Consider the following 422,572-nt stretch of genomic DNA (forward strand, 5'->3'; position numbering starts at 1 on the left):
AACTTTTGAGAGAGGAAATTAAAGAGCTCGGAGTGGGAGAGAGCACCTAACCTAGAATTGCCCAAAGTTGGGCGATTCTAGGTTAGGTGCTCTCTGGCAGGGTATGTCAGAGTGGATATATGTGCACACACCACCCTTGGGTCGAAAGGAGTTAAATAGTGATTAGTTTGGATGGTGCCGGGGGGGGGGGGGGTGAAATTTGAGTTTCTAAAGAGTAGGTGGGATTTGGTTGTCTGTAGATAGTGAACGCTATTAAGGTTGGAGTTGAGACCATGGATGTTGGCGTAGTGGATATGCAAGGGTCTGTGGGCATGGCTTTGACCACAAGGGTCTTGCACGTTCCCTATGCAGTGCCTGCATACTGGTCTCCTTGGTGGCTGCTAGTGGTGTCACTTGGTTTTTGCACTAGTTTGATTTGTTTGTAGTCTATGGTCCAGCTGTTGTCACCATTTTAGCATTTTTCTTCTAGCTGTCTTCAGAGTTGGCATCTTTGTTCGAAGATTAAGTCAGGTCGAGCACGTACACGCGATTTGGGGCAACTGTCCTTTCGCTTGCTATTTATCGCCGCATCACATATCCCTTTCACGGGACATGGAAAGTTCGTTCCATCCTTTCTTTTGTTTATGGGACCGAAGCAATGACATTTGATGATATTCCTGGGATCGAAGTTGCATTCACTTGCTAGTTTGCTAACTTCTTCTTTTAAAGATTTACCATTTTCCTCAGGATAGTTCACAATAACGGTGTCGAGTCTCCTGTTTTCAGCTTCGAGCGACGCGTGTACAGTTCATGCGATTAAATTACGGAGTTCGTTAGCGGGTACAGATGCTTACGATCGGCCGCTGGTCATCGAGTATCTCGAGCTTTGTTTCCAACTTTCAGATGAGAAAGTATCGATCGTGTTATTGAGGTGTTGTTCGAGATTTTCAACTCGTTTGCCTAGGTTCAGCAGCTGTTTAACAGAAGGAAGGCACATCAAACAGAAAAAAGGCTGGTTCAGTTCGATGATAAAAAGCATGAGCGTCGATTCATCTATTTTCGTGCAGGAAGTATGTAGCCAGTTGCAACAGAAATCGTACGATATACCTTTTTTCTTTTCTGTAACTTCGGTTTCGTAACTCGGCTATCAGCTGTGCTACACCGACGAGACTAGAAGTAATCTTTCGTTGTTTGCCGCCATCTTTACTTCGCATGGTAGGCATATCGAGCCCTTTCACGTGGCCGTTTTTTTTTATTGAAAAAGAACTGATATGAGCAGAGAGATGCTCTGGGCATCTCTCTGCTCATATCAGTTCAGATCTCATCTTCTCTCTGCTCAGCCTGCCTGGGAAAGTGTATGCTAGGTGCTTTGAAAGACAGTGCAGGAGCATAGTTGAGTCAAAGGTCCAGGAAGAACAATGTGGCTTTCGTCCTGGTAGAAACACAACTGACCAAATCTTCACTTCAAGGCAAGTCTTTGAGAAATCTTGGGAATATGCCAAAAATGTCTACACATTTTGTGGACTTGGAGAAGTCATATGACCGGGTTCCTCGGGATAAGCTTTGGCAAGTAGTACAGGAGTATGGAGTGGATGGCCAACTATTAGCTGCCATCTGTATGAATGCCCAGAGTTTTGTGTCAGGGTAAACAGCACAAAGTCTGAACTTTCACAGTCTCCGTTGGCCTCTGCCAAGGGTGTGTTCTGTCACTCGTCCTTTTCATAATATTTATGGACTGGATTGATAGGCACAGCTAGGCAGTGAGTGTGTCAGAATTGGAAGATGTAGCATTGGATGTCTGCTTTTTGCAGATGCCCTAGTTCTGCTTAGCTCTTCCACAGATGACCTCCAGCAGACCCTGGATAGGTTTGTAGCTGTTTGTGCAGACGCCGGAATGAAGATCAGTGTGGCCAAAACTGAAATATTTGTGGTCTCAAGACAACCATCGCAGTGCACTCTACATGTAAGTGGAGTCCCAATGAGGCAGATGAGGAAGTTTAAATACCTTGGGTCCATATTCATGAATGATGGAAAATGGGACATAGAGCTAGATACTTGAATTGGCTTAGCAAGCTCAATATTGCGGGAGCTTGGCCGTTCGGTAGTATTGAAGCAGGAGTTAAGCCAGAAGGCAAAGCTGGCTGTCTTCAATACAGTCTATGTCCCCATCCTCACCTATGGTCATGAGAGTTGGGTAATGACCAAAAGACTGCGGACACAAATCCAAGCGGCTGAAATGAGGTTCCTTCGAGGGGATGACAAGACTCGACAGTCAGAAGCTCTGCAATTCGGGAAACCCTCAATACTCAACCGCTGCTTCTCCGTGTTGAGAGATCACAGTTACATTGGCATGGGCACCTGGTCAGAATGCCACCAGTGAGGCTCCTCAGCAGGCCCTCTTTGCCAAGCCAGAGGGTGGGAGGCCACGTGGAAGGCCAAGGACTCGCTGGATAGATTATATCCAAAACCTTGGGTGGACACATTTGGGAATCCCACCAGAACACCTGAGCTTGGTGGCAAAGGATCATGACCATTGGAAGTTCCTCTTGCAGCTGTTGCCCCCACAGCCCACTTAGGAAAGGTGGACCTTGAAGATGTATGTATGAAGGACTATGGGTAGTTACGAGTTGTGTCGAAGTAGCTGGCTCCCATATAGGGCTTTTGATTGATTCATTATTATATTTTGTTTACGGAAAGTTACAGCACATAAGCAGATATTACATATACAAGAATACCATTAAGGGATCCTAATATATGAGCAAATTATTTTTTGTTTACAGAAAGCCTATATGCACACAAACACCATAACTCAGCTACAATAGTATGGTATTCTTAATTAGCAAAGCTATTTTTCCTCAATGATATAGCACTGGATATTACTCAATTATCTACTTTTCTGAAATGTTTTTAGCTAAGACATGTCTCATGGGGAGTGGTGTTTTATGAAGACTGGATGCCTATTTTGACACAGAATACTGTTAATAATTATTCCAAGAAACATATATATCATCACGAAAGTCAAGCCGTACTTTGGAGGTAATTTTTTCACACAGGATAAGATAGAAGAAATTATAATACTAAATCAGTTTTATACTAACCTGAAAGACTATTTTTAGATCTACAAGCAACAATTACTTTCTCCTAACAAGCATGACTATATCATTCACTTACCTCAAACATGAAAATTAATTGACTACTTGCAGCTCAAGTTCTCAATAGTTTTCAGTGTATCCATCATTGTTGTATCTCATGTTTCTGGCAAGTGCTTTTGTGCTACAAGGATTTGAATCCAACAAAATATTAGCAAGCAATAAATTCATAGCTTGGTATGTGCTAAATACCACTAAAAGAATAGCATGAATCTTAGTCCTCAAAGAGGAGCTTTTCATTCATCATTCACTTTTTTCAAATTTTTTGCTCTTTGTCAGTGACATGCTGAAGGTTGCCAAATGATCACTGTCACAGCAAAGTATAGTTACTGATGACAAAATGTGCTGCATTCTTAATAGGATGTTTTTTTACTGTAATAAATAAGGGTAAATATATTTCATTTGAGGTCCTGCAATCTTCTGTGAATATATCCAATATTTAAACACAAAAGCAAAAAGTAAAATAAATGATATTGGAGGCTGCAGTAAAAGTGCAGCCTCCAAAGAATATTACAACACAGTAAAAATCATAGTATAATTTCTTTAACTTTATGCTTTTGTGTTTACACACTGGATATATTCACAGAAGATTGAATCTCTCCAAGGTTTGTCTTTACAACCAAAATGACACCAGGAGTGCCTAAACTTCCAAAAATTAGAGTTATGGGTTGTGCACTATATGGCTAACTGGTTAATTACTTACCCAAACTATTTCTTGAAAGTAACAATTTAAAAAGTTACACTATTTCTGGAACCAAATTATCAACAGGCTGAAACAAGTTTTCATATCCCAAACAGATTTGTTCTGTTTGGGATATGAAACTTGACTGCTGTTATCATAACATCCATGTTTTTAAAACTTTTACTGTTTTTTTTCTCCTAAATATGGTGGTGAACAGAGGTTCAAATGCTTGGAAATGACATGCATCTTACAGACATAGCAAAAATTCGTACCTCTTTGAAACTGGCATTACTGTTGTCTGTGCTGTTTCATTTGCACTTTTATACAGTCAACAGTCATTGTAGCAAACATCGTTATGAGCTCATGCAGACAATCTTTCACTAAAACTCTTGTCCCTGTGAGTTTGCTATGGCAAAATTTGATTGTATCTGCTGTTTAAGAGAGCATGGTGTATGGGCCCTATATATATATATATATATATATATATATATTTAACTTCAAACGTATGTAAGCGCATCAGGACTGATCCTTTTCACATAAATAAAAAATATAAAGATTTTTAGCCTAAAGTTAACTGATATTTCATTCTTCACTGATTCTAATAATCTGTACAAGCAGAAGAAAATTATGGCAATGACTAATTACACACACAAATTATGTATTTTATTGATGGTTTTTTTTTTCAAAAAAAAAAAAAATTAAACCACAAATTCTGAAATTATAACTTGTGTACAAATTCAATCAATAAAATTAAATGAGAAATTAATATTTCTTCAGCAAGTTCTATTAAACTGAATTGTAATGAACAGATAAACTCTAGAATGTTTACATAACTGCAGAGATTTACCAGTAAATCTTGATTTAAAGATCAGATCTAGTTTCAGGATTTCAACCATAAGCAAAGAAAACATATAACAATGAGATAGATATCAGAAAGAATTAAGCAGTCAGTTATACTAGGTGTTGCTTGTTAACAATCTGGCTACTAATATAATATCAAATTTCTAAACTGAATAGGAAAGGATAATAAAAACCACTAAAATGTGTAACTTTGCTTCAGAGATAAACAATGGTAAACTGCATAATCAAAAACAAGTATATACATAACTAGGATTTATACAGCTTAATATTCTGGTAACTGTAGCCATTCTGAGGTTCACATGTCATAACCAAATAGGTAAACAAAGATGGATTCAAAAGCTGTGTGTGCTTGTATCAAACTGCTTCCAGTGCTTTTTTTCTGACATTAACTGTACTCTTCTGATTAGTATAATTTTTTTTTAAGTGGGTTGGATAATCATTTATCTATATTTGTGATACATGTGCTACTGAAGCTCATACTACAGTAATCAAAACACCAAGCTAGATAATTTTTTTTTTTCTCCCCACAAACATGTATCATTGAGCATTAAAGATGGATGATGAATATACTTATGCTGAGTTTTTTCCTTCTTTTAAATTGATTTAGCTAGCTTTGCACACAGAGTTATTCAAGTATACAGTTGTGGCAGTATTTTGCGTAGTTTTTGATAAATAGATATATAATAAAGCTTCACACCAAAGATCAAAAGGGCTTGCTAATCTATTTGTATGTCTCTGTTAACATACTTGACAAAACATTATTCACTGATATTGTTTTATTAAAAATTTAGAATAGTTTTTAGTTAATCTAAAATAATTACCAAAAAAGGGGGAGAAGTATGTACCCACAGTACCAAATTCATAAATTGTCAAAAACAGCAATTTTTAATATTAGTAAAAGCAAATACATTTATTAACTGAATAGCTCATAAGACAAAGTAATTTTACATACATTATGCAGTAACAAGTTCATTGTGGTTGAAAATGTTAATGTGATAGCACAACCCCATTACTCAGGGGAAAGTCATGACATGCAGCAGGTTTTTCCATATACAGAATATCTAATGTGATGGCTGATAATAAGCAGTGTTGTTAGAGAATATACAGCAGCAGCCATAACATGATTGTCATGCGCCAAGGAATATTGCAAGCAAATCACAACTTGTCTGGCTCTGTACAAATTTACAAACTTAGCATTCTTTTCATACCTTCCCATGGAAACAGACATGTTACTCAATCTTGCAAATTTTACAAATATTAGATTGATAAAAATACTGCCGGTGTCATCAGATGTCGATGATAAACATTTGTGTGTGTGTGGGGGGGGGGGGAACTGTTTTTCGTGGTGGTAAATCAGGTGGGTGTAAGCTTCTCTATGCCTAATGTTCATTCATAGCTAGCATAGTGAAAATAAGAATCTGTAATAAACAGATGCTCTGACCATGACAGGCTTGACTTCAAAGTAGCAAGCAATACTATCATAACCCTGAAAAATCTATATTAAGTTTAATTAATGAATTTTCATATTTTAACATACATTAACTTAGCTTTTAATTGGATATGTTTTCAAATACCCTAACTTCTCTCCCCTCTTAATTTTTTTTTCACCTTCATATTCTTATCACATATTTGCATAATTTCCAATTTTTACTGTAAAGAGAGAGAAGAGGTAGACAGAAAAATTCCAAGGTTTCAGATGTGGAAACTTTGTACTACACATATACTAGCAATAATCTGGAATGCAAAACCACCAGACATTTCAAACTGAAGGTTACTTTACAGAAAGATGTTATTGATCATACGAACCTCTCCCACAGATACACATTTCTTTCACCAATCAATATGGTCCCTTATAAAAGCATATCACTGGCAGCATTCTAATGCTTAAGAGAATACAACCCAATTCAGTGTTGTTAAGTAGATATGACTATTTTTAACTATCAAATGTCAGGCCTCTATAAAAATTCCTACTTATACATGAATAGACACACTTTTCATTTTGATAAATACACTTTCATAGTGTTGAAAACATTAAGTGTACATTTGCTTTATATATTTATGTTAACAACCCACATGAAAAATATTTTTTGAAGCATGTGTTGCAGAAAATTGTTATATACTCTAATGAGAAGTAGTTTCATTTCAGACCTTCTATGCAGGTCTGAAATGAACTATAAGAACTTATGACAATATGACATTCAAAATGTCACATTTATACAGCATTAGCAGACTTACAGATTATTATTTTGAAATAGCAGTGCAAAAACCATACACATTTTATTCTATACTACATTCAAGCCAAGTGCACTAACCACAGCTTTGCTGTAACTCATTTCCCCAAAATTGTACAGAAAATTACAATGTCTTAACATTTATAACAACATAGAAACCACAATAAATGGATTGATACTAACTATACAGATAACCTAATTTGCCACAGAATATAAATCTTGACTGTACACAACTGTACTTCTAAGCTAAGCCAAACTCTGTTTAGTTTGGGCACATTTATGTTTTGATTTATGGTCCATCTATTTCTTTAATTGAATCACAGTTTCTTGTTGCTGTATTACTCAACAGTAAAGGAGTATAGTACTGCTGTTTCAAAACTTTATAATTTGTAGGAACAACTTTAAGTTTGTTAAAGACTATCTTCCATTACTCAATAGATTTTACACAAGAAACTGGATGATTTCATGTCTATATTGAATAAAATCTAAATAGTCAGCCCTGCTTAATGAAGCAGTTATATGCTTGAAAAGCAGTTTGGCAAAATTTCATTGAATCAGCCTCCTTTGCCTATTCTTCCACTGCAAAATTAATAAAAGACACGTTCCCATGTACAAAATTTTCATCCACAGGATTTAATAAAATAGAAATATATTTCTAGTTCAAAACAAATGTTTAGATACATATTATTCAGAGCAGTAGAACAGCCAATGAGGAAACCACATGCTCAATAATAATGGAATACATTGTTGCTACGTGCTACCAAAACAGTAAATGGACAAAAAAATAAATAAAAAGATTGTTAACATCAAAATTTAGTAACCTGCAGATTGTAAATTTTAAAAAAATGAAAGGAAGAAATATTTGTTCTACAAGACAGCATGAAGGAAGAGACAAAGAAAACTTTATGCTGAATTTTTAAACAAAACTGTGAGCACATGAGTTTTAATAGATTATGTAAAGAATAGATTCACGGATGCCAATTCTGATGGAAGTTACTCTCTTTGAAAGTAACAATGAAATTATTCGAAGAAAACAGAAACTGCATATTTTGAGAATATATGTGAGGGATGAATCATTAATCAAGTTTAATGTTCTTGTGTAGTCTTCTAGTCTACTGAGTCATGTTTTTTTTAGACTTAAGGATGCCACCTAGTTATGAAAGCAGTGTTCTCTGATGGGGCGATTAATGATTTATATATAGTGTTTAAAGCAATTTCGAACTGGGGTTCTGCAAGGGATTGTGAGTAAAAATAAATAAATATAAACAAACATGAAGATATAATTTTTATGCAGGAGGTTCCCTGAGATCCAAAAATTATTTCAAGGGTTCTTCCAGGGTAAATGGATCGAAAAGGCTGCTTTAGAGGTAAATAACAACCTGGAGAAGAATATAAAAACCTAGTTTTTATTTTTAGGTTGAGTGATGTTCATGAGAAGAAAAACTAAAGGCTTAGAAGAGACTTTTTTTAAACAAGATTTTCAGATCTCCATTATCAGGCTATTTTTATTTCATCAAGATCGGCAGTTATGTTTACAGAAGTAGATATTCATGCACATTTGTTTATGTTAGTTTTGTCAAATAAGATGCATAGTATATTGTTATGCAAAACAATTAGATTTGCTGCTGTCAGCCAAAGATCATTGATATGCAAATGGAGGACTGTTTAGATTATGCCATAGCATTTAAGTCCACAAAGCAAAGACTATAAATTGTATTATGCAGAGTGTATGTTTCCTACTTTTTTAATACAGTGAACTTTTAGAAATAAAGCATCAAATTGTTTTTAGAGTTAAATTGGATGCTAATTTCAATAAAGCTGCTAGGATAGACTAATGAAAACATTTATCAAGACTTATCAACAGATCAAATTAGTGTACATTTTATATTTAAATTTTATTATCAAAAAGTGGTTTTTACCTTTGACATTAACAAGCTTGTTTAAACATGTCTAGAAGTTAGTGATGTTCCCCTGCAGCATTCATTTTTCATCATTAAGTTCCTGTTAAATATCCCTCAAGAGGTGTACAGGATATCAGGGTAGTACAACATGACTAAGTTGACATATTATTAACCTCCTGTTGACATGTTTATTTCAAATTACTCTATTATTGATAGATCTTATATTTTGGTCTTAAAAGGCACTTCAAACTATTTCAATCTACCTAGGTCTTTGGTTTCCTCTGTTTTTTTTTCCAAAAATGGCAAGCTCTTTTCTAAAATATATTCATTTTTAATATGATTTAGCCATTGATAGCATCTTGTTCACACTCATAATTTTTCATAACTTTCATATCTGTTGCCTCTAATCTTGAATCAACTGCTAAATTTCTAATCAAGCTTGCAGATTAAAATTGGTCTGGACACTGTATTGTACAGCTTGAGTCCATAATTTATTCACCTGACTCACTGCAATACCAGCTTTGCATATTCTATTGTCTATTTCAATCTTTAGTTTGCTGTCTTCACTAAAAACTGTGTCTAAGCTGAAATTTATATTTGTACTATAGGTTCTCCATTTTAGATGCAGCTGATATATTCTGTCTGTTTTTCATCACTTTTTATTGCCTGATTTTCATGCAGAATTTGTTACAGCAGTTATTTCATTTAGTTAAGAAATCCTAAGTAATTTTTTGTCTGGTATTCATTTCCTACTCTGTTTAGATCTTAAACAAGGACCAACTTTTCCTTTATGTCAGGTGTCTTCTCTAACAACTTCAACAAATCCTCCACAATTAGTGGAGGATTAATCCCTCGATGTTACCATGTATATCAAAATAGCGTTAATCAAATCTAATAATCAATGGTAAAAATTACAATTCATCCATGATCGATTACTATATTAATAATTCGTTTTATATGATACTCTTTTAGGAAAGATAAAAAATGAATGCAAAGTAAATGTTTAATAAATATTTGTACCTACATTATTTACTGCAATTTTTTTTATCAAAAGAAGTTATCAAGAGTCATTTGAACAGTTTTAGTTTTTTTCTTATCAGCATAAATTCTATGATAACAAGTCAACATGACTCTCCAGACTTCGCAAACAAGCAATAAAACATAAATAAAAAAACACTGCAAATATAATACATGATGGTACAAATTAAGTGGATATTGAATCCAACATTATTTCATAGCTGAATATATAGACACTAAAAGTTTTGGCAGATGCAAGCATAAGCAATCTTATGGGCAACTCGTAGTAAAGGTGGAGTAAGCTCCAGATCAATTTCCTTAGTATTTTCCATAATGTAAAGCACATCTCCTAGAGGACATGTATGATAAATAAGCCTTTGGCTCTCTATTTCAGTTACAATCTAGAAATTATTGAACAAAGAATAAAAAAAAAAAAAAAACTAAACCATGCTATACTGACATTGGAGGTCGCAGTATCTTTCAGATACAATTTACTGTCAAATATCACAAACCTTTACATAACGTGTTAAACCAAACTGACAGCAAAAAACAGTGCGGAATATCACTTGTAACATATGAACGCACTGCTACTCATGATCTCCAAGTTGTACACTGAATTGTGTAAGAATATTTATACTAAACATTTTGCATGCATCTGTCAGATCAGCTGCAAGCGCAGGGTTAAAGGCACGTTAATCAAAACTCTTGCCGCAATTAATTTTGCTGCATTAATCAAATCCCGCATTAAGCAAGGGATACCTGTACAGCCTTCTATGGAACCATAAGCACAAATAACTATTGTTGTCCAATTCTCTCCAGTTTGATGGCTGGCTACTTCTACTTGAATTGCCCACCATTCAAGATTATCTACATGTTTATGAATACTATAACTATCTTGTAGTTATAGGGCTTTTTTTTTTTTTTTTCAATAATACCAATTGTGCTAAGGTGATACTTTTCTAATTCTTCTACCAGTTCCACTTCTTATGCTGATGGTGCCTATCTTGAATGCTGCTAATAACTGAAAATTCCCACACTTCTTTCTTGGTAGATCCCTTTGTAGGTCCTGGGCACCAATAAATATCATTGCTTAATTTGCCATTTTAATGTTTTCTGTAGTGGGGGGGGGGGGGGGGGGGAACAAAGCCCCACTTCCTAGTCAGTGCTCAAATTTAGCCCATGCTTACTGGCAAATTTTGCAAATACTTGATTAGTGTTAAAAAAAAAAATATTTATGCAACATCATTAAGCATGAACCGAATAACAGTGCATCTGTTATTCAGTTCATGCATAGACAACAACAATGCACGTTGCTGTGTTGCCTCCTTGTATCCCAGTGATAAACCCATGTGACATTTTACAAAAATGGATATCTGAAAGAGGGAATTGACCCACAAAGATGAAAGTGCAGCAAAAAATTAAAAGTGATAATGCTGGAAGTGATTAGAGAATTTGAAAATGATGACAGCAAAGCACATATATATATATAAATTCAGCACACAGACAACAAAGCTGTCAAATATTTAATGTTCACGAGACAGGTCTTTTTTGGAAGGCAACTCCATTTAGAACTTATGCAACAAAAGAGGTAGGATTGCAAAGTTGCTATAAAGGAATCAAAGATAGATTACCTCTTATTATAAAACAACACAGGAATGGCTTTAAACTAAAACCTATGCTTATCTATTGGTCTGAGAATTCCAGGGCATTAAAAAATTGTAATAAAGCATGAGTCTTCGACTCCATGAGGTCTTGGGGTAATAATAATAATAATAATTTGGTGTGCAAATAAAAGGTCATGGGTTACAACAACATTATTTCAAGACTGGTTTCAGTTGTATTTTTGTCCAGCAGTAGAGAAATACCATATTTAAAATAATTCAACTTTTAAAGCACTACTATTGTTAGATAATACCCCAAGCCACCCTTGGGGACTTGAATGAAAATATGAAAATTTGCTTTTTATCACCAAATGCAACTTAATCAATCCAACCAGTGTACCAAGGAGTTATTTCAACTTTTAAAGCTTATTATCTTAGACTTTCAGAAAGGCTATCTTTGCTACAACTGGAGATTAAAGAAGTGCATTCTAATAACAATTAATATTAAAATCCCTCTTTTGTACTTCTTAATCTTTTTAATATGGATAAGTGGTTAAAAATGGGATGTTTGAATGCACAACAGAAAATAGTGAAGGAAATGAAAATGACTGTAGTAATAACTGTCAGAAAGAACACGATGCATCAGGATCAGATATTTCTAATAAAATTAAACTATTATAATGCAAATGTTAAAAAACAAATTCCTTTTATAATTATTCTCGTATGAATAAAATATAACTTTATTATATTTTGCCTCTCAGGCAAAGGCAGTTTGCCTGAGAGGGCGTACACCAGAGTTACTAAAATTTTAAAAGGAGTATATGTATGCTGAAAGTTTTGAGAATACAGAGAAAAACGAACAAAATCAAAGGTGATACTTTTTCATGACAAATAAAGTGATATATAAAAGTAACTAAACAAAAGTCATGGAAAGACAATGAAAAATATTCTGGGGACTGTTGGAAAACTTAGAAATGGAGGAAAGAGTGCTGCAGAAGGAACCAAGGATGATAAAGGTATACTAGATGTACAGTAATTACGTTGAAAGATTACTAAATGAAACAAAAAATGACAGAACCGTGGTGAAAGATTGTCAAGAAGAATGTAATCAAGAGTATACATATATATACTTGAGGTAGAAAAAGTCAACAAAAACCTGAAATGTGGAAAGAAAGCAGGAGTAGATGATACTTAACCAGAAATATCAAATATGAAATATGAAACTTTATAAAATTTTACAGTATTTTTTAAATTTATATTTTATTTATAAAGTTTTATTGCAAAATTCAGAAAGCCCTGCCAGAGGGTGAAATTCTGGATGATTGGAGTAATTACAAGAATTTCCCTACTGTATATTCCATGTAAGATTTATGAAGCATACTTGAAAAATTGTGACAGGAAAGCTTGGTGAAGAAAAGGCAGGATTCATGACAAATAAAGGTGGTCAGGATCAGATTTTCAATTTTAGACAGTTGAAAAATCATGATTTTAACAAAGATCTGTATTTGAATTTTGTAAATCTGGAAAAGGCATATGATAAGGTACCAAGATAAAACCTGTTCTAAACACTATAATTATATGGTGTAAATATGCATTATATCAAACAATACAGTTTATACATTTCATGACGTACATTTCAGTTGTACGTCAGCAGTAAGAACTGACTGTTTATTGTGAAATCAGGTGTGAGCTAAGAGTACACATCATCATGAAGGAAAGTGGCATTAGACCTTATATCAAAACTGGAGATATTCAACTCAGCTCTTTACTTTATGCAGATAGTGCTGTACTCTTAAAAAAATCTACTAGAAATCTGCAATAAAGAGACAAAGACTGAAAAGATCAACTACATCCCAAATATGGAACCTATTCAGGATGATATTTCAGGCACAATTTTTGAAGAAAGAAAATTAAATATAGAAATTGACAGCAAAATTAGCAAAGCTAATATAGTAGGAAGTCAACTGAATAAATTTATATGGGATAAGAGAAAGAGAGAAATCAATCAAAACACTAAGCTATCTGTTTGCAAGAATCCTGAACAAATTATAACTTATGGATTGAAGAACTTGGTTAGAAATAAAACACTTGATCAAAGGAAAAGGCAGGAATGGAAACCACAGATAGTGAGAAAAATTAGAATGAACAGATGCTACTGCAATCAATGGCAGAACCATCCTTTCCTTCATGGTTACACAGTGATCAGCATTCATTCTTAAAAATTATGGAAACAACCTGTGTTATAATAAAACTTCAGTTTAATAATATAAACCAAAATAATCACTCGACATTTCGACCTTCACATTACGGTCATCATCTGAAGTATACACATACATATACAAACTAATAAACAAAAAGCTACATTGTAATCTACATGGTATGCTAAAGTTACATGAATTTAGTCAATCATTAAAACTGACTTCTGGTGAGAAAAAAAAAAAAATCTTACATCACCTTTTATTATCTGTTTACAAATCATTAAGAGATATATTAAGCTAGACAGCAAATGTTCTCACATAGGAAGTACACATATGTATAAATTAGAACAAAACAGCATGGATGGTGGCAATACAAGCTGAAATAATTGCTTACAGTCCTAAAGTAAGTGTTTGCTGAAAAACTTGAACTCATGTGGGCTGAATGTATGCCATCCAAATTCTTGGGATTTTTATGCCACCATTATTAAGATTAGGATGGCTCATCAACATTTCATAGGCTTTTTTAAATTTGCATTTATACCAGGTTTTTGTATGATGTAAAGAACAGGTACTTTTCCAATCAATTTAGTATAGGGTGTTAAGAGTGTGATCCGAGAGGCCTGTTTCACCAAAATTGTTACATTTAATGTGTCGTCTGTGTTCTTTTTTATGGATAGGAATTGTACATCCAGTTTCACCAATACAAGGTAGGTTACAGGTGCAATGGATATGGTATACTCCTTGGGCCAGATGATCTTTACAGGAGTTGAATATGTTTTTTTTTTTAATTTTATAGGTGGTTTAAAAGTAGCATTACGATTATAATGGTGTAGAATTCTATTTATTTTATCTAATAACCCTTTAATGTATGGGATAAACTAGATTGAGATGATAAACTATAAGGATTCCAGATACTGAATTTTAATAAAATCCACCCAAAAATAACTTTCAGATGGATGAACAAAATAAATCTAACAGGTCCTTAGACATCTTGCAAAAGGCACCTAATTCTTTATTTAAACAAAACTGTTGTCTAAAAAGAGGAGAGCGAAACACTGTTCAGCATGTTAAAAAAACACATTAGTATTGGTTGAAATTAGACAGACAATATGCTGAAGCCAGAATATTATATTTGTAATAACAGAGTTTTTTTTCTCCTGGAAACTCGGGTTTTTCATCCCGCATACAGGCAAATCGGCCCTTCAGAACACACACAATTTACAGACATAGAATACCAGTTGTGGTGGAGGTGGGTGGTAGACGGCGTTGATTCATAGTAGAGATTCGGTGTAGTTGTTGAGACAGTTGTAGGTGTCCTCCCGCGATGAGCCTTCGGACTCCTTGGAGGTGTCAGGAATAATAATAATAATTGTGTGTGTATTATATAGCCAGATTACAGTAAGAAAGACCAAAGTTCCTAAGAGGAAAAACTCTGCCACCTCTGTATGGAACTGGTTATCGTACCTTCAACTGAAATGCCTGTGTAAGGTTCCTTATATTAGTTCTAAACATGACTGAAATCTAGGTCTTTTCAACAAAACAACTGAAAAGTACAATACTCTCCTGACATATCCAAAAATGGCTATTCAAACAGAACTTCTGTTTAAAAAAATAAATAAATAAATAAAATAAAATAATATAACAAACTCAAGTAACTATACAAGCTTGCCCAGAGCAAGCTTTTATAGCCATCCATGCTTTACACTGGATCTAACCCATTGCCTTTGCAGTAAAACAAGCTGAGACTTATCAAATGTGCTACTGAGGCAGGCTAGTCTTTGGAAGCAGAAAGTAAAATGATCCTTATGTACTGTAGCAGTGGCACTGAGGTGTTTTAAATGCACTTTGTTCACTTCACCTCTTGAACCACTGAAGAACAGAAAGGCAGTCGCAAATCTGATTCGGCACTGAGTATTTCTATTTCTACGTGAGGAAAGCACTTTCATATATATGCACTCTTGCAAATGGGAAATATTGCAATTGCTTATTTCCATATTATGTGTATTCATTTTTTACACTATGCCAAAAATTAATAACTGAATGGTTTTTAAAATCAGTTTCCGACATCTTTATTCTATGAAATAAGATAAAGAAATTTATTGTGTACCCCAGAAGTTTATGAACCTCATTTTGAGCACTGTTATAAAATAATCACATATGCTATTAATCTTCACTAATCATTTTTTGTTCGCTGTTTGTGGTGAATACTTAATAGAATGATTATCACTACTGCATGATAGAATTATATATTATTTTTCTTGTGACGAAACAAGGAAACAATTTGCATGTCATGAATTTTATATATATAAGGTATGACAAGTAGGATATTACTACTCTAATCTAGTTAATACTCTTTGAATTGTAAATTAAAATTCTTCTATATTGCTAATGAAATATTTAGGAAAGGTAACAATCCATAATATGAAACACTGTATATCACACATTTCCAAAAAATCTGAAATAAGCACTTTCACTTGGATTTTTTTTTAAATATCAAAACTGATATGCTTCTGAAATATGCTGCATAATTTGCAACAGTAGTTTCTGATGACTCATATGTAATAAACCTTACTGCCAAGCCTACAGATTGAATAACTCAGCCACGATTCACTCATCTGCACATGTCTATTTATCTATCATTCACTATGTACTTTGCATATATGCAGAACAAATGTGGGAAATGAGTTTTTACAAATTTATGATTAAATACTGCCTTTGGTTTATCAACTAATATACATTTTTATTACTTAACCTTATTACTGATCTTTAACTGGTAACATCTTTTGTTTGACAGTTGGTGCTGTCATATAAGAGGTGGCTCAGTCCTTGTTAACAGATGGCTATAACTTAATTGGTGCTTGTTTCACCATACCTATGGACATTAGTGCTTGCTATCCTTCCTTGCTGGAAGGATTCCTATTATTAATTGATTAGTTTTATGAACTGTTCTAAGGATAATTACTTTTGTGTTTGATGTTTCTTTATTGCCTATAACAGGCTAACTGTATTAGAAACAGCCTTGATATTTTAATCATATGTGTGCCTCTGCACAGGTGTTAGTTTTGTTTGAATATGCTTTTAATGAATATCCTGTATGTTGTAATTTTGGAATCCAACCCCCACCCCCCAACTAGTTTTTTAAATTTCTTGTTTCTGGTATTGTAACCCCCCCCCCCCCCTCCAAAAAAAAAAGACATCACATAGCTGATTTGATCACCCCTTACATTTCTTTTTAAAACTCCTAGTTATATTACTCCATTTATATTCTCCTCCTCTGGGTCTCTTTTCTAACATTTTTGCTCTACCTGTTTTTTTGAATATTTTGTGTACAATTCTGTTTAAAGGAACATACATCTTGGATTAGCTCTGCTTACATATTCCTGAATATTAATTATAGCAAATTCTTTTAATATCATTTTTTCACTGTTGTATCTAATATTCCTCAGAACTCTAATTAAAGCCTCAAATCGATACAGTAAAAATGCCCTGAAAATTCTTAAATATTCGAGGTTTGCACTTGGTTGATTTTTCACATACTATATATAAATCAATTCAATTAGCTCCCTGCCATATCAGCCTTACTTATTCTTATAATCCATTTCCATGTCTAATTTTTGATATTCACTACAGATTGTGTCTGTATGGTAAAGATGTAATAATACTCTAGGTTCTCAACTGAGAATGCAGTTGTTTTCTATTGCCTATCCTATTTTCATAGTTTTAGTTGTTTTACTGCTGATATTCATACTAAATTGTCACAGGAATTATTTGATTATCCTCAATTCACTTGGTATTTTGAAGAGTTGCAGCAGCTTTATTTAAGAGGATATCATCATCTGTGAAGAGTTAAGTACTGAATGTAGTCCACATAGATTAAAAATAATAGTGATGCTAGATTCATATTATCATAAATGATGAAGATTAAGCTGCATAGAAGGATTAAAGCATGATCAGAGCCAAAAGAAAGTCTAGTGCTATTGTATGTGCAGATTTGCGATAAGTTTCTTTGAAATATAGTTTTTTTTCCCCTCCAAGACTTATTTCTATACTGGGAGTGAGCGTACATACAGCTCTCTCTCTCTCTCTCTCTGTGTGTTTAAAGTACCTTATATGATAATGACTAAGGTGATAACTTTGATTTCATCAATGAATACAGAATGGTATTAATAATATAAATAAAAAACTCATTAGATATATGAATCTCATAGCTTAAGTTAGTAACTCTGATGCCCTTTTTGAAAGACCTGTGTCTGAGTCACATTTAGCACAGAAAGAAATGTCTATATGGACTTTTCAAATAAAGGCGAGTTACCCAGTCTCATACAGAAGTGACAGGGTTTTTCATTCTGCTAAATCACTAAGAACATGCACAAATGGCAAAGCAAACTAACAGATAGGATTAAATGCCCATCATAGCATTAATTCCTATAAGACTAAAGTTGCATAGTTGTGACGGCATTCACAGCCTAACACATTAACAACAAAGATGAAGAGGCATAATACACATAACACAAGTATTATATATATATATAAAACAGAGGTTTAAGAAAGAGCGTTAAAGCAACCTTGGTTGCCCAAGTCGAGAGCATTTTGGCATTTTCCAAAGAGTTCCTGGTTCAATCCCACTACATGCATAGATGTTTATGCAAGTATCAAATAGTATATGATTTTGTTGCCCGGTATGAAGCTGCTGCTTTGCTTATTGGAGGCCTAAAGTGGCTTGAGAAAAAAAAAGAAAGAAAAAGTTCTCTCTCTAGAACATGGTTTCCAGATAAGGTTACATTCATGCAGCCTTTAGCTCACCCATGGTACTAACTATTAAAGCTGTGTGCAAATATTTATTCATGTTAATTTATTCACAAAAAAAAATCAAAATAATACAATCTTAAAATTATCATTGCCTTTAACTGTAATAAATGTTAATAAAAATTATTATATAGTATATAATTGTTCAAATAACAGCTTAATAATGTGACAGCTACAACTGGATTTGAGTAGTATGGTATAATGACGAGGGTGGTCTGAAAAGTTCTCAGCCTTGCCCATAGATGGCAACACCAGCAGCAAGATTTTTTTCCCCTAAGTTGGTACATCTGTCATAAGCATCCATGTGAAATTGCAAATCATTCTATCAAGTAGTTTATTTTATGCAGCTGTCTGAAGCAAAAGTGTTGTCTGTATCCCTTGAAATGGATAAAATTGAGTATCCTGCAGTTAAAAATTCTTCGTAAAAGAAGGTTTAATGGCAAAAAAAATTCATTCAAAGTTCATAAAAGTTTATGGACACTCTTCTCCTTTGTTTTTGATAATTAAGAAATGGGCTACCGAGTTTAAATGTAGCCTTGAAGATGATCCATGTGAAGGACGTCCAAACACCACGAGAAATCATTAATTGAGTGCATGATATGGTATTGGATGACCGGCGAGGTAAAAGTGTGTGAAATTGCTGAGACTATAGGCATTTCAAAAGAACATGTACGATATATTTTGCATGAAGAATTGTAAATGAAAAATCTTTGCGCAAGATGGGTGCTGCTCTTGCTTACAGCAGATAAAAAAAAAACACACTCACATGAAAATCTCTGAACAGTGCTTGGAGTGTTTTAACAAGAATAAAACTGATTTTGTGCGTCGATTTATTACTACGGATGAGACTTGGGTTCACTATTATACACCAGAATCCAAACAGCAGTCAAAATGGTGGACAGAATCCGGTTGTTCAGTGCCAAAGAAGACAAAATTCCATCAGCAAGAAAGGTCGTGGCATTGGTGTTTTGGGATGCTAAAGGTATTTTGTTTATTAATTATCTTGAAAAGGGTAAAACAATAACCGGGGAATATTATTCTGATCTTTTAACCAGACTAGACGAAAAAATTCGTGAGAAAAGATCCGATTTGCAGAAGAAAAAAAATCATCTTTCACACCGAAAGATGAAAAATCATCTTATGTGACTATTACCTGAAGGCTATTGGTGGCTCCTGTTGTTCCTTGCTTCTGGTTGGTTCTCATCATCACTGGCTTGTGGTCGATTGTTTTCATTCACTGCAAAGAAATTCAAATATGTCCGTTGGTTTTCCGAATATTGTCGATCTTTTAGTCTAAGAAATTTGGATATGAGATTTTCTTTCTTTCTTTGAAGCATATGGTTAGCCGAGTTGTTCGTAATCCTCTCGAGGATGACCCAAATATCTGCATTCAAGTAACTTGAAAGTTCAGATTTTAAATTTTGTACCTAGTTTTGAGCAAAAGCCACTTTTTTTTGAGTAGCCTGGATCTGTGCTCAGAGTAATGTTTTCGCTACCTGGGTCCCATGGCTGCCAGACATTAGAAACTTTCCTCAGCCAACTAAACAAACACCACAAATGCATACAGTTCACAATTGAGATTGAAAAGCACAACACACTTTCATTTCTAGATACACATATCACACGTCTTCCTTCTGGCAGTCTTTCCTTCACTGTTTACCAGAAACTGACACATACTGGCCAATATATACACAAACTCCTACCACCACCCAACACAAAAACTAGGTGTCATTACTACTCTAAAAACAGGGCTTTGAAGATTTGCTCCAATGAACAAGCACTTAAAGATGAATTTCAAGTTATCAGCAATACTTTTCTAGAAAAATGGTTACAGCCAAAATACTATCAATAAAATTCTCTACAAGACCTCAATTAAAAACAAACATGATAAACTAGATAACAATAAAACTGTAACCATTCCATACATTAAAGGGACATCAGATAAAATAAACAGAATACTACAAAAATACAACCTTAAAGCCACCTTTAAACCTCCTGCAAAATTAAAGAGCTTACTCGAGTCATCAAAAGATCCACTCCCTCTGCTGGCCCACCCTGGAGTATACCGTATTTATTGCACCTGTAATCTACCCTATATAGGGGAAACAGGACGCACAATTCCTATCAGACAAAAATAACATAAACGACACATTAAATATAATAACTATAGTCAAGCTGGCCTTTCTGATCATGTCCTGAACACTTTAGATAAAATTGACTGGAAAAGCAGCTGTTGTTTACATCACACCAAAACATATAAACGTAAATTTAAGGAAGCCTGTGAGATTCTTATCAACCATCCTAATCTTAACAATAATGATGGTCTAAAAATCCCAAGAATATGGAAGGCACATATTCTACCCACTTAACCTTTCTCCCTAAGAGTTAACTCTAAATAGGACCATGGGTAATCTGAAATCTAATATAACAATTGCCATGTTAAATTAGGACATTATTGTTACTGTAATAAAACTCTCTATATAAAAGAATGTTTCTCTGATGTTATCTTAAAAATAGAATATAGCTTTGATGTAGTTTTTTGTTAATTAATTTTATTTTTATTTTATTTTCTCTAGAGGTCATGCCAGTAGAATAACAGTTGATCAAATTATTGCCTCTTTAGCATACTATGAAATGTAATTCAGCTTGTCTTTGTATATGTGTATACTCCAGATGATGACCTTAATATGAAGGTCGAAACATCTGGAAAATAAAATAGTCATTTATAACACGGTTGTAGAGTACATAATTTGTCTAAAATGAATGCTGATCGCCGTGTAACACTAAAGGAAAGGATGATGTACTTCATATCACACAACAGTGCTTTTATAGTGAGGTCATGAAAACAATGTGGCATTTGTCCTCCTCCTGTCTAGAATGTAAGGAACCTTTATAAGAACTTTTCATTAAGATGAATCAGCTGGACTCATATGTTTATCCTTCAAACTCATTTAAAAATTAAAGAGCAGGGAGAAACTGCACATACATTGTAATGCAGATGATTATAATCATCTGCATTCAGCATGCTGTCTGGATATCGCTTTGTTATACATATAGCACATGAGACTGAAAGCAGCAATAATAGATTTGCTTACATACTGTTTTAATGCAATACTGCTGTTCAACTGAGTCTCTTACTCATTTCCAAAGTAAAAATTATTGTATCAAAGAAGGTTAATACTTTTGAATGATAGTTTTTTGCTCCCAAGATTTCTTCACACATTTTCATTAGCTGATAACATAGCTTATGGGTTGATTCTGGGTGTGTAGTCTTTTATCAACGTCCTGAACTGATAGTCCACTTGATATACATATATATATCATGAAAAAGCACCTCTTTCAAAGTTCGTAAGGTCTTCATGTCTTTTATAGCAGTAGTACAGGCCACATATAATGAGTGGGATATACATGCCAGTATGTTCAGGAGAGGTCCCAATACTTATTTCAATACTCTGTGTATATGTGCACACATGCATGATTGCAAAACCTTTTCCTACTTTGGAAATTTATTAAGGTTGTTGAGAACACTGGATGGTAGATGACTTCATCATCCATGCACCAATATGAATCAGAGAATATTAGCTGTTAAGTTTTTATGGCAAGTGCTAACTTATATGCATATTACATAACACAAATGTTGACTAGTTGAGAAATCAAACTGCAAGAGCTTTCTTAATCTTGGAAACCTTTATAGTTTTCTGTAAAATCTACACACCGCTTTGGCTTTTATGTAAAGTAACTTTCTAATCCCCGAGATGAATTTGGCAACTTTTATAGTTTTTCTGCAAATCTACACCACATTAACTGTTTGTAGCGCAGTTCTTTATTCCTGTTAATTGATGTACTGAACATGTTGTATGCTCTACCTTATAATGTTTTAATAAAGCCTATTTAATTTAATGTTTATTATTCTGGTTATTTATATGTACCAATTATGAAGTTCTGATAACATCTAATATCTGTAATTAATTGTTTTTAGTCTCTTTTTTGTACAAATTTTGCAAATACTCCTGATAATATAAGTCTGACAACTTATAGGGTTATATTTGATTAGTTTTATTAAATCTTAAACATAAGGTCTCAATACTGGAAAGTGTCTACATAACTAATGCCTGCCATGAATTTAAATTACCAACACTACTGGTTTAAATGAAAATTTGTCACTTTCTAATTCATAATTTATCAATGAAATAATGCTAAATCTGGAATGAAAATATAAAAAGGATTTTGTTTGATATTTTGAAGTTTAAAATACTACATGTAAAAATGCTAACAATTGTCTATCTACCATAACATGAAATTCTCTGGTTGAAGTGCTGGGAAGGTGGGGCTATCTTCAGAATTTTGATTTCTTTTCATACCTATTCCAGAGGACTAGTGTGGTAGGATATCTTCTCGTTCTGGAAATTATGGTATTGTTATCATATAATTTTATTTATCATTCTACAAGCAAACTTTGGCTTCAACAGCTGAGGTAGAGGATTCAATCAATTCAATTTATTGTTGAGAAAACTAGATGGTAGATGACTGCATCACCCAGTGTAGCCTTACTATAACTTTGCTTAACCAGGATTCTTAAATAGCACAAAATGTTTGGTCTTTGGGACAGGTTCAGTATCTAATTCTTGGCCTACCCACAGTATAATACACTATGGGTTTTCAACCTGTCCCAGTTGGGAATTTGACAAATGAAACATGCTATTACCTAAATATCAATCATAGTTCTGTCATAGGGGATGTTAATCTATTACCATAACATTGTATAATATAGTATGCATTCACTTAATGTAATACCATTTCCTATGATTTTTCTTTTGCATGCATTAAAATAAAATCATAGTGAAATCTACTTCGCTGAATTTCTTGGCATAGGAATTATTTTATTTATTTATTTTTATATTGTAGCTGAAATGAGTATAACAATTTCATTCTTATGCCACCTATCAGCAACAAGATGTACATGGAAATAAAGCAATTAACCTGTAGGATATCACACCTTATATAAAATAAATATTAAAAAGAACTCAACATTTTTTTCATGCTCACCAAATTTGAGCCACTTTTTATTTATATATTAGTTAGATATTGTTTTCTAGTTCTGATTAGTCAGATAGAAAGAACAAATCCTCAGTTTTTCATCTAGCCTCATATGATATAACATATATTGTGCAGCAGTATTATCAAAAGAAAAAAAAAAAAAGGTAAAATAAAATTCTATGGTCACATGTTGCACATAACACTCCCAGTTCATAGGCTGTACTAGCAGAGTAAAAGAGACATGTATGAAATTTCTATAAAAGTGGTTGAGCTAAGGAAATAAATATTTGTTAGTGAAAAGAAACTTCTGAAGGTGGTTTGCAGATATGAAGAGATATAGCTATGTCATCAGAAATGATTTGTGAGAAAATAATAAAAACATTTTATGGTCACATGTTTTAACATGACAAACTGAAGTAAAGAGAATGCATTCAGAGCACTTGCACATCTTTTCTCAATGCTCTGAATGCATTCAGAGCATTGAGAAAAGATGTGCAAGTTTTGTGAATTTCAGACCACTGGAAATGTTTTTATCCTTAAAAGCAAGCTTTGGTGATTCAACTTAATTTGAGGAAATGGAACTACTTACCTAGTTATGTCTTCACAAGAAAGGAAAAGTGATGCTTATCAATCTGTTTCAAACAAAAACAAAACCTAAAATGTTTATGAATTTGAATACAAAACTTTGCATTACTGAATAATGCTGAAAAAGGTGAATGTGTGGGTGGTATTACACACTGATTTAATATGTCATGGTCAACTGTGAAGGACATTATTGTTTCTTGCACACCAACAGAAACAACAAAGTGAGTAGAAAAGTTCCCTGATTTTGATTTTTGTCCTTCAAATATAAGTGGAGCAACTTACATAAACAACGAAGTAATCATCCAATAAAACTGGCTTTTTCTTATAGGGAACACTCATCTATCTCACAGAAAAACTTTTTTTTTTCATTTAAATTTTTTAGTATAATTTTTGTTTTTTAAATTAAAATGTAATGGATGCTGTAGTTCTGTATAAAATTTTTGGTATTGAGACTACATGTTTTTAGAATATACCAAGTTTAATAGAATAATATAATGCTGCAAGTTTTGTAAGTCATAGAATTTACATTGCAAGGGATACTAACAGAAGTTATATCAAAAAAAAAAAAAAACCATATATGATTAATTACATATAGCAGATGTTGTCAGAACTTCACAATTGGTACATACAAACAAGTAACCAGAATAAAAAATGTTAAATTAATTACTTTATATGCTAGTTATTCTGTAACATAGTTGTGTTGTATCCTAAGTCCATGGTAGTTAGATTTTTAATGAAAGCAGACCAAACAGGGTGTAGGATTAAGCCTTCATTTCTATTTCTGTTACGTTGTGTGAGAATCTGCAGCATTTTAGAGGCTTCCTTGAGGTTTTTTGTGAAATAATTATGATATGATCAATATGTGCATTAGTTGTATGGGATGCTAAACCTGATTTATTTTATCTTTTTTCAATGTCTTTTACATGTTCAGATGTGACCTTCCTGCCTGGCCTACATAGCAACTGTCACAAGGCTAATGAATCTCATAAACTCCTGGTTTTTTCATGGGATGATATGGAGGGTTTTGATGGGTGTAAAAACCTGGAGATTTTATAAAATAACAAGAAAGCCACTTTGATCATGGAACAACATTGCAACTTTGTAATATTCTTGATGTAAGGTAGTGTGATTGCATTCTTAAAATCTTGTTCCAATGCATATATAGTAATTAATTTAATGTTTTTTTATTCTGGTTACTTGTTTGTATGTACCAATTCTGAAGTTATGATAACACATCCTATGTGTAAAAAATTGTTTCTAGTCTTTTGGTAGTACCCTGATGATGTAAGTCCAATGACTTGCAAAGCTTGTAGGCTTATATTGTCTATTTTATTAAATTCGTTATGTCTAAAAACATGTGGTCTTAATATTGAAAATTTTCTACAAAACTGCTAAACCACAGAAAATTACATACTCATCAAGTAATAGACATTATTTCATTTGAGCAAGTTTTCACACACACACAAAAACACATTTTACATTTAATTATTTTGTTACATTTTCAAGTTAAAGTGTAATTATTTACAGTTATATTTATTTCCCATCCCATCTTCTCTTTTATGTTAGGCCTGTTATAGCTAAGTCACTTTCCTATCTGCATTATCCACAAATTGTGTTCTGCTGGTCCATTTGCCTATTTTGCAGGATGGAAAGCCATGCAGTATCTATATGATACCTCACATTCAGCTGAATGCTCTGATAAATGCCACATCCCGGACAGGATTCAAACTCAGGTCTTTCCAAATGAAGAGCATAATTGATACTAAATGAGCTATGGTGACTCCTTTGTGTTTATTTTAATATACATATTTTCTTGAAAAAGGAAAGGTCATGGAAGCATGTTTTACATATTCTTTATTAGAACAACATCTGTATACTGTATCTTTATAATAGCAATATAAAACAACATTCAGATAACTTTATAGGGGGAACTGATTATGAAATTCACTTACCACTTTTTTTTTTTTTTTTTTTTGATTCCATTTAATCACAGTATGCAGACAACCATTGTACTATTATTAGCATATCATGATGCACATTAGCTTTATCTCCTATCAGAAAGATAAATGTGTATTTTTAGTAGGCCTCTATTAAACTGACATTTTTAGTATAATGCTTTCCAAATAATTTCAGAACCTACATGTAGTATGTGCTTAGTGGCAGGATGAATGAAAACTGAAAATCTATTCTGAAATAAATTAAAATAGAAAAATTCACAGAAAAATGAATGAAGGAATTATTCACTGTTAACACAATACTCTTTGCAAGGAAGGGTCAAATGAGAATGAGTCATCCTCTATATTTTGAAGTGAAACAGTTCACAGTCCTTGGCAGTACCATAACTAGGCAGGTGCAATGGGTGCACAGGCACAGGACCCAGGACAAAGGGGACCTGAAATGGAGTATCAAAAAAAAAAAAATCAGTATTATATTTTCATTTTCAAATTTTGCTGCCAGTGGGGGCCTATTCTGTAACATTTTTGGTTAAATTTAAAAATTATCTATTTCTATCATTTTTTTTTTTTTAAACACACACAAAAAAAAAAGGGGGGGGGGTAAAAATAAAATCTTGCACAGGGTCCATGAAAAGCTAGTTATGGCACTGATATGGGTATGTTAGGAGATAGAAGCAGCAGAAATAAGAAGCCAGGTCTCCTGACAGTGATGTTATTCCACAACAACTTGTACCAATATGTTAGGAGATAGAAGCAGCAGAAATAAGAAGCCAGGTCTCCTGACAGTGATGTTATTCCACAACAACTTGTACCAATATACAATAGGCATAACGTTTCAACAACTTGTGAATTTGGCTGGAAGGTTCTGAAGTACCCTTCTTATTGTCTGATTTTTTACTTTATGAATTTCATGTATTGAAGTACATGAATAGTCAATGTTTTTAATCAGATGAAATGCAGGAGGTGGAAATACTAAGTCAGCTGCTGAAATATTTCTAAGCATGTCTACAAGGACATTACTTCTAAATACAGGTAATGGTTCTTCCCCAGATAATTTCTGCAGTTCATTTTCATTTGAATTTTCCATATATAAGGCTTTCAAAAACAACAGTAGTTAAACAGCAGCACTCACCTAGTCATTGGTATGTTCAATACTTCCAATACCAGTGCGATTCATGATTTTAATTGTTTTATATGTATACTAAATATAACATTTATTTTATATATGTATATTTATATACAATATTTATAACACTTCAGTAATATTACTTATGTACTAATAGATGCTAGAAGAAAACTATACTATTTTATGGAGCATCTTGTGAGCAATAATGCAGTAGAATGCATCTGTTATCTTTGTTATTTTAAGTATTACTTTATTATTATCTAAATACAAAAAATATTTCTTAATGTTTTTTTAAAATAAATGTATGGGCATATTACTGTGATATGAAGAAAACAATCTTTTGTATAATTAGTTATATGTATTTATATATATATAATATATATTGTGAGCATCTATATTTATTATATTAATACCTATGTGAAAAACTGCTTCACTGTATTTCATTTTCTTACATATAAAATACACTAAGTTATTAGTGCATTTTATGTTACAATTCAATAATAAAAATTTCATTACTTATTTTATCTGGCAAGCACACTGTATATATATATATATATATCTTCTTCTTCTTCCAGGCTTATAGGCCAAGTGTCTGTTCTGGATCAATTCCATCTTTTTAAGGGTCTTCCTCTGCATCAAGTACCTTTTGGGTGATAATTTAGAATTTGTTTAGGTATTCTGCTTCTATTCATTCTCAGTATGTGTTTTTTGCATTTTTCTCTATAGTAAATAACTGTTTCATTTAGGGAGTTTGTGATTCCAAGTTTATTTATAACTTATTAGAAAGAAAAATATTTATTTAATTCCAAGTTTTGTACAATGGATAAAAAAGAAGGTATTAATGGAAGAAAGATTTCTTAATTAATAACCATTATATATGGGATGAACATAACCAAGATGGTGAATATAGGATTGAGATGTTAGATACATAGCTCACTGTTATAATGTGTTGAGCAACTTTCCTCATTGTTTATTCATTAATATGCAGGTTTTGGATATATGCTGACTAAAGGTGATAAGCTTATTTAATATGAGATTTTGGTTTTTATCAGCATTGGATTTGATATTGTATCATTTCAAGAACCTTTTTAAATCTGTTAAACCTGTAGTTGTTGAATTCAACATCTAACAGTTATTAATTTAGACTCACTCTCTCTGTTAATAGTTTTTTTTTTTTTTTTTCCTTCTTCAATTCAAGGATTAGACATTTGCCAGTTCCAGCTTCAATGGTCTTCCTCTCTCTCTCTCTCTCTCTCTCTCTATCTTTCCCTTTGGTCTATATCTATCCACCTCTTTTGGCAGCAATATCTTTCCATTCTAAATAGATGTTCTTTCCATTTCTCTCTATATTCCTATATTCCTCGATCTTTTCATTTACATTGTAAATATCTAATTCTTTTCTGATGTCTTTATTTCTTATATGGTCTAATTTTGTTCATCCTTTAATTGCTCTTACAAATCTCATCTCTGCAGCTTGTATTTTACTTTCATCTTTCTTTTTAATGGTCAAATTTTTTGAACCATATAGTAGAGTGAGAGTGGCCATTACGTTATAAAATTTTAGTTGAGTTTCTTGTCTTGTTTTTTTTTTATTCTGTATCCTTTTAATTGTTCCACGATTTTATGAAATTTCTTTATTTTTTCATCTATATCTTCATCTTTTAGATATGTTATTATGCAGGATAAATAATTAAACTCTGTCATCTGCTTTATTTTATTTCCTGTAACTATTTTTGATCTAACATGATCTCGACCTTTAAATGGCACAACTTTTGTTTTTTATTATTATTATTATTACGTGATACCTCCAGGGAGTCCAAGGACTCATTGTGGAGGGCAGCTACTCTATAACTCTGTCTCCACCCCTTTCCACCAACTGCAACTACACCAATGCCATCTACTGCCCACTACTACCCACTACTAACAATAAAACAAATTAACCAATGGATAATTTGTTTTATTGTTGTTTTCCATATTTTAATAATCTGATCTATATATATATATTGAATAGAGTTGGAGATAAGCTACATCCCTGTCTGATACCCTGATTTATTTCAATCTCTTCTGTCAATTGATTACCTAACTGTAACTCTATTTTTGTATCTTTATATAAACTTTGTATAATTTATATAAGGATATCCATTACATTTGTACCAAATGTAATGGATATCCTTGTTTTTTTCATTATATTCCATGGCTTTTCTCTATCAAAAGCTTTCTTGTAATGTATAAATGCCATATGAGTCTCTAAATTCAATTCTCATTTTTTTTCCAATAATTTGTTTTAACCCAAATATTGTCTATACATGATCTTCCATGTCTGAAACCATATGTTCTTCTGAGATAGATTGTTTGCAATATTTTATTATATTTTATTCAGGATTTTACTTTAAATTTTGTAATCTGTATTTAACAAACTTATTCCTCTGTAATTTCCACAATCATCTCTGTCTCCTTTCTTAAATATAGATATAACCTTAGCTTATAACCAATCTGATGAAACTTTACATTTCCTCCAACAGTTATTTATTAAGTTTAAGAATCTGTGATATAAATATTCTCCACCATATTTCCAAAGGTCTGTATTTATGCCATCTAATCCAGTTGATTTTCTATTTTTTGATACCTTTATTGCTTCTTTTAGTTCTTCCAATTTTATTGGTTCTATATATCAATACTGATTTCTTCATTATTATTTTCTGCTATTAAATTTGGGTCATACCGAAAATTCTTATAATGTTCTATTCATTGTTTCTCTTGTATTATATCAATTTGTGCTTCATTGTTTAATTTCCTTAATATTTTGTGGGCTATATCTTGTCTTGCATGTATGTCTTCTTTTTTATTAATACATCTCTGGACTGTCTTCATTAGCTTTCTGTTCTATGGTTTTAGGTATATTTCTTTTGTTTTTGTATGTTTCTTCTGTTGCCTTTGTATGTTTTTGAAGAAGTGATTTGCATGCCATTTGTTTTTCTTTTATGGCATTTTCTATATCTGTGTTCCAGATTTTTAATATTTTTCTTTTTAATATTTTATTTTTCTTTCCAAGTACTTCAAAAGTTGCTTTATGGATAATCTTTATTAAAGTTTTCCATTCTTCTTCTATATCTTCACCAATTTGGACTTCTTTTAGGTAATCTGTTAATTGTGATTGGTATAGCATTTTTCTTGTAATAGATATACTTTGTATACTTGTTCTCTTTCTTGTTTTTTCTTATTTACTTCCTTTCTCCATTTTGCTAGTATTTCTATTTTAGAGACTGCTAAATAATATTTGAAAAATTTCACTCCTCTGTAAACATGTTAATCTCTCACTCATGGAGCTAGTTTCTGATTAGTAATGATATAATCAATTATAGATCTTGTTCCTGTGCCATTCCAAGTGTATTTATTTATATTTTTTTGAAAAAAGTATTGGTTATTTTAAAATTATTGTACAGAAGTACAGAAGTCTAATAGTTCTTGACTATTGTTATTCATGTAGAGTTCTCCATATTTTCTTAAGACATTTGGGATTGGATTATTTCCAGCATTAAAATGTGCTATTAATATATAGTCATTTTTATTATATTTATTAGTTCCTCTAAAACTGTTTAGAATTCTCATTCCTACCTTCTTCAGGGCATATACTCCTATTATATTTAAGTAGCTTCTATTTGTTTTTAATTTAATTGTTATAATTTGATCATTTACAAAACTGTACTTTCGTATTCTGTTTTTCCATTTATTGTTGATTAAAATGGCCACACACTAGAAGCTCTGATATGTTGGTCCATTCCATACTATATAGCATAGTAGAACCAACTATATCTCCTATTTCCTTTAATTTCTCTTTTGTTTATGTTATCATGGCTATATTAATGTTTTTAGTTGTTTTACTATTTCTAATTCCTTTGTTGTCATGCTCTGTACATTCCATGTAGCTACTTTTAAAATGCCTGGGATTCTTAATCGTTTACCTTTATTCTTTCTTGGTCCTTTTCCAGTTCAAGCATCTGCATTATAGAAATTTTTTTACTCGGTAAGCTAACAAGTCATACACAAAACCCCCAACATGGAGGACCAGGGTATATATCTCTCTCTCTCGTAGTCTGGCCCCTACTTCTTGACCTGTCCAGCTAGGGAGGTCCTATCAGTAGCTTAGCCACTGCTGGTGAAGCTCTTAGATCACTTGTGTGTGCAAGCCTTCTTATCACGTCAAGGTGGAGATATCATTAAGGAGATTTTTTTTTTTAATCTGAAAATGTACATCAAAAGACGTAAAAAACCTGTAATTAGATAAATATACTTTTTTCTAATAAGTTGCAAGTGGTGCTCACCAGACAAGTGTGGATATTTCAAACCATGGAAACCTCAACTCAAAAAATTTCATTAGTTATGTGTAGATGATTATAGGTGGTGGTGATGATGGTCAAGAAAACAACACAAATAATAGGTAACCTAAACATCATGATTAAAAAAAAAAAAAAAAAACAGTTAAATGAGTAGATGATTAATTTTTACATGCTTATTACTTTGTTTCAAAATACTGGTAAGTATTAAATATTTTAATTTCATGATAATTTTCATACAAGATATCCTTGAATTGTAACTATTTATATAGTTTTTTTTTACAAAATTTCACAGCAAAAATATATAAATTCATATTGATCTTAGTTTTAAAATATCACATGGACGACTGATACAAAATAGCATTCTCACATACTCTGCAATACCTTTCTCTTATAACAAGATTCAACCACAGGATATAGATGATTGCTTCAAGAGTACTTATTAACAGTTCTGAGTTAAAATGTAACAATTAAATCTTAGTGAAAAATGTGCTAAATTATAAAATTAAGTTATCAGTAAAACACAAGAATGTTTTGAGCCTAAATCAAATGTAATTCATGTACAACAGTTACAGTTAATGAAGTAAATCTTATAAATAAATAAAAAAATTAATTAAATGGGTTAATAAGTATTAATCCTAATCTCTTTAATTTAAAAAAAAAAAGGAGAGGACAGAGGTTAATATTCATTAGAAGTGAAAAAAAAAAAAGTACAGTAGGATGCATAACAAGCAATTTCCTAATATCCAACTAACTGTTCTGATGTTGGTGACTATTTAATGTTCTGGCTATTATCCAAATATCAAACTCAACCTAATCCCATCCTAACATCTGATCATCCTAATCTCCCATGTTATTTAATTATTTGATAACTGAACCTATTTAGAATCGGGGACTCCAGAGATCATGAATCTCGCTGTAGTTCCTAATGTTTCTGCCTTTATGTACATTACACTGGCTTTATTAATGTTAAAGATAACTCTGGTAGTAAGAATACATTGTACAATGTTATCCACTCTCAGTAAATAATTTGTAGAGACCAAAGAAATAGTTTGGTATAGTGGAAGGTTTGGCTATAGTGAATTTCCTTTAGAAAAGTATACTCTGAAGTTTTGGCTAGGAATTTTCAATAGTTTGCTATAGTGAAAGTTAACTCTAATATATAACATTCTCTTATAAACTGTTAAAACACTGCTATATACTTTGTAGTTCTTTTAAAAAATGGAAATTTGTAGTCAATTAGCTATATATGAGAAACCTTAAGCTTACATTTACAGAAACTTTCTAATCTAGAATGGTAGAAAGTAAGATTAAACTGAGCAAATAAAATTAATACATGAGGATATATATAATATCCATCAAAATGATTATACAGATGCTATTTATAACATGGCACGGCTGTTTTGTATGATCATGCACAAAAGATCAGAATATGCTACATCAGAATCATTTCGTGTATCTACAAATGCAGAAGATACTGTGGTAACTTATACTGGATATTTGAAATGTAAACATCCTTCAGCATTAAATTAACATTTGTTATTAATTTTTCTGATATGTAATACTAAATATAGCTACAAATGTTATGAGTTGTGAACGGTAGTAGCAAAATATTTGTCTCACTCTATTTAACATAATAACATTATCCAGCTGAACAAGGCACCTTTAGATATTTACTATGAATAACATTTCCCATAGTAAAACTTTTGTTATTGAGACTTGCCATCTCAATGCTCTATATTATGACTTCTTACTGACTGATTGCTACATCATTCTTTTTCTTTCCCCAGCATCTTATGAAGAAGGTGTAAATTTTCACTAGCACTTTTCATATTTGGTTTCAGATCCAGAGCTTTCAGATATGCTTCTTTTGCCTCGTCATACTTTCGCCATCTATGATAAAGAACACCTGTCGAAAAACCAATAAAATATCTAAAATTATTTTAATGATTAATTAAAAATGAAACATTTTCTCAGATCAGTGATAAGGGATTTGTTATAAACTAATGTTAAAATTGTCTTCAAATGTGCATATGTATGTTTGGAGGAGGATGGTAGGGAGAAGAATTCTGAAATAGATTTTTTATTAGTTCATAATTTTCAATTTCCACTAATCTCATTAGTATACTACAATATGTTCTACAAGTTTTTATGCATGTGTAATTGGAATCAGTAACCGTCCAAGTATAAAAGTTTCTGAAATTTAAAATATGGAGAAACAATAATTCATTATTATTTTTCTATTTGTGCATCACGTGAATGGTTATATCATAAACCTATGGTCTATTAGTATATGGATGGCTCAGAGTTTACCCAGTAAGTAGATCGAAAATCTCATGCCAAGTGATGAAATTCATCTATCACCTAAAGATATTCACAAACAGCCATGCCCACAGTCTGTTAGTTGGAGAAGAGATATGCTATTGGCGTGACCAACGAGACCATCTTTAATTATTTAAGAATTACAAACAAAGTTTGAATAATAATAAAAAAAATCAGAAGGTGGTATCAAAAGTAAATGAAAAAAAAAAGTAATTAAAAAAGAAAAGAAACAAAAAATAGACTTCTTAGGCATTCAAAGTTAGGATTTAATATTATAATTCAGAAAACAAAATGAGAGAAAAATAATTATGCTATATCTGCAGAATTCTGTACTGCAGGAATGAGTTTAAATCATGTAAACTGCATGGTTTAAAGTACTATATCATTTCTGAACCATGTACAGTATTTAATTTCATGCAGAATCAACTTTAATTGAAAAAACATTTCCTTATTTCCTGTTGTGAAACAGTTTGCTGCAAGCAAAGAACATTATGTATCTAACTCATCAGAAGTTGGCATCAGTGAACTTGCACATGTAGATGAAATGGCTCATCACTATGATAACAAACTAGCCCATAACTGTTTATACACTGTGTTGATATTTTATAATGGGAAAATTCTATAAGAAAAAATAATCGGATCCAACATAATTTCTGAGAACTTTAAAAATTGACACAATTGAATTATTTGTGAAAATAATTGTCAGAATAAGGGCACATTTTTTTCTCCACTACTGAAAGATATAGAATACAAATCCCCACCACCCATTCTCATAACCCAAATTTTCTTTTTTAGTCATGCTTTAAGGTATGATCAGAACAGTGATAACTGTTGTGTGCATAAGATAAAAGCATACATTTTCTGTTTCATATATAAGAATATAAATAACTACATAAATAAATAAAAGAAATTTGACATTCTTAAAAGAAAGAATTTTGAACACGTGTAACTTTTCAACTTAAACAAAGCATGTTTTTTTCCACTGAGTGCAAGGATCATTATATGTATATACAAGAATATGAATTCTTTATAAATGATCAATTAACATATATTACAGTGCTAAGAACTAAATTAAGTCAGATGCAGATTTTGTAAATAAGTATTTTTTTTTAATAGTATAACTGGTGAATAACTGAAAAGACAGGAATTCAAAAGCAACTGATTATAGTTGTAATAGCACTATCAATCAGTTTCAGTTATTTAAATTCGATGATGTTAACTGATGGTATTTCATTTGTAACAGTGAATAAGTTAATGGAATTACCATTATGAAAGGCCATTATCTGGAAACAACAGGAAGCAGCTCTGTTCACTCCATCACAACCTTCTTTGTGAACTTATGTTGATATTTTTGGTATTTGGAAGCATGCAAATCAAAGCCTACAACCATTTCTTTGAAAAATTAACTTCATTTATTCTAAGAATGAATTACATTTGTGGCATTTTCTTTTCTTTGAGCAGCTAATGTGCAACTAGTTTTCTAAATACCACTGTTTATCATACACCCATATTCTCAGAATTCTGTATACATTAATATACATCTTCAGTATATCGTCCTTTCCAAAAGCAGAGCATAATTAAGACCCTATTAGATAGAGCTCACATCTGTTGTGGATGCTTGTTTTTATGATAAAAACACCAAATTCTTAAATGGTATCAATACTAAAGAGATCCAAAATATGACTGACTGCTTCATATAAACTTCAACTTATTTCAAAGTATTAACCATCCCTGTTTGCTATGTGAATATATTCTCTTCATATTTTAGAATGCCTTCAAAAACATCAGCAGAATTCTTAAGAAATTCTGAACTAACTGCACTGTTCAAATAAATCCAACAGTTACCTCTGTCCTTCAAAGACAAATATGCTCCATTATCTCTACCTGATCTTACTGAAGTATGCTTTAAGTGGTAGTTGTGGCATACATGTAGACTATAAGAAAACGTAGACATAATAAAGTTCATTACTAATATAAATAACCAAATACTTTATTAACCAATTTATAGATCATCAGTGTAACTGCCAATTCAAAAAAGGCAGAATAACAACAACAATGAATTATATATGGAAGAAATGAGTCAGGTGCTAGAGTGGTCACATTACAGTATTCATCATATTTCTTGGTTTAAAAAAAATCCTGTCTCCTTAAGCCAACAGATATCATGGTCAGTTACGACATTCAGTCCTTATTCATTAAGGTTCAATTTCTGAAACTCTTCAGTTGTCATTTGCTATAAGCCTTCCCCATCTGTTATACTTTAATTGTTCATTTTCATCACACATTTAGGCTACTTTAGTAATAAAAATAAAATTTAGAAACAGATGAGGTGGATGCTATGGACCCCTCCCCCCGAAGCAGATATCTGAAATATCTCAGTTGTAGCCTTCTTTCTGCAATATGATGTTTTTTCTATATAGCTACATCCTAAAGCTGATTTTCCTTCATTGCTAACCAAGAGCAGCATCCTACACCATTGAATTATGTGCACTATGGAAAAGGATGGAAAATTAGCTTTGCTAGACATCCAACTCTCCCACTCTTCATCGAGTGTGCTGATAACTTCAACATATGTATTTGTATGTATGTGTGTGTGTAATTGTATATATTGGATATTTTCACTAGCCAATAAATACATAACATGACTTGGAACATCATCCTTGTCAGAAAACTAGAAAAATTAAAATGCTTTTCAATAGAGCATATCATCTCTACCAACCCCTTTCATTTTAAACTAAAACTGAATGCAATCTGAGGAATCATGTAACAGAAGAGCTTCAAGCCAAAGAAGAAGCACATAACAGAGACTTATTAGCCTATTTCTAAGAAACTAACCCCTGTACATAGGGCTCCTGTAAAAGTAAACTGAAGTACTATTTTCTTTCTTATCAATAAACTCTCCTCCATATTACCTTCACAGATTCAAGTTGTAAAAGAGTGGTGAAGCACTCTCTACAACTTGAATCTTAAAGCCTGCATTACCATAAATTTGGGACTAATAAGGATTTAAATTGTTTTGTAGGTAGTTTTCGGTATTGAGACCACATATTAATATAATTAATATAATAAGAGTTTACTGAAAATAAACAAGTAAAAAACCCAATAAGTTTTGTTTGTTGTAAGACTTACATCATTGGGGTAATGGTATATAAAAGTTAAACACAACAAAAGGTTATCGACAATTACACATATTAGATGTTTTTTATAACTTCACAACTGTCAAATAATTGAGAAACCAGAATACAATTGATATATTCATTACTATATGTGTGTTGGAACATTGCTAGTTGTTGCCATGTTCTCTGGCTCACGTGTGCTATATCTGAGGGCCAAGGCAGTTAATTTTTGATGAAGGCAGACCACACTTGATGTAAAATCAGGCCTTGATTTTTATTGCACTGTGTAGGGATCTATAGCATTTGTGCAGCTTCTTTAAATTTCCCCGTGAAACAGTTGTTATCAATATATGACATGTTTGTCTGTTGCCAGAGTACTTGATGACCAGTTGTGGATGTGTGGAATGCTAAGCCTAATTTGTGCTCCTTTCTTTTTTTCCGTGTCATTTACATGCTCAGACATGCGGATCTCTCCCGACCTTCCTTCCCGTCTGGCCTACATAACAAATGCCACACAAGCAATGAATCTCATAGATACCTGCTTTTTTTTATGTGGTGATGTGGTGGTTTTAGTGGATGTAAGAATCTTGATATTATTTGTAAAGCTAGAAAAGTCACTTTTATGTTGTACTTGCAGAGCAATATAGCCAATTTGTCTGTGACATTTTTGATGTACGGCAGCGTGACCTGCATTCTTGAAATCTTGTTTAAGTAAAGGAGTTGCAGGAGCTGTATTAAGAATTTTTTTTTGAAAAGGATTCAAATTTATAAAAATTTTGATCAAGTCTTATCCTTATTAATCCCCTTTTTTTTTTTTTTTTTTTTTTTTACATGTATTGATTTCATATCTACTGTATACTGAACACTCAAGCATGTGGCTCATTTCTTCGTTTATATAACCCATTGTCAGTTAAACTAAAGATGATCTGTAAGTTTCAGATTGAAACATATGGTTATTTAAATTATCAATAAACTTTTTAGTGTCTACGTGTTCATATAGTCTATATCTATACCAGAAACCTACTTAAAACTAACTCAATCAGTTCATTCCCTCTTATCTATACATACAGAACCGATGTACTACTGGTTTACCAACTTCTCACATGTGAACTCATTCTCCAGAGAATGTCTTTTCAAAGATTACCAAACATAGCACTGAACAGAATCATGGGAGAAGACTATCAAGAAGGAAAAAGAGAATAATTTGGCTAGTCTCCGAAGGAAAGGTCACAATTATCAAGCTTCAGAGAAATGACAGAAATGGCCAAAGATATAGCCAAATGGAAAGGATTTGTTTACAGGGGACTCAACCCATTATCTGACAGATGAAAAAAAAAAAAGAAGCATAATGATTGTGCTTTTTTTTTTCCCCATTAGATATACTTTACATTTACTCTGTGTGTGTGTGTGAGAGAGAGAGAGAGAGAGCCTCTTTTCTAAATATATGGTATGTCATTCTATGAGTGCATTATCTTCTCTTTCTGTTCTGGGGTAAATGCAGATAATGTGCTGCAGATTCAGCAGAAATGTGCTAGCTAAAATCAGTACAGGATTATCTGATTTTTCTGATTACCCAATATTTTATATAAACAATTCTCTCCAAAGTTCAAAAAATCGTTTCTGCAAAACTGTGATTTTTTCCAATTTTTTGGGGGAATTGGAGTTCAAAGACAAGTAAAACCAATTATCAGGAATGAGGAATGTCAGCTATAAGGATACAACATATTAGAAAATACAATCTAATATGAAAACTGGTGGATAGGAAGAAAAAAAAAAAAAAGAGGTGATACATTGGGATAACTCAGGAGTTAAGAAATATTTACCAGATCGGCACTGGGGGAGAACATTTAAAAAAGGGAATAACAAGGAAGAATGGACAAGTGGCCATCTCTGAACATGGCAGAAGGGAATAAATAGTTGTTTTGGCAGTGAGAGTAGTGTGCATAAAAAGCATTACCTCAGATAGCTATAGAAGTGCATACACTGAACATCATTGATATGACTGGCTGTGGAACATGAGTGTCATGCCTTCATGGATGCTGCAATAATAATTATTATAATAAGTCACGTATTGCTAAACGGGAGCATCACCATCAGATTTTACATGTACCATGGATAATTTGCAACTAAATGAAATATGTGCATGTGCGTGCGTACACACACACACACACATGCACAGCTATTATTTATCCTCAAATAATTGACATTACTGATCAAAAACAGGTGAGATTTCACTAAATAATAAGTATAGGATGTAATATTTGGACAATCATGATAAAAGGAAGGAGTAGCAATAGCATTCAATATCAAACAAAGATAAACTTCTTGAGTGAAAAGCAGTTTCAAGTAGAGTTATATGGCAAACTTCAAAATGGGGAAATAGACAATGAATTTAGCTTATAATCCTACAGAAAATTCTCCTAAAAAATGAAGTGGAGGAATATTGTAACTGTTAATATTTGGTCCCTTTACACTAATTCTTGTAGTAAGGCTTATAACTGGTACTCATACATACTTATAACTCATACATAACTGGTAATTAACTTAAGGAATTTACAACGCATAAAACGGATATTAATTAAAAGAAACTTTAAACTTTCCTTAAGTTAATTACCAGTTATCCCTTTACACTAAGTATGAGAGATTTTCTTTTGGATTTATTAGTAGACCATAGTTCTTTATAAATATACACAATCATCGACAAGTTTCACCAGCTTAAGTCTGTCTGGCTTCTTCAGGACAAGAAATGGGTACACTAACGTTAAATGCTAAAAAAAGAATGAAGTAACAACAGTTAAATTAAAATTGAAATGATGAGTAACATCAAGAGCATGGAACGTGGAGTCTCAGTCATTGTTTGTTGATCGCGTTTTATAGTTTTTCGCAAAGCTGAGTTCTGCTAAACATAGTGAATTTATTAAGCTTTTCCAAATGTATTTTAGTATCATGCCTTGATTTCTGTTGAGATTGTCTCCTGTCCGGAGTACCACTGCAGCTTCTTTAAAGTTTCTACATCTGAAATCTTCTTCAATGTATGGAACGGAGCTTTTGTCCCAATTGATGAAGTGGTTTGAAATCGAGAAATGATGGGCTAATCCTGAGGTATCTGTTCTGTTGTTGTTGACATCCCCTATATGTTCTTTTTTTTTGGATTTCTAGGCTTCATGATGTTTGGCCTATATAATTCAGTCCACAGGAACATGGGATGTTATATACACCTGCATACTTGTAGAAGGCAATACTGTCCTTAAGAGATCTTAACATGGGTCGTGTAGTTTGAATAGGTTTGAAGGCAACCCTGATGTTGAAAGACCTCACGATTTTTGCTATTTTTGTTGAAACTGAGGATTTTGTTGATACCTTATGAAATTGACATAAGATATGACAATGGACGATGTATACTGCGTGCCTGGAGGTTGTGGCTGTGGGTTGTTTCTATTGAGAATCTTTTGGATTATATTTTTTGGGTAACCATTTCTGACTATAGTTTGAGATATGAGTGAGAGTTCATCAAGCAGATCTTTTTCTTCTGTGATGATATTTGTTGCTCTATTTTTAAGCATATGTATAATGCTAAGTTTTTGTGCATGATGGTGAGTAGATTTAAAGTGAAGATAATGTCTAGTGTCTGTAGGTTTGCAGTAGATTGCGAGCTTGATTTGTCCATTCTCTTGTTTTTTTTTATTAGTGTGTCCAGAAAAGATAACTGATTGTTATTTTCCAACTCTAACATGAACTTGATTTTTTGGTGGAAAGAATTTATTTTTTGAAGGCACTCATGTAAGGCAAACGCGATCAACAAACAATGACTAAGACTATATGCTCCAGATGTTACATGTCATTTCAATTTTAATTTAACTGTTGTTACTTCATTCTTTTTTTAGCATTTAACGTTAGTGTACCCATTTCTTGTCCTGAAGAAGCCAGACAGACTTAAGCTGTGAAACTTAAGTCTGTCGGCGATTATATATATTAATAAATCCAAAAGAAAATTTCTCATACTTAGTGGAGGAATATTTTCGAGTCATCCGAGTATGCAGCTGACATAAAGAAAATGGAAAAAGTGACCCTTGTTGGAGATATAAACAGCAGAGTATGAAATGAATCCTGCCAAGCATACAGAAACATTTTGGGAAAATTTGGAGAAAAGGACAAGGATAATAATAATAATAATGATAAGTATTGGCTGGATTTCTGCTCAGATAACAGACTAGTCATTACTAACACCATGTTCCAACATAAAGATGTGAACAAGTTTACATGAAGGGAAGATACAAGAAATAAGAAAAGTCTTGTTGACTAGTAATACTGATACTGAACCAGTATCATTCTTGATACTGGTTCAGGATATAAGAGTGTACAGATACTGGTTCAGGATATAAGAGTGTACAGAGAATTTGAATCTGAAAGTGATCATCACTTAGTTTTAAGTAATATAAAAATGAATATCACATAGACAGTATGTAAGAAAGTTTTAAGAAGAATTAAAGTTGAGCAGTTTTCACAGGAAAACTGTAGACTCAACTATCCAAACATTACTAAAGAGAAAAAATGAAACAATTTGAAATCAAGGTACAAACCTTAGCATCTCAGTGGAAAACTGAAAAAACATTGAATGATTCTACTGGGAAGGCATGAGGTGAAATTGTCAGCAAGGATAGAAAAATAAGAACACCATGGTGGAAACAAGAAGATAAAGAAGCAGTCTTCTGGAAAAGATGAAAGCACACTGAAAGCTCTTAGCAAACAAGTCAGCAGATGCCCTAAAAGAATAAGAGAAAAATGTAAGAAAACTAAGCTATGTGTAAATGTAGGTAAGCAAATGTCATGAGAAGACTTTGGTAAGAACATAATAAATAAATATCAGGAAGGTGACAAATGTCTGGAAGCTACTGAAAAAGCTTAGAAATGGAAGAAAGAGTACTATAAAAATAATCAAATATAATAAAGGTCACATGAAAGCTGAAGATAAGAATATCCTAGGTGTCTGGAGTAATTACTTTGAAAGACTGTTAAACAAAACAAGCAGTAACAGAACAGCATTAGAAAATTTTCTAGAGGTATGCAAATATGGAAAGGCAGTTGGAGTGGTTGCTCATAGTTGAGCAGAAATGCTCAAATATGGAGGTAATGAAAGTTTTGCAGTGGATACACTGAATACTTCAGAGGGTCTGGTCAGAAGGTCAAATTCTAGATGATTGGAGTAGATCTCTTATAGTTTCCATCTATAAAAAAGGAAATAAAGATGAATGTGAGAATTACATTGGAAATTTCTCTACTAAGTGTTGCAGGAAAGATTTATGCAAGCATACCTGAAAAGAGGTTGAGAAAAATTGTAGAAGATGAACTTGAAGAACAAGCAGGGTTAAAATGAATTCCGCTAAGAAGGGGGGGGGGTAAAGGTTAGATTTTTTTCTCATAAGGTGGTGCATTGGATGTTGTGAGTGCAAGCAGTGTGAATGAATTCAAGAAAAAGTATGATAGCTGGTGCATGTAGTATGTGGCCTCCCTCAATGAGTCCCTGACTCCCTGGAAGTCTCTTTTAATAATAGTAATGATAACAAGGATCTATATTCAGGTTTTGCAGATCTGAAGAGCGTTAAAGAATCAGCTGACATGATGAACATCCTCTAGAACAGTGGTTCCCAACTTTTTGTTGCTCCATGCACCCCTTTTGCCATATGCCCGAATATACCCCCTCCAAGATTGCGATTTGGCTGTGAAGGTCACGTGTGCGCACAACATTTATGTTGAATATATTTTGGTTCATAACAAATGTTTGTTGATCTCTTTAAAGATGGTGAATATTTGTGTAGTTCTTGAATGTAAAAATCATACCATTAAAAAATCTAAAAACTCTAAAAATCATATTCAGTTTTTCTCAGATAAATAATATGAATTTAAATAAAATTTATATGTTACAACTTAAATTTATTTTTACAGATTTCCTTTCAAGAGTCCTAATATCTTACATTTAGGGATTAAAGCTATAGTTAATTTTTTCTAATGACTTTAGTAACTATGGCCATTAATTTAAAAAACTTAAATAATGATAAACTATTAAGAAAACTTTTTTATTTGTAAAGCATACAGTATTTAAAATTCATGCCTAACACATAATCCTGGAATGTATATACGAGTATCTGTAACATGAATGAGATAAAGCATACTTTAATAAGAGATTCTACTGAAAGACAATGACAACTGCCACTATATTAGTAATGAGTGGAACTTGTTAGAATGGGATATAGTCACCCGCAAGGATGGCAACTCTTCCATGGGCAGGTCTATCCCCTATCCAGTCTTTATGAATGATAAAGACTGGATAGGGGATAGTCTATCATACCAAATAAGTCTCCTGCAAGCAACAGCATTGGCTTGTTTATTATACACACGTATCCGCAAGAATATAGTAATTTTATTATTGCAAATATTTCAACCAGAAACTAACTGATCATCATCAGTGCATCAGCATAATCACAAGGTGAAGCTACAACGAGAATGTTAATTTATTTACAGAGCTGAGCCATGTGCTGGATGCCACCTAGTAGCTAGTTGAATAAAATAAGATACCAATTAAGGCCCAAATTGTATTTGCAATTTTTGTTTTCATAAAATTACTATATTCTTGTGAATATGTGTGTATAATAAATATTGTTATAACATGAAGTTCCATGAAAAATTCACTGGCTTATGTGTCTGTAAGGGGACCATCAAACTTTTGTCAAAATCCATTGTAAGAAAGTATTGATTATTAATGTTTTGTGGATCCATACTCTTTCTGGTACTGCAGTTTTTTTTTTTTTTTTGAGGAATTATGGATGACCAGCATCCACCTCTTTCTCCTCAGAAAAAATACCAAATGTCATCAAACCAAACATACAGAAGTATCCATTTTATCTACAAATGGGTTCTGGGCATTTCTTTGTATTTATCAAGCATTCATTCCATTATTTATTTATTTATTTATTTTTTTTTTTTTTATGCACTCAAATGAGAAGCAGATTTCAGGGATGTAACTGGGAGAAGGTGAAACATTCATGTTAATGTCTCCCCAGACATTCTTTTTCTTCACCTTCTCAATGTAGTTTTCTAATATATGTTGTTGTGGTATACTTGTCCTTTGTCTCCTGATATGGAATGTTCTGCTCTACTTGATCTTTGAAATATTTCTTTCTTACCCTTCCAATCTTTAGATGCTCAAGTATGCTGAATTTTGTTTTATGCTCACTGCTGAGCACAGATGGTATGGCTGTGACAGTCTTAGAATGACCATATCTCCGGCACTTCAGAGATATGGTCATTCTAAGGTCATATAGTCATAAAGACTGGCGATGAAATGGCCTGCTTTTAATGTTTGAAGTTTTGGGAGAAATTCTGTCAGGAATATCGAGAAAGTCCCACTCTGATATTACTGCTCTGGATAAATCCAGAGATTTTCTGGAGGAAGGAGCTACTACAATTAGTTTTCTCCAACTGTTGTTGTTGTATGAAGGATCTGCTTTGAGTGCAAGTTGCTTTGACTAAGGAATGTAAGCTCTTTTGTCAAATCTCCTGAACAGTTTTTTTTTTGACTGATCTTGAGAATCTTCCTAGTCCTTTTCATTCCTTTTCGATAAAGAAAAGAGTGACATTTTCCCAATAGGATGTTTGCCTGTGAAATATATATTAATTATTATTAAGAATTAACAAAAATTATTAACAGGTGTTCAGATGTTTTCTACTTTTTTTTTGGTTTCTAAACTTGGTTGAGTTTTTTGAGGACCATCAGTATACTTGAAGATGAAAAACTGATACTCAAAAATGAGATGAGAGTTCAGTGTCAGAGTATACCTCACCAAAGGACCACACATAGATGCTCGTTATCTGGCAGGCAATGACTGTACTCAGAAGTGGGATGCTAGAGCTACTGCAAACATTTAACTGCTACCATAGCAAGCCTTTGACCATTCACCAGAACATGGGAAAGTTGACTTACTACAACAAAAGTCCCATTGTTCCCAGCAAGTACACTAACTAGCCAAGTGATCCGAGCTGGAGACAGGTCCACCTGTCTTGCTGAAGAAGTACACACACCCAACCAAGATACCACTTTAAGGATATCCATAAATTGCACAAGTGCTTAAGGGTCAAAGCTATATAACTGAGAGGAGACCCCCACATAGCCTTCAAAGGAATGCAGAGAACCGACCAGGGCTTCTGACCTAATGTCCAATCCAATGTACAATTTGGGATTTAGCCGACCAAATTATATTCTTATTGGCTTAAACCAAAATATAAAATGATGGTACAACATGACAGAATTTCATGCCGGCTGGGGCGTCGCCCAATTAAACAAGGCGCCCGTAGTTTTCGCCAGGAAACCAGCACAAACAGCAAAAAGTCAGCTACTGGAACAAATCCTAAAACTTGCCCCAACTCAACATCACCAGAATTCAAGATCGGTACTATCCACATAAGAAGCCTGAATGGCAAAGAAATGGAGCTAGCTGAGGAATTGGATAAGTACTAGATTGACGTAATAGGGGTGACTGAAACAAAAAAAGACAAAAACTGGTGAGATCTTTCTGAGCAATAAATACAAAATGTTATATTCAGGCAATGATAATCAAGGAAAAGAAGGAGTAGCCATAATATTCAACACTAAATAAAAGGCTAATCTTCTTGAATGATAGGCAATCTCAAGTAGAGTGATGTGGGCAAATATGAGAATGAGGAACTGGACAATGAGACTTATTTGTGCTTATGGTCCCACAAAAGGTTCTACTAAGGTAGAAATGGAGGAATTTTTTGATGAAAATCAAAATTTTTTGAGAGAAGAGGCAAGGAATTTGAAAAGTCTCATTGATTATGTTATTGTTGATAGCGATGTTTTCCCACTGGTGCAGGATGCCAGAGTGTACAGAGGATTTGAAATTGGAAGTGATCACCATTTAGTCTTGAGCAGGATAAAACTAAATTTCATGTTGAAAAAGAAGAACATATAGGAAAGTTTTAAAGCAAATAAAAGTTGAGCAGCTCTCAGATGTGAACTGTAGATAAAATACTCATGACATCTTCCTTTCCCTCTTTTACCTTGCAGTGTCGAGGGTTTATTAATCATTGGACCTCAAACCGTTCATAGGATAAGGTGTTCAAGTTTGCCTGTTTTGCGGGATGAAAAACCCAAGATAAACTGGGGGAAAAACCCTACTGTCCATGCCCAAGACCGGCTAACTTGGCTATGGCTGAGGAAGATCCTTCAGCATCTCACGTCACCAAGGGGAATCAAACCTGGGAAACTCCTTCCCCAGGCATATGGCTGCAAAGCGCACAGCCACTAGGCTAACCGTGCAGACTCAATTAAAATACACAAATATTATTCAGGAAAAAATGAAAGAGTTTGAAAACAGGAACCAAACCATGGAGATTCGGTGGCAAGTCCTGAAGAAAACACTGACTGATTCAGCCAGAGAGGCATGTGGTGAGGTTGTCTGCAAGGTTGGAAAAATCAGAACTACATGGTGGACACAATAAGTTAAAGAGGCAGTGAAGGAAAAGAAGAAAGCATATCAAAAATTCCTGGCAAATAAGTCAGCTTGTGTTGTTAGAGAATACAGAGACACATGTAAGAAAGCTAAACACTGTGTAAAACTGGTTAAATAAAAGTCACGGGAGGACTTTGACAAGAACATAGAAATAAATATCAAGAAGGTGGCAAGATATTTTCTAGGTTGTTGAAGCTCAGAAATGGAGGAAAAAGTGCTGTAAAAGGAATTAGAGATGATAAAGGTGACATGAAAACAGGAGAAAAAGATATCCTTAAAGTATGGAGTAATTACTTCAAAAATTTCTAAATGAAACAAGCAGTGATGACAGCACAGTGGTAAAAAATAGTGACCAGGCAGGCAGTCAGGAATACATATCCATACTTGAAGTAGAAAAACCATCAAAGCCTGAAATGTGGAAAGGCACAAGGAATAGATGATATTCGTCCAGAAATGCTCAAGTATGGAGGTATAAAAGTCTTACAGTGGCTGCACTGACTGCATAGTTCAGAAGGCCTGGACACAGGGATGAATTCCAGATGATTGGAGTAGAGCTCTCATAGTACCCATATATATAGAAAGGGAAATAAAACTGAATGTGAGAATTACAGAGGCATTTCATTACTGAGTGTTCCTGGTAAGATATATGCAAGTATGCTTGAGAAACGGTTGAGAAGGATTGTGGAAGAGGAGCTAGGTGAAGAACAAGCTGGATTCAGGCAAAACAGAGGCTGTCAGGATCAGATTTTCACTTTACGACAGATAGCTGAGAAATCATGGAATATAACAAAGATCTGTATTTAAGTTTTGTAAATCTGGAAGAGGCATATGATAAGGTGCCAAGAGAGAAGCTATTCAAAATGCTACAGTTGTATGGTGTCAGTGGGGAATTACATCAAGCAATACTTAGTCTCTATTTGAGTTGTAAGTCAGCAGTTAGAATTGAAGAAAGTACAGGATGATGGTTTAATGTTAAATCTGGTGTGAGACAAGGATGTACATTATCCCCTCTGTTATTCATTATCTATATGGATCTCAATATGAAGGAAAGTGGTATTAAACCTGATATCAAAATTGTAGGTGTTAATCTCAGCTCTTTGCTTTATGCAGATGATGTTATACTTCTAAATAAATCCGGTACAAGTCTTCAAGATTCTTGACTAAATTGAATAACTGTTGTAATAGATATGGTATGAAGGTCAGCATTAAAAAGACAAAGACAATGGAAATAGGCAGAAACATTGAAAATATCAATTGCATTGTGAATGGAAAACTTATAGAACAAGTAAAACATTTCAGCTACTTAGGCACGATTTTTAGTGAAGATGGTAAATTAAATATGGAAATAGACAACAGAATCAACAAAGCTGGTGTGGTAGGAAGTCAACTGAATAAATTTATATGGAATAAGAGAGAAATTAGTCAAAACACTAAATTATCTGTATACAAGACAGTGTTCAAATCAATTTTAACTTATGGATCTGAGAGCTGGGTTAGAAGTAAAACACTTGACCAAAGACTAGAGACTGCAGATATGAGAGTCCTGAGAAAGATTAGGGGGTATGAACAGATGGCATCAATGGCAATATCATATTAAAAACAAGGATATTAGGAAAGAACTTGATATTGTCAACATCCAGGAATGCATTAGCAGAGCTAATCTCAGGTGGTATCTCACTTAAGCAGAATGGGAGAGGAAAGATCAGCAAAACAAGTGTTCTCTGCCAGGTTGACAAGAAAAAGTCCCAGAGGAAGACCAAGATATAGGTGGATTGACACAGTAAAAAGTGCCTTAGAAGACAGAAATATAAGACCTAACAATATTGGAGTCTTGACATGAAACAGACTGATATGGAGGAAAATTGTAGATAAGAAGTTAGTAATGATGTAAATTTTTCATGTAGTACTATCATATTCTATACACCCCTTGAAGGGTATATATCAGGAATTTGTTGATGGTGATAAATTGCACAATGACAAACATGGTGGTAGGGTATTTTGGACTCCATAAGTGGTGGTCTGGAAAATAGGAGAATGAAAAAGACTCAGGAGAAGAATACAAGAAGGAACAGAAATAGTGGAAGAATAAAAAGGCCAGTACCATCATTGAGAGGTAATTAATTTACAGAATTAACAACGCATATAAAGTATATTAATTAAAGATAACTTTAATGAATCACTTCTATATTTCGGCAATGTCACATTGCCATCTTCAGGAACATAAAGATATGGTATGTGCACTAAGGAACTAACAAAGCAAATGAGCAAGAAAGTAAGAAACTAATTTTGTTCCTAAAGTCCTAATGGTGCCCTCTTGCGGGCTAATTTGGTAGTCTTGGCAGTTGGGCTGAAGTTCTCATAATGAAAGTCTCCCAAATTTGGGGCAGTTTCATGCACCCAAATTTGTTGAGGTTAGGAACGTTTTTTAGAGCTGCTGAAGATTCTTTGAATAATCTTTCGTATTTAAACTTGCTGCGATGGATTATTTTTGTTTTCTTCCAACGAAATTTCACCAGTACAGCCGCTCTGGGCTTGCAGACCATGCCTTAGATACCCACCATAAAATTCGTTGGAAGAAAACAAAAATAATCCATCGCAGCAAGTTTAAATACGAAAGATTATTCAAAGAATCAGCAGCTCTAAAAAACGTTCCTAACCTCAACAAATTTGGGTGCATGAAACTGCCCCAAATTTGGGAGACTTTCATTATGAGAACTTCAGCCCAACTGCAAAGACTACCAAATTAGCCCGCAAGAGGGCACCATTAGGACTTTAGGAACAAAATTTACTTTCTTCCTCATTTGCTTTGTTAGTTCCTTAGTGCACATACCATATCTTTATGTTCCTGAAGATGGCAATGTGACATTGCCGAAATATAGAAGTGATTCATTAAAGTTATCTTTAATTAATATACTTTATATGCGTTGTTAATTCCGTAAATTAATTACCAGTTATGTCTAACCAACGTATAAGTCTTACTACTAGAATCATCATTGAGAGGTTCCCCTCCACCACAAACTTGGTTAGGCTTGTTGAAAGAATATGGGAAGAAAGAAACAGAAATACTGGAAGAATGAAAAAACCAGTACAGCCACTGAAAGGTCCCCTCCACTACAAACAGGTTAGTTGGTGGGTTGGATGGTTTAAGGTTTACCATAAGAACAGGGAAGGTCATACTGCACTAAACCATTTACAGCAGTACACAAGATATCAATAAATAGTAATAAAGAGATTAATTAGTAAATAACATTATAAAAAAAAAAAAATTTAAAAACTTATTAACTAAAATTAATCAAAATAGTGTTTACATATAAATATAATTTATAAATAGACGTGTATAAAAAGTTAAAAACTTCATGCAGTTTGTTCAAGTCTGATAAGACCTGCCTAAGTATACAGGGTGTCCCATAATTCTTAGTGCAGTTTTGATCTTTAACTGCTTCAAAAATATCACATTTACAGAGTTGCAATAAATATCATTTGAAAGTATTACTATTAGAATTTTTGATGCATGAATATTATTTCATCACATTTTTCTTATTTTTTTGATTGGTGTGATTGAAGATGGCAAATGTGAAGTCAACTGTATCCTGTGGCTTGCTGAACTTGTTTGTAACAGCAGTAAGAAGAAAATTCTCTGCCCATTATAACAAGGTACCTCCCCACAGAAATTTAATTAATAACTGGATGAAAAAATTCAAAGAAACTGGATCAATTCATGACAAACCCAGATCAGGGAGGTGTTCATCAAAGGAAGCGAATTTGGTCAAAATTGATAGGGCATTTGATATGAGTCCCAAGAAATCAGTGCAACGTGCTGCTGCTGAGTTAAATGTACCAAAATCCACAGTGCACAGAATTCTAACCAGACAACTCCATAAACATGCTCACAAAATTAAGACTGTTCAAATGCTACAAGAAGAGTAAAATCATGCCAGGTTGGATTTCTGTCAACTGATGAAGACACAAATGGAAAATGATACAGATGTTATTCACATGTTGACTTTTTCAGATGATGCAACATTCCACATAAGTGGGAAAATTAACCATCATAATTGCCACATTTAGGGTGCAAAGAAGCCTCAGGAAACAACAAAGAGACTCGCAAAAAGTTAATGTATGGTGAGCGGTTAGGAGGTGTTGCAATATCGGGTCATTCTTTTTCAATGAGCCCACTGTCGGTGTGAAGGGACACAGTCAACTGGGTGACGGACAACTGGGCAACGGAATAAAAGATGAAATATGCAATTCTATTCTGTTGATCTATTACCAGGTAAAAATGAGTCAGAAGTACGGTATAAACAAAAAAATTGAAAAATCTTGCTCATAATTTTTATTTCTGAGCTTCACTGCGTAAAGCGTCTTGTTTGGCAATTTATCATTTGGGCGTTTTGTGTGCGGTTATTTAGTTGTATGCATTCGCAAGATATTTTGACTTCAATTAAACAGTAAGACTAGTTAAAATATCTTGCGAATGCGTATTAAACTAAATAACCGCACACAAAATGCCCAAAAGATAAATTGCCAAACAAAAAAATTGAAAAATCTTGCTTATAATTAAGTTTATTTTTATTGTGTAGAATTACGAATCGTATTGAAGTTATATTGAAATTTCCCATAGAATTACGGTATAAACATAAAATTTGAAAAATCTCACTTATAATTAAGTTTATTTTTATTGTCTGAAGAAGTATTTCTGAGCTTCACTGCGTAAGGTGGCTTGTTTGGCAATTTATCATTTGGGAATTTTGTGTGCATTCGCAAGATATTTTGACTTCTATTAAACAGTAAGACTAGTTGTTTGTTTGTTTATTACATCGTTTCCGATATTTGTGTCAACGTTACAGTTATCACGTGCAAAGAACAAGTTTCAGTAAATAAAAGGTATGTATTCAAAATTTATAATCTTAATCGTATACTAAATTGTATACATGGCATCTAAATTAATTTAAATAAATTTCAAACTCTTGATTATCTCTGAAATGAAACAAATTGCTAAGTACAATTATATAGAAGTATAGAAATATTTCACTATTGATATAATTAAGAATTTTTTCAGTACTATTTTTCAAATAGTACTGAAAAAATTCTTAATTATATCAATAGTGTAAACTTTTTTTAAATTTTATTTTTATATTTATATTTCTTGTTTTTATTCTTCAGAAATGGATAATTCAAGAATATTAAGTCAAAGAGACAAGGAAAAATATGCTTGGAATGGGTATCTTAATGTTGTTAAAGACAAGATTGATAAGAAAGGTTCAATTCAATTTTGGGGATGTGAAAATAAAAACAAAGGATGCAAAGGTAAAATCTGGACAAGTGTCAGTGATGGATCACTAATTTCTGAAAAACAGGAACACACATGTAGCAGTTCTGGAAATGCGGCCAGAGTAACAACGCAAGAAGTTAGTACAACAGCCAAAAAAATTAGCGGATACGACAATGAGCAACCCATCACAAATCAGAACTCTAGTTAAACAACCCATCACAAAAGCAGAACTCAACTTCTGGGAATGCTTCCAAATCATAGCAGTCTGTGCAGAAATATTCAAAGAAGAAGATTAAAAAATTTAAAAGCCCCAATTAATCCTGATTCTAGGGAAACAATAATTATTCCTGAAGAATACTTAAATTATGAATTCAGTCCATCACAATTTGAACGTTTTTTATTGGCTGATTCTGGATCAGAACAGGCCGACCCCATGAGAATATTAATTTTTGGCCGTGAAAGCCATGCAGTGTGGAGCCAAAGCATGAATGAATTATTTATGGATGGCACATTTTTACTTTCTCCCCCTCTTTTTGCTCAAATTTTTGTTATTTTGGCTAGAAAGGATGGAGGTCATGTTTTCCCTGTTTTATATATTGTTTATTACCTAATAAGACTCTTAAAACATACACAAAATTATTTTATATGATACACGAAATGTGGCCATTACTAGATCCCAAAAATATAAATGTTGATTTTGAAATTGCCTTTCATCAAGCGTTACGTATAGTATTTACACAAGCTAACATAAATTATTGCTTTTTTCATCTCATACAAAATCGTAAGCATTTAGTTTCATGCAGTCTTTTAACCAGATATAATTCTGATGCGCAATTCACTTTAAATTCAAAAATGATCACTTCGCTTGCTTTCGTTCCAGAACAAGATATTATTTATGCTATTTCCGAACTCGAGAATCATTTATCAATGAATTTGCACCAAGTTAAGAATGGTTTACGAACACATACATAGGTCGTCTAAGGAATAACAGAACCAGGGCTCCACCGATTTTTTCCTCAAAAGTTTGGTCTGTGTACCAAAGAACAATAAATGGAAGCGATAGAACAAATAATTTTGCAGAAGCCTGTCATCGAAAACTGCAATTGAGCTTTGGCAGCAGCGCAAGTCATCCAAATTTATGGATTTTTATAAATGGGCTACAAAAAATTCAAAAAACATATGATGTTGATTATGAAAGAGCAGTAGCAGGTTTTCAACATGAGCACAAACGTAGATGTTATGATGAAGCTGACCAAAGAATTTTGAAAAAAGTTATTAATTACGGTAGGGAAAATATAATAGAATATTTATGTGGTATTGCATATAACTATATTATGAATTAGTAAATTCAAAAAAATTGTCTTGAATTTCATATACTTTTTTTGTTTTATTGTATATATGTAACATTTGTAAATATGTTTGTTAATTACAAAATAATATTAATAAATGAATTAAAACAAAACTATATTTTTTCTTTATTTTAATACTGTGCATTATACCTTTTCATTTTAAAATAATTTTCGGACCACTCTTTTTAACCATCTCTTTCTTAAACAATCCTACAAATTTTGATGTATGATATAAACGAAAATATATAATATAAATATTTATTAACTAGCTGACTCATTTTTTGTATGGGAAATTTCAATACAACTTCTATACAATTCATAATTCTACACAATAAAAATAAACTTAATTATAAGTGAGATTTTTCAAATTTTATGTTTATATACCTTTCTTTTAACTCATTTCTCAAAAAAATATTATTTAAATTTACCTGGTAATAGATCAACAGACTCCAACCTCTGTCACACAGGCATTTAATAACCATTGCTTGCATCTTCTATAAATATTTTTATGGCAAATGTTCATCAGAACTACCTCAGTAATTCCCCCTCCCTCTCTCTCTCTCTACCAAATCCACTAAAATGCAAGCAGCCAAAACCCCATCATAGTTCAACTCCATAATTATAGAACCAGTTTCTTTTCCTCTCTTTCATTCCTGCTGCTGCTGTAATGTGGAACATCCTTTTTAAGCACAACATACATTAGCGAATTTGTCATGTAGATTTTAATTGTCTGTCGCCCAATTGGCCATCGCCCAGTTGACCGTTTTCCATCGCCGTCGCCCAGTTGTCGTGTACCCGGTGTGAATCTTATTTAGCAATGCTTCTAAATTTTTTTATTCCCAAATTAAAGAGATTAAATCTTATGAATACAACCATTTACAAACAGGATAGGGCACCCTGTCACTATGCGACACAGGTATGAAAGTTTCTGGATGAATGACACTTTCGCAGACAGGTGGATTAGTAGAGGAGGTACTCTTGCGTGACCAACTCAGTCACCTGAACCTGACTCTGTTAGACTTTTTCTTATGGGATCACATCAAAACAGTTGTATATGCTTCAAAACCTGCTTCTTGCAATGACCTGAAGATTAAAATTACAAACGCAATCAATCTAGCCACTGCTCAGCAACTACTAAACATTTTCCGGAACTTCGAAAATCACCTAGTTACATGCATCACAAAAGATGGCCGTCATTTTGAGCACTAATAAGACAAATCATTGTAGATAAAACTTAATTACATACTCTTTAAGCTATTATATACTATAAATCTGTAACTTTTATAATGTTGGACTTAGTGCAGTTTTAAACTTTAATAAGAATTATGGGATAAACTTTAATATGAAATCTGGCCCACCACATACCCTGTATGTGGGTGGGCCAGATTAGCAAAAATTTCAATCCTTTCTCATGTGAACAAGACAAATGGGGAGATGTATGTTGGGTAGGTCATCTGTCCCCAGTAAATAAGAATGTGTAAGATGACTGAGACCTATGCAGAGCCTAGCAAGAACAACTTCCTCTCTTCTGTTTCTATGTTGACTATGCTGCCAATGCTTAATTTCGGGCTTAATCTCACGATAACTGTCACTGAATAGTTAGCTTTGATTTTATAAACTGTCTCTGGTCTGTATACAGGACTGACAAACAGTAAGTGGAAAAAGCATGAGCTGATCTAACAGCTGCATCTACAGATTCACATCCCTTAATTCCAATGTGACTGGCAATCCAACACTGCAGAATATCAAAATTAAAAGTTTTCATTTTGCTCAAAAGTTGTAGACCTTCACAAAGCACTGGATGTGGATTGTGCAAAGAAGAGGAGATGGCCTGTAAAGAACTCAATGAATTCTGTATAAATAGTAGATTTTTGATAGACGTTTTCTTTTATGTGCACAAGCCGAATAGCATGCAACTCTGTAGTATAATTACTGCAATCATGTAGGATCTGTCTGGATAAACTAAGGTCAGGGAACACAGCAACACAACCAATATAGGGCTCAGATCTTGAACTGCTAGCATAGATGAGTAAGAATTCAGAGTGGGCTGCTCTGTGCATATTAAACAATTGCAGGTAGACAGATGATGAAGTATAAGACTTCCTTGGTGGCCATAGTGAGAGGTTGCAGGATGAAATGCAAACCCACATTGGAGGAATGATGTAATGTTGTCAACATTCATGCCGATAGCACTTCAAATATATCAAATGCATACCAAAGGGACATGGTAGCCTGGCATGCATATTCTTGAGCTTCCTAATATAAAAATCCATGTAGGATGTTCTGCAATTAACTGTATTTAAGAGCAGTTAAGAGACAACTGTTTCCATCAAAGTGAAAGAGCAGGTTTGACAATCACTTTGAACAGGTGATATGCAAAAAATACCAGCACCCTGATGATGGATAGTGCTCGCTCTTTGCAGAACTGTAAACTTGAGACTCACAATCAAGCTTTGATCGAACAAGTGCATGATGATACAAGTGAAGAAAGGAAAATCAATCTACACCCCTTTCTGTAGAGGACAGAGTGAGAGGGATATTCAATGATCACTTGAACTTTTCGATAAGTTGGAGAATGTGGGTAAGGAATGTAAGCTTTCTGTCAAAAATGAGTTCTAAGAACTTGGCTTCTGTTGCTACTAGAATAATAGTTTGTTCCATCCTTAACTCTGGGTCTAAGTGAAAAATGTATTTTCAGTAGAAGTGTGCACAAAAACTTTTTTCTGCTAAAAACTTGAATCCATTGCTAAGAGCCCAAGAAGAGATAAAATCAACGAATTGTTGAAGTTGCTTTTCAGTAACCCTCATATTACAAGAATGACAATAAATTATGCAGCCCATCAACATATACAGTATAGCATTGCCTATGGTGGGAGGAAATTGTTCAGTGAGCTCACTTTGACAGCAAAGAGAGTTATGCTTAAGATAGAGCCTTGGCAAACACTCTGTCAAGGCTCTATCTAGCATTTTTGACAAAATATTAAGATTAAAGTGCTTTCCACTCAGAAGATTCTGTTAGAGTGAGAGAGAGAGAGAGAGTTTTTGATAAAAGCCAGATCTTCAGGCTATCTCATAAGGTTTTTCCATGTCAAAGAATACTGAAACCAGATGTTCTCAGATTTGAGGAATGCATTTTTAAGTTGAACAAAGTCTAAAAAAGTTGCACTGTGTGTTGGAGAGAAGTTTTAAAGCAAATTTTAAAAAAACCTAGAACAGAAATAGCCTCAGTACTGAACAAGATGTGAATAATTTCTTCAGCGGTTTCAGCGAATGAGAATATGAGTAAAGAAACAAGCATGCCCATCACATTAATTGACAAAAATAACAGTGCCACAGTACTCAAGGATTGTTTTGTGTGGCTGTCTTCAAAGAAAGCATAAGGAGTTTGTGAGGTTAGTGTTATTTGTAAAGGAGTTCATGGACTGAAAAAATCTAGTTAGGATTATCTTGGAAGACAGATACATAAGAGATGATCAAAATGGAGCCATAACAATAACAAATATGGGAAGGAAAAAAAAGTTGTGAAGGAATAGTGAAATATTGTGTTGAACTACCATATTATTATACATGCCATCAGGAAATGATTACAATAACAAACGACATAACAGTGATAGAAATATATATATACATACATACATACATACATACATGAGGAAGTATGTAATATTTATATGTATCCTTACCTAAATTTGTGTAGTAAGTAGGATTACCAGGGTTCAGATTAATAGCAATAAGAAAATGCTTTTCAGATTCTTGATATTTTCCCATTTTGCCAAGCGTATTAGCTAAATTGAAATGGAGAGATGCTTCATTTGGTAGAATATGAAGTGCTTCATTAGCAATGCTGGCAGCTTTAATTAAGTCACCTATTAAAATATAAAATTTAAAAAAAATTAGGCTTAATGAGTTAATTTGTTCCTAGCACATGCCTAAACTGCTTGCTGCTTAAATGCACTGAAAATGTATCTAAAGCAGGAATTTATTTCCCATAGATGTAATGTTTAAAAAAAAAAAAAAAAAAGGGGAAACAGTTTATGCTTAAACAATGATTTATTTATCCAAAGAAATGAAAACTTTTTTTCCGAAAAGTTCCCCCAAGTATGAAAGCACATCCTTTAAAGTCAAGCAAATTATAAGTTGTTTGCTTCTGAGACAATCTCTTTTTTTCATAAATTTCACAATTATATGCATAAACATTTTTTAAATCTGCAGCAACTTTTTTAGTGCCCTCAAAATTTGAATCTTATGACTCAAATATCTCAGTAAATCACTTACTTTTTCTGTGTTGGAATGCTTTGTCAAGTCCCTTGAGAGTGAAGAAGAAGAAATGAATACGAGTTTCAGCTTTTAAATCTTCTTCTTTAGCTTCTTCACATTTTGTAATTTTTGTCTTTATTTCTGAGCTCTCTACTGTGTACTTGAAGCAGATCAGTGATATTAGGTTATAGAAACCTCAAACTGTAATTTGTTAACAGTACAAATGACTGCTTTTGTTTTATTTTGTATGATCTCTGCTGGTTCTTGAAATCTTTCAGAATTATCAATAAACTGAGCACAGTGGTTACTGTACTTTACGGCTACATGACTGGTTCGAAGTGCTGTGTGTGCATATAAATGTTTAGCATCTATTTATTGCAATTAATATTTATATTTTCGATTTTGTTGATAATTCTGAAAGATTTCAGAATTATCAACAGAACTGCATGGGCAGATAAGCTTTTTTTTTCTTTTAAATGCCCAAACATAACAGTGCTTCATGGTATAAACAACAACAGAGGAAATAAATAATTAATTTATTAAACTTATAAATATTTCACTGGCTTTCCCACTAGCATTGTCACAGTAGAAATTATAAATGTGGTAAACACCCAGCACTTAAGATAGTTTGTTTGAAAGTTTTTTCACTTGGTTATATTACAAATTTTTATATATAAACATATATAAATTTTTAATTTTAATTTTAAATTAAAATTAAAAATCCCCCCCCCCCAAACAAATTTTATTTGCTTATACTTGGATAAAGAATTAAACCAAGAATATAATTTCTTGGCATCTTTAATTTATAATATAACCAAATGAAAAAACTTTTAAACATCTTTCTCTAAACCATAATGTACGATGTCTTCCCATGGGAAGACATAGCATATATTATACATGTATGTGTATTATGCATTATGGGATACTAAGAATTAATGTGAAGTCACTGGCCCCTCTATAGAAAAGAAGCCCAATCATGATGTTACTTCACGAGCAAATTTTTATTTGCTTACACTTGGATAAAGGATTAAACCAAGAATATAATTTCTTGGCATCTTTAATTTATACTTAAGATAGTTCTAGAAACATTTAAAATTTTAAATGAAACAGAACTAATATCCTAAAAAAGTGCCCTCAAGGGAGTGGATAAAAATTAAGTTATTATACAATGAAATCTATGGAGAATTCATGACTAAACAAACACACATAATAACCACAGTAATAAGTTTTAATATGTAAATATTTCATCCTAAGTATCTTAGGACATCTTCAATACAGTTAATTCAAACAATGCTAGGAATAGCATACAGTTAGAGCGCATGATTACAATGGAATCCCAATATGTGCAGTAGCGTGTTATAGAATTAAATTAAAATATAACTGAAAAAAAAAGAATTACATTAAAATAAGATAAAATATATAAAGAAATTATTTAACACAATTTTGTATGACAATTTCCCATACTTTAGGAATAGCAAGAATGTCATTACGGTTTAGATTTGGTCTGAGAAGTGGGGCTTGAGCACTTTCTTTATATAAACGTTCATGTTTATATAAAGATCTATGTAAAAGTTTGGTCTTTTCCCAATGGATCCTACGGTTTGGGTTTTCAACGGCGTGTTGAGCGAGGCCAGATTTCTGCGGTTTGAGAATACGGATATGGTCTTGATGTTCCGATATACATTTCTGAACAGATCTACCTGTCTGTCCATAGCAAGACAATTTACAGGAGCATGGAGCCTCGTACATGCGGTGTTGGATTCTGAATATATAGAGATTGGAGTAATTATTATTTACTTCAGAATCCAACATGATCTTCCATCACATAGGCTAGACTTGTAAATATTATTTAATGTAAATCACTTGTTTATAATTGATATTCATATAACTACCTTTAATTTTATCTAATATTTAATTAATTAATCAAAGATATATGTATTAATAATGAAAAGACTGTATTAAATATTATTAAGCCATTTTATTTATTACTATATTAATATTATAAAAACTTGTATTTGATAATTTAACTGCGCATTAATTGAAATGTAAACATTCTCTATTTATTCCTATTTGTAGAAGTTTAACGTTATGCAATAGCTCAATTTTATTATGTTTTGTTTTGTTGTCATGGAGACGTATGCAAGTGAGTGAGCGCGAGTTTGGAACAGTGCATGAGGAGAGTGTTGAAAGCTTACTGAAAAGAGTTTTAGTTAAAGAGATCACGAGAACAATTTAGGCGGGAAGAACGGATATATAAGCGAGGAACGCTGAAAATATTAAGAGAAGGTAAAAGAGAATGTGAGAGAGAAGGAGATAGATAGGAAACATAGAGAGAGAATTGGCACGCAGTTGGAATTGGAGTATTCAGCATTCGGGAAATCAGAGTGCGATATTAGAGAGTTGGCAAGTCACTCAAGCAGCTAATTTAAGTCTACTAGTCGAGAAGCAGTTAGCTAATAAGTTGTAGAATAACAATAATAGCTACGGAAAACAGCTGAGAATCCTAATATAATAAAATAATATAATAATCCTAATAAAAAATAGAATCCTAAAATAAGCTCTATGTTTGCCTGAATTTAGTTTACAACCAATTCACTTGATTCACTTATTTTATCTTTAAATTCCTTTTACTATTACAAATTTTAATACTTAATATTACAATTGACCTGCTGTGGGACCTGTTCATGAAAGTTTGCCAACAGGAAAATATACCTGAGGAATGGAGGGAGAGTACTCTTGTTCCCATCTACAAGGGTAAAGGGGATGCACAATACTGTAAAAATTACAGAGTAATAAAGTTGATGTCCCACACAATGAAGATCCTAGAAAGGGTTCTTGATGGTAGATTGAGGGAGGAGGTGGAGATTGCAAAGGAACAATTTGGCTTCATGCCTGGTAGATCAACAACAGATGCTATCTTTGGGTTACGACAGATGATGGAAAAATATCGAGAGAAACAAAGGGAGCTACATCTGGTATTTATTGATCTGGAGAAAGCATACGATAGAGTGCCAAGGCAAGAAGTCTGGAGGTGTCTGAGGGAGAAAAAGGTGCCGGAGAAATATGTCAGGTTGGTGCAGGAAATGTACAGAAATGTGAAGACAAGTGTTCAGACCTGTTTGGGACAGACAGAAAGTTTTCAAGTAACAGTTGGCTTGCATCAAGGGTCAGCATTAAGTCCGTTTCTGTTTAATATTGTGATGGAGGTGGTAACAGAGGAGGTGAGAGAAGATGCACCTTGGACAATGTTGTATGCAGATGACATCTTGCTGTGTGTAGATTCAAGAGAAGAAGCGGAAACTAAACTGGAAAGATGGAGAAAAGTACTGGAAGAGAGAGGTATGAGACTGTGCAAAAGTAAGACAGAGTATATGTGTTTCACAGTGGGCGGCGGACAGGAGACAGACCTGGAGCTGGAAGGAAATGTCATCAGGAAGGTGAGAGACTTTAGATACTTAGGTTCGACAGTGGAAGAAGATGGAGAAGGTGAGAAGGAAGTGGGATGCAGGATACAAGCAGGTTGGAGGAACTGGAGGGAGATGGCTGGAGTGTTATGTGATAAGAGGGTGCCGATCAATCTGAAAGGCAAAATTTATAGGACAGTAGTGAGGCCAGCTATGACATATGCTATAGAAACTGTGGCCCTGAGGAAAAATAACATTAGCAGGATGGAAGTAGCAGAGATGAGAATGCTTAGGTGGATGTGCGGTGTGACCAGAAAGGATCATCTGAGAAATGACTATGTCAGGGGAACAGTGAAAGTTACGAACTTAGGAGCGAAAATACAGGAGGCAAGGTTGAGATGGTTTGGTCATGTGATGAGGAGGGAGGACAAATATGTGGGAAGAAGGGTCATGCAGATGGATGTGCAAGGAAGGCGGAAGCGTGGGCGGCCAAAGAAGAGATGGAGGGAGCTGGTAGAAGAGGACTTGAAGATGAAGAACTTGGATGTGGTGACAGCCCAAGACAGGAAGGTGTGGAGGAGACTCATAACAAACAGTGACCCCACTTAAGTGGGAGAAGCTGCAGAAGAAGAAGAAGAAGAAGAAGATTACAATTTTTTTTTTTTTTGAATTCAAATCCTGTCGACTGCTGTGCCATTTTGTTGGATCTTACTTCTTCTCAATCTATACTTTGGATCCGACATGATTACTATTACGATGTTCTTAACTAATTGATCAGTTGTAAGTTGATTGCTAATTCAAATATAAAGAAAATTTATATTTAAAGACTGCGCCACTTTATATCTGAATTAGTTCAAGAATTGTAGGTAAACCAACTCTCAACTACCCTTCCTTTATATGTTGTTATTATATATACTGGCTGAGTATATTTAACTTACTTAATTTACCCACTTTAGTTTGAATATTTTATGAATGGTGCAGTAAAAGAGATTCAGGCAAAATACAACCTTGATTAACAAAAACAAACATTTAATTTTAGAATCACAAATTTTACACTTAAGTTCAAATCAGTAATTAAGATATCACAAATATTTTAGCTTCTCTGATAAGTTCAATCATACAGAGTCACACAAAGGTAAATCTGTTATCTCTATAATACAGTCTTCTCACAATTCCTTAAGTTCCAAAATACAATAAAAATTGCAGTAACACCTCTTCACAAACAAACATCTTTAATTTTACACTTCAGCTAATTCTCGCAATAGTTACTGTTAGTATAGGGAAATTCTAGGATGAAACTCACACACTTCTCTGTATAGGAATATTAATCGTTGGAATAATCTTACCGATAGTCTTCTTTCTTCATCAACTTACACACAAACAGTTTTTATAACCGTAAACGTTTTAAACAGTATACAGCACTCATTAAAATAAATCTTCTAAGCAATAACTGAATTAATCATCAGTCACGATACACATAACACAAACGTTCTTGCATGAAGTACTACTGATCACTCATGAATTAAGGCAATACACAATAATTCCTTATCTTGAGGTTTTATATGCACAGTTGTTCATTCCTCTTGCATTCAAATAATTCTTTAGGCACTATAATTCTAAACACAGCTAATGGTAACTTCAACTTTACAGCCTCTACTATTCTATAGTAACTTCGTGCTTTGCTTCAAGGTTCTGTATGTCCTTGAAAGGTCGGCGCTGAAATTAATTCTGAACTCAAGTATCGCTAGTTTATTTAATAGTCTCTCAGCTGTTTTCCATAGCTATAATTGTTACTCTAAAACTTATTAGCTAACTGCTTCTCGACTCTCTAATATCGCACTCTGATTCCCCGAATGCTGAATACTCCGATTCCAACTGAGTGCCAATTCTCTCTCTCTATGTTTGAAGAAAAACCAACTCTCAACTACCTTTCCTTTATATGTTGTTATTATATATACTGGCCGAGTATATTTAACTTGCTTAATTCACCCGCTTTGGTTTGAATATTTTATGAATGGTGCAGTAAAAGAGATTCAGGCAAAATACAACCTTGATCAGAAATGAACGTTTAATTTTAGAATGACAAATTTTACACTTAAGTTCAAATCAGTAATTAAGATATCACAAACATTTTAGCTTCTCTGATAAGTTCAATCATACAGACTCAGACAAAGGTAAATCTGTTATCTCTATAATACAGTCTTCTCACAGTTCCTTAATTTCCAAAATACAATAAAAATTGCAGTAACACCTCTTCACAAACAAACATCTTTAATTTTATGCTTCAACTAATTCTCTGCAATAGTTACTGTTAGTATAGGGAAATTCTAGGATGAAACTCACACACTTCTCTGTATAGGAATATTAATGGTTGGAATAACCTTACCGATAATCTTCTTTCTTCATCAACTTACACACAAACACTTTTTATAACTGTAAACATTTTAAACAGTATACAGCACTCATTACAATAAATCTTCTAAGCAATAACTGAATTAATCATCAGTCAAAATACACATAAACAAACGTTCTTGCATGAAGTACTACTGATCACTCATGAATTAAGGTAACACAATAATTCCTTATCTCGAGGTTTTATATGTACAGTTGTTCATTCCTCCGGCATTCAAATAATTCTTTAGGCACTATAATTCTAAACACAGCTAATGGTAAACTTCAACTTTACAACCTCTACTATTCTCTAGTAACTTCGTGCTTTGCTTCAAGGTTCCGTTTGTCCTTGAAAGGTCGGCACTGAAATTAAATCTCAACTCAAGTATCACTAGTCTATTTAATAGTCTCTCAGCTGTTTTCTGTAGCTATAATTGTTATTCTACAACTTATTAGCTAACTGCTTCTCGACTAGTAGACTTAAATTAGCTGCTTGAGTGACTTGTCGACTCTCTAATATCGCACTCTGATTTCCCGAATGCTGAATACTCCGATTCCAACCGCGTGCCAATTCACTCTCTATGTTTCCTATCTATCTCCTTCTCTCTCACATTCTCTTTTACCTTCTCTTAATATTTTCAGCATTCCTCGCTTATATATCCGTTCTTCCCGCCTAAATTGTTCTCGTGATCTCTTTAACTAAAACTCTTTTCAATAAGCTTTCAACACTCTCCTCACGCACTGTTCCAAACTCGCGCTCACTCACTTGCATACGTCTCCATGACAACAAAACAAAACATAATAAAATTGAGCTATTGCATAACGTTAAACTTCTACAAACAGGAACAAAATAATAATATTTACATTTCAATTAATACGCAGTTAAAATGCTGAATACAAATTCTCATATTAATATAGCAAAAAATAAAATAAACTTAATATTTTAATACAGAGTTTTATTACTATTAATACACATATCCTTGATTAAATAATTAAATATCAAATAAAGTTAAAGGTAGTTATATGAATATTAAATTATAAACAAGTGATTTACATTAATTATTAATTACAAGCCTAGCCTTTGTGATGGAAGAACATGTTGGATTCTGAAGCAAATAATAATTACTTAAATCTCTATATATTCAGAATCCAACAAAATTACTATATTAATATTATAAAAACTTGTATTTGATAATTTAACTGCGCATTAACTGCGCGTTATGCAATAGCACAATTTTATTATGTTTTGTTTTGTTGTCATGGAGACGTATGCAAGTGAGTGAGTGCGAGTTTGGAACAGTGCGTGAGGAGAGTGTTGAAAGCTTACTGAAAAGAGTTTTAGTTAAAGAGATCACGAGAACAATTTAGATGGGAAGAACGGATATTTAAGCGAGGAACGCTGAAAATATTAAGAGAAGGTAAAAGATAAGGTGAGAGAGAAGGAGATAGATAGGAAACAGAGAGAGAGAGAGAGAATTGGCACTTGGTTTTGAATTGGAGTATTCAGCATTTGGGGAATCAGAGTGCGATATTAGAGAGTCGGCAAGTCACTCAAGCAGCTAATTTAAGTCTACTAGTCGAGAAGCAGTTAGCTAATAAGCTGTAGAATAACAATTATAGCTACGGAAAACAGCTGAGAGACTATTAAATAGACTAGCGATACTTGAGTGCAGATTTAATTTCAGCACCGACCTTTCAAGGACATATGGATCCTTGAAGCAAAGCACGAAGTTACTAGAGAATAGTAGAGGCTGTAAAGTTGAAGTTACCGTTAGCTGTGTTTAGAATTATAGTGCCTAAAGAATTATTTGAATGCAGGAGGAATGAACAACTGTGCATATAAAACCTCAAGATAAGGAATTATTGTGTATTGCCTTAATTCATGAGTGATCAGTAGTACTTCATGCACAAACATTTGTTTATGTGTATCGTGACTGATGATTAATTCAGTTATTGCTTAGAAGATTTATTTTAATGAGTGCTGTATACTGTTTAAAATGCTTACGGTTATAAAAAGTGTTTGTGTGTAAGTTGATGAAGAAAGAAGATTATCGGTAAGATTATTCCAACCATTAATATTCCTATACAGAGAAGTGTGTGAGTTTCATCCTAGAATTTCCCTATACTAACAGTAACTATTGCAGAGAATTAGCTGAAGCATAAAATTAAAGATGTTTGTTTGTGAAGAGGTATTACTGCAATTTTTATTGTATTTTGGAACTTAAGGAACTGTGAGAAGACTGTATTATAGAGATAACAGATTTACCTTTGCTGAGTCCGTATGATTGAACTTATCAGAGAAGCTAAAATGTTTGTGATATCTTAATTACTGATTTGAACTTAAGTGTAAAATTTGTGATTCTAAAATTAAATGTTTGTTTTTGGTTAATCAAGGTTGTATTTTGCCTGAATCTCTTTTACTGCACCATTCTTAAAATATTCGAACTAAAGCGGGTAAATTAAGTAAGTTAAATATACTCGGCCAGTATATATAATAACAACGTATAAAGGAAGGGTAGTTGAGAGTTGGTTTACCATCAATTCTTGAACTAATTCAGATATAAAGTGGCACAGTCTTTAAATATAAATTTTCTTTATATTTGAATTAGAAATCAACTTACAACTTATCAATTACTTAAGAACATCGTAATAGTAATCATGTCGGATCCAAAGTATAGAATGAGAAGAAGTAGGATCCAACACCAGGTAGCATCAGGGGTGAGAGTTTGTCTTTAGGAGAAGGTAACAAGTTATAGATCTGGTTGACGGGTTTGTAGGTAGTAGTAAGTTTGTATTTCTTCAATAAAACAATAAGAAATTGTTTATTGTTTTATTGAAGAAACAATAAAAAAACTCAGGACATACCATGCTAGACCTCCTAGAATATACGGCTTACCTAAGTTTCATAAGAATAACATTCCACTCAGACCCGTCATGGATTCTATTAGCAGCCCGACATTTTATGTGTTGGGCCCATAAACAGGAGGTTGGTTGGTCAACTTATAGTACATTAGTACTATGTATGGGTAGTGGGTTGGGAAAGGAGGAATTTGTTTACATTTGATTTGAATGACTTTAAATTATATTCCTTGGGAAACACAGCAGGTGAGAGGCTGTTCCATAGTGCAGCAGTTGCAGGGATGAAGGAAGAGGAAAAGAAATTTGTTCTGTTTATTTCTTGGTGTACTGTGAAGGGCTGTTGTGCAGCAGCTGCACGTATTCCAATGAGTTTAGTACTGAGTGGAGAAATTATTGATGTTATTTCAGATGAGCATTTCTCCCGTGGAAATATTTGTAGAATATACATACTGCAGAGACCATACGCCTGTGTGAAAGTGGGGGGGGAGTTGCTAAGGAATGGATCGTTGATGAGTCTAATTGCTCTCCTCTGTATTGAGTCGAGCATTTTGAGAGAGCTTTTGGGTGCCCAACCCCATATGTGGGAGCAGTATTCAATAGTTGGGGGATTTGTGACTTGTATAATGTTAATAGCTGTTCGGGGGTGAAGTAACGTCTTGCGCGAAAGAGAAATTCTAGTTTTTTTGAGGCTGAGGATGCAATGTTTGAGATATGTTTGTACCAGGAGAGGTTTGATGGGAAGGTGATTCCAAGGAGCAAGATCTCAAACTGTCTGGAAATTTGGGCACCATCAAAAAGGATACTGGAAAAAAATGGTTCTTTTTTATGAGAAATAGTACAGAACTGGATTTTATTGGCGTTGAAATTTATGAGGTTATCAGAACTCCATTATAGGATGGCTTCCATTATAGGAGTTGAGGGTGGTGGTGGTTGATGTTCTGTAGGTTGAGGTGAGTTGTGTGTAGGGTAAGGCTTATCAAATGCAAGTGAGGAGTGTAGTGTGCTGTCATCTGCAAACCTGTGTATTGGGTTGGAGATCAATTGCAGTAGGTCATTGATATATAGCAGGAAGAGGGTTGGTGAGAGGACAGAACCTTGTGGGATCCCAGCATGAATTAGGTGGTGAGAGGATAGGGAGCCGTCCACCATCACACAGGGTGCGTCCAGACAGAAAACTGGCAATCCACCTACAGAAATCCTGGGTCAGGCCGAATGATGGTAGTTTGCCTAGTAGGCCTTTGTGCCAGACCCAGTCGAAGGATTTGGAGATATCCACTGCAACCACTTGAGATTTGCCAAACCTCTCCATTGAATTTGTCCAGAGATGTGTGATATATGTGAGTAGATCTCCTGTTGATCAGCAGTGGTTGAATCCATACTGGCAGTCATTTATTTGGTGAGTGTCTTCAAGATAGTGAAGGAGCTGGGAATTGATGGTTTTTTCCATTACGTTTGACAGGACTGAGGTAAGCGAGATAGGGTGGTAATTGGATGGCAGTGACTTGTCACTCTTCTTGGGAATGGGCTGAATATAGGCCAATTTCCAGTTTGTGGGATAGATTCCAGTGGAGTAGGAGAGTATATATAGGTGACACAGGATAGGGGTCAGTTCTGGAGCACAAACTTTCAGAACAATTGGGAGAATGCCATCAGGACCAGGAGACTTTTTTGTGTCTAATTTGGACAGGGATGGCTATAGGTTCTTTCATTCCTCCACCCCTAGTAAATTTCCACATGAAATTTCTAGAAAATCAAGCACTCAACACAGCTATATATATATATATATATATATTTTTTTTTTTATTAAACTCCTTATTTATATCATAATGTGGTCTCAATACCGAAAGCTTCCCATAGAAACTTACGTTTTCATTGAGATTAATGTTACTAATTTTGATATTAGCCCAATCTTTAAAGGTACCTGTGGCATAACTATAAACAACAAATTACACGATAATCACAGTAACTAATTTTAATGAAAGTACAGATATTTTGTACCAAAGAGAACAGTACGTCATCAGCATGTGTAGAAACAAGCAAATGAAAGAATAGGAATACAAGATGCATAAAACAATAGGTTTACCAATTAAAAATAGTTATCGCAAACTATAAATGAATATTAACAAATAATATTAAAATTATTTTTGATGTTTACATAAAATGAGAATCTCCCAAAACTTTTGGCAGAGAGAGGCAATCATTCTGATTCAGGTTAGGCCAATATAAAAGGGCTTCACAACTTCTTCAACAATGGAGTGTACTGCTTCTATGGAGAAGACAAGCTTTATCCTACTGGATAATGTGTTTAGTATCAGTACTTGCTGTGTCAGACTAGACTTTTGAGGTTTCATGTATTCAATGTAATACCGATGTTCACTAATTTTTTTTTTTTACACAGGACCACTTGTCTGACCAAAGTATGTCAAATTACATTCACAAGGAACTTATATCTTTAGCTGGTAAACCAGCTAAAGATATAGGTGATAGTTCGTTTTTTTTTTAAGAGGTAACAGATGAAGAATCCCATGTTCCCATGTTCACTAGATTTAGAGAGACTATTCAGTCACCTGGAGCTCACATATGCCTTTTAGAGGATATCTCCACTCATCAAGAAATTAGTTATAACCCTACAAAAACATAGATTAAACAATTAAGTTCCATTCAAAATAAGCTCCATTTTGCAAGCACTCCTCATTTATATGATCTCCCAAATATTCCATAAAGAAAGTTGTCCAGTAAGACCCATTGTGAATTGTCACAATTCCGAGGCAATGCAATGGGTTGCCCTCTGTCTCCACTTTTAGCAAACTGTCATTCAAACGATTCATCCACAACCTTCTATTTGGTTTCATTAGGTTGATGATGTTTTTGCTGTTTGGTCTCATTCTGAAAATAAACTTACTACTTTCCTACATCAGTAGCCTTCACCCACACATTCAATTCACCATGGAAAAAGAAAATGCTGATAGTTTATCATTCTTGGACATCCTTCTTACTCGCACAGCCTCTGTTAATTTGTTAACCAGTGTTTATTAAAAACCTACCTTTACTGGTAGATACATTCATCAAAAGTCTGCTCGTCACACCGCTCAAAAAATTGGTGTTATCAAGTCTTTAATTAATAAAGCATATAATATGTGTTCCTCTCCCTCAAGCTAACAACAAAAACTTCTCACTAACAAAACTTTAATGGAATTAAATAGTTACAACCTCATAATATCTAGCAGATAATTGACTTCTATGTTCCAACACATAAGGATTCTTCAACAGACTGCAGGGTTCATATCCCTTATATTTCTGGTATCTCTAAACCTATTTATAGAATTTTGAAGAAGTATCACCTTATTCCCAAATATTTTCTATGAACAAAATTTCTCATTTGTCACCATCTACAAAAGACAAGCTGTCACTTTCATCTTTAGCTGGTGGTTACCACATTCCTTGTGAATGAATTTGACATACTGTGGGAAAAAAAAAAAGAATTAGTGAAGATTAATATTACATTGAACATGTGAAACCTCAAAAGTCTGGTCTGGCACAGCATAGTATTGACACTAGACACATTATCTGGTGGGATGAAGCTCGTCTTCTCTATAGAAGCAGTTTTAAAAATGAATGCATTTTCAAAAAAAGTTGTTAAGCCCTTTTACATTGGCCTAACCTGAATCAATTGTCTCTCTGCCAAAAGTCTGGGAGATTCTCATTTTATGTAAACATCAAAAATAGTTTTAATATTATTTATTAATTTCTAGCTCATGGCAACCATTTTTAATTGGTAAACTGATTGTTTCTATTAACTGATGACGATGTACTGTTATTTTCAGTATGAAATATCTGCACTTTCATTAAAGTTGATTACTGTAGTTATCGTGTGATTTTTAGTTTGATATCAAGTGTAATACCACTTTCCTTCATAATAAGATCCACACAGATAATGAATAACAGGGGAGATAATGTATTCCTACATTATGAAAAATTATGGATACAACTACCGGCCTACAAACACCGGTCAACATATACATACTAACTCATATCACCACCCTTTGCAGAAACTTGGAGTCATCAACACACTCAAAAACAGAGCTATAACAATTTACTCTAATGAACAAGCTCTTAAACAAGAATTAAAAATTATTAGCAATACATTTATAAATAACGGATATAGCAAAAATACTATTAATAAAATTCTTCATAAAACTTCATCAAAAAGTAATATAGATTACAGTAAAACCATTACACTCCCATACATTAAAGGGTTATCACAAAAAATCAATAGAATCCTACATCATTATAATCTTAATGCCACTTTTAAACCACCTTTAAAATTAAAAAACATATTCAACACCTCTAAGAATCCCCCCCCCCCCATTGGCACACCCTGGAGTTTATTGCATCTATTGCACCTGTAACTTTCCTTATATTGGGGAAACTGGACGCACAATCCCTATCCGTAAAAAAGAACACAAACGACACATTAAATATAATCATTTTGGTGAAGCAGGCCTCTCAGATCATGCTCTTAACACACCCTACATCGAATTGATTGGAAAAGTACTTGTTCTTTGCATCATATAAAAACTTGTTATGAACACAGGCAACATCGACTGGTGTTACTGGAAATTGGTATGACACTACCTATAGCAAGATCCTTTCCACGACCGCGTTGGAATTTTAAAAAAACAAATTGGAGAAATTTTGCGAGTGAATTGGATAAATGTGTTCGGTGGATACCTGCTAGAGTTGCAGAGTACAAGAGATTTGTAGGAGCAATCATATCAACTGCGAAAAAATATATCCCTAGAGGTTACAGAAAAGATTATGTCCCCGGATGGAATGAAGAGAGTGAACATGTACAGAGAGTTCCTGAAAAGTGAAGATCCTGAAATAGCAGATGAATTACTACATAGCCTGAACTCATCTCGAAAATCAAAATGAATTGATATGGTTGAAAACCTTGACTTCAAACGATCTAGTAGAAAAGCTTGGAATCTTCTCCAACAACTATCCACAACTAATCTACCTAAAAGAAAAAGCACAATCATCTCCCCTGAGAAAATAGCTAATCAAATTGTTAATATATCAAGGGCACCTAGGGACCGTGAACATACCAATAAAGTTAAGAAAGAACTTAGTGCCCCTGCAAAAAATAATGCCCCTGCTTTCTCACGATATGCCTCAATCTTCACTATAGATGAAGTAAAAGCCATCATAAAAGATATCAAAGCAGGCAAGGCCCCAGGCTTCGACGGTGTCCATCCTGAATTTCCGATTAATAGCAGGCCAAATACTATAAAATGGCTCTGTGAATTATTTTCTGATATATTATTGACTGGCCGACTACCTAGCCAGTTTAAGAAGTCAAAAATAGTTTTTATTCTTAAACCTGGAAAACCACCCCAAGAGGCAAAAAGTTACAGACCTATTGTTTTATTGAGTTGCACCTATAAAATATTAGAGGCCTTCTGTACAACAGATTGTCCATACCAATTATGCAGCATGTCCCGATTGAGCAAGCTGGTTTTAGAGAAAAACGGGGTTGCTGTGATCAAGTGCTCGCTTTAACATCATACATAGAAGCTGGATTTTAGAAGCAAGAAAAAACATCAGCTGTCTTCTTGGACCTAACAGCAGCCTATGATACAGTATGGCATGAAGGTCTTATATACAAATTTCTTAACATTGTCCCATGTAAACGGACTGCACACTTAATTTCCTCCATGCTCACTGAACATTTCTTTCAAGTTATATTAGGAAATAAAATGTCCCGACAACGAAAACTTAATAATGGTCTTCAACAAGGGTCAGTATTGGCACCCTTACTTTCTTTATAACCTATACATATATGACTTGCCTGCTACCATCTCACGCAAGTTCTGTTATGCTGATGACACTGTAATTGCCATTCGACACAAAAACATGAGTCAGGCTGAAGACATACAAAAGATCTGAAAACTATAGGTGAATATTATAAAAAATGGAGGCTCCAGCTCAATCCAGACAAAACAGAAGTATCAAGCTTTCACCTTAATAATCACATGGCAGATGTCACTTTACATATCTTCTTTGAAGGATGTTTACTACGACACAATAAGTTTCCAAAGTACTTGGGCATTACCCTGGACCGCCGCACGCTCTCTTACAAGCAACACCTAACAAATGTTTCTGCTAAGTTAAGAATCCGTAACAACATAATACAACAACTAATAGGCATGACATGAGGAGCAACAGCCGATAATCTGCAGATTACTGCTCTTGGTCTAGTTTTCTCTGTTGCCGAATATTGCTCACCAGTGTGGCTAAATAGCACACATCTTAAACTTGTTGATAGCCAACTAAATAATACAATGAGACTGATTTCTGGCACAATTAAATCAATGCCCACACACTGGCTTCCAGCTCTTAGTAACATTGTTCCACCAAATCTGCGCAGGACTAAGGCTCTCTTATAGGAGTATAAGAAAATCTTGGAGAACACAGCCCTACTAATACATTTAAATCTCCCAGACTTAAATGTACGACGATTGAGATCAAGACATCCACCACTACAATTAGCCCAACTACTACTACATTTTAACTTTGACTTGAAGCAAAAGTGGCAAGAACAGTGGGGAAGCCATACAGATGACATCACAAAATTTTCTCTCAATGAATTACAAGAAAGCTTTGATGCCTTGCTCACACCTCCCACGAAAATCCTGGACTCAGCTTAATACAATACGAACTGGTCATGGTGTATGTGCGGACATGCTTTTTAAATGGGGTAAACGACCATCCCTGCATTGTGATTGTGGAGCTCAGAGACAAACTGTGAACCATATTGTGACTCAGTGTTATCTCAGAGCATATTCAGGAGACAAATTGGACTTTTTAAGTGCTACACCCGAAGCTATGAACTATCTGACCAATATGGATGTAACCTTTTAATTTTATTGGTTTTTAAAATGACTTTTGACTTTTAATTTTATATGTTATTAAAGTGACAGTATATTGTACTGCATGTTATGATATTCATGCCACACGAATAAATAAAATTGTTATGATCGGAAATTTAAAGAACCATCCTAATATTAATAATAATGGGGCTTAAAAATCCGAAGAATTTGGATGGCACACATTCAGCCCACTTAGTTTCCAGAAAACCCTGACTTTAGGACTCTAAGCAATTTTTCATTTTTTATTGGCCACTATTCGTACCAGTTGCAATTTATATGTATACTTATATAAGTAATTTTATTTTCTGTTTATTTATTTATCTATTATTTTATGCATGAACATGTTACTCTCCAGCTTAATTAACTTTGTAACCTAATAGATAATAATAATAATAACAGTACTCTAGCTTTGATGTAGTGAGGGTTTTTTTTTAACACCAGATGTCAGGTAAATAGTTTTAACGGTTGATCAGTAACTTTAGCATGCCATGTAGATTGTAGTGCAGCTTGTTTCTTTGTATATATATATGTATACTCCGAAAGATGACCTTAATGTGAAGGTCTAAATGTCGAGTGCATATATTTTGGCTTATATTAAACTAAAGTTTTATTCTAACATGGTAGTTGTATCCATAATTTTTCGTAATGTATTCTGATCACTGTGCAAGCATGAAAGAAAGGATAATGTATTTCCTTGTCACACACCTGATTTAACATCAAATCATGTTCCTGAACTTACTTCAATTCTAACTGTTGACTTACAGCTCAAATGGAAACTATATATTGCTTGATATAATGTCCCATTTACACCACATATGTGTAGCATTTTGAAGTGCTTACCTATTAGTACCTTGTCATATTCTCTTTCTAGATCTATGTAACTAAATACAGATCCATGTTATATTCCCAAAATTTCTCAACTATTTGTCTTAAAGTGAAAATCTGATCCTGACAACTTCAGCTTGGCCTAAACCCAGCTTGTTCTTCTCCTCCACAATTTTTCTTGGCTGTTTATAAAAGTACGGAGGTATAAAAGTTATAAAAGTGTTTATAACTTTTATACCTCCATACTTGAGCATTTCTGGTGTCGAATATCATCTACTCCGGCTGCCTTTCCACATTTCATGTTTTTGATTACTTCTTTTTTTACTTTAAGTATGGATATGTATTCCTGACTACATTCCTGTTGAGTGCTTTCCACCACTGTGCTGACACATTGCTCGATATAATGTCCCATTTACACCACATGTGTAGCATTTTGAAGTGCTTACCTATTAGTACCTTGTCATATTCCCTTTCTAGATCTATGTAACTAAATACAGATCCATGTTATATTCCCAAAATTTCTCAACTATTCGTCTTAAAGTGAAAATCTGATCCTGACAACCTCAGCTTGGCCTAAACCCAGCTTGTTCTTCTCTTCCACAATTTTTCTTGGCTGTTTATAAAAGTATGGAGGTATAAAAGTTATAAAAGTGTTTATAACTTTTATACCTCCATACTTGAGCATTTCTGGTGTCGAATATCATCTACTCCAGCTGCCTTTCCACATTTCATGTTTTTGATTACTTCTTTTTTTACTTTAAGTATGGATATGTATTCCTGACTACATTCCTGTTGAGTGCTTTTCACCACTGTGCTGACACTGGTTGTTTCATTTAGCAATCATTCAAAGTAGTTACTCCAGACATCTAGAATATCTTTATCTTCAGTTTTCACATCACCTTTATCATTACTGATTCCCTTTGTGGTGCTCTTTCCTCAATTTCTAAGCTTTTTCAATACCTCTAGAATATTTTGCCACCTTCCAGATATTTATTTTCTATGTTCTTACCAGTCTTTCCATGACTTTTGCTTAGCTGGTTTTACACAGTGCTTCAATTTTTTACATTTTTCTCTGTATTCTCAGGCACACGCTGACTCACTTACCAGGAACTTTTGATATGCTTTCTTTTTTTTTCCTGGAATGTCTCTTCAACTTCTTGAGTTGACTTCTGATTTTTCTATCCTTTGCAGGCAACCACACCAAATGCCTGTCTAACTCAATCAGTGTTTAGCTTTCTTACATTTGTCTCTGTATTCTCTAAGAGCACAAGCTGACTTATTTGCCAGGAACTTCTGATATGCTTTCTTCTTTTCCTTGACTGCCTCCTTAACTTACTGAGGCTACCATAGAGTTCTGAAAAACACTCTCATTGAAAGACACTATTATAAATAATGCATTATTATTAAACATTACTTAACCAAAAGTGGTAACTTACCAGTGTTATCAAACATAATAATCATGTTATTCCAGGCCACTAAATGAGTTGGTTGCAAAGATGTGGCATTCCTCCAAAACCGATATGCATCATTATATCTCTTCTGTTCCAGGTACTGTAATTGATTTTTTATTATAATACACATATAAATAATATGATTGTATTATTTATGATTTATTATTAACATTCCTCTAATATATTTTATCATTCACTACATCATTTACTATTTTCCAAAATTCTGTCAAGCTGAGTTATAACAGAAATATACCAGACAATCATTAGACCTATTGTTTTTTATGGAGCAGAAACCCAGAGCATAACACACCAAGATGCAAAAGCTTTACAGATCTTTAAAAACAAAATCTCCAAAAAGCCTATGGATCTGTAAGAGATAACACAACAGGTGAATGGAAAAGAAGAAATGAAAAAGGAACATTATAAATCTCTTGTTTAGCCATTCTTTTCATTTAGAAAGAATGGCTAAACAAGCATTCAAAATGAAGCTTCATGGAAAGAAAACTAGAGGAAGACTGTGGCAGCACTGGGAGAATAACACTAAAGAAGATTTAGCTGATATGGGAATCCCAAACTAGACTGAAAAGAGCTCAAGACAGAAAGGAATGGAAGATGTTGGTACATGCAGTAAAGAACCTTAGAGGTTCAGCAAGCCAGGGAAAATATTATCACATTTGTTTCTGATCTTCACAATTGTAGAAATTTCTTTCCGAAGTAGATCAGAGGAAGAACAGATGAGCTCTGGAAAGGAGCATTTAATAATGCCATATTATCTGTTCATCTGATCTTCAGAAAGAAATTTCTACAATTAAAGGAACTGCCATTCTCGATGGTTATTACAACTCCAAAACAGTAGAGAAGATTATCAACCATTTTCTCCATCTTCTATTAGAAGAAAAGACTTGCACAGAATTGCCATCCCGTACATTAAAGGCATTTCAGAACATAATTCTCGCACCTTAAAGAAGTTTAATATTTCCACAACTGTCAAGCCTATCTCTCTCAAGCACTACTCATCTTTGCTTTCCTAATTACACGACTCTTTTTGCCTCAGAGATAGGGTTTGTGAACATGTTCACTCCAGTATACCCATGCCAAAGAATATCCAACCAGTAATCTCCCAATTTTGACCTTCTTTAAAATTACTCTATGCCATTCTGTCAAATACATCTGCTGTCTCTAGCACCCCCCCCAATGCTAACCACCATTCCAAACTTTTTTTATTCCCTTTCTTTAAATGCCGATTTTCTTCAATCCAACTTTTCTAACAGTGAAGTCATCTTCCTCAGTGACTTCAATGTTCACAACCACCAGCTGATTCTCCTCTTCCAGCTGCACAAATCAAGTAAGTAGACAGGCTGAGACATTTGCAATCACCATCGATCTTACCCAAATTGCGTAACTCCCTGCTCTTGTGTATACAGTCAAGAGAGTAGATCTCAGTAAGACTTGGAAGATTCAATTGGATAAAAAAAGTTCTTGATGAAGAGAGGGAGATTTCCTCCGACAGTAAAGTTGTGTACGTCTTTCAATATTCCAAATCTCCAAGCACTGTCATATGCTTTTTCCATATCAAAGCAAATTGTTGTGTTTTAGGAAGGCATTTCTAATGGATGCTTTTACCCAGACTAGATGATAAGATGTTACATGACATTTACAGAAGCCAGATTGTGTTCTGGAAGAAAAGGTTGTTTCTCACTAGAAGCCATAAGATGAGAGTTAACCATTTTTTCCAGAATCTTCCAGAGCCAACTGGTCAGAGCAATTGGGCAATAGTTTTTTGGGGGAATTTTGGATTTCTACCCAGCTTAAGAAAGGCAATAATAGTCATTTGCCAGGTATATGGAAACCTGTTCTCACAGAAAATTTTGTTGAAAAGGTGCAGCAGTTGATCCATGGCTGATGGCAACACATGCTTAATCATTTCATAATGGATGTTATCTGACCCAACAGTAGTTGGACAACTCTTAAGCAGAGCATCATTCATTTCTTCTTTCACAAAGCCTATTGTATTCTTCAGTACTGCTCGAAGAAATTAGAATTTTTTTTGTTTATATGCTTTGGATTTTTGGGAAAGGAACTTGGTAGTGGTGGAGGGGGGGGGGGGCTCTGTCGATGTTTTAGTAAACATTTCCCAAAGAGTATCAGCAATTATTGCTAGGTCGGCAACTGTACATCCATTATGTTCAAGGATGGAGAGCTGGTGGGTGGTGTATCTACTTTTCATTTCCTGGATTTTGTAGACTCCTTTACTTTTGGTTGATCCTGTTATGGAAGATGTATATTGGATCCAGGAGGAAGCACGACACATCCATTGAATGGATGTGTCTTGCTTCACCACATTTGAAAGTAATGAGGTTTGTTTTTTGCAGATATCTGCAGAAGATGTTCCAGGCATTGTTCTGAGCTTCCTTGGCATTCCACCACAGTTTAGAGAAAAGTGGAAATCGACTAGATGTTTTAGGAATTGCGATAGTGCAACTTGTGTAATACATTCTGCCATATGATTCACTGAATTACTAATATGAGATGATCTGACTGTTGCAGAATGAAATTCTGCTAAAGCAGAGAAGGTGGACCAGACAATATTCTCAATTTTCCATTGTGATATCCGTGATGTAGTACATGGTTGTCCATGCAGAAAAGTGGATATCATGCGAAAGTGATCACTCCCAAATAAGTTCCCATCAGTTTCCCACTTAAAGGAAAAGGGAGGGTGAATCAACAGTTAAGTTGATGGGAGTGAATGTTAAGTTAGGCATGTGTGTTAAGGCTTAAGTGCTGGGAGGACATGGTGTTAGAGGTTTAATGGAATATTGCCAGCACTCCCTTGTCAGATGTCATCTCCTTCCAGGAGGTTGACTACCACGAGCTTCCACCATGTATAGTTTTGTGCTTCTCTTTTGCATTCCTCATAGGACAAAAAGGTCCAGTCCTTAATATTTCCCATCCAATCTGTTCTTTGTCTTCCTCTTCTTCTTTTTCCTTGTATCATTCCTTCTAGAACTGTTTTTTGTAGGGATTCATGCCTTAGTATGTGACCAAGGTAGGTGGTTTTCAATAGATTCCTATCTTCTCCAATCATCTCTAATATTTCTAAATTAGTTTTTTTTGGCAGTCAATGGGACACTAAGTATTCTTCTCGGGATCCACATCACAAAGGCTTTTAGTTTATTTTCACAATATTTTGATATTGTCCAGGTTTCTGCTCCATATAGCAGTGTTGACCATACGTAGCATTTGAACAGCCTAATTCTTGTTTTTGTGTGAATTTTCCTTGGGACCAGGATGTTTTTCATGCTAATGAAGGTTGATCTAGCAATTTCTATTCTAATTAATATTTCCTTATCACACTTTCCATTTTCTGTAATTAGTTGACCCAAATACAGGTAACCCTTGTACAACGCGGTTTCGATATAACGCTGTCTACAATTTGTAGTAACCCTTGTTCGATGCAGTTTCGATATAACACGGTCTACAAATTAGTAACCTTTATCTTTTCATATATTTTTCAATGCATGACTTAAAAATCAAATTTTATCTTCGTAAAATTTGCACCTGCCCATATCGCACAGCAGTTATAAGTAGCAAATTTATATTAGGGAAAATGCCTTTTAGCACGCATGTTCATCAATTGTTTGCAATATAAAGTGTTTATTGTTGAAAATTGTCTTTGTTTCTGCCAGGAAAGTGCATTAAAAATCATAAGTGTGTTAATCTCAAGCTGAGCACTTTATTTTCTGGTGTGTTACATACGATATGTAATGCTTTTTTTATGTAAAAAATTTATTTTTATATTAATGGCCACTTAGAAAGCTTTTGTGATATAGTTGAAAATGAAATTAGTGAATTAATTGATGGGAAATAGATTTAAATGAGGAGGAACTGGTACAATTAATAGATGACGTCGAACCAATTGGCAGGGAAGGTTCTTCTGAAGATTCTGATTGTGATGAATCCGTTAAGAATTCAGTTTAAAGAAATTAGCAGAAGGAATTGGACTTGGCAAGAAAGTTATTTTATGGATAATGATCTCTCAATGGAGTGCTCTGGAAAATTTACGAAATATTGGATATTTGTTTAGCTCCATATTATGAACTTAAAAAAAAAAAAACTGCAGCATAGTGGAAAGCAAGGTCTTATTACTGACTTCTTGATAACTAAACTAGTTGAAGTATGCAATGATGCATATATTACTCATTGCACATAATGCATAAATGTTTTGTCTAAAACATTTATGCATTACTCGTATGTGCAATGAGGTTTTCGTACAATTTGTAATTTTTATAAGTTTATACTATGCATTTGTTTCATAGTTTATATGTTTTCTTACCTGAATTAAATAAAAATATTTTTTGTTGATTATATCACTGTTGTTTATATAATTAAAAAAAATAAAAAACAATTTTAGAACAAACCCTACTTTAGCTATGTGATCCGAGTCTCGCATAACGTGATTTATATAATGCGGCATTTCTATGGAACCTAACGTCCACGTTATACGTGGGTTACCTGTATACATAACTCTCTACTTGATCTAAAGTATTTCCTCTGATCTTAATATTTATATCGGGTATTTTCCCTTTTTCTCTACCAGCATGTTTTTGGTTTTTTGAAGACGAAATTAAGTCCATATTTTTCACTTAGCTTCAGCGTCTCTTCCAGTAGGTTTTGAAGATCTTTTTTATTTTCAGCTAGCAGTACTGTAAAAACTTGATGTAGCTTAAAAATTATCAAAGCGCTTTACATTAATTTTTACATAGGTCAAGTCCCATGAGAATGTTGTAAAAATAACCTTGTTTGTCTCTGTATATTTTGTATTAGATGTTTTTGTAAATAGCCCTTTAGAAATTAATAGTATATACTCCTTTAATAAGAATATTTCAGAGTGTTAAAAAACAAGGCAATGTTTTGCCACAAGAACTTTATGTAATAGCTCTACATGGCAGCATAAGAAAGGTTGTTTATGAAATTTTTGTGTGTATGTGAAAGGCTTACAAGCTCTGCACGTAAACACCTCCAAAGTCAGTCAGAAAGGTTCAAACAACTTTCCGATGGCCGGCAACTTACAATCAAAAGAAAGCAGGACGAACTTAAGATGAAAGAATCATGCCAAATTCTTCGGGTGTTACAAACTTTGTGCGAGGTCTCAGAAAAGGATAATAAAAAGGGACAGAGCCAAGCATAGAGAACTTCCCGGATCCAGAAGTCGCAAGAGCCAAGTTCCAGTCGCCACCAGAATGCTTCCAGTCGTCCAGGCATTTCAGCCAGAGGAGAAAAGCCAATGTAAATTACTGAAGCAGAGAGTTGGTGGCAGTTTCCGTTTTTGGAAGAGCTTCCAGTCGCCGAGAAGAGATAGGGATCCCATTTGGGAGTCAAAAGAGACAGTTGGCAGCAATTACAGTTTCTTAGAGGCAGGAGTTCAAGCTATTGGAGATGGCAGAAAAAAGAGCCAGTCGTCCAGGCATTTTCGACGAGCCAAATCAGAGGAGAAAAGGCGATGTAAATTACCCGAAGCAGCTTCACTTGGAAGATTTTCTTTTTCGCCGTGGGAGAACAACCTTTTGCCGGTCGTAGTTCACAGCCCACTATTTTCCTGTTGAGATATATTACTGAAGACAGACATTCCTGAGGAAGCTCAAGATCCGAGAATGAAAGAAATGCCATAAGACTGTAGTGAAAGACTTTTGACTGAATGTGCAATGCAGAGTCTTTTGTAAGTTAAAACCTTTTGTATATTCCATCTCATAGTAGGTTGTAGATGGACTTTTAAGAGATGTTAAAAGATTGTTCAATAATAGTAAGAATTGCCATTAAGAGAATCGATTGGCATACTGGAAGTTGATATAAAATTTGTAAAGCTAACTTAACAAAGAGTTAGCTAACCTCTTTACAAGTAAACTAGAAGTTCAATAAGTTGAATTTGTAAGTGGAGAGTAAATAAGATTGTGAGTTAAAGAAGTTAATTAGTATTAAAATAAATCGTACTTGTGAGCGGGAAACTAAGTGATATAGCCGAAGCATAAAGTTAAGTAAAAGAATAGACCACGACTGTTTGTGTAAAGTTTTATTGAAGGAATTTGTGTTAGAGAGAGAAATCTTCCAGCTGTATTATTGAGTTTTATGCTAATTAAATGATATTAGTGGTGCAGTCTATATTAAATAAATTTTCTAGTATCTCAAGCATAAGACTCGTAGTGCAAAGGGTAGATAAACATAGTACGTAATAATATAAGCAAGAAAGAATCAGAGAGAAAAAACGCATTAGAGTAAATCTATAAAGAATTCGCTAATAAGAATAATAATATATAAGGTATAGAGAAAAAAATAAAGACACTTAAAATAAAAATAAATTAATAATTAGTATAAAGATAAAAAGATATTACTAATATAGGCAGAGTAAGAAAGGAAAATATATAGAAAAAACGTGTAGAATAGTAAAGATAATAAAATAACGCATTAAAGACAGCAGCAAAATATTAGAGTACTGTATCATCTGCATATCTTAAGTTCTTTATATTCCTGCTTTCTATGCTGACTCCTTTAAATTCTTCTAATTGCTGGAAGATATTTTCAGTACAGACATTAAATAATATAGGAGAAAGAACACAGCCTTGTCTGACACCCTTCTTTACAGGGAATTCCTCCGAGATTTCTCCTTATATTTTTATTGAGGCAGTTTGCTCCCAACATACATTTATCAGTAATCTGGTATCTTTACCATCTACTCCTAAATTTCTGATGCATTTGATTAGTTGTTCATGTTGTATATTGTCAAAGGCTTTTGTGTAGCCAATAAAACATAAGTAGACTTCTTTCTGTTTCTCCAGATATCTTTCTATAATAGTTCTAATGTTGAAGAGTCCTCTAGTTCCTTTATTTTCCTTGAAACCAGATTGTGTTTCATTAATTTCCATTTTGTGTTTATGTTTATTTCTTTCTAGGATTATATATAACATAACTTTTGCTATCTGACTGATTGTTCTCTACTCTTCAACATTTCATTGTCTTTGATTTTTTAGGTATTGGTAGGAACGTTGAGTGCTTAAAGTCTTTTGGTAGGTGTCCAGTTTCGTATATTTTGTTACATATGTCAGTCAGTGATCTTATAGCCTTATCATCTAAAGCTATTAGATATTCTGCCATAATTCCATCAATTCCTGGTTTCAGTTTCCTAATGGCATTTGTTACTTCCCAGGTAAGAATAGCGGGCCCTTCTAAATCTTCTTGCATTGGCTTATCTATTCTATCATGATTGTAGAGTTCCTTTGAATACTCTACTCATCTATCTCTTATTTTGTCTTTCTCCATTAGGATGTTTTCACCGGTATCTTCAATGCAATGAGAGCCTACCCTTTTGCAAGATTTGTTAGTTAACTCCCTAACTTTTTCATTAAGTTCTCTGGTTTTGTGCTTTTTGTCCAGAAGTTCAATTTCCTTGCATTTGTTGTTGAGTCACAGTTCTTTTGCAATATCCTACATTCTTTCCTGATCTCCTTGTTTAAGTTCTTGTATTCAGGATAAATTTTGTGTTTCTTTCTTTCCTCTATCATTTTCAGTATCTTGTCATTCATCCAGGGTTTACTAATTTTCTTCTAAAATTTGGGAATTGTTTGTTTTACTACCTTTTTTATGCCCTCTTTAAATTTCTGCCATCTATTCTCAATCTTATCTTTAGGGTAAGGATACTTGGTGGGATCAGGAACATTAACAGCAGTGGATTGTGCCAGTTCCTTTAAAAATTTATCTTGTATCTTGATTTTTTAAGGGAGCCAAGATTGATCATATTTTTCCATGCTTAGAGGTTTCATTGTTTTCTTTAATTTTATTGCTGCTTTAATGACCACAGGGTTGTGGTCTGATCCAATATCAGCCCCTGGGTATGTTTTGGCTTGTAAGATGTTATTCCGGAATCTTTTTTTTAATCATTATATAGTCAATCTGGTTCCTACAGCTGTCTCCAGGACTTTTCCATGTGTAAAGTCTTCTAGGAAGGTGGCCAACTAAAGTATTTGCTATTACCAGATTGTTTTCTTCACAGAACTGTATTAATCTTTCTCCTCTTGGATTTCTATGTCCCAGGCCTTGGTTTCCCATGCAGGAAGAGATCTTTTCTGAGCCTACTTTGGCATTTAGATCTCCCATAACAATAGTTATGTCATCTGATTTAGCGTTGTTTAATGCATTTTGAATGTCTTCATAGAAACATTCTATATCTTCATCTGGGTAATCAGAAGAAGGTGCATATATTTGGACAATAAAAATATTAAAATATTAAAATTGACAGCACTAGGAAAGGATTAAAAACTAATTTTAATGCTTCCAATATTTTGTCTCCAGTCACTGAGACAAGTGTTATTTGTACTCCCTGCAGATGTCTCAGTGACTGAGATGAAATACTGAAAGCATTAAAATTAGTTTTTAATCCTTTCTTAGCACTGTCAGTACTCCATTAGCATCATTAAATCTCCATCATGATTAAGTTAGGCACACTGAAGAAGGTGTTGCATCCTGTGTTTAAAAGGAAGGAATTATTGCTGTTGAGCATGTGCTCAACAATTCTTCTTCTGATGTTTATTTGGGTGATACCCCATAGAGTGGTGTGTCTATTTAAATGCTCCATCAGAAGTAAGGGGGGGGGGTTACTGCACTACTACATCATCAAGGTCATCTTGTGAGTTATCCACAGCAGAAGGAAGGTTAGGGTTCTGACTGAGCATCAGACAGCAACTGCTTCTACACCAATATTAAGTGGGACTTGAAGGAATTGGGTATAGTTGCTTACAATGATGGTGACTCCCACTGTCCTTACAAATTATTACATTTCATAATGCTGGATCATCGTTTGGCTTCAAGTATGTTTTTTGCAGGCAGAAGCATATTGGTTCATAATCCTGCCAGAGAACCTTGATGTTATCGATGCTTTAATAGAGTCCATGGCAATTCCATTGTACAAATGTTTTCATTATTTCTTTTTGATGGTATCCCACTCTTCGTATGTTTGGCAGTTTTTGTTCAATAATCTTGAATTTTTATTTATTTATTTATTTATTTATTTTAAATTGTGGATGGCCAGTGTCCATTTTTTCTTATTTATCAGGATAAATAAGAAAAAGGACATTAACAAATTGGACTCTCTCTAGGGTACTATAGGTTCGTTGTTATGGTGTATCTGCAGATGAAAGATTTATATTGGATCCATGGTTCCTTCTGGTTGTTACTAGATACATAAATTGTTTTATGTTCTTCTGGAGGGGAGGAGGGTGATATATTAAAGGGTCTGGAGGCATGTCTTTAATCCTCTGTGAAGTATATTCCATTATTGTTTTTAATTAGTGGATTATCAATGCAATGGGACCATTTTTTGGCATGTCCTCTGGAGTGAGTCCATGTTGAATTTTTTCTTTTATGCACTCTAATGAGATAGCAAGCAAATCATTCCTTTTAGAGATAGACTTGCGAGAAGGCAGGATTGACATATATCACTACTGGCACTTTCTTTACATTTACCTTCTCAGCATAAGGTTTACTACTGGATGTTGCAACTTTTGTGGTATACTGTCTCATCACCTCCTGGTATGGGATACACTGCTCATTTAGATCTCCCTCCTTCTCTCTCTCTCTCTGAAGAACTGAAGGTGTAGTTGTTTGGGAATACTTTGTGATGACAAACATGGCAGCAAGGTTAGCTCCTAATGGTCTGGAAGATAGGCTGGTAAAAAAAGACTAAGAAGAAGTAAAGCAAAGAATACAGGAAGAAAAGCATACCAGAATAAAAACAAAAAAGGGCCAGTAATATCAGTGGGAGGTCTCCTCCAACTACAACCAGTTGCCTCAGATAGAGGGGCTTTCTGACAGGACACTCACTTTTAGTAATGGTGAATAGCTCCTTATCTTCTTAACTCTTCTTATCTCCTTAACTATGCTGGGGACCTAAAAAAGCCCCTGTTCTCTTTGTTACTCTCTACCTTCTATATATATATATATATATATATATATATATATATATATATATAAATCTTACTTTATTTCCCACAAAAGAAACCCTTTTCTTCCAGTTTATCTTTCTTCTTCACCCATAGTCTATGTAAACTATTGGGCACTATAAAGGTGACAGTCCTCCAGGTGTTTCTATTTTGGGATCTCCTTAAGATGGAGAATGAAGAATTAGTCCATATTCTAATGTTTTCTATCCAGGTGATTCTAGATTGCTCCTAGTAATTTTTACCAGAAGTCAAGGTCTAGTGCGATTTGAGGTCAACTATCTGATCTAGCCACCGGAGCTGTTTCCGACGTATTTTAGTGATGATTTTTTTTGTGTTCTAGCAATGAAACAGATCTTCCTTCTCTAACCTCTTCATTTGTTACATGTGTGTAGCATATGGTATCTTTCAAAAGTTTTCTGTAGCATTTCATCTAAAAGGCCAATACTTTTCTTATCTTCCTTTAGCAATGTCAAACTCTCACATCCATATAATAAGACAGAGTTAACAAGGGTGTCGATGAGAGTCTTGTAGCTAACAGTATTTTATTGTCCTTCCAAAGTAACTGTAACCTCTGAAGGGCAATAGTTGCTTTAGTAATGCCTGTTTTAATCATATTTAGTTCAGCCATATCTGTGTTGTGTGCTTTCCAAGTATGAAAATCTTTCTACGTCTTAAATTTTTCATCATTAACAAAAATTTTCATAGGCTTATTACCTGAAACCGTTTTTAATTTGTGAACGCTAATCATCTTTAATCCATAATCACTAAGTGCCTTAGAAACTCTGTCTATTAATTTTTTTTTGTAACTGATGTTCATTCTCTGCTATTAGGTCAATGTCATAGGCGAATCTGAAATTTTTGATTTTTTTTGCCACCAACTGTAATTCCAAATTAAAGACGTTAAGAAATTATATTCTTTTCATCCTTTATTCGAGTGTAAGCAAACAAAGTTTGCACATGAAATAACTTGTATGCAGAGGCTAATGACTTGGCATCAATTGCCTTAGTATCCCCATAATGCAATGTGCATATTCTTTCAGACATGTATAATGCTATACATTATAGGAAAGGGCCACTATCCAGACTGGTTTTGACCTTTATTGAGGTCTTGTTGAATTTTGGGATGCATGTCTGTAAGGGATACTAAGGCAAGTGATGTGAAGTCATTAGCCTCTATATGCAAGTTGCCCAGTCATGAAGTTACTACATGAGCAAACTTTGTTTCCTTACACTTGAATAAAGGATAAAATCAAGAATATAATTTCTTGGCATCATTAATTTATAATATAACCAAGTGGAAAAACTTTCAATAATTGGAATTCCAATACCACTGTTTTCCAAGGCCAAGTCTATTATATATTCCAAATACAGGTTAAAAAGCATCAGTAAAAGTATGCAGCCTTGACACACACCTCTTTCTATTTGAAAGGCTTGCTATAATTACCACTGATTTTTATTAACATTTCTGAGGAATGGTAAAGAGTTTTAATTATGCACACTATTTGATTATCTATTTCATACTGGTTCAATATTCTCCACAATGCCTCATGCCATACTGAATTAAAGGCTTTCTATATATTTCTAAAATTGTGACACAGTATTTTATAATGTTCAATATATTTTTCTCCAATGAAATGTATTGTAAATAAGTGATCTATTGTAGTCTTGTTTTTTATGGAATCCTGCTTGGTTCTTTGAAAGTATACCTTCTATTTTCCTCTCAATCCTAGAGGGTAAGAATTTTAGGAAAATTTTGGTTGGATGACTAATTAGACTGACGGTTCTTTAATTGCTACATTTTGTACTATTCCCTTTTTTTAGGAATAGGAATCAGAACAAAAGTGTACAAATATTTAGGCCATGGTTCATTGTTCCACACATCTTGACAAATTTCGAGTAGGGCATCTGTGATAGGCTCTCCCACTGCTTTCAGTAGTTCTGATGTTATTCCATCTATTCCTGTGATTTCCCCCCTCTTCAAAGAATTAACTGCTGCTTCTACTTCTCATAAAATAGGAAAGTCTCCTTCATCCATTTGTATTATGTCTTCAAGGTTTTGATTATTAAGGCTACTGTCTTCCGAGGAAAGGTTGGCTGAGTAATCATGCCAATGCTGCAAGATTTCATCCTTTCCAATCAAAAGCTACCATTTTCATCCTCAACTGACCAATCAAAATTAGTGAAGGGTTTTGTTAATCTACTTATCACCTTGAAAGCACTTCTAGGGTTGCTTCTTTGCAGTTCTTCTTCAATCTTTTCATATTCATTCAAAATCCAATTCGTTTTAGCTATTTTAATTTTATTTCACATGAATACAATATAGCAAATTTTCCTATATTCCTAAGGTATAGAAGCACTGGTTATTCCTGCGATTAAATATTAAAACTTAAATGATATATATTCAGCCATATATAAAAAAAGTTGTAATATGAAAGATGTTTTTAGACACCTTGGCGAAGATATTCACATCCTTGATTTGTTAATTTAAAAAAAATTTGGGACATAATTTAAATGTTGGTAGATATAAACCAAACTCTCAAAAGGATAATAAACTACAAGAGGAATCAAACTCACAAGAATAATAATTTACAAGAGAAATTTAAAAGTAGATTAAAAAACATGGATTTTTTTTTTACCAGAAGGGAATCAAATAAAGATAAAAATATAAGGAAAGTTTAAAAATAAGCAAAGAAACAGTGGAATATATACTGTGTGACATAATGGACAAAAAAAAAATTATAAAAATTATGGTGTATGGGCTGTTTCGAGTGGGAGTCGTCTTCAGAGGAGTGAGGGAAAATAATGAAAGGTAAAGTTTGTGCTGAGTTAACATGTACGGTTGTATGGAATTTTTTTAGCAGTTGCTCATTAGCAGAAATCTCAGATTTAATTGAATACAGAGGAGCTTCCAATTCTCTGAGACTATGTAGGGGTGATGGATGTTTATGGAATTGCTGTCACATCTTATAGCTATGGTTTCTGAAATTCTTAACATGGTAGATTTTTTCAATCTGGGGAATGTGGCTCTGTTCGAATGCATGGATTGCAATTTCAGTTTTACTGGTATTTGATTTTTTATTATTTTAGTTTTTGCTCTTCTTACTGCTTAGATATTCAGGAATGGATACATTACAGTTGTGAAAATGTTACTGCATCCACAACCACAGCAATCTGATCGTCGAGCTGAGCAAGTGACTTTGCACTTGTGTTGACAAGGAAATTTGTATACCACATTGTGGTATTCCAATATTTGTCTGTATGAGTGAAATTTGGTGGGTTTTAAAAGAGTAGCTAGTTTGTGATTGGTAGTGAAAACTAATTTATAGTGTGTGTGTGCTTAAAAATATATTTCAACACTTTATAAGTATTTTAGATATATGGTACTTTTATTATTTTATGCATTGGAAATTTTTCTTAGGTTATAGGAATGGTTAATCGATTTTTGACTGTTTGGTTTGTTAATTTATTAATAATTATCCTATGCAATTAATTTTATTAATTGCATAGGATAATTTTGGTGTTTGAAAATGTATGTTGATTTTTTTTTATTACTGATTTTTTAATGGAGTATGGATGATATGAGATAAAGTGTAGATAGTTCCCAACATGTGTGGGTTTATGGAATGTCTTTGTAGCTATATAGTCATTGGATCTAATTAACATTTCTTATTATTTTGTTTTATAATTAGAAGAAACACACGTATAAACCACAGTGAAAATTATTTAATTGTAAATATTTCATCCTAAGTATCTTAGGACATCATCAGTACAGTATTTAAACAAAAATTAGGAATAACATACAGTTAGCACATGATTACAATAGAATCTCATGAAAACGTGCATAACGTGCTAAAGTAGTACAAAAAAAAAAAAAAAAAAAAAAAAAAAAAAAAAAAAAAAAAACACGTTAATTATTTTAACACAGTTTTGTATGATAATTTCCCATACTTTAGGAATAGTAAGAATGTCGTTGCGGTTTAGGTTTGGTCTGTGTAGTAGGGCTTCAGAACTTTCTTTGTATAAACGTTCATGTTTAAATAAAGATCTATGTAAAAGTTTAGCCTTTTCCCAATGGATCCTATGGTTTGGATTTTCAATTCCGTGTTGAGAGAGGCCAGATTTTTGCGGTTTAAAAAGACGAATGTGGTCTTGATGTTCCGAGATGCATTTCTGAACAGACCTACCTGTCTGTCCAAAGTAAAATAATTTGCATGAGCATGGAATCTCATAAACACCAGGTAACATCAAAGGTGAGAATTTGTCCTTAGGAGAAGGTAATAAGTTGTAAATTTGGTTGATAGGTTTGTAAGTAGTGGCAAAATTGTATTTCTTCATAATTTTAGAAAGACGTTCTGAGATGCCTTTAACGTAAGGTATGGGAATCCTATGCACTTCTTCCTGTCTGGTTTGATGTATGCAGAAGTGCCTGATGATTTTTTGAATTGTTTTGGGATTATATCCATTTAGGATGGCTGTATTTTTGATAACTTCTAATTCCTGGTTTAAAAATTCTTCAGAGGAGCAGAATTTGTGTGCTCTGGAAACTAGTGATTTAATAATGCCAGATTTCTGAGATGGATGATGAGCAGAAGAATTGTGAATGTAGCGACCTGAGAATGTAGGCTTGCGAAAGACGGAAGTGGCGATGGAACAGTCTTCTTTTCTTTTGATGTGTAAATCCAAAAAAGAGATACCCTGTGGAGATTCTTTTTCTAACGTAAAGTTGATGCGATGATGAAGAAGGTTAATTTTATCTAGAAACAGTTGTAATTCAGGTTCGGGATGATTCCATACTGCAAATACGTCATCGACATATCTTAGCCAAATTTTTGGTTTGGGTTCAAAAGTGAATATTTTTTCCTCAAGGTGTTCTAGAAACAAATTTGCTAGGTTTGGTGATAAAGGAGATCCCATTGCTGTTCCTTCCTCTTGCTTGTAAATTTGACCTTTCCAGGTGAAGTAACCTGATGCAATAACAAACTTGAACAATTCAACTATATCAGACGGAAATTTTTGAGTTAGTAATTCTATTGTTTCTTTATGGGGAATGTTAGTGATGAGGGAGACAATGTCGAAGCTGATTAACAAGTCAGTTTTTGATAGTTGAATGTCTTTAATTTTTGTGTGAAACTCAGTAGAATTCTTGATTGCAGAGACTGAGTGGCCTATGTGAGGGCGGAGAAGGTTAGATAAGAATCTTGATAACTTGTACGTTGGACAGCCGATACAGTCTACGACAGGTCTAAGTGGAACATTACTTTTGTGTAGCTTAGGTAAGCCAAAAATTCTAGGAGGTCTTGCATGGTATGTCTTAAGTTTTTTGATTGTTTCTTCATCTAAGGAGGAAGTTTCATTAAGTAGCTTATTTAATTTTATGAGTTGACGATTCGTAGGATCAAAATCCAATTTGGAGTAAGTATTACGATCTCGAAGAAGTAAATTAATTTTTCGGTCATATGAATTGGTATCAAGAACCACAGTGATATTTCCTTTATCAGCTCTAGTAATGATTAAATTTTTGTTACGTTTTAAGGAAATAATAGCTTTCATTTCTGACGGTGGGATATTTAATTCTGAAGGTTTGGCATTGTAGATCACTTTAGCTACTTCGAAATGAAGTTTGTTGGCTTCAATGCTGGAGAGATGCTTGATGTTTCTTTCTATATTATGTATAAAGTCTAAATATAGGAAACACTTTGGTGAAATCGCAAATCTTAAACCGCAGAAATCTGGCCTCTCTCAACACGGAATTGAAAATCCAAACCATAGGATCCATTGGGAAAAGGCTAAACTTTTACATAGATCTTTATTTAAACATGAACGTTTATACAAATAAAGTTCTGAAGCCCTACTACACAGACCAAACCTAAACCGCAACGACATTCTTACTATTCCTAAAGTATGGGAAATTATCATACAAAACTGTGTTAAATAATTAACGTGTTTTTTTTTTTTTTTTGTACTACTTTAGCACGTTATGCATGTTTTCATGAGATTCTATTGTAATCATGCGCCCTAACTGTATGTTATTCCTAATTTTTGTTTAAATACTGTACTGATGATGTCCTAAGATACTTAGGATGAAATATTTACAATTAAATAATTTTCACTGTGGTTTATACGTGTGTTTCTTCTAATTATGAACGCACCACAGGTTTCGTTATTTAAAAAAATATTATTTTGTTTAGTTCTTTATATTTTTCCTTGCTGTTATTATCCTTGTTTATAATGGATTTTAAGATTCTCCTTTGATCACATAGTTGTAAAATGTCTGCTGTGATCCAGGATTTGATGATCCTGTTAGATTTTCCTCTTATGGTGTCAGTGGCTTCTAAAATTGATTTCAAAAATAGTTTGCATTCATTTTCAATACTTCTGAATTCTTCGAGGAAGATATTCAAGGAATTAGTAATGGGGGATTTATACTGTTCTCTAATATGAGGTGATTCCAACTTCTCAACATCTTTTTCTTTGTTTTTGGTTATGTTTTATTTGTTTTAATTTTAGATTCAAGGTAGCAATGACCATGTTGAGGTCACTGGCAATATCAGCTCCTGGGAAAGATCTAGTCTTAGGAAGGTTAACTGATGCCTTATGTGGTGTCCGAACAATTTCCATTAGGTGAAGTCCATGTCCACTTTCTTGATGGTTTATGAGGATATAAAGTATTAGTAATTGCTAATTATTTTGAACAGCAAAATCAATAAGTTTGTATCCTCTGCCATGGTCTTATCATTGAGAATACCTAAATCTCTATTCCAGATGAGATTTGCCATCCTGGAATAACTACTCTAACCTTAAATCTGTCTCTCTCTCTCTCTCTTTCTTTGATTGCCTACTCTGCATCCAAAAAAAACTGATTTTCTCTTTAGCTTAAGGCATTTTTAACTCCAAACAGTTCCTAACCTTATATCACAAATCCATGCTAAATATTACTCATATCTAGGATGGTAGTACCTCAAGATCTCTCTAACAATAGTGAATTCTATATTTATAGAGGAAAGGGCAGTTAGATTTATTAATGACCCCTTGTGCACTAATACACTCACTCACTTTTACACAGGCAGGCTTTCGGTTTCCACTGCTTACATTTTCTATAAATACATTTATGGCTATTGTTCATGAGAAATGACATCAGTAATCCCCCATGCTCTGTCATTTCTCATGACAGAGTTGAACCTCTCTCAAGGGTTTAACTCCAAACCTAGAAACAAGTTTGTTCTCCTCCTCTTCGTTCATCTGATGGCGAATGGATTCAAGTGTATGTATGTGTGCATGATGGGTGATTTGGGTCTCCTGCGATGAGTCTCCAGACTCCATGGAGATGCCGTAAAATAATAATAATATCTCTTCCACTGGGGTGTGAAGCAGTCCCCCACCATGTGTGTGTAGTCCAATAAATACAATTTAACCTCTTCAAATTCAAATGTGAACAAGTTCTTTCTTGTCCATTAACTAGAGGTTGACCAACTTCTCATGGATAGGTTCTCCATAAAAATGCATATATAAGTTCATGAAAATGCAAAAGTTTAAAAAGTTTCTGGTTTAGCTATAAACAAACAAACAAACAAACAAAAAGCAACTGATAAATTTTCGCCACTATTTTTTCAACAGTCACCAAACAATAAAAGTAATGGGCATCCCTTCTGGGATAAAATGACCTTCCCTGTATGGAAAACTACTAGTGGTAGTAGTAGTAGTATAAAGGAAAAAAACACACAGTATTTCCCCTTTATGGGGAAAAGATGCATACAGTAATCACTACTACTGTAGCATCAATAATAACTAATAATAATATCTAATAAACTGGGTGCTCAAGAGCATAACTTATTGTTTCACCGTGTTTTATTTTATGGACTGCTGAACTCTTACATGATATCAAATTTCACTGAATGATCAAGTGATTCAAGAAAAAAATGGTTAAATGGCTAAATTCTTTGAGCCTTCTGCTATTAGTATCTCTTTTCCTGGTGAAGAACAATATTATTCCTGGAGAATATCACAAGGATTTATCCTGCTTTTGTATGTTTTCATGAAGACCATAAATAAAAGATTACAACATAAAAGCTTTTGAAGATTGATTTTTCAGAAATACATCTGGGGGAATTTATCATCATCATCATCAAATTCCTGCCCTATACCCTCAAGGGGTGTACAGGATATGATAGTACTACATGAAAAATTTACATCATTACTAACTTCCTATCTACAATTTTCCTCCAAATCAGTCTGTTACTTGTCAAGACTCCAACATTACCAGATCTTATATTTCTATCATCTAAGGCACTTTGTACTGTATCAATCCACCTATATCTTGGTCTTCCTCTGGATCATTTTCCTACCAACTTGGCAGAGAACACTTGTTTTGCTAATCTTTCCTCGCCCATTCTGTTTAAGTGACCATACCACCTAAAGTGATAAGATCCTAAACAGATAGACCAATTACATAAAATAGAAAAAGCATCATAATTTAGCAGTTCTGAATCCACAATAAAGCTTTAGGTTTAAGATAAAAATAAAAAAGTCTACATAACTACCAGGATTAGAACACACACACACACACACACACACACACACACACACACACACACACACACACGCTAATAACATGGTTAATGCTCCAGGATGGTCCATTTCCATTTGTGGAGCATCTGTTTACATCAGATTTTCTGATGTAAACTGACTATAAATTTTCATATTCAAAAAATATAGATTTTCAGATGTAAACAAAAAACTGAAAATCAGATTTTCAGTTTTCTGTTCTGACCTGGTTAAGTGAAGATTATAAACATCTTGGAAAGTCAAACCTTTAGTTCTGGCAGCTAGATCAGGGAAAGTGACATGCAAGTTAGAGGTGGGTTTTTGCCATTATAGTTTTCAGACTGATGTGCTATCAAAGGTTTCATGCAACATTTGCACAACAGTTCTCTATGTAGATTGTTTAGATTACAGTCTATGAGTAGCTGGAAGGGATTCATATTTTCAAATCACTGTTCTCAATAATTTGACTCCATAGGATGTCTAAAGCCATTTTCCTGGAAAATGGAGAAACGTTGGAAGGTTGGTATAAATCTTATTGTTCCAAAGATAAATCTCTTGGCTTGCTTGAAATGGATATCAATCAGTGAGGTGTGAGTGCTGTTAAGCAAGACTGGGGATCAGAATACTGATGTGTGATACATTAATGCCAAAGCTGTTGTTCATAATGTACTGCCATTCCCCATGAAGAACCTGCCAGTTTCTGAAAGATGTTATTGTGCATTTTTAATTTGCCAGCAATCTTTCTCAAGTGATTTTTGTATTGTATTTTACCAAGTTATTGTATTGTATTGTCCATGCAATTTCTAAAGTGGACTTTAGGAATGTAAATTGATTGCTTGTTATTTAAATGAAAACAGTGACTTCAGTTTTCTGCAGATTGGGTTGAGTGCTACTGTTTAAAGAAGTAGTTAAGTGTTGATAAGTCCTATGTTAGTGTTATCGGCAACTTGAAAGGAAGTGCTCTGAGTTGCAATCATGTCATCTGCATATATAAATTAATGTGAAACAGGTAGCAATGTCACAGGAGTAGAGTGAAAAGCAATGGAGTTAGGGCAGATCCTTGTGGAAAGCGATTCCTTAACTTATAAAATTTGAAGTCATTAGAATAAAACAATATATGTGAAAGCATATTATTTACAAGATTAGCAATCTTGAGAGAGGAATGACCACCAGAAATTTCAAGATTAGATCGTCTACCAACAAAAAGCATATAAACTTCAGCAAAACAATATATTAGCAAGCAAAGAAGTAAGAGTTAAAGTATTCATATACATAAACAGTTTAGACCAGTGGTTCTCAACCCTATGCCCACAGTTGCAAATGTGCCCACGGAGCTAATTTTGCGCCATGGGTGCACCCACTGTCAATTATTAAATAAGGAAAAAATAAAATTAAAACTGGAAAATATAAGTCTTTCCCCCATAGTAATAATATTTAGTGAAATCATAACAAATTTTAACATTTATGTTATATTATGAACATTTTCTAATTCCTCTGTTCTTTGAGTATGAGTGTTACCAGTGCCAATTTTTGTGCATATATGTTATGTATTTAGTCTACTGGCAACCGTGTGCTTGATGGATGTGTCACAACTTCACTGGTGTTGTCGACACACTTTTACCATACATTGTTTTCTTGTGATGAAAGTTATATTTGGTCTTTTTTTAAGATTAACACATACTATTTGGATTACAAGACTACATCTTTTAATATATATATATATATATATATATATACAAAAACGTCTACTAATTTCGCTAGCTGTAACTGACTAGCATTGTCAAGATGAGCAAAAAATAACAACAAAGGAATGCAGTAATGGTTAACAACAGTTAGACAAAATTGGAAGGCTCGTGTGACATGATACGTGTGAAGAGTCAGTCATTGTTACAAAGTTGTGTTACATAATTTTTGGCGTAATGTAGCTCCGCTAAACTTAATGAGTTAATCAGATTTTTCCACATATCCTTTAATATAACCCCTTGGTTACGATTAAGGTTACATCCTGTTCGTAGGACTACTGCAACTTCTTTAAAAGTTCGACAGCTGTAATCCTCTTCTATATATGGCATGGAGCTGTTATCCCAATCTATTGCATGGTTTGAAGTGGAGAAATGATGTGCCAAACCTGAGGTGTCTGTTCTGTAGCGATTGACATCTTCTACATCTTCCTTCTTTCTAATTTCTAGGCTTCTCGAAGTTTGGCCTATGTAGGATAGTCCACATGCATGGGATGCTAAAAACACCTGCATATTTGAAGAAAGCAACGTTGTTTTTAGGGGATCGTAAAAACTGTCTAGTGGTACTCGTCGATTTAAAAACAACTCTGGTGTTATAAGGCTTCAGAATTCTAGCTATTTTTGTGGAGACTGAGCCAACATAGGGTAAGACGATGGATGAAACGTACTGAGTTGCTATACGTTGTTGTTGGAGGTTGTTACTGTAGAGAATTTTACTGATTATGTTTTGAGGATAACCATTCTGTGATAGAGATTTAGATATAAGGGAAAGTTCTGTATGTACGTCTTCTTCTTCTGTGACTATATTTCGGGCTCTGTTTCTTAGCATATGTATAATGCTGCATTTCTGCGTATGGTAATGATTAGAAGAATAATGGAGATACTGTCCAGTATCTGTGGGTTTTCTATACATAGTAAGTTTAATATGTTCATTCTCTTTTCTTTTAACTAGTACAGCTAGTACTTCAACTGGTACGTTAGTAAACAAACCGGTAACATCAAGACTTGCCAAAATGTCTGTGTTGGATAAATTGACATTTTTAAGTTTCTCAACAAAGTGTTAAGAATTTTTTATATAAGAATCCGATTTTCTGATTTCTTCTTTTAATAGGCTTGCGAGATGTTCGGCTAGTAGATATGTTGGGGAGAATCTGCTATCTACAATCGGGCGGAGTGGAACTTCATCTTTGTGTACTTTGGGTGCACCGTAAAGGCAAGGTGTTCAAGGATGTAAAGATTTTAGTTTTCCTTTTAATTCCTGAGGCCATCCGTCCATATTGCGAATCAGAAGATTGGTTTCGTTGTGGTTTTTCATAGTTGGATCCTTATCTAAAATTTTATATGTGGACTCATCAGATAGTAAAGTATTTATCTTCTTAACATAATCTTTGGTGTTCATAATAACTGTGGAGTTCCCTTTGTCTGCTTTAGTTACTATTATGTCCTTGTTTGTTTTTAAGTTCCAAATTGCTTCCTATCTGAGGAAGTGGTATTGCGTTTCGGTGGTTTAGCTGTAGAGAGGATGATAGTACTTTGGAATCTAATTTCACTAGCTATTGTCTCTGGGAGAGGTTAAAGACTTTTCTCAATATTACAAATGAAGTCCATTTTTGGGATGTGGTTAGGAGCAATGGAAAAGTTAAAAATTAGAATTGGAAAACAATCGTCAACTACCCTTTTTAGATGTACTAGTGAAAAGAAAAGAGAATGAACATATCAAACTTACGATATATAGAAAACCCACAGATACTGGACAGTATCTCAATTATTCTTCTAATCATCACCATACACAGAAATGCAACATTATACATATGCTAAGAAACAGAGCCCAAAATATAGTCACAGAAGAAGACGTACATACAGAACTTTCCTTTATATCTAAATCTCTATCACAGAATGGTTATCCTCAAAACATAATCAATAAAATTCTCTCCAGTAAGTTGTTCTCTCCATCAACAACATATAGCAACTCAGTACGTTTCATCCATTGTCTTACCCTATGTTGGCTCAGTCTCCACAAAAATAGCTAGAATTATGAAGCCTTCATAATTTTAGTCGGTTTAAAAACATCAGAGTTGTTTTTAAACCGACGAGTACCACTAGACAGCCTTTACGATCCCCTAAAGACAACGTAGCTTTCCTCAAATATGCAGGTGTTTATAGCATACCATGCATGTGTGGACTATCCTACATAGGCCAAACTTTGAGAAGCCTAGAAATTAGAAAGAAGGAACGTGTAGGAGATGTCAAACACAACAGAACAGACACCTCAGGTTTGGCACATCATTTCTCAACTTCAAACTACGCAATAGATTGGGATAACAGCTCCATGCCATATACAGAAGAGGATTACAGTTGTCGAACTTTTAAAGAAGCTGCAGTAGTCCTACGAACAGGATGTAACCTTAATCGTACCCAAGGGATTATTCTAAAGGATATGTGGAAAAATCTGATTAACTCATTAAGTTTAGCGGAGCTACATTATGCCAAAAATTATGTAATGTGACTTTGTAACAATAACTGACTCTTCACGCTTCATGTGTATCATGTCACTCGAGCCTTCCAATTTTGTCTAACTGTTGTTAACCGTTACTGCATTCCTTTGTTGTTCTTTTTTTTTTGATTTACTAGTAGTTTTTTACCTTCTCGTCTTGACAAAGCTAGTCAGTTACAGCTAGCAAAACTAGTAGATGTTTTTGTATATATGTGTATTAAAACCTATGGTCTTGTAATCCAAATAGTATGTGTTAATTGTTTTCTTGTATTTAAAAATTTTGTTCCAAAATGAGTAATCCAAATAAAAATCAACATTATAAATTCAACAACGATTGGGAAGTAGACTATTGTTTTATCCAGAGTAAAGAGAAATGTTTTGCTTATTGTGATAGTTTAATTTAGTTGTATAATAAATGTTATATGTGTATTTATCCTACTTTCACAGTTAATTAATTTGTTAGTTGTTATCATATGATATAATAAGTATAAATTTCCATAGAAAAAATATCGGTGTCTGCCACTCTCTTCCCAATCTCGAATGCACCTGCAACCACAACCAGGTTGAGAACCCCCTGGTTTAGACTATATTACAAATTGATGGTTAATGTCTGCAACAAGATATCCTCTCCCATCTGATTATGAGGAATTAAATCTCTGAACTATTCATTTTTCAAAACAAAATGACAGTTTGTTTGTTTTAAAAAAGGATGTCTCTTACCAAATTTCCCAAATTATAGTAACAATCTGGATAACGTCTTCGATACTGAAGAGCCTTTAAGTAACTTTTTTCTGCTTCTTCTAGCTTAGATAAACTAGACTGCACTATTCCAAGATTCATCCATGCTGCAGCAAAGTCAGGCCTAATAAAACCAACAGATAACATCGGAAAACAATACACAAGAGAATAAATAATTTGCATTTCCCATATTGTAGATACAGACTGTCTACTTCTTCAATGCTAACAATCAAATTTTATATACAATTGACTCTCACTCACTATAGCAAACTCATAGGGATTACAGGAATAGTTTGTTATAGTGAATTTCCTTTATTAAAGAAATGTGCTTATGGGACATTAGTCAAGGCTTTACATTAGTTTGATAGCATAGCAATTATAATATAAAACATGTAGATCGTGCTGCTAAAGAATGAGTGAGTTTCTTGTAATATTGTTTGCTATGAAGAGAGTCAGTTATGTTTAGATACTGGAAAGCAAATATATCTATCGTCTTCATCTAAACACATTCAATAAATAATGAATTTAAATAGAATAAACAGTAGAATTTTTATGGTACATAATTATCAATACCAAAATAATATTTATGAAATCTTTCTTTATGATGAAAATACTGCAGTGATGATACAATGTTGAAGTTGCAAGTTCATATATATCCATAGCATTCTCTGTAGTAGCAATTTAAAAAAATGATATATTGTTAGTTTTTCTATTAGTAAACGAACACATGAGCTATATACTATTTTATATTTATAACTTATTGTATGATATAGGAATGGAGGAAAGAGTGCTGTAAAAGCAGTTAGAGATGATAAAGGTGACATGAAAACGGAAGAAAAGGATATCCTTGAAGTATGGAGTAATTACTTTGAAAAACTGCTAAATGAAAGAAGCAGTGATGCCAGCACAGTGGTAAAAAACACTGAACAGATATGCAGTCAGGAATACATATCCATACTTGAAGTAGAAAAAGTCATCAAAGGCTTAAAATGTGGAAAGGAAGCAGGAGTGGATGATATTTGACCAGAAATGCTGAAGTATGGTGGTATAAAAGTCTTACAGTGGCTGCACTGCATAGTTCAGAAAGCCTGGACAGAGGGACGAATTCCCGATGATTGGAGTAGAGCTCTCATAGTACCCATATATAAAAAGGGAAATAAAACTGAATGTGAGAATTACAGAGGTATTTCCCTACTAAGTGTTCCTGGCAAGATCTATGCAAGTATACTTGAGAAACAATTGAGATGAATTGTGGAAGAAAAGCCTGGTGAAGAACAAGCTGGATTCAGGCCAAATAGAGGCTGTCAGGTTCAGATCTTCACTTTACGACAAATAGTCGAGAAAGCATGGGAATATAACAAAGATCTGTATTTAAGTTTTGTCGATTTGGAAAAGGCATATGACAAGGTGCCAAGAGAGAAGCTATTCAGTACGCTAAAGTTATATGGTGTCAATGGGGCATTATATCAAGCAATACTTAGTCTTTATTTGAGTTGTAAGTCAGCAGTTAGAATTGAAGGAAGTACAGGAAGATGGTTTAATGTTAAATCTGGTGTGAGACAAGGATGTACGTTATCCCCTCTGTTATTCATTATCTATATGGATCACATTATGAAGGAAAGTGGTATTAAACATGATATCAAAATTGGATGTTAATGTCAGCTCTTTGCTTTATGCGGATGATGTTATACTTCTAAATAAATCCGCTACAAGTCTGCAAGATTCTCTGACTAAATTGAATAACTGTTGTAATAGATATGGTATGAAGGTCAGCAATAAAAAGACAAAGACAATGAAAATAGGCAGAATCACTGAAAATGGAGAAACATTTCAGCTACTTAGGCACGATTTTTAGTGAAGCTAGTGAGTTTGTGACTTCATGGAGGTCAGGAAGATAATAATAATAGATACAGAATATGTCATGCAATGAACTTTTGTACTCGTAGCATGTTTAGGCACATATAAACAACAGACACTGTAATATATCAGAAGTCAGGCCTGTCTGCAGACATTAACATATTCACAAAAGTCAAAATCTGTAATACACCAAAGTAAAAGATGCAAATGATTACTGTCATCTGTTGGTTAAATTGTCTACAGTCCACATATACAGTTGGTGTAACATTTTGGGGATTTTTTTTTTTTTTTTTTTTTTTTTTTTTTAAAGTCTACATGGAATATTATAATGATAGCAGATCAACAGGGGCATGCCTGGGTGGTAATCCAAAAAAGACAGCCTGGAAATTTTGCTACAAGATAATTAAGATGATTCCAGCAAATAAAATAAGCATGTAATTATAGGGTGAGCATGAAAATTTTTAACTATCTTAAGCTTTCTAGAGACAATTACATAACAAAGCAGGTGATATTTGGGTTAGTAATAGTCTCACAATGACATTCTTTTAAAAACCAAATTCTTCTTCTTCTGCAGCTTCTTCCACTTAAGTGGGGTCACTGCTGATGATGAGTCTCCTCCACATCCTCCTGTCTTGGGCTGTCACTACATCCAAGTTCTTCATCCTCAAGTCCTCTTCTACCAGCTCCCTCCATCTCTTCTTTGGTCGCCCACACTTCCTCCTTCCTTGCACATCCATCTGCATGACCCTTCTTTCCACACATATTCGTCCTCCCTCCTCATCATCACATGACCAAACTATCTCAACCTTGCCTCCTGTATCTTCGCTCCTAAGTTCGTAACTTTCACTGTTCCCCTCACATAGTCATTTCTCAGACGATCCTGTCTGGTCACACCGCACATCCACCTAAGCATTCTCATCTCTGTTACTTCCATCCTGCTGATGTTATTTTCCTCAGGGCCACAGTTTCTATAGCATACGTCATAGCTGGCCTCACTACTGTCCTATAGATTTTGCCTTTCAGATTGATCGGCACCCTCTTATCGCATAACACTCCAGCCATCTCCCTCCAGTTCCTCCAACCCACTTCCTTTTCAGCTCCTCCATCTTCTTCCACTGTTGAACCTAAGTATCTAAAGTCCCTCACCTTCCTGATGACATTTCCTTCCAGCTCCAGATCTGTCTCCTGGCCGCTGCTCACTGTGCAACACATATACTCTGTCTTACTTCTGCTCAGTCTCATACTTCTCTCTTCCGTTACTTTTCTCCATCTTTCCAGTTTAGTTCCCACTTCTTCTCTTGAATCTGCACACAGCAAGATGTCATCTGCATACAACATTATCCAAGGCACATCTTCTCTCACCTCCTCCATCACAATGTTAAATAGAAACGGACTTAATGCAAGCCAACTGTTACTTGAAAACTTTCTGTCTGTCCCAGACAGGTCCGAACACATGTCTTCACATTTCTGTACATCTCCCGCACCAACCTGACATATTTCTCCGGAACCTTCTTCTCCCTCAGACACCTCCAAACTTCTTGCCTTGGCACTCTATTGTATGCTTTCTCCAGATCAATAAATGCCCGATGTAGTTCCGGTTGTTTCTCTCGAAACTTTTCCATCATCTGCCGTAACCCAAAGATAGCATCTGTTGTTGATCTACAAGGCATGAAGCCGAATTGTTCCTTTGCAATCTCCACCTCCTTCCTTAATCTTTCATCAAGAACCCTTTCTAGGATTGCATTGTGTGGACATCAACTTTATTCCTCCGTAATTTTTACAGTCTTGTGCATCCCCTTTACCCTTGTAGATAGGGACAAGAGTATTCTCCCTCCATTCCTCGGGTATATTTTCCTGTTGGCAAACTTTCACGAACAGGTCCCACAGCAGGTCAATTCCCTCTTCCCCCAGTGCCTTCCATGCCTCCACTGGAATCCTGTCGGGGCCCACCGATTTTCCATTCCCCATCCTTTTCATGGCCTCCGTCACTTCCACTCTTCTAATGTTCTGCACCATCCCCCTCAGAAAGCTGCCCATCTTCTCTGTGAGTCCTTGCATTTTCCTCATTCAAAAGTCCCTCAAAGTATATTCTCCATCTGTTTCTTATGTCCACATCCCTCCATAATACTCTTCCTTCAGTGTCTTTGATCTACCTCACATGAAAGATGTCCTTTGCTGCTTTATTTCTACATTTCGCTAGTTGGTAAATTTTACAGATCTTGATATGCCATGGCCTTCCCCTGTGCCACAACTCTCTTGGCTTCTTGCTTTCTCTCTCTGTATACTCTCTGTCCTCTTCCACTCTTGACTCATCCCACTTCTGCTTTGCCTTCCTCTTAGCTGTCACTGCCACTTGTACATTATTATTCCACCACCAACCCTCCTTCTGCTCTCTAATCTTTCCAGATGCCTCACCAAGCACCTCGATTGCACAGTTCAGGATTACTTTTGAATTATGTTTTCACCAATCTTGTACACTTTCCAGTCCATCCGAAATCCTCTCTAACACCCTCTCCCTAAAACGATTCCTCACACTCTCTTCTTTTAAGCGAAAACACTTAATTGTCTTCATCCCATGGCTTCCAGAGGTTCTTATCTTCGATCTTATTTTAAAGTCTGCACACAGTAGTCGGTGTTGCTGTGCCACTTGATCTATTAGAATTACTTTACAATTTGCCACAACCTTAATATGTTTTCTTCTAGTCGAAATGTAGTCAATTTGTGAACTGTTGTTACCACTCCTAAATGTTATCAAATGTTCTTCCCTCTTGTAGAAAAACGAGTTCACAATTGCCAGATCAAACGCTACTGCAAAGTCCACAACCCTCTCTCCTTCCTGGTTCATCATTCCCACTCCATGACCACCATGCACCCTTTCATAGTCTCTATTCTGTCTCCCTATGTGTCCGTTCAAGTCTCCTCCAACAATCACCATCTCATTTTCTTCCAGTTCCCTCATTTCTTCATCTAACATGTTCCAGAACTCATCTTTCTCCTCTGCTGTACAGCCAACTTGTGGGGCATATACACATAATACAACCACCCGCACTTCTCCAAGACCCAATTTCATTTGCATGATCCTGTCGTTCCTTCTTCCTACACCATTTCTTCACTCGTTATTCGCTCCAGAGTAGAACAATTTATATCCATCTCCCAGTTCCTTTGCCTTTCCCCCCTTCCACCTCGTCTCCTGCACACACAAAATGTCCAACTTCCTCACCTCTATTTATATTCGCCACCTCTATTTATATTTGGGTTAGTAATAGTCTCACGTTAACAATCTTTTAAAAAACAAATTCAGTATCATAAACTATTGTGGCCAAAATGATTTTATTATAGCGAGGTTCAACTGCATAACTCTGGACTGTGAAAGTAAGATAATGTGGCTCTGAAAAATTGACCACATATAATATGGTCAGTTGCACATCTCCCACCTTAGTGATTATAAATCATTTAGGTGGGAGATGGATTTCATTGCTCAGTGTGATACCCACTTATTGGAGGCCAGAAGTGACTTGAAAAAGTTCCATGTTTGGCATTTAGAGCAGGGACCTGGTAAAAAATAAAAGGAAAAATACAAATATATACATGTGGGTGGTCTGAAAAGTTCTCGCCCTCAACCATAAATGGCAACACAATCGGCAAGATTTTTTTTTCTAAGTTGGTACATCTATCAGAAGCATCGATGTGAAATTGCAAGTCATTTTATTAAGTAGTTTTTTTAATATACAGCTGTCTTAAGCCAAGTATTGTCTGTATCCCTTGAAATGCATAAAACTGGAGTATCGTGCAGTTATAAAATTCTTTGTAAAAGAAGGTTTAACACCAAAAAGAAATTCATTCGAAGTCCATAATAGTTTATGGGCACTCTTCTCCTTCATTTTTGACAATTAAGAAATGGGCTACCGAGTTTAAATGCAACCGTATCAGCCTTGAAGATGATTCATGTGAAGAACATCCAATATGGTATTGGATGACCAGTGAGTCAAAGTGGGTGGAATTGCTGAGACTATAGGCATTTATAAAGAACATGTAGGATACATTTTACATGAAGAATTGCAAATGAAAAAGCTTTGCGCAAGATGGGTGCCATGCAGATCAAAAACGCACTCACATGAAAATATTTGAACAGTACTTGGAGTGTTTTAACAAGAATAAAACTGATTTTATGCATTGATTTATTACTATGGATGAGACTTGGACTCACCAGTACACACCAGAATCCAAACAGCAGTCAAAACAGTGGACAGAAGCCAGTTGTTCAGCGTCAAAGCAGACAAGGTCATGGCATCGGTGTTTTGGGATGCTGCATTTTGTTTATTAATTATCTTGAAAAGGGTAAAACAACCAGGGAATATTATTCAAATCTTTTAACCAGACTAGACCAAAAAATTTGTGAGAAAAGACCCAGTTTGTAGAAGAAAAAAAATCATCTTTCATCAGGACAATGCACCTGCCCACAGAGGTGTTTTGGCAATGGGAAAATTAAGGGATCTACACTATGAATTGTTGGAACATCCACCCTATTCTCATTCCATCTGACTTCTATCTCTTCCCATAAATAAAAATCTTCTTCACTGGTCAGTGTTTTTCTTCGCATCAAGAGGTGATTGCAGCTGTAGAGGGGTATTTTGCAGATCTTACAGAGAACCACTACAGGGACAGGATAATGGTGGTGGAGCATCGCTGGAATAAATGTATTAGTCTTAAGGGAGATTATGTTGAAAGATAAAAAGAATTTTGAAATTATAAATTCGTTTTTTCATTGTTAGGTCGAGAACTTTTCAGACCACCCATATATATATATATATATATAAAATCAATAAAAATAACCAAAAAATAAAAATAAAATAAAAAATAATCCTTAGCCCACCCATGGTACGAATATATTATAGATTTAAAAATAAACCTTTTGTGGTTTTTTTTTTTTTTTTTTTGAACATTGTGAAGCCTTGGAATACCATATGACAAATTGATAATATTAGTAGGGATGAGGACAATGTATAGTAGACTAGAATAGTGGCTTTCATAAGAATGGATAACTGATAGATAGCAATTAGTCTTTCATGCAAAAGACTACTTGCAATGCGGAAGGATTAAAAGGCTTGTTTCATGCTTTATTGGCACAAGGATGGCAAAGGTCATACTGCACCAAACCAAAGGTTACAGAGTTATGCAAGGGAATAATAAGTAGTAATAAAGAGATAAATTAGTAAATAACATGTTATGTACCAGATGATTATAAAATAACATCAAATGTTCAGAGTCCTTTAGCGAGTAATGTATTAGAAGAAACACACCAATATTCGGTAGACGTACACAGTGGAACATGGGGGATTCGATTTAACGAAAAAAAAAATAGTATCAAAAGTTGGCAACAGGGGAAAGTTGGGCGATGCCAAATTAATTTTAGTAGGTGTGACTAATGAATGACTAAATGGCAAATGAGAGACAGCACACATCAATATCATGCCGTTTATTGTTAATTACAAATGAGTTCAATACGACCACCATTCTGATGTTACAGGAACTGCATACGGTGCATGACATTTTCCACAGTGGCTCGCAACATATCGGAATTGATTTGTCTCATGTGTAACGTTATTCGATCTTTCAAACTTGGAATATCGGGTACATGTCCTTGATGCCCAATGCTTTTAAGAAATCCCCACAGCCAAAAGTCACAAGGATTGAGATCAGGCGATCTTGGTGGCCATGGCATGGGAAATGCATGACTAATGATTCTTCTGTCAGAGAAATGTTGTCGCAAAACATGATGTACCTGAAGTCCAATGTGGGGTAGTGCACCATCCTGCATGAAGATGGTCGAATCAAGACATCCTCTTTGCCGCAGTTGTGGAACCACAAAGTTCTGTAGCATATTGGCATACCTGTTAGCATTGACAGAACAGGTCACTGGTCCATTTTGGCAATTTTCCTCGTAAAAGTATGGACCGATGATAAAAGATACCGTAAATCCGCACCACACTGTAACTTTGGGTGAGTGGATAGGCATCTGCAGACAAACGTGCAGATTAGTTGCAGCCCAAATGCGACAGTTGCGTGTGTTAATATCGCCGTTCAAATAAAAGTGCACTTCATCATTCCATAAAATCTGCCACGGCCATGCATCATCCACTTCCATGTGCGCTAAGAATCTCAAAGATAAGTCGATTCATGTGGTCACATCACCGGGGCGCAATTCTTGAACATGACTGATTTTATAGGGGTAAAACTTCAACGTCTGATGTAGGATTTTCCACACTGTTGTGTATGCGATATCCGTTTGCCGGGATATTGATCATGCACTGCTAGTACCCTGCACATTCGTCATCTCCTGTTCCGCAATAGCAATTGCAACTTTTTCAACTTGTTGGTGATTGATTGGCTTGCACCCCCTGCCTACCTGCACTGCTAGAGTTCCAGTAGTTTCAAATTGCCGAATCAGTTTTCGTAAGTTTGATATGCTAATCGGTCCTTTTCTTAAATTTTTCATACGCCGAAAATCACGAAGACAAGCACTGGCATTATTGTTCCACTGATAATAGAGTTTGACTAACAAAGCACGCTCGTAAGGTAAGCGGCATTGAAAAGCAGTTCATCTACGAATGATAAGAAATCTCACAGGCTTTCCTTTTATTGTATGATCGCTTACAAGAAACGCGATAATGCAAATTAATGCATTTTACTCGGCAAACAGCTCCAAAATTTCCCCCGTTTGTGACTTTTGGTACTATTTTTTTTTTGTTAAATCGAATCCCCATCGAATTCACTGTGTACGTCTACCGAATATTGGTGTGTTTCGTCCAATACATTACTCGCTAGAGGGCTCTGAACACTTGACGTTATTTTATAATCACCTGGTACATTAAGCAAGTTTTAGAAAAATAAACTTAAACAATGAGGTATCTACAGATAAATAGAATTTATAATCAAATGTGTCTGTATAAAAACATTAAAAACTTCATGCAATTTATCTGAGTCTGGCCTAAGTGTATATGGCCCAGCTTCATTCCTTTCTCCAGTGAAGTGCTGGTACTCCACTAGAACATGGCAAATAGTGTCTTGCATTGTTCACACATAGGTGGGTCCCTCACTCCTCAATAAATAAGAATGAACTAAATGACTATGACTTATGCAGAAACAAGCAAGAACAACTTCTGTTTCTATGGCGGCAAGACTGCAATCTAAATTTCAGACTTAATTTTATGCAATTTATTTGTCAGTGCTTCCTGCTATGATGACTGCATTAGGTAATTAGCTCTAAACTTATAAAGTTTCTGTAGTCTGTATAGGGGATTGACATTGAATACACGGAGCATATCTAGCAGCTGCAGTCTCATTACCCTTGATTCCAATGTAGTTCGAATTAAAAGGAAGGAGGTGACAAGTAGGGTGCCACAGGGTTCTGTACTGAGACTGCTGTTATGTAACATATATTTGTTATTGGGTGAATAGTCTCCATGTGAGACTATTTGCCCAATCTATATTATAAATCACATGGAGAAAAGACACAAGAAATAAGAAAAGTTTACTGATGATTTTATTGTTGATCTAATATAATGACAGGATGATTCATGAGAGATGAATATGAAAGAGATTTGAAACCAGAAGTGATTGCCATTTGGTTTTGAACAGGATACAAAAATGAAATTAAGCACCTCTCACAGGTGAATTATACACTCAAATATACAAATATTATTCAAGTAAAAATGAAAGAATGTGATAGCAAGAACCAAACTGTGGAGAATAATAGCAACACTGAAGACAACAATCATTCTTGGCTCAGCCAGGGATGCATATAGTTTTGCAAAGACAGAAAAATCTAGACATCATGGTGGATTTAAGAAGTTAAATGAAGCAGTCCTGGAAAAGAATAAACTATACTAAAATTGAGTAGGAAGTAAGTCAGCAGATAACCCGAGAGAATAAAAAAAAAAACATAAGAAAGACTTGGTAAGATCACTATCAGGAGAGTAGCAGAATGTTCTAGAGGCACAAATTGAGTACCATAAAAGGCACGATAATGTAGCTAAGATAATTCACTGGCATTTATGTAAAAAGTACAGGTTTAAAGTATCTAAAGACTATTGGAAGGCATAAAGTTGACTAAAAAGTGACTGAGAATGAAGTCCAGACTGACAAACGCTTGGAATGTAATACACCCAATATAAAAGTGGCTGAAAAAGTGAAAAGAAGGGTGTTCACTTTATTGAAATATCAGTACCAGGAGATACCGAATTGACGAAAAAGAAACTGAAAAAATTACAAAATATCGTGAGTTGAAAGTCGAAGTTGAACAAGTTTGGCAGACAGGTGCAATCCCCAAAACACTGAAAAAACATTTAGAAGCATTCAAGTTAAATGGATTAAATACTGAGCAGTTGCAAAAGGCCACTTTGTTTGGCATAGCATTCATATTCAGAAGGCATTTCCATTTCCACAAATCATAGGCCCTTGGGTAGGACTAAAATCATTGGAATATAACCAGCCTTTTACTTAAGGCTGAGGAAGCAAATGAAGCTTGGATGAATATTATATATATATGTTTGTTGCCTAATATATGAAATAATAGGCAACATGCTATTTGAACAAAGTCCTCAATATTTTATGGTTCAGAAATATAGTTTTGTTTTTAACATTATACAGTACAGGTAGTTCCTGCCTTTATCAATTAACTGGTTCCTGGTGGCAGTTTGTAAATCGGTAATTCGTAAAGCAGAGGTTATTTGCCTTAGAAATAATGCTATAAGTAAGAGTACACTTGTAAGAAGGAACTTAAAATATAAAATGAACATTAAATGATAAGAAAATACTTTACTAACCAAAGATTTACATATTTAAAAAATAACATAAGAAAAATTTTAAATCAAAAAAGATTCTTTGAAAAAAAAAATTAGCTCATTTCTATATCACCAGGTGAATCGGAAGCTGTTGAGGTAGTAGGAGATATATTAGGAAGCTTCAGTGCATCTTTTTTTTTTTTCAAAGAAGGCCTAAAGTGTCATCTGCTTCATTGACTTTTGCTTCTTTTTGTTTAAAATAGCTTGATAGCAAGCAGAAGCATTATTCATTTTGCAGGAAATTTTACTAAATCATCCAAAGTCTGAATACTGTGATTCAAAGATTGCTTCAGCTTTTTCAAGAAGTTTAAATGATTCTTCTAGGCCTTTTAAAGTGAAAAACAGCATTGGAGCTTCATATTCATTATCTTCTTTGTCATTTCTTTCTTGTTCCTCTAATTCATGGAGATCACTGGGTGAGATCGAAGCAGCTCATTAACATCACCTTCTGAAACTTCTATTTGCAACTTGATAGCCATAACTAAGATCGCTTGTGTTTCAGAATTCGCAATCTTTGTTGGGTCTTCAAAGCCTTCGAAATCATCATTAAACTGAGGACACAGCTTATGCCATACTCCTTTCATAGCGTTTTCAGAAACTTTATGCCAGGCACCCTGCGTTACCTGAATTGCATCTAAAATGTTGAACTCTTCCAAAACCTTAACAAGCAGAGACAAACAAGTTATTGTTCTTCTGTATTGAGCCTTGATAAGACCCCATCTAGACTACTGTGCCCAGATATGGGCGCCAGGGTTTCTTCTTGATAGAGAGGAGGTGGAGAGCATCCAGAGAAGATTGACCAAGATGATAGCAGGTCTGTGGAATGAACCTTATAAGAACAGGCTGAAGATTTGTGGGTTGTAAAAATTGGTTGATAGGCAGAAAAGGGGTGATATGATTGAGACATTCAAATTACTGAAGGGTTTCTATAAGATTAATCCAGAAGATATTTTTGAGAATAGGACTGGTGGTGGGAGGACTAGGGGCCATACATGGAAGCTGGGCAAGAATGTGGTTAGCAGGGGTGTTAGAGCTAGGTTTTTTACTTGGAGAGTGGTGAATGAGTGGAATAAGCTGCCAGAGTCCGTTGTGGGTGCTATGACCGTGAATGAATTCAAGGAAGGTATGATAGATACTGTGTGAATGTCGAATAGTTGTTCTTGACATGATGTTAGGGCCTCCATCGATAAGTCTGTCGACTCCTTGGAGTTGCCCGAAATAATAATAATAATCTTCATCTTTTTGAAAATCAGGTGACCAGATCTGTGCACAGTAATCCATGTGTGGCCCGATCAAAGCCTTATACAAAGAAACGATAACATCCTTACTTCTACAAGTCAGTGCCCTCTACATCATTCCATTATCCGCTGTGTTTTCCTCACAATTTTAGTAACATGTCCCCAAAATTTTAGGTCCTTGTCTACAACACTCCCATATCTCTCATCTCCTCTACCACCTCCAAGATATTTCTACCAATTGTGTACACTACATCCCATCTCTGCTTCCCAAATTTCAAACCTTACACTTTGAAACATTGAATTGGCATCACCACTCATTTACCCTTTCAGAGGAAAGTCCTCTTGCAAAGCTACAGCATCCACTCTACTCCTGATAGTTCTCCTGAACTTTGCATCATCTGCAAACAACTGCACATGACCATTCAGACCTCTCCAAATATCATTTACATACAAATTATACAAATTAAACAGGAATGGACCCAAAACAGGCCCTTGGGGTACACCACTAGTAACTTTCCTCTTCAGTGATATCGCTTCTCCATAGACAACTCCCTGATGCCTATCAGACAGCCAATTTCCAATCCAGCAAACTAATCTACTGTTCGCCCCATCTGTTCCCATTTAATTACCAGCTTGTAATGTGGCAATTTATCAAATGCCTTTGCAAAATCTAAATATACCACTGTATATGCAACACCCTTATCCAACACATTTGTCACTTTATTATAAAAAGTAAGTAGATTGCTAAAGCATGATCTTCCTTTAGTAAATCCATGCTGGCTGCCAAAGAGCATTTTCTGTTGTCAACCCAATTCTGAATCTTAGTCCTCACTAACTTCCCTAATACCTTAACCACAACTCCAGACACACAAACTGGTCTATAATTCAAAGCCTTACTCTCCCTTATGAATTGGAACAATTTTGCCCTCTTTCCACTCTTTTGGAACTCGACTCAGTGAGAGACTCATGTTGAAAAGATATGCAAAAGCTGTTGTTAATTCTCTGACACATTCCCTCAAAACACATGGTGCAATAGCATCAAGTCCCACAGCCTTATTTACATAAAGTATATTCAATTTTTCATATATCTCCTGTTCACTTACTAACAGTTCCTCCTCCTCCTCCTTCTTTCCCACTGCTTTCAAGTTCTGCATGATGCCACATTTACAAGAATGAAATTTCTTTATAAATTTCTCATTAAATACTCCAACTATATCCTCCGCAGTAGTTATCATTCCTCCGTTTTCACTAATCAATCCCATCCTACCACAATCATTCTTTCTTCTACTGGCCACATATCGAAAAAACTCCTTAGGATTTTTTTTGGCCACTTTAGCTAACTGCTGCTCATACCGCACTTTTGCTACCCTTATCAAGCGAGTCACCTTCCTCACCTGCTCTTTGTACTTCTCATGCAACTGGTTGTTATAACTATTCATCTTGTGTTTCTTCCATAATACCTTCTTCTTCCAGATTGCATACCTTATCTCTTTATTCATCTATTTCACACCTGCTCTGAACCAAATAGTTCTTGAGTAGGGCCCAAGGAGCATTGATATCCTTTCCATCCAGTTCATTTTTCCAATTTATTATTGCAAGCTGTTTCCTGAGCTTTTCATAATTATCAGTCTTATAATTCCACATATATATCCACACATAATTCCCTTTCTAACAGATCTCCTCGAATGACTGGTCACCTGCAAGTGATCACCTTGTGGTAACTCTCACCAATTGGTGGAAGATCTGACACCTTATTTATAACATCATCATCTGATGAGATGGTCAAATCCAATACTCTTGATCTTCGTGTACCCTCCATTATGTACTGCCTAAAGTAAAGGTCTTTAAAAAACCTCTACAAACACTTCTGCCTAAGGTCTTTCAAAAACTCCAAAAATTAATTTTCTTTACCTCCAGATACAGTCTCTTGACTCCAAGAGACTGCATCTTCCAAAATCAGTAAAGAAATAATAATTAAAATTAAACTTGAAAGGGGATTAAATTGCTTAAGTGAATGTTAATTCACTTAAACATTTATCATCTTCTAAAATTAATCTGGTATAGATGCTTGGATACATTATCACTTTTGTTGATATTTATTGGAAAAAAAAAACAGATGTCTAAAGCTAATAACTAACTAAATTTAGTTAGATAATTAGATTACTAAGCCAATATTTCACCTTATCACAAAGGCATCTTCATGAGCACAAAGAGATATACTGAGCATGTGCATGCATGCTCACCACTACGAAGGCAAACACAGACTGACTCGAAATAGTAAGTTCCTATAGTCCTAAATGCGGATCTTCTATTGGTACAGTAATGGACACTTGCTGCAGGTCTAAAAACAATGGTCACCCATATTTTTGGCAATGTGATGCAGCTGAATATCTTTAAGGACTGTCACTCTGGAATAACCTGTAGTGTAGATGAAGCACATATTTTTATGTTGTTCTTCTAAATGGATATTGGCAGTTCTTCCTGTTCTCTCCACCCATCTGCCCAACCCCCCCCCCCCCTCCAAATCCAGAACACAAAAAATCCATTACCACCTCCCACACATCGCATATATGCTTAAAAAGTATAACATAGAGACCTCCTTTAGGCCTTACCAAAATTTAGTTACCTGTTTCTGCTCACCCAAAGATCCGCATAAATACTTCAGACAAACAGATAAAACGTGAATTTTTAGCAATTTTTCACACTCTTTTTTTTTTTTTTTTTTTCAGAATAATATTCCTGTTTCTGCTGGTGACTGACCAGAGTAGAAGTGTTCATTAGAAACCATGGCATTCTAAGATATACATTCAGCAGGATCTATTTAAATAACCACATAAATCATAATGGCAACAGAATAAAGCAACTTCAGTATAAATTGCAAAATGGTTGCAACATGTATCTTCCCCAAAAGTGCTGTTACCGCCAAAGCACAATTTATTTTGAAATGTAATTGTTATTACAATTATTAGCAAACATTACTTGTATAATTAACAGCAAATCATATAAAATTTTGAAGATTTTTTTTGGTTTGCTTGCTTGTATGGAGACAAAAATATTTGAACTAGTTATTTTCAGAAGTGTAGAAGTGCACAAACATATGGCAAAACATTCATAACAAAAGGTACATTATTCAAGAATACAACTAATTTACCTAATTCTAATGGCATTAAGGAGCAACTGTTCTGCTTCTTCTAGCTGACCCTGATCCTTTAGAATATTTGCTAGGTTGTTCATAGCTTGGTCGTAATATGAATTGAGTCTAAAAGAAGTATATTGTATAGATAATTTTATTTATTTTCAATTCAAGATAACACTGTCAACTATGTCATCAAATTTGTTAATTTTAAAGAGTATGTTAATTTATCATCAGTAAAAATGTAAGAAACTGTAGTTAATAGAATGCCAAATAATTCTAACCACTTTCTCAACTTCTTACTCTATCCCCAATGGATAATACTTCAAAGTTATTCCTTCATGAATATTCAATTTAAACACTTCCATAATAATGGTTATATTTAAATTTTGCTTGTAAGAATATCAAATAACAATTAAGATATTTTTTTTTTTACTCAAAAGATAATTATTATCCCTCTGTAAAGAAAGAGTAATCAGTTTAATTCAATTCACCATGCTGTACTCAATGTGACATCTCATCATTTAGCATATAATCATTTTTATACTTTTCGTAATTTTGTATTTCTGTTAAAAAACATTTAATTTTCTTGACCAAAAAGCTCTGGAAAGACTTTTAATGGGATTATATTGATCAAGTGCATATAATAAACAACTAAGTTATACCAACTAGTTTCACCAACTAAGGCTGTTGGCATCTTCAGGGTACATAACTGATGTAAGGCACTAAAAAGTAAAAAACTGTTACAAACTATAATCAACCGATTCCAATTATATTAAATAAAGAACAGAGTGTGTACAATACATTCATAGAGCGTGGATGATATCACTTGTTGTTATTTAGGAATGTTCTATAGTTGGCACTATAATTCAGTTCTGGCGAGTTGAAGGATCTGATAAGGATCTAATCTTTCCCATGATCTGGAAGATCACGGGAAAGATTAGTCCTTGGTTCCTGTTAAGGTTTTGTATACAGCGGGCAACTGTTGTGGCCTCCTTAAAAATTCGGGAGCGGAAGTCCTCCTCCATGTAAGGAATTGTGCTTCTATCCCACTCTATTGGAATCGGTTGATTATAGTTTTTAACAGTTTTTTACTTTTTAGTGCCTTACATCAGTAATGTACCCTGAAGATGCCAACAGCCTTAGTTGGTGAAACTAGTTGGTATAACTTAGTTGTTTATTATATGCACTTGATCAATATAATCCCATTAAAAGTCTTTCCAGAGCTTTTTGGTCAAGAAAATTAAACGTTTTTTTAACATGAATAGAATCCATGGGGAAACCAAAAGAAAGGTACGCCGTTTTGAATTCCTTAAATGTAAAAAAGCCAAACTATTAAATCACCTCACTTTTTTGAAAAGATGTAGAGACAACAAGATTATTCCAAAGTTTCTATTTTTAAAAGAACAATTCCATTCAAGACGAGCGAAACATATTTATTTTAAAACATCTTTGGGCACTTCTACGTGAACGGATACAGCATAACAGATTTCTTTTAAGCCAAATAGATTTAGCCTGTTATCAGATTTATGACGATATTTCTAGTACTTTAGATCAAGATATATGGTCGAAATTTGGACAGAATGGTCACTACTAGCTATGATAAAGCCTTTACAACAAGCAAACGAAACCAAATAAAAAAATTTAACGATCTTTATACAAAACGTTTTAAGTCAAAACCTTCTCTACCAGACAGCAAAGTTATTTTTAATTTATCGGATCAAGTATTAACAAAACCAGAGATCAATATACTTAAAATATACTTTACAACAAGCAAACGAAACCAAATAAAAAAATTTAACGATCTTTATACAAAACGTTTTAAGTCAAAACCTTCTCTACCAGACAGTAAAGTTATTTTTAATTTATCGGATCAAGTATTAACAAAACCAGAGATCAATATACTTAAAAAAGGGTTCAATTTTGTGATAACACCTCATAATGTCCCTAAAGTGGATATCATTTATAATATAGAAAAGGCAGTCTCGTCGTTACCGGAACCCATAGCTAATGATATTAGATTAAAAAGTAATATCATCCTCTCATCTTCCAGAACTCCTAACAAAAACATCACTACTCTGGAAAAAAGAACATTGCATAGTTTGAAGATAAAGAAAGACATTATCATATTGAAAGCATTGAAGGCAGATAAGGGAAATTCAACAGTGATTTTAAACACCAGTGATTACGAAGATAAGATTAACAGTTTATTGTCGGATACATCAACCTACTGTGTCCTAGTCACAGACCCAACACTAAAGAACCACAATGATACCAAGATTTAATACGTCACATGGTGAACTGGTCTATAGACTTAAAATGAAGATTGAAATCCATGCATCCACTAACACCAAGACTGTACAGTGCTCCTAAGGTACACAAAAATGGAATACCACTAGGCCCGATTGTGGATGGAATCAATTCGTCAACTTATCTGTTATCTAAACACCTGGCAGGCATCCTCAAACCACACATTCATAATTCGGATACTTATATACGAAATTCGCAACATTTCGTTGAGAAACTGAACAACATCTCTATCTCCAATACGGATTTACTCGCCAGCCTGGATGTTATATCAACTCTCTACACCACACAATCAAATTCACTCTAGAACTTGAAAAAGATAACCAATTATCATTTCTGGACACTTTAATTAAGAAGCTTCCAAATGGTGGTATCAACCTCTCAGTTTACCGCAAACCTACCAATACAGGACGTTATTTACATTTCACTTCCTGCCACCACATTTCTCAGAAACTTAGTATTGTACACATGTTGAAGAACCGTGCCTCTCTCCTTACAACAGATCAATAAGACCTCCAGGAAGAACTATCCCTGATATCCACCTACCTTACCATGAATGGATTTCCTCGAAGACTCGTCCACAAGATACTTTTCTCTGAACTTCGACAAAGACAACAAGATGATGTACGTTATATTTCTACCATCGTCATTCCATACTTAGGGACAGTTTCCAATAAGATTGCTAGACTCCTTAGACCACATAAAATAAGAGCGGCCTTTAAACCCACAGAAACGATTATACAATTCTTAAGATCTCCAAAAGATAGCCATCCTTTCTCCAAATATGCTGGAGTTTATAACACACCCTGCTCGTGCGGCTTGAATTACATCGGCCAAACTTCAAGGAGCCTTGAAATTAGGCAAAAAGAACACATAAGTGACGTCAATAATAACAGAGAAGAAAAATCGGGGTTAGCTTTTCATTTCTCAAGAACGAACCATACCATAGAGTGGGATAGAAGCACAATTCCTTACATGGAGGAGGACTTCCGCTACCGAATTTTTAAAGAGGCCACAACAGTTGTCCGCTGTATACAAAACCTTAACAGGAACCAAGGACTATTCTTGCCCGTGATCTGAAAGACCCTTATCAGATCCTTTAACTCGCCAGAACTGAATTATAGTGCCAATTATAGAACATTCCTAAATAACAACAAGTGATATCATCCACGCTCTATGAATGTATTGTACGCGCGCTGTTCTTTAATATAAATGGAATCGGTTGATTACAGTTTGTAACAGTTTTTTACTTTTTAGTGCCTTACATCAGTTATGTACCCTGAAGATGCCTTAGTTGGTGAAACTAGTTGGTATAACTTAGTTGTTTATTATATGCACTTGATCAATATAATCCTATTAAAATTCTTTCCATTTTGTATTTCTTTTTCTGCAATTAAAACAAGAAACGTTTTTTATATCATCTCTTTTTCTTCCTCCTATCTTTCTGTTTTCAGTTATATGATGCAGGAACTATAACTCATTTAGCAAAGTAATGGGTTCCAGAAATTTGGGTCATTATAAGAAACTTTATTATCTGAGGCAGATAATGCCACAGCAGGAATATTGACATGTTCCTATACTTAAAAATTTGAAATAAGAACATTTTAATTAGTCATTATTAGCACAACCAGATCAACTACTTTTAAAATACTTATGAACTAGTGGCTTCTTCAGGGTTTATTTTAATGGAAGAAATGAGGAAAGTAGTTAATGTTAAAACATAAATATTCTGTACTTTCAAATTATTGCAAGTACAGAAGTCTAATAGTTCTTGACCATTGTTATTCATGTAAATTTCTCCATATTTTCCTAAGACGTTTGGGATTGGATTATTTCCAAGTCTAGCATTAAGATCTCCTGCTATTAATATATATAGTCATTTTTATTACATTTATTTAAAACTACATTTATTTGTAGTTCCTCATAAAATTGTTCGGAATCCTCTTTCCTACCTTCTTCAGGGGCACATACTCCTATGATATTTAAGTAGCTTTTATTTATTTTTAATTTAACTGCTATAATTCGATCATTTATGAAATTGTACTTTTATATTCTATTTTTCCATTTATTATCGATTAAAATGGTCACACCAGTAGAAGCTCTGATATGTTTGCTCACTCCACTATACAGCATAATAAAACCATCTATATCTTTAATTTCCCTTTAATTCCCTTTTTGTTTGCGTTATCACAGCTATATTAATATTTTGAGTTTTTAGTTGTTTTACCAATTCTAATTCCCTTGTTGTTATGCTTCGTACACTCCATGTGGCTACTCTTAAAATGTCCAGGATTCCTAATCATTTACCTTTGTTCTTTCTTGGTTGTTTAGGTCAGATGAATTTTCCAGTTCCAGCGACTGAGTTATAGAAATTTTTTACTCAGTTAGGTAACCAGCCTTATGCAAAAAGTAGAGGCCAGACAGGGTATCTCCCTTAGTCTGGCCTCTACCTCTTCACCTGTCCAGCTAGGAAGGTCGTACCAGTAGCTTAGCTACCATTGGCATAGCTCTTGAGGTTATCAGTGTGTGCACGCCTCCTTACTGTGTCAAGGTGGAGATACCATTAAAGATGTTTTTCTTGCAATCACCAAAACCCAGTATTTGGTTGAGGTATAAACATGACACATTCATAATGTGAAAGTATGACTCTTTTGCCTTGCATCAGTTCCTTCATTCTCTATAATTTGTTCCAATCTAACATGAATTTCACCTAGGAGTTGGAGAAAGAAGGTGAACATTCCTTACTGGATGTTCTAATCACAAAGAATCCAGATAATGGTATTTCTTTAGAAATTTTCCATTTACCCATATTGGATGATATCTTTATGCTTTGTCCTTTGCTATCCTTCCCAAAAACTAGGCAAAATCAAAACCCTCAAGAACCAGACCAATCTTCATTCTAAATAATGAAGACAAATTTAAGGAAGTCAAATTCTTCTCCATATTTTTGTACTTAATGGATACTCTAAAAACATATTCAAAAATATATTATTGGATAATCATCTCCATCAAAATCAGAATATCCAGTACACAGATTTGAGCTCCATCCCATATACTAGTTAATCTGTCCATTAAGATTGCTACTCTTCTTAAGTACCATAACATTCAGGTGACTTTCAAGCCAATCCAAATTATTTGTAGCTTCCCCAGATAGCTGAAGGGCAGTGTTTCCTTCTACAAAATCCAGGAGTTCATGTGGTCTGGTTTACATTGGTCACACAAACTGAAGTTTTGAACTGAGAGAAAAAAAAAGGGGGAAAAAAACATGCTGATGATGGTGATGCAAACCATAAAAGAGAAGAAAAATCTGACTTAACTGACTAAATTTCAACTACTAATCAAACAGCTGAATGGGAGGGATAAAGTGTTCATGCCATATGTAGAAAACTTTGGTTTCTGATCTAATTACATAGTCTATGGCAGTTTATCACTCACGTTGCACCCTCAACAGAACCCAAAGTTTAATGCTAAATGATGTCTAGAAATAGCTACTCAGATCTCTTTGTGCATCAGAATTTAACTTCCCAAATGAGACTCTCACTGACTACAGTGAAATCTCATTTCGGTTGGATTATTTCTCTTCTAATGATTTATTTATGTTTTAACATTATCTGCTTTCTTCATTTCTTCCATAAAAAAAGTCCTGAATTTATAACTTTTACAAAACTAGTCAATTTTATTTTTCTGTTTTAGTGTGTACAAATAATGATTAAAATTCCATATTACTTATATGGTGTTTCATTCAATAAAAACATCAATTTATTAGAGGTGCATATTGTTCAAAATAACACTATTTATAATGAAAATTACTTATTTTATAAAAGAAAACTTTACATATGTCAAGTAAAACAGTGAACTCAAAATCTATTTATGAAAAATAACAATGAACAAAACTCATGCTCATGATAGTTTTTCAAAAATAAATTTGAGGTCACCTGTCTTGCTTTTTTTTTATAATTACATAGCATCTTGCTACAACAATAATTGTTTTTTTATGGTTACTGAGAGATAAGTATAAATTATTCATCTGTATAAGTTACATGTATACAGATGAATAATGTATAGTTATCTCTCAGTAGATAAGTATACATTATTCATCTGTATACAATATCTCAGTAGATACAAGTAAAAAATTATTTAATACAGTTGGAAATTAAAAAAATAAACAACAATGAAGGTATATGAAGAATGGAATCTATCCTTATGTTCAGTCACAAGACAGCTAGGTAGAATATTTGTAGTTAATCTACTTAATTAAATAATTTTTTAAATGGATCAATGTGTAACTTATACAGAATAAAGTATTAAAATATATGGCTTCACTATGCAGCCTCATTCAGCCTCATTGAAGCCAGATCCGGCTGGTAAGGTAAGATTTCAAAATTGTGGATGAAGATCACCTTTAAAATGCCTGATACTATCCAGATTGCCTGTTTCTTTAAAATAATCAGGAATAAAAAGAACACCTCTACAGATTAAGAGTTTCATAATCTGTTTCATGACACATGTTTGACAGTAATGTTTTACTACATGATTAAAATAGGTTATAACATGGCAAAAGTAAATTTACCTTAATGTGTGAATGTAGTGCCATTATTGATCAGTAATGGCTAGATGGTATAACAATAATATCATTACAATAAGTCATGAAACTTTTCATTTATACACTGTGTATATATACAGATATTCATTTGCTTTGCATTAATTGTAGAATTTATTTTTCGTGGCCCTATAAGGTGTTCTTCTTATTAGCATGAAAGCATTAGAAATGGAATCTTCAAATTATTTTTGCACCTTTGTTGCAAGTTTTTTCACTTGGTTATAATATAAATTAAAGATGCCAAGAAATTATATTCTTGGTTTCATCCTTTATTGAAGTAAGCAAACAAAGTTTGGTGAAGTAATTTCACGACTGGGCTACTTGTACATACAAGCTAATGACTTCACATCAATTGCCTTAGTATTCCATAATGTAATGCACATATTATGTACAATGTGCATATGTACAATGCTATGCACTACAGAAGGGCTGCTATCCTGACTGTTTTCGACCTTTATTGAGGTTTCATCAGTGGGAGTCAGACCCAGAAGTGATATCAAGGTTGAAGTAATGCAGAAGTCATATTTTCATATACAAGTAGTCAAAAGGTGACACAATTTATTACTAAAATACTCTGGATTAGAGATAGATGTTGAAAGTTTTTTTCACTTGGTTATAATATAAATTAAAGATGTCAAGAAATTATGTTTATGGTTTCATCATTTATCCAAGTGCATCTTTACATCTTGGCATCTTTAATTTATAGTATAACCATAGTGAAAAAACTCTAATCCAGAGTATTTTAATAATAAGGTGTGACACCTTTTAACTACTTGTATATGGAAATATGACTTCTGCATTACTTCAACCTTGGTATCACTTCTGGGTATGACTCCCACTGATGAAATCTCAATGAAGATCAAAACCAGTCTAGGTAGTGGCCCTTCCCATAATGCACAGCATTATACATGTCTGCAAGGGTATGTGCATTGCATTATTGGATACTAAGGCAATCAATACAAAGTCATTAGCTTCTATATACAATTAGCCCAGTCATGATGCTACTTATTATTATTATTATTATGTAACACCTCCAGGGAGTCCAAAGACTCATCGAGGGAGGGCATCTGCTCTACAAGTTCCATCTCCACCAACCGCAGACTACCATCCCTAGTATTTTCACAGACAATTACAAACATCCATGCCCACAGTGGGATTCGAACCCGTGGCCTTTTGGCTGGAGAGTGGATAAGCTAACCACTCGGCCCACCATGGGCAAAGTTTGTTTGTTTGCTTTTGGATACTAAGGCAATTGATATGAAGTCATTAAAATCTATATACATGTAGCCTAGTTGTGAAGTAATAAATAAATCAAATAAGTAAAAAATACACCAAATTAAAATTGTACAAATGTATGCCCCAACTTCAAGACAACTCTGATAAAGTCAAAGAATTTTATACCAAACTAGAAGAAAATTTAAATTATATGAATTATATAATTATATGAATTTTATATAATTATCATGACAACTTAAATGCAAAAATAGGTGAAGGTAAGCAGCATGCTTTTGATGCATGACAATATTATTCTACACACTGCACACTCCACTCGTAAGTGGTTGTGCTGTAATCATTGGGAAAACTCTGCCACATAGCCTTTACAGTCCATAGTTAGTGCCATTAGAATTCCATTTGATTGGCTCCCTCAGGAAACACCTTTTGGGAAGGCATTTCACTATGGATAAGAATGTTCATTAGTATATGCGATGTTGTTACTGGGTGTGGGCACAGACTTTTTCGGTATTGGTATTGATAAACTGATCTATTGTTGGGACAAGTGCATTAATAAATTTGGAGACTCTGTGAAGAAGTAGTGCATGTTCACTTATTTCTTGGTGTATAATTTCAACTTCCTATTATTAAACATTCTTGAGAAAAAAAATGTGTAACCTTACTTTACGGAAACCCCTCATATCAAAGACTACAAAATGAACAAGTTCAGATATAATATAAAGTCCTCATTCTACCTTGAGATTTTGTGAGTTTTTATAATTCTAATTTTTTGAGGTGGATAGTGTGCAGACTGCTGCTGTATGTAGCAACCAGTGAAGGTAAGTTTGTGGTAGACAGAGGTAATTAGTTCACTACAAGGAGAACAGCAGTGCTTCAAAGCTACCTTCAATGATCACCACATCCAGCAACTACATGCACACCATCCCTTCCTAAAAAAATTGGAATTATAAACCTTACTCCATCGGACACATATCATGTTATTATTATTATGGCATAAGCATCTCCATGGAGTCCTAACAATCATCGTAGGAGACCAAAAAAGATATCCACACAATACCTATCATACCTCTCCTTGAAACCACTAACAAACAAAACACTCAAAACTGACTCAGGCAATACATTCCATTCATTCACCACTCTCCAAGCAAAAAATCTAGTCCTTATGACGTTGCTAACCACATTCTTATCAAACTTCCAGGGATGACCTCTTGTTCTGCCTCCCTCTCTAGCCAAGTGTTGCAACATTTCCCCTGTTATCCATTATCCTATAAAAAGCCTTTAAGTAGCTTAAATGTTTCTATCATATCCCCCCCCTCCCATTTTTTGCCTATCAATCAACTTGTGCAATCCACAAACCCTCAATCTATCCTCATAGGGAGCACTTCATGACTACTCACCATCTTGGTCACTCGCCTCTGGTTCCTCTTCACCACTTCCTTATCCTCAAGAAATCCAGATGAACAGCCCTGAGCACAGCAATCCAGATGTGGTCATATTAAGGCTTTATAAAGAGGAATGATAACTCCCTAATCTATGCTTGTTAGTGTATTCTTCAATAACCAAGTAATCCTGTGAGCTACCTGGCTACTTTGGCAATATGCCCTCTAAACTTCAGCTCTTTATCTACTACTACCACCCCCAAATCCCTGGCTTCATAAATTTCCCAGAGTACAGTTCCCTCAATGTGATAAACAGCTTGTAATCTTTATATTCCAAAATGCATACTTTTACACTTTTCCATATTAAATGGAATCCATTATGTTTTGCCCATACGACCAGCCTATTTAAAGAACCCTGCAAGCTCTCAATATTACCTCGATTAACTATTATCCTGCCCAACTTTGAATAATCACCAAACAACTGAATAGCTCCCTTCGAATTATTTCCTATATCATTTATGTCCAAATGTTGGACATAAATGATATATTAAACAACAACAGTCCAAGCACAGAACCCTGATGTACACACCACTAGTCACCTGCCTTCTGCTCCTCCATATATATTTTGGTATTTGTCCATCACCCACCCTTTCATCTATATCACCAGATTCATGTCCATCCCCATCTATTGCAGTTTGTATAACAGAGTTCCATGTGGTAATCTATCAAATACCTCTGCAAAATCCAGCAGTATCATTGTGTAGCCATTCCCTTTATCCAATTCAGTTGTCACTCTGTTATAAAAAGTTAGTACATTACAAAGGATGACCAACTGTTCACAAAACCATGCTGCCCCTCAGAGTACTTTATCATATTCTTAACCACCCAATCCTGAATTCTCTTTTTGAGCAACTTTTCCACTACTTGGTCAAAAAGAGAAATCAGGATTACTATCATCTGTATGAGATTAGTGTGCACTACTCTTGAGATATAATTGGTCTATAATTTGCTACCACAGACTTAGATCCTCCTTTATGCAAGAATTATTTTGCCCTCCTTCTACTCTCTTGGGATTTTGCCAAAGCAAACAAATTAAACAGTCTAGTCAAAGGGATCACCAGTACCCACTGCACATTCTTGTAAAATGCATGCCAATATTCCTTCCAATCCCACAACTGTATTTGCATTCAGATTCTGCAATATACAAAGTACCTCTAATTCTTCAACCTCTGTTCTTGCATCAGTCCCTGTCACAATAATATCTTCACTTGGATGATATATTCTTGCAAAATGACCACTCAATAGCTCATAATTTCACTTGTCTCCATTACCTCTTTACCATCTATGCTCATTAAAATTATCATTCCATAGTCATTGTTCCTCCTACTTGCCACTACCAAAAACTCTTTAGGATTTTCTTTTGTCTGTCTGGCTAATTTCTTTTCATAATCTGATTTTACCTTCCTTGTCTGATCCTTGCACTGTTAATAGCTCTCTGAGTTCATATGCTCTAACCCACAAAATCTCAAGCTGGAAATGTTTAACATGCAACACATTATCATCCTAATTTGAAGCTTACTTCAAATAATATTGAACTGGTGCAAAGAGTTCTAATTCCATATATTTCAGGTATCTCCAAACTGATTTCAAGAATTCTCAAGAAACACAACTTCATGCCTACATTCTTTCAGATTAACAAGCTCTCCTCATGACCACTTTCCTCCAAAGATAAATTATCACCACTCCTATTTCTGACAAACTAGCTGTTCTGTATAGAAGAGATTACAAGAACACCAATCTATCTTATATTGTGGTATATAAGAAATCTTATGATAAGAAGTCTGAGAAATCTGTTCTAGCACAATATGCAAATGACACCAACCACAGAATCTTATGGTCTAAAATGCACTTACTCTACCAGTACAGCTTCAAATTTGAACATTATTCAAGAATGCTAAAGCCATTCTGCATCATCCTAATTTGAATCAGACCGACTGCCTATCCTTGATAAGAATCTGGGAAACTCTCATTCTTATCAGACATCAATCCCCCCCCCACCCCATAGTACATTTAAGACCATGGGTGGGCAAAGGATTATTTTTCTATTTTTTATCAATTTTATATATTTTTTGGTATTTTTAATTTATTTTTTTACCTAGACTGGAAACCCTGCTCTAGAGACCAAACATGGAACTTTTTCAAGCCACTTCCAGGCCTACATTAAGCAGGGTGGTTGTTTCCCCACTGCACAATGCAATTCATCTCCCACCTAAAGACAATCACACACACACATCCATACCAATGGTAGGATCTGAACCTACAGCCTGATGGTTGGAGAGTGGGTAGGCTAACCATTCAGCCAACCAGGCCGGCAATCACATAGCTCGTTCTTTTTTTAAAATAATCTACCATTAATGCTCTACCTTGCTCTACATATTCTACACATTAGCCTGCCTACCAATGAGGTTAACTAGTTGATTTGGATTTACAGCTGAAGCAACTCAAGCTAGGAGGCCAGTGTATTATGTCCATCAATTGCATGTATTCTGATGGCCAGTTTGCTTGTTGTAGGATGAAAAACCTGAGTTTATGGTAAGGAAAAAACCCTGCCACAGCAGATAATGTTATCTTCTGGTTGAAATATTTAGCAAATAAAAGTTTTTACTTTTAATTGTATTTCTTTCATTTCCAATTGTGCTTACATGTAGACAGTTATCATCATTATGGCACAAATATTTCTTAAGCAATTTTTTTTTTATTCACACATTAAAGGAATACACAGGTAAATTTTTTTTTTTAGACTGTGTGTGTGTTCATGCACTTATGTGTGGCATTTGTAATAAATACAGCTTATTTTAATGAGTATTCTTTCACAAAAAGTTTTAAACTGCATTCAGTAGCTGATCTTTTAAATATTAATTCTGGAATCCCAACTTAATGTTTAAGGAGTGGGGTAATACTGCTTCTGGAAAATATAAAAACAGAATAATTCAATTCTAAATAAGAATAGCTTTAAAGCATACACAATTCAATATACATTATACTATAAATTAAAGGTACCAAGAAATTATATACTTGGTTTAATCCTTTATCCAAGTGTAAGCAAACAAAGTTTGCACTTGAAGTATTTTCAGGACTGGGGCAACTCGGATATAGAAGCTAATGACTTCGCATTACTTGCCTTAGTATCCCATAATGCAAAGAACATATCCATATGGACATGCATAATGCTGTGTATTATGGGAAAGGTCACTACCCAGACTGGTTTCGACCTTTATTGAAGTCTCATCAGGTTCTGGGTCTGGCTCACACTGATGAAACCCCAATAAAGGTTGAAACCCTTCTGGGTAGTGGCTCTTTCCTTAATGCATAGCATTATACATGTCTGCAAGAAGATGTGTTTTGCATTGTGGGAGATACTAAGGCAAGTGATGAGAACTTTTACCATGAATTGCCCCAATACTTCACTAATTTCAGCATACTCCACATTCTGGTAGCCAGAGCATCAGGAGTTTTAAACTTGTGAGGTGTAACCCTAAGCACTGTAACCATGCAATGCAATCTATCTTGGCTATCTTGAGAAGAATGTCTTCAGCTTTTCTCTTAAGCTGATGGTTGTTTTAGGCCCATTTAAATTGAGTTGGTTTTTGTAACTAGTAGTTAATTTTATTGGTTTATCTTGATTTCTTGATAATCAATCTCTTAATTTCATCCCAACTCTGCCATTTTCCCTTCATACTCTCACAGATAGGCTCTGATGGAGTGTGTCCATTCCAGATTTCTCTTTCTCATTAAATCATCTTTGTGACTTCATAAAGAAAATATGAGATGGGAGATCTTCTTCATCTTCTTCCTTTCCAGGCTTATAGGCCAAGTGGCCTGTTCCGGACTCAATTCCATCTTTTTAAGGGTCTTCCTCTGCATCGAGTACCTTTTGGGTGGTAGTTTAGAATTTGTTTAGGTATGGGAGGTAAAAACACAAATTCTGAAATGCTGAAGTCTGTGAATATCATGAATGAAAAAAAAATATATATAGCTGTTAGTCTCTAGTATAGTTAGTAACACAGGTAGGCTAAGAGTAATCTTAGCCCAGTAAGATTAATCTTAGTAATCTTAGTCCAGTAAGCTTACTCTAAGATTTCTGACCAAACTTGGAACTTTCCAAACCACCTTCAGGGTTCCAATAGACAAGGTGGTAGTCTCACACTGGGTAATGAAATAAATCAACTGCATAAAAACATTCAAAAAATATCCATTATTACCACAAGATTTGAATTCACAGTCTATTCTTTAGGTAGCAGATACGTTAGCCACTTGACTGATCAGGTGGAAAGCTGAAAGTAATTTTTTAAAATACAAGGGTAGTCTGAAGAGTTCTTGGCCTCAACCACAGATGGCAACACAATTAGCAAGATTTTTTTTTTCTAAGTTGGTACATCTGTCATAAGTATCCACATGAAATTGCAAGTCATTCTATCAAGTAGTTTGTTTTATACAGCTGTCTGTATCTCTTGAAATGGATAAAATTGAGTATTGTGCAGTTATAAAATTCTTTGTAAAAGAAGGTTTAACACCAAAAGAAATTCATTCAAAGTTCATAAAAGTTTACGGGCACTCTTCTCTCTTTTCGACAATTAAGAAATGGGTTGTCGAGTTTAAACGTAGCCTTACCAGCCTTGAAGTTAATCCATATGAAGAACATCCAAAAGTGTAACAACACCAGAAATCATTGATCAAGTGCACAATATGGTATTGGATGACTGGTGAGTAAGTGCGTGAAATTGCTGAGACCATAGGTATTTCAAAAGAACGTGTAGGATATAATTTGCATGAAGAATTGCAAATGAAAAATCTTTGTGCAAGATGGATGCCACGCTTGCTCACAGCAGATCAAAAACACACGCGCATGAAAATCTCTGAACTGTGCTTGGAACATTTTAACAAGAACAAAACTGATTTTGTGCGTAGATTTATTACTATGGATGAGACTTGGATCCACTGTTACATATCAGAATCCAAACAGCAGTCAAAACAGTGGACAGAAACTCAGTAAAGGTGGTATAGGTTCTTTCGTATACATCTCCTTGCAGACATATGCTTTGCATTATGGGAGATACTAAGGCAAGTGATGAGAACTTATACCACCTTTACCAAGAGTAGCCCCAGTCCTGAAAATACTTCAGCTGCAAACTTTGTTTGCTTACACGTAGATAAAGTATTAAACCAAATATATAATTGGTAGCATAGCCAAGTGAAAAAACTTGGCTATGCTACCAATACTATCAAACTTATCTCTACTCCAGAGAATTTTAATAATAAGGTGTGACACCTTTTGGCAACTAGTGTGAATATGACTTCTCCATTACTTCCACTTTAGTATCACCACCTGTAGGTCTGGCTCCCACTGATGAGACCTCAATAAAGATCGAAACCAGTCTGGGTAGTGGCCCTTCCCTTAATGCATAGCATTATACATGTCTGCAAGGAGATGTGCTTTGCATTATGGGAGATACTAAGGCAAGTGATAAGAACTTATACCACCTTTACCACAAGTTTCCCCAGTCCTGAAAATACTTTGCCGCCAACTTTGTTTGCTTACACGTGGATAAATTATTAAACCAAATATACAGGGTGGTTCAAAATTCCACGTACAAACTTTGAGGGGTGATAGAGAACATCAAAATCAACCACATTCACATAGGAAAGCATGACCATAAACGGCACCAGAAAGTGATAGGTGGCGCTGTTCGCCAGTGCTCCAAGTGAGCAATTGGGGCTTCCTCATTCAAGCTTTCGACGTTGTATGAAGAACATGCGTCCATTTTACGAACACTGATATGGCAGACATGCACTTCATTTACGGGTTCACTGATGGTAACGGATGAGCTGCTGTACAAATGTATTGCGAAAGGTAACCAAACAGACGTGTACCACATCACCAAATGTTTGCGCATTTGAATCAGAATTTGTGTGACTATGGATGATTCAGGGATCGCAAGCATGATAGTGGGCGGCCACGATCGACATGAAATCCCGCCATGGAAGAGGAGGTGTTGCATGCGATGGACAATAATCCAGAGACAAGCACACGTGCCATTGCCTCTGCTATAGGAGTATCTTGATCCAGTGTATTGCGCATTTTGCACTCTGAGTCCTTACATCCATTTCATCTGCAATGGGTCCAGTTACTGATGGCCAAAGATTATCCTTGACGTGTGGAATTTGCACAGTGGTTTCCGCAGAAAAGTGCCATAGACCCAGATTTTCCAACTTGTGTTTGTTCACAGATGAAGCTTCATTTACCTGCGAAGGGGGTCTTCAATCACCACAATGCTTGAGAACCCACACGCTGCACAACAACACTTTGCCATTAATGTATGGGCAGGTATCGTCACTGACTGTTTAGTCGGCCCATACCTGTTACCACCCAGACTGGACTCCCAGAAGTATCGGACTTTTCTGGAAGAAGTTCTGCCAGATTTACTGAAAAATGTTTCAATGACTGTGCGTCGGCAGATGTGGTTCCAACACAACAGGGCTCCAGCCCATTTTGGCATTTCTGTGTGTCAGTATTTGGATAGGTCCTCTGAGGCTCGATGGATTGGGAGTGGTGGACCCATCACATGCCCCCCCCCCCCCATGCTCACCTGATTTATCAAGCATTGATTTGTTTCTGTGGGGGGGGGGGACCCTTAAAGCCATGGTGTATGAAATGCCTGTTGCCTCTGACAAGGACCTCATGGCAAGAATTGCCATCGGCGCTGCTAATATCAGGGAAACTCCAGGTATTTTCGAAAATGTACAGCAATGAACGCATCACCGGTGTCAGGCATGCATCACTGGTAATGGTCGTAACTTTGACCACCTGATGTGAAACCATATTATGTATCCAACTACTATTGAACTGTTCAGTTACCTCTAATAAAGCTTTTTACACTACTTACTGCCTTGTGTTATTTCTGTATCTTTGTGTCCCTGTTAGTACCTTCTGGTGGCATTTCCAGTCATGCTTTCCTATGTGAATATGGTTGATTTTGATGTTCTCTGCCTCCCCTCAAAGTTTGTACGTAGAATTTTGAACCACCCTATAAAATTGGTAGCATAGCCAAGTGAAAAAACTTAAATGAAAATCATAATACTAACTTTACTTACTGAAAACCTGAAGCAGATAAAAATGTTTTTCTGACTCCAGAGCAAAGACCAAGTTTACTTTTTTCCTTATTTCTTCCAGCACAATGCGAATGCTGTTTTAGGAATTTTTTTGAATATCATGGAGAAGCTTGACATTTCTTCTTGTCTAAGATGCAATAAACTGTTATTCTGCAGATCAGACAATAGAAAACATATGTACCAAGAATGCAAAGATAATAGTTTAAGCACATTCTTTCTCTTGCTTAACAATGTCTGCTATCCATACACACTCATGATCTGTCTTCATTCTCTCTCAATCTACATTACATTATTCTCATATCATCTTTGTAACTTCTTCATATGCCCTTTTCACAGCTTCTTTATCCAATCTAAATGCAGGAGACCAAATCTGCTAGTAGCCGAGGTGCATGTCAAGACCTTGTAAAGAGGCAAAATTAATTTGTCTAACATCACAATTATCCTCTGAGTTGCATTTGCAATTTTTTCAGTGCAACCTTTGAACTTCAAATTCCTATTCTCCATAACTCCAAGATTACTAGTCTCATCAGTTTCTTATAGATATCTCATTACAATGAGCATAATTTTACATTACTAACATTGAAATAACAGCCATTATCACTTGCCTACAGTTCCAGCCTATTTCATCATTCTCTAAGTGTTGGATATCAGCCCAGCCTATCTTTGTATTATCAGCAAACAATTGAATATCTCCTATCAGCTCCTACCCAATATCATTAATGTATAAAGTGTGCTAGAGAATTGCGTGGTAGTGCCAGATAGGTGTGAGAGCGTCACTGAAAGTGTAAATGAAGGTAGAAACACAGAAAGAATGGATGATTTGATCGATAATGAAAATGGTGAGATAAATGCGAGTAGCGAAATTGCCCGTTTGAATGGTGCGATACAAGAGCTAAAAGACAACTGGAGCGTATGGAAAAATGTCAAAAGGTGGCTTGGTGTCGCACTGATTAGATCGTCGGCTTGTCGAGAGCTCCTGAAAAGATTAGTAGTATTTTGTGTTAACATTAGATATTTTACTAGAATTTTAAGTAGTATTGTTTGCTTTTTGTTTCTTGGTGTGTCTGTGCAATTTTTGCATGTTTTCTGTTATTTTAATTATTATTTTTAAGAAAAGATAGCATACACATGGCACCGATAAAGAAAAAAATGGCGGCCAGGTCGCCATGTTTGTTTAAGAGTTTTGATGTAAACGAATTTATGCAATGTGCTGTCTGTGAGAAGTATGCCTTGCGAAGAGCAGTGGGAGTCTGGTTAGAAAGTGATAGTGGAGTTAATATGTGTAGAAAGTGTAAAGAGAATGAGGACTTCAAGCGTGTTTCATGTGTCGAGAGTGATATCGTTAACGATAGTCAGAATGTAGAAAATGGCGGTGTGCTAGAGAATTGGTGGTAGTGCCAGATAGGTGTGAGAGCGTCGCTGAAAGTGTAAATGAAGGTAGAAACACAAAAAGAATGGATGATTTGATCGATAATGAAAATGGTGAGATAAATGCAAGTAGCGAAATTGCCCGTTTGAATGGTGCGACACACAGAGCTAAAAGACAACTGGAGCGTATGGAAAAATGTGTGTTGAACGTACTGACAAATAACCGGCAGAAGTCTGTGACTGCAAATAATAGAATGTTCGTAAACGTCAATAAAATGAAGGAGCAAGTGCTGTATGGAGATTCGCTATTAAGAGGCGTAATAATTGAGAGTTTAACGAAGTCGTACCAGCCGGGTGCGAACATAAAGGACGTCAGCGAATCTATTCGACTGCAAAAACAGAGGGTGAAAGAGATGATAATCGTGGCAGGAACGAATGATTTGAAAGAGGACAAAATGGAAATGATAGAGGATGTGAGGGAGTTGTTTGAGGTAGCAAAAGAGAAGAGTGAGAGAGTTAGGATGGTGAGTATCTTACCGCGGTATGACAGTGAAGTGTTTAGAAGGAGGGCCATAATTGCCAACGACTTTATGCGTGGGTTATGCATGGAGAGTGGTGTGGAATTTGTGGATGTGTGGAATGAGTTCGATGGGCGAAAGGACTTATATAAGGTGGATGGGTTACATTTGAATGGAGTTGGTGTACGGAGACTTGAAAGAGTGTTGATGAATGATGTGGATGTACAGACTCAGGGAAACTAGATTCATTAAGAGGGGGGGAGTAGATATGCAGACTTTAAGGGGGGGCAGCTAAGTGTATGAATGAGTATATTATGCCCGAGCGAGTACGACGGACAACAAATCAGAATGGGATAGTTAGTATAAGGCATCAAAGTAGGGATGGGACAAATGGGCTTCTGCGATTCATGTACACTAATGCCAGGAGTATTAGGAACAAGAAGGAAGAGTTTTTGGCCATGGTTGGCACTTCCAGGCCACAGGTTGTCGGTATTAGTGAAACATGGCTGACAGAAGATGATAAAGCTGGGATTGGATGCGACGGGTATAGCGTGTTCAGGAGTGACAGGATGAATAAAAAGGGGGGAGGAGTGTTATTGATGATAGCTGATAAGCTTCAGCCAAGGAGTATAGAAGTTGAACTGCAGGATGGGGAAAAAAGCACATTTGAGGCTGTTTGGTGTGAGATAGAATCTAGCAGAACAAAATATACAATTGGGTGCTGCTATAGACCAGGTGATGGAGTGGATGGTGGAGATAGTATGCATAAGCAAATAGAAGAAATGAGTGGAAGGAGGGTAATTATGGGTGATTTCAATTATGGTAACATTGACTGGAAAGAGGAGAGGGCATATGGGAGGAAGGAATTGGATTTTATGCGGTTATTAAGGGACAACTATCTACAGCAACATGTATTGGAAAATACCAGGGGGCAGAGAGTGCTGGACCTAGTAATTGCAACTGAAAATGTGGCTGTAACGAACATGACCATGTTGCCACCAATTGGTGAGAGTGACCATAAGGTCATGACTTGGGAGGTGACTAAAGGAGTCGAATTTACAATTAAGACAGGGTACATGTGGAATTACCGGGCTGGTAAGTATGACAAGCTTAGGTGTGTGCTTGGCTCAATGCCATGGCATGTAAAACTGCAAGGGCTGGATGTTGATAGCGCATGGGAGGTGGTTAAGAACTGTTTGCAGGAGGCAATGGTTGACTGTATACCAAGAGTCCGAATAATAAATCAAGTAGGGGTTAAATGGATGAATAACACTATTAAGCTTGAGCTGCAAAAAAAGAAACAATTGTGAAGGGAATTTAAGGAGAAGGTTGACCATCAGGCACAGGAACAGTATAAAGCTCAGGCCAGGATGGTAACAAGGGTGGTAAGAAAAGCAAAAGCAGATTACGAAAGGAAATTGGCCACGCAGGCTAAAGAGAATCCCAAACAGATTTTTCAATATGTTGCAAGTAAAAGGAAAAATGCTCATGGTAGAATGATCTTAAAAAATGCTGAGGGTAGGGAGGTAACCGAATCAGTCGATATTGTGGAATTACTGAGCGAGCACTTTGCAAGAGTATATCATCCAGGTGGTGACTTTGCAGGAATGGAAGAACTAACAGCTTATACTGGAATTGTGATGAATGAAGTAGAGGTAAATAGTCTATTACAGAACCTCAATGTCAATACATCTGTGGGATTGGATGGTATACCAGCTCGTGTCGTACGTGACGCGGCCAAAGAATTGTCAGTGCCCTTGACCATTTTGTTTAATTTGAGCCTCAGGACTAGGTCAGTCCCAAGGGGGTGGAAAGAGGGGAAAATAGTTCCACTGCACAAAGGTGGTTCCAAGGCTGCTGTTGAAAATTACCGGCCAATCAGCATAACAGGAATCATTATCAAGGTCTTAGAGAAAATAGTCAAGAGGAAAATACAAGACTGGATAGAAGAAAATGGGATACTGTATCGGGGACAGCATGGTTTTGTGAAGGATAGGTCATGCCTCAGTAACTTGCTCACATATTATAACACAGTGACGGCTGAACTCGATAAGGGTAATGGGTTTACAGTGATTCTACTGGACCTTGCTAAGGCCTTTGACAGGATACCACATGGAATTCTAATCAGTAAATTGCAGCATATGGGAATGGACATAGGGTTGGTGAGATGGATAGGAGGGTGGTTGATGGAGAGATATCAGAGAGTGGTTTACTGAGGAGTAGAGTCCACAAGACGGCCTGTGACTAGTGGTGTGCCAGAAGGATCTGTTCTTGGACCACTGCTGTTTAATTTGTCCATAAATGATATAGGAAAGGATCTGAGAGGAACAGTTCATTTGTTTGCGGATGATGCGAAGTTGGGTAGGGCAATAGTGAATGCAGATGACGTCAAAATTTTGCAGGATGATTTGGATAGATTGGAGGTCTGGGCTAAGGAGAATGGATGTCAATTTAACGTGGCAAAATGTAAGGTTATGTATTTTGGGGTGAAAAGATTGGCGGCAGTTTACTGCATTGGTGGAACCGTGCTCCAGGAAATTGATGAGGCACGAGATTTAGGAGTATTGGTGGATAAGGAATTGAAATTTAGGGGACACATTGCAAAAGTGGCCAAATCAGCTCATCAAATCACTTAGTTGCTAAAGAATACGTTGACAAGCAGGTTATTGTTCCTCTGTATCGAGCCTTGATTAGACCCCATCTCGACTACTGTGCTCAGATTTGGTCACCTAGGTTTCTTCTTGATGGGGAGGAGGTGGAGAGGATCCAGAGGCGAGTGACCAAGATGATAGCAGGTCTGTGGAATGAACCGTATGAGAACAGGTTGAGGATTTGTGGGTTGCAAAAATTGGTTGATAGGCGGAGGAGGGGAGATATGATTGAGACATTCAAATTACTGAAGGGTTTCTATAAAATTAATTCAGAAGATATTTTTGAGAACAGGGCTGGTTGTGGGAGGACTAGGGGACATCCATGGAAACTGTGCAAAAGTGTGGTTAGTAAAGGTGTTAGAGCTGGGTTCTTTACTTTTAGAGTAGTGAATGAGTGGAATGTGCTCCCTGAGTCTGTGGTGGATGCTGTGACAGTGAATGAGTTTAAGGCGAGGTATGATAGATACTGTATGAATGTTGAATAGTTGTGATGAATATGATTTGGGGCCTCCCTCGATGAGTCTAATGACTCCCTGGAGTTGCCCGTAATAATAGTAATAATAATAATAGTAATAAATGCACAATTAAGGACTGATCCCTGGGGTCAACTACTGGTAACCATAAATCTTGCAGTTCACACCCAACATATACTACTTTTTAATACCTATCTATCAACTATTCACTTTCCAAGGCAATAGATTATATTCCAATCTCATATTCTCCAGTTTATGCAACAGCCTTCTGTGTAGTATTCTATCAAATGCCTTAGCAAAGTTCAACAGTAGCATAATATAACCAATCCATTTATCCAATTTAGCTATAATATTATTCTAAAATAGGAGCAAACTGCTGAAATATGACCATCCTTTGGTAGATCGATGCTGTTGCTTGCAAAATATAGATTGGCTGTAAACTCATTTCTGTATATGAGTTCTTACTAATTTCTCTAAAATCTTTACCACCACTACTTACTTCTCCAGAGATGCCAAGAGATCGGTAATTGGCACATCATTTTTGCACCACCCTTATACAATGGAATTATTATACATTCTTTCCATTCCTATGGTAACTTTCTTGATACCTGAACATTCCTTTAGCATACATGCTGGTATTCCATCTACACCCATTGCTGAATTCTTATACAGGTTACACAACAGATCTCAAACCTAATTCTCATGTACCACTAGCTCTTTGTCAGATGTAGTGGTAGCACTGTACACCATGTTACATATACCCAGTTGATAGATCTTAGCGAAGTGAGCACACATTTGAATAATCTCATCAGCTTCTAACAAGTGTATCATCTGCATTCAGTAAAGTTATTCTTCTACATTCATTCTTTCTTTCACTTGTAGTATAACACTAAAATTCTTTCAAACTGCCTTTAGCCTGCATAGTCAATTTCTTTTAGTACTCTTATTTAGCTTTCAGGCCAATACTCTTAAATTTTCTGGCTTGCTTGCTCCTCTTATTCTCACAATACTACTTCCACATCGTCTTATTCTTATGGATCGCTGGTTTAATAAGGTTGCTCATCCATTTCACTCCCATCATATTTGTTCTTCGAACTCTAGGGACACATTCTGATATTGCCTCATTTAAGCATCTTTTAAAGTTTCCCATACAATACTGATATCGTTCTCTTTCAGTAACTGATATCGCAAGACCAAAGATAGCATTTTCCATAATTTCCAGCTTTGTAATTTAGCATGTAACTTGTCCCTAACTGGAATATCCATATAGTTTGCTACTTTCTCAATCAGTATGGCACGATCGCTGTCACTGCCTGGTGACAAAACAGTCACATTCTTAAGTGAGACCCCCTTCTAAAGCTATGATCAAATCTAACATTTTTTGATCTCAAGTTTCCCTTTCACATGTGGCTTGAGAAAGTTGTATTGCAACAGTGCAACAAATTCTCCTGAAGCTGTTGCGATACAACGTTTGACTGGAGAGTTCTCCAGCCAAAAGGCTGTGGGTTTGACTGTGAAAATATTAGTGGTTTACTGTAGATGTAGAGTAGGTACCCTCCTTCGATGAGGCTTTGGACTCCCTGGACGTGTCACATAATAATAATAATAATGATTAAACGGTGCTTATCGAAGTAATTTGGCAATGCATTTCATCATATCCAGAAAATGAACCATCAGGTCTGTAACAACATCCAATCATATATTTCATCCTGTTAGCCTCCCCACATGATAGCTTCATACTCACTGCTATTTGGGACATTATTGCTTTCATGTGTTTCTGCTGTAACTGGCCTCTAATCATAAGACATCATTAGTAATATGCTCCCCCTCCCCTCCCTGATCTATTCTGTCCTTCCTAAAAATACTATACCATTTACACTTGATCCCAGTTACATCTAATAGCTTGGTTCCATTAATGCCAACCATCTTCAACCAGAATGTGTTCACTAAAGCAACAAACTGAACCTTTCTGTTTCTAATGCTCCTGTGATTTGTGAATTGATATAACATTTTTCTTATGGTACATCTACAGTCTGCTTGGCCAAGTTGGGCAACTTTCTCTTTTCTCTCCCCCAGATGCACTCACAAAGTCCAAACACAAAGCATTAATTTCTTTCGCTTTGCCAGATACTTAACCATACTCAGTCACACTCATATCAAGTTTGCATATCATAACTGAACTTACACCACATTCTCATCATTCCATTATGTAGTTTTCCTGACTCTCTGTATTAGGTGTCATACCAATAAGTAATTTATTATTATTATTATATTATTAATACTGACTGAAGTATCTACGACAAACGAAGAGGCAACCATCTACCAAATGCCACACTTCCAACAACACAAACACTGCAGACAAATTAAACGAGGAGGTGGTATAATAATATTTACCAAACATAAACAAGAAGTAACAGAAATAAACTATAAACTAGACTAGAATATGCAGAAAACATATGCATCGAAATTAAAAACATCAAACAAGAAAACTCCTTGATATTAAACACAATATACAGACCACCCAACTTAAGCACCACAAATTTTCTAGATGAACTAAACAGATGGCTCTCAGCCACGAAAGAAGGTGCCTCAGAATACTTGATAAAAATAGGAGACACGAATATAAACATTTGGAACATATATAACAACACAGAACAATACCTAGATCTCTTGTCAGCATATAACATAACCCCATCCATACAGTCGTATACACGAAAAGAGATAGTCAGAAATACAACCTCATCCTGTATTGACCATATAAATATGCGGGCCCCTCTAAACAGTCACACAGCAGCCGTCATAACATGCAAACTGGCAGACCATTATTTCACAGCATTACAGTTACACACCGAACCAGAACCCATAAAACTCACTGAGACTACAAAACAGTATTATAGCATTCTAAACGAAACAATAGTAAATGACGAAATCAGAAAAACAGACTGGATGCGGACAGCATCTTTAGACTCTGCTGAAGCTGTATATACTAATCTTAAACTTGCATTTAATAAAATATATAACAAAGCATTAACAAAAATAAAAATACGCTCCCAAACAAAACAGAATCCATGGATAACAGACAACATATTAACAGACATACAGAGAAAAGATGCCCTATGGAAACAACTTAAGAAGTCGCCAAACAATATCGCTTTACAAGCTGAATACAAAAGAAAACAGAATCTCCTAGCAACACAGATTAGAATGGCAAAAAGAAACCACTACAGCAACAAATTAACAACAGCTCAGAACGACATAAAGGAAACCTGGCACCTGATTAATGAAATCCTGGACAATATACACAGAACCACTGCCTCAGAAACAATAAAACACACAACTTTGCTTGCAACCCCAAATCCCTCAAACAGTTTACAAACAACTTTAATCAGCAATTCGTGAACTCTGTCCAAAAACTACAAGAAACAACCTTTCCTCACAAACAAACATTCTCCACTAGTTCCACGAGCAACCCAATCGATGTGGTTCCCCACAGTAACAAAAGAAGAACTATCACTGGCAATTCAACAAATTAACTCTAACAAAGGACCGGGAATAGATGGAATCAGACCAAAAGACATCAAGAAACACTCAACCAACCTATGTCCAGTTATACAAAAACTGTTAAATAAAATCTTTGAAATGGGACACATACCTGAAACACTAAAGACTGCATTAATCACGCCCATACACAAATATGGAAAAAGAAACATTATAAGTAATTACAGACCCATCGCCACGTCTGTAATCAACCAAATCATGGAGTGCATCATGCATTGGATACTCTCCACATACGTTGAAAATTTTCAAATCATACCCAAAACACAATATGGCTTTCAAAAAAATAAAGGAACAGCTAATAAATGCTGCATTGGATAAAAACAGAATAACATTAGTCGTATTCATTGACCTAACAAAAGCATTTGACACACTAACACACAAAACCTTGTTAACGAAACTAACACATATCGGAATAGGAGGTCGTCTACTCCAGTGGTTTAAAGCATACATGAAAAACAGGAAGCACATCACACATATAGGATGAGCATACAGCAAAGAGGGACAGGTAACCTGCAGAGTACCGCAAGGAGCTGTCCTATCTCCCATTCTATTTAACATATATATACACACACACGACATAAGCCATCTTCTTCCCTTAAAAAGTAAAATCTTCCAGTGCACAGATGACATGGCTATAGTATCCATTCACAACAACGCAAATATCGCTTACACAAATATGCAATATCAAATCACTAATTGGTTAACTGAAAACAGCATATATATAAATCCTGGGAAAACAAAGCTAATGATATTCAAAAATCCTCTCCAAACCCTGCCCATAGAAACTAAATATCTCACTATCCAACATTCACCCTCCTATACACAAAGCGCTGAACCTAAAACCACAACCATCACACAGGTGAAAACAACACAGTATCTCAGACTTCACTTCGATGCTGATCAAAGTGAAGTCTCAGACTTCACTTTGATCAGCACCAAGCTTACACACCAAGCTTAGGATAATAGCAAGCAAACTATACTGATTAAAAGACACTGCCCCGACACACATAAAAATACTAATCTATAAAGCATTATGTGATAACATTTTAAGATATGCAATCACATCATATTCTGCACAGACTACAGACTTAAGAAGTTACAATGGTTGCAAGATAAAATGGTAAAACTGATATTCTGAGAACAACCCACAGTTATGCAAGCAGCACAGACAGAACACAAAATATTTAACATGAAACACTTAGGCTACTACACAGTCATGTTAAAACATTACTACAGCCCAACCTATAGAGTAATCAGAACAACATATCAGATAACAAGACCACAGTCAACAAACGACATAACATATAAATACAACAATCACTACAGCAGAGCCACCCAAAACTTCTACGTACCTGACATGATAAGCAAACTGCCGTTCAATGACAGAAACCATGGGACATACAGAGATCTGAAACAGGCACTATATAAATATTATAGCGAGAATGAAAATAAGAGCAATTCCTGTTTCTCTCTCCCTCAAACACACACACACACACACACACACACACACACACACACACACACAAAAACCTATGAAAAATCCCTCTCAAAAATCACCACTATAAGGACACAAACAAACACACCATGTCCAAATTCAACCCTACTTGCAAAAAAAAAAAAAAAAAAAGTTAAACTGTGAAATAGCAGTTGAAGCCTTCCAAGCATGCACCAACAAACAGTAAAACTAACACCTGGCTTGAGACCAGTATAGAAACATAACCACGAAACCACTGGAATCTATTATCTTACTCAGATAAGCTCTGCAAAGCTTCGAGGAAGAAATCAGAAATGTCTCCCAAATTATTATTATTATATTAGTTATTCATATGCAATGACAATCAAGGAAAAGAAGGAGTAGCCATAGTATTCAACACAAAATATGAGGCTAATCTTCTTGAATGGCAGTCAGTCTCAAGTAGAGTAATGTGGGCAAATATAAGAATGGGGAACTGGTCCATGAGACTTATTTGTGCCTGTAGTCCCACAGAAGGTTCTACTAAGGTAGTAGCAGAGGAATTTTTTGAGGCTTTAGAAAAAGCAACTGACACAATGAAAAAAGAAAAGTTGGTCCTTGTTGGGATCTAAACAGCAGAATAGGAAATGATTGTCAGACATACAAAAATATTTTGGGAAAATTTGGAGAAAAGAGCAAAGCTAATAATAATGGCAAATATCTGTTGGATTTATGCTCAGGACATGGACTGGTTATTACTAACACCATGTTCCAACATAAAAATGTGCACAAATTCACATGGAGAGAAGAGGCAAGGAATAGGAAAAGTCTCATCAACTATGTTATTGTTGATAGTGATGTTTTCTCCCTGGTGCAGGACACCAGAGTGTACAGAGGATTTGAAATTGGAAGTGATCACTATTTAGTCTTGAGCAGGATAAAATTGAATTTCATATTGAAAAGAAAGTTTTAAACCGAATAAAAGTTGAGCAGCTCTCAGATGTGAGCTGTAGACTAAAATACACAAAGATTATTGAAGAAAAAATGAAAGAGTTTGAGAACAGGAACCAAACCTTGGAGATTCAGTGGCAAGCCTTGAAGAAAACCCTGATTGATTCAGCTAGAGAGGCATGTGGTGAAGTTGTCTGCAAGGATAGAAAAATTAGAACTACATGGTGGACACAATAAGTTAAAGAGGCAGTGAAGGAAAAGAAGAAAGCATATCAAAAATTCCTGGCAAATAAGTCAGCTTGTGCTCTTAGAGAATACAGAGACAAATGCAAGAATGCTAAACAGTGTGTAAAACTAGCTAAACAAAAGTCATGGGAAGACTTTGGCAAGAATATAGAAAATAAATATCAAGAAGGTGGCAAAATATTCTGGAGGTTGTTGAACAAGCTTAGGAATGGAGGAAAGGGTGCTATAAAAGAAGTTGGAGATGATAAAGGTTACATGAAAATGGGAGAAAAAGATATCCTTGAAGTATGGAGTAATTACTTTGAAAAACTGATAAATGAAACAAGCAGTGATGACAGCACAGTGGTAAAAAACACTGACCAGGCATGCAGTCAGGAATACATATAAATACTTGAAGTAGAAAAAGCCATCAAAGGCTTGAAATGTGGAAAGGCATTATTATTCATCCTTTCTGTCCAGGCTTTCTGAACTATGCAGTGCAGCCACTGTAAGACTTTTATACCACCATACTTCAGCATTTCTGGTCGAATATCATCTATCTACTCCTGCTGCCTTTCCACATTTGAAGCCTTTGATGGCTTTTTCTACTTCAAGTATCTATATGTATTCCTGACTGCATGCCTGGTCAGTGTTTTTTACCACTGTGCTGTCATCACTGCTTGTTTCATTTAGCAGTTTTTCAAAGTAATTACTGCTAAATATATTATAAAAACTATAAATTATAAATAATAAATTAAAATTAAAATTAAATTAAAATACTAAAAATTATAAAAACTGCTAAATGAAACAAGCAGTGATGACAGCACACTGGTAAAAAACACTGACCAGGCATGCAGTCAGGAATACATATAAATACTTGAAGTAGAAAAAGCCATCAAAGGATTGAAATGTGGAAAGGCAGCAGGAGTAGATGATATTCGACCAGAAATGCTGAAGTATGGTGGTATAAAAGTCTTACAGTGGCTGCACTGCATAGTTCAGAAAGCCTGGACAGAAAGGACGAATTCCCGATGATTGAAGTAGAGCTCTGATAGTACCCATATATAAAAAGGGAAATAAAACTGGATGTGAGAATTACAGAGGTATTTCACTACTGAGTGTTCCTGGTAATATATATATATGCAAGGATACTTGAGAAACGGTTGAGAAGGATTGTGGAAGAGAAGCTTGGTGAAGAACAAGCTGGATTCAAGCCAAATAGAGGCTGTCAGGATCAGATTTTCACTTTATGACAGAGAGTTGAGATATCATGGGAATATAACAAAGTTCTGTATTTAAGTTTTGTAGATCTGGAAAAGGCATATGACAAGGTTGCAAGAGAGAAGCTATTCAATACGCTACAGTTATATGGTGTCAATGGGGCATTATATCAAACAATACTTGGTCTTTATTTGAGTTGTAAGTCAGCAGTTAGATTTGAAGGAAGTACAGGAAGATGGTTTAATGTTAAATCTGGTGCGAGACAAGGATGTACATCATCTCCTCTGTTATTCATTATCTATATAGATCACATTATGAGGGAAAGTGGTATTAAGCATGATATCAAAATTGGAGATGTTAATGTCAGCTCTTTGCTTTATGCGGATGATGTTATACTTCTAAATAAATCCGCTACAAGTCTGTAAGATTCTCTGACTAAATTGAATAACTGTTGTAATAGATATGGTATGAAGGTCAGCAATAAAAAGACAAAGACAATGAAAATAGGCAGAATCATTGAAAATGTCAACTGTGTTGTGGATGGAGAACCTGTGGAACAAGTAAAACATTTCAGCTACTTAGGCACGATTTTTAGTGAAGATGGTAAATTAAATATAGAAATAGACAACAGAATCAGCAAAGCTGGTATGGTGGGAAGTCAACTGAATAAATTGCGATGGAATAAGAGAGAAATTAGTCAGAACACTAAATTAGCTGTATACAAGACAGTGTTCAAACCAGTTTTAACTTATGGATCTGAGAGGTGGGTCAGAAGTAAAACACTTGACCAAAGAGTAGAGAGCGCAGATATGAGAGTCCTGAGAAAGATTAGGGGCACGAAGAGATGACATCAATGGCAATATCATATTAAAAACAAGGATACTAGGAAAGAAATTGATTGTCAGCATCCAGGAATGCGTTAGCAGAGCTAATCTCAGGTGGTATGGTCACTTAAATAGAATGAGCGAAGAAAGATTAGCAAAACAAGTGTTCTCGGTTAGGTTGGCAGCAAAACGACCCAGAGGAAGACCAAGATATAGGTGGATTGATACAGTACAAAGTGCCTTAGATGATAGAAATATAAGATCTGATAATGTTGGAGTCTTGACAAGTAACAGACTGATTTGGAGGAAAATTGTAGATATGAAGTTAGTAATGATGTAATTTTTTTTCATATAGTACTATCATATCCTGTACACCCCTTTAGGGTATATGGCAGGAATTTGATAATGATGATGATGATAGTTATTCACTATATTAAAAAAAAAAAGAAAATCCTGTATAACCATCACTGTTAATATTAGAACATGTGTTGTAAATGCATAATACACAGGCAAAGAGTGTTATTAAAATTATTAACTGAAATCCAATGTAGAAACATTTTGTAAAATTATACTCAATATAACTATTGTATACATATGTGTAAATATTTTAGCAATGAATAAAAACATTAATTTAAAAAAAAAGAAGAAAAAAAAAAGAAAGATAAAAATAAATTATACAGGAAAAAAAGAAAAGAAAGATAAAAAAAAACCTGTTGTAAATAGGTAATCTTATGTTGTAAATATGTAATCACAATATTAATCATAATTTTAATTAAAAATAAGGATTGAATTTTTTAAAAGAAAAATATGTAATCAAGTATGTATCATACGTAATCAAATGCATGTATCATATGTAAACAAATGTATGTAATGTTGTATAATATGTAATCAGATGTATGTAATGTATGTATCATATGTAATAAAAAAAAAATTTTTTATGACACAACATTTTATTACATTTTTTTATTACTCCTCTCCAGGGAGTCAGAGACTCATCGAGGGAGGCCACATACTACACACACACACACACACCAGCTATCATACTTATTCTTGAATTCATTCACACTGCTTGCACGCACAACATCCAATGGCAATCCATTCCAATCACGCACCACCGTCTGAAAAAAAAATCTAGCACTCACACCCTTCATTCTCAGCTTTCAAGGATGCCCTTACTTCCTTTCCCCACCTGCCATAAATTGAAAAATTCCATCAATTGAAATCCTGTATAACCCTTTGAGAAGTTTGTAAGTCTCAATCATATCACCCCCCTTTCTCTGTAGACTGCAGACACTAGCAAACTCACATTCTCAATCTGTCTTCATTATCAGTATTCCACAATCCTGATATCATTTTCAACACTCTCCTTTGTACTCTCTCCGACATATCAGAATCACAACGGAAACCAGAAGACCAGACCTGCACACAATAGTCCAAGTGAGGTCTTATCAAGGCCTTGTAAAGAGGCAAAATAACATCTTTACATGTGAACATTCGTTTCAGCATTGCAATTATCTTTTGAGTTGTATTTGCAATCTTTGCCACATGGCTCCTAAACTTCAACTTCCTATCTATTAACACTCCAAGATCCCTAGCCTCATCAGCTTCTTCTAGCATAATCCCACCAATATAATATCACATTGGATATTTAATCATGATGAAATGAATGACTTTACACTTACTGACATTGAACTGACACCCATTTTCCCATGCCAACAATTCCGGCCTATTCACATCATTCTGCAAAGACTGCATATCAGCAGCATTCCTGATTACCCTACCTATCTTTGCATCATCAGCAAATAATTGTATGTCACTTGTCAAATCCTTCCCAATATCATTAATGTACAGATTGAATAACAGTGGACCAAGCACTGATCCTTGTTATTCAATCCTTGCAGTACACCACTTGTTACCTTAAACCTTGCAGATTCAGATCCCCTGTATACCACTTTTTGATATCTGTCAGTCAGCCATCCTCTCATCCATGCTAATATTGTATAACTCAAACCCATTTTCTCCAATTTATGCAGCAGGCTACCATGCTGTATTCTGTCAAAAGCCTTTGCAAAATCCAAAAGTATAATGGTGTACCATTCCCCATGTCTAGTTCAATGGTAACATTGTTATAGAATATGAGCGAGTTGCTAAAACATGACCTTCCCTTAGTAAACCCATGTTGTTCATTGCAAAGTATTCACTGTCAACCCATTTCTGAATGTGGGACCTAACCGATTTTTCCCAAATCTTCACCACCACTTCTGAGATATTAATTGGTCGATAGTTAGATACGTCGGTCTTTGCACTGCCCTTGTGCAATGGAATTACCATACATTCCTTCCATTCCTGCAGAATCTTCCCTGTTCTGAGACTCATATTAACCACCCAACCGGCCAAAATGTATATATACGTCCAGGTTACCATAGATGCGAAGTGCATATTAAAATTGCAATACCATTGATATTACATTGAAATATATGATGGATACAAAGTATAGAGGAGTAATGTATTTTATCCATTATAGAGGAGTGATGGAATATCAGCACGTGTGCTAAAAGAGTGTTCAGCTGAACACTCTTTTAGCACACGTGCTGATATTCCATCAGTCCCTATTGATGAATTCTTATTCAGTTGGTGCAACAGCTCTAATACCTCGGTCTCACACACCTGCATTTCTTCATCTGGTGAAGAGGTAACAGTGAGCTAAATGTTGCGTTCACCGGGTTGATAGCTTTTAACGAAATGGGCACTCATTAACTGAACAACCTCTTCTGTATCTGTAACCCTCTGTAACAACATTTTTTTACTTGCAGCACATCAATAGAATTCTTGTGGGTTGTCTTTAGCATGCAGAGCCAGTTTCTTTTCATAATCAGACTTTGCTTTCCATACAACAGTTGCGACTATTCTAGTCTGCTGCTTATAACGTTCGTAACAGACGTCATCCTTATGCATACAGTATTCCTTCCACATCATCCTTTTCTTACGAATTTCTTGTTTAATGAGATTACACATCCATTCAACTCCTACTCTATTTATTCTACGATCTCTCAGAACACATTCTGATATCGCATCATTTAAGTATTGTTTAAATGCTTCCTATGCACTGTCGATATTCTTTCCAATTTTTCCAGACTTCTGATGCTAAATCTATTCAAGTGCAGACCGTCCCTGAGATTTAAAATTGTTGGTTTAGCCCTGAGACTATAATTATAAAATGGGCATTAGACATTCAACATTAAATCAGAAACAAGATACATTCTGAATATATCATACCTAGGAATTATACTTGAAGTGTCAAAACAATCCTCAGTATACTGCTAGTACCTTCACAAAACATTTCTGTATGTATAATAATGCTGATGCTTAATTTAACTGAGACAATATGTAAATAAGATAAAATATTCTAAGAACTTAAGAGGGATTATGGGAGATACTAAGACAAGGAGTGATGAGAGCTTGGTCCACCTTTACTACGAGTTGCCTCAGTACTGAAGATATTTCAGGTGCCAACTTTGTTTGCTCACACTTGTATAAAGGATTAAACTAAATTTATTATAGTCTAACCAAGTGGAAAATAAACTTCCAACATTTTAAAATGTTAGATATGAATTTAAGAACACCACCATAAACTGTAAAAGACTAATAATATAAGATGTACATCAGATGCTGAATCATGATTCTGAAGACAATGCCATAGTGAAATGGCTGACACTCCATTATTCTAAGTATCACCCATCTTGATTTATTCATCATTGCATTGTGTTTTTATTTTATTTCTCCACATATCTTAATCTTTAACTCTTACATTTTTAGTCATTTACAGTTTATCATGTTCTTAACCACTTTTCCTCCAAATACATCACCAGTGTGTGAGCTATAAGCAGGTCTGACAACTGGAATTTCTGTGCCATTTCCATGGTCTGATTAACTTCTGCTGTTCTCATCTCAGCAACTGCTCAGATTTAATATGAGAAATTATTCTCATTGGGATGAGTGCCTTTATTTCCCATTACAGTCAAAACCCTCAACTCTTATCTAAACCATGGCTTTCCAACTAATGTGCCAAATCAGTCTAAGCCAAAAATTCAGCATAACACCTAAGACTCAACTTTAGAAAGTAAACTCAAGTCAAAAATCTACAGCCTCTCACTATAGCCCATAACAAATACAAAGAATAAAAAAATTCTAAAGCAGACTTTATAAGGGTCAAATGCACTAGACTTGCCCCCTGATTAAATGGCAGTTGAGCCTTCTGGTGCCTGTCCAAAATTGTGGGATGCAACCTCAGCTTTTCCATGTTTCCACTTCTCTCACATCATAATGGTACAATGGTAGCATCTCCTAAAATATGGTAGACCATTTGGTATCAGTCTTTCCCCCCCCCCCAACTCTTGTAAATTTAGATGATCAAGGCAAATCTCCACTATTCCACAAACTATCTACAGTATGTTTCTTGTGATCTTTTGCCAGGATCAGAAAAATACTCAACAGCCTTGATACTAACATGTCTCTTTGCTATGATGGTATCCCTCAAGGTGTATTAAAAGCTTGTGCTACAGAACTAACATCTAGAACCTATAAAACAGCTTGGAAGCAGGCTTTTATCTAGTCCATACTCCAACGGTAGGATGACCATACATCTCAGTTTGGCTGGGGATTGTCCCAATTTTTGCCTATTATCCTAGATCCCCTCTGGTTCAGCATCTGTTCCTGGATTTTTATATTTTAATTCCATCTTCTTTTCTTGGCAGAACATAACTAATACTTCTTTTTTAAGACAGCATACAGAGTGTTCACTAGTAAAATGAAACACAGACTCAGACATGACCTGCTAGGGGCAGTTAACTCCTTTAGGTAAGGGTGGTGGAAGAAGTATTCAACGCTGCCCTGCTGGCAACTTGGTAGCCCAGCTAGTTACTATCTCTTACAAGTGCTTTGTGTTGCAACCTGTGAGATACATGAGGCTGCCAACTGGTGGCATCAGTGGAAAACACTGGAAACAATGTTTGGATGTATGAGAAATAAGTGTAGGCAATAGAGATTGAACAGTCTTACTGCAGAGAGTATACAGAGTAGTCCAAACAAATTTGTGATTCTGTCATGTAAATCTAAATGTGTTTATTTATTTATTTTATTGTTTGGTAACATGTTTTGTTTTGTTTTTTTTTTTTGCAATAAATCCTTTGAAAGTAATGAACTCCAAAAATTGAAAGTGCACGTTTAATGAAAAATTAATAAAATCAAGAAAGTTGATGATGAACTTGCACAAATTGCTTGTTGACATTTACTAACCATCATGGGTGCTGTAGTGATATCACTGACCATATGAAAACCAGAAGACACAAATCTGCTGAAGAAGCATCATCATCATCTACTTCAAAACCTAGTAATTTTAAGAAATTGTGCCCGAAAATTATGATTTAGCATGTGCAACTGCAGAAGGAGCATTTATGTATCATTCTAAGAAGCATGACTTTTCATTTAGATCAAATGTCTGTTCTAAATCAATACACATTTCAATTTCAAGTTTTCTTGTGAATGTACGAAAAGTTAAGTGATAGCTGTTAATGTGTTGGCACCATTAGCAGAACTTTGCAAACAATTAAATGATGTGAGATTAATATCTATGTCATCAAATGCTTACTACAAAAAATCAGTTGGACTAATTCCAATAATGGTTCAATTTTTTCACCTAATTCATGGGATCAAACAGCCAACTGCTTCACCACTTGGAGTCTCACCATATACTTAATGTTCACCAATGTGGATTCTGCCATTCTCCCTTCAAAGCAGATTTCCTAGCTAACCTTACTCACCTTTGGACATAAGCTATGGCAAAAGTTGTGAGTAGATTGTAAGCTTCCTCTGCAATCAATTACTGTAGGTGATGGTGGATGGTTTCCTCCATTCTTCTTCTTCCTTCACAAAACCTTGTAATGTTCAAGTGATTCATTCAAGATACTCTATAACCAATGTCTTAAACATCAATCTACTTATCATCCTCAAGTGGGGGTGATGATAAATTAATGAGTTTTAATACCACCAAAATGCAATCCTGTCTCAATTCCAATATTCTGCTCACCAATCTGGATCAGTTTTCCTCTTGAAGGTAGCCTTTCATATCTAGTCTAACCTGCTTCCAAAAATCTTGGTATTCTTTTCTCATTCTAAACTATACTTGCTCTTCTGATCAATTCTTGATGCTTTATATATATATCTCAAATCCACCTAAAACCTCCTTCAGAATGTTTGATTGTATTCAGAAATGAGATATTCACTTAAAATATTGCATTCACTCTAAGCTGTGCTTGTGTGTAGCCACACAGTAACTGAAATGCTTGCTCCTGCACACAATGAACTGATACCACACAGACTTGCCTCTTCCCCCCCCCCCCCTCACCAGATGAAGCTGTGTAGAGCATTGTATGTGATAGGGGATTTTTTTTTATTCATCGCTTTAAACAAAAGTCAGAATTCATACTGATGGAGCATTTTAATGTGATACACACAGAGTGCAATGTTTTTGTTTAAGAAACACGAATAGAGTAAGTTTGACTGTCGAGTGACAATGTGAAAATAAGTATGTGAGCACTTTACGTGTAGCACATTCATCAGGTCATGTAAAAAGTTTTCATGTAGAGCTGTAGCACATCCACACAGCTGGAAAAAAAAAATTCCAGAAAACATTCATCTCATCTTTCACTAATTCCTAAGTCACTTTCCCATATGCTCTATTGCTTTCCATGGATACTGTTCCACTGAACTGGCCACTACCATTCCTCCAATCATGTATGAACACAAGCAACTGCTGGTCAACATACATTATACAATTCAGTTGTAAACTTATCACACCAACCTCTCATCCTCCTCCTCCATTCTGTATACCTTGATTCTATGGAACAGTTTTCTCCATACTGTCTTCCCAAGGTATTATAATCCTAATTCTTCAATAAATAACTGCTTGCCCTCATGTGGCACTGTGATATCTTAGACCTTCTTCTTCTTCAAGTGTCATCCCCTAGAAGGAAGTTGGCAAACATGTCACGGAACTTTTTTCTTTCTTTTGCTGCTCTAGAACATTTATGGCAATTCAAGCCAGTCCAGGGTATTTTCAACATTCTTCTGATGGTCCCCATTTCGAAAGCTTCTAATTTTTTCTCTGCTTCTTTATTTAGAGTCCAAGTTTCACTGTTGTAGAGAAGGCTTGACCAGATATAGCATTTTATTAATATTTTTCTTGTGCCCATATTAATGTCTCTGGATGTTAGAACAGTTTTCATATCAATGAAGGCTTTTCTTGCTATCTCTATTCTTCTTTTTATTTCTTTAAGGGAATTTCCTCTGTCTGTAAACATTTGTCCCAAATATACAAAAGACTGAACCTGTTCAATTTTCTTTTTGTTAACAGTTATGTTTAGTTTTTTATTTATTGGTTCTTTTGATATAATCATGCACTTTGTTTTCTTTAGGTAGACCCTTAAGACCTCTCAAATATGGGACAGATATAAAAAAATAAAAAAAGTCATGGGACAAAACAAACAAAACAAAAGTCATGGGAAAACTTTGATAAAAATATAGAAAATAAATATCAGGAAGGTGGTAATATGTTTTGAAGGCTATTGAAAAAGCTCAGAAATGGACAAAAGAGTACTGTAAAAGGAGTTAAAGATGATAAAGATAACATGAAAGCTGAAGTTAATGATATCCTAGATTGGAGTGTAATTACTTTCAAAGACTGTTAAACAAAACAAGCAGTGACAGAACCATACTAAAAATTTTCAGGAGGAATGCAAAGAGATGTATACATATCAATACTTGAGGTAGAAAAAGACATCAAAAACTTTAAAAGTTGAAAGGCAGCTGGAATAGATAACTGACCAGAAATGCTTGAGTAAGGAGGTATGAAAGTTTACAGTAGCTACAGTGCATAATTCAGAGGGCCTGATCAGAAGGTCAAATTCCAGATGTTTGCAGTAGAGCTCTCATAGTTCCCATCTATGAAAAAGGGAATAAAGTTGAATTTGAGAATTACATTGGAAATTTCTCTATTAAGTGTTCCAGGTTAGAAGGTTAGCAATAAAAAGACAAAGACAATGAAAATAGGCAGAATCGTTGAAAATGTTAACTGCGTTTTAAACGGAGAACCTGTGGAACAAGTAAAACATTTCAGCTACTTGGGCACGATTTTTAGTGAAGATGGTAAATTAAAGATGGAAATAGACAACAGAATTAACATAGCTGGTATGGTAGGAAATCAACTGAATAAATTCATATGGAATAAGAGAGAAATTAGTCGGAACATAAATGAGCTTTATATATATATATATATATATATATATATATATATATATATACACACACACACAAGACAGTGTTCAAACCAGTTTTAACTTATGGATCTGAGAGCTGGGTCAGAAGTAAAACACTTGACCAAAGACTAGGGACCGTAGATATGAGTCCTGAGAAAGATTAGAGGTGTGAACAGATGGCATCAATGGCAATATCATATTAAAAACAAAGGATATTAGGAAAGAACTTGACATTGTCAGCATCCAGGAATGTGTTAGCAGAGCTAATCTCAGGTGGTATGGTCACTTAAACAGAATGGGCGAGGAAAGATTAGCAAAACAAGTGTTCTCTGCCAAGTTGGCAAGAAAACGACCCAGAGGAAGACCAAGATATAGGTGGATTGATACTGTACAAAGTGACTTAGACAATAGAAATACAAGATCTGATAATGTTGGAGTCTTGACAAGTAACAGACTGATTTGAAGGAAAATTGTAGATAGGAAGTTAGTAATGATGTAAATTTTTCATGTAGTACTATCATATCCTGTACACCCCTTGAGGGTTCATAGCAGGAATTTGATGATGATGATGAGTGTTCCAGGTAAGATCTATGCAAGCAAACCCGAAAAGAAGTTGAGAAAGATGATGGAAGAGAAACTTGGAAACAGATTTTCACTTTACAACAAATAGTTGAGAAATCATGGAATATGACAAAGATTTGTACTTTAGTTTTGTAGATCTGGAAAAGGCATATGACAAGGTGCCCTGGGAAAAGCTTTTCAAAACAGTACAATTATATAGGGTAAATGGAACAATATACAGAGCAATAGTCTATAGTTACGTTGTCAGTCAGCAGTTAGAATTGCAGGAAATACAAGATGATTTCATATAAAATCACGGGGTAAGACAAGGATGCACATTATCTCAACTTTTGTTCATCATCTATATGATTCACATTACGAAAGAAAGTGGCATTGGGCCTGAATTTGAATTGGACATGCCAAACTTAGTTTTTTACTTTAAGAAGATGATATTGTACTCCTAATCATATCTAGTGCAGGTCTCCAGAATTCTCTAACTAAATTAAATAACAGCTGTAACAAATTTGACAAGAAAATCAGCAATGTACCAAAACTATAAAAATGGGCAGGAACATAAAAACCAGCTAGCTGAATGGAGATCCTATAGAACCAGGAAAATATTTTAGCTATTTAGGCACAGTATTTAGTGAGATGGCAGGTTAAATAGAAACAGACTACACAAAGCTGATATGGTAGGTGGCCAGCTGAATAAACTTATATAGAATAAGAGATAAATTAGCCAAAACACCAAAATAGCAGAATATGAGACAATGTTAAAACCAGTATAAAGTTGTGGATCTGAGAGTTGGGTTAGAGACAAAACACTTGAACAAAGACTAGAGACCACAGGTATGAGGGTTCTGATAATAATTATGAAAGTAAACAGATGACATCGAGGGCAGAATCGTATTAAAAATGAAGATATTAGAAAGGAACATGACATTGATAGCATTCGAGAATGTGTCAGCAGTGCTAATCTAAGGTGGTATGGCCACTTAAATAGAATGAGGTGAGGAAAGGTTAGCAAAATGGTGTTTGATGGCATGATGGCAGGAAAGAGACTCAGAGGAAGACTAAAGTCTTGGTGGATTGATTCAGGCAGAAGTGCCTTAGAAGCATGAAATGTTAGATATGACAATATTAGAGTGCTCATTGAAATTTTCTTTGGAAGTTAATAATAACATAAACTTAATCATAGAGTGCTCTCATAGTAACCTGAACATGATGATTAAAAAAAAAAAACATTTATATATACATATATATATATATAGTTGAAGGGAAGTGTGCAGGCTTACCTGCTACATTTATTTTTCTTGGCCTTAAGAAAAAGGCATTACAATATGCTCAAGCGAAAACTTGCTGGGTTATGCCAAATTATAAAACTTTTCTCACTTGTTTACAAAATAAATCGTACTAGACAAGAAATTATATTCTTGTTACGAAAGCACAAGCAAACACAGTTTGCATTGTATTTTCACAACTAGGCTAGTTGTATATGGAGGCAGATGGCATCTCATCAAATGACCCTAGTATATAGAGTATTTCAGTAATATGGTTATATTACTACTTGCATATTTCCTGTTCTGCCACTTGCATAAATATAAAATATTTTCACATTTTACAACTAGCATTAATCCAGAGTATTTCAATAAGATTAAACCCTATACAGACACCTATTCTGTGATTTGAAAATGGAAATTATGACACATTCATTGGTTAAGTCGCATCACACCTTTATTCAACTTCCAGGGATGACTCCCTTGTTCTGATCCCTCTGGCCAAGTGCTGAAACATTTCCCCAGCATCTACCCTATAAAATCCTTTAAGCAACTTAAATGTTTCATTTCCCTGCCTTTTTTTCTCCTATCAACCAACTTCTGCAATCTACGCACCCTCAATCTATCCTCATAGGACATATTGAGGGTACCTTCAATAGCCAAGAAACCTTATGGGCTACCTTAGTAATATGTCCTCTAAACTTTAACTCTCTGTCTACCATGACACCTAAATCTCTAGCTTCATCTATTTCATGGAGTACAGTGCCATAATGTGATACACGACTTGTAATCTATTTTTTCCCAAAATGCATATCTTTACATTTATCCACATTAAACTGGCACCTATTATCTTTGCCCACACTGACAGCCTATTTAAATCATCTGGCAAGATTTCTATATCGCCTTGATAAACCATTACACTACCTAATTTCACATCATCAGCAAACAACTATATATTTCCTTTCAGGTTATTTCCTGTATCATTTATGTACAAATTAAACAGCAATGGTCCCAGATTAAACCTTGCGGCACACCACTAGTCACCTGTTTTTGCCTCGATTCTGTCCCTCCATATACCACTTTTTGATATCTGTCCAGCAGCCATCCTCTTATCCACTTAACCAATGTCATGTCCATCCCCATTTGGTCTAATTTGCAGAACAGTGTTCCATGTGGTAATCTGTCAATGCTTTTGCAAAATCCAGCAAAATCATCGTGTAGCCATTTCCTTTATCCAACTCAGCTGTTACGCTATTATAAAAAGTAAATAACTAAGGCATGACTGATCCTTCACAAAGCAATGTCGATCCCCCTGCAATATCATATTTTTATCTACCCATTCTTGAATTCTCTTTTTTACCAATTTTTCTAGTACTTATCCCACGATGCCTGAGATACTAATTAGTCTATAATTTGCTACTGTAGTCTCAGAACTTCCCTTATGAAAAGAAATGCTTTTGCTCACTTTCCACACCCTTGGAACTCTACCAGAGCTGAGACTTAAAATAAGAACTCTTTGGGATTTCCTTTGGCCTGCTCGGCTATTTCTCATAACCTGATTTTGTCTTCCTTGCCATAGTTGTTGGTCACCTTTCTCTTTTCATACCCTCAAAAGCATTTTCTTCTTCTGCAGCTCGTGCTTAATGATGTTATTCATCCATCTAACTCCTCCCTGATTAACCTTTCTTACCTTAGGTATATAATTTAATTGTGCTTCCTCTAGAATATATCCCATGCACTAATAACATCCTTACCCTGCAGGGTTTTATGTCATGGCGCAGATTTAAGCTTCTACCTATGCTTGTCATAATCATCTGTCATATAGTTCCACAAATACCCCTTCTTGACAGAATATTCCTCAAGTTTTACAATCTCCCAAGTCAAGACTGCATGGTCACTTTAACCAATCGGAAGTAATGTGGTCATCTTGGTTATGGATAGCTCTTCTGATTCTACGACCAGGCCTAATATTCTCCCATTTCTAGTCCCCCTCCATAACATGCTGCCTTAAGTAATTATCTCTTAGTAGATGTATAAATTTTATTTCCTTCCTGTCATGGATCTTTCTTCCTTCCAGTCTATATCTCCATAGTGAAGTTCCCCATAATAATCACTCAACCTATGCTCATTGTGGTAATTTGGCGACGCACGTCTTCCAGATCTTGGAACTCCCTGGCCTATAGTAACAGCCAACTGTATATACTGTTTTACTGGCCTTCATCTCACACTAGATTTTTCAAATGAACAGCCCCTGTCCCCCTTCCCCCCCTCTTCTGCCTGTCTCCTATCCTTTTTGGCTGCAATTCATCTGCTATCATCAGCAGTACTTTCGCCCACCCTTCCTGTCTTCTATAATTTCCCTGAAAATGCTAAACCCTCCAAATACAGTCCCTGTAACTACATCATCTGCTGTTAGCCAAGTCTCACTAATGCCTATAATGTTTGGCAAGGTTGCACTAATCAATGCCACAAACTCCTCCCTCTCATTTCTGATACTTCTGGCTTAGTATATAGAAACTACAGCATCTCTTTAGCCCCTGCCCCCACCTTCACTTCCTGAATTGACTACCCTAGATTCCACACTTCGCCATTCTCACACTCATTCACCTCACAGGTGCCTTCACACAAACTCACTTGCTTCCACCCTAATTACTTAAGTTTTCCTGAATTTGCATTTCAGCATGCTTGCTGAACAAAGCTCTCTCGAGACACCTAATACCAAATCCAATTAGATACAGTCATCAGCACAGTACAAATCCTTCTTTCTGTCAAACACAGACCACAGATTAACAAATCCTACATCGTTCCTTCTGCACAATCTATATATATAGACTCCTTGGCTACCAACACCCTCCTCCGTCATAGAATACTTCTCTCCTCTCAAATCATTTGTACCAACCAAGACAATAATTTCCTTTGACTTACCATTTTGCATCCAGATGGCATGGCTAATATTGTGTATTTTTGTACCTGGTAATGAGGATTTTTTTCACACTGTCATTAAGTACTCCCCTAATCATTGAGTCTCCATACATAATTTCCTCCTTAACTCATTTTTTCTTGTTTGTTTGCTCACTCTTTATTATTCCTTCAGGCCACTTAATTCTTTTTATTTTCAGCCCTGCTAATCTCTTGCTGTTTCTGCAATTTTTCAATATATATAATAGATGAGTAATCATGAAGATCCTTCACACACACACACACACGAAATACACTTACTCATGTTTGAATAATAATAAAGATTAAAACCAGACTTGTTTTAACTTTTATTAATATTAATAATGCACAACAATTACACATCTGAAAGGAAGTACACTGCACATTAGTAATCATGAAGATCCTTAAACACACAAAATGTGCTTACTCATGCTTGGATAAAGGGTTCAAATGAAAATGTAATTTCTTGTTCAGTATATAGTTTACTTTCTAACCAAATGAAATAAAAAATTTTTACAAGTGTTAACATTGAATACTATATGAAAAATTCATTATGCACCTAATTTTGATATCCAAGTAAAATAGCAAAGTTATTTTGGTAATGGAGCTGCCATGCTATCATAACTAGGCTAAAGAGATCTTAATTAAATAAGATTTATAAATCTCAAATAAAATTCATGTTCGAATTTCTACAAGTATTTCTAATCTAAAGTATTTTAACAGTATTGTTATATAAATATATAATCACATAATTATGATAAGAATCTCTATTTAAACATTATTGATCTCAAGAAAGCATATGTTGAGGTGCCAAGAAAATCTTTCAAGCAATATCTATAGTGTAAACAAAACCTCATACAGAGAGCAAAATGAGAAGATGATTTGTGTTAATCAGGTATAATTGCAGCCAAAAAGTCTGCACAGTTAGCCTAGTGGCTTTGCAATTCGTAATCATGTAACTGGGGAAGGAGTGTCCCAGGTTTGATTCCCGTAGAAGACATGAGGAATTTGAGGATCTTCCTCAGCCATAGCCAAGTTAGCAGGTCTTGGAAGCGGGCAGTAGGGTTTTTTCCACCAGTTTATCTGGCGTTTTTCATCTCGCAAGCAGGCAAACCGGCCCTGCGAACATACGCTGCTACAGTCAAAAATATATCCCCCCCCAGTGGCAGGCTAGGCGACAGGTCAGTTGGGAGTGGCACTAAAAAGAAGTCGCATCTAAGTAACACGCAGACCCTGAATAGGAAGCAGGAATAACACGTAGTAAAAGAAGAAAGTGAAAGAAGAATGCAAGGTTGTATAATGTCTTTACAATCACTTATAATCTATATAGACCACGTTATTCAGAGAACAGTATTAAACCTGATATTCCTATTAGGAGGAATTATGCCCAGCTCTTTATTTTCTTCAGATAATAGCATCCTTTTAAATAAATATGTTACAAACAACCAAGCCATCAGGACTCTAAAGACATAAGGTAGAGAGCCAGTTAAATAAATTTATATATTTTGAATATGAAAGAAATTAGCCAAAACACAACCAACAGTATATGAGATAGTTTAAACCGATTTTAACTTATGGATTAAAGGGTGAGTTAGAAATAAAACAGTTAACTGACGTTCACAGGAAAAATCAGGAGAGTGAACAAATGGCATCAATGGCAAATCATACTGAAAAAGATTTATTTTCTAATATATCTTAATATTCAAGAATGTGTAAGGAAAGCCTTAATATAGAATAGCATGACATTTGTACTAGTTTTATTAAGATAGTTAAATCTTTACATTTATTGTCTATTATCATAAAATATTCTTTTTCTTAACACTCACAATAATAAAACTATTCTAAATAAAACAATTAACCCTATAAATTATCTATTACCATTCTTTCTTTTAAGGTAGGGTTTCCATAATGTTTTACTAAAATCTGGGACATTCTGAAATTTTTACTTAAAAAACCCCGGGACATTTTGTAAAAAAATGGGACATGCTAAAAATTAAGAAAACCAAAAATAAAACTATTATATATGTTGCACTTTAAATTAAATACTACTATAAATATACATTAACATTAAATCCACCTTGAAAAAGGATTATTAATCACAAACATATTTAATTAGAAAAATATTCATCAGATTTATAGACCTGTTCAAGAATTTTTTTTTTTCTTTTGATATATGATCATAGAACTCAGCACAAGAGAAATTCTTAAAATATGTCTTTACAATGATTAAAGCTTTTACTGTCTCAATTTTAAGTCTGTTTTTTTCATCTGTCCAGAGCGCATTTATTAATGAAAAAACACGTTCAACAGCTGCATTAGTTCCTGGCAGTGCTAAACAAAAACTAACTAGGCATTTAATGCTCCCAGAATTTATACCCTGCTTTGTAAAATGAGCAAACATTTCACACCATTTATCATTGACACTTTGATCCTTCTGTTCACTCCACACTTCAAATTTGCTTTCACAATATTTTTTCACACATACAATGTGTGAAAAAATATTGTGAAAGCAAATTTGAAGTGTGGAGTATGTGTGAAAAAATATTGCTTTCACAATATTTTTTCACACATACAAACTCATCAAATAAGTCCTTTTCATTCACAGTAAAGCTTGGTGACACTGTCTGCATGAATATGTAGCTTTCTTGTATCTTCTTCCAAGTCACAGGATCCTTTTCCTTCAAATTAATCTAATCCATAGACTGAAGAGGTGTGAGAAATTGTGTACACCACTCCTGAATATATTTAATGCAGGTGTAGTAGAAATCTACTGCATAGCTTTCAAACTTTTCAACTGGTATGTGTCCTTTTTCTAATTCTTGCAACTGTTTTCTCACAGTAGTTGTAAGAAACTTTTCTGCTTTCCTACAATTTAACCTTTCCATCAGTTTGTTTGTTTCATCCTTCACTTCAATTACTGTTATATCTTGCTTTTCAATACATTTAATGGTATCATAAAAGGTTTTTAACTGGCTGGCAAGGAAATGCAGGAGTGTAATTGAAAGTGGATTTTCAAAGAAATTTTCAAAACTGATAGGACATTTGTCAATAGAAAGAAAATATGACTTCAATGAAGGGAACATGTCAATTACCCTCTGGATTGCAGGCAAAAGAGAGTGCCATCTTGTCGTGCTGCTACCCAAAACAGTTTTATACTCTGTGTTTGTGAATTCACAAAATGATTCAAGTTTCTCAACTCGTACACAATATATGTGGAAATGTTGGTAAATCTTGTTAATTATTAACTGAAGATCGATAGGTAAGCAATCTGAAGCAGTCTGCACAGAATTATGTATCACATGTGCAGGGTGACCAATTCCAATTAAATTGTTCACAGTGTTTTCTTGCATTTTGAAGTACAAATTATTCTTTCCCTTTCTCTTCTTTACACTAAAGTTTGTATTTGTATTCTCTGCTAATATAACAATAGCCTTTGTAAGTAGAGGTTTCTGTGGTTTAGAAATTCACATGGTATATTCCAGTAATTGGACCACATTTTTTTAATAAGCTATATAAAACACAACGAATTAAAAAAAGACACGACAAGTTTCGTAAGTCATTTGACTTACATCTTCAGGGATAAAAGGTAACTTAAAGTTTAAAACACAAAGAAAAGAGAAATTATTAGTAATAGTTCATGCTATACAGTTGTAGCTGTCTGACTATTCATAAAATTAAAAATCAGAATGCAGATTCAAAGCAGTGCTGAATTTAAACAACGCTGGATGATGCCACATTCTGTTGTTCACGTTCATAATGTCCGAGGTCTGACTGAGGTAAATTTTTTTATTAAAGCTGATCAAACTTGGTGGGGAATTAATCCTTGATTTTTATTGCATTGTGTTGGTATTTTAAGCATGTTTGCAGCTTCTTTAAATTTCCTTATGTAACAGTTTTTTTCTATGTACAACATGTTTGTTTTCTGCCATAGTACATTGCGGCCAGTGGAAGTGGTATGGAAAGCTAGACCTGATTTGTGTTCTCTTCTGCTTTGCACATCCTTTTGGTGTTCGTTCATGCGAATTTCCCCAGATCTTCCTGTCTGTCCTACATAGCAGATGCTGCAAGAACAATAAATTTTGTAAACACTTGGTTTTTTTAAGGGATGATGAGGAGGAGGTTTCGGGGGATGTAGAAATCGCGAAATTTTTTCCAGCAGCAGAAAGGCTACTTTGATGTCATATTTATTAAGTAATTTAGCCATCTTGTCTGTAACATTTTTGATATATGGAAGCGTGATAGCGTTTTTGAAATCTTGTTTCTGAGAGATGCTTGTAGGAGGTGTGTGGAGGATTTTTTTGATAGTCTTGGTTTCATAACCATTCTTTTGAAAGATCTGTGTTAGATATTCTAATTCTTCATTTCTCTGTTTTTCTGTGCTGGAAATGTTGTACGCTCTGTCCCTTAGGGTTTTTATTAGACCTATTTTTTGTGAAGGGTGGTGGTGTGAGGCCGCATTAAGAAATCTTCCTGTGTTGGTGGGTTTTTGATATATTGAGAAAAAAAGTTCATCATCCTTTTCATTGACTTCTAATAGAATGTCTAGAAAAGGCAGTTTCCTAAGTTCTTCTTGTTCTAAAGTAAATTTTATATTATTATGCAAATTGTTTAGGTAATCTTTGAAAGCAATGAGTTCATCTGTTGTTCCTGGCCATACGATGAATATATCGTCTACATAGCGTAGCCATATTTTTGGTTTTTTATGATAATTGTTTAAAGCATTATTTTCAAAGTTTTCCATAAATAGGTTAGCTAAAGCCGGAGAGAGGGAAGAGCCCATAGCCAATCCTTCTTTTTGTTCCCAAAATTTGTCTTGATACATGAAAAAAGTATTATTTATACAATGTTCATAAAGATCTACGATGTCTGAAGGAAAAAGGTCTTCTAGGAAATTCACAGTTTCGTTTCTTGGAACATTTGTAAATCGGCTGATAACATCCAAACTTGCTAAGATGTCTGAAGGTCCAATATAAATATCTTTTACTTTTTCAATAAAATGTGTACTGTTCTTGATGAAAGAAGATTTTTTTTTCCTGTATGAGGTAAAATCATGCTGGTGAGATGTTTTGCTAAATTAGAGGTCAGAGAGTCTCTACCATCTACTATTGGTCTTAAGGGAATACCTATCTTATGAATTTTTGGAACACCATAAATTCTTGGAACTAATGGGTGTTTTGAATGTAGAGTTCTTTTGAGTTCTTCAGTCTAATTTGGTATCTTTTTGATTAGATCATTAGTTTTATTGTGAGCATGCCAAGTGGGATCTCTGTCTAAAGGTTTATAGGTTATTAGAATCTTCAAGAAGAGTTTTCATTTTATTATTATAATCTTCAGAGTTCAAAACTACTGTTGCATTCCCTTTATCTGCTTTGTTTATAACGATATTTTTGTCTGATTTTAATTCTTTGAGGGAAGTGTATTCCATGCAAGGAAGATTCCTTTGAGGTAATTTATTTGCAATAGTAATGCTGTGGTTTGTATGCAGATGAGATCTAATGTATTATCAGGTAAATTTCTTATTCCTTTTTCTATATGAGCCATTATGTCAATTTTGGGGATGAAACATGGCTTTAAAGGCAAAGTTAAAACCTTTTAGGAGTAGATCATTTTCCTCTCTTGATAGGACTCTTGAAGAAAGGTTGATAACTACTTTGGCATAATCTAGGTGTTTTCTTTGTTTTTGTTTTTCGTGAAGAAGTAAGTTGAATTTTCTGATTAAAGTATGCTTCTTCTGATCAGAGATTGCCGTAGCCTTGTTATATGTGATGATGTCAATATTGTTTTCTTCTCTTTCCACATCTCTTCCGTAGGTTGGACAGAAGAGATGTGGCTAACTCACTATCTAAAGAAAATGTATCCCGGCTTATTTGTGCTAATTCAGATCTAGTGGCTGCAATCCTTTCTCTCAGAATAGCTAGTTCCATTCTTTGGTAAATTCTGTTGGCTTTATTTGTATGGAATGCATGCTTGATTTGGATGAACTTAGGAACGATTTCATTTATCTCTGCATCGGATTAAGAAATTCGCATGAACAAACACCAAAAGGATGTGCAAAACAGAAGAGAACACAAATCAGGTCTAGCTTTCCATACCACTTCCACCGGCCACAATGTACTCTGGCAGAAAAGAAACATGTCGTACATAGAAAAAAACTGTTACATAAGGAAATTTAAAGAAGCTGCAAACATGCTTAAAATACCAACACAATGCAATAAAAATCAAGGATTAATTCTCCACCAAGTTGGTCAGCTTTAATAAAATAGACCTCAGTCAGACTTCGGACATTATGAACGTGAACAACAGAATGTGGCATCATCCAACATTGTTTAAATTCAGCACTGCTTTGAATCTGCATTCTGATTTTTAATTTTATGAATAGTCAGACGGCTACAACTGTATAGAATGAACTATTACTAATAATTTCTCTTTTCTTCGTGTTTTAAACTTTAAGTTACCTTTTACCCCTGAAGATGAAAGTCAAACGACTTACGAAACTTGTCAGGTCGTTTTTTAATTTATTGTGTTTTATATAGCTTATTAAAAAATGTGGTCCAATTACCGGAATATATCATGATAACAATAACCTTTTTCAGGAGATCTAACTTCTGTAACACTTCCAACACATAAGAACAGTATAGTAACGAGGATAAGAAGCGCCTGTGGCAAGTGTCCAACTTGCATCCCCCCCCCAACCCAAAAATGACAAAAAGTTTGAAAAATTTAAATGTAACAAGTTAAATTTTACTAAATGCAAAATGTTAAATACCTACTATTAACCCAATCAAAATGAGTTGCGGTGTGTTGCAGAATTTGTGTGTCTAAAGCAGTGTATTGCCGAAATTTAAAAATACAATATTAAATAGTGGACTTTAATATCTATTTATTTATTTTTATTTTTTACGTTTCATGCCCCAAACCTAGTTGCGCCTGTTGTGGGTGCCTCTTTCGCCACACCCTCGTTATGCCACTGCATAAGAAAATAAAAGTTCTAAAGTTTCACCACCTAAATTAACGAACTCCAACACATTTACCTTCACACCTTTTTCTGGATGATAGTATCTAATGACCAGAGGCACTAATTTCATGTCAAAGTGGTATGATGAATTGATTAGTACTGATATAAAATGAACTCCTTTTAGCTCTTCCTCAATCTGCTTTGTCGCTAATGCGCAATAACAATGGTTATTATTGCCTTGCACTTTATTTGCGAACACCTGATTTTATCGTTGAAAAATTTTTTTCACGATGGTTGTTGTGCAGTCCATCCATGGAGTTAAAGATGTGGATATGCACCGCTGTGTGATAAGCAAGGTTGCTTCCTGCGAGGGGCGAATGCTGGTCTTGAGAATCACGCTTGCTCTTGTTATCATTCAGGAAGTGAGAGGTGTGATTGAAGTCTGATTAGCGGAATAATGAATTACTGACTTTAAAACTATATATTTAGAAATTTATGTACATTTAATCATACAAATACAACATTTATTTTACATATGATATTCTACCTTTTTCAATTTAGCTACTTGAATACAAATTCTACCCTACGGTTCTTCTTTATGAACTGGTCAATAACATCGTCATAAAAAGTTGGTTGTAACTTAATTTTCCCAAGCAACATGCACACTTGTAAAGGCTAGCTGAAGTTCACTAGCTAGAGCTACTTTGACTGTGTATGGCCTGTGTTTAAGCAACAGAGTGAGACGATGTGAAATGGCTAGGTGCGTGCATGAAATTGCAGTGCTGCTGCGAGGACCTGGAAGCTCCCAAACCAAGGTAGCTTTGACTAGACAAGCAAGCATCAGCCTTCAATACACAACGCAAAGCTCAATTATTAGCATGCAAGCTTAAGACATCTTCTGTCTACAAAATAAAAGCCTAAATGGAATGCTTATAAATGCATGCATTTATTAACAAAGAAGTAATATTAAATATTACTTCTTTCTCAATTAATGAGTTTGCACAGCAAGCAAGCATAATTTGCCAGTGATAACTCTTTTTCCCTTTCACTCTTGGGTTTCACAATTTAAAAATTACTTATAACTGCAGTTGGAAGTCTTACTTCCAACAACAGCTTTATGTTTTTTCGTTTTCACGTGGTTGACTACATCTGACCGGCCACCATGCGAAATGCAAAATTTATAGTTGCATAAAGTACATTCTACATTTTCATCTACATCTTTAATGAAAGGAAATTCTCTTCTAATATTATCATTAATATTGCACTTACGTTTCGGCATTATAGGGGTAGAAAACGATAAAAATCATAACACGCAAAGTATTGATCAAGTAAGATACTGTTATAACAGAAGCATGGAAAAAAAGAACATCGCCATTAGTTACTATTAGTTAGTTATATTATTTATAATACTAATGATTATTATTATAAATAAATAAATAAAATTTATTATTATCAACATTGTAATAAAAATTGGTACTAAAAACGAGTAATATCCACTTATCCATTTTATCCTGAAGGATACTTAAAAAAGCAGGAATTTTGGAATTAACTCAGGACATTTTTATAAAAAACGGGACTGTCCCGGGAAAAATGGGAAGAATGGGAACCCTATTTTAAGGTTACATGATGGTCAGCATTCATAATGAAGAATTTATGGAGACACAACACACGCGTTAGAATAATTACTATATTTAACATTAAGAAAGTAACAATCAACGTTTCACTTCTGTATTGAGGTCATCATCAGGAGAAAAAAAAAATATATATATATATATGTGTGTGTGTGTGTGCCAAGAAACTAGCAGCCACACTAAAGGAGTTGGTAGGTGATTTCCCCCTCCTACATAAGAAATACATAACACTTCACAAACAAAATTAGAAACATCACACTCAACGATGAAGATTTATTAGTCAGCTTTGACATAACTGCCTTTTTGACTAATGTACCAATCAGTGATACTATTCTTCTCTTACAGAACATATTTTCACCCGATATCATGACCCTCTTTGCCCATATATACTCCACTCCGGGTATTTCATGTTGCAAAATAATTTTTACCTACAAAAAGAAGGTATGACCATGGGCTCACCCCCCCCCCCCCCCATAGCTAACTTTCACACGGGAGACTTAGGGCAATGAGCTCTAGATTTGGCCAGCCTAAAGGAGTTGTCATTCTCCCTCCTACATAAGAAATACACAACACTTCATAAACAAAATTAGAAACATCACACTCAACAATGAAGATTTATTACTCATTAAAGCCTGGCTCAGATATGTTGATATTTTTGCTATTTGGCCCCAGAGCCACGAAACATTAAATACATTTCTAAGCCACCTGAACAAACAACACAAATGCATCCACAATTTACCATCGAATTCGAAAACAACAACTCTCTTCCTTTTCTAGACACACTCGTCACAAGTCTTCCCTCAAGCTGCCTCTCCTTCACAGACTACTGCAAACCAACACACACTGGCCAATACATACATCAAAATTCATACCACCATCCAACACAAAAACTAGGAGTCATCGGCACCCTCAAACACAGAACCCTAACAATTTGCTCCGATGATCAAGCTCTGAACCAAGAATTTGAAATTATTAACCAAGCATTTGTAAAAAATGGCTACAATAAAAAAAAAAACAGTTCACAAGATCCTCCATAAAAATGCCATTAAAAGCAAAAAATATTACAAAATTGCCATAGTAATACATTACATTAAGGGCATTTTGGAAAAAAATAGATAGAACACTGCTTAAATACAACATTAAGACAACCTTCAAACCCCAAGCAAAATTAAGAAATTTACTTAGTTCCTCCAAAGATCCTCTTCCCTACCTTGCCCACCCAGGTTTTAAAAAATTCAATGTTCCTGTAACCTATCTTACATAACAGAAATAGGATGCACCATCCCAATCAGAAAAGCTGAACACAAATGCCACATTAAATACCTCCAAAATGGTAAAACAGACCTATCAGACTACATGCTCTAAACATGCCACAGAATTGACTGGAAAGACATTAAGTCCCACTGCACCAAAACCTGGTTTGAAAGAAAATTCAAAGAATAAATTTAGTTTAATCCATTACCCAAGAGTGAGCAAACAAAGTTTGCACCAAAATATCATCAAGACTAAGGTAAGGTAGTACAACACCAGGCAACTCGAAGCAAAGGTGGATCAAGCTCTCAACTCCTTGTCTCAGTATCTCCCATAATGCACAGCACATCTCCTTGCGGACATGTATACTGCTATGCGTTAAGAGAAGGGCCACTAACCATACCGGTTTCGACCTTTATTGAGGTCTCGTCAGTGGAGGCCAGGCCCAGAGTGGAGATACTAAGGTAGAAGCAATAGGAGAGGTCATCCTTACCTATAGGAGTTTGCCAAAAGGTGTGCCAACTTATTATTAAGTTGCTCTGGATTTAGAGAAAGATGTTTGAAAGTTTATTTTTCACTTGGTTAGGCTATAATAAATTTAGTCTAATCCTTTATCCAAGTGTGAGCAAACAAAGTTTGCGCCTGAAAATATCTTCAGGACTGAGGTAATGTAGTACAACACCAGGCAACTCGCAGCAAAGATGAATCAAGCTCTCATGGGTAGTGGCCCTTCTCTTAATGCATAGCAGTATACATGTCTGCAAGGAGATGTGCTGTGCATTATGGGAGATACTGAGATAAGGAGTTGAGAGCTTGATCCACCTTTGCTGCGAGTTGCCCGGTGTTGTACTACCTTACCTCAGTCCTGCAAATATTTTCAGGTGCAAACTTTGTTTGCTCGCACTTGGATAAAGGATTAAAGTAAATTTATTATAGCCTAACCAAATGAAAAATAAACTTTCAAAATTCAAAGAAGTTTGTGAAATGCTGAAACATCATCCAAATCTGAACAAAAATTATGGATTAATTATTCCAAGAATGTGGAGGACCCATCTTCAACCCATATAGCAACTAGAACAACTCCAAACAGAATAAAATCTCAGTATGAGAGGACGTTAGAAATTGTTTAATGTGGTTCCATTTTTTTTTCCACCAGAGGTCAGGCTAGGGTAAATGATTAATAAACATTTAGATTCATCATACTCAATACAGAGGTCGAAAAATCAATCGTTACTTTCTTAATGTTAAGTAAAGTAATTATTCTAACGCGTGTTGTGTCTCCATAAATTCTTCACTATAAATGGTATCTATTACCATTATATATATATATATATATAGAAGGATTCTTTTTTTATTTAAGGGAAATTACATCCCATATCATTTCTTAGCCGAATAAGAAACTCAAAGAGTTTCATGCCGAATATAGTAGAAACAATATAAAGTTCGGCGATTCCAAGTGTAAGCAAATACCTGGATACTGCAGCAACTGACCCTTAAGGTAGTGCAAGCTGAGGCAACTCATGTCAAAGGTGGAGCAAGCTCCGATCACTATTCTTGATATTTACCCATAATGTGAACTTAGCTCCTCCAGACCGGTTTCAACCTTTATTGAGGTCTCATCAGTGAGTAGGTAGACCTATTTAATATCAAGTTTGTAGCGAACAGAACTTACAACTCTTCTATGAGTATTGCCGAGAGGTGTCCTAATAAATTATTAGATATATGAAGAGCCAAAGGCTTCAATTCGGCGACATATGACTTGTTTAAGTTAAGGGATATTACATCCCATATCATTTCTTAGCCGAATAAGAAACTCAAAGAGTTTCATGCCGAATATAGTAGAAACTATATAAAGTTCGGCGATTCCAAGCATAAGCAAATACCTGGATACTGCAGCAACTGACCCTTAAGGTAGTGCAAGCTGAGGCAACTCATGTCAAAGGTGGAGCAAGTTCCAATCACTATTCTTGATATTTACCCATAATGTGAACTTAGCTCCTATATTAAATAGGTCTACCTACTCACTGATGAGACCTCAATAAAGGTTGAAACCGATCTGGGTAGTGACCTTCTCTCATAATGTAGAACAGTAATACAGCTCCTAGGAGCTAAGTTCACATTATGGGTAAATATCAAGAATAGTGATCGGAGCTTGCTCCACCTTTGACATGAGTTGCCTCAGCTTGCACTACCTTAAGGGTCAGTTGCTACAGTATCCAGGTATTTGCTTACGCTTGGAATCGCCGAACTTTATATAGTTTCTACTATATTCGGCATAAAACTCTTTGAGTTTCTTATTCGGCTAAGAAATGATATGGGATGTAATATCCCTTAACTTAAACAAGTCATATGTCGCTGAATTGAAGCCTTTGGCTCTTCATATATCTAATAATTCTTTTTTTATATTACTAAGTTAAACTATTTGCTTTCAAAGCAAATCTTAAAGATTAAGTCATTTCAACTCTGTCAAATATGCCATCCAAAATTCTCCATTGAACTTAAAAATCTACTTTATTAGGAAGATAAAACCTTTTTCTAAATTTAGAACAAAATAGTTACTTGTGATGATTATTTTTTATCAATAAATATATGTTGACTTCTGAGAAGCCATTAATATGGCTTATTAGGGAGAGCTTTAAGAATTATCCAGACTCCCCAACTGAAGATGACCAAATTTATATCATCATCAAGGATGCATACACATTCATAATAATTTCCTTCATAGTTATACTAATCATGATTGAAGGATTTAGAAACTGAATGGTCCCACTAACATTAAGAGCATCTAATATATAGCATTTTCATGAAGCAACCAACCTAAAATTTTGATTATTTCTTCCCTCAATTACCCTCATTCTCATATCTGCCATAGTGAAAACTGAGCTCAGATAAGAAATGCAAGCTTATCCAAATAAGGATTTGAAGCAAAGAGGTGTGAAAAGATCCAGAAAAAGACTGAATTAGGAATGCATCACAAATCAGTCTTCATCTGGAAAAGATACATCCCAGAGGAAATGTAGGACATGATCAAATCAGGAGATTTGATAAATAATAGACCACTTTGGAAAAAGGTGGGAACTACTCATGAAATAGTGTAGTATCATAATATCTGATACATCTCTTCATTGTATAGACTAGAAAATGACTAGTTTATCAGTTAATAAAACATTATTTTGGTGCATCATTTATTAACAATAAAAATAATATATATGTTGCTTCCACCAGTATGCTGCAAATAGAACCTATTACTGTCAAGGAAACATAACATTACAGCTTAATGAATTGAGAAACTTTGGCTTTATTCTTTATTACGCAGAAGTCTAGAATGATATAAACAATTTAGCAGTATGCCAGTATTCAAAATCATTTCAACACAGATTCTTTAAATTTTCTTTCAAATTTTTTGCATGACCCGCTGGTTATGATAATTATATTCTGTTACAAATCATTATAATATATAAGAAGAATCCTTTATATGCTTTCTTTGTCCTACTGATTGTAATATGTAAGATGTCATTAAAAAAAAAAACACCATGTTGGGTGTTTTTTTTAGCACACATACAGTAGTGCTAAAATTTCACAGTGGAATTTACATTCTCAATAAAGAACTAACTTCCAGGCTGCCTGACTGAGCTGACAGGGTATCTGCTCTGCATTCAACAAACTGTGGGTTCCAATCCCATTGTGTGCATAGATCAGGGGGTGTCAAACTGGCGGCCCCTACGCCTCAAGGAAAGATTTTAAAAAAAGGATGGTTGTTTTTTATAATAAAACAGAAATACTGTATTTAATCAAATACAGGGTGTTCGGGATAAATTTGACATATTTATAATTAATTATATTTTTCCGTAAGTTACATGTATTAACACACACTTCTCTTCATTTAAAAGTTTGGACCCTTCTTCATTCATATACAAGATATCAGAAAGGATGGATAGCTGGAACCCACCTGAATCATGGAAGAGAATAACTTGTATCATGATGATTCGTGCCCGCCATCAAAATAAGGATATTACGACTGCTGCCCAATGCTCCCTGAATACAATAAAAACAATCAGGCATGAACTAGAGACTCGCAATGGTGACTACGAGGATGTAGCAAGAAGAAAGATCCCTAGCAGACGATCTGATTGCGTTCGTACAGCAGAATTCCTCGCAAATCTGCAGGAACAGGTGTTGAAGAACCCTGGCATTGGAATTCGGGCTTTGTTCGTGGAGTTGCTAACTGTAGTCAAGCCCTGGATAACAAGGGTAGCCAATGGTAGGCCGTATGTATGGCAGCAGGATTCGGCCCCTTGCCACACCTCTGGGAAAAGTCAAAAATGGTTGTCTGAAAATTTCTACGACTTCACCAGTCCAAATGTTTGGCCTCCAAACTCCCCAGACCTTAACCCCATGGATTATTTTGTATGGGGCGCAGTTGAAAAAGACACCAATCGCACTTCCAGTAATACAAAAGCCCAGTTAATGGATAAAATTAAAACAGTTTTTGCGGCCCTTCCCAGGGAGACTGTAGCATCAGCTTGTTCGAGGTTCCGAAGCAGAATTGAAGCTGTGATCGATGCTAATGGTGATTATTTTGAGTAAATCTTGTTGATAGTATTGTAATTAACTCTGCCTGTAATGTTCTTTTGTCAATTCATTAAATTTAATAGATACAAAGAAGATTTTATTTTTCCTTACGAAACTGTCAAATTTATCCCGAACACCCTGTATAACTCGCCCTCACATATGACTCACACCCCTGTACCCTGATTTTACTTTATGAAAAAAGAAATTAAAAAGTTTTGCATGTACTGTACATCACACACGAAAATAAAGTTTAACCGCTTTCACTTCGGGATGATAACTTGCTCTCCGCGGTAATAAACAACACCTTTCCCCAACTGCCATTATACTGCAAGAAAAACGAGTAGTTTTATTGTACCACCGAATAAAGTACAGAGACATTTGCTGTCTATGTAATATATTTTATTACTAAATAAGGAATTGACAATGTACATAAGAATATAAATTAAATTACACTTTAATAAATATTTCCGATATTTCGCCAACGTCACGTTGCCATCTTCAAAAGGAACTTACAAAAAAAGGCACGTGCACGTAGGCACTCTGATACACTCCTCTCCTTCTTAACACACTTAAAGAACCAACACTCCAGAATCAAGTTCACCCTGGAAAAAGAGGAAAACAACAGCCTCCCTTTTCTAGACACACAAGTCACTCACCAGCCTGATGGAACCTTGGTTTTTTCAGTTTATAGAAAACCCACCCATACAAGCAGGTACATTCACCAACAATCCCCCCCCCCCCTCACAACAATATAGTCATTAAGACACTACACAACAGGGCTAAACTTATCTGTTCAAATGACAATGCCCTAACCACAGAACTAAACCATATTCTCAACACTTTCTTAGCCAATGGCTACCCCCCCCCCCAAAAAAAATCCAAAAATATTGAAACCAACAAACCACAACCCCCCCCCCCCCTTCACAAGGATTACTCTAAATCCATCATCATTCCCTACATCTGAGGCACCTCAGAAAAAATTACCAAAATCTTAAAAAAGCATGACCTGACTTTGTTACAGACCATACAGAAAATTGGCATCCCTTATCCACTCCACTAAAGACCAACCACTTCTAGACCTACCTATTGTATACCAGGTCCTTTAGAGCTGTAAACTGTCTTACTTTGGCCAAACAGGCAGGACAACGAATATCAGAATATTGGAACACAAGGGCTATATCCGGTTTCACAAGTACAGCCACCCTGGTCTTGCAGACCATGCTCTGGATACACACCACAGAATACGGTGGAAGAAAGCTACAGTAATACACCGTAGCAAGTTCAAATTCGAAAGACTATTCATGGAATCAGCCTCAGTCCTAAGAAACTCTCCAAACTTCAACAAATTTGGTTGCATGAGACTGCCCCAAATTTGGGAGGCTTACATCAGCAGACCTTCAGCCCAACGGCCAAGAACACCTACATAGCCTGCAAGGGGACACCATCAGGACTTTTAGGAGAACAATAGCTTCATCACTTCATTCTCAGTTACTGTGTTGTAGTGCCTATGTGCACGTGCCTTTTTTGTATTTTTTTTTTTTACACGTTGGTTATCTTGTCATAAAGTTCTAAAAAGGTTTTTTTTTACTTTTAGAGGAGATCAAATTGTACCTAGAAATGAAAAATCATGATGTTGCATTTCTTAATGATCAGACATGGATACAAGATCTAGCATTCTTAGTTGATATTACAGGACATTTGTATGATTTAAATGTCAAACTTCAGGGGAAAGATCAGATAATAACACACATGTATGAGGCACTGGCAAGTTTTAGATGTAAGTTAGTTTTGTTTCAAAATCATTTAAAAGAGAATATTCTAAATTACTTTTCTATGTGTGAATAGTTAAACAATAAGAATCAAAGTTTTATCTTTTCTCAATATTGTCCCAAACTAGAAAAGATAAAAGAAGAATTTGATAGGCAATTTAAAGATTTTAATGAGCAAGAAGTTTTTTCACTTTTTACAGATCCTTTTTCCTTTAATTTCGAAAAAGCTCCTATTTGTATTCAAATGGAACTTATTGATTTCCAAAATGATTCCATTCTAAAAGCAAAATACCAAGAAGTTGGTGTACCAAAAATATTTGGAAATAAAAAAGTTTGCAGCAAATATTCTATGTTATTTTGGAAGCACACCTATTTATGTGAACAATTATTCTCATGTATGAAAGGTAACAAAACAGCCCACAGATCAAGATTAACCGACGTCAACCTTTCTGCCATAATGAAGGTCGTATGCTCACAATCTTTGAGTCCAAATTTTGGCAGGCTGGTTAATAATAAATGTTGTCAAGTTTCAGGAAAAAAATAAAATACTGAAATTAAATTACTATAATTATATTAGGCAAGTATATATATATATATATATATATATATATATTTGAAAAATAGATTTAATGACTTAAACCGAGATAACTTATAAAGTTTAATGAGAATGTTTTTTTTTTAATCTCAGTTTAAGTCATTAAATCTATTTTTCAAAAATGTATCACAACAACCGAGTAGAAGTCTATGATTACACACACACACATACACACACACACACACACACACACACACACACACACATATATATATATATATATATATTAACCCAAAAATATTATTTTTTGCCAAAATATTTTCAGTAACATTTAAAAAATTCCCCAAAATATAGACTCCCTCCTCCCCCCAAAAAATATAGAAGTATTTTATTTCAACACAAACACAAACACAAAAAAATTTCAAATTGACAGGAGGCTCTGTAAATTTTTGTGATGGTTATTAATGAGAGTTTATACTTTTTCAGAATGTATAAATATACAAATATTTGATTTATTCAAATAAAATTTAATTTCGGTTTAATTTGGATTAAAAGCTATCTACTGTAAATATTAATATAATAAAAATATTCTTTATATTATTTTTTTTTTGAGTTGTCATAATCATTATACTATTATTTTGTCTTGTAATGACTTAGAATAAATAGAATTTTTGTTATTAATTTTCCAATTTATTTATACTCATTTTTTCACTTCCCTTCGATTCTAATTAGTGCAGGTTTTTTTAGTCGGAAAATTTTTTGCGGCCCACTTCAGATACACTTTTATAGCAAATGGCCTGCGGTCCAATTGAGTTTGAGAGTTTGACAGATGAATTGCAGTACCTGGTTAGATCACCTAACTGCTTATTGGGGACTTAAAGTGGCTTTCATGTTTGTTGTTCTCTAGAACAGGGTTTCTAAATTATTTAGTCCTCAGCCCAAAAATAGTACTAATAATAAGTACTATATGTTTACAACCTTATGTGGGGAGAATTCACATGAACTAATAATAAAACGCCAATAATTATCTACTTATCTATGAGGCAGGATTGAAAAGGTCTGATAAACACCTAGAACAAAAATGATATTAAAGAAACTGATATAACCACAAGAAAGGACATATCTTAAAACACTTTAACCCCTATGTTTCATCAAATTGTAATAATTTGTTCTTCTTCTTTTAGGTTATATATGAAGACTTGTCAGAGGATTTGAAGGAATTCAAAGACACAAAGGTACAGGCCATCATCAAGTTTTTCATGCTGCAAGAAAAGTGCACAACTGAGATTCATTCAATCACCAAACTTTGTATGAGACTTTAGGGGGACTATGCCCCAGCATATCGAACAGTTGCCAGATGGGAGGTCAAGTTTAAAACTTGGCATCCTGAGACAATAGATACCCCCAAGACAGGAAGACTTTCCACAGCGATAACACCTGAAAACATCAATGCAGTGCATGCCATGATCCTTGATGATAGATGAATACCAACCAAAAACACTGCAAAGATTCTGAGGATATCCAGGGAATGAGTTGGAGTCATTATCCACCAACATCTGGACATGCAAAAAATCTCAGTAAAGTGGGTCCCCAAATGTTTGAATGCTGACCAAAAGAGAGAATATGTGCTGTCATCTCAAGGGATTTTGGATCATTTTGAGAAATCAGGTGCAAATGTTTTGGCTCATATTGTGACTATTGATGAAACATGGCTTCTTAACTATGACCCAGAGACCAAACAACACTTTTTCTGGCTGTGGAGACACAAAGGTTCTCCACAGCCAAAAAAGTTTCGAACCCAAAAGTCAGCAGGGAATGTTCTTGCCATTGTCTTTTGGGATATGGATGGTATAATCCTTACCAAGTACCTCAAAAAAAGGTGAAACTGTTACAGCAACAGATCACTCAACAGCTCTGAAGGAACTGAAGGAAAAACTCCACAGGAAACTGAAGCAGAGATATGTTGCTTTTGCAGGACAATGCACCCGTTCACATTGCTCATGAATCGCAACAGACAATTCACCAGACCTGGCCCCCATCTGACTACTTCCTACTCCCAAATTTAAAGAAACATATTTGAAAGGAACAAAATTTACCACAGATGATGAAGTCATATTTGAAACTGAGGAGTGGTTTGTGCAACAAGAGAAAGACTCTTTTCTCAGAAGATTGCAAATAATGCAGCTTCATTGTAACAAGTGTATAACAAAGCGTGTGTGTGTGTGTGGGGGGGGGGGGGTTATGTAGAGTAATGTGTAAGTTACATAGTTCTATCTCAACTCCTTCATGGTAATTATCACAACTTTTCAGCATGCCCTCGTATTCCAAATAGCCAATGGCCTGCTTTCTCATTTTTTGTGATTTTTCTCAAAATCACTTCGATGTTTTAATAATCTTCATGGAACAATTAAATTGATATCTATTAAGGTAACTTTCACTGACTTTGAATTTGGAATTTCTCATGCTAGTGACACTAAACCATTGAACAACTTCCTGCTTCATGAACTAAACATAATATTATGTAATGAAAATGTCTACAGTAATAGCTTATTGATCATTCCAAAACAACAATATTTTCAAATTCATAAAATGTTATTTTTCTATGTTTTTTCTGTCTGTTTGTGAGAAAACTATTGTTGTACATCATGATTTTTGTATTATATAAGTGTGCTCAGTGTTTTGAGCTAAAGATAACCAGCTGACATTAAGGATTATGTTAAAAAATGTTACACACTTGGGGGGGGGGTATGAAATGTAACACAATATCATATAAAAATGAGGATCTTAGGAAAGAACTTGACATTGTTAGCATCCAGGAATGTGTTAGCAGAGCTTATCTTAGGTGGTATGATCACTTAAACAGAATGGTAGAAAGATTAGCAAAACAAGTGTTTTCTGCCAGGTTGGCAGGAAAAAGAACTAGAGGAAGACCAAGATATAGGTGGATTGATATGGTAAAAAATGCCTTAGAAGACAAAAATATAAGATCTGATAATAGTGAAGTCTTGACATGTAAGAGATTGATTTTGGAGGAAAATTGAAATTGGAAGTTAGTAATAATGTAAATTTTTCATGTAGTACTGTCATATCCTGTACCCCCCCCCTTTTGAGGTGCATGTCAGGAATTTGATGATGATGAAACACGTGAATATAAAGAGAATATAGATATATTAACTTTAATAATTATAATTCACCAAATGAGATTAGGTATAGAGTGTGTGCATGTGTGTTGTATCATGGTATAACATGAAAGAGGAAGAGATAATCTGGTGTTCTGTGGTGGGAAGATCCAAAAGTTTTTAAAAATAATGCTTTTTTTTAAGAATGACTCCTAATTAATTTTAATATATCATAATTTAATAATTAATAATAAACTAGTTTATTAGTTATGAGTTAATAAACTAATGTGTATGAATTATTTCACTTAGTGCACAAACACATTTAGTGAAAATCTTGATTTCTGCTGATGGAGGAAGATGTTCTTCAGAGATTTAATAAAAAACTGTCTCTCAGTCTCATCTAACTTAAAATCCATTATGCTATAGGATTGAGTATAGGATGAAAATAATATTATACATAAGTACTTACAGAGGGTCATGGCCTCATCAAGAGATGACTCTTTGCAGGTCATAAAATGACTACATATTTAAAACCTCTTTCACAGACTGCTTATTCTATTCATTTACCATGTACTGATGAGAACCTTGACCTCCCATGCTTCTTGACCACACTCTTACTTAGCTTCCATGGATGACTCAAGTGTTTTCCTCCTATTGGAATGAGCCACTGAAATTTTTTCATTACCGGAATAAATATGATTAACAACTTAACAATGCTATATATATATATAAAAAAAAACACATACCAACCTAATTGATTCTCTATATTCTTGAATGGCCATGATTATATTTCCTTTATCTGCTGCATTTTTAGCAATGTTGTAATGAACCTAGAAACAAATCAACCTGGATTATAGAATACAAAAAGACGAAAGAAACAATGAAATGAAGATCTGCAAATAAGAAAAATAAGTATACATAATATTCCTATTAGTACAAAAGCCTCATGCTGAAATAAAGAAAACATATTCTATTTCTTAATATAGTAGAAGAAAAATACTGACATTGTTGAGAAATGTTTAAATATAAGCTTTAAAATACAAAAGGAAATGGTAAAATGGTAAAAAAAAATATTTACACAGAAATTCATTAATTATAATGCTAAGCCCATGTTTCTTAAAACCAGAGAAGTTTTGAAACAAAAGATTTCAGAGTTAATATTTTTCTGCATATATATATATATATATATATATATACAGGGTGTCCCAAAATTCACGCAAGATTTAAATTTAGCGCCATTTGTGCGGTAAAGTGTTGCCCACGAGAAAAAAAAGACAGCGTGACAGCTGACAGTTCAGGGTTATTAAAAATGGAGTGCTACACGAAAGAACAACGCATTTTCATTGTTGAGCAATATTTTAAAAATAATGAAGGTTTGGCAGCTACAGTTCGCAATTTTCGTACAAAATATGGTTGGCATAGTGATTTAACTTCATCAACTGTGAAAAGATTAATTAAAAAATTCAAGGAAACTGGATCAATTAGTGATCTTATACACTCTGGCCGTCCTTCAACAAGTCGTTCAACAGAAAACATCGAAGCAGTTCGTGAGAGTGTTGCTGAGAGTCCAGGAACATCAATTCGGCACCGTGGTCTTGAATTAGGCATTTCGAGAAGCTCTCTACAGCGTATTCTCACGAAAGATTTGCATCTTTATGCTTACAAAGTTCAACTGACTCAAGAACTGAAGCCTACTGACCCCCCACAGCAAAGAGAGTTCATTGAATGGATTATGGAACAACAACAAGTGGATGCTTATTTTTCAAACAAAATCATCTTCAGCGATGAGGCTCATTTTCGTCTTGATGGCTTCGTTAATCGACAAAATTGTCGCATTTGGGGTTCAGAAAATCCACGAGTGATTGTTGAGAAACAAATGCATCCACAACGTGTCACTGTTTGGTGCGGATTTTGGGCTGGAGACATCATCGGTCCATTCTTCTTCGAAAATGTGGCTGGTAAGGCAATAACAGTTAATGGTGCTCGCTATCACGACATGATAATCCAGTTTTTTGTGCCTAAATTGCAAGATATAGATGTGGACGACATGTGGTTTCAACAAGATGGTGCCACATGCCATACAGCCCAAGAAACAATTCAATTACTGCATGAGTCATTTCTTGGTCATGTAATTTCCCATTTTGGTGATCAGAATTGGCCGCCTGGATCATGTGACTTAACGCCGTTGGACTTTTTTCCTTTGGGGTTTTTTGAAGTCTAAGGTTTATGCCAACAAGCACACGACCATCCACGCCTTGAAGGAGGAAATTGAGCACTGTATCAACGAAATTCAGCCACATTTATGCAAAACGGTCATGGAAAATTTCGACAAAAAAGTGCGTATGTGCCAGCAAAGCAATGGAGGCCATTTACCCGATATGCTATTCCATGCATAACCCTATAGTATACTTTATGAATCAATAAGAAATTACAATTTTTAATTAAAAACCTGTATTTTCTATCAAAATTACTTCTTGGTGAATTTTGGGACACCCTGTATATATATATATAAACTGGTAAGTGGGTGTGGGGAGGGATATTTTAGTACTTTTGCATTTTTTTTTTTTATTATTATTTATAAAATAAAATAAAAAAATTGTCAATGATGATGATGATGTGAATGCAGTTTTAGTAAATATCATTAACAAAATAATACACATTTGTTAAAGATGGCAATCAAGTTGATACTGTTACATGTCAGTTAAGCATCTCTGACAATTCCTGACTAGTTTTAAATCAGATTCTACTTTCAGGAACCTGATTTAATTTTTTTTTTCTGAGAAAATCTTTAAATCTTAATTTAATTTTGCTTTTCTAACTTCTTACTGTGACTCTGTGATGGGCTTTTGCTACCTTCATGTGAATCATTTTTTCTTTAATTGTAACAGTCTATTTAGATCTCTAAGCAATTAATGACTTATTCCCCCCCCCCACATCCTACAAACATATCTTGGAAGTTTTTGTATTTTTTATATTTAGTTCACTTCTTTGTATTTACCTCTTTAGAATGATTTATATGCAGGCAATTTAACCATAAAGGATGGAATTTAATTCTTTCCAAAGGGCATTACTAAATTACTCATCTCATCTCTCATCTTCCCTTTCCCCTCTTTTACCTTGTGGTGTCGAGGGTTTATTAATCATCGAACTTCAAACCGTTCACAGGATAAGGTGGTCAGCCCTATGACCCTCTAAATTACACTAAGTGTAATTAAAATAAAATATGTATTATTGTTACTCCCCACAAAAATCCTTATATATCTAATATATATAATATATGATATATGTAAATATTAATATTCAGATTAATATTCTATCCATTCATCTTGTGGCAGCTCATCTCATTGGGAAATACAAATACTCTCCAATTCTTATACAGAATAATTCTAAATACTAGTAATTTTAAATATTTGCAATGTCAATAATCCAAACCTTGTTGATGTTCAATAATTGTGATGCCAGGTCTATTATGTCTCAAAAGACAAAATTCCGTTTGTATTCTAAAGTCCCAGAGAATATCTGCTGTTTCATTTTTCCAATACTGCCGCTAACTAACAACTAAACTTGGCAACCCATACACCTTCAACATATTTTCATGGGGAGCATTCCACAGACTTCTCACCAGCTTAGTTATATTATGTGGCCAAACGTGTCTGTACAGCATCTATTTGTATTTCCCGTCGCTACAGTGCTGCTGTCAATACAAGGTCAGGCCTCTTTTTGTTGCTATTACAGCCATTACTCTTCAAGATAGGCTCTACTAAGTTCTGGTAAACTGCTGTTGGAATTTCGTTTCCATTCCTCTGTAGAATCACAAACAGCTGATGAGTGTAAGCTGGGTGAGTAGGTCTGGCAAGCAACCTTTGCTCCATCTCATCACAAAAGATGTTCAATGGGGTTCAGAGCTTTGGGCTGGCCAGTTTAGGTCTTCTACCTTCATGTCTTCAAAACATGGAGCTAGGACTTTTGCTTTGTGAGCAGGTGCATAATTGTGCTGATGCAGGAAAGGGCCTATTCTAAACTGTTGCCACAGTGTAGGAAGAACAGAATTATCCAAAATGTTACAGTAGGCATCAGTGTGTTTCAAGATCTGGACACAGAAACCAATGGGCCCAGTCTAAACTAGGTAAAACAGCCCCAACTATTATGCTATCGCCTCCAAATTTCACAGTCAATGCAAGACATTCCTGTAAGTATTATTCACCAGGCATCTGCCAGGTCCAGACATGTCCATTGGATTGCCAGATCATGTACTGTGATTCATCGTTCACAGGACCCTCATCTACTGACCCATAATTCAATGATGATGTTGTTGTTTGCGCCATTCCAGATGATGCCGGGCATTGGCAGATATAATCAAGGGCTTGTGAGCCACGGCACAACCATGATACCCAAGGGCAAGCACCTCCCAGTGAATAGTTCTGTCACTGGTATCCATTTCCAAGCTCAAGAGGAAGTCATTTGCAATGGTTGCTAAGGCTGACTGACGATTTATCGTGACGACACACTCAAGAGTTTGCTAGCCTTAATTTGTCAGTTTCTTGGACTTACCAGTTCAGGTGGTGGGAGCATCACAACTGAACTTGTGAGCACTGATTATCATACCATGTTTGAATGGACTCAACTCATTTTGTACACTCATTTTGATGGAAAAGAACATCTACACTGTTAATGCCCATGTGGCTATGCTTATATAACATTACAGACAGATATCAATGTCATATGGGTGAGGTAACATACAGCTATGGGAGTGTCTAGACACTTTTACAACACAGTGTATCTCTAAATCCTCTTCATCACCTCGTGATCACCAAGATACCCATTGACTAAATCCATACATAATAATCAAGATGCAGATAAATCATATCCTTAGAAAAAGGGATAATAATCTCCTTAACTTTACTTGTATGTTTTTCATCATACAAAACTTATTGTTCACCCACAATGCAATTGTTTAAAATCATCCTGCAGAATAATTACATCGCCTTTATCAACTATTACCTTCCCAGTTTTGCATCATCAGCAAACAACTGTATATCTCCCCTTTAATTTTTCCCTATATCATTAACATGCAAATTAAAGAGTAGTGGCCCTAGTGCAGAACCCTGAGGTATTCCACTAGTCACCCTCATTCTCCACTCCACCATATAATGCTTTCTGGTGTCTGTCTGTCAGCCATCCTCTATCCATGCTACCAGCATGGATTTATGTCCAATCTCATTTGCTCCAACTTATGTAATATTCCACTTGATAAATTACATGATTGTTGAAAAACACAAGCTGGAATAGCTAAGTTATTGTTCTCCCCTCTATAAGACTTTAATAAGGCTACATATAGACTACTGTTCTCAGTGGTCACCTGGATTCTGTAGGATGAAGAAGCAGAAGGTGGATTCAGAGGTGAGTGACAAAGACTGGGGCAGGTCTATGGATGCTTCCTATGAGAACAGATTGAAGGTCTGTGGGCTTCCTAAACGAGCTGATAGATGAAAAGAGGAGACGGGATAGAACCATATAAGTTATTAAAGGGTTTTTTTTAGGATTGATACTGAAAACGTTTTTTCTGAAGAGTTGCCCATGGAAAATGTATAAGCGTGTGACTAGTTAGGACTAGGTTTCATGCTTGGAAGGTGGTGAAAGGGTGGATTAAGTTGTGCGGTCATATATGCTTCATCAGTAAGAGTTTAAAGGAGAAGTATGATAGGTATTAAATGAATAATGGTCTCCTGCAATGAGTCTTTAACTCATTGGAGATGCTCATATAATAATAATAATAAAATCTTAAGATGGATGAAGAACAGAAGAAGCAGCAACAGAAATGATGAACCACAGGTTTATTTATTCATTTATTTTTTACATAAACGTAGATGGAAACTTGTTGCTGAGGATACTGTGGGCAGAGTATTATATTAATAAAGGGGCATTGCTGCAAATGACCAATGAAACAAGAAATCTAATAGTAATGATGGAGAGACAGTTGAAATTTAAAGATCATAATGTTAAGGTGCTTAAGTTAACTGCAAATAACAGCAATGTTGAAGAAAACACCCGCTAGTAGGGATAGGGAAGTTATCCTTCACATTGGATAACTTGATAGTTAATCTATCAAAGTTAACACTGGTCAACACAAAGTCTATCGTTCCACTCCTTAAAATTATTCACAATCTGCATGTTCACCACCCTCCTTTCAGGCAATGCATTCCATGCAAAAAACTTATTTCTAACCCTTTTACTCACCACTTTCATTTGCAATTTCCGGGGATGTTCCCTTGTCACTGCTCCTTCCCTCATTCTACTATATGAAAAATCTCCTCAGCTTCAGCAGCTTAAATGTCTCAATCATATCCCTCCCTTTGCCTTCTATCCAAACTTTGCAGTCTGCATGCCCTCAGTCTACCCTCATAATCAGCATTATACAGTCCTGATATCAATTTTTCTTATTTATCTCTGATTCTTCTCCAAGGTTACTTCATCCCCTTCAAATCCCAGTGACCAGATCTGAGCACAGAAATCTAGATGTGGTCTGGTCAAAGCTTTATACAATGGTGTGTGTGTGTGTGTGTGTGTGTGTGTGTGTGTTAAGGTTTAAGTGCTTGGAAAAACTCATGATAAAAGTTTAAATGAAAACAGCACTAGAAAATGATTAAAAATAGTAGATAATACTTCCAATATTTCATCTCAGTTAAGAGATACTGTCAGGGAGTACAAATTAAGATGTAACACACACAAAGGCAGCACTAAACTAACTGAAACACGTGAAAAAAAAAAAAAAAAAAAAGACTAGTGTCCTAACTAGGTAGGGTGCTTTCTATGAACACCTGTCGGCAGCCTAGGGTGTAAACTGGGTTTTCATATTTCTGGAAGTTTTATGCAACCTATCTAAATTAAACTGATTTTTAAGAGCAGCAGCAGATTCTAAAAACAGTCTTTCTTTTCTAAATTTACTGTGATTGACCATAATGGTCTTTTTCCAATTGATTCTGTGAGCTGTATTCAGAGCATGGTCTGCAAGGACAGATTGACCAAAGTCATGACTGTAGATGTATTTAAGTTCTTCCATTTGGATGGTAGCTGATCTCCTGTCTGTTGATAGTAGGCCAACTTGCAGAAACAAGGGACTCTATATACACCTGCAACTGAGAGGAGAGCAGAGAAGGATAGCTAATTTTAAGTGGGACTTGAAAGTGGTGCAAACATTGTATTTCTTTATGATTCTGGATGTTTTTTCTGATGTGTCTCTATTTACTAGCCATTTGAAGCCCTTCTTTAATTAATCCTGCAGTGAGTGGAATCTCTTCATCATCACTTTTTCAACGAGATTCTCAAGGACAGCTTCTATTATCTGGTCATTACTAATAGCCTTGTCAATCATCAATTCTTCAATGAAAAATCATCAAATCCTTCTCTGCCAACTGCATGTGCTAATCTGATGATTTTGGTGATGCATTTAAAGTTATGGTTTCAATTCTGAAAATGCCAACTTAGCAAGTTTGATGCAATCCAAAATAGAAAATTTCTTCCACAGATCAATAACTGTAAGTAAATTATCCTTATCTAATTTATTCAAAATGTATTGGAATGTTTTTCTTATGTAACAAGTTTTGAAGGTAGCGATCACACCCTGGTCTAGCGGCTGTATTAAGCATGTTGTATTAAGTGGCAGAAAACAAAATTCCACATTCGGGTGTTCTAAAACAGGATGGCCAGGAGCATTGTCTATAATCAATAAAAACTTCAAGTCCAGGTTTTTTCCATCAAATAGCATTTAACTTCCGGAACAAAACAATAATGGAACCATTCGTTAAAAATTTCTTTCATAACCCAACCTTTTTTGTTTGCCTTCCAGTGCACTGGTAACATGTTAAAACCCACACCTTTCATTGCCTGTGGTTTTAGGGATCAATTAATGAGTAATGGTTTTAATATACAATCTCCTGAAGCATTGTAGCAAAATAATAGTCACACGATCCTTAGCTGCTTTAAAGCCACCAACAGGTTTTTGTGATTTTGCTATATAAGTTCTACTTGGCATTTTTTTCCAAAAAAGGTTGGTCTCATCTACATTCCAAACTTGATCAGGAGTGTAGCTATCATTTTCACCAATTTTAGACAGTTTTGAAAGAAATTCCCTAGCTGCTGGCTCATTTGCAGATGTGGATTCTCCTTTTATTTTTACATTATGAAGCGCATATCTTTTGAGAAATTTTGTAAGCCAACCTGTGCTTACAGAAAAATTACAATTGTTGTTTGATGTTGTTGGCTCCTTTTCCTGAATCTGTTTGTAAAACTGTAATGCTTTCTCTTTGATGACATTTCCGTCTAAAGGTATTCTTTTTTGTGAGCAATCTTCTATCAACATCACTAGGGCCTTTTCCACCTTCACTTTTATAATGTCTCTCATATACAATGACGACTTGGCACCTAATTTTATTCCATAAAGAACAGATTTTTAATGGCCCTCTTCATTTTTCTTAATCGTTCTCATGGTAGCTTAGTCCAAAATACGGACTGAACGAAGGTTCAACAGCCTTAGGGATGTTGAATCTTCTCCAGCTGCTAAACAATCTACAATTTGGATCTTAATTTCTAAAGAAATAGTTTTTCTTTTCTTCTTCTGTCTAACTGAATTATCTGAAAATAATCAATAATTAATTTTACTAATTTGATATTATGTGTACAAAACTTCAAAATTTAATATATACCTCTATAACTCTATTGCACAAACAAAACTTTCATGGGCAAAACACAAGATGTGTAAACGTTTCGAATTGTAAACAAGAAATGATTGTTTAGCAAACAGCTTAACTCCTTCCAAGCAACTTTATATAGGTGGGCCTCCCGTAACTGACCAACTTAATTTTGAGGAATCAGCATAGCACTCTTCCAGGAACCAACAGCAAGTGAATATAATGGATCATCTGTCAGTTTAACTTCAGGGAATTGTAATTACAAAAATTGATTTTTATGTTGTCACCACAATTGTCTATATTCTGTAGCTTAGAGTAATCCCTGATATTTAAAACATCGAGGGGGGGGGGTTTCCCCCAAAATTCAAGTTTAAGTACATATGTACCATTCTAGAAAATGATAATTATAATGGAAATACCCTTTTTAACAGAACTGATTTCAAACAGAAATTTAAAAAATAAGCGACATTTGAACCGTGTTATTTTGAAATCATGTAAAAAAAGCCGTGCAAAAAAGAATTAGTACACACACACACACATCTGCAACTGACAGGGAAGGGGAGCTTGTTTTTGGTGGAGCAGATAAGGGTAACTAATTTTAAGTGGGGCTTGAAAGTGGTGCAAAGATTGTATTTCTTGAAGATTCTGGATATTTTTATGGCCTCCTGATATATATATATATAAAAAAAAAAAAAAAAAAAAAAAAAAAAAAAAAAAAAATCTCTCAGTTCCCATTCCCCGAGATATATACAGCTTGCCTAAGATTCATACACCCAAAAAACATATTTAAAAAATTATTTTCTTTTAAAAATATTATGTACTATATAATTGATGGTTTCTGCACTTATCAAAGTATATATGAATGCCCAGTGATACTTCAATTTTATGATTATATCATCCTACGTTATCTACAAAAACAAGAGCAACCACAAAAAAATAATAATAATCAGTAGCTATCACTACAAACCAACTCCAAAAATATCAAAGTAGCACTGCATATGGTATTATTATGAACCGCAGTAACTAATATTTTCTACAATTACAGATTTTTTTAACATTTAATAAATGTTATTATGAGAAAAGGAAATTGTGAACTCTATGGAAAGAAACATTTCACATGAGTACTAGTTATCAATTAATTCACTAATGTGATGATTTTATATACTACTGGTGAATGTAAATGATAAATTTGTGGTGGAATTTAAATTCTTCTACAATTTCTTCTACTGAAAATACAAATCAATGTTTAAATAACATGTATTGATTTCTTTTACCAAAGAAAATTCAAAATCCTGAATATCAAATTTTACATATATTTCTATATCAAGTAAAGTTACTGGAATATCAACATGCTTTAAAATGCAAATTTTTCATAAAGCCTCCTAATTTCTTTTCCCAGGCAATTTCAAAAAAAAAATATTAAAGATTAAAAAGACTATCATTTTGAACAGCTTTTCTCAACACCTTTTCCAAATCTACAAAACTTAATTAATATTGATCCTGTTATATTCTCTTGATTTTTCAACTACATTTCTTGTAAAGTGAAAATTGATCCAGGCGATATCTATCTGGCCTGAAAATCCTTGAGTATCCTTCCATAAATCATATCTGAAGCACTCAGGAGGTAAAAAATAAAAAATATTCTTAGCCCACCAATAATACAAACAAACTATAAGTTTACAGAAACCTATCATTGATGAGAGAAGCATAAAAAAAACATCCTCACATTCAGTTTTATTTCTCCCTTTTTTAAAGATATGAACTATGAGAGCTCTACTCTGATCAGCTGTAATTTATATGCAGTGTAGCTAGCCAGTGTAAAACTATTACACTATCTCCCTATATGAGCATTTCTGGTCAAATATCATCTATCTACTCCAGATGCCTTTTCAAAATATTCAAAAGGAATGCAATCAGGAGTATATATATATATATATCATACTTCTAATGACTTTTTTTAACTGAAGTAGGATATGTCCTCTTGACCATATTCCTCTAAAATATTTTCTAACAGTACTGTTACCACTTATCCTGTTTAATAATCTTTCAAAGCAATTATTCCAGAGATTCAAAATATCTTTATCTTGTTTTTCTATCACTTTATCATCGCTAATTTTTTTATAGTATTATTTCTTCCATTTTTAAGTCTTTTCAATAGTCAACAGTATAGTTTGCAACCTTCGTGAGATTTTTCTATATTCTTATCAAAATGATCCCACACCTTGTTAAGCTACTTTTCTACCAGCTTAGCTTTCTTAAACAGAAGAAACTCTGTATTCTCTCAGAGTGCCAGATAATTTTTTGCTAAGAACTTTTGATATCTAATCTTTGTGTGTGTGTGTGTGTGTGTGTGTGTGTCTATATATATATATATATATATATATATATATATATATATATATATATATATATATATATATCTACTTACTTAATCCAGACACTACATCTTCTTTATAAATACAATTATTTTTAAATCATATGCTGCAATCTATACTGTTGTGTTTCCCAGGTGATTCAGTGTAGCATACCTGTGCCAGATTCTAAATGGCAGCCACTGCTGGTAGGCAATCACATTCAGTTACTTTTGCAAGCTTACTCTTTTGTTCTTTTATATAAGACACATAGTATAATATTTTACAAAATTTAGCCATTAAATTAATTTCATTCCCACTGTGGTTATGCATGGTTCACTCCATTTTTTCATACTTCATTTTTGCTTTCTTAAATATATGACCAAATGAGCAATTATTAAAATATAATTAATAATGACTAATTTATATTAATAAAGATTAAAAAAATAATAATAAAGATTAATATAATTATCTGTTGGATTTCTGCTCAGGACATGGACTGGTTATTACTAACACCATGTTCCAACATAAAAATGTGCTCAAATTCACATGGAGAGAAGAGGCAAGGAATAAGAAAAATTCTCATTGACTATGTTATTGTTGATAGTGATGTTTTCTCCCTGGTGCAGGACACCACAGTGTACAGAGGATTTGAAATTGGAAGTGATCACTATTTAGTCTTGAGCAGGATAAAATTGAATTTCATATTGAAAAGAATAACATGTAAGAAAGTTTTAAAGCGAATAAAAGTTGAGCAGCTCTCAGATGTGAACTGTAGACTAACATACACTAAGATTATTAAAAAAAAATGAAAGAGTTTGAGAACAGGAACCAAACCTTGGAGATTCAGTAGCAAGTCTTGAAGAAAACCTGATTGATTTAGCTAGAGAGGCATGTGGTGAAGTTATCTGCAAGGATAGAAAATTAGAACTCCATGGTGGACACAGGAAGTTAGAGAGGCAGTGAAGGAAAAGAGGAAAGCATATCAAAAGTTCCTGGCAAATAAGTCAGCTTGCACTCTTAGAGAATACAGAGACAAATGTAAGAAAGCTAAACACTGTGTAAAACTAGATAAACAAAAGTCATGGGAGGACTTTGGCACGAACGTAGAAAATAAATATCAAGAAGATGGCAAAATATTCTGGAGGTTGTTGAAGAAGCTTAGGAATGGAGGAAAGAGTGCTGTAAAAGGAGTTAGAGATGATAAAGGTGACATGAAAACAGGAGAAAAAGATATCCTTGAAGTATGGAGTAATTACTTTGAAAAACTGCTAAATGAAACAAGCAGTGATGACAGCACAGTGATAAAAAACACTGACCAGGCATGCAGTCAGGAATACATATCCATACTTGAAGTAGAAAAAGCCATCAAAGGCTTGAAATGTGGAAAGGCAGCAGGAGTAGATGATATTCGACCAGAAATGCTGAAGTATGGTGGTATAAAAGTCTTACAGTGGCTGCACTGCATAGTTCAGAAAGCCTGGACTGAAGGACAAATTCCTGATGATTGGAGTAGAGCTATCATAGTACCCATATATAAAAAGGGAAATAAAACTGAATGTGAGAATTACAGAGGTATTTCCCTACTCAGTGTTCCTGGCAAGATCTATGCAAGTATACTTGAGAAACGGTTGAGAAGAATTGTGGAAGAAAAGCTTGGTGAAGAACAAGCTGGATTCAGGCCAAATAGAGGCTGTCAGGATCAGATCTTCACTTTATGACAAATAGTGGAGAAATCATGTGAATATAACAAAGATCTGTATTTAATTATAATTAAAAGAAACACACGTATTAACCACAGTATAAACTTTCTTTGTAGAAACGTTCATGTTTATATAAAGATCGATGTAAAAGTTTTCCCAATGGATCCTATGGTTTGGATTTTCAATTCCGTGTTGAGAGAGGCCAGATTTTTGCGGTTTAAAAAGATGAATGTAGTCTTGATGTTCCAAGATGCATTTCTGAACAGACCTACCTGTTTTAATTGCAGTTTTCCTAGTAAGTTTGTCTTCTACACTGTCATTTCCCCGTGAAGGAATAAAACTTTTTTAAATAACAAAACCTCTGGTGCGATCATAATTAAAAGAAACACATGTATTAACCACAATGAAAATTATTTAATTGTAAATATTTCATCCTAAGTATCTTAGGACATCATCATTACAGTAGTTTAAAACAATAATAGGAATAACATACAGTTAGGGCGCATGATTACAATAGAATCTCATTAAACGTGCATGTATAACGTGTTACAAAAAAAATATAATAATAATAATAATAATTATTATTTAACACAATTTTGAATTACAATTTCCCATACTTTAGGAATAATATGGGAAATTGTAGATTTACTTACTAGGAAAACTGCAATTAAAACAGGGTAAGCTACGAGCTAGAATCTCTTTTTTTAAAAAAAGTGCAGACGCGATAATCTTATTCCAACCTTTGCAAAACTGAAGGAAACCATCAAATCTCCCATGAAATCTATCAAAAATCAAGTCATTCTTTACTACTAAATCAGTTACGAGTTTCTAAGCATGAATTAGCAACAAACAATTTAAATATAACAGAACTAGAAACAGACTTGTGAAATACGTTAAATCAAGAATTGCTACAATTAATTATAACTGTCTCAAAGAATTCAGGAAAAAAAAGCTTTTGATAAAAGCAATAGTGCTCTACATAGTAAATACCTTAATCTATTAAATCGATCAAAAAAGATCACCGGAAAAATGGGTAGTCAATTTATCTAACCGTCCACTAACAAAAGATGAATTAAATGTTCTAGCAAGAGGCCATAAATTTGCGATTTCACCAAAATGTTTCCCATATTTAGACTTCATACATAATATAGAAAGAAACATCAACCATCTCCCCAGTATTGAAGCCAACAGACTTCGATTTGAAGTAGCTAAAGTGATCTACAATGCCAAACCTTCAGAATTAAATATCCCACCATCAGTATTGAAAGCTATTATTTCCTTAAAATGTAATAAAAACAATCATTACCAGAACTGATAAAGGAAATACTACTGTAGTTCTTGATACAAACTCATATGACCGAAAAATGAATTTACTTCTTCGAGATCGTAATACTTACTCCAAACTGGATTACGATCCTACAAAATGTCAACTCAGAAAATTAAATAAGCTACTTAATGAAACTTCTCCTTAGATGAAGAAACAATCAAAAAACTTAAGACATACTATGCAAGACCTCCTAGAATTTATGGCTTACCTAAGCCACACAAAACCAATGTTCCACTTAGACCCGTCGTAGACTGTATCAGCATTCCAACTTACAAGTTATCAAGATTCTTATCTAACCTTCTCCACCCTCACATAGGCCACTCAGTCTCTTCAATCAAAAATTCTACTGAGTTTCACACAAAAATTAAATACATTCAACTATCAAAAACTGACTTGTTAATCAGCTTCGACATTGTCTCCCTCTTCACAAACATTCCCCATAAAGAAACAATAGAAATACTAACTCAAAAATTTCCGTCTGATATAGTTGAATTATTCAAGTTTGTTATTGCATCAGGTTACTTCACCTGGAAAGGTCAAACTTACAAGCAAGAAGAAGGAACAGCAATGGGATTTCCTTTATCACCAAACCTAGCAAACTTGTTTCTAGAACACCATGAAGAAAAAATATTCACTTTTGAACCCAAACCAAAAATTTGGTTAAGATATGTCGACAACATATTTGCAGCCTGGGATCATCCCAAACATGAATTACAATTGTTTCTAGATAAAATTAACCTTCTTCATCATCGTATCAACTTTACGTTAGAAAAAGAATCTCCACAGGGTATCTCCTTTTTGGATTTACACATCCAAAGAAAAGAAGACAGTTCCATCGCCATGTCTGTCTTTCGCAAGCCAACATTCTCAGGTCGCTACATTCACAATTCTTCCACTCATCATCCATCTCAGAAATCTGGCATTATTAAATCACTAGTTTCCAGAGCACACAAATTCTGCTCCTCTGAAGAATTTTTAAACCAGTAATTAGAAGTTATCAAAAATACAGCCATCCTAAATGGATATAATCCCAAAACAATTCAAATAATCATCAGTCACTTCTCCACACATCAAACCAGACAGGAAGAAGTCCATAGGATTCCCAAACTTTACGACAAAGGCATCTCCGAACGTCTTTCTAAAATTATGAAGAAATACAATTTTGCCACTACTTACAAACCTATCAACCAACTTTACAACTTGTTACCTTCTCCTAAGGACAAAACTCTCACCTTTGATGTTGTCTATCATTTATGAAATTCCATGCTCATGCAAATTGTCTTACTTTGGACAGACAGGTAGGTCTGTTCAGAAATGCATCTCGGAACATCAAGACCACATTTGTCTTTTTAAACCGCAAAAATCTGGCCTCTCTCAACACGGAATTGAAAATCCAAACATAGAATCCATTGGGAAAAGTCTAAACTTTTACATAGATCTTTATATAAACATGAACGTTTATACAAAGAAAGTTCTGAAGCCCTACTACACGGAACAAACTTTAACTGCAACGACGTTCTTACTATTCCTAAAGTAAGAACTAAAAAATTTAAAATTCCTAAAGGTCTGTTCAGAAATGCATCTCGGAACATCAAGACCACATTTGTCTTTTTAAACCGCAAAAATCTGGCCTCTCTCAACACGGAATTGAAAATCCAAACATAGGATCCATTGGGAAAAGTCTAAACTTTTACATAGATCTTTATATAAACATGAACGTTTATACAAAGAAAGTTCTGAAGCCCTACTACACGGAACAAACTTTAACTGCAACGACGTTCTTACTATTCCTAAAGTATGGGAAATTGTCATACAAAATTGTGTTAAATAATTTTTTTTTTTTTTTTTTTGTAATACGTTATGCATGTTTAATGAGATTCTATTGTAATCATGTGCCCTAACTGTATGTTATTCCTATTATTGTTTTAAACTATTGTACTGATGATGTCCTAAGATACTTAGGATGAAATATTTACAATTAAATAATTTTAACTGTGGTTAATACGTGTGTTTCTTTTAATTACGATCACACCACAGGTTTCGTTATTTAAAAAAAAAAAATCTGTATTTAAGTTTTGTCGATTTGGAAAAGGCATATGACAAGGTGCCAAGAGAGAAGCTATTCAATATGCTACTGTTATATGGTGTCAATGGGGCATTATATCAAGCAATACTTAGTCTTTATTTGAGTTGTAAGTCAGCAGTTAGAACTGAAGGAAGTACAGGAAGATGGTTTAATGTTAAATCTGGTGCCAGACAAGGATGTACATTATCCTCTCTGTTATTCATTATCTATATGGATCACATTATGAAGGAAAGTGGTATTAAACATGATATCAAAATTGGAGATCTTAATGTCAGCTCTTTGCTTTATGCGGACGATTATACTTGTAAATAAATCCGCTATTAGTCTGCAAGATTCACTGACTAAATTGAATAACTGTTGTAATAGATATGGTATGAAGGTCAGCAATAACAGGACAAAGACAATGAAAATAGGTAGAATCGTTGAAAATATCAACTGTGGAACAAGAAAATATCAACAATTTACCTGTGAAACAAGTAAAACATTTCAGCTACTTAGGCATGATTTTTAGTGAAGATGGTAAATTAAATATGAAAATAGACAACAGAATCAACAAAGCTGATATGGTAGGAAGTCAATTGAATAAATTCAGATGGAATAAGAGAGAAATTAGTCGGAACACTAAATTAGCTGTATACAAGACAGTGTTCAAACCAGTTTTAACTTATGGATCTGAGAGCTGGGTCAGAAGTAAAACACTTGACCAAAGACTAGAGACCACAGATATGAGAGTCCTGAGAAAGATTAGAGGTGTGAACAGATGGCATCAATGGCAATATTATATGAAAAACGAGGATATTAGGAAAGAACTTGATATTGTCAGCATCCAGGAATGCGTTAGCAGAGTTAATCTCAGGTCACTTAAACAGAATGGGGTAGGAAAGATTAGCAACAAGTGTTCTCTGCCAGTTTGGCAGGAAAATGACCCAGAGGAAGACCAAGAAATAGGTGGATTGATATGGTACAAAGTGCCTTTGACGATAGAAATGTAAGATCTGATAATGTGGATTCTCTTAACAAGTAACAGACTGATTTGGAGGAAAATTGTAGATAGGAAGTTAGTAATGATGTAAATTTTTCATGTAGTACTATCATATCCTGTACACCCCTTGAGGGATGGCAGGAATTTGATGATGATGATGATGAATTAATAATGAACTAATTGCATTCCTCCCCTCCTTAATTTTCCTGTTACAACAATACAGTGTTTTATTTTAAAAAGATATTTTCTTAATATGATTTGACAATGCTGAAATATTTCAACATATTTTTTTCAGTTATATAATAAAGAAAAGAAAAAACAAATTATATACTGACTACATTTACCTACCTTAGCATTAAGAGGACATACTTTCAGTCCTGAAGTAAATAACATTTCTTCATTTCTCCACTCAGTACTTCTCTAAAATACAGAAATTATATTGCTATGTCAAGGCAAGAAATGAAAACAATTTCCAACTTATTACAACTGACTGCAATGAGCAAAAATCATATACAATCGTTATGAAATTTAAAGTAAGAAGTATTTCTTTGAACTCATTTTGGAGTTTAATGAATGATTACATAGTACTGAGGAATAAATATGAATACCAGATAAATAGTACAATATTAGCATGTACGAAGGAAATATTTAAAAAAAAAAAGGTTGAGCACTAGGGATAATAAAAAATTTATAAACATTGAAATATTTGTTCTCAAGATTTCAAAACTTGTGATACACAGAAACTAAAATAAAAGAACTTCTACGAAAGCTTTAGATTTCTATGGCCATAAAGATGTTCTTCAAAATTGTGGTATGACACAACATGAATCTATATTAAAAAAAATAATAACAACAAAATAAAATAAAATAAAATAAAAATCCTTTAAATAAGCATATAGTAGCATTACTAGTTTTGTTTGCTGACAGATACACTTCATCAGGAGCATGCATCTAAGAGTGAACAACTAGAGATGTATAAAATACCACGGTAAGCAATAAAAAGAGAATACATGGATGAAAATTGTTGTTGTTATTATTATTAACAGAGACCTCCAGGGAGTCAGAGACTCATCAAGGGGAGGCCACATACTACATGCCTGTTCTTGAATTCATTCACACTGCTAGCACACACAACATCCAATGGCAATCCATTCTAATCATGCACCACTCTATGAGAAAAAATTTAGATCTCATCCCCTTCTTGGCTTCAAGGATGCCCTCTTGTCCTTTCTCCACCTTAAATAAAATGAAAAATGATAATATGTTATTTTCGACCACTGAATATTATACAAGGAAAGATATAAAAGTGGGTTATTAATTGGTCAGAGATATAGCCTACTAGTTTTGCCGACTTGACTGTTGGCTTCGTCTGGGCACACAAAAAGCAACAAAACAACTTAAAACAGAACAGAAACAAGCTAAAATATCAGGTTAAAACATAACCTGAATCTGGAAAACACTCATAAGATCACTCAACGCATTGGAGTTCAACTTTGCAGCCAATTAAAAAATGCACCTGTATAACAATGACTGCTAACATACACAGTCCATGTGTTTGATGTAATGTTTCATTTGAATTTTGATAATATTTAGCATTCGGTTATGTTTTAACCTGATACTTTAGCTTGTTTCTGTTCTGTTTTAAGCTGTTTTGTTGCTTTTTGTGTGTCCAGACAAAGCCAACAGTCAAGTCGACGAAACTAGTAGGCTATATCTCTGTACAAATCTTCGACCAATTAATAACCCAGTTTTATATGTTTCCTTGTATAAAATGAAAAATTTATTGTACAACACAATCATATCACCCCCCTCTATAAATTAAAGATGCCAAGAAATTATATTCTTGGTTTAACGCTTTATCCAAGTGTAAGCAAACAAAGTTTGCATCTGAAGTCATTAGCCTCTATATATGAGTTGCCCAGTCCTGAAAATACTTCACGTGAAAACTTTGTTTGCTTATGCTTGGATAAAGGATTAAACCAAGAATATAATTTCTTGGCATCTTTAATTTATAATTTAAGTCTCAGTACTGGGTAGGTTCCAATGGAGTGGAAAGAGGACAAAATAGGCCCAGTGCACAAAGCAGGCTACAAGACAGAAGTAGCATATTATAGGCCAATCAGCATCTCAGGAGTTGTGGTTAAGGTGGTGGAGAAAAAAATGGTGAAAGGTAGAATTCAGGATGGGGGAGGGGGGTTAGGAATAAGACACTCTATAAGGGACAATGTGGTTTTGTGAAGGGTAGGTTTTGCTTCAGTAATTTGCTCAGTGATGTTGCTAGACTTTGCAAAGGCATTTGACAAGATTCCACATAGAATTCTACTGCCTAAATTAATGCAAATGGGGATGGATATGAATCTGGTGATTTGAATTAGAAGGTGGCTCTTGGACAGATATCAAAGAGTGGTTTATGGAGGAGGTGAATCCAGGAGAAGGCAAAGTGACCAGTGGTGTACCACAGGACTTGGTACTCACTAATCTGTTGTTTAATTTGTATATCAAAAATATAGGAAATGAGAAACGATTTTATTATTATTATGAGACACCTCCAGGGAGTCCAAAGACTCATCGAGGGAGGGCACCTGCTCTACAGCTCTCTCTCTCCACCAACTACAACTAACCACAACTACAATGCCATCTACCATCCACCGCCACTAGTATCTCCACAGACAATCACAAACATCCATGCCCATGGTGGGATTCAAACGCAGCCTTTTGGCTGAACAGTGGATACAATAACCACTTAGCCAACCAGGCCGGAAAAACCTTGCATTGGCTGGGAATCAAACAGGCGCCTGCGTAGCAGGAGAACATTCTACCACTGAACCACCGATGCTTGATGATTTGACAGGAAATATTCAGTTGTTTGCTGATGATGCTAAACTTGGATGAATAAAGGTATGGGCAAGGTAAATGAATGCCAGTGTAATGTGGCAAAATGTAAAGTGATGTACTTAAGAAGTCACAAGCTGTGCACTATATTGATGGAAGTGAACTGCAAGAAACTGATGAGGCCAGGGACTCGGGGAAGGTGTGATTGTGGACAGAGAGTTGAAGTTTAGAGGGCATGTTGCAAATGTAACCAAAAACAGCACATCAGATTAAGTGGCTGTTGAAGAACACACTGACAAGCAGGGATAGAGAGGTTATTGTTCACCTATATAAGGCAACATCTGGACTACCGCACACATATCCAGATTCCATGGGAATGAAGAAGTGTTGGAGAGGATTCAGCGGCGACTGAAGAAGATTTTGGAAGGTCTATAGAATGCTCCTTACGAGAACAGATTGATGGCCAGTGGACTTCAGGCAAAGATTTATTTATTTATTAGTATGGAGTTTCCTCCCTTTTTCTCCCCGTCCCTATTGGGGCGAGTTGAGCCCCCTCATGGGGGGGTTAAGTATTTATGGCTGTAGATCCGTGTGTGTTCACGGGTCCGGTTTGCCTGCTTGTGGGAAGAAAAACGCCAGATAAACTGGCAGAAAAAACCCTACTGCCTGCGCCCGACTAACTTGGCTATGGCTGAGGAAGATCCTCAAATTCCTCACGTCTTTGACGGGAATCGAACCTGGGACACTCCTTCTCCAGTTATATAGTTGCGAAGCACACAGCTACTAGGCTAACAGTGCGGACCAGGAAAAAATGAGGAGATGTGATAGAAGCACATGTTATTAAAGGTTTTATAGGACTGACGCTGAAGATTTTTTTCAATAAATGGCAGGAAGGGAGAAAACAAGGAGTCATGAATGGAAGTGGTGTAAGACTACGGTTAGAATTAGATTTTTTACTTGGAGGGTGGTGAATAGGTAGAATGGGTTCCCATTGTAACTGCTTCATCAGTGAATGATTTTAAGAAGTATGATAGGTATGGTGTAAATAATGGCTGGTGTGTGTGAATAATGAATCTCCTGCAATGATTTTTCTGACTCTATGGAGATACCTGTATAATAATGTTTCTTTTTCTACTGATTGTCTTCCTTGCAGCCAATCTCTGCCCTCTATTTTATGGCATTACAACTGTGCCAAATGGAATAACTCTCAGGTTTTCTACCTCTTTTCCATGGTGTGATTACCATTTCCACTTTCCTGATATAAGTATATCTGCTCCAATAAAATAACTGAACTTATTCTTGTTGGAATGAGTACATTTATTCTCCACTCCACTCAAAACCCTTGCTCCTTATTCAAGCCCTGATTTTCCAACCAATGTGCCAAAAGCAATCAAGGACAAAAATTCAGGATGAATCCAATGACTCGAGTCAAAAATTCAGCATGCATCCAATGACTCAAATCAAAAACTCTAGTTTCATCCTTTGCCATTAGAGACCATAACTCCAAAAAAAATTCAACAAATCCAAAACACACTTTGTATGGACCAAATGTACAAAGCTTGCCTCCTGCTCAAATAGCATCAATTCCCAATTTGATATCTGTCCACATTGTTCTATTTGATGCTTTTTGCCATTCAAGAAGATTATCCTCACATTTAGTGTTGAATACTATAGCAACTCCTTCTTTCCATAATCATTGTGAGAAAAGATCTCACCTGTTTTTATCTTCTTTGTTTTGGTGACACTTATGTCAATCTAGTACTTTTCCAATTCTTCTGCTACTTCCATTTCTTTTCCATTTATACTTCTTATATTGATGATGCTAATCGTGACCTTTCCTGACTGAGTTTCGATTTGTTCTAGTGGCCGACTTTGTTGCTGTTCACCCTGGTTCCCTGAAAAAAACAATGGGACCTTGTTTAACCAGGCAATGTCCCAGCCACAATGAAATTCTATAGTGTTGTCCCATCTTGTTATTTTGGTTTAAGCCAATAAGAATACAATTTTTCAGATAATTCCAAATTACCAGCTCATTTTCATTCATTCATTCAGTATCCAAGTAGATACTTGGATACTGAATGAATGAATTTGCCATACTGAAATTGCCATGTGGGTGCACCACAAGATTAAGATTGGACATTAGCTCATAAGCCCTAGTCAGTTCTCCCATATTCCTTAAAAGTCTACATGGAGGTCACCTCCCAGTATCCAGCTTAATCACCCTAATTTTTTTCTAATTTTGTCTTTAAAATATATCCAAATTTTTAGTAGAAATGCTATATAAATTTCATTAAATTCCATCCAGTCAAAGAAGAATTCAGCATCATCATTTTGCAAATGAAGCCAATCAATTATTGCAATGAAAGGATGTAACCAACCACTCCTGAATGCAAGACTAAAAATCACTATAATGTCTGTATATGATCATACATAAATCACATGACATTAGCAAGCTCTTGTAATTGTTTACATGTAACCAGAAAATGTTCAGAGTTGAATTTTCAATTTTCAACAATGTATGATAGTTCTGACATTTTCAGAACTATCATACATTGTGTCATATTTACAGAATTTAAGCAGCTCTAATAAATAGTCATATATTTTTAAAAATCTAATGAGTATGTCAAAAGTCACAGAGCAATTTATGAAACACCGACCAATTTTTGGATTCTGCATGATTTTTCTTATGTGTACATGCATATACAGCTTTCATTGCCATGGCAAAAGTATCTTTAAAATATTGTAGCCTTTTCATTTTTGCCTAATTTTGCAATTAGAAATAGTGCAACTGAACGTGAAAAACAAAGAAAAAAAAAACAGAAATGACAAAAATGTGAATAGAGATCCTAAATATCCCTCAGAGGAACAAATCCTTTGTACTCTGTTATTAAGGATTTTATGATGCAGTATCTTTGAGATAGGGGAGGTGCTGATGCATTTTGAATACAGGTCACAATGACCTTCAGGTCAAGGTAAAGGTCATCCTGTAAATTGACCTCTGCAAGATGCTATATTCAAAATATATCAGCACATCACCCATCTCAGAAATATGGCATCATAAAATCTTTAGTAACCAGAGAACACAAAATTTGTCCCTCTGAGGAACTGCTCAAACAGGAATTAGAAACTCATAGTGTCGTTTTATATTGTATTCTTTTGATACTGACACTGACTCACAACAAATTTTTTTGTTGTGAGTCAGTGGTCCACTTTTCATTAAAAACTCGACAAGAATCACTTGATTTACGCTCTTTGCTTGTAGACGCCATAGTGATGGAAGGTGAACTCAAAAAATGATCCAAAATGGCTGTGTAACGGTTATTATCCATTGAATATTATTATTATTATTATCTGAGACCTCCAGGGAGTCAAGGACTCATCAAGGGAGGCTGTAAATTACCCAACCCAGCTATCACAACGACCCTTGAATTCATTCACTCTAGATGCACTCACTACCTATAAGGGCAAATTATGCCACTCACTCACTCACTGCTCTATGGGGAAAAAAAACCTAGCTCTTATCCCTTTCTTGACTGCAAATAAATTTAACTTCCATGGATTCTCCCATGTTCTCTCTACGCCTTCCATATAATGAAAAATTTCATCATTTGAAATGCCATAACACCCATTCAAAATTTTATAGACCTCTATCATATCACCTCATTTCTCCTGTTAACCAGAGTCTGCAATCCACATATTCACAATCTGTCCTCATAATCTAAATCCAATAATCCAGATATAATCTTTGTAACTCTTCTTTGCACCCTTTCCACAGCTTCTTTATCCCCTTGGTACCTGGGAGACCAAATCTGTGCACAGTAATCCAAGTGTAGTCTTATCAAAGTCTTATAAAGAGGCAAAATTACTTCCTTATCCTTACATGTCATGGTTCGCTTCAACATAGCAATTATCCTCTGAGTTGTATTTGTAACTTTTGCTATGTGACCTTTGAACTTTAAATTCTTATCCACCAATACACCAAGATCCCTTGCCTCTTCAGTTTCTTGTAGCATAAACCCCGCTAATACAATATGCCGCTGGAACTCTAATCACGCAAAAGTGCATAACTTTACACTTACTAACATTAAACTGACAGCCATTTTCGTTTGCCCAGATTTCCAATCTATTCAAATCATTTTGTAATTGCTGAATATCAGTAGCATCCCTGATTGCCCTGCCTATCTTTGCATCATCAGCAAATAATTGCAAATCTGATGATAGACCCTGCTTGATGTCATTAATGTACAGATTGAACAATAATGGCCCAAGGACAGAACCTTGAGGTACACCACTGGCTACCTTAAATCTGGCAGATTCACACCCACTGTATACCACTTTATGATATCTGTCTGTTAGCCATCACCTGATCCAAGTCAATAGATTATGTTCCAATCCCATAGTCTCCGTTTACACAATAGCCTATCGTGTGGTATTCTATCAACTGCCTTGGAAAAATCCAACATTATCATAGTGTATCCATTCCTTTTATCCAACTCGGCTGTAACATTGTTATAAAATATGAGCAAATTGCTAAAACATGACCTTCCTTTAGTAAACCCATCCTGTTCCCTGCAGAGCATAGAATGCTTTTATAGGATATGTCTCACACTAATGAAAAAAGCCTGGCAATATAAAACCACAATAGGCTCTGGCTGACACAACGAACCTGCATGCACTTATACATGAATATTTCACTGTTCACAACTGACTGACTGTGGATGAGATCCTCTTGTATTTGTATGAAAATAATGAAGTATCGAGAACCTTCGAGATATATCTGGAAGGCACTCGAACAAATTACTGCTTCAGCCATCTACCTGCACCGTTAGTACTTAAGTACCACTTGGCGCTGGTAGATGGCTGAAGAAACATGTCTATTTAATATTTATTTTTATAGGATTTTATGTAAAGTATCAAATGCACAGCATTCTTTGTGAATCTGGAAAGCATTCTTACAATTATAAATACCACAGTACAGCTTAGTGGCCAGCAGGCTTCATTGAAATAATTTTTCTTAAATCGCGTTTTAATGTTAAGTAGTTATTTTTTCAAAATGGCCGGCAGGCCACAGGCTATGCATTGAAGACTCCTGTCTGGCAATATGCAAGGTGAAAAATTTTCTAAATAAGTATAATTTGCTCCTATGGCACATGTGTGATTGTTTAATTATGGAAACACCACGGGTTTTGCTATATAAGAAAAAAAAAAATTTAGTTTATCCATACTTCTGACAAGTAACAATTTTTAGACATCGTCATGTTGGCGATCATGAATTTATTGAAGAACAGGAAAGGCATTTATATACACTCTGTATTCGAACTATGGCCCTTCCAGTTGGAAGGTAAGTTAATTTTCTTAATTTTTTTTCAGAATATTTACAATTACTTAAAAAAAAGCTCTGCACTTCACAAAATAGTAACCAGAGTTAAATTCCTTTATAGGCATGATGATTAATATTTCACTTAGTAACTATCTATTATAGTATAAACGATCCGAGACTCATTAATGACTTCTCAGTATTTCTTTCATTTTAATTTTCAAAGTTCTTGACATACTGAAAGTTGCTATTAGACACATATATAATTTTATATTTATATAAAATTATATATGTGTGTAATATAAAATTAATTATTTTATATAAAATAATAAAAGTTTGACATATTTTGAACATAGACTAACAGACTATTTTTAGTGTTGTCAGTGGCATGATAACAGCAGATTTTTTTTAATAAAAATGCTCTGAGCTTCGATTATCTTACATTAAAAAAATTAATGTAAGATAATCAGATATCTCTAAATAGCAGATATCCTATGAGGTTATGTCCATAGAAACTCTCCAGTAAATTTTCAAAAGTTTTAAGTTTTTTTCTACGTTTGGCTATAAAATATGGATGGATCCATGAAATCGTCCATTACACTATCTCACTTATGTCACATCGAAGCATCTTAATTCTATACTTAAAAACTTGACAGTCATTATATTATGGAGAGCAAAATTTTATTTTCCCTGTTAAGTGTTTATTTTGGTAGTGTAAAATAAACAGCAATAGGAGATATTAAAGATATATGCTTATTACTTAACCGAATATAAACTTGGAGTTTTGAATAAAGAAGAGAGCTTATGAGAATACAATTTTCGGCATTGGAGTTGCCTTAGCTTTCACTATTTAAAAAATTTTCCAAGTTTCTTAAGTAGTGTATGAAATATAGAATGATCTGTTTATTTTACTATACAGATAATGAAAACCTTTAGATGCTCTGATAATTATTCTTAGGCACCGACTACTGTTCACTTATGAAAAATGCAATTCTCTGAAACAGAATTGCTTTGGTATTGAATGTGGGTTCTTGTCATTTTAAAGTTACTGCCTAATCTCTGATTTGAACCAACTGTTCAAAATAGCTGTCACGCCAGTGAAATCTTAATTAAAAGAACTAATAAAAGGCAAATATCATAAGTTCCCCCCCCCACCACCATCTGCTGGTTTCAGTTATCCGCGGTCAACCCCAACCCAAAATATTAAATAGAAAATTAGACAAATAAACAATTTATAATTACATTGGCAAAGTGGATATTAGATCCAACATTATTTCAAAGCTGAATGTTTGTAGAAACTATGAACATGTTGTAAGTTGACCTGAGAGCTTGTGAGAATGCAATCCTCAGCATCCCCAAGTTGCGTGAGCTACTTAAGTCAAGCAGTGCAAGCTGAGGCAACTTGGGTATGCTGAGGATTGAGTTCTCATGGGCTCTCGGGTCAACTTACAAAACTTTCATAGTCCTTGCAAATATTCGGCTTTGTAATAATGTTGGGTATATCCACCTGTAAGCCTGTGTAATTTTATGTTGCTAAAATGAAGCCATATGGCTCTTTCTTTTAGCAATAGATAACTCATAGGTTTTAAATTGCATGCTGTTTGAGTAGTTCTCGGTAATCAGATCGACTGTCATGGTGCTGCAGTGTTTGGGTTACTGTTATTTTACTTAATAATGGCCCCAAAGCACAAGAGTAGTGATGCTGGCAATTTGGATATGCCAAAGAGAAGCTGTAAAGTGTTTCCTTTTAAGTGAAAAAGGTAAATGTTCTCAATTTCATAAAATAATAAATAAATAAATAAAAAAACATGTATGCTGAGGTCTAAGATTCCATTCACATTCAGATAACTTTTATTACAGTATGTTGTTATAATTGTTCTAATTTATTATTAGTTATAATTTTTAAAGTAAAGCTGTAATGTATAATTCAGAGGCATGGCCAGAAGATTGAGTTCTGCATGATGGAGTAGAGCTCTCATAGTACCTGTAAGTAAGAAAGGGAAATAAAACTGAATGTGAAAATTACAGAAGCATTTTTCTACTGACTCTTCCAGGTAAAATTTACATAATCATACTTTTGAAGAGGTGAAGAAAAATTGTGGAAACGAAACTTGGAGAAGAACAAGTTGGGTTAAAGCCATTAAGAAAAAGAAAACCAGGATGTCCTCTTAAACGTTTCAACAATGACTTCTAAGACCGGAACAGGCCAAGCTAGGCCTAAATCTTTGATATGCATGATGATGATTGTTGTTAATCTCTTACTGTGCCTAATTCATGAATTAAACTTTATCATAGGTATAGAAAAAAATGTATATTAGTATATTATAGTTTGGTACTATCTGCAGTTTCAGTATCCACGGGGTGTCTTGGAATGTATCCCCTATGGATGGGAGGGGACTACTGTATACAGATGCTTCGGCAACTTACGTGTCTTTTTAGTAGTGCTAGCTAATGCAACTTTGATGGTGAAGATTGTATTTTCATAATCTGTCTGTTCAGTTTTCAGAACTTTCAGTATTTCTCTATATATTAATATATATACCCACTTATTTTCATGTGGTCACATGATTAGGAGAAATATTTTCAAATTTAATTCTGCAATTTGGCTGAAGCATCTTCTTCTTCGTCTATGATCTCTTATGCTTTTAAGCATTGAAATTTTGCCAGAGAGATTTCCATGCCGTCCTGTCCAAGGTTTGTTGTTTTACTTCTTTCCAGTTAATTCCCTTCTTTTCCAATTTTTCTTTAATTTCCTTTTGCCAACCTTTCCTGGGTCTGCCTATGTTTCTTTTTCCTATTTTCTGGCTTTCGTATACAGTTTTTGCTATTCTTCCTTTTTCCATTCGATTAAGATGTCCAAACCATCTCATTTGGAATTGTGTTATGAATTGATTCAAAGGTGGAACTTGAAGGCTGTCTCTTATGGGTTTGATTTCTTATTCGGTCTATGTTTTTTGTGCCACCTTCCTGAGATATTTCATTTCAATTATTTGTAGTTTATTTGTGTTTGCTGTTATTAAACACGAAGACTCACAACTGTATGTTAATGCTGGTAGAAACACTGAACAGTACACTGCCATTTTGATATTTTGGGTGACTTCTTTCTTATCTAGGAGTGGGCCTTCCATTGCATAGAATAGCTTTGTTCCCCCTCTTATCCTGTTGTTAATTTCTGTGTCTAGTCTACAATCTTCTTGTATATATGATCCCAAATATTTAAAGGTGGACTTGTTCCAGTTGGTGATTCTCTATTTTTATTATGTGTTTTTGTTGGTTTCTAGATATGATCATTGTTTTAGTTTTATTTATATTTATGGTCATATTCCTTTTCTTTGTTTCTTCATACCAAATGTTGATATTGTACTGCAGATCTTCAGCTGTATTTGCTAGAATCACTACATCATCTGCAAAAGCCATGTGAAACTGAACGAAATCCTGGTTTCGTTTTTTTGTTTTTGTTTGGCATGCCTTTAAAATTTCATCTATTACTACGATGAAGAGAAGAGGGCTGAGGATACAGCCTTACCTCAAATTCTTTTGATCTATTATTACAAGTTCTTACATAATTTCTTTTACTTTTGTAGAGGCTTTGTATGGCTGCTATGTATCTCGTTTTTCTTTAATATTTGCCATAATTAAGTGTCTGGGAACTCGGTCAAAGGCCTTTTCAAAATCTATAAAACATGATTGTTGTTCTTTTCCATATTCCAATGTTTTCTCTGATATTTGTCTAAGAATGAAGATAAGATCCTGCATGCTTCTATTTTTTCGGAAGCCATATTGCATTTCGTCCAGTGTATCCTCTATTTGATTCCTAAGCCTCGCTTCTAAAATATGGGCATATAATTTTCCTGGAACACTTAAAAGCGAAATTCTTCTATGATTTTCACATTTGTGGTTGTCTCCTTTCTTAAATATAGGGATTATTATAACTACTTCCCAGTCTTTGGGAATAATTTTCTTTTTCCATACAATGTTGAATAGATGTAATAGAAATTTTATGGCTTTCGTTCCTAAATTCTTTACCATTTCTGGTGTTATTTGGTCATGGCTTGCTGATTTGCCCAGTTTTATTTTATTTATTGCTGCTAACAGTTCATTTGCATGAATTTCTTCACTCTGATCTTCTATTTTGCTTGTGTATCTTGCCCTTAGGGTTCTATTTTTTCCATGTCTTGCATCTTGCAATAATTCTTGAAAGTACTGTTTCCATCTTTCCATGACGTCTTTGGAATTTGTGAGTAATTTTCCATCCTTATTTTTGATAAACTTCATGCGGCATTCTTTCTCTGACCTCATTCTTCTTAAAACATTATAGAAGAGTTTTTGGTTTCCTTTAAAATTTGTTCTATAGTATGACCGAAGTCGTCCCAGCATTTTCTTTTCTCTTCTTTCACCAAGGCTTTAACTTTATTTCTTTGGTTGTTGTATAGTTCTCTATCAACCTGCAGCCTTGATGTTATATATCTCTTCCACAATTGCTTTTTCTTTTTAATTTCTTCAGTCCACCAGGGTGTTTTATGTTTCTTCTGTTTATTATTTAATGATACACCACAAATTTCTTTGCTTGTTTCTAGAAAAAGTGTTTTGAACCTGTACCATAGATTTTCTACATCTTGGTCTTCATATATCTCTTTTTCTACTTCTGGCTGTTTCTTCTTCCTTTAGTTTGTAGTTCTATATCTTAACATTTATTTCCTTGCTACTTTTTCTACATTTTTCAACTTTTATTTTATGGATTGTTTCCAATACTAATAAGTAGTGGTCACTGCCTATTTCAGGACCTCTGTAGACTTGCATTTTTTGTATACTTCCAGTACGATCTGCTCATGATGGCATAGTCGATTATAGATTTTTCGTTTCTATTGGGCTCTTCCCTGGTAAACTTATGGATTTCTTTATGCTTGAACATAGTATTCGCTATTACTAAATTATTTGTAAGGCAAAGATTTATTATTCTTTCTCCATTATTATTCTGGGTTATTTCTCCTTGTGATCCCAACACTTGTTTCCTTTCTTCATCTACTTGATTCTCTACCCAGCCATTAAGGTCTCCTAGTAGTATGAGATGCCCTTGAACTTCTTCAATTGTTTTTTTGTAAGAGTTCGAAGAATTCATCTTTAATTTCTTTATTAGCATTATCGTTTGGGCCATATGCAACAATTACAGTGAAGATTTGGTTGTCTGATTTAAAATCTATAGTGATTGTCAACAACCTTTCGTTTATTAGTTGCCATTTAGTAATATATTCTTTGAGATCTGGTTTAATTATGTGAGCTACCCCCTTGTTTTCCCCATTCTCTTGGGTTTACCCCTGAATAGAAAAGTATATACCCATTTTTCATTTTCTGGCAACCTTGACCTTTCTTTTTTGTTTCTGTGATGGCTAGCAGATCCAATCTTGATTTTTTAAAATTCATCTATTAATTCGTTTTCTTTTCCATGTAGACTTTTAACGTTCCATGTTCCATATCTCATGTACCTTTTTCTCGCTTTGTTGTTAACCATTTAGGCAGTTCGGCTATCTCTTTGTTATTTCTTTTAATGAGTGCAATTTTAAGGTATGCAGGGGATTAGCCTTCAGCACCTGAGTCTGGTGGTGGGGCTGACACCTTCAAGGCCCCCAGACCGGCCTATGAGGGAAGTGCTATCCTGTTGGTCTGTGGGAGATATTTTATTTCCCTCCTACCCTTCATAGTAAACTATGACGCGCATTCCCCAATCCGCCACCAGGGGATGTGCCCGATGGGGGGTTACAGGTATCCCCACATGGGTTGGCTGGAGCATAGTTAATTTAATTTTATAAAGAAATGTTTTTTTTTGTGGGGGGGGGGGGACATACTTATTGAAAATGTTTATCAATTTTTAATGTTTATTTTTTTATGAAGACATTTATTCATAAAATTTAATTCAGCATATCTTCAACCAAATCCTGCTTGTGCACATCTCTACAATTTGACCACAAATACTCAGGTCTGGAGATATAAAACTTCCAATGGTGGCTATAATGTATAATTCAGAAGGCATGGCCAGAAGATTGAATTCTGCATGATTGAAGTAGAGCTCTCATAGTACCAATATAAGGGAAATAAAACTGAATGTGAAATTCACAGAAGCATTTTTCTACTGATTCTTCCAGATAAAATTTACATAATCATACTTTTCAAGAAGGGAAGAAAAATTGTGGAAAAAAACTCGGAGAAGAACAAGTTGGGTAAAGGCCAAATATGAGTTGTCAAGATGAGATTTTCACTTTACAAAATGAAGTTCAGAAATCATGGAAACATGATGAGCATCTGTACTTAAGTTGTGTAGATCTAGAAAATTCATATAACGAGTTGCCTTTGTTATATGTGTAAATGTAATATTATACAGGACAATACATAGTCTATATTTAAGTTGTAAGTCACCACTTACAATCGAAAGAGGTACAGGAAAATGGTTTAATGTAAAATCATGAGATAATGGTGCACAGTGTCTACATTGTTATTTGTTATCTATATGGTTCACGGTATGAAAGAAAGTGGTATTAAACCTAACATAAGAATCAATATATAATAAGCTTTATGCAGTAATGTGTACCTAAATAAATCCAATGCAAGTCTCCAGGATTCTTTAATTAAACTGAATAACAGGGGGTGCTTAAGGGTCAAAGTTGTATAACTGAGAGGAGACCTCCACATAGCCTTTAAAGGAATGCGGAGAACCGACCAGGGTTTCTGACCTAAAGTCCAATCCTCACCTTCTCGTGGTGCACCCTGTTGGGTATCTACTTGGATACTGAACGGAGGAGGATGGGCTGGCAATTTGGGATTTAGCCGACCAAACTGTATTCCTATTGGTTAAACCAAAATAAAAAAAATGATGGTACAACATGATTTCATGACGGCTGGGGCGTCGTGTGGTTAAACAAGGCCCCCGTTGTTTTCGCCAGGGAACCAGGGCGAACAGCGAAAAGTCAGCTACTGGAACAAATCTGAAAACAAACCTCAACTCAATATCACCAGAGTTAAAGATCGGTACTATCAACATAAGAAGCCTGAATGGCAAAGAAATGGAGCTAGCTGAGGAATTAGATAAGTACCAGATCGACATAATAGGGGTGACTGAAACAAAAAAGACCAAAACTGGTGAGATCTTTCTGAGCAATAAATACAAAATGTTATATTCAGGCAATGACAATCAAGGAAAAGAAGGAGTAGCCATAGTATTCAACACAAAATACGAGGCTACTCTTCTTGAATGGCAGTCAGTCTCAAGTAGAGTAATGTGGGCAAATATGAGAATGGGGAACTGGACAATGAGACTTATTTGTGCCTATGGTGCCACAGAAGGTTCTATTAAGGTAGAAGTGGAGGAATTTTTTGAGGCTTTAGAAAAAGCCACTGACACAATGAAAAATGAAAAGTTGGTCCTTGTTGGGGATCTAAATAGCAGAGTAGGAAATGATTGTGAGACATACAAAAATATTTTGGGAAAATTTGGAGAAAAGAGCAAAGCTAATAATAATGGCAAATATCTGTTGGATTTCTGCTCAGGACATGGACTGGTTATTACTAACACCATGTTCCAACATAAAAATGTGCACAAATTCACATTGAGAGAAGAGGCTAGGAATAAGAAATGTCTCATTGACTATGTTATTGTTGATAGTGATGTTTTCTCCCTGGTGCAGGACACCAGAGTGTACAGAGGATTTGAAATTGGAAGTGATCACTATTTAGTCTTGAGGAGGATAAAATTGAATTTCATATTGAAAAGAATAACATGTAAGAAAGTTTTAAAGCGAATAAAAGTTGAGCAGCTCTCAGATGTGAACTGTAGACTAAAATACACAAAGATTATTGAAGAAAAAATGAAAGAGTTTGAGAACACGAATCAAACCTTGGAGATTCAGTGGCAAACTCTGAAGAAAACATTGATTGATTCTGCCAGAGAGGCATGTGGTGAGGTTGTCTGTAAGGAAAAAAAAATCAGAACTCCCTGGTGGACAGAGGAAGTTAAAGAGGCAGTGAAGGAAAAGAAGAAAGCATACCAAAAGTTCCTGTCAAATAGTCAAAAAGTCAGCTTGTGCTCTTAGAGAATATAGAGACAGATTTAGGAATGCTAAACACTGTGTAAAACTAGCTAAACAAAAGTCATGGGAGGACTTTGGCAAGAATATAGAAAATAAATATCAAGAAGGTGGTAAGATATTCTGGAGGTTGTTGAAGAAACTTAAGAATGGAGGAAAGAGTGCTGTAAAAGGAATTAGAGATGATAAAGGTAACATGAAAACGGGAGAAAAAGATATCCTTGAAGTATGGAGTAATTACTTTGAAAATTTGCTAAATGAAACAAGCAGTGATGACAGCACAGTGGTAAAAAACACTGACCAGGCATGCAGTCAGGAATACATATCCATACTTGAAGTAGAAAAAGCCATCAAAGGCTTGAAATGTGGAAAGGCAGCAGGAGTAGATGATATTCGACCAGAAATGCTGAAGTATGGTGGCATAAAAGTCTTACAGTGGCTGCACTGCATAGTTCAGAAAGCCTGGACAGAGGGACGAATTCCCGATGATTGGAGTAGAGCTCTCATAGTACCCATATATAAAAAGGGAAATAAAACTGAATGTGAGAATTACAGAGGTATTTCCGTACTGAGTGTTCCTGGCAAGATCTATGCAAATATACTTGAGAAACGGTTGAGAAGAATTGTGGAAGAAAGGCTTGGTGAAGAACAAGCTGGATTCAGGCCAAATAGAGGCTGTCAGGATCAGATCTTCACTTTACGACAAATAGTTGAGAAAGCATGGGAATATAACAAAGATCTGTATTTAAGTTTTGTCGATCTGGAAAAGGCATATGACAAGGTGCCAAGAGAGAAGCTATTCAATATGCTGCAGTTATATGGTGTCAATGGGGCATTATATCAAGCAATACTTAATCTTTATTTGAGTTGTAAGTTAGCAGTTAGAATTGAAGGAATTACAGGAAAATGGTTTAATGTTAAATCTGGTGTGAGACAAGGATGTACATTATCCCCTCTGTTATTATCTATATGGATCACATTATGAAGGAAAGTGGTATTAAACATGATATCAAAATTGGAGATGTTAATGTCAGCTCTTTGCTTTATGCGGATGATGTTATACTTCTAAATAAATCCGCTACAAGTCTGCAAGATTCTCTGACTAAATTGAATAGCTGTTGTAATAGATATGGTATGAAGGTCAGCAATAAAAAGACAAAGGCAATGAAAATAGGCAGAATTATTGAAAATGTCAACTGTGTTGTGAATGGAGAACCTGTGGAACAAGTAAAACATTTCAGGTATTTAGGCACGATTTTTACTGAAGATGGTAAATTAAATATAGAAATAGACAACAGAATCAGCAAAGCTGGTATGGGTGGAAGTCAATTGAATAATTTCATATGGAATAAGAGAGAAATTAGTCGGAACACTAAATTAGCTGTATGCAAGACAGTATTCAAACCAGTTTTAACTTAGGGATCTGAGAGCTGGGTCAGAAGTAAAACACTTGACCAAAGACTAGAGACCGCAGATATGAGAGTCCTGAGAAAGATTATATGCATGAACAGATGGCATCAATGGCAATATCATATTAAAAACGAGGATATTAGGAAAGAACTTGACATTGTCAGCATCCAGGAATGCGTTATCAGAGCTAATCTCAGGTGGTATGGTCACCTAAACAGAATGAGCGAGGAAAGATTAGCAAAACAAGTGTTCTCTGCCAGGTTGGCAGCAAAACGACCCAGAGGAAGACCAAGATATAGGTGGATTGATACGGTACAAAGTGCTTTAGACGACAGAAATATAAGATCTGATAATGTTGGAGTCTTGACAAATAACAGACTGATTTGGAGGATGTGGATAGGAAATTAATAATGATGTAATTTTTTTCATGTAGTACTATCATATCCTGTACACCCCTTGAGGGTACATGGCAGGAATTTGATGATGATGATGGTCATAGAAAAACATAAAAAAAAATCCATCATTGTTAATATTAATAAAAATATGAAGCATGTTTCAAATCCCATCATAGCAAATACTGATACACTTACCTCACTTAATTTAAGAAATTTACTTAAAGTATGGATCAAAGTTCAACAGTATCAATCCTGCTCTAATGAAAATTATGGCAAATCTCTCACTATTACTTTAGTACTAACACATCCATTGTTGTGAGTGTCGAAGATAACAGTATGATGTTAGTTTTAGTGCTTTTAACTTATGGAAACATTAATTTTCTGGCAAGTTATGTCTGGCACCATAATGCTTTTTGCATACGATTCAATAGACAACTTAATATATAAAGGAATAGGTTATAAGAGTTTCCTCAAAAATAATATATACCATGAATCATAATAATAATCCTAATCTTTTTTTTTAAAAACACATTCGTTTGTATTGAGGGAGGTGAGTGAATTACTGCTGGAGATCCCTAATCTGTGTATTAAAAAAAACATCTCTTCTTAATAAGGAATGATGGCTGTATCCCAGTTAACAATGTAATTTATAGTTGAAGTATGGTGAGCTAACCTAGACGTTTCTTCTCTTTTCTGATCCACACTGTAACTATAGAATTCAACATTAAACATGAGAAAAATCTTCTTGAATGGCAAGCAGTGTCAAGTAGAGCAATGTGGCCAAATATCAAAATGGGGAATATTGGACAATGAGAATCAGCTGTGCCTATGGTCCCACACAGGGTGCTACTAAGGAATTTTTCAAGTCATTGGAGAAGGCAGCTAACAAATAAAAAAATGAAAAGTGGATTTTTATTGGAGATTTAAACAGCAGAATAGGAAATTAATACCACACATATAAAAATGCTTTGGGAAAAAAAGAGCAAAGCCAATAACAACAATTTTGAAATTATAAATTTGTTTTTTCATTGTTAGGGGCCGAGAACTTTTCAGACCACCCTCGTATAAATAACTATAAGGTCAATCACAGTTTGCTATCATAATTGTAGAAAATGCTTATATCCATTATATTAAATAGAATCATCACGAGGTTTTGGATGATGCACAGCCACACGAATAAGCAAGATTCAGAGCAAGATTCTCTACAACAAATCATATCCACACTATTAACCAAGTAATAGAAAAAGGAAATGAATATAATCTTCCTGCATATTTTGTGTTTGTATATTTTGAAAAAGTCTTTGGTTCTCTATATCAGTCATAAAATAATAAACAGGTTAAAACAATAAGCCATCCCAACAAAATATATAAAATTATTAAAAGCTGTATATCAAAATTCAACAGCTGGTATAAAGATAGAACATCAGGAAAAGGAATTTGGTATTGGGAGAGGAGTAAGGCAAGGAGATCCTTATATCACCCAAATTGTTTTTTGTTACATTAGAAGGAGTCTTTAAGAATGCCACTAACAATGTAATTTTTTTGTCACTTTTTTTCCCTCTTTTTTTGAATTCTACTGACGAAGCTGAAGAGAAGTAGAGATATTTGCTGTAAGTACTAATTTAAAACAAATCATTCATCTAGTAACCAGGATCCCTGACAAGCCTCACTACACACCCAATGCTCTAAATCTATTCTTAACCAGTTCTCTTCCAAGTAGAGTAGTGAGGCAACTGCTCCCTCTTAATAATTCAGATCACAATCAATTTCATCCAAGTTTCATCTCTTGTGGCACATCCTCCTTTCTTCTTCTTTAGTCTCCTTGTGAGACTCGTGACCTTGTTAACAATCTTGCTCCATTTTCTTCTTCCTGTTGTGGCAGATGAAGCTTTCTCCAGTGAAATACCCAATATTTTGGGATTTGATCCAGCCATCTTGACCATGAACGATCTCTTTTTCTGTTTCCTTCTACCTTGCCTTGCATCTTCTCCAGATTATCATTCTTCCTTCGAGATATGTGGCCAAAGTACTGAAGTATTCTCTTATCAACAATATCACTTAGCTGTTTTTTGATGTTTAGCTGTGACATGATGCTAGCATTAGTTGTTTTTTCCATCCATGAAATCCTTAACATCCTTCTTTCTTTATCCGTTTTATTTAGTGTCCACAACTCTGAACCATATAGGATAACTGGAAATATAACCAGCATAGTTTTGGTGGACAGGGAGATCTTTCTGTCTTTCCAGATCTTCTGTAGTTGTGTAATTGTCTCTCTCTCTCCATAACATTTCTTCCTTTAATTTCAGATCTGCAGCTTTCTTAATTTTTATTAGTGCTCCAAGATATACAAACTGTTGAACTTTTTCTAGATCAATTTTGCAGTGAGAGTTCTCATCTTTTCCTATCGCCATATATTTGGTCTTCAGCACTGTTGATTTTTGGCCCACATTTTATGCTCTCCCATTCAACTCTCATTATGAGTGGTTTTAGTTCTTCCAAGCTAGTGGCTATTAGTACTGTGTCATCAGCACATCCAAGATTGTTTATTTTTATTCCCCCAATTGAAATTTCATCCTTCCAACCATCTAGAGTTTTTCTCATTAAATGTTCTCCATAGATGTTAAATAAATCAGGGGAAAGGATACAGCCTTGTCTCACTCCTTTTTCTACTTGGAACCATTCTGATGTGTTTTTTTTTAATTTTCACTAATGCTGTGTTCTTCTTGTAAAGTTGTTTTATTAAGTGCTCCTCTCAGCCATTCACAATCTCATAGTTTTGGCATTACAACAATGCTATGTGAAAAGATTTCCATTACTTTTATCCTCCTCTCCATGGTTAGACTATTATTTCCTTCTTCAGATTGCTGTATTGTGATCTTGTTATAGAACACCTCCATTCCAACATTCCAGCATGTTGCAATGGAGGTTTTCATTACTCACTCTGTTAAAAATTCTCACCCTATATACAAGCCATGGTTTTCCAAAAGAGTGCTGTGCCAGGCTAGTTAAAACCATGTTCACTGGAAGTGACTTAAAATAAAATGGCAGCTTTATTCACAGTTGATACTGAAATCCATAATATGTGAAACTATCATTAAACAAGCTAAGTCTGACTGTGATAGCTCTAAATCAGGGGTCGGCAACCTTTTTGGAGTGAAGAGCCATTTTAAAAATTATATCTGCTAAAAAAAAGTTAGGGAGCCACATGTTTTTTTTTTCTTTTTTTTTTGACAGTAGCACGTTATCATATTTGTAAAACACAGGGGCGTGACATGTCACATGAAATTATATGATATTTTAAAATAAATAATAATACAAAGATTTCCTTCTCCTTACAAAAGCATATGCATTAAATCCAATAACATATCTATTTCTTTAATTTTTTTAATTTAAAATATCTTCTTAGTGCGACTTTTGCTGTTGAACTTCTTCAGATAGTTTCTCAATATGTGGCTAATACGCCGTAATTTTCATTTTCAAACATGACAAAAGACTCACGTTGTTTAGTTGGTTTCTCAACTTACTTTTAATAAAATTCATATTAGAAAATATTTGCTCACACAAATACGGTGATCCGAAAATCATAGAAGTCCAAAGGTGTATGTTTTTAACTGAATGTAAGTGTCCAGTAAACAATTCCACGTGTCAAATACAATCTGATCTTGCTTTTTAAGATCTATTTTCAGACCATTGCAAGGCAGATTTTTGTCTTTCCAACTCCTCCAGGTCAGCTTTAAGATTTCTAAATTTTGAATTCCACAAATCCTAGGTTTCAGGTCCTCTAACTCAAGTTGAAATGCAGCCTCATCAATTCCAGCAAAAGGTGAAAAATTTAATTCGGCAGGATTAATTTCAACAGGATTAATTAATTAAATTCAAATTTCAACTTTGTTCTTTCTAAACTCCTCAAATCTCCTATTAAATTCAGATCACATATTTACCACAATTTCTTTGAAAAAGGTTAAATTTATGGAATTATCAGCTTGTTCTTGTTGATATTTCTTCAACATAGGAAAATGTAATAATGTGCCTTTCTCTAAGTCTGTCGGAAACAAATATAATTTTTGTTCAAACGAAATCATTTCTTCTAAAAGCAAAACTGCTGTATTTCCCTTTCCCTGTAGTTTCTTATTTAGTGCGTTTAAATAGGAAGTCATATCCACCATAAAGTAGAATTTTTGTAATCAATGAGTATCTTCTAACTGTGCATATTCAAGGTCCTTTTGTCTTAGAAACAACTTAACCTCTTCAAGGCAGGTGACAAATTGCATCAACACCGCACCACCTCTAGAAAGCCATCTTATTCTGTTATGCAAAAGAAGATCAGAATATTCGCAATCGATTTCTTTAAGAAGTTCACAAAATTTCCGATGATGTAACGGTATTGCCATTATTTTGTTAACAATTTCTACAACCAAATCCAACACTACTGTTATCTCTTTTGGTTTGTGCACAAAGTATCTCTTGATGGATTTTGCAGTGAAAGGAAAACACATCATGCAAAATTTGTTTTTTAAATAAAGAAACAAAACCTTTTTTTGTACCTTTCATGCTCGGCACCCCATCGGTCACAATAGATATTATTTTGTTAATATTAATACCCTTACTTTTCAAGCAAGTGGTAACAGCAGATTTAATGTCTTCTCCATGAGTTTGTCCTGTAAGTGGCAGTATATCGAGTAATTCTTCCTGAGGTCCCTGAGAGTTTATGTATCTACAAATAAGTACAATCTGTGCAATGTCATCCACATCACATGATTCGTCACAGGCAATGGAGAATCCTGATGTTGAATTTACATCTGTAACCTGCTGATTTGTTATATCTTCTGCCATTCGTATAGTTCTGTCCCTTACAATCTTAGCAGATAATGGCATGTCTTTTATTTTTGTAATTATTTCCGTTTTGTTTTTAAAATCGCAGAAAAGATATTCGGACATTTTAATAAAACATTCTTTCACATATTCGCCATCATTAAAAGGTTTTCCTTGTTTAACAACTTCTTGAACGGCCACAAAACTAGCAATAGTTGTATTTCTTGATTCTTTTATCCATTTGGAAAATGAACATTTAGTTAGGTTAACTTTGCGTTGCAACTCTTCTACTGACATTTTTCTTTCATCTCCCCGTGGATATGCTTTGTCAAATATATCATGTTTATTTAAAAAATGACTTTGTACATTTGATTTTTTATTGTTTGAAAGCTTTCTTTTCATGGCATATTAAACACAATGGAAATCCTGCTGTATTTGCTACAAATGCGTAGTTTCGGTCCATTCACTTTTATACTCCCGATTTTCTTGTTCTATCTTTCTCTTCTTTGCTGACATTTTAAATACTATAAATTTTTTTTTTGTTAATATTTAATTTAATGTTACAATATTCACGTTACCTAACACAATCACCAGTAAATGAAAGCACTGCAATGTCCACTACAAAACCTTTACTAATTTTAACAAAGTGAGCAGATTTACAGACCACATCTGCACTATATGCGAAGACAATGGGCACGTTCAGACAGGCAAGCGCTACCGTAGCGCTACATGTGCTAGCCTTCATCATAAATGTGTCCGAGCCAACTGCTCGATCGTAGCGCTACCATAGCGATCGCCATTCGCTACAAATTAATTTAATTTTGTTAAATAGTTTCTATTGTTAAATAGTTTAATCTTATCACACATTAATTTACTGTTTCTTGAATCTATCCTTTTGCTTACTTAAAACCTTATACAATCAAAATCCTACCGGCTGCTCTATTGTTATGTCGTAATGTCTATTGTTATATCGTAATTCTACCTCTATAATAACTCTCCTTCTAATCTACTGTCGTGCCCTTAAGATATTAATTTAGATCTATCTCCTCTTCAGATATTGGCAAAATTTATATTTTGCTGCGCCAGCAATATCCTATAACAGAAGAGACTCTTGTTCAGGGAAATATTTCTAAATTCTAAAGGGATACACACAGTTATACAAACATAACTGCAGATTCAGTTAGCAGTCGTAGACCGAATCTCACTTAAGCAATTATATCTAAATTCCTTCCCGCCAAAAAGGTTCTATTTCATAAGTGGTGGTTTGAATTCGTAATCAGGCATAAACTCAGGTATAAGGTACAAAACATGTTTATTGGAAAAACATAAAACATTTACAGCTATGTAAGTTAAAATACTCAATGGATCAAAATTCACTCTAAGTTAAGGGTTATACTAAATCACAATGAATCAGAGCAAGTTAAATCCTTCAATTATGAAAGCATAAGATTAGGTTTAAGCATAATACTACTACTATAAAATTTCTTTCACAAGTTATTCACAGAATACGCATTGAACACTTTCATTAATACTCTATCAATAATTATCTTAATTCTAAATTTCATTTAGAGCAAGTCTAGCCATTCACAAATTACTGCCTATTAGCAACTCTTCTTTGTTCCACAAGGGCTTAATTAATTCAGTCAAATTCTCACTAAAAGTTCTCTACTAGTGTCCTTTAGTTAAATGCACACAAATTTATTGTTCTTCTAAACGAATCTTAACATAGAACGAAAACTTTTACGTTACCGGATCTTTTCAGATTTCATGCCGCCATCTCATGTAGGTCTGGATTACCTTACTGCATATTCTTCGGCTGTCTTTGCGCCTGGCGATGTACTATGCTTTTTCTTCTAATCGTTTCCGACTGTTGCGTGCTGTCTACCACTCCGCAGGAAACTTTCTCCAATGGGACATTCTGCTAAGGCTCAATTCCACATAGGCCGTCATATTGCGATCAGCTCTGCTTGAAAATCTTCAAGCATTCTCAAGAAAAGAACCTGCCGTCCGTCATTACCATAGTTGACCCACCACTCCTCTCACGAATCCTCCGACAAACTTCCCCTAAAACTCGAACCCGGCACCCGAAGATCAAAAGGTCAAAAAGCCTCCTAAAACGGCGTGCTTCGTCTTTTATTCACCCTATTTGGGCACGCTCTATTCGATGTGGGTTTCACCCACGAACCCCATTGTTCATGCCCTTTGGGTGCTCCTACACTCTCCCTAATCTGTCAGGTCACATTATTCTAGGTAGCCGCTCTGACGTCATTTTCTGTGTAGGTATAGCTTCCATCGCTATGCTTGACTCGTACAGATTATACGCGATAATTCCGGATTACTACTTATAATTTTTCTCAGAATTTCGCAATGTACTAGACAGCTTACGTGGGAATTACAAATAACTTAACAATTCCCTTACACAGTTGTTACTATTTTGACACAAAATTCTCTGCTTCTCATTTCAGTTGTGCAGGAATAACTCTCACTATATGGCACACAAGGACTACACATTATTACAAAACATAAAACAATACTTCATAATTATTAGCTGATGTACAGATATCTCCTTAATTAATAGTAGGTATCATGTTAAATCCTGAATAAAGAATTTACTTGTAAAGCTCTCCATTCAGGATCTAACAATTTGAAGCGATTAATTTTCGCTACAAAGTAGCGCTCTGCCTGGCTGATCGCACCCAATGTAAACTGACGTTTTTTGAGTATCGACATATGGTTAGGGGTCATTTGACCTACAAAAAATTTATTTTTACTTCTATGTTTAGATAGATCGTTTAATAACAAAAAGATTATTCATTCAAAGAGCCGTAGGTTGCCGACCCCTGCTCTAAATGTAGAAAAATTGACACCTGTGCCAATCGAAGTCATGCTTTATGGTGCCTTTGCAAAAGCCATTAGGTGTAACTTTTGGCCATCTGTGCTTCCACCTCTTTCTCTTCCACCTTCTGCATAAATGATGAAGACAAATTACTTCCTCCTTTACCAAACATTGTATGTTACAATATTTTTACTACAATGTTAATGTTACAATATTCACGTTACCTAACACAATCACCAGTAAATGAAAGCACTGCAACGTCCACTACAAAACCTTTACTTATTTTAACAAAGTGTATGCCTCCTGAAGCCTCCCAGCAGCAGGACATCAGAAGAATCCTGAACAATAATGACACCAAAAAGACTTCCTTCCAGTGCTGATGGAATCCTACCAATTATGCTCAAGAGAAGTGCTCCTGAACTAATACCTGTTGTTTATCACCTATACACTACATTATATGAAGCTGGCATCTACCCTACAGCATGAAAGCAAGCCCACATACAGTTAATTCCAAAAAAAAAAGGTGATAAGCATCTTCCATCCAACTATCGACCTACTGCTCTCAACTCAGTGTTGTAAAAATAATATCAATTGCAGTGTTGTAAAAATAATATCAATTGCAGCATTGTAAAATATTATTCTTTACTTTAATTTATCCTCTGTCTCTCTTAAATTTGACTAATTTCTTTGTCCACTAAAATTTTCCTTAAGTTCTACTCATTTCTCATATACGCATGCACTTAATACTTTACTCAACTTAACATTAATCAGATTATATTAGGCCCCACAATTAATCCTTTCTAATCTTACTTATGTCCATACTGTTAGTGAAAGACCCTTGGTTTTAGTCTATCCATTATAACAGGTTACCAACTCCCACACTGTGTAATTTAGAGAAATGTATTTGTTTTTCGACTGCACCATTCTAAATTATATATACAGCATGATCATAATCTTAATATACTTAATTCTAAAAAGCAGTATTCACTTTAATCAGGCTCACAGGTTCGATATTTATTTGGAAGCAGTGCATTGGCTAATAGATCAGGCATGAGATTTGCACAAACAGAACGTGTTTATTTTAAGCTAAGTCAATTGTACAATGCACTTAGACAAATATCAAACAAAAGCTCTTAAAGGCCTATCACTTGCTCAGAATGCAACATTTATAATTAGACAATCACATATACAACACTTAATCAACTTATTTATACCACTTAGCTATCCTGAGCTGCCTCTTACGTAATACTTAGCTGAACACTCTATTTAAGCATACACAGATTAATATTTAGCTTCTCTCTATTCCCATAACTTAATAGTTGACTAATTACATTTTAATCTCAGTAAGCATACATACTATCTCAAGTACAACTACTGTAACGTTAACAGATCAGAACTTACTCACATTTTTGTTTCACATACAGTCCTAACAACTTGGACAATACTTCCGTAAGTTCTCCTACACTTTGCTTTTCTTCCTAGGTGCTAGCTAAAATTTCGACGGTCCTTGGTGGTTTTCTGCAGGCAGTTTCCCCAGGACAATATATAGATTGAATCTATATCAGTAAACTGGAACCACTTGTTGATGGCACGAATTCCATATGCACACAGCACGCGTTTGGTGGCTACTGGAAGTACATCAGATGGTAATGGCCTCACCTGGGCTCCCCCCTGCACCTGGGGTCACACCTCGACACAAACAAACTTGAGAGAGAGCTTGTGTGAGCCTAGAGCCCTTTTATAGCTCTGCTCATTCTTTGTTCTGTAGCTGTAACTCCCCGGATCTTCTGCAAACATGTCATGTGGGCTACCTTTGTTTTTAGCAGAAAATTTCTACATGTGTATGACCTTTCGAATGTTTGCTCTCACTGGGTAAAACATAATACAAACTAATCCCTAATTTTTTTGTCACACATACACTTTCAATATATATCAGGTTTTTTTTTCACTTTAACAGTAGAATTATTTAGTTTTAAAGCTCTACAATTTCTGATTTCTGCATGATTAAGAACCTATGTAAAAGTGATCATGGGAATTTGTAGAACAATTTCCCATGAGAGATTTTACAGTGATGTCCAAAGTAATGGAGAAGGTCATCAACAATCAACTTGATAAACAACTCCTGAATATCTGGAGAACTGTCATCTAATCAATTACCACCAATATGGATTTCACCAATTCAAGATCTACAGCAGCTCTCCTAGCCTACATCACCCACCTCTGGACATGTGTCTTGGAAAAATCTGTGCTGTTGCACCTGACAATTTCAAGGTATGCAACAGGTTCTGGAACCAAAGGTTTTTTTTTTTATTTAACAAATTGTCCTCATATAATCTGCCTTCCTTGCTTTGTAACTGAATTGTCAGTTTTTGTTTATGTTATTAACTATGTGTAATGATGGAAGGTGTTTTCTCCATATTTTCCTATTTTTATGCAGGTATTCCTCAGGACCTCTGTTATTCCACCAACCTTCTTCCTTACATATATAAATAATCTGCTCTCACTGATCTCAAATCCTATTTACAGTTTTACTGATGATAGCACTCCCCCACTCATCCTATTCATATAATAAACCTTGCAGTGCTCAAACATCTCAAACTTCAAAAAATTACTCCACACCATGATCTTCACACCACCCTGCAATGGGGTTAACAACCTGGTCACCTTCAATATTTCCAAAACAGTTTTGCTTGTTTTCTTGAAAAAAAGAGCTTAGTTCTTCTCCACCTACTTTTGATAATACTCAACAGTCAAGACCAGATCTCTCTCTCTCTCTCTCTCCTTGGACTGACTCTTACTCCTGGTCTTTCGCAGCATAATCACATCACTTCCCTAGCATCTACAGCTTCAGAAAACTTGGCATACTTTTTTTTTTACTCAAGACATTACTTCTCTCCTGCCCAGTTGCTTACTCTACACAAACCTAAAATTCTCCCAACCTAGAAATTCTGTTCTCACATTTTGGGAAGAGTTTGCACCAAAGGACCGCTCTAAAAATTCTTGATGCAGTCCAAGAGATTGGTTGATGACCTTCCTTCTCTTACAAGCTCTCTTCACAACCTCTGTCTCATAGATGGTAAGTTTCCACATTGAATCTCTTCTACAATATTTCAATGGTTGCTATTCAATAGTTACATCCGTTATGCCACCATTTCTGATAAACCTACAGGAATACAAGCAGTAACTGCCCAACATTCATTAGCTGAACTGCAGACTCACTGAACCTGTTATTCCCAGTCATATTTTATTTCATCTACTCAGTTCATGGAACAGCCCTATATGAAGCATTTCCCAAGGGCTATATAACCTCCAGAACATCAACAGATTACTTTGATTATCCAGCCTACACAGAACATTTATTTGCTATAGGCCTTGAGGCCTCTTGTGTATGGATGTGATTAAAAAAAATGTGTTTTTAATACTAAAATTTAAATTAGCACAGATGATTGAGCAGCTGATTTAAAATAATAAGTAGATGGTTTTATATAAATAGCATAAAAAAAAATTAGGATTTTGAATGCACTTCTTTACAATGTACAGAAAAATAAATCTTGTTGGCTCTTAATAAAGTAGTTCAATTTTATTCTGCATATTTTTATGATATGTATATATATGAGAAAGTGGCATATCTTCATTTTGTCACTGTATTTTGGGAACTTTTACTTACTTTTTCTCTTCACTCCCTGCAGAGAACGGGGTCTCATTTGGGAACTTTTTAGTTCATATTTATTCAACAACTAATGAATAACATTTTAATAGGAACTATTAATTAGGTTTGTAAATTAATTTTTCATGCATATATATTCATTTGAAACAGTTGTTTCTATCCTATTTAAAGTCTATGGATCAGGGAAATTTATGCAGGTCATGAGTAGCTGTTTAAATGAAAGTTTAAACCATTCAAAAACCATTACTTGAAACATCAGAAAAGAGATCTCCCCCCCCCCCCCCATGCAATATGGGAAGAGTGAGCCCAAGTATCACTGAAATATGATGATAAGTGAAAGTAAGAGTGAAGCAGTCTTTCAAAAATTTAACTATATTTGGGATCACATAAATAACATTATCAAAGAGTAATACTGTAGAACACTGGGCCCAAACCAAATTGAAATGTTGCAATAAGTAAATGAACAATACTGTAATGAAATCATCAATAAAAAGAGATGAACTAAAAAAAAAAAAAGTACTGCAGTAATGGAGAAGAAGAAAACATGGGATATGAAAGTTCACAGGAAATTTAGGGGTAATAATCAATAGCATCTTTAAAAGAGAAAAAAATTGGAAGGTTGCCAAATTTTTTTTGTCTACATTAGTAATACCTAATGTAGACGTAGGTTTCTGTGGTTAAGCAGTTCTGTAGGTAGTTTTCGGTATTGAGACCACATATTAATATAAAGACTTATATTAAATTATATATCAAAAAGCGAACAAAACTTGTCAGGTTAAAAAACCCGACAAGTTTTGTTCGTCGTCTTACATCATCAGGGGTAATGGTATATAAAGGTTTAACACAACAAAAGCTTATTAATGATTAATTACACACATTAGATGTTTTATTAGTAATACCTAATACTAGGTATTACTAATCATTTATCTGTCATTAAAAAATGACAGATAAATGATTAAGTATTAGAATCAAATGGAAAATAACAGAAAAAAGGATCAAAGAAAGATTACAATACAATACTGAACTACTGATTCATGCAGTTAAAACTTCCTTAGTAAACAAACAGCTAAAAGATCAAACCAAAAACTAAATAATAATAGAAGAATTAGTAAAAATGGTAATGAAATCTTAAATGGACATTCACAGTTTCCTCTGCATTTAACCCCCCCCCCATCCAACTAACAATATTATGCTATTATAGCATCATACTGTAATATCATAAATTAATGGTGCTATCCATAACTCATCATTGAGAAATTATGAATTAAAAATCTGCTGCATTATAATTAATAAATATCAAAAAGTTAAGACTGCTATAGCGAGTGATACTTACCTGAATGGATCTAGCACAAAAAACAATAACTATTAGGAGTAGACTCAGTTGTAAAAGCTGAAAAATATAGAGAAATGAGTAATAGTTTTATTTTAAAAAAATATTAAAAATAAATAAATAAACAAACTGCAGAATTGATTAAAAAATAATAAGAAAAACTTTTAGTTTTATATGATGCAAACATTTACATTAAAAATATAACATGGTTCACCATTAATAGAAGTGAAACTGAAATTATTAAGAAGAAATATCCAATGCTTAATACTATTGCACATTACTTGTTTTACATAAATTCATTTATGGAAAGAACTAAAGTCCTAAATCGCGCTTTCTATTGTTGGATAAAGAGGGGATAATGGGTATTCATTTGATCTTAAAATGACTGTTTCCTACATTTTTGGTAAATTGACACAGATCTTCCTGTCTGCCCATAGTGAGCCAGGTCACAATTACAGGGTACTTCATACTCCTGTATGTGATTGAGGAAAGAGTTTATTCTTAGGTGAAAACATGACAGTTGCCAGTTTGATGTTTAAATGTGGTGTTGACATCCACCTCAGAAAACATAAGAGATGCATTTGGCGCTATCATTGTAGCATGTCAGAACGAGTGGACAATGCCTTAGACACCCTTCACCATTGGATTAAATGGAAGAAAACAAAAGTGCAACATAGAAGTCATTACGAGAGAGAGAGAGAGAGAAATACTGCTTCTGAAATCAACAGCAGCTTTAAAGCATTCCCCAAGCCTCAACAAGTATGGCTCTATCAATTTACCAAAAATATAGGAGACAGTCATTTTAAGATCAAATTAATACTTGTTAACTTTTCTCTACCTTTATCCAACAATACACAGTGCCAATTAAGACTTTCGTTCTGTGTTATCTATTACAATTTTAAAATATTCCCACTATTAATTAATTCTTGCTGTTTGTGTTGTGACAGACTGTTTGTGCTTTGAAGATGCTGGGTATAAAACCAGTGATATATCAGCAACTATGTAAATCTTTCACCAGAAGGACATCAAAAGAACTGAATACTGATTAACCTTGATACAGGAAAACCTTGCTTAACGCAATTAATTAATCCATCAATTAATGCGTGCTAAGCAAAATCACGTTAAGTGAATACAATAAACAATAGGAATAATTATAATTCATCCATCAGTTAGCATAAATTTGGAAAAAAAATTACAGTATAAGCTATATTTGAGGATAAATATCATCCAAGTTAATAAAAATCAATTGCTTAAATTTTTATTTAATGTCTAAACATTTGATTGAGCTACTTTTTTACAAAAAAAAAATAAAAATAATAATAATAAATAAGTAAAGATGTTTGAATCATGCTTGACTTTATCATCTTGTCATGCAATTTGCAATAGCTGCATTCATTTATCGAGATTTCGGCAGACTTCATTCCATATCAGGATCAGCATCAAACAAAATTTCCTTAGCATGCTCAATGTGATTGAAAACTAGCTCAAGTTCTTTTGCAGTTAGCTTCTTAGTTGTAACATTCTCTTCTTGTTTGCACTCCTTATCTTCTTCATATGCACACTGTTCTTCTAGTTGAAGGAGATCATTCTCACTTAAATGTTCTGAACGGGAATCGAGCAAGTTTCTCACATCTTCATTATCCAGTTCATTAAATTTTAAGTTCTTTTCTAATTGCGCTGATTTCTTCAATAATGTTAGATCTTGGATTTTGCACACGATAAACAAACATAGGCTTGAGTTTAAAGTCGCCTTCTGTATTACCTCCTAATAAAAGTATAAGACAATCTTTAGATACTTTGTATCCTATTGAGATGCTTTAGTTTTAGCTAGGAAAGTTTTTGTTGGCATACGCTTCCAAAAGAGACCAATTTCGTTGACGTTGGAAGTTTGCTGATTGTCATAATCACCTTCCTGAATTATCTTTTGCAATTTTTCAGGAAACTTGGCCACAGATTCTTTATCAGCACTAGCAGATTCCCCAGTTATTCTTACATTATACAGTCCAGTTCGATTTTTAAAATGGTCAAACCATCCTAAAAACTTGCAGTAAAGTTTTCACATTCCTCTTGAAATTTGGCTCTTTCAATGAGGTAAAAATATCTAGAGCTTTTGCCTGAATATTCCCTGTACTAAGAGGTATTCTTTTTGGTTATAATTCTCAATCCAGAGTGATAGAAGATGCTCTATCATTAAATGGCTTCTATTTCAGGTGATCTGCATGCTTAAAGAAGCAGTAGCAACTTTTCCTTGTTCTTTGTATTCTTTGCTCTTATTTAATATAGTCCAAACTGTAGACTCACAGTATCCAAGGTCTTGCACAATCACTGTATTACTAGTGCCGCACTTTTGTCTCTTAATAACTTTCAGCTTTTCTGCTCACTGCAGATTGCAACGAAAAATTTTGCATAATGTAAAAAAAAATGCGTTAACTGATTAATCACTCACTTAAAGTGAGAAATAGTATAATTTCACTCAATCGCGCTGATTATCAGACATATCGAATTTGCGAGGTTTTCCTATACAAATAAGGCTCCTGGTCCAGAGGGTATTCCAACAGATGAGTGTGCTTCAAAATTAACACCATTTCTATATTGCCTATATAAGCTGGCATATTCATCTGGTATCTACCCAACAGCATGGAAGCCAGTTCTTTATCCAGCCTATACCTAAAAAGAGAGATAAAAGTAAGCCATCAAAATATCATTCCATTGCTCTTACCTCAGTATTCTCAGAAGTAAATGGAGAAGGTCATCAGCAAACAGCTTCTCACTATATGGAGTCCTATCATTTAATTAGCAATCATCACAATGGATCGTGACATTCTCATTCTACAGCAGACCTCCTCACTAACTTAATCCATCTTTGTTCACAGTCTATGAAAAGATTTGGAGAAACCCATGTAGTCGATTTCAATATTTCAAAGGCATTTGATTGCACCTGGCATCAAAGTTTTCTAATATCTACTATGTTATGGCATCTCTCCTGCCCTTTCTAACTGTTGCTAGTTTCCTCTCATCATTCATCTGGGGATGACTTCCTATCAACAGATTTCTTTATCGATGCTAGAATACTCTCACCCATGCTCTTCGTGATTTACTTCAATGACCTTCTCCCACCCACTCACCCTCTCTCTCTCTGTGACTTTAAATCCTATTCATAGTTCAGCATATGATAGTACCCTATATTCCTCTTCTTCATTCCAGAAACCCTGTAGTACTGAGATGAGTGAAGCCTCAAGATTTTCCATAACCAAACATTTAAATACTGATCTTCCCATTCTCAAGCAGGGTGAAGACAATTTAGTAAACTTCAGTGCTATTATAACTCAGTCCTGTCAAATTATCTGCAAGAAAGATTCTGCTTCATCCCACTTACTTATGATGATATTCTGATATCCTTTTTAAGATCAGATTTCTCTTCTTGGGCTAACTGTCACATCCAGCTTATCTTGGCACAAAAATATTATATCAATAGCCTCCTCAGTCTCTAAAATACTTCATCTTTTTTGTTCAAAACATTACTTGAATCCTGCTAATCTTCTAATACTTTATGAATCTCAGATCCAACCAACCTTGGAATACAGTTCTCAGATTTGGGGTGATGCACTCAAAACTTCTCTAGAATTCTTGATGATATACAGAAGTCAGTGATCTGCTTAATAGGTAACTCCTCTCTCTCTCTCTCTCTCTCCTTCATAAACTATCCTCCCATATGTGTGCTGTTTCAGTATTATGCCTTTTTCACAGATTCTTTCATGGACATTGCTCTCTCTAGAACTGCCCACTACCATTCCCCCGCTTTCTTCTAATCATGCAAGAAACAGAGAAACCACTGGCCAACACTTATATGCTGTCCAAATCCAAACATACCAAACCAACTTCTCATCACCTTCCTTCATTCCATCCACCTCTGTTCTTTGGAATAATCTTCCTCATTCTGTTTTTCCCAATCAGTACAATCCCCAACTCTTTAAGAAATATAGTCTTTCTCTTTAATCACTTGCCCACATATGGCACTGTTGTATTATAGGTCTTGTAATCTTTCATGTGTATGGGGGGGGGGTTATTATTAAAAAAAGGCAGATTCTTTCTTTGTGAAAATTACAACTTCCAGAAAGTATAAACAAATTCTATTATCAGCAAACATCTACAGTACACCCTACTATAATGTGATTAATTCGTACCGCGTTATATGGAAACCATGTTATAAGAAACTCAGATTTAACGTGCAAACCAGGTTAATTCGTGCCGCGTTATATGGAAACCGTATACCGTGTTATATGGAAACCGCGCTATAAGAAACTCAGAATTAGTACGAATCAGATTGATTCGTACTGCATTATATGGGAACCACGTTGAGTGAAACTCGGAAGTAAGTAAAATCACTTGTTAATCAGTTTGATTCGTCCTGCGTTGTATGAAAATTGCATTCTCAGAGCGTCAAGTTACGGTGCATACGGTTGTGGAAAAAATTTTACAAACACAAAAGGCAAGATAATATGTTAAGTACAATAAAATTATCTTTATTGGATTGAAGAGTTCATACAAGGAAATGATAAAAAAAATCAAACTAAAACTAAACTAAACTAAAAAACTGTTTTCCAACAAAACCAAGAAAATTATGTAAAATTGCGTAACATAATTTCATGTGTATTGAACGCTTTTAACACTCATCCTTGCTTTCAAATATGAGTGGCCTAACTCTTTGTCTTTTAATGGGCCAAATGTCTTCCTCACTTGACAAATCTTCATGTTGATTTTCAATCGTAGCTTTTTTTTCTAACTGTACTAAAACCTCTCTATACGGAGCTAAGCAGTTTCTTAACTCTCTTTTAAACTTTGCGCTGCGACATTATGCAAACCTGGGGTTAACAATTATTTTATTATTATTATATTACAACAAATAAAAAATATTACCTACAGTATTGTGTAATGTTGTCCAATTACGATAACACAAATTAAGCGAGCAAAAGGCACTTTATTGAACACTAATCGTGATATGTACGTCTGCATGGATTTACAGACAGTTTTCTACTAAGTTGCACTTAAAATTGATGACAAAGTGGGTGGTTGCAACAGCGAAAGTTCGGCAGTGCTATTGGATAAAAAAATTCACGCAAATACGCAACAGCCATTCATACGGTCTATTTTAAGCATTAAAACAGAGCACTGTGAACAATCTCGCATCGTTTCTTCGCTTATAGGGGAATTCCCTGATAACTGAAATTGGAAAATGGTGATGTACCTTCACCAAAAAGAAGGGAATTCCCCGTTAATTTCAACTGTAAAAATTTAACACATAGATAAATTCATGCTATAGAGAATCTTCTTAAACCGATTAAGTTGATGGAATGTTGTTGAATGGAAACCGCGTTATAAGAGTAGTGCGTTATAGGAGGGCTGTCGCAATTTTGGCTCCGCGTTATATGGAAACCGTGTTATAAGAGTACTGCGTTGTAGGAGGGTTGACTGTACTTAATTTTGCCTGGACCACTTCTTCTTAGGGTAATGATCTTATCAGGTTCATGACAATTCTAGAAATGCAAAACCTTTGACAGATGTCAGCATGAGAATATTACCTTAAGATGTTTATTGAAAAATAATATTACTGTAAAATTGCTAGCTGAGGTAATCCCTATATAAGTTATCATGTAGGTAAAGGGAGGGTAAAATGAATCACAAAGACTACCAGAAATAAGCATACCTCTGGCTGAATTTTCCATGTCACAATATACAAGCTTATTGCCCAAATGCTGTAAGCCATTGTTGGAAATTTAACAACCTTCTTGAAAGTTTAACAATTGGCTCACACAAGCTAGCTTTAGCACACCATCATGAATATAATCACATACAAACTGATCTCTTTTTATATGGTTATAAAATATCTACTATTAATAAAATACTAAACAGTTATTTGCTTAAACAACTCTCGGGTATAAATTAGAATTGAATAACTGTTTTATATGTTAAAGGGGTTCCTGAAAAAAGTTGCTCATATCATAAAAAAATTTCACATCCTAAAAGCTAGCAAGTTTAAAAGTCCTCAGGCCTTTATCCTTGTGCAAAAGACAAAATACATCTCTAGTCTCTTCTTGGTTTATACTGTATTTCTTGCTCATGTGACTTCAACGCTATAGTCAGACTAGTGTGCTCATATTAATCAAGAGGAAAGCATGAATTACATCAGTTTCTGCAACCTGGTATGCCTGGAGTGACTATGTCAAGAACAATGATAACTATATCAAATGGCTAGATATCACTCTTTTTCACTGCAAATCTGTTCAGTATACAAGATTATTCAAAGAATTCTGTAAATGTGAAGTCTTTCACTCAAATCTGAACAAGGCTGATTTCCATGTCTACCTCTTGCATGTGGAAAAAAGTAATTTGAAAAATTATCATTTAAAAGTATGTTTTTAATATTTTGCTTATATTTATAATAACTGTAATGGTAATTATTCGCTTTGTCAAATTTATGTTTGTATAGTAATACCTGTTCTATGTCATAAAAGATATTCTGGTTTTACTAATGACCCTATGATAGCCATAATTAATCACTGTTGCTCATTGGCAAAAAAAAAATAATAAAATAATAATCATAATAATAATAAGTTGCATTTTATATTATATAGTTTGAAAGTTCCTGAAAGAAGACAGAATTCATTCATTCTTAGTGTGAAAGATAAATATACAAGCCAAATCAAAGAACAATGCATAATCTTACAAAGGCTGAAATAGACATTTTATGTTGCCAAGTTATATAAAGATCCATGTTTGAAAAACATATTTATCTTGTGTGGAATTCTTGCTGAGAATGAATTGGCTCAGTTCGGTAGGATGATATTTGAATATTATTAATAATATTTGTTATTATTATTATTATATAAAACAACTCAGTGATGTGAGAGAGAGTGAGACAATCTTTTATCATCACAAATAAGAGATCCCAAAACTATTTCTGAAAGGCCTTGAATTTAATTTGTTTATAATTATTAATTTAACAGTCTGTCTTATATAAAAATTAGTTTTATTAAACACACACAAACACACATCAATAAATTTCAAAGATCAAACTTTTTCGAGCTGAACTGTTTTAAAAATACATTTTTTTTTTTCAAAGTTTTTAAAACACAAATGCGATTGCTGAAAAATTACGATTTTGAGTCTAAACTTCCTTGGAATCATAATTTACAAAGAAACTTAAATAAAAAGATCTCGTCCCATCTTCTGTTATTGTATCAGACTCAATCTTGATATGAACAAGTAACATGGCTTCATATAAATCTAATTAATTAATGCTGTGATAGGGCAGTTAGTCCTACCTGCAAAAACTGTGCATCTGTGAATTACATATAGTCTCCAATAGTCTGCTTGTTTTGTGAAATGAAAAACCTGACCTTCAGGAGGCAAAAAAAAAAAACCCTCTTACCTCCATATGAGATTATTTAACACCTTCAGCTGAAAATCTGTTTATTAAAATTCTTCACATTCTAGATGAGATTTAAACCACAAGTCTTGCTGAAAACAGTACACTCATCTTCTGATGTATCAATAATTTCATAAATATAAAGTTTTATATAACTTTTGATTTGTTTTGGGTGAAAAATACCTGAATGCACCACTTCAGAGTGGTTCATTCAGTATTTGTATTACTGCAATATGAAAATATGGACAATGCTGCTTGATAGTTATAGGCATGAAATATTGTAATATGCAAAAAAAAAAAAAAAGAGAAAAAAAAAATCTGAATTCCTGACATTTTTTAAACTTTGGGAGTTGGAGAATGGAAAATTGAAGTTCCCAAGAATTTTTGAGAATTCCAGAATATTTTACTTTGTTGCTTTAATATTCATAGTATCTCTTAAATAAGGTTTTTTGTTTATTCTAGTGATAATAATGTTATTATTATTATTAACTTTATTATTTAAATATAATTTTGAATTTCAAGAAAGTCGTTGTCACTGAAATCTTTTGAATTTGAATCCAATAATTCTTTAACATCTTCTGCATTGACACCATCAAAACCAAGGTCTTCAGCAATGGCAACAATTTCTTCAGTCACTTTGTTCACAGGATTATGAAAATCACCTAAGTCATTAGCACATTCTGGCAAAAGGTTTTTCCAAACAGCTTCTCATGCAGCTAGAAGACAATTTTTTTTTTGCTCCCGCAAGTCATGAATGTTTTCAATTGCATGTTTAATGTTAAAATTTTTCCAAAATTCTTGGAGCATAATCGCATTTTCTCCCGTCATTGTTTCTACTGCCTTTGAGAATTTCTTTTTAAGAAACTAGGCTTTGAAAATTGCAATGATGCCCATGTTTATGGGTTGTAGCAATGATGTTATTTGGAGGAAAAAATAAAACTTTCACATTCTCACACAGATCATTAAAAGAATTTGGATGACCAGGTGCGTTATCTAAAAACAAAAGAGCTTTGAAAGCCAAGTTATTTCTTTTGCAATAAGCTTTCAACTGCTGAACAAAAATAAGACTTAAACCAATCTTCGAATAGCCTTTTGGTAACCAAAGCCTTCTGATTGCCCACCTAATTACAGGTAAAATGTTCTTGTTACATCCTTTTACATCCTTTTACAGAGAGTTCAATAGACACTCAATTAGCATTACCTACAAGCATAACAGTTAAGCAATCCTTTGAAACTTTTATAGCCAGGCTGAGCTGCTCCTTTTTTTTGATTATAATAGTTTTAAATTGCATTTTTTTTCCATAGAGGCCAGTTTGAAGATAAATTTAAAGGTGAGTTAATTAAAACTCTTGCCGCATATATAAAGGGATTGTTGCAATTAATTTTGCTGCATTAATCAAATCCCGAGTTAAGCAAAACCGCATTAAGCAAGAGATACCTGTATTTCTTGCTATCTCTATTTCTAAATCTGCTTCAAATTCTCCAAGTTCATAGTTTTCCATTTCTTTGTTTATTTTTCTGTTTTGGACACTTCTACTGAAGTATACTTTTTTTTGAAAATTCATCTGATTATTGATTTTCCATAATTTCATTTTTATTTTCTATAATACAAAAACCATCATTAATCTTTTAAACAATAACTTATACTAAGACTTTATGTTTAAAAAACCATTACTCAGTTTCTTTCAAAACTTCATACTCAGAACTGTTTTTCTAAATTAAAAAAGGAATCTACAAGGGTGGTCTGAAAAGTTCTCGTGGACAATGCACCTTTGTGGGCAGGTGCATTGTCCAGATGAAAGATGATTTTTTTTTCTGCAAACTGGATCTTTTCTCACAAATTTTTTCTCTATTCTGGTTAAAAGATTGGAATAATGTTTCCCAGTTATTGTTTTACCCATTTCAAGATAATTAATAAAAAAATGCATCCCAAAACACCAATGCCATGACCTTTCCTGCTGATGGAACCGACTTTGTCTTCTTTGGCACTGAACAACTGGCTTCTGTCCACTGTTTTGACTGCCGTTTGGATTCTGGCGTGTAATGGTGAATCGAAGTTTCATCCATAGTAATAAATCAATGCACAAAATAATCAGTTTCATTCTTGTTAAAATGCTCCAGGCACTGTTCAGAGATTTTCATGTGAGTGCATTTTATCATACACTTGATCAATGATTTCTGGTGTTACTTTTTTGGACATCCTTCATGTGGATTATCTTCAAGGCTGGTACGGCCACGTTTAAACTCAGTAGCCCATTTCTTAATTGTCAAAAATGAAGGAGAAGAGTGCCCATAAACTTTTATGAACTTCGAATGAATTTATTTTGCTGTTAAACCTTCTTTTACAAAGAATTTTATAACTGCACGATACTCAATTATATCCATTTCAAGGCATACAGAGAACATTTTTGCTTCAGACAGCTGTATAAAACAAACTACTTGATAAAATGACTTGCAATTTCACACGGATGCTTATAAGATGTACCAACTTATTTAAAAAAAAAAAATCTTGCCAATAGTGTTGCCATCTATGGTTGAGGCCAAGAACTTTTCAGACCACCCTCGTAAAAATTACTTAGCTTGTTAATAGATTTGTATCATCACTGAGTGCTTCAAATGTAAATCATAAGGGTGTTTAATATATTTAAATTTAATTTAAATTATTAATTTAATAATTTAATATATTTTTAGCAATTTTTGAATATATGCTTTCCATAAATAAGAGATCTTTCTTTAAAAATTGGTCAGTTATACTTTCCAACATGTTCCAATGTGTTCTGCAGTCCAAAATGATATAATTATTTTTTACAAAATATAATTTCTTTTTGGCAAATATATAAACAATTCAGCAATTTTTCTTATAACGAAGTGGAAACGATATCCTGTAAAGCATTCAGACAGTGCATGGGATCGAACTTGATGGTAACATAGCTGTTGGAGGCTTCCCAATCAGCTGGCAATAATCTTGCTACCACTTACCCTGCCAGGTTGTGCCTGGAAGGAAACTGGGTCAATGGTAGGGGGCACTGTCCAAGACAAGACTTGGACTGAAGGCTGGATACTTCCTGTGTGTGAGTTATTTATACAAGTCCCTCAACTCTGACTGCATGCCCTTCTCTTTGTTTTCTGAATCAATCACCCTACACATGAAAAGTCAATCATAAAAATACTAGAGTATTAACTGTGGATACAAAAACTCTCCCATAAAAAATTCAAACTATGAAAATTAGAACAAATAATAAAATTACATGCAGCAACCAATCCAAAATAATACCAAAACTTTTTCCAATAAATAAATTTTTCATATTCATTTCAACAACATTCAAGACAATAATAATACACACATTAGTGACATACAGGCCCGGCTGCTGGCATGTGCGAAGTGTGCAAATACACAGGTGCCGCAGAAGAAAAGGCGCCTAAAAGATGTCAAAAAATATGAGATAAGAGTTTAAACGAACAACAAATGGTACATATAATTATGAATGTAAGTCGTCTTCCGTTTGGGCCCCTTCAGATCTTCGCAGAAACGAACAAATAAATTCTGAAATTGTATCCTGGACCCGATTATATCACTGTAATTTTTGATTAAAATTTACAAAAATATACCTAAAATAGTTCTTCTTTATTTTTTGATGTATCATAAATCAACTTATGATTAATTGTTGAGTTCTGTGTAAGGGCCATATCCTAATTTTAATCGGATCGGATGCATGTGGTCCGGCCCTAAAAGTCGGCTTACTACTGATAACTCATTCTTCTCGACATTCGAGCCTGTTACATTAGTGGGCTGTTAGGGCGGCATCAGCGACACAAAATAATCGGCAAACTCTCGAGTCCAATGCGAAACATTCTTGTAAAATTCTCTTATCTATTTTCGTTGAATCTTCCTGAGAAAACTAAGTAGGCTAGTATTCTATAATAACATTTCCAGAGATAGAACATTTTCTAAATTATAATTAATAAAGAACTACCTGTGATCAAGCATGAGTCAAGAAAAATTAAATAGTTTGGCACTAATTTCAATAGCAAATAATATTGCTCAGTCTATCAACATTGATGTACTGCAACAGGATTTTGCTAAAATGAAAGCCAGATGAGTCCCTTTTAGCAAAATTAATGTAAAGAATATTTGAATAAATTGCTTAACTTTATATTACTATTTGATATTATTTTAAAAATTTATATAACTTGAAAAAATTTGTATAAGCCGGACTAATCCGTAGGTAACATTATACTGTAAAGCGATTTTCATTCGTTTTTCATTTCCTATTCATTTTATTCACACTTTATTCAAAAAAAACTTTTGGAAAGGTGCTGAACATTAATTGCACACACAAGAAAAATACAATGCGCCGGTCCTGATGACATACTTCACCACTTAGAGACATCAAAACTTGATCTTCTTATTTTCCTAAGAACCTCAGTTGACAACAGTCCATCTCAACTATCCCAGCTACATCCTACGTGATGTTTTTCCCAAAAAAAGGATGGAACATGGGCTTTTGTGAAATCTGATAATTAATTAATTACCATGTGATGGTACAGCATAAGTTCCCTTTTTTTACAGGAATGTATAGCACCCTCTAAGTTCCCCCAAATTTTATCCAGGCTCCAGAACCGGCATAGCTGACGAATAAGGCCTACGGCTGGATCAGTATTCCTGACTGTAATCCGTGTGTGTCTATGGCCGGATTGCGGGATGAAAAACCCCAGATAAACTACAGGGGAAAAACCCTACTGTCCACGCCCAAAACCGGCTAACTTGGCTATGGCTGAGGAAGATCCTTAAGCTCCTTACATCGTCGACGGGAATCGAACCTAGGACACTCCTTCCCCAGGCATATGGTTGCGAAGCACAAAGCCACTAGGCTAACCACGCAGACTATCGTGAAATCTGATATCCCCCTGTCAAAGGCTATCCAACTTAGAATCCCCACTTTTCGATCTGCTCTTGCTCAAGATTTCCTTACCTCACTTGACAGCTTTAATGTGCTACCTTTACCACTCCCATAACTCTGACAATTTTGCTGTCTCCTTTTTGTCTACCTGTCATTAAAAACTGATTTCTTACAAACTAATTATCCAAATTGTGAGAATGTCCTTCTTGAAGACTTTAATGTCCAAACTGGCTCCCCTTGCTCTAACTTCAGAGATCAAGTTGGAAGTGGTAAAGAGCCTGTTTCAAACCAAAGAAACTGTTCTAGAGAAGACCAAATATGGAAATCTTACAAGACACTTCAGGCCTCCAAATATACATGGATTTGCCATGAGTCATGACCTAACACAAATATTCAATCTACCAACCAGAATATCAGATAATCCTCATCATTCTACTAACGTTCTTGACCTTTTCTTAACCAATTGTCCCTACAAATATATTGTGGATGTCTGCTCTCCTCTTGAAAATTCTAACCACAATCTTATTCAAGTCCTCCTCTCTACAGTTCATCCTCCACCCAGCCAATCTCAGCCTCACATCATTTTCCATGGTCACATTACTGCTTTCACTCTCATGATCCAAACACCTGCACTGAACTAGTAACCAACATAATCCTCAATGGAATGAGAGCCTTCATTTCCCACTCCAGTACAAACCCCAGACCTGTATCCAAACCTTGCTTCTCAAAAATGTGCCTGTGTCATCCATGATAAAAATGCAGCTTATGTTCAGTGGCTTAAATTAAAAACTCCAGCTTCTCATTCAGCTTATGTGTAAAAAAGATATCAACAATTCCAAAGCAGACTTCATAAGAATGAAATGCAATAAACTCGTCTCCTGCTCAACTGGCAATCAAGACTTCTGGTCTCTTGCTAAGGCTGTTGGGTATAACTTCTGCCTTTCTATGTTGCTACCTCTCTTGCATCCTGATGGCACTATGGTAACTTAACCCAAGGAAAAAGGCAGAGCACTTCTGGGCATAATTTTTTTTTCACCAATTCCTACCTGGTCAATCTAGGCAAATCACTTCCCATACTTCCACGAACTTTCCACTGCATGCCTCCTCTAAACTATTGCCAAAAGAACATCAGAAAAACCCTCATTAATATTAATGAATATTAATCTTGACACTAATAATTCGTGTCAAGATTAATATTCAAGGACAATTAGACAAGGTTCCTCCTAATCCAATTGGTATTCCAGTTGTGCTGAAGACTTATGCTCATGCTCTCTGATTGGACTGCCACCTTCCTCACTGGTTATTCATTGTATGTCATGGTGGATGGCTTCCTCTCACCAGATTTACCCATCAACACTGGAGTATCTCAGGATTCTGTACTCTCACCAACGCTCTTCCTCCTCTACATCAATGATCTCATTTCTCTGACTTCAAACCTAATACACAGCTTTGCCACAGTACTCTTCATCATTTGATAAGTCCTAAAGTAACCTAATCTTAGATGCCTCAAGATCTTTCATAACTAGTGACTTGAACAACGACCTCCTCAACATCCTGAAATGGGGTGAAGATAACTTAGTAAATTTCGACACCAATAAAACTCAAGCCTGCCTTATTACCCACAAGAAAAATATCCTTCCTCATCCACTCTCATTTTTGATAATGTTCCCATTTCCCCTCAAGATCAACTTTCACTTCTTGGGTTGGCTGTCACATCCAGTTTATCCTGACACAAACATATTACTCACATAGCCTCCTTAGCATCTTAAAAATAGCTTGGTGTTTCTTCTGTTCTGAACGTTGGTTCTCTTCCTCTTGACTCCTGACACTCTATAAGTCTTAGATTCATCCAACTTTAGAGTACTGTTCTCACATTTGAGTGGAGCAACCAAGACCTCTCTAAGAATTCTTTATAATATTCAGAAGAGGGCAATCTGCTTAATAGACAACCCTTCCCCCCATCGGTCACTTTATCATAGACCAACCAACTGTTTTAGCTCTGTGCTTTTTCTATAGTACTTTTCATAAGCATTGCTCCTCTGATTTAGCTGCTTCCATTTCTCCACTTTCTTCTAGCCATAGAAGAATTAGAGCAGCCACTGGCTGAACTAACTTCTCATCAGTTTCCTTCATCCCATTTAGCTCTATTCTTTAGAACAATCTCCCTCATGCTGTTTTTTTCCACTAAGTACAACCACACACTCTTTAAGCAACATATCAACAGTCTACATTTTTTTCCTTAATCACTTGTCCACACATGGCACTGTAGTGTTATAGGTTGTGTGTGAGGTCAACATAAAAAATTCTACATTATCAGAATCTAAGTCATTACATTTCTTCATCACTGTATTTACAACATCATTGTCATCATAACTCTTATTTTCATTAAATATCATTGCTATTGCTTTCTTTTTTGATTTTTTGACACTGAGCACTTTTATCACAACAAAATGAAGTGTATGATTTTAACATAAGTGCTGAAAGACTGGAAATAATTTTCCTAATTTTTCATAACTAGTACTAATAAGATACGAAGAGTTCTGTTCTCTTTATGTAAAATTACCTTCTTCAATTACCTGCAAATCTTGTAAGAAAGGATTCAAAAAAATAACCATGGATCTAAATTGTATTGATAGTGAGAAATGACAGTATATCACTACTTTCTTAGCTAAGAAACCTTACAACATATATACAGGCAAAAGTGATAGAGAATTACCTTGCATCCTTAAATAAGGTAGAAATTTGATATTTAAAGAATTGTTTTCTCTAAAACTGGAAAAAACAGAGAGATTATAATACACTTCTGTGTCAAAATATATATTTTTTTAATTTAAAAGAAATTTCAAAAATATAAAAATAGTCTTGTTTTTTTTTTTTTCATTCTGAGAGGATGAATATCTATTTGTTTATCAAAAATAAATAAATGATTCATTTATCAGGGCCAAATTACTTCAAATAAAAATGAAGTGTAGAGATGCTTAGCACAATTAAGTTTTCACAGACTGATATAATTGCCAGCATGATTTGCAAAATAAGCAGCATGCCCACTTAACCAACAGGATGAGTTCAAACCTCAATGTGGACAATGGATGTTTATCTATGTCTTTAGATGGTCGTTGAATTTCACTGCCAGTGTGAGACCACTGCTAATTGGAGGATTGGAGTATCATGTATGGTCTCTCCTAGGGAAAAGTTGCCATATTATCTAACAATTAGCCCATTCGTGGTACCACTTACTTATATTCTATATGTGTACAACCTTTCATGTTAGGTACCGTCATAAATTTTTCTCTACTAATACTATAAATTAGAACAGTCATTTATCTGTAAAGAAAATCACAAATTTTCAAGAGACTCTCAAAAACACTTGTCAGATATGTCAAATTTGCATAAATTTGTGTATTTTAGAAGTCAGCAGTTTTCTGCAATTAAGTGGTAATTTTTTTAACCACAAATTAATTGCAATATAAACATATTTACACACACACACACACACACACACACACACACACACACACACACACACACACACACACACACACACACCGGTTTAGCGAAATGTAACATTTCAGATTTAAGCTTGATATCTCTCTTTCTTGCGCGCACGCACACACACACACACACACACACACACAAAAACAGAAAAACTAAATCAATGTAAACAGCAAAAATTACCTGGCGATGGTGGATTGGTATACCCAAACATAACTGCCTCAGTCCGACAGATACTAAAAGGCAAAATCCTAGGCTAGGCAAATACAGAACTCTTTCTGCTACTACAAATCCCACACGAAAGAAAATATTAGATGCAGGTAGAAAGGGTATAAGAAGAAAAGCCAGTGACATTGAGGTCAACCTGTTAAATAAAAATTACAAAAATCATTTCTTCTATAATTATAATAAACGATATTAGCATCCAGTCAATAAAGAGTCATCAACAGCAGAACTAAGTTTTACTTAGCTCTGTTGATAATTGACAAAGGTCCAATCCTCCCCATCCAACCTCCTCAGTACTTTTGCCTGTTTATAAACTGATCATTAGATCACTTCATATTTTTATGCGATTAATTTTTAATTTTCGCAAGAGAAAGAATCTTTATTCCAAGTTTTAAAAAACAATTCTGCTACATATTGAAAGAAATAAAATCATACCCAAATTGAAGTTGGTAATACAATAATAACAGATGTTAAACTAAACCCTGATGCCATCTGAGTGATGAAAAGTTATCATTCAAATCACTATAAAACAACAAAGAAATTCTAATTAAATATCAATAAAAATGACCAAACAATCGCCCAGAATACAAAATCAAGTGCAGAAATAATAACAGCACAAAAATAGTAATGAATTATGATCTTACATACATTAGGAAAATTATAGAACAAACTACTACGTTAGAGTAAAACTTTAGTTTAATATAAACCAAAATAAACACTCGACATTTCAACCTTCACATTAAGGTCATCATCTAGAGTATACATATATATATACAAAGAAACAAGCTGCACAACCATCTACATGGTAAGCTAAAGTTACTGATCAACCATTATAACTATTGCCCTCACCTATGGTGTAAAAAAAAAAAATCTTACTACATAAAAGCTAGTCCTGTTATTGTTCTTATTAGGTTAAAATTAAATTAAGCTGGATAGCAACATGTTCAAGTATACGTTTCATCCTCGACTTCCAAAAAAATGGGATTTCTCTTTCACTCAAGATGTTACTTCACCTCTAAACAGCTGTTAACCTTATACAAATCACAAATCTGCCCAGCTATCGAATATTGTTCTTATATTTGGCTCCTAAAAGCTCCTTCAAAATGCTTGACTCAATACAGAGGAGAGCAATTAGACTGATAAATGACCCATCTCTTACCAACTCACTTTCACAAAGACGTTCAGTCTCTGCAATTTGTATATTCTAGAAATATTTCCATGGAAAATGTTCATCTGAAACAGCATCAATAATTCCCCAACTCTGTACTAAGCCTATTGGAACATGTACAGTTGCCGCCCAACATCCTTTCATGGTACACCTTGGAACCCACAAAACAAGTTCCTTCTCCTCCTCCTTCATCCCTGCTAATGCTGTATTTTGGAACAGTCTTACCCCTGATCCATGTGTAGAGGCTTAAGTGCTGTCAGGACATCATGTTGGAGGCTTAATGGATTTTTTACAACACACAGAAAAGAATTAAAACAGAATTTAATACTTCCTATATTTCATCTCAGTCACTGAGACATCTTCAGGGATTACAAAAAAACTAATGTAACATTAACACAAATAACAAACAATACTAAGCCCAACCACGTGGATGACATTAAAGTCCTAACTCGGTAGAGTGCCCTCTAAGGGTGGTTGTAGGTGGACTGGAATGTAGGGTGGGACCTCTGGTGATAAGTGTTTCCCAAATCTTAGGAAGCATATGCAACCGTATTTATTAAGATTTGGTTGATTTCTGAGAGCTGCTGCTGATTCTAAGAATAGTCTCTCTTTTTTGAATTTGGTGTGGTGGAGCGTGGTGGTTTTTTTCCATGAGATCCTATGGGTTGTATCCAAGACATGGTCAGCAAGGCCTGACTGACCAAAGTCGTAGTGTTGCAGATGTATGACTTGTATTCCTCCAGGCAGATGGTTGCTAATCTGCCTGTCTGTCCAAAGTATGCCAGCTTACAGGAATAGGGTACTTTATAAACTCCAGGCACTGAGAGAGGAGGGACTCTACCCATTTTAAAACTCTCATAGAAAATATAACCTTAAATAACACAGACATATTGGTAAGCTTTGACATCTCCTCATTGTTTACCAATATCCCCGTCAATGATATTTTAACACTCTTAGAAAACGTTTTTCCTTCTGACATCTTAAATCTCTTTTCCTTTGCCATCAATTCTGGTTATTTTTCTTGGAAAAACAAAATCTACAAGCAGACAGAAGGAACCGCCATGAGTTCCCCCCTCACCCCCCCCTCTTGCCAATTTTTATATGGAAGATTTTGAAAAACGAGCCATAGACTCGGCCCCTCTCAAACCTTCTATCTGGCTAAGATATGTTGATGATATGTTCTCTATTTGGCCTAAGGCCCAGACACATTAGACTCCTTCCTCAGTCACCTCAACAGCCTACATCCTAGAATCCAGTTTACGATGGAAAGGGAAAAGAACAATTGTTTACCCTTCCTAGACAACTTAGTTACATGCCTTCCTAACGATACACTTTCCTTCACTGTGTATAGAAAACCCATGCACACAGGCAGATACATTGACAAACTCTCCCACCACCACCCCACTCAACAATATGGCATTATTAAAACTCTTACCAAGAGAGCCCACGATCTTTGTTCCAGTGGAACCACCCTTACAACTGAACTTGACCACATACACAACACTTTCCTCTCCAATGGCTACAGTGATCACAGTATCAAAAAAACAATTGGTTCCTTCCCCGGTCTTCTCATCAGAAAGAGTTTAAAAATGCCATCACCATACCCTACATCTGTCGCACATCCGAAAAAATAGCCAAGATTTTAAACAAGTACAACCTACACACAGCATTTAAGCCCCACTGCAAACTTGCTACCCTTATCCATTCTACAAAAGATCAGCTCCCTCCTCTCTCAGTGACTGGAGTTTATAAAGTACCCTGTTCCTGTAAGCTGGCGTACTTTGGACAGACAGGCAAATCAGCAACCGTCTGCCTAGAGGAACACAAGTCATACATCTGCAACCACGACTATGGTCAGTCAGGCCTTGTTGATCATGTCTTGGATACAACCCATAGGATCTCATGGAAAAAAAACACCATGCTCAACCACAGCAAATTCAAAAAAGAGAGACTATTCTTAGAATTAGCAGTAGCTCTCAGAAATCAACCAAATCTTAATAAATACAGTTGCATTAAGCTTCCTAAGATTTGGGAAACACTTATCACTAGAGGTCCCACCCTACATTCCAGGCCACCTACAACCACCCTTAGAGGGCACTCCACCGAGTTAGGACTTTAGTGTCATCCATGTGGTTGGGCTTAGTATTGTTTGTTATTTGTGTTTATGTTACATTAGTTTTTATGTAATCCCTGAAGATGTCTCAGTGACTGAGACAAAATATAGGAAGTATTAAATTCTGTTTTAATCCTTTCCTGAGTGTTATAAAAAATCCATTAAGCCTCCAACACGATCTTACCCCTGATGTATTTCCCAAGGTTTCAGTACATAACTGAAACAGCAAGTACACAATAATAGAAAATTTTAAAAAGTGTCTCCATGATAGCTAAAGAAAAATATCAAAAATGGTCAATATTTTCCAACCTTGAAAAAATAAATTGTAAACTATAAATAATTAAAAGTCAAGAAAGATTAACAGCAAAAGTACTAATTCCCATAAAGAAGATAATTGTAGACCAACAGATGTATTTAAGTTAGTGCAATGGAGTAAAGTTTCACAGTTTCCTTATAAAGATATTAACTAACCTACTCTATAAAGGACTTTTGTCTTATTCTAAAGAATGTTGTGTTTGGCATGTTCAGCGAGTTCCAATTGTTCTAGATCATGGTACCTGATATAAGACTTACGTTCTTTGTGATGGGTAAAAGATCTTTCAGACTATCCATAATAAGATAAGCCATAAGAACAACAAATCTGGTAAACTTTTCTTTCTTTTAAGGTTACATGGTGGTCATCATTCATAGTGAAGAATTTATGGAAACACAACACACATGTTAGAATAATTACTTTACTTATCATTAAGAAAGATTCTTAATGATAAGTAAAGTACTGTATTTGCTGGCGTATAAGACGTACTTTTTTTCTTTGAAAATAGGTCTGAAAAACAGGGTGCGTCTTATACGCCGATACCCAGTTTTTTATTACTTTCATTTCTGGAAATTTTCTCTGTTCCAAGTTACTTGATTTCTTTCTTGCTTCCCTGCAGTGCATGAGGGCATTGCAGTTATATAGGGTTCAGTGGATGTGCATGCATTATCGTCGATGATCACAGCTGTGTTTCTGTTCGTTTAAACTTTCCAATTGTTGTCACGGTTGTTGTGAATGGTGATAAATTTCTGCCGTTTAAATTTTCTCTAAATTTCTTGGCAAATTATGGCTGAAAAACGTCGGCATTGCTACAATGTTGCATACAAGCTATGTGTGCTTGCGTGTGCTAAAGAACATGGAAACTGGGCTGCAGAGAAGCATTTCTGGGCACCTCCAACTGAGAAAATGATAAGAACTTTAGAGTTTTTTTCTCTAAAAAATGTGTACAAAAAAGGGGATGCGTCTTATAGGACGGAAAATACAGTAATTATGTTTATATTTATGGAGACACAATGTGTGTTGTGTCTCCATAAATTCTTCACTATGAAATCTAGTAAACACATGGAAAACCAAGGGGAGAAAGTTTATCCTCAGGAGATGTGAGAAAAATGGAGATTTTTCTGACAGGATGATGATGTATAATAAATTTAGTTTAATCCTTTTTCCAAGTGTGAGCAAACAAAGTTTGCACCTGAAAATATCTTCATAACTGGGGTAAGGTAGTACAACACCGGACAACTCGTAGCAAAGATGGACCAAGCTAACATCACTCCTATCTCAGTATCTTCCATAATGTAAAACACATTTCCTTGCGGATGTGTATAATGTTATGCATTAAGGGAAGGGCCACTACCCAGACGATTAAACTAAATTTATTTTAGTCTAACTAAGTGAAAAATAAACTTTCAACAGGATGATGATGGTAGTTATGGTTCATTGTGGTTGGTGGATTGAGTGGTGGAGGTGGAGAGCTGTGGAGTGGGTGCCCTCCCCAGCCCCTCAATGAGTCTTTGGACTCCTTGAAGGTGGCACGTAATAATAATAATAATAATAATAATAATAGATAGATAGATAGATTTAGAAAATATAAGAATCTTAATCGTGGTGATTTAGTACTTTTAGATAATAAAATTAATCTTAAAAAGGTTTGTAAGTTAGGTAAAAAGGCTTCAGGTCCATATAAGAAAAATTATCTCCTGTAACTTTTAAAACATAAGATATAAAGGATCCAACTAAAACACTAATTGTACATTCATAGGTTAAGATTATACCTGTTAAGGATAGGCAGTTTAGTATGCTTAGGAGATAATTTAAATAGAATATTAAAGGTTGAAAGTTTTCCTGGCCTAAATAATAAGAAAGCAGAGTTTCACAGAGATAAAACAAGATATCAATCTAATTGTTCAGAAAGTTCACGGTAACAAAGCCAAAATAATTACAAATGATCATATAGTTATGTATATAAGTCTAAATCTAAGTTCTCTAAAAAGAAAGAAGATAATAAAAATAAGCAACATGACAATTCAGGTCATGAAATAATTGTACTTTAGAAGAGTTAATGTCAGAGTATCATAAATGTTTATATGATGATTCAAAATGTTTTAAAGAAACTACATCTTCTAACTTAGAAATTGTTAATGAAGTTAACCAAGCTTTTGAAATTGTTAATAAAGACTCTGCATTAAGAAATGATAAATCTATAGAGCTGAATAAACCGTTAGAAAGTTATATGAATAATTTTGCACATATTCATAATAGAAATTTGGATTTATCAGACGTTTGTGTCTGATAAATCCAATTGTGTCTGATAAAATGGCCCCAAAGCAGAAGAGTAATGATGCTGGCAGTTCAGATATTTTAAATTCTAAAGAGAAGCAGTAAAGTGCTTCCTTTAAGTGAAAAGGTGAATGTTCTCGACTTCATAAGGAAAGCAAAAATCGTATGCTGAGGTTGCTAAGATTATATTTACATTCACATAACTTGAATTACAGTATATTGATAAAACTGTTCTATTTTATTATTAGTTATTGTTGTTAATCTCTTCCTGTGCCTAATTTATAAATTAAACTTTATCATATGTACAAGAAAAAACAAAGTATATAATTAGTATATATAAAACAAATCACACACACACACACACACACATATATATATATTACCATATACAATATATATGTGATTTCTTTGCATTTAGCGTTGTAATTATGTGCTTGGTACTGGCAGGGCCGCCACGTGATTAAGTGGTAGTGATATAACAGAAACTTAATTGTAGTTTTAAGTAGTAAACTTGCTTACAGTATATTGTAATCCTTAGGGAATAACACAGCAATGTATATGTATTTATGTGTGTGGCTTATGTATTGTAGATATATTATTTGTAGGTTTGTGTTCCAGTAGTGTTCGTATGTTGCTGAACAAACTGAACATAGCTGAATGCTATGTTCAGTTTGTTTTGTAAAGTATTCTGTGTTATCTTTCAGTATTGAATTTAACTGTGTAAGTAAGAGTATGAGAGAATATTGAGTTCATTTATGTAATTCTTAAAATGACCATTTGGTTGTTCTTTGAATGTATTATCTATTGTATATAATTACATGTTTACAGAGAAGGGTTGCTTAAGGGTCAAATGGTTAGTGAAGATAAAATGAAAGTGTTTGAGAGCAGGAACCAAACCTTGGAGATTCAGTGGCAAGCCTTGAAGAAAATCCTGACTGATTCATGGAGTGGCATGTGGTAAGGTTGTCTACAAGGATAGAAAAATCAGAACTCCATGGTGGACACAGGAAGTTAAAGAAGAAGTGAAGGAAAAGAAGAAAGCATATCAAACGTTCCTGGGGCAAATAAGTCAGCTTGTGCTCTTAGAGAATACAGAGACAAATGTAGCAAAGCTAAACACTGTGTGAAACTAGCTAAACAAAAGTCATGAGAAGACTTTGGTAAGAACATAGAAAATAAATATCAAGAAGGTTGCAAGATATTCTGGAGGTTGTTGAAGAAGCTCAGAAATGGAGGAAAGAGTGATGTAAAAGAAATCAGAGATGATAAAGGTAACATGAAAACTGGAGAAAAAGGTATCCTTTATAAGTATGGAGTAATTACTTCGAAAAATTGCTAAATGAAACAAGGAATGATAGCACTGTGGTAAAAAAACTCAACAGGCATACATTCAGGAATACATATCCATACTTGAAGTAGAAAAAGCCATCAAAGGCTTGAATGTGAAAAGGCAGCAGGAATAGATGATATTAAACCCAGAAATGTTGAAGTATGGAGTTATAAAAGAATTACAGTGGCTGCACTGCATAGTTCAAAAGGCCTGGACAGAGGAACGAATTCCTGATGATTGGAGTAGAGCTCTCATTTAACCCATATATAAAAAGGGAAATAAAACTGAATATGAGAATTACAGAAGTTTTCCCCTACTGAGTGTTCCTGGTATGATTTATGCAAGTATACTTGAGGAACGGTGGAGAAGGATTGTGGAAGAAAAGCTTGGTGAAGAACAAGCTGGATTCAGGCCAAATACAGGCTGTCAGGATCAGATCTTCACTTTACGACAAACAGTTGAGAAATCATGGAAATATAACAAAGTTCTGTATTTAAGTTTTGCAGATCTGGAAAAGGCACATGACAAGGTGCCAAGAGAGAAGTTATTCAATACGCTACAGTTATATGATGTCAATAGGGCATTATAAAAAGCAATACTAAGTCTTTGTTTGAGTTGTAAGTCAGCAGTTAGAATTGAAGGAATTCCAGGAAAATGGTTTAATATTAAATCTGGTGTCAGACAAGGATATACATTACCCCTCTGTTATTCATTATCTATATGATATACATTATCCCCTCTGTTATTCATTATCTATATGGTATACATTATGAAGGAAAGTGGTATTAAACATGATATCAAAATTGGAGATGTTAATGTCAGCTCTTTGCTTTATGCAGACGATGTCATACTTCTCAATAAATCCACTACAAGTCTGCAAGATTCCCTGACTAAATTGAATAATTGTTGTAATGGATATGATATGAAGGTAAGCAATAACAAAACAAAGATAATGAAAATAGGCAGAAGTATTGAAAATATCAACTGCATTGTGAATGGAGAACCTGTGGAGCAAGTAAACCATTTCAGCAACATAGGCACGATTTTTAGTGAAGATGGTAAATTAAATATGGAAATAGACAACAGAATCAAAAAAGCTGGTATGGTAGGAAGATCAAGTCAACTGAATAAATTCATATGGAATATGAGAGAAATTAGTCAGAACACTAAATCAGATGTATATAAGACAGTGTTCAAACCAGTTTTAACGTATGGATCTGAGAGCTGGGTCAGAAGTAAAACACTTGACCAAAGACTAGAGACCACAGATATGAGAGTCCTGAGAAAGATTAAGGGTACAAACAGATGGCATCAATGACAATATCATATTAAAAACGAGGATATTAGGAAAGAACTTGACATTGTCAGCATCCAGGAATACGTTAGCAGAGCTAATCTCAAGTGGTATGGTCACTTAAACAGAATTGTCGAGGACAGATTAGCAAAACAAGTGTTCTCTGCCAAACTAACAAGTGTTGGTTGGCAAGAAAATGACCCAGAGGATGATGAAGATATAGGTGGATTAATAACGTAAAAAGTGCCTTAGATTATAGAAATATAAGATCTGATAATGTTGGAGTCTTGGCAAGTAACAGACTGATTTGGATTAAAATTGTAGATAGGAAGTTAGTAATGATGTAAATTTTTCATGTAGTACTATAATATCCTGTAAACCCCCTTGAGGGTACATGGCAGGAATTTGATGATGATGGTGGTTTACAGAGAATAAATATTTTTTATTACCGAGTTTCATTCTTTAGAACACAACATGTTAAAACTGAAGTCAATGCACTATCACAGATACAAATTTGAAACATTTAACCAACTAAAATGAAATTAAATATATTGTTATCTTACTCCATGACTGTCTTTAATATGTAGGTTGGATATAGGTGGGGAATAACTTACTTGGAGCAAATCAAGCACATTAAAATATAACACGCTGTCTACTATGAAACAAGGTGTTGTTCATGGTTCATTGTGCTGGCACCTGTAGTACAGGTGCCAGCACAATATATTTTGGCAAGGTTAGACTACATTCTTACAAAAATGAAACTTGGATACATCATGATACATCACACCCCTCCACACACACACACATCAAACTATCACTGACATGATGTGATGACCTCTCTTTCCGATGGTTGCATATACCTGAAGTTTTGGGGATTAAAATTCTTCAATGGTGAAAATCTTCTCATCTGTGAAAAGGATAACTCTTTGTCTGTTGTTTGCATACCACTGGAGAAGTGCCTTTGATTTTATCACCCCCTTAAATATAAGTTGTGGTGTTAGGAAGTGTCCAGTAGAATGATGACAGGATCTCATCCCCAGGTCATCAGTTAGTACACGTGACTTGTTCTCTGTGAAACATTCATCTCCTGCAACATTACTTTCTGCATTCTCACAGGATTACGGTGGAGGCATGCCTTCATAAACCTTACAAGCTAGTGCATCCTAATGCAGTGAGGTCAACCTGTTCTTTGGCAGTCATACACAAACATCCTACTGATCCTGAGTGTTTTTAGCATGTTTGAAAATAACAGGTGGCTGCATCCCAACATTTAATATTGCTATTACAGCTACCCAGTTCTCATAATCTCTGCACTCCATGTTAACCTGTACAGCTAGACAACTCTCTCTCTCTACTGATAAACACACAAATGTTAGCCGTGCATAGCATCACTAAAAGAACCAGGCTTGAGTAATTCTGTGGGCAGCACGAGGCTCTGCAGATGTTGTAACAGTGTTTATGGCAAGACTATGTATTATAGAGAAACTGAATAATCCCTGCACCCTCCAACACAGGGACTTGCCTTATGAAGTAGTCAAAATGACTGTACTGACTGACTGTCTTATAAGGCAGTCAATCAGTGCAAGAATCAGAGCAACACAACAAAAGGAGGTCTTATTGGAACTATTAATTATGTGAGTGGTGATGCCAAGCCCAAAAAAAGAGAGAAAAAATTACCTGAGTATAAAGAATGCTGAGGGTCAGCAGGCAGTGAGAGAGGAAAAAATTGAAAGGTAGAGTAAGATAGAGGTAATAAAGAAGCCTCAGTCGACCTGTTTAACTATGTAACTCGAAGGTTGTGGCTAAAAAGGTGTCCGCAGGCATCATCTCCTTCCATCTGTTCTGAAAACAAACAAAAACAACAAAAAGAAACTGGGTAGTAATGACCTAAATTACCTTAGTTTGAACAACTATTTGAACTTAAAGGAAAGAGCGCCGGAAAAAATCTTGAATATGAACTATTGAAAAGACCAAGTTAACCAAGAAATGGGGGAAAAATCTGCCCTGAGTGATACAGCCCACAAGGAGTTGCACCGCCTCGAGGTAAGCCTTCGCTGCTTGGGTTCTATCAGGCCGACCCCCTTCTGTGTAAACTAAATATAAAGCGATTAAAACAAAAAAGAAGAAAGAAAATATTGTAGTCATATTGGTTATTACCCCAAAGCCTTCTCTGAAATCGCTTGAAAATCCATTCACTGTTCTCCATGATATCATCCTTAGTCAATCTGCTCAAGGTGTGGCATAGCTGAGCTTTTTCCATCTCGTTCAGGTCCTTCAAATATCCTAGTAATTGGTCCGGCACAACTGTGCGAATGTCATCGGATCAGAGGCCTAACCATTCAACACCTACTCTATCATGCTGAAGGTAAAATTCTGGCTGAGTGTCCGTTCTGTGCATTAGTAGGAAAGTTTTCTGCAGCTTCTATGGATCCTCTATATTTCCTTAATAGTATACCTCCATTTATATATTTAACTTGTTTGACCAGGGGTAGTTTCATCAACATGTTCCTCCGAAGGGGTTACGTCATCCGCTTTTGATTTTTTTGTATCTTCTTCCTTTGGGCTTTATAGGCATTTTTCTGTGGCATTAGTAGCCTCCATTTCTTCCATGTTTTCTTCCCTATTTTTAATTTCCTGGTTGTTATGCTTCTTTTTTTAACTTATTTTTTTGTGCCAAAAATTCTGTGGAGGCGGTTCTGGAAATCTCCATTACCTCCTTATCTATACTTTCTTTAGTGTTTTCTACAGTAGTATCTTCTATCTTGTTGTGGTTTTTCATCACCTTTATCTCTGCTGAAGTTTCTGTGGCAGCGGCTTGATTTTCTGTCGTTATTTTGACAGCTGCAGCGTTTAGTACAAGGAAATCTTCTTTTGCTGATTTAAATACTTGCTGTTCTGTTGCCTCTAATTCTTCTATTTCTACAGATTTAGCCGGTATGATGGTGCCATCCATTACTTCGCACGTGTTCTGTGCGGGCAGATGTTTACTTTATGTTCTGTATTCCCGCACTTTAGGCAGGATTCCTTGCGGTGGTAAAAAAAAAGAATAAATCTTCACATTCTCTATCTCTCAGGTATTTCTTTCCTTAGGTTTGTGTGCACAGTGGTTGTTCTGTACTCTAATAAGCTTTGCAATTTTGTAGGTTGAGCAACAGAAATTGGAATGTGGTTTAAAAGCTATTCTGTAATAGGTTATAAACCTATTACAGGATAGCGATATTAACCTCGTAGAACATGAATATAACTTTGTTTCAAGACTCCTAGATTAACAGAGGATGTGCTGCAGAAAAAAAATTAAAATAACATCATCAAGATAAAAATCATGAACTGAGCCAAAACTGCCAAATGGTTCTGAAAAATTACATAAGTGAAACCAAAGTTCATAACATTAATTCCCTTTGTTTTCAAAATTAACTATAAAACTATATATATGTATAAATAATTGAAACATTTATCTTTTTAATGAGCAGAGTTTATTAACAGTTTGGTATTTATGATTATATAATCTGTTGTTATCTAACTGGTGTTTCTTAAGAAATTGCAGTTAGATAGCAATTGAAGATAGGTAACATATTAAGCAACAACAAAATGTTGTTTCTTAATATGTTTCTGGACAATGCTCTTCCTACCATAGTGTAATCCAGTGGTTCTCAAAGGATGCGCCCTAGAAGATTTCCAGGTGCGCCCTGTGGCATTCCAGAGAAATATGTGTCCAGATATAAAAATAAATATAGTTACTCTATTATACCTTTTCATTACGGATATACCGCTCTTTTTGTCAACACATCATTATGTTAATTAACAGTGGTTTTTCTTGCAAAGAGAACAAGAATATGGTTTATTCTTGTTGTGTATATTACTTATTTTTAAAAGTGTTGGAAGTGGATGTTATGTGCATATTACTTATTTTCAGATAAATACACCCAAATAAAATGGATAGATTTCTCAAAAAGAAGAGTAATATTGAAGAATCAGATTCTGGAAGTGAGCGAAATTAAGTGCAAGTAAGAAAGCAAAATCGCGGCCTACTCTCAAATATAATGAAAGTTATTTAAGCTTTGGTTTCACTTGGACCGGAAGTGAAGATCATCCTTTGCCGCTATGTTTAGTATGTGGATGTAAAATGGCAAATGAATCATTGCTTCCTAGTAAATTGAATAAACATTTTAAAACATTTTGTGGTGTCTGCAAGGAGTTTGAGTGTGTTTAAGACATGGTATGATGAGATGTGTGTGTGATAAAAGGACCTCCCAGATGAGTCTTTGACTCCATGAGGTCTTGGGTAATAATAATAATAATAAAACTATACACTCTAATTTACAATATAAATCTGTAAGTTTTTTCAAGAGATTGAACAGCAAACAAAAGCAGCAAATTCTTTTAAAAGTATAATGACTGTTTCTGATAAAGCTCAAATCGCTTCTTATCAAGTCTCAGAACTGATAGCAAAAAATATGAAAGATCATACTTTAGGTGAGTCACTTATTTTGCCTGCATGCAAAAAAATGGTCATGACAATGCTAGGAAATGAGCAGCAATGAAAATAAGCAAGATTCTTCTGTCCAATGATACAGTTCACAGGCGTATTATAGAAATGTCTTCTGATATCGAGAAAAATGTATGCAGTAATAAACTTCAGTATTCAAATTTTGCATTGCAAGTTGATGAGTCAACAGACATTACCAACAAGGTACAACTCTTAGCATTCATCCGTTTTATTAATGAAGATCAAATAGTATATCAGTTTCTTTTTTGCAAAGAATTAAGTGTGTCTACAAAAGGTGAAGACATTTTTAACATTTTGAATAGCTATCATCATAAATGGCAGTTAACATGGAAGTCATGTGTAGGCATTTGTACAGATGGAGCCCCTTCCATGGTGGGCTGTGTTAAGGGTCTTACATCTTTTGTAAAAAAACAAAATGAGAATGTTATCGTAACTCACTGCTTTCTTCATAGGGAGGCTTTGATGGCAAAAACATTGGGAGAAAAATCAAGAGAAGTTTTAGATCAAGTTGTTTATTCGAAAAGCTTTGTATCGATATGCATTCACAACACAGATGGCTGCTTTTACACACTGAGGTGGCTGTCAAGGAGGGGGGGGGGGGGGGGTACTTACCTGTGTACACGAGCTACGACAAGAACTTCTTGCATTTTTTGAAGAAATGAAACAATTACATTTTTGTAACCTCCTTCGGTGCGAATTTTGGATTGCCAGGTTACAGTATTTGGTCGATATATTTCAGCAGCTCAATATTTTGAATACTAGCATGCAAGGGAAAGAAGAAAATATTCTCACATCCACTGACAAAATGAAAGTGTTTCAGAGAAAACTACACATTTGGAAAAGAAAAGCTGTTGAAGGTAATTTGGAAATGTTTCCATAAGTAACACTTGCATAAACGAAACACTTCCAATAATAGTTGAACATTTAACAAGTTTAGAAGAAAAATTGAGTTCTTATTTTCCATCACTTAACACTGAACAATACGATTGGATTAGACACCCATTTATGGAAACTTCAAGTGATTTTGGTTTAACATTAACAGAAGAAGAAGAACTGGCAGCTATATCCACTAATCATGGATTGATGATTAAACATAAGGAATTGTCTCTTGAAGCCTTTTGGATTTCCATAAAAGAAGAATATGTGTCAACATCTAAAAAAGCTTTGAACATTTTACTACAATTTTCAACATCATATTTATGTGAATTAGGATTTTCTACCCACACCACAATTAAGTGTAAAAAGAGAGGAACTCTTCAATGTATTGACGAGGAAATGAGAGTTTGCCTTTCAAATATATGCCCAAACATTGAAGCAATCGCTAGGACACATCAGGCTCATGTTTCTCATAAACACAAGAATGAATAAATTTAAGGTATGTTTCATTTTATTTTTTTTTTTATCGCATTATTTTTTTTCTGTAACATTTGACTTAATTATTATAACATATTTCTCAGAAATTTGTATATAGTACGCCTACAATTATTTGTAGGATTTCAAATGCGCCCCGACTTCAAAAAGTTTGAGAACCACTGGTGTAATCAATAAACAACTGAATAGCTTCTCACAAAACATGAAGTATATCTGTGTTCAGTTTCTTAAAAAATTGCAGTTAATTAACATTCTGTATTATATCAAGAAACAACAAAATGTTGTTTCTACAAATGCTATGATAACTAATAATTAAGGAATTGACAGCGTAGACTAGAAATATAAATTAAATAAACTTTAATATATACTTTCCGATATTTTGGCAAACGTCACGTTGCCATCTTCTTGAGAACTTAATACAAAGACAAGTGCACACAAGTACTACATAACAGCAAATGAGAACAGAAGCTAGGAAGCTAACGTTTTCCTAAAGTCCTGATGGTGCCTCCCCCCTGGTGGGCTATATTGGTAGTTCTTGGCCTTTGGGCTGAAGTTCTTCTGATAAATGTTTCCCGAATTTGGGGCAGTCTCATGCATCCAAATTTGTTGAGGTTTGGCATGTTCCTAAGGGCTGAGGCTGATTCCATGAATAGTCTTTCATATTTGAACTTGCAGCGGTGTATTACTGTGGCTTTCTTCCATCTTATTCTGTGGCGAGTATCCAGAGCGTGATCTGCAACCCCAGAGTGGCTGTACTGGTGAAATTGGATGTAATCCTTGTGTTCTGAGATTCTGATATTTGCTGTCCTGCCTGTTTGGCCAAAGTAGGACAATTTACAGCTGCAAGGGACCTGGTATACACCAGGTAGGTCTAGGGGAAGTGGTTGGTCTTTAGTGGAGCAGATAAGGGATGCCAATTTTCTATATGGTCTGTAACAAGTGGTCAAGTGATGTTTTTTTTAAGATTTTGTTGATTTTTTCCGAGGTGCCTCGGATGTAGGGAATGGTGATGGATTTAGGGTAATCTTTTTTGTGAAAGGGGGGGGGGGGTTGTGGATAACTGGTTTAAGTATTTTTTGGATTCTTTTAGGGAGTAGCCGTTGGCTGAGAAAGTGTCACGGCTGTGATTTAGTTCAGTGGTTAGGGCTTGATCATTTGAACAGATTATTATTGCCCTGTTGAATAGTGTCTTAATAACTCCATATTGTTGTGAGGGGGGGAGGGGTGATGGGATTGTTGGTGAATGTATCTGCCTGTATGGGTGGGTTTTCTATAAACTGAGAAAACCAAGGTTCCATCAGGTTGGTGGGTGATTAGCGTGTCTAGGAAGGGGAGGTTACTGTTTTCCTCTTTTTCCAGGGTGAACTTGATTCTAGGGTGTTGGTTGTTTAAATGTGTTATGAAGGAGAGGAGTGAATCCAGGTCATGTGGCCAAATGGCAAACACATCATCAACGTAGCGAAGCCATATGGTAGGTTTTTGTGGGGCTGAGTTTAAGGCTTTTTCTTCAAAAGTCTCCATAAAGAAGTTGGCCAAGGGTGGGGAAAGTGGTGAACCCATGGCTGTCCCCTCCATCTGTTTGTAGAATTTTTCCTGCCAAACGAAATAGCCTGAGTTCATTGTAAACTGAAATAGGGCTGAGATATCGGGAGGAAATTTAGCTTGGATTAGCTCTAAGGTTTCTTTGAGGGGGACATTCGTGAATAAGGAGGAGACGTCAAAACTGACCATTATGTCATTATGTTGGAGTGTAAGGTTTTTTATACTGGCTTTGAAGTGGGTTGAGTTTTTTATGTGTGATGGTGTGTTGCCAGTATAGTGTGAGAGCACTTTGGCTAAATGCTTGGCTAGTTTGTAAGTGGGGGAGTCAATGCCATCCACTATGGGATGTAATGGCACATTTCCTTTATGTATTTTTGGGAGCCCATATATGCGGGGGGGGTCTAGAGTTATAGGGTTTTAATCTGTTGGTATTCTCCACAGGCCAAGAAGTGACCTTCTTAAGGAGCCTATGGAGTTTTCTAATTTGAGAGTTGGTGGGATTGTATTCAATAGGGAGGTAAGTGGCTCGATCTAATAGTAAAGCCTTAAGCTTACCTGTGTAGTCATTAAGATTGAGTACCACAGTGGCGTTCCCCCTTATCTGCTTTGGTGATCACGCTCTGGATACTCGCCACAGAATAAGATGGAAAAAAGCCACAGTAATACACTGCAGCAAGTTCAAATATGAAAGACTATTCATGGAATCAGCCTCAGTCCTTAGGAACATGCCAAACCTCAACAAATTTGGATGCATGAGACTGCCCCAAATTTGGGAAACATTTATCAGAAGAACTTCAGCCCAAAGGCCAAGAACTACCAATATAGCCTGCCCGGGGGGGAGCACCATCAGGACTTTAGGAAAACATTAGTTTCCTAGCTTCGGTTCTCATTTGCTGTTATGTAGTACTTGTGTGCACTTGTCTTTGTATTAAGTTCCCAAGAAGATGGCAACGTGACGTTTGCCAAAATATCGGAAAGTATATATTAAAGTTTATTTAATTTATATTTCTAGTCTACGCTGTCAATTCCTTAATTATTAGTTATCATGTCTAACCAGCGTATAAGTCTCTCTACAAGAACTACAAATGCTAATGTTCATCTTTTATTTATATTTATTAAAAAAAATTAAATTCCTTGGTACAATTGCATTGGTTCATTTAATTAGCATTCAAAAGGCATATTGCAGTAATTGGCCCACATTTTTTTTATTAAGCTAAAAGCACAATAAAGAAATAAAACCTGACAAGTTTCGTAAGTCGTTTGACTTACATCTTCAGGGGTAAAAGGTAAAGGAAAGTTAAAACAACAAAAAAGAGAAATTATTCATACTATACAGTTGTAGATGTCTGACTGTTTATAAAATTAAAAAACCATAATGCAGATTCAAAGCATTGCTAAGTTTAAACAATGCTGGATGATGCCACGTTCTGTTGTCCACGATCATAATATCTGAGGTCTGACTGAGGTATATTTTTTATCAAAGCTGACGAAACTTAGTGCAGAATTAAGCCTTGGTTTTTATTGCATTGTGCTTGAATTCTAAGCATGTTTGCAGCTTCTTTAAATTTCCTTATGTAACAGTTTTTTTTCTATATAAGACATGTTTGTTTTCTGCCAGAGTACATTGTGGCCGGTGGAAGTGGTATAGAAAGCTAGACCTGATTTGTGTTCTCTTCTGTTTTGTACTTTTGTACATCCTTTTGGTGTTCGTTCATGTGTATTTCCCCAGATCTTCCTGTCTGTCCTACGTAGCAGATGCCACATGAACAATAAATTTTATAAACACCTGGTTTTTTTAAAGGATGATGTGGAGGTTTTGGGGGGATATAGAAATCTTGAATTTTTTTCCAGCGGCAGAAAGGCTACTTTGATGTTATGTTTGTTTAGTAATTTAACATTTTTGTCTTTGATGTTATGTGTGTAACATTCTTGATATATGGAAGCGTGATGGCATTTTTGAAATCTTCTTTCTGTGGGATGCTTGTAGGTGGTGTGTGAAGGATTTTTTTGATAGTCTTGTGTTCATAACCAATTTTTTTGAGGATCTGTGTTAAATGTTCCAATTCTTCATTTCTCTGTTTTTCTGTGCTGGAAATATTATAAGCTCTGTCCCTCAGGTTTTTATTAGATCTATTTTTTGCAAAGGGCGGTGGTGTGAGGCCGCATCAAGAAATCTTCCTGTGTTGGTGAGTTTTCTATATATTGAGAAACAAAGTTTATCATCTTTTTCATTGACTTCTAATAGGATGTCAAAAAAAAGGAAGTTTTCTAAGTTCTTCTTGTTCTAAAGTAAATTTTATATTCTTATGTAAATTATTCAGGTAATTTTTGAAAGCAATGAGTTCATCTGTTGTTCCTAGCAAAATGATGAAAATGTCATCTACATAGCATAGCCAAATTTTTGGTTTTTTATGATAATTGATTAAAGCATTAAAGGATGTCAAGAAAACTTCCTTTTCTTGACATCCTATTAGAAGTCAATGAAAAAGATAATAAACTTTCTTTCTCAATATATAGAAAACCCACCAACAGAGGAAGATTTCTTAATGTGGCCTCACACCACCATCCTTCACAAAAAATAGATCTAATAAAACCCTGGACAGAGCTTATAATATTTCCAGCACAGAAAAACAGAGAAATGAAGAATTGGAACATTTAACACAGATCCTCAAAAAAAATGGTTATGAAACCAAGACTATCAAAAAAATCCACCACACACCTCCTACAAGCATCCCACAGAAACAAGATTTCAAAAATATCATCATGCTTCCATATATCAAGAATGTTACAGACAAGATGGCTAAATTACGAAACAAACATGACATCAAAGTAGCCTTTCTGCAGCTGGAAAAAATTTCAAGATTTCTATATCCCCCAAAACCTCCACATCATCCTTTAAAAAAACCAGGTGTTTATAAAATTTATTGTTCATGTGGCATCTGCTACGTAGGACAGACAGGAAGATCTGGGGAAATACACATGAACGAACACCAAAAGGATGTATAAAACAGAAGAGAACACGAATCAGGTCTAGATTTCCATACCACTTCCACCGGCCACAATGTACTCTGGCAGAAAACAAACGTGTCTTATATAGAAAAAAACTGTTGCATAAGGAAATTTAAAGAACTTGCAAACATGCTTAGAATTCCAACACAATGCAATAAAATCCAAGGCTTAATTCTACACCAAGTTTGGTCAGCTTAGATAAAAAATATACCTCAGTCAGACCTCGGACATTATGATCGTGAACATCAGAACGTGAACGTGGCATCATCCAGCATTGTTTAAACTTCGCACTGCTTTAAATCTGCATTCTGATTTTTTAATTTTATAAAAAATCAGAATGCAGATTTGTTGTTGTTTTAACTTTCAGTTACCTTTTATCCCTGAAGATGTAAGTCAAACGACTTACGAAACTTGTCGGGTTTTATTTCTTTATTGTGCTTTCAGCTTAATAAAAAAATGTGGTTCAATTACTGGAATATGCCTTATGAACTTCTAAACCACAGAAACCTCCACTTACAATTAATTAACATTATCAATAAATAGGCTACATATAAATCATATATACTCTTATGTGGTTTTGAAGCACAAGTTTTCCATTCTCATAAAAATCTCATATATCTCATACATATTACCAAAAATAAAATTATTAAAAAAAATTCATTCTTTATTACCTTCTAATTTTTTTATCTTCATGAGCAATGCAGCAATAAACAACCAGCCACAGAATTCCCCAAAATGTAGTAACTGCAAGCAAACGAATATCAGCAACTTTGGAAATCAAAGGTACACATCCCATTGACCAATCAAAACATAACCACAGTGGATGAAGTAGCAACCAGGCATTCAAGGCATATATGTACTGATAATTTACAGCCTACAAAAAATATTAAGAATACTGGTCATATACGTTATTAAGTAATAATTATATTATTATTATTATTATTATTATTATTTGACACCTCCAGGGAGTCCAAGGACTCATTGAGGGAGGGCACCTGCTCTACAACTCTGTCTCCACCATTCAATCACCAACTCACAACTACACCAACTGCCGACCACCACTGGTATTTCCACAGACAATCACAAACATCCATACCCACGGATTCGAACCTGCAGCCATTGGCTGGAGAGCAGATACACTATCTACTCGGCCAACCAAGCTGACTAATTATAGTTAATTATAGTTAAACAAAATCAAACTTTAATTCCCATCTAAAGAAACACTAAAAAATAAGAATAAAACAGCCATATTCGACTATAAGAACAATAGACCATAGAGAACAATATTCAACTATAAGTTAAAGAATCAATCCCATTAATAATGCGACACAATATTAGTATTCCAAGCCTCCATGAAGTCGAAAAACTCATCACAGGAGGTCAAACATTTGCACACCACAATAACTACCCTATCTTGCCTTGAAGGCATTCAGCCATGCAAAAAATATTTTCAATTCCTTAACTACATGAGTTTTACACAGTTTCCAGGGATGACTTCTTGTTCTCCTATCAATATTAACCTGTGCAATAATTCCCCTGTATCTGATAGCCATTACATTGCTGGATTCTGAATATATAGAGATTAGAGTAATTATTATTTGGTTCAGAATCCAACATGATCTTCCATCACAAAGGCTAGACTTGTAAACATTATTTAATGTAAATAACTTATTTTATAATTTAATATTCATTTAACTACCTTAATTTTGTCTAATATTTAATTATTTATTCAAAGATATATGAATTAATAATGAAAAGACTGTATTAAATATTATTAAGCTATTTTATTTATTACTATGTTAATATTATAAGAACTTGTATTTGATAATTTAACTGCGCATTAATTGAAATGTTAATATTCTCTATTTATTCCTATTTGTAGAAATTTAACGTTATGTAATAGCTCAATTTTATTATGTCTTGTTTTGTTGTCATGGAAACGTATGTTAGATAGCTTGCACGTTTTAGAACACCACGTGAGGAGAAGGTTTATTGAAAAGAGTTTTTAGAAAGAAATTATGAGAATAATTTAGGCGGGAAAAATGGATATATAAGCGATGAACGCTGGAAATTATGATTATTAAGAGATTAGATTATTAAGAGAGAGAAAGGAGAGGATTGGCATTAGGTTGGAATCGGAGCATTCGGGAATCACAGTGCGATAATAGCGAGTCGGCAAGTCACTCAAGCAGCTAATAAAGTCTACTAGTCGAGAGGCGGTTAGCTAATAAATTGTAGAATAACAATTATAGCTACGGAAGACAGCTGAGTGACTACTAAATAGACTAGCGATATTTGAGTTGAGATTTAATTTCAGGGCTGACCTGTCAAGGACACACAGAATCTTGAAATAAAGCAATGAGTAACTAGAGCATAGTAGAGGCTGTAGAATTGAAGTTTACCATTAGCTGTGTTTAGAATTATAGTGCCTAAAGAATTATTTGAATGCAGGAGGAATGAACAACTGTGCATATAAAACCTCAAGTTAAGAATTATTGTGTGTTGCCTTATTTCATGAGTGATCAGTAGTACTTTATGCAACAACGTTTGTTTATGTGTATTGTGACCAATGATTAATTCAGTTATTGCTTAGAAGAATTTATTTAATGAGTGCCGTTTACTGCTTAAAGTGTTTACAGTTGTAAAAAGTGTATATGTATAAGTAGATGAAGATAGAAGATTATCGGTAAGATTATTCCAACCATTAATATTCCTATACAGAGAAGTGTGAGAGTTTCATCCTAGAATTTCCTTATACTAACAATAACTATTGAGGAAGTTAACTAAAGTATAAATTTAAAAGTGTTTGCTTGTGAAGAGGTATTACTGCAATTTTTATTGTATTCGAAACTTAAAGAACTATGAGATATTGATGTGAATGATCATTAAGGAACTTTATTAAATAGTTAAAAGGAACGGTGAGAAGACTGTATTATAGAGTTTTACCATTTATGATTTACCACTGTATGAGTTGTATGATTGAATTTATCTGAGAAGTTAAAATGTTTGTGATATCTTAATTACTGATTTGAACTTAAGTGTAAAATTTATGATTCTAAAATTAAATGTTTGTTTTTGTTAATCAAAAGATGTATTTTGCCTGAATCTCTTTTACTGCATCATTCATAAAATATTTGAACCAAAGCGGGTGAATTAAATAAGTTAAATATACTCGGCCAGTATATATAATAACAACATATAAAGGAAGGGTAGTTGAGAGTTGGTTTATCTTCAATTCTTGAACTAATTCAGATATAGAGTGGTGCAGTCTATAAATATAAATTTTCTCTATATTTGTATTAGAAATCAACTAGCAACTTAATTTTAGGTTAAGAACATCGTAATAACTAAATGTCGGATCCAAAGTATAGATTGAGAAGAAGTAGGATCCAACAATATGTTTGCAATGTACTATCTGAACTTGAGTTTCAGATAGTACATTTCCATTCAGATATCCATTAAGATTTATAGATCCCCTTACCTCCACCTCCTCCTGAAGAAAAATTTTTCCATTATGATAAACCTCATTCCATCTTCTCTAGCCAAAGTGAATACCTTTACACTTAACAACACTGAAGGATATCTGATTCTTCAGCCCAAAACACCAATCTATTCAAATCCTCATACAGCATTAATATCACTCAAAACTTCTTGGACAACGTTCTTCCTACTATAGCGTAATCAATAAACAACTGAATATCTTCTCACAACACATGAACTATATCTGAGATGTGTAAATTAAACAACAGTGGTCCTAGAACAGAATCCTGTGGTGTCTTACTTACTTCCTTTTCTGGGGGACAATGCCCCCCCCCCCTCCACACACACACACACACACAATTCACTTGTTCCTACCAATCACTCATTGGTGTAACCAAGCTACCAACTGACTATCCATCCTCATCCTGCTTAATTTCAACAGCAGATTATTATAGTACTCTGTCAAATGCTTTAGTAAAATTCAGATAAATTGCTTCATAAGCACTCTGTCTAATACACTAGTCGCATTATTATAAAATGCAACTGAGTTACCAAGACACAAGATGTCCCCTAACTAACGCCTTCAACACTACACCAGATATACACACTGGACTGTAAATGCATGTTTAAGCTTGGATAGTGGTTTACACCCATACTAAAATTTAATGGAATGAATACTGCACAAAGGAAAAATAATTAATTCTTGTATTCCATTCCTAACCAAACCCTCCAACACGTTGACTACAACTGCAGTTATACATACTAGTCTATAATTGATTCTGTCCTAGAATCATGCTTATGGATATAAGCATGCAATCTAATAGTTCTTGACCATTGTTATTCATGCAAATTTCACTATATTTTCCTAAGACATTTGGAAATATATAGAAATTAATATATAGTCATTTTTATTACATTTATTTAACTGTTAGTTAACTATTTAGGTAGTTCCTCATAAATTTAACTTCGATCATTTACAAATTGATCATTTACAAAATTGTATAATTCGATCGTTTACAAAATTGTACTTTCATATTCTATTTTTCCATTTATTATCTATTAAAATGGCCACATCACTAGAAGCTCTGATATGTTGTTCCACTCCACTATATAGCACAGTAAAACCATCTAGAGCTTTTGTTCCCTTTAATTTCTTTTTTGTTTATGTTATCATGGCTATATTAATATTTTAGTTTTAGTTGTTTTACCAATTCTAATTCCTTTGTTGTTATGCTTCATACATTCAACGTGGCTACTTTTAAAATATCTCAGATTCCTAATCATTTACCTTGTTCTTTCTTGGTCGTTTTCTATTGTTTCGGTCTAATGAATTTTCCAGTTACAGTGTCTCAGTTATAGAAATTTTTTAGTTGGTAAGGTAACAGCCTTACGCAAAACCTCACAACCTGGAGGACCAGGGTATCTCTCTTAGTCTGGCCATTATCTCTCTTGACCTGTCCAACTAGGGAGGCCCTACCAGTAGCTTAGCTACTGCTGGCAAAGCTCTTGAGACCACTGGTGTGCACAAGCCTCCTTACCACGTCAAGATGGAAATACCATTAAGGAGGTATACCTTACATTTGTATACAAACATCCCTGTGTCTTTGAGGCCATTCTACAAGCACCAACATTCTCTATTCTAGCTGCTATACCACACCCCTCTCTCTCTCTTCAGTCTGACCACTGCCATTTCCCTGATCCTGACTCTGAATGCCATTCATATCCATCACATTCTCACCCTTATGCAATCCATTACCTTGTGCTACTACAACCACATTCTCAATCTCGTGCCCTGTCGTACAACCCGTTTAGTTGTGCTATCCTGCTGCACTAATACTCTTAGATCATTTGCTACATTAACCTCTTGATTCTGTGCCTTCTCAGCAAGCAACAGCCTTTCTAAATGTCCAACACCAAACTCATTCAAATGCAATCCACCAACTTTAAACAATTCCAACTTTCCTTCAAATTCACTCCACAGAGTCACAAACTGAACTGCCTTTGCTTCATACAACTCAACCATCTTCCTATTCATTATCTCTACTTCCCTTCTCAATTCACTATTATCATATTTGTGCAATATACTAAGGACTTTTCCAACAACAATCTTATCCTTTCCAACAACAATCGTTGCCGCTAGAGGGCCAGGCGAACGGTCGTGTTTTCAGGGAGCTCCCGAAAGCTAAGTACAATTTTGAATGGAAATTAGAATATATGTTAAAATCATAACGTAATATTGTCTAAATTTGGTAGCTTGTTGTGTCTGTGTGATTTTGGTGTAAATTCCGTTAATTAATTTAGTATTTAACGATACGTTTCATAGATTTGAATATGCCGCCAATGCGACGTAAGATAATGGCGTCCAAAAATACGACGCCATTGTTCAAAAACTATAATGTGAGAGAATTTGTTCAATGTGATGTGTGTGGAATGTATGCATTCCCGAATGAGGCTGGAGTTTGGATTGAAAGTGATAGTGGTGGGAGAATGTATAGAAAGTGTATGCAAAGTGAGGAGTCGAAGTATGTGTCAGGTTGTGAGACAGTTATGGTTGAAGAAAGCCAGAATGCGCGTGAAAATAGTGGCTTGATAGGAAATTGCGGTGTACAAGATGGCAATGTGAGCAGTGATCTAAGAAAGAGCGAGAGCAATTATACAGAAAGAGAAAATGGTTTGAATGATAAAAAAAATGAGGAATTATTTGTAGGAAGTGAGATCGCTAGGTTGTGCGCAGTGATACAAAATGCGCAGCGGCAATTAGAGCACCTGCAAAACTATTTCCAGAGTGAGTCAGCTAACGTAAATAAACAGCGTGGGAGAGTTTCTGAAATGAAGCAAAGAGTGTTGTATGGTGACTCGTTATTAAGAGGAGTAATAGATGGGAGTGTAACTAAATCGTACTTACCGGGTGCGAAATTTAAGAAAGTAAGTGAGAGTATTAGAGTGCAAAAACAGAGGGTGAAAGAATTAATAATTGTGGCGGGTACAAATGAATTGAAAGGTGATAAATTTTTTATGAGAGAGGACTTGAAAGTATTGTTAAAGGTAGCGAAAGAAAAGAGTGACAGAGTTAGAATGGTGAGTCTTTTACCGCGGTATGACAGAGAGGAGTTTAGAAGGAGGGCCATAATCGCAAATGACATTATGCGCAGGTTATGCGGACGGTGTGGAATTCGTGGACGTGTGGAATGATTTTGATGGGCGAAAGGACTTATACAAAAAACAAGATGGATGGCCTGCATTTGAATGGACTTGGTGTGCGGAGACTGGAAAAAGTGTTGCTGAATGAAGTGAAAATGGATGTGCAGAACCAGGGAAACTAGAACTACCAAGGAGGGAGGGGGAGTGGATATCCAGACATCAGTGAGACAGTTGAGTGTAAAAATGTATATAATGTACCTGAGCCAGCACTAAAGACAAAAAATGGAAATGGGACATTTAGAATAACGCATCAAGATAGGGGTGGGACAAAGGGATCACTGCAATTCATGTATACTAATGCCAGGAGTATTAGGAACAAGAAGGAAGAATTTTTGGCCTTGATTGGCTCTTCTTGGCCACAGGTTATTGGCATTAGTGAAACATGGCTGACGGAAGATGATATAGTTAGTGGGATAGAATGTGTAGGTTATAGTATGTTTAGGAGGGACAGAGAGAATAAAATTGGGGGAGGGGTGTTATTGATGATAGCTGATGAACTGCAGCCAAGGAGAATTGAAGTATTGCAGGATAGTGAAAGGAGCTCATTTGAGGCTATTTGGTGTGAGATTGACACTGGCAGAATAAAATATACAGTTGGGTGCTGCTATAGACCAGGTGATGGAATAGATGGTGGAGATGGTATGCATAAACAAATTGATGAAATGAGTGGAAGGAGGGTAATTATTATGGGGGATTTCAACTATGGTAACATTGATTGGAAGGAGAAGAGGACACATGTGAGGTAGGAAATGGATTTTATTCAATTATTAAGGGATAACTATCTGAAACAGCATGTAATTGAAAATACTAGGGGTGTGAGAGTGCTTCATCTGGTAATTGCATCTCAAAATTTGACTGTAATGAATATGACCATGTTGCCACCTATTGGTGAGAGTGATCATAAGGTCTTGACCTGGGAGGTGGCTAAAGGTGTGCAATTTGTGATTAAGACAGGGTATATGTGGAATTACCGTGCTGGCAAGTATGACAAGCTTAGGAGATTGCTTGGATCAGTGCCATGGCATGTACAACTGCAAGGGCTGGACGTCGATAGAGCATGGGAAGTGGTCAAAGAGCATTTACAGGAGGTTATGGCTGATTGTATACCTAAGGTCCGAATAGTGAAACAAGTAGGGGTTATATGGATGAATAACACCATTAAGCTTGAGCTGCAAAAAAAGAAACAACTATGGAGGGAATTTAAAGAAAGGGGTGACCTGCAGGCACACGAACGGTATAAAGTGCAGGCCAGAAGGGTAACGAGTGTGATAAAAACAGCAAAAGCTGATTATGAAAGGAAACTAGCTATGCAAGCAAAAGAGAATCCCAAACAGTTCTTTCAATATGCTGTAAGCAAGAAAAAAACTGTACATGGCAAAATGATTTTAAGGAATGACGATGGTAAAGAGTTCACTGAACCAGTCAATATAGTGGAGTTACTGAGCGAGCACTTTGCAAAAGTATATCATCCAGGTGGTGACGTTGAAAAAATGAAGGAACCATTAGTTTATACGGGAATTGTGATGAATGAAGTGGAGGTGAATAGTCTATTACAGAACCTTAATGTGAATACATCTGTGGGACTGGATGGTATACCGGCACGGGTCTTGCATGAAGCGGCTAAGGAATTATCAGTTCCCTTCACCATGTTGTTTAATCTGAGTCTTGGGTCTGGCTTGGTCCCGAAGGCGTGGAAAGAGGGGAAAATAGTTTCACTGCATAAAGGAGGATCCAAGACTATGGTTGCAAATTACCGACCGATCAGCATATCAGGAGTCGTTGTCAAGGTCTTGGAGAAAGTAGTCAAGGGAAAAATACAGGAATGGATTGATGAAAATGAGATACTGTACAGAGGACAGCATGGCTTTGTGAAGGGTAGATCATGCCTCAGTAACTTGCTCAAGTTTTATAACAAGGTGACGGCTGAACTGGATAAGGGAAATGGGTTTACAGTGATACTGCTGGACCTGGCAAAGGCGTTTGACAGGATACCACATGGAATTCTAATCCGTAAACTACAACATATGGAAATGGATATGGGGTTGGTGAGATGGATAGCTGGGTGGTTGATGGAGAGATATCAAAGAGTAATTTATTCAGGAGTAGAGTCCAAAAGACGGCCTGTGACTAGTGGTGTGCCACAGGGTTCTGTTCTTGGACCACTGCTGTTTAATCTGTTCATTAACGATATAGGGAAGGGTCTAAGTGGGACAGTTCATTTGTTCGCTGATGATGCAAAGTTGGGTAGGGCGATGGTGAATGCAGAAGATGTCAAAGTCTTGCAAGATGACTTAGATAGATTGGAGTTCTGGACTAAGGAGAATGGATGTCAATTTAATGTTATGCATTTCGGAGTGAAAAGATTAGCAGCAGTATACCACATTGGTGGAACTGTACTCCAAGAGATTGATGAGGCCAGGGACTTGGGAGTGTTGGTGGATAGGGAGATGAAGTTTAGGGGACACATTGCGAAAGTAGCTAAATCAGCTCATCAACTCACTTGGTTGTTGAAAAATACCTTGACGAGCAGAGACAAGCAAGTTATTGTACCTCTGTACCGAGCCCTGATAAGACCTCATCTCGACTACTGTGCCCAGATTTGGTCACCTCGGTTCCTTTTTGATTGGGAGGAGGTGGAGAGGATCCAGAGACGAGTGACTAAGATGATAGCAGGTCTATGGAATGAACCATATGAGAACAGGTTGAAGATTTGTGGGTTGCAGAAACTAGTTGATAGGCGGAGGAGGGGAGATATGATTGAGACATTCAAATTGCTAAAGGGATTCTATAGGATTAATTCAGAGGATATTTTTGAGATCAGGACTGGTGGTGGGAGAACTAGGGGACACCTATGGAAGCTGGGCAAGAGTGTGGTTAGCAGGGGTGTTAGAGCTGGGTTCTTTACTTTTAGAGTGGTGAATGAGTGGAATAAGCTGCCAGAGTCTGTTGTGGGTGCTATGACGGTGAACGAGTTCAAGGCAAGGTATGATAGATACTGTGAGAATGTAATCGCATAGTTGTGTGTACATGATGTTTAGGCCCTCCCTCGATGAGTAGCCCGTAATAATGATAATCCTTTATCTGCAGCAACAACTTCCTCATCAAGGCATGTGGACAGACTTATGTGTTCGTCGTACATGTTATTTATTTTTTAACGGTATATATTAGAACACAGAAAAATAAGTAAATAATTAATTTATTAACTTATTGCTGATATCGCTGGTGTTATAACCAGCATCTTCAGAGCACAAAAACACAGTTTGTCACAATACGCGAGACTTTAACAACATGGTGTAATACAACGGACTAGTTAAACAAAATTGTAGCAGCAACACAAAGATTAGAGTCCTGATTTTGGCGCCCTCTATCTGGAAAAAAAAAAATAATAAATAATATTTAAAAAATGCAGCTATCACATAAAACTAGAGTCCTAAACAGAGAAAAAAACCTGTACTAGTTTTTTCTTAAGATGACTGTTTCCCAGATTTTAGGCAAATTTATACAGCCATATTGTTGAGATTTGGAGTGTGTGTTTCAGGGCTTCTGTTGCCTCTAAGAACAATCTCTCCGACTTGTAAGAGCTTCTGTGCAGTACTTTTGTGTTGTTCTAGTTGATCTTGTGTGCAAGGGTATCCAGAATATGGTCTGCTAGGCCCGACTTGCCATAGTGATAATGCCGGATGTATCTTTTGTGTTCGCTGAGCGGATGTTGACAGTTCTTCCTGTTTGACCATAGTAGGCTTGATTACATGAGCAGGGTACTTCGTAGACTCCTGGATGTGATAAAGGGGGGGATGCTGTCCTTGGGTGAGCGGATAAGGGTTGCTAATTTGCTCCATGGTCTGAATATGGTGCGTAGTTCATGTTTATTAAGAATTCTTGAAATCTTTTCGGATGTGCCTTTAATGTATGGGATGGTGACTGTTTTGTTGCAATTCTCTGTAGTGGATAGTGGGAGGGGTTTTCTTAGGAGCGTTTAGTATTTTGTTTATTTTATGGGGATTATAGCCATTGGCCAAGAAGGTGTGGCGTAAATGAGCCAGTTCAGCAGCAAGATTATTGTCATTAGAACAGATTGCTCTCGCTCTGCGGGTTAGCGTTTTTAAAATGCATATTGTTGAGAAGGGTGATGGTGTGATTGTTTGTGTAAATATCTCCCTGTATGTGTGGGTTTTCTAAAAACTGAAAATGATAAGGAACCATCTGGAAGACGTGTGATAAGTGTATCCAGGAAGGGCAGACAGTTATTAGCTTCCAGTTCCATTGTAAAGTGGATTTTTGGATGTTGGCTATTTAAATGTGCTAAGAATGTTTTCAATGTCTCTGGGCCATGTGGCCAAATAGCAAGCACATCGTCAACATAGCGTAGCCAAAGTGTTGGTTTGAGAGTGGCTGTATTGATTGCTAGTTTTTCCAGGTGTTCTATGTAAAAGTTGGCTGGGGGGGGGGGATAGGAGAGCCCATGGCTGTCCCATCTATTTGTTTGTATATTTTCCCTTTCCATGTGAAATATCCTGCATGTATTGTGAATTTGAATAGTTCAAATATATCAGGGGGGGGGGGGTAAGTGTGACTTCAGTAGATTGAGAGTTTCTATTAGTGGTACATTTGTGAATAGTGAGGTGATATCAAAGCTTACCATTAAGTCTGAGCTTTTTAGGGTATGGTGTTGTAAGATACTTTTTAGGTGGGCTGAATTTTTGACAAAGGAGGGAGAATTGTTTGTGAGGGTGGCTAGTAGCTTCGCTAAATGTCTAGCCAGTTTGTATGTGGGACTATTTATACTGTCCACAATTGGGCGTAAGGGTGTACCTTGTTTGTGAATTTTTGGTGCTCCATAAATCCTAGGTGTTTTAACATGGAAGGGCTAGAGTTTGTCTACTGTGTCTTTGGGCCAGGAAGTGACTTTTTTTTCAATAATTTACGTGCCTTATTCTTTTGTGTGTTGGTGGGATTGCGATCTATAATTTTGTATGTTGACTGATCTTATAACAGCATGTGCATTTTGTTTTCATATTCTGTTGTGTCCATCACCATGGTTGCATTCCCTTTGTCTGCTTTTGTTATGATAATCTGGCTATTATTCTGTAGCTCTTTTACAGCAATGATTTCCTTATGCGGGATATTATTTTTGGGAGGCTTAGACTTGATTAGGATGTTGGTCACATCTAAACGTATGTTGTTGGCTGTTGCTGGAGGCAGGTCGTATATTCCCTGTTCGATGGATGTCATTATTTCGGCTTTTGGAACTTGTTTGAGAGTCACAGCAAAATTGTGCCCTCAACTTAAAGCACTAGTAGCTTCTTTGCATAAGGTGAGCGAAGATAAATTCATGATGATGAGGTCTTGTTGTAATTGCAGTTGTTGTATAGTGTTGCATTGTTGGAGATTTTCAAACTTATTTTGGTGTCGGTTTTTGACTATGTTGAATTCTTTTTTAGCCGTTGACTGAGCTATGGAGGCTCAAACTAAATCTAATGCTCTATATTAGCATATATTAAATATTAACAAGAAACATTTCTATAGATAACCTTCAGTGTATTACATTGATAAAAATCAAACACTTAAAAAATTAATAGTAATATTACAAGATCAATTTCTTTACTTCAACAAAACAAGGAGGAATACTAGGAGAATAAAATTTTTAATGTGCAAAATAATAATACTGCACTTTATCTTACTCTAATTAATATGTTCTTTTCAAATGAGGCAGGATTGTCAACATGCTGAAAGACTGGAGGAGATGATCCCATTATTTGCCACCTCCCAAATAACAGTAAGCTTCCGCCAACTGCTAAAAGCAGTTGTCTCACTATTAGGAGCATTACCCATTTCTAAGGGAAAAAAAAAAAAAGAAATATGTCAATTAATGAGATATTACTATACAAGCCTAAAATTTTGTGAAATCAATAAAATAATATCATAGGTACCAAAAACACTTTTTCTGATAAGCTAATTTACTAAAATTGTAAAACCTCAATGCTTAAATCAACAGCAATGCGGTATACATCCAAACATAGTATTAACTAATTCATGCATGAGGTTTAATGGAATATTATCAGCACTGAGAAAGGATTAAAAACAACTTTAATACTTCCAATATCTCGTCTCTGTCACAGAGACATCTTCAAGGATTACAAGAAAACCTTTTGTAACAACACACACACACACACACACACACACACAAATATAACACAATAGTAAGTGAAACTAAAGTCCTATCTAGGTGGTGCACTCTCTATGGGCATTAGCAGATGGCCTAGGATGTAAAGAGGGATCTCTGATAATAATTGTTTCCCAAATTTTGGGAAGTTTAATGTAACCATATTTGCTTAAATTTGGTTGATTCTTGAGTGCAGGTGCAGATTCAAAGAATAGTCTTTCTTTTTTGAATTTGCTATGGTGGAACATGGTGGTTTTTTCCCAGGAGATCCTGTGGGTTGTATCCAAAATATGGTCTGCAAGGCCAGATTGACCATAATCGCGATTGCAGATGTATGACTTGTGTTCTTCTAACCAGATAGTTGCTGATCTGCCTGTCTGTCTGAAGTAAGCCAGTTTACAGGCACAAGGTACTCTATATACTCCAGGCACTGAGAGAGGAGGGGGCTAGTCTTTCGTGGAACAGATAAGGGTAGCAAGTTTACAGTGGGGCTTAAAAGCTGTATGGAGGTTGTATTTTTTTAATGATCTGGCTATTTTTTCTGAAGTACCAAGGATGTAAGGTACGGTGATGGCATTCCTGAAGTCCTTCTGAAGAGATGGTTGGGGAATGGGGAAGGAATTGATTATTTTTTTAATTCTGTAGTCACTGTAGCCATTGGAAAGGAAGGTAGTGTGTATGTATTAGAAAGTATTAAAATTGTTTTTAATCCTTTCCCAGTGCTGATAATATTCCATTAAACCTCCTACATAAATTCTTCACAGAACTTAAGCCTCAACACATGGACAGTATTAACTAATAATATAGATTATTCCTGACTAACTCATAATCTCTAGAGTAGAATTTTGAATACTTCTTTTTCTCTCTCTTCAATGTTTTGTAGCAAAAAACAGTTGGCTTGATCTGACTAGAATTAGAGCCAAAGCAACAAGGGTTATGAGATCAGTATATTATACAAGTCAATTGCATCTCTTCTGCTAGTTTGCCTTTTTGCTAGAAGCTCTACCAAAAAAAAGCATACATATTAATTAGCCTAGTATTCTTCTCATCTCATAACTGAATTCATCCAAAATATTCATTTCCTTAATATGTTAAACTACTCTGATCCAGAGTATTTTACTAATAAGAGTATTTTTACTAATAAGATATACCAATACACCTTTTTACTATAAATATTATACATATCCACAAGGAGATGTGTTTTGCATTATGGGAGATACTGAGATAGGAGTGATGTTAGCTTGGTCCACCTTTGCTATGAGTTGCCCGGTGTTGTACTACCTTACCCCAGTCCTGAAGATATTTTCAGACGCAAACTTTGTTTGCTCACACTTGGATATAGGATTAAACTAAATTTATTATAGTCTAACCAAGTGAAAAATAAACTTTCAACATCTTTCTCTAAATCCAGAGTAATTTAATAAAAAGGTGGTACACCGTTTGGCAACTCCTATAGGTAGAACTGACTTTGCTAATGCTTCTGCCTGGTATCTCCACTTGGGCCTGGCTTCCACTAAAGAGTCCTCAATAAAGGTCGAAACTAGTCTGGGTGGTGGCTCTTCCCTTAATGCATAACATTATACATATCCGCAAGGAGATGTTTTGCATTATGGGAGATACTGAGATAGGAGTAATGTTAGCTTGCTCCACTTTTGCAATGAGTTTCCCGGTGTTGTACTACCTTACCCCAGTCCTGAAGATACTTTCAGGCGCAAACTTTGTTTGCTCACACTTGGATAAAGGATTAAACTAAATTTATTATTTTATCTTAATAAAGGTCAAAAATGGTCTGAGTAGTGACCCTTCCCATACTGCATAGCAATACACATATCTGAAGTGTGTTTCGCATTATGGAAGCGATGCAATTAATGTGAAGCCAACAATATCTACATACAGTTGTCAAGATACATTACAAGCAAACTTTTGCTTACACTAAGGTAAAGGATTAAACAAGAATATAATTTCTTGTCAACTATAATCTCAACAATACATTGAAGAGAGAGAACTTAAATATAATTAAGTTTGGATGTATCACTAGAACATATAATTCCAGTCTTATCAGATAGATTTTTTATCTTTTTTTTTTTTTTTTTTTTTTTTTTTTTTTTTTTTTTTTTTAACCCAACAGTGTATAACTATTGTACTGAACTCCAAGAAGCATTAAACAGAAAAGGCCTAAGACCTATTTTGATTTTGGTGTATTAATATACAATAATATTGTCTTCCTCTTCTATTTATATCACAAAAGAAATCAATGGCATGATGCACTACATTAAGTTCTGAGATGGACTGAATCTTACAGTCCATCTTCAATGAAAAAAAAAAAAAATTTTAATTATTGGAGAAAAACTAACAACTAAAAACAATACACAGAGATAATAAATAACTGCTCTGCAAATTTTACTTTGAAAAATTCATATTGCATTTGCTTAGGAAATATCCAAACAACTGGCATTGAAAAGTCATTATTACAATTTAAATTAACAAAATGTAACAAGGCCTCAAAGTTCAGCTTAAACAGATGTTCAAGCTAGAAATGATTCCTGTGGACAAGCCAAGTCCTTCAAAGGAGCTTATAGTTTGTATTCATTGTCATGATAGAATAAATAGTACCACATTATGAGACAGGACAAGTGCAACTCTGCAGGTCAGCCAGTTTAACAAGAAAGATCACATGGAGCACAATCAACAACGGGTCAAGAGAGAAAGAAACAAATTTTGCTAAAAGATACAAATGTACCTTTTAGCAAAATTTAAGGACAAAATTAAAGTTCCTCAAATAGAAAAGTAGCCCAAATAGAAATGCGAAAAATGTGAGGAGCTCTTGTTATAAAACAGAATTGGAGAGCATATGAATTTCATCTGGTGTTAAACCACCAACTTGCCCTGAAGTGGCTAAAAGAGTTCTGTTTGGTCTCCTGAGTAGGGTTTCCAAATTTTATCCAATTCTTAGCCCAAATATATAATTCATGTCCAACTTTTTGTCTGTGGGATTAACATTTAAAAAATATATATTTAAAAAAAAAAATACACACACAGAGTGATCATTTAAGTCCAGCACTTGTTTTAAATTCTAATAACCGAAGATATACAAATAATAGAAATGATGAATATGTTGATTTTTTTTTACCAAAAAACTGCTGTTTTATAAAAATATAACTCTTCTCTTCTACTACGCGTTATTCCCGCTTCCCATGCAGGGTCCGCGTCGTACTTTAGATGCGACTTCTTGTTAGTACTACTCCCAACCGACCCGTCGCTGGTCTGCTGCTGGGGGGGATATATTTTTGACTGTAGAGGCGTATGTTCATGGGGCCGGTTTGCCTGTTTGCGGGATGAAAAACGCCAGATAAACTGGCGGAAAAAACCCTACTGACCGCGCCCAAGACCAGCTAACTTGGCTATGCCTGAGGAAGATCCTCAAATTCCTCACGTCTACAACGGGAATCGAACCTGGGACACTCCTTCTCCAGGCATATGGTTGCGAAGTGCAAAGCCACTAGGCTAACCGCGCGGTTTTATAAAAATATAACTAATACTGTGAAATCAAAAATAATCATAATCAAAAATAAAAGTTTCATAATATGAAAACACAGTGTGGCTGAGTTATGCGATTTTCTGGCATCTATTAACCCCTTACACCATAAAATAAATTTATGGAAAAAAAAAAAAGCAGATGAAGACATTTCCTTTGGAATGTACTATAAGCCAACTCATACAAGTCATTGTCTACATTTCTCCTCGGTGCATCATATTTCACAAAAAAGTAGGTATTATGCATATGCTGAAAAAGAGGGTGATCTTTATTATAAGAGATGAAGGAACACTAACAGAAGATTTACATTCTATACTCTAACTGTTGATCAGCAATGGATATCCTAAAAAAAAATAGCACAAAGAATACTACTCTCTAATCTCTCTCCACAAAAGATCAATGAGATTCATTACAGAACATCAGTTTCCATCCCTTATAATGGTGAACTTTCATTAAAAATCACAAATATCCTGAAATCTCATGACATCAGAGTGGCCTTCAAACACATTATGACGGTACGAAATCTGTTACACTCACCCAAGGACCACAACCCTTTCAACAAACATCCTGGAGTTTACAATATTCCATGTTCTTGTGGCCTTCATTACATAGGATAAACATCAAGAAGTTTAGAAATAAGACAAAAGGAGTATATTGGAGACATCAATAACAACAGAGAAGACAGCTCAGGTCTGGCATTCCATTTCTCCCACACTCACCAAAGCACTGAATGGGACAAGAGCACCATGCCATACATAGTCAGTGCCCACAACATCAAAGAGGTTACAATGGTAATCCACTCACAAGGCGCTCCCAACAGAAACCAAGGGATGATTTTGTGTGATATTTGGAAGTCACTCATTAGATCTTTAAACACATTGGACTTTAATTTTTCTGCAAACTATCGGGTGCACCTGCTGAACAATGACTGACCATGTGCCAGCTTCCATGCTCCATGAGTTTCTGTTTTACTTGTTTTGTTGTTTTTTTTGTAATGGTTCCTACACATTCAGTGTTTTTAGTTATATGATGATTCATATTTAATGCTTGTTATATATTTATTTGTGTATTTATTCTAACCCAGACAAAGTCACTAGCTGAAGTGGCAAAACTAGTAGGTTTATTAAATAATTATTATGACCTATAAACCCAGTGATAGTTATTTTTTTATTTAATAATGGAACTATTTAATAAAAATTATATGAAAGTTCAAGTCTGAAAATTTTTTATATAGTAATTTCATTCATGTAAATCTGATTGTTTTTTTTTTTTTTTTTTTTTTAATTTTATTTTATAGATTTCTCTTTTAAAATTTTTAAACTCTGCTTTGGCTCTCAGAGTTTAAATCAGTATAAAAGAACTGATTTTTCAAATCATCAAACCATCTTCCATAATAAGAAATTTTTATCCATCTATGAAAAAGTCAATAATAGAAGAATAAAAAAATTTTTTCTTTCTTCTTTCAAGAATTGACAGTTAATGGGTGCCATGTTGTAAAATTGCTTCATTCCCAAAATTGCAGAAATTAAATCTTTCAAACAACATCATCTTCCAGCAAGATGGGCACCCTGTTATTATGCACTGAATGTGTGACCATATATAAATAATGCCTACCAGAACAAATAGATCAATAGAAGCAGATCAATTGCTTGACCACATCATTCACGTTATTGTTAAATTGTGAATGAAGCTATGTTATGTAATTTATTTTTTTTCATTCACAATTAACATTGCTTATTAAATATTAATCATGACTTATATAAAATCATTTATTATTCCTTAATTGGGAATTACTAATTAAATATTTAATTAAAACCTGACCTAGTATTATTTATAAAGTAGTAATATCTATAGAATTTTGTATAACCAAATATATATGATGTAACGTAAAGTGTTATTTTATATTTAACTGTATACGTAATCAAAAAGTTGAAGAAGTAGCTTAAATATTTTGTTGTTCTTATTTGTGAAATATTTAATGTTATGTAATCACTCATGTAGCAGTAATAGAGCATACATTACATTGGCGAAATGTTTACGTTTAGTCTATTGTCATGGAGACGCACGCGTAAACAACCACGAGTGAAGAGAGCGTGGCGTTCGAACGTAAGGTGGGAGTGAAGGTCAGGGATAGATAGAAAAAGAGAAAGGAGAAGGAAGGTGATAGATAGAGAGTTAAGACAGAGAGAGGGAGAGAAGAATTATTATTAAGGAGTGAGGAGAGAGTTTTGCGGAACCAAGATTATATAATCCTCAGGGCAGAAATTTATGAGTATAGTGTTCGGAAGTGAACCTATAAGTAGTGAAACATAAAGTTTAATGTTATAAGCGAAATCTGCTGTTGTTATGAAGAAAGGTTGATGCCGTAATCAGATAAAAGGAAACTGGACAGTCAATGCGAAAATTCTGATTAGTTCCAGTTAATCTGGATTACGATTAAATTCTATGTTGCCCTAGGAAAACGTTATATTGATTACTTGGAGAAAAGTGAACAGGAAAAGATATTAGCACCTAATTACTGTTGTTTGGAATAGTGAAGTGCGACTTACAGTAATACAGTTTAAACTATGGAGAATATTTGTTATGTGTGTTCCGCTAATGTTAATTAAGTTAATTCATAAGTGCTCTCTCAATAATTTGATGTATTGAAGAATTTGTCTGGTAAGAGTAGTTGTATAAGTTTCTCTATTCTAGCATTAACTGTAATATACCTCCGATGCTCAAGGTCCGGGAATATATTTGCTTGGAATATAGCTTACGTAGTTTATTGCCTGCTGTGAATATAAACATTGAGCTGATGGATTTGTGAAGACTGAATAAGATGTGAAATTGTTATATTAACTTGAGATAAGAAGATTTGTGTTTTTCAGACTGTGAATAGTATATGAAAGTTAAAACATTGAATTAGCATCTGTGACCTAAGAAGGTGTGTTAAGTTAATTGTATAGTTCTATTTTAAAATAGAGTTCTTGTATTTGTTAACCATATCATATATTAAATGTTTTATTTTGTTGATCTAAATATTGTGTTTGCCTGAATTCCTTATTATTGCACCGTTCATAAATATTCGAATCTTGCGGGAACCCCAAGTAAAAATGATAATAGATGATTCGGCCTAATGAGATGACTGTTAACTTAATTTAGAACTGATCCTACTATTTATATAGACTAATCTAAGAATAGGGTGGCGCAGTATAAATATAAATTTCCCTACTTTTGGATCGGTGATCATTTCGTAATTAGTTGTATTATTCATAAAGGTGACTTGAAACTAGATAGATTTAGAACACGACACAGAAAGGAGTCGTCACGACATTATCTAACACTCTACTTTTGAGAGAAACTTGTGACATGAAATTAAGAATTATCAACACGTTTTCACAAGAAAAATATATTTAATATATTGCTAGATATTTCAGTTTGAAACTATCATCAGTAGCTTGATAGGAAACAAACAATGTAGGATACAAACAATTGATCATCAAAATTAGAATGAGCCATGTGATATTACATCGCTAATCATAATAACATTTCACTGAAAAAAGGTAAACATAAGAGTGTAGAAAAAATTTACCTGTATAAATTTATAATGTCATACAAAAAAAATTAATTTATAAAATCATATTAAAGATATCCATATTTTTGACAATGATATGCAGTCATTCCAGTTCAAGTTAGGGCACTGAAGTAACGCCTCAGCATTCCTTTGAATAGGTGTTCGAATTTATATCGACATCTGTGCAGAAGGCGAGTTTTAGACCAGAGAATGTTGTGGTTTGTCTCTGTTCCATATTGCACCAATCCAGACTTATCGAATTTGTTGTGAAGAATATAAGATTGATGTTCTTGTATTCTTTTTTCTATAGAGCATCTGGTTTGTCCAAAGTAAGAAAGACTGCAGTTACATGGAACTTGGTATACACCAGGATGAGATGTAGTTGAGCGTTTACCTTTAGACGATGAGAAATAGATGGATATTTTCTTGATAGGAATATAAGTAGCTGTTAGATCATATTTCTTCAGAATTCTTGAAATTGGTTCTGAAATTCTGGAGATATATGAGATTGGAACTCGACGTATAGATTCTTTTGTTTTAGTTTGGCTTGTAGGATTTGAACACATGTTGTGTAGTCCGTTCAGAGAAATCATTTAATTTCATGTAATGTTGGATAGTAGAAAGTTCCTTCTGTAACTGATGGGGAGTTCAACATTTAGGATGATGAGCAGATTGTTTGAGAATATAACGTCCAGTAAAAGTGGGTTTTTCTGTAAACAGATGTTGTTAAATTACCTGATAGTGAGCAGATGAGAAGGATGCCTAAAAAGGATAATTTGTTGTCTTTTTTCAATTTCCATGGTGAACTTGATATGAGGGTGTGAAGTATTGAATTTGGCTAAAAAGGAAGATAAGGAATCTCTGTTGTGAGGCCACACTGCAAAAATGTCGTCTATATATCTAACCCAGAATGAAGGTTGTGGGTATATAGACGAAAAAAGGATGTCTTCTAAATGCTCCAAATAAAAGTTGGCTAGAGCAGGGAAAAGTGGACTTTCCCATGGCAGTTCCTTCTACTTGGTTGTAGAATTTGTTTTGACACAAGAAATATCCAGATTGCATTACGAATCCAAATATTTTTACGATATCTCGTGGAAAGATGTCAGTAATTCTAAAGTCTCTTTGAGAGGTACATTTGTGAATGAAAATTCTATATTGCTGGCCTGGTTGGCCGAGCGGTTAGCATAACCACTCTCCAGCCAAAAGGCTGCAGGTTCAAATCCCACCATGGGCATGGATGTTTGTGATTGTTTGTGAAAATAATCATGGTGGTGGAAGTGAGCAGTAGATGGCATTGGTGTAGATGATGAAAGTTGAGCGGTTTGTTGTAGTTGGATTGAGTGGTGGAGACAGAGAGTTGTGAAGTAAGTGCCCTCCCTTGATGAGTCTTTGGACTCCCTGGAGGTGTCATGTAATAATACATTGAAGCTCACCATAAGATCAGTAGGTTGTAAGGAGACATTTTTCAATTTATTTAAGAAATCGGAAGAGTTTTTCAAAAAAAGATCAAGATTTGTCTATATGTGATTTCAATAAGTTCGCTAGATATTTGGCTATGCAGTAAGTAGTCTACAATATTCTACAATAGGATGCAGAGGAATGTCTGTCTTGTGGATTTTTGGTAGGCCATAAAACCTAGGTGGTCTTGCAAAATGAATTTTTAACCTTTCTATGGTGAAATTATATAAAACTTATAATTTCTTCAGTTGCCTGTTAGTGGGGTCATGATCCATTTCTTGGTATGTTGAGCGATTTCGTAGTAAAAAAGAATTTTTTTTTTTTTTTAAATAGATACAATACAAGAATTGTATCAAGATTCTTCGGAGGAGAAGAATCTTTAAACCAAGAACTGGAAATAATCAAAAATACAACCATACACAAAATGAATTCAATCCAAAAACAACTCAAAAAATCATCAGTCACTTCCCCACACATCAACCTAGACAAGAACAAGCCTGTATGATTCCCATACCATACGTCAAAGGCATCTCTGAACGTCTTTAAAAAATTATAAAGAAATATAAATTGGCTGCTACCTATAAATCAATTAACCAGATCTACAATTGGTTACCTTCTCCTAAAGACAAACTCTCACCTCTGATGCTACCTGGCATGTATACGAGGTCCCATGTTCCTGTAAATTGTCCCTACTATGGACAGACAGGTAGTTCCATTAACAAATGCATTTCAGAACATCAAGACCATATCCGTCTTATCAAACCGCAGAAATCTGGCCTCGCACAACATGGAATCGAAAACCCAAAGCATAGGATCCATTGGAAAAAGATCAAACTACTACATAGATTTTTATATAAACATGAACGTTTATATAAAGAAAGTGCTGAAGCCCTACATCACAGACCTAATTTGAACCATAATGATGTTAATTCTTACTACTCTAAAGTCTGGGAAATTGTCATCCTAAATTGTGTAAAATAATTTTATATATGTTATCTCATTTTAATGCAATCTCTTTTTTTTTTCCCAGATATATTTTAATTTAATTCTATAACATGCTACTGCATGCATAGAGGGATTCTATTGTAAGCATGTGCTAATTCCTAGTATTGTTTGAATTAACTGTAATGAAGATGTCTTATGATACTTAGGACGAAATATTTACTAATTAAAAAATCTTATTACTGTGGTTACATGTGTATGTTTAGTCATGAATGCTCCACAGGTTTCATTATACAACAAAATTTTTTGTATGACATTGTAAATTTATGCAGGTAATTTATTTCTGCATGCTTATGTTTACCTTTCTTCAGTGAAATGATATCATGATTAGCAATGTAACATCATGCGGCTCATTCTAATTTTGAATGATCAATTGCTTGTATTCTATCTTGTAAAAGACTGTTTCCTATCAAGTCACTGATGATAGTTTATTTTCAAATTGAAATATCTGGCAATATATTAAATATACTTTTCTTGTGAAAATATGTTGATGATTCTTATCTAACACTATTAGATCTGTGTGTATGCACATGCATGGGCCATGTGAAAACACTTGTCTAATCATCAAAAACCTCATTCTTTAGATGAACTCAGGATCAGAATAACAAATGCAATTCAAGCAATATCAGTGCAATGTATTCATGTAGTTCAAGAATCATCTTGAAAGGTGTATCAACAATGATGGTGACCATGCTGAAATGTGATAATTAGAAACTGAATTAAGAATAAAACTTTTAAGACTTGAACTTCATATAATTTTTACTAAATAGTTCCATTATTTGTATATTTTTATTAAAATTTAAAACTGGTGTAGGACTTTATGACCACCCTGTATAGAGGAAAACCTCACTTAATGCGATTAATTAATCCATCAATTAATGTGCGCTAAGCGAAATTGCATTAAGTGAATACAATAAACAATAGGAATAATTATAATTCATCCATCAGTTAGTGTAAATTTGAAAAAAAAATTATAAGCTATATTAAAGGATAAAATCAATTGCTTAAATTTTCTTTCTAATGTCTAAACATTTGATTGAGCTACTTGTTTACAAAAAAAAAAATTAAGTAAAGATGTTTGAATCATGCTTGACTTTTTCATCTTTTCATGCAAGATTTCCGCAGACGTCGAAGCTTCATTCCATATCAGGATCAACATCAAACAAAATTTACTTAGTATGCTCAATGTGATTGAAAATTGCTCAAGTTCTTTTGCAATTAATTTCTTAGTCGTAATATTATCTTCTTGTTTGCACTCCTTATTTTCTTCATATGCATGCTGTTATTCTTCTAGTTGAAGGAGATCATTCTTGCATACCTGTTCTGGGTGGGAATCGAGCAAGTTTTTCACATCTTCATCATCCAGTTCATTGAATCCAAGTTCTTTTCCAATTGTGCTGATTTCTTCAATAATGTTAGATCTTGGATTTTGCACATGAAAAACTAACATAGGCTTGAGTTTAAAGTCACCTTCTGCATTGCCTCCTAATAAAAGCCTAAGACAATCTTTAGATACCTTGTATCCTGGTTGAGATGCTTCTGTTTTAGCTAGGAAGATTTTTGTTGGCACATGCTTCCATAAGAGACCAGTTTCGTAGATGTTGAATATTTGACAGCTGTCATAATCTGCCTCTTGAATTATCCTTTGCAATTCTTCAGGAAACTTGGCCACAGAATTTTTCTCAGCACTAGCAGATTCCCCAGTTATTCTTACGTTATACAGTCCAGCTCGAAACGGTCAAAACATCCTAAAGTAAAGAGGAATGTGAAAGGCAGTAAAGAGCCTTTCACATTCCTCTTGAAATTTGGTCTCTTTCAAATGATGTAAAAATATTGAGAGCTTTTGCCTGAATATTCCCTATACTAAGAGATATTCTTTTTTGGTTACAATCCTTAATCCAGAGTGATTAAGGATTGTAATCACATGTGTTCCATCTCGATCATTAAATGGCTACTGTTTTGAGTGATCTGCATGCTTAAAGAAGCAGTGGCAACTTTTCCTTGTTCTTTGTATTCTTTGCTCTTATTTAATATAGTCCGAACTATAGACTCAATGTATCACAGGTCTCAAACAATCATTGTATTACTAGCGCCTCTTTCACATCTCTTAATGACTTCCAGCTTTCCTCTAATGTAATTACTTTTCTCTTTTTATTAATGCTGCTTTCTTTATCAGTCTTTCTCTTTTCCATATCAGGGGTTGAATATAATAAAGCCTTATATGCATCTAAATTAAATTAAAGCAAAATGAAAAGTGATTGAGCAAGATATAATATAATAAAGCCCTATATGCATCTAAATTAAATTAAAGCAAAATGAAAAGTGATTGAGCAAGAGAACAGAGCTTGCATGTGTGCTTGCGATGATAGCTTTGAGTAAATTGCTGAATGTCGCCGGCCACTGCCCACTACTCTGACAAGTGCTGCCGCTCGTTGCAGATTGGCGACAAAAATTTTTGCATAACATAAAAAAATTGCGTTAACTGATTAATCACTCACTTAAAGTGGGAAACGGTATCATTTCGCTCAATCACATTAACTAATTATCGCGCATATCAAATTCATGTTAAGCGAGGTTTTCCTGTATTAATAATCTCTTGTAAATAATTTTTCCTCCAAATCAATCTGCTATATGTCAGTACTCTAATGCTGTTAGATCCTATGTTTCAGTTTTCCAGGGAATTTCTAACTACACCAATACATCTAAAGCTTGGTCTTACACTTGATCCTTCTCTAGCTAGCTAGGCATCAATACACCTGTTTTGCCAACATTTCCTCTATGATTCTGTTCAAATGGCCTTGTCTTAACAATGTCAAGTTCCTTCCTAATATTAATTTTTAACATGATTCAATCACCGATGCCATCTGTTCATTCACTCCCTGAATTTTTCTCAAAAGTCTCATATCTGCCATCTCTGGTCTTAATCAAGTTTTATTTCTAACCCAGTTCATAGATCCATCAGTCAAAATTGGTTTTGTAACAGCCTTATATACTATCAGTTGAGTATTTTTAGTTAATTTCTCTTATTCCATACAAATTTCTTCATCTGATTCTCTGCCATACAGCTTGGCTTATTCTATTGTTTATTTCCATATTTAATTTGCCATCTTCACTAAAAACTGTGCCTAAATACCTGAAATATTTTATATGCAAGCAAGTGTTGCAATGAGCAACCAGGTGATGTTTTCGTACCAAACTTGTTATAGCAATTATTCAATCTAGTCACTATATTCAGAAGTGTAACATCATCAGCATAAAGTAAAGAGCTAGTTTAACATTTTCAATTTTGATATCAAGTTAAATGCTATTTCCTTAATCATCTAACTGATACAGATAATAAGAGTGGAGAGAGTATGCATCATCTCTTACATATGATTTTACATCAAACCATCTTGTATCTCTATCAAGTTCTAACTGCTAACTAATAAATTAAATATTGCCTATGAATTGCTCTGCATAATGTTTAGAGCCTCCAGCTCAGTCAGTATATGAAGGACCTGGGTTCAATTCCTGTCCATGATGTGAGGAACCTATACTTGGTCTTTTTCGACTAAAGGTGAGGTAGCTGGTCTCATACAGTCCTTCAGAACAGAAAACCTGTCCCGTGAAACGTAAGACACTCCTGGAATAAGGATTAACCAACCTATTGCACAGGATTTCAGTTTCAAACACCTGCACAATGAAGCATGGGTCTACAGTGAGTGTAAATCAGAAATGCCCTGTTTAACCTGTAACCTCCTAAATGACTTTTCTAAATTGACATAACTTAAATACAAATCCTTAGAAGAAAATACTGGTGGCAATGAAAAGTTCATGTTAGTTATTATTATTACAGCAATCTCCATGGAGTCAAAAGCCACAACATAAGAGGTCCACTTAACTTGCAACAAATCTATCACACTGAGTTCTTAAACTCACTAACATCCCATCACATTCTGGCAATGTGTCATGAAGCACTACTCTTCATATAAAAAATCTACTCTTTAAACCTCTTTTCATTACACTTTATTCAACTTCCAAGGATGGCTTCATCATCATCTACTGTTTATAATCCCTCTGTATGAATCCCATAAATCTCCTCACTAACTTAAACGTCTATCATATCACCTGTTTTTCACCTATCCACCAAACTCTGCATAAATATTCACTCACTTTTCCCTATAACCAACATTTTGGAGTCCTGACGCTGTCTTGGTTTCTAGCAATTTTGATGAATTTATGATAGAGAGAGATAAACCAGAGATCATTGAAAGTTATGATTTACTGGGATCCAGAATAAGAAATGGCAGTATATGTGAAGATGAAATTAAAAGGAGGACAGCCATGAAAAAAAAATCTCCATTAAACTTGACATTAAACTTTATTATCTACATTAAACTTGACAAAAAGTATAAAAGATAGAGGACCACAAAATTCAGAATTGTCAAAGCATGGCATTTCCAGTAGTGATGTGTGGATGTGAAAGCTGGATTATTAAGAAGACAGACAGAAAGCAAATTGATTCAGTTTGAATTATGGCCATGGAGGAGATTAAGAATTTCATGGACTGAGAATGACTAATACAAAGGTTTTAGAGAGTGTAAAGACAGAAAGCTACTTGAAGGCAATGATCACTAAACAGAAGTTAAGTTTGTATTATGTGAACAGATGAATCACTGGAAATGGTAGTTATGTTGGAGAAGACTGAGGGCATGAGAAGGAGAGGAATACTGCAAAAGAGTTGGATGGGCAACATTAAAGGAACTTACAATTGTTGAAAGAAAAGACAAGAGGCTGAGGGATGTAGAGCCTTTGTTCACAAGATCAAGGGTTGAAAACAACTGGATGGCACAAAACAACACATCATATTATCCCTCCCACTTTCTTCTGTTCACTTCTGTTTGTAGTCAATTCTCAATCTCTCCTCATAATCTACATTCTACAGTCATAATATTATCTCTAACACTTTCCTTTGCACTCTTTCCATCATATCTACATCACTTTGAAAACCAGAAGATCAGGAATGCACAACAGTCTAGAGGAGGTCATATCAAAGCCTTGTAAAGAGGCAAAATAGCTTCCTTATCTTTACATGTCAATGTTCCAGCACTGCAATTATCCTCTGAATTGCATTTGCAATCTTTGCTATATAGCCCCTAAACTTCAATTTCCTCCCTATCTATTAAAACTCAAAGATTGCACTCAAACTCCAAGAAGCCTGGTCATCTTCTAGTATTATCCCACCAATATGATGCATCCCATGCACTGCTGATATCCCTCTCATCTAGCAAATGATACTATGGGACAGAACTTAGCATATTCCTCAGTCAAAATTTCCTACTTCTGAGTTTGGTATGTGACCTTTTCTGAATGGAACATCCATATACTTGATCACCTCCCAAGTCAGTACAGCATGATCACTGTTACCAACCAGAAGCAGAATTATCATGTCCTTAACTGAAATCTCCTCTGACACAATACTCAGATCCAACTCTCTTTCATTTAAAGTTTTTCTTCTGTTATATGCTACTTGCTACTTGGGGAAGCAGTCTTGCAACAGCTAAGTCAATTCAGTTTCATTCTTTTCAGGTTGATTTTGTAATGTATTTTGTCATCACCAGCAACCGATCCACTAGGTCTGTAATACAACCTATCACATATTTGATCTTATTAGAATCTACCTCATGCCACATAATTTCAAACTCAATGCTACGTGCAAAACTGTTACTAGTATTTCCGCCATAACTTTCTTTTGTAACCAGACTCCAATCATCTGATATCATTAACAGCACATTCTCTCCTATCTTGTCTATCCTTCCTAAACATATGTTATGTTATTACGTTTACTCGCCATTTTCTATTTTAAGCTCAATAAAGGTAAACAAAGTTTTTTTTTTTTTTTTAAATAAATGAATACCACATGTGAAAGATAGTAAACAACTATAGCACAATCATAATGTGTACAGGGTGTAGGCAAGATTAAAACTAGGAACCTACTGGTATTTTTCTCGAAATGCTGGGAGTTGGGATATGCACTTTGTGAAAAAGGCTATCCTAGAGAACAGAAACATCAGGAATAAAAGAGAAAATGAAACTGCAATTTCAGCAAGTTTAGTGGCTGTTTGGTTTTAAATGCAAAAGAAAGCAAAGAAATGATAATGCAAGTTTGGTAGATCAGTGTCCGTGGAAGTACCTGCAGAAAAGACAAAGCTGAAACATACTGTCTGAGAGATAGTGCCCGAAAATGGAATCAGTGACAGATGGACTATTTATTAATCAAATCACTGTACTCTGGAGAGAAACAAGAATTGTATGGAGTTTTTATGGACCACTCCCAAATATGTACCCAGTATTATAAGGTTGCTTTAACCTGCAAAGACTAGCAAGACTGATTTCAGCTTCTATAAAGACTGGATTGCTGATGCTTAATTTCAGGCTACCCCCCCCCCCATGCAATTTATTTATTAGTGCTTCCTGTCAGGATGACTGTCCCTAATCAGTTAACTCTCCTTTTTTTAAAACTCTGTAGTCTATATAGGGGAATAAGATGTGAAAAAATCCCATCTAACTTAGCAGCTACAGTCTAATTTCCATTAATTCTAATGTGGGTGGTAATTCACAAGTGAAGATCAAATTTAAGGACCTTCATTCAATAAATAATTGTACATTACAGAGGACTGGACATGAACTGCACAGAACTCACCAAATCTCTATAAATTATGCATTTTTGGTAGTGGTTTTGTGTGTTGAAGGCAAGCTGTATAGAATGCGGCTCAGAAGTATAGTTACTACATACAAGTGGAATCTAACTGGAGACAATGTAGTCAGGAAACACAGCAACATATCCAACAGAAGACTCTCAGATCTCAAACTGGCAATTTGACAATTAATAAATCACATCAATACTTGAATAAGCTATAGAAGTTCAAAGAAATGTAAGCTTTTTGTAAAAAACTTAGTCATAAAAAACAACTTCCTTAGCTGTCACAGTGAGAAACAACACAAAGTAAAACCTTCCTATGTGGGAAGACTATCATGTTCAATGCAAGTAACAATGTCTACATGTATACCAAGAGCTTGTATAATCTCTTTTACAAGCATACCTAAGGATGAATGGTAGACTGATATGTCATAGCAAACTTCCTATGCAGGGAAAAAAAATAATAATAATAATTCAAGTAATATGGTTAGCTAAAGATTTTATTTTTAGGGCATAGTTAAAGGGCATCTGCTTCCACCAAAGCAAAAGAGCAGGCTCATTCACAAGGTTCTGAATAGGATACACATACTATGCAGAAGCACATAAGTACATGATAGGGCCAAACAAAGATAGCAATCAGTACCTCATTCTGTAGAGGAAAGAGGAATCAAAAGAATGTAAGTTGTTATTTGGGATTACAATTGAAGCAACTTAGGCTGAGAGGCATGCAATAATGTCTGTAAATTATCTGCATTCTTCTGGCCAGTTTGCTTGTTTTGGGAGGTGAAAAACCCAAGTTTCTGGGAAGAAAACCCTTGTCACCTCCATTTAAGACCAGCTAACTCACCTTCAGATGGAAAAAAAAAAAAACCCTCTTACCATAGTTCTTTACATGATGGAATTCAATTTCTGACCAAAGGACACATTGATACTTGAATAAGCTACAGAAGTTCAAAGGAGTGTAAAAAAATGAATCCTAAGAATTGGGTTTCTGTTGCTATTGGATTAATACCTTGTCCCATCCTTAACTCATTGTCTGGGTGAAGACTGTGTGCCAGCACAAATGTACACGGACACTTTTCTGCTAAATCCTGTTATTAAGAACCCATGAATGTATATGATCAATTGCATGTTAAAATTGCCTTTCAGTAACCCTTATGTTACAGGAATAGCAGTGAATTGCCAAGTCACGAATATATAGAGCACTGCCCATAGCAGGAAGAAGTTTTGTTATTTAGTGTCTCACAGCAAAAAAATGTTACACTTAAGACACAGCCCTGTTGAACATACTCTTCTTGGCAGAGCAGTATTGCAGGGAAAGAGTCTGACTAGAGAAAAATTTCTTAATAAAAAAAAAAAGGTAGATATCCCTGAGACCTACAATATAAAGATCTTTTAATATACCACATCACCAGGCTGCATCAAGCTTTTCCCATGTCAAAAAACACTAAAATCAGATGTTCGTGTTTCTGGAATATAAACCAGACAGTGTTTCTAAATAGACCAAGTAGTCAATGTTGATCAGTGTCTATGAAAATCACCTTGTATGTTGAAAAAAAGATACTGCGTTCTAATTATCATAGAAGTCAGTCATTAGTCATTTTCTCCACAATCTCACAAAGAAAGCTTTATAGAGAAATAGGATGGTAACTGCTTGCTAGTTTGCTAGATTCTTTTCATGATTTTGTGAAGGCAATAACAACTGCCTTTTGCCACAAACCCAGACACTGCAATTCTGAAGATCAACAGAAGATGATTTTATTATCTTCTGTTGATCTCCGGTTACTAGCAACAGCAGTAACCGAAGATCAACAGATGATAAAATCATCCATCTTTATCTAGATTCAATTTCCCCATATACTACTATTTGATGTCTGTCCATCAACTGCCTTCATCAGCTTCATATCCATCCCCAATTAATTTAAGTTCCATGTGGCATCATGCTGAATGCCTTGACAAAATCTATAAATCTATGACTATATAGCCATTTCCCTTATCCAACTCAACTGTCACTTTATTGGAAAAAGTGAGTAAATTATTAAGGCAAGACTTGACCTTCACAAAACCATGATGCCTGACCCACAGAATATCATATTCCTGTCTATCTATCTTCATGAACTGCCTTTTTCCAACTTCACAAATACCTTCACCATCACTCCTGAGATACTAACTGATCGATAATTTTCTACCTCTATCTTGGAGATTCCTTTATGTAATGAAACGATTTTGCCCTCTTTCACTCCCTTGTCACTTTTCCAAAGCCGAGACTTAAATAGCTTGGTCAGAAGAACTGCCAATTCCTCTACTGCACATTTTCATAATACATGGGCCAATATCCCACCTAATCTCATGACTGTATTTGCATTAAAGCCATGCAATATCCTTGGATCCTCCAATTTATCCTATTCTAACATCAGTTACTGTCTGACAGTCATTTTTTCTACATGGATAATATTTACCTTCGACAATGTTTTCTTTATCTGCAATTCCTGCTTAATGATGCTATTCAGCGATTAACTCCCACCTGATTTATCCTCCTGACCTTGCATATACAGCTGAATATGCAAGGTCAGGAGGATAAATCACTCTTACGTGATTTATCCTCCTGATAAATAGGTAAGATAAGTCCTCTTACCTATCTCCCATGCACTTACTAGCATTTTTTGCCTCCAGATTCTTATGTCTTAGCATGGTCCAAGTTGGCTCTCAACTTCACATAATCACCTACTCTTTAATTCCACACAATACCTCTTCTTAACTGAGTTTTGCATGCCTGGCAAATCAATGTGGATGTAGACACACGAGTTAGCACTGTTGAACCCCAACTCCTTTTTCACTGCACAGCAGCTGTATAAATTCCATTTCTTTCCCTCCGGTGTGACCATTTATCCTTAACATATGAAACCAATAAGCATTTTCTTTATATTCTAGCATACTCAAATATATTCAAGAAAATCAGAAAGATACAAGTATCCTGCTGGTCATCAGGGATGTTATGTTTTTCATGTATCCATAACAGTAATTTTTCCTATAAAAATTAATGTAATAAAAAGATGTATCTTCAGGGACTTAATACTTTTTGTTTCACAATTACATTTCAAATTGTCAAAATATTAAAAATGTGGTATAAACAAAGACAAAATGGACAGTATACACACAAATTATGTTTAATTTATAAAAACTATAATAATAAAAGAAAAGACTAATAAGGAATACATAACATGCCTTACTGGAGTATATCATGATTTGTCATATCAGAATATTATTACATTTTAACTTAACAAATAATAACAACTGTCTAGTTTAAATGTCTCTCAAAAATTAAATGCTACTGGTATTTTTGAATTCTAATCTGCAAGAGTGTATGTGAAAACTGATTGAAATTTATAATTGTCAGAAGACTATAGTAATCATGTATTCCTAAACACAATGTGGACTTGAGTTCATTTTTCTGAATTATATTAGCCCTGATGAAATATATAAAAATCAATTGCATATTTCTTGGAGGAGGAAGCAAAAAAGCAGGGTAATAAGAATAGTAATAAAAACAGGGTATCAAATGTTCAACATAACTTTGATTTAACAGACAGTAGAGCTCTACCCGTATTGAAAAAAATGGCATCTTTCCATCTCTTCGTTCATATTTGGAATTTTAGAAAGAGCTCTAAAACTTATTCTTCCTCAAGAATATCAAAAAAGATTTGTGGCATACTACATGACCATGCCTTGGTAATAAAATTAATGATCAGAGCTGGGTAAAATATTCTAACAATCAAGGAAAAGAAAGAGTAGCCATAGTATTCAACACTGAATACGAGGCTAATCTTCTTGAATGGCAGGCAGTCTCAAGTAGAGTGATGTGGACAAAAATAAGAATAGGGAACTGGACAATGAGACATATTTGTGCCTATGGTCCCACAGAAGGTTATACTAAATAGAAGTGGAGGAATTTGTTGAGGCTTTAGAGAAAGCAACTGACACGATGAAAAAGGAAAAGTTGGTCCTTGTTGGGGATCTAAATAGCAGAGTAGGAAATGATTGTCAGACGTACAAAAATATTGTATATTGGGAAAATCTGGAGAAAAGAGCAAAGCTAATAATAATGGCAAATACCTGTTGGATTTCTGCTCGGGACATGGACTGATTATTACTAACAAAATGTTCCAACATAAAAATGTGCACAAATTCACATGGAGAGAAGAGGCATAGAATAAGAAAAGTCTCATTGACTATGTTATTATTGACAGTAATGTTTTCTCTCTGGTGCAGGACACCAGAGTGTACAGAGGATTTGAAATTGGAGGTGATCACCAGTGCCGGCGCTAGGGCCTTTGCCGCCCACATGCAATTTCTATCTAATTGTCCCTGTAATGATCCGAGCGTGTGTGGTTCTTTTACGATAATAAAAATTTAAATTATTTGAAATTTCTTAAATAAATTTTGACAGAACAGCCACATGTTCGTTCGCTAAATGTAATGAACCGGGGGTGTTGACTAGGCAGGATAATCATCAAAAACCCGAATATTCAAAAAATTCTCAAAAGTTAAAGCAAATTTTGATGAAGCCAATTCACTTTAATCGTTGAATATAATGATACAGGGATTATAGCCTTCTCACCGACCCGAATCGCTAACAAAATTAAAATGAATTTTAATTAAAGTTAAAATTTATTTGAACTAAAGTTTAAAAAATTCTTGCATTTTACTAAATTTTCAGTAACTTGTAAAATTTTTTTAATCATTTTTATAAGTGGAACTATCTTTTAGGAAAATAAAAGAAACTCAAGATAGATGAGAAAATAAGAAAAGAATTCAGAAATAATTAGAACATTTTATTAATATAAGTATTCAAAAAATAAAATCTTTACAGAATAATAACAGAAAATAAATTAAATTACATAAATATACTTGGAAATTTTTTTATTCAAATTTTAGGGTTTTTGATTTCACATTCACAAATTAGAAATAATGGTCTTAAATATCTAATTCTGCACATACATCATTTTCAATAGCTATTAACGCCAAACTAAAAAGCCTTTTTTGTGACATACTTGTTCTTAAGTAGGTTTTAATCAATTTCAACTTAGAAAAGGAATGTTCACCACTCGCTACACTAACAGGTAAGGTTAATAGTATTCTTAAAGCAATTGGAAAGTTAGGGAAAGATAAATTATTGGACAAAATAAAATTAAGAATATCGAAAGGGTTTTGAATATTTAAATTAACCTTCCGAAAAATATTCCGGAAAGCACATAACTCGTCATATACTTCTATTGCATTTACGTCTTTATTGTTGCCGTCCTTCAAGAGAATCCCTAAATCATCACAATTTTTTCGTAAATCTTCGTTATTAATTTGTAATAACCTATACAATAAATTGAAATCATCATAATATGCTTTTAGTTGTACAAAACGTTCTATTAACGAACACATTGCAACGTCTAGAAGTGTATAAAACACATTCACTTTAAATTTATCTTCTCGCGATTGTGGCGTTTCGTCATGATGCTTGTAGTAAAATTGTCGTGTCTTCTTTCATCATCAAACTTCTGTACCAGTTTTACATTCTTGTTCTCCATCCACCTCTTCACTCAGTTCTTTTGCTTTTTAGAACTTCTTTAAAATTTGTATCTGATCGATACTCTTGTAAGAATATTTTTAAGTTTTCGATAGATTGTAAAGCAAGTGTAATGTTCATATTTTTGTCATGAAGCATTTTACTCACAGGCTTTATTCTGTTAAGTAAATCATGCCAAATTATAAGAGAGCAAATAAATTTGTAGTCCTTTATTTTAGCACATAATGTTTGTGCTTCATGCTGAGTTTCTTTATTAAAATTTTCATTATTTAAAATTTCAAAAAGTGCATCGTAAATTTCTCCTAACTGATATCGTAGAGGGCGGATTGCATTAATTTTACTTTCCCATTGCGTTTCTGATGGCTGTTTCAATGTTAAAGTTTTTACGAACTGTAAAAGGATTGTCCAACGTTTGTAAGAGAATGAAATGAAATTGTATATTTCTTGAATAATTGCAAAGAAACTAATTGTATCTGCATTCACTTTGGCTGCGTCGTTAATAATTAAATTTAAAGTATGAGCAGCACATGGCACGTAAAAAGCTCGAGGATTTTTGTTCAAAAGAAAATTTTGGAGCCCATATTTGCCCCATTCTCATACCCTTGACCTCGCATGTCTTCAATGGGAATATTCCATTTTTCCAGTTGTTCCATTATTGTTGTACATAAACCACGTCCTGTGGAATCTGATACGTCTGCAAAACCTAAAAAGTTTTCCCTGATCTTAACAATTCTATTGTCACAGGAAACAAAGCAAATAATAATGGTCATTTTTCTGTTTTACTTGCGTCAGGTGTGCAGTCTAAAATTATGGAATAATATTTAGATTTTCGAATTGATAATAAAATTGTATTCCTGATTGAGTTACTTAAAGTTTCCAATATTTCATTTTGACTGTCTTTACTCAAATAGTGCACTCTATTGTTTCCGTGTAGGGTCCTTTCAACATGATTTTCCATAACAGGATCAAACATTGCAAACAGTTCGACTAATTTTAAAAAATTGCCGTTATTCCTTTCATATAATTTATCAGATGATCCGTGAAAAGCTAAATTTTAGCTACCAAGGAATTTTATAATTTCAATCAAGCATTCTAAAACACTCGTCCAATGTTTCTTTTCCATTTCATACATGCTTTGAGTCTGGCAATCAATAGTAGTTTTGTTTTTTAAATTTTTATCCAGTTCTTTCCATTTTAAGAAATTTTTCATGTGAGTTAAACTAATCTCATGTCTATTCAAAGTTGTACTTACATTTCCCCAATCGTTATACTTCTACAAGACTACTTGATTCAGTAGGTGCGAAAAGTTTGCAACAAAAGCAAAAAACAGAATTTAAAGTTTCGGAATAAATGAGCCATGTTCTTGGCACGAGCTCCTCGTTTTCTATTATTCTATTATAATATGTGTCGCCAAATTTACGACCATATGTATCTCTGGGATATATTATATTTTTCTTTTGAACAGGCCCCATTTCAATTAAAACAACTCGTAATTTTTCATCAATATTTCCCAATTCATCTAGATCTTCTAAATTTACAGAGACTAACAATGTGTTAGTTTCATGGTCAACTACAACTAAATTTTCTCCTAACTGTTTTTCACTAAAATCCTGCATCTTATTATTTTGTTCAATAGTTGTAATAGTACTTTCGTGCAAACTGGATGATGTGCACGGTTCGTCAACTCTGATTTCTGATGTATCGAGTTGGTTACAATCTGCATCAGAATATTTTAATATTTTAACAAATTTATTAAGCGCCCCAGTTTGTTTCTTAATATCTGCTTCTTTTGCAGCATGACGCTTATGATTTTGTGCATCAGATAACTTTTTTTAATTTTTGATTCCATTTCTATTTCATACCCACAAGAAATTATTACACAACACGACACAGAGACGAAACAATAGTCTGCACTGTGCTTCTGTCAGTAGCCTACTGAGATGTGTACTGTTATAAATCTACTGTTGCTATCCTGCCATTACTGCGATATTGTAAACTTTTATTATTATTTAACTTTGTATACTTGTAATTTCTATTAATTACTTGTGATGTCTTTTTTTTTTACTTTATTCTCCATTATTCTAATGTAGCTGTGCGTACTTTCTCTCTCTCTCTCTCAGAATCTCTCTTGTTTATATTATTACATGCTATGTTTACAAGAAAGTCAAAGTCAAATAACATTTATTTACATTACTATGAAATGTACACGAATTTAAACATTAGGGAGATTGCTTTCTCTATCCTTCTATAAAAACCAAAATTTAGAACCTTTTTTCTTCAACTTTAAATACTTTCTTTAACACAAAACGTTATCTACTCTCAGTTTACAAATTTTACTTATTAAACTCCAAGCTTACTCACAAAGAGGTTACCTAAATCTCTCTGTTAAGTTATCTTTACAAATTTGATATCAACTTCTAACATGCCAATTGATTCTCTTAAGGACACTTCTTAGCCTTATTAAACATTAAACATATATCTTAAAAGTCTTTCTAATACAACTATAAGAGGAATTATATAAAAGTTTTGAAATTACAAAGGCTCTGTATCTCACAATTAGTCAAAAGTCTTTCACTAAAAGTTCTATGGCAATTCTTTCATCTCAGATCTTCATCTGGAATTTTGGCTTCGGCTATATCTCATCAGGATCGTAGCGGGACTCATACAGCTCTGGAAAAATGTTATTCTCCCACAGTGAAAAGAAAAACTTAAGAGCGAAGGTACTTCGGGAAATTTGCCTCACCTTTTCTCCTCTACTTGGGCTCGCCGAAAATGCCTGGATGACTGCCGTCTCAAGTAGCTTGAATTGCCATCTCTAAGAAACTGAAAATGCTGCCTCCAAGAAAAATGAAACTGCTGGCAACTGCCAATCAGGATTCCTCTCTGGACTGGAACCTTTCCTCTTCTACAGCGTTTGGGAGGACTTCTCCTTTCGGCAATTTGAAAGCCCTGTCTGTGGCCAAGAAGTCGTTTCTCTCTCTAGCGACATCTCGAACCGAGAAGCTCCTTACTGGAAGCGGAAAACACCTCTCTCAACCAACGTCTGGATCTGGGATGCTCTCTGACGTTGTCTGGAACCGAACAGCTGTGTCTCTCTTCGGCAACATCTGGGACCGGGCAGCTTTAGCAATGTCTGGAACCAGTCAGCCTCTCCTGTCTCTCTGTAGACGTCTCTGGAACCGGGCCCCCCTCTACTTCTGCAGCAATCTCAGGATTCGGGCAGCCCCCTTCTGTTTGCTTCAGTCCCTTTTTATTATACCTCTTCTGAGACCTTGCATGAAGTTTGGCAACCCCCAAAGAATCGGTATGATTCTTTCATCTTAAGTTTCAAGTTCGGCACGCCTTTTGTTATCCTCTGCTTTCTTTTAATTGTAAGCTGCTGGCCATCGGAAAGTTGTTTGAACCTTTCTACTGACTTAGCAGATGTTTACACTTAGAGCCTGCAAGCTTTTTTCATACAAACAAATTTTAATAACAATCTTTCTAATGCCGCCATGTAGATCTATTACATGCAGCTTCGGCGATATAAACATTGCCTTTGTTTTTAACACTCTAACAGTTTCTTATTAAAGCAGTATATACAGTTAACTTCCAGAGTGATATTTACAATAACATCTAAAACAAACTATACAGAGACAAACAAAGTTTATTTTTACAATATTCACATGAGACTTAACCTAAGTAAAAAATCGAATGTAACGTGCTTTGGAATATTTAAGATACAATCGAGTTTTTACAGCACCATACGACTGGTTATGTAGCAACAAATGTTTTGTACAAAATATTTTTTATGCGCATAAAAACCGTTCACCGTTTCACTTAGATTCTGCAGGCAAGCATTTAGTCTGCTCTTGCTGGAACTTTGTAAACAGCCAGCAATATACAATTTTTTTTAAATTCTTATTCGGTGTATCTGGCCTTATTTATTTTAATATTGATCATTCTAAGGATTTTTTGTTTTTATGATAAAAATTTTGTTTCTTAAAAATGAACGTATGAACCGTGCCCCGGTGGCGGTGCCTGCATGCACCACATGCTCTAAATGCCTGCTTCCGTCGGCCCTGGTGATCACCATTTACTCTTGAGCAGGATAAAATTGAATTTCATATTGAAAAGAAAAGAAGAACATGTAAGAAAGTTTTAAAGCTAATAAAAGTTGAGTAGCTCTCAGATATGAATTGTAGACTAAAATACACAAATATTATTCAAGAAAAAATGCGAGTTTGAGAACAGAAACCAAACCTTGCAGATTCAGTGGCAAACCCTGAAGAAAACACTGAATGATTCAGCCAGAGAAGCATGTGGTGAGGTGGTCTGCAAGGATAGAAAAATCAGAACCTCATGGTGGACACAGGAATTTAAAGAGGTAGTGAAGGAAAAGAAGAAAGCATATTAAAAGCTCCTGGCAAATAAGTCAGTTTGTGCTTTTAGAGAATACAGAAACAAATGTAAGAAAGCTAAACACTGTGTAAAACTGGCTAAACAAAAGTCATGGGAGGACTTTGGCAAGAACATAGAAATAAATATCAAGAAGGTGGCAAGGTATTCTGGAGATTGTTGAAGAGTGCTGAAAAGGAATTAGAGATGATAAAAGTGACATGAAAACAGGAGAAAAACATATCCTTGAAGTATGGAGTAATTACTTCGAAAAAATTGCTAAACGAAACAAGCAGAGATGACAGCACAGTGGTAAAAAAAAAAACACTGACCAGGCATGCAGTCAGGAATACATATATATACTTGAAGTAGAAAAAAGTCGGAAATGTGGAAAGGCAGCAGGAGTAGATGATATTCGACCAAAAATGCTTACGTATGGAGGTATAAAAGTCTTACAGTGGCTGCACTGCATAGTTCAGAAGGCTTGGATGGAGGGACGAATTCCAGATGATTGGAGTAGCGCTCTTATATATAAAAAAATATGAAAATATAAATAAAAAAGGAAATAAAACTGAATGTGAGAATTACAGAGGTATTTCACTACTGAGTGTTCCTGGTAATATATATATGCAAGTATACTTGAGAAATGGTTGAGAAGGATTGTGGAAGAGAAGCTTGGTGAAGAACAAGCTGGATTCAAGCCAAATAGAGGCTGTCAGGATCAGATTTTCACTTTACGACAGAGAGTTGAGAAATCATGGGAATATAACAAAGATCTGTATTTAAGTTTTGTAGATCTGGAAAAGGCATATGACAAGGTGCAAAGAGAGAGAAACTATTCAAGATGTTACAGTTATATGGTGTCAATGGGGTATTATATTAAGCAATATGTAGTCTTTATTTGAGTTGTAAGTCAGCAGTTAGAATTGAAGGAAGTACATGGAAGGTGGTTTAATGTTAAATCTGGTGTCAGACAAGGATGTACATTATCTCCTCTGTTATTCATTATCTATGTGGATCACATTATGAAGGAAAGTGGTATTAAACATGATATCAAAATTGAAGATGTTAATCTCAGCTCTTTGCTTTATGCAGATGATGTTATACTTCTAAATAAATCTGCTACAAGTCTACAAGGTCACGACTGCATAATTGTCTCACTCCTAAACATATTTAAGAAATTGCTTCTTGTTTTGATTTTCTTTCATAAACTAAATGTCCTAAATGGCGCAGCTAAAAAATATAAATGTTTTAGGATACTAAGGGGAGCAAGAGCTTAGATACCGTGTATTTGGGTGATATCACGTATAGTAAGAAATTTGTTACAAACAAGATAAAATATAAACTTGTAAGAGAAATTAACAATTATTGGACAGTAAAAAGGGGACACAACACCATGGCCTCAAATATACAAATATTATTAATGAAAAAAAATAATGCTTGAAAACAAGAAAAAACAAACATTCGAGATTCGATGATAAACTCCAATAAAGAAAGCACTGACTGATTTGATTAGGGAGGCATGAAGTGAAGCTGTCTGAAAGGACAGAAAAATCAGAATTCCATGGAGGACTCAAGTTAAAGAGAAAAGTTCTGAATAAGAAGAAAGCATATATAGAGTTCCTAGAAAATAAGTTGGAATGTACTCTAGGAGAATAATAGAGAATCCGGCTCTGATCAGACCTTCTCTCACTTCTTGTTCCATTTAGAAATCTTTCAAAGGAATCAAAGGTTAACATTAAAGATGACATGAAGACTGAAGATATACTAGATGCCTGAACTAATTCCTTTAAAATACTTCTAAATGAAACAAGAGGTGGTAGAATGATGGAAGAATGCATTCAAGAGGAATGCAATCAGGAATACATATTAATACCAGAGGATGAAAAAACTATCAAAAAGTTCAAATGTGGAAGGTCAGCTGGAGTAGATGATATTTACTCAAATATTATTATTATTACATAACAATTTTATTATTACATAACATCTCAACTCTTCACTTTATGGAAGATATGTTACACCCATAAACTGAATAAAAGTATGCAGGATTCTTTCATTATACTTCATAATTGCTGTAATAAATCTCATAAAAATAATCTCATAAATCTCAAAAAAATCTCATATTACATAACACCCCCAGGCAGTCCAAAGACTCATCAAGGGAGGGCACCTACTCTACAACCGCAACTACCATCGTCTACACTAACACTATTATTTTCACAGACAATCACAAACATCCATGCCCAAGGCAGAATTCGAACCCGCAGTCTTTTGGCTGGAGAGAGAGGATACACTAACCACTCAGTCCACCAGGCTGGTATATGGAAGTATACATGTTTTACAATGACTGCAATGCCTAACAGAAGGCATTGTCAGATGGCTGAAGTAGAGTTCTCATCTATAAAAGGAAAATAGAACTGGAGAATTGCAGATGAATTTCACCATTGAGTGTTCCAGGAAAGATTGTAAGCTTACTTAAGACATGATCAAAAAAATTGCAGAAGTAAAATTTGAAAAAAAAAAAAAAAAGCTGGAATAAGACCAAATAGAGATTATCAGTATCAGATCTATCTCCACTTTATGTAAGATAGAAATATAAGATCTGATAATGTTGGAATCTTGACAGGTAACAGATTGATTTGGAGGAAAATTGTAGATAGGAAGTTAGTAATGATGTAAGTTTTTCATGTAGTACTATCACATCCTGTATACCCCTTGAAGGTACATGTCAGGAATTTGATGATGATGATTCTGATTTATTACAACCAAACAGGTTGCATCACACTGCTTTTGTGTCTTTTAAATTTAATAAGGGATAAGAAAGTTTTTAATTATATATTATAAGTGAAATAATCTGAGGGGAGAAAAGTGGCAATTCTGAAATTCAAGCTTCCTGATGATACGATCCCTATAAGAGCAGATCGACATGCAGATAACTACTCTCCTAAACACTAGTCAACTCTCACTATAGCAAACATCACTGTGATAAACTCACTCAGTATAACAAACTACTAAAAAATCTTGATCAACATCCTCCAGGTATAATGTTATACTGCAAGAAATTCAATATGGCAAACTATCTAATATAACAAAATATCCTTGTTGTTCGTGAGTTTGCTATAATTGGAGTCAACTGTATAATGGATTTCATTTTATACACAATCTAAGAGGTCTTCACTTTCTGGATATATTCAAGTATGCTTTTTGTGGATACTCAAACCAGAGCTACTTATTGTGAGATCAGCTATTCCTTTCAGAAAAGCTTGCTGCCTCTGTAACAAATATATAAGGTGAAAATGTTTGCTTGCATATGATAAAGTATAACTGCAATGAAAACAAAAAAAAAATTTTATTGCACTAGGGAACCTCAGACAAAGAAATAAAGAAATATTCCACGTGAAACAACTACTGTATAGTCTTTCATATGAAAATAAAAATCAACCTGGTGTTTTTATGAAGCATATAAAATAAAATTAATCCAGTATTGCCTTTGGTGGCTCTGAAATGCGTAATCCTTCAAAGAATGTAACAAAATCAAAAAAAAAAAAAAATCAACTAACGCTTTTTTATTCCCGTATACGGGAGTAGGCGAGGCCATTTAGCCCTATCTAACTTTTGGAGACTGAGTAGGCAGTTCAATCTCCACTGGTACCAATCAGAGATAGATGGCCCAAGGCTATCACTAATTAAGCGGTACGCAGTGAAGAGAGACGGCTCAAATGTGCCGCCATCTCGTGGTCCCTAACACAATATATTTAATGTCTGAAATAATGTGGGTTCTACGGTCGATTTTCTTGAGTTTACGGGACGAAAAACCCGAGTTTCCGGGAGGAAAAACCCGCTTGCCAGTGCCAGAGATCGACTAACTCGGGAACCGGTCAAAAAAAAGGCTTAGAAAAATTTCCTCTAGTCGCCGACTAGACTCGAAACGAAGTCTTCCTTCATGCGGCCAAGTGCCGTGGTGTGCAAACGCCACATCCACTGAGCTACACAGGCTGTTGAAAGTCAAGAATGTAACACCTTATCAAAAATGTTAAACACATTATACATATTCTTGAAAATAATGCAATGAAAAAATAAAAATAAAATAAAATAATAATTATAAATAAATAAATAAAAACTCTTACCTTTGAAAATAGTTGGGTGAAATGTGCATTTTGATTACGCCAACCACTACAAATGTCAGTAACATCTATTCTGCAAAGGACGATGATGTCATAAGCACTACAGACACCCTATGAAAAGTAAATAAATAAGTAAAATGCATTCATTTATACACTGCTAAATCCTCTATATTTTCAGTACCAATAAGATCCAATTTTTGACTTGTGGAAGTCAGTTTGTTAAAAGAATATGTTATTCTAACTGAAGAGATGAAAAAAAATTATACAACTCTCTAAAAAATGAAAATAATTAATAAAATAAATGACTTTCTATATTCACAAAGAAAGTACTTGTAATCCTTCAAAAGACAGCAAGCTGTTGAATATGCAATTCTTGGTAAAGCAGTATTTTCTCAACATACATATCTCAATTTCAAAAATAAAGCGATCATCATTATATCACCAAAATTCCTGATATGCACAGTAGTACATGAAAAGTTTGCATCATTGCTAACTTCCTATTGATAATTTTCCCTCATCTGCCACGACTCCAATACTGTCAGATCTTATATTTTAATCTTCTTCTTCTTCTGAGTATTTTTCCTTGCACTCCCGGCAAAAACACTTGTTGCACCAACATTTCGTCTTCCATTCTATTTAAGTGACAATACTACCAAAGGTTAGCTTTGCTCCCACATTCCTGAATGCTATGGCAAGTTTTCCTTCCTAATATCCTAATTTTAAATATGATTCTGTCACCGGTGTCATCTGTTCTGTTCTCAGAACACTCACATCTATAGTCTCCAGTCTTTGATTATGTGTTTTATTTTCAATCCAGCTCAAAGATCCATGCATTAAAATTGATTTCAGAATTGTCTTATATATACAGCTAGCTTGGTGTTTTGACTAATTTTTTTCTTATTCCATATAAATTTATTCTGTTTGACTTCCTAACAAACCAGTTTTACTAATTCTTTTGTCTATTTCCATATTGAATTTGCCATCTTCATTAACAATTCTGCCTGAACAGATGAAATGTTTTACTAGTTCTAAAGATTCTCCATTCAGAATGCAGTTGATGTTTTCAATATCCTGACTATTTTCATAGTCTCTGTCTTTTTTATTGCTGATTTCCATATAAAACTTATTATTAAAGCACTTATTCTATTTAGTTAAGGAATCATGCAGGCATATTCTGGATTTATTTAAGAATTTAATGTCATCTGTAAAGTATAGAGCTGAGATTAACATCAATTTTGATATCAGATTTAATGTGACTTTCCTTCATGATGTGATCCATACAGATAAATAACAGTGGAGATAGTGTGTACTCTTGTCACAAATGAACATCCAACTATCTTCCTGTACCTCTTTCAATTCTAACTGCTGACTTGCAACTGAAATACAGGCCATGTATTACTTGATATAATGTTCCATTTACAACTTATAATTGTAGAGTTTGAACAGCTTTTCTTGGTGCTTTGTCATATGACTTTTCCAGATCTACAAAATTTAAATACAGTTTGTTATATTCTCATGATTTCTCAACTACAGGTATCCCTTGCTTAATGCTGCGAAATTAATTGCAGCAATTCCTTGATCTACGCAGCAAGAGTTTTGATTAGCGCGCCTTTAACCCTGCAGAGCTCGCAGCTGATCTGAGAGATACATGCAAAATGTTTAATATAAATATTCTTAAGTTAAGGGGGGATAAAAATCCCTTATTGTTTTTCAGCCAGTAAGCGAAACTAAGATCGAAAACTACGATCTGAACGTTTCATGCCGACGAACTGTCGGCGAATCCAAGCGTAAGTGACCACTTGGTAGTGCCACACCAAGGCAACTCGTTGCAAAGGTGGAGCAAACTCCCTCACTATTCTTGATATTTTCTCATAATGTAAAAACACACAGCTCCTAGGAGATGTAGTACTGTTTTACATTATGAGGAGAGGTCACTACCCAGACCGGTTTCAACCTTTTTTGAGGTCTCATCAGTGAGTAACTAGACCTAGAATATCAGAGTTTAAGTGAAAAGAACTTACATACTTTTGCTATACGATTGCCAGAAAGGTGTGTCACTATATTATATTATAACATATTATAACTAAGATGAAAAGCCAAACGGCTATTTTTTTCTGGCGAGGTTGATAAGTTAAGGGGGATAAAAATCCCTTATTGTTTTTCAGCCAGTGAGCGAAACGAAGATCGAAAACTACGATCTGAACGTTTCATGCCGATGAACTGTCGGCGGATCCAAGCGTAAGTGACCACTCAGATCGTAGTTTTCGATCCTGCAGCCACGGTAAAACTTTTGCCTCCATATTTGAGTATATCTGGTCAAATATCAACTACTCTAACTGTCTTCTACATTTCAGGTTTTTGATGGCTTTATTACCTCAAGTGTTAATAAATACTCCTGATTGCATTCCTCTCAATGAAGTGAAGTCACTGCTTGTTTCCTTGTTTCGCTGAGTAATCTTTCAAATTAATTACTCCAGACTTCTGCAATAGCTTTATGTTTAGTTTTCACAATCTTTTTGTCTCTGGTTCCTTTTACAGTACTCTTTCCTTCATTTCTAAGCTTTTTCAATAGCCTCCAAAATATATGGTCACTTTCTTGATATTTATTTTCTGTTACGAAAGTCTTCCCGTAACTTTTATTTAACTAGTTTTACATGGTGCTTCACTTGTTTACATTTTTCTCAAAATTCTCTCAGATCACATGACTTTCTTGGCAGAAACTTTCAATATGCTTTTTTCATCATCATTTATTATCTTCCAAAAATTCTGTCAAGCAGAGTTAAAACAGAAATATACAGGACAATCATTACACCTATTGTTTGTTTTAAATGGAGCAGAAATCTAGGGCATAACAGACTAAGATGCAAAAGCTTGCCAGATCTTCGAAAATAAAATCCTCAAAAAAATTCTAGGACCTTTAAGACATAACACAATAGACAAATTGAGAAGACAAACTCAAGAACTATATGAACTATATAGGTCTCCAATTTTATCAGAGCTTGAAGATTGAAATGACATGTGGAAAGAATAGGCGAGGAAAGAATCACTAAACAAACATTCAAGATGAGATCTTATGGAATATGAACTAGGAGAAGACTGCAGGAGCACTGTGAAGATAACATTCAAAAAGACTTAGCTGAGATAGCAATCCTGGACCTGATTGAGAGAGCTCAAGGCAGAAAGGAATGTAAGAAGTTGGTACTTGCAGCAAAGAACCTTAAAGGTTCAGCAAAATAAGGAAAAAGGAGAATAATTGTGTAGTTGAGTCCAGGATACAAGAGTGTACAGATGATTTGAAATTGAAAGTGGCCATCACTTAGTTTGAAGTAGGATAGAAACGAATATCACATTGATAAGAACAGTATGTGAAAAAAAAAGTCTTAAAAAGAATTAAAGCTAAGCAGCTTTTACAGGTAAACTGTAAACTCAATTATACAAACATCATCGTCATTACAGGTAAACTGTAAACTCAATTATACAAACATCATTGTCATCAAATTCCTGCCATGTACCCTCAAGGGGTGTACAGGATATGATAGTACTACATGAAAAATTTACATCATTACTAACTTCCTATCTACAATTTTCCTTCAAATCAGTCTGTTACTTGTCAAGACTCCAACATTATCAGATCTTGTATTTCTATTGTCTAAGGCACTTTGTACCATATCAATCCACCTATATTTTGGTCATCCTCTGGGTCGTTTTCCTGCCAACCTCGCAGAGAATACTTGTTTTGCTAATCTTTCCTCGTCCATTCTATTTAAGTGACAATACCACAGGTTAGCTCTGCTAACGCATTCCTGGATGCTGACAATGCCAAGTTCTTTCCTAATATCCTCGTTTTTAATATAATATCCCCATCTGTTCACACCTCTATTCTTTCTCAGGAACCTCATGTCTGCGATCTCTAGTCTTTGGTCAAGCATTTTAGATCTGACCCAGTTCTCAGATCCATGGTTTGAACACTGTCTTGTATACAGCTAATTTAGTGTTCCGACTAATTTCTTTCTTATTCCATATGATTTATTCAATTGACTTCCTACCAACCAGCTTTGTTGATTCTGTTGTCTATTTCCATATGTAATTTATCATCTTCACTAAAAATCGTGCCTAAGTAGCTGAAATGTTTTACTTGTTCCACAGGTTCTCCGTACACAACACAGCTGACATTTTCAACGATTCTGCTTATTTTCATTGTCTTTGTCTTTTTATTGCTGACCTTCATACCATATCTATTACAACAGTTATTCAATTTAGTCAGGGAATCTTGCAAACTTGTAGTGGATTTATTTAGAAGTATAACATCATCTGCATAAAGCAAAGAGCTGACATTAACATCTCCAATTTTGATATCATGTTTAATACCACTTTCCTTCATAATGTGATCCACATAGATTATGAATAACAGAGGGGATAATGTACATCCTTATCTCACACCAGATTTAACATTAAACCATCTTCCTGTACTTCCTTCAATTCTAACTGCTGACTTACAATTCAAATAAAGACTGAATATTGCTTGATATAATGCCCCACTGACATCATATAACTGTAGCATATAGAATAGCTTCTATCTTGGTGCCTTGTCATACGACTTTTCCAGATCGACAAAACATAAATATAGATCTTTGTTATATTCCCATGATTTCTCAACTATTTGTCTTAAAGTGAAAATCTGATCCTGACAGAGTCTATTTGGCCTGAATCCAGCATTTCTTCAAACTTTTCTTCCACAATTCTTCTCAACAGTTTCTCAAGTATACTTGCACAAATCTTACCAGGAACACTCAGTAGTGAAATACCTCTGTAATTCTCACATTCAGTTTTATTTCCCTTTTTATATATGGGTACTAAATGAGAGCTCTACTCCAATCATTAGGAATTCATCCCTCTGTCCAGGCCTTCTGAATTATGCAGTACAGCCACTGTAAGACTTTTATACCACCATACTTCAGCATCTCTGGTCGAATATCATCTACTCCTGCTCCCTTTCCACATTTCAAGCCTTTGATGACTTTTTCTACTTCAAGTATCAATATGTATTCCTGATTGTATGCCTATTGAGTGGTTTTTTTTTACCACAGTGCTATCACTGCTTGTTTCATTTAGCAATTTTTCTAAGTAATTACTTCATACTTCAAGGATATCTTTTTCTCCCGTTTTCAAGTCACCTTTATCATCTCTTAACTCCTTTTTACAGCACTCTTTCCTCCATTTCTAAGCTTCTTCAACAACCTCCAGAATATGTTGAATTTTTTCTTGACAATTATTCATAAGACTATTACACTTTTTTATAAAATCTTTATCAAGTAGCTTTATTTTTATCCTCCTACATGTTTCGCCAATCTGTTTCTATTGGCATCCTCAGGGAATACAAATCAGTAAGCACAAAATGAAGGTTACAGACTAGGTTATAACCGATGGTTCTAAATCATACAAAAAATTGGTATTGTGCGTGACAATGTGCGTGTCTCGTTAACGTGATTTATTCGTGATGACTCATGACGTAATTGTTATGAAAGTTCATTTCTTTGATATTTAATGATCTGATAAAAGTTTTCAAAATTTCTGGTAAAATTAGACCTTGATTCTTGTTTAGGTTTTCAGTTTTACGGACGACTGTAGCTGCTTCTTTAAAGATTCTTGAATGGTAGTTATCTTCTATGTATGGCATAAGGCTCTTATCCCACTCAATGTGATGGTTAGTAGAGGTAAAGTGGCATGAAAGGCCTGAAATGTCTTGTCTATTATTTCTGACATATCCTATGTCTTCTTTCTTTCTCGTTTCGAAGCTTCTAGATGTCTGACCTACGTAACTAATACCACATGAGCAAGGAATATTATATACTCCAGAGTATTTGTAGAATGGGTGAGGATCTTTCGGTGATCTTAAAAATTTCCGAATAGTATTGATTGGTTTGAATGCCACTCTGATCTTGTATGGTTTTAAAAGGTTTGCTAATTTTTTGGAAAGGTTGTTGACAAAAGGAATTGTAATTGTACTGATGTATTGGACGTCATCACGTTGTCGATGTGGTATATCAGTCGTGTGGTATATACTGATGACGTCCAATACATCAGTAAAATAAAAATGATTTCATGTAAAATCAGGTATAAGACAAGGATGCACATTATCTCCACTGTTATTCATTACCTATATGATTCACAATATGAAAGAAAGTGGCATTAAACCTGATATTAGAATTGGATGTATCAAACTTAGCACACTGCTTTATGCAGATGATGTACTGTTATATTTACTTCTAATGCTTTTCTATCTATTTATTTCTATTTGCTATTTTCTCTCGTCTTTATCTTACTTATTTTATCTTTACTTATTTAATCTTATCTTTTATTCTCGTATATCCTTCCTTTTTAAAACATCCTATACTTATTCCGTTCTTTACTTAAATCTTCTCCCTTTTAGATATGCTGTCCTTTGGCCTCTCTATAGTTTAACTAAGTAACCTACACTTGATTCTGAAACAGTCCACCCAATAAGCATTGACAAATTTATATTATAACTGCGCCAGCCAATACCGAGGATAGATGGGACTCTTACCCAGGATGGCTCTCTCAGAATGATACACAATAATTAAACTATAATAAAATCTAATCTCCGTTCACTAAATTCTTACGTGCAGTCGTGGTCCGTTTTATTTAATCATACACGTGGGTTCTTCCCGCTAAGTTCGTTAATATTTTTATAAGTGGCTGTTTGAATTCATATACTAAAACAGATCAGGCAGGTACTAAGAAACATGTTTATTAAATAAAGAAAATCATACAAGTAAGCATTACTACTAATTAATTTGAATTTTTCTCAAGTAAGATCCTTGGTTCAATACTACTAAACAAAATATATGAACAAACTTGCTTGGACCACCTCTATATGCAATTTAACATTATCTCATTAACACTTATCACACTTTCTACATTCACATGGTCATTAGTTATATCATTTACACATTACTACTAACTCATACAGATTTCCTTCCTAATTTCTATCTTCGATATTCTTACTGAAGTCTTTCCATGACCAGTTTTAAGTTATGGATCTGAGAGTTGGGTTAGAAATAAAGCACTTGACCAAACACTAGAGACGACAGATATGAGAGTTCTTAGAAAAATTAGGGGTTCAAACATATAGCATTAATGACAGAATCATATTAAAAATGAAGATGTTAAAAATTCATAGCGAAGAATTTATGGAGACAACACACGAGTTAGAATAATTACTTTACTTAACATTAAGCAAGTAACAATCAACGTTTCAACCTCTGTATCGAGGTCATCATCAGGAAAACATACATATGTACAAGATACAAGCTGCTACATTATACAAATGTAAAACGAATCTGAATATTTGTTAATCATTTATCCTAACCTAACCTCTGGTGAGAAGAGAAAAATAAATAAATAAATGGAACTACATTAAACAATTTCTACAGTCCTTTCGTACTGAGATTTTCTTCTGTCTGAGGTTGTTCTTATCTTGGAATAATTAATCCATCATTTTTATTCAAATTTGGATGACGTTTCAGCAATTCACTTTGTGACTTTTCTTTCAAACCAGGTTTTGGTGTAGTGTAGGGACTTGGTGCCTTTCCAGTCACTTCTGTGGCATGTTTGGAGTGAGTGGTCTGATAGGCCTGTTTTACCATAGTGAAGGCATTTAATGTAGAATTTGTGTTCATCTTTTCTGATTGTGATGGTGTGTTCTGTTTCCCCCTATGTAAGGTAGGTTACAGGTACACTGAATTTTGTATACCTCTGGCTGGACAAGGTATGGAAGAGATCTTTGGAGGAGCTAAGTAAATTTCTTAATTTTGCCAGGGGCTTGAAGGTTGTGTTGAAGTTGTATTTAAGTAGTGTTCCATCTATTTTTTCTGAAATGTCCCTAATGTAGGGTATGGCATTCATGTAATCTTTTTTGCTTTTCATGAAGGATCTGTGAACTTTTTTTTTATTATAGCCGTTTTTTACAAATGTTTGGTTAAAGATTTCAAATTCTTGGATCAGAGATTATTCATTGGAGCAAATTGTTAGGGCTCTATGTTTGAGGGTGCTGATAACTCCTAGTTTTGTTGGATGGTGGTGTGAAGTTTTATGTATGCATTGGCTTGCATGTGTAGGTTTGTAATAGACAATGAAGGAGAGGCATCTGGTCTCTTTTGACTAAAGATGAGTTAACCAGTGTCATAAGGAGGTGGTGGGTTTCCTGGTAACTCGGGTTTTCATCCCTCAAAACAGGCAAACTGGTCCTGTGAACACGTGTGGCTACAGATATAAAATATACTTATGCAACGACGGCAACGGGAAACCAGCTTGCTCATAATCATCTCCCAGGTTTGTAGCATATGCTGTCCCACCAGCCACAAGGCTGATACAATCAATGGCAATTGATGCCATCTGTTCATGCCCCTAACTTTCTCAGGACTCTCATATCCATGGTCTCTAGTCATTGGTCAAGTGTTTTTATTTCTAACCCAGCTCTCAGATCCATAATAAAATTGGTTTGAATACTATCTTGTATACAGCTAATTTAGTGTTTTGCCTAATTTCTTTCTTATTCCATATAAATTTATTCAGTTGACTTCCTACCATACCAGCTTAGTGGATTTTGTTATCTATTTCCATATTTAATTTATCACCTTCACTAAAAATTGTGCCTATGTAGCTGAAATGTTATACTTGTTCTATAGGTTTCTCCATAAACAATGCAGTTGATATTTTCAATGCTTCTGCCTATTTTCATTGTCAATGTCTTGTTACTGCTGACCTTCATACCAAATCCATCACAAGAGTTATTCAATTTAGTCAGAAAATCTTACAGACTTATGCTGGATTTATTTAAAAGTTTAACATCATCTGCTTAAAGTAAACAACTTTTATTCGCGTCAAAACTTTCTTACATGTTATTCTTTTCAATATGAAATTCAATTTTATCCTGCTCAAGACTAAATAGTGATCACTTCCAATTTCAAATCCTCTGTACACTCTGGTGTCCTGCACCAGGGAGAAAACATCACTATCAACAATAACATAGTCAATGAGACTTTTCTTATTCCTAGCCTCTTCTCTCCATGTGAATTTGTGCACATTTTTATGTTGGAACATGGTGTTAGTAATAACCAGTCCATGTCCTGAGCAGAAATCCAACAGATATTTGCCATTATTATTAGCTTTGCTCTTTTCTCCAAATTTTCCCAAAATATTTTTGTATGTCTCACAATCATTTCCTACTCTGCTATTTAGATCCCCAACAAGGACCAACTTTTCATTTATCATTGTGTCAGTTGCTTTCTCTAAAGCCTCAAAAAATTCCTCCACTTCTACCTTAGTAGAACCTTCTGTGGGACCATAGGCAGAAATAAGTCTCACTGTCACTTCACTCTACTTGAGACTGCCTGACATTCAAGAAGATTAGCTTCGTATTTAGTGCTGAATACTATGGCTACTCCTTTTCCCTGATTGTCTTTGCCTGAATATAACATTTTGTATTTATTGCTCAGAAATATCTAACCAGTTTTTGGTAGAAAGTCAATTGAATAAATTTATATGGAATAAATTTATTCCATAAATTTATTTATTTATATTAATTAATTAATATAAATAAATATAAATATATTTATTTATATTAATTTCTCTCTTTATAATAAATTATATTATAAAGAGAGAAATTAGTCAAAACACTAAATTAGCTGTATACAAGACAGTGTTCAAACCTAATTTAACTTATGGATCTGAAGTTGGATTAGAAATAAAACACTTGACCAAAGACTAGAGACTGCAGATATGAGAGCCCTGAGAAAGATTAGGGGCATGAACAGATGGCATCAGTGACAATATCATATTAAAAATAAGTATATTAGGAAAGAACTTGACATTGCACCCAGGAATGTGTTAGCAGAGCTAATCTCAGGTTGTATAGTCACTTAAACAGAATGGGCGAGGAAAGATTAGCAAAACAAGTGTTCTCTGCCAAGCTGGCAGGAAAAAAGACCCAAAGGAAGACCAAGATATAGGTGGATTGATACAGTAAAAAGTGCCTTAGAAGATGGAAATATAAGATCTGATAATGTTCGAGTCTTGACAGGTAACAGATTGATTTGGAGGAAACTTGTAGATAGGAAGTTAGCAAGAATGTAAGTTTTTCATGTAGTCCTATCTTATCCTGTACGCTCCTTGAGGGTACATGTCGGGAATTTGATGATGATTCAGGTTTATCCCTGAATCATCATCAAATTAACAGTTGTGAAGTTATTAAAAACATGTGATATGTGCAATTATTCATTAATAGGCTTTTGTTGTGTAAAACTTTTATGTACCATTATCCCTGATGATGTAAGTCTTATGATACACAAAACTTGTTGGGTTTTGTTTATTTTTAATAAACTACTTATATTACAATGTAGTCTCAATACTGAAAACTTGCTACAGATCATTTACTGCTGCTGCCTTTCCATATTTCAGGATTTTAATGGCTTTTTCCACCTCAGGTATAGATATGTATTCTTGATTGCATGCAATCAAGCAATCATGCAATTTAGCAATTTTTCGAAGTAATTACTCCATCATCATCATCATCATACGTATCAAGGATTTAGGCCTAGTATGGCCTGTTCCGGCCTTAGAAGTCATCGTTGAATCGTTTAAGAGGACGTCCTGGTTTTCTTTTTCCTAATGGCTTGTACTGTAAGGCTTGTTTTGGTAATCTTTCTGTTTTCATTCTTTGAACGTGTTCCATCCATCTATGTTTATATTTTTTAATTTTTACAATTACTGGTTCTTGGTTTAATTCTTTCATAATATCTTTGTTTCTTTTGTGATCAAATAGGGTATACTTTGCAGTTTTTCTCATAAACTTCATTTCTGCTGTTGTTAATCTTTGTTTGTCTTTTTGTTTTATTGTCCAGATTTCGCTTCCATACATTAAGACCGGTAGGGCTAATGTATTGTATACTTTTAGCCTGGTTTGTTTTTGAACTAGGTTTGGGTTAAATATAGAGTTAATTACTCCTGTTATTTTTAAATATTTTGCAATTTTTATGTTTATATCTTTTTCATTTTCATAAGTGATCATACATCCTAGGTAGTTAAATGAATTCACCTGTTCTAAGATCTTGTTATCTAATACTATTTTAGTTCTTGCTGGATCTTGTCCTTTAAAGGCCATAGTTTTTGATTTTTCCGTTGATATTATCATACCATAATCTTTGGATATCTCATTTAGATTTAAAATAGCTTTCGGTAAGTTATCTTCAGAATTTGTAATTATTATTTGGTCGTCTGCAAAGAGGAGAGTGTTTAAGTTAACTGTAATTACTCCATATATCAAGGATATCTTTTTTCCTCCAGTTTTCATGTCACTTTTATCATGTGTAATTGTTTTTATAGCACTCTTTCCTACATTACTGAGTTTTTCAACAGCCTGTAGAATATTTTGCCACCTTCCTGATATTTATTTTCCATGTTCTTAACAAAGTCTTCCCGTGACTTTTGTTTAGCTAGTTTTACACAGTGTTTAACTTTCTTACATTTGTCTCTGTTTTTCTCTAAGAGTACAAGCTAACTTGTTCTGATTTTTTTTATCCTTGCAGACAACCTCACCACATGCCTCTCTCGCTGAATCAATCAATGTTTTCTTCAGGGCTTGCCAATGAATCTCCAAGGTTTGATTCCTGTTCTCAAACTCTTTCATTTTTTCTTAAATAATGTTTGTGTATTGGAAGTTTTTCCACTTGGTTATACTAAATTAAAGATACCAAGAAATTAAATACTTGGTTTAATCCTTTGTCCAAGTGTAAGCACACAAGTGTGCACCTGAATTTATAGTATAACCAACTGGTTATACTATAAATTTTAATAGTAAGTATAAATTCAAGAGTATTTTAATAATAAGGTGCGACACCCAGGCCCTGGGTGCAGATGAAATCCCAGCAGAATTAATTAAGGCCACAGGGGACGGAGGGATAAGAGTGTTTCAGAGATTGATTACACGGATATAGGAGAAAGGATCATGGCCTAGAGACTGGAAGAAGTCAGTTTTCAGACCACTACAAAAGAAAGGTGATATGAAGATGTGCAAGAATTATAGAACTATTAGTTTATCTCATGCAAGCAAAATTTTATTGAAGATCATGCTAAATAGGATTGATGGCAAAGTTAAGGCAGAGAAGCCTGAGGAACAAGCAGGTTTTAGGAAAGGTAAGTACACCAGAGATCGGATCCTTTGCCTTAGACAGATCATAGAAAAATATAAAGAAATCAGACTCCCTCTGGTAATGTGTTCCTTAGAATACTCTACAGCTTTTGACTTTGTTGAGCATGTGAAACTGTGGAAAGTAATGAAAAGAATGGGTTTTCCTCAACACACTATCAGGTTGATAGCCAACTTGTATAAGTAGCAAGAAGCCACAGTAAGAACAGGTGTTGGATTGACTGACTGGCTTCAAGTTGGAAACGAAGTTAGGCAAGGATGTTTACTTTCTCTTACTTGTTGAATAATCAACAAGTAAAATTATTGGCAACAGAAAGAAATATCATCGATTTTACACGATCACCAACATGGTGCTTTAGATTTATGAAGAGAAATAATTTATGCATGAATGTAGAAACAAAATATCACAAAAAATTCCACACAAATTCAAAAATAAATAGCTAACTTGAAATTGATAGCTAACTTATACAGGGAGCAAGAAGCCATGGTAAGAATAGGTGTTGGATTAACTGATTGGTTTCAGGTTAGAAAGGGAGTTAGGCAAGGATGTTTACTTTCTCTTCACTTGTTTAGTATCTATGCTGAGGATATCATGTGTGATGCACCGAATGAGCTCAAGACAGGAATCAGGACAGGTGGTAGATTGATTAGTAATCTAAGGTATGCTGATGATACCATACTCCTTTGTAATGACAAGGAAGAACTTGGGCAAATTCTTGATAAAGTTAAAGAGATCAGTAATAACAGAGGATTTCAGCTCAATCCTAGCATAACAAAGATTATGGTTCCCAAAGGAAATACAGATAGGGAAGCTCTTGAGAAACAAGTGTACCTTAATGGAGAAAGCGTTGAGGAAGTCAGCAAGTTCGAGTGCCTTGGATCCATTATTAATGTGAAGAATTGTTGTTCAGAAGATGTCAGAAAAAGGTTAGGAATGGCTAAAACAACAGTCAGAGACATGTCTAAAATCTGGAAGGATGAATCCATCTACATGGGAACAAAGTTGAGGATTTTGGATGCAGTTGTTTCTCCAACAGCAACTTATGGATGTGAGACTTGGAACCTAAAGAAGTCAGATAAGAAACAGATATCTGATTTTGAGATGTGGTGTTACAGAAGGTTGAGGATATCATATAACTGAAAGGCATACAAATGAATGGGTGTTAGAAAAGATCAGTAGAACTTTAAGGCTGCTTAAGGATATTGAAGAAGAAAGTTAAAATATTCTGGACACATAGAAAGGATGGAAGGGGGGACTTCTCAGAACAGTAATAGAGGGTAAAGTTCCTGGAAAAAGAGGCAGGGGTAGACCATCAATGAGATGGATGGATGGATGGTGTGTGTGGAGTGACTGATCTTCAGAGCGTTGAGGCCACCAGAAAAGCAAACAACAGGATTATATGGTGAGGCCTGGAGTGGCAAATCACTGAGCATCCGAGTGACCATACGGCATCTGTAGGTGCCCAGTGAACATAGAGAGAGAGAGAGAGAGAGAGGGGTGTGTGACACCTTCTGGCTACTCGTATATAAAAATATGACTTCTGAATTACTTCAACCTTAGTATCACCCTGAGTCTGGCTCCCACTGATGAGACCACAATAAAGGTCGAAACCGGTCTGGGTAGACCCTTCCCATAATGCATAGCATTATACATGTCTGCAAGGAGATGTGCTTTGGGATAAAAAGGCAAGTGATATGAAGTATTAGCTTCATTATACGCATCACCCAAGTCCTGAAAATAGTTCAGGTGCAACCTTGTTTGCTTACACTTGGGTAAAGGAAGTATATGATTTCTTGATATCTTTAATTAATGTTTCTGCATTTCAGTCTACAGTTCACATCTGAGGGAGCTGCTCAACTTTTCTTTGCTTTAAAACTTTCTTACATGTCCTTCTTTTCAATATGAAATTAGATTTTATCCTGCTCAAGACTAAATTGTGATGACTTCCAATTTCAAATTATCTGTACACTATAGTGTCTTGCACCAGTGAGAAAACATCATGATCAACAATAACATATTCAATAAGACTTTTCTTATTGAATATGTGAATTTGTGCACATTTTTATGTTGCAACATTGTGACAGTAATAACCAGTCCATGTCCTGAGTAGATATCAAACAGATATTTGCTCTTATTATTAGCTTTGCTCTTTTTTCCAAATTTTCCCAAAATTTTCTTTTTTATTGTGTCAGTTGATTTCTCTAAAGACTCAAAAAATCCCTCCACTTCTACTTTAGTAGAGCTTTTTGTGGTGTCATCATTTTACATTGTGGTTTAAGCCAATAAGAATACAATTTGGTCTGCTAAATCCTAAATTGCTAGCCCATCCTTGTTCATTCATTCAGTATTCAGGTAGATACCTAACAGGGATCCCCACAAGAAGGTGAGGATTGGACATTAGATCATAAGTCCTGGTCGGCTCCCTGCAAGCCTTTCAAGGAATGCAGGGAGCCGACCAGGACTTATACAGCTTTTACCCTTAAGCACCCTTCTTTAAAAGTATCTATGAAAACATCTGTAAGAGTGAGGGAGGGAGATCATTGCCATCCCCTGAAGTTGGAGATAAATGTTACAGCATGCAAAATATCCTGATTTCATTACTAAATGAAAGCATGCATTAATGTCAAGAAGAAATTTTTCCTAATTAATGTTTGTTTAAGTGAGATATCTGTAAACTATCTCACTGCTGCTTGCAAATTTTTTTTCATGAGAACTTTTGAAGGAATGGTACTAATCTTCTCCACTCTAAAACCTCCCCTCCTCTGGATGCACTACACTGATGCCATGTTCACTATTTCAGTATACATGGAGTATACAGAATATATTAGATGGTCACAACAGAATAGATTTATTTATGGCATACTAAAATAACCAAAACCACAAGACAAAATTTACTTCAGACACTGAAAACACTGTGGTTTACCATTTTTAGAAACATTTACCAGACTTTCAGATGTTATCTCTATTATATTATTATTATTATTATTTTACACTTCCAGGGAGTCGAGAGACTCATCGAAGGAGGGAACCTGCTCTACAACTCTGTCTACACCAACGCCATCTCAGAAAATTCCTCCACTTCTACATTAGTAGAGCCTTTCATTATCTACAGAAAATGCAAACATACTAACAAATATCTAATTATTAATTTCCATAACCATCCATCACAAATATACAGCATAATAAAAACACAACAAAATAAAATAGCATAATAAAAACATTAAGACACACAGAGCTATCTGTCAAATGAGAATTTATTCCAAAATAAATCCCAATACATTTTTAATAATTTCAGTAATGGTTACAATCCTAAAATATATATATAAAGAGACTGTTAAACTCTGCACCTAATAGAAGACAACTAACAAATCACTCCAAAACAACTAAGAGAGATTATTCCAAAACAATCACTTCTAAATTGTAGTTTGTAATTCGTATTTACAGAGAAAAAAAAAAAAAAAAAAACTCAGTAAATACCACTTTCAAACTATCTACAGTATAAACCAATATTAAAACTAACTTTTTGCTTTATTTATTGTCCATAAGACTAATATGACTCTAATATCAGAATCTGGAGTATACAGAATATATTAACATCGTACAATACCATATTACATGCAATGTGAAGATCTTTAGTGAAAAGGAGAAGAATCCAAGAATAAGAATAGTTATGAACACCATAGACAAAATAGATTAGAAGACCATATGCTCAGCACCCTACATGCAATAAGATGGTGGAAAAAATCTTAATGATTTTTTTCCACCTGAAATGATTATACTTCAGATAACAATAACATGACCAATACTATGAAAATAGGCAGGGAAAACTTCAGCTGCATTCTCAATAGAGAACCTATAGAACAAGTAAAACATTTCAGCTATTTGGGCACATTTTCGCATGAAGACAGCAAATTAAATAAGGAAATAGACAACAGAATAAGAAAAGCTAGTATGGTGGAGACATATTTGCATAAATTTATATGGAAGAGAGAAATTAGCCAAAATACTAAACTAACAGTATACAAGACAGTGTGCAAACCGGTTTTCAGTTATGGATTTCGGAGTTGGGTTAGAATAAAAGCATTAGATCAAAGATTAGAAAGCAGAGATATGAGAGTACTGAGAAAAATTAAAGTAGAGAACAAATTACAATAACAGCAGAATCATATTAAAACTTAAGATATCAAGACAGAACTTCAGATTGCTATCAGCTAAGAGTAAATGAGGAGATCCAGTCTAAGGTGGTATGGTCACCTGAACAGAATGAGGGAGGAAAGGTTGGTAAAAACAGGTTTTTGATGCCAAGATGGCAGGAAAAGACCTGGACAAGGACCAAGATCAAGGTGGACTGATTTGCTCAGAAGCACCTTAGAAGACTGAACTGTTAGATACAATAATATAAAAGTGCGGATATTAAAAGACAAATTTTGAAGAAAACTGTTGATAGGAGATAGATAAGTAATTAATGTAAACTTAAGTACCATCACAGTAGCCTCTTGAGAGGAAATTTATGTCAATTTAGATAATAAATCTTGCAGACTACTTTGTCCTGCATAAAGTAAAGAGCTCAGATTAGCATAACCAAGTTTGATATCAAATTTAATTTCACTTTCCTTCATAATATTGTGGCCCATATAGCAGGAAATCTTACTATATGCCTTTTTTTCCAAATCTTTTTTATATTCCTATGATTTCTCAAATATCTGTCTTAAAACTGAAAATCTGATTCTGACACCCCCCTTTTTTTTAATTGAACAGCTTGTTCTCCAGATTTCTTTGCGATATATTTTTTAGCCTCAAGTATGCTTAGAATTTTACATGGAACACGAAGAGAATTTCCTCTGTAAATCCTACTTTCAGTTTTATTTCCCTTTTTATAGATGGGTACAGTGAGAGCTTGATTCCAGTCATCTGGATGTCTTCTGGATTATGTAGTGTATAATTAAGAAGGCATGTAACACTTTCCTAATTCCATATTAGAGTTTAATATCATCTACTCTAGCTATCTTTACCCATTTTAGATTTCTGATGTCTTTTTCTAACCTCAAGTATAGGTATGTACTACTGATTACATTACTTCTGAACATTTTCTATCACTAGTTTGTCACTTCTTGTTTCAGTTAGTAGTCTTTTCAAAGTAATTACTCCACACATGTAGAGTATTATCTTCAGTTTTCATGTCACCTTTATCATCTATTCCTTTTCCAGTATTATTATCTGAGACCTCCAGGGAGTCAAAGACTTATTGAGGGAAGCAATAAATCATCCAAACCAGCTGTCATACCTTCCCTTAAAATTATTCACACTAGATGCACTCACTACCCCTAAAGGCAAACTATTCCACTCACTGCTCTCTAGGAGAAACACCTAGCTCTAACACTTTCTTGACTGTGAACAAACTTAACTTCCATGGATGTCCCCCATGTTCTCTCTCCACCTTCCACATAACAAAAAATTTTATCAGATGATATCATATAACACCCATTCAAAAGTTTATAGAACTCTATCATATCACCTCTCTTTCTCCTGTTAACCAGAGTCTGCAATCCACATACTCTCAATCTGTTTTCATAATCTAAATCCCATAATCTGGATATAATCTTTGTAACTCTTCTATGCACCCTTTCCACAGCTTCTTTATCCTCTTGGAACCCAGGAGACCAAATCTGTGCACAATAATCCAGGTTGGTCTTATCAAAGCTTTTAAAGAGGCAAAATGACTTCCTTATCCTTACATATCAAGGTTAGCTTCAACATCACAATTATCCTCTGAGTTGTATTTGCAACTTTTACTATGTGACCATTGAGCTTCACATTCCTATCCGCCAATATGCCAAGATCCCTTTCCTCCTCAGTTTCTTGTAACATAACCCCACTAATATAATATGCTGCTGGAACTAATCACGCCAAAATGCATAACTTTATACTTACTAACATTAAACCGATAGCATTTTCTTTTGCCCAAATTTCCAGCCTATTCAAATCATTTTATAACTGCTGAATATCAGTAGCATCCCTGATTGCCCTGATTGACTATCTTTGCATCATCAGAAAAAATTGTACATCTAATGTCATTAATGTATAGATTGAATAATAATGGCCCCAAGGACTGAACCCGGAGGTAAACCATTGGTCACCTTAAATCTGGCAGATTCACATCCACTGCATACCACTTTTTGATATCTGTATGTCAACTATTCCCTGATCCAAGTCAAGAGCTTATATTCCAATCCCATATTCTCCAGTTTATGCAACAGTCTTTTCATGTGGTATCCTATGAAATGCCTTAGAAAAATCCAACACTGTCATAGTGTATCCATTCCCTTTAACCAATTCAGCCATAACATTGTTATAAAATATGAGCAAATCGCTAAAACATGACCTTCCTTTAGTAAACCTGTGCTGTTCCAGAGTATAGCATGTTTGTCTACCCATTTCTGTATGCGAGTTCTTACCGACTACTCTAAAATCTTCGCTACCACACCAGAGATACTGATAGGTCGGTAGTTAGACACATCAGTTTTTGCACCACCCTTACAATGGAACTATCATATATTCCTTCCATTTCTGTGGTATCACTCCTGAACTGAGACTCAAGTTACACAAACATGTAAAGGCCTAGCCAATTTGGTTGAACATTCCTTTAGCAAATGGGCTGATATTCCATCTGTTCCTATACACAAATTCTTATCTAGGTTACGCAACAGCTCTTCAACTTCATTTTCATGAACCTCTAACTCTTCATCCAATGTAACAGTAGTACTGTGCACCATGTTACATACACCTGGTTGATATATCTTAGCAAAGTGAACACTCATTAACTGAACAATCTCATTAGTTTCCAACACTCAAGTTCCATTCAATAAAGTTATTTTTTCACATTCATTTTTTCTTTTGCTTGTGGCATAATGATAAAATTCTTTTGGATTGCCTTTAGCTTAAATGGCCAATTTCTTTTCATATTCTGATTTGGCTTTCTGCACAATACTCGTTACTGGCCTGACCTTTATATATTTCATAACTCCTCTCATTCTTATTCTCATGATATTCTTTCCACATCATTTTCTTCTTGTGGATCTCTTGCTTAATAAGGTTGCACATCCAAAGAAAGCACAGCATGATCACTGTCACCAACCGAACACTAGAATTATATTCAGATACCACCTCATTTAAGAATTTTATTCAAAGATTCCCATGCATTGCTGACATTTTTCTCATTCAATAACTGATACCATGGGGACCAAAGACAGCACTCCCCTAAGATGATCATAATTTCCAGCTTTGTAGTTAAGCATGTAACCTGTTTTAATTGGAGCATCAATACAATTAGATACTTCCCAAGAAAGCACAGCATGATCCTGTCACCAATTGGTGGTAAAATAGTCATATTCTTAACAGAGACCCTTTCTATGCTATGAGCAAATCCAACACTCTTTGACCTCGAGTTCCTTCTTTCACATGTTGCTTCAGAAAGTTGTCTCACAACAATTCAATAAATTCCTCTTCTTTCTTATCATGAGATTCCTCTTCTACTCAATCAATTTTTGGAAAATTAAAGTCACCATTATGATCACTCATTTGTACCCATAGAGCTAAATTGTCGATACATTTCTTTGTCCCCTGCAATTGAGCTGTCAGGTCTGTAGGAACACCCGTCCATATATTTCATTCTGTTAATGGACAAATCAGCGGAAGAGGATTCGTATCCCAACAGTGAAATGTGCAGAAGAATCTTCAGAGGAGCAGACCTCTGTAAACAACCTGGGCTCAGCTGGCTCCAGCTGTCAGTACTTGGTTAGTGCCCCTACCTAGGGTTACAAGGAAAATTAAAGGATTCAATCCTCTGACAAATGGAAGCAGCTTTGTCAATACTGACACAAGGTTGAAGTCTTATGATGACGGTAAAGCTTGTGATTAGAAAATTGCAGATGGCAGTACAGTTTATTGTGTACATCTGTAATACTGTGGAACAGAAAGCAAATAGAGAAACTACTGCTCAATTCTCTCTCTAGACTAACCACCATGGCGAGCAAATCTACACAAATGGCCCCGAGTTCCCAACATCCCTTAAATGGGACAGGGATGTGAAGAATCTCTGGGCTTAAAATGGTGTGTTCATGAAAACAGGAATCTGGAATGTCAGAACCCTGTATGAAGCAGGTAAGCTAAGAAATGCTATCCAAGAAATGAAAAGACTTGAAATTGGGATTTTAGGAATGAGTGAAGTTAGGTGGCCAGGATCAGGCAAAACTCAAGTTAATGACATGACAATGTCTCACTCTGGAATTAGTGAAAACAACCACCAAAACGGAGTTGGAATAATATTAAACAAAGATGTTAATAAGTCAATGTTGAGCTTCATTCCCTACTCAGATAGGATGATGTTATGAAAACTGAAAGGTCAACCACTAGACATTAATCTCATACAGGTCTATGCCCCTACTGCAGACAAGAGATACCAAAATCGAAGAATTTTATGATCAATTAAAAGAACTAATGAAAAACACAAAAAAGTATGATATTAACATCGTCATGGGTGTTTTCAATGCAAAAGTTGGGAAAGCAGAAGTGGAGATGTAGTTGGAGAACATAGACTGGAAACAAGAAAGAAGAGGCGACCTTCTTATTCAATTCTGCCAGGAAGAGGAGCTAATAATCACAAACAGATGGTTTAAGCTACCATCCCAAAGGCTGTATACTTGGCGATCACCACAGGATAATAATAGGAATATAGTCAGAAACCAAACTAATTACTTGCTAATTAATCAACAATTTCAAAGTTCTAATAAAGAGTACAAAAACCTATCCTAGTGCAGATATTGCTTCTGATCATAACCTACTGGTGGCAGAATTAAAACTCAGACTGAAAGCTATACTTAGGAAACATCAACAAAAAAGGTTTGATTTAGGAAAATTAAAAAACACAGAGATAAGAAACAAATTGAGTCGAGATCTGAATCAAGAGCTAGCACTTATCAAGAATGATGACATCATGAGGGTTGATGAATCATGGGACAAATTAAACTCTCTCTTCATAGAGAAATGTACCAATACCTTGTGTCCTAATAGAGCAGTAAAAAAGAAAGATTGGATAACTGTTGGAACTTCTTTCTCTCATGAATGAATGCAGATCATATAAAAATCATAGTCCAACAAAATATAAAGAGGTTCAGAAAATTATTAAATGCAAGATCAAAGAAGCATAAGAAATCTGGATGAATAAAACATGTAAAGATATAGAAATTCTACAGGAAAAGCAAGACAATTTTAATCTACACAAAAAGCTGAAAGAGACTTCAGGTATATTTAAGAAAAAACAATTCTGTATATCCTTCGAAATAAAAAGGGAGAAATAATATCCGGAAAGGATGACAAAATACAAGAATGGGTGAAATATATAGAACTCTTTACAGATCCAAAAATACTTATGAACATATGGAAAGTCCGTGCATTCTAAGATCAGAGGTAGAATGTGCACTAAACTCAGCTAAAAACGATAAAGCCTTAGGCCCAGATAGAATACCAGCAGAAATAGTAAAGTTATTAGAAGGTGACAACATTAATATATTAGTAAAGCTATTTAATAAGATCTACGATACAGGCATAATCCCTCAAGACTGGTTACAGTCGACCTTCATCATGCTTCCTAAAAAAGCAATTGCGAAAACTTTCAATGACTATAGAATGATCAACCTAATGAGTCACGTTCTCAAAATGTTTCTGAAAATAATTCAAAAAAGAATATACAGAAAATGTGAAGACACCATCAGTGATACCCAATTTGACTTTAGAAACGGTTTGGGAACAAGAGAGGCTCTTTTCCGTTCTCAGCTCTTATTCTAAAAATGTATTGACCAAAACAATGAAATATTCATTTGCTTCATCGACTTCAAGAAAGCATTTGACAAAGTCCAACATGCTAAAATGATTGCACTATTAAAAAGAATTGGATTAGATGGTAAAGACAGAATCATTGAAAACTTAAATTGGAACCAAAAGGCATCTGTTCAAGTTGATAACATTATTACAGACTCCATTAACATCAAACGAGGAGTAAGGCAAGGATGTGTGCTGTCATCTCTTCTTTTTAACATATACTCAGAAGCCATATTTCAAAAAGTCTTGAAAGGTATGAAAAGAAGGGATTAATGTAAGTGGTAAAATCATCAGTAACATCTGATATGCTGATGACACAGCTCTCCTGGCTGACAATATTCAGGATCTTCAAAATCTTCAGGAACTAGTGAATGAAGAGAGTGCAAAAATTGGATTAAAAATAAATATCACCAAAACTAAATTCATGGTCATAAGCAATAAACCAATTCTTAATTCAGTACTTTCTTTAAATGGAAAAGAAATAGAAAGAGTGGCAAAGTTTAAATATCTCGGATGCTGGTTAAATGAAGATTGCAATCCAGAAATGGAAATAAAAGTTAGAATTGAAATGGAAAGAAAAAATTTTCTCTTGATGAAATCAACACTGTGTAACTGCAGTTTAAATTTAGAGCTTAGAATATACATGGTTAAATGCTATGTATGGTCTGTACTGCTGTACGGTGCAGAAACTTGGACCTTGAAGACAACATCAATAAAAAGACTTGAAGCCTTTGAGATGTGGTTATACAGATGAATGTTAAAAATCCCATGAACAGCAAAAACGACCAATCAGGAAGTACTGGAACAAATGGGGAAATCGTGTGAACTTTTAGATACCATAAAAAGAAGGATAGCTGCATATCTTTGTGACCTACTTCATAATGAAAAATATAAGATACTTCAATTGATTATAAAAAGGAAGATAAATGTAAGAAGAGGACAAGGAAGATGAAGAAAATCTTGGCTGGCAGACATCAGACAGTGGACTGGCATGAACTCTGAGAGACTGCTCAGAGTGGCTGAGAATCGCTCAAAATTTGCAAAGGTGGTCGCCGACCTCCAATAGGAGATGGCACTCAAAGAAGAAGAACCTTCACCAGATAGACTCAAACTCACTGCTACATGGAGCATTGTTATCATCGTTTTCTTTGTTCCTATCCTAACTGGACTTAAGTCATCTGATACCATTAGTAGTACGCCTCCTCCTCTCCTATCTTTTCTATCATTCCTAAAAATAGTATGCCCATTACACTCATCCCACTTACCATACCTGATTCTGATAGCCAGGTTTCACTAATGCCAAAAATCTTAGTCCACATGATATTCAATAAAGCAAGGAACTCAACTCCTTTGTTTCTGCTGCTTCTGGCATTCATGTATAGACATAATAAATTACCACCTAGCCTGTTCTTATAATTAGATATGCAATCTATTTGGTATTGCTCTCGAATTTTCTCTTTACCCTTCCCTTGGATAAACTTTTCCAATAGCCTCCTTATTGATATTTATCTTCTATATTCTTACTGAAGTCTTTCTTTTATCTTTGTTTTCTTACTCTTTTCTCTGTATTCTCTCAGAGTACATGCAAACTTTCTTGCTAGGAAGTTCTAATATGGTTTCTTCTTTTCCATGACTGTCTGATTACTTCTTAATCCTTATCTAAACCATGCATAACTTGGGACTAGTTTTTTTTAAGTATCATTTTTTAAGGTTCATTACATATATCTATATATGTGTGTGTATGTAATTTATTGAAATAAGTACATTTGCAATTCCAGTAAAAAAATATGTGATAATTTTAATTATTCAATCCAAGCCTGTTGCCTGGATTAAATACATGTGTGTGTGGGTGTGTGGGTGTGTATATATATATATAAATACACACACACACACACACACATTATACGTATGATCATGTTATCAAACTTAAGGGTCAAAGCTGTATAACTGAGAGGAGACCTCGACATAGCCTTTAAAGCAATGTGGAGAACCGACCAGGACTTCTGACCTAATGTCCAATCCTCACCTTCTCGTGGTGCACCCAGTTTGGTATCTACCAAGATACTGAACAAACGAGGATGGGCTGGTAATTTGCGATTTAGCCGACCAAATTGTATTCTTCATAGCTTAGAACAAAATACAAAATGATGGTAAAACATGACAGAATTTCATGCCAGGTGGGACATCGCCTGGTTAAACAAGGCCTCTGTTGTTTTTGCCAGGGAACCAGGGCAAACAGTGAAAAATCAGCTACTGAAACAAATCTGAAAACACAGACCAACTCAACATCACCAGAGTTAAAGATCAGCACTATCAACATAAGAAGCATGAATGGCAAAGAAATGGAGCTAGCTGAGGAATTAGATAAGTACCACATCGACATAATAGGGGTGACTCAAACAAAAAATGCAAAAACTGGTGAGATCTTTCTGAGCAATAAATACAAAATGTTATATTCAGGCAATGACAATAAAGGAAAAGAAGGAGTAGCCATAGTATTCAACACAAAATACAAGGCTAATCTTCTTGAATGGCAGGCAGTCTCGAGTAGAGTGATGTGGGCAAATATCAGAATGGGGAACTGGACAATGAGACTTATTTGTACCTATGGTCCCACAGAAGGTTCTATTAAGATAGAAGTGGAGAAATTTTTTGAGGTTTTAGAGAAAGCAACTGACACAATGAAAAAGGAAAATTGGTCCTTGTTAGGAATCTAAATAACAGATTAGGAAATGATTGTCAGACATACAAAATATTTTGGGAAAATTTGGAGAAAAGAGCAAAGCTAATAATAATGGCAAATACCTGTTGGATTTCTGCTCAGGACATGGACTGGTTATTACTAACACATGTTCCAACATAAAAATGTGCACAAATTCATATGGAGAGAAGAGGCAAGAAATAAGAAAAGTCTCATTGACTATGTTATTGTCGATAGTGATGTTTTCTCCCTGGTGCAGGACACCAGAGTGTACAGAGGATTTGAAATTGGAAGTGATCACTATTTAGTCTAGAGCAGGATAAAATTGAATTTCGTATTGAAAAGAATAACATGTAAGAATGTTTTAAAGCGAATAAAAGTTGAGCAGCTCTCAGATGTGAACTGTAGACTAAAATACACAAAGATTATTGAAGGAAAAATGAAAGAGTTTGAGAACAGGAACCAAACTTTGGAGATTCAGTCGCAAGCCTTGAAGAAAACCTGATTGATTCAGCCATAGAGACATGTGGTGAGGTAGTCTGCAAGGATAGAAAAATCAGATCTCTATGGTGGACATAGGAAGTTAAAGCAGCAGTGAAGGAAAAGAAGAAAGCATATCAAAAGTTCCTGCAAATAAGTCAGCTCGTGCTTTTAGAGAATACAGAGACAAATGTAAGAAAGCTAAACACTACGCAAAACTAGCTAAACAAAAGTCATTGGAAGACTTTTGTAAGAACATAGAAAATAAATATCAAGTATGTGGCAAGATATTCTGGAGGTTGTTGAAGAAGCTCAGAAATGGAGAAAAGAGTGTTGTAAAAGGAATTAGAGATGATAAACGTGATATCAAAACTGAAGAAAAAGATATCCTTGAAGTATGGAGTAATTACTTTGAAAAATTGCTAAATGAAAGAAGTAGTGATAGCTAAGTGGTAAAAACCACTCAATAGGCATACTTGAAGTAGAAAAAGCAATCAGAGGCTTGAAATGTGGAAAAGCAGCAGGAATAGATTATATTCGACCAGAAATCCTGAAGTATGGAGGTATAAAAGTCCTACAGTGGCTGCACTGCATAGTTCAGAAGGCCTGGACAGAGCGACGAATTCCTGATGATTGGAGTAGAGCTCTCATAGTACCCATATATAAAAAGGGAAATAAAACTGAATGTGAGAATTACAGAAGTATTTCCCTACTGAGTGTTCCTGGTAAGATTTATGCAAGTATACTTGAGAAGAATTGTGGAAGAAAAGCTTGGTGAAGAACAATCTGGATTCAGGCCAAATAGAGGCTGTCAGGATCAGATGTTCACTTTACTACAAATAGTTGAGATATCATGGGTTGCAAGAGAGAAGCTATTCAATACGCTACAGTTATATGGTGTCAAACAATATATCATATACAACTCAATATAACAATATTGAGTTGTAAGTCAGCAGTTAGAATTGAAGGAAGTACAGGAAGATGGTTTAATGTTAAATCTGGTGTGAGACAAGGATGTACATTATCCCCTCTGTTATTCATTATCTATATGGATCACATTATGAAGGAAAGTGGTATTAAACATGATATCAAAATTGGAGATGTTAATGTCAGCTCTTTGCTTTATGCGGACGATGTTATACTTCTAAATAAATACTCTACAAGTCTGCAAGATTCCCTCACTAAAATTAATAACTGTTGTAAGAGATATGGTATGAAAGTCAGCAATAACAAGACAAAGACAATGAAAATAGGCAGAAGCAATGAAAATGTCAACTGCATTGTGAATGGAGAACCTACAGAACAAGTAAAACATTTCAGCTACTTAGGCATGATTTTTAGTGAAGATGGTAAATTAAATATGGAAATAGACAACAGAATCAACAAAGCAGGTATGGTAGGAAGTCAGCTGAATAAATTCATATGGAATAAGACAGAAATTAGTCGGAACACTAAATTAGCTGTATACAAGACAGTGTTCAAACCAGTTTTAACTTATGGATCTGAGAGCTGGGTTAGAAGTAAAACACTTCACCAAAAACTAGAAACTGCAGATATGATAGTCCTGAGAAAGATTAGGGGCATGAACAGATGGCATCAATGGCAATATCATATTAAAAACGAGGATATTAGGAAAGAACTTGACATTGTCAGCATCCAAGAATGCATTATCAGAGCTAATCTCAGGTGGTATGGTCATTTAAACAGAATGGGCAAGGAAAGATTAGCAAAACAAGTGTTCTCTGCCAAGTTGGCAGGAAAACAACCCAGAGGAAGACCAAGATATGGGTGGATTGATACGGTAAAAAGTGCCTTAGACAATAGAAATATAAGATTAGATAATGTAGGAGTCTCGACAAGTAACAGTGATTTGGAGGAAAATTGTAGATAGGAAGTTAGTAATGATGTAAATTTTTCATGTAGCATTATCATATCCTGTACACCCCTTGAGGGTACATGGCAGAAATTTGATGATGATGATAATAAGCCTTACACATGTAAAACAGTATAAAATTTGACCTGAATACGTAAGTTTCTGTAGTTTAGCAGTTCTATAGAAAGCTTCCAGTATTGAGGTGATATTTGCAGATAAATAACGAGTTTAATACAATAAGAAAATATAACCAAACAAGTTTCATAAGTCACCTGACTTACGTCATCAGGGGTACTAGCAAAAGTTATGCACAAAAAAAAAAAAAAGACTAGAAACAATTCATTACATACAATAGATGTTATCAGAACTTCACAACTAGTACATACAAATAAGTAACTCATTACTTATTTGTATGTACCAATTGTGAAGTTCTGATAACACCTAATGTGTATAATTAAATGTTTGTAGTTTTTTTTTTCTTGTGTGTGTGTATAACTTGTGCTTGTACCCTTGATGATGTAAGTCTGATGACTTACAAAATTTGTAGTGTTAGATTTGTATATTTCATTAAACTCATTATTTATCTAAAATCATGTGGTCTCAATACTGAAAACTTTCTATAGCATAGAATTTTATTCAAAAACTCCAATATAATGTAGACATCATCAGGAAGACAGAATGGTAACTACATTCAAAACATAAATCATAAGAATGAGTCACATAGCATGTACTTACTAGCTCGTGTCTCAGTTGCAGCTGAGTCGACAGAGTTGCACTATTCAAGTTCAAAGGACCAATTGTAAAAGTTTGTGCAGATTTAAAAAAAAAAAATCTTGAGCTGCTGGAATGAAAAATAAACATGAGAAACAAAGCCATTTTGTCAGATTCCAAAACTGCAATATAGTCTTTATGTTCTTGGATTTTTATCAAGCAGAGTGGCCAGTCTGTCCAAAGTAGTAAAGATCACATGAGCAGGGTATTTGATAGACACCTGGTAAGAAGAGAGGTGGTATTGTATCCTTTGTAGATGGTAAGAAAGAATACAGTTTCCAAGCTGACTTGAAGGATGTGTACAGTTAAATTTCCAAAGAATATGAAATTCTTTTAACATCTAATTGTAGTCTGGTCAATGGATGTGGTTAGTTATTGATAATTTTTGGGATGGTAGTTTGGTTGTATCCATTAGACATCAAATTGCTTTTAATTTTAATTAATTCATTGAACAAAAGAGAATCAGAACAGCAGAGATTGTGTGAGCTGTATGAACAAGACTATTAATAATATGTATCTTCTGCAATGAATGATAGTGTGAGGATTCACATTCAGTAATGAACTTGATATGGGAGTACAAAGAGTTTACATTTTTTCCAGGAAATTAAATAATTCTGACTCCTAGTGTGACTGAACTGAGAAGATATCAATGAAACAAAGCCATATATGAGGTTGAGAAAAAGTTAATTTTCTAGATGCTTTTATTATTTTATCAATTCACTGTTGAAAGAAAATCCAGCAACTATCTACCCTTTTTTTTGGACACTTTAACAATTCAAAATCCTACAGATCATATTAAAATTTCAGTTTATCAAAAAACGACCTTATCTGGCGGATACGTTTATTCATCCTCACCCTTACACTATTCATTACAGAGGATAGATATTATCAAAAACCTTATACCTGAAGTGTATATGATCTGCTCTTCTGATTCATTTAACAAAAATTAATCAGAAGAGCAGATCATTTATAAATTAAAGGCAATCAGATTTCTAATGAATACAATGAAACTACCATTCAGAAAATTATGAATAATTATTATCTATCGACCAGACTACAATTTGATGTGAAAAGAGTTTCAGTATCCTACCTTAAAAGAACCTTTGAACAAACAGGACGGATTCTTGCAAATTTAGTCTTACACTTCCTTCAAACTAGCCCGCATCCTCTCTTACAATTCTTTCAAATGCTCTGCTCATGTCATCTTTGCTACTCTGGAAAAAAGTGGCCACTCTGCTTTAATTAGAATCCAAAATCATCAAGACTGTATTGCATTTTGGAATCCAACAAACTGGATTTGCTTCTCATGCTATAGACACTGAGCACAGAGTTCTTTAGAACCACCCAAAGATTCTTCATTCCAGCATCTTCAAATTTGATAATCTTTTCCATAAAATATATGAAATGCTATGAAATCATCCAAACCATTACTTATCTGACTGTATGGAAATCTCGAAGTTTTGGGAAGTATTATCTGTTCATGCATTTTTTTTTTTTTTTTAAATCTACACAAACTTTTACAATTGGTCCTTTGAACTCGAATAGTGTAATTCTGTCAACTCAGCTACAACCGAGATACAAGCTAGTAGTACATGCTACCTGACTCATAGTAGAACGTAGTTGCCAGTCTGTCTTCCCGACGATGTCTATGTTACACTGGATGAAATAAATTGGAGTTTTTAAATAAAATTCTATATTTTTTCTACATGTGCAAACCATGTAAGTAACCATAAATAGCAATAAACAATACATATTTCTGTCACTTTCATTTAATAAAAAAAAAATATCATTTTCAGCTTGATTTTTGCTATTGAGAACTCATGTGCTTATTTAATTTTTATATTTTTAAAGGATGAGTCTTTTTTTCCAAAGAACTGGTACTAGGCCACAGACCATACTTTGAGAAACACTGATCTAAATTATTATAAATAACCTTAAATATATAATGATGAACTATGGTAAATATAATTATTCTTTTTGAAATAATGTTTCTTATATAAAATTTCACTAGGAAGAAGCTTAATTTTTTCAATGAATAGAAAGCATGATTTAATATTTCTACTTACAATAACTGTGATTCCCTGTTCTTTGCATAACATGGAAATGCCTGCTAATATCAAACTTATAACTACCCATAATAATGAGAACTGTGTAGGACAAGACTGGCAGGCTAAAAAGGAATATGCAGTATAGAAAATTGCAAATTTAAACACTGCTTTAATGATCATAAAACAATATCTTTCACTGCTTTTAATATATATACAGTAAAATCCCTTTTTTACACTTTCCAGGGGACTGGTGGAAAAAAGTGTAAATAGCAGGAAATGTAAAAAACATTCAAAAAAGGCTAAAAGATGACTTACTGCTGGTATGTGACTCAACATACTAGATTACAAAATTTAATAACTGAAATAAATTAATTTACAATTACTTATATTTATCTAATTAAAAAAATCTTTAATTGTTGATTGTTTTTACTTTATCTGCACTCATATAAGTTCCACCTGCCTCTCCACAGTGTATAAGGCATTAAATGCCCTATCGTCTCCTGATGAACTTGCAATATACCGCCTCAAACAGAGATAGCTTCCATTGCTTCTTTACTAGTAGAAACGGTAGGTTCTTGATCACAGTCTTCTTCTTCACCAAAGTGGTTGAAAAGGATGTCTTCTACACTTGGTACCATTGACGTGATCACATCAACATAGTCTTGAAATGAGAAAGACTCATCCATCACATACCAGTTGTTGGACTCTGGCATATCTTCTTTTTCCTCCTGTAGTTGTTCTTCCACAAACATAACTCCTGCCTTCCAGAAACAGTTGGATATGGTTTCATGAGTAACATGCAACCATGCTTTGGTATGGTCATTTGTTTTGGGTCCATACCATTATCATGCATAAACACAGATTTTTCAACAAGCATCTTTCTATATTTCCATTTAAATGCATGGATGATGCCCAGATTTAATGGCTGAAGGGCACTTGTACAATTAACACTAATCTAATGTTTCTGAGCTACAGAGCTTCAGGATGTGCAGGACATTTGTCTAGCAGTAGTAGTAGTATTTTGCAATGATTTGCCCACATTTTAGCATCCAGCGCATGCATAGTGATGTGATGATGCTGCTGGTCAACCATGCTGTGCTGTTGGAATCATACTTAGTAGGCAGATTTTTCACGTTCTTAAAACACCTTGGCTTTTTAAATTTACCAATTACCAGTGGAGGTAATTTTTCTGACCCATCAGCATTGACCATGAACAAAACAGTTACCCTCTACTTGCTGAGTTTTCCACCATGACACTTTTCTCTTTTAAAACACAATGTTTTACTTAGCAGAATTTTATAGAAGAGCCCAATTTCATCAACATTGAAAATATTTTTCAGTTCATAGTCCTGAATAATAGTCTTTAGTTCATGTTCCCACTGGTTTACAGTTTTTCCTGCAACACTATTACTTTCTCCATACACTTGATTATACACAACATTGTGACGGGTGTTGAAACGATCAATCCATCCATTTGATGCAGTAAAACCATTGAACCCCAACTTCGCAGCAAGTGCTTTCACTCAGAGTATAGTACCATTGACTGGAATACCCGACGCTCTCATAGAAACAAACTACTCCACGACAAGTTTATCCAATTCATCATATGTCGATGTCCGGATAATATTCGTTTTTTTGACATAGCGCCAGATTGCTTTACATTGAGTTCAATGCTTGACCTGTTTTTGTTTTACTATTGTGTTCAAAGTGGAGACGAAGAGTCCAAGATCTTTTGATATTTATACACATTCCGGCATGCCAATCTAAACGTTGCAGAACTGCCATCTTTTCTTCTAGCAAAATATATTTTCTGCCTTTTTCTCCATGTTACTAACATTGATCATCCACCACCGCAACTTGAAAGCAACTATCACATGCTAAATTACGTAGCAGAAATTCTGCAATATACCACGTGCTTCTGAATTGTGACTATGAACACCAACACTGCAAGCTAATGAAGCGATATTTCATGAACTGTGGTTTATTCACTGATATCTAATATTCACGAGTAACAACTGTTACTTGGTAGAAGTGTGGATGTGATTTCACAATTTGTGTATGATCCTTGTTCATGATTTCAATACAGCACTCTGAATGTGAAATCTCATCACAACACATTACGGGTGCCAAGAGCTACTGACAGTTTAAAATTACTGATATGAAAACTTCACGGTATCAATTTGTACTATGATTTAAAAATCATGGTATCACTCATTACTACATCACTGCTGCAAGGGTGCAAGTCACAGTCATGGCAGAAACAAAACTACAGCCGAAAGCAATGCCATCTGGAAACAGAAATGCACAGATTTCTGCAGAAATCGATTTGAATGAGAGGAAATGGATTAAAAAATGAGTGTTGCCACCCAAGAAAAAAACGCAAATCACGGGAATAACATCCACATCAAGTTGTTAATGGTGGGAAAACAATATTTGCAATATAAGTGGAAAACAATATAAGTGGATATGCGGACATCAGTGAGACAGTTGAGTGTAAGAATGTATATAATATACCCGAGCCAGTACTAAGGACAAAAAATGGGGATAGGGGTGGGACAAAGGGATCACTGCATTTCATGTATACTAATGCCAGGAGTATTAGCAAACAGAAGGAAGAATTTTTGCATTAGTGAAACATGGCTGACGGAAGATGATATAGTTAGTGGGATAGAATGTGTAGATTATAGTGTGTTTAGGTGGGACAGAGAGAATAAAATGGGGGGAGGGGTGTTATTGATGATAGCTGATGAACAGCAGCCAAGGAGAATTGAAGTTGTATTGCAGGATAGTGAAAAGAGCTCATTTGAGGCTATTTGGTGTGAGATTGAGACTGGCAGAATAAAATATACAGTTGGGTGCTGCTATAGACCAGGTGATGGAATAGATGGTGAAGATAGTATGCATAAACAAATTGATGAAATGAGTGGAAGGAGGGTAATTATTATGAGGGATTTCAACTATGGTAACATTGATTGGAAGGAGGAGAGGACACATGTGAGGAAGGAAATGGATTTTATTCAATTATTAAAGGATAACTATCTGCGACAACATGTAATTGAAAATACCAGGGGTGTGAGAGTGCTTCATCTGGTAATTGCATCTCAAAATTTGACTGTAATGAATATGACCATGTTGCCACCTATTGGTGAGAGTGATCATAAGGTCTTAACCTGGGAGGTGGCTAAAGGTGTGGAATTTCTGATTAAGACAGGGTATGTGTGGAATTACCGTGCTGGCAAGTATGACAAGCTTAGGAGATTGCTTGGATCAGTGCCATGGCATGTACAACTGCAAGGGCTGGATGTCGATAGGGCATGGGAAGTGGTCAAGGAGCATTTACAGAAAGTTATGGCTGATTGTATACCTAGGGTACGAATAGTAAAACAAGTAGTGGTTAAATGGATGAATAACACCATTAAGCTTGAGCTGCAAAAAAAGAAACAACTGTGGAGGGAATTTAAAGAAAGGGGTGACCTGCAGGCACATGAATGGTATAAAGTGCAGGCCAGAAGGGTAACGAGTGTGGTAAAAAAAGCAAAAGTGGATTATGAAAGGAAACTAGCTGTGCAAGCTAAAGAGAATCCCAAACAGTTCCTTCAATATGCTGCAAGCAAGAAAAAAACTGTACACAGCAAAATGATTTTAAGGAATGACAATGGTAAGGAGGTCACTGAATCAGTCGATATAGTGGAGTTACTGAGCGAGCACTTTGCAAAAGTATATCATCCAGGTGGTGACATTGAAAAAAATGAAGGAACCATTAGTTTATACGGGAATTGTGATGAATGAAGTGGAGGCGAATAGTCTATTACAGAACCTTAATGTGAATACATCTGTGGGATTGGATGGTATACCGGCACGGGTCTTGCGTGAAGCAGCTAAGAAATTATCAGTGCCCTTGACCATGTTGTTTAATCTGAGTCTCGGGTCTGGTTTAGTCCCGAAGGTGTGGAAAGAGGGGAAAATAGTTTCACTGCATAAAGGAGGCTCCAAGACTACGGTTGCAAATTATTGACTGATTAGCATATCAGGAGTCGTTGTCAAGGTCTTGGAGAAAATAGTCAAGGGAAAAATACAGGAATGGATTGATGAAAAATGAGATACTGTATGGGGAACAGCATGGCTTTCTGAAGGGTAGATCATGCCTCAGTAACTTGCTCAAGTTTTATAACAAGGTGACGACTGAACTGGATAAGGGTAATGAGTTTACAGTGATACTGCTGGACCTGGCAAAGGCATTTGACAAGATACCACATGGAATTCTAATCCGTAAACTACAACATATGGGAATGGATACAGGGTTGGTGAGATGGATAGGTGGGTGGTTGATGGAGAGATATCAAAGAGTAGTTTATTCAGGAGTAGAGTCCAAAAGACAGCCTGTGACTAGTGGTGTGCTGCAAGGTTCCGTAGCACACCACTAGTCACAGGCATGTGCTGCAGGGTTCTGGGCACAGTAGTAGAGATGAGGTCTTATCAAGACTCAGTACAGAGGTACAATAACTTGCTTGTCTCTGCTCGTCAAAGTATTTTTCAACAACCAAGTGAGTTGATGAGCTGATTTAGCTACTTTTGTAATGTGACCCCTAAACTTCATCTCCCTATCCACCAACACTCCCAAAAGACAGCCTGTGACTAGTGGTGTGCAGCAGGGTTCTGTTCTTGGACCACTGCTGTTTAATCTGTTCATTAACGATATAGGGAAGGATCTAAGAGGAACAGTTCATTTGTTCGCTGATGATGCAAAGTTGGGTAGGGCGATAGTGAATGCAGAAGATATCAAAATTTTGCAGGATGACTTGGATAGATTGAAGTTCTGGGCTAAGGAGAATGGATGTCAATTTAATGTGACAAAATGTAAGGTTATGCATTTTAGGGTGAAAAGATTAGCAGCAGCATACCAAATTGGTGGAACTGTACTCCAGGAGATTGATGAGGCCAGGGACTTGGGAGTGTTGGTGGATAGGGAGATGAAGTTTAGGGGGCACATTACAAAAGTAGCTAAATCAGCTCATCAACTCACTTGGTTGTTGAAAAATACTTTGACGAGCAGAGACAAGCAAGTTATTGTACCTCTGTACCGAGTCTTGATAAGACCTCATCTCGACTACTGTGCCCAGGTTTGGTCACCTAGGTTCCTTCTTGATGGGGAAGAGGTGGAGAGGATCCAGAGGCAAGTGACTAAGATGATAGCGGGTCTATGGAATGAACCATATGAGAACAGGTTCAAGATTTGTGGGTTGCAGAAATTGGTTGATAGGCAGAAGAGGGGAGATATGATTGAGACATTCAAATTGCTAAAGGGTTTCTATAGGATATTTTTGAGATCAGGACTGTTGGTGGGAGAACTAGGGGACACCTATGGAAGCTGGGCAAGAGTGTGGTTAGCAGGGGTGTTAGAGCTGGGTTCTTTACTTTTAGAGTAGTAAATGAGTGGAATAAGCTGTCAGAGTATGTTGTGGGTGCTATGATGGTGAGTGAGTTCAAGGCAAGGTATGATAGATACTGTGAGAATGTAGTATAGTTGTGTGGACATGATGTTTAGGGCCTCCCTCTGGTGGTGGGAGAACTAGGGGACACCTATGGAAGCTGGGCAAGAGTGTGGTTAACAGGGGTGTTAGAGCTGGGTTCTTTACTTTTAGAGTGGTAAATGAGTGGAATAAGCTGCCAGAGTCTGTTGTGGATGCTATGATGGTGAGTGAGTTCAAGGCAAGGTATGATAGATACTGTGAGAATGTCGTATAGTTGTGTGGACATGATATTTAGGGCCTCCCTCGATGAGTCTAAGGACTCCCTGGAGTCGCCCATAATAATAATAATATCATAAGAATAGACCTTCAGATGGGACCAACAGAAAATGACGTAAATGGCAGGAAAACATAAATTGCGGGAACATAAAAACGGGGTTTTACTATATGTGTGTGTGTGTGTGTGTGTGTGTGTGTGTGTGTGTGTGTATACACACGAGGATAGTCTAAAAAGTTTTCGGCCTAACAATGAAAAAACAAATTTATAATTTCTAAATTATTTTTATTTTTCAACATCTCCCTTAAGACTAATACATTTATTCCAGCGATGCTGGAGTGCCATTATCTCATCCCTGTAGTGGTTCTCAGTAAGATCTACAAAATACCCCTCTACAGCTGCAATCACCTCTTTATTCGAAGAAAAACGCTGACCAGTGAGGAAGAATTTTAGTTTTGGGAAGAGATAAAAGTCAGAGGGAGCCAAATCTGGAGAATAGGGTGGATGTTCCAACAATTCATAGTGCAGATCTCTTAATTTTCCCATTGCAAAAACACCTTTATGGGCAGGTGCATTGTCCTGATGAAAGATGATTTTTTTTCTTCTGCAAACCGGGTCTTTTCTCATGAAATTTTTCGTCTAGTCTGGTTAAAAGATTGCAATAATATTCCCTGGTCATTGTTTTCAACTTTTCAAGATAATTAATAAACAAAATGCCTTTAGCATCCCAAAACACTGATGCCATGACCTTTCCTACTGATGGAACTGACTTTGTCTTCTTTGGAATTGAACAATTGGCTTCTGTCCACTGTTTTGACTGCTGTTTGGATTCTGGTGTGTAATGGTGTAATCCAAGTCTCATCCATAGCAATAAATCGATGCACAAAATCAGTTTTATTCTTGTTAAAACACTCCAGGCACTGTTCAGTGATTTTCATGCGAGTGCATTTTTGATCTGCTGTGAGCAAGCACTGAACCCATCCTGTGCAAAGTTTTTTCATTTGCAATTCTTCGTGCAAAATATATCCTACACATTCTTTTGAAATGTCTATAGTCTCAGCAATTTCATGCACTTTGACGTGCCAGTCATCCAATACCATATTGTGCACTTGATCAATGATTTCTGATGTTATTACATTTTTTGGACGTCCTTTAGGTGGATCATCTTCAAGGCTGGTACAGCCATGTTTAAACTCGGCAGCCCATTTCTTAATGTCGAAAATGAAGGAGAAGGGCGCCCATATACATTTATGAACTTCGAATGAATTTCTTTTGGCATTAAACTTTCTTTTACAAAGAATTTTATAACCGCACGATGAAATGAAAGAAATGTGTAAGGGAAGTAAAAGTTGTTTTTCCTTTTTCTTTTAAGATTTTCTTATATGAGGGTGATCTGAAAAGTTCTCGGCCTCAACAATAGATGGCAACACTATCAAGAAGATTTTTTTTTCCTAAGTTGGTACATCTGTCATAAGTATTTTATAATCAATACCATATCATATCGTGCACTTGATCAATGAGTTCTGGTGTTATTACATTTTTTGGATGTCCTTCACATGGATCTGAAAAGTGTGGAAAAGGGTGGTCTGAAAAGTTCTCGGCCTCGACAATAGTTGGCAACACTATTGGCAAGATTTTTTTTTTTCCTAAGTTGGTATATCCGTCATAAGTATTTTATAACCAATACCATACCATATCGTGCATTTGATCAATGATTTCTGGTGTTATTACATTTGTTGGATGTCCTTCATGTGGATCATCTTCAAGGCTGGTACGGCCATGTTTAAACTCGGCAGCCCATTTGTTATTGTCGAAAACGAAGGAGAAGAGTGCCCATAAACATTTATGAACTTTGAATGAATTTCTTTTGGCATTAAACCTTCTTTTACAAAGAATTTTATAACCGCACGATACTCAAATTTATCCATTTCAAGGGATACAGACAACACTTTTGCTTCTCGCAGCTGTATGAAACAAACTACTTGATAGAATGACTTGCAATTTTACATGGATGTTTATGACAGATGTACCAACTTAGGAAAAAAAAATCTTGCCGATAGTGTTGCCATCTGTTGTCGAGGCCAAGAACTTTTCAGACCACCCTCATATAAGAAAATCTTAAAAGAAAAAGGAAAAACAACTTTTACTTCCCTTAAACATTTCTTTCATTATTCTCACATATTTGTCGGGAATTCCCTAACTTTTAATAATTAATCGTAATGTTTCTCTGTCAATACTGTCAAATGCTTTAGCAAATCTATAAAATTTAGGTATAATGGGCTTCTAAATTCTATGCTTTGTTCAATGATGTTCCTTAAAGTAAAAATGTGATGCACAGTACTCTCACCTGTTCTAAAACCAGCTTGTTCATGCCTACATATTCTCTCTACTTCATTTTTAATCCTGTTTATCAATATTCTACAGAAAATCTCAGTACCTGCAAACCATTTTTGCATCATTGCTTTTTATCACTGTTTAGGTATCTTTTCAGTCTCTAGCATTGTTAAAAATCAGTTACAGTTCAGCAGCAGCAGTTTCTTTAATTGTCTTAAATTATTTCTATTGCTATATTATCATTGCCTGAAGCCTTTCCACTTTTCATTTTCTCTATTACATTCATTATTCCATTTTTAGATGTAGGTTCTGATGTTATATTTAAATTTATGCTTACAAGGATTAAACCAAGGATAAAGGATGAAACCAAGTATATAATTTCTTGGTATCTTTAATTTATATCACTTCCCAAATCTTTCTTAGAACTCTCATATCTGTGATCATATGTTTTTATTTCTAACTCAGTGTTCGTTAATAAATTAAAACTGATTTGAACATCATCACTTATACAGTTATTTTAGTATTTTTAACTAATTTTTCTCTTATTCCGTATAAATTTATTCAGTTGACTACCTACCATACTAGTTTTGCTAATTCTATTATCTATTCCTGTAATTTATCACCTTCACTAAAAATTGTTCCTAAATAGCTGAGATGTTTTACTTATTCTATCTCCATTCAGGATGCAGCTCATATTTTCCTGCCTATTTTTTCTCTGTCTTTTTATTCTTGATTTTAATGGAAATTTATTACAGCAGTTATTTGATTTAGTTTTGGAATAAATGTTGGAGTAGTACTGGATTTATTTCCAAGTGTAACATCAACTGCTAATGCAAAGAGCTGAAATTAATCTCCAATTCTTATATCATGCTGAATATTACTTTCCTTCATAATGTGATCCAAGTAGATAATGAATAACAGTGGAGATAATGTACACCCTTATGTCACACCTGATTTAACATTAGGCCAGATTTCTGTTTTTCCACCAATTCTAACTGCTGACTTACAACTTAAATATGGACTTATGTATTGTTCAATATAATGTTCCATTTACACCATATAATTGTAATGTTTTGAGTAACTTTTCTCTTGACAACATGACATACTGCTTTTTCAGATCTACAAAACTTAAATTAAGATTCTTCAATGATTTCTCTCCTTGAAGTGAAAATCTGATTCTGACCACCTCTATTTGGTAGATCCTGCTGCTTCGTCTCCAAGCTTCTTCACAATTTTTCTTAAGAATGTTTGCATAAATCTGGCCAAAAACACTATGTAATTTTCATATTCACTATTATTTTCCTTTTTATAGATGGGTACTATTAGAGCTGTACTTCAGTCACCTAGAATTTGATCCTCTGACCAGGCCTTATGTTATAGTGGATGCATGTGCAACCACTATAACAGTTTTATATTTCCATATTTGAGCATTTCTAGTGATATTTCATCTATTCCAGCTGCCTTTCCATATTTCCAGTTTCTGATGACTTTTGTACCTTAAGTGTTGATATGTACTCCTGATTGCATTCCTCTTGAATGTTTTCTACCAGTGTGTTATCAGTGCTTGTTTCATTTAGCAATCTTTCAAAAGTAACTATTTCAGACATGTAGAATATCTATCTTCAGATTCATCATCATTCCTTTTTCATTTTTTTTCCCCATCTGATTCCTCTATTTCTAAGCTTTATCAATAGCTGCTAGAATATTTTGCTATCTTTCTGATATTTATTTTCAATATTCTTACCAAAGTGTTCCTATGACTATGTGTTTACACAGTGATTTGTTTTCTTATACTTTCTGATATTTATTTTCAATATTCTTACCAAAGTGTTCCTATGACTATGTGTTTACACAGTGATTTGTTTTCTTATACAGAGAAACCTGTGGAGTATTCATAACTATAAATTCACACATATGCCACACCAAAGAATCTTTAAAACAAGAATTGGAAGTTATTAAAGATACAGCCTCACTAAATTAATTTAATCCAATAACAACTCAAAAAATTATTAGCTACCCTCCAAAACAGCAACCTACATAAGAAGAAGCCCACAGGACTCCTATACCATATATCAAAGACATCTCTGAAACATTTGCCAAAAATTTTGAAGAAATACAAACTCACTGCTACCAATAAACCAAATTCACAATTGTTACCTTCTCCAAAAGACAAATTATCACTACTGATGCTATCTAGTGTATATGAAGTGCCATGTTCCTGTAACTTGTGTTGCTATGGACAAACAGAAAGATCTGCAAATAAATGCATCTCTGACAGTTCACCTCTGAAAGGTGCTCAACTTTGATTCTTTTTAAAACTTTCTTACATGTTTCTTTTCAATATGATATTCACTTTTATCCTGCACAAAAATAAATGGTGATCACTTCCTATCTCAAATCCTCTGCATACACTTTTGTCATGAAAGATAGTGCCAGCAAGAATAACCTTATTGAATAGGGTTATTAGTCTGCATTAAGTCTCATAGTCTTCAATGAGACTTATTGAAGACTATTCAATAAGTCTCATTGATAAGACTTATTGAATGGTCTTATCAATGAGACTTTTCTTATTTTTTGTCTTCTCTACATGTGAATTTATACACATCTTTATATTCTAACATTACTGATGTTATTAGAAGTGACTAGTTCAAGTCCTGAAGAAGAATCCAACAGGTACTTACCATTATTATTAGTTTTGCTCTTTTCTTTGTATTTTCCAAAAACATTTCCATGTCTGGTAATCATTTCCTACTTTGCTGTTCAGATCAACAACAAGAACCAACTTTTCCTTTTTCCTTGTGTCTACTGCCTTTTCTAATGCCTCAAAAAAATTCCTCCACTTCTTTTTTTAGTAAAATATTCTGTGGGACCATATTCTCCATTCTGATACCTATGCACATCACTCTACTTGCTATTGCATGCCATTCAAGAAAATTATTCTCATATTTAGTGAACACTATTAGCTACTCCTTTTTCCTGATTGTTGCTGCTTGAATATAACATCTTCTATTTGTAGCTTAGAAGTGCATACCCTTGACCTGATTATTTAATGAAAGTCAAAGTGAGAAGGGTTTTAAGGAATGGAAAGAAGGCAAAATAGGTACATTCCAAAAGGCATGATATTCTAGGACAGAAGTTTCCAATTACAGAATAGTCTGTATATCTGCAGTTGTAGTGAATGTAATGGGGAGAATGGTTAGGAGTAGAATATAGTAGTGAGGTGATGGACACAGAATCCTCTATGATGGTCTGTTTGGGTTTGTGAAAAGTGGGTTCTGTTTTAGCAATCTACTTGCATTTTACAATAAGGTGACAAATATGTTGGCTAAGGGAGATTCATATACAGTGATCTTCTTGGAGTTTGCAAAGGCATTTGATCAATTACCTCATGAGGAGTTGGTGTAGCAGCTGTAGAGAATGAGTATGGATAAACAGATTAGTTAAATGGATTGAAGATTGATGCTTCGAACAAGAAAGCATGTATGATGGAGCAGATTCTCCAAAAAAAGAAAGTTAAGAGTAGTGTGCTAAGGATGTGTTCATGGGTCCTTGCTATATAATTTATTTGTTAATGATATTTCATGTGGTCTGACTGAGGATCTTCAGTTGTTTGTTGATGATATAAGGTTGAAAGAATTATAAGGAGCCTTACTGATGTTAATTCCCCTACAGGAAGATTTAAATAGACTTTCTGCTTGAACAGATTAGTGGGGATGTAGTTGTGATATCATAAGTGCAAGGTATTGCACTCTAGAATGCAGAGATAGAAGACCTTGTACCATATTGATGGAACCAAGTTTAACAAAGTGGATGAGATTCTAAATATGAAAGTGATGGCTGACTTGCAGTTTTTGCAAAGGCTGCATTGTTGGATCCTACTTGTTCTTAATCTATACTTTGGATCCGACATGACTACAATTACGATGATTTTAACTAATTGATAAGTTGTGAGTTGATTTCTAATTCAAATATAGAGAAAATTTATATTTTAAAGACTGCGCCACTCTATATCTGAATTAGTTCAAGAATTGAAGAAAAATCAACCTTCAACTATTTCTCCTTAAAATATATACTGGCTGAGTATATTTGACTTACTTAATTTACCCGCTTTGGTTCGAATATTTTATGAATGGTGCAGTAAAAGAGATTCAGGCAAAATACAACTTTAGATAAACAAAAACAAACATTTAATTTTAAAATCACAAATTTTACACTTAAGTTTAAATCAGTAATTAAGATATCACAAACATTTTAACTCCTCAGGTAAATTCAATCATTCAACTCATACAATGGTAAATCTGTTGTCTCTATAATACAGTCTTCTCACAGTTCCTTAAGTTCCAAATACAACAAAAATTACAGTAATACCTCTTCACAAGCAAACACTTTTAAATTTACACTTTAGCTAACTTCCTCAATAGTTACTGTTAGTATAAGGAAATTCTAGGATGAAACTCTCACACTTCTCTGTATAGGAATATTAATGGTTGGAATAATCTTACCAATAATCTTCTATCTTCATCTACTTATACATTTACACTTTTTACAACTGTAAACACTTTAAACAGTAAACGGCACTCATTAAATAAATTCTTCTAAGCAATAACTGAATTAATCATCTGTCACAATACACATAAACAAACGTTGTTGCATAAAGTACTACTGATCACTCATGAAATAAGGCAATACACAATAATTCCTTAACTTTAGGTTTTATATGCACAGTTGTTCATTCCTCCGGCATTCGATTAATTCTTTAGGCACTATAATTCTAAACACAGCTAACGATAAACTTCAATTTTACAGCCTCTACTATTCTAGTAACTCTGTGCTTTAATTCAAGATTCTGTGTGTCCTTGACAGGTCAGCCCTGAAATTAAATCTCAACTCAAATATCGCTAGTCCATTTAGTAGTCACTCAGCTGTCTTCCGTAGCCATAATTGTTATTCTACAATTTATTAGCTAACCGCCTCTCGACTAGTAGACTTTATTAGCTGCTTGAGTGACTTGCCGACTCGCTATTATCGCACTGTGATTCCCGAATGCTCCGATTCCAACCTAATGCCAATCCTCTCCTTTCTCTCTCTTAATAATCTAATCTCTCCTTAATTAATTAATAATTTCAGCGTTCATCGCTTATATATCTGTTCTTCCCGCCTAAATTATTCTCGTGATTTCTTTCTAAAACTCTTTTCAATAAACCTTCTCCTCACGTGGTGTTCCAAAACGTGCAAGCTATCTAACATACATTTCCATGACAACAAAACAAAACATAATAAAATTGAGCTATTACATAACGTTAAATTTCTACAAATAGGAATAAATAGAGAATATTTACATTTTAATTAATGCACAGTTAAATTATCAAATACAAGTTCTTATAATATTAACATAATAATAATTAAAATAGCTTAATAATATTTAATAGTCTTTTCATTATTAATACATATATCTGGATTAAATAATTAATTAGACAAAATTAAAGTAGTTATGTGAATATTAAATTGTAAAATAAGTTGTTTACATTAAATAATATTTACAAGTCTAGCCCTTGTGATGGAAGATCATGTTGGATTCTGAAGCAAATAATAATTACTCCAATCTCTATATATTCAGAATCCAACAGCATCACATTGTTGCTATGGTAAGGGGTACACTGACAAGTTGGGATAAGGAGGTGGTTGCCACTGTATAAAGAATTGATGAGACCACATCTAGGCTAATGTGCTCATAATTTGGTTGCTCAGTTTTCACAGCAATTTCAATGTTAATGTCAATGTTTGGAAAGGGTCCAGAGAGGAGTGACCAGGGCAATATCAGGACTCTGGATTATGTTGGTTATGGAATGTTAATGTAAATTGTAGAGTTCGGTGAATAAGCAGAAAAGAGGTAACATGATGGAGTCATTTAAGTTAGTGAGCAGACTTTATCAGATTAATAAAGAAGGGACTGTAAGGTGAAAAGGGAAGAACAAAAGGCCAACCCTGGAAGTTATGTAGAGGTGTGGAATAGATTTTTTATGGAAAATCATGGGTGAGTGGAACACATTACCAGAATAGAATACATTGTAAGCACTCAAAGTGTTAATGATTTTAAGGTTCAATATGATAATTATGTTGTTGGTGAGTGAACATCCCATGATGTGTCTGCTGACTCCATGAAGATTGATACAATAATACATATCAGATTTTACCTGAGAATTTGAGACTAATACTTATTATAGCAAGGATCATTAGACAAGTTAGGATAATAAGAAATGCATTTAAGAAGAAATATGCAGGCATACCACAATTACTGTTTTTCAAAAAAAAAAGGAATTTTTTTAAGAAAAGAGTGGTAAAAATTGACTAAATTTTAAAGATAAGGCCTTTTGATCAAGTTGCATAACCAATGAAAAATGTCATATCTCTATATTTTTCTGAACTCATATGTCTTTAAAACTTAGTCTTCTGAGGCTCATCTTTCAACAATGTAAAAACAAGTTAATTTATTCTAGCAAACAAAGAAAATAAATATTCCATTGTTGTTTAAGAGATACTTGTGCTATGAGAGGTTTCTTCAAAACAAAAAAAAAACACAAGGGATAAGTAATGCTATTTATTTAAGGCCATATATTCATATATTTCAGCCTGAATATTACAGGCAATCATCTGTGACAACAACAGTTAATTATAAAACAGAACACGAACAATGGATAATTTGAAAAAGTAAGAGCCATGTGATGTAATACATAAAACAATGCAATAGTATAACTGAGGAAATATTGCAATACTGATAATTCACTAGCACTTTAAAAATAAAAAAAATTGATGTGCGATTAAATAAGACTTTCCCATATCTTAGAGAGAGAGAGAGAGAGAGGCAGTCATTCTGATTTAAGTTTGGATGGTGAAGTAAAGCCTCAGTGCTTTCTTTGAACAAACATTCAAATTTATGCCAACACTGATGAAGTAAGCGTGTTTCAGACAATAGGATGTGGTGGTACACAAAAATTCCATCACACTGGCATTCTTGAGCAATGTTTTAGAATACAAAAGGACAATACTTAAGATAAAAGTGTCATAGTTTAACCTTTCTATATCTAGAAAGGTCAAACTATGGGAAGTTATTTGAATTAATTCCAGAAGTATTTTAATGCTGAAATATTTAAATATAAAAATACTATTAAAACTGAAGATTTATCAATTGCATTTACAGTCCATGTTTTTAATACTTAAGAATGTGCATTGCAAAGTTTAATAATCAACATGTTCTTAACAGCAGTTGACATTTATTTCTAGTACCATTTTTTCTTTCTTGCTGTCATTTATAAAGTTAAAAAGATTTCACAATGATTTCACAAATATTCATGTCAATGTAGATTAATAAATAACAGTAATAAAATATTACTGTTATTTATTAAATTAAACCTTATGTCATTACTGCATGTTCCCAAGCAACTACGACTTGGCAAACAATCACCTGCAATCTACACATGGCTCTTGATTTTTCTACTTCTCATGTATGAATTAGGAAAAAATAAAAATAAACAAACATGCAACTAAGACAATTCCCTGACTTATTTTTTTAAGGAATTTTGCAATCATAGATATCATTTTTTTTCCATTTTTCTTTTTTCAGCTTCTATATGTCCTTTTTTCCCTCCTTAATATGAGTTTAAATGCATTCTCTAAAGCATTCACTATGCAATCGTTGATTTTAATCCATTTGTTTTTGAATTTTTGTCTATTTTTCTTTATTTCTTCCTCATATTCTGTTTCAACTTTAGGGCACGAAGTTCCTATTTTAAAATTATGGCTGTGCAAGTTATCTCATCATAAATATTATAATATGGTCATTACAAATGGCACTGCCAATTGCATAGATTTAAATGAAAATAAATTAGAAATATTACTGCAAAGTAAATTATGCTATACAAGAAATTATATTCTATCCCATCTTCCTTTCATCAAAGACCAGTTACAGCCAAGAAACTTGGCATCTTAGAAACCTAACTACTCCTTATGATAAAGCAGTTTATCCCATCTACATCACCTATTATAAGTAAACTGCATATGATCAACTAGCTGGTTTGCCTGTTTGATGGGATTAAAAACCCAAGTTTCCAGAATGGAAACCCCTTCCACTTCCATACAAGCCCAGCTAACTCACCTTCAGCTGAAAATCTCCAATAAAGGTTGTTTGTGTCTTTTCAACAAAAGGGCTGTGTTGATACCATCTTAGCAACAGAAGCTCTAAGAAATCATATTTCTCTTTTAATCCTTTATCCAAGAATAAACAAACAAAATCTATATGTTAAGTATCTTTGCAGATTGGCTACTTGTATATAGAGAGGCTGCTGACTTCACATCAGCTGCCTCAGTATCCCAAAATGCAGAGCATCTCCTTTGGGATGTGTATATTGCTTGCATCATGAAAGTTCAGTTCACTTACCTAGACTGGTTTTGACCTTTACTGAGTACTCATCAGTGGGAACTAAATTATACCAGAAATTATATTTAAGAAATTATATTTGCATTTTTAATCCTTTTAATCCCATTACTGAGTGGCTCATCAATAGGAACTAAATTATACCAGACAAGAAATTATATTCATGTTTTTAATCCTTCAAAACACATTTGTGGAACAGAAAGGGATGCTTTCATTTATTATCTCTAATATTTATGCTAACATTTATTAACCTGAGATATGTATATTGCTATGCATCATGAAGGTTCACTTACTCAGACTGGTTTTAATCTTTACTGAGGACACATCAGTGGGAACTAGACCCATGAATATATTGACGTGAAATCAATGCAGAAGAAGCAGAAAGATGTTTTAACATATTAAAATACTTTGGATCAGAGACAGTTGTAAAAATATTTTGCACTTGGTTACAAAGTAAATTATACCAGATAAGAAATTATATCTGTGTTTTTAATCCTTTAAAACACAGATGTGGAACAAAAATGGATGCTGGATAGTGTCAAATGCTTAAATAAGATTCACCAATGGATGTTTCTTCATATTAAGTAGGTGAAGGATATCATGCAACAGCAACATAATTCAAGCGATCAGCATGAAACTTTATACATCTGTGAGACTTTAATTGTGCATTTCATTCATACTCTGCGTCTGTTGCAGATAATGTAAAAAAGGATCATGCAGTCAGTAGCGGATAGAGAAACAGGCCTTCCATCACTATTAGTTATTGGAATGAGAATGGTATGGCTGGCTGCAACACTTGGCATATGACCTCTAGAGAGAAAAGAATTAAAGAGCATAAACTAGAATGGGAAGAATAAAATCCCAGTCCTTGCAGTAAAGTTCTGTCCATAGATTGTCAGGTCCTGGGAATTTCCTTGTCTGGCATTCTTTATAGGCTCTAGAACAGTATTTCCCAATGTTTTTTGGATCATGCCCAACCTCAACGCTTCAAAGATTTTGATGTTCCCCACTCGTCGACAATGGTGAGTGTTTTGAGTATATCAGTGATGAGGTGACGAATGCAACATTATTTTCTAATTGTCCCCCAAAATATTCAAATTGCCCCCTGGGGGCATACGTCCCACGTTGAGAAACACTGCTCTAGAACCTATAATGCTTGTCTTGGATGTGAACGATAAATACGTTAATATTCCAAGAGTCACAATTTTCACAATGCTACTGTCTTCAAACAGATGTCTTCAAACACATCCTTCACTTTTCAGTGTTTCTGAAAAGAGTGAAGGATGTGTTGTGTGGTAGACAGGTCTTCACCATCCACACAGATTTGTGTGCAAGTCCTTTTTTTTGGCAGAATTTGGAAAAATATCTGTTAAAAATTACTGAAGGAGTGAGGATATCTGCTAAGTGCTGCTGCACTCCTCTTTTAAAATTCCTTTCTGATGATGTCACTACATTCTGTATTACTGCACTAGTTTGCTATGAACCAATTTTTCTCTTTATATGGGTATTTTAATTTTTTCCTTTTGAGGAAGTCACCTTCCTTTCCCCATTCAATTTATGTTCTGTTTTACTGTTTCTAGGAATTCTACCACACATCCCACACTTAAATAATATTATTCCAACTGGAACAGAGATTTGGGAGATTGGTTGAATGGACAGATCTAGAAGAAGTCTTTGGAACTGATCTATAATTGTTCCATTCAGTGGAATTCTGACAACATACTATCTCAATATGTCTCATCTGAATTACTCTGCTAATAAGAGAGGGGAAGAGATATAAATTTTATCAAAATTGGAACCAATACTTTGATTTATGTAAGGGTAAGCATGGAGATTAAGGTGGTAAATCATCCACATCTGCTATTTGTGCACTGTAAAGACACTTTTAATTGTGAATATCCTGCATCTGGGGGTCAACTCCTATTTTGTCTGATGTGAGGTTTTCAATACAGTTCTAGTCTCCAGCTGCTATGATGCAGCAGGCAATGTATAAATATGGTTGTAATTCCTGGAAGAAATGTTGTCTGTTTATCCTCAATTGAGCACGTAAACTTATTAACCTTATTACACATCCATCCATCCATCCATGATATTTCCTATTATCAAGATACACCCTTCTGCTTTGGACAATATGGAAAGATCCAGGAGTGGGAGGAGAGAAATAAGAACCCCACATGCCAACCCTATTAGGTTTTCCAAAGCTTGAATAACACAGGAGGGGTATTTGTTTGTTAAGGGTTTATCACCATCATCATATTCCTGATATACACCCTTAGGATGTGTACAGGTTTTTATAATGGTACTACATGAATAGTTATACCATTACTAACTTCTGATGAACAACTTACCTCCAAATAAATCTTCTGTTATCTGTCAAGACTCCAATATTATCAGATCTTATATTTCTGTCTTTTAAGCCACTTTTTAATGTATCAATCCACCTACATCATGGTCTTCCCCTGGGTCTTTTTCTTGCCAACCTGGCAGAAAACAATTGTTTTGCTAATCTTTCCTCATACATTCTGTTTAAGTGACCATACCACGTGAGATTAGCTCTGCTAACAATGTCAAGGTCTTTCCTAATATCGTTGTTTTTAATATGATACCGCGATTGATGTCATCTGTTCATGCCTCTAATCTTTCTGAAAACACTCATATCTGTGGTCTCTAGTCTTAGGTCAAGTCTTTATTTCTAACCCAGCTCTCAGAAAATTGAGTTCATCATAAAATTCCTGACATGTACTATGATATCCTGTACACCTCAAGGAGTGTATGGGATATCATAGTATTGCATGAAAACCTTATATCATTACTAACTTCCCATCTACAATTTTCCTCCAAATCAATCTATTATCTGTCAAGACATTATCAGATCTTATATTTCTGATCTTATATTTATTTAAAAAGTGCCTTGGAAGCCACTTTTTACTGTATCAATCCACATACATTGTGGTCATCCTCTGGGTCTCTTTCCTGCCAACCTATAAGACAACACTTGTTTTGCTAATCTTTATTCTCCCATTCTGTTTAAGTGACCACCTGAGATTAGCTCTGCTAACAATGTCATGTTCTTTTCTAATATCCTCGATTTTAATATGATATTGTAACCGATGCCATCAGTTCATGACCCTAATCTTTCTCAGGACCCCTCATATCTGTGGTCTCTAGTCTTTGGTCAAGTGTATTATTTCTAACCCAGCTCTTAGATCCGTAAGTTAAAATTGGTTTGAACACTATCTTGTATACAGTTAATTTAGTGTTTTGACTAATTTCTTTCTTATTCCACAAAAATTTATTCAGTTGAATTCTTACCACACCAGCTTTGTGGATTCTGTTGTCTATTTACATGCTTAATTTATCATCTTCGTTAAAAACCATGCCTAAGTAGCTGAAATGTTTCACTTGTTCTATAGGTTTCTCCATAAACAATGCAGTTGATATTTTAAATGTTTCTGCCTATTTTCATTGTCTTGTCTTGTTACTGCTGACCTTCATACCAAATCCATTACAACAGTTATTCAATTTAGTCAGGGAATCTTGGAGACTTATACTGGATTTATTTAGAAGTATTCAAATCAACCTATCAAACCACATTCTCACCGAAGGTGAACTCTCGCTGCTAAAGAAAGGTTTGAACTACGCCATTGCTCCGAGGTCAGTAAACAAGCTTGATATCGTGTATCATATTGAGAGAGGTTTAAGATCCCTCCCCACCATTCTGGCTGATAAAATACGAATGGAAACATCGTGTATACTAAATTCTAACAAAAAACTAAACACCAACATAAACAAAACCGAAAATCTAGCCCTTAAATCCTTAAAAAATAACCAAGATATTATAATAACGAAAGCCGATAAAGGCAATTCCACTGTCCTGTTAGACCGTACGACATACATTGAAAAAATGAATCAGTTAATATCGGACCATAACACCTACCAAATGGTTAACTACAACCCCACAAAACGTAACAAAAAGAAAACAACTGAATTAATCAAATCCATCCACACATGGCCTGAAGAAACGACAAAAAAATTAATACCTCAGTATGCCGTGCGCCCAGAATTTATGGCCTACCAAAAATACACAAATCTGGCACACCGCTTCGCCCGATCGTTGAAGGAATTGACAGCCCAAATTATCACTTAGCAAAAAAATTAGCTGCCACACTCAAGGAATTGGTAGGTCAGTCCCCTTCCTACATAAAAAATACACAACATTTCATCAGTAAAATCAAAAACATTACACTCACCGACCAAGATTTATTAGTCAGCTTTGACATAACTTCCCTTTTCACCAATGTCCCAATCAATGACACGATCTTGCTCCTACAGAACATATTTCCACATGACGGAAATATGTTCTGTAGCGAAATATCCGGAGCGGAGTACGTGGGCACTTTTTGCCCACGTACTCCGCTTCGGATATTTCGTATGGCAAAACAATTTTTACCTTCAAAAAGAAGGTACAGCCATGGGCTCACCACTTTCTCCCCCAATAGCTAACTTTTATATGGAAGACTTTGAGCAACGTGCTCTAGAGACAGCATGTCTAAAGCCCAAAATTTGGCTCAGATACGTTGACGATATTTTCGCCATTTGGCCCCACGGCCGCGAAGCTCTAAATACATTCCTTAGCCACCTAAACAAACAACACAAACGTATCCAATTCACCATTGAAATGGAAAAAAAAGACTCTCTTCCTTTCCTAGACACACTTGTCACACGTCTTCCCTCTGGCTGTCTCTCCTTCTCAGTTTACCGCAAACCTACACACACACAGGCCAATACATACACAAAAATTCTTACCACCACCCAACACAAAAATTAGGTGTCATAAGCACCCTTAAACACAGAGCCCTAACTATTTGTTCATATGAACAGGCTCTAAACCAAGAATACAAAATCATCAACCAAACATTTATCAAAAATGGATACAATAAAAAAACTATTCACAAGATCCTCCATAAAGATACCAGTAAGAACAAAAAAGATTTCAAGAATGCTATTGCCATTCCTTATGTTAGAGGCATTTCTGAAAAAATAGACAGAACACTTCGCAAATACAACATTAAAACCACCTTTAAACCCCCAAATAAGCTAAGCCACCTACTCAGTTCCTCTAAAGATCCTCTTCCACACCTATCACACCCAGGGGTATACAAAATACACTGCACATGTAACATACCATACATAGGGGAAACAGGGCGAACTATCCCAATCAGACAAGACGAACACAAACGACACATTAATTACCTCCACTTCAGTAAAACAGGCCTTTCTGACCATACAATCCAAACATACCACAGAATTGACTGGAAAAATACCAAGTCCCTACACCGCACCAAAACCTGGTTTGAGAGAAAATTTAAAGAGTCTTGTGAAATGCTCAAACACAACCCAAATCTCAACAAAAATGATGGCCTCACCATTTCAAGAATGTGGAGGACCCATCTACAACCTGTATAACATCCTAAACCAGCATTAGAAAAATTTCCACTACAAGAAGACAACTGGTGACCTGGTGAAGTGTTTAGAACATTCAATAGCAACTGAAAGAAATCATTTTGTAACTATCCAGAATATTAATACATGAGGACTCTAACAGTTTATTGTAGTTGCATTTATCTATTTATAATATATATATATATATATATATATATATATATATATATATATATTTTTTTTTTTTTTAATATTTTTTTTTAATTTACATTTTTTTTTATTTATTTTTTTTTTTTTTATAATTTTATTTCTTTATTTATTTTTATTTTCTATCACTAGAGGTCAGGTTAGAAAAAAGATTTATTAACTACGTAGATTTAGTTTACTGGTATAGAAAGCACGAGCATGTAGCTTGGTTCTGTATACAGTTGTATTCTTCCGATGATGACCTCGATATAGAGGTCGAAACGTCAAGTTTTATTTTATTTGTAATTAATAAAATAATCTGTTCAACATGTGTGTTTTTGAGTCCCTAAATCTACAAATATGAGTGCTGATCACCGTGTAACCCTAAAAGAAAGAAAGAGTTATTTAGAAGTATAATATCATCCACATAAAGCAAAAAGCTGACATTGACATCTCCAATCTTGACATAAGGTTTAATACCACTTTCCTTCATAAAGTGATCCATATAGATAATGAATAACAGAGAGGATACTGTACATCCTTGTCTGACACCAGATTTAACATCAAACCATCTTCCTCTACTTCCTTCAATCCTAACTGCTGACTTACAACTTAAATAAACTAAGTATTGCATGATATAATGTCCCCAATGACACCATAATAACTGTAGCGTTTTGAATAGTTTTCTCTTAGCACCTTGTCATATGCCTTTTCCAGATCTACAAAAGTTAAATACAAATCTCTGTTATATTCCCATGATTTCTCAACTATTTGTCATAAAATGAAAATCTGATCCTAGCAGCCTCTATTTGGTCTGAATCCAGCTTGCTCTTCACCAAGCTATTCTTCCTCAATCCTTCTCAACCGTTTCTCAAGTATACTTGCATAAATCTTACCAGGAACACTCCGTAAATAAATACCTCTGTAATTCTCAGATTCAGTTTTATTTCCCTTTTTATGGGTACTATGAGAGCTCTACTCAATCATCCGGAATTTGTCCCTCTGTCCAGGCCTTCTGAACTATGCAGTCAGTGCAGCCACTGTAAGACTTTTATACCTCCATACTTGAGCATTTCTGGTCGAATATCATCTACTCCTGCTGCCGTTCAACATTTCAGGCTTTTCATGGCTTTTTCTACTTCACAAGTATGGATATGTATTCCTGACTGCATGTCTGGTCAGTGTTTTTTTACCACTGTGCTGTCATCACTGCTTGTTTCATTTAACAATTTTTCGAAGTAATTACTCCATACTTCAAGGATATCTTTTTCTCCAGTTTTCATGTCACTTTTATCATCTCTAATTCCTTTCACAGCACTCTTTCCCCCATTTCTGTGCTTCTTCAACAACCTCCAGAATATCTTGCCACCTTCGTTGTATTTATTGTCTATGTTCTTACCAAAGTCTTTCCATGACTTTTGTTTAGCTAGTTTTACAGTGTTTAACTTTGTTACATTTGTCTCTGTATTCTCTAAGAGCACAAGCTGACTTATTTGCCAGGAACTTTTGATATGCTTTCTTCTTTTCCTTCACTGCTTCTTTAACTTCCTGTGTCCACCATGGAGTTCTGATTTTTCTATCCTTGCAGACAACCTCACCACATACCTCTCTGAATCAATCAATGTTTTCTTCAGGACTTTCCACTCAATCTTCAAGGTTTGGTTTCGGTTCTCAAACTCTTTCGTTTTTTTTTCTTAAATAATGTTTGTGTATTTTAGTGTACACTTCACATCTGAGAGCTGCTCTACTTTTATTCACCAATGATGCAAAGTTAGGGACAATTATCAAGAGTAGTGCTAATGTTAATTCTCTACAGGAAGATTTAAATTGACTTTTAGCTTGGATTCATTCATTTTTCAAATTCATTTTTAATGCTGTGAATAAAAATGAATTCCTCTAGTATAAGAAAAATATGAACTATATTGGGTGGTCTCTAAGAAAATATAAGCACAGACATCATTTACAGCTTGTAAAATAACTTAATAATCATGAGTTTTTAAAAAAAAATGTCTGCAAAAAAAAAAAAAAGTTATCTATGAATATAAATGCAAAAAATAAATGGGAATAGATGGTATATTGGTTAGATGGATCAGAGATTAGCTCTCAGAACAATACCAGCAGGTTATGTATGATGGAGCAGTGTCTCAAAAAAGAATTGTAATCAGTGTCAATGGCCAAAGAACAGAACTCCAGGGTTATGTTCTTGGGCCCCATGTTCTTGTCATCATGAAAGGTGTAATAATAATAATAATATATTACTATGTAAAAAAAAAAAAAGTGTACACTATTCATAGCAGATAATTATAAATAAAATAAAATTATTTTATTCAGTAATGATTGTTAAAAAAAAAAAAAGAAAGAAAGAAAACTAAAAACAAAGCAAAATATAAAGATATAAATAACTACACATAACAAGAACATCAATTTATCCAAAATGATTTGTTTATTAGCAGTCCATCAACATACATATTAATGGTATGTCTGGAATCATATGATCAACATTATCACTTCAATGGATAAGCTGCCCTATACAGCCATTTTAAGCTACCAATGTCTACAAGTACTGTTTATTACTAGTTAGTTATTTATATCTTGCAAACAAATCTTTGTCTCTTTGCTATTTTTTTTTTAACTTTTCCCATCATGAATGCAAACATGCATGTCTACAGATTATAGGATCACACATAATTTACTCTGCCTCAGAAACATATTAGACACACAATACCACAACTATAAATTATTAGTAATTCATTTGCCTCTGCTCTAATGAATGTTTTTTTTATTGACACCTGTTCCTTCCCTCCCTTATATCTGCCAATAACTCTCACAGATTAATGTCAGTTTGCATATATACATCTTTTAATAATTTCAATATACCAACCAAATAGAGAATTTTTCTTAATTATGTTTCTAATATATCCTAAAACAAACATATTCATTCTCTTCCCTCCATGCAGTTTTCATTTCAATTGAAAAACATATCAAAATTTGTGGCATACCACTAATACACAAACAGGAAGAATCAAAAACACATTGCAATGTGTCTCACTACAAGTCAGTCATCTGAGACTGACCTGTAGTGAGAGTTGGGATAAAACTTCTCAATTTCATCCCTATGGGTTCTATGAAGAACAGACATAGCTATATGATTGCATTTAAGTGTAGTGTGATTCAGTATGTAAAAAAGAATGGCAGCAGAGCAGCACTTTGGGCCTCCACCTACAATAAAAATGGCACAAACCTGGAGGAAACAAGAGCAGCAATTAATAGAAGCAAATTCTAAAAAAACACAATCTCCACAGAAAACTGGCAAAATGACCAGAAAAAACTGAAAATGAATTAAAAACTTGGATAATGGATCAAAGAAGATCGCCGATACTTTAGATTTATGAAGAGAAATGATTTGTGCATGCATGCAAAAACAAAATATCACAAAAATTTCCAGACAAATTCGAAAATAAAATGATTCAGTTTCACAGATTCATAATAAATACTAGAAAACAAGACAATTTTGAACTTTCACAGATAGCTAATATGGATAAAGTGCCTCTGATTTTTTACGTGCCCTTGAACAAGACTGTTGACTCCAAGGGTAAAAAAAAAATATTGTCAAAACTTCATGCATCTTATACTGCAAAGAATTTTTTTCCCCAAAAATTTGACATGAAAAATGTGATGCATCCAATACAACGGCACATCTTATAAGGCAAAAAATACAGAAATCAAAAGAAGGCAGTTGGAAAAACAAAGAGACGCAGGAACTGAAGAATATAAGAGAAGTCAGAATTTATATAGAGAAGTCAGAAGAGTCATCAAGCAGGACAAAGCAAAGTTTTATGAAGAGACAGAATTCCAGATGAGGAGGCACAATTATAAAAGTATGTTTCGTTTAGTTCGTGACCTAAAGCGCAAATTTAAGTTCAAATCGAATGTCATCAAAGATAGGAATGGAGAACTACTAACAGAAGAACTGGAAATCAAACAGGTGGAAAGAATACTGTGATGAACTGTATAACAGAGTGGATAAAGAAAATTTGGAGGAGCCTCTCTCAGCAGGAAAATTTCAATTTGGAACCTCCTCCACTTAGGCATGAAGTTGAAAGAGCAATTAAGCAGCTTAACAGCAATAAGGCCACAGGTGCAGATGGAATCCCACAAAAGTTAAGGCCACAAGGGATGGAGGGATAAGAGTGTTTCAGGGATTGATTACAAGGATATGTGAGATAGGATCATGGCCTAGAGACTGGATGATGTCAGTTTTCGTACCACTACATAAGAAGGGAGATATGAAGGAGTGTAAGAACTATAGAAATATTAGTTTAATATCTCATGCAAGCAAGATTTTATTCAAGATCATGCTAAATAGGATTGAAGCCAAAGTTGAGGCAGAGATACCTGACGTACAAGCAGGAAAGGTAAGGCTACCAGAGATCAGATACTTTGCCTTAGACACATCATAGAAAAGTATAAAGGATTTAAACTCCTATGGTAATGCATTTCTTATACTACTCTAAAGCTTTTGATTGTGTTCAGCATGTGAAACTGTGGGAATGAAAAGAATGGGTTTTCTTCAACACACTATGAGGTTACTGTTGATTATTCAACAAGTAAAATTATTGTCAACAGAAAGAAATATCATTGATTTTACAGGGTAACATGGTGCTTTAGATTTATGAAGAGAAATAATTTATGCATGAATGTAAAAACAAAATATCACAAAAAATTCCACACAAATTCAAAAATAAATAGCTAACTTTAAATTGATAGCTAACTTATACAGGGTGCAAGAAGCCATGGTAAGAATAGGTGTTAGATTAACTGATTGGCTTCAGGTTAGAAAGGGAGTTAGGCAAGGATGTTTACTTTCTCTTCACTTGTTTAGTATCTATGCTAAGGACATCATGTGTAATGCACCGGATGAGCTCAAGACAGGAATTAAGATAGGTGGTAGATTGATTAGTAATCTAAGGTATGCTGATGATACCATACTCCTTTGTAATGACAAGGAAGAACTTGGGCAAATTCTTAATAAAGTTAACGAGATCAGTAATAACAGGGGACTTCAGCTCAATCCTAGCATAACAAAGATTATGGTTCTCAAAGGAAATACAGACAAGGAAGTTGTTTATTTTTTTAACGGTATAAATTAGAACACAGAATAATAAGTAAATAATTATTTATTAACTTAATGCAGACAAAAGGAATGCAACTGCAGTGATGGACACAACAGAATATGCAAACAAAATGCACACACTGTTACAAGATCAGTCAACACACAAAATTATAAATTGCAATCCCACCAACGCACAAAAGAATAAGATAAATAAATTATTGAAAAAAGTCACTTCCTGGCCCAAAGACACAGTAAACAAACTCAAGCACTTCCATGTTAAAACACCTAGGATTTATGGAGCACCAAAAATTCACAAACAAGGTACACCCTTATGCCCAATTGTGGACAGTATAAATAGTCCTACATACAAACTGGCTGGACATTTAGTCAAGCTACTAGCCACTCTCACAAACAATTCTCCCTCCTTTGTCAAAAATTCAGCCCACCTAAAAAGCATCTTACAACACCATACCCTAAAAAGCTCAGACTTAATGGTAAGCTTTGACATCACCTCACTATTCACAAATGTACCACTAATAGAAACTCTCAATCTACTGAAGTCACAATTCCCTCACATGATATAGCTGAACTATTCAAATTCACAATACATGCAGGATATTTCACATGGAAAGGGAAAATATACACACACAAATAGATGGGACAGCCATGGGCTCCCCCCCCCCCAGCCAACTTTTACATAGAACACCTGGAAAAACTAGCAATCAATACAGCCACTCTCAAACCAACACTTTGGCTACGCTATGTTGACGACGATGTGCTTGCTATTTGGCCACATGGCCCAGAGACATTGGAAACATTCTTAGCGCATTTAAATAGCCAACATCCAAAAATCCACTTTACAATGGAACTGGAAGCTAATAACTGTCTGCCCTTCCTGGATACACTTAACACACGTCTTCCAGATGGGTCCTTATCATTTTCAGTTTTTAGAAAACCCACACATACAGGGATATATTTACACAAACAATCACACCATCACCCTTCTCAACAATATGGTATTTTAAAAATGCTAACCCACAGAGCGAGAGCAATCTCTTCTAATGACAATACTCTTGCTGTTGAACTGGCTCATTTATGCCACACCTTCTTGGCCAATGGCTATAATCCCCATAAGATAAACAAAATACTAAACGCTCCTAAGAAAACCCCTCCCACTATCCACCACAGAGAACTACAACAAAACAGTCACCATCCCAAACATTAAAGGCACATCCGAAAAGATTAAGAATTCTTAATAAACATGAACTACGCACCACATTCAGACCATGGAGCAAATTAGCAACCCTTATCCACTCACCCAAGGACAGCATTCCCCTGTTATCACATCCAGGATTCTACGAAGTACCCTGCTCATGTAATCAAGTCTACTACGGTCAAACAGGAAGAACCGTGAACATCCGCATCAGCGAACACAAAAGATACATCCGGCATTATCACTATGGCAAGTCGGGCCTAGCAGACCATGCTCTGGATACCCCTGCACACAGGATCAACTGGAAGAACCCAAAAGTACTGCACAGAAGCTCTTACAAGTCAGAGAGATTGTTCTTAGAGGCAACAAAAGCCCTGAAAAACATTCCAAATCTCAACAAATATGGCTGTATAAATTTGCCTAAAATCTAGGAGACAGTCACCTTAAGAAAAAACTAGTAACGGTTTTTTTTTTTTCTCTCTGTTTAGGACTCTAGTCTTATGTGATAGCTGCAATTTCTTTTTTTTTTTCCAGATAGAGGGCACCAAAATCAGGATGCTAGTCTTTGTGTTGCTGCTACAATTTTGTTTAACTAGTCCGTTGATTACACCATGTTGTTATAGTCTCGCGTATTGTGACAAACTGTGTTTTTGCTCTGAAGATGCTGGTTATAACACCAGTGAAATATCAGCAATAAGTTAATAAATAATTATTTACTAATTATTCTGTGTTCTAATTTATATTGTTAAAAAAATAAACAACATGTATGACGAACACATAAGTCTGTCCACACAGACAGGGAAGCTCTTGAGAAGCAAGTGTACCTTAATGGAGAAAGAGTTGAGGAAGTCGGCAAGTTTGAGTACCTGGAATCCATTATTAATGTGAAAAACAGCCGTTCAGAAGATGTCAGAAGAAGGAATGAGAACTTAGGAATGGCTAAAACAACAGTCAGAGACTTGTCAAAAATCTGAAAGGATGGATCTATCTCCATGGGAGCAAAGTTGAGTATTTTGGATGCAGTTGTTTTTTCAACAGCAATTTATGGATGTGAGACTTGGAACCTAAAGAAATCAGATCAGAAAAGATAGCTGCTTTTGAGATGTAGTGTTACAGAAGGCTGTTGAGGACATCATATAATGAAAGGCGTATGAATGAATGGCTGTTAGAAAAGATCAGCAGAACTTTAAGGCTCCTGACAGAAGAAAGTTAAAATACTTTGGACACATTGAAAGGATGGAAGGACTTCTCAGAACAGTAACAGAAGGTAAAGTTTCCTGGAAAAAAGAGGAAGGAGTAGACCATCAATGGGATGGATGGATGGTGTGTGTGAAGTGACTGATCTTCAGAGAGTTGAAGCCTCCAGAAAAGCATACAACAGGACTTCATGGCAAAGGACTGGTGTGGCATATCACTGAGCACTGGAGTGACCATACAGTATCTGTGGATGTCCAAATTAGTCCATATAAAAATACATATTTTTCAATATGATATTCATTTTTATCCTGCTCAAAACTAAATGATGATAACTTTCTATTTCAAATTGCGTGTATACCCTTGTGAGGATAACGTGAATGAAGATATCACTACAACAATAACAAAGTCGTTATCCTCACCTTACTCCAACATAGGAATGTTGGAGTAAGGTGTTCATAATAATTAGTCCATGTCATGAACAGAAATCCAGCAGGTACTTATTATTATTAGCTTTACACTTTTTGCAAACACGTTATACGTCTGGTATTCATTTCCTATCCTACTGTTAAGATCTCCAACAAGAACCAACTTTTTTCCTTTTCTTTATGTCAGCTGCCTTCACTAATGACTTGAAAAATTCCTCTTCTTCCTTAGTAGAATCTTCTGTGAAACTACAGGCAAAATTTAATTTAAGTCTGATTGTCTTGTTCCATTATGATGATTTCCTATATCACTCTACTTGAAATTGCTTACATTCAAAATCATCTTCATGTTCGGTGTTAAATACTAGAGTGCTCCATACTTCTCCTGATCATTCTTCTTGAATATAACATCCTGTGGTTGCTATTCATAAGCATGTCACCTGTCTGTCTTCATTTTTTTCAATAATGCCAATTACTGACTTTTTACTTTTTGCCCTGGTTCCCTGACAAAAACAGTGAGGGTCTTATTTAATCAGGTGGCTCCGGTGAGCATGACGTTTCATCCATCACTGTCTTTTGATTTAAGAGAGTACAAAATAAAATTCTTCAGCTAAACTCCAAATAGCCAGCACATCCTTGTTTGTTCAATATTTAAGTAGTGCGGGGTGCACTGCGAGAAAGTGAGGATTGTATACTGATAGGTCAGGAACCTAATTAGTTATAAATTAAATTCTCCAGCTCTAGAAGGGCAAATATAGAACATTTTCAAGCCACATCATCTCCAATAAGTAGGATGGTGGTTTCGAACGAGGTGATGAAAATAATTTGCCGCCTAAAACATTCACAAACATCAACAGCATGGGGATCTGAACTAACAGCCTGTTGGTAGCAGAGCAGATAGGTAATCCACTCAGCCAACATCATTATATGATGTTGGCTAAGTGGATAACACTGTCATTATAATTATTAAAAACAACACGCAAGTCCACAGTAATAACTTTAGTTAATAAATAAGGTAGATATTTCGTACTAAAACTAATAGTACATCTTCAGTGTTACGAACAGATAGGAATAGAATACAAGTAACGAACATTCGGTGGATCACCTATTAAAATACAATGTCGTTGTGAGCTAGGAAATAAAAGAAATTAATAAATAATTAATATTTAAGATAATTAGATTTTTAATGATTACATAAAATAAAAGTCTCCCAGATCTTCGCGAGAGAGAGAGGCAATCATTTCGATTTAAATTCGGTCGGTGTAAAAAAGCTTCACAACTTTTTTTAAAGAGGCATTCATATTTGAACCTGCATTTATGAAGGAGAATAGCTTTATCCCACTGGATATTATGGGTAGTAGTAATACTGTATTGTGCTAAACCAGACTTCTGAGGTTTGTTGTAATCAATATAATATTGATGTTCTTTAATTCTTTTTTCCACAGAATGACCAGTTTGTCCAAAATAAGAAACATCGCATTCACAAGGAATTTGGTAAACGCCTGCCAAAGACAGAGATGACAGTTTATCTTTTGTAGAGGACAATAAGGAAGAAATTTTGTTGATAGGAATATAAGTGGGAATCAATTGGTACTTTTTTAAAATTCTACCTATAGGTTCTGAGATTCCTGGAATGTAGGGGATTGGAACTCTGCAAACTGTTGAAGAAACCTTAGGTACTGGAACATAAGATTCAATTATCTGTTGGATTTGATTAGGGTTGTAATTATTAGGGTGGTAATCAAATATAAGATAAGATAATTGAATCTTATGTTCCAATACCAATTTCTTCAACAGTTTGCAGAGTTCCAATCCCCTACATTCCAGGAATCTCAGAACCTATAGGGAGAATTTTAAAAAAGTACCAATTGATTCCCACTTATATTCCTATCAACAAAATTTCTTCCTTATTGCCGTCTACAAAAGATAAACTGTCATCTCTGTCTTTGGCTGGTGCTTACCAAATTCCTTGTGAATGCGATGTTTCTTATTTTGGACAAACTGGTCGTTCTGTGGAAAAAAGAATTAAAGAACATCAATATTATATTGATTACAACAAACCTCAGAAGTCTGGTCTAGCACAACACAGTATTACCACTACCCATAATATCCAGTGGGATAAAGCTATTCTCCTTCATAGATGCAGGTTCAAATATGAACGCCTCTTTAAAAAAGTTGTGAAGCTTTTTTACACCGACCGAATTTAAATCGAAATGATTGCCTCTCTCTCTCTCAAAGGTCTGGGAGACTTTTATTTTATGTAATCATTAAAAAATCTAATTATCTTAAATATTAATTATTTATTAATTTTTTTCATTTCCTAGCTTGCGACAACATTGTATTTTAATAGGTGATCCACCGAATGGTCGTTACTTGTATTCTATTCTTATCTGTTTGCACTGAAGATGTATACTATTAGTTTTAGTACGAAATATCTACCTTATTTATTAATTAAAGTTATTACTGTGGACTTACATGTTGTTTTTAATAATTATACTATGCCACAGGTTCCTCTAAAAATAACTGTCATTATAATTGCTCAACTTGATATAATGTACAAAGTTGATGGCAACATATTATTATTAGGTTATTCACATCAGTTTTAAGACTCACTTGAGAAACCTATTAGATGTTTTGTATGCTCTAATATATAAAACACCTACTATACTTCTCTTTAAATGCAATTATTTATAATACTCACAAAACTTCAGCAATCACAGAAATAAATAACTCTTATTAGAATAATGGCATACCCTACAGGCCTGGAATTGCATCTTCCATTTCACATGCACAATCTTCTGTACTGCTGTATAACCTTTGGTTTGATAAAGTACAACCTTTGCTGTCATGCCCATGAAACCAACCAATCATATGCACACTAAATAAAGATGCATACCTCTTTACTAAAAGAGGTATGCACCTTTATTTAGTGTGTTACACCAAACTGATTTATCCCTATCACGTGCAAAATTTTCCAATAAACTGAATTTTTGTTACTAGTTTATACCATACTTTTGTTTATTACTGGTATATAACAGCAATACACAAAAATTATAGAAACTGAAATTTTTCTTTAATAAAATCATATTAATCTTAGAAAAATCTGATATGTATACATCATTGCTGATGCTTAACATCCAGGAATGACTTCTTGTTCTTTAACCTTCCTTACATGCATTTAAAACTTCTCCCACATTTATTCTACAAAATTCTCTTCTAACTTATGTCTTTATCATGCTAACATCCTGATAAACATTCCCTTTTCCCCATTTATTTACCAAGCTTTTGTAGTCCACATTTCCTTAATGTATCTCACAGGTAATAAATATTTCACAGTCCTGATCTTGGTTACTTTCTTCTACATGTTCTCCACACTCCCTCAATCTTCACTCTCCACCTCCACGCCCCAACAACAAAAAAATATAAGTGATCTAAGAACAGTGGAATGATTGTAATAAGTTTCTTATTATGATCACATGTATAAACAATAGGTTCCTTATATGTACTAGTAAGTGTTTTATTCAGCACTACAGTAACAGTATGTTGTCTATAGAGATGATGATGACAATAATAACTGAAAAACATTTCTAAAAGTAAACAAATTTAAATATGAGTCTACATAAATCTGATTCATTTATAATTTAAATCAGTGCAAAATATTTTAAATGTGGTTTACAAAGAGCAGTATTATTTAATTATTTGCATATATATATATACAGTCGATTCCATTTAATTGGGCCACCAGTTAATTGGGGCAGCTGCTTTTTTGGGCCAAATCCCAAAGAATGGAAACCAAACCAACATATTAATACATAATTTAAATGATTAATTGGGACAACTTTTTGCTTAATTGGGACAGTAGCTGAAAAGGAATTTAATTTTTGATATATTTTATGGATTTTTTTGAAAATATTGCAACACTACGTGCACTAATATTTGGCAACACTAGCATGATGCGAATCAGTTATCTTTCGTCGTGCGTCTGGCAAGTACACGTCTGCTTAAGAGTACCATGCCAAGTACCATATATACTGTACCTAGCGATATCGATTTATTGTGTCAATTTTTTTAAAATTTTTAAATCTTTGCCAAGATGCCAAGAAATGATTTTACACTTTCAAGTAAAATTGCTTTGCTGGATAAAATTAAAAGCCGGCCATTAAATACAAGCCATCATAGACGTGCTGATATAACTGGTGTACCAAAATCTACCATAGCGCGTCTCCTACAACAAGAAAATCACCTGCATGAGGAGTGGACATTACAGAAAGAAATTCCAGGAACATCCAAAAGAAAATGTGATGGAAAGGTTCCAGAAGTCGAAGAGGCATTAGATCAATGGTTTTCTATAGTTAGCAGGCAAGGCATGAATATCAGCAGCCCAGTGTTGAAGGCGAAGTCAGAGTAGATCGCTAAAAAGCTGGACCACAATGATTTTAAAGCAACTGTTGGTTGTTGTCAAATTTAAAAAAGCACACGCCGAAAAGGGCAGTGCCGACAATGTAAACGCTGAACAATGGCAAAATACTAAAATACTTACTTTTTTTTTTAGAGAATTTCTGTTCAGATGATCTTTACAATGCTGATGAAACCGGCCTCTATTATCATGCTACGCCAGACGGCTCCCTGTGTTATAAGCACAATGCACTGTCAGGGTATAAAAGGACAATGGACCGCATTACTGTGTTATGCTGTACAAATATGTCGGGTACAGACAAGCGAAAACTACTAATCGTAGGAAAAAATGCTAAGCCTCGATGCTTTAAGGGGTTAAGAATAGGGAGTTTACCAGTAGAGTACCATGCCAATAGTAATGAATGGATGACTTCTGAAATTTTTCGGAACTGGCTTACAAGTTGGGACGTAGAATTACAACGTAAGCACAGGAAAATTTTGTTGCTTCTCGATAATTGTGCTGCACATCCTCATTTAGATAATCTAAAAAATATACGGCTGGAATTTCTTCCGCCTAATACAACATCCTTAGTGCAACCAATGGACATGGGGGTAATAAAAAATTTAAAGACGTTGTATCGAGGAAAATTGGTTAATTACATACTGGAATCCATTGATGAAACCAATTAACAAGTTCATCAACAGCCACAGAGCTCAGTGCAAAAATTTCCATTTTGCAAGCAATACAGTTTGTCTCTGACAGTTGGGGAGCTATAAAAAGCGGCACAATACAAAACTGCTTTGCTGTTTGCAGTTTAAAACCTTCGGAGGTTCTTAAAATTTTGAGTAGTGATGAAAATGAAGACATACTGCAAGCTCCTATCATGAATAATGAAGAATTTTCACCAATAGATGACAATTTACTATGTTACAATGAAAATGAAAACTTTGAAGATGCAATTGTCGAAGTCATTAAATGCAAACGTCAAAATTTGACGAAGAATGCGATGATGACCTACCTGTGCTTGTAACTAATCGTGAGGCCAAAAAAATTTATAGTCGGGTTACAGCGTTATTTCATGCAGGAAGGTAATGAAGGAAGCCCTACATCTGCACTGAATATCTGTGCTGATTTTGTAGAACTGCAAAATTTCAAAAGCAAAAGACAGACTACACTTGATGCATTTTTGCAGAATTAAAATTTGAAATTGAAAAGTTATCATGTATGCATTATTTTTTCTGCACAATTTATAGTACAAATATTTTCTGTATTTTGGTTTAATAAGCCATTAAAATAGGTACCTAATTATTAATTTTTTTACCTACTTATTCATTTCCCTGCGTATTACACATTTTATTTTAGAATTTATTATTAGTTCGTTTAATTGGGGCAGCCGCTTAATTGGGCCAAAATGGATTAGTCCCAACATGTCCCATTTAAGCGGAATCAACTGTATATATATATATATATATATATATATATATATATATATATACACACACACACATACATACATACATATTTTATTTAATTTTGTTTGAAAATCAGATACTTACAAAATGAGAACGAATTAACATATGCCAAAAAAGATAACGAGAAAAACATTCCACATAGCAGATCAGCTCTTCCCACAACTGCTGATACCTAAACCAAATAGAAAATTTCTAAACTGCACTTTAGAAATTACATGAATCTTGTGTGATTTTTAAAATTTTACTCAAAAAATAATAATAATAATAATAATAAAATAAAATAATAATAAATAATATATATATATTGGAGGTGATGAATAATTCCACTTATAAAAAATAATTAAAAATCATAATCATTCCCTTTCTTTAACCTTTTAGATACAAAAAAAAAAAAAAAAAAAAAAAAAGATTTACACATTTGAAGTAGACATTTGCAATGAGAGTCAGCTTATACTGCTCCATAATCCACCCAGCTCTACTCCATCTATTAAATGTAGTGTATGTAAATGCTGAACAAGCATAAAAATTGCATATGTCATTTATTAAACTCATATATGTTTTGGTACTTCAGTCTCAGTTTTTTAATTTGAAAACTCTTAATATCTTCTGATACTGATTCCAAATACTGTTTTGAAAAACAGTATTTTTTTGTGTTTTTTATTGTTTCTTGCAAAAACATATTAAAACAATGAGATTATCAAATATATAAGTGATTACCATTACTGTAATCTTTCATAGTGAAGAAATTATGGAGACACACACGTGTTAGAATAATTACCTTACTTAAACTTTAGGAAAGTAACATTCGATGCTTCAACCCCTGTATTAAGTCATCAGGAAAAATACAAACGTATAAGATAAAAGCTACGTGACACTGCACTACACAAAAATAAAATTAATCTAAACGGTTGTTAATTATTTGACTTAGCCTGACCTTTTGTGGAAAAAATAAAATAAAATAATAATAAATAAAAATTAAATTAAATAAAATAAAACATTATGTAAAAATAAAAAATAAAACGATTTTAAATTTAAAAAAATATATATATAAACAGAACTACATTAAACATTTCTAAAGTCCTCTCATATTGAGATCTGTTTGGGCTTGTTCTTGTTGCTATACAGATTGCAGATCGGTCCTCCATATTCTTGGAATAATTATTCCATCATTTCTGTTCAGGTTTGGATAATGTTTCAGCATTTCACAAGTTTCTTTGAATTTTTATAAACCAGATTTTGATGCGGTGTAGGGACTTGGTGCCTTTCCAGTCAATTCTGTGGCAGTCAGGTGTGTGGTCTGATAGGCCTGTTTTGCCACCATAGTGGAGATGTTTGATGTGTTCATCTTTTCTGATTGGATGGTGCATCCTGTTTCCCCTATGTAAGGTAGGTTACAGGAATTTTGTAAACTCCTGGATGGGCCAGGTATGGAAGAGGATCTTTGGAAGAGCTAAGTAAATTTCTTAACTTTGTCAGGGGTTTAAAGATAGTCTTAATGTCATATTTAAGTAGTGTTCTATTTTTTCTGAAATGCCCCTAATGTAGGGTATGGCTATGGCATTCTTGTAATCAAGAACGATTACAAGAATGCCATAAAAATGCTCTCTCTCTCTCTCTCTCAGATAACTAACCAAAACCATTTAGGTTGAGTCATCAGCATTATACAAATCTTTCTTTCCATCAATTATCTTCTATATTTTTAGTTCTACTTCTATATTTCTAGAATTATCTTCTGTATTCTTACTAAAGTCTTGCTAAGATTTAAAACAATGGTTCACTTTCTTACATTTTCTCCTGTATTATCTCAGAGTATGAGATGACTTATAAAACTTTCTTATATATTTTTCTTTTCAATATGATATTCATTTTTATTCTATTCAAGAATAAATGATGATCACTTCCTGTTTCATATGCCCCTATATAATCTTGTATCCAGCACTAGTGTGAAGATATCACTATGAACAATAACACAGTCAATAAGACTTCTCATTTCTTATGTGTTCTGTCAATGCGAATTGAGAAAGATCTTGCTTCTCTTCCCCTTAACTTCATTAACACTACAACAATCAACAAACATGATTGGATTTCTCTTCTTGGCTGACTTCAGATTAGGTGGTGCATGAAAAACCTCCCTAAAACTTTGTGTTGAGTGACTGTCACTCCGATCACTCTCTTTTGCAGGCATTGTATTCCTGCATTATGTCTCTTCTATCTTTCATGAGGTAATGCTTTGCTGAACTGGTACATCAGTCCTCCACTTTGTTTTAAGACTGTAAAGAGCATGAGTAGTTGTCCATTTACTGTAGAACTTCTCTTTATTCTAAGAAGGCCAGGGCCCACGTAGGGCTGTCGAGCCAATAATGATCATGATTCTCTTTATTCTCTTTCATTCCATCTATCTCTGTTCTTTGAAAGTCTCTACAAGAAATACATCAACAGATTCTTACTTTACACTAACCTCTTGTCCACATATTGCACTGATGTTCCTAGTTTTGCAATATTTCAGATGTGGGGAATGATTTATTTTATTTTATTTTATTTGGTTCCCACTCAAGAAAGGCTATTTGAAAACCTATAGTACATTTGTGTTGTGGGAGGACTAAGTTTTTTTTTTCCCATCTTTATTAATTTTCTATATTTTTTTTTCTTTTTAATCTTTGACATAACCAGAAACTCTGCATTAGAGACCAAACACGGAACTATTTCCAGTCTATTTCAGGCCTCTAATAAGCAGCTGTGGTCTCACACCAAGAAATTAAGTTCATTTCCCATCTAAGATAAAACATAAAATATTTTAAGATATTTTAAAATACACAGTTTTCCTATAAATACTGTTAAAACTTCTGCAGACCCCCACACTGTTCACAGAATTGCATGAGCCTGATTCCATTAGTGGTGCGTGTGCACAGCCAATATTTACACATTTATCAGTGCAGAGAGAGAGTTGTCTAGCTGTACGAGTTAACGTGCATCCATGTGTAGAGGCTTAAGTGCTGTGAGGACAATGTTGGAGGCTTAATGGATTTTTTAGAACACTCAGAAAGGATTAAAACAGAATTTAATACTTCCTATATTTTGTGTCAGTCACTGAGACATCATCAGGGATTACAAAAAAACTAATGTAACATTAACACAAATAACAAACAATACTAAGCCCAACAACGTGGGTGACACTACAGTCCTAACTAGATGGAGCGCCCTCTAAGGGCAGTTGTAGGTGGTCTGGAATGTAGAGTGGGACCTCTGGTGATAAGTGTTTCCTAAATCTTAGGAAGCTTAATGCAACCGTATTTATTAAGATTTGGTTGATTTCTGAGAGCTGCTGCTGATTCTAAGAATATCATCATCATCATCAAATTCCTGCCATGTACCCTCAAGGGGTGTACAGGATATGACAGTACTACATGAAAAAATTACATCATTACTAACTTCCTATCTACAATTTTCCTCCAAATCAGTCTGTTACTTGTCAAGACTCCAACATTATCAGATCTTATATTTCTATCGTCTAAGGCACTTTGTACTGTATCAATCCACCTATATCTTGGTCTTCCTCTGGGTCGTTTTCCTGCCAACCTGGCAGAGAACACTTGTTTTGCTAATCTTTCCTCTCCCATTCTATTTAAGTGACCATGCCATCTGAGATTAGCTCTGCTAACGCATTCCTGGATGCTGACAATGTCAAGTTCTTTCCTAATATCCTCATTTTTAATCTGATATTGCCATTGATGCCATCTGTTCACGCCTCTAATCTTTCTCAGGACTCTCATATCTGCGGTCTCTAGTCTCTGGTCAAGTGTTTTACTTCTGACCCAGCTCTCAGATCCATAAGTTAAAATTGGTTTGAACACAGTCTTGTATACAGCTAATTTAGTGTTCCGACTAATTTCTGTCTTATTCCATATGAATTTATTCAATTGACTTCCCACGATACCAGCTTTGCTGATTCTGTTGTCTATTTCTATATTTAGTTTACCATCTTCAGTAAAAATTGTGCCTAAGTAGCTGAAATGTTTTACTTGTTCCACAGGTTCTCCATTCACAACACAGTTGACATTTTCAATGATTCTGCCTATTTTCATTGTCTTTGTCTTTTTATTGCTGACCTTCATACCATATCTATTACAACAGCTATTCAATTTAGTCAGAGAATCTTGCAGACTTGTAGCGGATTTATTTAGAAGTATAACATCATCCGCATAAAGCAAAGAGCTGACATTAACATCTCCAATTTTGATATCAGGTTTAATACCACATTCCTTCATAATGTGATCCATATAGATAATGTACATCCTTGTCTCACACCAGATTTAACATTAAACCATCTTCCTGTACTTCCTTCAATTCTAACTGCTGACTTACAACTCAAATAAAGACTAAGTATTGCTCGATATAATGCCCCATTGACACCATATAACTGCAGCGTATTGAATAGCTTCTCTCTTGGCACCTTGTCATATGCCTTTTCCAAATCGACAAAACTTAAATACAGATCTATGTTATATTCCCATGCTTTCTCGACTATTTGTCGTAAAGTGAAGATCTGATCCTGACAGCCTCTATTTGGCCTGAATCCAGCTTGTTCTTCACCAAGCTTTTCTTTCCACAATTCTTCTCAACCGTTTCTCAAGTATACTTGCATAGATCTTGCCAGGAACACTCAGTAGGGAAATACCTCTGTAATTCTCACATTCAGTTTTATTTCCCTTTTTATATATGGGTACTATGAGAGCTCTACTCCAATCATCGGGAATTCGTCCCTCTGTCCAGGCTTTCTGAACTATGCAGTGCAGCCACTGTAAGACTCTTATACCACCATACTTCAGCATTTCTGGTCGAATATCATCTACTCCTGCTGCTTTTCCACATTTCAAGCCTTTGATGGCTTTTTCTACTTCAAGTATGGATATGTATTCCTGACTGCATGCCTGGTCAGTGTTTTTTATCACTGTGCTGTCATCACTGCTTGTTTCATTTAGCAGTTTTTCAAAGTAATTACTCCATACTTCAAGGATATCTTTTTCTCCTGTTTTCATTTCACATTTATCATCTCTAATTCCTTTTACAGCACTCTTTCCTCCATTCCTAAGCTTCTTCAACAACCTCCAGAATATTTTGCCACCTTCTTGATATTTATTTTCTATATTCTTGCCAAAGTCCTCCCATGACTTTTGTTTAGCTAGTTTTACACACTGTTTACCTTTCTTACATTTGTCTCTGTATTCTGTAAGAGTAAAAGCTGACTTATTTGCCAGGAACTTTTGATATGCTTTCTTCTTTTCCTTCACTGCCTCTTTAACTTCCTGTGTCCACCAGGGAGTTAGGATTTTTTTATCCTTGCACACAACCTCACCACATGCCTCTCTGGCAGAATTAATCAATGTTTCCTTCAGAGTTTGCCACTGAATCTCCAAGGTTTGATTCCTGTTCTCAAACTCTTTCATTTTCTTTTCAATAATCTTTCTGTATTTTAGTCTACAGTTCACATCTGAGAGCTGCTCAACTTTTATTCGCTTTAAAACTTTCTTACATGTTATTCTTTTCAATATGAAATTCAATTTTATCCTGCTCAAGACTAAATAGTGATCACTTCCAATTTCAAATCCTCTGTACACTCTGGTGTCCTGCACCAGGGAGAAAACATCACTATCAACAATAACATAGTCAATGAGACTTTTCTTATTCCTAGCCTCTTCTATCCATGTGAATTTGTGCACATTTTTATGTTGGAACATGGTGTTAGTAATAACCAGTCCATGTCCTGAGCAGAAATCCAACAGATATTTGCCATTATTATTAGCTTAGCTCTTTTCTCCAAATTTTCCCAAAATATTTTTGTATGTCTCAAAATCATTTCCTACTCTACTATTTAGATCCCCAACAAGGACCAACTTTTCCTTTTTCATTGTGTCAGTTGCTTTTTCTAAAGCCTCAAAAAATTCCTCCACTTCTACCTTAGTAGAACCTTCTGTGGGACCATAGGCACAAATAAGTCTCATTGTCCATTGTTCTTAGAATCATCAAAATAAAAAATGATGATTCTAAGAATAGTCTCTCTATTTTGAATTTCCTGTGATGGTGCATGGTGGTTTTTTTCCATGAGATCCTATGGGTTGTATCCAAGATATGGTCAGCAAGGCCTGACTGACCATAGTCATGGTTGCAGATGTATGACTTGTGTTCCTCTAGGCAGACGGTTGCTGATTTGCCTGTCTGTCCAAAGTATGCCAGCTTACAGGAACAGGGTACTTTATAAACTCCAGGCACTGAGAGAGGAGGGAGCTGATCTTTTGTAGAACTGATAAGGGTAGCAAGTTTGCGGTGGGGCTGTGTGTGTGTAGGTTGTACTTGTTTAAAATCTTGGCTATTTTTTCGGATGTGCCACAGATGTAGGGTATGGTGATGGCATTTTTAAACTCTTTCTGACGAGAAGACCGGGGAAGGAACTGATTATTTTTTTGATATTGTGATCGCTGTGGCCATTGGAGAGGAAAATGTTGTGTATGTGGTTAAGTTCAGTTGTAAGGGTGGTTCCACTGGAACAAAGATCGTGGGCTCTCTTGGTAAGAGTTTTAATAATGCCATATTGTTGAGTGGGGTGGTGGTGGGAGAGTTTGTCAATGTATCTGCCTGTGTGCATGGGTTTTCTATACACAGTGAAGGAGGAAAGTGTATCGTTAGGAAGGCATGTAACTAAGGTGTCTAGGAAGGGTAAACAATTGTTCTTTTCCCTTTCCATCGTAAACTGGATTCTTGGATGTAGGCTGTTGAGGTGACTGAGGAAGCTCTAATGTGTCTGGGCCATGAGGCCAAATAGAGACACATCATCAACATATCTTAGCCAGATAGAAGGTTTGAGAGGGGCTGAATCTATGGCTTGTTTTTCAAAATCTTCCATATAAAAATTGGCAAGAGGGGTTGAGAGGGGGGGAACCCATGGTGGTTCCCTCTATCTGCTTGTAGATTTTGTTCTTCCAAGAAAAATAACCAGAATCGATGGCAAAGGAAAAGAGATTTAAGATGTCAGAAGGAAAAACGTTTTCTAAGAGTGTTAAGGTATCAATTAAGGGGATATTGGTAAACAATGAGGAGATGTCAAAGCTTACCAATATGTCTGTGTTATTTAAGGTTAAATTTTCTATGAGGGTTTTAAAATGGATAGAGTTTTTTTTATATAGGGTGTGGAAAGTCCAGTGATAGGGGTCAGAGATTTGGCCAGTTCTTTTGACAGTTTATAGCAAGGTGCATTAGTGGCATCTACTATAGGTCTTAGTGGTGAATTGGGTATGTGGAGAAAATGAGAAAAGTATCGTTATCACCAGAGTGGATAAGGGTAATGCCACGGAATACAATTGAAAAATGGAAATTATCCTCCGAGATCGCTCGACCTACACCCGGATAGAACTCGACCCCACAAAAACACAAGTTAAAAAAATTAAAAAACTTACTTAAAAAAGTATCGTCCTGGCCCCCAGACATCATGAAAAAACTCAAGCCTTTCTGTTCTGTCCTCCCCCGAATATACGCTTTACCAAAAATCCACAAACCCAATTTCCCACTAAGACCTATAGTAGATGCCACTAACGCACCTTGCTACAAACTGTCAAAACAACTGGCCAACTCTCTGACCCCCCCCCTTACTGGACTTTCCACATCCTATATAAAAAACTCTACCCATTTTAAAACCCTCATAGAAACTTAAAACCCTCATAGAAAATTTAACCTTAAATAACACAGACATATTGGTAAGCTTTGACATCTCCTCATTGTTTACCAATATCCCCTTAATTGATACCTTAACACTCTTAGAAAATGTTTTTCCTTTTGACATCTTAGATCTCTTTTCCTTTGCCATCAATTCTAGTTATTTTTCTTGGAAGAACAAAATCTACAAGCAGATAGAGGGAACTGCCATGGGTTCCCCCCCCCCTCATCCCCTCTTGCCAATTTTTATATGGAAGATTTTGAAAAACAAGCCATAGATTCAGCCCCTCTCAAACCTTCAATCTGGCTAAGATATGTTGATGATGTGTCTCTATTTGGCCTCATGGCCCAGACACATTAGAGTTCTTCCTCAGTCACCTCAACAGCCTACATCCAAGAATCCAGTTTACGATGGAAAGGGAAAAGAACAATTGTTTACCCTTCCTAGACACCTTAGTTACATGCCTTCCTAACGATACACTTTCCTTCACTGTGTATAGAAAACCCATGCACACGGGCAGATACATTGACAAACTCTCCCACAACCACCCCACTCAACAATATGGCATTATTAAAACTCTTACCAAAAGAGCCCACAATCTTTGTTCCAGCGGAACCACCCTTACAACTGAACTTGACCACATACACAACACTTTCCTCTCCAATTCCTTCCCCGGTCTTCTCATCAGAAAGAGTTTAAAAATGCCATCACCATACCATACATCTGTGGCACATCCGAAAAAATAGCCAGGATTTTAAACAAGTACAACCTACACACACACACAGCATTTAAGCCCCACCGCAAACTTGCTACCCTTATCCGTTGTACAAAAGATCAGCTCCCTCCTCTCTCAGTGCCTGGTGTTTATAAAGTACCCTGTTCCTGTAAGCTGGCCTACCTTGGACAGACAGGCAGATCAGCAACCATCCACCTGGAGGAACACAAGTCATACATCTGCAACTACGGCTATGGTCAGTCAGGCCTTGCTGACCATGTCTTGGATACAACCCATAGGTCCCATGGAAAAAAAACCACCATGTCACCACAGGAAATTCAAAAAAGAGAGACTATTCTTAGAATCAGCAGCAGCTCTCAGAAATCAACCAAATCTTAATAAATACGGTTGCATTAAGCTTCCTAAGATTTAGGAAACACTTATCACCAGAGGTCGCACCCTATATTCCAGGTAGAGTGTAGGAGTCCCAACTAGCTGGAGCGCCCTCTAAGGGCGCTCCACCTAGTTAGGACTTTACTGTCACCTACGTTGTTGGGCTTAGTATTGTTTGTTATTTGTGTTTATGTTACATTAGTTTTTTTTTGTAATCCCTAACGATGTCTAGAGTGACTGAGATGAAATATAGGAAGTATTAAATTCTATTTTAATCCTTTCTGAGTGTTGAAAAAAACCAATAAGCCTCCAACATGAAGTTAACATGCAGTGGAAGATCATGACAACCAATTAGGTATAATAGCACTTCACAAGGTTGAAATGTAGACACCTGTTATTTTTAATGCACTAAAAACACTTGGGATCAGTATGTTGCATGTATATCAGACTATTAACCAGTATAATGATACAGAAGATGTATCTGACCACAAAAGAACAGGTCAACCATGCTGTGTTAGGATGCAACAACTTGTGAACATTGTGAAGGCACGTCTCCACCATAATCCTGTGAGAACGCAGAAAGTGATGTTGCAAGTGATGAATATTTCACAGAGAATGATGTCATGATGACCTTGGGGTGAGAGCCTATCGTCATTCTACTGAACATTTCCTAACACCACAACTTACGTATCAGAGGGTGATAAAAATTAAAAGGCACTTCTCCAGCAGTATGTGAACAACAGACACAGAGATATCCTTTTCACAGAAGAAAATATTTTCACCACTGAAGAGTCATTTAACTGACAAAAATGATTGGTAATATGTCCTGGATGGTCATCCAGCACATGACATAGCACCCAGGATTCAGAGAGGTTATCAACCCACGTCGGTGATGGTTTAGCAGGATGTGATGTATTGTGGGGGGGGGGGGAGGTATTCAAGTTGCAATTCTATGAGAAAGAGGTCAAAACCTCTGCCAAAGTGTATCAGAAATTGTGCTAGAACATGTGATATGGCCCCTGCCACCTTGTTTCATGGTAGGCAGTGGACCTTCCGACAAGACTCAATCCCTGCAAGGATCACACAACAGTGGTTGGAGATGAATGTGCCCGACCACATATCACCATCTGATTAGTTGTCTGGAAGTTCCAATCTGAATCTGTTGGACTTCAAATTGCGGTCAGAGCTGGAGAGAGCAGCATGCAAGAAATGACACTCGAACACTGCCTGCCTGAAGGTGAATTTGAAGTGAGCAGTGGCAGCATTTCTGTTAGATATTGCGCATGCCACCATCGATATTTGGCCTTACAGACTTTGGATTGGGGGGGGGGTCGGCAAAAGGGAGAAATTTCAAACAATGAGTGCTGCTTTATGCACACTGTACATGTTTGTATGTGCTGAAAACTGTAAATGATTTACTGATAGATTAAAGGATTATGCACTATTAAAGTTGTAATGGTATTTATGGCTAGATGAGGTAATAATATATATATATATATATATATATATTAAAAGATATAAATAAATATAAATAAATAAGCCCAAAATAACAATTTAAAGGTGTTGTGGGAAGAACAGTTGCAAAACTGTGAAATAAGTAGTTAGTGAGTGAAATTCTGAGGACTGAAAGAGAAGATGAGGTAATTTCATTCAGGTTTGAATTTAGATCATGTTAATTTTTAATTTAAAAAAAATTCATCTTTACATTCCTGGTAATCACAGTTATTATGCATATTCTGGAGATAATCACAATAACAACAGAAACTTGAAGATGAATAAAGATCAATCTCCATACTTTATCATATTTGCATAAGGAATAAATCTTGTTGGTAAGCTTTCAGCTCATCAAATTGACACTGTTTTATTTATGTCTGAAAACATTTCCTCCTTTTTAATTAACAGATTACCTGCCTTCGGCCTAATGTGCAAAGTTGTTGCAGGTGCCAGTATGTTGTTACATTGCCAATAAGATGCAAGATAACTTGTAGTTGGTGTCCTAATACAGATTGCCAACCACGAGTTATTTTGCAGCTGGCAGTCAACATGTTAATAAATGCACATATGCACAACCAGTAATAATCATTCTGAACAGTGAAATTTTCTTACATAAACGAAGATGGAACATGACACGGTCAAATGCAATCATATCACAACACTATTATGATCCACTTTCATAGTGGATTTTGGAATTTCACACTGGAAGAACAGGAATAATAATAATTTTCAATTATGCAAGTATTCACTGAATTATATAGTGACTTCTAAATTTTCACACCCTCAAATAACCTAACTCTCAATCAGTTCTTGATGGATGAGTTATCATGTTGACTGACTCTTGATACAGCAATATCCAGCCATGTATTCCATTAACCATATCACAATTAAGTGACCAGAAATCAATTTCTCAATATGACCAGATAATTGAGATCATTATCTCTACAATATTCATTATAATATAACTTCCAGCATTTTTTATAATCTGTGATTTGCTAACATTATGACTACTGTTTTTTTTTTTTTTTAACACATGCTTTTATATGAGGCAATGAAATTGCCTCATGAAATGCATTACTAAAATGGCATCACTATATGAGAAGTATAAAACTAATGTTAAAAAGTATCAGTAACTTTGAGCACATAGTTGGCAATGAAATAAGTAAACAAAATTCACTTTTATGAATTTTCACAACAGTTGATAAATTATTGGAAAATTTGACAATTTTCCAATTAATCTGTGTTCACTGCTCTCATGATAAGAAGCAAATATCTTATATTTTAAATATAAAAGATTTCTACTTAAAAAAAACAGCTTACACTTTCTGTATGGACAGGGTGGACAGCAAAGAGTAAGGCACATATAAAGGCAGTTCTAGGCCCTCCAAGGTTCCCCAATGCTTGGATAAAAACAGCAGATGAAACATGAAGAACAAGGACACTGACCATCCCATGCAATAGTATGTTAACAAGGTGAAAACTAAAAGGATGGAGTCCAGTGAGGTAGTAATTAAGCCTATAAAAAAAAGATATATATGGTAAAAATACAGATTTTACAATTTCATTTTTATTACACACATAACACAGGTTAGAAAATGTTACTGTGTATCATTAAATCCTTTATCAACTGTCATTTCTTGGAAATATATCTCTTAAATACTCATGTTAGAAGTTTAATGGAGTGAAACAGCACTGGAAATTATTAAAAATAACATTTAATTATTCCAATATTTTCTCTTGGTTACAGAGACATAGTCAGGGAGCAAAATATAAGACTTGTAATATACACACAAATGCAACAAACTAGGCAAAGGACACTGACTGTCCCATGCAATAGCATGTTAACAAGGTGAAAACTAAAAGGATGGAGTCCAGTGAGGTAGTAATTAAGCCTATAAAAAAGATATATATGGTAAAAATACAGATTTTACAATTTCATTTTTATTACACACACAACACAGGTTAGAAAATATTACTGTGTATCATTAAATCCATTATAAAATGTCATTTGTTGGAAATATATCTCTTAAATACTCATGTTAGAAGTTTAATGGAGAAACAGCACTGGAAATTATTAAAAATAAAGTTTAATTATTCCAATATTTTGTCTTAGTTACAGAGACATAGTCAGGGAGCAAAATATAAGACTTGTAATATTATACACACAAATGCAACAAACTAGGCAAAACACGTAGACAAAAGCGTGGAGTCCTAAACAGGTAGGGTACCCTCTATGGGCACCTGTCAGTGGCCTAAGATGTAAACTAAGATATAATCAGAGGAATCTCAAAGTATTAGTGTTACCCATATTTTGAGAAGTTTTATGCAACCACACTTGGATAGAAGCAGTGGACCTAGAAAATAGTAACAAAAGTGAGTACTACCTCTAGGTAATTAGAATGAAAATAAAAAATTCTGGATTTTAGTCCTAAATAAAGTTTGGAACTGAGGGAAGGACTACCAGTCTCTGCCTTCTTTAGCTGTCAATGAAAGCTGAGCCCATGGATATCAGTGACTTGAGAGGCATGAGGATAAGAGTATGGAAGCCAAATGCCACCATATCAAGACCTTAAAGCAGGGGTTGGCAACCTTTTCAGACTCATGGACCACATTCAACTTTTATTTTTAATAATTGGGCAGCAAGTGTTAAAATACATTCATTAAGGTACATTGTAATATCTACCATAAATACAAGAGACATAATCCATTTTTTATCTGATAATTGTGGGACAATATTTTCGTGTTCCATCATGAAAATATCTATTTCTTCGTGTAAATTAAATTTTTTTTTTTTTTTAATTTACATGAAGAAATAGATCATCTAACAGCTGAGTAGTAGATGACATCCTTATACTCAGATTCTATTTCTATCAAGAATTCTTGAAACTGGTGGTGTTTCAGACCATTGCATCGGATGTATTTTACAGTTGATATGACAATGTCCATAATGTCTTTCATTCATGATAAAATTTTGCAACAAAGTATAGGTATAAAATTATTTTTAATGTATTATTCATATTATAAAATGTATTATTAAATGTACATTGCATCACATTTCCGTTAGTAGCTGGGATGTGGTTATACAGACACCTTTAAGTCCTTTAAACAGACAAGCAAATGGCACAGAATGTCAAATTCTTAGCATTTCAGTAGTTTTAAATGGCCCAGAAAGTGAAACAGGATGTGCGTTGAGACAATAACACCCAGAAGTCATTAGTGGCTGTAATTAGTTATTGTGTGAAGCAATACAATTGAATGTTGTCATTTGTCATGAGTTGCTGTTTTTGTTTTTTTGAGTTTCATCTGTTCAGCATGCATGAAGTATGAACTGACGTGTTTATGACATATAAAATGACAATATAGACAAGTTTTTAATATATATTAATAATTTTCTATAAATAATTTATAACTTTTTGATCATCAGAATTGACAGAAAAAAGGATATAGCTGGATGAAGCACTGGCACGTGTTCTCTTGTAAGTGATGTCCCTCCTGTACTTCTCCATATGTAATTCAATAGACTTATCCATCTGGCCAAAGTAAGGAATGTCGCAGTCACACCATATCTTATATTATTATTACTATTATTATTATTACTACGGGCTACTCCAGGGAGTCCTTAGACTCATCGAGGGAGGCCCTAAACATCATGTTCACACAACTGTTCAACACTCTCACAGTATCTATCATACCTTGCCTTGAACTCGCTCACTGTCATAGCACCCACAACAGACTCTGGCAGCTTATTCCACTCATTTACCACTCTAAAAGTAAAGAACCCAGCTCTAACACCCCTGCTAACCACACTCTTGCCCAGCTTCCATGGGTGTCCCCTAGTTCTCCAACCACCAGTCCTGATCTCAAAAATATCCTCTGAATTAATCCTATAGAATCCTTTTAGCAATTTGAATGTCTCAATCATATCTCCCCTTTTCCGCCTATCAACTAGTTTCTGCAACCCACAAATCTTCAACCTGTTCTCATATGGCTCATTCCATAGACCTGCTATCATCTTAGTCACTCGTCTCTGGATCCTCTCCACCTCCTCCCCATCAAGAAGGAACCGAGGTGACCAAATCTGGGCACAGTAGTCGAGATGAGGTCTTATCAGGGCTCGGTACAGAGGTACAATAACTTGCTTGTCTCTGCTCGTCAAGGTATTTTTCAACAACCAAGTGAGTTGATGAGCTGATTTAGCTACTTTCGCAATGTGCCCCCTAAACTTCATCTCCCTATCCACCAACACTCCCAAGTCCCTGGCCTCATCAATCTCTTGGAGTACAGTTCCACCAATGTGGTATACTGCTGCTAATCTTTTCACTCCGAAATGCATAACATTAAATTGACATCCATTCTCCTTAGTCAAGAACTCCAATCTATCTAAGTCATCTTGCAAGACTTTGACATCTTCTGCATTCACTATAGCCCTACCCAACTTTGCATCATCAGCGAACAAATGAACTGTCCCACTTAGACCCTTCCCTATATCGTTAATGAACAGATTAAACAGCAGTGTTCCAAGAACAGAACCCTGTGGCACACCACTAGTCACAGGCCGTCTTTTTGACTCTACTCCTGAATAAACTACTCTATGATATCTCTCCATCAACCACCCAGCTATCCATCTCACCAACCCTATATCCATTCCCATATGTTGTAGTTTACGGATTAGAATTCCATGTGGTATCCTGTCAAATGCCTTTTCCAGGTCCAGCAGTATCACTGTAAACCCATTTCCCTTATCCAGTTCAGCCATCACCTTGTTATAAAACTTGAGCAAGTTACTGAGGCATGATCTACCCTTCACAAAGCCATGCTGTCCACTGTACAGTATCTCCTTTTCATCAATCCATTCCTGTATTTTTCCCTTGACTACTTTCTCCAAGACCTTGACAACGACTCCTGATATGCTGATCGGTCGGTAATTTGCAACCATAGTCTTGGATCCTCCTTTATGCAGTGAAACTATTTTCCCCTCTTTCCACGCCTTCGGGACTAAGCCAGACCCGAGACTCAGATTAAACAACATGGTCAAGGGCACTGATAATTCCTTAGCCGCTTCATGCAAGACCCGTGCCGGTATACCATCCAATCCCACAGATGTATTCACATTAAGGTTCTGTAATAGACTATTCACTTCCACTTCATTCATCACAATTCCCGTATAAACTAATGGTTCCTTCATTTTTTTCAATGTCACCACCTGGATGATATACTTTTGCAAAGTGCGCACTCAGTAACTCCACTATATCGACTGGTTCAGTGAACTCTTTACCATCGTCATTCCTTAAAATCATTTTGCCATGTACAGTTTTTTTCTTGCTTGCAGCATATTGAAAGAACTGTTTGGGATTGTCTTTTGCTTGCATAGCTAGTTTCCTTTCATAATCGGCTTTTGCTGTTTTTACCACACTCGTTACCCTTCTGGCCTGCACTTTATACCGTTCGTGTGCCTGCAGGTCACCCCTTTCTTTAAATTCCCTCCATAGTTGTTTCTTTTTTTGCAGCTCAAGCTTAATGGTGTTATTCATCCATTTAACCCCTACTTGTTTCACTATTCGGACCTTAGGTATACAATCAGCCATAACCTCCTGTAAATGCTCTTTGACCACTTCCCATGCTCTATCGACGTCCAGCCCTTGCAGTTGTACATGCCATGGCACTGATCCAAGCAATCTCCTAAGCTTGTCATACTTGCCAGCACGGTAATTCCACATATACCCTGTCTTAATCACAAATTGCACACCTTTAGCCACCTCCCAGGTCAAGACCTTATGATCACTCTCACCAATAGGTGGCAACATGGTCATATTCATTACAGTCAAATTTTGAGATGCAATTACCAGGTCAAGCACTCTCACACCCCTAGTATTTTCAATTACATGGGGTATTTTAGATTCATCATCAATAACTGGGATATTTTAGATTGTGATGGCTAGGCTTTGGATGGCTCACTAGAGAGCGGATCTTAGGAAGCATAGTGAATAAAGTTCTGTTATATTTTTTGAGAACCTTGGCTAATTTTTGAGAGACTGAGCATATGTATGGTATAGATATGTTGCCTTTAACATTATTCATTTCTTCAGTATGGTGACTAGGAGGATTAAAAAGGCATTTTTTAGTAATTTTTTGAGAATAACCATTCAGTCTGAAAGTAGATCTAAGAAAATTGATTTCTTTATGAAGTTCATCAGGGTCGTCAAGTTGGTTGGTTGGTTTATAGTTTATTTGGCACAAAAACTACAAAGGTCATACTGTGCCATACTAAAGGTTACAACATTAGCATTTACAAAAAATAGTTTCACAAAGCAGCATCTCTAGTTAAACAGAACTGCTGCAGAGGGCACAGCAACACACAAGGTCAGAGGTTATTACAGTAGTGCAAAAATTGTTAACAATATAAGTTAATACATAATATATGAAACACTAAGCCAAGGAATGCAATATCTACATATATGAAAGATTATAATAGATGCCTTTATAGCAGTACAAAAATAGGCAAAAAGGGATTATTATACAATATGCATGGATGAAAATTAAATTTAGCAATGCAGTAGAAACAGAATTTAGAATACATGGATAAAGGATTAAACTAAATTTATTATACTCTAACCAAGCGAAAAATAAACTTTCAACATATTTCTCTAAATCCAGAGTAATTTATTAAAAAAGGGTGGCACACCATTTGGCAACTCCTATAGGTAGAGATGACCTGCAAATGCTTCTGCCTGGTATCTCAGCTTGGGTCTGGCTCCCACTGAAGAGACCTCAATAAAGGTCGAAACTAGTCTGGGTAGTGGCCCTTCCCTTAATGCATAACATTAGACATATCTGCAAGGAGATGTGTTTTGCATTATAGGAGATACTGAGACAGGATTGTTGGTATCTTGCTCCACCTTTGCAACGAGTTGCCCTGGTGTTGTATCACCTTGCCCCAGTCCTGAAGATACTTTCAGGCGCAAACTTTGTTTGCTCACACTTGGATAAAGGATTAAACTAAATTTATTATACTCTAACCAAGTGAAAAATAAACTTTCAACATATAAACAGAACTACTAGAAAGTACACAAATAGGTAAGATGTCCTACAGCACTACATGATTATTTGAAAAATAAAGTAGTAAATAAGATGCATACACCAAATGTATGTTAAGTGATGCAGTATCTACATATAAACAAAAATTACTGCAAAGATTTCAGCAGTACATAAATAGATAACTATCGGTTAACATATGTATATACAAAACAAGTCAAGGAAAGCAGTGTCTACATCTAGTAAGATTACAACAAACATTATTATACTAATACTTAAAGAGTCAGAAAGGAATTATTATACAGCATGAGCATTAAATTTAAGTTTAGCATTATGGTATATGCATATTAACAAAATTACAGCAGAGTGATACAAATATACAAGATCAAGGCCTATGGTAATGCATAATTGATCAGAATTAACCTAATGAATAATATTTATGTATAAAAGTTAAGTTAAGCAAAAAAGTATTTACATATGAACAAATTTATGGTCAAATGTGTTTGTACAAATTAATTCTTTCTAAAAAATTAAAAACACCATGCAATTTGCCTGAGTCTGCTATCATTTCCCTAAATGTATATGGCTTGGTTAGGTGAAATTTTCATTCCTCTCTTGTGTAATTTTTTGAAAATCTACCAGAATATGATGAATAGTGAGATATGTGTTGCATTTTTCACATATGGGAGGGTCATCAGCTCTCAGTAAATGAGAATGCATAAGGTGACTGTGACCTATGCGGAGCCTAGCAAGGACAACCTCCTCCCTTCTCTTTGTATGTTGACTAGAATGCCAGTGTTCAATTTCAGGCTTAATGTTATATAATTTGATTGTTGATGTTTCTTGCCATGTTAACTCCTACTGAGCAATTAGCTTAGATCTTATAAGTTTGATCAAATAGTATGTGGAGAAGGTATGGGCTGATTTAGCAACTGCATCTGCAGCCTCATTTTCTTTGATTCCGATGTGGCTGGGAATCCAGCAGAACTGAACATCGAAATTAAGGATTTTCATTTTGTGAAGCAGGTGTAGCACTTCATAAAGTACTTGATGAGGATTATACATAGGAGAAGAGATAGCCTGTAAAGAGCTCAATGAGTCTGTATAAATTATACACTTTTGGTAGCAGTTTTCTTTTATATGCACAAGTGCAAGCTGAATGGCATGTAACTCTGCTGTATAATTACTGCAGTCAGGTGGGATCTGATATGAGATAATAATATCAGGAAACACAGCAGAACAGCCAACACAGGTGTTAGTTCTTGAACCATCAGTATAGATGGGTAAGAAATCAGTCGTGTGATACCATTAAACCTTTTTCCTTTACTCTCGGTTTATGTCATTCAATTCTTTTAAAAAATATGTTTAACAATCGAGCAAATCAACCTCAGTACATATATATGTATATATAAAAAGGATGCATTTTATCAGTAACACAACAATTCATTATATTTATTTATTAATGCAAAATGATCATTTTGGCACTTGAATCACTTCTATGAAAAAGGTCAGAACAATTTCTTCTGTGCCATCATAGCAAATATTAAAGATAAAAATATTAAAATCAACATACGAACGCTCACTAAAATATTCCCCCCCCCACACACACACACAGTCTACATAGATGTTTAACTAGATTAGTGAGTTTCCCAAATTCTGATTTAGCACACTGGGTGAAGGAGCCTCGTTGTATGATGCAGCAGCAAGAAAAAACATTAAGGTTACATTTTTAGAATAAATTTTAACATATAGAAGTAGTTCCCGGCTTTACAAATTAATTATTTCCTGGTGACCGTTCGTAAATTGGGAATTCGTAAAGCAGGAGTTTATTTGTCTTAGAAATAATGCTATAAGCGAGAGTTATGTTCGTAAGAAGGAATTTATAAAATATAAAACTAATATTAAATGATAAGAAAAGACTTTACTGGCCAAAGATTTACATATTTAAAAAAATAAAATAAGAAAAATTTTAAATTAAAAAAGATTCTTTGAAAAAAAAATTACCTTTTCTATATCAACGGGTGAACTGGCAGTTGATGAGAGAGTAGGAGATATATTAGGAAGCTCCGGTGCATTTTTTTTTTTTTTTGTTAAAGGGCCTCAAGTGTCATCTGTTTTGTTGACTTTCGCTTCTTTTCATGTAAAATAACTCAGTTATGCTTTTAAAAGTGAAAAACCGAGTTAGAGCTTCCTATTCATTATCTTCTTTGTCTTTTTCTTCTTCGTTTCTTTCTTGTTCCTCTAATTCAAGGAGATCATTGGGAGAGTTCCATAGTGTGAGATTGAAGCAGCTCATTAACATCACCTTCTGAAACTTCCATTTTCAACTGGTTAGTCATACCTAAGAATGCTTGAGTTTCAGAATTCACAATCTTTGTTGGGTCTTCAAAGCCTTCAGAATTATCATTAAACTGAAGACAAAGTTTATGCCATACTTCTTTCATACTTTTTTTTATTTTACTTCTTTCAAATATTTTATTTATCCCTTAAAATGGTGCAAACTGTAGAAGCAACAAGAAAAATTTCTCAGAAAGTGCTTTAGGAGTGCTACCTGCTTCATAGCTGGTAATAATTTTTTTCCTAACGTAATTGCTTTTCTTTAATTTTTTTGCTCATTTTCTGATTTGCACTGTTGCTTCTTTTTGACATTGTTGGAAAATTGAGTGGGTTATAGTTAAAAAGAAAACAAAATAAAAAATCAGGTGTAATTGAAGAAAACTACGAATAACACACTCGCATCATGAAGATTGGTGAGTGACTTAGTCTTGTTCTAACTGATCATTATGTCATTACATAAACATAATCTCCTTCACCACGCACAATTTAAAAAATTCCAACCCAAAAATTTGTAAAGCAGGAATTCGTAAAGTGAGAACTACTTGTATGTATGTATATATATATAAATATATATATACATACTTTTTTCTGAGGAAATAAAAAAAAATACTTCTTTTCAATCCTTTATATTCAATATTAATGATTCCATCAGTGTACGAAATAAGCTAATTATTGCTGCTCAACTATTTTTTTTAGCATTAAAAAAAAGTATTGTGTCAAATTAGCTAGTTACTTTGCACTCTTTACAGATTTTTATGATTCATGCATATCCTATTCTCTTACTAATCATACTCCATTATGACAATATCAGTAATAATCAACAAAACACTTGTGTTTGTAATGACCAACATGCCCCAATAGGTATGATACGTAAAAAACATATGAAATAAGTTTTTTTTAAATATCATACCTTTATCTTACCTATATAATACCAAAAATTTATATAATATATGAAACATAAAAATAAAAAAAATAAAATATTTACAAATAAACTGTGCCATAAAACTGGCATTACATAAATAAAGCACCTCCAATTTTTTCATCACAGACAAACACATAAGTCAGTGTTTCTCAATGTGGGGCATACGCCCCACAGGAGGGCAATTTGAATATTTCGGGGAGCAATTTGAAAATGTACATGTACATATTTATACATATTGATATTATACTTTTTCAGAACTTGGCTGACTATTATGCTGGGGGGGGTCATCAAAATCTTTGAGACGTTGAGGTGGGGCATGATCCAAAAAACGTTGAAAACCACTGACATAAGTCCTATCTTTACAGATCATATTATTGAAGAAAGTGGAATTAAATCTGACATAAAAATTAGAGATGTTTATCTTAGCTCTTTATGCAGATGATATTATACCTTAAATAAATCTAGTACAAGTCTTTAGAATTCCTTAAGTAAATTAAATAACTGCTGTAACAAATTTGGCAAACAAAAAATAGACAAAACTATGATAAGAGGAGGCAGGAACATGGAAAAGATCAGCTGTGTTCTGAATGTGAAACCTACAGAAAAGCAAAACATTTCGGCTATTTAGGCACAATTTTTAATGAAGATGAAATATAAAAACAAAAAGAGAATAAAAGATAGTATGATGAGGAATAACTCGAATAAATTTATAGGGAATGAAAGACAGAAAGAGAAAGATTAACACCAAATAGCTGTATACAAAACAGTGTTCAAACCAATTTTAACTTAGATGTGAGAGTTGGTAGCTGAGCAAAGACTACAGACCACAAATATGAGTTCTGAGCAAAATTAGGGTAAGAAAATGATGGAATCAGGAGACCAAAATATAATATTGGAGCCCTGACAAATAACAGACTTATTTGGAGAAAACTGTTGATGAATAGTAATAATTTAAACATATATTGCTACCATAGTTTCCTGTACATTGCTGTAAGTATATACAATGAAATACATGAAGTTCAAAAATTATGTCAAACAACTGATCTGATTAATGAAGAAAATGAAACTGGATACAAAAGATTAATGAAGCACATGACACAATATCCTATCAAATGATAGGACAGTCCATTTTATTATTCACAGTGCAATTTTGAATTACCATATTATCCACTTATTCATATGTAAATAACAATTTATTTTACTTGCAAAAAAGAGAAAATGTTATTGTTAATTTCAAAGACCATACATCAGTGGTGTTCAACCTTTTTTACTATGCGAGCTACTTTTCTATACTAAGTTATTCGGCGATCTACTCTCTAATATAGATCACATTCCCCCAACCTGATATCTGATTACGCACAACTATGCAGTTAAATACGCTCGCTCACTTAGGATGACCCACTCTCCCAGCCCTAAAAACTTTAAAGAAACTAAAAACTTTATTTGTGCATTTAAAAATTTATTTATCACTTTTAATTATTTTAATACAACAAATAAAACAAATATATTGGAATATTTATTTCTCTATTTTGGAAAACCAAAGTTAGAAAAAAACAATAGATTGATTACAAACTCACAAGTTATAGGAAATGCTGGTTGATTAAAAAAAAAGTTAATGTGAAATTTGGCATTGTTTGGACCTTGCAATATTTTAATAGTCAGGTTGATATGAAGAAGGAGCCAATCGCAGACAATCATCCAAATGATCATTTGTAATTTGGTTTCTTAATTGATTTTTTATGACATTCATATCTGGAAAAAAAATTCTGACAAGTATGTCGATCCGAAACACGACAGTTTTTCGCACAATATCAGTTAATATTAGAAATTTTTCATGTGTATACTCCCGAATTACTTCATTGTTTATTGATTTTAAATGTAAACTATTCTGAATGTTTATTATCTCAAGTTCTACTTCAGCTTGGTTTATATCAAACAGCCCACTAATTTTATTTGAAATTTCTGTCATGTTCAAGTTTTCTTGAAATGGATTATTGATAAAAGATACAATCATTTCAGTTTCATTAAAATCTTTAAATCTTGAATTTATTTCTTCCTTAACTAATTCTATTTCACGAATAAATTCTTTTAAATCACAGCGAAGCATTTCTTGATTTTGTTCAAAAAATTTTAATAAATATGGGAGATGACTAAATTCACGGTCATTTATATTTTTCTTTAATAAAAGTATTGTTGGAAAGTTTTTATTGAACTTAACATGTCAATTAAATGTTTATCTCTACCTTCTAACTCTAAATTTAAATTGCTTAATTTTGTACAGAAATCTACTAAAAATTATAAGTGTTACAACCATCTTTTATCACAATTGTGGATAAATATGTCCTTTTTTCATCAAGAAAAATTTTTATATCGTGAATTAATACAAGAAATCTTTCTAAAAATTTACTTCTGCTGAGCTAGCGAACATTATTGTACAACAGACGTTCCCTATCATTATCTGCCTGTAATTTAAATAACCTCAGTTGCATGGCTTTTCCTCGAACAGAATTTACAATTTTAAATGTAACATCCAAAACATCTTTTGTGTTTAATCTTTTACTACACAGTACTTGTTGGTGGATAATACAGTGGTACGTTAAAATATCTGGATATTTGTCATCATTTTTACATAATGAAATAAAGCCTGATTTATTACCTATCATTGCAGGAGAGCCATCAGTAATAATAGACACAAGTTTAAAAAGCAGAAGTTTGTTGTTTCACAAATTCATCAAATGCCGAAAAAATGTCTTCTCCCCCTAGTCCTTCCCAATAATGGTACAATTTTCAAAAGTTCTTTAATAAATTTAGTTTAATCCTTTATCCAAGTGTGAGCAAACAAAGTTTGTACCTGAAAATATCTTCAGGACTGAGGTAAGGTAGTACAACACCAGGCAACTTGCAGCAAAGGTGGATGAAGCTCTCAACTCCTTGTCTCAGTATTTCCCATAATACACAGCACATCTCCTTGCGGACATGTATACTGCTATGCATTAAGGGAAGGGCCACTACCCATACTGGTTTTGACCTTTATTGAGGTCTCGTCAGTGGGAAAAGGAAAAATCCTAAAAAGGAAACATGTAAAGGAAACTGAGAGAACTTAGAAAGAAATCATGAAGGTTTGAATGGGAGCAAAAGGACTTGAGTTAAGGGAGGAGCCTACCTAGATGTAAGGTGAAGTCTTACATCTAGGTGGTGCAGCTCACAGGGAGCTGCACCACCTAGATGTAAGACTTCACCGCTCGGGTTCTCAGCTCCACCCATCCTCTGTGAACTAAAGAGAAGGGCAAGGTTTGATTCTCCCTACTTCCGTTTATTGTGGGCTGATAAGATTTGTTCAGCCACCTTACTTCCCCGGGCCAAATCTAACATGCAGAGAGTTCTGAAGAATGCAGACGCCGCCGCCTCATCTTCTATATCCAGAACTCCCTGTACCTCCTCTGGAGTGACTTCACTAATATCTTCTATGAAGAGGTCGCCCCATTTAGCGCTAACGACCTCAGGATCTCTTTTTCCCGTGAGGAGGAGTAGAGGTTCCCTATTTTTTCCATTGCTTTTTTGAATTTATCTTGCACCTCGGGGATGTCCTTTAGGAGAAACCTTAGTCTCCTCTGCTTTCGCGTGGGGGGGAGAGTTCTTGGTAGGTGGTCTCCGATGCTTTAGCTGCTTTTGGCTTTGTCATCTCCACTTCCTGTGGACTTAATGGCCGTTTGGAAGTGTTGATGGTTGCCTCCATCTCCTCTGATTCATCTTCTTCTTCCTCATCTGTGTCAGCATTAGTAGCTTCTCTTATGTTTTGTTTCTGCTTCATTTCCTCTGCTGGAATTCCCATGGTGGTTTGAACATTGACTGTTTCCTCTGTTTTGTCTTTACTGCTCATTTCTGCAGTCATGGCAGTTTTTTCTCCTTACAGTTTTTCTTAGTTGTCTTAGACGTGGCAGTATGGCTTTCTGTTGCATCAGGAGCAGCCTAAAATGGTGGAAAGGCTTCCTGTTCTGTGCCATTTGCATTACCTGATGGTCTTGCTGTGGCTGATGTGATAGCACCTCCCATCCTCTCTGCAAGGGTTCTGGATGGGCAGGTATCTATTTTGTGGTCTATGGCACCACATTTCAGGCAAGCTGCTTCACATTTTTCCTGGGTATGGCCTGCTTTCAGGCAATTTTTGCACTTCTGTCGAGGGCAGTCCACCCCAAGATGAGTGAAGGTGCCACACCTGAAGCATTGCTTCTTTACTCCAGGGTAATTTACCATTACCCTGGTGGATCCAATGACGATGAAGTTTGGGACAGCTGTTTTCATCTCGAGTGAGATGTTTACTTCGCCCGACTTCCATTGTGCGTTGTCTGCATCGTTTAAGACTTGTATGTTGCGTACAACACCCCATTTTCCGAACACTTCGTGGATGACTTTTTCTTCATTTTCTATATATTCCAAAGGGAATCTCGGGATTTTAAGCATTTTTATAATGCTCCCCACCATGAATGGAACTATTTTCTTTCCACTACATTGAAAGCCTTCAAGTAGTTTGTCTCTAGTCTCCATGCTCCTTACAACTACTTGGAATCTGCCACCCACATAGGGGGTGAAACCAACTATCTGGTCTGCACCGACACTGTCGATGAGAGCTTTTGCTAAAATCCGAGGCCGGCGTCAATTTCAATGCCGAGGGTCCGAACACGTGGCAAAACAGTGGCCATAACTGGTGATGAGGGTGGGGGGGTTTCCTATACTATTCCCACCACTACCAAGTGTTTGATATTTCCCCGGTCCAGGGATTGCTCTATCTTTCTATATACTAAGGCAGAAGCAATAGGAGAGGTCATCCTTACCTATAGGAGTTGCCAAAAGGCGTGCCACCTTGTTATTAAATTACTCTGGATTTAGAGAAAGATGTTTGAAAGTTTATTTTACACTTGGTTAGACTATAATAAATTTAGTTTAATCCTTTATCCAAGTGAAAAGTGAAAATATGAAGATATTTTCAGGCACAAACTTTGTTTGCTCACACTTGGATAAAGGATTAAACTAAATTTATTATAGTCTAATCAAGTGTAAAATAAACTTTCAAACATCTTTCTCTAAATCTAGAGTAATTTAATAACAAGGTGGCACACCTTTTGGCAACTCCTATAGGTAAGGATGACCTCTCCTACTGCATCTGCCTTAGTATCTCCACTCTGGACCAGGCTCCCACTGACGAGACCACAATAAAGGTCGAAACCAATATGGGTAGTGGCCCTTCTCTTAATGCATAGCAGTATACATGTCCGCAAGGAGATGTGCTGTGGATTATGGTAGATACTGAGACAAGGAGTTGAGAGCTTCATCCACCTTTGCTGCGAGTTGCCTGGTGTTATACTACCTCAGTCCTGAAGATATTTTCAGGCGCAAACTTTGTTTGCTCACACTTGGATAAAGGATTAAACTAAATTTATTATAATCTAACCAAGTGTAAAATAAACTTTCAAACATTCAAAAGTTCTTCTTTACTTGAATAATTTTGAAATATTATGCGAATAAATACCATTAACTGAGCAGTATCAGTGAAGTCATTCGATTCATCAAATTGTAATGAAAACGCAACACACTGGTGAATGTCTGACATTAACTGAGTATTCAGATCAGCACTTAAAATTTCAACTCTTTTCATAACCGTTGTTCTGGAAAGTTGTACATCTTTAATATTCAAAATGATTTCATTTTTATTTTTAAAATCAAAAAATAAAGATTCTGCTGCTACAAGAAATTATTCTTTTATTAACTCTCCATCAGTAAAAGGCTTTTTTGCTCTTGCTAATAAATGACACACTTTCAAAGATACAATAGTGGCTGATATTGGTTTATTTATTACTTCCGAAATCATATTTTGTTGTCCAGAAAGTCCTGCCTTTAAATTTATAATTTTTGATTCACGTATTTTGGAATTTTGGGGAAAATCATATTTTGCATGTAGCGATCGAAAATGTCTCTCAACATTACCTTTTTTTTGGAATTGCTACAGATGAATTACAAATCAAACAACACTTTCATTAACCATTGTAAAGAAATAATCCATTTCCCATTCCTTGTGAAAATGATTCGTCTTTGATTTCTTTGATACACTCATGATTATCCTCAAATTAAAAAAAAAAAAAACTTTTAAATATTTTATTAAAATAAAAAATGTTTATAACTTATCAATTACCAAACAAAATAATGGTAAATCCAACGATAAATTTAGAGCAACTGAAACTCAACTGAAATTCTAACAGTGAGTAGTGGGAAGTGTGCGATGTAGTTATGAGTAAACACGATTATAAACACAACGCATACGATATGTTTTACTTATAATCGTATTCACTCGGCTCGCTGTTTGACTTCCACTGATCCAAATTAATTAATTTACCCGGACTTATAAGAAAATTACTGATTTGACAATTTTAACGAAAAATAAATAAACAATAGCAATACTCTTAAAGAGAATTAAAAAATAATACAAAATAATGATAAATAAAATATTATGTTTTCAGTTTTAATTAAATTTGTAAATAAGGAGGAATAAACAAGAGATCGACCAAAAATCGCTCCGCAATCGACCTGTCGATCACGATTGACGGGTTGAACACCACTGCCATATATGGACATAAGACTTGGTACTCACTGTGTTGGAGACATGATCATGAGTCTTTTACTGCTGGTACACAGGCTCCTGTTCTGTAATTATTCCAACAATCTGAACCATTTCTTAACCACCTCTCCTTCTGTATATACTACAGATATTGCATTCCTCTTGATCACTTAATCATATCACATCCGGATCTTGACATTGTTGGAAAATTGGACATGAATACAGGAGATCAATTCAGATTGATCTCCTCGAAGCTAATCTTAGTTTTGTGCACTATGTCACTATAACAATACCAAGCGAGATGACTTCTAGGATTTCTTTGCCTTTTCTCCCCATGGTTTGATTACTGTTTCTCTCACCCAATAACTTAGGTAATTCTTACTGGAAGGGGACCTTCATTCAGCACTCCACTACAAACCTTAACATCAAACTATTCCATGATTCTCTCTAAAAAAATGTGGCTTGGAGGTCCATGATAAAAATATATAAAGCCTTTATCTGGCATGTCCCTTAAAAGAGAGAGAGAGAAGTCAACGTTGCATCAAACTTTTCACTGACATCAATATTCTCAAAAGTGATGGAGAAGGGGAAATAACTAGTGCTTCTTCACTGTACAAGATACCATCAGCTAATCAAGTCACTAGTATGGATTCTTGTTCCATGGCAAAGCCTACTTGCTAAAAATTTAGAATCCCCCTGCTTTTTTACCTCCTCTGCCTGAAGGCTTCCTTGCCCCCCCTCCCTTAGTAACCTTCATCTGCTGCATTTCCTGGTCACCAAACTCTGAAAACCACAAAGACCTCTTTACCTTCCTCTCCATGAAACTCCAGCATCTGCAATCCATCTACCCAAACAGCAAAGTCATTGTCCTAGGTGACCTAAATTTCCACTTTCCCAACACTACAGATAAAGCCAGACATGATGCGGAAGTTTTTGCTATAAGCAATGCAAATCGTACAGCTACCTACCCAAATACCATATAAATCTCCTCCACTCTCCCAATAGCCTTGATCTTTTTAACTATTTCTCCTTCTGGACACACTGTAGCATTTACCTCTCTTCTTGCCAACTCAGAGCACAACCTAGTGCAAGTTTCCAGCCTCACAGAATGCCCCCCCCCTTCTCTGACCACACTCAACCTCGTGTCCTCTGGCACTACAAAAGTGCAAAGTGGGATGATCTCTGGAACTACTACTCTTCTTTCCCATGACTTGCACTGAGGAAGTCACAGAAATCATCCTCAGTAGCATGAAGGCATTTATCCCCCATTCCATTTAAAATTCCCATCCCCTTTCAAGTCCTGGTTCAAAAGAAGATGTACGAGAGCAGTCAAATAAAAAAACTCAGGATACCACAAGCGGCTTGCATCACAAACCCAAGGTTCATATTCATCCTATGCAGAAGCATGCAATAAATGTAAATCAACTATCAGCAAATCCAAATCCAACTTCATAAAGGCCAATAGCAGAAATCTCATCTCTTGTCCCAATGGTAGCCATACATTCTGGTCCCTCGCAAAAGCCATCAGATACAACTTCAACTCACCTGCACTCCCATCTTTCTTGTATCTGGATGGTATAGTTCGCCCACCGATTAGAGATCCTTTGACACTTCTGCGCATCTCAGAAAAAGGAGAATCGATTCCGATAATAGGGTAATCAGTCCGTATTGTGGGATGAGTTGTTTATTATTACCGGTCAGAAAATTAACTTCTCTTTTAAGATTATTGTAGTTAACTATGTTGCTTGTATAACAGTTGGAAAATTTTACCTATAAAGCACGTGATTTCGCGTGTTAGTGACCAATTCAGACGTCCTTCATTTCTTTCTCCCCTTCAGCATGAATCGACTATTCTTGGAAAGACGCAAAGCAGGGACCTACAAACGGTGGACGAACTATACCAACATTATACTAGCACCCAAAGAAAAAGCTGACCTCCTAACATCACTCTTCTCCTTTAACTCCTGCACAGATGACGAAAGCAAATCGCCTCCTTTCCACCATATGCCTACTGTGGCTTTCAGCAGAAAGACATAAGAAGAATACTAAACAACCTGAGCACTACAAAGTCATCTAGTCCTCAAATGTTGTGCTCCAGAGCTAACATCCATCTTGTATTGTCTCTTCAATCTTTTATACTCAGCTGGCACCTATCCCATCTCAACATATATCCAACCCATTCCAAAAAAGGGAGACAAAAGCCTACCCTCCAACCACCAACAAATTGCCATTACTTCAATCCTCTCCAAAATAATGGAGAAAGTTATCAATGGTCAACTTCTTCACTACCTAGAAGTTCACTTGTTAATCAGCAACCACCAGTATGGATTCTGCCATCGAGATCCACAGCTGATATCTTAGCTTACATCAATCACCACTGGACATGTACCATGGAAAGATTCAGAGAAATGCATGCTGTTGCCCTTGACATTTCCAAAGCTTTCAATTGTGTTTGGCATCAAGGCCTGCATTGCAATCTGCCTTCTTTTGGTCTACCTGCCACCCTCTATAACTGGATAGCCTGCTTACTCTACGGTCATTCACTGTCAACAGTGAACTGCACCTTTTCTTCAAGCTTTACCACTAATGTAGGAGTGCCTGAAGACACTATTGATCCTCGTGACACATAAATAACCTACTCTCAATCACTAAAAATCCAATCCATAGCTTTGTCGACAATGGTACTCTTCATCCATCCTACTCCTTTTTTACTACATCAAGATCATCTGTAATCAGTGAGTTAAACACTGATCTCCATACTATACATCAGCAGGACAAGGATAACCTTGTCACTTTCAATGCCACAAAAACACAGTCCTGCCTTTTCTCGCACAAATGGGATCTCAGCTTACCTTCCCTCATCCTCAGTAATACACACATCACCAGACAGGATGAACTCTCTCTCTCTCTCTGGACTAACATTTGTTCTCCAACCTCTCTTGGCACAAACACATCGCAACAATAGCTTCCTCAACTTCTAAAATACTAGGTATTCTTTTCCGTTCAAGAAGCGATATTTACACCCACCCAGCTATTCTTCTTCACTGAGGCTGAATGAACTCTCCACTTCTGTCTGTCCTGAGAGAGAGTCTGAACAATTCTGTCCAGTTTGGTGTCGTTTGTTGTGATTTTGTTTTCAGGTCCTCTTTTATTTTGTCTATCCATCTAATTCTGGGCCGTCCTTTGGATCTTTTACCTTCCATCGTTGTATTCAGGGCTTTAGATGGTAGTCTTTCTGTTCCCATTGTGGTTACATGGCCAAACCATCGCAGTCTTCTTTCTTGGATTTTGTCTGTTATTGTTATTTCTTGTTTTAGTCATTTCCTTATGTCTTCGTTTCTTAGTCTATCCAGCAGAGATACTCCAAGTAATCTTCTTAGCCAACCCATAGCCACCCAGCTATTAACCTTATATAAATCCCAAATCTGCCCATCCTTAGAATACTGTACACACAGTTGGGGTGGTGTACCTAAAACCTCTAAATGCCAACTTTGTTTGCTTATGCCTGAGTAAAGAATTAAAGCAAGAATATAATTTCTTGTCTAGAGTGATCATACCATAACTGTCCAAGTTTCCTTTTCTACAGAATATCCCTCACTCAGTTCATGTGCTTTGTATTTCTTTTGCACTATAACAGTACCAAATGGATGATCTATGATTTCTGTTTCCACTCATTAAAGGGAAACTTCTCCCAAACAAATAACTGAAACCTTTCATATTTATGAATTTAGAGACACAAAACACACATGTTGAAAAGATTATTTTACTGATTAATAATAAAATAATAACTTTACGTTTCGACCCCTGTATTGAGGTCAGCTTCAGAAGGATACATGTGTATAAGAACAAGCTACATGCTGTTGCACTCTATACAAGTAAATTACATCTACGTAGTTAACTAATCTTTTTTCTTAGCCTACCCTCTAGTGATAAAAAAAAATAAAAATAAAATAAATAAATAAAATAAAATAAAATAAAACTACAATAAACTCTGCTAAAATCCTCACATACTAGGATTCTTCTGGAATTATACAGTTTATATTGTTATATTACGATTATCTTCTGGATTTGTACAGTATAGGTTGCTATTGAATGTTCAGGAGTTAAAAAAAAAAAAAAACACTTCACCAAGTCTTCTTGTATTGAGTTTTTTTCTTCGTGGTTGCTATGAAGGTTGTAGATGGGTCCTCCACATTCTTGGAATTGTTAGACCATCATTTTTATTCAGATTCGGATCATGTTTGAGCATTTCACATGCTTCCTTGAATTTCCGCTCGAACCAGGTTTTGGTGCGGTGTAGGGACTTGGTACTTTTCCAGTCAATTCTGTGGTATGTTTGGAGTGCATGGTCAGAAAGGCCGGTTTTTCCAAAATGGATGTATTTTATGTGACGTTTGTGTTCATCCTTTCTGATTGGGATGGTTCGCCCTGTTTCCCCTATGTATGGTATGTTACATATGAAATCTATTTTGTAAACCCCTGGGTGGGCTAAGTGTGGCAGGGGATCCTTGGAAGAACTGAGTAGGTGTCTTAATTTTGTCGGGGATTTAAAGGTGGTTTTGATGTTGTATTTGTGTAGTGTTCTGTCTATTTTTTCTGAAATGCATCTAACATATGGTATAGCAATAGCATTCTTGAAATCTTTTTTGTTATCAGTGGTATCTTTGTGGAGGATCTTGTGAATGGTTTTTATACTGTATCCATTTTTTATAAAGGTATGTTTGATTGTCTCATATTCATGGTTAAGAGCTTGTTCAATTGAACAAATGGTTTGAGCTCTGTGTTTAAGGGTACTTATGACCCCTAGTTTTTGTGTTGGGTGGTGATAAGAAGTTTTGTGTGTGTACTGGCCTGTGTGTGTAGGTTTGCAGTAAACTGAGAAAGAGAGACAACCTGAAGGAAGATGTGTGACAAGTGTGTCTAGGAATGGAAGAGAGTTGTTTTTTTCAATTTCAATGGTGAATTGGATGTGTTTGTGTTTTGTTTGTTCAGGTGGCTAAGGAATATATCTAGTGCTTGGTGGCCATGGGGCCAAATGGTGAAAATATCATTGATGTATCTGAGCCAAATTTTGGGCTTTAGGCACGACGATTCTAGAGCTCATTGCTCAAAATCTTCCATACAAAAGTTCGCTATTGGGGGGGGGAGAGTGGTGAGCCCATGGCTGTACCCTCTTTTTGAAGGTAAAAAAAAAAAATAAATAACTGAAACAACCACTACTGGAATGATCACACTCATACTTAACTCTACACAAAACTGTGACCATACCCAACTCTTAGATCCCACAGGTATGCATATTAAAGCACACTACAATAAAAATTCAGTATTTCACATACTCCAGTTTAATGCATAACAAGTAACATCTATAAACAAAACTATCAACAAATTTAATCCGATTCTGAAAGGAATAAATGCAGAAAACCCTGTTTTCTGCATTTATTTTTTCCAATTTTTCCTTTCTGTGCTCAGACCTCCACACAAAGAATATTAAAACAGTACCAGAAGGTAGGACCACCGTAACATTACCCAAACATAAGTATCAATCCTTTCTTCCAATAATGATATAGATGACAAAGGCAAATTCCTTTCCACTATACTAAGAACAGCTCACAGCATGCTTCTTCTGATTAATTATTTGCAGAAAGATTAAATCTGGAGTCCAAAAATGCCATCCAATTCTGTATTGCCTTCACAACTTTCACATTCATCTAACATTATCATCATCATTAAACAGATATCTCCATGAAGTCAGAAGTGCATTGCGAGAGATCCATCATTCACACATACCATCGTACCTCTCCTTAAACTCATTTACTATTCAACCACAAGTGGTTGTGAGTGCTAATAAAGCACTCGCAACCACCTCTGGCAACCCATTCCACCTACTCACCAACTCCCAAGCAAAATATCTAGTCATAACACCATTGCTAACTATGCTTACACAATTTCCATGGATGACCCCTATTCTCTCCCTTCCTACCTTTCACAAGTATATGAATTCAGACAAATTATTAAATTTTTGTACCAAATATTTCACGATAATAATTATAGCAAATTCTAGCTTTTGGTTTGCAAGTTGCAAAATGATTCAACAGAGATATTTTTATCATTTCATATTCCTTTAAGAATATATTATACAAACACACGCACACACACACAGCAAATTCTTTACAAGAGAGATGCGGAGCACTCTAAAGGAAAAATAATAATAATATGCTACACCTTCACTTTCTTTATTCTGTCAAACACACACACACACACAGATATAAATCAGTAAAAAGCTCTTAGCAACCAAAGAAATTCAATCAGAAGACATCCTGTTCAAGAGAAAGGTCACCGGTGTGCAAACTAAACAAAAATCCGAGAACTTGCTCACAAAATTAAGTCACATTATGAAGAGTTTGGTGATTTTTGATAGGATCCTTTTAACAAGCATTAGTCTTGAATATACAGCTGACAACGTGGACGTTAAGGGCACTGACCCCCCCAGCATTGTTCGAAAATCCATGTATAACATTTGGCTCCTCAAAAACTTTACTAATAGCTTACTGTTGACCAGAAGCCTTACCGATAACATAAATAGTCGATTAACACATATTTTGCATGATACGTATGTATTATATTCTATACTTATATATTATATTATATACTATTCAGAGGCGAGTGACATGTGCGTAAGTGTTTATGTGCGTAAGTTAGCGAGTGATGTAAGGAATGCTTCCCCATATAGACAGATTGAGAGTTTGTGGATTACAGAGGTTGGTTGAGAGGCAGAGAAGAGGGGATATGACAGAAACATTAAAAGTTATTAAAAGGTTTTTATAAGATTGATACAGGTCAATCTTATAAAAATTTCAGCAGTGGGATAGTGGTGGAAGAACAAGAGGTCTTCCCTGGAAATTAAGTAAGAGTGTGGTTAACAAGGGTGTGAGGACTAGATTTTTCACTTGGAGAATGGTGAATGAATGGAATGCGTTGCCTGACTCAGATGCGAGTGCTTTGTCTGTCAATGAGTTCAAGAATAGGTATGATAGACACTGTGTGGTTAATTTGGATCTCCTGCGATGAGTCTTCTGACTCCATGGAGATGCTCATATAATAATAATATTCTTACAATAAAGTAAGCTAGATTAAAGAAAATCACAAGGAAGTGAAAATACATTTACCGTACTGTACTGTATTTATCGAGACTGTAAGTTTATATCGTCTGTTTACAAGATGAATCGTATGTCTGTCAGTATCTACATCAATATTGTCTTATATGATATAAAACACTGTAGGTGTTATACATCCCGCAAGCAGGCAAACCGGACCTGTGAACACACAGGTTACAGTCATAAAAATACAGCAAGGAAGGCAACGGGAAACCACCTTGCGTCACTATCTCCCTAGTAATCAGCTGCGACCCTCTCAAAGAGAGAAAGCCACAGGATCAGATCAGGTGTTATACACATTACTAATGTATTTTCTAGACATCAAAAATGAAAAGATAATCTGAAAAGAAATTATTCATATTTATTTACAGGTATAATGATTCATGCATTGATAATGAAGAAGCAGCAATATGACTGCTTTATATGTTTGTGCTTAGTACAATTGATACGATTGCTTCGCGGTAGCCTAGCCTATATATTAATGAATGAATTGTTAATATTTTATGCTAATTAATTTAACTAATTAATAAACAGTTATTTTATGCAGTTATGGTTTAATATTGCATCTTTAGCTTTATTTACATTTCTTTCGACTGCAAATGGCACGTAAGGTCAGTAAGGTCAGTCTGTTTATGTGCGTAAGTTTTGATAAATTTTAACTTTTTTTATAATAGATTTGTGCATATTTTATAGTAAACGATAAAAATAGACTAGTATCTACATATATTTTATGCATTCATGACATACCTAACTTTTTTGATATTTCTAAGCTACGCGGTTCATCTGCGAGTTTTTTCAAACTGTCGAAATCTCTAAAAAATTTTCCAATGTTTATTTAAAACAAAAAAAAAAACGTGACCCGTGCAGTTCAAACCTGCATTCTTCAAGGATGAACTGTATTTATAATAAACATATTTAAAAAAATGCTAACACCTTTTATTCTCCTACTTGGAGTAAGTGAGGCTGTTTTAGCCCTAACTAACTTTTTTGAAGACTGAGGCAGCAATTCAATCTCCACCTGTAGCCGATCAGTATGACATGGCCCAAGGCTATCACTAATTATAAATGGCATCTGACAAAGAGACATCTGGCAAGTGCCACCATCTTTAATCCTAATACTATATTTTTATTGCCTATATTTCAATTTTCTTGTTTATATAATTAAAAATCTGAGTTTCTATGAGAAAAAAATCCACTTGCCTGTGAGAGAGATCGACTACCTCAGGAATGAGTCACAAAAAAGTCTTCAAGAAAAGTTCCTCTAGTTTTTTTTATTTCGTATCCAAACACAAGTAGTACAGTAGTAAGTAAGTGGTACAACATGATTTACAACAAATTAGGATACATTACAATGAGATCAGCTTAGATTTGGTAGGTGAATTATACAGGGAATAATAATTAAATATGAAAAAAAAAAAGAAATTATACATAACTTATATACAATAAACATGGTCAGATGTTCCTCCAGTATCTTGCACAATCAACTGCTCTTTCTGTGCAAGATATAAAGTCCTCTTTTGCATTGGAAGAAAGGGACAAGAAAGAAGGTGTTCCATGGACTGGGTTGTCCCACACTCACAATTGTCTGGGCCAGTGAGGCAGCCCCATTCGATGAGGTTTTGTTTGCAGTCCTGTCGTCTGGAGTCTATTTAGGCTTTTCCAAGTATTCCAGTCCAAGTGGGCACCACATGGAAGATGTTCGGCTGTTGGAATACCAGTATTATTTTCAGGATATAGTGCAAGCCATTGTTGAAGTCTTGTCTCTGGGAGGTGTTTAGGTGGTTCAATAGTTGTCAGGAAGCTATGTTGAGATCTTAGTCTTTGGGGCACTGTGGTCTGCCGAACAGTGCGTGGCGTTCATCATTCATTTGTTTGCTTCTTTCATCAGCTGAGAATGCAGATCTTCGAATTGAAGGGGGTGCAATACCAGCCAAAGTATACAGGTCTTTTAGTGGTGTTGGTTTCAGGCATCCTGTAATTAAGTGGCAGCTTTCATTCAATGCTGGATCAAGTTTTTCAGCATGGCAGGATCTGGACCATACTGGGCAGGCATATTCAGCAGAAGAATATGAAGTTCCTCTAGTCAGCAACTAGAACTGAACTTAAATCTGTCTTCTGGCAGCCTAGCACTGTGGATGCAAACACTATTTCCACTAAGCTACAGGTTCTAAATGCACAACTTATTGATGTGCATGTGCCTTTATTGTAATTAACAGTGGATCCTGGTCCCAGTATGATGCTGTCAACTTTGGATATTAAAACATACTGAATTAACAGATATCATATTAATAAATATAGATTAAATAAAATGATCAGCTAATACATTATGACATTCAAAATAAATAAACTTACCGAAATGTTAGTACTGTTAATGGTCGATATGACTTGTGACTGGTATTGTAGACCAGTTTGCTACCCCAAAAGTCATTTTTGAAAAGATTACTTAGAGGTGTTGCAGACTTCAGGTCATTATTGTTAACCACTGCTTCTGAATCATCAAAAACAAAATCTCCATATACACTGTTTCCAAAACAGATAACAGCCAAAAGAAATATCAACCATGAAGACCACAGCAATAAACCATCAGGCAAAGGCAAAATAATATCCCATGATATTTTACTTTTATCAGGAGAATTATTTAACTGTACAGCTTTGTCACTCTTAATATACGAAGTATTATTCCAGTTATGATCAGTATGGAAAGTCATGATGTTTTAGCTCATTGTTCCTCCGACCATTTCAAACTGCTAAAAGAAAAATGACAAAAGAAACCAAAATCATCATATATAACGTAAAGTGCATCTAAAATCTGTAAAAAATTTAAAATGAAATCTGGCTCATTAAACATAAGAAAAAAATTTCATGAGTAAATAAATGATTATTTAAAAAATAAAAAAGGTAAAAAAATAATGAAAGCATATAATAATTACTGCTCTGGGTGTGAAAGTATCAAATTAAAAATTAAACTGATGCTGCAAAACTTTGTATTTTGATGAAAGGAAATTTGATTACACTATCCTTTAAATCATAGGTGGTCAACAGCAGGCCCATGGGCCGCATGCAACCCGTATAACGTGATTTTGTGCGGCCTGTGGCAGGATAAAAACTATATTAAATTATATGTATTATCAATTTAGCTATTAGTTTCGACCGCAGATTTTCTGATTGATATACTAGTTATATTCATTATTTCTAATGACGGAAACAATTTATATTCTCACGGAATCAAAATTGCTTTATATATATATATATATATATATATATATAATTAATTTTTTAACTTGGGGATACTGTATATTAGGGTTACCAAGTAATTTTATAAGCTTGGTTATTTAATTCCTAATCCCAAGTATGCAAACAATTAAGTTTGCGCCTGAAACATAGTTCAAGTCTAAAGATGGTACAACACCAGAGCAACTCATTGTAAAGGTGGGTAAAGCTCTGATCACTATTCTTAGTATTTTGCCATAATGTAAAGCACATCTCACTAAAAGACATATACTGCAATACATTATGGGTGGGGTCGCTACTCAGACCGGTTTCAACCTTTTTTGAGGTCTCCTAGTGAGTAGCTAGACCCTAAATACCAAGGTTTAGTAATACAGAGCCTTATCAACTTTACCTAAAGAAGTTGCTACAAGGTGTTTTTATTTTTTATAAGAATTTAATAAGAATCGCTGAGGAGACCTCAAAAAAGGTTGAAACCGATCTGGGTAGTAACCCCACTACCCAGTATACATTGCAGTATACATCTTTTAGTGAGATGTGCTTTACATTATGGCAAAATACTAAGAATAGTGATCGGAGCTTTACCCACCTTTACAATGAGTTGTAAAGGTGGGTAAAGTTGTAAAAGTTGTAAAGGTGGGTATATATATATATATATATATATATATATATATATATAGATATATATAGAAATATGTAATTAAATTTAATTTAGCAACTTATATTTAAATAAATCAAGTATTTTATATTGTTCTCCTAGTAGTAAAATGATTTAACAAATATAGTAATTCAATACAAAAATGCAGAGTTTATTTTTAATTAAGTTCTGTCTAAAAGTGTGTGGCCTGTGACGCTACTACTCATCATACATTGGCCCTCGTATAGAATGAAGTTGGCCACACCTGCTTTAGATAAAAGAATTTTTTTTATTTGTGTTTTTCCTGGTGTCCTATTAATTATGGTGATATTTTTACTCAGTAGATCCACAGAATTTTTTCAATTTCAAATTATCCAGTGTTCCAGATTGTAAGACTCCTATGTCTAATTTTCTACTTTTAACTACACCTATGTCTAATTTTCTACTTTTAACTAAATTTCAGGATGGCATCTACCTACTTTAAGTATTCTGAAGGCTCTATGAGAGATACTCTTGATAGGTGGTTATAAATTATAAATCAAAATTGGTCCATTCAGCCTAGACAATCATTTGAAAATGAAGACCTTTTTTTTTTTTTTTGTGTATCTTTCAGAATATTTAGTACATCCACACATTGTGAGTTTTTTGGACTTAGACCACTCAAGTGGTGTGAAGTAAGCAAAGCATATGTTGATGATTTTTCACGTTACCAGGTTTAATATAAAAGTACAATAAAACATTTAAAAAATACATTTTTTAAATAATTTTCAATAATAAAATTAAAAATTAATAATTTTTTAAATAATTTTATAGTCAGCTATAGGCAATTTAATTTCATATCACATGGGTTTGCAAAGAAAGTAACAAATAAATAATAAATTTATTATAAAGAAAGTAACAAATAAAGAATAAATTTATTACAAAGAAAGTAACAAATAAATAATACATTTTATTACTCAAAATTTGTATTCTTTCATTTTACAAATCAGTGCAATAGAACAATGTTTCATTGCTCTTTCATTTTACTGGAAAGAATGGAAACTATTTTGACACAATTTTCAAAAGTTTGCCTTTGAAAGAATTTTCTATTAAATATTAATGGAAAAAATATGTTATCAAACAATATTAATTGATATAAATATTATCTGAAAATTATTTTTTATTTCCTAGTACATGTATTCATGTACTAGCAAAATTGCAGTACATGAATACATGCTTGTCAAAATACTCAGTTTTAGATTACTACTATTCTTCTTTTGTACATAACAGATGATGCTAAACTGCAATTACTTTGTCCACTTTGAAGACTGATGTTTAAAATACCATAAATTTATATACAGCAATATTACACAAGAATTTCAGCTTTAAAAAAAAATGCAGAAGATGAATACTCTTGAGAGACATCATATAAATAGATTGAAAATTTATATTCATTTTGAAATATTCCAATTATAAACCCTGCCATAAACTGAATTATGTTTACTTCTAGAGTGGCTTTCTATACAAATTGCCAGAAAGGTGTACCAATATATTATTACTACAATACAGAGCCAAGAGTCTATTTTTTTATTTGGACAGTGACCTTCCCTCATAATGTAAAACAGTAATACATCTCCTAGGAGCTGCGTTTTACATTAAGAGAAAATATCAAGGGCAGCGATCAAAACTTGCTCCACCTTTGCTCCAAGTTGCCCTAGTGTTGTACTACCAGGTGTTGACTTACGCATGGACTCGCCGAATGTTCTTCGGCATGAAACTCTTAGATTTCGATCTTCGAGTTTCTTATTTGGCTTTGAAATAATGAGGGATTTATTACCCCCTTAACTAAATTTACGTCGCCAAAAAAAATAGCCTCTTGGCTCTGTATTGTAATAATAATATATGGGTACACCTTTCTGGCAATTCGTATAGTAAAGTATAGTTTAAGTTCTGTTCACTTAAACCTTGGTATTATCCAGGTCTACCTACTCACTGATGAAACCTCAATAAAGGTCGAAACCGGTTTGGGTAGTGACCTTCCCTCATAATGTAAAACAGTAATACATCTCCTAGGAGCTGCATTTTACATTATGAGAAAATATTAAGGACAGTGATCGAAACTTGCTCCACCTTTGCTCCGAGTTGCCCTAGTATTTTACTACCAGTTGACTTACGCTTGGAATCGCTGAACGTTTTTCAGCATGAAACTCTTATATTTCGATCTTTGAGTTTCTTATTCAGCTTTGAAATAGTGAGGGATTTATTACCCCTTTAACTTAAAAGAATAATCATTTTTATTACTACAAATATTTTGGCCAGAAATTAACAAGACATCATCAGTGCATCAGAATAATCAAAAGGAGAAAAAACTAAGAACAAAAATGAGATTACAATTAAAGCTAAAATGAAAATGATTTGAAATACCAAAATTAACAAATTTAGATAAGTAAAATGATTGACTACTAGAGAATTATGTTAAAAAAAAGGTGGGAAGAGGGGAGGGAAGCACACTATTGCTTGGCATTGACATTTAAAAGGATACGAATTACCAAATCTTGGCAGTAATTTCAATTTAAGTTGCAGTGGTAGATTTGAGCAGTTATTTAAAGAGAGTGCTTCAGCACTCTCCTTAAATAACTACTATATAACGTATAGTTGCATGCATGGGTGATGAAGCTATTGCTGAAGACAGAATTTAAGACATGAATCATTCTGAAGTTGAGAGGAGAGTTCTGACAGCATGGTTCAAACTATTTGAGTTTAAATGTTTATGTAAATAGTTCAATCACATGGTTGGAATTTAATCATGCCATTGATGAGATGCAGCCCTAATGGAAGTCAGTTGATACTTGCAAAAGACATATTTTGTTCAGTACTTCCTTTAGATTTTATTAGTTACTGAAAAATTATACAACAGACCTGCACTTATCCGTGACAATGCAGACAAAAATATATATAAAAAAAGTAATATTTTTGTTAATTTTTTTGTTAAACTTCCCAAAATATTATTATCATTACACCCTCCATGGAGTAGGAGGGTGTAATGATATAACTCATCAAGGGTGTAATTTCATTTCAGTCATACTGGAGGTTCATTCAACTGTCAACATATTTATCATATAGAATTTTAAAATCTTTACCATTACTTGCATTAACAACACATTCTGGTAATGCATTCCATTCACTGACAGCTCTTCATGTAAAAACTCTGCTCCTCACACCCCTCTTCACCACACTTTTACATAACTTCCGGGAATGACCACTGGTTCTTCTCCTCTCACCTTCTACTCTTTTTATAATCCCCTCTGGATTAATCTGATAAAATCTTCTCACTAACTTAAATGACTATCATATTACCTCTCTTCCTCCTATCTACCAAACTCTGCAATCCACATTTCTTCAACCTCCCTCTCCACAGCTGGCATTCTGAAGTCCCGACATAGTCATTTGCCTCTGCACGCTCTCCAACTCCACATCACACTGCAAACCAGGTGACTAGATAGTACAGTGGCACAACCACTTCCTTATCCTTGCATGTTCTAGTACTTCTTATCATAGCAGCACTACAATGTGCAACCTTTGCAACACTAGCTATATGCCCTCTAAACTTCAGTCTACTGTCACCCATCACTCCCAAATCTCTAATCTCATCCACTCCCTGCAGTACAGTGCAATCGATATAGTACACAGCCTTATATTTCTGCACTCCAAAATGCAACACCTTGCACTTATTGATATTAAAACTATAACACCCATTCTTTTGTCCAAGTAAAAAGTCTATTCAAATCTTCTTGAAGGGAATTAACATCAACAGCACTACTTATAATTCTTCCCAACTTTGCATCAGCAAACAACTGAAGATCCCCCCAGTCAGTCCACATGATACATCATTTACAAACAAGTTAAACAGTAGGAACCCAAGAACAGAACCCTGGGGCAAGCCACTGGTTACCCTCCTTTTTTGAGGCACTGCTCCATCATACACAACCTGCTGGTATCGTTCAGAGAGCCAATCTCTGATCCATCTAAATAATATACCTATTCTCATTCTCTGAGGCTTGTACATCAACTTATCATGCGGCAATTTAACAAATGCTTTTGCAAAGTCTAAGAATATCACTGTATATGATTCTCCCTTATCTAACACACTTGTCATCTTATAAAATGCAAGTAAATTACTAAAACAGGATATACCCTTTACAAATCCATGCTGACTGTCATAAAGAATGCTATGTCCATCATCCCAATCCTGTATACTATTCCTTACCAATCTCTCCAACACCTTGAACACAACCACAGTTATACAAACTGGTCTAATAGCTGGAGACTTCTAAGAACCATACTTGAGTGGTACTATTTTGCCTTCTTTCCACTCCTTAGGAACCCTACCCACTGCAAGACTTTCATTAAACAACTAGGTCAAGAATATAGCCAACTGTGGTGCACATTCCTTAAGAATACATGGTGATATCTCATTCACAGCCTTATTCACATCTAACCCACCTGATACACATATGGGAAACACTAATAATTCAAGATCCCAGTTAACACCCTAGGCTGCCAACAGGTGTCCATAGGGGATGCCCTACCTAGTTAAGATTCTAGTCTTTCAGTTAGTTTTCTGCTGCCGTTGTGTGTGTGTGTTACAAGTCTCATTTTGTACTCCATGACGATGTCTCTGTAACTGAGATGATACAGTGGGAACATTAAATACTATTTTTAATTGTTTCCTAGAACTGTTTCATTCTTAGTAATAATTATTATTATTAAGAGAGCATTCCTGAGAGTCAGGAATTCATCAAGGGAGGCCATACTATTTGTACCAGCTGTCATAGATGCTCTTACGCTATTTGCACACACATCCAACAACAATCCATTCCAATCACTCTACTCTATGAGAGAAAAATCTAGCCCTATTCACCTTCTAGAAATTCATTCTCAACTTCCATGGATACCCTCGTATCCTTTTCACACCCTCCAAAACAATGAAAAATTCTGTCAACTGAAATCCTGTATTACTCTTTCAGAAATTTGTAAGTCTCAATCATATCTGCAGCCAATAAATTCTCAATCTGTCTTCATAATCTGTATTCCACAATCCTGACATCATTTTTGACTCTCCTTTGCACTCTCTCCATATCAGAATCACCACAGAAACCAGAAGACCAGACCTGCATGCAGTAGTCCAAGTGAGGTCTTATCATGGCCTTGTACAAGAGTGGTCTGAAAAGTTCTCAGCCTCGACCATAGTTAGCAACACTATTGGCAAAGTTTTTTTTTTTTACGTTGGTACATCTGTCATAAGCATCCATGTGAAATTGCAAGTCATTCTATCAAGTAGTTTGTTTTATATAGCTATCTGAAGCAAAAGTGTTGTCTGTATCCCTTGAAATGGATAAAATTGAATATCGTGCGGTTATAAAATTCTTTGTAAAAGAAGGTTTAACACCAAAAGAAATTCATTTGAAGTTTACAAAAGTTTATGAACTCTTCTTCTTCATTTTTGACAATTAAGAAATGGGCTGCTGAGTTTAAATGTGGCCATACCAGCCTTGAAGATGATCCACGTGAAGGGGGTCCAAAAAGTGTAACACCACCAGAAATCTTAATCAAGTGTACTATGTGGTAGTGGATGACCATCAGCAGGAAAGGTCATAGCAATTGTGTTTTGGGATGCTAAATGCATTGTGTTTATTAATAATCTTGAAAAGGGTAAAACAATAACTGGCGAATATAATTCTGATCTTTTAACCAGACTAAACGAAAAAATTCATGAGAAAAGACCAGGTTTGCAGAAGAAAAAAATTATCTTTCATCAGGACAATGTACCTGCCCACAAATGAGTTTTGGCAATAGGAAAATTAAGGGATCTGCACTATGAATTGTTGGAACATCCACCCTATTCCCCAGATTTGGCTTCCTCTGACTTCTATCTCTTCCCAAAACTAAAACTCTTCACTGGTCAGTGTTTTTCTTCGAATCAAGAGGTGATTGCAGCTAGAGGGGTATTTTGCAGATCTTACTGAGAACCACTACAGGGACGGGATAATGGTGCTGGAGCATCGCTGGAATAATTGTATTAGTCATAAGGGAGATTATGTTGAAAAATAAAAATAATTTTGAAATTATAAATTCATTCTTTCATTGTTAGGCCGAGAACTTCTCAGACCATCCTCAATAAAAAGGCAAAACGACTTCTTATCTTTACATATCAAGGCTCATTTCAGCACTGCCATTATTCTCTGAGTTGTATTTACAATTTTTGCCATGTGACTCTTGAACTTCAACCTCCTGTCTACTAAAACTCCAAGATCCCTAGCCTGTTTCTTTGAGCATAATCCCACCAATATAATACAACATTGGGTATTAATCATACCAAAGTGCATGCTTTTAGATTTATTAAAATTGAAATGACAGCCATTTTCACATGCCGACAATTCCAATTTATTTAAATCATTCTGCAAGTGCTGCATATCAGCAGCACTCCTGATTACTCTACCTATCTTAGCATCATTAGCAAATAGCTGTATGCCATGTCAAATCCTTTCCAATGTCATTAATATACAGACTGAATAACAATGGATCAAGGACTGATCCTTTAGGTATACCACTTGTTAACTCGAATCTTATAGATTCACTCCCCCCCCCCCATATAATGCTTTTGGATATCTGTCAGTCAGCTATCCTCTTATCCATGCCAATAGTTCATAATACAATCACATATTCTCCAATTCCAAGCTATATTCTGTAAAAAAATCTTAGAAAAATCCAAAAATATCATGGTGTATCCATTCTCCTTGAATAATAATAATAATGTTACTCAGTGGTAACATTATTATAGAATGTTAGCAAGGTGCAAACATGACCTTTCCTTAGTTAACCCATGCTGTTCATTGCAAAGTAGAGATTCTGTCAATCCATTTCTGAATGCAAGCCCTAACAAACTTTTCCAAAATCTTCACCACCACCACTCCTAAGATACTGATTTGTTCATAGTTGGATACATCGGTCTTTGCACCACCTTTGTACAATGGGATTACCATACATTCTTTCCACTCTTGTGGAATCTTCCCCATTCTGAGACTCAAATTATATAGCCTGTTCAAGGGTTCAGCCATTTCAGCTGAACACTCATTTAGCATCCATGCTGTTATCTCATCAGTTCCTATTGCAAAATTCTTATCGAGTTTGTGCAACAGCGCTAGTACTTCCTCCTCATTCACATGAGTTTCCTCATCCTGTGAAGAGGTAGTGGTGAGTTCAATGTTGCATATACCAGGTTCATAGATTTTAGCAAAATGGCTGCTCATTAGTTGAACAATCACTTCTGCATCAGCCACCTGCATTCAATAGAGTTATACTTTTAAATTCATTCTTTCTTTTACTAGCAGCATAATGACAGAATTCTTTTGGGTTGTCTTTGACTTGCACAGCCAGTTTCTTTTCATACCTGGACTGAGCTTTCCATACAACACTTGTGACTCTTCCAGCCTGATGCTTATAATGGTTGTAAATGGCATCATCCTTATGCACACAATATCCCTTCCACATCATCTTTTTCTTACAAATCTCTTGCTTAATTTGGTTACATATTCTATTTATTCTTCACACTCTAGGGAACACATTCTGATATTGCCTCATTTAAGTATTTTTTGAACACTTCCCACACACTGTCGATGTTCTTCGCATCTAATAATTGATACCATGGCACAGAACCCAGCATACCCCTCCGGTGATCATAATTTCCTGCTTTGTAGTTCAACATGCAACCTTTTCTGAATGGAACATACATAAACTTAGTTACTTCCCAAGTGAGTACCATGATCACTGTCACCAACTGGAGGCAGAATAGTTACATCTTTAACTGAAACTCCCTATGACACTATAATCAGATCTAACACTCTTTGATCTCAAGTTCCTTCTGTCACATATTACATGAGGAAGTTGTTTCCCAACACGTTATAAATTCAGTTTCATTCTTCCCATGCGATTTCATAGATATCCAATCAATGTTCAGATATTTCAAGTATCCTATTATGATTACTCTTTTCACACCCATCGTATTTATATGCTGATGTACTTTTTCATCACTAGCAACTGATCCACCATATCTGTAACAACATTGCACTATGTATTTAATCTTGTTATTAGACTCCACCTCACACGAGATGGCTTCAAACTCACTCAGCCTCCAGTATTAATTTATACTTGAATCCAGTTAGAATTGACACCTATGACTGCAATACTAGTATAAATTAATACATTAAGGATAAACTTCTTCTTCTTCCCTTCACATATTAGGCCAGTGGCCTGTTACGGAGCTATCCTTAGCCCTTCTAAACCGTACCCATCCCGAGGATAAGGTGGATAGCCCTGTGCCTCCCGATGTGTCCTATGTCTGTATCTTGGACTGGATTCAAGTCATCTATATCATAAGCAGCATACCTGCTCCTCTCTTGCCTATCCTTCCTAAATATACTATAACCTTTGTACTCAATACAAGTTAGTACGTTTTACTTCTAATAGCCAGGTCTCACTAATACCTACAATATGAGGTCCCAATATATTAACCAAAGCAACAAACTCTACTCCTTTGTTTCTGATACTTCTAGCAGGTAATATATACAGACAGAATATATTACCTGCATGCTCTTTTGCATACCTTGTCTGTGGTCTGCATGACACAGTTTGACAATTTGCAGATCTGTGATCTGATCCTCATTCCTCCACATCATATTATCATATCTCTAAGAGAATTATATTTACACATCTCATTACAAAGGCACATTAATGTCCATACACAGCAATAATGCACACTTTCTCAAACTTCAATTTATTGGCATGAACATTAATTTGCTTTTCTCGGTTATGAAATATGAATATATAATTTCATTTATTATACTGTTAAAGAAGCAAATGTTTGGTTGCCTCCTAACAGAAAAGAGTATAATTCACAGAAATCAGTCTTGATGTTTATAATAATAAGATATGCCAAAAATATCCACTACAATGAAAAAATAATACCAAAAACACTTTTAGCTAACTTAAAATAAATGTCAAAAACAATCACGTATCTAAAATTCAAAATAAAATGTAACGGAAATGAGTTCAAGAAGGGATGTTACTGGATTAATACAGAGAGAACTATACAGAGTGGAAGATGAAGTGAGAAAGTACATGCCATTTCTGAAGCTGTGATGAAAAACTTTTATGTGAAGAGTGGCAGGAATACATTATCAGAATGTGCTGTGAATCAGTTTAAAATTCAATATGAGAGATAATGATTATCATGAAGGTTGGTTATAATAACTGTGAATAAAAAAAAAATCTTAAAAATATTAAATTTATAAATAAATCAAAAGACTATCAAACAAATGTAGACCACAAAATCAATAAGATCCCTAGAAAAAGATATCAAACAACCTTTATACAATAATAGCCTTTTTTCCCCTCCTCACTTATGAGTACACCACTTTCCCTAAAATAATAAAAAAAAAAAGTACATTATACATTTATGCAGTGATCTCTTAATTATCTTAACTTCTGATAACTGACGTGTAACGACACTCATGTTCATAGAAACTGCATCACTTTACATAACTATAGTTTTTAGTAGTTAAATGGTCATTTTCATGTTTATCGTTAGATATTTTGTTGTATTGCATCATCCATCATTCCCACAGATTTCTGTATAATGTAATACTTGCAGTTATTGCATCAGAATTTTTTATAGTATAAATAGTCAGCAAGAGGTAGTTTTTAGAAGATTATTTTTCACTTGGTTAGACTATAATAAATTTATTTTAATCCTTTATCCAAGTGTGAGCAAACAAAGTTTGCACCTGAAAGTATCTTCAGAACTGGGGTAAGGTGGTACAACACTGGGCAACTCGTTGCAAAGGTGGAGCAAGTTAACATCACTCCTATATCAGTATCTCCCATAATGCAAAACACATCTCCTTGTGAATATGTATAATGTTATGCATTAAGGGAATGGCCACTACCCAGACTAGTTTCGATCTTTATTGAGGTCTCTTCAGTGGGAGCCAGGCCCAAGTGGAGATACCAGGCAGAAGCATTTGCAAGATCATCTCTACCTATAGGAGTTGCCAAACAGTGTGCCACCTTTTTATTAAATTACTCTGGATTTAGAGAAAGATGTTGAAAGTTTATTTTTCACTTGGTTAGACTATAATAAATTTAGTTTAATTCTTTATCCAAGTGTGAGCAAACAAAGTTTGCGCCTGAAAGTATCTTCAGGACTGGGGTAAGGTGGTACAACACTGGGCAACTCGTTGCAAAGGTGGAGCAAGTTAACATCTCTCCTATGCAAACTATCACACTATGCAAACTTTGTTTGCTCACACTTGGATAAAGGATTAAACTAAATTTATTATTAAGGTAGATTTTACATTTTTGTACTGAGATCGCTAGAGCTAGTTATGTAAGTTAACACCTTGCAGAAAAATTGCAATTCAAGCTATGAACAGAGATGGCTAATCCTCTCGTGAAATAGCTAAAAAGGTGTCCTATAGTCAACTACTGTGGTATGGCTGCTGTCGAAAGTGAAAGAAACTGGTTCTTCTGAAAGGAAGAAGAAGACAGGAAGAAAGCCACTGTCTACATCATACCAAGATCCAGTTCTAAAGCAGCTCTGGCTCAAAAACTGGCATGCATCATCCAGAGAACTGAAATGGGACTGGGAATAACAAACAAAAGTTATGGAAAGCTCTGTAGCTATCAGGAGATGACTCATTCGGCAGGGACTGATAGCCAGGAGCCTTAAAAAGAAGCCCTAATCTCATTTTTAACCAAAAAATGAGATTAGCTAAATTGATGCAAAGAGCATTGCCAATTGGACTACAGATAATTTTTATGATGAGAAAAAATGTATCCTGCAGGGAACTAATGGCAGACAGTTTGAAGACAATCATGGGCAAAAATTCAACTGTCTGGTGTCAACAGTCAAATTCTCAGCCAGTCAGATGATCTGGGGGGCTGCATATCATGTCATGATGTTGGTTGCTTGCATTTCACAAATGGTTCAGTAAAGGCACAAGTGTAACAGAAAATTTTAGAATTTCTGCCCACTATCAGAGACCAGTTTACCATAACGACGAACTGCATCTTTCAGGATGACTCTGCCCCTTGTTATACGGCAAAAATAGTAAGTAATGCTATTATAATCCTTAAATGTCCCATATGAATTGAGTTTACTACTTAAAAAAAAACTTTAGTTTTTGTTTTTGTTGCAGGTTAATAAGTGGGCTCAATGAATGCTCGATTCAGCAACTAGGAAACAGCCCAGATCTTCTCAATCCCACTGAGAATTTGTGGTACCAAATGGAGACTGAAAATTCACAAGAAGAAGCCAAAAACTGTTCAGGAACTCCATGAAGCCATTATAAGGCTATGAACCATGACAGTCACATCCATCAGGAAATTCATTTTGTCAATGCCCTGCTGCAATAAAGGCAAGAGAGGACCCATTAAGTACTAAACAACAAAAAATGAATTTTCAGCTGTGAATGTTAGTAAAACTGTGTGGTTAAACTAAACTTTGATACCAGTATTTGTTTTTCCAGTGAAAATATCAGCATCCATTCCATTCTGAAATATTTGCAAATTTGTCAAGTTTACTGTCATTTCCTAATTATGTCACATCTCATACTAAAAAGAACCAAATATTGATCAAAAATAAAAATGTTATATTACCTTCTTCATTATTTGTGCCAATTATTATGTTATTATCAGTTTTCAAATAGGTATTCAAATTTAATTACCAAAAAAATATGGTTACAGCAGCTGATGCAGTTTCTATGAACATAACGGTGTATATACATATAAAAAGGAGGAGAATGGAAGGGAGAATTCTATACTTCTGAAATATATATGGGTTAAGTTCACTTAACCCATATATATTTCATTTTTCATTATGGTGGCTTCATAAGCAACAAATAAAAATCTCCAAGAAAGAAACAAAAAAAACTTATAAATTCTCCTGAAACAAGCAATATGGTTAGATGTGTGTAGCGGAGTACAGTAAAGTGCCCTCCGCAATGAGTCCTTGGAGGTGTCATGTAATAATTGGTATCAAAATTCATAATAAGACTTACTCAGGAATGGATTTACCGTGGCTGTGGCCCATAAGTCATAACATAAGAAAGAGGCCCATCTGCTGAGTAAATTTCAGGTTTTACAGCTTTTTGGAGGCATTGTAATCATGTCAGGCAGGCCCTTAGCTTAAGCTAGACAAGAAGCAGCTTGTCTACTTTATGCATAACTCCAGCCATGATGAGAATGGTAGCCAAGACTTAAAGCAAAACTATTCACACTCTTGGACCAGAAGTTTGCTGTACAATGCCACGTAAAAAGTGATTTGCCAACAACACATTAAGGTGTGGCAACTTCTGTCAAGGTACAACTGTTGTATTGGTGAATATAGCTCAGGATGTAAATATGTTAGTACTGGATAATTAAAATGGATGTCCCCAAGGTGAAATTACAATGCTTAAATTTTTTAAAATTCTCAGGTAAAAAAAAAAAAAAAAAAAAAAAAAAAACTCATGCTAGTATCAAGAACCATCAATACAAACATCTCTATCCTACAGTCCTCAGAAGCTAACCTGGCCTTTTAAAGTCAGTGAAGTTGATATTACTATCTCTCAAAGTCAATGAAATCAACTGCCAATACACATTATTAAACATCTCTAGCTTGCAGCCCTCAAACTATTACAACCTAAGGTAGTACCACACATGCTGGAAGAGAAACAGTAAAAAAATTCATCAACTTACTGTTCCCATGGAACTATTACATTTTACACAAATCTGAAAAGCAAACTTCAGGTTGATGAGTGCATTATATTCAACCCATTTCCAAGAAGGGTGACAAGTCACTGCCATCCAATTATTGTCCTATCTCGCTTACCTCAATCCTCTCTAAAGTAATGGAAAAAATTGTCAATTCTCAACTCCTACACTAACTTGAAGACACCTACCTAATAAACGACAACCAGTATGGATTCCATTGCTGCCAATCAACAGGAGATCTGCTCACATATGTCACCCATCTCTGGATAAATGCCATAGAGAAGTTTGGCAAATCTCAAGTGGTTGCACTTGATATCTCCAAAGCCTTTGACTGAGTCTGGCACAAAGGCTTACTAAGCAAACTACCATCATTTAGTCTGCCCCAGAACTTCTGTAGTTGGATTGCCAGCTTTTTGTCTGGATGCACACTGTGTGTGACAATGGATGGCTCCCTATCCTCTCACCATTCAATTAATGCTGGGGGTTCCACATGGTTCTGTCCTCTCACCAACCCTCTTCCTGCTATATATCAATGACCTACTTCAGTTGACCTTCAACCCAATACACAGTTTTGCAGATGACAGCACATTACACTCCTTGTTTTTATTTGATAAACCTTACCCTACAGAGCATCAACCACCACCACTACTCTCAATTCCGATCTCCAAGCCATCCTACAATGGGGTTCAGATAACCTCATCAATTTCAATCCTAATATAACCCGTTCTGTCATATTTCCTATAAAAAGGAACCTTTTTTTTTTTCCAGTATCCTTTTTGACGATACCCAAATTTCCAGACAGTTTGAGATCTCTCTTGTTGAAATTACCCTCACATCAAACCTCTCCTGGCATAAACACATCACAACCATTGCATCCTCAGCTTCAAAAAAACTAGGATTTCTCTTTTGCTCAAAATGTTAGTTCACCCCTGAATAGCTGTTTACACTATACAAATCAAAAATCAATTGAATACTGCTCCCACAAAGGGGGTGGGGCCCCTAAAAGCTCCTTCAAAATGCTTGGCTCAATACAGAGGAGAGCAATTAGACTTACTAATAACCCATCTCTTACCAACTCTTCCCCCCCCCCCAACTTTCGCATAGACATTTGGTTTCTGCAATATGTATATTCTACAAATATTTCCATGGGAAATGCTCATCTGAAATAACATCAATAATTCCTCCTCCTCCATCTCTGCAACTGCTGAACTGTGGAACAGCCCCCCCCCCCCACACACACACTGTGTTTCCCAAGGAATACAATTTACAGTCATTTAAATGTAAACAAGTTTCTCCTTTCCTAACCCACCACCCATACATGGTACTAATGTACTATAGGTTGATCAACCAACCTCTTGTGTATTGGCACAACATACATAAAAACATCCCATAGCTGCCCATCATGGCTACCAGTCTCATTATGAAACATTGGATAATTTATATATACATATATGAAATATCTAAAATCGAATTACTTTTTCTCATATATAGAAAGAGACTGACACATCGACACACATACACAGAGATATTTAATTTTCCAATTTTCAATTAACTAATTCTTGAATGGATTGGTGTAATAAGTGACCAAACAGCACCCTATAACTGTATAATATCATCAGTTAACCAACCATTCAATTTGCTGGTTTCAGAAAACTGGTTGCCAACTGTGGTCAGATAACTATCTATATAATGTAATGATCTTGCAGGGTGACTTAAATGGCCAGTGCAAGTGCAAATGATTATAGTCACCAGTTTAATGCAGCAAGTGAAGCAATACATACTTCGTGAAGAAAATATTGCAAGCTATGTACCACACTGACAGAACTTTGCTATCAGGAAATTCATGAGGCTATAGATCTGGGTTTAATGGTAGACAGGCATTTGAATTCAGAAGAAATTTTCAGTGATATGGTCACATCTAGCCTACTGTGCATGCACAAATCTGGAAGCCTAGGTTCCTTAAGGATGAGTAAGTTGCATAAGTGAACAAAAACACAAGCAACCAAGATAGCGACAGATCTGTGGAATGCTCCATATGAGAACAGATTTGAAAGTTTAGGGGATATAAACAAAATTTAGTTGTTAGGCTGAAAAGTAAGATGATAGAAACGTACAAGTCACAAATGGAGTTTTCTAAGGCTGATGCGGAAAATTTTCAATACATGACAAAAATAACAAGTACAAACGGTGTAAGTGAATAGTTAGCAAGGCCTACATATTTTGCTTAGATAGTGGTCAATGAATGAGGTTTGTGTAAATAACTGATAATTGTTGGTGTAGTCCTTCCGTGACATCTTGTCTCCATGGAAACACATATATAACAATAACAATAAGTGAAGGAACAGCGGTAACTGTTACAAACCCTAATAGCAGAATGTCAGATGAGCAGACAGCAGTGGTTAACTCGGCATGAAAACGTTTACACCTAGCTTCGACATCATTCGAGATTCTTATTGATGATATGTCGACATCATCACATTAATAAAAAAAAACAATAAAAACAAAACAAAAAAAAAACGAAACGGCTTTTAATCAGAACACAACTAAATCCACAACACAAACTCCAGAATTAATGTAAAATAACAATCAATCAAAAACACAGAAGCGCCACCATACAACAAAAACCGAAATTGTTAAAAGAATGTTTTTTTTTTTTTTAATTAAAGGGATAAATAGCATATGAACTGAATAACGATTAGTATTTTTAACACCAATATATTTCATCCTTGTTACGAGGATGAAACAGATAGGCATAACGATATTCAAAACCGGCTCAACACGTCACTTGAGTTCCTCCAAGGTGTTAGAGCAAGTGACTTTTAAGGTTTACTGTTGTCAAGCGCCTTAAGAGGAACACATTAGTAGTCTTCAAAGAAAATAAAACTTACATTAGTTAATTAAAATAAATAAATAATCAGCTAACGCCTTTTATTCCCGTATAGAGAATAGGCAAGGCTGTTTTCGGCTTGTCTAAATTTTCGAGATTGAGTAGGTCTCTAAAGCAATGTCCACTGTTTCACTACCGGTGGAGACTGCTGGCCCAAGTCTATCACTAATTATAGGCGACAACCGATGAAGAGACGGGATGATAAGCGCTACCATCTCTTGGTGC

General features: G+C 34.9%; 1 protein-coding gene across 2 annotated transcripts; it reads right to left on the reverse strand.

Moving 5' to 3' along the window:
* Positions 1-31,708: 31,708 nt before the first annotated feature.
* On the reverse strand, positions 31,709-422,007 carry Tmtc4 (Transmembrane O-mannosyltransferase targeting cadherins 4). Of its 2 annotated transcripts, none has more exons than XM_090402208.1 (17): positions 421,823-422,007; positions 405,159-405,550; positions 380,072-380,267; positions 368,529-368,616; positions 332,512-332,615; positions 302,521-302,628; positions 271,727-271,879; positions 260,036-260,238; positions 240,399-240,579; positions 224,400-224,456; positions 194,071-194,142; positions 177,337-177,416; positions 113,755-113,862; positions 98,648-98,789; positions 75,153-75,267; positions 56,732-56,914; positions 31,709-33,371 (listed from the first exon to the last, which is right to left on the reverse strand). In XM_090402208.1, the coding sequence occupies exons 2-17, from the start codon at positions 405,512-405,514 to the stop codon at positions 33,232-33,234; spliced, it is 2,286 nt and encodes a 761-aa protein (XP_090258334.1). In that variant the 5' UTR covers positions 405,515-405,550; positions 421,823-422,007; the 3' UTR covers positions 31,709-33,231. The 2 variants fall into 2 exon arrangements, with proteins under 2 accessions (XP_090258334.1, XP_090258333.1); XM_090402207.1 differs by having other exon boundaries at positions 405,159-405,553.
* Between the last annotated feature and the right edge of the window lie 565 nt (positions 422,008-422,572).

Source organism: Typopeltis vanoorti, chromosome 12 (assembly GCF_054136105.1).
Source record: "Typopeltis vanoorti isolate ZY-2024b chromosome 12, IOZ_Tvanoo_1.0, whole genome shotgun sequence".
NCBI lineage: Eukaryota > Metazoa > Arthropoda > Arachnida > Uropygi > Thelyphonidae > Typopeltis > Typopeltis vanoorti.

Coding starts and splice junctions, on each gene's coding strand:
- Tmtc4 (XM_090402208.1), bottom strand. CDS start 405,514: ATGACTTTCCATACTGATCATAACTGGAATAATACTTCGTATATTAAG. Junction 98,790..113,754: donor CTTAATGCCATTAGAATTAG/GTAAATTAGTTG, acceptor TGGTTTTATTAG/GCCTGACTTTGCTGCAGCAT. Junction 75,268..98,647: donor ACTATAATTTGGGAAATTTG/GTAAGAGACATC, acceptor AATCAATTACAG/TACCTGGAACAGAAGAGATA.